The sequence below is a fragment of the Aythya fuligula genome, chromosome 2, assembly GCF_009819795.1.
Source record: "Aythya fuligula isolate bAytFul2 chromosome 2, bAytFul2.pri, whole genome shotgun sequence".
Classification (NCBI taxonomy): Eukaryota; Metazoa; Chordata; class Aves; order Anseriformes; family Anatidae; genus Aythya; species Aythya fuligula.
The window spans coordinates 22,659,199-23,176,633 of NC_045560.1; the positions used below are offsets into that span (position 1 = coordinate 22,659,199).

Consider the following 517,435-nt stretch of genomic DNA (forward strand, 5'->3'; position numbering starts at 1 on the left):
TGAAGTGGTTGAGTTCAAAATTTACGGTGACAGAAGGAAAAGTGCCACCAAAACCTCATCCCTAGATATGCGGAAAGCGGACTTCAGGCTGCTCAGGGAACTAGTCAGCAAGGTCCCCTGGGAAACTGCTCTTGAAGGCCTCGATGTCCACCAGTGCTGGTCATTCTTTAAGCGATGCCTCCTAGAAGCACAAGATCAGGCAATTCCTAAATATCGCAAGTCAGGCAGGCGGGGCAGGAAGCCGGCGTGGCTGACCAGGAACATTCTAATGGAGATTAGGCGGAAACAGAGAGTGTTTCGCTACTGGAAGGAGGGCCAGGTGTCATGGAAAGAATACAGGGATGCTGTTTGTGTTTGTAGGGAGAAAGTTCGTGTGGCCAAAGCACACCTAGAGTTGAAGCTGGCTGTGTCTGTGAGAGAAAATAAAAAGTTTTTTTTTAGATATGTGAACGGAAAAAGGAGAACTAAAGAATACATAGGGCCGCTCCTTGATAGGGAAGGTCTCCTCACAGACAATGACATAGGCAAAGCAGAGACACTTAACGCCTTCTTTGCCTCTGTCTTCAGTGCCAATGATGGGCTTCGGGACCCAGGGTGCCCTGAGCTGGAGGACCAGGATGGTGGGGATGACAAACTTCCAACCGACCCTGAACGTGTGCGGGATTTGCTACTCCACCTGGATCCCTACAAGTCCATGGGTCTGGATGGGATTCATCCCCGGTGCTGAAAGAGCTGGCAGACGTCATCGCGGAACCTCTCTCAATTATTTTTCCACGATCCTGGGAATTTGGAGAGGTCCCAGTAGACTGGAAGCTGGCAAATGTTGTGCCGATTTTCAAGAAGGGTCAGAAAGAAGACCCTAGCAATTACAGGCCTGTCAGTCTCACGTCAGTGCCTGGTAAAATCATGGAGAAGATGGTTCTTGAACTTATTGAGGTGCACCTGGGGGACAAAGCAGTCATTGGTCCCAGCCAGCATGGGTTTGTGAAGGGTAGGTCCTGCCTAACTAACCTGATTTCCTTTTATGATAAGATCACCCGTATGGTGGACCAAGGGAAACCAGCTGATGTGACTTTTTTGGACTTCAGCAAGGCTTTTGACACAGTTTCCCATAGGATTCTACTGGACAAAATGTCCACCATACAGCTAAATAAAAACATCATACGATGGGTGAGCAATTGGCTAACGGGCAGGGCCCAAAGGGTTATGGTAAATGGCGCTGCGTCAGGCTGGCGGGCGGTCACCAGTGGGGTCCCTCAAGGCTCCATTTTAGGGCTGGTACTTTTCAATATTTTTATAAATGATCTGGATGTAGGAATAGAAGGTATTTTGAGCAAGTTTGCTGATGACACCAAACTTGGAGGAGTTGTGGACTTGAATGAGGGTGGAAAGGCCTTGCAGAGGGATCTGGATAGGTTGGAGAGCTGGGCGATCACCAACCGCATGAAGTTCAATAAGAGCAAGTGCAGGGTCCTGCACCTGGGACGGGGAGACCCTGGCTGCACGTACAGACTGGGCGACGAGACGCTGAAGAGCAGCCTAGAAGAGAGGGATCTGGGGGTCGTGGTAGACAGCAAGTTGAATATGAGCCAGCAGTGTGCCCTGGCAGCCAGGAGGGCCAACTGTGTCCTGGGGTGCATCAAGCACGGCATCGCTAGTAGGTCAAGGGAGGTGATTGTCCCGCTCTACTCTGCGCTGGTGCGGCCTCACCTCGAGTACTGTGTGCAGTTCTGGGCACCACAGTATAAAAAGGACATGAAACTGTTGGAGAGTGTCCAGAGGAGGGCTACGAAGATGGTGAAAGGCCTGGAGGGGAAGACGTACGAAGAACGGCTGAGGTCACTGGGCCTGTTCAGCCTGGAGAAGAGGAGGCTGAGGGGAGACCTCATCACAGTCTACAACTTCCTCGTAAGGGGGTGTCGAGAGGCAGGAGACCTTTTCTCCATTAACACCAGTGACAGGACCCGCAGGGACGGGGTTAAGCTGAGGCTGGACGTCAGGAGGGGGTTCTTCACAGAGAGGGTGGTTGCACACTGGAACAGGCTCCCCAGGGAAGTGGTCACTGCACCGAGCCTGTCTGAATTTAAGAAGAGATTGGACTGTGCACTTAGTCACATGGTCTGAACTTTTGGGTAGACCTGTGCGGTGTCAAGAGTTGGACTTGATGATCCTTAAGGGTCCCTTCCAACTCAGGATATTCTATGATTCTATGATTCGATGAAAATATCACTCCATCCTGCCTGCGTAGCTTCTTCTTTCTTAACTATGTTTTCCTAGAGGTACCACCAGTGTGGCTGAGGGACTCAGCTGTGTCCTTCATGGGGCAGCCCTGGCCTCTTCTCACAGAGGCTACCTCCACTATGAGAACCTTGCCTTGCAAACCCAATACATGGTGGCTACCCATTACTGTAGCTGTTAATTACCTTGTATTGCTTTTATTTCTGTTGTGGGGCAGGGTTAACATCCACAGTATTACTGTCTATGCAGGTATTGCCAATGGGGTGTACCCCATTACATTCAGGGGAAGGAAATGGTCCCATAGCTATGTGTGATCCCTAGTGCAGAAGCCCAGTGTTTGTATGGCATGTTGTAAATGTGCATCGCATAGCCTGAGGCACTTGTACTGCTTGAGGGCTGGGTGGGTGAGTTCATGAAACTGCTACAAAAAAGATTGCTCTTACAGCTCACACTCAGCCTGGTGATGCCCATCACCTCTCCACAACGCTGAGCCCAATGCTGTAATTCTACCAGAAGCATCGTGTGCTCTCTGACACATGCTGTACAGCTGTGTGGAGACACACCTCAGCAGCTTGCTTACCTGGGTTGAAATGACGTGCATGTGGGGATTGCCAAGGCAGCTGTGGAGGTAGCAGCTGAAAGGAACATCTATCTCTTCATGTGCTGTTGCAGCTGAAAGGAACATCTATCTCTTCATGTGCTGTTGCAGGTACCTTCTGCAATATCTGGGGGCAAGACTCTGGAGCAGTTTTGGAAGGCTTGTGCTTCTTTCTAGGTTCTCCAAGGCAGGACCCAATGATAAGAAACCTGCTGGGGAAATGGTGCAGTACTTCACAAAAAGGTCATTGAAGTCTTTGTAGTAGCATACAGCTGCTGCCTCTCCCTCCAAGTGCCATTGCTATCCCTGGTCTCCAAGGACACCCTCCTCAGTTTCTTAATTTTTTTCATGACATTGCTCATTAGTGATCTGATAGAAGCAGCATGTGTGCAACGTCAAGATGCAGACAGTGATTTATCCATCCGCTTGAGAAACTCATGGTCCTTTCATGGTGCCAATTCACTAGGAATATGATTTCCAAATGGTTCTGGGCTGCTTCTCTCTAAACTTCTAGAGAAATGGAAGGGGAACTGTCAACATGGTGGAAGTAGGGACATGAAGCAGAAAAAAATTGGAAAAAGCCCATCAAATAATAAATAAATAATAATAATAATAAGCAGCCAATGGGTGGAGAAAAGGCAACACAAGATGGGCAGCTAAATAAATAGAAGAAAACCTCTCCGTTCCTGTAATACTCAGAAATATTTTTAATATATGGGAAGACTTTTTTGTAACCTTCTTCCTTATTTTAGCATATTTTATAACAAATGAGATTGAATTAGAAAGAATTAAATGAAAGGTCTTCACCTCTAATAGTAGTTCAGATAGATAAACATTATCTACCATCGATTATCTTCAGTAGGACTGCATACGAGTTAAATGTCTACTGCCTTAGTTTAACACTGCCCTAGGTCTTAAGAACACTGACCTTAGTAGATGTGATAGTAATGATGTTAGGACTATAAATTGATACTATTCCTTTGGGCAGAATAGAGAGCGGGAATTCTAGACAATAAGCAAAAGCTCATAAAAATATTGTTCTTTGGGTTCAATACTAATGGTATTTAGTTGAACAAAACATTTATGAAGAAGAAAAGAAAAAGACAATCTAAGAGAAAATGCAATTTAGCTTAGCTATTGTCTGAGCAAATGAGGCCATCATGTGGCAAATTAAAGATATGGCTACAGAGAGAAAAATTGATTAATAGTTTTGGTAATAATCAATAAAATTTACACCTTGCATTATGAACTCAAAGGAAGCTGGTGTGAAAGTTCAAACACAGAAAGTCCTCCTATCTTTCCTTTTTCTCATGAGGAATTCGATCTTCTAGAAATTCTTTATAAATTAAAGATTCTTAGATAGAAAGCACAGGCATTTTTTCTAACAACTTAAATCTCATAGATAAGAATGGAAGAATGAGAGTTAGAATATATAATCATACCTTCAAGGGAAAAAATTAAAATGTTTTCAAATCACAACCAAGTGAGCAACTAAGTTCCTAATGATTTATCAAGATCATGAGGAAACTGCAGAAAATGAAATTATAAACATCTGCAAAACTAGATTATTGTATGCTTTATTGAATCTACCTTTAACAAGATAAACCTTGAAATATTAGCATCCTGAACTACCAGATCAAATATACATGAAGAGTTGTTTCTGATGTGGCAGTTATGTTAGTAACTTTCATCTGTAATTATTCTTCTATTACATTGAAGAATAGACACACACATAGAGATAAATTATCTGTGGAGCTACCCAACAGAAATTCCGAGTTTAGTTTGTGGTTGGAGAAACATGCTGTAGTTTCATAATGCATTCTTTTATCAGGCCCTTTGTAAGTGTGCATAAATTTTGTTTGTTTGTTTGTTTTTTTTTTTTGGACAACAGGAAAATGATGTATTATTACATGTTGTGCATCACTATGAAGTACAGTATGTCAAGGAATGATGTAAAAATTTGTACAAGAAGCACATTGGTTAATCCAAAACAAAAGCTTTAAAAGATGTGATATATGTACAAGAAAAGGTCAGAAAAAAAATCATATTGGAGAAAGGCAAGAGTGCCTAGAAAGAAAAAAGCACAATATTGCTGTTGACCGAACTAGCCTCTCAGAGTCCTAGCAGAAAATAGACAGTAGGTAAAACTGACCACTTAATTAATAACACCTATCCTTAGCTTAATCCTTTCTCAGTTCTGCCTTGATATTATATATGTATGTATATATATTGCTATAAACCAAGCTGACCTTATTAAGGACATCTGAAGAGTAGGAGGGACCTAGGATTAGACAGATCTAATGTCAGACAGATCTCCATTCTCTTTCCGTCAACATTGCTTTATTTTAACATTTTATATATTCTGAATTTATTTTTTTTTCTTAGATTACACATTAATCTTGTTATTCTCTTACCCTGTTTTCACAAGTGATTTATTTAAGAACCAAATCAGAGTCACATGGAAGGAAAACTTTCCTCTTGAATGATGCAAGAATGATATTAGAACAAATGTTTGATGTATTAAAAACATATTTAACATATTTTTCTCCTTTACTAACCAAATGAATGATGATATAATTTCTACCCATAAACATTTAAAGTAAATCTATGAAAATGCAGATTGTAAGCACATTATATATGGTCTTTAATTTTAAGTTACCAAAAAACATCAATGACTTCAAAAACTTGGGGATTTTAAAAGAGCCCCATTCAATTTCTAGTATTTCTGTAAAAAAAATGACTGTCTTTGGGGAATACAAAGATGGAGTCAGGGTTTACAGATCTACTTTTATGAAGCATAATGTACTGCAGAATCTAAGAAGCCTATTTTAATACAGCAGTCATTCAAGATGTGACTCATTTTCTCTAAACTATGGCAGTGTAATTATGATAATGTCCTTTTATGTGAAGAGAAGTGGATTTGTTGATCTGGCCTGCTAGTGATAGCAGCCCTAGAATGGGATGAACTGTGCCCTGGGCTACATTGACCAGACCTTTGTTAAACATGCAGAAAGGTGGCTTGCTTAGAGAAATTAGCTTAGGCATGAATGTTCACTTTTAGTTGGATGCAGTTCCGTCTTACTCCTCTACAGCAAAAGTATTACAGTACTGACCTCCTTAGTGAATGGAGTACAGCTAACAACTAGAATGAAACATACATCAGAATAAGCATACAAGATAAAAGGAAATGTACTCACTTTATGACAGCAGAGATTTCTAAAGATAGTTGTCCTTGTCTGTTCTGCTCTTTTCCTTCCTGTTCTCTACTTTTGATATCTACAGGAATCAATATCTACATGGAATTCACAGCAAATTGCTTGAAGTGATTGCTTGTCCTGATTCTCACTTTCTGCTTTCAGTTTGCTATATTAGAATAAGTAGAATAAAAGATACCATCCTGTCTTAGAAATACAGAATGAATGCATGACTAAACTGAATAGTTCTGGACCCTTTATCTGGAAGAAAGACTGGGTACTTGCCAATAGCAGTTATTTAGACTGTCTATAGGTACATTTCTAATGTGGGTTTTTCTGCCCAAGAGTTGCTAGTCAGAGCATTTTTACCTTCCCCTCCTGAAAGTAGTTCTCTTCTTTCCTTTCAGTGATGAAGTCTGTGAAGTAGGTTGGATTTTGAGGGAAGGGAATCAGAGGATGAGTTATAAATATACATATAGACAATACATCTTGAGGAACAGATTAGCTGTATGTCTATTTGTAATGAGTGATTACAAGGAAAACTCACTAAAAATATTTCAAGATCTTTGGTGTTTTGCAGATATAAATGCTATCAGAAAGCTTGTTCTCATAGACAAGTATAGCAGCAAAAAATAGACAACCACGCTCAAGGAATTTGCTCATAACAACGGAGAATTTTTTCCATTAAAGCCAGATTGCCTGGGAGTCAGCATCAGGATGGAACATTATTGAACATCCCATTGATGTGGAATAGTTAGGGAAGAACTCTGAGGAAATGTCTGTGGTGGTTATTCCCTGTTACGCAGCTGAACTCCACCACAACCATGCTCTCACTCTTCCTCCTCAAAAGGAAAATATGATGGAAAAGGCTCAAAGGTTGAGATAAGGACAGGGAGATCACTCAACAATTATAAGCATAGGCAAAACAAACCTGGCATAAGGAGATTAATGTAATGTACTGCCTATTGCTAACAGACTAGAGCAGTTAGAACTAAAGACAAACTAAAAACACCTTCTTTCCCCTCCCTCCTCACCCCGAGCAGCGTAAGGGGAATGGTGCAGTCAGTCCCTGATGCTTTGTCTCCACCGCTCCTTCATGGTCACTCTCTGCCCCTGCTGCACGTGGGGTCCCTCCCATGGATGCTGTCCTTCCTGAACTGATTTTGCAGGGGCTGCCCACAGGCAGCAGCTCTTCAAGAACTGCTCCCACATGGCTCCGTACCACAGGGTCCATCCCCCAGGAGCAAACTGCTCCAGCACGGGTCCCCCATGGGTGGCAGCTCCCCCCCATACCTCCGGCTCCTGTGTAGGCTGCTCTCCATGGGCTGCAACTCCTGCCCGGGGCCTGCTCCTGCGGGGGCTCTCCATGGGCCGCAGCCTCCTCCAGGCCACATCCACCTGCTCCACCACTGGGGGACTGCAGCATGGAGATCTGCTCCATGTGGGACCCATGGGCTGCAGGGGGACAGCCTGCTCCACCAGGGGCCTCTCCACAGGCCTCAGAGGAACTTGTACTGCATGCCTGGAGCACCTCCTGTCCTCCTTCTGCACTGGCCTTGGTGTCCTCAGGGCTGTTTCTCATTCCTTGGTGTCCCAGCTGCTGTTGCACAGCATTTATTTTATTTTATTTTATTTTATTTTATTTTATTTTATTTTATTTTATTTTATTTTATTTTATTTTATTTTATTTTATTTTATTTTATTTTATTTTATTTTATTTTATTTTATTTTATTTTATGTTATTTTATTTTTTCCCCTTTCTTAAATCTACTCTCACAGAGGTATAACCAGCATCACTCACCGGCTCAACTCTGGTGAGTGCCAGGTCCCTTTTGGAGCTGGCTGAAACTGGCATGGGGCAGCTTCTGGATTCTTCTCACAGAAGCCACCCCTCCAACCCCCTTGCTACCCAAACCTGAATATGTAATCACAATACCAATGTCTGATGATGAGCCCTGTGGAGATCCAGAACTGCGTTACCATCTTTGTTGGAAGCCAAGATGGAACATGGTCTATGGCATTGGTGAGCATACTCCTTCAGAATTTTACAAGGTGAGGAAGAACCTTGGAGCACATTTATGCTCTTTCTCTATATCAGAAATGATAGAAGGGTTTAGTAGCAAGGTATTTATTGCATGAAGTACAGCCAATTGCCCTTGTAGGGGTTAAGTGTGTTCATGAATGTTGCACAATATGGTACTAGTACTCAACACACAGAATGCAGTAGGAAAAGCCACCTAGACCTAAAACAGTTTATTTTGGGAGCACTCTTTTGAATACCAGCAGGAGGCCTGTCAGACTGTTGAACTTACTTGCTTCATTTTTCCAACAATCAGTGGCACGTGCTTGAAAAGTTATTAGGATTGCAGAGGAGGTGTCAATGTTGATAATTCTCTGAAGTTTTGCTCCAAAGCTAACAAGGTAAGAGGCAGAAAGATGATGCAAGGAATGCATGAAAAAAGACTTCCACATTATGTTCTTCCAGAAAAGTAACTAGTGTAGGTGTTTGCAACTGTTGCAAACACTCAACAGAACCTAGACAGGTGAAGAAAGGCGTATTACTTCAGAATAATGATATATATATATGAGGGTGTCAAGAGACTCTTAGATCACTCCAGGGGGTATCCTATCAACATGTACAAATACCTGAAGGGAGAAGCGAAAAAGACAGTCAGGTTCTTTTCAGTGGTTGCTGGTGCCAGGAGAGGAGTCAATGGACACAAACTGAAATACAGGAGGTTCTCTCTCAACATCAGGAAACACTTTACTGTGCATGTGACTGAGCACTGGCACAGGTTGCCCAGAGAGATTTCCAGAAGATGCCCTGGGCAACCCGCTCTGGGTGACCCTGCATGAGCAGGGGTTGTACTAAATAATGTCTAGAGGTTTCTTCCAACCTTAACTGTTCTGTGATTCCTAATCCAAATATGCAAAATCTTATCATCAAAAAATCAAAACCCACAAATAACTAGTTTTTGTTTGTTTGTTTGTTTTAAATAAGTATTTAATCCAATTATATTTTTGCTCGAATCCTCAAATTATAATGCTAAGGATTATCAATTCCCTTCTTGCAACTGCAAGTGTAACTTACTACTGTTGTAGTACAGACCAAGAGTCTCATGGTTCTCTCATCCATGGTTCCCACTCATGGATGAGAACCTTATTGTTTCAGGTAATAGGAAACAAAATTGTTCATCAAATTGGAGTTCATTCATACAGGCACACAAGAAAACAGGTAAGTGATTCAAGATTAATACAATGAAACTGCATTAATCAGCATTCTGGAGAGTGTTATTAGTACATTGATCAGCTTAATTGTATCAGCAGTTTGTGTGCATAAGTATCTACGTGTAGATAGACAAATCATACTTAAAAATCTCAGGGAATCAGAAATTGCTGTGACGGAAGCATGAAAGACTGATTAATCAGGCCAGTTTTAAACTTTAAAACAAAACTTTACTGCAGTTATTCATTAACAATACACATTGCTAATGGTTAGTTCTTAATAATTATTAATTGCTGTTACTACATATTAAAAACAGTTAGACCTTAATAGTCATATCCTAAATTAGCAATTAATATACAATGTCACAGAGCTGATGCTGTGTAATTATAATTTCTTATCTTCTGCTTTTTTTCTGTATTATATTTAAAGCAGTCCTTTCCCAGCTCTTAAAGTCATAATTCTTCAATGACTAGTAACTGACCATCAGTGAGGTACTTATAGTTCTGGGACCTTTGTTTTCAACCTGTGCTCATATTTTCAAGACTTTTGCAGTCATCCATCCCAGACTACAGCTCCACATCATAACAAGAAACATCTGGCATCAAGCTTCAGCTGACCTTCAAGATCTCATAAATTGATAATGAGCCTAATAGGACAGAACTGGAGTCCTACACAGTCAGCATAAGGCACAGTGAGGATAAGGCTGAAGGCTTGTTCCTAGCAGTAGCAATATGGTTTCTAATGAGTACAAACATGATTACATACTGTATACCAGACCTGCCTGAATACCTAGATTAGCTAGAGTTCAAAGCAAGCTAATAATTAAATTTGGCTCAGCATGCTTCTACTTTTATAGGTGTAATAGGTCTCTGCTTTGGCCAGGTAGTAAAGCAGTTTGCATAATGAAAGCTGGTAAGGAGAAACTAGTACAAATTCACTTATTATTTGTTGTTTTCATAGGATTTATAAAAGGTGCTTTGTTTTGGAGGAAGAAGTATCAAGACTGGCTAGTAATACTAATGTAGTGTTGAAATAATTACAGTGACACTTCAGAGATAAGCACTGCCTTTAATTTACATGTTGCACGACCCACTTTGAACATTGACCAGAGAATAGTAGATGCCTTTTTCAGCCAGGAGCTGCTGATGAGTCCCTTGCTCTACGACCTTGCCGTTCTGGATCACGGCAATCTTGTCAGCATTCTGGATGGTGGACAGGCGGTGAGCTATCACGATGCAGGTGCGACCTTCCCTGGCTTTATCCAGCGCTTCCTGGACAATCTGCACAATGAACAAACCAAAAGGTTAATTACTCAAGCAGTTGTAGTACTTAAACTGCTGTACTGAGAGAAAGGGGGTATCTGTGGGTTTAGCTTCTTGTTTTAGATTCAGTCTGTATTGGCAAGTAGTCAAAACTGTTATAACAAATGATATCGTGATAGCTAAGACAACAACGTGCCACCAAGCACGTTATTGATATGCATGGTGGGAGAAGAAGAGAAAACAGTCATAGATTGTTCAGGGAGGTTCTGACTGGATATAAGAAAACATTTACTGCAAGGATGGTTATGTATTGTAATAGGGACCCAAGAGAGCATGTTGAATCTCTTTGGAGGTTTTCAAGGACCTTCTTGGACACAGCAATAAGCCACCTGTTTTGAATTCAGTATAGACCCTTGTGTGAAGAGGAGGTTTGACCTCCAGAGATCCCTTCCATGACTGATTAATTATATACGGGAATTAAGTCAGCAATTGGTTTCTGGCAGTATCCTCAAACTCTTCAGTTTCTGAAATTTGTTTCTCCTGGTTCAATTTTGACTACCATTTCCAATTGAAGCCTAAAGAATTACAGGCAGAGAAATGTTTTCTTCACTGCTACTTCAATCTGCTTACTGCCATAAAGTTATGAAGAGAATGGTATTTTGTGAGGAGTAGGACCTTTATATTGTTTATCAGTAGTATACATATGTGATTTACATAAAATAACATATTTCCAGCTTTGGGCTTTGATCTGTGGGAATGAAAACAATAATCACAATACAAATGTGTTTAGATTCCATTCCCACCCCACAACCAAGTTACCTTTTCACTTTCTGTGTCCAAGGCAGATGTAGCTTCATCCAGTAGCAGAATTTGGGGCTTACGCACAAGAGCTCGGGCAATAGCGATGCGTTGTTTCTGACCACCAGAAAGCTGAGTTCCCTTGTCTCCTACACGGGTATTGTATTTCTAGAAACAATACATAAAGTTCAGTATATGAATGCAAATCAATCTCAAATTTATTCAAGCATATTGACCCTGCCAACAGCCATCTATAAACTGTGTACTCCCTGACAACATCTCTCTGAAACAAGATGACCAAAACAGCTATCCACCACATATCTACAGATTGTTCGCTAGGAGACTTCTTAAAGCAATGACACCTGCAATGTTGGAGAGCAACACTATTCTCAGTCAGGAGATAGGACACCAGAAAGTCTATGACTGGGGATAAAACCTGACCTTAAACACTCCTAACCAGTTATTCTAAACCATACTTATTCATCCTGAAAAAATAATAATGTATAAGATGTATCAGTTAAAGGGCAAATTATGTGCTTTATATAGACATAGATATTTATACACTATAACTATATATGTGTACTATGGCTTTGGACAGTTATATTTTTAATTTAGATATCTCAGGGTGGATTGGTCAAGCCTCTGGACAAACTCATGTAGGTCATAGTCTGTGGTATTTTACATATTTTGTTGTAGAAAGCACCAAAATTTTATGAGACAGCATTATATATCACAAAATTTCTTTACACAGTTTTGGAAACAGCAGATCTGATAAGAGTCATTAGAAACTAAAAACGATCGGCAAAAAAAAGAAAAGAGTTTTCACTGCTGTATTTTTTTTTCAAGCAAAGCAAAAAGCACCTTGGTGACTTGAAGTTAAGCTGCACATATATTACTTTATACAGCTTGCAATTAAGCTGGCAAACTCCTTGCTTTGGGAAGTTTTGGAAACTACAACTTGACATACATTAAAAAATGATTTGTCAGACTTATAGAAGAAAAATCAGTTGAAAACCATTAAATAATAAAACATCTTCTGTCGTAGGAAGTTCCCAAGTCATGGTTTAGGTAAAGTTAGATAAAAATTCAGGGTAAATGTCATTAAATGTTTAGCCTTTTGTATACTTATTTGTAGATATATCTTGACGGTAACTGTCTGGGACTAAAGTCTGTGCACAAGAGACATTTGAAACAGAATATTCATTCTTACATGTGTTGGTAAGATGTATATGAAATACCTTCTTAGTCATTTTTGAATTGTAAGAATATTAGAAATGTAAATTCTGACTATGTATAACTGTAAGAAACACATATGATTAATCTGATTTGCATAAGAATCTTTGTCAGTCTAGCTGCATCTTCTGCATATACTTAAGATAAAAAGGAGCTTAAAAAGAAATTATTGACTTAAAAAAAGCAAGAAAATAAACAACAGACTTCCAGCTCTCGATTAGCTATAATTAAGCTGTTTGGTTGTTTTTCTGATATCTTAAAAGTTCAGCTCTCCACCTGACAATGGAGTCTCCCAGAAAAAAAAGAAAAAAAAAAAAAAAAAGAAAAAAGTATGGTAAATATGATTAAAAAAGATAAGATCAGGGAATCTCAGAGAATTATTGCATCTCAGGAAATCACAAATGGATGCAATTTTTCTTCACCACAGGTCCTCTCCAGTTCTGAGTAGGAGAAAAAAAGTATAACTTACATCTGGCAGAGAGTCAATGAAAGAATGAATATTGGCTTCTTTTGCTGCGCTAACAATTTCCTCACGTGGTACTTCCCGACTGTTATCTCCATATGCGATGTTTTCAGCAATAGTGCAGTCAAACAGGATTGGCTCTTGGGAGACGATACCAATGTGAGATCTAAGCCACTGGATATTTACTGTCTTTGCATTTTTGTCATCAAACACCTGAGAAATCAAACATTTTAAATTTCAATCACATGGACATATGCGTATTTGAGACTGCACATTCACACACACACAAATTGTGCAATTGCAGCTCTTTCCTTATAGATACCAGATTGAGAGCCCACATAATTCCTTCCCCTCCTTCTCCTCAAGGAGATCCTCAATTTTTCTAATGACTGTTATATACAGGAGATTATAGTCCCTTCTGCTTTCTCAGTTCTTTTCTTTGCTTCAAGATTTCATCAGGATTTTGAAGACAGCAAAAGATAGAATATGCTGGGGCTGCTTCAAAGAACTTTGAATAAAGTTCTTTCATTTCTTCCTTCCATGGAAAAAAACTTTCTTTTATTTTGCATATATGTTCCCAATAAAGGAACAGATGGGCAGTAGTATTCCATTTAAAAAAAAAAAAAAAAAAAAAAAAAGGACTTGGATTCATTCATTCGTACATTTCTAAACTGAGTATGCATACAATCCTAAATTTAACGGTGATGTGATGCCTGACAGTGGAGTAATTTACTGCTGGAGATGTCCTGAAGATGTCGTTTGCTGCCTTTTTTTTTTTCTTGACAACTCTGCAGCCCTTCTGCTAAATTTTGCTACTCAGTTATCATTGTCTGTTAGATAAACACCAACACACACACACACACACACATATATATATATATTTTTTTTTTAACTGAGTAGATCAGTTTCGTAAATATACCATTCTTATCAATCTGACCACAAATGTACCAGGAGACCCAGTATCTCTGAGCACATTAACATCAAAGAGAAGCTGGCAATAAGTGATAGTGTAAAATGGAAAAGTAATTGCAAAGTTGCCATATGAGTAGTGCAGGAAACTAGACAAATTTCAAATCAAAACTATTAAAAACATTTATGAACATCTAGCACTTGGTAAGTGGTTATACTCTGAAAGATACTTCTGACAAGTAAAAATGATGGTAAAAGTGATTTTCATCAATGTTCACTGTTTTAGGAAAGAACACAGATGGAAAATTCTATTACTATATTATACAGTAGTAGTTATACATATTTAATAACCTTTAAAGTGTTTTAACATAGTGCTTTAAAACCTTAGGTAATTCATTCTGAATTCAAAGCATTATTTCCACTGCCATTATTAGGCTGTGGATTGGGCATATTTTTACCACAGAGATTTTATTTCATTAATTCAATATAAAGTGGGTAATTGGGACTTTTTTCATTATATCACATCATCACATTTATACAAAAGAACCCAAACAATGTCTTTAGCATTAAAAATATTTTTAGAAGGACTCAAAGTATCTGTTATACTTTATCACATCACATAAAATAAACATACCTTCACTTAACATATTGACATATTTTCACAAAAATACTTACAATTTCTCCACTGAGTGGATCATAAAATCTCTCAAGCAGCTGAACAACAGTGCTCTTTCCACATCCACTGCTACCAACAAGAGCAAGTGTTTGTCCTTTTTCTACTTTTAGATTCAAACCTTGGAGGATTCTGACCTCTGGTCTGTTTGGGTAGTTAAATTTCACATCTTTGATCGTTGTGTTTCCCCCAAATGTTTCCTATAATTGAAACAGTATCACTGTTAGATCTTTAAGAAAATTTTACAGATGGCAAATAATTCAAATAGAATTGTAGAAGTCATCTTTTTTTTTTTTTTTTTTCTTCCCACTGAAATCTGTAGGGTTTTGCATTTGCTGCAATGCTGACTATAGCTCTGTGGTCTGAATCTTTATGAAAATATAAAATCAAAGTATAGCACTGAATTATTTTTGAAAATGCTTGTAATTCTGCTGGTTGAATTCCAGATGAGTTGTAACTTAAGACCAGATTTTCAAAACAAGTAACCTTTAAGACAGTGTGGGGTAATAACTGGTCTCACAATAGAGAACTGGGCCCATGTTGTGTTTGGGTAAAGTGTCAAGAACACACTGAGATAAGGAGGCAGTCAGAAGGAGAAGGAAAATAAGTTTAAAGAAGAGTCCATAGTGTCAATAAATAATATTGTCCATTACACATTGCTTACTTACAGGCTTTTCTCCTTCCTCACTGTAACTGTCTATTAAGGGTACTCTTTCAAATAGCACAAACAAGTGGGCTGCTGATATCTTGGCTTTGGCATAGTCTGGCGCAAAAGAGCTGCTTTGTCCGAGTGCCATTGCACCAAATACAACAGCTGAAAACACTCTGTAAAAGAAATAAGAAACAAAGCTTAATAGACAATGGAGAAAGAAACAATGGAAATGGGACTGCAGTCAACTTTTTCTTTTACTGGAGAAAAAGGAGGTTAAATTTAAAAAGAATAAAGTAGTAACCACCTATTATAACTTTAATTACTCATTTAGTTCTAGAAGTTTGTTTTTACCCTCTTTTAATGAAGCGAGATAAGCAAGCTTCCATTCAAAATTCAGTGTTTTCTTTACTTATTAACACTAATTTATTTAATTATTAATACTAGTTAACTATTGAATCTCAACTGGGACAAGGAGGAAAGTGGTCAATGAACAGCAACATTGGTATAATTCTACTATTGCTGTGGTTTCCCTCTACAGTTCAATGACCCTTGGGAGACAGTGATTCGTTTTTAAAGTATCAAGTGACAATGTGCTTTGTAATACACTGTCACTGCATTTAAGTAAAGAAGAAGAAAAATCTGCCTATTTTCTCATAGCATAGGTTCTTGAGATCTTTATGTAGCAAACAAAAATCTTTGAACTGACAGAAAAAATATTGCAAAAGAGATACTTACAAAAATACACTATTAGGTTTCATGTGTCCATTTACCACTAGATAGGCACCAAACCGGAAACAGCCAGCATAGGTAAAAAACATCATTGCTTGGGAAAGGGCAAAACAAAATCCAAATATATGTGCCTTCTTCACAGAATTTCTGTAAGAAAGAATGCATATTTTCATAAAAATGTGCAATTGTACTAAAGTCTTAGTATGCAAAAAAAACAGTGAATTGACTTCAGATGGTGCTGCCTTGAACGAAACTGCACTCTTGCTTAAATAGTGTAATCTCCTATTAGACTGCGTCCAAGTTAGTTTTGTTTCCAGAATTTTATTTACTTCCAAGAACAGTTGGGAATATTGGTGTAAAAAAAGGTGACACCTTAGCTGCTATGACTATTACCTTACCATCTCATAGTTTGAGTGTTAAAACACTTTACAGTTCAGACCATTACTACTGCATTACATAAAAAAAAAAAAAAAAAAAAAAAGTAAAGATCAGAATTGTTAGCTCACCTTCATCTAAAGCCAAATTTTTGTGATGTTTTTTCTTTACTTGCAATTTTAGGTTAACTATGTAACAAAGGTGTTGAACCTTTTGCAATATTATATACTTGCAAATCTGTTTCTTTTCAATTTAAGCAGTTAAAATTCCTCTCTCAGGTAAGATTAAGCCTGCATGTATGATGCAGAAATGAGATTTTGGATGATAAAACTATGCCTTTATCTAAAATAAGGCAGAGAGAAAATTTTTGATTAATATAAATTTTTACCAGTTAAAAGAAATAAAAGATTTTAATTATATTGATACCATTCCTAGGTCTCAACTGTATGTTTCCTTCTGGAGAAGAAAATAAATAAATAGATAAATAAATAAAAATTAAAAAAAATAAAAAAGCAAAACAAAAAAACAGGAGCCAGATTCACAGGTATGCTTTTTTGATAGAGAGGCTGTTGTGACTTCTCCTTTATATAGCTTATTTGTGCATTCATCTGAGATAACAGAAGACCTAAGCTCAGTTTTTATAAAATACAAATGCTTTCACCAATCAGTGGTTAAACATGCACTGAAACTTTAACTGAAAAACATGTCCTGTTTCCTGAAGAAAAAGTTGACGATACTTAGTACAACAACATTAAGATGAATGTCTTGGAGAAATCCCATAAATGTAAATCCTGAGAATGGTTAGGTACTGTCCTGCAATTTGTTGGATATAGGTTGAATATCTTCTTTCACAGGTTGTTAGATAAACCTCAATTATTATGGCAGGTGTATTAGAAACATCCCTTCTTGTTTGTCTCCTATCACATATGCTGTCACTTCCTTCACTTTTCTCATGGCTATGTGAGAATTAAACATTTTAACATTTCATCATAGAACAAATAAAAGTTTAGTTGACGATATCTTTTTTTTGTTTGTTTGTTTCATTTTAAGACTTTTTAATTTTATCTTAGTTCAAGGAGTTTTTGGTTTTTTTTTAGTCACAAACCAGTAAGTAATTATTTAAATGTTTTCAATCCTATTCAAGCTTTCAGAAGTGGCATAATGAAATACTCAATTTGCATAGAAAGATTTTAATTAAATACCTGAAACTTCTTAGGTTGGAGGTTGGATTAGATGACTTCCAAAGTTTACTTAAAACTAATTTTTTTTTTCAAACCAAGTGATATTTCTGTAGAAGATACCAATATTACCACAGAAAATTAATTAATCAAAGTACACAAACTACTATGTTTTCTAGTGACAGCCTTTGTTAATAAAAAATCAAAATCTTGTCAGTAACTTTAAGGTGAGAATACCCTAAATAAATAACTCTAACAAAAATTGCTAGTACAAGTAAATATTTGTAATTTATTCTATAATTAAAATATAGTTAGCATTCTTTACTTTACTTCTTTCTTTTTATACCTGTAAGGTACATGCAAATGTTCTCCATACATATATTCAAATTTTCTTTCTCTGGTCAAACTAACAACAGTTCGAATATTTTCTATGGCTTCTGTGGCAATCTGCAATAGAAACACAAATGTTTTAACTGGAAGTTAAGATCATGTTGTGGTTCCTTATTGTAATTTAATAGAAGTCTACTAGAGTATAGTTTGATAATTTTTATAATTGTTATTAAAATCATTGACCTTTCATATCAAAAGTAATTTTTTACTTTTTTATTTTTATGTTGGCGAGATTTTCAGATGATACTCAGGATTTTCTGATAAGATTACTCTAGTGTTCTCCAAACAGGTGGTGAAACCTGCTGGACACCAGTGACAATTATGGATATTAGATGAGAAAAATGGCAGTTTAACATTCAACTTTGAGTCCACTAAATGTGGACTGTATTATATGAATGTCTGGGTTATTTATATGTCAAGGGCTTAACTTAGATCTCAGCAGTAAATATTTGATCTCATCAATAACATCTTCTTTAAACTTTCAGATTCTTCAGACTTGAGTCATTTGCACACACAAAGGTATCTAGAAACTTTTCAAGGCAATGGACACCTAGATGGGAGCAATTGAATTAAGGCCTTTATGTAATCTCTTGCGTCTATGTAGGTGCCCATAAAGTCTTCTTCAATGGCCACACAGTGAGGCTAGAAAGCTGTATGGTCAATTCAGTCCAAATGCATGTAGTAGAAGACAATTCTTAGAAACGGACAGTAGGAAACATCTGGAATAAACACATCTTAGACACCAGAGCTAGTGCTCTATTTACCTCTGCTTGAAACAATGGGCTTGAGTCCATGACCCACATACTGCCTCCAGTGCAATGGTGTGTTGGGCATTCCAGGCAGCCTCAACTGCTATTGCTGAGAGGGCAAGGATTCTCACACATACTGTATTATATCTGACAATCCTATATGGATAGAAGTCTTCAGTACCCTAACCTAATGCATCTCAAATGGTGTTAAACACCTAGGTTCTATTCAGTTGCCCAGCAGCCTCATTTCTAAGGATGGATAGGATGGTCTGATAGGTAGCAGATCTCTCTCATTTGTGTAAATATTATACAAATTCACAGCAAGTGATTTTCAGCACTGAATTTCTATTTATGCTTGGGGTTTCCCCACTGGCGTAGTGAGGCCCCTGATTCTTTGCAACTCAATATCTGAGACCATGGGATTTTTTTTTATTTTTTTATTTTTTTCCCTAACAGACTGATAATATTTTTAACATCTTAAAACTTCAAGCTCAATAGTAACATTATTTTATATTGAATTTTAGAAAGCATAGATATGCATTTATTCTGTATGTTACTGTTACTACATTTGCTGCATTATATGGCTTACATTTTTCATAAAGCTCTTTGAGAACCAGTACTTTGAAACACTGTGTTTCTCTGGAGCTAGTTCCCTGAACCCCGTCCATTTCCAGGTTGTGCCTGCAATGTTCTTGTTCTGTGCAAAGATTTCTAAACAGAGGACTCATGCCAAAAGCAGGATGGAAGCTTCAGGGTGAAGCATAAGCACTTCTAAAAAGTTATTGTATTGTAACAGAATGAAATTTTGTTCTGAAAAGTGATTCTGTATATTATGCCTCATAGGACACTGGATTTATCTTATGTCACCATACAGTTCAGATGCCTGCAGTTTAAAGCAGGAGAGCAAATAACCTCAGTACCCCACTACTTATATCTAATATAAATCAAAATACAGACCTGGAAGCATTTTTTTTTCCCCATGAACTATTACCACAGACTTTAAAACTGCAGTACTATTATCTTTGTCCTAAAATATAAGGATATAATTGTCTGATAGCCTCAGGATACTACATGTATAACTTGTGTTTGACAATTTGCTATAAAAAATTTATTGATTTGAATGTAATACACAATGCTAATGATAACAAAGAAATGAAATAGATTTTATTCTTCTTAGTTATATTGTCTCATCAAGATTCAAAGGAGTAGTCATGTAGTATTCTTAGTAACACAAGTTTAGCAAGATTTTTCAGAAAGCAAATTGTCCAGGTAAAACCCTGTTTTCACTGAAGAAAACTGATTTTATATATTCTTGTAATTGAACAAAATGCCTGTGGTCTAGTGCTTGCTTGCCCTGAGAGGGAAAACTCATACACTGCTAAGAAAACTAAGTATTTTCTCAAGCACTGACAAAAATCATTAGTTTTTGTACCACCTGTGCTAATGTTTTCACAGTCTGGTAAATGAGGAAATTCTCCAGGACTGATTTCAAGAATTATCAATCTTTTTCCTGTCATATCTTAAAACAAACAAATAAATAAATAAATAAATGCACAACAATTAGAAAGAAGAAGCAGAAGAAAAAGGAAAGGAAATGCATTCTTTGGCTTATACTTAAAAGCCCATGTCCATCATTACACAGAATTTCCTGTTGATTTGGAGGGCCAAAGACGTTTCTGAACAACTTAACTGACAGACATGATGGAGGGAAATAAAATAAATTCAGTAAATAGGAGTTACTAGGGGGATTCAGATCCAGGTTAAGACACCTGTCTTTAAGTGTCTAAGCCACCAATTCACATAGCCTCTTTCTCCAGGATCATTAATTGAAGTGGGTAGGAGCAAAATTCAGTCGCCCACATGTAGGTGTATTTTGCCATCAAAGATGCTCTAGGATACCCAGAACATTTGGGAAAGCTGTAGCAGACATGACACAGAACACAGAGTAGACCCATATGCTTCTGAAATGGCAGCTGGAGGTCTCTGATACCCTGGCATCTCCAATAACTGTGGGAACATTATACTGCTAGCATGTCTGCAGACACATACATTTAATCTGAAGATTAATACCATATGCCTGTCCTTAGATAAATGACTCTTCTCAACAACTTTTGAAAACAGTAAGACATACAAAGGAAGATTACAAAAGTTTTACCTTGAAGAAAGTAAATACCAGGGAAGCGATGAAATAGTTGTTCTGTCCCAAAAGGATTTTTGGAATGAAGTGACATTAAACGCCTTCCTCTAATTTCTTAAACAAAAGCCTAGCTTTCTTGTTTTTCAACTTTCATCTTCCTCTTCCATTCAAGAAACAAATGTATAGCAGACAGATTCAGAAACCAGTGGATATACACATATTATCCCTGCAAGCATTAGTAAGAGGAAAGAAAACAAAGAAAATAAAAAGAGCAGTATAATATAGATAAGACAGATGACATGCTGAAAACAGGAGGCAAGAAAATGAAAAGAAAAAAAGAATGTCAAAATGAAGAGTGCTGCAAAATAAGGAAAACAGGAGACGATCACGACAGGAAAAAGAATGTTCCTGAGCAGTGCTTAGCATATTCTGGGGTTTATCAATTACAAAAATAACTATCAGTTAATTATATAAGCCTTCACTTATTATTGAAGAGCTGTTATGTTCTGTTGGCCTACTAGTGTAACTATAGAATCTGGCCATCTCTGGAAGTTACATATTATGATATCTTTTGTATTTGGAAGCAATATATCCATTATCAGTGGCTTGGTAAACATGACTGATATTACACAAAAATAGATAAAATTCACTAGACCCACCTTTCCTGCAGCTTCCAGCTCTACTTTATCTTTTTTAGCATGCCCAGCCAACATCTTCATTTCGATCATTCCTGCCACTGCGATGATTGGCACCACCGCTAAAAGTAACAGGGTCAGTTGCCAGCCATAAACTAATGATATAATAATTCCAGTTCCCAGGTTAGCTATGTTTTGGGCAATTAATGCTAATCGGACACCAGTTGCCTAGGGAAAGAAAAAAAGACATTTTTTTTGCTAAAATATCAACATCTCAGATCATGAAAACATTTACATCCATATCATTTCTGATTTTCTAAAAAATATTTAGAAATTCTTAATGCAGTTTTGCATTTTTTTTGAGATGGGATTTTCTTAAATTATTTTGTAAAATATTATCTGGTTCACAATTACTTTTTCCTCTCCCCATATTCTGATTACTTAAATTTTCACTGCAATTTCTAAAGTCAGTTTATAAAGTTAAATAGACTTTAAGCATGTCAGATGTTTATATTTACAGCTAAACATTAAAATGTGTCACATTTCACAGATCATGAAGACAGCTTATATATCATAACACAGAGACCAATGAAGAAGAAAATTAAATGTTTAATTGATATTGTGCAAATAATATCAGAGATAGAACACTTCAGAAAAAAAAGCAATTAACTTCATCTAGACAAAAAGGAAAAAAAAAATACAGTCTTGTAATTTAAGCATGTATGCACAGTTCATTCAGTGCTCTTTAGCATTGTATTATACAATGATTTCTGAAAGTCCACAAATTAATTCTAAAGAATCTCCAAGTTTATTGCTATTATGTCTATTATTTTTATATATATATAAGGAATCTGTACAATTAAAAAAAATTAGAGGTCTGATATAAACAGAGCAACAAACTTATATGAATATTTTGGGTAAAGTAATTCCTGGTGAATTTGTTTAATAATGAACATCACAATACAGCACAGTATTCCCGAAAGAAGTTTTGCTCAGATATTGTTTTGTAACCATATATTACTTACACTGTTGTAAGTAATCACCCATCAATGCATTCCATACCAGCTATCATATAATCACTAATAGCAGATTTTTTTTGTTGTCAAAGTCAAGACTGTGAACCAACCAGTCAAATCCCTGCTCCAACCTTACTACGTACTAAATCAAATATTAAATTTCAAACCAAAATTTTACTTACACCTTTCACTTGTGAGGCATCATTGGCAAGTCTTGTAGTTAATGCTCCAGTGCTGTTTTTAGAATCATCAAACCAGGCCATGTCCTACAATAAGAAGCATTTTTCTTAGGACCAGATTTTATGTATTTAATGTAAACCTGAAAGTAAAACTGAGACCTAGCTAATTCAGTGCCAGAAGACCATGTATGTCTGCCTGGTGCATCACTTCTGTATACCTGGTGCATCATTTCTGCATATTTAAGTCTAAATCCTTCATTGTATAATTAATATGCTAGGAAGAAGTGTATATTTTTGGATGATCTGATGAATAAAGGATGAATGATTCTGCCATTGCTGAGAAGGAAGGAGCGCCACCTGTGAAATTCCCCAAACCAAAATAGACCTTCCTGGACAGCTATTGAAACTGCACCTTCCAGGGGGAGATGACTCTTAAATCACATTCCTTCACAACTGCGAAGCTCTTTGGAGATGGATTAAATGGAAAGTATTTTAAAGGTAAAAACTCCTGATTCATTGTCTTGTTTCTCCCATACTGAAACTCTATCTGATCTAAGCCATTTGATTGGGCATTAGTTACACAGCTAATAACATATTCACGAGACCAAACATTTGATTTATACTGTAATCATAGAATGACTGGAGAGAAAAGGCACCAAGAAAGGAGAGCAAGCATCTGAACACATGGAATTTGGCTGGTGTTAATGTTAAGCCATAACGACTTGGCTGTGAGGCTGAGGCTTTGCAAGGAGAACATAAAAAGACTCTTAAATCAATATAAGAACTTTCTTTACAGATACTTTACTGAACCCCATGTGACTAACAATATTGATTTCAAAACTAGAAAAAAAATCTTCTTTGTAGACAAGTCATAACATGGTAGAATAGAATAGAATACAGATATTCTAGAGATGTACAACTAACTATTATTAAAATACTGCAAATTAAAATATTTGTCTTTACCTGTCTAAGCATTGCTTTAAATGCAATGAATCGAAGTCTCATTGTAAGAATTTCTCCAGCTTTGCCAAATGTGAAACCCTGTTTGAGAAGAATTATAGTGCTTAGCATACAATTAGATTGTTTGTATTTATTCAATATTTTAGATACATTGTCTCTACAATATCAAAATACAAATTATTGCAGTTATGATCACACAAAACATAAAATTAGGTTTAACATTCATAAAATCCAATTGGTTCACAGTACAGATGTTCAATTATTATATTTCTCAATGAAATAAGGCAGCCTAGCAATATTTCTCAGCATGCTTGAAGAAAAAGATCACTAATGAACCTTTTGACTACATTTTTATCACAGTTGACCTAAGTGAGATTTAAACAGGTGGCTTTCAGGTTAAAGACTTTATAGGGAAATCTGGGTTCACTGAGGTCAATGGCAGATTTCCCATTGACTCCAATGGAATTACGGTTTCTTTCCTGGGATCCTAATACAACCTGACATAACTATTGGTAGTAACACATAACAAATGCTTTATAATGAATTGAACATATGTTTAACTATTAACATCAAACAATTTAACAAGATAAACAAAGAAATATGCTGCTTACAGTTTTGGAAGATACATGAGTGGCTGGGAGCAGCTCAGCAGAAAGGGACCTGGGGGTGCCGGTGGCAGCAGGCACAGTGAGAGCCAGCAGCATGCCCTGGCAGCCAGGAGGGCAAACCCCATTTTTGGGGTGCCCTTAGCACAGCACAGCCAGCCGGCCAGAAGAGGTGATCCTCCCTCCCGCTGCATTTGAGTGCTGGTGCTGCCCCACCTCGACTGCTGTGTGCGGGTCTGGGCTCCACCACAGAAAAGGATGTTCAGGGACCTGACAGCACCCAGAGTGGGGTACTGAGGCTGTACAAGGGCTGGAAGGCCTGTGAACAGGAGAGGCTGGGGACACCTGGGCTGTCTGGTGTGACGAGGAGGCCGAGAAGCTGCCTGCCAAGGAGGGGAGGCACAAAGAGAGGTGCCAGCCCCTGCTCCTTGGTTGTGATGGACATGCACCATCAGAAGTTCAGACTAGATATACATTTATGCTACTCTTACAAGTAAACTTTATCATCTCACTGTGCAGAATAATTTATAAATTATACAAAATTAAACATATCCAGAAATTATAGTGCAACATATAATAAAGCTAAAAATATAATAATATAAATTTATGTGATAAATATAACAAATCTAGAACAATTATAATAAAGCTAAAATAAAATATAAGTACATACCTGAAAAAAGAAAGTAAAAAAGGAAATGATCCCAAGTGCTAAAAACAGCAGTGAATATAAGTTGCTCTTTTCTCTCAAATACGTCTTATCAGTTTGTGAAAAAATCTATAAAATAATATTTGAAATATCATTTTTAAACAACTAATAATCTAAAATATTCCCATACTTCTCATAACTATTTTTGATATTTATTTATATACATTGAAAAATTGAGTATATGTTGCAAATTATTGGAGGTATCAGAAGAAAAAATCAGTTTGTAACAAGATTTTTAGGATTTTGTAAACATATAGTTCTTAAGATTTTTTGTAACAGTGCTTCATCCACTCCTCAGTTTCATAATTCAGTGGTTGTTTAAGACCTAGGTTTATTAGAAACAAGTTTTATGTGCCATGTTTTATAAGTTTTATATTTTATAAGTTTTATATACTTTATTTGAACTTACCCCTATAATTTCTGAAAATATGACTGAAAATGCGGGTTGTAAAGCTCCATTGATAATTGCACAGATAGTTCCAGCTACAAAGTATGGCCACTCAGTTTTGTTCAAACTCATAATTTTCAAAAATGAAGCTGGACGTAGTTCTTCATCCTAAAGAATGGTTAGGAAATATATATGTATGTGTTTGGAGAAATATGGCAAAAAGAACTATTAATATTTGATTTCCTACTCCCAGGATACATTCAGGAAAAACTAAAATATATACTTTTTAATAACAAATAATTAACTCATTAAACATTTATTTTTATAATCTTTATATTACAAACAAAGAGCTGTTAAAACATATCTGTGATTCTTGTCATAACATTTTAGCTTAATTATGTAATTTTTATTGATCAGTACTCTTGGTAATGTTTAGTTGTGACTGAACATATTCATAGCATATTCCTGTGTGTAATTCATAACTAGTCTAATTCCAGTAATTGTCCATTGAGCAATTTATAACTGATGGCAAAGTATTTGCTGCAGGTATGAACAAAATCCTCTGATATTCCAGATCTGTTGCAAGAGTTGTATGATAGTGCAAATGTTTTGTTTCTAATCTAAAAATGAATGTTTAACCCATATATACTATGTCTGTATGCTGTACAGATATATATATTTTTGATTTATAGCAAAGTGATTTTCAAGAATAAATGTATCCTAGCTATAGATTTTAAAAGTCCCATTTTATTTGTACATGGGTACATTTGTACATATTGTTCATGGTGAGATAACAAAAGTTAGAAAGTTAGGAATACTACCGGTCAAAAGCTATTTAAAATTAGAAAAAATCTAATTTGTTTCACTAGAAGCTAGAAAATGCTTCTTTCTTCTTGTACCTTTCTAGAGCAGCATCATGAATATTCTTTAATAGGAAGAAACTAAAGTTCACTAACAGCTCTGCAAAGATACTTACAGGTGAATTATTTTTCATATCAGCATCATCATTCTTTTCTCCTGTTTTTTTCATGCTTCCGCGAGTTGATCGTCTTCTCAGACCTTTCATTAAGGATTCTTCCTGTTCCAGTTCAGACTCACTTTTTTTGACACTGACTGCATTCTCACCTTTTTCCAATGATGTATCTTCAGCTTCTATTGTCTGAAACAGGGAAAAACATAACACTGAGATTAATTGTGGATATAGTACTTTGAACTTTCAAAATTATGAGGAAATCAAAGTAAAGGTAACCAAAATCACAATTCACTGGAAAGAGATAGGGGCAGAACAATGCATAATGCTATGAGCAAATATGAAAAATTGTATTTTATTAAGTAGATATCAATCTTCAGAGCTGGATTCATATATGGGTATCAAACCTGTCAAGGAAATATTTACACTAGGTGGAGGGCAGAGAAGTAGAAGTATGAATTAATTCCTAACAGGGTTTTAAATTGTGTGAACCATTTACACCCATCTCAGTATCTTTTTGAGAATTCTCAGGGGAGAATTCTCACTGTTTATCCATGAAGTGAGAAAAAGTGATTCCTCTCCAGTGCAGAACACTGCAAACAATTCTTGACTTTAAATGTAATAGTTCACAATGGTACAAGTTGAAAAGAGATTTTGACTGAAAAATTTGAACATCTAGAAAAAAGCTTTACTTTTGGTGGTAGTTTTGCCAGTGTCTTTGGCAAAATGAACAAATATCTACCAACTACTGAGGGTAATAATGGCAATTAGATTAAAATTTGCCTTCAGCTTGTATTACTTTCTTTTTCCTATTTTCCTTATTGTTTTTCATGGTAATAATAAAAAATACTTTTTTGTTGTTTTTCTTTTCCTCTCCATTCTCTTCTCTGATTCCTTAATTATTGTGTTGTGTTGGGTTTTATTGTGAAAGTTATAGAAATTGCTTTTTTTTTTTTTTTTTTTATTTTACATTTTCTGATTTTTCCCTTTATCACAGTTACCTGAATACAAAATTACTTTAAATCTAAGGTGACCAAGTGCATTCTCATTTTATGAAGAAGTGTTTTAATTGGCCTAGTTCACCCTTTTCAGGGTGATACTCAGGTATCACTTAGATACCTCTTTCAGTTTCCTTAATGGATGTGATGGTTATACAATAAAACACCATTGGCACAGAAGGCTATGGCAAAGCTCAGGTATAACCTAATTATCACAGCTGATATTGGGATGTACAAAAAGTACTTTTTATTCGCTTATTAACCAATACATTTCTGATATTTATGTTTGATTTTTAATTTCTAATAGTTTGTTTCTGACTACCTAACTATAAGTGTATATATTTTTCATTCGTCATAACCTGGATTGCTTTTCTTCTATTCCTATTCCTAAATTTTTTGTTTCTTTGTTTGTTGTTTGTTTATTATTTTTTTAAAGAACCTCATTGTGAAGAATTATAATCAAACACCTTAAATATGCATGCTGTATTTCTCTGGTAATCAACTACTGTGCTCTACCTTGTATAATAAATCAGTGATGTTAGCTGCCTAATAGGAGAATATAGAAAAATATTTTAAGTTCAAATCACTAAAGGATTAAAAACTTACTATCCTGGGTTGAAATATGTCTGCTATCAAATCTTGTGGTTTTCTCTGTCAAATATTTACTTGCACCTAACAAAATAGGCTGCAGAATTCCCAGTATTTCTGAGAGCATACAATGGAACACACACACACACACACATAAAAAATGAAGGCAAAAGCAAGTGGGAAAGAAAGTACCTGCATGTTAACAAGTTTATAGTAGATTCCTTTTCTTTCAATTAGTTTAAAATGATTCCCTTCTTCTGTGATAACTCCACTTTCAAACACAGCTATAAGATCTGCATTTCGGACTGTTGACAAGCGATGAGCTACTACAATCGTGGTACGTCCTTCCCTTGCCTAGAAATAACATTTTTCATGAATATTTTTAAGTATATTCAAACATTGTTCATCTTCATGTTAGGGTCCCAAAAATTCTCAATCCAGAAAATATTTGCCAAAATCAAGTTTACCTATGGACAGGGAAGTGGTAGAGTCACCATCCCTGGAAGTCTTTAAAAGTTTAGATGTAGAGCTTAGGGATATGGTTTAGTGGGTACTGTTAGTGTTAGGTCAGAGGTTGGGCTCGATGATCGTGAGGTCTCTTCCAACCTAGAAATTCTGTGATTCTGTGATTCTATTGTGCTATAAGGGTCTCTATTTCTTGAAGTTCTTTCAATAAATATCACATTTGGCTCCTCCTCACTTTATTTCATAGCAATACCGGCCACTTCCCAGTCTTTGAATGAGCATAAATTATTTGCAAATTCAGGCAATTACCTTACACTTTTTAGAAGTCATTTCTTCATATTTCTTGCAGCTCTTTAAACAAACGAGCAGTACTGACCTTGTCAAGTGCTGCCTGCACAACTGATTCACTCTCAGTATCCAAAGCTGACGTTGCCTCATCAAGCAGAAGAATTTTAGGATTGCGAACCAGAGCTCGGGCAATTGCTATTCTTTGCTTCTGGCCTCCGCTCAGCTGTGCCCCTCTTTCTCCAACCATGGTTTCAAACTTCTACAAGACAACCACACACGGTTGAACAACAGTCAGTGGCACGGTCCTTTCACCACAGAAAGGCAACGTAAAGAAAGGGCACATCTCCCTTAGTAACCCCTGTATGTCAAAACTAACATTCTTCTCAAAAGTTATGAGGAAGCTCTGCATAGCTCTGCATATTCACAGCTCTGGGAACAGCTTCCTCAGCTAAGGAGAATCCCTCCTAAGGAACTCTTTGGTGTGAGTAGGTTGAAGGGAAATTATTTCAGCAGGACAGCAGCTTGCTTACCTTGGGTAGCTTCATGATGAAATCATAAGCGTTAGCTTCCTTGGTAGCTTTCTCAATTTCTTCCATGGTGACATCCTCTCGGCCATAGCGAATATTTTCTGCAATGGTAGTAGCAAAGAGCACGGGCTCCTGATTCACCACACCAATAATCTCCCGCAGATATCTTACATTCAAGGTCTTAATATCCTGCCCATCAATGGTAATCTAAAGGAAGGAAGCAGACATGACCCATTTACTAAGTGTTCTGGTTAAGGACTCTCTCTCCCCAGGCTGGCACATGGCTTTTGATGGGAGACTTGACCATGTCATTTGATCAAGGGCAACGAGACCGGAAGCTGACTTTGAAGAACTGTGACACACAGAGCAGTCATCTGGCTTGAGGTGTCTTACCGTGCCTTCTTTGGGATCATAAAATCTCTGGATGAGCTGAACAGTTGTACTTTTCCCACAGCCACTGCCACCAACCAGGGCTACTGTCTGGCCACAGTTGACCTTGAGATTCAAGCCTTTCAGAATCTGTATGTATAAGAATAAGAATGGTTGCCAAAAGTTTATATATATGTATATATATATATATTAGGTTATATACACATAAGATTATATATAAATATATATATTTGTACTAGTCACCATAAAATATATTATTTCACAGCCATGGAAGATACATTTTGCTTTTCTTGGGACTTGTAGAAAGGATATACATAACTCTTTGGTGGAATTGCTATTTAATATTATTTTTAAGAACATAACCTGTATTGGACTGTGTAGTGGGACTGGAGAACAGATACACATCATCCATGTGAAATGTTTACTTATTTTTACCCATGTTTCTGCTTAACCTGTTCACCTGAGTAGTGTGAGTATACAATAATGGGAGAAAAAAAGGAATAAAGTATAAATAAAAACATTTTGTATAGACAACATGTAAAGGAGTCTTTCACTACTTTATACAACTTATTTGGCTGGAATCAATTATTGAAAAGGAGAAAAGTGTATTTATGCTAATTAGTGTTCTAGAAGGACTAAGCTACAATGAATTATGCAAACATGAATGACAGCATCCACATCTGGGCTAAATTTATTTCTCCATTCTGAATGTACAACCATGCGTTGATGCATTCAAATAGTGCCTCAAATGTACTTCCCAATGCATTGCAGCCCTGTGTCGTCATCAGCATCTCTTTCTTCATAGATTCCTACTCTCAGCACTACCACTGCCTCTTCACCCTTAGTACCAATCTGTGTGCTTCACAAGTGAAATATATCTCACTCTTTGGGGACAAGAGACACATGCAAATAACTTTTATTATGTCTTTGCTATAGTATTTCTAGATGAAAACAAAAAGTCTTGCATAATTATTAATAGTTTAAAAAGTATGAAACTTACTCAATCTTCTGGTCATAATGCTATGAAGCATTTAGTCTATAGACCTTGCATGGAACTCAAGCAAACCTAATGTAAGTAGCAACAGAAGTTGTTCTAAAATGTGTGGGTTACTACCAATTTCAATGTACACTGATTTCTGTGATCAGAACTTTTTTCCTATACCAAAATAATATCCACAATTGAATCCTTTTAGACTATTTCTATCAACTTAAAGCAAACAAAGAAGAGAGAGTAAGGACAGCAAATAAACCTGTCCAATGAGATAGGAAGTAACTTGCAGTCTTCATGCCTGTCAGTTATTTTGCTGTACTTAATCTTGTTGCAAAGAAGAGTTAACTTTAACATCAGGTAGGTAAAATTTAGGCAGAAATGAACTCCTCTGAGTTATTTGACCTCCTAATTTTCCTTTTCTTTACTATAATTTATGCAATACTTTCTAATTGGTATAGCTTTAGCTTCATATAATTATAATGTCTGAAATGAGAGGGGAGAAATGTCTTTGTTCATATCATACCTGTATAAACTTAGAAAATAACCTACTGAGATCAAGTAGTTTGATCTCTACTGAGATCAAGTTTCTTCATACTTTTATATGAAGAAAAATCAACTACTTCATTAACTTTTCTGATAGAAGGAAAAGCCGAAGTCTTTTTCAAACATTTATGAGTAAAATGGCTTATAAAGAAAACTATGTCTTTCCTTTTGGCCTATCAAAACTAAGATCCCTTTAGTTAGTCAGTGATTTTCCTTCAAGGTGGGGAAATAAATAATTATATAGTGCAAAGGCACTCTTTATTAAAGTATTTTCAGAAATCGTTCAAATCTCTTCGACCTTCGCTGCATTAAGACTCTGGTTTTATGACAACACTTTAAAAAAGCAAACTTTTTTTTTTTTTAATTATTATTTTTTTCTGTCTAGACAGAGAAATGCAAATTCTGATCTCCAGATCACATATAACAAGTCCTTCCGGGATCTGCTTGTCCTTTGTCATTACTTTTATGCATAAACATATTATTATGCATAAACACTTGGATTAGATGTATAAAGTATGACTATTATAGCAATAAATTTTGAAGGTTTATCACATAGTCACACTGACTATAGCTTTATTCAGAAAAGTACATTTAGCTAAGGTACAAATAATTCCAAGTTAAACAGTTGTGATGACAAAGCAGTTATACATGATTTAGAGAGTCAACCTGGTGTTGTTACATTTGCAAGAAAATGTTATTTATATGATTTCCCCCCTCCCACCCCCCCCATGTGATATGTAATAAATATCAAGTTTCATGTACAATACCTGAACATCTGGTCTGGATGGGTAACTGAAGTGAACATTTTGGAACTCCAAGTTCCCTTTAATGTGGTCTGGTTTGTAGCCAGTCTCTGAATAACTATCAATTTGAGGTTCCTGTGTGAAATAAAACATGCAGAGAAAAAAAAAAATTAAAAATTACTTCCTAATAACTTTTTTGTTTCATAAAGAAGTCTTAGAGTGCACCATTATTCTGTAGAGATATAATATAAATATAATAAATATAGATCGAATTTTAAATTTATTTAGAGAGCAAGGCTTCTGAAACATGTAAGTTGCATGGTTTGCTGCCTCATTACTATATTTCTGGTATGTTAATGCAAAATACTTTTATAATTTCTCCTTTTAACACTTTGTGTGAATTTAATATATTGTCTTTAAAAACGTACACACAACTAGCTGTAATCTGAGATGCATTCCACTGCCTGATTAACCTGAACAGATCACTTCCAATGAGCTGTTCAGACTCTGTTCATTTGGAGCTTTGCCTTTCTGCTCTAAACATTTTGTGAGAAAGAACTGATTCACTGACCGTTAAGTAAAAATCATTAAGCAGAAACAGAGTGCTTAATTACTTCTGTTTGCATTATCATCAAGGGTAGGTCTAGAATTTGAAGTATGTACAAATAATACAAAACATGTAATTCCATTTTATACAATTTCATTAGCTCGTAAAATAACAGCATCCCTGATTTCAGACTCTCCTGTCAATTAAAGTAGGTTACCAGGTTACCTGCTAGTGTTTTATAAATTTGCTGACATTCATGCTGCTGGTGGTGCCTTTGACCCTATGCCCTGCATCAACTGTAATCACATCTCTATATGTCACCATAGATGTGACCTTCATGATAAAAACATTACAGGGTACTTCCAACACTAAGAGATCCAGTGATCCAATACTATTATCTCTGAAGCAAGAAACAATGACTAAAAGACAAAGAGGGACTGACTAATAACTATACATTCTGTCTGCTTTTATGCATATATTTATGCTTCTGAGAAAATAAATGAACTTTTTAGCATTGCCAAAATTGGATAAAATTAGAAGTTAACTATTGCAGTAAATTACTAATTATGCAGCAGCAGTAAAATTAGACTTTTTATTTATTGACAATTGAACAAATATATTCTCAATGATTTAGATATGGGAAAGTTCCATTTTCCACCTTTGTTACACAGAATCTAATTAAAAAATATGTTGATTTTCCTTCCAGTCTTAAATAGGCCTCCAATATATATATCAGGTTAAAATTTGATGCTGTGATCAATTCTATGTTATTTTATCCACATTGATATTGAAATATGTTTTCAAAACATCAGATAGATATTTGAATTAGATCTTATTTTACTCAATCTTATTTACTTTTACTAATTTCATATCCATAAACATTACCTGCACTTTAAAAAGAATGGTCTCTGAGCAAGGCCAAAGATACTTACATTGTCTATGATATTAAATACTGCATAGGCTGCTCCTCTTGCACTAGCAAATGCCTCTATGCTTGGAGCAGTCTGTCCAATACTGAAAGCTCCAATCAATACAGAGAAAAAGACCTGAAAGAAATGTTTATGGTGACATATATCAAGTCCTATTTAAGCAGAGAATTATGTTTATTTATTTATGGTAGGTAACTTTGGGTCAGAGGTTCCATGCCTGTTATGGAAGTTTAAGTAGTCTAGAATTAAAGGAAAAATGAAAGGTTCTTTCTTAAACAGAGAATAAGATTAAGAAAAGGACTTCTTAAGAGCCAGCTGTATTCCTGCATGATGTGAATGCTGCAAACAACCTCATAAGGACAGAAAAGATGACTGAGAATGAAACCTGCAAATTCTATGCAAAAAAAAAAAAAAAAGACACAATGTCTCAGGATTTATTGTACTAATACATTCTTTGACAAAAGATATTCCAAAGATAATTAATTTTTAATTGATCACATGAATTAAAAAAAAAAAAAGAAAGAAAAAAAAAAAAAAAGAAAAAAAAAAGCATCCACCTATTAACTGAAGCATTTACTTAGGACATGTTAAATTTCCTATATCTTGACAAAATTATAGATTCAGAAACCTTTTCAAAATTATTTTAAGATCTGAGGAAGGGTTCCCTCAAACATTGAAATATTTCCATGGACATTTTGATGTGTGTTTTCGGATCAAGTTTTCACATTTGCTCAAGAAGATTTCTCTAATAGTTGTGTGAAATTAGCTACAAGTCCTTCTAATATGCATACTTTTTACAAAACTGCTTTCTTCTTTATCAGATCTGTGTCAGTAATACATCACAAAAATACTAATTCCAGTTTTAATCCCAGCTTTTACTGCATTTGTTTATATTTAACATTAGGATGATCTGCTATACTTTTTTGCTGAACAAATGTATGGTAAAAGTGCAGCCTGTAGGTTCTGCTGTTTTTAACTATAGCATTTTTTATTCATATTACTTACGAGATTGCAGCGCTATTTTCCAAGAGTCATAACCTCTTATACCCTTGGATGCCCTCATGATACAGTGCAAGACTTGCAACATACACGCTCTAATTCATGTTTTATAAACTCCAGTTTGATGAATTGCAAAATAGACAACATATAATTGCAAAGACTTTGAACGGAAAACAGCTACACACAAGAGCATGAGTAATTGTCTGAACCTGACTAAGGTGTTCTGTATGCCTGCCTGCCCTTTAAAAAACAGGCCTCATACTGCAAAAGTTCAAAAGAGACAGAATCACACATCAGAGACAATTTTTGCAAATTTGAGTGATTCATAAATAAAGAAAAATCAGGTAGCTTTAATGGGATGTAAAAATACACATATTCTGACTGGTTTCATCATGGTTAAAAAATACATTTTTTACCACATTTCTTTGATATCTCATATGAAAGTAGAATGGTTGTCACATATAGAGAAGAATTTAAGTTATGATATATGAGTTACACTTTTCTTCCTCTGGTTAGGTAGTGACATATTTTCTAGTCACAAATATATTTTCCTTCCCCTTGCTTTTTAAAAATATTGAAAAGAGATTCCTGGGTTGTATGGAGCAAAATATATTAAAAAAATGGATTAATAAATGGATCTATTTAGAACACATAATATTTTTTTTTAAGTTTATGTCATTTTGCATCCTGAAAACATATTCAGTCCTTCAAATCTGAAAATAAATATCAACTAGGAAGGGTACTGTACTTCAAGTTGTGACTGAACTGCTTCTATATCAGTATGAACTTATGGAAGTCAGAAAGATGTAGAAACAGACGAAAATAATCTTTATTTTATTTGGCTTGATGTAGATTTTGAAAATCTATAGCAAAAAAAGTGTGTAGACATTTTTGGTTATAAACTTTTTTGTTAAAAAGAAAAGAAGGTACTTTGCCAATTTGGCAAACCATCCTGAATGACCCTAATTAAGTTCTGAAAATGCACTTCAGAGTATTATTTTTCAATATGATTGGGAAGTTACTGATAAATACTTACAGTGAGAACCTTGCCTATAGTGTAATCATCATTTAAGATCAAGGTAGTTCCATACCAGAAGGCCAGTGCATATGATGCATATATCAGTAAGAAAGCAACACCCATAGAAATATTGGCTGTAATAGCCTTTTTTATTCCAATGCGTTTAGCATCTTCTAAATTTTTATGATACCTGAAGAAAGGCAAAAGTTAAAGATACACTTAGACTTGTACCATGGCACACAGCACCAAAAACTATGGATGAATTAGTCAAAGAACATTACTTAAGTACTACAAGATAATACGATATATAAACCTAAGAACGTACAAAGGTAAACCTGATAAGGTATAAGGCAGTAAGGCATAGGGATAACTTAAGGTAATTTCCAAAAATGTGAACATCAGTTGAGCTGGCAGACAGAAAGCAAAACAAAAAAACAAACAAACAAACAAAAAAAAACCAACAGTGTATTGTAATTCAGGAAAGGGCATATGAGTTCCTTGAAATAACCTGAGGTTGAGTGAACTTTGACTGTGAACCATCCGTGACAAGTTTTGAGATTATCTTTTTTAGCTTAAGATAAAAGACTAAGATATAGCACAATAATTATGTTTTATAGTATAGCAAAAATAAAAATATTGTTTAGCAGAACCCTCACAACTACTGAGTAATCAGATAACCAAAGATATCATCATCTCTTCTCACGGCACAGCCTTTTCTGTCTAAAACTGCCACTTACTATTTGAAGTGGCAGTTTATGCACTTTCCAGAGTAGAGATATCAACCTGATTTGTCAATTTCTTAAAAAAAAACAAAACACCTTAATTGCTATTCAACACATCTTGTTGAAACAACAAGATATCTTGATCTTGTAAAAACTAGTAACAGACAATTTCCAGCCCCATTACCTAGCAAGCACAATGTATACCTCTTTGGGCACACTTTCAGCAGTGAAGATGCAAGAAAATTTGAAACCATCTGAAGTGAGTCCTTTAGAATCAGCTGATGAAAGCAAGAGTTGCTCTTACCTTTTAATTTCTTTTTCTTGTCCTCCAAAAGCTATTACAGTACGGATTGCACCCAGAACTTCCTCTGCCACAGCTCCTGCTTTTGCATATGCAGCTTGCTCTTTGTCAGTGAATGCAGAAAGAACCTAATGCAGGATCAAATATTTGGACTTGAGAAAAACAGAATGAATTCAAGCACTTTATGATAAAAGCCATTGTTACATTCTTACAACATGAAGACTTTTGGTTGTATTATGTATAAGTGCAGGAGTGTTTGATATTAAAATTTTTAATTATACAAAGTATTCAATCAAATAATTTAGCACTACCCATTCTCAACATCTACAGGCTGGATTTTGCACTCTGCTTTCACCCAAGAGCAGGAGATCAGACGAACACTTACACTGAGCTGGTGGGCTCACCTACTCATCTCTGGCTGCCTTAACCAGAAGGCTCAAGACTTACATTAATTGACCACAGTCTGTGAACACTCTCAGCTAGTACGTGGCACATGCCCTTCTGCTCCTGCCTCTTCCCTAACACACTCACCCAAGACAGAAAAAGCTTATATAATCTTTGAAATGTAGGGGAAGTGAAATACTAGAAAAACTGAAGGCTTTCAAACTGCAAATGTAAGACACTCCAATCCCACTGTACTTCTCTCATGCAAGTCTGCCTAAAATTTCTTAACAAAGCTGCCAATTACTCTGAAAAGAAACTGTGTCTGAAACCAAAGCTTGGTCTAACTTCTTTGATTATTTTTCAGGAGGTGTAATTATTTCTTTCATCGGAATTGAATGTGAATGAAGTTTTAAATAGTTACAGATAAGCGTTCTGCTGGTATATGTTGTTTCCTTTTCCACATAAAATATGCTATATTGACCTAAACAGCTTCATATTAAAGTAAGTCTGCCCAATTCACTGGAATTATAAAATTGAAACTACTTGAGGGCATTTATATACAGTGCACCTCACAGCTTATGTACATTGATGTTCTCTAAAGCCATCATAATTTCCTAAGCAATACATTCCAACTGTAAGAATTGCAGGTTTCTAGATTCATTTCATTATTTTTCATTTATATAAAACCTGACATTGAATGCATAGCAGCCTACCTTTGCCCAGAGGGCTGCTGAAAGTCCTAGGACAGGACTGACTGCAAGTATTACAAGGGTTAATTTCCATCCTCTTATGAGGCCAACAATAAATCCTGTCACAAATGTTGTTACTGATTGGACAAGCAATCCAATTTTATCACCTATTCCTTCGTTAATCTTGGAGACATCACTGAAAAACAAATTACATCCAGACAGGAAGGTAAATGTAGGAAGCACAGAAAGCTTTTCAGTTTTGTTACATGGGCATCTGTGTAGATAGTCTTTATTAGTCTGTAATACTCTGTGTAGATAGTCTTTACTTCCAATAGTTTCTCTAAAGATAGAGCAGTATATAATATGGTCACAGAAAAATTCATATTTCTTGTGAAAATGTAACGCTATATATCTGTTGGCTTCTGAAAATTTTGAAATTCTTTGCACTGCAAAGGTTCTCTTACTTTATCACAATTCCAAATTTTCGATATTTGGGAGGAACAAATATTTGGCAGGAACAGCTAAATCTTTTCATGTAAACAAGGAGAAAGAAATAGCTTGTCAAGCAGTTCAAGATGTTGAATGACCACTGCTGCAGTCAGTCATCACTGTGCTCAGCTCCCAGTATGCACAGAACTGAACCATGTCTTCTTTTCATCAGGTTAATCTCATACTGTTAGGCTTTAGTCATCCTCAGAGTTCACAAGGGAACTTATCTCAATGCTTCTCTGATAACCTTATGGCAGTGCAGCATCAGAATTATCATAAATTCAGTCTCTTTCCATGAGATAACTTGCATGAGATTCACAATGAAGTAAATGAAATTTAAAAATAAAAAGTATTGCAATCTGTATGTATTTAATGAGATAAAATAACATTGCAGAAGGTATAGTGCACTTACTCAATGAGACGAGTGTTCAGTTCTCCCACATCATTTACATCAAACCATCCAATTTCCTGTCTCATAATTGCATGAAAAAATTTTTCTCTAATTTTTTTTATTTGTCGGCCTGCTGCTAGGGTCCAAAATGAAGTTTGGATATAAGCAGCAACAAGAACACCAGCTGCTATAGCAGAATAGTAATATGCATATCTGCAAGAAAAAAAATAAAAATAAAAACTACCTTGCTAGTCTGTATTTAACTGTATGCCCGCTTCTCTTTCAGATTTGAGTTAGAGTTTATATGTTTCTATTGTAGTTTTCACTTCATTGTAAAACTTCCCAAGTTTTTTTCTGAGTACTATTTAATATATTATTATATTAATAATATATTATTATTACTTTAATATATAATATAATATTATGGTAATATATTATTATTATTTAATATGTTATTATAACTTTACAGCAACATAATAAACTAAATGATGCTCTTGTTAGACAGAAATTACTTTTTCTTCTTGTCAGTGTATCTGTTTTCTTAGAAGTTTATTTTAGAACCGTATTTGAGATACAATATCCTTTTTGCTTAAACAAGTCATGTAATTTCCAAAAATATCACAGCATTTGTGTTTTAACACATGGAGGCATAATCATATATATCTGTATGTCATATTCACAGACACATATAATACAACATGCTTGTCTACATAAATATACATATATGCATGCATGTTATAAATACTTCCCAGTTGGGGAATACAATGTGACTATTTATACATCTATTTCAATTAAATGCCACTAGATCAAAAATTATTTTGCTCCCTATTATTCTCATAACTGATATTTTATTTCTAATTAAATTCATCTCTGTGTCATAAGCAGGGTGTCATGTGAAAATCAAGAAGTGTATGAACCACTGTATTTCTCAAGCTGAAACTGATTTTAAGCCACAGTTTTAAACTGTTCAAACAGAATCAAATCAGATTTGATTTCAGTCAGAACTGGTATCAGAACCAGTTAATGGTGAAATTAAACCCGAATGAAAACAGGATAACAATAAAAATAATAATAATAATTATTTAAAAAAAAAAAAAAAAAAAAGCTTTAAGACCCTTAGGAGCTTCACTCACAAGAAGTAAGTTAAGTCATACCAATTCTTTAGAAGCATGAAATTTGGCAGGAGTAAGCTACAGAAATCTGTGATCTAAGCTGCAGAATTCTGCTCAAGAAAGGAGAAAAGGGTTTTATAGATGAAACTTTTCATATTTTAATCCAACATTTTCAGTGACTGATATATTGTACAGTTTAGTCATGGACTTTGGAACTGTGATCATTATGAAATGAACTGTATCTAAACTGATTAATAAAATCAGTTAATGTCTAACTGAAGATTGGTTAGTTGAATATCGACCTTGATTATATTCAGATCCATTTAAAACCTACACAGAAACTACCAAACTAAAAACAAGGACACTGCTTCAAAACCCTGTAGTAAGTACTTTAGACAATTACTTTATGGTGTTATGTCACTTCAAAAAATGGTTTTATGTGTGGACTTTGTTTCATGACAAATTGTAAGAGAGGGGACTGGTATCTTTACAACATTCCATGCTAGTGAAATACATTCTGTAACTTCACTGCTGAAACTTAACAGAGAATAAATGCTCACTGCATTGTAAATTAACTGTTCTTTTTCTTTTGAGAAGTGGATTCTAGCAAACTCTTATCTGAGTAACAAACATAACCAAGACTACACATAGTTGAATACAACTGAGTAAGATCTTTGTACGAACAGTTTTTATTATTACTTTACCCACTGGCAGGCATTCTCAGAGAAACAGGGAGTGGGCACGAACAGCTTCTTCAAACTGGGAACACACTAAATTAAGGCTCTATCCAGAAAGTTTAGAAACTTGATAAAAGAAAACCTATTCCTGTACTGTTAGTACATCCCTTATTCTACAATTCACTTCCGAAGAGAAGTTCAGGCTGCTCTGTAAACACTCTACATCTTGCTCTCAGACTTAATGTCTATAAGACAAGGTGACATGCAGGATGCTAAGAACAGATCTCCCTCACATCTGTTAGGGCCATGAGAACAGGCAGTTTTCAACATTTAGATAATATTCACAATTACACTTTCTTTTGGTTAGCTTTTCTGTTTTGCTGTACTTTTTGTTCCTTTGTTCTGTTGTGAGTCCTAGACAACAGCATGCTGAGGATGATAGGAGGGTTTCTGTTCTTTTTGATATGACATGACTTGAGGTCAGAGATTAAGTTTTTTTCATTACTATTGCCTTGAAGACCATATTGGTATTCCTGTGATCTCAGGTGTTTTTCAATACCTAATGAGGAACAAACTTCAATCTGAAGAAAAAGTTGAAGTGGTACAAGAAAATGCACATAAACTTTAGACAACCTGCATAAACCTAGTCCATGAATAGCAGCCAGTGAAGCCCCCTAACAAAACACATCTATTGGTAGATGATGTTCCTTTTTGTCTATGCATCTGCAATATTACTCTCTTATGTAACAGAATCACTACTGACAGCTCTCAAATTCTAGATTTAAAATTGCATTTAATCTAACTGTATTTTTGTGTAGGCCAGGTATTTAAACTGAACTTGATGCTTTGGCAGGAAACTAATAACTATCTGACAATTTTAATTCTGCTTTTTATCAGTGAATGAACATAGCTCAACAAATTGATGGATGATAATCAATATAATTTTTCTGCGTAACATGTACTGCTTATAAATTCAGAGGAAGGAAAAGAGGAAGGAAGAAAATATTGATGGCACTGAGACACAGAACACCCCTGTAAAGGGGGTGAAATGGATGAGAGTAAAAGATTACAGGGAAGTTGTTGGGAATGACTGGGAATGTTCAAGAATCTTCCCAGTGAATTCAATAATCTCAAATACAAATCTTTATTTACATACATTATTCAAGTAACCATTGTTTTTATGTTGTTTAAAGTATGCAAAATATCTATGGGAGAAGAATGGCTCGACAGCAAATTTGTGCCTACACTTAAAGCAACAACAAAAAAACAAATATCAATTTCTAATTACCTTGTCATATTTTCTTCCAGCTTGCCAAAAATTTCTGGAGGGGGAGTCACTCCAGTAAGGTCTCCTTAAAAAAAGTAAATACTTTTAATAGAGCAAGTTTTAACAAATTTATTTTCCTGCATGCTGTTCACCAAATTTTGAGTTGGTATGTCTCCTTTTGATTCTAGTAGATTTGAATGAGAGGAGGTGTGCAATTAGTTCAGGCTTCTACGTATTCAAAAACAATGATTATACTAATAGAAGGTTAGTCCTGACTCCGTTGCCTACAAGACTGCATCAGTATAACTTGAGCTTAAAAGATCTTCTTGAACATTCATTACATGCTTGGTTTGTGTTTGTTTTTTCTTTCTTTCTGAAAACAGAGTGCATTTCTATAATACCAAAAACAATTAAAAATGCAAGTCTAAATATTCACCTCACACTGGTAATTGTGGGTAGCTTAATTCTTTATGAAAACATTGTCTATAAAGTAGGTGCTGGCACTAAAATTTTTCTCCCCCACACCAGAAGTTAATGACAAATGTTTTGAGACTATAGCTGCAGCATTTTGCAATTGCAAAAATCTGATCAATTTATTGTACTTGGAAAGCAGTAGATCACAAATTACTTGTACTGATAAGGACAGTATGTCCATGTCTCTGTCTTGCAGAATAATAAGAGTAAAAATGGATGCAGTACAGAAGATAGTCACATGCATTACTTTTCTGTATCACCATGGACATTTATTTAAATGGTTGATAACTTTTTACATAATATTCCAGGCAACGAGTCTGTTCACAAGTTTAACATCTAATGTTTGGTTTCAAAGGACAACCTAATCTGGTGTAAGTGTCAATTCTCCCTCTTATATCTTCAGTGTTTGCCTGCCAGTCTGTGTTTGATTTTTTACTTCTAATTTAGCAAATGAGGGGATTCAACCAATTGAGCCATGAGAAAATTAGTACTTTTATTTTTAGTAGCAAGTTTTCTGGTGGGTCTACTTACTGATCCGATTCACCTTGTGAGCTATAATTGACCTTAATCCCATTGTGAGCAAGGGAAGCAACAGGAGCTCATACTGAGAGGAGCAGAAACTGAAAGCCAGCTTCTTTCTCTTTATCATAGCCACAGTTAAACATGATTTGTTAAATGTATATTTTAATAGATTATTTGAAAAAATAATCTACTAAGGGAGAAACTAAGAACAAGGAGAAAAAAATCAGAATATATCTCTATTACAGTATAAACAACAGTTACTAATTTACACCACAGTATGTTAGCAAGTTGGGTTTGATGACACCAATGTCTCAAGTCAAGATGCTCAAATCTCTCTGGCTGTCTTCTAAATATAAAACATCGCTCTCTCCATATTCTTACCTGTGTTTCCAGCAGTAACAAAGCTATCAGTCATATCACCAAAAATTATCATTGCAATAGGAAGACTGGTTCCATGGGCTATTGCCATTAGAGTGCCAAATATCATTAGTGATTTGTCTGTGCAACTGGAGTATCGAAACTGTGAATGAGAAGAGAAATTCAAGTTCATTGTGGTACTAGAATGTTATGTTTACAAAGCCAAGAAAAAGCTATCAATTTTATACCTGGTTGTTATAAATCTATAACTTTGTCTAATTTGCAATTAGATTTATTAAACGACTTAAATGTAGAGAAATACATTATTCTAATATAAACACTTTTATACTATAAACTCTCCAAACTAGAGAACAGTAGCATTTAAATTTATCAGTATCTGCATATGGGTAAGAAAGGTCATATGAAAACAAGACAATTTGCCTTCTCAAATTTTGCACTTTAAAGTTCAAATTATATGAAATTTTAATACCATTGTGATAATTAAGGCAATAATTAATTTTACTGCAAATTCATTATTATACAGTTAGAAGAATTATTCCTAATGTACTTCAGATGTTATCAAAACTTACTGAAATCCTAAATAACTCTTGCCATTTAACTCAATAAAGTTTATGCTCTTCTCTTAGAAAGCCATTGGATAGATTCTGCGCTGTAAATACAAGTTTTACTGTTGTAAATTACAGTGTTTTTGCAATGCAATTGTACAAGTACAAGCTAGTATAGCAAAACAGAAGAATCAGGTCATTGGCCACCACCTTGCACTGTAGTTTTATTACTATTAATTCCCATATCATTGCTGTGCATTATGCACACTAAACCTACAAAACATACAATATTTCAGATTTACTAAAGAAAATCTAGGATTTACTTTGATTAAATATTAACAGATTACCTTATTTTAAAATGTACAGAAAATTAAAAAAATCTGTAATTTAAAGTGCTTTTTAGTTTTTAATTCCATGGTATTACCCTTTACTGCTGACACAGGTGACTGAAAAATGAGTAATGGACTGATAAGTGTGATTAGAACCTGACTCAGGTAATTTAGAGGATAGGATGACACTAGTAATCTCAGGTATAATTATGCCCTTTTCATTGCGTTGAAAAAAGCAACTAAGCACATAGAAATCCTGATTTATCACAAAAATTAATCTAACATAGGTGTACTTAGCATGATAACTTACTAAGAGAAGGCTTCTAAAAATCCATATCAATAATAAAACTGTTTCTTAAAAAAAAAAAAATACATTCACAAAAAAATCTGCTAGGTTGCCAAAACATATCCAATATTCTGTACTATCCATGTATTTGGAAGAGATCAGAAAATATATGCAGTTCTCTATCATTATTTTAAGCATTTAAAATGTGACACTTTGAAATGTGACACTTTTTTGCATGCACGTAACTATATGTACACATATAGATAGCTTGAATCTTACCAGTGTAAATGGGCTGACCATTTTAGGCTTTTCCTCTTTCTTCTTCTTTCCCTTCCTTAAGGGATATGATAGTTTTAGTACATTTAGAAATTGACAATATTTCAAAAAATAAGAGTGCATTATGTTAATGAAGTTAAGTTAAAAAAAATATATGAAATTAATTTATGGGAAAGAATTGTGTGTAAAATTAATATGATTTATTAGGCATTATTGGGATTTTTGTATTTAAACCTCTAAATAGCACCTGATAAATAGCATCAGCTCCCAACTGCTATAAATTTAAATCAAGCTCTTCACAGGTCTCTTATGTCAAGGGTACAACAACCCCATCAGGGACCAGTGATTCCACTATCTCAAGTTGTGAATTAAAGCACTACATAGCTTTCAAAACAAAAAAGAGGAAGATAGCTTATAGAATCAGATTTTCTCACATGGGAATGGAAAATTAATAAAATATTCAAGGTACTTAAAATATTGATTCCCTGCCATACAAATAATTTTACTATAATTTTTAGCTGATGACCTCATTGTATCCATGTCTATTCTGATATAATTTATACCATATTCTGAATTTCCTTTTCAATAAAATGTAGTAAATCCTGTGGACACTTAATCTTTAATAGAAAAAGAACTTTCTCCATCCTTCTGTACAAAATGAATGTGCCAATGAATCATAAGCTGATAAAAAGCTTTCTTTTACTAGGCTTTCCCACTAAAATAAAGTAAATTAAAATATGAAATTCAATAAAATACAAAATAAGATAATGTAATCTTATATGCTTCAATAAAGAACAAATTTACAATGTCTAAGAATATTTACTGTTTGCCTTCTTGTTCTTGACCCTGGCTGGATGTAGTGTTCTCATGACTATTTCCATCTTCAGTACTCTTCTGCTTCCTTTCATCTTCAGAATGCATTTTAAATTTATTTAGGGTAGTTCTCTGTAAAATAATACTTGACTGAGAAATATACAACTATTATGTCAAGGACGGTAATCTCAATGACCGCTTGTTTGACAGAAAAAATATACATATTAAAAACAATAAAGTTATTAACGTCACTCTTTGTAAGTGAATCATAGCAAAAGGCAAGTATAAAGTTGTTGAAACAAACCCAAATATTTTGTGTTTGCTTACAAATGTCTACATTTTGTGTTTCTACCTGTTTGATAGCCACAGGCCTTCTTATTTAGAATTTTCCAATTTTAGTTATTTGTGAATTTTATAAAATACCTCTGATTTAAAAATAAAAGCATTGACTTACCGTGCAGGTTGTTCTCAGTTTGCTTCTAGTTCTCTGAAAGATTATTCAGAAATCAGCTGTATTAATATGGTTAGGACATGCAACATGATTGGACTTTGCTCTTCTTATGTAAAACAGGGATGATGAACAACTTTCTCTCTCTCTCTCTCTCTTTTTTTTTTTTTTTTTCTGACTCTCATTGCCTCACCTACTCTGGGGTGTAAAGTGTACGCACTTTGGACTCTGCTTCCCTTCCCTATAGGGAATATTTAACAAATAAAAGGTTTAAATAAATGGTTGTTTCCTTTTCATCTGTGAAAATAGATCTGAATAGTAATTTTTATCCACCAGGAAAAGTTATTTGCCTAATTATGCCCCTTTAAGCCTCCCTGGAATCCCTCCTTACCTTTTCAGAGACAGTGTGGAATGCTCCAGGTAACAGTAACGCTTAAGGACAAATCCATTCTCGAGCACCTACTGAGAATGAAAGTATGAGAGTATTACAAAATACTCTTTTGTTTCTTTCCACTTCTTCTAATTCTAATCCAGAAAATAACAACCCATTTATCCTGCAATAAAAACAGGAGTTTACCATAGTCACAGAATCCCAGTGTTTGAGGTGGGAAGGGACCTCCTGAGGCCATCTGGTCCAACCCACTGCTCAAGCAGGGACACCTGGAACAGGCTGTCCAGGACCATGTCCAGGTGGCTGTGGAGATCTCTGGAGACAGAGACCCCTGGACAACCTGTGGCTCAATCACCTGCACAGTAAAGTACTTCGTGGTGTCGAGAGAGAACTTTCTGTGCTTCAGTTTGTGTCCATTGACTCCTGTCCTGGCACTGGGCATCCCTGAAAAGAGCCAGTCTCTTTCTTTTTTTGCATTCTCTCCCTTCAGGTATGTCGACAAGTCGGTAGGATACACCCTGAAGTGACTCTTGACATGTCTTGTTATCTCATTATATGTCTTGTTAGCGACTTAGGATAGTGTGCATCCTTTCTTGTTTAATTGCAGAACAACAAGAGACTTGTTAGACAAGACTCAGTTTAAAAGTTGCTTTGAAATAACTATGGTCAGCAGAAGTTTGCTTACATGTAGGTAATATCCTTCTGATTTTTAATGCATGTCCATGAAATGGACCATTTATAGTACCAGGAAATGTTTATCAGTGAGGTGTTTACTGGTGTCTGCAGGCACTACTTCACTGAAAATGATAACAAACATTTAAAAGAAATTTAAATCTTTTAAAATATATTAATTGTACTACTATTAAAATCTTTTAATATTTTAATATTTTTATATTAATATTTTTTAATATTTAAAAATTTTTTTTTACTATTTAAGTCTTTTAAAATATATTAATTGCACTACTATTGTTTTGATGTTTATAGCAAAATAGACATGTTCAATACATGTTCATGTATGTGTGAAAATTATGAAAAGTCAAATTAAATCCCTGTCCTAGAAAACAGGTAAATTTATAAGAATTTCTCTGTAGATTTTGTATCACTCTGCTTGAACAAAACTTACTTAATCTGCTAACATAATTTTTGTTCCTTTTAGTCATTTATAACTGTAACCTCAAAATTTTGAATAAACTGGGTACTTTTATAATGTTTTGGAATACAAAGAATCTTATCAGAGTGAGGATTACTTCAGAAAAAAATATAAAAAACATCCATATATCAATAAAAATATACATATATAATAAAAATATATATATATATCAATAAAAACATATATTGAAAAGGTTTACTCAATCCTCTCTTTATTAAGGCAGTAACCAATTTCCATTTACCTGACATAGTTTTACAACTCCCTGATTATTTTCACTAATCTTTCTTTAGAAATTTGAGCATAAGAACTTCGGGGTTTTTTGAAAGATGACCATCAGGTCCATTGAAATATTCTGGGGAGGCCATAACACAGAAGCCTGAGGCATAATTAATTCCCTCCTCCTTCTTGATAAAAATGTGGGGTTTGAATCATCTCTCCTCGTCACACCACTGCAATGACAGATCGTACTGTAACAATAAACTATAATAAGCCTTAAATCTTTCTCTAAGTCATTGTTTTCCCAGGCCATTCACAAGTCTTGAAAGTAGGGCCCCTGTTCTTCACAAAAGTATTTAAGTTGTATTTCACATGATTATAACAATTTTTGGACCACAGTTGGTTGGGGAACACAGATCATTCTGTATTGTAATTCACTATTAGTTATTCCAGATTATTTCCATGAATATAGTTACCTAAATTTACTTATCTAAGCCCATTCTGTATATTAAAATGTCTAATATTTTATGAATAAAATGATCATCAATATTCTTCTGGAACAGCAAAAAATATATATTTGAAAATAAGGGGTGTCTTGTTCTTTGCTGAAGTTTCAACTACTCATGCTTCCAGAAAATAACTTGTTTTGAGAGAATCTCATCTCACAGATCATACCATGCTTTTTGTTGTTGTCTGTTTTTGTTTTTATCTGATGATGGCCAGCAAATGGAATGACCAATTAACATATGATATTGGAGTAAATGACACAGAAACGTTAATCTGAATTTGACATGTGAGTTTTGACTCACATGTCACATTGTGACATGATGACACCTTCAAAGACTTTTTAACAATATCAATAAAAACTAAATTTTTTAATGGTTTTCAATAAAAATAGTAAACAAGAAAATAATCTGAAACAAGTAATTCAAAGTATTTATGCATTATAATCAGAGAAAGGACACGCATTACTTTTTCTTTTATTTCCCTTAAAAATGAAGAGTTCGATTTTCTATTAAGCTCCAGGTAGGTGAAATGCTGGAGAGGGCCCCAGGAATTCTGTAATGATTCTAGGATATTCAACCCTGGAATAAGTTAGAAAAACTGTGAACAAGCTCTGATTTATTGTACTCAGGAAATTCGTGTTCCATTTTAGCAGCCTTTCTCCTGTTAATCAGTGCTGGAGAAGACTACTACTTCGTACAGGAACTGTAGAGGAATTTTGCCAACTTGGCCCCTGTTCTATCAACCAGCTTTGTTCTGTATGAAGACAATTATCACACAGTCGGGAAATTACAATTTTGTGCTCCCTGAACTGTTTCACATACGCAACCACAAGACACTTCCTATAGCAATAGCTTGGCATCTTATTTGTCCTGGACTAACCACGAGGCCACATTAAATTACTGTAAGAATTAATCTTCTATTTCTGTTGTTGTTGTTGTTGTTTTTTAAATGCTCTGAAAAGTATGTTTTAATGTTATTACAAAGCTCCCCTTTTATTGTCTGGTTTATCTAGTAAGAGGAGCTGCCATGAACTAAAGTAATGTCATGAACTTCCTATTAGCAATGTGCCAGTTTTCCGCTTTACAAACTCAGTCTGGCTTCTGAAAACTTCAATCATATTTGGCTTCAAATACTATTTGAATTCTATTTGGCTTCAAATCAACAACAGAAAACTTACATAAGGCTGCAACTTCCTTTGAGAGAGATTTCCTACATACAGAAAACAACTTTCTTGGTGCTTATTTCTCACTGAAGTTATTAAATATGACTTGATGATACATTAGTGTGTTAGGAGATAATATTTTTCATAATAATTGTTTGCAGTATAGTCTCATTTAAAATAGGAGTCTTCCTACTTTTGTAACATGAGAAAAGTATATTTAATTGAAGTTATATTTATATTAGTCTAAGTTTCAGTAAGATTTCATAGAGTATTTAAAACAGGATTAAAAAGCTACATCTTCATAGAACACGAGAAGAGATATTTTTTCACCCTCAGCACATCTGGAAGAACAAGCGACTTTTGAATCTGGAAAAATGAGATGTGTAAGTCAAAGAAATGACAACTAGTACAGAACGTTAATGTAGGCATTCAAGAGTGTTTAGGACTTTGCTTCAGCAGTTACCGTTTTTAATATGCTATATGAAAAATGATGGAAAAACAATAATAAAAGGGACTTTTTGTGCAGGTGGAAAACATTTTCCCTGTTGAAGTTGAATTAAATAGATACACCGGTAACATTCTAACAGTACTATCAATCAAGGACTTTAACTGAACTTTTATCTCTCCCTCACTGAACCACTTTGATTGGATGTCTTCTCCAATGCACAAAGGGCTGAATACACACAATGTAAAAGTGTATAGCAGTTATTGATTTGTTACTACATACAAAAGACAACTCAAATTAATGAACTACTAAACCAAGTGTTAATATTATCAATGCCCTGAATAAGAAACAGAAAAAGTCTTTGCTGGCCAAGAAGTGCTTGGTGAAATGGGGTAATTTCACTGCCCCAGAAAAGATCCTGAAGCTTTTTGCTTCAGATTTTATTCCTTTTTGTGATGATGTTTTCCCTCTTGAATCCTTGAATTACTGCCTATCTCCATCTCAAAAATCTTACCTTTATGATTTTGTCTTTCTTATCTTGATTTTGTCTTTCTTATCTTGAAGAATTCCACCCTGTTATCTTTTTTTGCAGCTCTATCTGCAGTTTCCTCAGACGTCTAAGAGATGGTTATGCAGCTGTGCTTTGGATCACAGGTAGCTGAACACCTGTGGAAGAGAAATAGGAGGTTACAAAATCAAGTCATTACATATAAAATATATAATAGTACTAATATTATGTCCTATACAGAACCCAAAGCTATTCATATTGACTTACTCCCTTCTACAATACTACCTAAAACTGCATTTAATAAATATTGCATTCTATTCCATACAATTTGTGAAATGTTTGGATTTGCACAGGAAATTATGACAATAACATAGCAGCTAACCCTGTTGTTCAGTTTCTCTCTGTGAGCACAGAATTCCAAAGTTTTATTTACTCATCTGTTCTATAATTACAGTTCATCATGCACCTTATAAATCACAAAAATGAGGAGCAAAAGAGACCTCAGAATGGCATCCTTTCCATTCTCCTTCCTCCAGATCAGATCAACTATTCCAACTGTCATTCTTGACAGACACTTCAATTCTGTCACTCTATTGGTAGTTTCTAAAAACAAGCATGGAGACTTTTCAAAAACATCCAACATCTGAAGAGTTAGAAAATTTTTGTGATGTTTAACCTAAATTTCTATTGATATATGTTAGACTTGTCACCCTTTTCCTAACCACAGCAAATATGAAGAATAATTTAGTTCATTCTGCTGCATAGTACCTTTAGAATTTTAATACTGCTTTCATAAGTGTTGTCTGTCCACTCTAGACAACAAACAAAAAAAATCCATTTCCTATAACTCTTCCTGTATCTCTTGATATATCCTCTCCCTATATTTCTTGATAGTTTGTTTTATTGTTTTTGACATTGCTGTCCTCTGGACTCAAACTCTTTTTTTTTTTGAAGAAAGGATTGGGAGACTTCCCTATTTCTTGCAAGTTTTCATTAAACACCTATCAAAATTATGAGGAGGCTTTCTTTGCATTAGGAGCAATGGCTCAGGCTTGTATTCACACCAAAAAGGTGTGTTTTTGTTGTTGTTCTTGCTGTTTTTCATGGGTATTCCTACAAACTTTCATCACAGTTTCTTTCTTCATTTCTCCAGGAATAAAAGTTGTAAACAGAAAAATCTTTATTTCAAACATAGGGAAATATTTTTAATTTCTACAACTAATTTGACTTTGTGCTACAAAGTAGTTACTTATTTTATTTAACCTTGCACTTTGAATTTTGTTACTGTAGTGAAATGATGAAAAATAATTGCTTCTTTCAGTTAGTCTTGTGAGGGATGAATTAAGGCACTATGACAGTGAAGCAAATGAACTTATACTGTAAGAAAAATGTGGTCCTATAGGCAATTGCATTCAGTTATACCATATACACACTGGTTCACAATCTCCAAATCTTTTAAAAAGTTGTACCCACAGACAGTAGGGTTAATGCTTCCTGTTACCAACTACTACTGCTTCCAGAGTCATACTGCCACAGTTCTTTACCCTTTGCATGCCGTGACTGTCACACAACTCTGACAATGATTTGGGTAGATTCTTCAGGAAGATGCCAATTATGATATCAAGATGTGCCTGCATGTGATCACTTTGCAGTAAATAGTGCTAAATTATTAACCATAATGGTGCTAAATTATTAACACTGAGGAATTAACTCATCAGGTCTTCATCATATTTAAGTATATGATATTTCTGTATATAAGAATAATATAATATAAGAATATAATTTATTTTTGTATAGAATATATAAGAATATAATGTGTTTCTTATATAATATGAGATTTCTGTATATTGTGACCAGATACATTTGGGCTACAATTACTGAGGAGGCAATTATCCATAGTCATTCTATTGACCCAAACTAGATGCTTCACTGTCCAGTTAATTTATCTGCATCTTATCTCAGCTTCCCATTTTCCTCATTCCATGAGGGTTCATTAATCTTAATTGCCATGAATTTATTTCCTAAAGTCCTATCAGATGGCTAATTGGAACTCCTTATCTTTCCTCCTCTCAGGCATAAGCTCCTGGTTTGCTTGCAGCTTTAAGCCGTCTTTAGTCCAGGATCTGTCAACAGCTGATACTGGTGGCAGATAGAATGGAAAAAGGGGGTCAGGAAGAAGCAAGCACATTGACATTGATCCTAAAGAAGATACATTTATCTGATTTTACTCACTACAACTGCTAGACTCCCTGCAGACTGGTTGTTTTCCAGGTATCTTTTTCATTTTCTGCTTCTATTTCCTATACAATATTATATAAGAGATAGTATTTCTTATGCATAAAGAAATACATGTTATGGAGTGTGGCTCATCTTTGATACTGAAAAATGTTTTCTTCACAGAGACACAAAAATGCCCAAGACTCATAACTTACTCTGGTTTCTACTCTGCTTGAATTATGATAAATCTATTCCCATACTACAGACAGATCATCTCTTTTGTAGGCCATAGTTCTTCAAGTCATTTGTGAGCACTATTCAGGTTTCCTCATTAGAGGGCAGCTGCATAGCATCTAGATGTCAGTTTGTGATAGCTGATCTGGTTTATCCTATATGTTTCATATGTTTTAGATGACAGAGAAGTTGTCTCCCTAAGACAGTAAATATTAATTCACACCTCTCTTAGTTAAAAAATAAAATGAAAGGCAGTCCTAGAAAAACTCCTAAAAATCATTTATTTACTGTCTTGTCTTCACAGCAACCACCTCAGGTGTTTAATAAGCAACTATCTTAGGGTACTACATATAGAGGTTAATGTAATTTCATTAATACCTATACAATATTAATATTATTATTTTATTTAAACATTTCCTAAACTATTTTCTTACCTATTAAAAATACCATTTTCATGGTTTTGATTTTTTTGTTTGTTTGTTTGGTTGGTTGGTTTGGTTTGTGTTTTTATTTTATTTTATTTTATTTTATTTTATTTTATTTTATTTTATTTTATTTTATTTTATTTTATTTTTTTCCAGTTGAATTTCACTCCAGTTCTGACAAGATGGCACATCGCAAATTCAGTCTGTACAAGGCATTCTGATTCCAACATGGTTTATTGCTCTACTCCTAAATATTATCCATATCAAAAGCCACCCATTTCCCATGCATTTCTCACTGATACTTTATTAAACTTCTGCCCTACAAATCATTACTTTTTTTTTCTTAATCATTTATTACTTATCTCAAAGTAATGAAATAAGTAATAATTTTTTATATTTTGTATAAAAGCAACATATCATATTAAACCACAACATGTTCAGTAAAATTAACAGAAGTGATAAGTATGGCCAAACTCACAGAGAAATAGTGGCAAGATGCCCAGTAAACAGCATAAAGAAACGATTCAAAGTAAAGAACAGATATGAAGTATTTAACTAATCAGTAAGTCTTGGGGGTCTTCCCCAGGGCTTTATCCCCTTCCCTGTGAGAACTGTGAAATCATAAGATGATTTCTGGTCTACTTCCTAGACAGAACAGGAGATGGAGACCCCAGGGCAGAGCCAGAAGGACTGGGGGGATGGCTCCACAAACAGTTGGTGTTCACAGAAGCCTCGAGGCTTAGGATGGTGTTTCAGCACCATCAGAAGCACTTGAAGGAATGTAGCCATCCCTGCTCGTGTCCCATTACCTCACCCTTTGCTCTGTACACTTCCTGCTCTCTGACTCAACCCTGACTCACCCACTCTCTGCCTAGTTTATATTCTACTTGCACACGGTGACATGACACTGGGTGAAGGTCATGACATTAGAAGTAATTCCTTGATTTCCTTTTATAGCCAGACACAAATAATGAATGATTAACAGCTCTTCCTGACTAAAAAAAGATGTTCAGAGCAGCCCTGTTTTCTATTACCACCATTCATGGAAAGCAAGTGATTTGTTCAGTACCCAGCAATGCTTCGGGCAGCAACTCTTAGCTCATTTGAGGACCTTTGCCAAACTGAGATATCAGCTATGGTAAGAGGAGGCCTCTATTCCTCGCCTTCAGTCTGTCTGTGCCTGGCACACTAGGAATGTTGTTCCAGTAGAAATCAGACATCCTAAGGCCCATGATCCTCAGGATTCATGGGCTCCACCTGTGGCAAGCTATTAGTGAATGCTGTACAGATTCCTCAGAGGGAGAAACCTCTAAGGGACCTTGTATAGTCAATACTACGAAACAGAACTGCATTAACCTTAAAGAATTCAGAAAGTGAATGTTTTAAACTACTTTACATTTAGTAAGTATCTTGGCATTCAGTAGCATGCAAACAAAGCCTTTTGTCTAACCACTAGAGAAAATAATCTCATAGTGATTCCATGTTACATGGCATTTGCAGTAGATATTACAGCATTCTGCATGGTGCCCAGGAATAGTTTTATTGCTAGGTTATTCCAGCCCAAGGAGATGATAGATGATTTCTGCAGGCATCACTCACAGCTGGTGAGCAGTTCATGAAGAAGTCCAATGTGCTGGCAGATAAAAGCAGGTGTGTCTAGAACAGGGCCTGGTCCTATAGCCACCACTGATTCCACGGTGCTGTGTGCACAGTGGAAGAGAACACATCTGCCTGGGTCATTTGTGAAACATCTTGCCAACATGTTGGCAAATCTGCCTACTATTGTGTGTGACAGGACCGGGGAGAATTTCTGACACACCAACTTAATTGTCCAAATCTAACATGTGTGTGAAACCATATGTTTACAAGTAAAAAAATATATATATTTCGAAATGGTTACTGTGGTACTTCATCTTGGTGCAAATACATGTGTGACTAACTCTTCCTGAACACTGTTATGGTGGGTCACTTCACAGGACAGAATTACCACCTATTTTCACGTTTCAGGTAGAGTGAACTGTTTAAGGTCTCTCAGAGAAAGTACGCGTACAAGCTTCTATAAGGCCTAAATATGAAAATAAGCCTATAGCATCATGACTGCCTGAATGGTCTTTTCATGCACTGGGGGTTAGACTAGGCAAGGACACTTAATGTGTTACAGAGTTCATCTTGTTTCACTGACCTCTGGTACACACTCAGTCAATTTCCTCTGGTTCACAGGAGCTTTAAGATAGGAAAGCAGAATGATGACTATTCCAAGTTTTCATAGTAAAATGTTCCCCATAAACATTTTAACCCTGGGAATGGGTCAAAGCTATCCCATCTTCTTTAACGGGCCACAACTATGGCAGTGATCAAAACATGTTTGTTCAAGCATGATACTAACAGCAGTGTTTCATCCTGCCAATGGTAAATTAAGTAAGGTGATCTCCTCCCAGTGGATCACATGGATAGAGATAAGGGACTTGATTGTCATGCCATAAAATATGAGTCACAGAAGTGTTAAACAATGATAAGAGATAAAAGAAAGCAACAATGACACTCTTCACTGAGGAAAATTGTCTTTCTTCTTAATATATATTTATATGAATGCATGTATTTTATAATTTATGAATATATATATCTAAAAAGTGGTGAACAATAGAAAAAATAAATGTGTATATATATCTTCAGTGCCAACAAAATATGAGTAGAAATAACAAGTAACGTTATAAAAACCCTCTCTTGTGAATCAACTTTGATTTGGATGATGATAAAGGTAGTCAGACTTTTGTCTCTCTTTAGATCTGGGTATATAATACTAGCCTAATGACTTTTAAGAGTAGGTCCTCGCAGTTCTTGATATCTAGGTTTGCCTTACAGTTCTGCAGTGAGCCCTTTATTAAGTTGAAGACAGGTCCAGAAAGGTATTCTGTACAGATGGATTTCTGCACACACTGAGAGTCCTTTTACTCAGTCAGCCAGGACACAGCTGTCCATTATTCAGAGCAATATACATAATGAATGTGCTAACATTTCTCTATCCAGCATTAATAACAATAATATATTGAAAACTCAGTCCCCAACTTTTCTCCTGAAAATTCATGTTACTATGAAAGCAAAATAGGCTTCTGTGAACCAGTTGCAGAATTGGAACAAAACCAGTAGTAAAAACAGACTCCCACACTGTCTAATCCTGCTTGGTTGTGTTGCTCCTAAAACTTGGGATAAGATAACAATAACAATTTACCTGACTGCAGCACAAACAAGAGTAATTGTTTAAACCCTGAGGGAACTAAATTCAGAAACTTGCATAATGTGGCTTGTGGAACTTGAGAATTAGCCGGTCTTAACTAGTAAACACTGCACACCCCTAAAAAGTGCTGCATCAGAGTGGAATGTGATCATCTGCTACATGGCAGGAAGAACCTCCTGCAAGAAATGTAGTAGGTGAATGTCTCAGAATAGACATTCTGAGTATCTGAGCACTGAAAGGAGGTTTGGCTAGTATATTATTCCACCTTGAATGACACTATAACATTGTAAAGTCCTATGCATTCTGGAAAAAATATTAGAATTGGTATATGGACATCTACCTTGGACTGTATCCTTGGAGATAACAGAATCACAGTACCTTTAAAGAAGCAGTCGTACAAAGGTTAAGCCAGCAAGAATAATGCTGGGACGTGTGAATTAGTTTTTTTTTTTGTACTTAGGAACATGGTTTATTGGGTAATAATGGTGATAGGGGGATGATTGGACGAGATGATCTTGGAAGTCTTTCCCAACCTTAATGATTCTATCAGTCTATAATGGAAGGAGCTGCAAATTTGGCAATGGGCAAATGGGCAAGGTGATGGAGAGAAGGAATGCAAGGAAAGCTCAGTTCTGTGGACCTGAAGCAGGTTTGTACATACTGTAATTTTCAGAAATATGGTACTTTGGAAACAGAGCCTCCATTTAAAAGTAAAGTTCAAATGAAACAGAAAAGCAAAACCAGATGCCATTATGGAATTAGCTCTCTTTGTACAAAAAAAGATGCATAAGAGCAACTGCAAAACAGAACAAAATAAAAACTTCCTTTACGGAGCACCAGTGGGACTGCAGGAGAGCAACAAGGTGAAACTGGAGAAAAAGAGGCAAAGATACAAGACAACAGGATAGAATCCATAAATTCTTTGATGGTTTGCTTTGCCAAACTAAAGAAGAAAGATGAGGAGGAAGAACAAAACTACAGAACATGATGAATGTTTCTCACTGCATCTTCTCCCCCTTTCAGCAACAAAGACTAGGGACAGTCTGCTGTCTACCCATGCCCTGCAGATATTGCAATATTGCCAATGGGAATGGCCAATTACTACATTAGTGCTGGATGGTCATGGAAAGAACCCTAACTACCACTATAGTAGTGATGTTCATTGATACCATAGTAAGAAACACTTTTGTAATAAAATTAGTTTCAACTTCAACTCAGAGAAGGGGGAAAATGATAAATGTTGTTTCATATGCATGAAAGGATGTTCAAGCACCTGTAATTGAGATTTCTGCCTGCAGTGAAATAGCTGCCAAGTTCAGGAGTACAAGAGTTCTTTCTGAGGATAGGAATGGGAGTATCCCTCTTGTAAGCAGCAGGGAATTATTGGCAGTGCCTCGCTGAAACAAAATGCGTTAGCTACAGATTTTGCTACGGATGTTTCTAGAATTGGTACTGACCAGTGGGAGGTAAGGGTGGAGTGATTCCTGCAAGTCACTGATGCTTTGTTATTAAGAATCCGGAGGAAGTAAAAACAGTAGATATTTGGGTAACAGAATTTCCTCAAGTTTTGTATGTCTGTAAATTAAAATGTGGAAAAATAGAAGTTGTGTATTAACTGAAGGTCCAGATCCTTCTTCACAATGAAAAAAATATCAACACCCACAAGGAACAGAGGAAGGGCTCCAGCCCACCATCTACAGCTTACTGGAAACTAAGGTGCTAATGCAAAGACCTAAATTTTTAACTCTGCATTTAGCCCAGTGTCAAAAGCAGAGGAAAAAAAAAAAAAAAAAAAAAAAAAAAAAAAAAAAAAAAAAAAAAAAAAAAGCCTAACAGTGGATTTTAAATACTTAAATAAAGCACTAAGAAGAATATCTCAGTGACATTTCATTACTGACTTGGCCAATGTTTTCTTTGCAATTCCACTAGCTGATCAAAGCTGGTAAAAATAAGCATGTACCTGGAAAGAAAAGCAACATTGTTTTATTCAAGTACTGCAAGACTTTCAGATCAATATATTGAATGTGGATGAAATTATCGTTAAAATGTGTTACACCGTATCATAGATGGATATGTTGGTACATGGAAAAAACTGAAGTGAAAGTAGAGGAAACTACATAAGAGGCAGGCAGCATTATTCAAAACCCAGGCTGTAAAGTTAATCATCAAAAACTCACAAAACTCAGTTGGTACAATCTGAGGTGAAATATTCAAGAATAGTATTAGATCAGGAAAGGAGGACAACAGTGGGATTATTAAAGGGTAGAACTCCTCGTGAGAGTCCCCACCCCCACAGGAATTAGTGTAGTAGACTGAGTTTCAGAATTGGTTAAGTTCTCATGAGAACATCTTTACATTTGCAGAAATCAGTAAGCCACTAATCAAACTAGTGAAGAAATATCACAAACGAGAACAGAAGGAAGAACAGCAGAGCAAAACCACACCAGTTCAGAGCCTGGCTGTGGGCTACATGCATTACTGTAAGCTGTTTCATATTCAGCTAACCGCTACTGATCTAGATCTCAGGACCCCACTATTTCAAGAACACAAAGCAATAAGAAGAAAGATACAGCCTTTGTTTTGTAAGTCTTAAGATCAGTGGGAAATAAATTTACTCTATATGAAAAGACAAGTTTAGCACTGACATAGGCACATGAGCTTACGGAATATATCTCTAGGTGCTGTTTTGCAGTAGTACCTATCATAGCTGCCCTGCTAACGTACATAATCACTGGAAAAGTACAAACCGGACATGTATCAAACCTGAGGTTAGCTAGATAGACACTGGCTTTCATAAACTAAGAACTTTCTGTAGAAGACAACAAGGTTTTAGCACCAACTCTATATGGTCTGTTAACCAGTGGGAGAGTGTAAAGTGCCGTTTACTCCTTATGTGTTGCTTACCTGTCAAGTGCTTTCAGATAAAAGCTCTGTTGCTGACTTTGTGCCACAGAATATTCAGCATGGTTCATGGATGGGTCCGGTTTTTATTGGAAACTTGGAAAATCCTTTATAAGATATGCAGCAACTCATAAAATACAGTGGCTTCCTTCTGCAGAGTAGCTCTGCAGAAGCAGCGGAGCTAATGAGCTATGTTAACAATGTTAAAAGAGAAATCTAAAGGAAATGACCTAGCTTTGTACGTAGTTTCAGACTGGGTATATCCAGCTTTAACTATTTGGCTACCAATTTAGAACAAAAATTACCTACAAACACAGGATTTTAATCTGGGAGTCTACCAGATTAAATCACAGCCTGACCACAGTTCCAAAACAAAAACAAACCAACCAAACAAACAAACAAAAAAGAAAGAAAAAATAAAAGGAGAGGAAGAAAAATGTGGAGCTCACATAAAAGCATACCAAAAGGAAAAATATAGACGTAGAGAAGTTGGTGTATGTAGTAAAGCAGATGCCCTTCCTAAGGTTGTGGTCATCCCAATAGGTATAAACTTTGAAGAAACAGCAATTTTGAAAACAAAACAAATAAAATAGTAAGAAGTAAGTTATCAAAGATGTAGCCACTTTAAAAGATGCAGATGAGGGAATTGAGGGGCGATCACCCCTAGAAGCTAGGAGATGGGTGAAGCACAGAGGGGGGCCATACCTTCTAAAAACGACCAGTGTGGTATGGGCAGATAACAAACACTTGCAGATGGAGAACATTATATACACTTCAGGCGGATTTATTTCAATAAGGGCATGAACAAAATCATCTAGGGGCAGCTCAGATGCAAAAGAGGGTGGTAGAAGATGGCTGGCTGGCCTAACATTAAAACAGATGAGCACACAATTGCTTAACTTTTGCAATGGTGAATCCTCCACTTTTCCTCCACTTGGAGGAAAAAGAAAAATACCACTAAAATATTTGAGAATTCAAGAACCACATGCTAAGATACAAATTGAGTACAGTAGACCACAGCTCAATCAAAGCTTAAGTCTCAGCTTAATCCCACCTACTATGCAAAATGGTATTAAATACTGTTTGCTAGTACTAGATCCACTGACAAAATGGACTTGAGACAGCACCAGTACAGAAAACTATTGCAAAGCCTACCACAGTGCAGGTATCTAATATTTTCCAGATGGGATTTAAACCAATAAATTGCTTTGGAGCAAGGAATGTATTTCCCAGGGAAAAATTCCTGAAGGAATTACGTGGAGGCTTAGGAATAAAACAAAGGTTCCAGATTTGCTGAGAACTCCTTATTCAAGGTGAGCTGAATGAACCAATGGAACTATAAAAATAGTATTAAGCCAAATGGAGAAAAGTTACAGAAAAGTTTGGGATACTGCATCACCTTGGCATTTTAATGGCCTGTGAGCCATAACAACTTCTCACAAGTTCACGTGATTTAGAAGTATGCCTGGGAGGAAAAAAAAAATGAATTGAATGGCAGCCTAATGTTTTAAGTGAGGAACGGATACAGACCCTAAGCAAACATTGGAAAGAGGTTAATGTTGTTATAGCAACTCAACTGGGAAGAAACACTCAACGCATGGATAAACAAACAGGGACAAACCACTACTCTGCAGAATGGCAAGTAGGATGGAAAATAACGTTCCATATTTATGGAACATTATATTATACAATGTAAACAGTAAATGGGATAGACCAGCTCCAATTATAAATAAAGCAGGACCTTAAGCATATGACATAAAACTCCAGAACAGAAAAATACCTATATAGTTCCAGGTTTAATGTTATTATGGAGAGGTGAATGAGTTAATGAAAAGGAATGATGTTATATTATAAATGCTGCTATTAAAATTTAACAGTAAGGTGTATGTGACGTCTCACCAAAGTCATTATCAGTGGAAAGTCTATTAAAAGAAGCATAAATTAATTGCTAGTCTATGTCTCAGTGTGGTTTATGTTTTTGATTTTATTATTTATTTTATTAGATTAAAAAATGTGAATATTTATGTTACATGGGAACAGTAGGAACACTGCTTTTTATTGATAGCAGACCATAACTCTAGTGACAATGGAAATGTTTCTTTTTTCCTTTTTCTTTTTTGTTTTTTTTTTTTTGCTTTTTCTCCCCCTCCCCTCTTTTCCCCCTTTTCTCTCTCTCTTTTTTTTTTTTTTTTCCCCCTTTTCCTTTTTTTCTTTTTTCTTCTTTTAATCAGAGACCATAAGACCTTTGGACACACATCTCCACTACTTTAAAATTATGGGAGGTAAGTGTGAAACTAGTCACAGAATCTAATTCATATGAATTCAGATTGTGAATTCACTAATTCACAGAATCTATGCTCTGTGAAGTCAAGAATAATCTTATGAGGTTAACAGATGTCTCTGATTTTAAGAGATCATATTATGGGTGGATGAAGCAAGATACAAATTTAACTTGGAAATTTTATTTCAACTTACTTGGCTGGAAATCAAAATAACCTGCAGTAATTGTGTTGGAACCTGAACAACCACACCAAATGAAATATGAGTGAAAAACACCAGAGATGGTTAAACCAACTACGAAAGTCAAAGCAGAAACTGGAACAAAGAAACAAACAAACAAACAAAAGTCAGAAGTGTCAGTCATAGACTTTTGTTACTCATGTTGCTTTAATTTTTAAACCAAAGATTCTACTCCATTTATTAAAGGGACATTTGTAGCACTGACCCAGAAACAGATCCCATATACTTGAGTGCAACATTCCAAGAGGGATGACAGATACCATTTAGGAGAGAGTAGAAGCTGAGACTCAAATTTTAGACTCCTTTAATGTAGAAACTGTCGTGGTTTAACCTAGCCGGCAGCTAAACACCACGCAGCCGTTCGCTCACCCTCCCCCTCCCTCTCTGGGACGGGGGAGAGAAATGGAAAGTGAAGCCCGTAAGTTGAGATAAAGACAGTTTAATAAGACAGGAAAATAATAATAACAACAATAATAATAACAATAATAATAATACAATGGTGATAATAGGAAAGTAATAATAATATGTACAAACAAGTGATGCACAATGCAATTGCTCACCACCCGCTGACCGATGCCCAGCCTAACCCTGAGCAGTCCGGCCCCCTCCCCTGGCTAGTCACCCCTATATATTGTTTAGCATGACGTCAGATGGTATGGAATACCCCTTTGGCTAGTTTGGGTCACCTGTCCTGGGTCTGTCCCCTCCCAGCTCTTACTGCACCCCCAGCCTGCCTGTTGGCAGGACAGAGCAAGAAGCTGAGATGTCCTTGGCTTGGTATAAGCACTGCTCTGTAACAATTAAAACATCGGGGTGTTATCAGCACTCTTCTCATCCCAAGCCAAAACACAGCATTCCACCAGCTACTAGGAAGAAAATTTTGTTCTAACTGAAACCAGGACAAAACTTTGCCTAGTAAGTTATCAAACATGGGGCATATTATATGCAATATTCAAAAAACATGAAGTCATATAATCTTGACAGTTATTTACCTGAGTTACTAGTGTCATATGGGAATCTAAATGTGGATAGCATTAGCAAAAATATTAGCGTTATAGAAGAAAAAGTACTGGAATTGGAAAGTGAAAGTGGTATTAACATTGTTTTCAGCTTATACTTGGACTCAACCATCAGTTACAGAAACTACTAATAGCACAGTAGATTCTGGGAGCAGTAATCACCAACACACAAGTTATGGGAAAACCAGCGCATGGGGTGGCCTAAGTTTTAACCACTGAAATGCGATTGAACTGTAATTTTAGGAGAAGTGAAGATACTATACAGGAGACAGAGATGGTTACAAGGCAGAATAGCTATTGTCTGAAGTGATACTTCATTCAGTTCATTAGAAGCTAAGTATCATTAGTGACAGCATAGTAATAAATTTGGAAAGGTACTGTAAGAAATGGGGTTGTAGACATTAAGGCTTATCCTACTGGAATGTGGTCTGATGGTATCCCAACTCCCCTCAAATAAAAACAGAATATTACTCCTGCAATAGCAATCACTACTTGTATGTGGAGCCAATTAGCAACAATTCTAGGGTCTATGATAACAGATATATATGGATACCTGCTGTTTTTGTTTGTTTGTTTGTTTTTCTGCATTTTAATAGAAATAGCCAGAAAACAGAGCTCCATGTAGAAAAATAAGTGTGCAACATTTCTCATCTATCCAATCTAAGCATTTGCAATGCTTACCCATATCACACACCAACCAGGGTTCAGCCAGAATTGTAACACTCAGAACGCTACCAACTTGGGATTAACTTGAAAACATTATAACAAAAACATCAGAGAATCACAGCAAATAGTGCAGGAAGCTTAAAAAAAATCACAATAATGAATAGGCACCAGGCAGGAAAAGGTCATGTTATTTTAGAGAATCAACAGCCACCAAGATCAGGAAAGGACACAGAAACCCTGACCATGCCATGACATTTTTAGAAGATAGTCAAGTAGAGGTACAAGAATCAGGTGTTATTTTAAGTGTTAATCATTATCTTCTTTAACTGATTTTCTTTTTGTTACAGGCATTGAGTTTCTATCCCATCATTGACAGGAACATTAACTAAAAGGATAGAGACTTGTGATACAGCTTCACAAGGGAGATACAGAAAAACATTTGTAAGTCATTAAATCAGGAAAATAAGACAGCAAAAGTTCTAATTCTAAAAATAACTTAACCTATAGTGGTAGTAGATGAGATCCTCTGCTTGTTTGGAGGAGCAAAAGAGTAAGGAATATAAAGATATCAGAGATCAGCAAGGAAGAAAAGGGAGAAAAGAGTCATCCACTTCACTTCTGTCCTTACTGAAAAGCTCTCAGGTCTGCTCACTTCAACATCAGTGATTCAGGCCTTCAAGAAGCACAGCATTCAATACAGCATACACACATTCAGTTGCAACAAGGTGTATAATGTTCCTGGATGTACAGGGAGAATATCAAGATTTGAACTGCACACCTGTGAGAAAAAAAAAAAAAAAAAAAAAAAAAAAAAAAAAAAAAAAAGATCTTAAGTTTAATTTGTATTGTTTATTGCCTTATCAAATAAGGCCACCAAGTGGCAATGTAAATATTTAAGACACAAAAGGAAAAGTGCAATACCTTATAATAACTTTAGAATGTGCATGAAGAATAATCACAACAAGTGAACACTGATTAAACTTTATTTTATGTGCCCTGACATAAAGTAGTGATCACATTTACAATCTGTAAGTGTAGCTTTCAAAAGCTGTCTTTCAGTGTTTAAGCCATGATGCCTTCAAATACCACATTCCTATTCATTTCAGGCAAGCAACCTAAAACTAAATTGCAGCAAGTTTTAGAACTCATAGGTTTAAATTTACATCCCCCCCATCCTGAGTCAGAAACACACTTCATACTTCAGTGGCTGAAGTGATTGTTTTTTCTTGGCCAATTCTACTCTGATTGTGTTGTTTAGTAGAATTCAGGTCTTGTTTTTATTCTCCTTCTGTTCATGACTGTCACCCAAGTATGCTCTACAGAGACATACGGTATTCCAGTTTCCTCAGCTCCTTCTACCCATTCCACAGAAATCAGTATCAGTAGGATGCCAGAAAAAGAAGGCAAGTGGAAGTCCATCTTCTAAAACACCTTCAAGCCTATCTTTTAAGGGATCTTGTACAAACTTCTTGCATGACTTAAGAATAAGCAATAATGATGAAGAATAAGATCCATCTACAAATAATCTGACAAATTTACTGATTCTGAGAATTCACATAGGAAATAGTGAGCTGCAAAAGCATGACTAGAATTACAAATGGTACCTAGCAGGTTTCAGTACAATAATAAAATATATATGGCATTACAAGCAATTTGTTTTCCTTCTTTTAGCTGAAGAAATCTGATTTGATATCTTGCTATCAAGTCCATTTTCTCCTACTGCAAATAACAGTACCGACAACTTGTGGATTAACCCCAGTAGGCAGCTAAGTCCTGCTTCTGCACTACCCTTTGCAGTGGCATGGGGAAAGAGAATTGAACAGGCAAAAAAAATAAAAATAAAAATAAAATAGTTGTGGCAAAGACCATTTAATAAGTGAAGCAAAGCAGTGCATGCAAGCAAAACAAAATAAAGCATTTATTCACCACTTCCCATCGGCAGGCAGACTCTCAGCCATTTCCAGGAAAGTCAGGCTTCATCACCTAACGGCTACTTGGAAGACAGGCTCCATAACCACAAATGTCTCCCCTGCTTCAACCTCGCCCTGAGATTTTATTGCTGAGCATAACGTCACGTAGAGTGCTACATCCCTTTGGTCAAATCGGGTCAGCTGTGGAGCTGTGTCCCCTCCCACCTCCTTGCCCACCCACAGCCTACTTGCTGGGGGCAGCGTGAGAAACCGGTGAAGGCCTTGATGCTCTGTAAACACAGTCAGCAATAGCTAAAACACTGATATGTTACCGACACTGTTTTGGTCACAAATCCAAAACACAGCCTACAGGCTGCTATGAAGAAAATTAACTCTGTCCCAGCCAGGCCCAGTAAACAGCTCTATAGCATGTTTGTTAGAGCAGAACTGAACTTTGTAAATATTTAAGTTGTCCAGAACTGAAGTTCTAAACTTGCAAAGCATGCTGAAGACACAACCTCGCTGAGAATGAAATAAAGTCTGACTTATCTTTCAGTGTGTTTATGCCATCAGAAAATAATTCCAGTGAATTAATTTTGTCAAGTTTGAGTGGAGAACACATCAGCACCTTTTTGATGGTAAATATCCTTAATAGAACTTTTGCCATTTCAGTTACACAAACAATCTACTCATAAGGCATCTTTGTATTGTCTGAAACCCAGTAAATCTGGAGAAACACTTTTGAACCTTTTAAAGATGTAATAAAGACATTGCTGTCCATAAATCTAAATGGATGTTAACTATTTTATGTGCCTCACTGCTGCTATATCAGAGCTGCTGTACTGATATAACAACACTTCAGTAATACAGTTTGTGAATGATTAGTAACAATAAGTAATGCAGTCCAACGTCACATGGTTAAAATGAAAAAAGTGTTAGTTCCCAATGTTTTTGTCTTGTTGCTAATATACTTTTCAGAATAACTCTTTACTCATGCCCATGCTTTATGGAAACTGACTTCTAGGAGAAGTCACATATGCTGGGCTCACACATGACTGTTACGTTACTAATGTTTTAAGGCTAATAACAGCATTAGAGGCAACCACTTGAATTCTGTACGTCACCTCACACAGATGTAGTGTTGTCATTCATATGGTGCATTCATGGTATGCATTTTATATTCAGAAAATTTAGAGCTGGAAGTACTCTTTATTAAAAAAAAATATAGGAATAGTTCTATGACAATTATCAGATATGAAACAAAATGGTTTCAGCTAGAAGTGACTGATGGAGATAATTTTTTCCTGCTCAGAGCAGCGTGAACTTTGAAATTAGACAGGGGCATTCAAATTCATCATCTGGATAAGTTTTGAGTATCTTCAGGCCAAAATTCTACCACCTCTTTGATCAATCTGTTCCAATGTTTGAATGTCTTAGCTGTCAATATTTTTTCCTAGGATGGAAAATAATATAAGCAGCTTCCTTGTTGCAGCTTACAACAATTGCCCTTTGACCATTTGTTATGCACATCTCAGAAGCCCCTAACTGTTTCCTCTATCCTCCTGTTCTCCAATTAAGTAGCTGAAGACAGTAAGGTTTTCCCTTAGCCCATTTTCTTAAGCAAAAAAAAAAAAAAAAAAAAAAAAAAAGCTCTCACACACTCTTCATATCTCTTCATACAGCATGTGCTTTAGCACCTTAATCATCTTGGTGGCCTCCACTATATCAGCGTCTTCCCTACACAGAGGAACCCAACTAGACACTATTTTGGAGGCAGTCCACTATGTACCTCCCCTATGTACCCCTGGGTAACCCACTCTAGGTGTTCTGCTTGGGCAGGAGGCTTGGACCAAACCTCCACAGGTCCTTTCCAACCTTATCCCTTCTGTGACAGGGAACAGAGGGGACTAATTGCTATACATCCATTACTACCAGCCCACTATGTTTAACCTTCATCACCAAAGACACTCTTGCTGACTTACATTCAGCTTGCTCACTAGGGTCCCGGGGTTCTTTCCTGCAGAGCTGCAGCACAGCTCCGAGCCAGCACCCAACCAGTAACCACGCACTGTGATATTTCACCCCAGACTAAAAACCACAGCCTGTAATTATGAGGTTTAACTTAATTTGCCTCAATCTGGCAGTTTGCAGCAGACACCCACCTTCACATCACCTTTGTTGGTATCTCCTCTGACGTTTACTCATAAACTGTCAACCAACTTTTCCCCCTTTTCACCAAAGCTAAGCCAATGAGCAATGCTGGTTGCTCCTCAGTGTTAACGTATTTAAGGATTTTCTATAAAAAGCATGGAGCAGCTGTGAGGGGAGTGAGAAAAAAAAATAATGGTAAAACAGTTCTGCAGACACCAAGGTCCATGAAGGAGAGGGAAGAAGTTCTCCTGCAGCTCATGGAGAAGACCATGGTAAAGCAGTGATTCCCTGCAGCCCATGATGAACCATATTGGAGCAGATATCCACACCACAACCTGTGGAAGACCCAGTGGTAGAACAGGTAGGCATGGCCTGAAGGAAGCTGCAAGCTAACAGAGAGCCCAGGCTCCTAGCAGGAACTGTAGCCTATGGAGAGGAGCTCTTGGTAGATCAGTTCCTGAGGAATTGCAGCCTGTGGGAAGGACCCATGTTGGTTGTTTGTAAAGGACTGTATCTCATGGGAGGGACCCCATGCTGGAGCAGAGGAAGAACATGAGGAGGAGAAAGCAGCAGAGAGAACACATTCTGGACTAACTGAAATGCCCATTCCCCAGCGCTGCTTCGTAGGAGGAGGTAGAAGAATTGTGAATGAAGTTGAGCCTGGAAAGAAGGGGGATGGAGGAAGGTGTTTTTAGTTCTCACTATCCTATTTTTATTAATTGGCAACAAATTAATCTTTGCAAAGCCAAGGCTGTTTTCCTATGATAGTAATCAGTGAGCTATCTCCCTGTCCTTATATCAATCCACTTTTCTTGCGAACGTTTATTTACTTGAGCTTATTTACTTCACATTATTGAAATCTAAATCTTGGTCCAACAGATAGACATGATTTCATCTGATCTCTCTTTCGAGTTAAAATAAAAAGTTGCAGTTTATGGAAAGAAGGAAGAATGGAGAAGATACTGTTGCTTTTGATGTAATGGAGAAGATACTGTTGCTTTTGATGTATGTAGAGAAACTCTTTTGTTCCTTTTTTGTAAACTACTTGTAAATATCCAGTATGTTTATCATAAGGCCAAGAATAACTAGCCTTGCAGCTGAAGTCCCTCATCTGCAGTGACGAAATCTTCAGTTTTAGCCTCAGCATGAACTTAATCAAAAGATTGCTCAAGCTGAGTGAATCTTTTAATAGAAGCTACAAAGGCAATGGGTCTCAAAGACAGAGAAGCAGAAAGAAACCTGAAGGCAGGCGCTTCATTTCTGAGAGCCAACAAGTAATGCATTCATCATTTTCCTTTGATTGTCTGAAAGGGAACGAGTAAAGAACAATAATTTGTTTCAGTCTTGTTCTAGTAGACCCATTTCACCCAAAATATTTGCTACTCTTGCTCTCAGAGTAGCCAAGTGTATTCTCCTTCAGGTTACCCTGTGACCCCACTTCTTTTATGCTGTTTCTGCAGATGGGAGGAAGAGAGGCATAAAGCACAATTACGAAAAACCTCATAGTGTGTTTTAATTATAATATTTGTGACAAGAACAATCTACACAAAGAAGCTGCTTTACCTTGGAGAAAGCAGAACAATTTACCTTTTTAATAAAGTTGAATGAAAATAAAGATTAGTTCAAACTAATTTAGCATATCAAGTAACCCACGATGATCGTTTGTTGATTCAACTGGAAATCTTGATAAAAGATAACAACTTGTTTCTGAAGATCTGATGGAAAAGAAAAAAATGTTTTTGTATTACTAGACATAACATGGTCATCTACATAGAAAAAGAAAAAAAAAAAAAAACCTTCTTAAAGTTCTTACCTCAATTCTTCTTTGAGTAACTTAATCAGCAGCCAATAACAGAACGGTTTTAACGGTTTTATTTGATGACATCGCTAAGAAATAGCTTTATATCTACAAGTGATGTTCTCTGAAGAAACCAGTGTCCAGCATGGACTAACATCACAGTAAGTAGATTATATTATTTATATATATATATATATTATATATATATAATGAATAGGAATGGATAGCTTAGACCTGAACAGACACATTTAGGAGTGTGGTGTGCATAACTGAGTAGAATAAGAAGTGCTGCAACTTATATTACCATTCAACTTTATTGTGCATAAAGATTTTTTATTTTTTTTTTCCTGAATCGAAAGGCTGCTTTCCCCCAGGAAGGAAAGACAACATTACCATAGACAATCTGCCATTTCCTTAACTAACCATCCAGACACGTCCCCTCCTCCACACCCCACAAAGCACCATTCTCGCTGATAGCTTTCCCTTCAGAGGGGCTGTGCTGTCCGGCTCACTGACCCAAGCCCCATTTCGCTCTCCCTCCCTCACGCAGCCCAACACAAAGCCGCAGCCCTATGCCCAGAGCCCTCCCAAGGCCGGCCAGGACCAACACCTTTGCTTCGGGCAGAGACAAGCACCCACACTTTGCTTGCGGAGCACATCCCCGCCTCACTCCCTGTGCCCTTTAACAACCAGCCATGCCACAGAGCGCTACCTGACAGCCCGGAGCCCACCCCACCCCACACAGCGCCTCGCTGGGAAGAGCCAAGAAGCGAGGGAACCCCCAAAAACCAGCCCTGAGCCTCAGCCAGGTGCCGTGCGGGCTGACACAAAGGCTCAGGGCCGCGGCGGAGCAGCAGCTCCCCTCAGGGGAGAGGAGGAGACGGGGAGCGGGCGGCCCCGCCTCGCCCTCAGGCGCGGAGCCCCGGCCCGGCGGCCCCGCCATTGGCTGGCGGCGGCGGCGCTCTGCGGCTGCTGCGCCTCCCGCCCGCCGTGGCTGCCCGGCTGCCGGCCGCGGGGGGGGCCGAGCCGACCCCGGCCCCGACCCCAGCCCCAGCCCCGACCCCAACCCCGCTGCGGGGACCCCGCCGCCGCCTCCTCCTCCTCGCCGCCCGGCCCGCCGCCTGCCTCGGGGCGCTGCTGCGGCGCGGAGACGGCGGCGCGGGGGTCTCCTCCTCCACCATCACCACCACCACCTCCTCCTCCTCCTCCTCCTCCACCTCCGGCGGTGGCGGCGGTGCCGGCATCCCCCGTGCCGCCAGGCCGGGAACAAAGGCTCGGCGGCGGCCGCCCGAAATGGCGTCCCTCGGCTTAGGGGGGCTGAGCGCCGCCGCCCGCAGGAAGAGCGTCCCGTCCCGCAACGCCGCGGTGGAGCGGCGGAACTTGATCACGGTCTGCAGGTGAGAGACCCCGGCCGAGACCCCGGCCCCTGCCCCTGCCTCCAGCACCACGCAGGTGCCTGGCGAGCTCCGGCCGAGCGGGGCGGCCCCGCAGCCTCCGCCCTGACTCAGCGCCTCGGCGAGGAGGGGCTGGGTTGGGTTCCAGCCGCCGGGCCTCTTTTTTTTAATTTTTTTATTTTTATTTTTTTATTATTATTATTATTTAAAAATAAAAGGGTTTGGAGCCGCGCTGAGGGCGTGCGGGGCTGGAGGGGGAGCCCTGGGATGCTCGGGGGAGCGGCCAGGTGTGCGCCCCCACCGCCGGAGGAGGAGGAGGCGGCGCCCGGGGGCTGTTTGCAGCCCCCAAATCCGGAGCAGGGGATCCGCAGTACGGAGCCAGACCGGCTCCGTTAACAAATAATCGCTTAGCCTCTCGGTGCTGGGGTTGCACAAGCTCAGGGATGCTTCCCGAGGTTTCCCGTGTAAGGGTTTTCCGTGCTCTCCGTGCTGGGTTGCAGGCGGCGTTTGCAAGCCGGCCGCTGGCATCGCTGCAAACTTTTAGACTCACGGGTGTGCTGGTGGCATCGGTGCGTTTCTTTCAGCTGCTGCATTCTCCAGGTGTCAAAAAGTCCGAGTATTTCCCGGAGAAGGTCTTCAATAGTCTTATGGGAGATACGATGTAATTTTAATTCTTGCGAATTTTAAGTGCATCACAAAATCTAGGACATAATGTTGTGTCCTCACCGCTTAATGCTGCAGCAATACTTTTAAAAAAGGCTTGGGACACCCTCTCTCCTTTTTTTTTTTTTTTTTTTTTCTTTTATTGTACACCATTTAATGGATTTTATGAAGCATACCTGTCATCCATCTACCCAAAGGAATCTGTCCAGTGTTCCTCCAAATCCTAGTATCTGACTTTCAGAGTAGCATCTGTAATATATATATATATATACACACATATTTATATTCAAACTTGTTGAAGCAGATTAAACAGAAGAAATAAAAGTTTTCACTTTTCTCAGCAGTAGCTCTGCTGTTGCTGCAGATATTGCCAGTCCCCGGGCTTGGGAAAAGAGCAGTTTTATCAAGAAATAACACAATTCTGCAGCATGTAATCAATTCTTTTTAAAAGAGCATCTTGTGTTCTGCAGAGCTTGCTGCTTTATTCTGCCACATCAATTGAGAAAAATTCTTCTGTGTTCTGTGCTGTTACATTTTTTGAGCTTATTTCATGTAGGTGTTGTGGTGTTGTAACATAGTTTCTGAGAGTCTTGGAAATCTGAGGGCTTTCACTCAAATACATATGAAACAATGAATTGCAGCAGAAAGCACTCAAAATTGGCATATTGAATTATTTTCTGTAAAACAATCTAACATTGCTATATCTTCACAAAACCTAAGACTCCTAGCTTGTCAAGGCAACTTAAATTTCGAAAGAGTGATGAGAAAAAAAAAGTTGTTTTTTTTTTTTTTTTTTTTTATGGATTGCATACATTTTTACATTTTTATTCTTCTGCCAGTTTGGGTGAAAGTGTTTCTAATATTTCTTGCCTTGTTGCCATTATGGAAAAATATTATTTGTTAGGAGTAGCCAAAGTAGTAGCAAACCTGCAAAAATAATTGTCACAAGTTTTTGACCAGAAAGGACTATGAGAAATTCCTGGTAAAAATAGCTCCAATTAATTGATTCAAATTTGGATGATACTGCTTGCTACCCTGTGAAAGTGATTACAAGGAAGATATTCTTCCGAAGTACCATCAGCTAATAGTCTCTAATAATTTAATGAACTATTTTGTCAAAGCTTCGGTTTAGCAGGTTTTTGTTTGATAGACCAGGCTTTAGGTTTTTAGTACTTTCTTACAGTGATGATATCTAACTCTTCATGCAGATGTAGGTAGGTTCTGAAACTTACAATTTTGGAAGGAAGAGATGGTTTCTACTAAGATGTTGGGTGCCAGTGTAGCCACAGGAAGCAATGATAGCTTCCCTAAACTAATTGTATGAGAAAATAGGTGGTGGTGGTTGTGTAACTGAACAGTGGTGATTTAAATCGCAATAATTTTAGTGTTCGTTGTTGTTGTTGTATGTTTGTTTGTTTAAATAAGCATTATGTTTTCTAAACTGTTCCTGCCTTTCTTCTCCAAACTTTGATGCCTTCCATTTCCCATTAATCTGGGGAACTTCCCAATAAGCAGGGATTTTGAGGTTGATCTTTTGTTTTAATCTATTCCTCTCAAAGGTTCATAGGTCAAAGGTACACATGAATACAGAACCACCAAAAAAAGCAGAGAGAGGCCTTGGAAGTGAGGGTCCTAGCTTGAATGCAGAATGCTGAGACAGAATGGAACAACTAGCAGGAAACATTATTTTAAAATAGTGATTGCAGTGATATGCATCGAAGCTGTTGCATCTCAGTGACGCTGAACTGAAGTGTCTGGTTTCACATACAAGCCGTGTTGCATGGGGTGTTCATTTATCATCCTGGGGATTAATCTACTTTAATAGTTTGTTCTTTACAGTGACATGTTTTACATTGATTCCCAAATTACAAACTAAATACATTTGAAAAGATCTCTTTTTCAAATCTAGATCTAATTCACCTGAAAACTGAGAGGATCAGAATCTGACAGTGACAAGTGACAAATTCAGATAGCAGGCAAATTTTCCGCCTACATCCTTTTCTGATTAGAAATTTGTTGCTGCTTTGTAAGTCTTCAAAAGTGTAGTACAAGTTTGGAAAAAACACCTCTGACCTGGGATATATCCAGAAAAAGTTTGGCTTTGATTTGGAGTTATCCAAGGGATTTCGGAGACCTTCTGGTGCATCTTGAAAAACGGCGGAGGAACCTACCCAGAAAGGATTTATAGAAATCTTTCTTACTCAAGGATGTTTCTCTCCCACCTAAGAGATCAGGAGCTCTTGTTAAGGTTGGAGAACACTGTTGTTTCTGCATCTGTGGTTCGGCTCAAGCAGGACTGTATTTATGACAGAGACAAATATCTAAGGAACGGAAAACATCGGGGATCACACGTTGTCTAGGAACACTGGTATTGGAGTCCCTCCAATGGCAATTACTGTGTGTGGGATGAATAAAGCACAGCTAAACAAAAACAAAAAGCCCAGACCCTGTTGTTGCAGTGGAGCAATGGGTTTGGGGAATAAATCACTCCTCTGATACCACAATCCACCAACAAGTTCTTCTTAGGGCATTGCAAATTTGTTCTCATGCCACTATATTTTTTTCATGTTGTTCTGGTGCAATTTCTCTGTTAGTCTCTGTGATGTACATTGCCTGTTGCTGCAGAATATGAGGTCGGGATCCACAAAGGGAAGCAAGAAAGCTTCTTGCCATGAGCCTCTGACTCTGTGCCTGCTCAGACACGGTTTCCTAATAGCTGATGTGTTTCCAGTGTTGAACACTGGAAATAACGAGGCATCTTTCATGAGTGAGTAAATTGCTTACTCCAAAGACATTTCCAGTCAACCAGATCTTGGGTGGTAGCACTGTTACTTTCCTGCTCTGTGGAAATTGGGCGTCCGCACTCGGGCTCCCTGTCAGTTCTCCGAGTAGCCAACTTCAGCCCAACTCGCCGTAGCTATACAGGGCTGTTGAAATTGGTGGTGAAAGCGTAGAGCAGAGAGATGGAAAATAATACTCCTACGGAGGGCATGGTGGTGGTAATAGGAGCACTTGAAAAGATGGCCATTAATGCTGATGAGCTGTTAGACTCTCTTTTCTAATCAGACCCTAGCTGTGGAGCAGCTTGGAGGAAGCAGTCATTACTGCCATTAGAGTAATCAATAGCAGTAGTATTGACTAGATATAAACTTACTGGTGGGCACGCTTGTCTCTCACTTACTTAAAATTGGTTGAAAACGTGGAGGAGTTCAAAAGTGAGTCAAAACTCGGCACTGCAAAAGCAGCTTCCTCCCACAGCTTCCCCCTCCTAACCCTGCCTGGCCCAAGGCACTGAAACCACAGGAGAAACCTGCGGGAAGGGTCGTGTGGGGAGTCTTTACTCAGAAGTTTACTTAGGGATAACATTGGATTGAAACTCCTGAGGTATATATGTCAATTCAGTTTGAGTGTAATCGAGGATGGTTTCATTTAGTAAAGAAGCGTCAGGAGGCCGCGCTGGCTCCACCAGGGATGCTTTGACAGCAGAGAGAGTTTGGAAACCGTACGGCTGGCTGAGGAAGGCTCTCTCCTGGCCTGCACAGGATGCTGCTTCTGCAGCTGTGCCGTGGTTGGTGGTGAGATGCTGTGAGCTGTGTTGTTTTTTTTTTTTTCTGGATGTGGCTGTATTTAAGAGGCACTCTGCTCCCAGGTACGAAGAACTGGGATCAGCTGGCGGTGGGGAAGTGGCACAGCTGGGAGCTGTGTGCTCAGCACAGGGCACAGGGTGAGAGCTTCCTGAGGTGCCTCTGTCTAAGTTCAGGTGTGCTGAAACCACGGCCTCAGGCTCTAGCAGGGATCCATTCATCCAGATACAGCTTGCTGCAAGAAAAAACAACACATGATAAATACCTCCACAAAGCATTACTTTTGGAGTTGAGGACATACCAAACTTGCCTGAAAGCTGAAGAACAAAGGAGCAGAAAGTAAAACCTGATTATGATAAAATGTGGAAGACTAGAGAAATGCACATTGTTGCTGTGTTTCTTGGGGTTTAAATTATCCTCTTCCGAATAACAATAAAGATGTGTACGTGCAGGTGCAACTAAACACACAAACCACAGACTAAATGACTGGTTATGTCTTGTCTGCTTTTGAGAGTGGCTTGATAGAGCCTTTCCAAATTCAAGTATTGGATCATTTAAATTGATAGCTTTGCTGGCTTAACAAAGTAATGTGATGCTGAATAGGGATTACTCCATTCTCAGGGAAATCAGCCTGTCCAAGCTAATGCGCAGAGATAACAGTGCATGAAAATTCATTGTTTTATAATATGTTTGGATTATTCTTGCATTAGGGTAAAATTACAGTGCTCTCAGAACAGCGCTTATACTTCTGATTCTTGGGCATGGATTTTAGGAATGAAAGGAGTACTGAGGGAAACGTCAAGCAAAAATCATGATGTTTAGCATTACCAAGAAATTGATGTTGGAAGCCTGTGAGTGCTTCTTTTTCTCCAGCTTTATTCAAGTATTTTAGAGGAGAGGAAAATAATTAGAAAATACAATTAGCTCACTTTTACCTAGAAAATATGGTGTGTTTTTCTTTCTGTTTTTAATGCTTTATGCTGAAAACCAGTGGTGGTAATTGTATTTCCAGGCAATTTCTTGGCTTGGTTGTGTCTGCATTGCTCTGACTGAACTGGCAATCAAAGGGGGGGGGTTTCTGGTTCTTTGTTCATTTGTTTTATACAAACTACTGTCCCAGTATGGAGGACCAATATCTGTCTATATAATTTCTGATTGTCCTTTGCTTTTACTGTAGGTTTTCAGTCAAGACTCTGATTGACCGCTCCTGCTTTGAGACTATAGATGACACTTCCCCTGAATTTAATAATTTTGCAGCCATTCTGGAACAGATTCTAAGTCATCGACTGAAAGGTATGTTAATAAACTTTGTTACTGGTGATGCTTTTTCTGTGAGAGTTTGTGTATGTGAAACTAGTTCATAGAAACTCCTTGATGCTGAATGAAAGCGTTGGCTTTCTTTTGTGTCTGCCCCTTTGCTGTTGCCTTCCTGATGGTGTACATTACTGTGGAAAAGTCAAGGAAGCAGTTTTTGTCAGGCGTGTTTGTGATGTTCATGTTGGAAGCCTTCTCGGCTGGTAATTAAGCAAGTGGATGTTGCCATGGTGCTGAGCTGTCTGCTTTTGTGCTTTATGATAAGTCAGTGTTCTGGGACTGAAAGACGACTGTGGCATTTTTTGCTTTAACTGAAGGTATAGAGGCCCTCTCTGTGGTGCTGCTCCCTTGTCTTTCTCCCTTCCTTGCTTTTGTTGCTTGCTTTTCCAGGTACTGTGTTTAGGTCATTTCATTTCACCTTCCCCCTACAGTGAAGCTGGCTTTTTTTTTTTTTGCTACTGGAATGTAATGGATCTGGATTAAATTGCTTTTGAGAAAGGTCAGTTGTTGATTCTCCTCTTGTGTCAGAGTCAGATGGTCTACTTCAAGAAAACGTCTGTTTGCATTTTCTGATTGTTCTAGAGGAAGCTGCTTTGCTGAAAGGACAGAGTGTGCCTTAGCAGTAACAGTCACTAGAAAAAGACTTTGGAAGCTTCTCCTCATTTCTCAGTTCTGTGTACGGTTTCTGAAATTACTTGAGGATTATAAAGGACATCATCTAAATATAGCTGTGTAATATGACAATCCACTACTTTTCATACTTTTGCTTTTTAATATTCAAAACTAAGTTTTGTGAACAATATTGTGTGTAGGCTGACATTTGAGTAGCACAATTACTACCTGCTGTTGTTCTGTCAGAGGAGGGGAAAAAAATCACGAAGTGGGGTAGGAACACAGTGTTTGTCACATGGTGACAAAGATTATTGGAGCGATTATGGGTATTTAGCAACCTGACACTGCAGAAAGATTAGACTGTTCTCCCCCCCTCCACTGTGATGTTTGAGTAAAAATCATTACGAATTTTAATTTTGTTTTTATTTATTTTTTTTTTTCCCAGTGTTCTTTTGCTTCACAACTTATTATTTGGGATGGGTGGAACAGAGAAACTGTGATGAGTTGGTAAATCAGTTACAGCAAACTGAATTTGCAAGAAAAAAAAAATCAAATAACAAATTGAGAAAATCAAAAAAGCTAAAGTTCTCCCCTTGTAATTACCAAGGAACTTTACAGAGTTAAACAAAAATATGGAAAAAGGCAGCAACTTGTGTGTCATGCTGCAAATGGGGAATATAATAAGCTATATCACTGCGAGTAATTATTTTATTCTTTTAAAACTTGAAAGGGAAATTGAGATAATGTACTGTGACATTTCAGAATTTAAGAGTATTTAATATTATGCAACACAGGGCTTGAAAGAAATTGTATTTTATTGATGGAAGTGACTAACATGTTTTGAATGCATACTTAGTGTCAGTGGGAGCGTGCTAAAAGCAGACTGGTGATTGCAGCGGGTTGTGTAAAATGTTGTAAGGCAGGCTGAACATAGGTGGTAAGTTTGTGGTACCATAAGTGGCTCCATCGTATCACAGGATCATCTCATGGCAGTACTGTTAAACAGATGGGCTAGATTTGAGAGTTTGAGTGTATAGAGATTACCTTTCGTAAAGCCACGGCAAATAACAATTCTTAATCTTTGATTTCTGTCAGCAATATGAACACCATTTTCAAATTGAGTTTTTGTAGGTAACTGTGCTGCTGTTGCCAGCTCAGAATAGCAAAAGGTTCAGGAAACAACATTCCTGGGAGTTTTGGTTTTTCTTTTCTTCTCCCGTGTTCAGTTTATTACACAATGTTTATTTTCTCTAGAAAAGTGACCCCATGTGAACCTAAATGAGGTTCAACAAGTCTTAAGGGCAAGGTGCTGCACCTCGGCTGGGGCAATCCCAGACACAGATTGGGAGAAGAGCTCATTGAGAGCAGCCCTGCAGAGGAGTTGGAGGCTCTGGTGAATGAAAAGCTCGACATGAGCCAGCGGTGTGTACTTGCAGCCCAGAAGGCCAACTGTGTCCTGGGCTTCATCAAAAGAGTGGCCAGCAGGGGAGGGAGGTGATTGTACCCCTCGGCCTTTCTGAGGCCCCACTTGGAGTGCTTGGTCCAGGTCTGGGGCCCCCAGCACAAGAAAGATGTGGAGCTGTTAGAACGGCTTCAGGGGAGGGCCATGAAGTTTACCAGAGGGCTGGAGCACGTCTCCTATGAGGAGAGGTATGAAGACAGGCTGAGAGAGCTGGGGATGTTCAGCCTGGAGAAGGGAAGGCTCCAGGGAGACCTCATTGTGGCCTTTCAGTACTTGAAGGGGACTTATAAAAAAGATGGAGAGTGACTCTTTGCTCGATCAGATAATGATAGGACAAGGGGGAATGGGTTTAAACTAAAAGAGGGTAGATTTAGATTAGATATGAGGAAGGAATTGTTCACTCAGAGGGCGGTGAGGCCCTGGCACAGGCTGCCCAGAGAAGCTGTGGATGCCCCATCCCTGGAGGTGTTCAAGGCCAGGCTAGATGGGGCTTTGGGCAACCTGATCTGGTGGGAGGTGTCCCTGCCCATGGCAGGGGGTTGGGGCTGGGTGATCTTTAACATCCCTTCCAACCCAAACCATTCTGTGATTCTGTTATTTCACTGTCAATTTGTGCTTAACTAAATGTTTATATTTCTGTTAAGCTAATCTTAGTGTTACCTGCCACTGTAAAAAATCTTGTTGACCTCTTTCCCCCTGACTTCATGCCCCCACCCTTTCCCTGGTATTTGCTTTTGTCCCAACCAAACAGGCAGAAAAACAGTGACTTTCCCCATGAGCACGCTGTAACCGAAGTGCTCTTTTTCTTAAAAGTGGCTTAGATGTGGGCGTTTGCTTAGTAATAAAATGAGGTTAGCATAACTCTATCAGCTCACACAATGGAGATGGGTGACTGCTGCTTGAATGCAGCTATCTGTTCATGTGCCACAGCAGACCTGGTGCATGTGACACCGAAACAGTACCATAAAAGATAACACAGCATGCTGTGGTTGAAACATTGGCCACCTCTGTACACCAGTGGTGAAAGAAGCAGTCAGAAATAGACCACTTGTTAGAAAAGCAGTCTGGCTCACAGCCTGTTTTCGAGTTACCCCAAGGAAGATCGTGTGGGTTAACAAGCGTTAATTGTCTTTGCAGGGATTGGAAGCCATTGGCTGCCCTCTGCTCCAGAAAGTGGAAAGAGAATTATCCCTGTACTGCGTGATGCTGGGTGTGCGGTACTTTCCCCCTAGGAGTGCTGGATTTATTGTGAATGCAGAGTAGGTCCAATATCATAATGAGAAGGATATAAGGTGTGTGTCCTTCAAGCCTGCTGGCAAGATATGATACTACTGCAGAGAACAATTGAAAATCTTGAAAAGGTAGAGAGGAGGAGTGACAGGCAGAAGACGAGACTCTCAGGTTCCTTGTCTGGAATAAGAATGTGCGTGGTTTCATAATGCAGCAGACTAGAGGTTTTCTGGGTGGATACACAAGATTTTAAGGTGTCTAAACCAAGTAAGAGCTATAGTTCTGAATGGGGATTTTAGAAATTTGTGTACAAACTTATGTGTATTTAATAATCTTTACTGCAAGGTGCCATAATTTCAGGAGCCTTTTTTTTTTTTTTTTTTTTTTTTTCCCCAGATAGTTTGGAATTTTTTCTTTCTTATTTTTTCAGTACAGTGGAAATGTAGCCGTATCTTTTATTTGTCTTACTGGCTTTCTGTATTCACTGCTGGCCACGGATTTGCCAAGTATCTTTCTGTAAGTGTCCTTTTTATCAAGTCAGCTGAGTGAATATAATTAGTGCAGATACGATAGGGGCATAGGAAATCGTTCAGCAACAGTACTTGGGATTTGATCACAGATATATCCTAGCTAATTTAAAACTCGAGGCCAATTCAAAGTGGTGTATGTCATCTTTACTGTATTACAATATTGTATGCTTTTCTGCCTTTTTCTATCATTTTAAATTAGTTTTAACTGAGGTGGCAAGGAGGAACTACAAAAACTATTGTAGATTTTTTTGGTCATCATCTCTAACATATTTCTGAAAACTTTCCTATGTATGTATTTGTTGACTTACTGCGTTTTCATTTTAATATCCTTTACAACAAATGTGTTTATATCCAAACTGCTAGCCAGTATGCATGGCTAGAAATAGTTTTAATATAAACTAGGTCCTGGCACTGACAGCATACATAGTACTTCTTGCTTGTGACTCCTGTGAGCATCCTTGTCATCTGTACGCTTATTTTGCACTTACCACCATAATGACACAAAAATGTGCTGTACTTTGCTATTTTGATGCTTTCATAGCTTCACGTGCCTTTTATCCTGTATGTGCGTGTAAAAGGTATTATAAAAATGTCAAAAAGTTTCTGCTAGAGTTGTCCACAGAAGCTGCTTATCTCTGTCTTTGATCTACGTTATCCGTAATTTGTAGTGACTGGAGTTTGTTTTCTTTTCTTTTCTTTTGGAAAACTTATTATGAGTAGTAAGCCCCTAAGGTGGTCAGTGCTGCTTGAGTGGAAAGATAAATGTAATAGTTATCTTCCCTTCCCCATTATACAAAATGTTTGAGAAAATGCATTATCAGTAGTCTGGTAACAGTGATGGTAAATGGCCATATAGGAGTGATGGTGCTGGTAAATAAAATGTTATCCAGTTTTAATGCTATCTTCTTCATAGTAAGCTGAACTATTACATAATTTATTTCTAAAGCAGTAACAGACTTTTCTGTCACTTCTTATCCCTTCCGATATGGTTTTTATTTTACTTATTTTTTAGTTTCAGAAAAAAAAATCACTCGTTGCTAACTGCTATTTAATAGAGCCTCATTTTCTTTAAGCAGTGAGTATTAATGTAATTTGTACTGATCAGAATTCCCCGAATTCTAGTAAAGGTTTAAAAGCATAAGCAGGGGTTACAGAGGGATAGAGCATGAATTATGTCTGCAGAAGAGAGCTTGGGCTTGCAGGCCGAGGTGATGTAGTGGAGGTGAAAATGATACATTATAGAGGTACCGAAGGCCCTACTGTTGTGAAATAGATGAAATCTAAGCATATGGCTGCGATGGCCCTTTATTTGGTGTGATAACATTATGTTAATGCGTTCTAAGCAGAATAGCTTTTGTTACTAGATTTAATATTTATGCACACGTAGTGACCCTATTACTATTTTTGGCTAGAAAAAAATAGCAGGGCTCTTGTGCACTCTGTGGTTTAGCTCGTTCTTTCTCCTGTGTGGAGAACATAATCTTAAATGAATTGTAATTGTCTTGGAGAGCTGTTTTATAAACTACTGTAAATTTTCAGTGATTCATTCTGGAGGCCCAAAATAAAGCGTATGTACAGTGGAAATTCCTCAGAGGAATAGCATGCCACTTTGTTACTAATAAGTTGTGTCAAAACTTACCATTTGCAGAACAGATACATCTTCTGCAAACTACATAATGGTGTGGGGAAGTTAGGAGAGAGCCTACCTGTACCTTAGGACATCCTGATTGTTACTGCTTTGCAACGGGGGAACTTTTTCTAAATCTGAAGTTGGACCCTGAATGAGTAGGAATCAAACTGCATTAATGGCTTATTTATTTGAGAAGAATTTATTGGGAGTGAGAAAAGATCTGCACCAGCTAGTGTTTGTTGTGGATATTTGTATTCAGTTTCCAGACTGGAGCAAGAAATGGGTTGGTATGAATAGGTGTGCAAGAGTATTTAAAAACGATGTGAAACAAAAAAATAATCATTTTTTCAAAATTTCACAATTTTCAAAATTGTGTTTCTGTTTGCTTTGTATTTGTATAATATATAATTTCTACAACCTAGAATCAAATTAATTAGAACAATGTTTGATGTTGAATATACAGCTTCCATGCTGACCTAACAGTTTTGTCTGGCTGACAACACCAGTGCTGCCTTTCCTGTTGGAAGAGCTGTGAGCCTCTGAATCTTTTGATGATCTGTAAACTTCATGGTGAAGGCCGCATACTCTTTGTACTCTGGCCCCCCAGGAAACTTCTTCCTTGAGAAGAACTTGGGCAGAATATGTGTTATATGCTGAAACCAGCTTTCAATTTTTTTAGGACCCTTTAAAACCTAGATCTGGTTTTAGCATTTTCATTTCTCATTCTTGAGAGTTCTCACGGCTGTGTACATTAAGTTCATGAATTAAAGATTAAATAGAATCTCATCCTCTGAAAGTGTTTGAAATTGTAGGAAATATACAGATTATTATCTTGTTTAGCAGTTCTTAAAATATATGCTCGCTATTCTCTGACAGTCTTTTCCACAACGTTTTTTTGGTGTATGGAATGGTTAAGGATGGTTTGCTCAAGACAGTGTTAATTACCAGAGTGTGGGCAACACCGCACTTACAGGGAGAAAATGGTGAAATACACAAGTCCTTGGTTCAGAAAAGGCCTAAGAACAGTTCCTGCTGAAGTCTGGAACCCATCAGCTTGTGCAGAGCTGGCTGTGAGATTGTAGCCCGCTGTTATGCCAGAATGTAGCATAATTATGCCCAGCTTGCTTTGTCGATCAGTGTAAGCCAAGTAAGTGCTGTGTGCTGGTACGTATCTCTATTAAAAAGGTATTTTGGGGTTTGACTTCAGAAAACTGTGGAGGAAAATTGTCTGTTTTTCGCAGAATATACTCTGTCTGTGAAAAAGCATTGTATGATATGCTGCCTTTAGTAGCTGGGACTGGAATTAGTGATGTGAAGTCATCTTCACGCCTCAGTTGCATTTAATTTTGCAGTATAAGCCCCAGGGCAGAAATGTTTCTGGTATGATAAATAATATTAAAAATACCAGTAGCTTTTGTTGTTAAAACACTGTTGAATTGTTGCTGTCCACTACACTTGACATTTCAAAAAGAGGAAGTTCATAAGATCAGTTACCTTACAGGAATGCTTTTGTTTTAATCCTCAGAGCTAAGATCTGAAGCTACTGCAGCTACAGCACGTTGAGATTTCGTTTTTTCCTTCTGGCATGTTGAGTTTCTATATATTAATTTCATCTTCTCTCTCTTTTTTTTTTTTTTTTTTTTTTTTTTTAACGTTCTTTATCAAGCTTTGTATTTATCAAATAAATCCATGTGGCAAAGTAAGCAGATGGGCCACACAGTCAAGTTGCCTGCACCCTCGGGGGGGAAGCAAAAGCAAAACACTTGAATTTCTTAAGATCACAGGGGGCAGATATTTGACACTACTCCATCTATACTTGAAGCAAAGACAAGTCACATTAGATGGAGATATCCTCAGCATCTCTTTTGGCATTTTATTTTCAGCATGTAAGATTTGCAGTATTGGTCTAATGTATTCTGTCTTGAAATCTGAGCTTTCTAACAAGCAAAAGAACTACCAGTCTTTCTGATAAACTAGTAAAGCTTCAGAAGTACAACTCAGGACGTGAAATAAAATTAGCTTTAAAAATAAGATTTTATTTTATACAAAGAAAAGGTTTTGTATGTATGCAATAATGGCAGTCACCAGAGGGTATTCATCTTTTTTTTTTTTTTTTTTTTAACATATTTCTTTGTAACTGTGTGCTATTAAATTTGGAAAATGAGGTTTCTCTGTTGCCTCTGCAATGAAATTTATTTTGTGTGCGGTAGTTTTCTAATGGTAAAACATCCCAAGCTGAAAAAATATAATAATAAATGGTTTTAATTAAAGATCTGGAAGAGATGTTGATTTGCTGAATTCATTTTGTTTAACTTCCCAAGGAGTATTCTGTGTGTAATCTAAAAGTAAATTGTGAATGCAAAACTTTTTTGGTCATTCATCTATTTCTCCTTCACTGAAAGCACATTATGAAAAATTCCAACTTTGCTCCTAAAATAAAGGTAACACCACAACAGCAAAGACTGGTCATTTTGTGTGCATGTATGTATGTATATAAAGAACAAAATGCTGTTTACTTCTTGCAAAGAAGTACAGAGTATGATTCACAAATCATATTTTTGAGTTACGACTGTGTGCTCTGTTGTGACTAAAGAGTCCCAAGTAGTACTCTTGAGTGTTACTATAGCATACTAACAAGAAAAAAACAAACAAACAACAAAATACAGGCAGGTACACAAAAGTCCCAAACTTCTCTTTGACATCGTTTTCAAATTAGGGTAAGCTGCATAATGCAAGTTGCTTTTTTCACCTGTGCAGACGGTTTTCAGGAATTTGTAAACTTGCTGGTATAAAATACAGTCATTGCAGGCATTGTGTAGGAAACACAGGGAGGTATTTTATTTATATTCATCTCCAATAACCAGGGAGGGAGGTTCATAAATGTTTACCTATCTTGTATTTTGGTTTAAGGTCAAATCACCTGGTTCGGCTATGAAAGTCCTCGTAGTTTTTGGGACTACATTCGAGTAGCTTGCCGAAAAGTCTCTCACAATTGCATCTGCAGTATTGAGAACATGGAAAATGTCGGTTCTTCTAGAGCTAAGGTAGGGGAGAAAAAAGCCAAATTGACTTACTTCTATGACTTCTATTGACTCTTTCTTCTATGTAAAGGTAGCTGACGCTTCTGTACCCAGGAAAAAGAACACACATGACTAGAATTGACCCATTGCATTTTTCATTGTTTGAAATAATTGTTTTTGATATCTACCTAGTAAATATTTATTTAAAAGAAAGAAAAAAATCTTTGAATATGTTTCCTTTTAAATTTGTGTTATTCAGTAGAATAAATCTCAAATTCTCAATTCATTAAGTATGTTGTATCATAAAATGATTGCCTTCATATATTTTAGCATATGCCATTTTTTGGAAAATGCATTATGTTGCGAGAAATTAAGTTCACATGGGCATACCTGCAAAGTATAGTTTAACATTGTATAGATGATTTTTTTGTTTTTCTAACCTAGATATCATTAATTTGTATGCACTTTATGCACTAATAGAAAAGGTGGGATCAGCTCTGGAGGTTTTTTCGTCTGACTGTGTAGGAAGCCTTAAATGGGTTCGAATTTATTTGGTAATAAAGATCCATTGTTTTAAAGGCTCTGTATATAAATGACATCACAATTTCTGATTGTAGGTACCATAAAATTGTTAAAGAATTAATATGTTCATATGTTCATTAATATGTAATATGTTCATATGCATGTGAACCAAATGTCCTCTCAGTAAATTTTAGTAGCTGAGATAGCATAGACCAACATCTTGAATAAATGTTGTTTGATGTTGGACAGAGATGACGAGTATTTTTTAGTAGATTGAAATGCTTTTCAGTAGCTTGCATTTCTGTCTTTACCAAACAAGGCCGAAGTACAAATAGTATAAAAAGGATGTACAAGTTAATGTGTTGTTTTTTTTTTTTTTTTTTCCTAACTTTACTGGAAGTAGTTGTTTTAACATGTATCCAAACTGTGTTTCATGGCTGTTTTAAAAATATTTTAGTTCCAGATTTTGATTGTACTCTAGATTGTTCACAAAAACTTTGTGGTGTATATATATTTTTTTTTCAGGTGTGTGATTGTGGTTAACACAGTTCAAGTTATAGTTAGTAACAGAACCACAACTTCCATCAATGAAAGATGATGATGCTTATATCAAACAGCCCCATGAATCTAGTACATCTTCAGCTACTCTGATGATCCATACTATCATGGAACAGCTTATTTGCTATGTCTGTTGCTACTCTCTTCTTTTGTATAGACTCAGTTTTAAATTTTATACATTAAAATAATATCTATGTATTTATATCGGCAATTTGTCTGAAGAATTTTTGAAATGCTAGAGCCTCTAAGACCAAAAGCTATTGACTGGCTTTCCTACCTTGAATATTATGTCCTATTCCTAGCACTCAGTTCACTGGAGTTGATTAAATTGATTAAATCAGGCAGTTTATGTTGAGATCCAGAAAATCAGCTAATTTGGAAAACTTATCTCCAGACATTTTCTGCAGTGACTCACATCCTACAATCATAGCCTATATTTGAGATTCATTTTAAAAGTTTTTCTGAATTCCAAAATTTAATCCCATAAATAGGGATATTTAAATTCAGTAGATAATAAGATGCAAGGCTGCTTTCTGAAATATTCTTATACATAAATTAAACTTTTCTTTTACTCTGTGGAAAACTCCATGCCAAATAATAAACAACAAAAAAGCTAATTTATGCAACGAGTGTGGAGAGCAGCGTTAAATTTTTTAAAGGTGTGCGTGGGAAGAATTTTGGATGTCCGTATCTGAAAAGGCTGAAGGCATGTTGACACAGGTACTGGTGGCATGCATCGTTTTTACCTGTCCAGAGGTGTTTCTGCTTCAGTCTGGAAGCTGTTAGTGTTTGCTCATGCCAGCTAGTGCTGCTTTCACTGCAGCTGTGTAGGTTAGTGGTTGGCTAAGCAGCATCCTCAGGGCTCGGCTGTGTGTGTTCTAAATAGCTGCAACATAAAGGCAGCTATCCAGGGAAACATCCTTTTAATTTTAGTGTAATTGACTAAAGCTTTTGCTGCGTTGCTGGTATTTATAAAGTACTATATATTTGCTATTTAGCGTCTGCCTATCTCATTAGAAATTTAATTTGATCTACGTCTATATAAACTGCAAGTAGGATTATAATCTAATATGGGTAGTTTTGGTGGAATGCTTATAGTGATATTCAGCTAGATGTCAATAAGCACCAAATGTATTAAATGGAAAGGTTACTTTAGCTATTTGTAGTTTTATAGGGGCTACAGGAAGCATTCCTGGTGTTCGCAAATTAACAAACAGGACTGAGGCAGACATTAGAAATGCATTGTAAACTGTAAGCCTGTCCACTAGACCTGCTAGGTATAAACATAGTGCAGCATTCAAATTTATTTTTATAGCTACTGTTCCTTGAATTGAAACTTAACTGAATTAAGTTTTGCTTTTGGATTACAAGTTTTTTAGGCCTCTTGGGTTTGTTTAGTCCATTCTTTTATATTATGTGCACATTCTATAATGATATCTATATTGGGAAAAATATAATTTATGCAAATTAGATTACATAAAAATATGTCACTGAGTTATGAAGTCTCACTTTTTTAATTGATCCCACAAATATTTGAATGAATGCAGTGAATTAGTTCTTAGTTAAATCACCTTTAGTTGGGTTACTGCTGCTTTACAGTGGAACTGATAGGATGCTTCTAATACCATGGTCTTCAAAACAAAAAGCTTTCTGCCCTGGTGGTCTGATACCACCTATGCACTTAAAATTTTGAAAAAAAAAAAAATAAATAAATAAAATAAATTGAACATTTGAAAAGTATGTAATTTAAGCAAAATCGTTTTTTTCCCTCCAAATTTTGGTGAACGTTATTTCACAATGTTTGTTTGTAAGAATGCTTTTTTGTTTGTTTGTTTATTTTCATTATTATTCTAATGAAGAACAACAATTTCTGTTTAGTGGTAATTTTGAAAATCACAATAATGTCATCCAAGTAAATCAATTTCATTCATTTTCAGATGCAAAATTAACTATTTCATTTTATAATAACTAAATGTTTGATACCTGTTTTGTTTTTTTTTTCTTGTAGGGTCGAGCCTGGATCAGAGTAGCACTTATGGAAAAACATTTGTCTGAATATATATCCACAGCTCTGAGAGACTTCAAAACAACCAGGTCTCTAAGACTAATTTTGCAGTATTTTAGCAGTTGTTGCTGAAGTGAGGGACTTGGGTTTGGAAGTGAATTACTCTACTTGATTTGTGTAGGAAAGGATGTAACTAGCTGAATAGATTTAACTAGTAAAAGATATCTGGACTTAGCATCGATTGATAAGATTTTAGCATGGGTAAAACTGCAAAAATTGCAAATTCCTTTGTGATTTAAAAAATGTGGAAATTTGTCTGGAATTCTTCAAAGGTCAAAAGAGAAGAGATCTTCTCTAAAGAAGAAACTAATTCTGAAACTGTTGTTCAATAGGGATTGAATCATAAAACTGTAGAATAGTTTGTGTTGTAAGGGACCTTAAAGGTCATCCAATTCCAACCCCCCATGCCATGGGCAGGGACCCCTCCCATTAAATCAGTCTGCCTAAAGCCCAATCCAACCTGGCCTTGAATATTTCCAGGGTTGGGGCAACCAGAACTGCTTCCCTCCCTGCACAGCCTGCTCCAACCCTCTCAGTGAAGAAATTTTTCCTAACATCCAACCTAAACCTCTCCTGGCACAACTTAGGGCCAAGTCTTACCACTTGGTGCCTGGGAGAAGAGGCAAATCCCCACCTTGTTATAGCCTCCCTTGAGGTAATTGTAGAGCATGATAAGGTCTCCCCTGAGCCTCCTTTTTTTCCAGGCTAAATAACCCTGGCACCCTCAGCTGTTCCTTATAAGACTTGTTCTCTAGACTCTTCACCAGCTTCGTTGCCCTTCTCTGGACACACCCGAGCACCTCAGTGTCCCTCTTGTAGTGAGAGGCCCAAACCTGAACATGGTATTCAAGGTGTGGCCTCACCAGAGCCGAGCACAGAGGGACAATTTTGTTCCTTTCAAAATTAAATAATGTTGACAGAAAGCTGTAGAGACAGAGTAAAAATATTTGTTAGACTCAGAAGAACTTCGCTTGGAGAAGAAGGGAGAATTCCAGGAAACTTTTGAAAAATCCAGAACAGAACTAGAGATCAGGCTTAGGTTGGATTCTTGATGTAAAATGAAAAATATATAGCAAATTTTTTCTGTACTATTTGACGGTAGAAGCTGTTATGGACAAGAATATGTTTTGCAATTGAAAATGTTCTCACAGGTTTGGACTGGTACTAGAGAGTGTATTGATTTATTATATGATGCTTTATTCTGTAATAAGGGTGTCTAATAGATTTGTGATGAAGTCATCTAAATATGAGTAACTCTTGCCTGTGTTGTAGTACCTTATGTTGAACTCAGTTTTAGACGAACTGAAAGGATTACTTAATAAGATTTTTTTTTTCTGTAAGGACTTCTGTTCACTTAGAATGTTATTTCTGTTTATAGTACTATTTTCCCACAGATCTCAATATGTTTTGCCAATATTAAGATGACTTTGAAACACAGCTAGGTAAACATCCCATTTTATGAAAGTTTCCAGTCCTGTCATCTTTATTTTATCCAGATTTGCTTGCATTTGCAGTAGACAAGAAGCTGATAACGCAAAGATTTCTGGTAAAGAAAGTTACTCGTGTGGCCTCAAACTGAAGAGTCACTTGGGTTTTTGAGGGGGAGATGAGGAGGAAGAGGAGGGTCACAAACTATATAGTTAAGTAGTACATTCTTTGTGCCTGTTTGCTAGTGCAGTTTGTTTGCTAGTGGATAAGAGTGATCTTATTTTATTAGGGGTTTCAAATTAATTTATATAAACATATTGATATTGCATATACTTGAATGTTTTTTCAATGGTATAGATTTAGGAAACAATCTTTCTTGCAATCCAAATGTAATAAGTGCAGATTTTGTTTTGAAGTATTATTGAAAATATGTCTAATAGAATTAGTAATTACACTTCCAGGTCTTGGAGGTATGAATTTCAGATCCACTAGCAATAATGGACACACTCACGTTCCCATGTGTCATTTCAGATACCTAATAAGTGGCCTGATTTTTCTGGTGATGCTTTGCACAATTTATTTAGCATTTTAAGTTATTTATTGTGCTGTGTGTATATTTAATAACTATATATATATATTATACATATTTTGTGTATGTAGAATAAGGTGAATCTATCACCCTGCTAGCTCTATTTGAATCCTGCTGTTTTGTTTGGCTGTGTGATTTTAGGCCTAGTCCTTTAATGAAGCAGCTCATTATTAATGTAGGATCTTCATTTTACACTTGGTACGGGGTTGGACTAAGCATGGATATTATTTTTCAATTATTTTTCTAACTAATTGGTCAACAGAAAGTGTTACGTTAAAGCAGACAGTTTTCTGTTGTGAGATGCCAACTATAGCAGTGAGCAAAGATCTGTGAGTTTTCTAAGGGGGCTTTAAGTTTTGGCTGGATTACTGTTGCTGATTTAAGAAACTGTAAAGCTAACATCTGCATTTTGTTCTTTTAAGTATGCCTTGTATTTTTTTTTTGTTTGTTTGACTGCTTCCCAGGCACCATTTCACAAGATACAGTGAGGACAGTACAGAGTAGTACCTGGCAGTGATTTTATAAGTGGCAGTGAAAAGGTTTGTAGTTGCTTGTCCTGGGAGCATTGTTTCTAACTCGTGAATTAAGAGATGGCTTGTGAAGTCCATCTAGCACAGTATTCTGTCACAACTAGTTGCCAGTTTAGCCTCTTGTTACGTTTCCTGAAGTCAAGGGTTAGGGAACTGAGTCTGTACGTCATACAGATGACAGTCCTGAAACTGGTTTTATCTTCTCAGAGGAAGTCTCTCAGATTTCTTGCTTCCACTGTAAACATCCGTGTTCTTGGACATCTTGTTTCCGTGCTGCAAATGGATGCCTGTTATGAAACCACAAAAAAGGGAATTCTGGTTGTATGCATTTATAATGAAGTCCCAACATTTTGGAGCTATGCCCCCAAATGTCTTTTCTGGATGTTTGCCATATGACCAACTTAAGCTATTACTGAGCCATTTGGTTGCTTTCATGCGGTTTTTAAGCAGATGGAGCTTTTGGTGGGGCAGTGTTGCTGCCATTATTTGTCAGAAAGATAGGTTGTCATCAATAACCTGGCACCTGTTTGCAATCATGGATTGCCAGAATGTATAGGTGGACAGTGCATCTCAGTTTCAGGTAAGTGACCTCTCATCCTTGCATTTAGCGCTGAACAACATGCAGTTCCCCTCTTTTCAGGTGTAACGTACAGATATTTGCTGACCTTTCTTCCTCTGCTGCTACCAAGAATTTTTAAAAAGGAAGTCAAATTTGTGTGTTACTTTGCTAAATGGATCAAATGCCTTTTTTACCCATTTACAGGTTGTTATCACAAAGACATGTGTGGCAATAGTGGGTCCTATTTACATGGAACATTTATGTCTGAAGTAGCTTCTTTGGTAGCTGCGAGGAGAAAATTGAAATAATTAGAACTTTTTATTGTTGTTCTTACCATGAAATACTTTCTTTGAATGTACACAGTGCAACTTCTTTCAGCAATAAAGATTGTCTTCATTTGCTTTGCCTTTTGTCCATCTACTATTTCTTAGGCCTAATATTACGAATTCTTTTTTCTTCCGTCTGTATTGTTAGGTACTCTAAGATTACGGTGTTCTATGTTATGCAGTCTATTTGTTTGCTTTGTTTGAAATGAAATATGAGTGCCCCTAGGGTTCACATGGGTTGTTTTTATTTAAACTGGATTTCTCAGCTTTCTGTTAACTATGAAAGCCATCATTATTTGAGACAAAGTGGTGTTAATAGAAGTAATTTCTTTTTTCTTGAAGGAGATTTTATGAGGATGGAGCAATTGTTCTTGGTGAGGAAGCAAATATGCTTGCTGGCATGTTGTTGGGACTCAATGCAATTGATTTCAGGTATTGTATTCATGTGCTTTGTGATATCGCGCTCATGGAAAGTACTTATAAATCAATGCATTATAGAAAACATTGTTAGATTCCCTTGATAGTTTGAGAGACCAAACTGAGGAGGAGGGAGAGAGAGAGATCATGAAAGGCTCTTCTGGTTAAGAACTAAATTGTGACATAGCTTATATAGTTGAATGATTACATGGTCTTTCTTTCAGTTATCAAAATCCTGAAAGCAATCAGAAGTGTAATTACAGAAGATAGATCAAATCTACTAAGTGAAGCTTACAGACAACTGAATCTTTTATTTTTAAGATGTACTTAATCTCACCGTTTTCCTTACATGATTGTGCACTGGTATTGATAGCATTGTAATTGCATGTAGAAAGGGTGTAGCATATTTTAAAAGCTTAACTTGCAAACCCCTGTTTAATTTGTATTGTAATTAACTGCAGTCAAACTACAAATGTCATCATATTACCTGATTTACCTTTGCAATCTAGCTAGATTTTTGTGTGCTTTGTTATGCAATTAACTCTTTTTTTTTTTTTTTTTTTTTTTTTTTTTTTGTGGCGGGGGGGGGAAGGGGAGGAAGGTGAAAGCACACACTAGATGATATTGATTAAAAAGAAAAAAAAAGGGAAGGGAAGAAAAAAATCATAATAATAATATGAGCCTGAAATGTAAGGTATGAAGACTAGAGTGCCTATGAGAAGTTCTAACCTGACTGGTGTAAAGGCTTTTTAATATGTGTGGTTGGGTCCACACAGACACAACAAAAGCCACTAGGAGAAGGTTTCATAATATAGCATAGGGGAAAGGATAGTTTTAGTTACTTGTCAGTACGATGTTTTTACCCTGCAGCAGCACTGATCCTTGTCACAAATCACTTTAAGAGATAAACTATCAGAAAGTAATGTATAGTGTCACTGGGTGCACTGAGAGATTGACTCTGCAGCTGAAGGGCCTGTAGAGATGTATTCCTGCCTGTGTATCCTTATACCAGTATGGGGGTTTGTTGGACCCCTCTGTGAACCAGCTTAAATTGGTACAGAGTACAAACATACCCAGTCAGACAGGATAGCTTTTTGTTGTTAGCTGGTTTGCTTCACAATGCATCCTTTTAGTGGCAGAGATGATGGGACCGTAAAGCATGAAGTAGAGAAGTAAAAAAGGGATTGAGAAATGTCTTTTCTTTCTGGTGGCAGTGAGGCTTTAGTTCAGCTGTAGTTCAGCTGTCTATGAAACTGAAAGTGGATGCTAAATTGGAAAAACAATTAAAAAAAAAAAAAAAAAAAATCAGGCCTTGCTGGCTGAACTACCTCATCACAGAACCAGATAAGTGCCAATACCGTGGTAAGGAGAAGGGGATGTCTGGTTGGGGTTTAAAAGGTCAAAAATAACCACAACAACACAAAGCCAAAACAGGGTGTGTGTATGTGAAAAAAACAGGATAGTTTCTCTTGCCAGCATTTAGTCGTTAGATTGGATTAACTGCATCATCAGACATATGTTGTGGGGGAACAGAAGTGTGCTGCAGAATGATAAGAGAGCTGGCCTTGCGTACAGCAAAATCAAAACTTAGCAGATTTCATTAGTTTAAGTTTACAATATGTAAAATTAAAATGTTTTTATGTTAGCATTATACTTGGAAGGAGTATAGCTATACGTGAATAAGAAGTGTAGCAAGACTAGATCTGCAGTATGTAAAGCCTGCCATAAATAATAATGAATCGACGATGCTTGTCTCCCTTGAGCCTCAGCAGTACAGCATATTTGTATGAAAGCCTGGTTGTGTGAGTGTGCTCATCCTTCTTTTATCCTCTGATATCTTGTGCGAGCACATTTAGTAGGTATCTGTTAATAGCATTCAGAGTAATGACTGGTTCTCACTGGAGACATATTTGTCAGTGCAGATTGTAGGAGCCAACAAATATTCCGGGGAAAAATTAGGAACCTAGACCTACAGGAGCACATTTATAGTGCCATGTGTAATTCATAATATTGTGGTTTAAATGGCTGAGAAGCTATAGCCATTCTTTGCATATTGCAAAGGGTTTGTTTTTTTTTTTTGTATTTTTTTTTTTTTCAGTTCAGAAAGTCTTATAAATATTGGCTGCCTTATCTATGTGGAACTGGGCTGTGAGGCAGTGGCACAGGCTGCCCAGAGAAGCTGTGGATGCCCCATCCCTGGAGGTGTTCAAGGCCAGGCTGGATGGGGCTTTGGGCAACCTGGTCTGGTGGGAGGGGATTGGAATTGGGTGACCTTTAAGGTCTCTTCCAGCCCAAACCATTCTATGATTCTATGTAGCGTGGAAAACACTTTAGGAATGGAGATGGGGAAAACACATGTGAGGACAGAGTCTATTCTTTTTTCTCTTTTCTTTTATCGGAAAATAAAAACCTTTCAGATATTATTCCCAGATACCACGTGAGTGACCGCATTATCCAAAATGGCACTTTTCAATTAAGCTAGCAAAAGCTGTCTTACTAGAATGTATTTTTTGATGACAAAGAAAGGAGGAGGGTGTAATATGGGCTTTGTGGAAGCATAATTAATTTTCTCACTTCTTTGATAATTAAATATGATTCAAATACAATCTTTTAGTTTTGGTACAAAAAGAATACAGTGCAGATGAGAGCTTTACAGAGCTACAGTAATATAAGAACATTTTGTGAATGTTAATTTCATTAATGTTCATCATCGTACAGCAACCCGACACCAGAAGGTAACTGAAAAGAGGAAGTCTGAACTATTTTTGAGAACTGATTTTTTTGACTTAAAATTAGAAGAGTGGTTACGTAAGCATTCTGCTAGCATTTTAAGTGAGCTTTAATACAGATAACTCCAAACTCATATGTAGCCCTTCTGTTTCTCTTGTTTCAGGTAAATTTCCTTTTTGTCTTTTTCCCTCACAGTCCATCTGTATATTCAGAATAACAGCAAATATTTTAAAACTGGGGTCTATGCCACTTACCCTGATCTATTCCCTGATTCTGTGGGATTTCTTTTTATTGGGTTTTTCGTTATCCTATGATACTGAACAGCCTAGCTCAGTTGAGCAGGATTTCACTGTTAAATCCTTAGGCCTTTCATATTACGAAAAAGTGAATAAAAAAATCAAGTTTCTTGTTGGTAAGATGGAACTTTCATTGTCATTTAATTTTCTTGATAATAATCTTACCATTGTTTCTCTGTTTTATTAGTTTTTGTCTGAAGGGGGAGGGATTGGATGGCAACTTTCCAGCTGTCATAGATTACACACCCTATCTAAAGTTCACCCAAAGGTACTTTTTATCTTTAATCTGCCTTCTTTTTTTAATATCAGTGTCAAAATTTTACATTGTACTGGGCTTCTTAATTCTCATTTCACATTCAAAATAATATCCTTATATAAATATAAACCTGTGATTAAAGTATTAATGACAAATTGTATGGTTCAGTTAAAGCGGAATTGCATCACATCAGGAATTCTTTATGTCATGTCAGTAATGGAATTTGCAGAAGAAGGAAGTAGAGCCCAAATTACAATGAAAGTTTCTCTTCGTTGCATGGAAGTATAGAGCAAAAGCTTCGATGGACCATGATCTGAGCCAGAAAAGAGCAGGGTCAGTGGCTTGTCCTTAATTGGATTGCTTAGGCTTAAATTGTTGAGCTCTCTGCTTGACCTTGTAAATGAAGTCTAATGTGTAGATTCACATGTGCATCATGCATGGTAAAAACAAATCTTCAAAATGCACATCTAAAGCGAATAACTTCTTCTGTTACTCTTTAGAATAAATAATTTGATAAAATATTAACATCCTATTATAACTTTTAAGCAATTCATAGAGTAGCAGAAATCTGACTACTGGAAAAGATCAAGTAGTAAATGTTGTTGATGTAGTGGAAAGCATAGTTATAAAGGAAGATTTTAGATAGGTATTGGGATAAATTAAAATGCTCATCTTTGAGGCAGATGTCTGAGTATTCTGGCATATGTTGATTCTGGATGGAGATATTTTAACGCTGAATCTGCATACTGTCTAGGGACATACTTATGTTCTGTGAAATAACTGGCACGTGGTCTTCACTATAATCACAACTCTCATTTAAATTTATCATTATTTAATATAATGACAACCATTTTTTTATTCTGCATTTTAGAAACAAATACAACTTATGTTCAGATGCTACTGTTTGCCCTAAAATTGTGAAGAAAAGATTAAGTCACCACTTACTTAGGTAGCTTATGGTAGTGCATTGACCTTTTATATTCCAGGAAAGTATCCTACATACAATTGTTTGACTTGGCTAAGACAACAGGATGAGACTTGAAAAAGATCACAAGTATGTTTTTTAGGTGACTTTATAAATCAGAGCTTGAAGCATAAGTTGTATTTGGTGGTTTAGCCTTTACCAACATTACCATTGTTACTGGTTTACAAAGCTTCAAATATCTTTAGGAGCTATGGTGCTTTAATTTCAAGTTGTATTTGCATCTTAACAAATACAGGTTTTCACTTGGCTAATAAATATGATCCTCCAGTTCTGACAGCATCAGCAGTGATGAAGAAGAGCTAAGAACACTGGGCAGTAGTGGCAGTGAAGGCAGTACTCCAGAGAACATTGGTCCTCCTTTCCTCACGGATGAAAACAGTTGGTACAACAAATGCAAAAGGGTAGAACAGAAGTATCGGCTTGCATTGGAACAGAAGGTAAAAGATGAGTTTTGTGTTGGGATGGTAGAGCCAAAGATGGTCACCAACCAACTGGCAAAATACCATTTAAGTAAAGGCAGACAAAATAAATTAAATATTATTTAGCTTCATGTAAATTGCCTCCAATATTATGATTCTCAGAATATCTGAAGTAATAATTGCACTAAGTGTCTTTGCTCCCCGATTAGAAGGAAGAGAAATTGGGGAAGGGGGGAACAGAAAAATAATAAATAATTCAGAGGTCAGATCACAGAGTATGATGTAGAAGCTTTATCTCCTTTTTCCAATCTCAGAGTTACAGACAGTGTATCTCTGAAGCTGTTAGGTTGCAAACTTGAAGTGAACATAACTGTCCACATTGTTTATTGCTGTACAAAGACTCCCAATGGAAGGCTTTTATGATGGTAATAACATTAAACTTCAACGTTTAGCCTAACAGTAAACAAAGTAATCTATCTAGGAATGAAAAGCAAAGCTATCTTCTCAGTAATACTGAGATAGGTTTTGAAAACATCAGTATAAGTCTTAAACATATAGTTTAAGACTTGCTTCAAGCTGGAATGGGAAAGGAAAGAAAGAAAGTTTGGTTTTGATTGGAATAGTTTATGTGATATATCGAATGTCATCATAGAAAGCAAAGGTAGGCTCTCCCTCTACCCTTCAAAAGACTCTAAGTTGAAGGGAAATTGTAATGTATGTCCAAACTTTTTATTATTTCAGTATAAAGTAAAATGCTTGTCAGTATATTGCAATAGCATATTAAAACTACAGAGATCTGTATTAGCTAATGGCAGGGGCAGACTTCATAGACACTGAAAAATAGTGCACAGACAAAGAAAAGAGGGGAAAAGTAAAATAGAAATGGAAGAGAAGAGAAATGGTAGACAAATAGTGCTTTAAAATAACTTTATTAATATTTTTAGTATTTTTTTCCTAGTATCAGAATTTGACTTCCATGAAACTCCCAACACAATAAAACCGTATGACAGGCTGAAGCTGCATAAGGATGCTTAGAGGTGTAATTATTTCCCTCAGTTTAGGAAATTAGAATCAGAAGATTATCTCTCTGCCTTTCTAGTTTCTACTGTATGGGGCGGTGGGGGGGGGGGGGGAACGGGGGACACAGATGGCATCTAGAATGGATCTTATAGCAATTGTGACTCAGTGCATTAACTGTGGTAAACACTGATCAAAGTCAGAAACTATTCATGGTTATTGTGCTATCGCCACCCCAACAGTCCATGCAGCTCAGGAGCATAACCAAGACAGCATTTCATCCATGCTTCCAGACAAAAACATAGGATCAGTTCGAACACATGTACACACAAACACACGAAGACTGTAAAATATTTTGTTTTAACGAGTGTCATTAGCTTTGGGGAAGCATTTAAGGGAACAAAATAGTTGGATTTTTTTTGATGGGGGTGGGGGAGGAAGGGTACATCCAGCTTGTTCAAAGAATGAAGGATATCCTATCAAAATTGTGACAAACATCTCCAGAAATGGCAGCGAAGCATGGTGTCCAAACCCACTAGCCAGCATCACAAAGTAGCTTTCCTTCTTACAAAAAGCACAAATATCTTCTGTGGCTATAGTAGCAAATGGAGGTTTTGGGTTTTGGTTTTCAAGTCTAAGATCCAGAAGCATTTCTATTCTGTGGAAAGTTGTTCTTATGTGCTGATCTAATACTGTGTATTTCAAATTTTTGAGCCATTATTGCTATGTTATTCTTCACAGCATTCCCTTAATGAACTACCAGCTAATATAGTCAACTAATGTGGTGGTGAATTCAAGTCATCTTTGTTACAGCTATGAAAACTTTGGAGCAAGCAATGCAGTTTTCAAAACAATAGCTACGCTGACAGCTGTTGGCACTTTCTTAATGGTTGTAATTGTTAAGGGTGCCTACAGGAGATCTGTAACAAGAAAAGAAATGTTAACTGAATAGACAGAAAATTTTTCCATTACCTAATCTTCATTTGGGATCTGCCTGCCAAATTTTTCTTCACTTCAACTATATTACCTCTGTTCTATGGTAACATCCCCTTCTGGTGGCAGTAAGTTGCTCACAATGCAGTGAGTACCAATAATTACTGCCAACTAATCAAAGGCAGAGTTTTCTTTTAAACAAGAGGGCCTTTCTCACATCTGTGTTAGAAAATTCAGTGTTTATGACAAGAAGACCAAGTTGAGAATAATGTATTTTTAGTGACTGGTGTAGTGAATCTGATACATCCTTCTTTCCTCATCCTTCACACAATCATAAATTTCATTTTGGAGTCTGAAGTGTATGTACTACAGTTGTTAATACCACAGTTGAATCACTTTTATTAGGGCCACAATATGATAAGTGATTGGATAAAGGTACCTGTATCCTCTGAATTGTATGAATTGTAGGATAGGGTCAGATATTGTTTTAGGAAGGTAAATCCTAACATTGCTTTATTGGATCAACAGTGCTGTGCTGGTTTGGACCAAGGATCCGTCTGTCCTACTATCCTATTTTGGGTACTTGCCCAAAGTAGATGTGGAGGGAAGAATAAAAGCAAAGCAAACATATCTATATATTTTTTTTCCTCCAGTACTCTCTTGGCTAACCTGTATCAGCTCAAGAACTTCTTGAAGCTGATATTATATGTCTGTTGAATAACCTATGAGGAGTCCCTGTTCCAAATATTTGTCAAATATCCCCTTGACCTCTTGCAGGTTTTTAGCATCCAAAAATTTTTTTATTTTTTTTTTTTGGCAAAGTGCTATGCATATCCACCATCTGTTGTGTGAAAAGCCACCTCCTTTTCTGTCTTTTGAATTTGGTCCCTGGTACCTTCATTTCATGGTGCCTAGCTCTTGTATTTTAAAAAATTACCAACAGTCAGTTCCTTCTTGCCCTCTCAATGCCACCCTAGAGATTGTCTTTTCCAAGTTGTCTTTTGTCCAGATTAATGAGTCATTGTTTACACATTTGTTAATTATCTGCAAGTTATCTTTTGCCTATTTTGGCATTGTATAAGCTGCTCCTTTTTGTGTCGTAAACTCAGAAATTCTTTGTGTACTGTTTATACTGGAATTTTGTATACTTTGGTGGGATGATGCATCTTCATGTCATTATAGATAACAGGTATTTACTGTTCATAGTATTTTGTTACGGATACTGATGTTTCTCATGTAAAATCTCTTTCTTAAACATTTGATGTTTCTGGGAGGCAGAAAATTTGCTTATGTCCTAACGTATCATTAAGTACTTTCAAAGCACTACTTAGAGCTCTGGGGAGTAGCTAAAAAGTCACAATAACAGTAATGCTTGATGGGACAGAATTAGGCACTCTAAGACGCTCTCAAGATTCCTTGGAACTTGCAGTGAAACCAAAATAACTTCCTATCCCATGCAGTTCTATCCACTCTATATTCATACGTAATGTAAGAATCACAGAGTAGTTGGATGCTGTGGTCAGAAGGCACCTCAGGAGATTGCCTAGTCCAGCCCCACTGCTCTAAGAAAAGTAAATGAGCAGATTGCTTGGGGTCTTGTTCAGTCAGGCTGTGAAGTAGTCTGAGTCTCAGTGACAAAAAGTCCCAAGCCTGGTTAGACAACATATTTCAGTGTTCATTTAAACTTTTTTTTTTTTTTCCTGTTTAAATGAAGTTTCACATTTTTCAGTTTGTCTTCTCTTCATCAGATAGTGCTGAGAAGTCTGATGTTGCCCTCTTTACACCCTCCCATTAAATATTGATACACAGTGGTGGGATTGCCTCCCTGAGCAGTCTTGGCTCTTTCTGCCTCCTCTCATACAAGAGGTGCTCCAACACCTTTATCCTCTTCATGGTGATAATTACTATCTTACTAGTGCTTTCCTGGCCAGCAAACATGATACCTGTGTACTTAATATAACAGGACACCTGTTCCAAGTCCTTTTGAAAACTACTTTGTTTCTTCATATTCACACCTGTGAAAGCATATGTTTTCCTGCAAGCTTCAAGGAATGTGCAAAATGTTATGGACTATAGACTAATTGTATCCAGCTGTGGCTAGGAAGGGCCAGTAAGAAGTTACTTGTATCTGAAGTTCTCAGACTGTGATTGTAAAGAAAATGAAATACCTTCGTAGTATTGTAAGCAGGTAAGTTACACTCTTAGTGACAATCCTGCTATCACAGCTGCTGTTAAATACTTGCATTGTGGATTTTTGTAAATGATGAATTAGTTGGAGTATGATTAGTACTGCCTCGTATCTTTTATAGTATCAGCTGGGAAACTGATATAATGCACGTGCATGTTCCAGCTATATGCGTCCAATGTTTCTAGAGGTGGTCTTTATCAGTTTTCCTACCTTATAGTTTCCTGTAGACAAATCTTCACATCAATAACTTTCTTCTCTGTCATTTTAATATGTAATGTCATACTGCACCTTCCTGTTCTAAGAAAGAGGTTTTCACGTAAACTGTTTTTTTCTGATAATAATACTGGATCCTTTTCATTAACTATATGGATACATATAGCTACATTCTTCTCTCGTCTTTCTTGCACAATATCTATCATCTTGCATCTGTTAAGTCGTTGAGTCCTGATCTTTTTCTTGTGCTAGTGATTGCTTTATGTTTCTGGAAAATGAACTAATGTTTCATACGAGTGGCATTCCTCTATTGTAGTTTCATCCGTTTTTCTATTCCAAGTGTGGAATATAGGTAAATACAGGATTTTCTCAGTACCTATTAGGAAACATCTTACTAATCATAAGCCATTTTACTAGTCAGTTTAAAAAAGAATAAATAAAATAGAATTGTATACTTTTTAAACCAGAAAACGTGAACATACTTAAAGAAAACTTTGCTGGTTGTTAAGTCTTTCTAATACTTTTATTTCCAGGGTTACCTTGAAGAACTGGTACGGCTCAGAGAAAACCAGCTATCCGAATCTGTCTCACAAAATAAACTGCTGTTACAAAGAATTGAAGATATGGATCTAGCCCATAAAATGGAGAAGGAACAGCTGGAATATATCATTGTGGAACTGCAAGACCAGTTGTAAGTTAGTATGACAGAGAAACATTGTTAAAGCAGTATTACTTTATTTAATTTATTTAAATATACAATATGAAGAACTTCTGGTCCTGCGGAAATGAGTCAAACTCCTTATAGAAATCGGTTTGTTGTAGCTTTTGTGTTCCTGACAAATCTTTTATTCAGAAATCCTTCCCCTGAAAATAATGCAGCAGTGTAAGACAGAGTAATTCTAAGCTTTTTTCTGCAAATCTGAAGTTGTTTAGAGTAAGCTTCCTTAAATTTTTGACATTTTTCTCTAAAATCTTCTTCATATTTTATTACTTTCAGATTTAATATTACTCTTTTAAAAAAAAAAAACTTTTTTAAAATGTAGGGAAGCAAGAGAGGACAAAACTATTTATTTTCTTTCTTTGTACAGGTTCTATTTTATCTGTGTGTGTCTTAGACACAGTAGGAGTTCATCCTATAACCCTAAAAATATTCAATTTGATGAAAGTTTTCTACTTACCTTAATCTTTAAAGCAACGTGAAAGACTAAAACAACAGGAAAAGGCTTAAATCTTTTAATATCATAATTGACTTTTAATACGGTAAATATTTGAGTGTCTTATGTCCTTAGGTAATTTATCCTCATAGCTCTGTCTGTTGTGTAAGACGGTACCATCGTTTTTCAGAGGCACTCTGGCATTGTTTAAAGATCCACTTAGATGGACAACTCACTGTGAGGTGATAAATTGCCACAACAGTATACAACTGCAGTAACTATATTCTGTTCTGTTCATGACAAACACAAGCTAAATAAGTTTATCTTAGATTTGGGGCAATTTTTATGTCCGAGCCCTGAAGTAAAATGGAAGTGAGATGTGCCCTTTGACATAATGCAGAATGAGGAGAATATAAAGACGCTTTAGGATATGCAGGTTCCCTCTCCCTAGGGTCTCACAGAAGGGTCTGTTCTGTGCAGCAAAACATGCTTCTGGCTTGTAAACAAAGTTCCCCCTGACTCCATATTGTGGGAAGTCATTTTTTGCCAGTGCTTGAAATGGTTCTGTGAAAATCCCCAGGAATACAGCATTTGCATTATATTTATGCCACAATTCCAAAAACAAAGGGGAAAAATAATAATAATAAAAAAAAATCCCCTGAGTAGTACTTTGTTCTTCCTGATTGTATGTTCACTTTTGAGAGATACTTGTTCCAGAGTTCTTTAATGAACTTACTGATATAGCTAATGACTCTTTATATACTTTTTGGCCTGCCTTAGTATTTTGGGGTAAGGGTGAAGTAGGGAAAATGTTAGTGGGAGTGGAAAGTGAGTTCCTGATATTTGGAAACTTGGAGCATTCAGACCTGCTGTCCATTGAGCTGTATGAAATTTGACTGTTGCAAAGATCTCTAATCTTTGGGGTTTAATTTTATTTGTTGGCTTTCTTAATGTAAAGGCTTAAATTGTGGAAAAGTTCTGTTGTATCTTGACAGTGTGTTCTTGTATAGCTGTTTGTGAGACCCTGCAGTCAGGATCCTGGACTATGCTAGATAACTGGAGAGAGAGGTATGAGCAGGGACTGCCTGTCACATAAACTCTTCTTGAAGTGTGTTAGGAGCCCATAATTCCTAATGTGGGATAGGGAAGGGAAGGAATACTTCTAACAGCTTTTTAATGGTGAACACCAGACGTAATTAGCATCTTTTAATTGTTCTTTTTTACTTGTGGGTGTTTTTTTTTGTTTGTTTGTTTTCCCTGACCAAGGATGAAGTGCTGACCTGGCAACTGAATGTTCTATCACTAATGTGTCTGTAATGAGGCATGAGTATTGGCCAATTGCTTTTTATGGTCCAGCTGTTTTAGAACAGTGTTCACGGAATTCCATACCGACTGTTTTGCTCTCGTGCCATTTTTAGCATTTTGCATTTGTGAATGTATTCTATAATCTTTCTGGATTTTTTTTTTTTTTTTACCGGCAGCTAAGAGAAAGTTTGGGATTGTAATTCTGTCTGAGGCATATCACATTAATGTTTGTACAAATACTTTGAGATCCGATTTAGGATCGTTTTCTGTGTAATGGAAACTATTATAAAATAAACATTCTATATTTTGTTTTTAATGTTGCTGTTCTCTTCCACTGGCTGTTGTTGCTAAGGTAAAAGGTTCTACTGCTTCAAATTTTGTTTGTTTGTTGATGTTTCCAAAATTGTATTTCAAAGGCATGCAAGTCAAAATATTTTACCTATTTTCTCAATGAATTAATGGATTTGGGCAGAATCTGAGTCTGTTTAGGTCTGCTTCCAAAAATAAAAGTAGAGGGGAATGGAGGTTTGACTTTCTTGGCAGTACAGATTGTTATTGTTGCTGACTTGGAAATGAGATAACACTAGTGGTCAACAAGACCTTAGGTTATAAACTAGATTACCCACATAGAACCTTTTCCATATTCATATTTAATAACGCAATTTGATATAAAGCACAGAATGTATACAGAAATGGGAACAACTCATTATTTTTGTCTTAGAGCTGCTATGAAAAACTTAATGATCTACAGTTTCAGTATTCTTAACTTTGGCTCTCAAGCTTGAGTATCCAAACTACAATAAACAGTTTTTAATCTAGTTAAAAGCTATTTCATGAATCTCACAAATACCTTTTTTTTTTTTTTTTTTTTTTTTTTAAATAGTGAGGCTGAAAATTTGTCAAATTAGTTATTCACAGGAGAGAAAAATAATAATGTATCTCAACTTAATTGGATTTCTTAATAATATGCCCAGCCATCTGAGGGTTGGATGTCTCTCTTCGGCAAACTGATGGCAAACCGGGTTAGACCATGAAACTGCAATAGACCACCTGATTATCAGTCAGGCATATTTAAACAAATGCACAGCTGATCAAGAAGAACAGTTCTTGCTCTTTTACCATGCTCAGTATCCGCAAATGAAATGATTGCCTGGTGATTGTCAGTTGTAGTAAGGGCAATGGAGGCATATTCTGGCTTTAATCTGCTTCCTTGAGAAATGTTTGCTGTCACTGTTGCAGTGAGGGCATTAATTTTATGGTTCTGTTACTTCTAAAGGTTTCCAAAGCAAAGGAAAGATGTGGTTTTGAAGATACTTGCAGTCATGTATAAATAGTAATTGGACCATTTGGTTTGGGATTCGGTAGAGCTTACAGAAGCTGTACTTGTGACCCAACTTGCATCTTAGTGCCCAAGCTGTTGGGCACTATCATATATATAACTACTAATCTATACTGCTACATCCTACTGTTGGGTCTGGTCCTCTCGCTGTTCATTTTACGGCCCAGTAAACAGTGCACTCTATGTATGTGGTGGCTGGTTACACCAATTTGAAACAACCCAAGTCTGGCTGCACCTGGGGCTCAGTGTCAGAGACCAGTGCTTTTGGCTCTACTAGTCTACAAAAACAGTATTCCTTACAGGGGGGGTGGAGAAGTTATTAAAGGAATTGCTTAAAATTAACTGCTCCCAGGAGGACAGCCAAGAGAAGCCCATGATCCTTGGAGTTTTTAACTGAAGAAAATAGTTTGGTTTTCACAGCAGTCAAAACACAATGGGAAAGAGAAATCAAATCATCAAGGAACTGGATCCTGGGGTATTCAAAATGACAAGGGCAGCCATTTCTCCTTCTAAGATCCTGCAGAGAAGCGTTGGATGCATCTTGGAGGAGTAGTCTCCAAACTTTTTTTGATCATCTGTCCCATCAGTCAGAGGAGTGACTGGGGAAAATATGAAATGGCCCATAACAGTCTTGCATTATAACTCTTCATCTCAGCTTACCAGGCTTTTTCTTTCTCCCCTTGAGTGATTCTTGGTCTTTCTTTTAGCTTACACACTTAGCTGTACCTAAGTCAAAATTTCTCTGCTGATCTTTTGCAAATTTAAGGTTTTAAGTTGAGATTCTGTATCTGAAATTGATATTTATATGTTAAATATTGATACATGATTACAAGAGGGATTCCATCAATTTCCTGAATAGTGACTCATCTCCTGGATAGTGACTCACTGATGTTATGAAAGCTAATCACTTTACCAGAAAAAAAAAATAATTTAAATGCTAAGGAAAAAGGAAAGCATTGTAAACAAAGGTAAAACTCAACATTAAATGCTTCAAAACATATATCTTTTTCTGCTGTGATTTTGTTGTAATAATGAGAGTAATTTGTGTAATTTTTACTAATACTGATTTTCTTCTAATGTATTTTTCGGGTTTTTAGGCCAGTATGCCTGGTGTAAGATGGTATGACGTCTTTCTCCCCATGGGTGCAAAATACGTACATACATAAATGAAAAAAAAAAAAAATATATATATATATATATATCATTTATCCCATATATTGAGAATATATTTCTTAGCTTTGTCAGTTGCTTTATTGTTTTATAGCTCTCTGTTTATCTCCTCCTGCTGTTTCTCCCCACATCACTGTTTTGTTCTGGTGCTTTGTGGAGGAGTACATGCAGGGAAGGAAACTCAAGGAAACTCCTCTGTGATTGGAGTTCTGTCTTTGGTTATGGCACAAATAAGACTCAAATTAAATTGTAGTGATGCTCATGTATCACATTGTATTAAGCATGTCTGTATAATTAAGAACTTCTTATATGATTTAGCAGATCTTGAAGTTAGATTTATTTAATTTGTCTGGCTGTTACTTTGGAAATAGTCAGTTTTTTTTCAAGGCCCAAATAATGCTTGTACTGCGTTCTTAAGATTTTAATCTACCTGTCTGATAGACTCAGCGATGCAGTTCCTATCTGGATAATATCAATGTCTTTGTAGAGGCTGTAAATGGCAGTTTAGTTGCAACCCTGAGAGACTGTTTGCAACATTGACACTGAAATTAGAGCAAATGGTCTGTGCATGTTTCCACTTCTGAGCGGTGCACAGCCTGCTGCTTACGCTTCGCTGTCTTCCAGGTATTGACTGCTGGAGTACACTGTGTTCACATATATTTTTCAGCACTGCATCGAGCTCAGGCTAAGATATCCTCCCAGCCTTTCAGAAAAATACATTAGCTCATTCTCAGCAGCACCTGAGCACAGTCATAATTGTTCTGAGAGCAGCATGCCAGAGTAAATTCATGCCTGCTGAAGTAAATTCATGACTGGCAAAATGAGCTTCTCTTTGTTTGAAATGCACTGTGTCCTAACAGATCTATTTTGGAGTTAGATTAACTGCAGATTAGAGGAAGATGTATTCTTTGCAGCAGCAATGATTCACTTCCAAAGACAGTTCATGCCCTAGTTAGAAACTCGCTTATGACAGTAGTATTGGTGCTTTTTGTCCATTTGTAAGGTTTGGTTTGGAGCTACTTGAGTGCCTTCAGAGTGCTGCCACAAATACTTGGCCCAGGAGCAGGCAGGGGAAGGGCACACCTTGGGGGGGGCACAAGGTTGTAGAGGTTGTAGGCTATAACCTTTCTGTCAAGGACAAAGCAGAGAGAAGCTCATCCAAGGAGGTAGAAACAGAAGAGTCTGAGCAAAAGGTTTGAAATCCTAACCTGCAGTTTGTGTTCCCTCATGAGTAAAACTATAAATGTGGGTTGCCTGCTTTTGTAATCTTCCCTCAAAAGCTACATCATCTAGAGAAACAGGAAAATTGGGGCATTTCTTTAGCTATCTAACCTTTGTTTTCAGATAGTCCTCTTGTAAAGCTTTTTTTTTTAAAAAAAATATATATATAAAATATTGGCTCAACTTCATAAGTATAGTAAATCCAGTTTGTTAGAACTAGAATATTAAAATTTATTGTTTGATCTATTTGGTGAATTTCTTTACTAGAACATCAAAACATCAAAATTGAGTGTTAATTCATCTTTCCTTTTAAAGCCTTCATGGATCCTCACTGTCAAACCAGAGTTCACGTTAGGCACACAGTTATTTATCATGCTGTCCTGTCTCCCGTAGGTTTGCAGCATCAGTTTTAAAACTTCATTATCGCAGTCTGGTCTGTTCTCAGCTCCTTGTTTTCTCAATCAGTACTTTTTTTTTTTTTTTTTTTTTTTAACTTGTGAAACATATCTTAGAAAAATATTGCATATTCTGACAGATGGCGTAACTGTTTAGTGTACGCAGTGGTTTTGATTTTGTTTCTGAGGAATTCTTTCCTTTGAAGTTTGCTGCATTATTGTATAAATGCCTTCTGTGTTTCACAAAGGCGTGGATAGGCAGCAAGAGAAGTCCTGTTTCCAGTGAGGCAGATCTGCCAAGACATGGGAGTGTTCTTTTTGCTTGAAAGTGTAACGAGGAAAAGGTCTACAGCTGGGTGCAGTATGTAGATTTCCTGCAATACAGAGCAACGGAGTAAAGAAACACGCAGAATTAAACAAAATTGCAGCCAAGACTTGGACCTGAGGGAAGACACAGTATTCTTACAACCCGGAGGGCCTGGGGGGGTTTGTTATGCTGCAGGAAACCCAAACTTTCTGGATTGATAGCAGCCTGAAGAAGAGGACTTAGTACGCAAGATGCAGTTGAGAGATTTCTTTTTAAATTCTCATATTTTAAGTCTGATTCTGAACTTTTAAGTAGTGGCTTGAAAAGGTTTATTTTAAAATATATATAAAAGCCTTTTATAAAAGGCTTTTATGTTACTGGTGTCATCAGGGACAAGCAGTGGTCATGTATCTGCAGCAAAATGCTGGCTGATTCTAAGGTGGAAAATACTGTGTTTCTAGGAGTCTTTTCTCTCTTCTCTCTATTTTTTTTCCTTATTTTTCTTAGTAGATTTGAGAATCTTTCATTTGAGGACTTTCATTGGACAATTTTGCATACTTATTTCCATTCTAATGGCTTTTTAATAATAATTAAAAAAAAAAGCCATTCTATATTTTTAATAATAAAAAAAACACCTTTGTTGTATTGCTAATATGGAATATTAAAATCTATCTTTATAGTGGCATCCTTTCTCTTTTCTTCCATAGCTATGCTTCCACGGATAAAGGCATAGTAACTAAAGTGGCACAGCAAGAAAGCTTTAAGTTAGCAGGACATTAGTACTGTATGCTTTCCAAATTCCAGAATGTTTATCCAATGGAGAATTTAAAGTAAGGCCTTTCCAATTAGGAATGAAAAATATTGGCCCTTTGAGGACTTCAAGGCTAATGATCCATATTCCCAGTAGGGAAGCATATTGTATGGATTATGGATTTCCATCCTCAGTTAATGTTACCTGAAATGTGGCAGAAAAAGAATATTTTCTTTGGCATTGCAATGCTAAAAAACCTGTACAAGAAGTATAAATTTATTCATTTCAATTCCATTCCAAATTTAACTCCAGAATTGTCTCATGTCTAGAATAGGTGAACCTGAGACTTGGATTTCATAAAAGGATTTTTGAAATTTGATGTTTGCACTGTGAACAGAGTGGATAGATATCAACTAAAAATAGGGTAAGCCAGTTGTAATATGTAATCAGCAACTCGTTGAATGCAAAAATGGAGACTGAATTTGATCTTCATCTGCTCTACCCATTTAGATAAATAGACTTGAATTGCTATTTGCTTCTGAGATTCCGAATTTTTCTTGCTTCATTTCTTTGCTCTTGTATTCATTTACTAGAGGTTTGCTCCTTGATACTTATAGGAAAAAATAGTAAACAAGAAGAGTTGAACATTTTTTTTCATATATATTCTTCTAATGTATAAAACACAAACCACATGAAGTTTAACACCCAATTAAGACAGACTTTAAATGTCGAATAGTAAAAATAGACACGTTTTTTGTGCACGTAGAATAGTGCTAGGTTAGTATGGTAAGTATTCTATTTTCAGAGATGAAAGATGTGAGATATCAGTGATACTTTGTCATTGATATATAGTGTCAATCTATTTTAATATTGCTTAGACAGATTAAAATATTTAAATTACCTTAGATTAGAATTTATTTTGGCTATTTTTTATCTGATTAAATCAATATAAATTATGTTTATTCCAGTAAAAAGGAATAGGAAAATACATTGTATAATTTCAGAACAAGATTTAAAGTTTTTATAAAATGAAAATAGTTTGAGTAGATGAAAACAGACTTAACCAGTGTGCATACACATGCAGTCACAGAAATGTATTTTTTCTTTTAAAGGATGATAATTAAAAAAAAAAAACTTAGAAAGCAATATATTTTTCATTCTTTGATATTTAGTTATAAGGCTTTGTGTCAGGATTTTTTTAGTGTTTTGTTAAACTAAAACATGAGAAGTGATTTCTTGAAAGGCTTAAAATAAATTAAAAAAAAAATGCTTGAAGTCATAATCAAGTAAGTATGTATTTTGTTAACTGATTTGTTGACCAAGAGGCTTTTACTAGCTGCCTTTCTTTTTGGGTGGCAAGTGGCTGAGATTTAGTTTGGCCTTTATTATGTTTGTCCTTAAGGTTTACTTATGCAGCCACTTAACATAATTTTTTCCTTATTTTGATACCCAAATTATGAACCAGATAACGCCTGGAAAATATTTTTATTTGCTTCCTTTTTCTTTCCTTCCCATTTCTTTGTTTTAAATGTCCTGTGTTCAGAGCTTTTACATTTTGTTTTGCTTTGCTTCCCATTCTCCTTGGGAATGCAAGATTTTTATCTTGCATTCTTCTCATTCTGTAATTGCCTTAGACTCTGAAGCTACATTGTTTTTTCCTTTTCTTTTTTTTCCAAACCAACATGGTTTTCTGTCCTTCACATTAAAAGAAGAGTCATTAAGAGTCAATATCCATACTCACTTTTTTTTTTTTTTTTTTAAAGTTAGACCCATGACATTCTAATGGAGTTTATATGCTAGTTTTGCCAAGTAGTTTTCTATAGAGATCTATCTTATGTTGGATGTAACTGTTTTACAGTTGATTTTCTGCTTCTACTGAATGCAAAGGAAACATGTTAAAATAGCAACAGATTATTGACAAGACTACTGTTCTGGTGCAGTTTTCCAGATCTGTTCTGATTTTAGTTTTGGTTGGTTTTGGTTTGTTTGTTTGTTTTTTCCCCCTGCCTGCTACTCCTTTAGAAGTGTCCTTTTAGAAGAGATTCAGCTATGGACAGATAGTTTGTCTTTATGTAGCTGCTGTGGAAAAATCCTTACTATCCATTGAATAACAAACTCCATTTGAGGGATTATTTACTAAAGGCAAATTTGATAATCTGTCTAAAACAAAACAACCCCCCCCCTGTTTTTTCTAGGAGTTCTTTCAGTTCATCTGCCGGAAAAAAAGTTGAAGAACAGAATTAAAAGCTCTCTCTCTTTTTTTTTTTTTTTTGTTTTGTTTTGTTTTGTTTTTTAAATGATTTGGTTGCTAGTCAGGTTCATTTGTTTTATTTTCTGTATTTTTTTTTTGCCTTCAGTCAGGACTTGATATCCAGGAAAGTTGGTTGGAATTTGCCCGTTATCCTCCTCCAGAGGAATTGGGCTTGGTTATTTGTCCAAGAAGAGGAGATGTCCATACTGCACTCCTGTAGTATGTTAATGAGCACATGCAAATTGAACTGTAGTGTGTTTGTATCCATTCTGGATGATGTCTGTATTCTGAAATAAAATCTCCATTGTAATTAGATTAGAAATCAAGAGTCAAGCTGCAGCTGTAAAGCTCAAGGAGATGAAAAGATGCATAAAATTGATGATGGTAATTTTGTTGCTGGAGGATATGTTTCAAGACCTCTAGGGGATATGAAAGGAGGACTAAAAAGGTTGCTGAAGAAGCATCAAGGGAATCTCTTCTGTGGCACACCTCAGTACCATTGCTGTTAACACGAAGATCTGTTGGCCAGTCAGAAACAGTAAGAAAACTGGTGTGGTAGGACATGCCTGCTTTTTTTTCACTGCAGCGGCTGCCATTAGAAAGTCTGCTGGGAGCTCTGGCATCAAATTTGGGGAATACTGTGCCTGTGCACAGGGCACACACCTGAGAGAGGTGATATGTTACAGCATCAAAATCCACTGGTAAGTAACTCATTTTCATACCTGCTGATCTAATTTCTCAAAGTCCAATGATATACCAGTCCAGACACCTCACTGTCTTGCTAAACTACTGACAGTTTGAGAGTTCCCTTTTGTTTTAGAGTTGCTCTTGCAGATTTCAGTTATATCCATGTATGCTATCAATTTGAGTTTGCATTCCATATTTCCTGTCCTAAATAATGGTTTTAAAGCTTGTTCTTTCTTATTCAAATGTTTTTATTTTTATTTTTAAGCTTTTATTTTCACTTTTACTTTTCACTACTCAGGTAGTTCTTGAACTGGAGCATTCATCTGATATAATTCCCTTTCTTAGGGAATTAGTCTGTTTGGTTTATTTCCTGTCTCCATCTGCTGGTAGGAGGGCAAATTGCCAACTGGACTGGCATTTTCTGGATTTGGAGAAATTAAACTTGCAGGTAAGAAATTACTGGTTTTTCGTAGGTATAACTGGAAATTGAACTACCTTTTTTATTAAACAACAAAATCTATGTAAATGGGTCTTCCAGAGACAATGTCTTCCAATGACATAAACCCAGGGCTAATTAGAAACAGTATTTAGCTGAAGTGAGACCAGAGAAATGGTTGTCAAGATGAGGCTTTTCTATATTAGCTTTATTTGCACTTGAAATTATTATTTTTTTAATCTATTTTTAAATTCCCAGAGATAAATATCATTACAGGATAGTAAGTAAGTAAAGATAATCACGTTTTTATATCATTTGCGTTTTGTACACAGGAACCCTGTGTGCAGACTGTATCCTGTTCCCGTCTCTCCCCTATAAATGAACAAAATGAATCAGGTCACATTTTAAGTTACAGAAGTTTTAGACGTGTTAATTCAGAGGAACAATTTCGTATCTTTCTGAGAAGGAGCTGAGCTGCCAAAAGCAATGCTAGTGCAAGTAGAACTATGGAATTAGCTCATTAATTAAATTTTAAAGGTTACTTTAAAAGAAAAACAAAAACAAAAAAAAACAATTGTTTTTGTGATCCTTTTTTGGAATAGCTCCTGAACGATTGTACCAGAACAACTGAAAGGGCAACAGACTGTAGATCAGTAATTTGTTTATTGCATTTTGTTATTGTGCATGTACTGTACGTAATGGTATTCTGCTTGTCCTTAATAAATCATCTCAAAAATGTAAGTCATGAAATAACCATCCTTCTCCACTAGTATTCACTTGTTCTGTCTTTGTAAGGTACTCTCCAGAATACTTGCTTGCTGATTTCTTCTACTTTGATTATCTTGAGGTCTGTAATAAGATTTCACTGCTCTCACTTTTCCTTACTCCTTAAATGCACAATTTAAGCACTGCAAGTCAAAAGCATGTGGAGATGGTTCTATGAGCATCTGCACAAACCTGATGTTAATATTCTGGCTGTTCCTGTTACTCACTGGATGAAAGCAAGTTTATTGGATGAAGGACTAGGTTTTTTACTTACCATCTTTCAGTACAAAAATAGCAGTTCAGTAATCACTTCCAAAAAATTAGAAATGTCTTCTCTCTGCCTGCCATTTTTTTAAATGTTTTTCAGAACTTTAAACACAATATGAAGGTATTTCATAAAAATATTTGTTGTGATAAAAACTGCTTAGGGCAAAAACGTTGAGAGCAGGAGAAAAATAATTATTTTGTATCTTTAGGTCCCAAAAGACAGCTTCTGCTACTTCTTTGACAACATGATTGTAAAGGGATGGAAATGATTGCAGGTAGATATCACACTGAATGTGGGAAATAAGTTCAGAAGCATTCAGCCAAGATTTTTTTTTTTCATTTCTAGTTTAGATGATGTATCATAAATAAGTTTAAGCCCTCTCCTTTGTTTTGAGTCCATTTTTACACATTCTCTCTACTCTGCATAAAACTTTCTGCACTCTACAGTCTCACCAGGATGCCCTGCCCTGTTAAACCATATCTCACACGCTGCCTTTCTTCCATTCAAACGGAGTCATGCTGCTTTTACCCCTGTGTTAAATGGCTTAGTTTATCTTATCCAGGCCTTATATGGCATCATCCTGAAATCATCACAGCTATAAAACCACTATGAATAGAATGATATTTTATCAAATTATATATAAAATTAAAGCTGTATAGTTTGATCTTTAATATTATTCTTTGGTTTGGATGGTTTAGGGATTTTGTTCCATTTAAGTGATGCTTTTTATGACAAGTCTGTGCTTGGAGTCTTGCTTGCTTGGTCTACAGCTGCTTTTCAGCGGGTACTTCTTGCCAGTGTTTCATTCTTCAGAGCTGAGGTGGTAGAATAAAATCTGTTCGTACATAGGCCTTTCCAGTTTAGTATGTTTTACTGCAGACCTGCTTTCATCATTTTATGCAGAAGATTGCATGTATCACTTTGCCACAGATTTGAGATATTTTCCAATCGAGACCCAGAGATTTCCTGTGTGTGTGTGTAAATTAAAAAAAATGCTAAATTTGCATTTTATTCTTGAATGTTTTGTGAAATTTAGAAATGTCACCAATATCCCTGTTTGCCTTTTGTACCTGTCCACCAATTCTTTGTTTCTTATTTTTGTTTTGAGTCTTTATTCTATTTTTTTTTTTCTCAGAAACTTTTTATATAGATAACTTATTTTGCTATACTGGCAGATATATAAGTTTCAATAGTAATATTCTTCTTTTGGTTATACAGTCTGACATTATGCATGTGGAGAAATGCTCTAATCTTCATTGCACTCATTATGATTATTAAGAAAAGTCCTACTTGAGCTGTTAAAGTATTGCAACCTAGAGCTGATCAGCACTAGTTACAATGCTGGCATTCTGGCGAATAGAGTTCTACTGTAGAAATTAATTCTGCCTTGGATAAAATAAATCATTGCCTTTTGAGGCTTCTTCCAGAATGCCTCTTTGGACCAATCATTAGAGTAGGGGAGCACTCAATAGTATAGAGGATCATTTTTCACATTGAGTGTTTGGAAATTCACATGCTTATTTTCACTAAAATGTGATCATATTTGCTTCCTTTTTAGCTTGTGTGGTAAACCTTTTGTCTCCATTTCTTCCCCTTTTTGAAAGTTTGTGGCAGTATCACTACTGATTTATGATGACTGGGAGTTTGAGAATGATGTAAACTGTGCAATTTCATACTTTGACTCTGAAAATAAGTCTGGTTATTGTATGTGAATTGATAGTGCCTTTGTTTATCATGAAAGAATAGCTGTTTGCGAACTGTGCCATTCACAAATGCTTGCTGCAGTTAAATCTTGTGATGTTTTAAGAATGACTGCAAGAGGACAAACAGCTAAATAATTTGCAAAGCTGAAAGAATAGGTAGGAACTCCTAGCACCTGCTATGAGCATTTTCTCAAATTTCCTATTATCTTTATTGCTATTTCATAAAAGCTGAATACTGTGTTTGGACTGATTTTATATATTCAAAGATATTTTTATATAAAAAATAATATGAGAAGAGTTACTTCTGTATCCTATGTAGTGCCTGTTTTCCTTGCTTAGCGTGGTGGAGAACTTTAAGTTGTGAACTCCCAGTACTGTCTTCAAATGTTATTGCTCTAAAATCCTCGGAAGAGTTTAGTTAGGCATTTATTCAGAACTTTTTTCCATGCAGCAAGGATGAAATTTCAGGTTACAGTAGCATGAGGATTTGTGGAGCAAGCCTTGATATAGAAACTCATGTAAAATACCGAAATTCTACTGTTAGCAACTTGTCTGCAGATGTGTAGTTTTTTATCCTCCTCACTCACTGTATTTATTTCTTAGTAACCTAGCATAGCTGCTGAGTTGTGTGGTGATAATGTACAGGAGTTGCCCAGATGGGAATTTACATATACTTGTATGAGTTTGCATTTAGTTACTGTGTGCATTGTTGCTAATATACACTGGGTGTCCTGTTAGGAAACCTCACTGAAAGCATGCAAGCCCTCCTGGGTCAGGAGGTCGTGCAGCCCAGGTATCTAACCTCATAGTGACTTGCCAGGTCAGTGATTCAGCTTCCTCAGGCCAGCAAGCCTTTTAACAGACCTGTTTAATGTTCAAGGTACCCCCGGGGATTAGGGAAACACCACAGGGAAGTAACACAAAAGATATTTGAAATTATGGAGAGCTTCAAGCTATGAAAGTGTTTGCTTCATACACACCTCAGAGAGCAGAAACTTGAGGGAGATCCCAGGGTAGAATAGCTGATGTACAAAAATCTTGCACAAAAGCTGGGGGAATTCACAGAACCATAGAATGGCTCGGGTTGGAAGGGACCTTAAAGATCATCCAGTTTCAAACCCCTGCCATAGGCAGGGATGCTGCCCACTCGATCAGGTTGCCCAGGGCCTTGTCCAACCTGGTCTTGAACACCTCCAGGAATGGATGAGGCATCCACAATTTCATTTTGAGATGGAATTCTTCTTGAGAAAAGTTTCCTGAAAATAGTTTTGTTCACTCTGGTGCTTCAATGCTTTCTCTTGCAACACTGCCATGTAACTGTCTCCTCTCTCAAACTCAGCTACTAGAAATTGCTTACTGAACTCATTACTGTCTTACCTTGCTTTGTGGGGAATTTTGTCTTTTGGGTGGGATTATGTGTCCTTGTTGAGGTTCCTGTCTAAACAGTTCAGGTATCATGAGAATTAAAAACTGCATTGTAAAAATAGACCTGCTGAAAATAATACTTGTTAATTCATATGGACATGTGTCTGCCATCAATAGTTCTTCAATTCACTGTGCAGTTTGGTGTTTCAGATAACAGCACGGCATTTGGCTTTGAACTCCAGAGTACATTCAGTATGGAGATACTGCAACATTAGCTATTTGCTTCAGGCCACAGGTTTTAAAACTAGCAAAGCAGCATGTACTGTTGCCTAGTTTTCATAGATTTTAGAATTTATGTGTAAATTAGAAATAAAAATAATATTGCTTAAATTAAACAACAGCACAAGAGTAGGCTGGAGGTTGCCTTTTACTACTGGAAAAAGGCTAATGTCGTCTTGGAACCTGAATAACCATTATACTCTCCTAGTTTCTATATTGTTTTTGGTAGATGATTTCTGATGTTAGCATATTAGCTTCCTTGTTTCTAGAACTTTAGAAAACTGATCTGCTTCATAAGGCTAAGAAGCAAAACTGATTTGAATTGTAAGGTACCTCCACTAACGTGTTTTCAGTAATGGAGAAATACACTTTACTAAAAACTGTAAGGTGATAAAACGCAGAATAACTTCGTGTCTTGTTTTGCCTGGAAGCATGTAATGGAATTAACACATCTGGGTTTTAGTTCATTCCCCCAAAACACTTATTTCAGGGTGAGGAGGAGGCAGGTTGCACTTCAAAGCCCACAGAATTGGGAGGAAAAAGGGAATTATGTTCCAGTAGTTGGTCTGTTAATTACCATTATGCAGACAGAAAGCATCTTTAAAATGATGCTGTTTTTTTAATGCTTTTGCAGGAAGAATGTTATTTTACCTTTTCCTGTTCTTAAGTTGCTTCCCCAGGAAAAGTGAACCCGCTTATGATGGTTTATGAAAATTGCAGTCTGTCAGTCACTTGAAGTAGAGTATTGACTTGGATGGGACTACTTGTTTTGTTTTTCTTTTTGTACCTTAAAGAATTGTTTTTAATAGACTCAAATTTACTGTTTTTTATATTCACAGGACTGTACTAAAGAATAATGACTTGAGATCAAGACAAGAATTAACTACTCACCTCACCAATCAGTGGCCTTCCCCAGGAGCTCTGGATGTCAATGCTGTTGCCTTGGACACTCTACTCTATAGAAAGCACAATCAACAATGGGATGAGTAAGTTGAATATTTAGATTCACCTTTAAAGGAACAGAAAAACTCAAAATTATGTATTTCCCATAGCATACTCTTAAATGTATTCTATTTGAAATATCTGTTAGAAAAATTCTGTGTTTCTCACTTAACATGAAAATTTCCTTCCTTTGGATTAGGGGAAAAAAAAAAAAAGTTTTCACACAAAAAAATAAATAAATAAAAAATAAACAACAATCTTTTGGGAAACAAAAAACAGAGACTGATTAAGTGAAGAAAGATTAATATTTTTTTTATTAGTTATTTCTCTAAAAAAAATCGTTTCGTGGAAAATATTTCTAGTGGGATCTTTAAATGTGTTATTATTTAAACTTATTACTTGTTTTACAGAAAAAGTTTTCAAAGTCTGGACCAACTTTCAGCAGATGTTAGTCTTTCTCAAACCTCTCTGGATCCAGGCCACTCACAGGATGGAAAGCAGGATGGAATAAACTTGTTAAATGAAGGTACAGAGCTATGCCAGTGGGTTCATTTTCTTTTATTCTTCGTGGTTCTGATCTTCAGACCCCATGAGGTGAATTTTCAGTCTGGGAAAGAGATTGAAGTGCATCTTTTCTCTGGTGTTACGCTTTTTTTTTTTTCTGTTTCTCTAAGTACTATATTTCAATTAATTCATTTCTTCAAGATTCCCTCTCATTCCCAAACAGGACTTTGCGGTGCGTTCAAGGCTAGGCTAAGCCTGTCTTCCTTATGTGATAGATACATCACATAACCTGAGAAAGGCATCTTCATGCTATAACTAAATCAAACCTTAATCCCACTCCTGTTTTTTAAAAGAAAATTTAAAGGCACTAGATTTGCAAGTACCACTGTCATTCTTACATCTTGCTTTCAACATTAATTTGTGGTAATCTGTGGAGATGCAGCCTGATAATGCGTATGGTTTTGAAAACAAAACCAAAAAACATGATATGGGCTGTGCTAGAACATAAATGTAATATGCCGCCCCCTTCAAAATCTGTATGCTTATCAAAGTTTAACTGCTCCATCTTGTGGACAACTGTGAAGAGCAGAAAAATTTGGGAAGACTTCTGAAATAGTAGTATTTTGAGTACAGAACAGAAAATAGCATAAGCATTTTTCTTTATCTTATCAAATAGTTACCTTTTTAAGCTGCTTGCTTTTAAACTCAAGTTTAAGATGATTTATTTTATTCTGCAGATGAGACAGGAAGGTGAAATAGGGAGATATTGATAATCAATTTATTTATTTTGTGCCAGCTCAGCTAATAAATTACAACTTAAATGGCTATTCTGAGAAGGAAGGAATTGTCTGGTACACACATACCTTTTAAGCATGTTTCTTGTTAACTGTCAAGTGTGTTTGGATGACAGGGTAGATGCTTGCACTGCCACTCTTACACTGCAGGGCTTTTTCCAGTGTCAGGAGTGTAATTCACATCAAATTACGAAGAACAAAAACATTTTGTTTTGTGAAAAAACTACATTCTGATTCCAGATAATTCTGCGCTTTTCCAGGGATTCAAAATAAGATCTCTAGTACTGATACTGTATTAGTAATATCATTTCCATTTATAATGTACTCAATTAAAGCCAATTCTTGAATTAGTAATTTCTATTCACTATGTAGACTGACCAGCCCAGCCTGTAATGCAAATCTCTGTTCTGCATGGATAGGGAAGGTATAAATAACATCTCTTCCTTAACCGCATTTCTGATGAATGCATGTGCTGAAGCAGGAACTTGTAACAGTTTAGATGAAAGTATTTTATTTTTTTTTCCTATTCCCTTTTTGTTTGTGGTCAGATCATCTTGTGCTGTAATGATTAGATTAATCTGTGTTTTCCTTAACAGGGAAGGAGGACACTCCATCGTTGCTTGGCCTTTGTGGCTCTCTTACTTCAGTAGCAAGCTACAAATCTCTAACAAGTCTGAAATCAAGTGAATATCTTGCGAGTCCCACAACAGAGATGACGAGTCCAGGTTTAACACCATCTTGAGATGCACACGAACAGGAAGAGCTTTGTGTTATATGCATTTGGTTTATGTTCTATAATACGACTTGCAGTGAGACTGCTAGTTCTAAGTTAAAAATAAGCTGCTTTATTTATTTTTTTTTCACAGTTACCAATTTAATTCACAAATTCTCTTTTCATTCAAGTTTTTTTTTTTTTTTTTTCCTGCCAGAGGACTTTTTCAGATTTTCTGCTTTAGTCTTGAATTATTTAAAACTCTCAGTCAGGTACAGGGCATATAATCTGACACTTTTGGCTGATTTTTAAAATGAAGCAGTTGGAAATCAGTCCCCTACTTAACTGCCATGACCTTTGTTTCTCCTTGCAGTGGTTAACAGCCTGGCCCTACTATAGCCATAGTGCTTCTCTGCAGTGCTTTAAATATTAACTCTTGCAGAAAACACAGGGAATCCTTAATGCCAGTCTTTGTAGGCAAATATTTTACTTAAAAATTCATCTTTTCATCTGTGTATGTTGCATAGGACCTCAAATAGCGTATTTAACCTGCCAAGAGCTCTTCTCAAGTTGATTCAATGTTAGATTTTGCATTCTTATTAGCATCATGGCACTTACAAGATGTCTGAATCGCACTGAAGAATCACACTGAAACACTCTTAGTAATTCTTAAAGTTGCATGAGAATAACAAATACAAGTTGATCATCTAAATCAATCATACTTAGTAATTTGTAAATATTGAGGAAACTTGCTAAATTTCAAGCTTTTGAGTGACCTGGCTTACAAATAATACTCTATGAGGAATTTTTTGGCTTACTGGCCTTGCTAGAAAGAGAGGGACTAAGGATGGTGGGGTTAGCACCTTGGGAAATTTGGATCATACATTTATCGGCAAGATCCCAAGGAGACTGAAAAAGGGGAAACAAAGACAATGTAATGGTATTCTCATGTTAAAGGTTTTTCTCATTCCTGTAGTAGTGCAATAGGTATTTTCCTTGATTAGGTAATACAGCAAATCTTATTTAAGTCCGTTTTCTCAAATGATTTGCCATTTATTTAAATTACAGATACAAAAAGCCTGCAACATTTTTTAAGTGAAAGTAACTTTCCAGATTACCCGACGGTTTTGAAGTTTGCAAATTAATTTTTGAATTGCAAACTATATTCTTAATTCTTTGTAAGATACAATGGATCCTTTATCTAAGAATTTTGCTAATCAAGGTAATGCTTCTCAATATGATTAGTAACTTTTTAAAAGAAACTTAAGCGCATGTAAGTATGTTGTATTTATAAGTGCTAGGGAAAATGCTTTTTTTGTGCCAAAGAAGTTTCATAAATTGTTTACATGAGTAGCTGCAATACAAGACAGATTTTTAATTGCTTACTCTCGGATGTTTACAGTATGTCACTACATTCTGTATGGTTTTAGTTGATTTGCCTCTTGTAATGGTACCTTGGCACTACTACAACAGTCTGGTCTTCTTAGAATGGGCTTGAAAGAGAGAATTCATTCTTACTGTTACCAAAACTGCAGGAAACATACAGCCTCTGTAAGTGTGGGGCTTCATTTCTCTGGAACTCAAGGCACTGTTGGATTTAACTGCATGAGGTTCAAGATGCTTTGTCTCAACTGTAGTTCTACAGTGCTGGAGGTTACTGCATCCATGATGGGTAAGCGAATGCAGAGGCCATTTTAATGGAAAAGTTTAAAGCAGCTTAGAAAATTCCACAGGCCTTGTCTTTCAAGCCCTTGTGAACCCACTCAGTTAATTTCTCTGTAATAAACTTTATTAAGTCCTTTCATACACTGTCAGAATGTACATTACTTCATGTAACTGTTCTTTGGTTATTGCATTAAGTACATGTTCTCTCATGGCAGTTGAGTAACATTATTAAATACTAATTTGTAAGTTAGAGTTGCATTTTTTACTACAAGTACAATGAGGGAATGTGGATTCCAGAAGTTAACATACTACATCAAGGTGTAGTGATTTAATCAGTCTTGTTTGCTGTTAAACACTTCTCCCACTTCATCAGTATTTTGGAGGGGGCTATTATCATGATCTTTAGTCATGTTAGCTGATGGCTCTTTTCTTGGAGCTACTGGTGTGAAATTCATGTGTCATTTAACTGAAGTCTTTTATGTAGTCTGACACCACTGTGAGTTTCTGGGTGTCGCTTTGTGCATGGGAAATCAGTTGTGTGTGTCTTTCTCAGTTCTAAACATGAATCATTTTTCAGAAAAAAAAGAAGAAAAAAAAAAAGAAAAAATGCCAAAACCGTATGTTTTGTTGCCTTGATGTTCCATAAATGTTGCATGTAAATTAAACATTTTGTATCATCGCTAATTACTAGTTTTTGTCTCTGTTTTAATCAAACAAAATAAGACCATTGGCAAACTACAGTACTAGTGGGCTTGCAGCAAATTCTCTTTCTGGAAAACAGGGAGACTTTGTTGCTGTGTGGTCCAAAATCTGCTGTTACTGCTTTCTTTCTCTTCTACTAGAAACTCAAAATAAGGCCTAAAAGTACTTTGGAAATCACAATAGCGTAACAGTGTCAAACTCTCCTAGGGCAGTACCTCTTGTCTGCATCATATGCTGTAAACTTTGTACCTAATATCTTTACTACTAAAGTGTTTTTCAGCGTGTGCTGAATTTTCATGAAGGCCAAACACCCACTGGGATACTTTATTCATAACTGAGTAAGACTGACACCTATTTATTCAGTAAAGCACATAGAAATATGCAAAAAGTAAATAAAATAAATATCAAGCACTTATACTGAAAGTGCATTGAAGAAAGGAGGGGGGCATTGAGGAGGCAAGAAGTTCTGATTCCATAAGTGCCTACTCACAAGGGAGAGGCTGCAACAGTTCATGTGCTGTGTGTGCTATGCACCCTAGCCAGAGCTGGGAAACTGCCTTCAGGTGGATGTACACTTGAATGAAACAGGTGTTGAACCACATGTGTTTTTACCAGCAAACTTGGTCTTCAAAACCAGGTGAGCCCAGGCAAATGGCATATTGGGGAACGGAGCCTGCCTCTGTCTTAAATCTTTGTGAAATGTGCAAGCTATCACAGGTCACAAATGCGAGGGAGTATTCCTCCCCAACACCTGTACAGGCAGCTGGCTTCAGTGCCTGCATGTGCTTCAATTTCCTAGGTTGTGCACACACTACAAATATCATCTTAAACTAAAAGGTCAATGCAGCACCTGTCAGCATATTCACCATGCTCTCTGGGTTTCTAATAGGCACTGTGTATTTTTTTCCAATTTGACCTAAAGCATTTTCTGTTTTAAATGAATCTGAGAAGACTGCAAAGTATGCATTTACACAAAATACAGAGCTTCAAATAAACATACACAAAATTAAACACGTATTAACCAAGAATAAGTGAGCATTTATTGAATTCATTCTGTATCGACCTTCTTACAGCAGGATAACCAATTCATACAATGGAAGCCTAAATATTTTATAAACGCTGTTTTAAGTATCCAGCAAAATATTTAATCAGATTGAAAATTAACAGTGGCAGTTGTTAATCCTGTCCACAATGATGAAGAGTGTTTTTTCCCCTTTTAACTATCAATGAGGAACTGTCACAACACCTCTTTTTTCTTTGCTCTAGTGCAAAAGAAGTCACAGCATCTTCAATGACAGTTTCCAGATCATGTATTTTTCTTAGTCTTAAGGGGAGGGGGGGGCGGGGGGAAGTGAACAAAGTTGCATTTAGGTACTAAATGTAGTGGCAGAAAGATGCCTTGACCGATTCAGATTTGGCACAAGTTTCACCATATGTTTTTACTTCTCACAGTTGGATGAAGGAGAATGAGAATTAAGGATGTTGGTTTGATTTTTCATTTAAATGACTAAAGAAAGACTTCCCGTATTCATATGTGCTGATCATTATGGCACAGGCAGGAGCAACTTTAAACAGCCGTGGACCAACACCTGCCCAGAAAAGAAAGTATTCATTCTCATTTGTTTTCAGTCGATCACTAGTACGATTTAGGGGTCATAATGTATTGATTCCAGAGTATAGCACTGTAGAACTGGGATTCTGCGTGTCTGCATTCTTCAACATACCAACATTACTGACAGAGGCATTACCACTGTCAGAATACTCCGACCTCACCTCTGCCATCCTGTGTGGCCTGCCTGACGCAGGTGCATCATTTCTCTGCCCTTTCTGTCTCCCCACAGAGGTGGAGCAGCCTGACCTGAGGGCTGCTTTGCTCTTGTGCAGATGAGGTGGCCCCAGGGGCAGACTCTGTGCCCTCCCACAAGCAGCAGTGCAAACCTGCTGCTTGTGTGGGGCAGGCAGAGGCTACTGACCTATCAGGTAGGACAAAAAAAGGTTCAAGAAGCCCTGCATCCTGAAATGGGGGAAGACAGGCACAAAATTCTCTGTGGGTATGCATGTGTTGCTTTATATACACTATCTATTTCATAACTGACAGTGTTCAAAGAGAAGGAAACATATTTTGTGCATGTTAACATCTAACAATGATGTGTTAATTAAAATGCTATCTCGTCTGTTTTTTTTTTTGTTGTTGTTGTTGTTGTTTGTTTGTTTTGTTTTTTAGAAAGATGTCAAAAGTTTTTACCAGCAAATAATCCAGCAATCCCATTTTTAGCGACAATTTTCCTCATAACTGCCCAGGTTGATGCACTCTGTGGAACTCAACATAGTACAACAAAACAATGAATTAAATAACACATAGAATCAAACAGAAAAATATTTTTAAAAATCGGAGACAGTCAATTCAGTATGTAGTATTATCAGAGACAGTATTCAGTATGTAGTGATTAGGTTTAGTTTATCTTATGTTAATTTTATCCATACTATTTATACAGGATCTTAAATTCATACAGTATAATTATTCCTATAATATTCAAATCAAAATAGCATGACATCAAAAAAAATGTACTAATGCCTAGGGTAAAATACACAAACAGAGACAATATCCCTTTCTAGAGTAACTGACAGTGCTAAGAAAAGTTACCTTGGTTTCACATGAGTCAGTCCCTCTCTATGTCCCTTTATACATGCAGCTAGAAGAGCATTGTCATCCAGATTTTTAAATATGGTTTTTAAACAGTTTACATTTTACGGTAAACTGAATCTAAAGATAAGTTTTGAGAATTAACATAATAAGAATATATCATAAGAATGAGTATAATAATTAAGCCTAGGACACTACATTTTACATCTAAGTTTACAAAAATAAAATCCCTAAAAAATGTTGAGTTTAAGAAAGTATAAGTCTATAAGAGGTGGATTGCAGTCCCTTGTAGAGCTAATTTAGATACCATAAGCTACATAACTGCAGCAATACCACTGCATTGTAGACGTATGCAACTGTTTTAAACGGATTATTATATTTTTTTTTTTGCTATTTCACTCTGCACATGCTTTTTTCATTGATCTGTAATATAAAAGTAGCAAAGGTTCTTTTTTGTTGTTGTTGTTTTGTTGTTGTTTTTTCCCTGGCTGAAAGTTAAAATGATTTCATAGAATGCTGCAAAATGTTTTTGCAGCCATAAAGAAACAATATGTAGATGCATAGTCAGCATCCAACTCTAACAACTGGACTTGGAAAGAACTTAACCAGTACAAATCATAGCTAACCACACTGTGATTTAAAACGTATATCTGGTTAATATCAGCCTAATAAATATTTGACAGCTTCCTGTGATTCAAAGTGATATTACCAATGAATTCTTATGTTCATCAGCACAAGGGAAAAACTGAAACCCAGTAACAATTTATTTATTTTTTATTGGTCTTTGATAATTCTGCAAAAGAAACGTCTTTCAAGAAGTACACCAGAAACAAATAATTTACCCAAGAGAATGAAACCTTATGTTAAAATGTGAACAGTAAGTTTTCATGACATCTTTCTGAACCAGGGCCTTTAAATTAGTTTCTAAGCAGAAACTAATGTTTGGTTACTCAGTCTTTTTAAAGTTATTTAATCTTAAAGCCACGATCTAATGCATTTTCACATTATTGGAAGGTCCTCTGTTTCAGGTCCCAAATAATGGAAAAAAAAAAAGTTTTTAGATACAACTTGCTTGAATTGCTAGAAAATGTAGTGATGCTCTACTAAACACATTAAAAAAATTCTTTAGAGCTGCTGGAGTAGTCACTAAAACGCTCTCAAAATTAATTTATTTGAAATCACACAAAAAGAAGGTAAAAAATACAGAACCTGAGCAGAGAACTTTCTCTCTGTAGTTTAATTAAAGAATATTGTTCTGAAATAAACTGCTCATAAGAGTTCCAGTACTATTTTTATTTTCTATTACTGACTGATAGCGAATCTGAAAATATTTTTTCAATTATTTTAATCTACTCAAAACACTTTTTCAATAGAGCACTGATGATATGATTTTTTTTTTTTAAATGAAGATTTTCCCTATTTATAAATAACTTGCTTAAATGTATACAAATTTGCAGTTGGTCTGACTAACTATGATAGTTCTAGATTTTTGTGTGTGTATTTTATACCATCATATACATATACATTATATATACATGGTACTCTATTTGCACCTTCTTCCTACTCTCTGTCATTGATAAGATACTGTATTTATCCTAGGAGATAAAAATTATCCTATAAGGTGTAAAAATTTGGAAAAGAAAAAAGGCCTAGTAACAGAATTTTTAAATAAACATTAGAAGAGAAATACTTAAAATTCCTACCAAAAATCCATATACCTAAATATTATGTTTTATTTTTTAATTCTTTACCATTGCTAAGAGAACCAGCTTCATTGAATGTATCGAACACAAGTATTATTATTAAACAGTTCTACAGAAATTGCTGAGCAATTTGAACTAAAGAGAATTATGGGTGTTCAACAACAAACATGGCTGAAGACAGTCTGAGAAAGCTGTGTAACAACGTAATTAACAGCACCTTACTTTTTAAGGTCTCACTCTCCCAAAGTTCAGTCTGCCTATGTGTTTTCACTACATCAAATGGCAGAGTTATGACAGCTGCAATCTATTAAGAAAAAATATATAGTTTTTAACATTATATCACCAGCAATTGAAATTTAATTAAAATTACATTAAACCATACACATGTTAAAACTAGATTTATTATTCCTAGCACTTGATATTATTGAAGTCTTGTATCTCAGAACATTATAAATTATTCAGATATACCTAATCAACTTGAATGCCAGGCCATGTGTGTTTAAACACCAAAACAAACGTAGTTTCTGAGAGAACCATGCAAAACCATACCAACTATAAATAGCTTATCAGCAACAATAATAAGAGTAGAACTAGAAACAAAAAGACATACTTACAGAGCCAGATGCTGCCCCAGAAGTAAAAGCAATAAAAAATGTTGGTTCGTGTGCACCAAGATTCTTGCACATCATCTTCTTGAAGCGTTCGTAATTATACCAGTACATTGCTATGGTTATAAAACAAATGAACAAACAAACAAACAAACCTTGCATTACAGCACATTGGTATCTCAAACACAGAAATTCAGTACAATTCTTTTACTGACTGAAGATGCAAGAATTCTACTGTGACAACAGGAACAAAGAGAAACAAAAGCTGAAAACAAACTAAAAGTGTTCTCTGTTACAATCCATTGATAGCTCCCCCAGCTCCCATTATGGGATTCCCTTTGGAATATACACATATTCCAAATTTCTTCATATAATTCAAATTACCCTGATCATTTTGTCATTCCCATAAAGTAACTCCTACCTTAATACAATCTAACACGAGCACTGCAAAACTCATATAACATTTTTTTTGTAAATGTGATTTAGTATGAATCAACAAGTAAGTTTTTGATTATTTCCTATGTATTCAGGGATATTTTACACATTTCATAGATCTCTCTAATTCTACAAAAACGTGTTTCATACAAGATGAAAGGTTCCTCAGGGCTGTCTCATACTCTTGAGACACAGAGTATAGCATTTCATTTGGCACAAGCAGGAAATAAGTTTTTGCTCTCTGGAATCACTAAGGGGAGGCTTGCCTTTGAAAGTCCTCACAGAGGCATTCTGAGGCGCAACTTCTAGGAAGAACATCTGTTTCTGTTCTGATGAAATAAACTACACTCTTTCTACTTTGAGTTTCAGTTAGAATGCAGATGCTACTGAGCTGATTCCTGGTTGCAGTTGGTTAAATAAATGCTACAAATGACAGTTGCAGTTGAAAGGTGGCTGTGCCTCGTTCAGCACTGAGTTCTGTAGGTGGTGGCAGCAGAGATATATCAAAGTGTTTCCTTGCTGTGGAAACCACAAGCCTCCAAAGTTTTGCAAAAGCAAACATAAGTGGTATCTCAGAAGGGTTTGAGGAAAACCTGCTAGTGAAATGTATGTAACCCTAATTTAGTATAAATTGTCAAAATCCAAGCCTTTGAGCACTTGCAAGATTCCCTTCCCTGCATACCTTTCACATTTATGTTCTCTGCAACATTGCTTGATGAATGACTAAACTATTATCATTAACCCAATTCTTGTGCTTATGGACATCCACAGCTTAAGTCTTATTTAGTCAGCTAGCTGTCCAGGGAACCTTCTTGAAACATATCATTCACACTCGGGCTAGAACACAGTGGGGTTCTAATCATGCTGTGCTGTTGGTATGGTCATTCTGTGCTACCTGAGTGTTCTCAAAGAGCAGCTTCTTTCTTAATACAAATTGTTACACTGGCTTGAATTCCTCTAGAAAAAGCTAACTTGAGCAAACTGCAGCAAAGGCACAGACTGTGCTGTAAAAACACCAGGAGCCTGCTGTTGGTATATCACTCAAAGAAAAGTGCTATGACTGAAGGTAGTGGGGGAGCACACCTTGACTGCATAGAGAGTACTTATAAGGAAAAAAAATGATTAGAAAATAGGTTTTGAAATGGCATTAATCAAGATTAAACACCCATAGTTTTATGTCATCAGAGTTTTGTGGCATTTAATGTTGGCATTAAAACAAAATCCATTTTCCTTCACTCATGCACCAAATTGCCTGCTCATTCCTGGCTCTTTAATGACAATCCTTAACTTAAAAGGCAGTAGCTGCATGCTAACATATGCCTCTGCCTCTCCAGCATCCCACTAGGGCCTATGTAGGATTGGGCACAGACAAGTGCCTGCTGGCTTTAAGTGAATGCCAGAGCAGCATGGAGATTGACTTAAAATCAGTGGAGAGGTTTTGGAGTGCTGGAAGGACAGCAGGCATGGATGTAAGAATCTGTAAAGAACACACACACATCACTGTAGTGCTCTTTCCATTCTGTTAAAAGTAATAAAGGCTGACTGGCTCCTGCCATGTTGATACAGACAAAAATCAGTAAGAGAACAAGAGTGTCTACCTGAATTCAGACAACAGGAATCAGATGAAAATTTTTAGAGCTGCCTTCTGAAGCTTAGCAGAAGAGCCTAAAGGAATGATGCACTTGGCAGACAGGGAAAACAAGTAAATTACAAATAAATATTGAACAGGAAGCCCCTTAAGCAAAAGCTTCAGATGCATTCTGAATTCTGTTATCTAAGCGTTAGAGAAAGCATGTTGCCACAGGTTCAGAAGCCTCCCCTATGACAAAAGGCTAAATTAAGTCCCATTGAGGACCACCATCCTTAAGCAGGAAATACAGTCTAAGCTCATTTTTCAAACTCCTACAGATCACAAAGCAAAAGAAAACAGGGTATTATTCATTCTGAAAACAAAACAGCTGAAATAACAGTTAAATGAGTTAACAGAACTAAGTTAAGTGTCCTTTTTAATTAAGTAATCATCCCCACTCATCATGCAGTTGCTTTGTTCACAGCCAATTTAAAATTTTCTCAAGGTCTGCATCTAAATGTACTCTAATCCCGTAGGAGTTCAAACCAATGAGTGCTCCACCAGACTGTTTAGAAGCACCAATTAAATTAGACTTTGGATTATTTTATGAATGAGATAAGAGAACAAAGAAGAACAAAGATACCAGGACAAATCCTTCAAGGGTTTTCTGCCTCCAAAAATGGGTTTGAAGCATTTTTTGGGGGGCCAACACAAAGTGTTCAAAGTTGTTATTCCTGATACTTCCCGAGGAACAGAAAACAACTGATGCTTGATGATCCACAAGTGTTCTGACAGGGAAGGGTTCTCACCGCTGACATTAACAGCTGGGAACACTGTCCTTAAGCAGTCTTGTCCAGTTACCTCTGTAGGTCCAGAGACAGCAGAGCTTTAACAATATGGGAGAAACTACCATTTCCCCCGTTACAGTTATCTTAAAGAATAGAATAAGACTAGCTATGCTCTGGATCAGACTTTTTCTTTTAGGCTTTCAGCTTTGAAGCTTCACTAACAAGTTGTGCTCTAGCTTCATCTTCTTTTGGAGCAGTTACACGAACTATTTCATCTTGGTAACAAAAATGTCTGAGGACACTAGTGTGTCACCCTGTATTTGTACATGTTTTCAGGATCAAGGATCAGAACACATAGATGCAGCATGTCCCTCTATAAGGAAATAGCTACTATACCTACAATAGAAAAAAAACCCTACTGAAAGTCTTCAAAAGTGTTCATTACATAAGCTAAAGATGAGAAAAAAGAGTCTGAATATGGATAAAAAGCAAGTAACAAAGAACCCTATCTGGCATTCACAAACACACACACACACACAAAAAAAAAAAAAAAAAAAAGAAAAAGCACTCAAATGATAACAAGTAAATCTCAGTCCTTCTTAAAGATAACCATTAAAATTACATAAAAAATAGAAAGAGTCTTAAAGTAATCATGAATAGATATGTCTTACACAACACAATATTGCACCTGAAATAAACCCCACCTGAGAAAGGCACGTCTCTCAGAACAGTAGAACTCCAGCCTCTCCACAGGGAAAGCCACCCATCTCTCGCCACTTTACTACTGATGCACATGTGCAGTTGCTTGTAAGACAACTTCCGATACTGCATTCTAGTTCTGATCAGCTCCAGGGGGCTCACTACAGTAACTGAACCGACTGAAAATGAGAGAAATGTGAGCTGTTTAAAAACTGAGATTTACTATTAATATTCCATGAACATTAAAAAGTCAAGTTTCACATTGCTTTAAATATTCGATTCATAGAATCATAGAATTATTTGGATTGTAAGGGACCTTAAAGATCACCCAGTTCCAGCCCCCTGCCATGCGCAGGGACACCTCCCAGCAGACCAGGTTGCCCAAAGCCCCATCCAGCCTGGCCTTCAACACCTCCAGGGATGGGGCATCCACAGCTTCTCTTGGCAGCCTGTGCCAGGGTCTCACCACCCTCCGAGTGAAGAATTTCTTCTTTATATCTAATCTAAGCCTATCTTCTTTTAGTTCAAAGCCATTACGCCTTGTCCTGTCACTCCATTCCCTGACGAAGAAATCCTCCCCATCTTTCCTGTAGGCCCCCTTTAGGTACTGGCAGGCCATTGTAAGGTCTCCCTGGAGCTTTCTCTTCTCATGTTGAGCTTCTCAGCCACCAACACCCCCAGGTCCTTCTCTTCAGGGCAGCTCTCAATCCATTCTCCACCCAGCCTGTATTTGTGCTTGGGATTGCCCTGGCCCAGGTGCAGAACCTTGCACTTGGCCTTGTTGAACCTCATGAGGTTCGCACAGGCCCAAGCCTGCAAAGGTCCCCAGCATAACAGTTGTTATTCTACCATTCGCTCTCACAGCTGTCACAAGTAGAATATGGAACTACACCTTCAGAGGTTTCTAAGAAAGCTCCAAAAGACCCAAGCTACTTTTACAATAGATGGGGAAAAGGATAAACAAAAGTAAGAAAATATAAAAGCAAATACAGTAAAAATAAAACCAGTACAAGCCCAATTGTCATTTTGGGCTGTTAAAAAGAAACAGAAAAATAAAAGAGCGTACAGATATTTTATTTCATTTTTTTGCTTTAAACAGATGGGTACTTACATCTGCTTAAGGAACCTGCAACTATTGGAATGTGGTCATTATCCTTTCCTAGTCTAGACTTCAGAGCTTCACTCAGTTGGTCATAGCAGGTGAAATAGATCACTGTGGTAGGAAGTGCCATTATTCTAAAATAAAAGAGAAGGAATTTAAATTAATACAAAGAAAGCAGGAGCTTAAAGTCAGCCATCTTGTGTGGATATTTTGCTGAAAAAAAGAAATCAAATTTTTAGCTGTGAGCTGTTATGTATAAAGAAAAAGCATTAATTACATAGCTTTGATTCACTGCCTCTAGTTCACAGTTTCAAAATCACAAATTTCCTAGTTTTCCTAGTTTTCTAGTTTTTCACATTATTAGGAAAAAAATAAATAAAATGATGGTGGATTATCTGCCAAAATGTATTTCATGTCAGCTTCAGAACTGTTTCAATAAAGGAATGGAATTGAAAGATCTGAATAAGAAGCAAACAAACCTTATGGACCTCACTAATCTTACATTTTTATTCATTTAACAAGTGGAAGACTGTTTTCTCTATCTTAATCAACAATTATGATTTAATAAGAAGTGTGCCAGTGTGTTCCACTAGGTTCTGTGACTAGGAATGGGATGACTCTTAAGTAACATTCAGTGTTTTACAAGATGCAATTTTAATACACGTTACATTTGACCACTTTCTTGGATCACTCATGGAGGAAGACGTAATTATAGAGGTCTTAGTTACTATCTGTACCAGGTTAATATAATAATAAAAGACAAATCAGATTGAGGCTGTTTGTCCTAAAAAGAAGGTCATGTGGAGACTTGATAATATTTAAATACGTAAATTGCTCTTGTAGAGAGAAAAGTACTTTACATGGCAAAGTTGGACAGAAAACAAACAAACGAACAAGAAACCAATATCGTTATTTGCAAGAAGATTCAAGGTAGATGTTTTAAAAAAATGTAAATATGGGTAATGAGGTACAAGACTGGAGTGTCTGTGGAAACAGCTGTGTTGCTTATTGCAGGTCATCAGTAACAATCTAGGACAGCAAATATCTGTCAAAGTCTAACATTCTCTGATGATCATGTTTGATCCTGTGATTTGCTAATGCTGTCAAGGGGATAGTTACAGTAAGGTTACCACTTCTAAAAGGCAGAATGAAAAGACTGATGTCCCTGTTTAAGTACTGGGAATACATCAAAGAGGTTTCCAGGAGAAATTTCAAGAACTGGCAGAAATTATACTGTCTCCAGATGTTTACCAAAGTTTTAAAATCACTTATTTTTCTAAAAATGAAGTAAACTTTGACAGCACAATCCATAAATTTTTATCAATAATAAAAATAAAATTCGACTTACAGTGTTGGTGGAAGTCCACTCCACAGTGATTTAATTCCTTCTATTTTAATAATTTTTACAAATGCATCCTAAAAAATATAACCAGGCAAAGAATAATAATTAGCTGCAAAGCTTTTATTAAAAATATGTTTCTAAAATTGCTTATCATTCTAGGATCAAAATTTTGTAATTTCTTGTGCTAGCTATCAAATTTAATTATACAAATGGTACCACTGAAGTGAACAGAAATATTTGTGCTTGAAATTATGAACTTCCTTCAAATTTTACTGGGCCAAAGCAGAAAGTTTTTGTCTGTTACTGACAGCCCTGTGAATAAGCTGTTTTCAGAACAAATACAGCACAGCAACAATATATGGAAACTCCCCCAAACCAGTCAACTAAAATATTTTTTCAGTAAATAACAAAATTTCTAGGTATGAAATAGAAATTCACTTTTCCTGATTCTTCAACACTTGCTTTCTCTGACAAGGCGACAAAATATTTTCAAAATATACATGCTATACAATACACCTGGAAGCTTACAACTATTATCACAGCTGTCCCATGCATTTCCCAATCCACTGACAGCAGAGAATCACTGGACTTTGAAGGACATTCAAATAAAATCATCTTCAAAAGACAAACTTCCAAATATTAGGATAACTAATATTCTTAAACTTTTTTTGGGGAAGAAACTGAGATTTGATGGAGTTATGCCCTTATTACAAGGCCTCAGAAGATACAGAGCTGACAGGCCACAAAACAACTTTGAATTGGACTCAAAGGAAGAAAAAGGCAAAGAGCTTTAGAGGACACAGCTTTGATGGACAGGTCAGCTGAGCATGGTGAAAACAGAGACAATTTATCAAGCCTGACTTGAAAAAATGGAGCTTTGAGATACCCCAAATGTCTTAACACAATTTGACAAAAAAAGACATTTTAGAGAAAGAAAAATTCAGAAAAAGGTATACTAGGATCTTGTTTTCTCTCTGTTTATTCTGTATCTGTTAGTATCAAACATATGCTAAATATTAACATATGTATAAATAATTATTATAAATATATAAAATGTATATATACACAAATATAAGTAAATCATAAATAAAATATAAATAAAATATAAATAAATATAATTATAAATGGAGAATCAACAAATAGACAATCCAGAAAGTTACAAATAGAAGATTGGAGAAAAAATGCAACTAAATCCAGTGCCTGTGCACCCTATTTATATACCTTAATACTTGTATGGGCAAATACAGCAGAACATTTTTATAGTTCTAGCGTTGGCAAATGACAATGTCCACAACATTTTTTTTTTACTGCATAATTGGTCAGGTCTTGTTATTTACTTTTCTTGTTGTTGTTGTTGCTGTTATTTACTTTTTTTTTTTTTTTTTTTTTTTTTTAATGAAAGGAAGTCCAGTGATATGACAGTCATTCTTCATGAATTACCTTTTCATAACAAAACTGGGCATATAATAATGTCAGTGAGAAAACTAAGCGGTTTTCTAAAAATTATACAGTAAAGTTAATTGAAAGCTTCAGGCAAGTTATTAATTAAAAAAAAAATAACACCGTAAAACCATTCAAGTAGACATTTCACGAACATTTCATTCTTCTCAAATATTTAATTCTGAAAAATCCTTGATCCCTAATTTAATTGCATAGTCAAACAAAATGTTGATTAATGAGGCAGCATCGACATCACTGACATCAGTTCTGTTTCAGGTGTCTGGGTAAGTCCTAGTCTTACAAGTTACATTGGGTCCAGAACCTAACACATGAACTTAACTTTAAAAAACTATCTGCATCATTCATTCATTTCAAGAGCATACTGGGAAGTCTACAGACAGAAGAGACATAAACAGGTAGAGACAATCAGTACCTGCAATCAACAACTATCAGCAATATAGTTCAAATGGGGAAAATAAAACTTTAGAGACAGTACTGGGTGAGGAATGCTGTGCAGCTGCTCTCTTTTTTGTCTTATGAAAGGAATTTGTATTTTCATGAAGGTATCATTAATCGCTATCTAAACTACGCAGTGTAACTGCATGAATACCCTCTCAAATGATAAAAGGTTCTACTAGAACTTAAAATAAATAAATAAATTTACAGTATGCCATTTAGAAAATGTTTACAATGTGCAATTTAATATAAAAATGAATTGTTCTTACCAATGTCCCTTTGAAATGCCCATTTTTCTTATACCAGCCTTTGCTGTCCCCACTCTCACAAACACATATATGATCCATAAGGCCACTGGAGTATACAAAACACTTTCCTAATGAAATGGTGTATAAGAATATAGTTAATAATTGTAAGATTGTTCTCACTTAGCAGCAGTTCCAAACTGGATACAGTAGCAAGATAGATTTATTTCTGGTTAGACAAACAGGAACAAAATAACTTTGGAAAGGCAATGTCAATGACCTAGGTAAAGGAAAGGAGAAAACAAATGTACTTCTCAGAGTGCCAGACTAAATGGAACTGCTCGCACTTGCAGAAGGAGACAAGTTTATGTTACACTACCATCTGCTGAAGTGCAGCAACAGTGACATCCAAATATTCAGTGCAAATATTCATCTCAACATACAACATGGAACTTCCACAGAAGTCATCTCCTTTCCTTTTTAATGTCATTTATTAATTACAATTAAATAGTAGGAATCATTGGCATATCCTTGATTACACAATGTATTAATCTATCAAGAACCTAGGCGACAAGTGACTGTGGTAAGACTCACTACTCTTTTTCAAATCTCTTTGGATTCTGGAGGAGAGGAACTTTGATATAGCATCATGATCATATAAGCCTTCTGATGAAATATGACTTATTTAGTAATAGATTTTTTTTTTCCTCAATTGAGTAATAATCGTACATTTCTTCCACAATGAGAATATTGAGGAAGAGAGAAAATATAGCCTATTTTAAATGATATATATTTATGAGATTTTTTCCACTATCACTGTTTTGCCACTTTCAGTGACACATATTTTCTTTAACAAGTTTAGTATTTATTTATTATTTTTTTTCCTCCACTGACTCTGAAGAAACAAATGCAACTACTGGAAACAAATAAAGCCATTCTGCTGCTTAGCATTTTTATAATTATCAGGTAAGTGTAACAGCAAAGATTGAAGAGTGTCCTCAATTACAGCACGTTTTAATTTACCTTTGGGGAATGGATTGCTTTGGGCTTGCAGTCGAGTTTTGACAACATCAAGAGGAGTTACTAAAATGAAACAAAGGAGCCATTTAGAAACCTTGTATACTCTGAAAAGAAGCTATAGAGGCCTCATCATGAACTTCTACAAAAACAAAACAAAACAAACAAACAAACAAAAAAAAAACTGTTTTACAAGGAAATAAGCCAGAAACAAACAAACAAACAAACAAAATCTACGTATATATCCTGTGTTTGCAAGTGACTAAATAAATCTTTTCTAGTTTGCTAACAGTTGCACTGACAACAAATTTTAGAGATACAAAAAGCTCTTCGAAAAGCCATTGTGTCATCTTGTATGAAAGTGTTAAAAGTTGTGCTATTACGCTCTACCGGTAATGATTTGTAAATGGTATACCACAAGGCATGTAAGATAAGGTTTTGGCCTCAAGCATATTATTCTGTCATTATACCATAAGTCATATGCCAGTTATACCATAAGATGGTAGGAAAAAATATTACAACATTTTATTTATTTTTATTTATTTTTTTACAGTAAAATATTTCAGCACTTTTCATATGTTTATTCTTTTCTGTTAAACTGATTTTAATAGCAATGTTCAAAGGAAAAACGTTAAATTTGTGATTCTCTTTCCTCTGTCTAGAGGAGATCCAAAACTTTAGAGCTATTGAAAAGTAAATGAAGCTTTAGTGAACATTTTATCGATTTCCCTCCAGAACTTGATCTTTTTACAGGCAGAGATATTGAACACTGTGGTGTCAGCTGGACCACTCTTCAGCCTCTCCTGATTACATTGACTCACGGCTACCTATGTACAAGCAGCTAGTGCCACCTGAGTCTGTAAGGTATCCAAAATATCAATAGCATTGACATATATAACACAGGATCTACAACTTTATTAAGCAGCCGCTGGAGGCTAGGTCAAATACTCTAGCATCTGTTTTATTTGCCTAGAATCACTGGACACGTGGTATAATGACAGAATAAAAAGAGTATGAATTTGACAAGGTCCTAGGTAAAATACTATTTCATAAAAATTTGGAAGATTTGGGGTGGGGGTATCCAGATTATCCAGAATTTTGAAATACTATCAAAAAGCTATCTTTAAAACTGCTTAGGGAAAGCAAACAATAAAATACTTTAACAGTATAGGACACCACAGCAAATAAATTGATCTTACTACTGAAGTGGTAACATGAAGAGGACCTTTCACAGTGGCATGTCTTGCAGGATTCATTTTGTACTGTAAACCTTCATTTAAAATCTATTTTTAAACAGCAGAAAGTACGGAAAACTTTCAGAAGGCAGGCAATAAATTACCACACCAAAAGACATAGAATTAAAGAGTTAAAATTGCTGTTATTTTCAGTAGTGGTTAACAATTACCAAGGACAGGAAAGATTTCAGTTAACCACCATGTTTTTTAAAATACAAAAGAATTATGAGAAAACTATCTAAAACCACCCTTATTAAACATGTTAGCAGAAGTTTATAAACCACATATATGCAGACATCTTGCTGAATTGAACTGAAGAGTGATCACTTTGCAAAGATTCTCTCTGTGGCAAGCTTAATAAGCCTTACCAAATAATGATGTAATTATAGCTCCACAACAAGAAGCTATTGCTTGCTGAATACTGGTTGTTTTACTGAAGTTACTATTACTCATTTCAGACATGGCTTTATCCTTGGAGAAGAAAAACCTGTCAAGGAACAGAAAAATATGTTGCAAGACTTTGTTCAAAACTTGCAGAAGAATCAAGGGAAAAAATATTTTTAATTTCCATTAATATATTGCACATAAGCAGTAATAACCTAAATATTAGTTTTCTACCTGTACACAAGGATCTCCAAGAGTACTTGCATGATGCTTTTCATACAATCCAAGTTTTCTAAATTACAGTAAATCTTCCCAAACCTTTTTACATGAAATGCGATGTTTAGACTGTTTGTAAACTACATTAAATAGTTAGTACGTATTACCTCTTGCTGCAACAAAGGAGTTAGGATCTTGCAAATTATCTGCAAAGAGACAAATGCCCAGCCTGTGGCCCACAAACTGTAGCACAGCAGAATAATTCATCTAGCCCTCCTCTTGCTTCTGTCGTTCCTGTCAGAAAATCCAGAGAGGTCTCCTGGTGATCCAAGCTGCAGCCCGCTGCTGGTGACTTCCTGGCAAACTGCTCACACAATAAACAGGGACTAACTAGCGTTAATGAGCATTAATGGTGTCTTTGAACAGTAATTCCTTGGACAAATCCTGCCGTATAGCTGCATAGTCAAGGTACGGCTGCACACCTTTGAAATGTACACATGGGATCTAAAAATATGCTTATATATATCATACATAAATATATGTGTGTATATATATATATATATAAAATATATATTTTTAGAATCTGTAACTAGCCAGGACAGGAAAATAAAATCATAAAAATAATAAAAACAACCCCCAAAACCACACAATAAACCAATTTTCTGGACAAAAAAAAAAAATAAAAAAAAAATCAGAAATAGAGGAATATCTTTAAAAATGCACACATACTAAGCGCAGTTGTGACTTTGTTAGTATGCACTGATCTATCTTTTTATTTGCTCCATGGGAACGTAATGTTTAGTTGCTTTTGCTAAGTTTAAGAGGGAAGGTGGGAAGATTAAGCTGCACGTAACGACTCGTCTCCCTGGTGAACTAACGCGCTACTTTGCGGACGGTTGCCTTTTCCAACGTGCTTTTCGCTTTATTTTAAGACCACTTTGAAGACGAGCGAGTGGGGCTGGGACCTCTGAGGGAAGCAAAGCTGCCAGTCACCAACACCCTGAGCCCCTCAGATCCCCCCATACCCGGGCCGCCATTTTCCACCCTCCTCCCACCCCCCCAGCGCCCCGCCCTCCCCTCACCCTGGGCCCCGCCCCCGCTCCCTTCCCGCTCTCCCCTCACCTCGCGTCACGCGGGGCGACCGTTGGCGGCGCGCGGCCGGCAGCGGGGCCGTGAGGGGACGGGGCCGGACCCCAACGGCTGCCGAGGGGCCCCGGGGCTGGGGCCGGGGCCGGGGCCGGGGCCGGGGCCGGGGCCGGGGCCGGGGCCGGGGCCGGGGCCATACCGGCGGCGCTGCCCCCGCGGTCTCCTCACGGGGCGGCGGAGGAGGATGTGACCCCGCCGCACGATGAAGCCCGGCACCGCCAGAGCAGCGCGGGCCCGTAAGTGGCCGGGGGGGGGGCGGCTGGGGAGGGCCGGGGGCGCTCGGCGGGCACCTGAGGCCCGGCCGGGGGAGCCGGTGCTGGGCCGGGACCTCTCGGCCCTGTGAGGCTGGCGGTGAGTGAGCCTCTGGTGGCCTTGGGTGGCCGTGGCCAGCTGGAGGGACGCTCCCGGAATGCATCGCTTTAGCACGCTCGCGCTCACACGCTTAAGTTTTTTTTTCTTTGTTTGTTTGTTCTTTTTCTTTTTTTTTTTTTTTTTTTGCATAATGTTGGGAATTAAGCGCAAAAACAGCCTAGCTGGGGAGGTGAAGGCGCTAGCAGAAGCTAGGCCGCCGCCCTGAAACCAGCTCCACCCGGGCACAGCCTTGCTGGTATCAGGGCCGTGCACGAGAGGGGCCTCGGGCACCTCAGGGCCACAGAGTTAAGATGCAGGCACTTTGCGAGGGAAATTATTAAAACGTCAGTCTTAATTAAAATTGCTAACTAACTCCACGTTTTTGCTTATCCCTAGTAATTTTAATACAAGTTTTCCAATAAAAATTACAATATTCAGTGCGTTAAGTTTTCAGCTCTGCTCTGGGTGTTGCTCGCGTGTGCAGGGTAGAACACCACATCTGATCCCTATGGAATTTCGCTTGCGCTCAGCTCATCTCTGACCCAACATTTCAGCCGTCTTTTTTGTTTAGCTTCTAAATCAGTTGCACTGTCTGGAGTCTCCATGCTTCCTGTTTCTCTTGGTCTCCTGGATTTGCTTTTGGTCTCCCAGATTTTACTAAACTGACTGTTATTACTGCTTCATTTCTGCATGTTCGTAACCATTACTTAGAGAACATAGCAGCACCAGTTGTTGTTCTGCTCCCTCTCTCTGCTGGAGACACTTTCAGGGAGGGAGAGAATGAGTAGCAGAGGGGCTGTTCTCCCTGTGGGCTTTTTGCCTCCAGAAGATGTCTCATCACTTCCTGCAGCAACCCTCTGTCCATTTTGAACTTCTCCAAAGGAGAAGTAATGAGTAGGGCGTTGGGCAGTGAGGAAGAAACCATCATGTAAAACCAGTGATAAGCCAGTCTTGGATGATCGCCTCTCCATCACAGGTTGTAAATCGGTTCATATAATGGATGTGTGTAGGACCAGAGAGTGCAATCACTTTCCCCTAATAATATTATTTTAGTTTCCAGCTGTGTTTAGTTGCAGGAATTTCATGAATTACAGTTCACTTTTATGTATTTAGGATCCCTCAGAAAGTATTCCTCTTCTATCTATTTGTGCAGCCTTCCTTCAGAATCACATCTTGGTACTGACAGTGTCCTTTGGCAGCAGGCTGTGCAGGCTTGCCCCGTTGCATAGACTGTCAATTCCTCTTTTCCGTTTTGTATCTGACTACTAGTTTTGTTTTGTGCCCCATAGCTCTTGTACTGGAATAAGCTATTTAACCATTATTTCTATGCTCTTTCTGATTTTGTATATCTGTGCTATATTTCCCCCAATTCACTCTTCTTCAGACTGACAAAGTCTTAATGTACAGTCTTTCCTCATACTTATGCTTTTTCTCCCTAACTTGGTGTTACAATGACCCCCCTTTTTTACCTCTTAGAACTGCATGTGGTATTTAAGTTGTGGGTGATTCATCAGTTAAAACTGGCATAATAAAATTGTCCATTTTATTTTGTTTCTTATCGAGGCTTGGGTGGAAGGCTCTGTGTTGAGCTTCAGGAAAGATCATCAGCACAGTTTAATAGCTGTATGTGGTCTCTTAGTTTTAAAATAAAATTTGCTAAGGCAGAAAGTCAAAGCTAAAATGATTCTGAACTTTAAGCATAGTCTGCCTGCATCTCAGTTGGGTGCTCAAAAATTAGATAAATAGTAGGATCTAGCTCTTGTACTTCTGATGTTTCCGTGACTTTTGACCTAGTCTTGTTCTAATGCATCTATATGAATCTTTTTTCTTTTTTTTTCTCCAGATGAGATAGTGGGAGAGGCCTGTTCTTTTCCTCTAAAATGATGTTCTTGTGATCATCAGTACAAGTAGTATATATACTGTGGTACAGAGATAGAAAATGCTTGCCAAACTGGATGAGAAAATTGGTGGCACTGTATACCAACTGAAATAAAAAAGTCCTTTTTAAGATGTGATTTTAGGGAAAAACTTATAAGGGCTATACGTGTGTCAAAACAATGTAAATAATAACACGTTTAACATTTAGTTTTTTTTTTTTTTTTTAAAGTGTCCTGTATTGCGTGGATACTTGCCTTGTCCATTTCTGTAATTTAGGAATTTTTCTTTTTAAAAAGAAATACAATTCTATTTAAATTCCCTTTTCTTTTGGCAGCAGATGGAATGCAAGCAAAAACAGAAAAGACAAAATCTGCTTTGAAGAATGCGAAAAAAGATGTAGGAAAACCAGAGAAACTGAAATATAAACCACTCACCGGGAAGGTGTTTTACCTCGATATTCCATCAAATGTGATCTCTGAAAAAATAGGGAAGGACCTCAAAGAACTAGGAGGGGTAAGTTCATGTGCAGACCTTTTATGAAGCAAAAAGCATCCTGGATGACTTTTCTTTATTATTGAATTTTAATGTTACATTTAATGTGACAGGATTTTATTTTTTTTAGCGCTTTCCTTAATGTTGAAATGTTTAATATGGACAGCTTATCAACAAGTTGGGCTTTTTGTTGCTAGAAGCTGTTCTGCTAGCTTTAGCAAAAGTTTATTATACAGGTTTGATTTCAGTTGATGATTCATTTGTTTAGAAGTTTATTAAATAAATGTACTTAAAGTTTACTAAAAGTCTAAAGTTTCATTGTCTGAGGTGAAATGTTTCTTTAACTTCTGACTTTTGGCACATGTTTACACGTTATAAATCAAGCTTTTCAGCTGAACCTAAATAGAATAGAGGAAGTGTTTTGCATACGTTTTAAAGAAGTCTTAACATAGTTTTCTTGATGGTCCTGGTGTTCTTTTAGCTTGGTACAAGTTATTTGTTAGGTTTGTCTCTTTAGTTGGATTCCTTGATGGAACTTTGTAAGCATTTGATCAATTTATACGTAAGACAGCATTTTCCAAAGTTTCTAATACATTTTATATTTAGAGGCTACTTAGCCAAAAATGGAGTGGTGAGGTTGGTTTTGCTTATTTTCAAGTAAGTACAAGCAGAGCTTTATAAAAGCTGGGCTGAAATAGCTGTCACCTAAGAGAGAGGAGATATCTACCCTTCTTGGCATTCAGAGCAGGCTGTGGAAAAAGAACTGAAGAAAGCTTTTGTGTGGTTGCTGGGCCCAAAAGCATTTAGAGGGAAACATTGGGATTTGGGAGATTGGCTGGTGGCAGGAACATCAGCTCCCGAGTATCAAGGTTGCAATGTGAGCTGAAAACAAGAGCAGAGTGAGAGGATATTCTAAGGACAGGACCAAAATTGTGTGCGATGAGGTAAGAAGTAGGTGGTGCTTGTGTGTTCTTTTTGTTTTATTTTTTTGTTAAAGGCATTTATTTGCATTCAGATAACAAGGAGTATGTCAAGGACAGCCTGGGACTTTTGTAACAAAAAGATTTGTATAGATAACTGCACTTACATTCTGGGATTTAACCCTAGTGTTTTTGGGTACCCATCCTTCTGCTGTGAGCACAGAGCTGTGAAAGCCACAGCTTTAGGAACAAAACTTTTTTCAGCTCATTCTGGTGACATTCTTACAAGAGTGGCAAGGAGCAAAAGGGGGAAATTTAAACGCTCTGTAATGTCAACTAGCAGTCACTTGCTGAGTTGATCAGCTCTGATGCTGGCATGTTTCACAGCAGAGCCATGGATCGCGGTGTACGGGTGAATTTCCTGAACTGGGGAAACCCTAGGGTAGCAGAGAGACCTGCCACGAGCCCCCAGCTCTGGTGAGAGCAGCTGACCAGGCTTGGCATGCACAGGAACAACTCCCACGCCTAGAAAAAACAACCCTTAAGGAGTGCTAGAGACCAGGAGTGCTGTGAAGAGGACATAGCACATCAGCCAGGGCATGGCAAGGCAGGTTGTGCAGCAGGTTGTGCAGGAGGGTGCCTTTGGAAAGCAGGCTGTTCTCTTCTGGGAACCAAAAGGAGGCACCATTTTACTGAAACAAAATGGTGTCCATCTGTTGCAACTGCTAGGCTGAAGGTAAAAACCAGATGGAAGGACTACAATCTCCCTTTGGGGACACCAATGCACAGACAGAACTGCCCTGAGCCTGAGCTGCATGGAGCCTCCAGCATCTGAAAGTTCCCCTAGGGTGGGAAGTCAGCAGTGGGTGCAAGTGTGCCCATCTGGATGAATTCTTTGAGCAAGTAGCTGTGTTAGAAGAGGAGCTTAACAGGCAGCGCAGCATCCGGGCACTGACGTGAGAGATGGATGTGTGGCATCGTGTGCTGTCACAGGCTGAGCGACAGCCGTGCCCTTCGTCTGTGCAAGGGGGAGGTAAGCTTGCTGCTAACCCTGAGCTGATGGACTCACTGCCAAAGGAAACTGGACCCTTGCCTCCCCTCACAGGAGGCAGAGGAATCTTCCTCTTGCCTCTACGTAACAGATACAGTGCTCTGGGGCTGGAGAATGAAGAGTGTGAGTAACGGGCAACACCCAGGAAAGGCCAGCTGTGCAAAGAACCAGAGCCACCAGAAAAGCAAGTAAGGTGTTAGTAATTGGAGGTTCCTTGCTGAGAGGAACCAAAGAACCTGTTTGGTGTTCAGTCTCTCTAGGGAAGTTTGCTGCTCACTAAGAGCTCAAATTTGTGATACCACAGAGGGGCTGCCAAGATGATCGTTAAAAGGTCTCTTACAACCCAAACCATTCTGATTCCATGATTCTAATTTGTGTTGTGTTAAAATGGCAGTAGTAATGAGTTTAAATGGTAGCAACCTGGTGTTTAGCTGCTGTAACCCCTGCCCTGGCAGTGGTTCATCTGTGGGCTAGTAAGTTTCCACATGACAGAATTTGAGAGGCAACTGGTATTTTACTTTCCCTTGAAAGATGTGAGTTTTTATTCCCTTTTTTTCTTTGTATACAGTTTAGCTTTTTTTTTTTCCTCTTATTCTATAAGCTACAACTTATCTGTGCCTCATCATACCTATGCCAAAGCAGATGAAAATGCTTCTGGGATGGGAACTTGTGGCAATTAGTCATGGAATACTTTCATAGTTGGGTTTTTGCGTCTTTAGTGTTTGATCTAAATAGGCTTTTCGGTAAATACTTTCCTTACAGAGCTTGTTAATGAACGCTTTTAAATACTCATATTCAAATCACAAATTCTGTAAGCATCTTGTTAAGCATCGTTTTACCTAATTCTCTCTTTTGTATGGAAAACATGCTTTGATTTAAACAAGTACAGGATGTCATAGTAACACACAAGCAATGCAATCACTTAGCCCGCTGTAAAGTTGGATATTCTGAATTAGTTTAAGAGAGTCACGGCAATAAAAGTATTAAAATGTCCTTTAACCACGATAGAAAAAGGACTTGCTTAAATTGTTAGCTCTTCTGAGTGTTGTTTTGCTAATACTTTTTTGAACCTAAAGGAGTGCTGAGCAGTTGTATGAAATTAACAGTTGTAAATCAGCGTGCTGTCTGAAAGCACAGGCAAAAAATTGCAATAATATGATTTCTAGTTACATGCATATCTTTACATTTAGCATTAAACCAGAGCACATTATCTTTTTTGTATTTAGAACAGAATTATAAGAATTCATATGTAAACAAGGTTACAGGTCAGAGGTTGAAAATAAAGTTTTTTTTATTATTATTATTATTATTATTATTCGGAGGAATATATGCCTACATTTTCAGATTTAGGCCCAGTGCTCTCAAGATCAACAACCTGATTCTTTGTAGTTTGTGTGGGGTGCACTGAAAAGTCTCCCTGTATATCTCCCTCTCAGTATGTCCCATTTCTGTAAACAGTATGTAGAGCAGAATTAGAAGGCAGAGGCTTGCTGTGTCTGCAATTTGTGCTTCCCACACTGATTATTAGTAGAGAAGATAAAAAGATTTTAAGCTACATAAACTGTCAAGAAATAATTAGCCAAATAAAATTGTTAATTGCACAGTGATAGATAATGAAAGATAGAGCAAAACAGGAGAGAATAAGCATGGAAAAAATACACGTCTTGCTGAGAATGAAAATACTATGAAGCTACTCAAGACTTCTACGTTTCTGAGGAGGGTTATGAATACTGTAGGTGTGCAACATGGTAATTTATCCTGAAATTATCATTCTGTAGGTCCTAAAAGTCATTGAATTATATCTCTTTGCAAACTGTCAATTACATTTGCATATTCATGTCTTTGAATGTAGTTGAACACTCTGCAATTTCTGTTAAATAAAATTATGTAAAATGTTCTTTTCCTTGAATTATTCTGTAATTTCTCAGTACAGTGTTTGAATTCTTCATTTGGGAAGTATTACAGCTAGATAGTTCAAGGATAGGTAATAATTGAAACAAAGCATTTTTTTTTATTGAGATTACAAAATCAGAAAATTTAAATTGGAATTTGTGACTTGTAAGGTGCTACTGCAGCTCAATTGTAGTTGTATAAATCTTTAGAAAATATCTTCCTGTTAATTTAGTGGGTTTTTAGCTTACTATTAGCTTTATTTTCTAATTTATTAGATTTATCTGGAAACTTTGTCATTTTTTAATGTATGCAAAGCAAGGAGTTACTGATTTATTATCCTGAAATAATGGCTTGTTTTATTTCTTTATATTTAGAGAGTGGAGAGTTTTCTCAGCAAAGATATCAGCTATCTGGTATCTAATAAAAAGGAGGCAAAATTTGCACCAACTCTCGGTCAGATTTCTCCAGTTCCTACCCCAGAATCTGCATGCAATGGAGGAAATAGTTCACCTCATCCTAGCAACCGAAAAGATCGACGTGATGGAAGTTCATTTAAGACAATAGATACAGTAAGTTTCTTAGTAATAATGCTACAAATCAAGAACAATTCATGAGATACACTTAGATTTTTTTCCCATTTTGTTTCCGGAAGATTGTTACAGTTCCTTGGATGGATACCTTTTTGGCTTTTGCTTTTAAGCAGTTCAAACATAATTTTAAACCACTTGAGGCAATCTTGTTAAGCTTTAAACTAAACTCAAGCTAATTAAGCAAATTTTCAGAGATTGAAATTGAAAACAGTTGTCTTTTCTGCAAACAACACTAAAATCTGTTCAAATATATTATGACTGAATTATAATTAAACATTGCCATCGTTATGTTTAACAACTGAATCAGTATGTCCAGGCTTGTGATGATATCTAATTTTTCTTTTTTTTTTTTTTTTTTTTTAGCAATGTAGCCTATTAATGTTTGCTGAGATATTGCTGTTTCAAATATCTGCAGAAGTAGTCTTTGATAGAGTTCAAGGATATAATTAAAATTGAACATTGTGAATTGTCAGGGTTTTTTGAGTTATTTCTTAGAGAATCGTGTTAATTGCAACAGTATCTGACTTTCTGCTGCTTTACATGAAGCTTGTTATGCAGGCAAGTCTCGCATCCTTTCGAAGTACTGTACTGTATCCATAGTCTTGTTTAGAAAAATGACTGGGGGGCAATCTATGGGCTGGTCTTCGCTGCACTAGGTGGATGTAGTCACCTCATCTTCCTAACACAGTATGTAGTACATCTTCTTTTGTACTGGTGGTAAAAGAGATAGGGAGAAGACTGAGGCTATGATTACATTCATGGCTTTAGCTAAATTTGGCACAACTCCAGCTGATGATACCTCATTTTCTGTCCTTCCCCCACCACACACCTGCTTGTATCAACCCCAACCTTGTAAGAAAAATGCAAATTCATGAAAAATAGCTGTACAGTAAACAAGAGAAGATTACTATAGTTACATTTTTGTTAAGGAATATGTATTTTAACTTGCCTTACCTTTTTGATTTTTGAAATGAATTCTAACTTGCTACAAATGTATTTCTGTTGTAATATAGGTACGTATGAGCAGAGGAAAATCCTTAGTTGAAAAAGCAATTAGAGAGCAGGTAAGTGGAGTAATTCTCAAGTCTGTATTCAATAAATGTTGGTCTTGCTGTTCTGGAAAACAAGCACTAGTAAGAGTGATAGTCCTGTAAGACAGAGATCTCTCATGGAATGTTCAAGCAGAAGTCAAGGGTCAAGGCATTGTTCTCAGCAAAATAGTCAAGTTGTGTTTTCTGGATGCTTCCTGAAGAATTTAAAGCCTACAGAATCTTATGACTAGTATAAGTTACCAAGATAGCTAACATAGCTCGCATTTTTTAAGGAGTGCTAGTGAAATTGAAGTAAATATACAATTTCATGTTCAAATCCTAGCTATTTAAAAATATGACGGTAGAGAACGCTCTTGGCTTTGTGAAAGGTTAAGTATAATCCTTTAATGGTGAAGTGCAGTGATGTGGAGATGGAAAAGTCAGTTTAGGAAAGTGCTCTTTTCGCAAGAAGCAAATAAAGTGTCTAAAATTTGATCTCAGCTTTATTATGACAGTTCATATTACAAGTTGTATATTTATTACAGTTATTGTATATATTCTACTGTGTATAGCTTAAAATTATTAATGTTTTTTGTCTGTAGGAATTAATTCCCTCTGGTAGTATATTGTCCAATGCTTTGAGTTGGGGAGTGAAGATCCTTCATATTGATGGTAAATATTTTTGTTTGATAAAACTTGAACTTACAACATTGACTTGGCTAATCCTTTTGTTGAATTCAAAATATTACAAATGACAAATAACTTAAAATATACAAAAACAAACTCAGCTAAATATTCTCCCTCTTTTTGCCAGATGTTAAGCATTACATTGAACAAAAGAAGAAAGAGCTCTACCTAATTAAAAGCACAGGCAGTTCTTTGAAAGATGTGGTAAGTGAGTTTTTGCTATTTGTGAAAGTTTATTCGATTAAATGAAAAAACACAAGCATATTAAAATCTGTAAGCATCGCGGTATGTAGTATTTATTTTAACGAAGTCTTGCTCATGCTGTACATTTCAGCATTCAAAAATAAATTCCATAATAGCATTACATAGTGTGTAGATGTTTGTTCTTGAGATAGTTATCTAACAAACAAAAATACTGAAAAACTTGAGATTTCTCTTCTCCCCGCTTTAGAAATAGTAAAAAAAAAATGAACCTTGGTTTTATTCTAACATAGGTTGTGGTTACATTGCCTTGTATAATTTTCACTGTGAAACAGTGATTAGAACTTCACTTTTGATTTTGATTTTTTTTCCCTTTCCTTTGGATTGATTTGTTTTGAAAAATCACAGTTGTGTTTTCCTGAAGGAGCTGTCTCTAGGCAATCTGTCAGTTGCTCAACTGCTGTTTTTCCTTCCTAGTCTTTTGAAGAACTAGTATAAACCATCTTCAAGCTATTCTGCCAATATTCTGCCATTGGCATGTGAAAATCCTGATTTCTCCAACCTGTAGCGTATAATATGCTTAGACATTGAAACTGTTTTAGCTGTTTGCAATCCATCTGCAGTTGCTTTGTAATTTAAATTACGCATGTGAAGTTGTACAATTATCTGTTCCAGGCAGGGGTCTGTAATAAAAAAAAATGGAAATGTGCTACGTGCATTCCAAAACAACATAACACATATTAGCTAATTATTGAGGCCACGTGAAATCCTCTACTAAATCATTTGTCTTGGTTTTCATAGATAGTGCAGTGATATTTGTATGTTTTTGCAAGTAGTACAAAATAAATTGTGTACCTTTGCCAGAATCAATTATGGTTAGAAGCTGATGCTTGAATTTAGACATCAATCTTTTCTGAAAGCAAAATACTCTAATTTTAGTCTTCATTGCTAATAAAATTATCTGTTTTTAATCCATTTAAATAAGGATTATTTTGTTTGGAGAATGTTACTATCTACAGCTTTGGTAACTTTTTACAGATTGTAGTTAATTAGCATTTGTAAACTATGGAAAAACCTTATCCACATTTAAGAATTTGTTTTCAATTATGGTAAGTATTTTGGGGGAGGAAAGAGTAAATTTCCCTGAGTGGGGTCTTTTTTGTGCCTTTTACTTTGTTTTAGAAAAATGTTCTCTGAATGAGAACATTCATTTTTGCAGTGTAGAGTTAAATATTTCTTTAGGAAATACGACTATTTCCAAAGTCCTAATCAGACTGATCTCTGCAGAATTTATCACCCATGTGTATCACAGGTCATGATTAACATAGGAAGACCCTCATAAGTTAACAATAAACTACAGCTAGATTTTGAGATAAGATACAAAATAAGTTTCACAGGAATTTTATACTTCCTTTCTCCTTTTTTTTTTTTTTCCAATAGGCAAAACAAGTTACTACCCAAAAGTCAAGAAGTAAGTATTTTGGTATATGTAGAGGTTTTCATGGAACTGCTGAATGCTTAAAAATGTAGTAGTTATTATCAGATAAGTGTAAAGTTGTTTTCTAACTTGTAGCTCTAAAAAAAGCTTGCAGAAAAACTTCTTAAAATTCAGGAGTTTGTCAAAATATGTACATAATAAGTTCTAAAATAAATAATGCCTTCTTATCAGTTCAGGTAATATTCTGAGTAATATTCTGAATGAAGAAAACTATTTATCTTCATTTCCTTCCCCCTCCTCCCTGAGCAGGTAGACTGAAAAATCCATTTGTGAAGGTGGAGGATAGGAGTTGGTAAGTCTTCTGTGTTCTTTCAATAACACGATTCTCAAACTGAGTAATTCAGAAACCCTTAGGAAGTATGTCTTAAGGAAGCGGCCTTCAGATTTCAGCATTCTTGGACTTGCTGACTTTAAATGCCAGACATAATGTCTTACAATAAGACAAACTTTTCATCTCTGCATGCTCTGTGAATCTGTGTTTAGCCACTGAATGAGATAAGAGATAGTAGGGAATGTTTGCAATAGGTAATGGCTGTGGAAAGTTAATGTGTAGCTTCAGCTTGTAGATCACGAGAGTGGGTTCTTCTGGTTTATTTTCTGCCAAGGGTCAGATGAACGAAAAGGAAGGAGCCTGGAAACTTCGACCCTCAACATTTTATCTTACTTTTTTTAGATCCAAATTATGTAGCCTAAAAGGCTAATAAAACTTTCAATATTAAATTCCAATCCTGCAATCTCAACTCCATAAAATTCATCTTGAGAGACTGTAAAGAAAGTTGTTATACGTAAAACCATTCCTTGAAATTAGGCTGAATTTCCTGTTCAATGATTTATTTAAAAAACAAACAAACCCCAGTTAATCTAATTTCAATATCTGTAGTGGCATGAGGTCTTGTACTTTCAGACTTTTAAATTTTCATGTCTTTCTGGTCCTGTAATTGATCAGACCTGGTGGTTTAACTTCTCAGTAAGGAAAGAGGTTGTCAGAAGTTGAGAGAAGAATGAAATATAACAAAGTGCAGTTCTGCAAAGTATGTTTTGTATCTTTGCATTCTTAACTGACTTCTGCTTTATGTTTACAAGCTCTGGATTTTTTGACACTTTCCTGAATTGGGGGTGGGGATATGGGGTGTGGATTCTAAGCCTAGTCTTAAATTATAATCTGTTAAGAGGTTAAGAATAGGTACGAGAGAAATGAGGATAGTTTGGGAGAGTTGGACAAAACACAAAACACATTTTCAAGTACAGAGAAATTTATATAAAAATGTGTGAGTTTCAATTCCATTATGAACCCTCTAACTTGTAGTAAAACCTCAAACACTTCTAAATGTTTATGCAACATAATGTTATTAAATGTTTGTGCTTTTTAGATGGTTATGCAACATAAATAATAGTTCAGAAGTTGAAGATACTGAGCTGTCTTTATTTCATTTTCTGGATTAGCTGAGTTTCCTTCTGCTTGGGTAGTTTATGGAAGTAACATGGGGGGAAGGGGGGAATTACACCTAACTTGAATGTCAGCACTGCAGCTAAATAATTCGGTTTGTTTAAATGTTTTTATTCTACTCAGAGTGCTAGTGTATACTTACTAGTTCTGGTATGTTCCTAAGTGTGATTCTATTCAAATTCTGCTGTGCAAATCTCCACAGTCCATAGACATAACAGCCATACTGGTGGAATGGGCAAGACAGTTACAGAAACTTGACTGTTTTGAAAAAGTATCAGGATTGGAAGGAATTACTTACTCTAGGGTATTCACCTGATGTACGTTTTGCATACATCATATTTGAAAGAGAAACGCTTTTTCAAAGATGTTTAATCTTTCTGTAGTTTGTAATATAAACTGTTGTTTTTTGATGGTTCTAACGCATCTGTTTTGTCTCAATACAGCCTCTACCGCCCATTTTATCTGCAGTTACCTACTTTTCCAGTTCTGAACTACTGTGTTCCAAAACCTTATAGTCCATTTGAGGTGGATAAGAAGCTGCCTTCTGGTCAAAAACAAACTCAATCTAAACAAAGGTTTGTTAAGAATTCATTATTGATAGAGAGGGAGATTGTTTTAAAATAATTTTTTTCTAAAATAATTCTTCTGCTTCTTACTTTTGTGATATTTAATACTAATATCCACATCTTGACTGTTGTATTTGCTGCACTGTAACTTTTGCTGTCTGTCTGTCTTTCTGTACCCTCTTTATCCTGTCTTTAGTCCTTTTTTTGGACATACAGATGCATACGTCCAAAAATGCAGCGTTCTCCTATCATTGTGGGTCAGCATAAGATAATTTTTTCCTTTCTGCCACTGGTTTCTTCTTTGTCCTCATCTTGGATGCCATCCAGTAAGTATTTTCCAGGAAGTGAATTTCTTAGGACTTCCTTTGATATCTGTCAGTAACAAGCTAAAAAGTAGGCACTCAATTTTTAAAAAAAAATGTGATATTCAGTTATAGTACAGAATTGTTGCTAAAGAGTGCACCTGCTTTATTCTTCTCTTTTCTGTTTTTCTGAAGCATTTGCTAACGTGATGTAAATAGTTTGAAGGGAAATAAAGTTTTTTTGTTTTTTTTTTTTTTAAATTAGGTGAATGAGAATGAACATTAGTTTAAGAGAAAAGTATAGAATTCAGCTCGTATTTGAGACTCATTAATATATCTTTTCTGTTAACAGAAACAAAATAAATAGTGACAAGGACTGTGGAACTCCTGTTCAGCTCCCTCAGAAGGACAAAAAAAGGAAAGGATATTGTGAATGTTGCGGAAAGAAGTATGAAGATCTGCAAACTGTATGTGAAACAAGTATACGCTTTCAAACATTCTTAAAACAAATGTTTGATAGTTCCCACTTGCTAGTTTAATGTATGTTTTTATCTTAAAAGATGTGTTCAGTACATCTTCTAAAAAGCAGCAAGTAGTTTTTTTTCTTCTTTGCAAGTTTCAGTTCTTCATTACTGCCTCTAGGTAGCTGAAGGCTCTAATTGTTCCTGTCTGAGACATGCTGGCAATAAGAGCACCCACTTAATGGATGAAGGGAGTGTGGTGGATGCTGTTTTTCTGGATTTTAGGAAGGCTTTTGATGTTGTTCCTCAAAATATCCTTGGGGATCCTATGGAGCCCCTCCTATATGGGAGACTGCATCTGCCTGGCAGCTGGCTGCTGGTTGTCAGCAAGAGCCAACAGTGTGCCCTGGCAGCCCAGAGGGTGTTACTGTAGCCTGGGTGCTCTAAACACAACATAGCCAGCCACTTAAAAGAGGTGAAGATCCCACTGTATTTAGTGTTGGCATAGAATATTGTTGACAATTCTGGGCTCCACAATTTAAGAGGGATATTAAAATACATGAAAGCATCTAGAGAAGGGCAAGACAGCTGGTAAAAGGAAGGCATGCCCTGTCGCTGGGGACACTGGGTTCCTCAAGCTTGGAGAAAAGGAGGTTTAGGGGTAACCTCACTGCTCTCTACAGCTTCCTGAGGAGGGGAAGCAGAGAGGGAGGTGCCAGTCTCTTTTCCCTGGCATCTAGTGACAAAATGGGTGGGAATGGCTCAAAGCTGCATCAGGGGAGGTTCAAACTAGACATTAGGAAAAACTTCTTTACTGAAAGAGTAATTAGACAATGGAACAGACTTCCCAGAAAGGTGGTTGATGCCTCATGGCTGTCCGTGTTGAAGAGATATTTGGATAATGCTCTTAATGATATAACGTTGGGTTAGCCCCAAAGTAGTCTGATGGTTGGACTCAATGATCTTTATAGTATAGGTCCCTTCAAAATGGAACTACTCTGTTCTAGTGATAATCAATCATCAATATTTATTTATTTCTCCTTATCATAGTGTTGCTTTGTATGTGCATATCATTAGTATATTTGTTTCATGATTTTTCCTTAATTCCAGCATCTTGAAAGTGAACAGCACCGCAATTTTGCACTAAGCACACAGTACCAAGTTGTTGATGATATAATCTCCAAGTTTGTTTATGAGTTTGTTGAATACAAAGATGACACAAAGAAAGTTAAAAGGTAAGCTGTATGTCTTAAATTTTAAATTAAGAAATTGAACATAAAGGTACTTTATAAAATTAGTATAAAAAAAATGGTATAAAATTCTGAATCTAGTATGGAAAAAAACATGTTTCAGTCTGATACACATCACTTACATTTGCAATGCAGTAGGTACCTGGCAAATCAGTTCTTTAAAGCAGAAATTAGAGGGGGAAAAAAATTAAAGTACAAATGGTATCACGGGAATATGAGGTTAGAATGACATGCTGAAAGTTGTCCCATCTATCCTTAACCTTCAAAAAAGCAAGATATCAAGTATTCTAAAAATACACCTGACAGGACAGCAATGTCTGGACATCTTGCTCTAAAAACTTTCTGATGCTCTTAGTAACCCGAAGATCAGCAAATTATAACCTCCTCAGTCAGGCTGTTCTCCTTACCAGTGGAAGGATTTTTTGTAGTCTAGTCAAGATGTTCCTATCTATAATCTAAGGCTCTTAGCTTCTGTTGTGCTGGACAACAGAAAGTGGATTTTCCTCTCGTCACTGTAACTGTTATTACATATATTAATGCTTGAAAATGAACCATCTTTGTACTTCCTTTGCTCTATATAAAAGTGACCTTTATTTCTATAGAAATTAGAACGTATTAGACCATATGTTCTGTAACTCATTAAATGTTTTTATTAGTTGTATTTATTTACCATGTAGCTAAAAATGTAAAACTTAATAAGATCATCTACATATTGGTATTTAAAAAACAAAAAAGGCAACTAGAAGCAGGTGTGCATGCCTGCCCACCCACACCTACACCCTCAAATTTTTTCCTCAAATGTTTAAGTGGGAGAGAAAGTATGGACTGTAAACAGCAGTATCCTTGTTACTTGAAGCAGTGACTCAAATCAAGATTTGTTTTGTAAATGAGTCAGAGATAAGGAAATAACTTTCTTATTACTTCAAAAAGAATTGAAGAAATAAAGTGAAATCAAAAGAAATGTACATAGTCAAACTCATAGCCTAATGAAAGCAAGCCCTTTTTCCTTTTGTGATTTGAAAACATTCAGGGTGTTTAGGTTTGAATTATTAGGGAAAAGCATAAGTAATTATACTAAGCTTGTGTGTATCTATCACAGAATACTTACAAATATGTATAGTCGTTATGTTATGTTAATCAACTTTTGGTCTTAGTAGCATCACAACTAATATTTACTGAAATACTAGACCACTTTGTAATTTTAAAATGATTTCGTAAGATGTAGAAATCAATAGGAAAATGTCAAATTCAAATACAAAGCACTTTGGTCCTGTAGAAATAGTGTTGCTACCATAACTTGCTTTTAGATTAAACAAAAATTATGTAAGTTTGGTTCCTTGTCTTGAGCTGTTTACGTATTGAATTATGTTTCTCACATTTCTGTCAATGATTTGATTGTTAATCATTGTAAACAATTTATTTGTAGGACAAAATGTAGTACAGGATATTTTTCTCCTATTGTTGGAAAGATAACCAGACCAGATGAGCTGAAAGAACGACTAAAAAAGCAACGCATTTCATTGAAAAGTTACTCATGGAAAGATACTACAATACGGGCACTCAAACTGGATTGCCAACCTACAGAAATACAACCAAATTCTGTGCCAATGCCTACCCCAGTTGCTGGATCTCTTTGTTCAATTCTTTATTGTCATCTGTCACAACCTTCAGAAGTAAAAAGTAGATTCAGAAATAACAATGAAAATATTAAAACTGATTGCTCCTGTGTCACAAACTTAAGAGACACTGTTACATCATCAAATTTCATACAGCTACTTCCTCAGAAAGGTGACAAATCCTACATGGAGAACTTGTCTCAAACTTTTGAGCCATTTAGTAAAGAAATGTTTGAGCCAGAAGTAAATAAAAGGAATTTACAGTGTTTTCAGGAAGACGTGTGTACTGTGTGTTCTCATACTCAAGTTACAGATTTTGGTGAAAAAGACAGAAACTTTCCACAGACAAAACGAAAATTGAATAATATGGTAGTCCTACCAGCAAAGTGTTTGAAAAAAACAGATGCCAATCCTGCATTTGTCAAGAAACATCGTGATTTATGTGATAATCATCAACAGATGCAGCACAACGTCGTTCTGGAGGCTGAGGTATCTGAGACTGCGATAGACAAAGAACTTAATGAATTGGCTGCCAGCGCTGCAGACAGTTCACCATCTGGAAAGCTGCACAGAAAAGTAAAGCTTTACTTAGGAAGAAATAAAAGAGAAAACCGGAAACAGAATATGGAGTTATGTGTAAAGTACACAGATGGATTGTGTGTTCCTGAAGAGAAGAAGAGCGCTTGTAGCTCACCAGTGCAAGCCCTACTGGAACTATTTCAGACAAGTGAAATAAACTCTGAATTTGGAGGTTTTTCAGTTTACACTGACAACAGGGATTCAACTGGCATAAAAGATATATGGGAAGGGCAGAACACAAACGTTGTTTGTTCATTATTCTCCTCTTCGTCCTCATCCCCATTTGTTGGATTTTAATGCTGCTTTATTTAATACAATGATTTTCAAATAAATTGCAAATTTAAGATTTTATCCATAGGAAATTTGTTGTGCTATATATTATGTACAGATGTTTTCATTTTTTTTAATGCAAAAACTTCTGTATGTGTAAATATGAATAAAACTAAAGAAAGGTCTTTTCTTAAAAGGTACTTGCTGCTTTATTACTACAGCTAGTAAAGGGTTCTGAGCACTGAATTTATGATTAAATTAATTGCTATGCAAAACCAATAAGTATGTTAGCTTTTTGGATAGTGGAATTTTCTAAAGTCATTGAATAAGCACACTTACATGATACATTCTAAATATTCACATTACTTACAGTAGAACATCCATATATAAGTAAGGTCTATCATTTATGGACCACGATGATCTGTGGAGATTTGGTTGCTTGCCCTCCTGTTCTTTCTGCTGTTACTTTACTGGAGAAAGCCAGGAAAAAAAAAGTCACCTGCTTTCCTAATAGTTCTGCTGAAGTTGTCTTAAGGAGTCTATGTAATTGCAAAGAAATAGGATTAGGAAAGCATGTATTGTATTCTTTAGCTACTCTGCCATCATTTATTTTTAAACTAAAACTACACATATTGTATATTTCAGGCCGTGGAAAGCAGTAGACGTGTGGCTTAATTTTTCTTTTTTAAAAACAACAGAAGCATCAAAAAGCAGCAGTAAAAACATCCAATAGCTTTCTGATTGTTTCTGATTGTTTTGGGCCCTTGGTTTGACTTTTCTTTCAGAATAGCCAGCCTGTCTGACTAGCCTACTAGAAAGCAGAGGGAAAGACATAAGTGAAAACTGGGGAAACTTTTTTAATACTTTGAATCTTTACCAGAGCTGATCTCTCAGGATTTCCAGATCAGTGCAAGGCATGAATATTGAATTACAGTGGGGGTGATCATGAAGCTTTACAAATGTGAACCTTTGAAGCCTCAAGGTTAGTATGGTCTAAGATATAAACCAGCAGAAATTACTCTCATTAATTTTTGCATAAAAGCTCAAAAACAGGTAATTTACCCATTTAATATTCTCAAACTTACTCTCTGTGTTCTTATGGTTAGTGTGTTCAGCAGTTGCTTACAGTTGCTTGCCCCCTGGTACATGACATTTGTGATGAGAAGTCTGTAAAGCTTTGCAGTGTGCAGAGAGGGCTGAGGAAAATAATGTAAAAATACTTTCCTTTTAAAAAGCATCTAAATCTAAGGCTTTATGTTTAAAGTAGCTGTTTAGGGCAGTCCTTATTTGACTGTTCATACAACTGCCTGTACAGTTGGGTGAGAACTGCTTCTGGTCTCACAAGCTTACTGGTCAGTTCTGGCTTGATTCATTGTTTCTTCTCATCTAGATTCACAAAAGATTCAAGCACATCAAAGAGATTCAGCATGTTGTGTCTGATTTTCATGTGTTCATCTTTTAAGTATTTTTTCCCCTTAAATTTAAGAAGAATTATATTACAATTTGAAAAAATAATGAAATACTGAAAGCTAGTTACTGGAATGTTTGTCTCAGACTTCCAAGTCTGAAGAGAAATGTATATTTTTCAAAATGTGTGGCAGGGCTTCTGAGAAATGTCAAAACACTACAGGTACACTTAAGTCACTAGAATAAAGGTTCAACGTTGGAAGTATGTTTTATCTGTAAGTACATCTTTGTAATTATTATGCACATAATTACAGTTTGGGTTCTTTCTTAATAGCTATACCAATTTCTAATGTCACTTCATTTTTGGATAGTCTGTCTTGCTATCTGTGAATGTGAGAAGCTGAGGTAGGTAATTTTTCTATTCTATTCAAAAACAACTGTTAATATTCTAAATGAGTGTCAAGTTGGCGACTTTAATGTGTCCTTTTCATAGGTGTGGCAAGCACATTTCTGGGGAAGATTTTAGCATAATCTTTGAAACGTTAAAACAATGTATGCATGTGCACAGGGTTACTAAAAGCTTGCACGAACAATACGCTGGTTTGATACATCAGTGTAAGGATGAGTGGTGACTGATCTGTTGTCTGGTACCTACTTTTTGTTTCATTACTGAGAGAGAAATCTTTTCCATTAAAAACTTAAAATGGAAACTGTAGCTACACAATGTAAAATTGGGATGATAAGACCAAATGATATGTAGATGCTGAAAGCTGCTTTTATAAATCATTAGAAGGAAAGTGCTGTTTTACTTTCCTTACACCTGATTTGGTATCTTTGCAGTGGATGTCCAACTACTGCCTATGACCACTCCACGGTATGTGGTCATTAGCAACAAAAATATTTATTTTCAGGTAAAAAAAAGTGATTGAGAGGACAGAGTTCCCAAGGATCCGGGCTACGTGTGTTTGTCTGTGTGCATATGAATGCACATAGAGTTGATCACAGGACTATGGGGTGAAAATAGGGGTTGATGACTGCAAAACCACACACCTATGTGGTGTTCTGCAATAACTTCTGAGTTGTATGCATTCAGGTAAGCCCCTAGAGGGCTGTGTTCTTAAATGGAGCTCAGTAATGTGCTACAAGGATTCAGGTTCTGTTGGTTTCCATTTTTTATTCTTTCTTTTCAAAATAACTTTTTTTTTTTTTTTTTTCTTCAGTACTGTTCTAACATCTTCCACCAGGAGTGGGGTTCCTGGCTCCCATGACTGTTGGCAAAGCATCTTACTGCTCTTGACCATGACTGGGGAGCAGAACTTGAGCAAGTTGAAGGCCATCTGTCCTAAGCTTAGACAAAAGTAACTGATTTTCAAGAGCAGCTTGCCAAAACATGTCTATGCTGGCTGGAACAAAGTGGTCAGGAGGATGCTATGTGTGGTTCACACCCAGCACCAGGCTTTTTCAGGTAACTAGAGATTACAAAGTCAGGACTGACAGGCTGTCCTTTTCTAAGTTTGAGGCCACCGTCCAGCATGGTAGAGACGTCTCCCCCATCTTCCTTGTGCCATTCTAAGGCCATGCCGATGAAACCGTTGGCTACAGACCTTGGGAAGGAAGGCCATCCTGTAAAAGGGGAGCCACTGTCAACATCCCCTCTTGTTACTGTGTTTCCAAAGGTGGTAGCAGGATCTTCCAGCAGCAGATCTATGCTCAACACCAAACCGCAGAGGGCTTGAAACAAAGTGGCAGCTGGGTGTCTGGAAAGCCAGCCTTCTGCTCCTGAGTGGGGTTGAAGTTAGTATACATTTAATTAATTGTTGCACAGCACCAGGTTGCTTTCCCTACACCACCTGTATGTCATTTCTTTGTGTTCCTGTCCATCGCCATCCTGAGCAACCTTTCTGGTGTCCCTGGCTTTCTCTGAACCTTGCACCGTCCTTCCCGGGGAATGGCTGGTTGGGTGCTCCAGATGAGGCTGTGCCATCAGTTAAACTTCAAAAGGGATTCTGTGTGATTTGCTCTATATTTAGCTTACAATGGCATATGCTTCCTGCTTTGAAGTAATGTCCACGCCCTGAACTAAATAACCACTAGAGCCAAATGGTCTAACGTGCGTTAGTCCAAAACACCCCTGCTGCAAATGCACGATCGTGCACAGTCCCAGTGCACAGATGGGTGTAATTGGACACGTGGCTGCTACACGGCAGCACTGAGAGGTTCAATACCATGTATTCTGAATGCAAGTGAGCTACTCACGTGGAAGCATTTAGGGCAGCGTGCTTATGGTAACAGCTAGCCAGATGCATGGGGACGATCACAAAGTATTCAAAGAATTGTGTTGTATTAGGAAAAAAAGCCTTAGGTGTTTGTTTTTGTATATATGTATAAACTTAATCACAATTGAATATTGACTGCTGAGAACATGTTCCTTAAAATGTGCCCTAGATTTCAGTTACAATCTGAGTGCATCTCATTTGTTGTGGAAAGGAGAGAAGTAACACTTAGATGTTAAATTCAATTGTTAAATTATGACACACAATTAATTATGGCTCAAAAATAGTCTTTAGAATATGTACAGTAAATCAAAAGCTGAACATTTACCTATAATTCACTTTTATTTTAAACACTTTTTCTGCTTTCTCCCTGTCCTTTGAAACATTGCTGTGTTTTTCAAGCCTCATTCTTCTGCAGTTGTGCTATAGACAGCCAGATAGAACATGCACGTTGGGTCTGGCAAGTGGTGAAGACACATCTTAATGTAGGGTAGAGCTGTTATTGCTCTTTTAAAAAAGAGTTGGCATGAATTTCTAGTGTAATAAAATTCCATAGAATGTTAACTGGTAAGACGGTGAAAACTGGAAAATGGCTTTCATTTGTGAATAACCATTCCTGTGCTGGAAGAAGAAAAGTGTCTGCACCCCACTCAAAGAGCTGGTAGCTGAGAGGTGGACTGCCTGCCACAGTCCTGGGCAACCTCAAGGAGCTTCCAGCGAGGTAGGAAGAAGTGCAGAGTAATGTTCTCTGCCTGGAAGCCAGTGAAAAAAAAATAAATCAATAAATGAAAATATTATTTCTCATAAGGGTTAGGTATATTAAACCATCAATTTCTAATCACCCATTTCTAATCAGCTGTGTACAAAAAGAGGGGGGGACATCTGCCATGCAGATGAGGATTTCCTTCAATACAATTTAGATCTTTCAATGTAATATGGGAAATCTCCACTAGCCGTTTATTTGAGCCTTCTCTTTTGAGTTAATCTTTGGTATTTATCCTGGGAGTGTTTTCTTGGCCAAAATGGTACAGAGATGTAAACAACAGAGGTTTGCAGGGAGAGGGCCGTAAATTTTTTCAGATCTGCTTTGGTTAATCATATACGCTTCTAGCATCCATACTTTTAAAATGCATTTACCCTTATATTGGTTGCATTTCCAAAACAATTCTAAAATTTGTTCTTAAAATTAATGAAAGGTTAGACTGAGATAGGGTTGTCATTACTAAAAAAAGAGCTTTATTTGTGAAGCTGCTTCCCATCCCCTTAACCTACAGACCAGAAAAAAAACCCGCAGTCACTACCTTGAAGCAACCGTGCCTGGGCTGGTGTTGCCCTGGTAAACTTTCCCTGTGTGCCATCTAGGGATTTACAACTTTATATATATATATATATATATATATATATATATATTTTATATATATATATATATATTATAATGTATGTATGTATTATTGTAACATCATATTATAGTAGCAAAATTCCTCCCTCTAAAGAACAAGTTTTCATTTTCTTTACCCACCCCACCCTCGGTCCTTTTGATACCCTGCAGCAGAGTTTCGTAAGCTAATTGTGTGCTGTTTGAACAAGTATGTGAGGACTTAATGGATACTTTGAGGTAATATTTTGTTTTTCCTCGACTCTATGACTACAGTGTAAGCACGTCAGCACAAAACTTTATGGCTGGTGGCTGCTCAAAGCTGCTACGTCTTTCCAGACGCAGTGTTGTGCCCTGTTGTATCTCTCTTACAGGCAGGAGGTGACCTCTACAAGCTAGAGGTGTTTTTCTATTGGGGAAACAAGTTGTGAGGCAGTGACTTTACTTCTTCTCAGTAAATGCTTCCTTGAATGAGACAGCCTGTGGCAGGAGGATGGGACCTCCAGCCAAACCAGGCAGGGAGCACTGACCCTCTCCAAGGGAACACTCCTGGGAGTGAGACCAGAGGTATCAAAGCCTGACCTAGTGCTGCTGTGCAAAACGGATTGAGTATGAGGAAAAGGAACTTATTTTTTATCGCCTCCCAGAGCATAGTGAGCAGTAGCTTTCGCAGCACCAGTTGCTGTGGTTCCAGCTCCATGACAACCCTACAGCTCCCACACAGCCATGCCTTGGGCACCGTGGCCCCGTGCTCTCTGCTGGCCAGCCCTGTGCTGTGCCCACTGCCCTATTTCTGTGCCATTTTGATTGTCAGGCATTGCCAGCCTTTTTCCACTCAGAAAACGGTGCAAGGAGGGCTACCCTAAGGCAATTCCTACTCAGTTAGCTAGGTTAAGGGTAGGGGAGGTGTGTGGTGGTGCCCAGCGGTCTGGTTTCTTCCCAGTAGGTGGGAGCATAGAATTGGGGTGCAGATGGAGTGAGGAGACCCCTTGGGTGTGGGGGAGCTGTCACTGAGGGGGCTCTGTGAGGCTTTGGGCTCTTGAGAGCAGGCTGCAGCCTGAAGGAGATCCCCGCGTTGGGGTCCCTCCGACCTCTGTCAGCGTTAGCCTGGCGGGGTGGGCAGAAGGGAAAATTAAGGAGGAAAAATGGAAAATTAAGGAGGAAAAATGGAAATTTAAGGAGGAAAAATAGGTCGTAGGGAAGGAAAGGGAGGTTTACGCCGGGAAGGTGTGCTCGAGTGAGGAGGTGAGAAAGGGGCGGGGGGCACCGGCAGCTCCGCGGGGCCTCCCCGGGGCCGGGGGCTGCCGGCGTGGATCCCCCCTCCCCTATCGCTCCCCTCCGCAGCGCCTCCATTTCCCAGCGCTTCCCTCAGCGGAGCGGGCTGCGGGGAGCAGCCTCGCCGCCTTCCCTTCTCTTCCTTTCCCTTCCCTTCCCTCCGCCGGGGGCTCGGCGGGGCGGAGCTCGGCAGCCCCGGTTCCCCCCCCTCCACCCTCCGCGGTCCCCTCCCGGCCCGGTGCAGGCGCGGCAGCCGGCGACACCCGGCGGCGAGGAGCGGCGCCATGCGGGCCGCCGCCTGCCTGCTCTCCCTGGCGCTCTGCGCCCTGCCCGCCGCCCCAGGTGAGCAGGGGGGACCCCGGGGGCGGGCGGGCGGGCAGGAGGGGGGGGTGCCGAGCCCGTAACCCTGACCACTGCTGCCTCTCCCTGCTCAGCAGGCTCCGGGCCGGCGGCTGCGGGGCGGCGGCGGGGCGAGAACCGCTTCGCCGAGCGCCAGAGCATCAGGCCCCTGCGGCTGCTCGCCGGAGAGGGCGGCGGCGGGGCGCGGAGGCCGGCGCTGAGTACGCGGGTGCGGAGCGGCGCGGTGCGGAGCCAGGTAGGAGCCAGCCGCCGGGATGCTGATCCCAGAGCCCGGAGGGATGAGCGGTCCCCGGGTGTTGTTTTAAGCCGTCCCCTTCCCCTCGGGCCGGAGGAAAGTTGCGGCCCCTTTGCGGCAGCGGAGCGGGGATGCTGCGGGCGGGCAGCGGGCGGGCGGCGAGCAGCAGCCACCTGGGTGCGGGTTGGGGATGGGAAGGGGAGCCCCCGAAACGCCGGAGGTGAACTCAGTGCAGGGATCTGCCTCGCGTGTTGCCACCCAAACGGGGAACGATTTGAGATTTCAGCCTCACACAGGCCAGCCGCTGCGGGTTTTATTGCATTAAATGCGGCGGTTTTAGTCCCGGTCGCCGAGCATCGTGTTTGAGGTGCTCCGTGAACGCTGAGTCTACAGGGAAAAACGTTGAGCGCGTTCTGTTATGGATGAAGCCCAGAAAAACCCTGTGCGTTTGAGGTAACTGCTGATATGCAGGATGAGTAGCAGGCCTCTGTTCCCTCCCTGGCTCCTGTCAATTTTAGAAACAAAAATAGCTGAAAAAATGCTCTCAGATGTATTTATTTATTTAATTAATTATCCTTAAAGCATAAGCACAGACAGCTTTTAATTTTTGTGTAGTTAAATAACAAAGTCTCATCCTAGCCTATTTATTTGCCTCCCGATGTTACTGCCTGTGTGTAGAGATTTTGCAGACACGATGGCCATATTTGCAGCACAGTAAGGTAGGATTCTCAAAGTTCCAAAATGTCTGCTTTATTTCAAAAGGGAAAATTATCCTCTCAGCGTTTTGGGATGCCTTGAAGACCCTTGGACGTTCACAAATTCAAATGCAGTGTGGCATGTCTGCTAGAGGGGCTACGGTTGGATCAAGTAGCAGGAGCCACGTACTGGTCCCACAGACCAAACTGTTAATTTATGGGTGTCATTTGCTTGGATGTCTCAAACTTTATTCACCAAGCCTTAGGCTCATAAATTTTTTTTCAAGTCATCCATGTTTCATTAAGTCATTAGCCAGCAGTAGCATTACTCCCACCAGAAAACAACTAAATTTAGTGGGCTAAAAATGGTTAAATGCATCGGTTTCACAACAGTCTCCAGGCTAAATTGAAGTTAAACATGTGAAGCTCAGTGTCCAGCTACAACTTTTCCTCCGGATCAAGAAGTTTCCCTCTGCTACTTAAAACACTCTTGGCCTCTCCCATGGTGTCTAATGTCTGTGACCCCACTGAAGGATGCAGTAGCTGGCAGGGATGTGAAGGAAGAAAATTATGAAGCGGAAGCTGGCCAGAACAAGTGGAGCAGCACCGGTTTGCTGTGCTTCTCGCACAGGGCACGGTTACATCTTAATTGCAGGATGCTGCATCCCTCGCCCGGAGATCTGAGTCAGCTTGGCAGCAATGGACAGCAGTATGGCTGCACGAGCTTCAACGGAGCTCTTGTAGAAGGTGTTTTTGCAGTAGTGCTGTTAGCTGTTGCAGTTGAGTAATTTAATATCCTGGCTCTTAAAATCTAGCATCCCATAAGGGTGTTTATACCCTTACCTCTGCCAGAATGCGTATCAAAGCTGCAGACTAACTGAGCTAACGCTTGCTTTTGGGTGGCTGGTACAAGTCACACAAAGCAAAAAGATAAAGAGTGCTGGATTTTACTTGCAGGTGAAAAAACACCCTTGCCTGCACAGTGGTGTTAGCAGGCTAAGGTCAGTGACACGGTGAGGGACTCTCAGCCAGTACATTTTCCATGTGCATTAGTTTGTTTTGTGTTTAATTAAGCTTTGACTGCCTCCAGACCCCATTCTATCCATTGCTAGTAGTCTTTGGACAGATGCATATCAAAGTTAGACAAACTGGTCTCAAACCAAGAGTTAAAGCAGAAGCAGATGACCTTGTGGCTTAGTTTAAGAAGGATGCATCTTGGAGGAGGTTAAAACATTTGGGCAGGACCTGGGATGGCTGAAGGACAAGCAGCTGTGTCTAGAAAAGCAGATACCTGATGGGATGGTGCAGTCAGAGGACCAGACAGAAACTAGCTGTTGAATTAATGTAAAACAATGTAATTGTGTTATGAATTGGATAAAGATAAAAGGAGAGAGAGATTAGTTAAGCTGGAGAGAGGGAAGTTGCATTAAATCGGATTGGATCCCTTTAATTCTTGGATGAAAGCTTTAGCTTCAGAAAGGGCAGAAGTTGTACAAGAGGGATGCGAGCCTGGGTCTGGGATTGAACAAAGGGAAATTAGGATGGTGGCTCAGGGGAAGGCAGAAGCAAGGGGATGAAAGAAGAGAACCAAGCCGATACTTTATGGATATTTCCAGAGTTTCTGTTTATGGAGAGAGAGATTTGGTAAGTCCCAGTTTTACTGTCTTGGTGTTACTGCAGCATGCCCCCCCTTCACTAGCTGAATTAACCAGTCACTTATGAAGAGAGAAATCAGCAAACACGAACCAGTGACACTGCATATTCACCACCTTCTTTGGAGTGGGAGGGAAGGGAACACCACAGCCTGCCTGGAGCTGGGGGAAGGGATAGGAGCAGGCAGGAGGGTTTCCACTTGGCAGGGAATCTGAGGGTACCTCCTGTAGCCACTTGACGTTCAAGAGGCAGTGGGAAAGCAGGAGGGGAATACAAGGTTTGTGCAAACTTCTCCCCAGCTTTCTGAACCAGAGGGCAGAAGCAGCAGCAGGTTCCTTGCCCGTGGACAAGCTTTGCTTGATGGGCTTTGGAAGATTTTTCCCTTCCCTTGGCATTTTTTGCAGGTTTGTCTGTGCAGCTAGTTAGAATTACTCCTTTTGTAAGCTAACGTCATGCAGATGGCTGTTTCTGGCACATTGTTTAGCAGGACCCTACGCTCTGCTTTACACCTATACTGCATCAGACTGTGATCTGCCTTGCTCCTGAGAGCTAAGCGGGGCAGGGAATGGACCCCACTTATACTGAGGCAGTCTGGAAAATGGTTTGGTAGGTGAACACAGGATCCCCTGCTCTGCCTAAGCCCCCATCAGGAAGGGCTGTGCTGCAGAGTGGCAAAGCTTGCTTTGAGTTATGCAGTGTTTTTGCCAGGACTGATCCTTAGTTCTTTGGTCCTTCATTTGTGCTTGGTCTTTCATAGATCACTGTCTTCTTGTTGGATTCAGGCTGCCTTTCTTGAGGGCCTTTTCTGGTCTTAAAGCGTTCTTTTTTTTTTTTTTTTTTTTTTTTTCTAAATGGAGGTGGTAACATTTCCCTGAGGAGCTGGTAACATTCCCCAATGAAACTGGTCTCCATATGCCTGTCTGAAGCTGCATACTCTGTTCTTGGTGGAGTAGCTACACACCAGAGGCCTGTGTGGTCCTTCAGAGGGACCTGGATAGGTTGGAGAGTTGGGTGGAGAGGAGCCTCATGAGGTTCAACAAGGGCAAGTGCAAGGTCCTGCACCTGGGGAGGAACAACCCCAGGCATGTGTACAGGTTGGGGGCTGACCTGCTGGAGAGCAGCTCTGCAGAGAGAGACCTGGAGGTCCTGGTGTACAATAAGTTAACCATGAGCCAGCAAGTAGGGAAGGGAAGTAATGTTGGAAGGGAAGTAATGCTTGGCAGATTTCTAAAAATCTGTTTTTTTTTTTGTTTTTTTTTTTTTTTTTTTTCCCCAACATTTGTTGAGGTATTTCTCTAGTGACCTTTTTTGTTTTGTTTGTTTGTTTTGGGTTTTCTGGTCCATTGCCATCACTGTATCTATTGAGTGACTTCTCAACATGCATGCTTTTTTATTCAAGAAAACGGTTTATGTAGTCAACCTAGAAACCCAGAATACAATTGTTTAAGAAACAAAATCAGCATGCTTACAGTCATAGTTGTCCAAGATTGCCAGACCTCAGAGCACAATGCAAGGGAAATGTTGTAGGCTATTATATATTCCTGTCATTGACATTTGAACACATGCTGTATAGTGAGCATTGGAGTATCCACCAGACTTTGGGATCTTGCTTTTAATTCTACCATGGAATAGTGTCACTACAATACATTCCTGTATTTCAATTCCTCTCTTCCCCAAAGGGGGCCTATTAGCAGCTGCACAGCACTTAATCTAAAGAGTAATCAAGGTAAAATATATCTGAGAATGTGGGAATATTGATGTTATCATTAAAGCACTCCAGGATCATAGCAATGAACATGTACTTTTCTGTTGGATAAATAAGCCTATTAGAAAATAAATGTCCTGTATAGCATGGGCATTCAGTGAAGGCTAAGCCTAGATTCTTGTCTTTAAGACAAGGAAAGTTCATATAATAGAAAATATGAGGAACCCTTTAATTGTGTGGCTTGACCAATATTTTGGTAGTGTTAAGAAGCACAGTTTCTTAATTCTTTCTTTTAGCTGGCAGTGTGTAGGCATGTTCTTCATTGAATTGTGGGTGTAAGTAAGCATTCCTCCCCATTGCTTGCATTTGTTCTTCTACCTGTAAGGGAGAGCAAAACAAAACACCAGGTCTGCTGTTACAAACGTGAGTTTGCCCTCTACATCAGCACTCTCTTTAGAGGGCCATTTTCTGCGGATCAAATGTTCCGGTTGTGAAGATGCAATTCATTTTCCAGCTGGAGATTAGAGTGCCAGACAGCTACACTGCCTTCAGCCAACAGACGCCTTCTCTCAACCCTAAGGCTGACTTAATAGTCAGCCTTATGGCTCCTGGCTGGAGACTGCAGCCTCCCTGTGACCATGCCACAACGTTGGCTCTGGGAAGGTCTCTGCATGTGCCTTGCAATCGATAGTACACCAGTAAGCTCCTCCTGCACTTAACTGGGTAACTGGTTTTGTCTGATCCTTGTCTCTTGTGGTGCTCCCTACCTGGTGTTTCCATCACGCATGGGATGTGGTACTGGCCCTTGGGCTGAGGAGAAGGTTACTTCCAGTGTTTGGAGCAGAGTTTGGGATCAGCCAAGTGGAGAAGATGGCCACTCACTGCCAGCAGAGAAGGTCCCAGTCCTCCTCGCAGCCAGCACTTTGTGGCCGCAATAACGGGTCTGCATGCACAGACTGAGGGACAGCTTTGTTCATCTTGGGGCTTGCACGGAACTCACCTCTTTCTGATATATCTAGGTGTTGATAGGGAAATTTGGAAGATTTTCTATTATTTTCAGTGGGAACAAGGCCCTGACTCAGTGACCTGCTATGGGTATAGATTAACTCACCTTTGTTGGCTATGCAAAACATTCATAGTAGGGCAACTTCTGTTTCTCAGCCTGTTTTTTGCTTGCTTGTTGCCAGTTGTCATGAAGGTACACTGAAATCCTTCGGAGTGAGTAAAAGGCCTGACTTGCAGCCTGGCACGAAGAAGCCACAGGACTGGATTGTGCCTTGGGACAGAGCTGAGCATGGTTTGTGGTCCAGAGTGAGTCAGTAGTTTGCAGCAAGGTATTTATTTGTCTTCCGCTGTCTGCATTTCTGGATTGTTTGAGACCAAATTACACAATTCCATAAATTGATTGGGAAGCATGGCTTACAAATTTCTTAAATAACTTCTTACCACTAATAATCAATTGCAGAGAAGCTCTGCTCTGTCATGCTGAGCTCAGGTGGCTCTGCTTACCCTTTGAATTAAAATCTTTCATCGTTTTTTTAGGTGTTGCCCAGTCTTTGCTACTGGCTTCTCTGACTTGTTGGCCTTTCACTTTACTCTTGGAACATGATATTCCTATTCTTTGCAGGTGCTCCTGAAACTGCTAACTTTATTTGAAACATTCTTGCTTTCTGTTCCAGTGCTGTCAACTTCTGTTGATATTACAATTTCCTGTGTTTGGTAGCTCAAACAATTAGTAATCTGTGGTTAAAAATGAGTTCTGACTGCTGAGGGGTTTCTAAAACAACTCTGGATTTTAGGACTGATGGATGATGACTGTTGGAAAGAGAACTGTCATGAGAAATTGCCCAATTTTAAAAATTATTTTCTGCTCACTTAATCAAATGACTGCTGTCTCTTGAAGAAACTTAGGCACAATTTTCAATCAACCTACCACAAAACCAAAGGGAGAGGAGGATAAACTGGGACAGAGGCTGTAGTGAGCAAAAAGAACATACATTTGGTTTGCTGCCAGATCTGGTTTTCTTCATGCCTCTGCTTCTTCTCCCACTTCCCTTAAGGTTTATAAGGCATTTGGCAAAATGTGTGTAATAAATACTTCATTGTGTCTTCAAAATGTGCAGTTCTGCAATATTTGTGTAAGAATAAGATACTTCACCAACCTAGCAATAATCTGTTTTCATGAATATGTGAATAACAGTTAAAGTACCAATACTCTTAATGCAGGTCCTGCTTTCATGAAGAGGAAAAAAACTGCTGAAAGGCAATTTTTGATATAGATTGTCGCATGCTGCAAGGGCATTGAAAGTGCCCTTTGATTTCTGTTGTAAGAGGGACTTTTAGTTTGACTTTTTGATAAAATGTACATATTTATAGCAGGTGTTTTGGCATTTTATAAGCAAAGAATATTTCACATTTCTAAATCATTCCTCTTTGCAAGCTCATTTCAGTAAAGTCCATACTTGATAATGAGATTTCTTATGACAATGAATGAATATGCCCAAAATGCATTCAGCAAAAAACCTTCTGTTAGCTGCTGTTTCAGTGTTTGTGTTGCAGAAACACTATATCAGGACTCAGATTTTGAGGGGTGATTAAAAAACATAAGTATCTTCGAACAGCCTAATGTGGGGAAAAGGGCAGCAGGGGAAATATTTGTTTTGTGGCATTGCCTCTTGTTTGTACAATAGCAGAGCTGAGAAGAGAGATTCCAAAAGCTTAATCTCATAAAACAGGCTTATATACAGTCACGAAGGATCTTAAAGGCTCAGAAGTAACAATCCTTATAGAAAGTATTTTTCCCCAAATTTGCTTGTTGCCATGATCAACGTAATAGCTACATGCTTAAGATCAGAGTATGACAGAACAATCCTTTCCAGCTCAGGTGATCAATATCTGTATTTACCCCTGATCTATGTCAGTGCACCTGAGTGCAGGGTCAGGCTGAATATTCTTTCTCCCACTGTTTCACTGAGGGCACCTGTTCTGGGACCCTTGCAATTAATGATCTCCTATAACGTATTCACGATGCAGAAGAGTGTTGCATCCAAACAGCATCAGGATGAATATTGCTGAGGAGGAACTACATAGGAAGTTAACATTCACTCTAAACTGTTAGGCACAAGAGCATTATGGATATATATATGTGTATATATATATATATGTGTATAACACTGTCATGGCAGGTGTCATTTTATATTTTGCTACTTCAGGTCTCCTTTGAAGTCTTCTCAGCAACTATCCAGGCCTTTAAGGGACTCAAGACTAATGACATTTCTTGGGCCTGTTAAAACACTGTTTCAATTACCCTGTCAAACACTGCTTAAAGTTCAATTGAACTCTATAAAACCTTCACGAGTTTCTAAAGTTCAGCTTTCTAAAGTGTGGGCTCCTTTGGCTAGTGCTGTCTCAGTGCTGGACCCCCTCTGATCAGCCCCACTGAGGTGTGTGATCCTTCCGCTTTCTGCAGCCACCACCTGCCAGGTTTCTCTCTCTGGACGATAGGGATCTTTGGCTCCCATGGATCCAAGCTGCTGCTTCTCTTTGGTAGATTGCCCTCCTCCTTCAGGGGAGGGAGCTCACAGAGTTGTGATCGGATGCTCTGGTGGCCAGCCCATGCCCACGTCTGTTCACTGGGCCTGGATAATGATGGATGTGGAGGCTGAAGGCCAGTGCCAGAAGAGGGCCGAGCCCACCCGTCTTTGACACAAGACTATGGGATCTTCCTGCTCCACTTGTCCCTCTTATTTTTCTACTGGTATGTTTTAGGTTTTTGTTCCTTAGACATCCTCTTCAAGTATTGTATTTTCTAGTAACAGTACAGTTATTTGTGTTTGTATTAACCAAAACAGTTGTCTTTTGCATCTCCAGAAATAACTATGACCCCCCATCCCGGCTCTCTTCTCTACTCCTTTAAATTCTTTTAAACTGCTTTAAGTTTGTGATGATTGTCTGTGGAAAACTTAAAGACAAGGAAGCCTTCTGAGCTTTTTTTTTCTCCCACAAATTTTATTGAGTGAATGTTGAGCAGCAAAGGTTGCTGAAGAGCTACATGTGAGTGTTGAGCATATGGACAACCTGTGGGGTGCAATTCCATGAGTGGGGTTGGCTGGTTGGCTAAGTTCAAGTGGAAAGTTAATGTCACCTGAGACTAAAGACTTGACAAAGGTTATGTAGAAAACAAACAAAGTGACAAATGATGTAAAGACATTTAACCATTGAGTCAGTAAGAGTTCAACTTCAAACCTGGATTCAGTTAAAGAAAGGTTAAGAGCACAGCTTTGCTGCTGGGCATTTGCCATTTGACAGTGAAATTTGGTGATTCCTCTGGTAATCTGACCTGCTCTCATTTGTCTGCCGACACATGTGGATGAGACTCGCTGTAAGGGAGACAATAAGGATACACTGATAAAGATAGCTCATTAGTTGGTGTTGTCTTTTCAAATCTTGTACAAAAAATTCCCCTCCCCCCCCTTTTTTTTTTTTTGGTAATTGAAATAAATGTGCCCAGACCAGAAAACTGTAGCAAGTGACCATGCTTTAGAAAAAGCTTATTTTCAGAGTGTAATATTAAAATAAGGTTTAGAAAAAAGAAAAAAAAAAAAAAAAGTGTGGGTAAATGCTTTTTAATGGTACCTTGATAATAAAAGTTGGATGTATGTGGGTGTGTAGGTTATAGCCCTGAATTACAGCTCAAAAGTTGCCCAGAAGAACAGCAGTATATAAGAACACGTTCTGTTCCAGAAATGTCTCTCTCCTTAGGGTATTTCAGCCCCTCAAATTCTATGAGAATGAAAAAAATCCATCAGCTATTTCAGAAAATGTATACAGTGAAAATGTTGATTCATTGTGATCTCGTAGGCTGTATCAAGAGGAAAATGAGTTTGAATTGTGCTTTTCTGGCATTTTTCAACTTTAAACAGGACTTTGATACTTGAATGTAGAGGGTGAGTCATATTTAAAAATTATTATCCATGGAGTTGAGCAATATATTGGTATGCCTAGAGTCTGCAAGTTTAATCAAGCTCTTCTTAGCTTACTGTGCTGACAAAATGTTGGTAAACTTTCTGCTGTTGCCAGAGAACTGTTTATGTGAGAAGTTTTTTGGCCATGTTCGTAGGCACAAGGTGTCGAAGAGTGCTTGTTACTCACAGTGGGAAGACCTAATCTATTGGTAATCTTGCTTCTGTTTACAAACTAAATGTAAGACCAATTGAAAATGTTTGGAATATGTGACTGTGTTGCTGAATAATATTTCGGTGTACAAAGAAGCAAAGTTATCTTGCGTTATTTTCATTACTTTTGAGTGCTATATGTGTAATGCAAAGGCAGCATTAATGGAGTGTTTCTGCAACTTTGTCTTTCATCTGGTAATGAAACTCTGTTCCTTCATTTCTGAAGTCTACAAGAGTCGCTAAAAAGGGTGTCTTCTTCTCAACATTTTTGATTCCTTCTAGAACTTGGAAAACTAGAAATTACCTCAAAGCACCATCTGCTTCAGTGAACGAAAAGTCCAAATGCCTTCACTCCTTCAGCCAGTTAGATTCATTGAACTTTCCTTCTTGCCTAAATGGTGTCCTTGAGACAATGCAGCCCTTTCTACAGCTGAATGACAGCTGAATGACACAGTGATTCAGATGGGTTCATCCTCAAGTGTTCCCTTTGGCGCATGCGTTGCATCCCTTGTTTTGTATTCTCTCCCTCTGCAGATTCATTGTGCTTAATTTGTTTACCTCTCAGGCTGCAGCTGTGCATGAGTAGCTGCTCATTTGAGGTCTGTCCACTTGAAACTGCCAGATGTCCATAGGAGAGGGTCTTGTAGGGAAATTTCATGTAAGAAAGATTTTCCTTGTCTGAGTCCTTTCCCTCTGACCTCATACTTCTTCATGTGGAAATAGGTTCACCATCTAGATACACGATCTAGATACACAATGCCTGTAGCATCTCTTTGTTTTGCTTTTCATTTTACCTATGAGTCTCCAAAATCTACAATTGCTGTGGAGAGCAATGAAGACTGCAGAGTCCTCATGTTGCAGGATGAGTCTCTATTTGCTCTCTGTCCGTCTTGGTGTAGAATTGTGATCTTCCATGGTCATCAAAGTTTTGTATGAATTATGGCAGGAAAACATTTTGAACTTTGAGTTTTTGTTCACAACTTTCATTTGTTTCCTTCTTGCAATCCAGTACTTTATTAATCATCCTCATAATAACCTATTTTATCATGCTTTTCCTAGCCACTAATCTTTGATGAAGAACCTTAAACACATGAGGTTAATAGTCACTGATTTTCCACTTTTGCCCCAACTTATTTAAGACCTCTGGCACATTAATTAAATGTGACTTTATACAAGAATTTTTGTTGCTTCCCTTTAAGAAAAATAAAACTAAAAGAGTATGCCTTCCCAAATGTTCTTGCAGTTCTTCCTTTCACTGAGATATGAAGGCTTTCACAACAACAGAAGTTATATTAATTAGTCTCATAGGAAATCAAAGGTTATAAGTAAAATTATCTTAAAGTCAAATTAATGTAATCATAAAACATAGTGGATATAAGATCCATCTCCATGTTGTTTTCTGGGGCCTGAAAATAGTGTTAGATTGCCTTTTGGGAAGCAGAATCTTGCTCATTCACTTACTTAAATTTGTCCTTTTAGATCTGTAAGATCAAATGGTACATTGTGCTAGATTTGCTAGCAGTGACAACCCAGTAGTTTTCTTGTCTTCATTGCCTGATTATTCAACCTTGGGTGAGCAAGGAAGAGAAGTTTTCAGGAGAAAAACATTTATTTATTTATTTATTTATTTATTTATTTATTTTATCGTGTTGTAAGTCAGTTTGTTGTAACTGTTCAAAGATGCCTATGTTTCTGGAATGCCAGGTGACTGTATAGGATGAGATGCATGAGCAGGTATAGCTGAGTGAGTCCAGCAGAGCTCAGCGTTGCGTATCTGCAGGACTTCTAAAGGATGCCTTCAGCTGCCCAGGTGTTGGATTTGCAGGAATGGTATCTGCCTGATAAATTGCACAGGCTTGTGTTAAGGACTGCTTCTTTTTGGTGCTGCTCCCCTCATCCATCTCACTAGGGATTTTACTGTAGTATGTGCAGACAGCCTCTGACTGCAAAACTGCAAATAAATAATAAAAGAAATTTATTTTTCTTTTTTACTACTGAGAAGAATAATTACTGGCATTTTAGAAATACAAGTAGTCCTTGCTTCTGACTCTGATCTCATTGAGCTGGGGATGTTCAGCCTGAAAAAGAGAAGGCTCCGGGGTGACCTTGTTCTAGACTGTCAATACTTAAAGAGGGGTTATAAAAGAGATGAAGAGCAACATTTTCTTTGGTCAGATAATGGTAGCACAAGGAGAAGTGGTTTTAAACTAAAATAGGGAAGATTTAGATTAGAGGTTACGAGGAAATTCTCAACAATGAGCATAGTGAGGCAGTGGCACAGGCTGCCCAGAGAAGCTGTGGATGCCCCATCCCTGGAGGTGTTCAAGGCCAGGCTGGATGGGGCTTTGGGCAACCTGGTCTGGTGGGAGGTGTCCCTGCCCATGGCAGGGGGTTGGAACTGGGTGATCTTTAAGGTCCCTGCCAACCCAAACCATTCTATAATATGATATGTTGTTTATGTGGAGAAAAGCTATTTTAGGTCATGTATACATCTTTGCTGGGATCTTCCTCTGGTGAGAGCTGGCAAAACGCCACTGACACGAACTGGAGGATGGCACTGTGCTCTGGCAGTGGGGTTTAACTCTCCCTCTGCCTCTCCCTCATTTGGCACAGATGGGATCCAGGGTTCAGAAATGAACATGGACCTCCACAAAGCTTTTTATTTTTTATGTTTTATTTCTAGCTTTTCCTCAGAATAAATTACTTATTTATTAATTGTACCCCAAAGAGGCAGCTGTAAAAGGCTTTTCATCAAACCATGATGCTGTTCTGATGCTGTTCTGCAGTTTCTTCATGAAATAACTTCAAAAACTTCAGTCATTTATTTGTTTAGTTTTTATTAAAGAAAACCACATAAATATTTAGATTTATACCATGGATAAAAAGAGTGAGCATACATAAAGAATGACAAATAATGGTGATTAATATAGTAAATGATTGCCTATAAATATTTTGAGAAAGCTGAGGAAAGTAAACCAGAAATGTTGCAGTTCTTTAATATGCTGTGATATGTGAATCCAGTTCAGTGACCCTTTCAATTAAAATTACATATTCACAAATGGTAGCAGAGAGGGTCTAAGATTTATTTTTATTTTTTTTTGTCCAATGTATTTTTAAAAAGTGATTCTTTGGATCTGAAACATTTATTTTTTACTTGACCTAGGCTTATTTTTGATTTTTCCCTGAGTAATTTTTTCCTTCCTCCTGGTGCAAGTAGAAAATTAAGTTTTTGAACAAACTTATTATTTTCTGTGCACCAACAATATACTGTGTAACTCTGGATTTTTTACAACACAACTGAGGCTGAAAAATATTCATTTATACATGTACATGTGTTAATTAGCCCTATATAGCATACATGTAGTTGTAATAACTGTTTTCAAAGCCAATTATCACTTTTTAGGTAAATCTATGTTAAAAGATCACTATATTTTTCACTTAATTTCAATCATATATTTCTTTTGATTTCCCATGGACCTACTCGTGTCCTTACTTGAATTTAAGAAACAGACATTTCACACACACTTAAAGGATTGTTAACAAGCTGAGATTTTTCTTCTCCTATTAGATGGAGGAAGGCAAATTAAATTAACATCTAAGGGAGCTATTATTTTGCAAATACTGTCTGCTATAAAACCTCATTGTTCTTACAAGCTCTGGATTACAGGTTTTAGCTTTTGCCTTGCTATAGCATTCTGTATTACTTTCTCTTGATTCTCTTGATGCTTTTCTTTTGAGTGTACAAATTTGATCAGAATCTTTTAATTACTAACTGCAGTGCTATAGATAGTAGTAAATACAAAATTCCTTACATCAAAGGACAAGCATATAAATTGTTTATCCTCTCTTTCAAATAAAAAGAACACTCTTCTCTTTTGGTGGAAATTATTGTTATCTCTTCCAGCAAAACTTAAAAAAAAAAAATCTGTGCTTTATGCAGGATACTTCAGAAATAAGAAGGATATAATATCAGGAATTGCACATTTTATCACAATATATTTTTAATTCTTTTTCCTCCTTTTAATGGAGAAAAACATTAGTCATTATGTTACCATGCCAGTTTCAACATCCAAGTAATTATAATGAATGTGAGAACATTTCTAAAATATTTCCTTTCAAAATTCCTGTTAATTTGATTGTTCAAAAAGTGCGTAGCTTGTAAACACTTCACTGATGATTAAAATATTTGCTGTATTTGAAATAAAAGTCTTCCAAACATTTTAGTTTGATAGTTACCTATGGAGCTCTACTGCAGTGAGGATCACCACTGACCCTCAATGAGGTAGAATCACAGAATAATCGAAGTTGGAAAAGACCTCCAAGATCATCTGGTCCAACCATCACCCTACTACCAACGTCACCCACTAAACCATGTCCCTAAGCACCACGTCCAACCTTTCCTTGAACACCCCCAGGGATGGTGACTCCACCACCTCCCTGGGCATCCCATCCCAATGCCTGTCTGCTCTATCTGAGCAGAAATGTCTCCTCATTTCCAACCTAAATCTTCCCTGGCACAACTTGAGCCATTCCCCCTAGTCCTATCATTAGTTACCTGTGAGAAGAGGCCTACCCCCAGCTCCCCAAAGCTTCCTTTCAGGTAGTTGTAGAGAGCAATAAGGTCTCCCCTGAGCCTCCTCTTCTCCAGACTAAACAACCCCAGTTCCCTCAGCTGCTCCTCACAAGACTTGTGCTCCAGGCCCTTCACCAGCTTTGTAGCCCTTCTCTGGACACACTCCAGGGCCTTTTTGTAGTGAGGGGCCCAAAACTGAGCAAAGTGCTCCAGGTGAAACTTTGCTTACTTTAGTTGCAGTTTGTGTATGTACGTTTCCTCTGGAGATGCTCATTCTTCAGGGCCAGTTTCTGCAGAAAGCTGATAAACAACAAGGTTACTGGAGGGACTATGTTAGAAATTGTCATTATTTTGTTGTGTTGCTTTGGAGCAATAAACATTCCTACATGGGACTGATTGCCCATCTCTTCTACTACTACAGTGATCCCTAAAGCACAGAGTATGTGATTTAAAATAATTGGAATCACATCCCTCTTGGTTTGGCAGTAAGGCTTACGTGCCACTTTTATTTTTTTAGTGTTCAAGCTTTTAATATTTGTTGGAGATAATGTATCTTTGTGCTTAGTTATTTGAAATAATCGTTTCCACTCCATTTACTTTTGATTTCTTTTGGACTTTTATGGAAATTCTTAAGCTTTGCGATCTTTGACAGAGCTAGCTCTCACATAGTTGAATTAGATGCATACATGTAAGATGCTTCATGTTTTCTGTAGGGGACCTTGTGGGGTGTTACACTTTATGTACAACTCAAAATTGCATCTGAAAATACTGCAACTATTTTGAGAGTAGTTATTGATATTTTCCTTCTTCAGTTGCATGACATTAACACTTTAGGACTTTTTGATTGTTTTGGGTGCACAGACACTGCACTTTTCCATTTTATTGTTGGATTCTTCTTTCCTGGCTCTTGTTCATATTCTGCATTTAGTGCATCTCTCCAAGTCTCCAAGAACTCCCCTTAAATGACTAGGTTGTCAGATGCTGATGTGTCACATCCATGGATGTTGAAAAGCCTTGAATTTTCTGAGGAAGTTCCGTGGTTTGAAAACTGAATGAAATAATTGTCTTGCTTCAGTGGTTTAGAGAAGCCTTTAAAGGTATCTTTCTCATTATTCTGCTCAAATGAGGTGACAGAGACAGCATAAATGTACCCTAATATTCTTTCTTTGGGTTCTTTTATTCACATATTTGTGAACCAAAGATTCCATTCCCGCTGGCCATTTAACCTATTCACTGAGCAGGTGTATAGATGTACTTAAAAATATTGTAGCATCATGATGTTTTAAAGTCCATTTATATATTTTGTACCTCTTAACCAGATATTCAGAAGAACTGTTATCCCAGAAAATGTACTGGCTATTACTCGTAAGGTGCAGTTTTTTGTTATGCTGAATGCAGTCTGTTAGCTGTCATTGAATGAGGGAAATCCATCTTCCTCTTCATTTGCTGGCTGCATGTCCCCTCCAGCTTCTTTCCATCATGTCTAGGCACGATATGACTTTATATTTTATTTGGATCAGCTTATTTGTCCCGCAGAAAACTGATCCCCTCCAAGTAACGATTAATTTTTTGACACTGATCGGACTTTCTGGGCAATCACAAGCCAAAAAGGGGGAGCGGAGGGGATCAGGATTTCAGTTGTAGCCCGAAGCATGCAGGATTGGAGCCAGGTTTGAAGGGTTCTTTGAATCTGTAGACTGCAGTTTCTGGAAAGGGCTGAATTTGTTTCGGTATCCAAAATGTGCATCTTTGCATCTCAGTAGGTTTGAGATACACTTGAGTTGTGCTTGATTGCATGTGATTGTAAACTTCATGGTGAGTTTCTTGGGTTTGCACCACTTGTTTTGGGGGTAGCTACATCTGTGTAATGTTTTTCAGCCTAATTTATTAATACACATTTTATCCCATAAATCCACATTAACGGCTTCTGTCAGGGAATAGCTGTGGTCCAGGGTCACCCCAGAAATACATTAGCCTTGTAATTATTTGTCTTAGAGACATGTTCAGAGGAGGAAACTTCCCAGAACAAATCAATACGATGCAGTATACCTAGCAGTGTAAAAACAAACAAACAAATAGAAAAGCCATCAACCATCAAAAATCCCTATGCTCTTACAGCTATATTCTTATTACTGTGAAATTAGTGTATGCAGATACACTTTTTATGACAAAGGCTACACTTACTATACGTAGATTTAGAAATATTAGTTATGCTTTTTCTATTCTCTCCTGTTTTGGTACAAGCATATGGTCATATAGGAGATTTGGTTATACTGCATACGTATATCTAATGATGGCACATGTAGCTATGATGTTAGCAAACAGAAATAATAAAGTTCTGTGGAATGTTCTTTGCATTTAATAAGGTAACGATGAAAAGCGAGCAGCTGTGCTGGCATTATTCCTTTGACCAGAAGGTGGTTGTTGCTGTGCAGATAGGTAAATGAAGGTTACCTAAGGTTGGCAAGCATGCTGCAGTGGAACATGTGAATAACTAAACTGGTATTGGCCCCTGCTGTGTTATACAGTCCTTGGCCTGTCATATCCTGTTTATGAGCAGCAGCCTAAAAATTCAAATCTAGCAAGAGAAGGAGGAATTTGAAAACCATATTCAAAGCAAATTCTGCTGCCTGAGAGTTGGAAGAGAAATGCCAATGCTAACGTGACAGTCTGTTGACAGTTCTTTTTGCTGTGTTTGTGGTTAAGCCAGCTGTGGCAGGCCAGGGGCAACAAAGTGATGGTCCTAATGGGGAGCCTGTATGTGCTGAGGGTGTCTACCACAGCCCCATAGCTGCCTCATGGGTCATTTGGGACTAGCTTGAATCCCTTACTTCTAATTAAGAGATTGAAAAACCAGTGATGTGAAGAAATTACTCCCCCTCCCCCTCCCCCTTCCTTCTTTTTTTTTTTTTCTTTTTTTTTTTTCTTTTTTTTTTTTCTTTTTTTTTTCTTTTTTTTTCCTTTTTTTTTCTTTTTTTCTTTCTTTTTTTTTTTTTTTTTTTACCCAATAGAAATTAAACTTAATATTGATTGTAATTCATCGCTGAAATTAGCTACTTGGATAAGGTAAGCTATGTGTTACTATATTCGGTTACTTGGTCAAAGATTGCACATTTGTTCAAAAGAGATGCTCTTAAATCACCCAGGAATTACAAAACTGCTTAGTGAAGTACTGTGTCCTGTGTTACAAAGCAGGTTAGATCAAATAGGGATAGCTGAAATTATATCCGACTGAATTTTATCTACTAAGAGTTCTTCTAAGAACCTTTAAAGTTAATACTGCATCCTTCCAACTCATTATTTAAATACTGTGAGTTTTCATGATATAATTTTTTATGCACATTCAGTGCAGTGGCACAGCCACTTTGATGTTTTTATAGATGGCATGCAACCTAAGCATCCTCTAATAAGAAAAGCCTTCTTGACTTTTTTTCTTTTTAGGAATCAACTGTTTGTAAATACATATTCATGGTTGTTATCCTTTTTTCATTATTAGTGCTCATGTTTCTGTATGTAGCAATCATGAGAAAATTCAACTGCAGGGCAACTCAAATATATAATAATAAAAAAGTCATGATTCCCTCAACTTTCCATGCCTTTGTTGCTGTTCTTTTCAAGGGAAGCTGGTATTCTTAAGTCTTCTGGATTTAATGCCTATTGAAAGCCTGCCAGCAGTTTTAGAGAGAGTGAATTTGATGATTCACATTATCCCATCCTGTCCTGTGTTTCCCAGAGTTTTCAACAAATCATTTGTTACAGTTGTACTGTCCTCTGTTGTACTTATTTGGAGAAGTGTGGTAGGGAGTTGTAAGTGTTTTTTCAGTGTTTCTTTTAGATCCCTCTGTCTACATGCTTCAAATCTTAATGGGCAGGTTTCAATGGAAAGAAAATAAAAAACAAAGTTGAAACTGCTCCAAAATGCCTGAAAGTAGCTTTTCGTATTAATTAGTTAAATAACATCACTGGTCAGTTTCTTGGGAGTTTTCAGGTCTAGAAACAAATATTGCATTTGCATGGGATAGCTGAGTGTTTTCTTTCACAACTACTAGAATAAATATTCTCTTTCTGGACGATGGTGAGTTACAAAGTACTCTTAAGTTTGTTGGCTATAGAGTGAATGAAAGCAATTAATTCAGGGGAAATGTACGGCAAAGAGAAAGGAGTAAAGACAGAGATGTTTCTCTAGCACCCAGTTTTGTTTGGTTTTAATGATTGCTCATGAGGTTGGAATTTTGGCAACATTTTGGGGGAGATGGACTAAAGTTGAGTGAGCCAGAGCTCCATAGAAAACACACTTATCCAGAGTTTATCCCAATGCTATCACCTCTCTATATGGCTCCAGTAGGAGTCTCTCAGAAATATCAGCTTCTTTCAGATAATGTTGGTAAGGCTTGTGCATGCCCTGGCCTGACTGAACTGGTCACATTTCAGCTATCTCCACAGGTCTGTGCCCAGAGCCAGGCTGGTGAATGAGGAGTACCTTTGCCAGAGGCAGTTTGCCATTTGTGTTTGCTCAGGGTTTTGCCCAGGGTGGGAGTTCAAAGAAAAGAGACATTTCTTATGGTGTTGGTAGGGGCGTAATTAAGGCAGAGCCTCCTAGGTCACAGGTTGTGGTGTTGGGAATTCTTGAACGAGCCTCAAAGATTCAGCAAACAGATCTTTTATTCACTCTAATAGACTATGATGTCTATTTCAGTGTGGTTTCATTTGGTTAATGGCATGTTGTCGCTTAGTACATCCAAATAAAGTACTGTATGTATGTTTTGTTGTAGATGAATTCTAATTCCTGTCTTTTCCATTTTGCAGTCTACACACATTGCTCGAGCCAGCTTCCAGGTTGATGCTTTTGGGTCGTCTTTCATCCTGGATGTAACGCTAAACCAGTAAGTGATGACTCTGTCTTACTCTGTGGTTGTTCAAGACCGGTGCCAGTGAAATGTCACTTTTCTATGGAGGCTTTAGAGGCTGTATTATAGCACAGATGCTATATTTAGGTATTGAGTTCATTTGTAGTAGTGTATTTTAAGTTCTTTTATTGTTTTCTCAAGTTCCATTGTAGACTTTGATGTTCCCATTGTTACTAAGTACCAGCTATTTCAGTGTAGCTAACATTTGAGTTGTACAATTTCATCTGCAATCTTTCAATTTATCATAAAGGCAAATTACTGTACTCATGCAGAGCCTCGATGGATATTAAAACATAAAGTTGCTGAAAACTGGTAGCTGTTAGCATTTTAATAACCAAGTGTAAGGTAGTGGAAATAGAGCAATTGTGCTATAGCTAATCCTCAGAAAAGAGCAGGATGGATGGTGGAGAGTGAAGTTTCTCCAGATGCATTTACAGTCTTTTGGGAACAGAGAGTCATTATAAGGCAGTGGCACACTGTGAACTTCAGACTGCGAGGAAAGACTGAACAATAGTGAGCTTAAAATGAAATCTGGTATTTTGCTCTGGACAACGAGTTTTCAAACAGCTGTTTTAAAATAGGACTTGCTTGACTTTCCTTCTCCAAAGCAAAAAGAGAATAAGTAATATAGTAAGTGGAAATGCTTGGTTAAGTAATTTACCTCCTTATAATAGCATGTAATGTTGTGTGGTTCAGTGTAAGAGGCAAACTGCTTAATTGCTACAGGTTTCTCTGTTATAAAGATGAACTGTTCAGGCTGCAATAGAAGTCAATTTCATTTCCTTTTCTTTTCACTTGTAAACACATTTTAAACAGTGGCAACCTCTTTATATGCACTGACACAAGTTAAAATCCACATGTGAATTCCTGCTGGTTGCAGAAGGGAGAGGGAATCTATGCACTGTGAGAAGGGGAGGGAAACATGCTGATTTAGAAGTGTGGTTTTTACAACAAATTTTAAAAGGTTTCTACAAGAAGAATTTCCTGTTGAGAAGGACCAAGTCCACAACAGTGAAGTGTCTGTTGGAAATAGTAATTTTGTTATATGCGATGTATATTATATGAGAGCAGGTTGCATAATTTTTTATTTTTTTTTTTAGTGGCAGGTTAGTGGTGCATTCACAGTTAGTTTCTGAAAGGTCAGCATTTTCCTTTGGGCTGAATTTCAGGTCATCATAATAAAAGTAAATATATTTACTGGTGGTGCATGAAAAGACTAGTTTGGGATGTGATTTTCATGAACTACAACAGTTCCCTCTAGGTGGAGTTTTTGATTACAGACTTGTACATGTGTGCATGCATAAACGCACAAACATGTGTATTTAAAATTTGATTTTTGAGGGGATTCTATTTTTACGTCGTTCTTTTGTCTTCAATGACATTAGACCAGTATTTCTATCAGAGACTGTCAAAACCTGCCCTTAGTGTTCTTGAGTGCCAGAATCCAACTTAAATATGAACTTTCCCTTTGAAACAAGTCTTTTTATAATGTGAAAACAAAATCATTTTGCAAAATTCAAAATCATTTTGCAAAGTGCAAAATGAATACAAGAAGGCTGTAAGGCAATTAAGATGTTTGGCTTCTATCGTGATATTTAAATCATCATTTAGGCTACTTCTAAACTAGAAGATCATCTGCAGATCATCAAATAAAAGGAGAGCCAAGAATACCAGAGCAACATTTAAAATATATTCTTAATTATTATTCCTGTGAACAAATCTGCTTTGTTCTGAAGGCTGTATATATTTTTATTCTCTTGTAATTCTTACTTTCTATATTATATTCTGTATTTTCTAAGGGTTCTGAGAGGAAAACACTTTTTTTTTTTTTTTTTTTTTTTTGAGGAATGTTTTTCAAATTTGGCTCATGATAGCTTTATAATTGAAAAGTAGTTGAGTGCTTGAAAGGAGCTAAGTTCAAGATTTTAGTTTTTTCCTCTGGAAAAAATACTGGCTTAGTGTTTATAACAAAACATCTGCTAATATCAAAACCATGCTGAAGCTGTGATCTGTGGTAAAATTATCTCTTATGCTTAATATACACTTGAGGAAAGTTAAAGGAGATATGGGGGATGGAGAGGGGGAAAAAGTCTTTTAAAATGCTTGGGTTGTCAGAAAGGAAAGACTTCCCCTGCTTTTGTCAGTCTCCCTTCTTGTAGTTTGCCTGTTTGTCTTGGTGCATGTGGTGGCTCTATGTCTGAATTTGTTTGAGCATCATCTTTAGTTATGGTGTAAATTGTGGATAGTCACAATGAAGTGTTAATTCTTCCATATGGTTCCCTAGATGTTGGTAGGAAAAAAAATCAAAATTAAAATTACAGTAGTAAACAAAGACCTTTTTAATTAAAAAAAAAAAAAATCAGAAACTGAAGTATACCCCTGCTTCTTACTGCCTGTGTGCAAGTAGATTTTCTTAGTTTGGTGTTTTCTTTGTGTGTGTAATTTTCTCTCTTCTCTTCAATTCCATCATTTATATCTGACAATCAGTTTCTCTGTTTCCTCTGCTGTATTTGCCCATGCTTTGCTATACATCCTCCTGCTATGAATCCTTTGGTATTTCAGATTCTATGGTCTTTGTATATTTTCCATCTATTTTCTTACTCAATTCTCTAAAGATTCACACACTGCTTTCTATTCATTCCCCCCACCCTCAACAGTTGTCCCCTCTGCCATTGTCATAGATACCACAAAACTTCCTTGTTTTTCTAGCAGCCTTTTCCTTGGCAACTTTTTGTACATTGACAGTTGAGGCTGGCAGAGATTTTTGTGGTCTCCTACTTTTCTGTCTTCCCCTATTGCGTGATACCCTATGCTTTATCTCTTCACGGCACCAGAGGTAATGATAAAATAGAATTTGTGTGTTGGTTGAAGCAACTTTCCTTTCCTTGTCCCTTCCTCTCTCTGTTCTCATGACACTACTCTTTAACAAAAGGCTGATCTAAAGCTGCAGAGACACAGGAGGAGATCAAAAAGCATCACTTAATGTTGACATTTCAGCCAACAGGAAAACTGAGGCCCAGGATGGGAGTGTGCACCAGTCCTGGATGCAAGTAAGAGGAAGGAAAAACAGTTTTCCAAGTGGCATTACAGTGTGGTAGTCTAATTTAACTTAGACTTTAATTAATTTAACTAAAAAGAAATTTGTATGCTTTCTTCTTGGTCATTTTGGATCTCAACCAGTTTTAAATGTGTATTTGTTCACATGGAACTGAAATATTACCTTGAATAGTAATAAAAACTACTACTACTGCTAAAAATCTGATAATCACAGTGTATTTTCCATTTTTGCAGTGGTGGTATTCCACATATATCATTCTTCTTCCTCCCTCCCCCTGAGTTGTGGTAGTGTCTCTATAATAGGCTTTTTCAAGATAGTGTTTCTTTTTCAACTTCTTTTTTGCCTGTTCAGATGGCTGAAGTATTTACAAAGGAGCTTTCAGATCGAATCAGCTGTATATTTAAAAGGTTCAATCCCTTAGGCAAAGGTTAGGAAAGCCTTAGTTGCACCACATTTTTATGAATCCATTGCCTCAGTGTCCTTATGCATACAGAATTGTGTATAATGGAGCTGTTTTCTGGGGCCATCTTCGTTAATGCTTTCTTCAGCATTAGCGCATCTTGGAGCTGACCTCTGGCCTGTTCAGGCTGGTGCTGCTTGCAGGCTCCCCTCCTGAACACATCCAGATCTGGCCATCAACCCAGAGCTGTGCATGACCTTCATAGCAATGGAGTGTGCTTAGTTATTTATTTTTTAATTCCTTCCCATTGACGTTTTTAATGCCATGAATCATGTGTGGCTCAGCAAATGGCTATTCCCTTTTTCACACAGAATACTACTTCTTAAATGTAGCCACGTGACCATTTCACACCTTGGGTTGTAATTACGTGATCAAACAGCAGAGCTTGACAGAAAATGTAGCGTGTTTCTGAACACCTCAGTGAAACACTTCTAGTGCTGTGAAACACTTGTGTCTGTTGGAGGAGGCCTGGGCCAGGGCACATCCAGCTACTGATGGTGCAGCAGAGATCTGGTGGCAGAATAGCTCAAAGCAAGCTGTGATCATGGTGCTGGAGTGGAGTAGAGTACTCTACAAGTTTGTTAATCAGCAAAACTTCAGTATCTGTGTTTGGTGGACAGGCCCTGACACAGGGTGACCACACTGAGTTTGCTTTGTGGTAACCATTTCAGTCAAAACATTAGGTCCTGGTCCCTTACTGCTACAGCAGCATCCTTCATTTGAGGGCTCTTTTGTCACACAACTTTTTGAAAGAGTGAACCAGTCAAAAGTGTGAGGTTCTCGTGTTCATGGTGCTGGGAAAGTGCTCTGAAGGACTATGAGCTTGAATAAGGACTGCTCTGCCCTCCCTACTGACTGTAGTTTTGGTGGAGCACACTTACCACCTGCTTTCTCTTCTTGCAATGAGAATGTAATTCTTCTGATCCATGTGTTAGTGGAAAATAATCTCCAAAGAAATAGTTGACTGGACAAGATGAGTTTGGCACCACTACTCTCTGTAGGAAGTGTATGCACTTTTCTTCTCCCAGCATCCCGGTGGAACACCAACAGTCAAGAGTCATGACAATGACATCCAGAAATGACAGATCTCAAATTCAGGAAGTTTACCAAGGCCTGAAAATACTTCATTTTCCATGTGGAAAACAAATGCCTTTTTCTACTAGCTTATCAAAAGCTAGGCAAAACCAAAGAAGCTCATTCAGAAAATACTGGTAGGTATTTCATATATCCTGGTCCTCAGTTAAATTATTTCTGGTTAATGATACTAGAAGGTTCCTGGCACTTCAGGAATTAATTATTCTGCCTTGCCACTGAATGGTTTTTGCAGCTTCTGCTGAGAAGGATGCAGACTTTCCTCATTGCTTGTGTGGAATTTTTATTAGGAATGTCTCTTAACTGGGGTTTTGTAAACCTTAGAGAATCAGATCAGAAACTTCATAAAAAGATTCCCAAGACTGAAGCAAAATAAAAGGCAGCTTGACAGACAAGTGCCAGCTTTTTTCATGAGACAAACTGCTGAAACTTTCTTTGCCAGTAATTTCTCTTGGCAAATGGTCTCTAACACTAATATCAATGTGTCATGTAAGCTGTAAATGAAAAACATATTCCTAAATTTGCTCTAAATTGTAAACATTTGTATGTGTGGAATTCAAAAGGATTAGCTTCCTGACATGATTTTAAAAATTGCAATTAAACTGTTTCTGACTCTTACCATTTCTGGTAAGCCTTTCTCCCAGGTTCCCCCCATGGGTCTTACTCTCCTCTGATCATCTGGTGTTCTTGCAGCAAATGCAGGTGGCTGTTTGTGGTAAGTGATGGCTAGATCAAATGTGAGGAGGAGCAGATCTTCTTTTAAGCTGTTTTGGGTCTCCCTGAAGTCCAGCCCAACCTCTATTAGATATTTTAATGAATGCCTTTGCTGCGCATAGTCCCAACTCTTCTTACTGGCAGCTGGAATTTACTGGGATCTAGGGAATTTAAGCTATGCTCACTTCTCTTATTTGTGCCCTATGTGTGCCAGCTCAGGAGACTCACTTTGGTGTGATAACCTTTTGCTAATTGATTCTTACTTAAAATAATGCCTTTTTATTGCCATATGAAAGTGCCCTTACAGTGTAACTGTATTATTTAGTATCAATTTATAGGTAGCACAATGTAGACCAGGTTCAGGTCTTTTGAATGAGGTACTGATTGATGTTCTGAAGTATTCCGAAATTATTTGTTTGACGTGATTCAAGTGCACTGTGATCAGAAACCCAGCTACCAAGCAGGATTGTTCTTTCGCAATCCCATGTTGAAAAGTCATTTATCTTTCCCCCAACCTGTAGTGGAAAAATTAGTATGGTCACAATTGCAAACCCAATATAAGGAACGCTTTCTCCCTGATCTTGTTGCTTAATTTCAAAGGTTGATTTTGTTCCCTGTGAGACTGTTATTCTGCAACTCCATTTGCAATAGCATGTTTTGCTAATGCATACTCTGTATAAATTGGTTTTCAATGACTTATAATTTTCTTTTTCTTTTTTATCTTTAATGAGAAATGTCAGTTCTACAACAAACATTCTAATTTTGTTTGGGCTAAAAGACAAGGAAAGGTGAGAGAAAATTCAAAATGGTTTCTGAGGCTAGGGAGAGTGACTGGGATTATGCAGTTAGATCTGTGTAGCATCTTAATAAAGGATTGCCATCTTTTTGTTGTTGTTGTAGTTCCAGGCATATTTTGAAGAAGTATGGGAATGAATAGTTTGTCAAAATAGAAGTTGTCTTATGAGTATTAATGGTTGTTATTTATTACCCTCAGAGATAAAGGTTTCAATATCATTTTTAGACTGATAAAGCAGTGAGTTTTTCTCCCACCTTGGTATCTATAGCAAACCAGCCTTCTTTTTATTACAGTAAATAGATTGAGCTCCTAGATCTTTGAGAGAAAGTCATCTTTGAAGTCTGTTAATCATTTCCATACCTCTTCCCTGATCTCCAGTTTTTGCTGGGTTGCTGCTCATCTTTGCTGAGTTGTAGACTGCATTTTGTCAGTGTCACATGTAAAGGTAGCCCACGCTTCCCATTTCTATCTGATTTGTACCTCTTTATTTGTATAGCAAACACACAAATTGTTTTTACTTCTCTGCCAAAGTGGGAGGTCCCATTCAGTTGTTTATTTATGTAGTTGCCCAGATTTTCCAACTAGTTTTTTTCTTTCTTTCTTTCTTTTTTTTCCTCCTTTTTCTTTTATTATGATTATAAAAAACTTCATGCTTCCAAACATTGAACTTGTTATTTGGTAAATATGGACTATGTTCTTTGATCTTACTGCATCAATACCTTTACTGTTATTGAATTCGTAATCCCGTATAAGAAATTGCTTCTGATAACTCTTATTTTATTTTTCATATTATACATTCCTTTTAAATTATAATTTTTTTTTGTTTTGATTATTCCCGTCACTGTCAAAATATATGAATATATATACATACATACATATATATATATATATATATATGTATATATTTTTTTTCCCTCAGCCTCTACCCCTAGATGTTTGGAGATACATGTATGACATGTGAGCCCACTGCTAATTTGCTTTTTCAGATTACCACAGTAGAAACTGTGTTTAGAAATTGGCACAAAATGATTTTTCCTTGGGTGGATCCTGAATACTGGTTGCACAGGTGTATCAAGGACTTTGGCAATTACACAAGGTATAGCTGTGAAGAACTTGCAATTTTGTAGCTGTATGATTTTCTCTATTTGAGGAGCAATACAGCTGCTGTTTCCTTTTAGTTAGACTTCAAATGTTAGTTTCTTAGAAGCTAATGCAAAGCCACAGTGCAGCCCTCAGGGAAAGGGAGGAAGAGAGAGAACAGCGTGTGCACATGTAACAACGTGCATATATATAGTGCCTGTGTGTGTATGTTGTGCTGAATGAGATGGATGTCCTCTAGTTCACTGATTTAAATTTATCCTGTCATCATGGTGTTATTTGCCAATAATACTCTGAGATCTCTCTCTGAAATAAATACGGATGTTTCCATTGGCCTCGAGGATGTGTAGATGTCCCCATTTTTTTGTTTTGTTTTTGTAACAAGTGAATATTAGTCTTGAAAACCTAGCTTTGCTACAGAGAAGAAATTTTTGGTAATGATTTTAGTGGAACAGGGATTCCACTGTCAATGTGATGCACCCATCTTTTAGAACAATTCTCTCTTTATTGGTAAATGCTACTGAAATCAACACAAGTTTGCTACTGCTTTCAGTTTCTTTGAGACTTGGAAAGTTAATGTGATGTCTGTGAAATGCTTGCAAGTGCTTATTTGGCATTCTGGTTAATATGAAAACATAAAAATATAAATTGTTTCATTTATCTGTTGCTTCCAAGTGTGTCACTGTAAGGTAGTCTGAAGCACCTGCAAGAGAATTCCCCTGATGTCTCTGAAATACCAGCTCAATGGCTTGTGACTTCTAAGAAAAATAGTGTTTAAAAACATTTCTACATGTACACAAGATCTGTGCATCCCCTCATATGTACTTTCTTAATTCATTATAAAACACTTCTGAAGAGGTCAGCCTTTTTTTTTTTTTTTTTTTTTCCTCTCAATAGATTTGATAAAGAGTATTTTACCGCATTATTGTAATTGAATATATTAGAAACAATATTTATTGGTTTATATTAGTCTTTAAAACATATGGGATTATCAGCACTGAGTACATTGTCTTTCCATGGTGTGATTTTATTATTATTTTGTCACAGAAATAATTATATAAAATATTAGCATATATTTATGTATTACTGTGCATTTGCAAGTGTGTATGTGTGTAGAAAGAAACTGATTGATTATTCTGGAGAGAGGTTATCATTTTATTGTTATAACATTTTTCTTTCTTGATACTTCTTAGATTACTAGATAATTTAGGAGCTACATATTTTATACACACATACACAGATCTCTCGTATGTACAGATTAATTGTGCTGTATTTAGCATCTTTAAAGTAAAAAGGCTTAAGCTGGGGAACGAATCAAATTGCATGTTTCAGTGTCTATGAATTTATCTTCTAAGTGTTAAGTATCTCCAAGGGGCAGTAACTTTATCAGTCAAACAACCTCTTGCCATTATGAAATCCTGTAAAAGAAAAATTAATTGTATTTTGTATTTAGCTTTTACGAAGCGACTCAGATCGTCTATGTATTTCTGGATTTACTGCTGAAATATGATCATATCGTCATATGTTAATATTAGTTTGAGCACCAGAGTTTTTGCTTGATTTTTTTTTTTTTTCTTATGGTTTAACAGCTAGTATAAGATTTGTGTGTACGAATGCAAGTCTTCTATTTTCACAGCCACATGAGTTGGTCTCATAAATGCTGTTATCTTTCATGTACTATGTCACTTCAATTCTCAGACCATTGTGGCTATAAAGCTGCTACTGTCCTATGTATTGTTATTTATAAATATTGATCAGAGTAAGACATATGAAGACAATAGTAAATATGAAAATGCATGAATTGCAATGTGAATAGCAAGTATTTTCTGTGCTGTCATTTAGAGCATCTCCTTCATGAGTCAGCAGCCTTTCCTGCTGATACGGTTCCCTTCACATGCCTTGCCTTGTGTTGTCCAGTGCTCTGTCCTGCTTTTTCCTTTCTTCTTGAGAACTGCTTTGGCATCGTGACCTTTTGTGTGTGTGCATTAAAAATAGAAACTAATTCAGTAATAGAAACAGTGAAAGCGCTGTGGACCTTTTAGCTTGGGGCTCAAATAATAGCCTCAACTAAGCAGTGAAATGCATTGAAATCCCCGTTTCTAGACAAGGAATTGAGTGATACACAGAGCCAGGAATAAAGATACGGATAATGAAAATTAGAAATTCTTAGGTTTAGGTGGAGTTGAAGGACCTGAATGATACTGTCAGTGTTGCAAAAGCACAACATTTAATTCTGGGATATTTTTACACAAGGAATAAGAAAATCAGCCCTTTTCTACTCAGGACAGTGGTTCTGCTTATGAAATGTGTTTTTAGTTTAAAGACTGAATCAACTGGCAGTATTAAAATGCTATTTTATTAACATGTGGTGCATCTTACCAGGCAAATAACAACGCTGGATTTGTGAACGCAAGCTCTACTGGCTTATCAGAGCAATGGATTCTGGTGCTTTCTGTGTGGTGCCTGTTGCAGAGATAAAATGCTACCTATGACGTCTATGGCCATTTGTTTCTGTGTTTCTGTGGAATTTATATCACTTTTTTTTTTTTTTTTAATCATGTTCTGCTAGCAAGATTCAAACCCAGTGTGCTTACATGGGCTCACACAGTGGCTGGAAACAGGCTCCTTTTGGCAGACTTTCTGTGTGGTGTTTTGTCTTTAATGTAATTGTTTCATTTGGTTGGGACCTGCCTGGGAGTAAAACCTCATTTACAGAGGAGTGTGCCATCTCATTTAACATGGGAAGTTTGTTTCCTTGAAGAAAACAACAAACTAAACAAATTCTGCACCTTCATGGGCACTGCTCTGGTCCTGGGTGCGTTAGCGTGAGCAACATGCCCAGCACAACCACCCCTCCCTCAGGGACACTTCCCTCCTCCTTCAAAACATGCACAAAAGGCAGGTTTTGAATCCTGAAGAACCGATTAGCAAGTGCACACCTGGTAGGGAACTGGTGATGTTGCCTGTGGTGCTCTGTAGGTCAGGTTTGGCTTGGCTATGGCCTGACTTTCCCTCAGCTCAAACGCTTGCACTCTTCTGATACTTTCCGGGCCTTCAGACTGTGCAGTCTGGGATTCTGTGTCACTGCCATGCTTCTGTGATGCCTCCCTTTTATTTTTCAGTTATATGATGATCAACTTTTCCTTTTAAATAACCTGATTTGAACAGAACTCGCTATGTCTCTAAAATTCTTCAGACACGTTCTTGCTTCCTATTCAGTTTTACTTCATTGTCCAAGTTCCATTATGAAATAGTTACAGATGAATCCAGCAATGAAAGATACCTTATTTATATTGCTCATCAAATAGGGCAATAAAATTTAGGTTTTACAGAAATAGAGAGCAATTTGCATTGCACAAATATATTAAGAAGCATTTTAATGAAATGAACCATCAGACAATCCTGATAGAAACACTGAGCCATTTGGCTGTTTTATGGTCCACTATTGAGAAATTATTTTAAAATTCCTTTTCGGTTTCAAGTGTTTTGACCAATGAGTGTGGAATCTGGTTGTATTACCATAAAATACAAATAAATTAATGTGCACCAGCAAATAACTCTTTATCAATTGACTGAAGGACTGGATGCATGGTAATAGTTCTCTTTCTTAAAAAAAAATAATGTTAGAAAGTATTTATCATGTGTCCTCATTCTGTTCCATTTACTTTATTTCTTCCATCCCAAAGGAAATAAAATGCTGTCATTTGGTGTGATAAACAGCTAGATGAAGGAAGAGAATCAGTTTGTACTTTTATTAAAGATGACCTACAAAATGATATTTCTTCTAAATTGGGCTTTTGCCCTTTTTTGAGACGTAAAAGGTGAATTGAAAGATTTTTTTTTTCTTCTTTCCATTCTTTGAAGAAATAAAAGTACTTAAAATTCAGATTTTTAATAGCCAAATTTATTTTTATTCAGCGTTGCCAACCTCATGTCAAATATCCTTGTTCTTGCTGGAGGCTATTGGGAGGGGTATAAATATACAGGAACAGTTTGGTATAAGTGGAAAACCTGGAGGTGGGTGTCTCAGGGGCTCTCCTTGGGTTCTTGAGTCAGTTCAGAATTGTGTTGCTTTGCCCTGAATTGCCAGCTTCAGTAGAAGCTGCTTTGGAGAAAGAATATATTATGCTCCACAAGAAACATTTTGTAGGTCTGGGATCTGGCTCACATACACATACATCCATCTGTATGGTACAAGGCAATGGTCATTCTCAGCAGAAGCTAATGTTCTCAGCCACATTGGAAATGTGTATGTTTATATAGTTAGGTTTCTTTTGGCAGGAAATTTTTTTTTTTTTTAATTCAAAAAAAAAAAAAAAAGATTTGCACAATCTATAGCAAAGAGCTCATTGTACCTGTTTCACCTCTTAGTATAACTTCATGTGCTTATGTGAAACTTCTTTTTAATAGCACCCTTATCCTTCCTAGATCATTTTTATAATTCATCCCCTAAAGTAAAAGCCCTTCTGAGGACATACTAAAGACTGGCCTAAATACCAAAAATGTGAGATTTGTTACAGAAGAACAAAACGAAAGTATTCATATCCAAAGGGCATGACAGAGATTAAGCCCCTGGTTGCATGTTATCACATAAACTGTAGTGACAGTTCTGAGACTCCAAACCATTGTAAAGATTACTTAATACATCATTTAAAAATCCTCCTGGTCTTTTTGAAGGCTGTGTATTTTTGGTATCCATTATTCTGCCTAAGCCAGCCAGCCAAAAAAGCACATCTTAAAGTTTGACCCTCTACACAGCAGCTCAGTTACAGCAAAGCTGTGCCTTTTCTCATTGTAAATGTGGCACTCATTGTGGCACCCATTCAGCCTCCCTTTCACAGAGACAGCCTTGGCGGCGGCACTAAAATTATAATTGTCTCTCTGCTTATTATTGCTTCTGTAATGAATCACACTTCCCATTTGGTCTGTCAAATTCAGATAGTCAATGAGGTTATGTTGAGAGAAAAGGGGGAAAAAAAAGGTGGAGTTACTCATGTTTTCAGAGCAAGGAGTAAGGAAATACAGATAAATCCTCACTGCCTAAAGAGATTGATATTTCTAAATATCACTGAGGGAACAAAAAGTTTTTTGATATGTTGCCTCAGGTTTTAGCATCACCTCTGTTTCTTACTTAATTATAAGAAACAAATTTCTCCCACTGACTTTGGAGAGAGGAATCCAGCTGAAGACATCAGATTTTCAGTGTGTTTCTGCCTATGCAAAGTAGCCACACAGATCACAGGGGAAACTTCCTAGAAATGAGCCAAGGAATACATTTGGTTTATTGTACTTCACTCCGGTAGGTTGCACATCAGTAACTAGAAATTGTGAAACATGAAGCTGAAGAGAAACTGCAAAAATCAAGCTGAATATGGTGTTGGAAAGAAGCTGCTAAATCTAGCTAGAGAGATTAATAGTAATAGATTTCCAGTGTTAATGAAAAACGGTGGCTGGAGTTTTTAATTTATATTTTCACAGCCTTCGCTTTGGTACAAAGTGAGAGGGTTTCTTTTGTCTTTCTCATTTTGTAAGAATTGTTAAATCTTATATTACAATGTATTTGCTGGGTGAGCTTGCTGATCTTTAGCCTGTACTAATCCATAATCATTCCTTGATCTTAATTTCTTTTGGTATAAGAGGATGTATTTATTTTTGGTACTTTGCCATAAAATCCCTGCTAATGGATTTCTGGTGTGCTAGAAATTTTGCAATAGGAACAGATACAATGGTGTTCTGATGGCCTGCAAATATACGATGTGCTGCCACTTAAATTAGGCAGCTACGCTGTACTCATGCTTGGCTCTTCCCTTTGTCTGTCTCCGTAGATAGACTGTGGAAACATAAAGGATGCAGTTCATCACTTCTTACTGAATATGTTTATTTTCAGTGTTTGGCAGCATGACCAAGGTAATTTTGCAGCTGAGAATCACACCATACTGGGAGCTGAACTAATGAATTTCTGCTGTTCTCTTGATGACCAGGTTCTTGCATGTGTTTTTGTGAGTTTTGAGCTGTGAAAATCATTTTAGTTCACTTCAGTCCTGCTCCATCTGAACAGCAGAAATGAAGCACTTTAGGCCCAAACATACAGGTTTGCTGGCTGATGCTATTTTTGCACTTACCATTAAATTTTGGTTTAAATTAGCCAGCTAAGATCTTAACCACATTTGAATGTAGATCTACAGACACCGCATGCTGGATTTCATGTAGTAAGTTGGAGCTTTTCAGTAATAATTCTTTCATTTATCCCACACGTTCACAGTTGGTTGTTTCACAAGTACAAAAGCTTGAACATGACTTGTGGGTTTATTTGAAGGACAAAAGATGAGCCTTTCTTTATGATTAAGTTTCTCATAAATGATGGGACATTTCAGGTTGAGACTGTGTGTGGTTTATCCCCAAAAGACTGTCAGATAAAGCTATTGGTACCGGCTTTCAAGGACAGACTGCAGAAGAGGGTCTGTGGTAGATGCCTGAAAATAAGCAGTTGATGCTGAGGCAGGGAGAGATGATATCACTTTAATCTTTTCCACTATTGATGCCAACAAAAATATTGTAAGATAAACTTCTGCTGCTAATCATATATCTTTTGGGTTTGGTGCTGTATTATCTCAGTGATCGGGCACTTAATATGGTCTTTCAACTGGTCTCATCCTCCTGAGGGTCTGAAGGGTCTTTCTGAACACAGTACAAAATAGTGCTGGGACATCATTGTCTTCTGCCCTACGTGTGGAGTATTGCACCACCTCAAGCAATTTTTTCTCCTGCCTAGTGATTGGCAAATTGCTTTGGGTTGTTGTTGGGATGAGAAAAGAACATTTGTGCTTGTAAGGAAGGAAAGGATAGCATGGCTCATATCCGTGCCTTCCTCCTGGAGAAACCAAGCCACTAAACAGGTAGGATCATAGAATCACAGAATATCCTGAGGTGGAAGGGACCTACAAGGATCATTGAGTCCAACTCTTGCACAAAGTTGGTCCTAATGCACAAGACCACCCCAAAATAAATCTGAGAGCATTGTCCAAATACTTCTTGAACTCTGGCAGGTCTGGGGCTGTGACCACTGCCCTGGGGAGCCTCTTCCATTGCTCCCTTCTGTCCCACCCCTTGTCCCTGCAGAAGCATAGTTGGGCCAGAATGGGCTGGATAAGACCTCAGAGAATTGTAAAGTGCACAGCACTAAACTAGTGTCCTGTAGACCTCTGTTTTACTTACAGCTAGTGACTTTGGTATTGTGTACATTGAGAATTTGGATATTGCATGTAACAGTGGTGCGGAAGAAAGCAGGGAAGAAAGCTTACGTTCTATAGCTTTATTTAGTCATTTGAATTGCTGAATCTTTCTGGGATTTACACTTTAAAATGTAATTTCACTTTAAAATGTAATTTGCATTTTTAGAATGTGTTTCAAAAAATCCTCATTCTCTTGTGTACATATAGTAGCATATAGCACAAAAGAGTCTTATCTTAATAATAAAATTGCCAGTAAGCCAGTGCATAAATATCCCAATACCTGTGCAGGGCTAAATGGTGTGTAATAGCTCAAAGGCTTCAGAAAGAGATTTCACTGAGGCTCCCTTGCTAGATGATCTGTTAACTTTGTAAACGTAACTTTTATTTCTTTGTAAACTTACTCAGTCTCTTATCCTGGATTAAAATGTAGTACCAAGAGTTTGTCATTAACTTCCTGAAAAGATTTATCTCATCTTCCTTTTTCCTTAAAATCTCATGTAACCATTCACTGAAATGAAATCTTAATAGAAAGGATGGACAAGGTAGAAAACTTCACTGCATGTCTTCTTAAGCTGTAATGCAAACTAATTTTGAAGAATACCTATATTGACTTTTTGGACTTTGAACAGAAAACGATCTTCAATCAAAGGAAAAAAAATAGAGCAAACTTTAGGTAGTCTATTGGCATATGTTTATCTCTGAATCATTGTGATATTCTTCTTGTTGGTCCATTCTGTAAAGCTGATGGATTAGACCAATATGGTTTGACTACTAGCTATTTGTATAATTCAGCCGGAAATAGGTAGAGACTGTCAGAGAATCCAAACAAACATGTTGTCTGAAAGCTCTTCACAAGTAGCACAACGAATTGTATTAGTAACTTCAGTAACTTCTTTATGCTTTTTTAAAATAAATAAGTGTGTACACAAACACACATGCACACTTACCTATATGCATATATACAGGTCTATTTGTGCTCTCCCTCTCTCCTTATAGATCTATCTGCATTTAAGACTTTGAGTAATTCTTGCATGGTTACTGCTTCTAGCAGCAGTGTGCAAAGGCTGTTTACAATGGAATCGTCTAAACATTGTCTGAGCGTACAGACATTAGTATGATATAGGTAATGCATATTTTGGACTTGGCTTCTTATATGGGAGATATACTTGACTATCTACATCCTAGAAGATTTTTTTTTTTCAAAGTTTTGCTTACTTTTTCTGTCTCATTCCTCCCCAGACAAGCAGACTGTGCAAGAGAGGCATTTTGCTGGCACTTGAAGCGATTGAGATCTTAACTACTTTTATTTTATTTCTCTTGCAGATAAATTCTAAAGGGTGGCTTTTTTTTTTTTTTTTTTTTTTTTTTTTTTTTTTTTTTTTAAGCAAATACTCTGCTTTTATTTTGGTTTCAGTTCTTGCACCTTGATAATCATGCAGATAATTCCCAAGGGCAACTCACATTTCTCACGAAAACAAACATGAGAAAAACAAGGCAATTACTGCTTGGTCCTTGCCAAGCCTGTCATAAGAAAAGATTTGGCTTTAACTAATTTGGTTTAAGACAATATGGCTGAGATTGTTTAAAAATAATAATAATAAAAAATCTCTCTGCACCTCTTTCTGTCATGGACAAATTAATTTAAAGCAACAACATACAGAGAACATAACAACACTTTACAGCACCAGCAGTATATAAAAGTATTTAAGCTGACCATCAAAGAGGAAGAAATGTGAACAGAGCAAAGGAAGTCCACCATGGTGCTACTGAATTGACAGCACGGGACACGTGGGTGGCTGGGAATGAGTGAGTAATGAGTATTCTCCATCCTGTTGGCCCACTTGTCCTTCAATATCTCTGCACACAAGTCTCCTTGTGAATTCAGACAGCTAACAGATGTATTAATACTCTAGTGTTGTGTCAGCTGTGTCACTCCAGCAGAAAAAGGAGAAGATGCTAATGGAATTGCACATGGGCTGTAGCAAACTAAATTATGCTCCCACAGTTGGACAACTGCTGCCTTTCAGTTCTGCTTTATCCAAACCTAATAACTGGTTTTCATTTATGCATTTCATATTTTCCATGTTTAGACTTGTGTATAGCATAAAATAAATGTTATATGTCAAATTTTGCCCTTGGATGAGCATTGGTAGTTCTGGTTGACTTCAGCAGGAGCTGCAGGCAAACATCCTAAAAAAAGAATTTGGCCTCCGATCTAAAATCCATTTTTTGCTGCATCCTGTATTCCAGGAATGTGTATCTCCCTTCTTTTCCAAGTGCAGCAGTTACCAGCATTGTTAACCGGTCTCTTTCAGTTGTCCTTGGAAAGCCAAACAGAAGGAGCTAAATATTTCACAGGGCTAAGAGGCCAATGTTTGAGCACCACTGAGACCTCAGCCCCTGCTTTCTCAGCCACCACCTAACTAAAGCATTTATGATTTTGTAAGTGTGCATGGAAAATTAACACCCCCACCATCCATAGAGTGATCTGTTCACTCTATCCATCTGTAGAAACTGTTATATCTGTGCTTACTGGGATAGTGTTAATAGTGTGACAGTGTAAGTGTTTTCTGTAATTTTTAAGCAGCATTTTTATGCATTGTTAATGTATTGGAATTATGTAGCCACATTTTCCATGGGGTTTGTGCATGTCGCTAACAACCTCAGCTGTGGATTACTGTTATTACTTAAGGAAGAGGCAGAATACCAAGATGGGGGAGGCAGCTCTCTGTAACAGAGCAGGCAGAGGAGTGTATCAGAAATGAAGAATCCTTTCCCCTCCTTAGCCCATATGGCCAACAAAATTTTCCAACTCACTGCAAAGAAGCCATGAGACAAAGGAATTTAAATTAGCTAGGCAAAGAGTAGTGCAGAGGCGGGGAATAATCAATATACAGAGAACACCTGGAGAAGCTAAAAGCTGCATTAGGTATTTTCCCAACAGATTTCGATAATAATTTCATGCTGTTGTAAAGCAGGATTGCTGGCTTGCTGGTAAACTGGGTACCCTGCTGTCAGTAAACTGAAACTTGTGAAAGCACAGAAACATTTCTTTCTCAAGTCACATTTCCCCATTTAGCAGGAGAATTCCCAGTACCTAACACAGGACTTTGCCACCCCAGCTGGGTTCTCTCAGCAGTTGGCTGCAGAATTTGCTTTTCAGGCATGATGGTTGTTTAGTATGTACAGCAAAATCAAAAACTTTCCAAAAACCCAGTGTTTGGAGCATTGTCCTGGGATGTGAAACACTGATTTGAGTATTTTTTTCTGCAAATCAGCCTAAACAGGGATGTTTAAAACAGGTCTACTACCTGCCTTGTTTCCTTAGGTGTTCATTAGTGCTTTTAGCTTGTGCTGTGAGTTGATGCTGAGTAGATGCTAAAATGAAGTAGAGAAATGCCTCAGTAATCTGTGGCAGCTCTTCAGGGATGAGGCTGGTGTCAATGTCAGTCTGAAGAACAAGGAGGATTCACTAGTATAGTAACAAAGAAAAATTGTATTAAATTGGAGAGTGAGTAGATAGACTTCTATTTATGAATTGCAGTGTTTTTTCTTTCTTTGTTCTTCCTTACAGATACCTCAGATAGGCATTGAAATAATTGCCATTTATTCAGTCTCTAACCTTTTTTTAGTAATTTACAAATAGGTGGCCACATTCCCAATTTCTATAATCATTGGATAATAATGTGAATTATTTTAATATAATACCGGGTTTTGTTTTAATGGTATTTGTGAATGTCACGGTTTGTACTTTCCTTGACCCTCGGTATAATCATCAATGAGATATTAATTTGTCTCATGAAAATTTATCTGAAATTTTTCTATGTTAAGAAATGTTTTAAAACAGAAGATTCTTTTTTTTTTTTTTTTTTTTTTTTTTTTTGTGAGGATCCACTGGAGATGTGTCTCTTTAATGCAAGATTGAATAACCTGTTCAATCACCTTTGTATAAAGGTACTTTTCTCCCTTAATACTGATTTAATATCTTTAAGGTTATCATTTCTGTAAACACATAATATTTTGGTATTTAAAAAAAAAGTTCTTGAAGTTTTATAAAAAATTTAAAAGTTTATTTTTTTTTATGCAAAAAACACATGGAATTTAAATATGAAAAAACAGCATTAAAATAATGGCTAACACTTATTTGCCTTGTTGTCTTAGTGTGTTTTGTGGGAATGCACTGTTTCTATCTTCTCTACACAAGAATGTTTTCTCAAGTCTCAGAGCAAAGCAACATTTAATGCTCCTTTTTAGTGTCTCCACTGCAGAGATCATTATCAACACTACCTTATTCTTCAACTTCAGCAACCCCAAAATCAATTTGCAGGTACCGTGTGGTATCTGCTGCACTAAAGGGTTATAGCACTCTGTAGAGATATTACTTCTGTACCACTCTGCTAAAATGCTGCAGATCATATTTCTGTATTTGAAAAGTGGAGATTTCAAGGTGACCTTCTAGGTATATTTATACACAAATATATATATATTTTTTCTGCTCTCTTGTGTACTTGGACACTGTTAAATTTAGAAGCTCCACTGCTTTTTCACTGCGTACTCTTGCACTAGTTTTGCTGCCTCCCACAACTTGGGGACTGCTTCTATATAAAAGGGGATGACTCTATAACAAGTAGATGATTTATCTAACAAATCACCCATCACTTCAGGGTGATAGTCGCCATGCTTGAAAGCTGGTGTTAGGACTCTCTAGGACTCTCCTCAGAACATAAATGTCAAGTCATTATCTTAGCAGCACCCTCAGCAGTATAATTCTAATCACCCTCTCAAATTGTAATTTGACAGTTATTTGTCATATTTATTTGGTTTTGCTGGTATTTCAGGGTTATCCAGCAGGATGCAAATGAGTCCATATTTTGGGATCCCTAGTGTAAAAGCTGCCCTTTCCTCTTCCATGGTGTTTGCCAACCTTTTCATCCTCCTCCTTCAACTCTTTCTCTCTCGTGTGTTAGAAGCTACTTCTGCCAAAATAAGCATACCAGGTCCTACCCCAAAATGGGCTGCTCTGGGAGTTGGGAGGGAAGGAAGGCAGAGAGTAGAGCCCTCCACCAACCCAGGTCCTGGCATATGAACTTGCTGGCTTATAAAGCACTCTTTTATTCTGGATTTCAGCTCTGTGCATGTGTTTTGCATCAGGCATGGACATCATTGTTTTTTGCTGGGTGCTCACTTTATCCTGCTTAATGAGACTGAGTGGGTAGCCTTGTACTCAACATATTTTACTTGCGGAAGGGAATTTGCAATCAGATTTTTTTTTCTTGGTTGACACTCAGAGCTACAGTGCTTGTTCACTCAGTCACTCTGTGATTTTTCGGCTCAGAAGGTCTTTCGGCTTAACATGAGTGATGCTTCTGCTACTGGCAGTGGGAACCAAAGCTATAACACCCATGCTTGTTTCTCAGGTTTTCTGTCCCTACCTGTGAGTCTTACGTAACAGAAACAGATGAAAGCACCACAGTAATATGTTTACATAAAATCAATAATATCTGACCCATCTGAATGGTGTGGCCACCCTCTCTCTCCCCATTTAAGTTGTGTCCTGGAAATCCATTTTAACTTCACAAGAGAACCAGGGTTGAACTCATTATGTTCTTCGGTGGTGCTGTGGATAACAGGGTGTAGAGACAGGAGACAAGTTTGGGAATATTTTATGTAACCATACCTTTGAAACCCCTGGCTACATCCTGTAGAGACTGGTCTGAATTCAGGGGAAATTAATCTGCTCAAGCACACACATCCTCTTTGCCTTTCTGCTTCAGGCCAGCAAAGCTGCTGGCACAAAATTATGCAATACCCAGCTTGCTTGTCCCAGCCTGATATTTTGATGTCACATCTCCACTACCATCAGTTTAAACTTTCAGAAATACATTCCAGACTTGGGCTTCGGTATGTGGTAGGTCTTTGCTGTGGCAATGAACCATGGCTGCTTTTACATGAGTTACAGAAACTAATGTAGAGCTAAGCATTTATTAAGAGCCTTAACAGTCAAATTATCTTTTAGCAGTTCGTTTTAAATAATAGTGCAGCTAAAATGGATGCACTGAAATGGTGCCACATCTACGTGTTTCTGAGTTATGTTCACCCATCTGTGGTCACCATGTGTCCTCACTCCATGTCCTGAGGTCCTTGTCAGGCGGTGGACGTTAATGGTCGTGATTTCTTTCTCAGCAGTCTTGGGTCCATGTAGTGTTATTGTTATCTGCCACCTAATCACTGGACAGCTGGCTGTTAGAGCTAAAAACAAGTTAAAATGAGCTCGAGGCCAGCCGCAGCCTGCCATGTGGGGAGGCCTTGCAGGCTGCTTGGTTGTACAGGGCCTGAGGCCTCGTGCTAGCAATGGTCATGCGCTGCCTACATTGCCCATCAGGTACCAGGTGTTGCTGTATACCTGGCAGAAGGACTACCTATGTCATATTGAATTTTGAGACAGGTAGACAACTTGCCCTATTTTTTACTGGGTAAACTCCCTCTTCCTTTTTTATTTTTTATTTTTCCCTCCTTTCTTCCGTGGGAGCAAACATTCACAGCCATCACGTAATACAGTGTCTAAATGCAGTACCTAGCTAAACTTATGGAAAAATGCTTAGGACTGAAATCAACATATGTATGCTACAGCTAGTTTCTCTTGCAGTGTGAAAAACTCTTCTGGTTCTGATGTATACACTGTCATTACATGAGGATTGCTTTTTCCTTGTGTCGAAGCTCAGCGGCATCCCTTTCATAAACAAGAGGTTGTTAAGTGCTTCCAGGCCTGTGCTCGCCTGGACTTCAGTTTACACATGAAACGAGTCAGGATCATTGCTGATTTTATATTGGTCTTGGATACTTCTAATTCCTTCCTGATGTTATGGGCAGAAGAGTGTAAGGTGTGCACTTAATAGGTGAAAGCAGATCATGGGGGTTGACCACAGAATCTCCAAACCCCAAAGCTGTAGCTATTTATGTCCCAGGACCTACAGTGGTAGTAATTTGCTGTGTGAGCAGTGCATGCAGACTTGCAATATGCACCCTCAGGAATGAGATACATTCAGATACTTTGATGGTGAAAATGGGTGGGCATATGTCAAAGACAGCTACTAAATTGAAATGAAAACGGGAGAAGTCTGTGATGTCTTGCATGCTGAAACAATCTGTAAGGGAAGTGCTGTGGCTTTCAGCTCAGTGCTTTTCCCATTTTCCCTTGGTGGGTTAGAGCTATTTTTAAACCCAGTATCTTTTAAATAATGCATAAGTTAACAATAGAGACTTATAGTACTGGAAAAAAACACGAATGAGCTTAAAACAACCCAGAAAATCCTAACCAGACTGCTTCCAGGAGGGTCTCTGAGAGGAACAGAGCACATTTGTCTGTTCAGTTTCCAGACATCTTTTGTAAAATTCCATTTTTAGAGCGAATCTCCTGTCTTTGAACTGAGATCTTTCATTTACAAAGCACCTTCCCAATCAAAACAACTGAATAAATACTATGATGAAAGAAGTACCTCACTTTGTGGGTTGGGTGTTTTCACACAGCGCAGCCCAATGTAGCTGTGCAAGTACCTTATATCTGTGGATGTCAGGAGACGGAGGATCAGGAAAACCCTTCTCCTCTGGGAATGGTATGCATGAATGATTCGGTGGAGCTGTGTGAGTGCAACTTGTCCTGCTCTTCCAAGCAGCACCAGATACACATGTGCTCAATCACTATCCTGTGAATGGGGAGCTGAGCAGCCACAGCTCTTGTAGGCATGTGAAAACATAAGACCTGAAGCACTAAATGGCTACCCCAGGAAAGATGGTGCCCGGGGTAGTTAAGTCCAAGGAGCTTGTGCAGAGGGTTTGCAGTGGCCGTGCTGTGTCTGTGGGGCTGGCACACATCCATGGAGAAAGATGAAGGGAAAGTAGTGGCTGGGAATGTCGTCACCGCCAGACCAATTTATCTGGCCCCAGTTGCTTTGAGAAAAAATGTTTCAGGGACTGAGCTGCTGGCAGATTAATTGTCCTGGCAGCTCACAGATTTGTAACCTCTGTGGTCATGAGGCCAGTGTAAGCAACAGAAGCCTCTGCTTGTGTGTGAACTGTGCCAGGAGGCAGGAACTGCAGAACTGATTTCAGTTCTTCTTAAGTGTTAACCTCAAAGTATTTCTGAGCCTGAGCTGGAGGGCTGCAGCCCAGTCTGCCCAGCAGTGACACAAGCAGGGAGTTTAGAGATGGGGCAAGACACTGAAATTAAGAATGTACCAGGGGCTTCTGGTCTGCAGCATTCTTCATGTCATCTAGATCTACTTTTGCTAATGAGATCTCTAACAGGGAGAACGTCTGTTTTCAGTGATCTTTTTGCCTCTGTTTCCTAAAAGGTGTACTGTAATGATCTTATGGGGAAAGGAGAAAGGAGCAGAGTATTTATGGATCTAGCATCAATCTTGTAATTTTATTCCCTTTCACTCATGTCAAATGCCTTTATAGCATCATGTAGACAGTAATAAATATTCAAGTCAGTGAAAAGATATAACACATTTTTTTTCAAGTACATTTGGAAATAATTTGCACTTTAGTTGTCTGAAAAATTGCAGTTCTGTGCTGGTTTTCAGACACATTAATACTTTCAGAGATATTTTGGATGAAATGGTTAGCTAATTGGACCTGTTTCATGGTAAGAATTCTCTTTTTGTCTCTCTTTAAATTTCAAGAATCTGTAATATAAAACATATTTACTGTTGGTTGTCCTTGGAAAAGAAAAGTAATTAACAAACGTCTGTCATTGAGTCATGATGACTTACAGGGTTTAGAGAAATTAAAGGTCTACCAGTATGTTAGTTGTAGTTCAGTAATTGATAGAAGTGAGAAAAATAATCACCAACCTGAAATCAACACAGAGAATGCTTTTAAGAATAATATTTGTAACACCTTCTTGTGTCAACATATTTTTTAAAATGGATTTTTGGGCTGATGATTGACAGCAGTGATTATTTTTGATACGTGGTTAATCTGAAAAATGAAACATAAAGTGAAGTGTGTAGCGCATGCATTTTTACAGGATTATTGCTCATGGTTTGCTGTCAAGGGGATAAAGTTTTAGAAAGAATCTGGGGAGAGAGATTGCAGAACATGGTGTTTGGTTTGCATATTAATGATGGTGAATAAGGGCTGGAGTTAAATATCCATGACTCCAGTACAGTGCACCTTGTAGATGTTGTGAAGATTCCATGTGGAGAAGGGATTGATTTGACTTCATCCTGCAAAATATATAGTACTTTGTTGTTGTAGGATTCCACGTATGCATCTTCTTCAAGTATTTGTCCACATATGCTACTGCATGTGCATGTGCACTTCAAAAAGTCAGTGTAGATGGGTTGTGCCTTTTAAAATCCCACAGGGTGCACATGTGTCTTGTCTTTCCTTATGTTGCAAGCCTAAGGACATAAAAGATGGTGCATGCTTCCCCCTGTGCCTCTCATTCAGTTTTGGCGGATGACCATGTTTCTGGATGCCCATATGGTCTGCAGCTGTTCCAGAGCCTCTTCTTTCCTTCCTGTTTCCCTGCCCCTTTTCTCCTCGCATTGGAGTCTTTCACAGAGTTGCACCATCCTTTTCTCCATCTTCAAGCTTGTCGCTGCTGATGAAGTGGCACTTGGTGGTCTTCTGAACTCCATCCTATGGCCTGGATACAGAAGGGATGCTCCATGTTGGCTTTCCCAGGTTGCCTGGCTTCAAGTGGCATTAACAGTTGTTTAGATGAACTGTATCTCTGGGTCATGGATTGTTTGTAAGATTTTATTCATTTTCTAACCCAGAAATATGCTTTAGACCAAACACCAAGTTAACCCTGAGGACAAATCCTTCCCCTCAGTCTCTAGTCTGAGTGCAGGACTGTGCACTAAAGCTATAATGGAGTGCATCCCTTCATTCTCAGAGAGGTCTTTGTCTGGTGGGCTTTTTTCCCAAGAAAGAAAACCATCCCCAGGATTGCCAGGAAGTCTTCCCTCACTCTCTTTTTGCTTCCCAATCCTTGCGATGTTGCAAGCTCATGGCAGCAGTGTCCATTTTCAGGAAGCTCCCTTCTCAGGACACGGTCTGAAGTTGATATGGATGAAAACTACGTATTTAAGCAGAGAACACTGAGGATGATTTTACGCCCTGCTTAAGCCTGTGTTCCATCCCTAACTAATCTGCTAGGATAAGTTTCGTGTGGCATCTTGCACTTACAGTTCTGGCTTCTTCAGTGGTGCTGTTTGGTTATGATTAGTGAGCTGGGGGGATTTCTTTCATATGTTCTTTCTGTATATGCATAAACATGGTTTAAAAAGTTTTTTTTTTTTTTTTTTTTTTTTTTTTTTTGACTGTAGGTTAAAATATAGCCTGCTATTGGTATATTTATTTATTTTTTTTAAATGGAAAGCTTTCTAGTCTGTGAAGATCTCAGAGGCTCAAATCTACCTCAGAGTCCTAGCCTAGACCTCTGGTCAGGTCATGGCAGAAATCTTCTGTCTGCAGGACAAATGTTTAAAAGTCTCAGTCGTTTCCGCTGAATTTCTGTCTCATTGGTTCTGGAGTTTTGTGAACCGTGCTGTGAACTTCTAAAGTAGGCTTGCCAGTGATAACCTGTGTTCTCATCAAAACTAGAATAAATAATTATGTAAAGATATGATGGTTTTCTACTGGAAAAATAATGTGTATGTTTGCCAAAATCTTATCTAACTTATCAGCTTTTCTGGGGAAAAAATAAAAAAGTGTTTGGGATTTCTTTGGCCATAGTTTCTTTTTTCCTTGCTGGATGAAAAACAGTAACGGAAAGGAAAACAAAAACATGTTTTAAAATACTGAAAAAGCTTTTGAAGTCTTGCCTCAAAAATACCAAACCATAATTTAGAACATTTTAAACAATTTCTCAGATTTTAATTCAGCAACCTAGTATATCTGTGTGCTCACTATTCTTCGGTTGTATTCTTTTTTTGCAAGCTTTCCTTTTCCTTCCTGAAAAACATATTGCATTCTGTGTTTCATTCGTTATCTGGCATGTTGTTACTACTCAGTCACTGACTTTCCTTCAGTCATAGTGTAGGGTTCTTTGATGCACAGCTCTGAAAAACTAGAATTTGAGACAAGAGTGTTATTGTTCTTTTGGAAGTGATATTTTGCAAGTCTGGGATAGTAACTCACGATTTTTTTCCGTGTCCTTTTATAAACCCATATCAATAGTACTGCTAAAATACGCATTTGTATCCTGAGTAAATCGCTGGGGCTCAACTGGCCAAGTAGCAAAGAATAATTGCTTATTTTGACTTGTTTTCCGATGCTTTACAACAAGTTGCTCATTCAGGCAAGATGAATAAGATTCTATTTTAATGTGTTTCTCTTATTTAAGTATCTTTGAAGATTAAAAAAGGGATTGCTTGGGGAAGAAAACCCATTCGGAAAAAAATGTTAATATGTTTTCTCATTTGACTAAGGGGTCTGGTATTTGTGTGTTGTATTACTACTAGTGAACTGAACTTGTAGTGGTAAAAGTGTAAAGCATGTGTGCTATTTATGGTCCATGTACAGCACCACAAAGGCGGTGACAAAGGTGGTAGCAAAGCAGAACTTTCTGTGCTTTTGTTGGAAGGTACTTTTTGTGTTTTAAAATACACAGAGAGAAGAAATGAAAAGGACTGGAAAAGACAAAATTATGATATTTAGAAATGCAGTCTGAACAGAATTACAGCAACATACATTGGGCAAAAGTCTTTAAATACTTAGACTGTGTTAAGATCAGGAAGAGGCAGAGCAGAGACCAGGTAGCCTAGGAAGCTTCCTTTGGCTTCAGGGCATATGTGGTTCAGGGGGGTGGTGGAAGAGGAGGAGAGAGTGTGGTGTCTGTCCCCTGGGACACCTACCATGTTTGCCTAGTGCTCACATCCTTTGAAATTTTAGTCTGTCTATACCTCTCGTCACCTTCTAGAGGTGACAGAGTGATCTCTCTACTTTTTTTTTGGAATAAATGTCACCTTCCATTTCATTTTCTGTGAATGGAGGATAAAACACATACATGAATTCAGGCACGCACACCTGTCTATTTCTATAGACGCGTTCTTGTAATGTGAAATTAAGCTGGCATGCATGGTGTCTCATTTCAGGGGGCTTACTTCTTTTGGGGTCTGAGTGCCCTCGACTCCCACTCACTGAAATGGGAATTAGGCACCTTCACTTTGTGCAAATTCAAATTGTGAGGACTGATGTGTGAACTTTATGTCTGAACAATACCATAATACCAAGTGTAAGAAAACTTTCTCTAGCAGATTACAGTATCTGGAATATCAGTTCCTGCTTTTCAGTTACCTCATTCTAAGTTGAAAACGTTTCCTCTGTTCACCTTGTCCTTAATGTGTGCTTCCTGCTGTTATATATTAATTCTGCAAATGCATTATTTAACTAACGAGCATTTTAGGCTGTGAGCTGTTAAAAAGTGAAATAGTTTATCAACGGATGCTTGAGCTAAGGAGAACACGCTTAATCTTATTTTTAGTTTAAGTAAGTGTTAATTTTCTACTATCTGGAGATATGGATTAAGACAATGTAGAGAACGTATCATGGCATTTCAGGAGTTTGCTAGTGCTTCCGATGCTAAATGGAGTTCTGTTTAATGTGATTTAAAACCAAGCATTTCAATACAAAATACAAAGCCATACATATGTGGGTAGTTTCTATGTTACTCTTCCTGGCTTCCTCAATGAAAAGCTGCAGGGTGTGTTGTACCAAGATGAAACAAGCTTTGCAAATGCTGGAACTTGCCATGAGAAATTTGTCTGTAGGCCAGAGACTGTGTATCTCCATGAGGAGAAAGTCAGTTGTGTTTAGAAAAGGGCTATGCTCTGTTATTCTTTGCTCTGTTAAACTTTGCTTCCCTTTAAAATATTTCATATGAAAACGTAAGATAGGTCAGTAGATTTTAATGACAGCAGGCACTTCTTGTAAGGCAGAAATGGTCTTTGCTCTGCTATTATAACCCAAAATACTCAGCTGTTGTGCAAAGCCCAAACTTCTCTTGCAATGATGACACAGATGTTGGAAGAGCTAGTTTCCATCTGTTCTGCAGTGTCACCCACCTGCCATTTGGGTTAAACCATTGATTCCCACAAAGTAAGTTTCTATGAAACTCAGGTATCTCTCTGGGGTTCCCATCCACGTATTTGTTCTCCTGTTTTGAATGTTTTAATGCTTACATATCTTTCTCCTCAAATTTCCAAATGAGATAAAAACAAACAAACAAACAAACAAACAAAAAACACAAATATCTCCAAAAAACCCAATATCTCCATATTGTGTTGTTTAACAGAAATGGATTGATTTTTAAAAGTTTTATGTATTAATACCCTCTGCTTTACTAACAAATACAATAAATACTCAGCAGCTCAAAATATGTTGTGTATAGGTTCTGGAGAGAAAATGGCAATTTGGGAACAAAGTGGAAAGATAATTTACAGCAGGTTCTTTGCTTTAAAACAAAGCCTGTTACATCAAAGCTATACAAACATTTTCTGGCTAGTTTCTTCTTTGCTTTCTTTGCTCCAATGAATCCATTACACAGCAGAATGGAAATGATGAAGTTGTTGATGCCAACCCCAGAGTCTGAAGGGCAGTGACGAGTGTACACTTAGTACAGAAACAAGCAAATCAGGGCTGTGAATCTGAGTGTACAGGGCTGTGCAGGTCTTTCACAATAAGTGTTTTAAAAAGAAAAATCGTGTAATCTGTTACATTTCTGATTAAAGCTTCAGTTTGGAAAAGTTATATATATACAAATATATATATATACATGAATATATATATGTATTTTGGTAAAAAGACATTTGTTGAAAAACCAGCACTAAGAGAGAACATGTTTGCAGGGTGTCAGAGGTGTCTCAGACATCTTCTATCTGTTGTTATGCTCTCGTTCTCTGGTTGCTGTGGAGCAAAGTTGCGTGCATCTCCACACAACACTGGTCTGTAAGCAAAACAAATGTAAATGGACAAACACATTTATTCCCATTAAGGCTTTCCTTAAATTTAGGGACTTTACTTTTGAATTACCTTTTCTATAAGGCTATAAATGTTTCTAATTTTGCCAGCCAATGTTTGAGGTTGCATCACCTCCCCCCAAACACTGTTAGCTATGTGCACAACCAATTAGCTTGTAAGGAAATCAACACTGCACATGTCTTTATGATTTAAGAAACAGCTGCATATATTTTTCTAACTTTCCTTTTAATACTCATCTCCTAATATTAAGGTACAATGCTGCAGAATTCAGTCATATCAGCAGTCTTAAGCAGAAGTACTGAAACTATTCCTGTGGGGAAAAAAGAAAAATAAATAAATAAACAACAAAAAACAACACACATTGCAGGATTGATTAATTACTATTAATTAATTACTAGTATTAATTACTAGTATGTTTGTAAATATGTCTGTCTGGTTTTGTGAGGGAAAAATAGTCTGTATTAGATATCTATGCATGTAACTCTTGTAACGTAAAAACAACCTCCTTGGAGGTTGTTTTGCTTTACATTTAGCTCAGAATTACATGCTACGAGATTGTGTGGAGCTTTTGGATGCGTTCTCCTGTTCTGCAAGCCACATTAGCCTCCCTGATGCTCGCATGTCAAAAGCATTGCACTGCAGAACCTGAGTCTTGAATTCAGATTTTACTGTAAGTAATTCATGTCGTGTTAGAAGGATTATTTTTGGAAACATAAATAATTTAAAGAACTGAGCAAGACTCTAGAAATACGTTGTAAGGAGGATAATAATGGTATCCTTATACATTTCCATGCTAAAGAGGAAAATACAATCTTGAACGTGTGCTCATTAGTGTGAGACACAGGCACAAACAGTGGTGCCATTATCTAAATTAGTGTTTGCAAAACTAAACATGATGTTGCTTAAAAACTGATGAGCGCTGCTGTGAATGAGAGGCTCTTGAACTCTCAGCTGAGGCCCTGGTGTGTCCTCCCGGGGATGTTCCACCACCTGATTTTAGGATGGTGAACACATGTCACAGAGGGGGATCCCATAGGGACCAGCCTCCCAGCTCCCCATGGCTCAGCAGCATGGAGCAGGGAGGGAGATGATGCAGTGGATTTCCTTGTTTCTTTAAAATGTCCATTTATACCTTTGCTCAGCTGTCGAGGTTCCTCAGGGACACCAGGTTAACTCAGGATGAGGCCAAGTGAGGAGGTGGGGTGCCTCCCTGTTTAAAACAGTGTCAGCAAATTACTGAGACGCCAAGCAAAGATGACAGGAGATTTGAAAGTAGTTTTTCTTGTAGAAATGCTTGGTCAAATTCAAACTCATCATTCACTGAAGCAGAACTTTAATTATAAGCAGCTCCATGCTCAGATGCGGATCACAGCTAGAGCCACCTGCATGTGACTGCAGCCCTGGCTGGTTGAATGCCTTTACAGACGCTGGGCTTGCTCTCAGCCACAGACCCCATTAATCAGCCTGCTGTGCTTTGCATCTCATTTCTGGATGCACAACCGGACCCTTGCGTGGGCAGCCTGTGCCACGTTTGGGCAGAAGGACAGGAGTGCAAGGGAGGTGGTGGCACACAGGAGTGATGCTGAGCTCTCTGTTCCCTGTCCCTTTGCCCAACATCAGTGGGCTTTCTGCAGTCAGAGGCCTTGTGAAGAAGTGCTGTGTAGACAGAGCCATTCAGGGTATTTGTGTCAAAGATTGAGGGAATATGTTGTATTGTGTGCTCTTTAGGGTGGGATTTCTGCCCTTTCAAGGCTTCTTACTGTACTGCTATGTAGCACTTAAAAGTGTCTGCAGCTGCTCTGCACTTTTGGACATTCACATTTTATGAACAAGGATCTGGCTATACAGTCACTTGGTGAAAATTAACTCTAAACAGACTTACCTTTTCATCCTAGTTACATTCAGCTGTTCAGAGTGACATGGACATAGAGCTCTTAGAGGAAAACAAGGCATGTGGCAGAACAGCCAAATATGTCCCTGCTCACTTGTGCACCTGGTAGAGCTGCTTTCATGGTTGTACCTTGTAACTCTTCCTGTAAGATGTGCTTTGCAATGCTGCTGTAGTGCTTTGCTGCACCACATTCAAAACATAACTGCTTGGTGCCAGATAGTTGACAAATTGCAGGAAATACCATTTGTTGAGTCTACCAGAGCTGAGATGGCAGGTGCTCAGCCTGACCTACAGAAAACACGACAATCCTGGAAAAAAGTCCTAGAAAGGGTAAGTAAATTCTGGATGGGGAAAAGATGGAGGTTGTTAGTCCTTTGAAAAGTGACAACTAGAGTTGGCAGGCTCGTGTATGAAGAAACCTTTTTGTCCAGAAGAGGACACTTGTCTCTACCTCATAAAGCTGTTCTGATTTTATTAATGGATATGTAAGGCATGTCCATCTGCAACTCTGAGAGGCCACAGGAAGAGACAAAACATTCATAAGGATTTGCATCATAACAAAAGGAAGACTTTGAGTCTTTGACACCATTAACCCCCTTCAGGGAAGTCAGTGGCAAGTGTTCTGGAGGTGTAAGGGCAATGGTTCAAATTTAAGACTGCTTGGGAAGAATGCTGCTTGGGCCAAAGACCAATCTGCGCTGACCCTGCCAGTTTTTCGATCCTAGGATACATCACTTCTGCTGCTCAGGTGGCAGAGAGAGAAGTTGCAGGTGGTTTATTTTTGAGCACGGCTGAATAAAATATGTCAAATTCAGAAAATGTCTGTTAACACGTTAGCCACATCAGTGAGCATGAAGGAGAAAGCAATTTGGTTTGTGATCTGAGTCAAGAGAGCTAGCATGTAGTCTGCTATTTTCTAATTGTATGAATTTAAAACTAGATTTCTCTAAACAGAATTCTGCAGACAAAGCAATGGATTGCTTCTGATTTAGGACAGGATAGAAATGGAAGATGAGAATAAAGGGGTAGGAAAAGGAATGATTGAAATAAGGGATGGAAAAAGATGGAGGAGCAAGAGAAGACAAATAAGTAAATTGGATTTATAATGCATAGTGAATTGCTGACAGATGCCTCCCAGGCATGTAGAATATATAAGCTGCATAAATGTATATGCCTATGTAGTTTATACAGGATCTCAGATATGCATATGTATATAAGAAATGGATGGCAGCAGCAGAGCATCAGTCAAATAATTTCTACCAACCTTATAGGAATGAACCAGCTATAAATCTTAATATTTTTTGTTTATAACTTTTTTTTTTTTTTTTTTAACTGATCCTTGCACCTTTTTAGGTGGATGTATGCAAGCTGTTAATGATGCTGGTGATTTCATACTGTGGTGTTTGTTTTTTTTTTTACTACTTACAAACCAGCCATGGTTATGGCACATACCAGTGTCACCAGCCTTAATTTAGGATTTGTTTGTCTTTGAGAAAGAGTATGAAGGTGGAGAATTTGGTAAATAGAGGAGTGAAACTGGTGCTGGGGTAGAAGGGATGTGATATGTATCATTAAAAAAGTGTATAATATGTGAACCCTGCAGGTGTTTTGGTGTAGGATTGTCAGTATGAGTTGAGCTGTAGTCTAATCAATGCACCAGTAGGTGAAAAACAGTCAGTGCTGCATTTTCAGAAACAGATCTTCCTGGTGTGTGCACGTGGGGCTGTGGACCAGTCTCTGCAGTGGAGGCAGCTGGCAGAGTGCTGCTGACTGCTGTTGCTCCATGCAGCTGTTGTAGGGTACGCAATGTGATTAGGAACCAGGTATTTAAAAGCAAGCTTGTGCTGATATGTGGAAAACAGCTTGCATCAAATAAGCACTTTTTTTTTTTTTTTTTTTTTTTTTTTGTCTGAGTTTCATTAAATGTCTTTGGATAGAAATGTAATTTTAAAATATCATATTACTGAATTCATTTTATCCTAAAGGATCAGTGACAGCGATTAAGCATGAAAGAAATGAAACTGCGTCATGCCATGCCCATCTGTCCTGGTATTGGCGATGGGGATGCTGTGAAAGAAAGAGCACATGGGCTTGTCCACTTTCTGGGTCCTTTCCACCACCCCCTCCCAATATTGGTGGCTGTTTGATGAATTATGCCAGGAGGAGAGTCCTGCATATGCCTTTTAGTATCTGTTTCTGAAACTGTTGTCTGTGACTTTCTCTAACTCCTTTTGGGGATAACTTTGGATGCCATCTGCCAGTGCAACCTCCTGTGGAAGCATGATCACAACCTGTTGTGTGATATAGCACCATCAATGATCTGTTTTAAATTGGTCTACTAATTTCTTCAAGTGTTTCCTTATTCTAGTGATGTGAATTAGGTGACTGACATCTTTGAGTTAATTTTCTCTATGGCTCATATAATATTGTCAACCTTTATCTTATTGCCATCACCCTCAGCTCTCTTCTCCAAATTGAAGTGCCTTTTGAGTTTAGAGAGGATGATTTACTTGTAGGTAACAAACAGGGAGGCAAAGTATCCTGCTGGGTCATCAGCAATGCCAGAGTTGTCTGGCAAGCCAGACAAATCCTACTTGGAGCAGCATTAGGAAATGGATTTTTTCTCTCTCTCTAAAGCTAGCTGTCCTCCTGCATTGTACATGCTAAATGAAGATTGATGACTGTAAGCATGGGGAGCTGTGATAATTCCTTGGATGGTGGTTAAGTGATTGGTGTTGTCTCAGGATCTGGCTCCTGAGGGCTCAATAATTAAGGGACTCCTGTTCCTCCATTCTTCATTCATTTTTAAGATGAGTGATGAATTTTATTCTACAAAGTTTTGTGCCATTTGTCATGTGTGGATGTTCTGGGAGATTTTCCTGTTAATGCAGACTGCTTCTCCAAGAGACTGCTTTTGTTGTCTCTCCTCCTATGCATTTAGATTTGTTTTGCATGGTTTCAGACTGAAATTCCACCTCACCCACAAATGCAGTATGAGACCTTTGACTTCTGATCCAGATAATGTTCTGTGCTGTTAAAATGCACCTTCTTTATCAAAAGAGAGAGATTACAGTGCTAGAGCAGGTTCCTATAATTTTAGTTTCTTGCTCTTTAATTTGCCTACCATTGTAGATATTTTTTGTAGATATTTTTCACATCAAGAATATTTTTTCCTTAGCCCCTCTACCAGTAACAGGCTTTTTTTCAATGTCTTTTTAGTTTCAAGCCCATTTCCATCTTCTTGAAGTTCTAGCAGGTTATCCCCATCAGAATAAATTTTAGAAACTAGTTTCCAAATTGAAGGTTTTCCATCTTTTCAATTAAAGCTATTTTCAGGGAAGCCCTCTTCTGAGGGTCATTCAGGTTTGTTTTGTTAACAAAAGAAAAAGTAGGGGTAACCATTTTTTTTTCTAATCTCCTTTCTGAAGCATCTCAGGTACTTGCACAGTTGATGCATTTATTAGGTTAACAATAAAAACAAACATCTCCATATTTTTTCAATTCAAATATGTGTGCTAATACTTTCTAATTATATGAAAAGACAAACTGCTCAGTGGATATTCTTCTTGGTGATTACTACATAAACATTTATTGGGGCATGAGTGACATTTCAAATTTTAGGATAAAATGCAAATTCTAATAGCAAGTAACCACAAACTTAATAGGTGATTGTCCTAAGCACGTCTGGAAAAAATGGCAGCACAGCAGGGGAATGTTTTGCTGTCATGAAGGATGCACATTTTTGGATGGATGTGTTTTGTGTTATTGCCAAACTATAAATGCAGCCCTGAGAGATACTGACTCCTTTGCAGGTCTTCCTTGGCATCATGCAGAAGTGGGAAGCAGCAGCAACGCTTGTGCAAAGGTGCAAAGGGTGATGGGCTGGGGAACAGTGGAGGAGCAGGGGCATAGAGAGAGGACCTACATCCTAGAATCCTAGAATCATTGAGGTTGGAAAAGACCTCCAAGATCATCTGGTCCAACCATCCACCTACTACCAACGTCACCCACTAAACCACGTCCCCAAGCACCACGTCCAACCTTTCCTTGAACACCCTCAGGGACGGCGACTCCACCATCTCCTTGGGCAACCCATCCCAATGCCTGACTGCTCTATCTGAGAAGAAATGTCTCCTCATATCCAACCTCAACCTCCCTGGCCCAACTTGAGGCCATTCCCTCTAGTCCTGAGATAGGTACGGTGATGAGAAGTTTGGAAGGAGATGACAGGATGGGCAGGAACTTGAGCAGAGCATAGCTTGTCCCCTTTGTAATCCTATTTTATGGAGCTGAATTGTTTTCTTTTTTTTTTTCTCTCTCTCTGTTTTTTTTTTTTTTTTTTTTTTTTTTTTTTTTTTTTTTTTTCTGTAATCAGTTGCTATCTGTCTGTTGCCAAAATAAAATAGTCTGTGAATGAAGTAGGGCAACGTGGCACTTTGCTGGAGAGTCCCAGTTTGTCCATCACTAGGTTGGGAAAAGCAGGTGGTGGTGCCTGGGCCCTTTGGCAGGGATTTCCTGCATGGCCCTGGAGAAGTGTCTTCCAAAGTGGTGCCAGCACCTCCCGGTCTACGGACTGTCTGTCGTTCTTCAGGTGCCACTTGAGCAGGACACCTGGGATCAGCTCCAAAGAACACCAAGAGCAGCTGGGTTGTCCAAAATCCAGTGAGTGTCGGGCAGGACATGTTTGAAATGTGTTATGAAGAAAAAAATACTGTATTTCTACAATAAAAGATTCTGCGATGTTTCAAAGTGGGCACCTAAAGCAAACAGATGCTTTGCAACTTTTTAGTGTAGAGGAAAATGCTAGCACCTGATCTCCCCAGGGCAGTATTTAGAGATTTCAGTATTTGTGTTCTGTAAAGACTTTAAGAGAACGTTATAGAAATGCCCATGAGTACAGGAATAATTCAGGTTTTTGCTCCAAGGCAAAATGACATATACAATAACTAAAATTTGAGGGCAAATCTTGAAGAAAGCAACAAATATTTAGTGACTGCCATTAACTAAATGATGCAGGTGTTCTATGCAAAATGTATGTGCTTGTGTTTCACAGCACAGAGTCATGTTGGGGCTACACTGAGGTGGCTGATATGTTTTATAACAGCTGAGCATTTAGTTTTGCAGATCTTCTCCTTTAATATAGTGTTTATGTACAGTACACAAATATGAATGAAGACTTGGGTTGAAATGTGCTTGAAATCACAACAGAAATTACCTGGGAAGTGTAATTTTCCATAGAGTATAAACAAAGAGGCATATTAAACATGAGGCATATTAAACATTAAACTTCCCTGGTAGATTTGTGTAAAAATGTGTGAAAATGTGTAGCCTGTGCCTCTTGTGTGCTTGCCTCTTCCCTTTATTATGAATTTACAATCTTCTCAAATACTAAAATTAACTATGATTTTCCTGCCTTTAAAGAAATAAGCATATGAGCAGAATGGCATTGAGGAAACTGTCTTTCCTTTGTAGTAGTGGTATGAACACAGTCTAAAAATATCTACTCGTTTTAGTAGGACTCCTGAAATTTCTGTTGGAAAAGAAAAAAATGCAATTGCCTGAAGATATACTGGTGTAAATTATTCATCAGCAAAAGCAGAGTGAGGGCTTATTGACACTTGCATTGCCATCACGACCGTAAGGAAAACTAGGTAAAGAGCAGAGCAAGTGAACCTTAACCTCAACTCTGGTTGTAAAAAGAGAATCTTAAAGCTAGAAAAATCCTATTTTGTCTTTCTGCCTGACAAGTTTATTGCAAGCAGCTGTCATCTACTCTTTATTCTTGTTTAAGTTTCTAGTCTATCATTATGGGATCTTGAGTAGCAGTGTCTCCCCTGGGAGATATGGAGGGGTGCAGCTTCCTTGCTGGGGCAGTGGGTGAAGTCTCCCTGTGCCCTGAAAGAGAAGACTATAATCACCTTTCCTTCATTACCAGCAGGCTGAATTAACTGCTGTATTGAATTTGTGTCCCTTGCAGTGCTTGTGCCACAAAATATGTTCAAATACTTTATTTAGTTAAAAATAACTTCATAACATATTTTAGCAATTAAAATAACTTATTTTATCAATTTCAATCATATGTGTCAATAAGTACTAATACTGATGCAAGAAATAGTAACATTAATAATTTCATTGCATTTAAAATCCAATTAAAAATGGAATCTGAAATTAATAGTGAATTCAGAGCTGCTCTTAGTGTGTGTTATTATTCTTACTTTGTTGGGGTATGGACCTATATTCAGTTTTCATTAAAAAATAGTGAAAAGAAATGTAGTGAAATATGATGAGTCAGTAAATGATTAATTTGTCAGTAAATTGATTAATTAATAAGTATGTCTCTTCCTAGCTGTAGAACTTAAAGTATAAACTCTTATACTTTTTCCTGGAAAATATAAGCAGTAGCTGTTCATCATTATGTGCCACATCTTACAGTAAGAAATTTCTCATAAGATTGCCCATTCAATCATTTAGGAGATCAGACTTTGAATTGCACAGGCTGAAAAGGATGGGTCAAAAAGTCCATGGCATAGTAACTGCAGATGGACACCACAAAATACATTCTGGCAGTGAGAGCTGGATGCAACAACAGTTCATGTTGATAAGGCTTGTCCAGGATATGTCCGTGCCAGCCTGAGCCTTAGAGCCACCACCGTGGCTTTATGAGTTTTCCTCAGTTTTTGTTGGGTCCCTCTCTCCAGCAATAGGAACCATGTGTGTAATAGAAATTGAGTGAAACTCACCAAGAGTGTCTTCAATCTGCTTAAATCTTTTCCCAGTGAGAAACGAAGCCAACCCAGTAAAACAAACCCACGCAGTTCATGAGCCAGGTACTGGGGCTGTAAAGCTTCCTGTCTGATGCTGGGGGTGGAGGCCCTGTGCGGGGCTGCAGCCTTGCTCTGCACTTTGGTGTCTCCAGGAGGATGCCGGGCAGTTAATGTAGTGTCCTGCAGGCAAATTGGCTGTTAATGGATAAAGGGATTAAGTGCATTTTTAAGTCAAATGGAATTAGAGGTCTTAGAGAGAAGTCCCATAAAGGAAGAATTTGAGCAAATGTTATTATTTGGAAAAAACTTCATCAGAGATTCATGCTTTGCATCATTGTTATTGAAATGTGAAATTAAGCTCCAGGAAAGGATTGAGATTGGTACAACTCAGCATTTGTGTATAATCCCTTGAGGACATTTATAAGTTTGCAATTTCTTTTTAGAGAAAGTCTTTAGTAGTCAGTAAAAGTAGAAATGTTACAAAATTACTTCTTTCTCCCTTACTTGTTAGCAGCAAGAACAGAAAAGCACAGTGAGAATATATACATATATGTATTTTTTAAGAGAAGCTTCAGTTTGTGCAGGCATGAACCGGCACTGCTTTTCTCAATTGTTTTTTTTTTTTTTTTTTTTCTTTCTTTTTTTTTTTTTTTCCAGTCATCACATAGGCAAAGTGAAATCTAAGAGAAGCTAACTAATGTTGGTGCACATTTGGCAAATTTAACAGCTACAATGATTACATTAACTACCCACATGAACAGAAATTCAGGAATTCTTTTGAGGGGAAGTTTTTCCCTGTATGAAAGTGTTAGAGCCGTGGCTACTGAAGCAGATACATTTGTGCGGTATGGACACAGCTAATGCCCCCTGAAGTGCAGGGGAAGATCATGAATGAGCAGAGAGAAGGTGTTTGGGTCGTCCTGAGGATAAAGGAGAATTAACATGCACTAGCTAGTCAGATACAGAAATCTGCCAGCCAACTGGTTTTCTTGAGTTTATCATGCTGTTTTTTTTTTGGCTCTCTCTTTTGTTGTTGTTGTTGTTGTTGTTGTTGTCTCATTGCTGATAGTGAAATTGTATTAGGACCATAGTGTAATGCCAGGTAATGCACCTAGTCCCTCTTACTCTTACTGACTGGCAGGCAGAAACATCCCTTCTGTTCCCTCTCATCTGCTTTTCCACTTTCTTAGTCCTTGTTTCATAATAATAATCAACCTGCCTTCTAAACAATCAACCTGCTCTTCTAAAAAATTACCTTCCATAGTCATTCCTTACATATCTATGAGTCTTGCTAATAAAAGGAGTTTTTCAGCACTTTTCTGCAAGCAACATACTGGGTAGTTTCCCATCTTTTACAACAATATTTTATATAAGTGCTAAACTTCCCCTTAGACAACTGAGTTATAATTTAGACCTTTCTAATTTGCTTGGTAAAGGATGTACACAACTCAGGGAAAATATTTCGTTTGAGTGCTCGTTGCTTTTACTGCAGCCCTCTTGAGTAGGAGGCTCCCTTCTGACAGCTTGTCCTGCAACACGGGTTATCACTAATTGTGCAGTTGATATGGTATCTTTCTCTTATCAATGTCTCCATCATTTCCCTGAACCCATTATTTTCTCCTGAATGTCTCCATTTGTCTGTTTACACTTTCCTACCAGAGTTCGACCCATCTAGACCTTTCTGCTGATTTCAGCTAAAACTCTATCTTACTTTTCAGTAATGCATCTCAGCTCTGATCTCTCATTTGATGTCCTTTTCTGACACCATATGTAATCTGAAATTTCAGGTGTACATAACCGAGAGTTGCGGAGATAGAAATCAGAGTGAACAGACAGAAAAAATGATAAAGAATTCCCCAGATGTCTCATAAGACACAGCAGCAGTATCAGATATCACGAAGGCAGTCAATCCTCTCAATTATAACACTGATGTGCCAACAAAGTTGTATTTTAGTACTGTGATTTTTAACTCTCTTTATTTCTACCTTTCTTAAGTTTGTAATTCTTCCTGTGGTCTCTAAAGAGCTCCCCATCATTTCTGCTCTGCCCTTCCTCCCCCATAAATTTTAGGCACTCCATCTTCATAGTCTCTTAAATATGGAGAGTTAATTTTTGTTCAGAAGCTGGCAATTGCCTTTTTCATCCATTCTGTATTCAAATACAAACCTGTTGCCTTTTCCAAAGTCTTTTATGGCCTCTTTCTTCTTCTTTCAAGTTGAAAGAAGATTCAAGTTCTCAATTGTTTTTTTTATTTCTTTAAATACTGCTTTTTCTATTTCTTTAAATACTCACTTTTTCTGTCCTCTATTCTCTTGCCACCACATTTTTTTTTCCCTCTTTTTTCGTCTGCCTGGAACAGCCTCTTTCTGCTGGCCAACTTCTATATTTCCAAAGTTCATCTGTTTTTCTGGAATTTTGGTCCTGGCTTTGGCTTCGTAAGCCTTGTATCCAAATGTCATAGTTAATTCAAGTTAATTCAAAGTAGAATTTAAGCACGTGTATATGTGTGGTCATGGATAAGGATACTTTCCTTAATTGGGGCCATTCTCTTTAAGAACATCCCCCAGGCTGCCTCCTCTTGTGTACTGTTATTGTGACAATTTTAGAGAGTTGGAAGAGAATGGAGGAGCTTGCTCTTTTTTTTGTTGTTGTTGTTGTTCTGGCCCTCATGCTGTTGGGTCTGTGTGATTGATGTGGTTGTGACTTAGGATGATGCTCCAAAAATGCTGTTGCTGTAAACAAAACTAGTTACACTGCTTGTGTACATTTTTAAAATATCAGAATTCTAAAAGCAGAATTGCTATTATTCTATTATTAGCATAACTGTTTTTTTTTTTCCTTGTAAAAGGCACGGATCACATGTGCTTCTTTCCTGTGAAATGTTTTATTTTTAGATCTTAACATATGCAGGTTTTGCCTTTCCTTTTCAAAGAATTTGTCTCAATGCTTCAGTATATGCATCTGAAAATCTCATTCTGTAGTATTTGTAGTATTTTCTTTTGTAGTGTAGATGTTTTTTTCACAATATTCTATGTCCCTAGTATTTCTAAGATTATTATTATTATTTTTTAACATTCTCACATGCAGATTTTCTTTACAATTGATGCAAAAACTAATACCTAAACTGACAGAGATGGCTTTTAGGATAGATTGGCAGGCAAGTTAACCTATTCTGATTTCATCTCTACCATAGGAAAGCGTTGCATGATTCTCTGTTGAAATGCACATTATTTTATTGCTGAATGCTCATTGTCTTATGTTGCTTAAACAATATTCATTGTATTTTAGTCAAGTGTTTACCTATAGCATTTTTGTTTGTTTTGAGGTAGTGGCTTTCACCGAAATTATACAGTTACACACTTCACTGTTACTGGAGACAAAACATTACCACATATGAGGTGATTTCATGAGAGAAGCATATCTTTTGGCATAAATTTCTAAGATTGTGTATAATTATTAGATTGTGTCTTAGTTTGCAATAGCACAGATTGCACTGTTGGATCTGAGAGTGTTGTGTTTTTTTCATGATACTTTCCATGTAGTGAGTCATAATAACAATAAAATAGCATAGCATGGCATAATTTGTGGCTTTTCCTACTAGTAACATATTCCTGCATGTATCCTGTCTGCCATGTTTTTTAGGGTATGTTTTAAAAATATCTTAAAATTCAGACCTGACATCTGTCTGTAAGCTCTGGGCTTTATTCCCCGGATCTGTGCTGATCGGTGACCTGATGGTATTTCCCCTCCAGCCTGGCTCATTTTGGGAACCAAGGCACTCGTGATGAACCTTGAGAAGAGGGAGGCTGCCAGTGGGTCCCCTGCCAGCCTTTTGTCCCTCCTTTTACTTCTGCCCCAAAGTAGGCTGTGCATGAGGATGAAATGGACCTCTTTAGGTATCAAGGTCTTGGCCTACTTTGAAACTAAAGACTGCTTGAATGGCCTGTGTATGTCCATCCAAGGCATGGTGGCTGGGACATGAGCTTTGACTGCTGGTGACCCTGGAGCTGGACACTGGGGGACCCTACACAGACCTGAGGAGAAATGGGACCCTGCTGGGACACAGGCAGAGCAGCCCAGGCCAGAGGGGCCAGCTGTCCTGGCACAGTAGCCTAAGTCAAATGTTGAGGCAGAAGCTTCTCCAGAGCACTTTTCCAGGACTCAAAGACTCTCCAAGTCAGACACAACTTTTGTGTTTAGCTGCCCTCAGTTGCTTCCATTGACTTGTCCATTTCGACCTTGAACCAGTACAGACTTCATGGCTTCCTGTGGCAAGAGGCTCCACTTTGTAACTAGGGACTGTACTTAAAAAAGGTCTCCTTTCACTAGGTTTGAACTTGCTGACCTCTTCTGTTGCCTCCTCATTCTTGCATTGCACAAGGCAGAGAACAATCACTGTTTGTTTTTTCATGCTGAACATGATTTCCAGATCTTCAAGAACATAACACATGATCCTCAAGAACATAAAAACATTGATAGCAATATCTTTAAAAATATATATATATTTAACATTCACTTCTGAGAGTGAATGTAATCCAAACGATTGTAATCAGTAACTCAAGCAACAGCATCTCTATGTTCCTCAATAATGGGTCACTCACCAGCAGCTCTTTAGTTTCAATAGAGGTGTATGGGCCTGGCCAGAATTAAGGGGGTCTTGGAGGGCAAATCTGGGGGCAGCCGTCTGTGCCAGTACTGCAGTAGCTAAAGGAGTCACTCACCCTTTCTTCCTCCCCTATTTACAGCTGCTCAGATGCTTTCCCTCCCCTGCATAAGCTCTGGAGCTCATCATACTTCTTCACAAGGGACACGAATTACCTAGCGCAGCAAAAACATGGGGTTGTTGAATCCTCCCAAGTGCTCTTTGATGAATGCCAGTACTGACACCAAGAGTATTTTGATGAGTGTTAGTTCTGACACCAAGCACTTTGATGAGTGCTTGTGCTGACACAAGGTGGGTTCAAGGCTTGCTGATGAGGGGGCCTGGGGACTTCCTACTCTCAAGCAGCAGCCAGCTGTGAACTCACCCAACTGTGACTGATGGACCCCACCTCCATGGACAGTTATCCCATGGATGCTCCCATTCAGAACTTTATTAGCATCCCTCTTTTTGTTGCCTCTGTTGCTTGCACTTGGATATGAAGCCTTTATTTTAACAGCCACTCTCCATTTACTCATTGATATTCTAAGTCCATTTAAGTTTGTGCCAGCCTTTTCTAGAGCTTAATTAGCTACCTTTACACATCAGTTTATAAATCCTGGAGCATTTGGATCCCCTCACAATCCAAGTTTTTGGTAGACTTCAGCAGCTTTCCATTCCCCAGTTACCCCAGGAGCCTCTATTTGCTTCCAGGTAACTGAGCTTTCTGAACAAAGTTGTCCAGGACCTGCCCACAGTATTTGGAAGAATCAGTAATATTAATCTTACCTCGCTTTGACTGGAAATACGTCTTCTTTCATGTATTCTGGGATGACAGTTGTGTTTTTCAGGAAGACATCCTATTGATCTGGCAAATCATTTTGCCAGAGACAAGTGCGGTCACGTCTCTCTTCCTTTATAAACCAGGCCCTCCAAAACAACGTAATATAAATTCCCTCTAGCCCTTAAGTGCATAAATTTGCTGTTTGTTCAATTGAATTTGATCCTACCTCTAATATCCAGTCCCAAACACCATCCAACTCTTTCCTGTGGGAGTTTTTTTCAGTCATGTTCTTCTTTCCAACTTGGCGTTATCAGCATGTTTCATTAGAGCTCTCCTGATTTTTGTGCCCAGGTTATTATTGTTCTTTTCCCTCCCTCAGCAGATTGGTTCACCCCAGGTGTATTTTTTGTTTGAAAGAGCAACATGCAAATTTGCCTCTTTTGTAGAGAAAGTTTGTGCTCATAGCCTCATGTTCCACAGGGATGTGTCCCTATGGGACTATGGGACTTCCCCTCCCCCTACCCCCTGGTGTCATCCTTTCTTTACCACTTTCTATTTTCCAGTTCAGTCACCTCTTATGTGGGAGAATATCAGGTCATTATGTAAACTTCATCTAGGTAAAATCGTGAATATTCTGAAAGTTTTCAGTGGAATTCTGATGTAGAAGATTTGTTTGCCTAGAAAATAATTTATGAGGGAGAGGATCTGACTGGTGTAGCATGAAGCGTCTTGGTAAATACCATGTGCATTTTGCTTATATACATTTGCCTCAGGTCTAATTATTTTTTTCACTTTATTACTCCAAAGCCTTGTGTACTTTTGTTGCTGGGTTTGTTGTTTCCCAGCTAATTTTCTTCTGGTGTCATGAAAGCCGCAGGGCTCCCTGAGAGAACGGGCCCAAAGGAGCGGGTGCCGTGCAGGACAGCCTGGCACCAGCCGCCCACCTTAGCACTTACCGCTGAGCTCAGCTGGCTGTGAGCCTGTGCTGCTGTGCATCTGTGGCTGGTGGCTTCATCTACCCATTTTGTGTGATCCTGCCTACACTTTTAGGAGGCTTTTTGGTCATTTTATTGTTGGGCTGTTGTGTCCTTGGGAGTCTGCTGGAGGCAGCTGCCATTTTTCCTCAGATGCAGCCTGCTGTAATAGTGACTGCAAATGGTTTCTCATCCTTCTCTGTTTTTTTTCTTTTTCCCTCCCCCATTTAATTTCCTTACTATTCTCTTTAAGCAGCAAGTAGAAAAGTCTCTTGAATTAAAACCATTGTCAGGTGCTGGTTTTGAACATTCCATAAAGGAAAATACCCTCAATTTCCTCTTCCTGCCTACTGCTATTAAAAATCAATGTATACCATGCACTGTGTTACTCCATTGGAGGTGGTTGTTTCCGTGATTTTTAAGAACATTTTAGGAGGAGTATCCTGCAGTTTTTGCCCTTTTCAAATGTAAATGTTTAATCAGTGCTTGCTGAGAGACTGTGCAAGAACACATTCATGAGGTTTATGGTTCTTTTTTCTTATTCTTGCAGTGATCTGCTGTCTTCTGAATATCTTGAGAGGCATATCGAGCAAGGTGGAAAGGCAGTGGAAGTTAAAGTAAGAATTTCCTTTTAATGCGTTGCCTTTTTTATTTGCTTTGCCCTTGATGTTAATGTAAACTCACTTATTTTCTTAGGAGAGAAAACTGTTTTTTTTTTTTTCAGGCATTTTGTTTGCCTCTTCTGAGGCAAGCACATTTCACGTCTTCTAAGTTCTCAGCTTTTTAAAATAAGCAAAAATTAGTACATTAATGTTTATATCAAAATGTTATCCATGAAAAATGAATACGTGGTAGTTCTTTTTGCTAGTAAATATACTTTACTTCTGATACCTCTTGAAGAAAATTCCTCTATTTTGTTAACTAACATTTTCTCACTGTACTAATGAAAAACCTGGGTTTGTTGTTTGTAATGAGTTTCTTCATAATTTTGGGACTAGCAAGATTTATTGTGTAGAATTTTCTAATGGCTGCTCACTGTCTGAAATTGTGGGTTTCTTTCTCTGGACATTTGTGGATGATGGCTATAAAGTCCTGTTGCTTGCAGTTGTCTTCTACATGCTGTCCCACTGCCTTTGCAAGAATGCTTTTGTTATCTGAATACAACATGGGAGAATTTCCCCAAGGATCTTCTAATTGTTATGACAGCACTATGTAGAAGCAAGATATAAAATTGCTTTAGATTACATAAAATGCATATGAAAGTAATACATACTGAGCATAATTAAAGCTCTTTGAATTTGCCTATCAAGCCAATTTAATTTGAAGTTTACATTTTATTTAGAAAACTTTTTTTTTTTTTTTTTTTCACTGACTCTAAGATCAGGTAAGTACCCTGAAACAAATTAGCTAACCTTTATAATGAGAAAGCAGAAGTGAAATCAGACAAAATGTCTAAATCCTTTAGACACTGAATATCTGAATATATATTTCCTTTGGTTTGTCCCTTGCTAATGTTTGTAAGCCTGTAATCTGCTTACTTTTTGTCTCTGATAATAGCCTGAATACATTTTCAGACTGAGGCACACACATACATGTTCCATTAATTTACAAAGAATCATTTTTCAGAAAGTTGTGCTCAGCAATCAAGAAGTCTTGACTCACATTCAGAATATGAGTCAAAGCAGAAATAAAGGTAATAGCTGGTATTTATACGAACAGAACAATCCATTTGTCTGCACTAAAGTATATGTGAAAGTTAGCAAAGTTAAACTTTCCAAGTGCCATCACTGAATTAGGACAAATCTGCTTCTGAGGATTCAAGCAAGGCAATATTTGAAATCAGTGGCTCCTCTCATTGAAGTACCATTTAGTTGCATGGGGAAGGGACGCAGGGTCAAGCCTTTCAGGGAAAGGTCATAAAAGTTTTCTGGGCAAAGCACCTCCCAGTCTCCGGGGTCCCAGAGATTGTCTCCCCTTCAATTAGCCACTTGGCAGGGTCACCACCTAACTTCAGCTTTTAACCACCTCCCTTAGTGCTACTAAACCTTATTTTAATACATTTAATTAAATGGGGGGTCGGTTTAATTAAAGGGGATCGTTTCCAATTGGTGTCACATTTCCTCCTACCTGTGCTCTGCCTGTGCCTTCTGCGCTGTGGGCAGGGACATGCAACGGGGCTTTGCTGTTCCCTCACCCATTGCACCACGAGTTCTTCAGACAGTAGTCCAAGAAGGAGGGCATCATTTTTTAAATGTATATATTTTTAATTTTATTTATTTTTTCTCATTTTGCAACAATTGAACATCCTGGATCAGCGGAGAGAAAAGCAGCTGCTGTGTATCAAAATGTCCAGAAGAACCTGCTGGCCATAATCAGTGCCAAATATTCAGAAAAGTGCAGGTATCAGAAGATTTTCACAAGAGTGCAGGCTGCTAAGTACATTTTGATGTCAGACACCAAGTGAGACTAAGCTCAGTACCCAATTGCTGTTAAAAAATGAATCTGTCTGCCTCTGACTAGCCGGTACTTTTTAGAGCACCTGTAAGTGCTCTGTTGGTCCTTTGAACAAAGTCAAAAGTCCCAGCAGTTTCTCTTTGGCATTTGAGAAACTGAGCTCTGGTTTTAGATCAAATGTTTTGAAAATCCTCCTGCAAATACAAGGATTTTTCGTGCTCATGATTTAGCACCCTCAATTTCTCTGGCAACTGTTTACAGTAACCAGTAAAACAAACTTTAAATTGGTGCTTATAATACACACCAGGCAAAACATAAGTAATTATTATGCTAAATCTTAGGGATGGTGCAGATTGCTTAGATACTTACTTAAAAATAGCCAGTGAAAGAGTGAAACATAATTAAGGCACAGAAAGAAAAGGCAGTGTGTTTTTCAGCCTATTCTTTAGCAGGAGAAGAGGTATTTCGGAAGGGAGGCAGGTTTCTATCATTGCTTCAAGGGGCTGCTCTTCAGTCTGGGAAATATGGGAAAAGCCAGGAGCTTTGGATGGCCGGGGGAAAGCAGCCGTACGTACACGCAGCACTTTGGGAATGCTATAAGCATGGAGGTGTCCAGGAAGCAGATGCCTGCATTGTCTCATACGAGATGTAGCATTGACAACTACTTTTACCACTCCTCCCCCTCTCCAACCCTCCAGTAAAAGTTCCTGTGTGGCAGAATGTGTACAGATCTGCCTTTACTTAGGGTGCTTCAGAGGGAAGAGGAGAGCAGAGAAGGAAAGAAACATTCATAAAATTTAAAATGCCGCTTTGAATGAGCAAAGGGATTTTTATAAGGAGGAGAGTTCTCAGTTTAAGGCACCTTTTTATTTACAAGAGAAAGTTGAATTACATTTGATTGCAGCATAACTCGCTAATAAATTGGGTCACTGTGAGGGTGGAACATGTACATGTTTTTGCAGGGTGCCAGTATTTATCAGCTGCAGAAGAGAGGCTTCTCTGAAAGATGTCCTTGTTGATTTGGCACAGTTTGGCAGCACCTGAGACATTCTTATTAAACCAGTAACAAGATGCAATGCTTAAGAAAAACAAAAGGAGATAGATCTTTGAATTATTTCAGTGTTTCCCCCCTTTTTACTTTAGATCATTTCTCTAGCTTCTTAGGAAAGCAGCAGTATTGTCCTAAATTCCTTTTCGTAGCAAAGAGAATAATCAATTAATAAGAAAGAGAAAAACCCTTCATGCATTGCCTTATTCCTTTTTGTGTCAGTCCAGATCATCCTATGCTCACAGCACATAAATACTCGGCTTGTGTATGCTTTATGTTGCTGCAGTATATCTCTGTGTCCTTTTATCTCTCTCTGTTTTCGGGTTATCATTCTGTCGCTGATGCTGTCAGTGAGATGAAAGGCAAAAACCGGCTATAGTGCTGAGTAACTCACAGTGCTGGATGGTTCCCCCTGAGAAGGAACAACTAGTATCTCTTCTTCAGTGACATTTTCTAAATAAAAAATGTTTCAATTTTCTTCTTTGGAGATTATAACATATGACAATTCTATAAAAATTCTTGGAAAATTGCTTCCTGAAACAATTAAGCAATGAAAATAATTCAGATCCCAGTAAGAGCACTTGCATGGGTAGAGTTGTAATAGATAAACACCATGTATTTTTGATGACGTTTCAATACAACCACAAGGAACTGTATGTCATAGGTAATCCTAAAATTCATAAATGTGGTGGTATAAACACAGGCTGTGTGTCCCAGGCACAAAATTATAGCAGGTATGCTCAAAGCATGAAGCAACATTGCCTTTTGCTTCTCCTTCACAGCATGTTCATAATCATGATAGTGTCAAACAACTTAAGTGGAGTGATAGTGACAGGTACTATTTTTCTCTGTGGTAGTCTTGACAGAGAGGCTTTGGACAAACTTGCCTTGTGACTTAGGATTTCAGCATCCTGTTTGGTTGTGCCCATGGTGCTGGGCACTGCCCAATGTTTGGTTCCTGGCACACAGAAGATTCCTGTTCCTGTAGCTATTTTAATGCCTATGAACAAGAGGGGAAAATTATTGCTCTTGGCTGACTTACTGTGATTAAAGTCTCAGCTTCAGTGTGCCATGATATATATTCGGAAGGCTATTTAAATGCAATTTTAAGGAAAAAGATCCAGAAGGGAGCAAAATATTAAAATCTGGAAAGGCCAGAGAAGGCTGGGGACCATTGACTTTTTATTTTAAAATTCAAAACTCTTTCCTTCAAACCTGCTCTGATAGAGGTGTTGAGGTGCAGTCCATTGGCCAAGGGCAACATCTGTGCTGTCACATCTCAACACATGTGTTTTGGGAGACCTTATCCTAAATACCGTTCAGACATTTCACTGTATCACTACAGGCACTGCCTGACCATAAGGTCACAATAACAAATTATTGCAAACAGTGCAGCCAGAATATACAACTAGTCTGTGAGCAGGTAAGTTTTATTATTAACTAGTTTGTTTCCAACTTGATAGTAAAGCTCTTCCACCAGCAGTTTCCAGATTTAGTGGCATCCACTGTCTGAGCTCTGCAGAGGAATCTGGTGATTTTTGCATATGTATAGTGATAACTTTCCATTTCCTAGCCAGAGAGGAAGGAGTTTCAACTCGACAGAAAAGCCTGTATGCTAAACAGGCTTTCCTGGCAGAGATTCCGTAATGTTCCTGAAAACCTGAGTGCCAACCCAGCTGATGTGAGAGGAGGGAATATGGTGAGGCTCTGCCCCAGGAGCCTGCAGCCCGGGGCTAGCGGGGAGCTGTGTGCACACCCCGCACTTGCACAACCTGGTGATGCAGCCCTGGGGGAGAAAAGAATCTAAAAAGGAACAAATTGTAAATAATGCAGGAATTATATATGCCTATTTCTGGCAGGGCTTTTTTGGCTGTGTCCAGAGACCAAGGAAGCTGTTAGTAACAGAAAAGTCACTTGATAGAAGATTTTGAATAAAGGTGCCCACAGCATCATCAGAGCTCCTGTCTCCCTCATTCCCTCTACAGAGCTCTGCTTGCCTCATGGCTAATTATTAATAAATCTAGGCCATAATCTACTTTTTAGTGATAGCAATAAACAAGCCAAAGAGGAGCTGACAGGGAGTCTAGGAGTCTGACACAGTTTAGTAGGGGGTTCCTGCAAGGTCAATCTCTGTACTGCACTCATTGAAAATTTTCATTAATGATCTAGGTAAAAAAGGTGTGGGCATGTTAATGAAAATTGCTAGCAGTACAATATTGGGAAGCAATACAATGCACAGAAGGATCAGATGGAGAACTTGGCTGTCTTTGACCAAAGGAGTAAGTAAAAATGGGATGAAATTTGATAGAACAAATGGCAACTTCTTTCACTTAGGGACTAATCATAGGATTTTTTTTGCTTAAGATGGTAGACTGTAAATAGCAGAGCACAGAATGACTACATAGTTTACAACTTAAAGGATGCTGCCATGGCAAAGTGAACTGTGATCCCAGAAAGTATTACTTTCCTATTACAGAGTCAAATTATTTCCAGTAGATTTTGGATAGAATTAATGCTATCACGTGTGCCATGATGAAGTGCTGACAAACTTTTAAAATGCCTGTGCATTTTCAGTTGCTCTGGACATACTTTTTTCCAGCAGTATCATGCTGCCATAGTGAATCAAGAGGCATTGAGGAGTATCTTACTTTCCTGTTTTAGCATTATTTGAATTATGGAGACAATTCCTCTGGGTTTCAGTAAAATACAGTATCCCCTGTGGGATACCAGGGCAAGATAATCAGTCATCTCATATAATGCATTTGCCTGACCTAATGGTCCTGCAGGCTGGTGCTTTTAATGTACATTGGCATTAACATTTGTCTTATATCTATACATTTATCTCCTTGCTATTACTAGCTCACTTTTTGCTCGTAATACATCCTGCTACTGTGAAGGAGGAAATTAAAAGTAACAGCTTTCAGTATTAGGAGCCTTTCTCAGGCCATGTTTTTAAATATACTACACTGGAATGAATCTCAGATCATGACTCATGTACAATCTTACAGGTTTAATTATATTGTCTTCCTTCCTTTTATGACATAAAAAAATAAATCCAGTGTTTTAAGCTAGTTCTGAAGGGGAAAAAATGTCAGAATGTCAAAGCCTTCAAGAGCTTAAAATGCACATCCTATTGTAGATGCAGACCCCAGTGATGAGTCCTGGTTCTGCTGAAGTGAAAACTGGGGGGACTTAGTGACCACAACGAAGCACCTCTTGCGTGCCCAGAAAGCCAACAGTATCCTGGGCTGCATCAAAAGCAGCGTTGCCAGCAGGTTGAAGGAGGAGATTCTCCCCCTCTGCTCTGCTCTCATGAGACCCCACCTGGAGTGCTGCGTTCATCTCTGGAGCCCCCAGCACAAGGACATCGATGTAATAAAATGAGTCCAGAGGAGGGCTACAAAGATGATCAAGGGGCTGGAGCAGCTCTCCTGTGAAGACAGGCTGAGGGAGCTGGGGTTGTTCAGCCTGGAGAAGAGAAGGCTCTGGGGAGACCTTACAGTGGCCTGCCAGTACCTAAAGGGGGCCTACAAGGAAAGCTGGGGAGGGACTCTTTGTCAGGGAGTGTAGGGATAAGACAAGGGATAATGACTTTAAAATAAAAAGGGCAGGTTTAGATTAGATATTAAGAAGAAATTCTTCACTCAGAGGGTGGTGAGGCCCTGGCACAGGCTGCCCAGAGAAGCTGTGGATGCTGCATCCCTGGAGGTGTTGAAGGCCAGGCTGGATGGGGCTTTGGGCAACCTGGTCTGGTGGGAGGTGTCCCTGCCCATGGCAGGGGGTTGGAACTGGATGATCTTTAACATCCCTTCCAACCGAAGCCATTCCGTGATTCTGTGAGTGTTCTCCACTGCGGTTTTCACACACCTTAGAGGGAAGGGAGCAATCCAGTGCTTGAAATCACAGAAAAGTCCTGCCAGACTTTTTGTACCTCAAGATTTATATTTTTTCTAGTTACATCGTATAGCATACATGGGCAGAGTGGCATGAACCAAGTGTTCTGTAAACTCAATCCATGCAAAGACTGAATTTAGCTAATGGAAATTAACTACTGCAATAGCATTAAATAACATTAAATCCTTTTGTAGATGCTCTTCTGAAAAACAACAACAACAACAACAACAACAACAAAAAAACAACAAACATTTCCTTTTTGGGTTTAACTTAATCCCCTTGAGGGAAAATTAAACGGAGCAAACTGAAGCTGCTGTACTTCTGAAAGAGCACTTCCACGCAATACTTCAGTGTGCTTTAGCTTGATGTTTTTACTTACTTGATGTTGACTTCTGCATATAGTCCTATTTAGACACATCTGTTTTTCCCTATAGATACTGAACTGGCACTGTATTATATACTCAAGATTAATGGTTCTAGGCAGTCTCAAGCTCTGTGAATTCTCACTTAAAGATAAGTTTCTGTCGTTCAGGAATAATGAAGGGCCAGTAAGGAAATCTGATTAATATTTTTCTCCATTTTACTCAGTACTTTACCATGTTCTGACTGGTAGGTATCCATGTAGGTGCATACCAGCATCTCATCTTTTCACCTGCTTTGTTGTGTTTATAGTAACCTTGCACATCACATGCATATAATTTGGCTTCAGACGCAGCATTGGCTATTAGACTATTGTGAAAGATTAGTATTGGTGGATTATAAAGATTTTTTGTATAGTCCCTTTGAGCATTTGTTCCCTTTTCCCCATGTATAAGAACACATAAATGGGGTAAAGTGGCTGTCATTAAAAGGATTTACATGCTCAGAGGAACTGGGCACTGCTACAAGAACTGACTTAAAGATAACAGAGTAGGGAGGAAGAGGTAACCAACTCTGTTCTCCTTTAGCTCATCTGCATGCAGCAGGTGTTAATTAAAAGCATTTTTTCTTACACTGAGACAAGGCAAGTCAAGAGGCTGTTTCGCAAGCAGATGCCAAGGCAGCTCCCTGACCAGATGGCGTTGTGCTGACATGAGCTCTCCATCCACACCCTGCAGCTACATTCGTGGAGCATCTTCTCGCATAGCAACTGGGCAGTAAACATGAGCCTCATTTGGCCTCAGAGCTGGGATGTTGGGCTTATAGCGTGTGCCATCTGCTGAGGGCGCCCACCGTGAATCACCAACAGCAGCTGGAGTGAGCTGCCTGCATGTGGTACCCCATTATGTACACGTGTGCGTATGTTCAAGAGTGCTGCCAGCAGTCTTTAGGCATAGGCATTTTGTGGAGAAGCCTTGGAAGCGGTGATGCTTTATCTCTAATTTCAGAATTCAGATTTCTGATTTTCAAAACCAGAAATAGAGTTATAAGCTGATGTCACTGCTACCTTTTGCTTCTGTGTTGTGTGGATACACCTGGTATCTGTTTTCCTACAAAAGGCGGACACCGCTTACATTTTCAGAGCAGTTGGCTTTCCAGAGTCTACAGTGCACTTAGCTGAATCCAGAGACCTACTCTGAGGAAGAACATGCTGCACAACAACACGGCCATGCCAGCAGGCCCAATCCTTTGCTGCAAAACATGACAATTAAAAGAGATTTTTCTCTCCATGCAGTTACACTGCCCATTGGAACAACACAAGCCAATGGACCATGTTGTCTTTCCTTCGTACAGACAGAAACCTACCCATAATGAGTCATTTTTGGTCATAGAGGTCAGTTATAAAGGTGTGCAATTTCTTCTCCTGTTGATGTTTTCCATGCACTTAGTTATTACCGGGTTAAAACTTGTACAAGCATCAATAATTCGTAAATAGATCTAAGTGATGACTAAGGAAGCAGTTTTAAAACTTGTACCCCACAACGGGTAGCTCTTTAAAAAGCTAATCGTTATCTGGCACTTCAGAGAAGAGCACCAGAGTCGTTAGCTGGCCTTTTGGGAGCTTTCTGCTGCAAAGGCAGAGGGAGCTGTGTTAGTAGGATCTGATCTAGACCAGCAGTCTCCTTTCCTTTGGATTAATGGGTATTAAAATAGGAAAATGCTGGAAGGAGGAAGTTATTAATTTTAGGGTCAGTGTCTGAGTGTAGCATGAGTTTTAATGGCAAGCAACTCTCCTAATTGCAGAAAAAAAATGCATACTTTGAAGATCTGATGTCAGGTGTTATTTGAAAGCAGATGAATGAGCATCCTTAATTTTCCTCCCCCCGGGGAAGGTCACAGTGTCTCTGCAGTGAATAACAAGTGCTGTCAGTGTATGGTCAGCAAGTACTTTCTTCACTGAAACTGCAGACAAGAGTGAACCTCTGCCATCACTGACTGCAGTGGCGGTTCTTCACTTATTTTCATTTTTTTTGTGAATATGTGTTAATGCTTTTTTCAGTCTCTTTGGTGTTTACTCAACAGCTGGTGCCTCTTTTGGAAGGGACAATCTATCTTAAAGGATAAAAACGGGGGCAGACTTTACTTGCATCGTTAACATCTCTGCCTTTCCATGCTTTCAGTATCTTTGCCACTCTAACTCCTCAAACAGACTGCAGGGAAACTCAGACTGACATGGACATAAAGGCTGCAAGCTGGTTGGCAGTGAGCTGTAGCAGTTCACAAGACAATATAACTCTAATTCAGGATTTTCCTGTAATTATCCAATTTAAGCATGAAGATCAAGATTAAGTCATAAACTGACCACTGTCATAATGATTCATTTGTTTTAATTGATCCTGCTATGGGGTCATTCAATTTATTTATTTATTTATTTATTTATTTATTTATTTAGTAGAATTCTATTCCATTTTTAGCTTCCCAAACTGATGCAGTTCTTATTAAATATCTGTATTTTCCATATTGCTCTTGCAAATCACCAATGGACGACCAAGTCCCAAGGGCACTGGCAGAGAATTTGTTTTGCCTCGTGCTAACCACAGCATAGAATCATAGAATCATAGAATATCCTGAGTTGGAAGGGACCCTTAAGGATCATCAAGTCCAACTCTTGACACCGCACAGGTCTACCCAAAAGTTCAGACCATGTGCCTAAGTTCACAGTCCAATCTCTTCTTAAATTCAGACAGGCTCGGTGCAGTGACCACTTCCCTGGGGAGCCTGTTCCAGTGTGCAACCACCCTCTCTGTGAAGAACCCCCTCCTGACGTCCAGCCTAAATTTCCCCTGCCTCAGCTTAACCCCGTTCCCGCGAGTCCTGTCACTAGTGTTAATGGAGAAAAGGTCTCCTGCCTCCTGACAACCCCTTACGAGGAAGTTGTAGACTGTGATGAGGTCTCCCCTCAGCCTCCTCTTCTCCAGGCTGAACAGGCCCAGTGACCTCAGCCGTTCCTCGTACGTCTTCCCCTCAAGGCCTTTCACCATCTTCGTAGCCCTCCTCTGGACACTTTCCAACAGTTTCATGTCCTTTTTATACTGTGGTACCCAGAACTGCACACAGTACTCGAGGTGAGGCCGCACCAGCGCAGAGTAGAGTGGGACAATCACCTCCCTTGACCTACTAGCGATGCCGTGCTTGATGCACCCCAGGACACGATTGGCCCTCCTGGCTGCCAGGGCACATTGCTGGCTCATATTCAACTTGCTGTCTACCACGACCCCCAGATCCCTCTCTTCCAGGCTGCTCTCCAGTGTCTCATCGCCCAGTCTGTACATGCAGCCAGGGTTTCCCCGTCCCAGGTGCAGGACCCGGCACTTGCTCTTATTGAACTTCATGCGGTTGGTGATTGCCCAGCTCTCCAACCTGTCCAGATCCCTCTGTAAGGCCTTTACGCCCTCATTTGAGTCCACAACTCCTCCAAGTTTGGTGTCATCAGCAAACTTGCTCAAAATACCCTCTATAGCATGTAGAATGGCTGCGTGTCCTGTGGAAGCAAAGCACTTGAACTTCTCTCTGCAGTAACGTAAGATGGCTGTTGGGTACCATGTGAGTGTCCAAGTGTGTAGCTAGAGGAGTGTCACTGGGATGGCATTGTCTCATGGTTAGAAGATACTTAGCCGAATTTTCTCCCAGACCCTATCTGGCCAGTTTCAATTTTAGAGCAGAAAGGGATCTCTGCATCTCTGGCTGACGTATGTCGGAAGAACGGCATTATTTCCTCTTCATCTGAATGCCGAGCCATTTCCTGGTAGCTGACAAAGGCCGGCATGGAGGTCTGATTTGCTGAGATGGGCAATTATTATCTGCTTTTCAGAGAGCAGAAAAGGGCTGTAATAGCAAGAGGAAGCCAATAGCTCTTTCTTCACAAAAAGGCCTCAGTGCCGTTGACTGAGATTTCTTGGTAATGCTGCTAATTTCAGCTATTGGGAGAAGTCTTAATATTCTGGCACCAGAATATTTTTGGGAAAAAATGAAATTGCTAGACTTTTTACAACTCCTATCACACAGCTACAGACATCAATAGGGAAAAGAAACAACCCTGGTCCTTCAGTGCATGTTTCCAAGGTCAGAGCAAAACTGGATATATGTGATGATTTTGTTTAGTTCGTGGTTTTACATCTTATTGCAATTCTTCCTGTACCACAGCATACTTTTTTTTTTATTTTTATTTTTTTTACAACATCTGCTGTAAAGGAGCTTTAGTACATGTCAAAAAACAAGAAGATATCAACCTCAGTACTACAGGGAGGCAAAGACAGGAAACTTCCTGTCTGAAATTACATATTCTCCAAAGAAAATATTACCTATAGATTAACAATCTGCAGTTGTTCCAGTTGTCCTGACTCTCACTGCAGAACCAATCCCAAACGCGTCATTGCTGTAAGTGCTTTTCTCTTCACATTTTGTGAACTGTTGAAATGGAATCTCCCCAGACCACAATATACATTTTGCACCCACCCCATCAAATGCCACGTTATCGGTATGTTTTATCCTCTTGAGATGCTGTTAGCAGTGCTAAACAATCACTTTTCCCAGAGCCACCCAGTGTTAGTGCTACCTGCTTTCACAGTATCACCTCTTACTTCTTTGCTGAGATTATGATAATTAGGTGATGTTCTTACACAACCTTAAAATTTCATTTAAAGTATCCTGATAGCAGGCTTTCTTATAGTGAATATATATATATATTAATTTAAAAAATCATTAAATATTTGAAACTAGCTATTTTGTTTTAAGACCCCTTAAATTTTAATAATCAGTTTGAGGTGACTTATCTTAATAGGAACACGTAAGTTATGTGTAAAAATATCCCCCAGATATTAGTGTATAGAAGTAAATGTTTTGCAGTGGTAAGAATGGGCCCTTGAGACTGAGAAGATTGGTTATATTTCTGTCTCTACCACAATTAGCATGCACTTCAATAGATCAGTGAATCGAACTGATTTGATTAAGTAGAATAGAATTTGAGTTGCATTTTTCCTAGGTAAGTATTTAAAGCTGTTTTCCTTATATTTTTCTTTTCAGGATTTGTAAGCATAAAATTTTGTTGATTGATTTATTACGGAATAAGCTAATTTGGAGGTACTACCATGGAGCATTTACTTGATTCTCAATAAGAATATCAAAACACACTTTTCAGCCACAGACTTGGATTCTTAGTACTAAAAAATGTTCCTCCTGGTTACAAACACATGGGTTTGCAAACTAATGGAGCCCGAGATTCTACTTCTGATACATATTAAATACATTTTCTGAGAAGAAACCAATTTGTCTAATTACTTCAAATTCCTTTCACAGTTATAACTCTGGACAACTCCCTAGTTTTACTCAACATTGTTCCCATATTCATGTGCTTATATGAGTTATATCTTTTACAGGAATGTTACTGCAAAAGTTATTTTTAGAGAGCATTTTATTACTCATAAAGCTTCAGCTCATCCATATGGTTTGATTGTTAATTTTGTTACTAACCTGCTGGAATGTCTCTTTTTGTAGTTTTAATTCATGAGTTCTGGAAAGCCCTAAGCAATACTGTGGCCCTGTAGTGGTGGACATCTTATAGACTGAAAAAAAATGAGAGGTCATACGAGGAGAGCTTTAAATAACTAAGATATAGGAAGTAAGTAGGTGTATCAAAGGAGAATGAAATAGGAGAATAAGCCAAAATAAGACAGTCTGTCTGAATCACATGTAACAGGATGTAGGTGGCTCCTTACACAGTGAAGTAACAGGCCTGCCAAATAGTGTCAGACCCTTCATTTGATCAGGTGGTGCACGTAGTTAGGCACTGGGACAGGTTGCCCAGGGAGGTGGCGGAGTCACTGTCCCTGGGGGTGTTCAAGGAAGGGTTGGACATGGTGCTTAGGGACATGGTTTAGTGGGTGACATCGGTGGTAGGGGAATGGTTGGACCAGATGATCCTGAAGGTATTTTCCAACCTTAATGATTCAAGGGTTCAGTGATTCCCTGTTATGCTGCTGGTGCTGCTCACTGCAGCCATGAGCCTCCGAGGTGTGCTGTGCTGCCTGCCTTGGCATCCAACAGCAGCCCAGCACTCCATATCACCCAAGAACAAATGCTCCAGAGAAGATTTTGAGACGGGATGAATGATTTCCAGTGACCCGCTTGGGAGCAGATCTCCTTCCCTGCTGGTGGCCATGCTCTGAGGAACAGGCTCCTGCATGTGCTCAGGCAGGACCTCAAAACAGAGGCACCTGTGCTTAGTAATTGCTTTCAGAAATAGTTTGCATGCCTCATAGAAATTAGAATGGCATTTCTTGATCAAAAACCAAAACTACCCATATATTCTACGTGATTTATTTTTTTTTGTTGCCTTTTGCCTGATCCTGATTAATTCTTTTCCATAACTAAAAAATAAAATGCAATAGCATTTAACATCAGAGGTCTAAAATGATTATGCTATACATTGTTCAGTCATGCAAGTGACTGCCAGCTTCTGCAAAAGCGGGAATTGTAATGCTTTTCCTTCCCTGCAGTAAATAGATATAAATGTTCACATGGCTGGGCACATTACGTAGGTAGATTATTCATACCTGTGGGATAGCATTTGCTGGTAGGAAATTGAAAGAGTAAAATGTTATTACGAAAGAAGGAAGGAAGGAAGGAAGGAAGGAAGGAAGGAAGGAAGGAAGGAAGGAAGGAAGGAAGGAAGGAAGGAAGGAAGGAAGGAAGGAAGGAAGGAAGGAAGGAAGGATCAAACAAACAAACAACATTGCATTGAAAGTCTTTACCTTCTAATTAGTTCTCTACTCAACAGAAGTGCAATAACATGACATAACTAATAGTGAAATTTACTTCTGCAAGGTAAAGTGGCAGTGAGAACTGGAGGGAATTTTTATTTGGCATTCAAATATTGACACTGTGCTATACTGAATGCATTGGGTACACAGACAGTAGAACTTACTTCACTATCAGTGTGACTTATGTGAAAATGGGGATATGTTGAGTCAAGTCTCCTGGATTTGACTCAGAAAGTGTACGTTATCTCTGGAAGAGAAGAGGCAAATATAAACTGAAATTTCCATTAGCTTTGGAGCACTGGGGAACGCTTTTGATTTGTTCACTTCTTAATCAAATATTATTATTTGACGAGCATACCTTTCTCCTTAGAAATAGGAAATTGCCAGACCCTCAGGGCAGAGCTCATCTTATCCAACACAGCCATGTGCAGAACAGGTGTCAAGTCTAAGCCCCTTGTTTCCAGATCCCAGTGAAGAAAGAGGGGCGCTTCTGAAATTATTTGCTTCTGAAATCTGCCTCAAGATACCAGGGATTTTGCACTGAATATATCCACCTCCATTCAGTGGAGAGAGAGTCCAAATGATGATGTTTGACTAGGTACCAAACTCACAGATGGCTGAAAAGAGATGGGATGAACCCCCTTTGAATGGCACTCAATTCTTGGTACTATGTCATGGGGTTGGCCATGCAATTACTGAAAAACAGTGTCGGACAGGACAGAGTGTGATACTGTGGGATTTCCTGTGGATTTACAGTCTCAATTTATGATTTCAGGGAGGAGAACATTGTTATTATCAGGGAAAAATTCGAGGAAATCCAGTATCATTTGTTGCCTTGTCAACATGCCATGGACTACAGTAAGTCTGCTGTTTTGTTTTTACTGAGCTTTACTTAGTCTGTTAAGCAAAATAAATGTTTATAGAAAAATAAGTGCTATTTATTTATTAACTGGTTTGCAACAACCATTATGAAGGTTAACAACCTTTAGAAAAAAAGTTTTAACTTGAACTTTGTAAAAGCCTTGTTTGTTTTCAGAACTCACTGCCAAAGTGCACAAGTTTCTCTTCTCATTTTTTTTTTTTTTTTTAACTAAGAACATGTTATAGTGACTTTGATCAGATATTGCTTTAAAATAATTTACTATAGGGATGCAAGAGTAAAAGTAGTTGAAAATACCCCAATTTATATGAATAAAAAGCACTACCAATATTGATATGAACCATCTGAAATTTGTCCATGTTGTTTCCTTGTTAGAATGACATATTTTATTTTTCTTTCCCACTCTCTTTACAAAGGAAAATAACAGTGTAGAGTTTCTCTAGTCCCATCCATTTCCTTCACAGCTTGGGTAATACCTTTGTTAAAGTCAAATCTCTGAAAATCTGAAATAAAGGATGAATTGTGCAAATTTGTCTTAAAATACATAATTTTAGTGATAATGTAGTTAAAGCAACTGTCATCTGAAGGTTACTTGGAGCTGTGTGTTGATTGTACACCTTTTGAACCTGTCTACTTTTGGCACTATTGAAAGAAGCTAGTGAGGTTTTCAGAGCAGCCAAGTAACTTCAGTGTGTATTTGCTCGTGGAATTACAGGTCCTCAGCACTTTTAATACTAATATTAGCTTGAAAGGTCATGGGAGCAAGAGAGCCTGAGTTTTGCTTTTTTCCAAGGATGTAGGATTTAGCTGATCAAAATCTTCTTCAGCTTATTTTCCGTCTCCAGCTATTCTGTAGTTTTAGTATCAGACACATATGTATTGTGTTTGACTGGTTTCCTTCTTTTCTTTTTATATATTTTATATATTTAAATTTTATACTTTGTCATTCTTGCACTCATTGTCTGACTTAGAGATGTGTTTCTCTCTTTTACAGTCAAGGTTGAACAGCTCAATAAACCTGACCTCAGGTTTGGTAGTGTCAGTGAGCCTAAAAATAGTAGCATCCTAATGCATCCTGAGGGGGGTTAGCTTCGTGGCTTCCATTAGCAGTGATCCATTAGGTCTTGGTCCCTGCCAACTCCTAGGAGAAAATGCAGTAAAGTAAGGAGAGGATGTGCACGTCCTTTCCTGGCCTCCTTTGGCTGGTTGGTTTTTATGACTGACCCTCCTGCTTCTTGGTATTCTTAAATTGAATAATATTCAAATCAAGCTCTTCTAACATAGTAATATGATGAAACATATTTTTTTCCTGTATAATTCTGCTCTCCCTTGTGAAGTATCTTTTTTTTTTTTTCTTAAAGTGCAATGAAGTTATGAAGTTTCAGAAGCTTACTATATATCAGGCTGGTAACTCCAGCATCTGCTATGAGAAAGTATTGTTTTCCTGAGCTGTATTAAGCTCACATTCAGTGACACTGCATCTCCACCTTTACAGCTAGCTCCTCCACAGTCGATTTCAAATGCTAAGTAAGTACTGCAACCTCACACTGGCAATCAGAACTGCAACACAGTTTGGAGTTCTCAGTGGTATAATGGAAGCCAGGGAGAGCTGTCTTTTAAAAAGGTCTGCAGGGCAGAAACTCTGCTTTCCCAAATGTTAGGGAGTGCATAATAAAGAACAGATTCCTTTAATAGAATAACAAGCTTCATATTCACATATTCAAAAGATTCGTGCTAAGTATGAGATCATGCTAAGTATGAGTAAGATGTAGTAGTACCCCTAGATCTTGGCCAGTAATCTTGGCCATGTCTTTTTTTTTCAGACATCTCTGTAGAGATAATGTTGTATTTGTTCAACTAATCATGAATTGTGAGTTCTTCTCTTGGTAATGTCTATGTTGTGGTCTTCCTTTTATTAGTTAAATTAATAGAGCTACTGACTGATGGAGTGCTTAAAATTATGAATTTCTTCTCAATTACTTTGCTAATGAAAAACATCTCTCTACAACCTTAACTCCAAGCTAGCTGGTATATTTCTTTTTCCTGTGGGATAAGCAGTAACCACAGCTTCCTATGAGTTAACACTAAAAACTTTGAATACAAAACACATTGGTTGCTGGGATATAAATAAGCTATAGTCAGGCACAACGCACAGTTCTGCTTCAAGACCAGGCGCAGAAATACCAGGTTGTTCTTTGATTTTGCTGCCCACTGGTGGTAAATGCCTAAACTGCTGTTGTAACTGCAAGTTAGATTTAGGACTACAAATTTGCTTGTCTGAAGACTTTACGTAATCTAAATTTGGGTTTTTGAAGTGTCCCGTGTTTTGCTACTGCTTTCTCTCTAGCACACCAGTGAATGTCTGATACCTTCAAAGAGCATGGGACTCTTGAAGTCACTTGGAAAAGAGCCGTGAATGCTCTGAGCAGGCAAGTCAGATCTGTAGGTCAGACGTAACTATTATTGTTATTGAGTGACTTGATCTGAGGTCAGTGCTGCACATGAAATCATTTACTGATAGCACTTAGTCTTGCAGACTGTGCTTAAGTAAAATTGCAATGAGAAGAAAGGAATTTTGCCTGATTAGCAGCTGAAAGATGTTCCCAAATCTCATATTTTTCCCAGGAAGAAAACTTCAGCAGGTGCTGGAGTATTAATTTTAAAGAAGTGAAGACAGCATTTGTTTCTGGACACTAAGCACAGACAGTTTGAAAGGGGAAACAGCTTTGAATTGTACATGGACTCCTGACCACTTCTGATGTATTCCATAGACTCAGCAACCCAGGCTACATCTGTGAATGTTAAATGGTTAACCCTCTGAATGATGCTAAGACAGACATACTCATCAATGGATGCAATAGTTTACAAGTGTAATATGCTTGTATTTCTTATCATGAGTATCACATAATATCCATATCGATGTAGTACTGTATATAGCCATTAACTTTTTCTAGAAATATGAACCTAAAGTGACACAATTTAAGATGAGAAAGACCATCTGTCGTAACTGTTATTACTGGAATGCCCTAAACAGCCCTTTATGCCCTTTGTTCTTGGTACTATGCATGATTTTTTTTTTTTTAATATATTTTTATTTGTGGGAAAGCTGTGGGCATTTTCCAAAACCTCTGTATGCATATTTCTGAAGACAGATCCTTTATTGCAGGTAGATCAGTCTTGTTTGGGAATGGCTCTGAACTGGATTTTCAACTGTCTACATTAGCCAAACTTCTGCGGTATTTTTGTGTGTTGTAGGGGAGACTTCTAAAAAAAGTAAAGTCTGTTTCACTATGGGAGAGAATATCTTTCTTTTTGAAGCAAAGAAACCAAAAAATGACTCAGAATAATGTTCAGTTCCTGAAACCTTTTTTAACTGCTTCAGAAAAACATGTTTTTTAAATATGTGAAGTTCTTAAACTTCAATGTTATACTAATATTTGTTTATTAAATCAGTTTACATTTCCTGCTCTTGACAGTGGGATGTTCTATGATGGAAATCATACATACCTTATTGAGCCAGATGAAAACTACTCTTCGGATGTAAGTAGAACAAGTAGAACTTGTAGTAGTCCTAATGTGTTGTTTGTGGAATACAGATGAGGTTGCAGGGCAGGCTCTGTGGCCAAAGGACGATCCCCTCATTCCCAACTTATTAACCTGGTGTCTGAGCCCTCATCGTCACAGACAGAGGTAGTCCTCCAAAAATTCGGTAGTGGTATATGTATGCTTATGTGTGTTTATGTCTATGGTCCATAACACTTGGAAGTAGAGCACCAGAGGATGAAGGTCCCATGGAGTCAGCAGGAGTGTCCTGTGTCCTGTGAGTGTCCTGTCCTCTTCTCTGGCACTTCCCACTCTGGGTTCAATACATCACTCTCCTCCTGATTTGACCTTGAATCCAGTTCAGCAGCTCTGGGCAGTACAGTGTAGAGAAATGATGCCTTGCAGCTTGCACTTTTCCTCATGTAGGTGTGTTGGATAGCAAGGACCCTTTTAGAACTGTCTTTTTAAGGCTCATGAGGTGGATTAATTATTGAATTTTAATACATGCAATTGTTTACAATTTCAGGATGACTTCCATTTACACTCTGTTTACAAATCCAAGTTGTTTGAGTTTCCTTTGGATGACCTGCCATCTGGTATGATTTTATTTTATTTTTTAATATTTATGGCTGTTCATGTGTTTTAGTCTAAGGCCAGATTTGTTAATCGTATTTGATATCTTCTTGTATTTGGTATCTTCTGACAGTGCATTGCTTATTTGCATATCTCTTCTTTTTCCCTATTAAATGAAAAAAAAAAAAAAAAAAAAAGAAATCTGAAACACTGAAAGCACTGGAAAAGGACCTAAAGTGCTAAACAAAAATGAATCCAATGAACCAAACCTCTCCTCGACCTTCACATTATGATGTGTGTTTCTCATCAAAAGTCATAAAAAGTCTGTGGACCACATTATCTGCTAGGAGTGTAGAGAAGAAATGACTGAGGTAGCCTAAAGATGATGAAAATATACCCCACATTGCCAATGGTTGATAACTTTTCATGGCTTTTTCCTATTTTAAGATGCAGGGTGAATACCAGTAGTGAGCATAAGTTTGAGGGACAGGAACTTGCTAAATAATGTTGCTGTTCTGTGATCCTCTTGTCTGCAGTCTATTCAACATCTTTCACAACGTTGGCTGTGGTGCAGGTCATGCATTTAGGTACAAATGACTTAGAAGGCAGAAGTGGTTTCATGTGCTTGTAGTGATGAATCCCCACAAATGTGTGGAGGGAGAAGAGATTTTTAAAAAATGAGTTTTCACCAGAGAAGCTGGCTTGTTATTTGAAGCTAAAGTTGTAGTATATGTGGCATACCCCCATTCTATCAAGGACCTGCTAGTTTTACAGATGCATTTTCCAGCTCTACAAAGTATCTCCTAGACAAGTGAAACTGTCTTTCATAGACACTCATTTTCGTAGAAATGACTTCTGGACTACTTTGTTCTTAGAGGGAAGTTACAGATGTCCAGTTGTCTTGCTACAAAACATAGGACATATTTGCATTGGACGTATTTCCATGATAACAGCTGAATCTGGGATCCTACCATGCTAGGCATTGTGCATAGATAGGTCCTGCCCTGGAGCATGGTGTGTGCAGCTTTGTTAGTTGTTAAACAAAGCAGAATGATTTGGAAGTAGGAGACTGCTAGGGCCAGGCACTTAGTAGATATCTGTCAGCAGTCATGTAAGATTTCCTAATAGTTAAGATTTAGGTTTTCAAGATTGTGGAGTAAACAATTATTTTCTGTTTTAACCATTTTGAAAAGGAATTAATTGCAAGCAGAATCCACTTGTTTCACCTCCACCAAAGTGTCCTGATTTTCAAAAAAACCTGTCAATATAAGGCTTCAGACTTTTTCATAAAATCCAGATATGCTTGTGCAGTTTTGATTTTACTGTAGATACCAAGTAAATAATTACTGGCTTTGCTGTAAAAAGTCCAGCATGTGGTACAATGTAAGATGTTTCTATTAGATTGAATTAAAATCATAAGATTGCAGAATTAATTAGGTTGAAAAGGTTGAAAAGATTTAACTGTGGAAAGCTAGTAGTATTAATTACACAAATATCTATAATGTGAAGAGGTACAAGTTGCTGATCTGCTATCTCTTTATTCCATACATAGAGAAATAAAATTTAACTTACAGTTTGCTCTTCCACATCCCCATACTTGTTTTTGTAAGACTGTTTGGAGGACAGTTTCTGAGGTCTGTTTTGAACATTTGAGTAGATGTAATAGATGATATCCTCTCTAGGAATCCCAACGCTTTCATTTGTCTTTGGTTGCTCAGCTTAAGACTGTCTTTAAGTCACCCACTGTGCATAGCCACAGCTCCAGAGGATGGGAGCTGTTCCCATCACCTGCTTCTTCACTCCTTTCCCCCATGCCCACATGAGCACCAGAGTTTGTCCCCATACCTGCAGCACACCCTGCCAGATCTTCTTCACTCCTAGCATGTGCTGCCCCACCAGGACCACTGTTTGGCACCACCATGTCTGGAGAGTGAGGACTATTATCTTAACTTGTGTTTTATTGTTGTTTTCTATAAAAATATCTGCTATTAATTGCTAATGGTATAGTTGCATTTGATATTTTTTAAGTACTACAGCAGAACCATTATTGTTAGTAGTAAGCACTGTGCTAGGCTATGTCATCAGTATTTCTCATGTTCCTTAATACTCTCCTAATTTATCAATTTGCTCAGCCTAAGCAGCCATTCCTTGATGTCAGGAGTTTCTTCTTATCTTCAAAACAGTCTGTGAATAAGCTAAGATTTCTACTCAGCACTGCATTAAGAATGGATTGGATGTATCGTGAGCTTCAATATTGATGTTAGAAAGGAAAAATCAAGTAATAGGGATTACTCAATATCAGTAATAGTGAAAGCACAAACTGTTATACCACAGTTTGATAGAAATGTGCTTTTTACATTCTTATGCTCCTTGGGAATTAAAAAAAAAAAAAAAAAAAAAAAAAAAAAGGGAAGAAGAAAAGAGGTATTGCAGAAAAGAATAGATTGTACTGTACTTTGCTGTAGCATGTAAAGGTAATGAGGACTTTAAATAAGGAAAGATCATCTGACAACTTTGCATGCTTAGAGCCTTTGAATTCATAATTTAGTAGACTGTAATTTTTCTCCCAATCTGTGTTGAGATATTTAGTGCCCTGGCATTATCTTAGGCAATGCTCTGTTATTGAAGGTGTTGTTTTTCAAATACTGTTGAACGGATGTCCTTTTCTTCTGGGATTACTTGAATTCTACTTATGTTTTTCTTCAAGGTAATATGTCAAAATTTCTGCTAGGCTTTCTCAGCTATCTGCATTTGCTGTGTGATTTTGCTGGTCATGTTCTTTTGCCTGAGGGTCTTTGGCTGGAAATGTACTCTGCATGAATTCATCCAGCTTCTGAATTATAGCATAGTGTTAATGGGTGTTAATGTGTTAACGTTAATGGCTGCATCTTTCCTCTCAAGAGACGGGTGACTTCCGATGGTAGGGAAAATGATCACATCTGCTGGTTGAGTTGTCTGAGATCCCATACACATATTGTAAATTACTATTGTATTGGTTAAGAAGTTGTATTTTTACCAGTTTCATTAATGATGATATAAAATTGAAAACAAAAGGTTGAGAGTCAGTTGTGTAGCACTAGAACACAGACAGAATTAATCAATATATCTAAAGCACAATTGAATCAGAATTTGTTGAAAAAAAATAGTTTTGTTTTTTCATCATTCTGAGCTCAAGAGACTCCAGGTATATAAGCAATAAACCCTTGGATATCATTTAATTTATTTTAGGTCTTTTTTGTAAAGAAAGTCTTCAAGTGCACCAGTGTAACCATGAAAACATCATTAAGCAAAGGGCCTATGATTGTCCAGGCCTCTTCATAGAAGGGTATCTGCAGACTTCAAACACCAAAAGAAGACTTTGCCAAGACTATAACAGTCAAGCTTTGCTATCATGATTTTTATTATAAGTAAACAGCCACTCCAGGTTAAGATTAGTACATATCCCTGGTATAGTTTTGTCAGATGAGCAATTCAAGTTCACATTTTAAGCCTTTGCTGACAGGGTAGCCCTATGAAGTCCCAATCATTATTGTGTTGAATCCTATTATTTGGACCTCCAATAGAAATTGCAGTTAATTTGCTCTAGGATGAGAGGTGGAGCTGTAAGAAACCTCCTGTACTCACTAATGGAACTGAATTATTTAGGATTTTATAACACAATTAAAAGTTGTGTACAAAGGTATGTGAACTGGAAGTCCCTTGTTTTACACAACTCCTATAGTACTGTCTACTTCTCTGCAGGACTGGGAAGTTACCAGGGAATATTGCAGTTTTCAACCCCAACTAGGCTAAAAGAATGTCCAGTGTTAGATAAAATACAAAGGAGGGAAACTAGGCAAAGGAAGAAGTCAGATTACAAAATAAGCAACTGAAAACACTTAATTTCTGTCTCAGATCTTTGAGAGAGTATGTGAATAGTAAACATATTTATACAAGATAAGGATTTATGTGAGATAAGGATTGCTGTTGTACAGGGAAAAGTGAAGGAGAGACTATCAATCTAAAAGCAAAGATGGAAAAATACTTCTTGGACATTTAAAAGGGTGAGATCAAGTGTCATCTTCCTTCTAGCTTATAATGTGTCCCTTGCCATAAGTGGCTAGTAATGGATTTGGCAAAAGGGATTTGCCAAAAGAATAATCTACTTGGTGCTTATGATTAGAGGTTTAACAAATTAAAGACACAGTGGGATTAAAAGGGAAGAACATTGTATTGACAAGGAGCATAGCCAAAATCCTGTAACATTTCTCCCAACTTTAACATGTTTTACTTTGTGAATATAATCTTCTTATAGCATTAATTCTGCCTTCCATGCTCTTCTTATTAATTTAGGTAGCTGTTGTGAGAGCTCTGAATGCCTGCTGAATTCCCCAAAATGTGATTCACTCCATGGAAGGGCTGTGCTAATAATATTACAGCCCCAGTATTGGTGAAATACTGGCACAGAACAGCTGCTGTGCTTTCTGAAGCGCAATACCTCCAGATCATCTGTTTCAGCAGACCCAGATTATCACTAGGAGGGTTTTTAAATAAGAACCCTGTTACTGGGAAGCAGTTGTACCATTGCCTCCTTTCTAGCTGGAACCTTGGAAAAAGGAGTTATCGCATCTGATGTGTGGAGGAATGCCATACTACTGTCATGATGCATCAGGGTCACTAACTGTGGGGATGTATTTCTGTAAACATTCAGTGTATTTGCCTGTGTTTTCTGCTTAGAGTTCTGGCAAATGAATGCTACATCGCAGAAGTTTGTTGTAAAGCCAAGACACAAAAGAAGTAGAAGGCAGGTATGTGCCAATATGCTCATTTATAAGTAATATACCATCGAGTTTGTTTGTGTCTACTGGATTAATTCATCCAGATGGAGTTCTGCTGCTGCTTCTGGACTGGTGTGAGGTCTCTATATCCTGATCCAGATGTAAGAAAAGAGGTATCTAATGTTGACAAGGCATTGCTGGTTTCTCTTCGACATTGCCTACCTGAAGAGTTGAGCACTTCTGCTGTCACCTTTGATGAGGTGCCACCAAAGTGTCAGTTTCAAGAGATTAACTGGGTAGCTTGCTGCATGCATGTGTGGCCAAGCACAGCACCCCCATCCCATTATATTTATAAACCCACAAGGCAGTTCCTCCTCTAGGCTTCATTTAATCTACCGCTGAATCTCAAAAATAGCATTTCTGTCAATGTTATGAAATTGTTAAACACTGATAAATTGCAAATGAAAAAAATAATATCTAAAATATTTTCTCCCAATTTGGACACAGAAACTCCAAATTTATGAAACATTTACAAATTGTTTTTATGTTGCAGTGATGACAAGTAGCTACTTTATGTCACTTTGATTTAAAATAAATATTCTGAACTAAGATTTCAATCCCCATTTGTCAAAGGGGAGGAGACGTTAACTTTGTACCTGTGCTCTGCAAAGACAGCAGCAGTTCCTTGTTTTAGGAATAGAGTTGAAATGATGGGACAGGTCAAAATAGGGCTGGGTCAGGGTTCTGAACAGTGAAGGAAAAGATGAAATACTGACAGAAGTGGGAGGAGAAGGTAACTTTAACATTTCTGACTAACGTAAGCATCTCAGAGGCAGAGAAGTGAAAAAGACATTGGAGAAATTCCAGAAATCGTTCCTGTGAGTCTTAGTTTACATCAGGTGGTTTACTGCCTTTCTATAAACTAGCCATTACTTGGCATTTTCAACTTATAATGATGTAATAACTCTCCTGGAAAAAAAAAATCAGAAAACAAGGACACCATGGAGAAGCACTGCAATAAATGTTTCTAAATGAGAAGTAAGTGTGTAAGACAGAGGTGGGTACTGCATTCACTGTGTGAATCAAGCAGTGTGCGAATAAATAATACACAGATTTTTTTTCATAAGAACCTCAGGAGGGATTCCTTTCTTAGTTAAAAAAAAATTTATAGATCATACAAACCATTTTTAGAGATGTGGGCCCCACTGGGGTTTGTCTTAAAAAAGACAAAACTTGGAGTTGGTTGGGTTATAAGACTTAATTTCATTGTTTAAAGTTATATAAATGTTCTGGAGGAGGTGCAATATGGGGACTATATATTTGAAAAAAATAATGCAGTCCATTCCTTTTCACCCTCCACAAAATATCCCAATCAGTTGTACAGTAAATATCTTCACTCATTTTTACTACCTGTTAAACCAGGTAATTGACCAAACATGTACACATACAATTGATTATATAATACATAGGGTACATTTAAGAATTTTTTAACATGATGTAACCAGGCACCAGAAGTATCATCAGTATCTGAGAACAGAATTAAGACAATGAAAAAATTATGCATGAGAAGTTTTCTGAAGCTGTTTCTAGTTATCAGTTATGCTTTCTGTGTCATAGACTCTCTTATGGTTATACTCTCTCTGTAGGTCCGTCAGATTCCACGTAAAGTTGATGAAGAAACAAAATACATTGAGTTAATGATTGTAAATGATCATCTAATGGTAAGACTGGCATACCCCAATATCTTACATTTATCGGTAACATAAAATTGTCTTAATTGTCCTATAAAGAATAAGCAATAAAAAACAACATATAGCCAGAAGAAATTCACTATATCCTTAAGCAAAGAGCTTATGGTCTTGTTAGCCATTGGTGAAAATGTGTCTGAATTTTAGCAAGGTAATTTCACCAAGAATTCAGGCAAACCAGGCTTAAGTATCAGAGAAAGCATCATAAATTAAAGCTTTGTGTCAAGAAGGTGACTAATGACAGTGGGATTTAAGCTGATGGCTTTCTTTTGGGCTTTCTTGAGCACATGTCTTAGTTACAGCAGCTCAGTAACCAATAATGTAATTACTGCAGTTGTGCAGCTGCTGTTGGCAGTGGGGAGGTTAATAGTGACTAGATTTTTTGATAAATAAATCAATAAAATATTGTAAATTAAGAAATGATAAGAAGTGATATTGTAAATTAAGAAATGCAGGAGGCTGTCTAAGAGAGGGAGCTGGAAAAAAAAAAAGAAATCTGATAAATTAGAATACAGTTACATGCATTGTTATGGTAACACCTGTAAACAAAACTCATCTATTTAAGTTGTGTTGTTAATTTCTATTTTGGCATTTGGAAATTGCCTTTAAAATTGCAAATAATGAAGCTAATGAAGAGAGTAACAATCGGTTCCTGTTCCTACAGCTTTTTTTTTTTTTTCAGTAAAAATCTAATAGTGCTTCCAAACAGGAATTTATAGATCATCATGACAGTTGTCATGAGGCATATCAGTAATGTGCATTTCTGAGAAATTTTCTACGATCACATACTAGCATTACATTCAGCACAGGGGACCAAAACATGCATGGAGGTTCTGCTGTCAGTATGGTTACTTTTTTATATATATGTATATTATTCTTCCAGAAATGGAGCATGTTTTTCTAGATCTGTACTTATAACTTATCTGTGTTTGTTTTGCAGTGTAAAAAGCACCGCTTATCAGTTGGCCATACAAACAGCTATGCTAAGTCAGTTGTGAACATGGCAGATTTAGTAAGTATCACTTGACTGAATCTTTTACGCATGAGATGAATCATACGATTCTCCTGCCAATAAATGCAGCAGTTGTCATTTCATGGTATACTTAATAACAACATATGCAACGTTAACAAATTTTCATCTAGAAACACTCAGCCACTTATCAAGACTTTGTCTAGCATAAAGCATTAGAGATATTTTCTGTGGCTGCAAACATTTAAGTATCCTTTAATCAGATTGAAAACCTTGAGTTTGAATTCTAAGAGAACCTTAGATGGGATGATCTTTTACACTGGCTCATTTGTTGACTACCTAAAACCTAAAAAAAATCATCTGAAATTTGGATGCCCTAAAATTTCTCAAAAACAAACAAACAAAAAACAACAAAGAAGCAGCATTTGAGTAAATGAGTTAGAATAGGGACATACAAATGGATTATGTGGATTGTATTTGTGATGCTCAATAGAATGAGCTGCTGGCTTTTACATTTCACTATGGAGAAGCAATACTAGAAAGAGAAAAATTTAGTTCCTGCTCTGGAAAGCATTTGGTGTGGATTGATAACTCCCAGCATTAAACAGCTGCTAGCAAGGGGTTAAATACTCCTGTAGAGGTGTATAATAGTGAAAATAGGGGTTTGTAGATCACTGTTTGTTATAAAAGATACTCTTGTGTCACTGGGGTGAGCTGAGCACTGTGAAAGACCCTTTCGTGCCGAGTCTTTGACCTATTTGAAATGTTTCTGTAGCAATTTGTCAAAATCCCACGGGAGCAGGACCTGTAAGGGATCTGTGTGTGGGCTAGGAGGGCTGATTAAAGAAGTAGGCTTAAAACCTACATATTGCTTTGTTTTCGTGTTCCTTTGCTGCTTTTAATGGAGACAAAACCACCTGGGAGAACCTAACCTATGTTAGAACAAGCTGAATATTTAATTATATAAAAATGCAACCTGGTACAACAGAAGGGGTAACCCTCACCTTTACTGTATTTGACATAATATCTTTGTTCTGTTACTGTACTAGATTTATAAAGAACAACTTAACACCAGGATAGTGTTGGTTGCCATGGAAACCTGGGCTACTGATAACAAGTTCACCATATCTGAAAACCCCTTGGTGACCCTACGTGAGTTTATGAAATATAGGAGGGATTTTATCAGAGAGAAAAGTGACGCAGTTCACCTTTTTTCGTACGTAACCTTCTGTGATGTTTTCTTACTTATTTTTATTTTTCTTTCCTTTTTTGGGAGCTGCTTATCCTGAGTGGCTGATGCATCTCCTTTGTGCTGTGTGTGCAATCCGCCATAATTCAGAGAATGACGTTTCTGATGGGGAGGTGGGAAGAAGTTTAAATAATGCACAACCTGCCTGCCAGTGCAGCTAGAGGTTTTGCTCTCCTTTTAGTTTTAATGTACGAAGCTCTAACTGCATGTGTTGTACTTAATTCTGGGTTGCTCTGTGCAATCACCTACTCTGCAAACACGGCTGCCCAGAAGGTGATGCATGGTTCCACCTCGTAGGTTTGCTTCTTCAGCAGTAGAGCACAGACAGCCCTGTTGGACTATTCAAAAGCAGAACATTGGCTTTGAAACCCATGAGGTTTCCTGCTTAAAAAGCACTATGGCCTGCTTTTTTTTTTTTTTTTTTTTTTTTTTTCCATTGAATGACCTGCATGCTGCAGGATTACTGAAGTGAGTGTTTCAGATCCTCAAAACAGTTTGTCTTCCAGAGAGACAAGTATTACAAGAACTGGGAGGATTTTTATTTTCTCTAAATTTCTAAATTGTTTTGGTAGTAAGATCAATATAGCAAAATACATCCACACAAATAATGGAGAGGTTCATGATATTTTGATCTGCAGGAGACAGGCCAGGTGAATTGCTCTGCTGAGTTCTCATCCCTCTCTGTGGACTGGTTTAGGAGCCTCTATGAATAATTTTAGCCTAAACTCCTCACTTTCACATGACTTCAGTAGGGTGCCAGGATATCCAGCCCCAGTATCCAGCCACTCAGGCTTTTTTACACATGCTTAATTGCTGCTGTCATTGCCTTCCTACGTGAAAAGAACTAGTAAGATCTGCAAGTGCTGCTTGCAGATTTTGGTTTCTGTGTGTCTCAGTTCTGTATCTGTAAAATGGGATTATTATTTTTTTTTTTTTCTAATCTTTCATGTATCTTTTCTGGTGATCTTGTAAGGTCTTTGAGGGGAGTGTTCTCATGAATGTTAGTTGATTAGCTAGAACAAAGAGGGCCCTATCTCTCCCTGTGATTGGACTCTGAATTGCAATGCAATACTAATTCCAGAGTTGTTCATAACGCTATCTCCACTGGTGTTTGAGGTATTGCATTCACAGGCTGCTTTGAAATATCCAATTCTAAAGTTGTGTTCCTGAGTAAGACATGGTTGAGTTGGGAGTAGAAGTCTGACAGCACACTGGTAACAAATGAACGTTCCTGTTTAGCACAATGAGCCCATTGCATTCTGTTTCTTGGTGTTTTTCTGTTTTCCTCTGAGAAAACTGATTTGCATCAGCTTGGCTGGATCACTATGCTGAACTGGTATAGAGGATATTTTGTCTCTGGTAACATTTGTCTCTGGCAATCATTCTTGCTGATGTGGTCAGTATCAAAGGCATCATTAAATTTAGGCTCACAGTGCAGTTGTCCCCTGGATGAGGTCGGCTGCAGTTCTGGGGAGTTTCTACCTAGCTCTGCATCAGGGGGCCACTGACACATCTACCTTTCAGTTTTGCCACATCTGCATTGCCCAACTAGACACATGTCTTTTTTACCAGGCCTCCGTGCATTGTGGCATGGTGGCATGTCTTGTGCTCTGCCTGTAGCATGTGCCAGGGCAGGTTTCAGAAGTCACTTGCTGAAGAAATATGTCAATGAACAAAAGGGTGGTGAGATAGAAAGTAGTCCCCTACCTGCCTTATTTTCTCTTATGTTAGGTAATATGAGAAGGAGGAGGAAAGAAACAGAGAAGACAGTAGAACTTTTCAGGGGTTGATCTGTCATGTGAGGTTTGTGAGTGGTTATCTGTTCTTCCCATTTTGATTTTGGATAGTTAGCAGCATAGTGGTGGCATCTGGCATTTGCAAATGTTGGTTTCTCATTTGGAAATTAGAAAGGTAAATACTGGGATGGGTAGATGCAAAACTCACGGTCTGAGTGGGGTAAACTTCCTTTTCTTTTCTTTTTGTCAAAGGGGAAGTCGATTCCAGAGCAGTCGGAGCGGTGTAGCCCACACTGGTGGAATCTGCTCCTTGCTTAAAGGCGGAGGTGTGAATGAGGTAGGTGTGGGTATTGGTATGAGGAAAAAGTGGTGGAAAATTATCTGCACAGAATTTATCAGTGCAGTTCCTTGAAATATCTTACTGCTGCTTTGCTGCTGTGGAGTTTTAGTACAGCTCTATAAAAGGAATATCTAAATGAAGAATGATATTTGAGTAAAGTTGGATATGGGTTCAAGTACACTTCTCAGCAGATTCTGCAATATTCTGTCATTGACACTGTAATATTCTTGCCATTCACACAATGGCAAGAAACAAGCAGACTTTCTCTTATTTAACTTGTTCATAAGCCAGTGTTTGGTGTTCCTCACTTGTCCATATTCTAGCTGATCTGAAGTAAGAACTACACCATTGTGCATCTTGTTTCACCTTTCATTGCCTTTACATGAGCAAAGCTTCACCTGTGTCTGAGATACTTGTACCTGTCTGATTACTCTTCCTACCTTGCTAATTTCTTTCAGTTTGGAAAGACAGACTTAATGGCAGTTACCCTGGCACAAACCTTGGCCCAAAATATTGGCATTTTCTCAGACAGAAGAAAACTAATAAGTGGTAAGTTGGTTTGCTTTTTCACCCCGTCTTAAGAGAAAATCTTGGAGAATCTTAACAGTGTTCTTTTATATGTTAAAAATGTTTCTCACACTGCCCAGAGAAGCTGTGGATGACCCATCCTTGGGGGTGTTCAAGAACAGATTAAATGAGGCCCTGAGCAACCTGATCTAGTGGGTAGCAACCCTGCCCATGGCAGGGAGTTGGAACTGGATAGTCTTTAAGGTCCCTTCCAACCCAAACCATTCTATGAATAGAATATGAATATACTATTCAGTATTGGAATACTGTTATTTTTCACATAATAACATGAGGAGACACTGACATACCATTGTTTTTTCCTCATGCTGTGATTTCCTCCTGCCCGTAATTGCTGGTAGCACTGGTATCTTCATTTCATTAAAAATAAATCCTGAAGGATGTCTGTCAACATTCATGTCATGGAGATTGATGTCACATTCCCAAACTGAATGTTTGCCATCCTACAATGCAAAGGTAGAGAGACAGACATTTTTAAACCTATGGATTATGATAAGCCACCTCAATCCTGTTATGCAGGTTGTATTTGACAACATCAACAAAGCTTTTTTCACTATTTGCCTTGAATGAAATCCTCTTCTATATGACCCAAATCTCCTGTATTTACCACTCTTCTGCTACCATTTGTCTACTGTAACCTTAGAATTCAACTTCTTAGCTACCCCTGTTTGACTGCATGGCCTTAATTCAGATCTTCCCCCTCCCTTCAAGCACCTCACATGCTCTGCTTCACGTGATACAAAGACCCGGTACATGGCCAGCAATGGAAGATTAGAATGATAACACAGTTTTGAAACTATTTCAATGATGAATTGGAATGCTTAGTTATTGGATCATATGTACTTATGTAAAGACAGTACATAATGCAGAGGTGCATCTGCACGCAAATATTTTTGCAGTTTGCATATTTTTATTTTCACAGAATCACAGAATCACAGAATTTCTAGGTTGGAAGAGACCTCAAGATCATTGAGTCCAACCTCTGACCTAACGCTAACAGTCCCCACTAAACCATATCCCTAAGCTCTCTCTACATCTAAACGTCTTTTAAAGACTTCCAGGGATGGTGACTCCACCACTTCCCTGGGCAGCCTGTTCCAATGTCTAACAACCCTTTTGGTAAAGAAGTTCTTCCTAACATCCAATCTAAAACTCCCCTGGCGCAACTTAAGCCCATAAAGATACTTGGAAATATCGGACAGATGCTCTGTGCTACCTACATCTTCAGTACTCATCTTCTAGCTGCATATAATTAACCTGATATTGGGACAGGGGGAAAGTGAAAATAATAGTGGAGGTGGCTCCCCTTTTTTATGGTTGACCACAGGAGAAGGCCAAGCTTTTGGGTAGGGAAGGAGGAGACACAATTGTTGGGCAGAGCCTCATTTCCTTTCTAATTGTACTATTAAAATGGGAGCAGCAAACAGTTGTTCATGTGTTACAGTAGTGCAAATTGCAGGAACAGAAGGATAAAAAAACATATGTGCAGAGCATATACGTAGAAGCAGGCACAAAGGATAGTTTTGAAAGCAGAGGAGAGGGCTGCACTCTGCATGCCTGGGAGCATGTAGGGAAGGAAGGGAAAAAAGCTGCTGGATCCATCTGTACTGTGTCATATTTACAGTCTGTGTTATCCATTTTTGTGTGCATTATTGTTTGTTTTTTTTTTTCAAGCTAAAATTTCCTCATTCACATTAGCATAGGTGTAGAAGAGAACTAAAAACTTAGAAGATAGATTAAACTGATTTTTTTTTTTTTTTTTTTTTTTTTTACTCTGAACATTTGGGGATCTAATATCATGGCATGGGAGAAGGCAGGAGAGCTGACTCATGATTTGCAAGGGCCAGAAGCTGACATTGCAATTTAGTCTGACTTCATTTAAGGGAAGGAAAGAAAAACAGAACCTAGTTTCAAAGCTTAGGAATGCACAGAATCATGTATTGTTTTTGAAAGAAGGCTTGTCATTGTGCATTGATATACTTAAGTTAAGGCGTGCATAAAGGAGCAATTGATTCTTTTCAATTTAATTGTATTTAAATCTGCAAGTGAGTTGATTACAGTGTGATTTTTGTGATAAGAAACATATTTTGTACTCACAAGACTTAAGATGTAAATTTTACCTTTTTGTTGTCAGGTGAGTGTAAGTGTGAGGACACGTGGTCAGGATGCATAATGGGAGACACCGGGTAAGGCATTCATTAGAGGAAAGTCAAGTCTTACATACAATGACATAAAGCATGAAAATGTTTGCCTTTTGTCTTTCAGTGGACTAGTTTGTGTGGATTAATGTTGCAGGAAGTAAAGTATTACCTGTAAAACATACTTATAATAGACACTTTCAAAGAAATGCATGAATGAGTTAATGAGAGGATATGAGGATCATTAGTTTGTATTGATCACTGGTTTAACTCACTGAATACAGAAGCTCAACAACCAACTCAGATTATTGCAAAGAAGCAGAACCATGTTTCACTTCTTTTCTTCTGTGAATTTGCTGCTGAGTTGTGGAAACAAACAATGACGCATCCGAATCTGTAAAATACCGGGATCAAATTTTTTAATATGTCTCACTTTTAGTGGTTCGGTTGCAGTCTTTCATCTACAGGTTTCACTTTTTATCCTCTAGTTTGTGTAATAACACTAAAAAAGCTTTTGCCATTGGAGGTTTGGTATGCTTATACCCACACATAATATCACTGGGGAGATTTTGATGATGCTTTCCAGTGTGTGTGTGTGTGTGTGTGTGTGTGTGTGTGTGTGTGTGTGTTCAGACCTTAATTCTTCATATTACAGACCTGTCTTCATGCATATGAATTAAAGTATAGTCTACTTTTAGATCCAAACAGTACTCCAATTTTTAAAAAAAATTTCAATCTGACTTGCAAATTTTCACAATAGCTTTTTGGACAGAACAATTTTAAACAACAAAAACAAACAAACAAAAAAACTCATTTAATTGAAAACTCTTTGGAAGAATCTGTTGTGCCTTTTTTTTACCTTGTTTAACTAAAAACAAGGTAGGTAGGATTGTTCTGATTTTTAGTATATTAAAAAGTCAATGTGGTAGTCATTCTTCGGTCTTGTAAAAAGTGATTCCTCATCTAACATTCTTTACATTCTTTATCTGAAGTCCAAACCTTTAAAATAATTAGGCACTTGAAAAAACTACGTATTTATATATAGATTATTATTAAAGGAAGTTAAATTCCACATTCTCTTCAGTATTTAGACCTAAGTCCTAAACACTAGAGATTATGTTTTGCAAGCCATCATTCCTGGTAATGTAGGATTATTTTATGTAGTATTTCTGCTAACATTACTTTTTTTTTTATCCAGTGATGAGCTGATACAGGAAAGCCCTTGAGACTCCAAAATCTGTTTGAAGCATAAGTCATGACTAAGGGCTAAATACAAAGATCACTTAAGTTACTTTGGAAAGAGCTCTTTCCCTGTGGAAAAGATCCATGCAAAAAGATTCTTTGCATCTGTTAAGGCTCATATTGCTTTGAAGTGCACCTCAGATTGGCAATCTGTGCTCAAATGAATTTCATTCAGTGGGGCACAAGAGAGGGAAGCTGAAATGTTAGCTGATGTTCATTAGAAACACGTCTTAAAATGGTATAACTCTATTATAAAAAAAATCTGTGGTCCAAGAGAGCAATTTCATCTAAGAGAGAAATGAACCATAAGCAATCTTTAAAAGGACGCTGTGTGGGTAAGGCAGTTGTAGTCTCTTGTGGTAAGTACAGGAAGAAATAAATGTCTTTCTGAGATCAGGCCCTTTAGTGGAACTGTCCATGTCTGTGAGAACTACACCTTGAGTAATAGGATTTGTGATGTTTGGCATAAAACTTGGGGAAATCTTTTATACTTCTCACTTTTCATGAGCTCTGTGTTGTTGTTAAAAGATGTTTGCCATTTATGAAAATGATTTAAGATTTTAAACTAATTTCAAGCAAATATCTTCACTCTGATGCTGAACAGTGTATTTTTAGCACCTTTTCTAATGTATAACATTATATTTCTTTACAACTACTTTGAAGAAAGAAAATATACTATAAAAAGCACTATAGAAGATAATGCTGCTACCTTATTTCTTTTCAGGTATTATCTTCCAAGAAAGTTCTCCAAGTGTGATATTGAAGAGTATCATGAATTTTTAAATAATGGAGGTGGATCCTGCCTTTTCAATAAACCAACCAAGGTATTAAATGAAACCAAGAAAAATTAAAGTGATAATATTGGGGAAACAAACAAACAAACAAACACGTTAATTTTGAGGTTTTGTTTTGTCTTTACTTTCCAAACTTCCTGGTAACATCTGAGTGAAATTAGCTGATTTTAGTCTGTACTATTTAGGAAATTATATTTAAATCTGTTTTTAATAAGTAGTTTCATATCCAAGAGAGTTCTCACAGGCTCTGATCCCTCATGCAATTTTGTTCTGGATACGGCAAACACAGCATACTGCTGAATTTATTAGCTGAGACTTCAAGTGCCTTGGTAAATTTTTGCACATCTTTAATTTTAATTAACTTTGGACTGTATGTCATTGGCTGTGAATCTCTGGAAGTTGAAGTAAGATTGGTTTTATTTCACATTTGTCTCAAGATGAAGACACTGCAGCAGGGTGTGCACAGCTGTGCATCCAAGTGGCTTTACAGCTGCCATTGTTTACAAATGGTTCTAGTCATCTCCTTCTTGAAGAAGGCAAAGTTTTTACAGTGGCTTTCAGAAGAGATTTTGAGAACTTGGCCTAATGTTTCTGATGCTGGAAGGGGCAGAGCAGGAGAGAAGCAGGGGACAGATGCAATGAAGCTGCTGGGAGGAAGAAAGAGCTACAAAAGCATCAGGACCTGCTGAATGACTGACATGTCCCCTCCAAATTTGTCTTAAAGGATGAAATCAGAGTTCTTTCTGCATGAGTCTTGGAAATTAAGAGAAGTGGGGAAAATCTCTTGAAAGTATTCTCCTTTTCTTTGCTTCTCATGTCTGAACTTTGTCCAGCTAAAGAGCTATATTCATATGAAATGATAAGCTGAGATATATCAGAGAAATAAATACAAAGCAGGGCTAAAGAAACTCCAGCCAAGATGTAAGCACTTACTACAATGGAGTATTTGCAGCAGGGTTTCAGAATATTCCTGCTCCATTTACTGAAGCATATGTTAAAACATACAGTAATCAGGATGATGATCTTGAGTCTTTTCTACATAAACATCATAAAACATCCTCTGTTTAATGGCTGTCTTTCAAAAAACAAAGGAAAGAGGCTAAGGCAAACAGTCCAATGTGGGAAAATGAGTTGGTAGCCAAGATGGTCACAATATAAAAAAGAAAGTCAGTTCTGGTGTGAGCATGTTCCTCCTGGTGTGGCTGAGGAAAAGCATATCTTCTGCCAGCCACAGATTTTCAATAAATTTTAAGGAGAGGAAGAAAATTCATGACATCTGGATAAGCTGTGTTTGCTTATTTCTCAAAGTTTTGCCTCCTTTTCATTGAAGAACATATTAAAAGTGGAGAGAAAGCACTGTGATACATTAATAAGATGTAAGGTTTTCTCACTCTTTAAAATGTTCCTTCATTTTAGAAGTTTGGTTTTTCTCATTTCATTACAGACAGAGAGAGGGATGTTGATGGTTTTATTTCTTTGCTGAGTGGATATTTTCCATAGTGTAATGCTGTTTTACTAGGGCTTGCTTTTGAGATTATGTTCATTTACACATCTGTCACTCTGAAAAATACAATTATTCTGATCTCAATTTAGATTAGTGGCATTTGAATTTTTTTCTAATGACATAGAAAAATGTGAAAGTCAGATGTGGAAGCCAGGGTGATTTAGACTCTTCTATGTACTGTTGTTTGGTTTGTGTTGAATTTATTAACAAAGGATGTCTGTCTAATTCACAAGGCTGTCAAATATAGTTGTTTTCTAGCAAGGGTGGTGAAACACCAATTTATTTCTGCTTTTCAAGAATTACGAGATAAAACTGATGTGTCAAGGTGCGGTGTTTGACAGTGCTCCACTGTAACATCAGCTGTAACCCCAAAATTACATTAATGACTCCTAAAGCAGATTGAGCATAAGGTTTTTTCAAATGAATAGATGAATTATATAATAACTTTTGGGGTTAAGCTATGTATTTTTTTTTCTTTCATTTCATATTTAGTTGCACCTGCATACTGCAACAAATTGGCCCTATGTTTTAAGTCAGAACCCTCTGTTATGGTCATCTACTTGTCTGCATTGTGCAGCACACCTAGAGATACTGAAGAAGTTAAGCTTTCTGGAAAAATATTTAGGAAACAAGCAGTTTTAGCAACTCCTTAATAACTCTGACAGATAATTGCTTGCTTATATTTAATGTAACATTCTACACATGCTTTGCATGCTGCAGTTGAATTTCCATTTCAGCTGGGGGATCCAATAATACCTTTCAGTCAGTGCCACAAACTGGTTTGTGGCAGAGTATGTGGAGTGATGCTCCATCCTGTGGGCTACTGGTAGAAAGGCAGCAGCCAGAGAGAGCCACTCTACACCATGACTGAACTACTTGTGCAGATGGCTTGTAAGCAGAGAGGTTTGTAGAATGATCCTAGTTTAATTTGGAGAACTGTGATTTCAGGCTGTCTTCATGATGCACTTCTTTACCTTCCCATTTATGCAATAAAAGTTACTATTATGTTTTCTTATGCCCAAAGGAAAAAATATATTTTCTTTTCAAAGAATTACCTTTAGAAATCTTAGGAAAAGGGAAATGAAACTGGAAAGAACAGAATATAAGTGTCCATTAAAAGAGCATAGCATGGGTGCTGTGTAAAGTACAGTGAATGAATCTAGCCTCTGGGAAAAGAAAGTACTACTACAAGTATACAAATTGGACAGACAGTGTTCTCAGACACATGATCTGATCTACTTTTTTTTGGGTCGTCCTTTGGGGACCCAGGAATTGGACTTGATGATCCTCTTGGGTCCCTTCCAACTCAGATATTCTATGATTCCATGAATTAGACATTTTAAGGTACAGTTTAGTGGGGAGACAGAAGGGAAAGAGAATAAGGGAAGAAGACTCACCAGCTACACTTTCTTATCTGCCAGAGACACAAGGTTGTGGGAAACTGCTGCAAGTTCCTGACTGTGGTAAAGGAAAAAGAGAAGGAAATAGCATCTGACTGTAGCAAGAACTGACAAAAAATCCCAGCCTCTTCACTCTTCCTGCATTTCTGAGCCATGTGGTGTGGTCCCAAATGACATTCTTTATGATTATTCTTTCTGAAGGCATAGTGCAGGATTCAAACTGACACAGCCCTCGTCACTTGAATTCCAGAATGACTACAACTTCTGTGACAATAATGAAAATGTGATGTTGTTTTACTGTCACACATTTTCTTTCTGACTGTGGCTTCTGCCTGAACTGAATCTGCTGTGAAAATGTCACTCCATTGCAGAATACTCCATGTAACTGCACAACTGCTGAGTTAGGTGTTGTTTGGTCTGCACATTTCATCTGTTTTGTTTATAATCTGCTTCTCCCTGGGTTTGGTACTGTGTTTCAATCAAGCCATTTGTAGTTCTAGCCATATAAAACATGTTGTATGGAAAAAGTGTGACACTGATTTCCTTAGGAGAGACAAGCCCTTTGATTTCTGATTTTGTCCTGCAGCTTCTGGATCCTCCAGAATGTGGCAATGGCTTTGTGGAAGATGGAGAAGAGTGTGACTGTGGGTCGATATCGGTAAGTGCATTGTGCTTAAAATTAGCTACAAGATTCTCCAGGAGATACCCGTGACTGCTCTTAATGTTAAGTGGAGGAAGACAGGCAATGCTAAGGTTCTGGAGCAAAGGATTCATAATTTCTCACCTTTTCCAACATGATTAGCACTTTTATATTTTATCACCACATCAATTTTAAAGAATAATAGAAATAGCTACCTATGCAAAATCAGGCCTTAAAAATTATAAAGTGTATTACTTGATGGAAACATGTCTCTGGTCAGTGTTCAAATGTCAGTATTTAATGACTGATGTTGTGAAATTAGGAAAATGATTTATTGTATTGCACAGCAAACAGCTGTGCAGCATCTTCATGCCCCACAGTACATGCTTTCCTCTGCCTCCAGGTGCCCAGAAGCCTGGTTAAAAATCTGTTTGGGTAGCACACTAAGATAAGATGGAATACGAGAGGTGTGGGGCTTATCTGCTTTTCTCGTGTATTCTGCTACAAGTGTCTGTGTTCCTCAGGAGTGTGCCAGTGAAGGAGGAGAGTGCTGCAACACGTGCACCCTGACGGCAGGCTCCCAGTGCAGCAATGGGCTTTGCTGTCGGAAGTGTCGGGTAAGAGCAGCCTCCAGGCAGCAGCACAGCCAGCTGACTGCAGGCATCACAGCATGTGTGGTTTTTATCTCAGACGCTGTATTTCCTTTTCTGAAAGCTTGCCTTTTAAAACTGTCTGAAAACTGTTTTGTTCTGGGGCAGTTCTCTGCCTTTTAGATTTGGCTTTTTGCAGTAGGGACTCTGGTCAAACAGAGGAGAATCTAAACCTTCCAGTTTCAGATCTGAGGAAGTCCTGTGACATTTCATTAGACATCTTTGTTCAAACATGTTTTGTCTTTATGTCACTCCCATAATGCATGATGCATTGCTCTGGATTTGTCCCTGTGAGGCTGAATGGGAAAATCATACCACAAAGAGCCTGAGAAAAGGATGTGGTTAAAAAAAAAAAAAAAAAGAAAGAAGGAAAGAAATAAAAAAAGATAATCTACCAGAAGCATTCAGAAATATTCATCTAAAAGACACCTGACTTCAATTTCAGTTAGGTCTGCCTGCGTCTCCTTATGTTTGCACTGACTGAAATCCCACCAGATAAAGGGAATCAAGCCCTGTGTAAACCATAGGATATTCTTCCTGATACATCAATAAACAGTAAAACAGATTTAGCCAGATCTTAGCTGTGAGGGAGCACAGCTTAATATGGCTTCAAATAATTGTTGATGCTCATTTAATAATAATGTTAATTATTATTAATGGTGTTAGCATGGTGATGGTGTACTATGTGTGATATTTTTATCTCATCATTTGAGGGTTTCATTTCCTTGGGAGGAACATTAATAATAACTGCAGGCCACATTCTTGACTGTGCTCATCTGAATGTTAAAAAAAGAAAAAGCACAGATAATGCTGGAACCGATCACAGTTGCCTAAGCGCATTCCTTTTTTTAATGTAACAAAAAAAAAATAGCAGATTGCCAGTGTGGGTGAATTTTGTTCAAGTATTTGTCACATGGGCATCATACTAAAGACTCTTGGAAAAAAAAAATATATTTTTTTCCTTTGCAAATGAGACAAGGGCTTGTCTATGTACAGAATGGTGAAGGTGAGCAAATGAGGAGAAGGGCAGATTTTTGTAAAACACATGTCCCTAGGAGATATTAAGCAGGACAGCTCAAAAGCCCTTATACTAGCAGTTCCCATACTCGACATTATCTTCTCCCTGCTGTACCCTGCCTGAAAACAAGAGTGAAAAGGGCTTGCATGCAAACCTTGGTGAGTCCACATCCCAGCATCTTGTAGCATCTCTGACATTATTGCCTGCATTTTTCCAGACAGGTAGGGAGAAGATAAGCTGAAGGTTGAGAAAGTACCAGGGTCTTGCTCTTCCACTGACATGTACTTGCTCACACCAGCTGCAGAGATAGCACTTGTCCCAAACAACGCCCCAGTGCATGCAGATGCAGCAAAAAGTTGCACAACTGCAGAATGATCTGGGTAGCACAGGCTTAAGAAACCTTCCAGGGAAAGTAAGGGCTCTGTAGTATGCCCATGACCATAGCAGCTGCCCTTAGTGGGATGTCTTCCTGCTTTTATAGGTCTTGAGGCTTTACAGTGGCAGTCTTTAACCAGATTGTGAACACATACATGCTCATTGGTACATTTTTCATTGTTAAATATCTGGTGACTTAGAAGCTGGTGTCAAGTCACATGGAATTCAATGGAACGAATAGTTTGTCCTATAACAGGAATGGGGCTTTGTAATAATCACAAGGATTATACGAATAGCTTTATAGTGTTCTTGATCCCTAGATCTTAAGTGAATTCATAAAGAAGGTCAAGATAACTCTGTTTAACAAGTGAAAGAATCACAAAAAGGTGGAATGGCCCGGTCAGAATAATGCCGAAAGCCACTGCAGTGTCAGTGTGATATGTCCCAGGGTCATGGGCCCCAGGACAACACTCATCCTGCTTGTCCCTGAGCTTGATGCACCAGCAAACAGCCTATGGCCTGAGTGGTGCAACATCCCAAATGAGGAAAGGAAAATCTTCCCAATTCAGTCAGCACCTGAAAATTTCCTATTTTTTATTTTAGTTAAGTCACAAAGAAAGTATTGCATTTAAGGCAATGGAGAAACCAAGACAATGACTTTCTGTCCTTTTTTTCCAGTTTGAACCTAAAGGAGTTTTGTGCCGAGAAGCAGTGAATGACTGTGATATTGCAGAGAACTGCACAGGAAACTCCAGTCAGGTGATTTTTATATCTTATATCATAGAGATGAAAAAAAAACACACAAACCAAACCTAATCAACCAACCAACTACACAAACAAAAACAACCTGGTAGTCTTTCAGTCACTATGAATGTTACTGTTTTGTATAGTAAGGTATATAAAAAATGTATTAAATCTGGTGTAAGCCCAGAAGAAAACATGAAAATGAAATAATTTTCCATATGCCATTTGTTGTACACTTCATTTCCAAGCTTGTCTGAATGATCTATTAGTTATTTTCTCTTTCAATAGTGTTCTCCCAATATTCATAAAATGGATGGATATTCATGTGATAACAAGCAGGTAAATACAATTTCAATTTCTTTTACATTCTTACTGCTTTTATGGATTACTTTTTATAGAATATGGCTTGAGATCTTTGTAAGTCACTTGAGACAGTGCTATCAATTTTCCTGAACTTGAGGTGCTGGTCAAATTTTGGAGCTAAGCATTTAAATGAATAGAAAGTAGAGTCATGCATTAGCTGCCTCACTAGAAAAGGTGGCAAGTTAAACATCCTTTTTTGAAAAGCAGCTTATTTGAAGTTTATTCTGTATCTTTTCTTTCTTTTTAGGGCATTTGTTTTGGGGGAAGATGTAAAACCAGAGACCGTCAGTGTAAATATATCTGGGGTGAAAGTGAGTAAATATTAATATTTCTAAGTTGGTTGTTCATACTGCTTGAAAAATTATCTTAAATAAGAAAAATTATGGGAAGAGGCCTATTCAGAATTATTAAAACCATCCAGGACTGTATGTTATGAAAAATATTGGCTGTGAACCAGAATTATGCTCTATTTTGAATTTTGTCCTTGAGGATTTTTTTTGTTTGTTTGTTTTGTTTTGTTTTGTTTTGAGTAATCATTTGTTTGTTTCTTGCATGACTGATTGTAGGTGTTTTAGTACTGAGTACATCACCTAGTTCACTAGATAGCAAGTCCATTGCTACTTTTTTTTTGACATAAGCTATTCATTAGCCAGACCTGCAGCCTATTTTGGAATGTAAGGAAGATCAAAGAAATTGTACTGGATGCTCAATAAAGATAGGTCTCAGTCCAGCACATAGGCTGCATATCCCTGTTCAAAGACAAGGCTTTCTGGAATGATGCTTGTTGGGTGCTGAAAATATTTTTATGGGGCACAATATGTACTTTGCCATCATTCAGCAAAAACTGGAATTTCAAAAGAACTTGCATATGTATGAGAACCATGCTCACCAGTAGGTAAAAGTGAGTGATTCTTTTGGTCTGGATGATAAATTAAATCATCTTATCAAGCACATGATATCTGTAGTTATTTTTCTAGTCTGCAGTTACTTTCTACTGCTTTATGTTTGACTGGCAATGTTCTAGCTATAGGAGAGCTTGAATCATTTTCCAAGACTGGAAAATATGAATTAAGTTGCATTGCAGTACAAAAAGATGTCATTTATGTCTTTAGCTGTGTTGAAAGTGTGCAGGAATTTCTGTATGGTCCTATGAAATACCACTATTGGATACCAGATGTGTTACACAGTTATATAAATAGTGTGCAGACTACAACAGTTTTGGTGACATGTTTACACAGGACCTTTGGTAGATGAAAAGCATGTTGAATGAATTCTTTATGTTGGGAAATCATAGGAATGCAGCCAACACTTAAGATAAGTTCCTCATGCAAGTCACAGAAAGATGGGAGTTCAAATTTAGTTTGGAGTCTGACTCAAACAGATCATTGCCTTTTGAAAGCTTATCCAGATCAGCAGGATTACTTGAATGGTAACACCTGGAGGTCTCGTGTGAGCAATTCACCTGGCACCTCCTGTAAGGATATGAGGTTATGTGGGCTTCACGGTTAATGGGATGCTTCCAGAGCATGCTTTGATGCTGATTAGCTTTGATTAAAAGAGAAACATAACTCCCTCTATGCCCCTGTCCTCTGTCTTTTTCTTCTCTTTTCCAGCTCTCTCTAGTGTTGATTAACTTACTGGTATTATTCTGAAGTAGTATGCTTAACTCCTCATTAACAACCACCTAGGAAGCCTATACTCATATTTATTGATTTATTTCAGCAGCTTTGGGGCATTTTGGACCAATGAACCTGATCAATATGAACAAAATCTTAAAACAATCCTGTGTGCCAGCATAAAACTTTTCATTGATATTACTGTGCAGAGTTTCACTGCCCACCTGCAGACCATGATACTGCAGCTGACAGATTGGGAAGTTTTCCCCCTTTTTTGTGCATCCCCATTTCCCAGGACTTCACTTTTCAAAGTCTTCACCATCTTAGAAGAGATTTGTTTCTATTTTTAGAAGTGACAGCTGCTGACAGGTACTGCTACGAGAAGCTGAATATTGAAGGGACTGAGAAAGGAAACTGTGGGAGAGACAAGGACTCTTGGATACAGTGCAATAAACAGTAAGTTGATCCATTTAGGAAACAGCTGGTGGGGGATTTTTATCCCTGCTACAGTTCTTTAGATGTCACGAAGAGGTTCAAAAAGCCTCTGTACTGAACAGACTTTTCCTGACCTGAGGTCATCTTCTGCAAACCATAGTGCAGGAAAGTCTTGAGGGAGTGGAATGCCAAAATGAGTTGATATCAAGCAAGAGAGCACCATCTGAGCTTTGGGAACACTTGGACCAAAAGTGGTCCTTGTACTCTTGGTGGTTCTAGCATGGCAAAAGGGAGCAGAGAGATTATTCAGTGTGCCTTAGAGGTAGCCTGTTGTTTCACATCCCAGAACATTGTGTGCTTTTTCTGCTGTGCCTTTGCATAGCTGAATTTTGTTCAGTTTTCATTGTATTGTAGCCCTCCACATCTTTTCTTTCAAGTTGCTGCCTAAGCTGGTATTTCACATTCTGTATTTATGCAGCTGATTATTTCTGCCCACTTTAAACTTTTCTCCAGGCCTCACCAAACTGCATCCTGTTTTTTTCAGTAGTTTATTTTGTCAATGCTGTATAAATTCTAATCCTGCCTACATGTGAACTAATGGCCTTTTCCAGCTCTCTGTACAGATTTGAGAACCTTAATTTTGTTCCATTACAACTCATTGACTAAAACACATCGTAACATGGGAAAGACCTGAGCCTTCTATTTTGACAACGCACCAGGCTCTGCACACAAGTTGTGAAGTCCCTTCAGCGTCTGTCTCTAGTTCCCTTACATATGTCATATGTTTGTCTAAAAACAGCAGGTACCACTTCTCTGTGGGGCAGTTACTGTATCTTTATAGGATATTAAATCAGTTTGACGTGATTTGTTCTTGACAGTTCCCCATTTGCAGAGCGTTTTTGATAATGCATCGTAAAAAGCCTCCTCCCCCAGTATAAGCGCTGAGGAGAATAATTTTTGTGGGAAACAGAACATTATTTATGGGAGTTACTGTCAGTGAGAGAAAAGCAAGAAATAGCAAACATGTTACAAAGCAAGTGAACAAAAGCACATTTTTTGATCATGCATTTTAATTTAATTTTTTTTTGGTGAGCGTCTGTTTATTCTCTCAATACAGGGATGTGCTTTGTGGATACCTTCTGTGCTCAAATATATCTAGCGTGCCCAGGCTTGGAGAACTTGATGGTGAAATCACATCGTCTGTCTTGCAGTTTGGAAAAGTCTACAATTGCAGGTAATTGGAAATCCTGAAAATAGAACAATTAATATCCATCTTGCATGGAAAAGCAACTTTCTCATTCCTAAGTAGAGAACAAATGTTTTGATTAAAAAAAAAAAAAAAAAAAAAGTCCCATTAATCATTATTCCAGCTCAAGCTTTGGTAAACTTCAGGAACTTGACTGTGTGTGGGGAGCTCAGCTGTTTTGCAGACCCCTCTGTATGGTAGTCAGTTTTGCCTGTAGAGACATAATTCTCTTCTCTGGCCTCTTCATACTACGTTCTTTAATGTTTGTAGGGTACTAAATGTACTGAAAACACTTAGACATGTGCTGCATTACCAAAACTAACTGGCAGCTTAATACGTTGCCATATGTTAACTGAATCCCAATTATAGACCTGGTGTGTTCTCATAGCTTCTCACAGCTGTAAGATGAAGCAAAGTCCTACACATATAAAATCAATGTTTTATACAACACAAACTCTTATACAAGAAAAATGGTCTTTGTGTTCACCATTATATTTGTTTGATGTAGATATACTCCATTGTAGTTTGTTTTACGTTAAGGCTGGTGAGATGAATAAGCCAGTGCTTACTCTTCCCTGGTCCTGGGCATTATATAAAGGAGACAGAAATGAAGGTAGCAGCCCAGAGCCCAGTTTCTCAAGCAGTCCTGTCTGGTAACAGCACAAGTCTCTGGGGTGTTCTTCTTGTCTTGAAGTGGTGGCCATGTGAAGCTTGATGAGGAGACGGACCTGGGCTACGTGGAGAACGGGACACCGTGCGGGCCGAACATGGTGTGCCTCGAGCATCGCTGCCTCCCCACTGAGTCCTTCAACTTCAGCACCTGCCCAGGCACCACAGACAACCAAATTTGCTCAGGACATGGTGTATGTTCTCATACCCTTTATTCCTTCTATCCATTCTTGAGGAGTACCCAATGCTGTGTAGTAGACTAGCTAGGCCTCGTGGGAAGCCAGCAGCATGACTCTACTAGTCTTAATACTGAAGAAACTTTTGAAAAGGCAAGGGGGAGGAGGCATAGAAGTAAACTCAATGTCTTGCAGTCCAGGCATCCTAAACAATGAGTCACATGCATTAATTTTATAAAAATCTTACCAACCATTGCTTTTGCCATTGCTTTAGCTAACTTAATAATATTTCCTTGTGCAACATTCTGGAGCATATAAAGATTTTATTGCCCATTTCTGAGGAACCTGGGGCTTTGTTCTTAAAAATCCTGTTTTAAATTCCCTTCTTGAATTAAATTCCCTGGAGAAAAGGAGGCTCAGGGGCGACCTTATTGCTCTCTACAGATACCTTAAAGGAGGCTGTAGTGAGGTGGGGGTTGGCCTGTTCTCCCACGTGCCTGGTGACAGGACGAGGAGGAATGGGCTAAAGTTGCGCCAGGGGAGTTTTAGGTTAGATGTTAGGAAGAACTTCTTTACCAAAAGGGTTGTTGGACACTGGAACAGGCTGCCCAGGGAAGTGGTGGAGTCACCATCCCTGGAAGTCTTTAAAAGATGTTTAGATGTAGAGCTTAGGGATATGGTTTAGTGGGGATTGTTAGTGTTAGGTAGAGGTTGTACTCGATGATCTTGAGGTCTCTTCCAACCTAGAAATTCTGTGATTCTGTGATTCTTATTGTGTCAACAGCCAGGAAAGTTCACAAAGTCATTGGATTTTGTTGTCTGAGGGTTACTTCCCTTCAGAGAAGAAAACAGCGAGCTGGCACCTTGCTAGCAGGGCAGCTCTTCTGCTCAGTGCAGAACCTACGGCTTTATTGTGGCCCTGGCAAGTCCCTTTGTGTCTCACATAGTTTGAAACAGTGTCCAGGTCCCCATAGCTGAGCTGAGGTCAAAGGAGTCCTTCTCTCATAACATCTTTTGTCTTCTGCGCTGCATGAAAACTCCCTTTATTATCTGAAATTAACCACTTCATCATATTAAAAAAAAAAAAAAAGTTGATGATCAGTCTCCCAAAGGAATTATAAATGGCTCTACTAATTCTATATTACGTTAAGCAACATATTAATGTACTTAATGTATTCCATCATGTGATACACTTCATAATAGGTTACAATATATTACATATATTTATATATAACATATAATGATACATTTAATATATTTATATCTAATATGTAATTTAAAAATTGCTATATATTAAAAATATTTTGCAGAAATTTGCAGGTAGTTAAAGTCAGTGCTGTTTCACTGTACATATACTGTAGTTTAATTATGGGAATAGGTGAATTTTATTATTTTATTCTGAGCTACACTTTTGGCTACAGGTTTGTAGCAATGAAATAAAATGTGTTTGTGACCGATTCTGGGGAGGAGATGACTGCAGTTCTCGCATCAAGGATGATATGTTTTTTGATAAAGATGCCATCAACAAAGGTATGAAGTTAAATTTTTACCAATAATTGGAAAAGCTTGAATTTGAGGAAGGTTCATTAAGCAAAAACTAAATCTTCCACTCTTTCAGCTAGCATGCAACATGATGCACTGTTAGAAGCCTTATTCCCTTCCTTCCTGGCTCAGCAGATGCACTCTGTGTCTGTGAATGAGGTCTCAGGCATGTGAGCAGTGCCACTGATGAGCACTTGGTACATACAGCTCTCAGGACTGGCACCAGTGCATCTCGTTGTACCTTGCTTGCATTTGAGTGGCCTTATTAAGTGTTATTGATAAACTAGGATAAGTAAGAATTTACTAGTTCTCGTATCTAGGTGAAGTTACTAACATGTTTAATTTTTATTTGTGGAGTCATTTTTTATTGCATAGATACTATATAGAATGTTAACATACAAAATTTAGTCTTTTTAGTCTTTAGTCTCTACTTTAGTCTTTTACATTTTCTTGAGTGAAAGTTTTTGTTCCTCTCCAGGCTTGCATACAAGAGGAAGATGTATTGCGAAAAAAAGAAGGTGTAAATTTTTTCTATAGTCATTATAAATCCCTTTTTGGGGCAGTTTTACCATCTTCCAGAATATCAGTTTTGGTCTTTTTTTAGGTTATTCAGCCATAGAAAATTTTTAAATAAAAACAGAAAGTCCTTTTTATTCCAATATAAGCATGCATTTACCAGAGAGGTTATATGGTTGTAAGCTACAGCAGTTTTATATTGATAACTTTATATTGGTATACATGGCACAACTTTCCCAAGTAACACGTGTTCTGTTATGGGAAACAGACACAGAGGTCAAAACTGGGTATGTCAAAACTGGATATACAGATGATCTTTTTATGTCCATTCTATACTTCACAAGTGTATCACTGTTTACAATTAGCCTTCACAATCAGGCAGGCTTACAATCAGCCTGCCTTGGACAAGTTGTCCAAGCAGGTTTTTTGAAAGACAGAACATTTACTGTTTTTTGTATATATTTCTTCTAAAACCCTATATATTTTTCCCCTTTCTTGTGTTTCCAGGTGTTGTTAGCACAAATATAATAATTGGGGCTATTGCTGGTACCATTTTAGTGTTGGCTCTCGTTTTAGGAATAACTGCTTGGGGTTACAAGTAAGTAATTTTTTTTTAATGCAGTTAAAATATGTTTATTTCATCTGATAGCTGGTTACTTTATGAAAGCAACAATTGAAACATATCCTAAAAAATCAAAATGTGATTTTATTTGTACAGTGACCCTTTTATAATATTCAAAAGTGTTGCAAAGGCTAATTTCTCAAATATTTCTTACATGTATATGTGGATTTGCTTTTGGAGGGCTTGATCCAGGTTTGAAATATATTTAGCTATTTCTTTTATTTCTTTTTGTAGGTGTTTAGATTATGATTTTATTGTATCTGACAAAGGAAATGCAAGAGTACAGTCTGATTCAATCACAAATCTTTTGTACTGACAATGTAAATTTAGAAATATTAGCCTTCAATCAGTAAAATATTTAACCATAGGTTTCCTTAAGCAGATATTTGTATTTAGTCAGCTTAATCCTAAATTAATTCAAGCATGTTTTTTGGTGAAAGAGAGAGACCTGTAATTTGAAAAAAAGGTTTAAGTTCTTGCCTGGCACAGAGCTGTAAGTGTTCTGCTCACTGAAGGTCAAAATGGATTATTTTAATCCGATTGCTCTTTTCCAGTTTTTCTCATTTTGTGAATTTCATCTAAACCCAGAAGGTTTTAATTTTTTTGCATATATTTAAAAAAAAAGATTTTAGGTACTTTGTTACCTGTGTAGGGTGAGCATGGCTGTCAAAATCATTCAGTCGGTTTCTTGGGGCATGCTCAGCTGTGGGCAGTGCTCTAGCCAGTACATAGTCCCCAGGGTTTGGCATTGCTCAACTTCTGGCAGTATCCGAAAATCTGGGCTTATATTTTGAGTACAGCTCTGGAAGTTAAGGGCTAGTTTGGGAATCAAATCTAGCCAGAGGGATTAGTTTTTGGAGGTAGAGGGCAAAAGTGAACTTTTCGTTAGCAACATCACAATAAATAGACTTAAACTCATCATGAACTGCACCTCCAACTGAGCACTGATTTCAGCCATCAACGTAAATGTGTTTTCCTCATTTATTCTGCTTTAGTGCTTTATGAATGTTTATTTCAAAACGGTTTTTGTAGAAAAAAATATTGAGAAAAAAAAAGTTAATAAAAAAAGTTAATACACGTAGGTATATATATATACATGTATATATTTTCCTTTTATTTATTTATTTATTTTTTTTGGTCTTAACCATGTATACCTGCATACTGATAATTTAATTGTATTTCTTTCTCTTCTCTTTTTATGGAAAGAAACTACAGAAGGCAGAGGTATGTGATAAAAGTAACAGAATGTATCTCTGGAAAACTGAAAATAGCCTTTCTTCTCTCTTGCTCATTTACATGTTATAAAGAAAATATAGTGGTGAAGAATTATCATATTTTAAAGAATACCTGCTTGAATATAAACAAATATATTTATTCTATACACATTGCTTGAAATCCTATTGTCATTGGACTCATTAGAAAAAATAATAATTACTTCCTAGATAGGATGTTTTATTTAGGAAAACAGGAGAATATTTCCAGGAAGAGGCTGAAAATTGGCTATTAGAGATGAAAATATCTTTGGGAGGCTGAGAATTGAATAATTAATATTCACATGATGTTCAGGAGCCTTCTGAGAAAAATTCATTTCTGAAGCTTCTTTGCAGTTAAAAATACAAAGCAATTAAATTGGTGTGTCAATAGAAAGCCCATTCCTCCCAGATGCCCTGCTGGGAGCATTTGTAGCCAAATTATGGTACCATCTTCAGCAGAAGCCTGAGCTTTCACACTTTTGAGCTGGTGGCCAAAACCCAAACAGTTCTTAGTGATTTGGGTTCAGTTCCTGCAAGACCGCCATCATCTACCTGGCAGACTGATGGGAAGGAGGTGTCTCCTTCTTCTCCCAGCCTCTTGCAGATAAGACAACTTCTCAAATTCTCCTGTTTTCTGCCTGCAGCCTCAATCCAAGCTGCCGCTTTGTGTGTTGCTGTTACCTGTGGCGCTTGTTCTCCATTTCCTCTGCCCATGTCGTGCTTTCTCTGCCAGGCTCAAAATACTCATGAAAAGCAGAAAAGCTCTGCCAAGTGCTGGTTAATTTGTCAATGTTGTGCACAGCAAGGTCAGATAGGTGACAAGAACAGTAGCTGGAAGAAGACAAAGCTCTTGAAGTTGAGCATTATGGAGAGTTTGGTGGGTAGGAAATTTCACCTGGCACAGGGAAGGCAGAATTTGGGGTATAGGTGGTGCTCAATGGTGGATGTTGGCTCTACAAAATCAGGCTAACATGTCCATTGAGTCAGTATACTGGGTTCCTCAGTGCTGGCAGAAGACAGAGTAGCCAGAACCTCAAAATACAAAGAGAGACCACCCCATACACAATAGTGTTGGAGTATGAGAGAATCTAATGTTTTTCAAATTCCCTCATCTCCATAAATTAATATATGTGAGGATGTAGTCAGTCTGCAGCTGCATCAATGAGTATGGACAGAGCAGAAACCAGCATCAACTGAGACATTTGAAGATGATGGAGGGCTGGAGATCTTTAGTAACTAAGTCTCCCTCATGCAGAAGATGAAATTCTATAGGCTGACTTCTAAATAGAATAATGTTGGATATATACAAGCAGTACTTCGTAAGCAGAAAAACCAAACATCCACCACAGTGTCCCCTCCACCCCCCCACCCCCCCCCCCCCCCGCTTTTTTTTAAAATTGCTTGTGATTAGTCCTTAAATAAAGATGGAAATAAGCCATGGAGATATTTTTAAACATTACATAAGGAATGACATTTGGTACTACCAACTGACTGAAACATGTAAACTGAAAATCATAAAAAGAGTAAATGAGCAAGGATTCTGTCAACTGGTATAATGTGGCTTAGAAGGCATGACTGTGTGGGAGAAGTAATTTCTAACTGAGCAGCAAGAGTCCAGTTTGCTAGAGAAGCCCTGAGGAGCAGAGTTGCACGAATTGAGTTGATTCTGAAAATACCGATGTAGTGGCTGATGAACGGGGACTGAGACTTGAGAACTGAGGAAATAGTGTGGTGGTACTGTGCTACACTGATTTGTGTGTCATGTAATTATACATTTAAAATACTTCAGGAGCATTAGAAATTCAAATACGGAATGGAGACAGCCCAGTCCTGCTCTGCAGTTGGGCATAATCTGAATGTGAATCAATCTTCTGATAAATATGCATGTTAATAGGGGAAAACTGAAGCCAAAAGGCCTTGGACAGTGCAGGGCTGAATGGATAATTAAACAGCTAGCATTATGGTATAGCCAACTTTCAAATGAGCTATTTGTATTAGGGAGAGTTTTTGGCTTGGGGGAACTGTAACTGGGATATTTGTGCTGGAGATTTTCTGCTGGCGATGAATTTACCACATGAACAAAAATGGTATAACTTAATTAGGACTTCCTAGCTTTATGCACCAAAACCATGTTTCTAGTACTAGAAAAGGATGAACTATTCTCAGATATGTGTGGCATTATTTTTATGTGTCTTGGCAGACAGAGTCTAGTGTGGTGACAAGGATTAACAGCTGAGAAGCTCTGACACTGGCACTGGTACTAGTTCCCTTCACAAGAGAACAGTTAATAAATAAACTGGAGGTTTTTCTCCTCCAGAAGTTTAAACAACTCAACAGGTTGTTCTATGTGAATTCAGTAACAATCACGAAAATTGAACAGAAGGCACAGAAGCATTAATCATCCAGAGGAAAAAAGCATTCACTTTTCCTCAACTCCTTTTTGATGCAGGCATGCACTCAGCACAGACTGCAGTGCTCATACTGCACCAAGCAATGCTTTCACAACCTGCATAGTAAGCCACTTGAAAGGGCTGAACTTAGTTATCAAGAACCACCAATTATTCACTTTAAAAACAGTGATCAGAATTTATCAGTGAAATAATCCTTGTTTTCCCCATCAAACCCACATAACCCTCTTTCCTGAGCTAAGAGGGGAGTTTTCTCTTGGGTGGTTGAATTACTTACTAATAGGTTTTTTGTGTGCTCAACAGGTTTCCTCAAGGATCATCATCCTTGCCTCTTTCTTTAAGACTAAAATTTGTTCATGTTTGTGTGCATGCTCCTGCCTGTCATGTTTTCTGACTCTACGCTGTTTGTTATACTTCAGACAAATACCCCAGGGAGATTATGTAAAAAAGCCTGGAGAGGCCGACTCTTTTTATAGCGACATGCCTCCTGGAGTCAGCACAAACTCTGCATCTAGTTCTAAGAAGAGGTCTGCTTTTCTGTCGCATTTTCAGATTTCTACCTGTTCCATCACCCATTATTCCATTAGTCAGAACATTTCATTGTTTTGCAGCAGGTTTGATCCTTTCTTCTTTCTTTGTGGAATGTTACAATTAGCATCCTTTGTTCTTTGATTACTGATTTTTCTCATATGCCCCAAGCTAGTAATTTATACAACCAGGCCACAATAAATATGTTTTCCATTGTAAGCCAAATTTGGTGTAATCCAGTTTTCATCATTTTCCTGCTTGAGAATTGCTTTCAAGTAGTTTGTATGATAACTGCTTGCTCAAAAAAAAACAAAAAACAAACAAACAAAAAAATAAAAACAAAAACAAAAACAAAAAAACAAAAACAAAAACTATCATAGTCATGTAATCAAAGACAAGGAACACAATCTTGCTTCAATAATAATTATAAATATAAACTGTTTAATATAAATATTTTTATATCTTTGTCAGTGTCATTAATTCAGTGAGTTGACCTAGAGTTCTGGATAATATTCTTTCTGCCTCACAGTAAAGATGATGGTGCTTGCATTTGATTCCACTTTTTCTTATAAGACTAGTGTCCTAAATGTCACCGAGACATTTATATCTTAGAAAATAATTCTGCAAAGACTTTCTGTAATTTTGTGCTTGCTATCATGAGTAGCCAAGGAAGGCATTAGATTTTGCCCTTGTTCAGAATTCACTTATTCTGCTGTTGCTCCAGTTACTTAAAAAAAAAAAAAAAATCAACGTTTTAAAATGGAAAAATAATTTAAAAGCACTGAAAGGAGTTTGCAATTGCTGAGGTCTTTAGGTCATGATGATCAAAGTCCTGCTGCAATCAGAGATCCTTTAATTACAAAAATCTTCAGCTACCACTTCAAAACAATTTACAAGAAGCTGTAAGTGTTCAGTGGGGGGGGGGGGATAAACGCTCCTGAACTGTTTGATTACAAAGCTGCAATTCTCAGTTTTTGTCTCATGGAGCAGTCTATAGCTGTGCAGTTGACAAAACCATTCTCTTTATAGTTGTGATTTTGAAGAAAGTAAAGAGAAATATATCGAAGGGATACATTTGTAGTGCCATTGGGTATACCAGCTTCATCTCATATGCAACTTCATCAAATCTGGTCTAATAAAAAAGCTATTAATAAAAACTGTAGTACTATATAATTAATGATCAACGTCCACATTTTAAATTCAGCTTTTTAGATTTGTGGGTGGATAAGTTATTTGTTTTGGGGAGGAAATATTAATCTTAAATAACACAGTGTTTGTGTTGGAGAATCTTTTCTCATTTGGATAAGATTTTGAAAAAAGTCTTCGGAAAGCAAGTTTTCAATAAGTTGGTGTGAGGGGGTTCATATTCCAGTTAAGAAAAAATGTTTGTTTTTAAATGAATGTCATTTAATGTGTTTCTTATTTTGTTCTGTACCTGTGTTTCTTTCCACACTTCATTTCTTTCATGTGTCTCTGTTTATTGCCTGTTCCAAAAAGCAAATGATTTCTAAGGTCTGTCTGTACTAGAGAGTTTTGTTGTTGCCCACCACCAGCTCAGCTATGTTGTGCCACTGTCAAGTCTGGACAAGTAAGTCTGACAAATGCTTCATTAACATTGTGGTGGAACTGTCATAGTCCTCCCATTTGATGCCCAGGGCACTATTTGCAACCTCTCTAGCTGGTTTTGATTTGATCTTGGTGCAGATATCAATGGCAGCTCTTGGCAGACATTGAAGTGACAGGGTGATTAGCCACCCAGGCTTCTCCTTGCTGGAAAATGCTATGAAGTGTTAATATTCACAGAGGGTATTCCAGGGTGTTCTGAGATTAAAACATAACATCATGATAATTTTTGTTATTGTGAAATTGCAAACACCAAAGACAGCATATAGCAAGACACTCGTGAACATAAAAATAGGCTGTAGCAAGGAGAAAATGATTACAAAATCTGTCAATCTGTCAGTTCTCAGACCTTTCATACCTCAAAAAACTTTAAATAAAATTCTGGGCTTACTTCAGTGTGGCTGTGATTAACCAGGTCTTCTGGAAACTGGAGAGCATCTGACAGATGCCTGCCCTGCAAGCAGAGCAGAGTTTGAAAACTGCAGGAGTATTCAGATTGTTACAAAATACAGAAACACATCCTTTAAGCAAAACCTCTTTCTAATAAATAAACTGTCTATTCTGACCAGTTTTCAACTTCCTCTTGTTTTGGAAATAATTGTGGATTTCATGGCAAATGGCTGAGCAGCAGCTACAGTCCAACAGGAGGGAGTCTGCTGCAGAATCCCACTCTCTCCTCTTCCCGTTGGACATTGCCACACACATCTCTGGCTGTTAGAGGGAATACAAGAGGAAGAAAAAACCTTAGTTTGCACCAAGCACCTAGATATAAAGGCATTAAAAGTATAAGCTGCAATGACTAACTGACAGAATACAAAAAAAAAAAAAAAAAAAGAAATTAGCAAAAATGAGACAGTTACCCCTCTGCTGGAGCTCCCATCTGTGTCTGAGAGGCTGCTCATCACAGAATCCTGGGACTGGTGGCAGTGGGGAGAGGGAAGCAATCCTGGCTTTCCTGCAGCAGCATGAGGATGGGGTGGGCAGCCTGCAGGCAGGATGCAGTAAAAAATCATAAGCACAGCTAGAGGAGCGTCGTCCAACTAAGAACCGGGGCAGGGCTGGAAATACCTACAGAAATCTGGTATGTGCTCATGTTTGTGCTTTCAGCATCATGAGAAAGTGATGCTGAAGCCTGTCTCTTGAACGTGGACACACCAAACTGCTGCAGGGACAGCTGGCAGAGCATAATTCACCAAAAAAAAAGTGGATGCTTTGCTAGTGCAGACAGACCTTAGGCTGTGTCATGGCACTGACTTGGGGAATGTGACTGTCTCTGAACAGCTGAGCTAGCATTTTTGTTAGACAATAGCCATAACAATAACCGCATCTGAGCCCTCCTGTTCCAGGTCAAATGGATTATCTCATTCCTGGAGTGAAAGGATCCCAGACACAAAACATATTTCAGACATTTGTGAAAATGGGAGGCCTAGGAGTAATTCATGGCAAGGTAAGTGCGAACTTTTGTGCTGGTCACAGTGGAAACCAACATCTTTGTCACTGGGCTCTCTGAAATTTAGGTGATCTTAGGAGAGCATCATGAGTCCTTGCCATTGTGCCTGTTGTTAACCCGGAGCTAGGATTTAGCATTGTCCTACACAAGAACCTTTTTTTCACAATGCTTTACATGTAGAAATTAGATCTAATTTCTCCTATTCCTCCAGTGTGAGCCAACATGAAAAAGAGGAAGTCCATTCACTCTTGCCAACTTTTGTGATTTTACCGTGCAGTATTTAGTGTTTTTCTTGAAGCAGTGATTTTCTCAAGTGAATGCTGAAACTAAATAGTTTTTTGCTCTGCACAGTTGCTGCAAAAGGTAGTGAAAGATCACCTAAGTGTCAAGTTTACCTGGTCTGAGGTAAATCAAAAGGGACTGACCTATGGCTTTTAAGTGGTCATAGCCAGTGGCTTTTGCTGGGGATGCAAGGAGAATGTACAGTTTGGAGTGGAACGCTTGTGTGTTTCACGATGTTTTACCGTCTGTCTTTATCCTGTGATTTCTTTCAGGTAATATAGGAGGAAACAGAAAGAAAGTCAGAGGCAAAAGATTTAGGCCACGGTCTAATTCAACTGAGTAAGTCTGAATTTACAACAGCAGAGCCAAAAAGTAGAGTTTTCATACTTGTATTTTGTAGATTGAGATTAAGAATACTGAAAAGTAGACAGTTGCATTTTTTTTTTTTGCCCTGTGGCACATTCTGATTGCTGACTGATAATCTGGTAATGGTTTGGCTAATGTATTTCAACCTCTTTTTATGTATTCTTAAAAAAAAATTAACTATCGATTTTCTTTTTTATGTAGGCTTCCTCAGTCGTTCCCATAGCAATTCCCAATGATGGTGGCAGCCTGCACCATCACTACAGGCTTTTGTCTACAGTAAACTGCCATTGCTGAGTGTATCCTGGTTCAATATTGAGTTTCTGATAACCTGTTTCCTCCCCTTGCCTTCACCTTGGGTTGGGTCATTGCAGAGTTAGCACTGTGTATCTCTGTGTGCCTGCCTGCAGGCTTTAGAAGAGGTATCTGTCTGCTCTCAGAGTACCCTGAAGCTTATAGTTGTAAGCCAGCAAATCCTGAAACAGCCAGTCTTGAGTAAGCCCTGAAATAAACGGCTAATGGCAGTCCTTACCAAGTGATGGATCCCCAGACCTCTACAGCATGGCCTAGAGTTGCTGTCTAGGTGGTTACAGTCACTGAAGAGACCATGTGTGCAGTGCTCCCCATTGGGAAAGAACCTTTCCTATGTGCTTAATCCTGCTGGTTCAGGCTCCTTTCATGAATGAATAGGGAATGGCTGGAAACAAAATCTCTGGGCTTGTCAAATGCTGGCTTGCTCTTACAGCACTTATGCCACATAGGAATGACCCCTTCTTGACCGTGATGGCAATGACAATGCCCTTTCCCTATACCAGTAGTACTAACTTTGCACCTATATGGGCAAGTGGGCTTGATACCAACCCTGCTGGAAACTAATCATTCTAACTCCTCTCTGGACCCTGCTTTCTCCAATTTGGGGATTTAAGTTTGTTCTGAAACTTTTCTTTCACCTGCAGTGAACTGTTTTGAGGCAAGTAGGCTTAGAAAGATACATAGAGAAGACCATCTCCTTCCAGTTACATAAATAATAGTTTGATCTACATAGTAATTAAAACATTATGTGGCCAAAATGCTAATATGGAACCAGAAATATCATTCCTAGATCCCTTGGGGGAGTTTATCTGTCAAGTGCCCCAGTGCTCTTGGTCTTAGTGCTGATAAACTCTTAATGGAACATTATTTATTTGATGGTTTTCTTTCCTCCTTGCATGTGACAGTTTGATAAAAGCAAAAGTAATCTGGCCAAACCATTAAGAGTACAAAAGAGACTGGAAGTTCTTTAGAAACTCGTCCTGTGCTTTTCTTCATTTCCAATTGCATTTCTCAAATAAGATTTATAAAAACAATATAGTTAAATTAATTTTATTGTTATTCTATCCTTCAGCACAGGCACAAATTGGGGCTGGATTTAGTCTGTAAAAAATGAAAACAGATCAGCTTTTTTTTTTTTTTTTTTTTTTTTTTAATCTCAGAGTGAACATAATTGTTGGGAAGATTATCATTTTCAATAAAAGAAAAAAAAGGCAAAAAAACACCCCACCAACTCTAATGGACATATTTCTTTTATTCGTGCTGCGTGCTGCTTAGCTTTAGCTGTAATACATTTACTACAGGATATTTAGAGTAATAAATCAGTGAGTAAACAGGGAGCGTGAGAGTTAGAATTTTTTTTTCCCTGTAAAATTTTTCTCTTTCAAAGGTACCCCAGCATTTCTACCAAATTCTCTGCTTTCCTCCCTGATACTTATTATGGTCTCTCACCCCAGCAGCAGCCCTGGTGCTGGATGTAGAAGGCTGTGGCTACCCGAGGGCAGTGCAGCAGTGTGTGCTTTCCTGGCAGATACATGCTGGCTGGAAAATTCCCTTCTCCTGATGGGGGAATATCTTGGGTTGCATGGGACTGCATGGCTTGTCTGAGTCTCCTTGGCAAGCCGGTTACCCTGTGGAGAGAGAGCTCTCACTGCATGAACCACATGTGGTGAGATTCAGTGGGGAATGGAGAGAATGGCCCAGGGCACACAGTGGATCTGCTCAGAGAGATAACATGCTCTGGGAGAAGAAAAAAAGGACAGAGAATGGTTTAACCATGCCCAATGATTTCTAGCAAAACAAAATGCAATGCCAGCTACTTTGAGGATACATTAGAATAAATGGAGGCTTTTCCCAGACAAATTTACTTTCTTAATTTCTCTGGAGAACACAGAATAACCTTAAAATCTGTTCTGAAATGGAGAGCCAACCAACCTATGTGACCCTTGTAAGTCCAATGAAGAATATTTGTTGAGACAGAAAAAGAGGGTAGCACTGTTGGTTTCTTGTGGATAACAGAGACAGAAAGATTACCTGCTGAAAGGCGGTGTTCAGTTTTGCCATACCTTGTGCAGAATTTTTTAAATTTTTTAAATTTTTTTAATTTTTTTTACCACGAGTTCCAGAAGTTGCACAGTAATACACTTGCCTATAAAAGAATCTGGTGTATTCATTGGTCTGCAGTAATTGCACATTATGCACAAGTATTTTTTTTTGTGTACAGGCAAGCATCAGATGGAAAATCTTGCCATTAATCATTTAAATGAAATTTCTTAAGCACTGCACAAGTTTTAAGCTGTGCAGCCCTCATGAACAGCACTGACAGGAGGGTTGCATTGGGCAGTTCCTGGAAAATGTACTGGAAAAATGTCCTGGAAACGTACGTGGTTGCACATACCTCTCTGCAACTCCTTGTATTTAACAGATTCATGATATGAGGTGTCTGCTGAGAGTATCACTCTGCAGAGACTGCTAAAGCTCTTTTGGGATATTTTAAATTGTTTCTAGATGTTTCAAAACAAAATTCTTCTTTATTAAAGGCAGATGGTTTGGTTCACACAGAAGGAATGCGAACAGGCCCAGTGTTTCTGCAGCTTTTTCACAAGCAGGGTTTATGCAATGCCCTGATAAAACAAGTTTTCTGTTAAAATCAATTAGAGTTATCCAGGAAAGATAATGAGGGTTTTCTGAATAAGCTGAAGTTTAATTGGGAACTTGTGTTAAAACAGGTCCCAGGGAACATGTGTTTTGCCAAATAGCAGTTCTGATCGTTGTTAATTTGCACTGCTTTTCCTATAAGCATTTATCTTCCTCGTTGTTGTAACTGATACGAACATCGTTGGCTTAGACTTTCTATTATATATTGTGTTTTTGCAGCAGGGTAACCCATGCATCTGAGCCTGGGCTTTCTCTCGGCCACCAAACCCCGGCCCAAGGCATAAGCCCAGAGGGCTCTGACCCCCCCCAAACAGGGAGCCAGGATCACAGGTCAGTCTCACCTGCCCCTGCATTCTGGGCTGCCGTTTGATCCCGTGACGAGCCCCTTTCCCTCAGTATCCCATAGTTTTCACTGTGGCGAAACACCGTGACTGCTTGGAGGCACTCCTGCTGACGCAGCGCTAGCTAGCCTTCCTCCTCACCAGCCTGAGGAGGACCAGGACCCTTGAGCCCAGGTCTTTCGCACGGTTGCATGTCGCGCTGCAAGCCAAATCAAGCCGTCGGTTGAGCTGGAGGCTTTTGTGTAGGGACACCTTTGTTGTAAAGGGGAATTTCTCACCCAAAGAAAATGCAGATTCTGGCTGTCGTTAACGAATATGTATGTGGCCATGGAGATCAACATGAGAGCTTTCTGATGGTATCACTTATGGTCTGCAGTGACCCGAGTTCGGCCTTGCTGTACCAGAGGGCCCGGGGCAGTGAGCGGTGCTCTGTAGTGCAGCCAGACCCAGGAAGGCTGGCCACACGGCTGTGCCACAGCTGCATGCTCAGATACCTCCTGACACGTTGTTTTCTCATACAGGAAGCCAGGCCGGGAGTGTTTCATGGTTACCAAAACACCCTTCTAAGTGAAAAAAAAAAAAAGCAAGTCAAAAGTACTGCAGCAATGTCCGAAAACATGTAGTTGCACCTACAATTAACGCTAAAACCTAAAGTTAATTAGTTCCTGGCGATGCTGCCATCAGCCCATGGCTTCACTTGCAGCTCTTCCGTTGCTGCGCTACCACTTTTGGCGTTTTCTTTCTCTAAGTACCTGAGCTGGAAAGCATAAAGCACTCCTGATCCCTGATAAGTAAGCGAGCTGAGGAAGCTACTGAGAAGCGAGCACTTGTGGCTGAGGGCGAGTACTTTCCCAAAGCTGTGGCTGCGCTTGCGCGGGGCGGGGAGAAGTTCCAGAACAAAAAAGGAGGCCTAAGCCGTTAAAAAAGTGCTGCTGCTTTTGTCTTCGACATGGTCTGAAAGATGAGCAGGGTTAACTGACGTGGACCGGCCCCACTTTACTCACCTGAGCAGTCCCTTGCCAGGCCTGTTCCCCAGTGCCAGGTCACTGGAGTCCCCTTCATAAATGAGGGTGGTAAGAACTGGTCCAGAAATACTGAAAATATATTGAAAAAGGAATGTTATTTCCATTTTCCCTTGGTTACAAGCTATTTCCTATTTCAACATGTGTTAGTCTCTGTTATATGAAGGTGGTGACTACAAATAATTGTTAAACTTGCAATTCTTATACTACAAAACCAGATTTGAGTTGGACCAGACAGGTTGCTGCTTCTATGTTGCCCTTTTTTAATTCACATGATGGAGGGGGAGGAATTACCTAGCCTTGGTACTGGGGGCTAAGAGATACCAGTTAGCAAAACATTTTCTCCTCTGGTAACATTACTGTCAACTAATTAAACACCATTTTTATTTCCCAGTTTTCATGTAACTAATATGAGTGTGTAGCACAGACTCCCCCCCCCCCCCCCCCCCCCCCTCGAAAAGTGTGGTTTTGGTATCAAGATTGCTTCTGTAAATTGTGAGATAACCCCACAACCCACCTCTCCTTGAAAGCTTCTTGTGATCCTGCCCTACGAAACAATCATTATAAATTTAGGGGTTTATTTGCACATGAGTGTTAAAATTGCCACTGCAGTGGCAAAAAATTCAAGACTTTTAACACACTGAGGCCTAAATTCATTCCTGTAGAAGGGGCCCAGCCCAGGTTTCTGTGCTCACTTAGCAATTGTCTTGCGATTTACTCTCAATTGGTACAAACCTGTCTCTGCAACAAGCAAACTGTAGGATGGAGCCAAAAAGTTTCCCCTTCAACATTATTTTGAGATCATGAGAGGAGTTCAAACCATGAGCTTAATGCTGGCCCTCTGCATAGGAGTGAATTTTACCTTTCAGGTATTAAATGAATGATATGTCCCAAACATCTTCCATATAAACCAAACATGCGAGTCTTGTTGTAGTTCAGATTTTCTCATGCAGTTGTACACGTTGCCTAGTCCTCACCCAACATCCATACTGATTTATTTGCCATATTCACTTGCATTTTGGGGATGAAGACATCCTTGCTAAGCTTGTGCTGTGTGTTCTCAGATTTTCTATTCTTGTTCTTCTGCTTTCTCTGTTCCTTCCATTGCTTTCCGCAGGTATTTAAACCCATGGTTCAAAAGAGAATATAATGTAGCTAAGTGGGTAGAAGATGTGAATAAAAACACTGAAGGACCATACTTTAGGTATTTTGTAAATTAATTCTATATCTTTTTTAAAAGCTGTTCCAGCATATACAAATATGTTGGGACTCCTACCTTGTATAAATCAATACAAGTTACTGTAGGTGCAAAGGGCCCCTCTTCTTTTGCTGCATTTTGATGTCTGTTTTTGGCTTCATGTGCAATTTACAATTTTTTTACTGAATGTTTTAATGAAGCCATTGAAAAGGGTGTGTGTAGTGCATGCGTTCCCACCATCATCTATAGCTTGTAGTAGCTTTCTCATCATTTTATGCCAAGTAGTGTTTATGGGCATGAGAAATATTTATCACTAATAACGTAGTATTAACTTAAACAAAATGTAATTTACTGAAGCAAGTGGTTTCATAACACATTTACTCTACACACTGTCTTATATAGTGCATACTAAAATTTAAACAAAAAAATAAAAAAAAAAGTAGTGGTATTTTATCCTAAGCATACAATTAAATGATTAACATATTGTAATTTAATTTAACATATCATAATTGGATAATTAAAAGTATGAGAATATACTCCGTGCTGTATTTATCAAACCACTAATGAGTCTGTTACAAGTGAGTGTAGGGTTCTACCAAAAAAATCCCTTGTTTTTGAAAGGGAAAAGTGTACATTTGTTACATTCCAGGTTAAAGAGAAGCATGCATGAGGCTGGCCTCCCTGTTGCACATAATTAAGAGTCTGAGAACATTTTAGTCGATTCCCAATAGACACAATCTTGTTGCTGAGAGAGAAGTTTATATCAGCTCAAACAAACAAATACCTAGCATAAGGGAGAATGGGAGACAATTTGTGACAAATAACATAAAACAAAATAAACCAATAAAGCTGTAAATTGACGTATTAAATAGGAAGCTGAAAAAAGATTATAGATACACAAACAAAAAGAATGCAATTTTGAATCTGTAGCCAAAACAGTGAAGGCTGGTAAGAATGAATACATAGAGATTTAACAATAATTTTGACACCTTAGTAGACCTAATAATAGTGCAAAAGGGCAGAAATGTTCACTAAGTATGTCCAGTGTGTATTTGGGGGAAAAAATATGATGGAGTTACATCACAAGATGCTAATGAAACACTTATTCTGATAGTAACACTGGAAGATATTGAATAACAACTTGGGAGTTTAGTCATTTTTAGAACTAAAAACCTGCAGAAGTCTTGTAAGGGCTTAAAATAGGTACCTTTTTTAAAAATATCATTTATGTTTGCTTTCAAGAATTCTTTAATTGCAGAGAAAGTTACAGAGAATCATTCCGAAGAGATAACAGGTCACAAGAGGTAAATTTAAGCCTGCCAGTCCTGAGCAAGTAGGAATAATCCCTGACACAGGAATCCCAGGTTTAAGGGAGGATTTTGTGATTGTGCCCATCAGAATCCATCGGGTGTTGGTAGGGGGTTGTAGTTTAACCACTGGTGTTAGGGCAAGAACCAGGGAGGTTTAAGTACATAGCCCAGAGAAACCTTAGAAAAGCCTTCAGGACCTCAAGCTATTCAGAAGTTTAATGGAGAAGTTAAGTGCTTACCTGATCATAAAACCTATGTATCCGCACATGGAGCAAAAGCTTTAAGGGCAGACCAAGACTGAGAGCAACCAAAATTAACTGGAAGGCGAAATTCAGCAAACTCACACTAGGAATGAGGTGTGTTTTATTAGCAAGGGAAACTGAACCTTTTCCTAAAAATGCCCTCTGGACCTCTGTTGTTCAGGCAAGGCAGTCCGTCTCCATGACCTAACCTCACATCTGGCTCTCAGGGTGTTCGAAGCCCTCTGGCTGCAATAAACAAAGGTGTTGATGAGCTATGAAGATAACACTGTTTTAAAACATGTTACTTTAATTGGTTTAGTTAAACAGGTTCAGATTCCTCAATGCATACACTTAATGTGGTTTTCATCTTTTAGCATCAGTATATCTTGATTTAGTGACTGGATTAAGTTGATGGGAGCACACCCCGCTCCTGAGGGTTTTCACTGTTGCGGTGAATGAGTCACATTTCTAATTACATTTGAGATAAACCAAACATTTTTTTGTATGCAGATGAGGATTAAGCTGACCCTTGTGAGTTTTTCGGCTTGGTATCAGCAGAGATGAAACCTAAATTAACATTTTTACTCTACAGAAGATTACTAATGACTGCCCGCAGCGGTAGCTTTAGAAACAGGAGAGAAATCAGGATAAATTTAGAAACCTGTGTGTCCTAATTAACTGAGGTAACCTCAGGGAACTATTCTGCAGGCATATTATGGAAGGCAAAGGATCAAATCTTCTCCTGGGATGAGTAGCCGTGGGCTTATGAGAGGTTACACTGCATGTTTTTCCCCAGAAATCAGGCACAATTTTGGTTAATCTGTCAGTGGAGGAAAAATAGTGTTCCCAAAAGCTGTGTGTCTGTACATCACATGGCTGGGTTTTGAGCTTTGGAGCAATTCACAGAGAAAACCAAATAAATCTTGTTTAATAAGCCAGAAAGTCAGTTCAGAAATAAGTTCAGAAAGTCAGGCTGAAGTCAGACGGTCCAGCTGATACTTCATTTTAGGAATCACAGCCCAAGGCATTAACACCAGCTAAGTAGCTGAGTAGGTTTTTTTTTTTTCTTTGCATTTTTTTTTTTTCCTTTAAAGATGAATGAAAGTAATATTGCTGTTTTGTTTGTTTCCCTATAATTTTAGGAATCATGTCTTAATGACTGATGCTGTTGCAGGTAGAGTTGAAGTAGAGTCAGGAAAAAAATAAAAGGTCTTCCTGCAATTCCTGGGAAAGTTGCAGATTTTCAGAAAGTAGAGATATTAGGTATCACAAAGGCTTACTCCATGAGCTTTAAAAAAATGTCTAAATTTGCCACCTTGACACCTGGTGTCCTAGTTATTAAATTTAAATAGTTTATAATTTTTTTTTTCAGGTCTAGTGGGAATCTCCATATAATTACTTTTTATTAATAATAGTAGTAGTAGCTCTGGCACCAGAAAGCTCCCAGCTGTGAGATTCCTTTCTATAGGAAAAGTGTAAAGAAAAAAACTGTAAAGAAAAATCTCGTTTTCCTGCCGCCCAAAGGCTACACTAGATTTTAATTTTACATGCTAGGTCATAGCTGCATAACCCCAGCAGTGAACCCAGGTGGGAAATTTCAGCATTGCAGCAAGGGGTAAGTGCTCTATTAGCATCACCTTCATGCCCTGAGAGCAGTGAGGGCTGTTTGCACAAACAGCAAAGACATATTTTGCCTCCATTTACTTTGCAAAGATTAAATAGCTTTGCCCTAAATGTACATTTCTTGTGGAGGTTCAGGGAGAGAGGGGTACGTTGCTGAGACCCATCAGCTATTGCTCAGGTAAATTCACTGTTTTAGTGTTGCGATACTACTGTATATTTTTGTTATTGTCAATTACAGTGGTTACCGCACAGCTTGACATTAGGAAATACAGTAAAGGATTCCTAGAAATTCTCTCTGAATCTTAAAGGACTGAGGAACCATGCTAGCATCAGAAAATAAACAATCAGAAACCCCAAATGCAGCCATTCCTATAAATAACTATAACTTTATATATGTCTATATAACTACAGACAAAAGAGACTGGAAGGTGCCCTCTGAAGCACTGAGCTTCTTACATTTGAATTCATGCCAGTATTTATGGTAACTTAAAATCTTTGGGAGTGTTTAAAATAAATTTACGAAGAAAACATTAATTTAGATGGAGACCCAGGATGAATCCCCAGAGGGAAAATGGCCATCCCAAATCAGAAAGGGATGGGCAAGGGGCATGGAGGGCAGGAAACAACAGGCATTTCCCCCATATTTTTTTCCTGTGCTTTGGCATTCTTGTTTTCTTCTTCCTCATGTTTGTCTCCACTCCTCCTCAGCTGATGTTCAGGCCTGGGCTGACTCTGCTGCTCTGCCATGTCCATTGCCTTCTGCTGTGAGCATGCAGCAGAGGCCAGAGCCAGGACTGACCATCTCCCAGCTCTTTCTGAGGGAGATTTAGGCTGTGTTTAAATGAAAATCAAACAAACAAAACAAATCCCTTTCTGTTTCTCTGTTCCTTTCTCTCGACAATATTTTTAACTTGTTAAATTGGCCTCCGTTGATCTTCCAGTCGCTGCAGTGAGCTGCAGTTACTGGAAAGCTCTGTCAGTGTGAAGCCCTCAGCAGTGATGGCAGCAGGCAGTTCAGAGTCATTGTGGCCTTGGGGCATCCCAGCTCCTTGGTGAGGATGACTTTGTCCCCCTGCAGGATGTGTGGCCGGAGCAGAACCTCCCTGCTCTGCCATCAGGAAGAGACCCTTCCTCTTATGAAGCTCTGCCCCTCCAGGATGGAGTTTTCCTGATTACCACCAAAGCAAAATATTGGCCTTGTTGGCAGCCACTGAAAAAAAAAAAAAAACACATGACATCAATAGGGTCAGGATTTAACTTCAAGAATTAAGCAAAATAGTTCGTTAAAGTGTGTGAATGCTCACTTCTGGAGCATTCATTACTGGGCAGTGCTTGGAGTGAGGGGCTCCAGCCCCAGCCTTTGCCTCTTCTGCAGCTCCCCCAGAGCCAAACCTCCCCTTCCTCCGCTTCTCCTCCTGAGGAAACCTGTGCATGTGGCTGTTTCCCAGAAGGAACTGCCTTAAAAAGCTAAAATCCTGAGCCACATCAGTGTTTTTAGAAGACTGAAGCTTCCTAACAGAGGCTGATTTATGCTGATAACATCCTTCGCAGAGATGAACCATGTAAGCAGATGTCAGGTCAGGCTGACATAGCCACATTTGAAGTGCTTTCACTGAGTTGACTTTTAAGTGAATTTCAGTAAGTTATTTCAGTCCACAAAACAGAGGGAAACAAAGTTCTTGAAAAGTGCAGATCTGTCACGGCCACCTTCTATGAGTTTGGCTAAAGTGACACTTGAAGAGGTCACAAGACATCTAGTTGTATGACCAGGGAACACATTTTGCAATGCCTTGTGTGGGCCAGGATTCTCCCTGTTTAGGAGAAGACAGGACAGAGCAGGCAGATGTCTGTATGCAGGTATTCTCCAGCTGCCTTAGCATCTTCTTCTGGATCCCAGCACGATCTCCCCACACAATTAGTTTCAGCTGCTAGAACAGAAAGAGACACAAAGCAGCCACTACATCTTGCTTCCTGGTCAGAAATGAAAGTCCTTTTGATGTGTTGAGGTGCATGGCTTCATTTTGGGTTGGTGGTAAAATCTCTAAAACTCTGCTGCAGATCAGACTGCTTTCCCAATATCTTGTATAGGTTCACCTGGAAGCAACATTAGGCATGAAAGCTAATGGATGTGGTAGCAGGAGAACTAAAACACCAGTGAAAGCTAAATGGATCCCACCCTTGCCCCAAACTGCAAAGTTTTACCTACCTGTAACCCTGGCGTTACCTGCAAGTGTCCCTGAATGCTGTTTCTTCCATCCTGTAAATGAGAAAGGACATTTTGTCTCTTTCTCATTTAAAGTACATGTAAATCTGGGATACACAGCACATACACAATTGCAGGGCAGAACCTGGAAAGTGACCAAAAAACCCAAACAACTATGCTTACCACACAAGATGCACCATCAGCTCTGTGAGCATCCACTTGAGCAGTGATATGTTTTCCCAGTCTCAGTAGATGGGACTAAAGACAATAAAAAACAGCACCTGCCTGTGTTGCAGAAATAAGAGGCGAGAGCCTGTGAGGGGAGGGCAAGGTCATTTCTTTAAGTGTGCAACTGCATTCTCAATGTGTTTGAACTGAAAAGTACCTGAGGAGGATGCACGTGCTGCTCCCAAAGCTGCTGTGGCCTTGCACATGCAGGCGAGCAGTGACGTGCACATCAGTTATGTGTGCAAAACACAGGTGAGCCGGCAACACGTGTGGAGGGGAGAAGTAGGAAATGTAGACAGCTGTGCTGAAGGTCTGGGCTTCAACATCTTTCAAAAAGGCAGTGTTTTGTCTGCATAGGATTTGAATTAATTTTTTAAAAAGCACTTCTATTAGGAACATTTTTTTTCTCTTTCCTCCAAATCTAAAAAATAAAAAATAAATACTTCCCTACAGTATAAGATAAAATTCCACTACCACATCAAGAAGGAGGATCTTCTCTCCCTCCACCAGTATACTGGTCTAAAAGTTGCAAGTTTAAGTTTGTCACCGAGGAGGCCTCTGCTGACTGCAAAGGAAAGCTTTAGGTACCACATAGGTGAATCCAACAGTATGAATTCAACCGGCCAGCCCTGCTCTCTGCTGGTGCTCACTTGTAGACTCTTCTTCCAGTTGCTCTGTGCAGCTCATCTTCAGTGAGCAGCAGCTATTTAACATCTCTGGTTAGTCATAAGTCTATTTCAAGCAATATGTCTGCCCCCAGGCTTCTTCTGTGCAACCTCTTTTTAAGAGACTTCCTTCAAACTCTGAGTGTCGTTCTAATTTCCAACTCTTATCTGAAAAATGGAGGCCAGAAGTTGCTGCTTAGCTTTGGGTTACAGTGCAGATGTACCTGGCTGCTAGGGGTCTTCTGTCTCAGAGGACCTGCTGAACAGGGAAAGTGTTCAGGATGCTCCATTCTTGGGAGGATATTGCTCCTTCCAGCATCACCTGCTAAGGTTGATGGCCAGGTAGATTGGCCATGGCTTTCCCTCTCACCACAGCCTTCTCTTGCAGTGCCAAAAATAACCTGTGGGAAGAGCCAGTGGTGTGCAGGAGGCAACCATGGTACCTGCATAAATAAACAGCTTTCTCATAGGGATTACCAAGCCAGATCTAACACCCTTGGTTCTTTGCTTCTAATTGTTATAAATTTACCCTTCAAGATTTTAAATTCTACTGCAGCTGTTGGGCAAAGTTCATGAATAATCAGATTACTAATAATCTGTAAAATCTACTATCCTTGTCTTTCCCCCTTCCTCCTCTCCTTATTATTATTATTATTATTATTATTGATTCTATATCCATTAATATTTGTTTAGCGATCCTTATCTGTCCAAATTTGGGCCCAGATGAGAGGACTCGTAGGGGAAGTGAAGAGCAGAGCACTGAGCAGGGCACTGCTGAGAACCTTTCTCTGCTTTTCTTTTAAAAAGTAATTTTTTTTTTTCTTTTTTTGCTTGTGCATTTTGGTGCCCAAATCTGTGATGCTGGACATACGAATGCCTTGTTTTACACTGCAGTACCTGTTTAAAATTTTCTTCCTGAAAATGTTCACGTATGTCCAGTTCATCTTAATAGGTAATCAAAGTGCACGTGCTGAAGATGTACTTTTCAATGTTTGGATAACTCACTGACCCCAATTTTTTAAGTGCTGTTGAACTTAGAGGCTACAGCATGAGGAACTAGAGCATCATAAGCCAGGTTGGAGAGCTGTCACCATGTGATTTCCATTGACACCGTGTTGCTCGTGGCTACCATCAGTCATTGTTTGTATGGGAGACATGAGTGTGCTGTTGTGGGGAGCTGCAGACACAAGAAAATGAAGCACTAGTCCAAAGTAAAAGAATAATTATTTAAAAGTAAATGATTTTCACTCAAATAATAGATACACAAAACATTTCCAGACACTAAAGAATCCCTGACCTGTTAGTAATCTTCTCTAGACAGAAGGAGCTGATCCTGCAAATCCCTGAGTGAGAGGTGTGAGGCTGGCTGTCAGGCCTGGGCCCTGTGGCTCGTTGGTATCCATGGTGTTGCTAATGGTGCTCGTCACCAGGCCTACAGCTGCTCAACACACAAGCCCTTGCTGTTTGAAGGGGCTGGAGGACCTGTGTAGAGTCTGAGGCACAACTTCCATCTTCAGGGACACATTAAGCTCAGAAAATAGGTTACAGTGCTCAGGGAAGCTCTGGGTGATGTGCCTGCACCAGAGGGAGGCCTCCTTAGGAGAATGCCCTCAGTCTGCAATGGAGAACAAAAAGACAAAAAGGCCAGGGTACACTTTCTACTTTTTTCCCCCCTTTTATTCTGCCCAGAACTAGAGCCTGATAGGAACCTCTCAAGTGGGAAAAGTGCAGAATCTCAAAACAGAAGCATACAAGAGTTTTTCTTGGGTATAAAATTTCAGTCAATAATGTGCTGGTGCCTTATTGACTTGAAAAGAACGCCTTTCATGTGATTCAAACATTTACTTGCTCCTGCTTACTCTACTCACCTTGTACAGAAATGCTGATTGCCATTGACTAATCAGTCCATTTTTGTATATTCTCATCAGACTCTTTCTTTGGCTGGAACAATATGCACTGTATGATGCTTGCATGTCGAATAATTTGTTATTAGCACTTTGTATATGCCTTTGTTCCTTCACAACTAACAGTTTGGCCTCCGAGTGCATGCATATGTGTAAATTAATGTGTCGTTATAAGATAATAAATTTATTTGCTATGTTTTTATCAACATAGGAGATATGTAAGATATATATATATAATAAAGACACTGATAATTGCCATTTTTCCATCCACTGGCAGAAGACACTGTTCAGCTTGTTTTTATACTATTACTGTTTCTATTTAGGCTTGATAATGCCATGTCTATCTCTTAGTCCTGTATTTACTCAATTAAAGATTTGTTTTGTTAATTTAAAAAATGTTAATTACAATACCATATAAATCAGTATAAGAAATCATTTTTATAAAAGAATACAATTCTAATAAGTAGGAAATTTTATTTTTTTCCTCCAGTGTTCCTGAAAGCTATAAATACCTTTATTTATAGTCATGAAATTATTAGACTACTGACCAAACAACTTTATCCCCCCAATATTGAGCTAATAATACTTGGTTCTGAACCACGCTTCAGAGTAATGGCAGTTGCTGTTGCAGTGCTGGGACCCGAAGACATGACATTTATTTTGTGTGTTTCAACACCTCAGGACACTGTCTCCTGCAAAGTCTCCATCTTCATCCACTGGGTCTATTGCTTCCAGCAGAAAATACCCTTACCCAATGCCACCACTTCCCGATGAGGAGAAAAAAGCCAACAGGCAAAGTGCCAGGGTATGTGTCCCTATTATTCTCTGTGCATGTTTGTCGGTGATGTTATTTACTGGTAGTTTTGCAAATGGGAAGTGTAGCAGACTTTTGAGTAACATTAACTTCGTATCCATAGCTCTGGAAGCTACTACAGGCTGAGCCTCTGGCACAGGTCAGAGCAGCCTCAGTGGCTGTGTTTGAAGATTTGGGTTACTCTCCCATCTGAAGCCCAGATCTCACTACTTTTTCAAACTGGAAGCATGCCTGGGCAGCCTTTGGGCTGTGGAGGAGGACGGGCAGCCTCAGAGAAGCCTGGCTCTCCTCTCTTACCCCTTCCAGGGATCTAAAGCATTCAGAGGTGCGCATCTGGGCTGGGGGAAAGCTGCTTACCAGCATTATAGAAAGGTGAATGATCTGCAGTTTAGGAGGATATGAAGGGCTTGCATCAAGCCCTGGGGTTCCCCAGGGTGGGGATAAACCTCTGGAATGAGATTTTCAGCCACTGCTAGAAGGTGATGCTATTCATTGCTTCCTTTGTGTCAACTCAGGCACAGCAGGCATTTGAACAAGCAACCTGCTTTCCCCCTAAAATTTACTTTAGGTGTTATACTTGTGATAGCTTTAGTTCATGTTGCTGAAGTAGGTGCGATTCCCAGCACTGTTTTCCACCCTTTTGTGCAAGAATAAAGAAGCGGAGCACTGCTGAAACCCACAGCAGAGATCAAAGATGTCCTGTGCAGGTTTAGGCAGAAGACAGTGGGAAATAATCTCTACACTAATATTAATTACTGTAACTGAGGTAAAAGCTTGCTAGTAGAAATCTGATGTAACACCGATATATTTCCTTCAAACTGTCTGCTCCTGTGGAGCATTACTCTGCTGACTGCAAGCTGTGCTAAAATGGCCAGGGCTGCCTGCTTGTGGCCTGAACAGTGCACCAGAGGTAGGAGAGACCAACAAGCACAGCCTTGGTGACCCAGGCAATGGAGATGTAGTTCCCCAAACAAATTTGCACTTTTTGGGCAGCAGTCTGCTTTATCTCAGTGTCTAACATGTGTTTGTGTTCCCTTTTCCCCTCTCCAGCTATGGGAGACTTCCATTTAGCTGCACCGTTTTCCTGGGGTGACGTCAAGAACTGTTTACTTCAGATTTTATAGAAACTCAGCATCGCTGAGTCCTTGCACATTCATCTGCTCTTCAGACAAGGGGAAAGATCAACACAGATGCCCGTGATCACAATGGGAACCTTCTCTCATTTGGAAGGGAAAAAGTGGTCTTTTTTTTTTTTCTTTTTTTTTTTTTTTTTTTTTTTGGTCAACCAGAATTTTATGGATTTGATGTAGAGAACAACCAAAATTATAACAATTAACAGGGGAGTATTAGACTGGACATATCAAGGCTGTTCCGCATGATGAGAGAAACACTTACCTAGCATCCCAGCTGCAGTCAGGTTGCAAGTCCCACCCAAGAGAGGTTTTTCTCGGGTTTAATGCAGTTCCGAGTCAGACCAGACCAGGCTTGGGAACGCGTGTTCAGGAGAACCCGACCAATGTAAACTTGTACGCTGTGTGCATGAACCTTGTGTTCTTTACTTTCCACATGTAAGGGATAAACAACATACCGTAGTAGCAATTAGCATGCAGGAGTAAGAAATATAGGATTTTTTTTTTTTTGTGACAGGATTTCAAGCTTTGAAAGGCAACTCTTTGAACCTAAACATCAAACAAACAAACAAGGATTATATCTTTTTTTTTTTTTTTTTTTTTTTTTTTTACCTTATGTGTTTATAATCTCAGTATACAGATTGTATATATGTAAACATTTGATAATGTCAAAAATAGCTGTTATACATAAGTGTATTTTGCCAAATGCCTAAAGAAACAGTCATGACTAACATCATCACACTTCAATTTTTCTAATATTATGAGCAGACAACTGTGGAAATACAGAAAGTACAGTACTGTAAAACCATGTCTCTCAGAAACTGGTGTTTGACCAAAATCTATACTATCTTCTAAGTAACCGACAATCTCAATTACATGGTGGAACACAGAAATCAGTACTGTGGCACTTTGTCTTAAGTCATCGTAAGGGGAACCAGCCAACATATGCTGTCCAGTGAGATGACCAGAGTATTCTCACACCGGTGCAATCAAGAATGATCTTCTAGACAACAGAGTCTTAAACTAATGTGCAGTACAAACCTCCTGAAAATTTGGGAACACTTCGACGTAGTCAATTCAGGATGTGGTGATGTGGAGTCCTTACGGTGAGACTTGCTGCGTATTTCTGACAGAGCATTTCAGATGCTGTTGTGGATGGCAAAGTGTATCTTATGAGAAGCCTAACAATTTCACTGCACTAGATAATAACAATGCTGGGCAAGTGGCCAGTTTCATTGCTGTCTTTTTATTTGTTTCTGGAATCTCCTTTACCATGTGCTAGGATGCTCTGCTTGCTGCCCCTGAAGTCCCCTTTACAAATTTTTGGGGCCATGAACTGAGTACAAGTGAGTTTAGCCTATAAAACAAACAAACAAACAAACAAACCAACAAAAAAAATAACACCTTTACCATGGAGATATTGGTCTCCTGAATAAATGGATGGTGAGATTTCCAGTACCTGAGACTTTTAAAGGGTGTTGTAGAAGGAAATGTGGTCCTCTGACTGGAAATTTTCATTCAATAAGAAAACTGGACCATATCAATTCAATTTATAATTCTCCAGCTCTCCAAAAATGACAAATTCTTAGCTTCAGGTAGTACCATTACAGAATAACACACATGATTCTGTGTGGTGCAGTTGAATACCTAGCCCAATGACTGAATGATCAATTAGATATCATTGTGATGGGAACATCTGCGGTGTTTCTGAATCTTCTACCTCTTTCATGTATTTCCTTTAAAAAGTGAACCCAACACTTTCAGCCTTTTAATATATTTTTTTAACTTTTAAGTAAGTCAATAAAGTCACGTATATGTAAGATTAAATTAAGAAATGTCAGCAGCTATAAAGTATGTAAGATTTTTAGAAACACTATATTTTATGATTAGGCTGTGTGTTGGATTATAACAAAATATTGACCTTGGAGTTCAAATGATTTCCTTCACAGTAGACAGGTTCTGGTAAGTATTTTGGAGAAAGTCAAATAAGAGTGAGTACAAGTACAATACAGAACAGCTGGAAGGAGCCAGTCACTTGTAATTGCTTTAGGAAATGATTCTGCACTTTTGTGAAGAGTAAATAGTTGGCAGCACAGAAGAATATTTTTTGCAAAGATTTACTTTGAGTGTAGGTAACTGGATTAAAGGTAGTTGGTAGTGTATAGCTCATGAAATTAGGGCCTGAGCCATAATCCCTTGAAATCAATAGAAGTCTTTTATTGATTTTGCTGGACTTTGAGTGGGACCCTCAAGTTCACCCTAATTAAGAAATTATGCTAGCCTCACAGCTCTTGTGTTACTCTCTTACCTGGAAGCTGTTTTCCCCTTCCACGTTAGAATCTTGTCTCTAGTATCTGGACTCTTCGTCATGTGCCTTTTATGATATTTTGTTCGGTTACAAACTAGCATGTAATTTTGAATAATCCTGTTAGATTTCTGTGCGTATTTCATGTTTACCACCCTTTACTCTTCCCTTTCCATTTTGCCTTATCAAGAAGCAGCAAGATTTGGCAAACAGAACTGGATGTACCACATTGGCTGTTTGTGTAATGTTCATAGCTTATTGTTTGGAAAACAAATGGCTCTCCTGACTGTATTTTCAACGTACTATGTACTTACAGCTTCTCACATTTTGGTATAACTCATTCATAGCATATGATGATACAGTTGTGTCTGTAGCGTAACTTTAACAGTCACCTTCACATTTGGGGCTATGTCGTGACTGGAAGTCTAGTTATGAGCTCTAAGTTTAAGTTAAATAAACATTGACTTTCTCTTTGATGGTCTACAGTGAGAACATCGCAAACCTTTCATTTTTGCAAAATTCTTCAGCAGAGAATTTTGCATCAAGTTTGTAGCTTGGAGATCTTGTCATGGCACAAAACCTGAACTGTTTTCAGGTTCAGCTCAGGAAACTGGGCTGTGAGAGCCTCTAAAGCCAACGGAGGTCAAAGAAGAAGTTGCTTGCTTGCATTTCTGTGGTTTAAAATGCAGTGTGTTGAAAGCTGCCAGATTTGTAACCTTGAAGACTGTGTATATTTTTATCCATAGTAGTTGGTTACACTGGCAATAGCAATATAAATTGCCGCATAATACCTCATCCAGTCTACAATAGAGCACTCGTATTGTCAATAAGATAACTCAGTCATTTTGACTCATTCAGACAAACTTTTATTTTTCTTTTAGTTAAATTAACTAGTTTTTTGCCAGCTATGCTGTAGAAACCTGTTGAAGTGGGTGGTGGTGGTGTGTAATGTCTAATACATTACAAGTATTTGTCCATAAGAACATACAACCAGCAGGATGAGCTATACTTAGCGTTACATATTTTAACATGTGGGAGAAGATCTTTGTATAATTTAAAACAAAATATCACTAACTGATGGAGACTGAAAGTTATAGACCGTGTCCAAATAATAAGGCTACACAGTGATGCTGCAATTTAATAACTAAAAAGCTAGTTATGGATTTGTTAAGAATTTGATTAATCCATGCTATTGCCTTTTGATGAATATACTCAGGCAGTATACCCGAAATAGTTAGGACTGATAATTTACATATAATTTTGTGTGACATGTATCTTTGAAGACAGCCACTTCCAAATGGTTTATGAGTTTTGTTCTTGATTTATGATGTTGACCCTGCTAAGCTGATGTACTCACTAGATAATTTTGATTATGCTAATGAACAACTGGACCTTTGGGCTATAACCTGAAGTAAAAAGAGAAAGAAATTATGTCAGTAGCTAGTGTGCTTAAGTCCTCTTACCTGAATCACTGTTGCTGGTTTTAAATGAATTGAGGGGTCAACATCAATGTGACAACTGTTTTCAAAACCAGGGCTATGAGTAGGTACATAGACAGGCATGCACGTACTACAAATTCAGACCAAATTTATATTTGTTTCATTAGTATCATGGACACTCGCAACATGATAAAGACTCTTGGCATGTGAGAAGAGAATACATCAGGACACAACGTGACACAGTGATGAGAGTCCCTAATTCTGTGGGATAATAGGTTAGCTCTTAGCACTTGCTCTGTCATCAGATCCCATGCAGAACTGTTGTAGCCAAACTTACCAAATTCCAGTGTAAAACTGAGCAAGCTGCTGTCCCCTTCTTTTCCATCCCCTTTTTTCTCCTACTGAAAAGCAAGCCCATGAATGATAATTACACCCCCTAGCAGCCTCATGTTGATTGACTAAGATCAAAAAGATCAAAAAGATCAAAAAGTTGCCACGTGAGTTGCCTTTCCACACAAGATAAGGTCTTTCCAGTGCTATTATATCTTTTGCTCTTGCTACAGTATAGGTGAAAGATCCTCATGCCTCATTTGCAATTTGCACTGGTAAAACCATTTGGTGGCTGTCATCTGGTGTCTTTCTCATCCTCTAGCATTTTGGAAGTATAAATCTATTCTATCACTGTGAACCTAAAATTCATGCTACATGCTAATTTTCTTCCTCCAACTCTCAAAAGTATCCACTTCTTCCTCTAAGTCATCTGAACATCCATATCATTAGTAGACTGTGTAACTTTATCAACCACAATGTAAAGTTGATTTACCTCATTTTTAAGAGCTTGAGCATTCTGTTCTCTGATGCCAGTCTGACCCCACTATTTGCCTGGCTTCCAAACCATACAGCATTAAACAGCAATATGGGATTTGATTTCAATCAAATTTCCCGAAGACAAATATAAATAAATGGCACGTTTGTACAGCTTGTCATCCCGTGACTGCATGGTGGGGTGAAGTTCCTATATGTAAATAGCTATCATGGAGCTATAATAGAGCAAGAAAAAGAGGAAGACAGTGAAGCTGATTGTGTAGATACAGTTGCAGTATAGATAGGACTTCTAAGTGTGACTTCACCTGAAAAAGGAAATGAAGTGTCTACCATTGACACTAAAAACTCCTTCGACCCAAATATTTTCCAAGTTGGCTTATGAAAAATATTTCGGTACCTCAGGTATGGATGCTGATGTAAAAGCTTTGGAAACAGTAGCTCCTACAGCCAGCAGGTGGTGTGTTGTCATTCCAGAGCAGTTTCCTGCAACCGATTAGGAATGCACTACAATAATCAACACAAATATGTTATCTCAGACAAGTAACCAAAACGAGCAGTGAAAGTAACTTCAGAACACAGAAACGTGTTCAGTTGCTCACACTTAAGAAACTCTGTCCCTCACTTTCAAATTGACTCACCTGGCTGGGGCTGGCATTTTTAGTTCTCTAAAATCCAGCCTATAACCATTTAAAAATACTTTAGCTAAGCCAGCTCTAAATTGTTTGAAAACTTTGGTTACATAGATGGGCCATAACTGCAATATAACTCAGCATGAGATGAGGAAGATTGGTGAAAAGAAGTGTAGAGCAATTAAAAAGAAACTTTCTCTAAAGGGAGAAGCAGAGGCGTCACACTATTTTTAATTACAGGAGCATACAGTGTCCAAGCAACAAGTTTTTTTTTTTTTTTTTTCTTTTTTTTATGTTTACATATCCTCAAAAAAAAAAAAAAGTTTTGGTTAAAAAAAAATCTTAACTTGAGGCCTTAAGACCTTATATATTCTAACTTTAGCATGGAGAGTCTATTTTTACAACCAAATTAGGAATTCTGTATATAGGCCTGACTGACCATGTAAGTATAGTGGTGCTAGCAGCTAATCATGCAATATTGTAAGGCTCTGTATAACAGTAAATGCTGATTTATTTTGAATATTGGTACAAGGACTCCTGCTCACTGCCTGTGTAGAGAATCTAAATATTTTATGCTTGGAAATACAGTCCAGAACATATTCAAACTGTGAATATATAACCTGATTTTTCTTTTCTTAAGAGTAAAGATGTATTACAATAGGTAGTGTTTTATATAGAATACAGTACTTATTTTTATTGTTGCATAAAAGCAAATTATTTTTTTCAGAATAGCAAAGCATTACAGAATTTTTAATCTGCTGGAGAAAACACTATTTACAGTATGATGTTCTTTCAGCAAAGCTTTGGGGGTGGTATATACGGATTGGCTCTGCCAGCTTCATTTTGTGCTAATGTTTCTCTTGGGCATTGCTGTAAGAAAAAGCTATTTTTTCACTCACACTAGCCCTTACTGGTAAAACATTCAGAGGCAAGGAGAATTGTGTTTCACCACTGGGGCTGGGCTAATGTTTGCAAAACCAACCAATCTACGTCATATTGTAGTCTTCGCTAATTAAAATCCTTAAAAAATTGTACATGATGTAATAGAAACATGATTTTGACAAACACCAAAATGAAGCGTTGCAATTTACAGCTTTTGAGCTTTGAGTGTGATATTTTTGTCATCAACATTACAGGCATTGGGCTGTTGAAGTGAATGAATCTGGCTTTCATGTAGCTAAAAAAAATGTTGCTTTTTATAAAATAAGATCATTGTAATTTGGTTCCAAATTCCTGCTCACTTTTAATAACAGCATCACAGTATCCACTTCTCTGAGAGTATTTAATACAAATGCCTGTGGTTTTCAATGTTACTAACATATTGTAACATCAGTAAAGTCTTGACTTTCAATGAAAAGGACTGTGGTGTTTCTTCTTCTTCTTATACTTAAGTTCTTACATTTAGCACATCTATACCCTGTGTTAAAGTTCTCTCCAAGTAAAAAAAAACAAAACAAAACAAAACAAAAACTGAATGTGTGAGGAAAAAAAGGCTATTGGCTAATAATAAAATGGAGATGCTGTTTTTCAAACTACAGTTTTGATACTGATCCTGTGAGCCTCCTGATCTTTGCCTTAATGTCCCACTGTTCTCAACACAAATCTAAGATTACTATTCCTTAGGTATGCATGTGTGAAAGCAACCTAGAAAAAACTATTTACATTTTAAATCATTCCCAATTGCTTGCATTAGGATCAATAACAGTCACCCCATTTAGTATCATAAAAGTATCCTTCCCACGATGCCATCTGGGAAAGAGAAGAACCTTAATTCTGAGTTATAGATGTGTCTCTCTAAAGCAGGTAACTTAAATCTTCAGACTGCTTACTGAAACTACATTAATGGGAAAGTAACTTTCACATAGTTGCTTTTTTTTTTTTAGTTAGATGACAGCAAATACTGAGGTCACTTCTTAGTAGCCTTATTGATTATTTTAGTCTGAATCTAAAAGTGAAAGATCTTATTCCGTCAGTCTGTGTGGGCACACTGGGTTTTTGAAATGCTCATGAGGAATAAAGGCAATGTTTTCCTTGGTTAACTGGAATTTCTTCCCAGTTCTGGAGCTCTTCATTTTACAGGTTTCTCTGTTTTGTGTTTATATCATGATCCATGAAGATGACCCTGTTTGTTCACATTGTTCTTGCACCATTTTGCAGTCCAGTAGCCTATGAACTATCAGTTCAACCTGGGAATAAATAAAGTGAGGAAGAATACTTGGAGTCTTGTTACTGGTCCTCTTCCCTCATTGCTCTAGAGAAGTGTCGTATTAGCACCACCACCCTCCATCAAAACCACACAAAAAATACCACCCTCCCCTTCCCTGAAAAACAACAAATAAAACCACAAAACCACATCTCCACTTGGTACTTTTCAAAAGCAAATAACCCGTCTGTTTACGCAATAACTGTTTTAACAAACCGCACCATTTTTGTATGGTGCGGTTCAGCTAAATGCATTTTTCAAGCCAAGCTTTTATGTGTAGGTGCATTTTGATCCCACATATTATTTAATCATTCATTCTCATATTTTATGGCATAACTTCATACGTATAGTGAATTTTCTGGGTATCCCAGACTAATTAATAAATAACATTTATCTACAAGAAATATGTTGTATTCGTTATTGGCTGTTTTCTTTCATGAGTAGTTTCAGGCCTGTGGTAGGGGTGACCCCAGCCAGCAGCTAAGCATGTGCCAGCTTCTAGCTCACTGCCTGCCTGCCCCAGCCCCAACAGAATGGGGGAGAGAATTGTAAAAGGAAAAACAAATCCTTGCAGGTCAGTTTAATAAATGAAAGGGAAAAAAGGAGGGAGCAGTCACTCACCAATTCACCAGTTCCCTCCATCAGATCAAGACCCAGCAACTCTCCAAGCAACAAGTACTTCAGAGAGACTTACCATAGTTTATTGCCAAAGATGATGTTACATGGCATGGAATATCCCTCATGTCAGTCTGGGGCAGCGCTCCTGGTTGTCTGGTTGTGCCCCTTCCCAGCCTTTTGCTAACCCCCAGCCTACTGACTGGGGTCATGGAGTGAGAAAGAGAAGAGCCTGAAGATGTGCAACTGCTAAACCACTGGTGTGCTGTCACCATTGTTCAGTCACAAATCTAGAACCTGTCACCCTGTGGGCTGTTATAAGGAAAGCAAACTCCATCATAGGCAGGTGGGAAGGGTTTTGACCCTTGTACATTAGTTGGCATATAAAGGCAGGAAGGGTAGGTGTTAGGGTTTAATGAGGAGATAAAAAACATTAACTGATGTCACTGAAGTCTGATAGCTTAAAGTTTAAAGGGCAGTTAATGTATAAACTGACACAGTACAGTTCTTATATGTTTAAAAACATTGTATATAGGGACATAAACAGACCAAGAAGTTACTAGAACAAAAGCTCCATATATAAGAGCACAATGCTGAAAGAGTTCTCTGGTATGTTTTATCTCATCCCTGCCTATAAGACATTTTAACAGGCAGTCATACGCTCAATGTGTGGTGTCACAGACTTCATCTTGAAAATACCTAGCTGTCAAAACAAGCAACTTCAATTTTACTGACATTCTTACAGAGAAGAGCAAAATTCCAAATGCTAATGCTTTCAGTTTGTACATCTGTCCTACACTACCAAAGACAAAAGAATGTGTCTTATCTTCTGCCATCTGCATGGTATTAAGACAAAAAAATTGTAAGTTTCACTCCAGGAACTTTTTTTTTTATTGAATTATAGGGAAGAAGTAAACACATTACAGCAAAACTTAGTATTTCTGTAATTGTGGTTATTATACATAGTGACTTACAACTTTAAGAAAAAAATCTTTAATAATTACAGGGTGAAAGTTAAAGACGACAGTACATGATTACTTGATATTCATTATCAAAACTAAAAAAGTGTGTAAAGCAATATATTCATAAAATATTAAAATTTCCAATATTGAGATACACAATCATGGGAACGTTTGGCAAAGCAAAACATGAACTGGAATGGTAATTGTGATCATCCACAACTTCCTTTTTGATTTAGATGCTCATAACACACTGTATGAACTGAAAAGAAGAATAAACATTTATTAGAAATAGAATACAAGTTTTTTCTTTTTTCTCCTGCTTTTTTTCTGTCAACAAATTCAGTCCTTGACCAACAAAGCTTTGAAATAACTATTTGCTAGTTTTCATATGTAAATTAAACCAAAAAAAATCTCCTGAACAACAACAGCACAGGACTACTTCAATCTACTGTTCGTCTTGCATAGATACAGTCAGGAAGGCAAGACCCACAAGCCTGAGTATGATTTCTGTGTCCATTCCACCACTCTCCCCAACCTTTCCTGGGAAAAATGCCTACCAAACCTTAAAACAAAAAGTCAAAGGAAGCGACGTTAGCAAATGACAGACTCTTAGGTCTTCTTGAACCATACTAGTAAGGAATCTGCATTAAATGCATAATGAAGTTGTAGGAATCTACACAAACATGTACCAACTCAGTGACAGAATACTCAATTCCAACTCTTTTACCTAGCTGAACTCCGAAAGAAGAACTGAATAAAACAACCCCCCCAAACCATTGCAGTCTCTTTCCATTAAATAGGCCAGTCAGGCACAAACTGAAATTATTGCTGCTCATCTTCAGTTTTAAGTTTTTGCTTAGTTTTACCCCGTAAGTTTAACTGATTCATTGAAGTTCACTTACATCATCATACTGAAAATTCACAAAACCCTGCTGAGACACATCCCTTCTTCTAAAACATTCTGAAAAAAATATTAAAAAGACAAATCAAGAAACTGTCTATTTTTAAAAATGCATTCTACTTGGATTTCATTTTGGTCAAATGCCTAATTGAAAATGCTTGTTTGTAATAACAGAAGACTAGCCCATAGCTTATACTACTCCTCATATTACAACCAACAATTTTATTTCTGTAAATTTCTCACCTTCCTGAATTTTATTCTAAAGCAAAACACAAGGTTCAAGGTTCCAAGATGGAACAAACTGGGAAATGACAGCGGAGCAAAACAAAGGCAAGTAAAAATATAAAAATCCCCAGGCCACATAAATGAGAACTCACAAAAGAACACAACAACTCATTCTAAGACTTAACTGATCTTCATATTTACCATATACAATGCTTTGCATTCCACTATTAAATGCAGTTTCCCAATTTTGATAACATAACTTTCCTAATCTCTGGAATAAAGCTTATACTAGTCCATTTTTCAATGCGGATCGAAATAATCAATTTATAATTGTTACAGTTCTGCCTGTAAATTCCATTAAAAGAAACCTATTTTGCATTACATAAAAGTTAAAGTTGAACTTGAGATACCTGAGTAATCAGATTTTATAAAATAAAAGACATATTTCAGAGATGAAAGTAACAAGGCTATAATCCAACACACCAGTAAGAACTCTGAGCTTCACACAGCAGGCAATGTAATCGTCAAATGTAATCTTTCCACGAGTGCTGTATCGCTTTGTGATTGCGGTCACTGCCTGAGGGCTCAATCTAAATCCTATTTGAAAACAGAAAGACTGTATTGAAGACAGGTAGGTTAACACAATCCAACATTTTTATTGGAAATACCATGTGTCAGTTATTACAGGATAATTGGTACCGGGAATGTTGGAAAATCAGCATCAGATGCAAGGAAGTTTCACGACTTACCCATATTTGTCAAAGCTTTCTCCAGTTCTTCACGATCCACTGTACCACTTCTATCGCTGTCAAAACTCATGAAGTGTTGCTTCCAGCCATTGACCACAGCCCACAGTTCTTTAAACTCATTAAATCCCAGTGTGCCAGACAAATCCCTCTGATTCCAAAGCTAAGAAAAAATTTCCTTGACTTCCAAAATTAAAAAAGTCCTCTGTTAAATGGAAATTGGTATTTTTATCATCTGTAGTTAAAAGCTCTTTCTTTGACAGTTAATATTAACAGTATTTTGACTCCTTCTGACAGCAAACTAGAGCATCTCACAGCACTGACAGAGTAATACCACTGACCAAAACCAAATGTCATCCATCCACACTTCTCATTGAAGCCTGATAAAACTATTTGCTCTTTCTGAATGTAACTGAATTAACAAATTCCCCTTTTATCTGCTGCAGTCCAACTGTTAATGATAAAATACATATCTGAAATAAAATTAGATGCCAAATAAAAAATAGTAAGTTAGAGTAATATCAGATCTCTGGTATCTATAGCAGTTTGTTCCAGGTGACCTATCAGTCCTTCCAGTTTAATTTCAGCTTTTTTTTTTTTCTTTTTAAACAGCAAAAAACACTTGAACATGAGAGCCTAACTTTTAAACTCCAAAGATTCCATCCATCCTTGCACAGTGTACCTACGTTTTCCACAGGTTGTATGGCTGAATGCCATTAGATACTTGAATTTGATAATTGAAGGAACAGGATTTAGGGGGCCTTAGAATACATTTAGGCTGCGTAGTACAGATGCCTAATTCATTAGGACATCTATGATGCTGTCTAATTTCAAAAGCACAATGAGCTATTTGAACAAACCTCCATTCTGGGCTGTCAGATCCGACTTTTCATACATGCAGTGGGGAAATAGTCCCCTAGACTTAGAGACCCCCCCCTTGTTATAAATAGACCAGTCACTGACAGACAGATTTGTTACAATTATTTCATCTTGTAAAATGAATAAGAACAGAATTTTGTTGTCCCCGATCATAATATATATTGGGTACAGGCTGGAGGGAAAATACAAAGCACTTTCACCCTCTTATCTTTGCTTACATAATGCAAAAATGTTTATATTTCATAATAAAGGATACATCCAGCATTGAGATCATGAGCCTGCAAGTCTCAACGTTGAAAGCTGTTTAAATTAGAAAAATGAAAATGTTATATTACAAGAATGGTTTTCAGTTTTGTTCATCTAAATGCAACATTTTCAGTTGCTTATTTTTATATATGTCTAAAATATTATGATTTCTTCCACTGTACACAGCCATGCTATGTTTTGATCCAAGCAAGAACTTTTAATCACTACTTGTTAGAAACACTGACAGCAGACAATGTGGAGACGCTTCAAATTCTATATAAAATTAATTTGCTCTTATATCAATCCATAAAGGTTTTGGGTTTCAATCAAAGTGGTCATTTATATTTTAGCACAGAAACCACTTTAGCAAGGTACTTTGCTCAGCTTTATGAACCAAGCACTATGCACCCTGGCAGAGGTGTTCTGCCACAGAATGTTTTAGTCGATATCCAAGTTCACCTTCCAAACCAAACACCTTTTAAGAATTGTCTTTCCATTACAAAACAACACTTCTGCAACTCCCAGCTCAGGGGCAGGAACAAAGGCAGTTGAGAAGGGAAACCCTATCCACAAAGAAATACAGAGAATTTACATTTCAAAGTAGTCTGTATGGAAAGAAAACCATGCAAACAGAAGAAACTGCAGAAAGCACAACTAAAAGCATTTTCTAGTAGATGGAATAAGAATTAGTGCACTCAAGCGCTTTTGTTTGTTTGTTCAAATTGTTAACTTACGTTTATACGCTCCTGCAATCCCTGACTGGGTGAGACATCTCTGTAGCTCATCAGCATCTATTTGTCCATCCTTTCGATAACAGAAGATGTATCAGCTATTGCTTTCATTCCCTCTCCCAGTTTAGTTTCTCCCAGTACCTGCTCCCTTTTCAGTAGCATTAATTTACCCTTTCAAGAAACAACTGATTACCCCCCTCTTTATACTATATGACAAACTGCCTTTGATAACTTCTATCTCTAATGAGGTTTCTTTAGTTGATATTTTTGCAACACACACTAGCATTCAAATCTGGTGATCTCAAAAAATGAACAGGATCAGCAGATTTCCTCTAAAATTAATGGGTAAATCTTTCAGTTTAAATTAGAGATTTATTATGATCTCATGGTTACATAGGAAACCTAGAACCCATTACAAATCTTTAAAGAAAAAAATTGCTTGGTAATAATAAGCAAAACAAACAAAAGAAGAAAGCAAAGGATTTGGAAAGAAAAAAAGACACCGAAAAGATACCTATCTGTGCAATCTAAAAAGAGACTCCCTTCCAAAGCATCCTTCTCAAGCCAAATAAAACAGCAACTAAGTCATGGAAAGCAATGAGCTGTCCAAAGTGGAAGTGCAACACCAGGCCACATTCCTCACACACCCAGCATGAAGATTTGTTGACAGAGAGTTTAGAGTATAATGTGATCTCATTTAAGGATGCCATACTACACCTGCAGACAGCAAAAACAACACGACTTTAGTGTAAAGCATTAAAATGGGGAATAAAGAGTTGCTTTGCATGCAAAGCAAGTTTATTTGCCTCAGCATTTTCCTAAGATTTTTAAAGCCACTGCACAGAGATATGCTACTAATCAGCCTGGTTAAAATGACACGGGCAGCTAACTTTCAGAAATGAAGTAACATTTATAGTATATTAACCACTACTTTCTCCTAAGTGACATTTTACAAGGTCTGGAAAAAGAGCAACAACATTTTGATTCTAACATCAATAGGAGTGAAAAAACAGAATTGCTTCTGATCTACTCCATCATCAACCACACAGGTATAATAAAAAATTACACTAACAAGAAAATTAATATAAATTCAATTAGGCATGCATTGTAAGAAACAAGCATCTTTAAAGACCTTGTGGATTTGGTATCAAAAGGCAGGATCTGTATAACTTCATAACAGAAAGCAGGACAGAAAAGCATGACTTTTTTTATCACAATTAACAGTACTGTGAAGGTCCTTGGCCTTCTATTTATTTTTCTCAGGTAGAACTTAAGGAAACTATAAAAGGCACAGAGGCTTTGCAAACAGATTAAAAAGAAAATTATTAGTTCCTACAAAGATAGAGTCAATTCATTTAATAAATATCTGATTTTTTTCAATAAACAAAGGCAATTAATTCCTCAAACAAAATTTCTGTTGTAAACTATTTCAAAGGAAGCTCAGAGATATTATATATTATTTAGACATAAAAACTGCACAGCAGCGAACCAAGATGAAAAACTTTACTAATTCTAAAGTAAGTTCTTACAGAAAACTGTGAGATGTGGCTTTTTGCAGACTTGCATGGCTATAAAAACAACTGATAAGTCATCTGTTTGATTTCACTGTCTCCTTGCAGGATTTTTTTTACCAGACAACCACTGGTCCCTGAAATAGACTCTGCTGATATCAAGGCTAACATTTCAAAAGCTGCCCTGTTTACTCAAATAAGGAACAACTCTGACATATAAAAGGTATTTAGAGTACTAACTTAAATACTTTAAGTACTAACTTGATCACACCCATTAGCTCACTGGGTCACCAGCTTTTGGTGACCATGCTGCACATGAGTAGTCTGGCAGTGGTCTGTGCTTTGCTGAGGTCCAGCTCTCGTCACCTATTCTCCACAGCACTGCATCCTGTTTGCTGTTATCACCCTTTTTCTTTTTAAAACAGGAGCTTACTCATTTTTCCAGCACCAGTTACAGGCTCTACCTAGCACATTATCTGGTGGCACCGGATACAGAAGCATCTGAGCTGGCAGCAAACTGTAAGCACACATTCAGCAGGATTTAGATTGGGCTACGCCTTACTGGACAGGCCCATCACATTACACACCATTTATTCCAGCATTCACCTTTATTACAAAAACATGCAGTTTATGTATGCATGAGCAATGTTACAGAAGTAACACGCAGACTGTAAGATGCATTATTAATTCAAATGAGTAACAGAGAACAAAAAGCAGTAAGCCAAATTACAGTCTTAACCTGGGAATTTAAACATCCACTAGTCTGCTGGATTTAAACTTCCAGGTTGTGGTTACGTGCACCTGTGGATATCAGATCCAGGAGCAGAGTTTCAGATTTCCACACACCCTATGTTCACAATAAATAGCTTTGTTATTTGTACTGCCAAAGACAGAACTTCTAGCTCAATAAGTTTAACTCACTTGCTCCTAACCTTTGCAACCTATTTCAGGAATTACGTATTTCTAGTAACATCCACAATTACACCAAAATAAGTTATGCCATGAAATTTAAAAAAATAAAAAAAATTGCAGTGCAGACTGACAAGGGAAAAAAAAAAGAGGCCTAAAATAAAAGTTGTGAATGCCTTTTCCTCTTAAAGAGTCATCACTCTATCTTATGAACAAACCCTGATATTGGCACAGATAAAGACTGCTATTCCATTTATGAATCCATTAAGCCACTTTATCATGCATCTTCTTGTTAGCATTTCCCACTCTTATTACAAAGATCTCCACAGCTGATGTTCCCCATCACTCCTGGCCTCCTTCTCCAGAAACAGCATTTCCCAACCAATGGCTAAACCACAATTCAGTTCCAACATTTCCTGTAATATACAATTACTGAATAGGCTTATACAGGAACTATAGTCTGTACGTGCGTGCAGCCATACAGTACATACTATAGTTGTATATAGCTAGGCAATAACTATACAGTTTGAATAATATTAACTAGCTCTTCAACCGTGCTGACACATTCTAGCAGCCAGGTAAGTGAGACCAATCAGCTTTTTCTTTTGAAAACCTGAAACTACAGAGCTCTCCCTACTGCTAATGTCATGTAGAAGTTAGAGAAGTATTCTCTCTCTATAGAAAAGTATTTCCAACAAATGAATAACATTTAGGCTTACCTGCCCTGCTACGGCAGCAAAATAACCATACAAAGGATCCTGGGCTTGTCCAGGGAACGCTGGTCCTCCTGGGGCTCCACCATACTTTACAAATCAAGAAGAAAAATTATTACTTTTAAATTAATGCTTCAGTGTAAGAAATTGTACTGCCTATACTTAAGGCTCAACATGTGTTTTTATATACATAGCACGTTAAAAAGTCTAGACAATGAAAAAAACGCAGTTCCTTTAGAAAAGGGAGCACACAATCTGGGGATTGGTAAACTCATGTAGTACAATTTAAGCACGTCAGGGTTAAACCTTGCACAGGGACAAGCCGCTCATCTGGAGGCAGTATCACATATCCCATCAAGCTTAAATTTTAAAGCCTAATACTAGTAAAAACGCAATCCTGAAGATTAAGACTAGCAATGCACCTCTGACTTTTATTTCCTGCTTCAAAAAAAAAAAGTTGCGCAAGACAGACCTCAGGGGAAAGCACTGGGGAGAAAACACGCATTAACATTCAGCTTGGAGACTGTTCTTTAACATAAGTGATTCTTAACCGAAACGCCGTGAGGTGACTTCATTTTGTTGGCGGTCCCAGCCCCCCGCCCCCTGCCCCGCTCACCCCGCCGTGGTAGAAGCCGCCGCCGGGTGCCGGCTGCCCGGGGTACGCCATCTTCTGCTCGCCCCTGCCCCGCCCAGCCTGGCCGCGCCCCACAGCAACCACAGGGCCGGCCCGGGGGGAGGAAGGAAACCACGTAGGGCCGCGGGCTCCGGGAAGAGCCGCCTACAGGAGGCTCGAAGCTCTGCCAGTCCTGCGAGGCAGCCGCCTGCCTCCTGGCAGCGGGGCAGCGCAAGGGGGTGCTGTTGGGAGCTGAGGGAGACCCCCAACACGCCCCTCCGTTCCCGGTGGTACATCCGCAGTCGGGTGGGCGGGCATGGCACTGCCTCAGGGCTTCCCTTTCCCTCCCCTCCACCTGGTGGGCACCCCGGTGGGTGACTCATTTGGTTCAGGGCGAAAATAGTCATCCCTATGGTGCCGTTATCTGCAAAGTCATTTGGAGAGCACTGGAGGAGTTCACCAGAGAATCACCCATGCTGATGGCAGGTTGCTTTTAAGTCACCTGTCTGTGATTTTTGACATGGCCGTAAAGGCCATAAGCTCCATGGTTTTTATCTTTTGTGCATATACATCATGCATGTCACAGAACGCATCGTTATCATAGTTATGTCAAACGCTTCTTTTTGATGATGCTGTAGATTTCTCTTCAAAGTCAACATATAAACCTGGTCCCAAATAAAAGAATCATGGAATGATCTAGGTTGGAAGAGACCTCCAAGATCACCTAGTCCAACCTCTGACTTAACACTAACAAGTCCTCCACTAAACCATATCGCTGAGCTCTACATCTAAACAGCTTTTAAAGACATCCAGGGATGGTGACTCCACCACTTCCAGCCTATTCCAATGCCTAACATTCCTTCCAGTAAAAAAGTTCTTCCTAATATCTGACCTAAACTGCCCCGGCACAACTTTAGCCCATTCCCCCTTGTCCTGTCGCCAGGCACATGGGAGAACAGACCAACCCCCACCTCGCTACAGCCTCCTTTAAGGTACCTGTAGAGAGCGATAAGGTCACCCCTGAGCCTCCTCTTCTCCAGGCTGAACAAGCCCAGCTCCCTCAGCTGCTCCTCGTAGGACTTGTTCTCCAGGCCCCTCACCAGCTTTGTCGCCCTTCTCTGGACTCGCTCTAGCACCTCGATGTCCTTCTTGTAGCCAGGGGCCCAAAACTGAACACAGTACTTGAGGTGCGGCCTCACCAGAGCCGAGTACGTGGGGACAATCACCTCCCTAGCCCTGCTGGTCACACTGTTTCTGATACAAGCCAGGATGCTGTTGGCCTTCTTGGCCACCTGAGCACACTGCTGGCTCATATTCAGCCAACTATCAACCAATACTCCCAGGTCCTTCTCTGCCTGGCAGCTTTCCAACCATTCCCCTCCCAGTCTTTAGCTCTGCTTGGGGTTATTGCGCCCCAGGTGCAGGACCCAGCACTTGGCCTTGTTGAACTTCATGCAGTTGACCTCAGCCCATCGGTGCAGCCTATCCAGATCCTCCTGCAGAGCTTTCCTACCCTCAAGCAGATCGACACACACACCTAACTTGGTGTCCTCTGCAAACTTACTGAGGGTGCACTCAATGCCCTCGTCCAGATCATCGATGAAGATATTAAAGAGGACCGGCCTCAGCACCGAGCCCTGGGGAACGCCACTAGTGACCGGCCTCCAACTGGACTTGGCTCCATTTACCATGACTCTTTGGGCCTGGCTATCCAGCCAGTTTCTAACCCAACGAAGCGTGCGCCAGTCCAAGCCAAGAGCAGCCAGTTTCTTGAGGAGAATGCTGTGGGAGATGGTGTCAAAAGCCTTGCTGAAGTCAAGGTAGACCACATCCACAGCCTTTCCCTCATCCACCTTTCATAAACCCATGCTGACTGGGCCTGATCACCTGCTTGCCCTGCAAGTGCCACGTGATGACTCTCAAGACAATCTGCTCCATGAGCTTCCCTGGCACTGAGGTCAAACTGACAGGCCTATAGTTCCCCATGTCTGCCCTCCGGCCCTTCTTGTAGATGGGCGTCACGTTTACTAGCCGCCAGTCAACTGGGACCTCCCCCGATAGCCAGGACTGCTGATAAATGATGGAAAGCGGCTTGGCCAGCTCCTCTGCCAGTTCTCTCAGTACCCTTGGGTGGATCCCATCCGGCCCCATCGACTTGTGCACATCCAAGTGCCGTAGCAGGTCACCAACCAGTTCTTCGTGGATAGTGAGGGCCACATCCTGCTCCCCATTCCCTTCCGCCAGCTCAGGGTACTGAGTATCCAGAGAACAACCGGTATTGCCGCTAAAGACTGAGGCAAAGAAGGCATTGAGCACCTCTGCCTTTTCCTCATCTTTTGTAACAAGGTTTCCCCCCGCATCCAGTAAAGGATGGAGATTCTCCTTAGTCCTCCGTTTTGCAATGAATTATTTGTAAAAATATTTTTTGTTGTCTTTAACAGCAGTAGCCAGATTGAGCTCCAGATGAGCTTTGGCCTTCCTAATTTTGTCCCTGCACAGCCTCGCTACATCCTTATAGTCCTCCCTAGTGGCCTGCCCACTTTTCCAAAGATTATAAACCCTCTTTTTTCTCCTAAGCTCAAGCCACAATTCTCTGTCGAGCCAGGCTGATCTTCTTCCCCGCCAGCTCGTCTTTGGGCACGTGGGGACAGACCGTTCCTGCGCCATTAAGATTTCCCTCTTGAAGAGCGCCCAGCCTTCCTGGACCCCTCTGCCCTTCAGAACCGCCTCCCAAGGGACTCTACCAACCAGTGTCCTGAGCAGCTCAAAGTCAGCCCTCCGGAAGTCCAATAAAGAAGTTTTACTGGTCCCCTTCCTGGCCTCACCAAGAATAGTGAACTCCACCATTGCGTGGTCACTCTGCCCGAGACAGCTTCCGACCACCACATCTCCCACCAGTCCTTCTCTGTTTGTGAAGAGAAGTTCTAGTGGGGCACCTCCCCTGGTAGGCTCACTAACCAGCTGCGTCAGGAAGCTATCTTCCACGCTCTCCAGAAACCTCCTAGACTGCTTTCTCAGGGCTGTGTTGTGCTCCCAGGATATGTCAGGGAAGTTGAAGTCCCCCATGAGAACAAGCGCCGACGATTTCGCAACTTCTGTCAGCTGCCTGTAGACCTCCTCATCCATCTCCTCATCCTGGTTTGACGGTCTATAACAGACCCCGACCAGGAAGGCATTGTTGGCCTTCCTGACGATCCTAACCCAAAGGGACTCAACCTTGTCATTCCCAGCCTCGAGTTCCACAACATTGAAAGATTCTTTAATATAGAGAGCCACACCACTACCCCTTCTGTGCTGCCTGTCCCTTCTGAACAGCTTATAGCCAGTCATTACAGCACTACAGTCATGAGAGTGGTCCTGCCACGTCTCTGTGATGGCAACCAAGTTGTAGCCTACCTGCTGCACGATGGCTTCCAGCTCCTTCTGTTTGTTACCCATGCTGCGTGCATTGGTGTAGATGCACTTCATCTGGGCCACTGCCTTATCCCCTGGCCTTGCCATTGTTCCCTCTGGCACAGCTCCAACAAGCCCTGAGCAAATGAACAGCGCCGCCATTCTGCGCCGCCATTCCGCACCTCCCGTCTTTGTTGCGCAGAAAGTCACTTACCTCTGATTGCTCAGACTCTGTTTCAGAGCGTGGCAGGAAGATCCATTCTCTTCCAGTTGCTGGACCTCTTCAGGAAGCTGTCCCCAGATGAGACCCAGGCCTGAAGGGAAGATGACGGACTTTCTTCATACTGCTTTTGACCTGCATATTGTGAAAACAGTATTTGTTTTATGAACAACAGCACATTCTCACGATTTCCACTTAGTCAAAGTAGCAATCTTTCCACCAGTATCCATCCCAACCTGATTCTACTTACCACAAGGCAAAATCTGCATTCACATTAAGGCACCTTTTTCACACAGCCCGTTTTTCAATCTTCCAAATACTTAAGAACCTTCTTCAACGTCAGGCTGACCTGTGTGCACTTGGGCTTCTGAGGCCTTTTTTTTTCCTCCAGTGCTTGGAAGGGAGCTTAGAATCCACCTAAGTAATGTCACAGAAAACAGACAAGGTGAAGGAAGTACTCAAACTCCTCAACAGTAACAACCACAGAGCCCAGGAACACTTACCTTCTGTCTTCTGAACTCAAGTCACTTCCAAAGTGCTTCGCAGTGAAATAGCGCCACCAGGGTTTTTCTGAAGAGGGCACCACCAATGTAAGTAGCTCATAGAGTCTCTAAAACTATTTCACAGAGAGGGCAGAAAACATGAAGGAAAAGCAGCCTAGTAGGGAACACTGAGCCCGATTCACCACGAGAGAAAAACACCCTAGGCTACCCAAGCCTCAGTCTCACCTGGGGAGGCAATTCCCCCACAGGTCCTCAGGCTTCCTATATAGCAAAGGTCAAATGACCGACACGTGGCAGGTTTCACTTAACAAGGGTGGAGCCAAGAGACCTTGTGGAATAAGCTCGTCTACCTGGTTTCAAAGTTTTAAGGTCTATTGCTCCTTATCACTAGTATTAATAACCTGACAAGGGGCTTAGTGGTTACAGTTGACCTAATGAATTAACTACAAAAGGTGCACAAGGGTCATATTTCTGTTAGTCATTCTGTGAGCAAAATTAGTACAGAGCCTGTTAAAAAATAAATACAAATAAATAAAAGAAATGAATAAAAAAGAAAATGACCTTAAAGGCAAACTTGCCATCATAGATTTTCATCTGTCTAGTCATGACAGATGGAGAATTTAGTAATCAGAATTCCTTTTCTTGATATTAATGTTATTTACATTTTCTTCTCTGAGATCCCTTCTTTATGCAGGGCTTGTCTAAATCTAGCCCCATGACCTCTGACTACACTATTTATAGAATCATAGAATATCCTGAGCTGGAAGGGACCCATAAGGATCATCAAGTCCAACTCCTGGCACCGCACAGGTCTACCCAAAAGTGTAGACCACGTGACTAAGTGCACAGTCCAATCGCTTCTTAAATTCAGACAGGCTTGGTGCAGTGACTAGTTCCCTGGGGAGCCTGTTCCAGTGTGCGACCACCCTCCTCTCGGTGAAGAACCTCTTGCTGACGTCCAGCCTAAACCTTCCCTGCCTCAGCTTAACACCGTTCCCGTGGGTCCTATCACTGGTGATTACGGAGAATAGGTCAGCACCTGCCTCTGCACTCCCCCACGCGAGGAAGTTGTACGCTGCAATGAGGTCCCCCCTCAGCCTCCCCTTCCCCAGGCTGAAGAGGCCCAGTGACCTCAGCCGCTCCTCATACGGCTTCCCTTCTAGGCCCTTCACCATCTTCGTCACCCTCCTCTCGACACTCTCCAGCAGTTTACTGTCCTTCTTGTACTGTGGTGCCCAGAACTGCATGCAGTACTCGAAGTGAGGCCGCACCAGAGCAGAGTAGAGCGGGACAATCACTTCCCTCGATTGACCAGGAATGCCGTGCTTGATGCACCCCAGGGTATGGTTAGCCCTCCTGGCTGCCAGGGCACACTGCTGGCTCATGTTCAGCTTGCTGACAACCACCGCCCCCGGATCCCTCTCTGCGGGGCTGCTCTCCAGCATCTCGTCACCCAGTCGGTAAGTATAGCCAGGGTTGCCCCGTCCCAGGTGCAGGACCCGGCACTTGCTCTTGTTAATCTTCATGCGGTTGGTGATCGCCTAGCTCTACAATCTGCCCACATCTGTCTACAAGGCCTTTCCACCCTCATCTGAGTCTACAACTCCTCCAAGTCTGGTGCCATCAGCAAATTTGCTCAAAACGCCTTCTAGTCCTACATCTAAATCGTTTATAAAAACATTGAAGAGGACTGGCCCTAAAATGGAGCCTTGAGGGACCTCACTAGTGACCATGCGCCAGCCTGATGTGGCCCCATTTACCACAAGCCCTTGAGCCCTGCCTGTCAGCCAATTGCTCACCCACCGTATGATGTGTTTGTTAAGTTGTATGCTGGACATTTTGTCCAGTAGGATCCCATGGGAAACCGTGTCAAAAGCTTTGCTCAAGTCCAAAAAGATCACGTCAGCTGGTTTCCCTTGATCAACTAGATGGTTGTTCTTATCATAAAAGGAATTCAGATTTGTTAGGCAGGACCTACCCCTCATGAACCCATGTTGGCTGGGACCAATGACTGCATTGTCCCCCAGGTGCGCTTCAAGAACTTCAAGGATTATCTTCTCCAGAATTTTACCAGGTGCTGATGTGAGACTGACAGGCCTGTAGTTGCCACGGTCTATTTTCTTGCCCTTCTTGAAAATTGGTACGACATTTGCCAGCTTCCAGTCCACTGGGACCTCTCCAGATTCACAAGATCATTGAAAAATAATTGAGAGAGGTCCCACGATGGCGTCAGCCAGCTCCTTAAGCACCCTGGGATGAATCCCACCCAGTCCCACGGACTTGTATAGATCCAGGTGGAGCAGCAAATCCCGCACACGTTTAGGGTCGGTTGGGAGTTGATCATTCCCACCATCGTGGTCCTCCAGCTCAGGGCATCCGGGGTGTATTTACTTCGGCTGCGTAGAAGCTATCATGCATAAATGCCAGGCTCCGGATCCTCACTCACTATTCAGGTCAAGGACTGGGCTGCAAGTTTTGGCTTTAATTTGGTTACGTGCGTACATTGCTGTTTCCAGGCAGGTCATGGGAAGAAGGTTGGCTGGCTTGCGGCAGCTTACGTGCACGTGGCTTTTAGGCTGCAGCCAAAGCGTTCCTCTAGATCTGGAAGTTTGAAGATGGTTGGAAAAGCCATCTGAGTGGTTAGAAAGCTGCCTGGCAGAGAAGGACCTGGGAGTACTGGTGGCTAGTCGACTGAATATGAGCCAGCAGTGTGCTCAGGCGGCCAAGAAGGCCAACAGCATCCTGGCTCGTACAAGAAACGGCGTGGCCAGCAGGACTAAGGAAGCCATTGTGCCCCTGTACTTGGCTCTGGTGAGGCCGCACCCAAGTACTATGTTCAGTTCTGGGCCCCTGGCTACAAGAAGGATATTGAGGGGCTCCAGTGAGTCCAGGGAAGGGCAACAAAGCTGGTGAGGGATCTAGAGAACAAGTCTTATGAGGAGCGGCTGAGGGAGCTGGGATTGTTCGGTCTGGAGAAGAGGAGGCTCAGGGGCGACCTTATCGCATTCTACAGATACCTTAAAGGAGGCTGTAGCGAGGTGGGGGTTGGTCTATTTTCCCACGTGTCTGGTGACAGGATGAGGGGGAATGGGCTAAAGTTGCACCAGGGGAGGTGTAGGCTGGATGTTAGGAAGAACTTCTTTACTGAAAGGGTCGTTAGGCATTGGAAGGGGCTGCCCAGGGGAGTGGTCGAGTCACCATCCCTGGGTGTCCTTAAAAGATATTTAGATGTAGAGCTCAGTGATACGGTTTAGCGGAGGACTGGTTAGTGTTAGGTCAGAGGTTGGACTCGGTGATCTTGGAGGTCTCTTCCAACCTCGGTAATTCTGTGTTTCTGTTGCAGTCTCCCAGCTCAGAGCCAACCACCTATTAGTCTGGTGCAACGGATTTGTGTTTTCCAATTGAACCTTAAACATTGAAACCTAGGCTGATGAGCCTATTCCACAAGGTCTCATGACTCCACACATGTGAAGTGAAATCTGCCAGGTGGGGATCATTTGACCTTTGCTATATAGGAAACATGAGGAGTTATGGGAAGAATTGCCACTCCAGGAGAATTTGAGGTTCAGGTTACTCAGGGTGCTTTTCTACTGTCCTGGTGAAATGGACTCCATGTTCCCAAGTAGGGTGCTTTTTCTTCATGTTATCTACCATATCTGTGAAATCGTTTTGGAGACTCTATGAGCTACTAACATCGGTGGTGACTACACAGAACAGGAAAACCCTGGTGGTGCTACTTCCCTGTGAAGTTGTTTGGTAGTGAGACAAATTCAGAAGCCGGCAGGTAAGTGTTCCTGGGTTAAAAAATTGATTCGGGTAGGGGAGATTGAGAATCTGGTCCCCGGTCCCCAGTCCCGGTCCGTTGTGGCATCCTAAGCAAGCTGCTCCAATTCCTTTCCAGAGACAGAGGTGAGACTTACCGACCTGTAGTTCCCAGATCCTTTTTCCTGCCCTTCTTGAAGATCCAAATAGCACTGGCTTTCCTCCTGTCTTCAGGCACTTCACCTGTTCTCCAGGACCTTTCCAAGATGATAGGGAAAGTTCAGCGATCACATCTGCCAGCTCCTTTAGCACACACGGATCTAGTAGATTTGTAGTAGACGCCTGCCACGGTGTCTCCCATACCAGCCCACCCCTTAATTCTTACTTGCAAGCTCTCCACCTGTCCATCACCCTCCCCCAGCTGGAGCTGGCTACACTCTAATTGCTCTCTCACATAAAGGGCAACCCCACCCCCCCCGCTTCCCCAGCCTGTCTCTCCTAAAGAGGACATAGCCCTCCATGACTGCGTTCCACTCCTGTGAGCTGTCCCACCACGTCTCAGTGATCACGACGAGATCGTGGCCCCATGACCAAACACAGATCTTGAGCTCATCCTGTTTATTTCCCGTGCTCCATGCACTGGTGTGCAGGCACTTTAGGGAAGCAGCAGGTACAGTTACCTAGGGGGATGCAAGAAGAAGGTACTGGACGGGGGATTGGGAACGCTGCCTTCTCTGAGGAGCCCTCAGACACGCTTATGGGAGAGCCCAGAAGTTTTTCCTTGTCTTCAACATTGGTGGTAGTGACAACTTTCTCTGTTACCTTTAGCTCCTCTCCCTTCCCCCATTAAACCTAGTTTAAAGCCCTGGTAATCAGCCCAGAGAGCTTGCTCCCCAACACGCTTGCGCCCTACTTGCTCAGTTGGTGTCTGTCTGTAGCCCACATACCTGGCCTCTCAAAGGACGACCGAAGATCAAAATACCCAAATCCCTGGTCCAGACACCACCCCCTCAGCCAGTCATTTACCTCTCCTGTTCTGTTCTTTCTATCTGTATCCCAGTCACCCAGCGGGAGGACAGAGGAGAACACTACTTGTACCCCTGATCCCTGCAACAACCTCCCCAGGGATGCAGAGTCCTTCTTATTATTCATTTTTCTAATAGCAGTTTCCTGGGATCCAACCTGAATGACTATGAAAGGATAGTAGTCCTCTGGTTTAATTAGTTGTGGCAGAGCCTTCCTAACATCTCTGACACGTGCCCCAGGAAGACAGCACACCTCTCTGGCTAGGTTATTTGGGCGGCAGATAGGAGCCTCAGTGCCCCTCAGCAAGGGGTCCCCAATCACCAGGACTCTCCGCTCTTTTTTTTTGTGGCACAGAGACCCCTCCTATCTGTCACCCTCAGAAAAGTCCCCATTCCCCCAACCATTTCTTTAGCTTTGAAGGTGCTGAAATGGTCCCTGGCTTAAAAAGAACTAGTTCCCTGCCTGTCACTAAGTATTGTTTCTTAGGGCTACAAGCTGAGTTTCTTTTCTGTTACGTGAACAGCTGGAGAGACTCAGCCTCCCTTCTCTGTTGAGTTTGGTGCTGCCTAGCCTTAACATTTTCAGTACTCAGTGGCGTCCACCAGGCTCTTGTATTTTGAGAGGGATTGCACTCCACTTTCACCATATGGGAATCCCAGTTTTCTGTCTCAAGGATGAATGGTGGAAGGCACTTCGAAATCATTGCAGGTTGTCCTTGTCAATTGCCATGTAAAGTAAGGCCATGCAAGTACCTTCTACTGTTTCCTCTTCCTTTTTATTTGTTGTCTGGTTGCTACCTAATATTATATATTTGGTGAAATGCCTTAAAACAACATTACTTTTTTAATTAACAACTTTTTTTTTCTTTTCTCTCTAGGTCTGCCAGTAGCTGACAAAATAGAAAGGTGTGCTTTTCTCTTTCGTTCTTGTATAGAGTTAGAGGCAATGCCAATCTAATCCATTAGTGAGGCTCTGCAATGGTGCAAGTCTATCCTACTACTTCAAATTCATGCAACCTGAGTTTATGCAATTAGCTTTCAGGGATTGAACCAATTTAAAGCTTCTGGACCATGACAATTCTTGGAGAACATTCCCACAGGTTTATTTTCTTCATTTACATTTGTTTGCTATCTCCGTCTCATTCAAAGCAGTCAGGACTGGTTTGCTTCTCTCTTCTCTGGAAAAGCTCTCTGCACTAGGAACCATTGTTAGAATCAGAATCCTGATGTAAGAGTATGACGAAAAGTGTTGCACTCTAAGTTGGAAACTGGAGAGGAAAATGTTCATGTATACGTAAGAGTTGTACGCAGACAGCTGATTACACCTCTTCTTACACCTTGACAGATGCTTACACCTTTTAAGGGAAAACTTCAAACCTGAGAAGCAACAGGAGGTTTTCTAGGTTTCTCTTTTGGATAGTGTACTCCTCTGTATTTTGTCTCTATACGAACTGTTCAAATGACTCACTTGAGCACCTCGGGATCCTTCTTGTTGTGAGGGGCCCAAAACAAGGAAATACATAGGCTGTACAACTTTCCCTTGGGCTAGTAGATCTAAATCCTTTTGGAGCAAGGGAGAGGGAGGAACTGCCCTGTTCTGCAGGACTTAGAAAGGGCTGCATCCCACCTGGTCTGCATCTGCTCAGGTTTTGGTGATCAGCTATGGGAGATTTGGCCAACATCAAGGAAAGCTTTGATGCAGCAGCCTCCTCCTGCCTGGAGGAACCCACTGCTACCACTTATGTCATATTTCTGCTGAACCCTTTTTGCTGCTGCAGCCCAGGCAGTGACACCTGAAGTGACCATGGCTTGGTCTGAGCTGGGGTGTTTGTTTCCAAAGTATTAGAATGTCCTCATATTGAGAGGTATTTAATTAAGATGAGAAGTTATTTGCTGGAGTCTGTATGACTGAAACAAATCTACTCATTAAGGCTTTGCAGGGTAAATGATTTACTGTCAGAAATCTAAAAGCACAGTGTTTTATTTTCTGTTAGTATAATTTAATTTTGGTTAAATTTGAGTAGGAACTTACTAATTTAATCCCTTTAAGTTATAGTAAACTTCTTATTAAGAGTCAATCACCCTTCTCAGCTTTCAGTAAACATGTCCTTCAGATGATATCTATATAGCATATTTTTTATTATTTCAGCACCAGTTACACTCCTACTGTTAAGAGATGCCACTAACATGAAACCAAGTGCTGGGGTGTTCTGTGAAATTCAGCATTCAATAGAGTTGCCATCTGAAAGAGGAAAATCATTATTTAATACCTTCATCACACAGGGTAGCATACATGTATATGAAGTCTACAGCTGAGAAGAAAAGCAGTTTATCTGCCTAGCTTTTCAGCTTAAGAAATACTTGTCCCACACAAGTATTTGTGAACGCATCTGTTGATATTAAACTGTGTAGCAGTCAGTTTTATTTACCAGAATTAAGTTTTGTGTGGTATAGGTTATGAGAGACACTGTGTTGAACTTTGTTATGGTATATATAGTAATATTTGGGTGAGAGGCCTTTGTAATTAAGATAGTGATTAAAAAAAATGAAAGTTTGGAAAGATTGAAAATAAGTGGTGAATAATATAAGTGATAAGATTTGAATAGGTATATACTGATAAGCAAAATGACAAATTATTTGTATGTGTGGCCAATAGATTAACGATAATAGGAAGGATTTTTACCTGCATTAGTGGAAAAAAAAAAACAAACAGATAAGATGCAGGCCTCTTGGTAGATGAAGGTGCTAAAACTGCAATAGCTGTATAGGTAAGTCTATTTCATAAGGGGTTTGTTTTGTGTATTCAGCATGACTATTTAGACATCTTCCATTTACAGTGCTTCTTCCAAGACTATTGGCAATGAGCACTGCTCTTTCTAGCTAATACTTGTGTGATTGTCTAAATTCAGCCACAACTAAGAAAAAGAGTTTGGAGACAGAATACACTGCTTTGTTCTAGCTATGTGGTTTGTTGGGTAGGTGTTTTGTTTGCACTGGTGCATTTACCTTTTATTCAGTTTTTATCAAGGCAAAAGGAAGGCAGGGTGAGGAAATTAACCAGTACATATCTGCCTGCTGAAGGGCTCCTGACCTGTGGTAGCTGTTTAAGTTACAAGGAATTAGATCTTTAGGAATACACCAGTAAGAAATTTGTTTATGACTACTGATTTTGCAGATCTCAGAGAATATGTAAGCTCTCTAGTGGGAATAGTGACAGGACGAGGGGGAATGGGCTAAAGTTGTGCCAGGGGAGTTTTAGGTTAGATGTTAGGAAGAACTTCTTTACTGAAAGGGTTGTTAGACACTGGAACAGGCTGCCCAGGGAAGTGGTGGAGTCACCATCCCTGGAAGTCTTTAAAAGACGTTTAGATGTAGAGCTTAGGGATATGGTTTAGTGGGGATTGTTAGCGTTAGGTAGAGATTGGACTCAATGATCTTGAGGTCTCTTCCGACCTAGAAATTCTGTGATTCTGTAATACTGAAGACAAGAAACACAGAATGCTAGTACTGTTGCCCTTCTGAAATAACTAATTATATTTTCCCAGAAAATGCCTAAGTAAAATAACTTTTCTAGAAAATGGAAACTTGGTGTATAACTTCAATTCCACAGCTTTTTCTGGATTCTTCGTGATGAGATTTTAAGGAGTCATTCAAAACTGAGCTACAGTAATAGTGTTAGTACCTTAAAACCTGACCGTTGTATTTACTATGCTTCCTCACAGGGAATGGAAGGCAAGCATAAATCTACCACTGGTCATGTACCTGCTCACCTGTCTTCCTTCCTGCTGCCCAACATTTGAGCTAAGTTTGTGCTCAAGTCTGATGTGATGTGGGAATTCAGCCACCCTGAACTGGAAGTCTTAAGCTTAAGCAAGGACAGTGTTGCAACTCTCCTTGCCATCTGGTCCAGTAGCTGTAAACTCAGGTGCGGTGTGCTAAGGCTTCAGGCTTTTCTGGCAAACCAGGTATGGAATTTGTCCTTTCCAGAACTGCAATAAAAGAAGCTATGGAGGAGAAAGGGTAAAGTTCAAATTTTCTGAAATGTTTACTTAGTGCTTCAGAAGCATTACAAACTTGAGAATAAGTTTATATTACTTAAGAAGGGACAACAAATATCCAATTACCCTTTTAATTGCCATAACATGATGAGAGGCATACATTCAGACAGTGGAAAGGTAAATATAGGACAAACCAGAGGCCTTAAGATAATGCCTTGTTCAGTGCCTCCAATGAATAGTGCTCCATTGTTTGTCTTTTTTTTTTCTGACACCAGCTTTTTTTTCCTGTTTACTGTACAGTATTTATACTCAGTTCTGCAGCTAGTTATTTTGTACAAGGAATTTCTGTTGCACTCACCAGTATGATAGCCAAGTATTATGCTGGTATCATCAAATAATGTACTGGCAAGGGTGGGGGTGGGGAAAGTATTTTAGAAGAGAGTTACGGAGATGAAAAGTTTCTATAAATGTTGATTGTCCATTTTAAGCTACTTAAATTCTCCAAGCTCATATGACCTCAAACCTTAGTTTTTCCTCCCAGCTCCATTCCCTTTGGCTCAGTGACAAACTTCCTTACTACCTACTCCTTCCCTTCTTTGGTTCCTCTGCATTCAGCATAGTGGGTCTTTTTCAACACTCACTGGGCATCAAGCAAGCGTATCACTGAAGGCCTACAGCAAGATAATCTTAATTGTGGATGGTGCAGTACAATAACAAACCTAGCACATTCATTTCTTTATAAATATGACAGTTTATGCATTCCCAAGGCAGGATATCTTTACTGAATTAAAGCTAAAATGTACTTTTGCAGTAGCAACATTATTTCTATTTTACATCTCGCAGTTGGATGATTCCCAAGATGGTCTTTAGCTAAAGTTGTAATTAAGGCATTAAGATATCTGAGAATAGCAGTGATACATGCCTGTGACTTGGAAAAGACATTTAAACTTCTGCTTTCTTTGCATATCACTTAGGAATAGAGCTGTGTATGAAGGATTGCAGCACAACAAAGGTCATAAATAAGACACTTGATTCACTCTTATACAACACTTGCTACAGTCATAAGTATCATCATAAGTTCTGATATATATCTGAATATATATTGGCATCATAAGATTGGCATCAGCTTGTGAAGCTCCTAGGTCCAGGTGGAAAGCAAGCCCTAAGAACCACTTTTCTTGTGAAGCAGTGTCACAGGTATCCAGCTACAAGAGGGATTTTCTGGTACCACTCCTTATTTTCTGAATGATTTCTTTAAACAAAAGACAACAAAATAAAACCCACTGTGGTTATCTGATGAAAAATGAACAAATAACCCAGGAGGCAAAGCCTGAAATGTATAATCTGTGGGCTAAGGAAAAGAGTCTCCCGTGTTTCTTCTCTTTGTTAAAGTTTCCATTCTGGTTGCACAGTGGCTTCATTTTAATACATGAGCTGAAGCACATTGTTTTGTGGAATTCCCTGTAGCTAGGAATTTAGAGCACAGGCTTGCTCTGAGGAAGCCTAAAACTAATTTCTGCCACTTTATGGGTATAAACCCTAAGCATTAGGGTTTAGCTATGCATTAGTTATGCAAATAATTGGTGCAGTGCTGTTCTCCCTGCCGTGTTTCGCACTGAGCTCAGTTCTGCTAAGTGTTCTCATCTGAGGCTTTAGCATTTACGCTCGAGTTCCCAAACGGTGTTAGGTGGGAAACAAACTCATATCGGTTAGTCAGCCATGGAGCAGTACTTCTGGACTCAAACCCAGCATGTAGAACATAGAAATGGAATTTCAGGTGTCTAAATGACATGGTTGTCACCTGTAAGGTCCCTGATGTCCACTTGGGCTCCCATTCTTACCTCTCAAGTTCCTTGGCAATCTGGGCAAATGTGTTTGTTCTCTCTGAACAGAGTTGACACCACTGCATTGTTACCAGAATTCACCTTCATTTGCTGATCTTTAATTTCCATAATTTGTGAGACTGGCTGAATTATTGGGGAAATGTCTTGGGCTGATTTGCTTCAGCACTAATGTGTCACTCACACAGTAAGAGTGGCATGCAAATAACAGACTTTGGGAAAGTAAAGATTATTATTTTAAATGAATTTATTTATTTAAGGTCAGGGCACCAATGCAGTGCCCCACTACCACAAGTGATGTGTCAGACTGGGGGAAATTACAATTTTCAGCATGACTGGAGTGAAAGAGCTGTGCCACACCCTGTGGAAAAAAGTCCCATTCCTGCTCATGAAGTCTCCTCTTGGTGCATGTGCTGGTGACTATTTCTTTTACTATGTGGGAGTTGTGTCGAAAATTCCTCAAATATTGCAATACACACCCCCATGGTGTATGTTGCAATACTTGATGGCCAGCATATGATGTATTTGCAGTTCCTGTCACAAAACTTTTATCATACTTTGAGTACACTTGTAAACCATAGATGTTCTTCCTCCTTCTGTGGCTTCTGTAAATATTTTTTCTCAAACATATAACTCCATATTTTCCTTGTTCCTCATATTAGCTTTTCTGTTCTCTCTTTTTCTTTTCTTTTTCTTTTTTTTTTTTTTTTTTTTAACAGCCCATTTAAAGAATTTGTTCATTTAAGGACTCAGCCTATTGCTGTCGCAGAGAGTGCCCACGAGGTGTCACACTGGTACTGCCAATATGGGCACATCAGCCCATGCTTTATGGCTTTTTAACCTAGACCGGTTTTTACCATGCACAAATACATATATATGATCAGCCAAAAGCAGGAACAGAACTCACCTTGACCGATCTCAGATACTTCTGCTTGGGTCTCAGTTCTGTCTGCTAAACAACCCCGAGCCACTCTTTGTGCCAAACTCCTTTTGTAAACAGTGGTTTAGGAGTTTATATGTAGGCATGTATACCAGGAAAACAAACAAACAAGAACCTTAGCATAGGTTCATTTGGACAGCTGATCTGAAGTTTTTGGCTAATATATAAACATTTGGGTATGATAGTTTTAGATAACTAGAATAGTTAATCCCTGTAATTTCTAAAATTAGCTGTAGTCTTTGAGATAACATTTTTCATAAAGACAAAATTTATGTTGTCCACAGAAGAGGGGAAAGTCTGGCACAAAGTATTTCATTTTGCCATGTTTTATATAAACTAGATTGCAGGCAACTTTTCCCTCCATTGGGAGTAAGAAAATGTGATTTGGGAAAATTCCTTCTATCCACCTACAGAGAGTGAATCCTATCTACAAAAGAGGTCAAGTTTAATCAAATAGTCAATAATCATTAGCCAGTTGTATATGCTATAACATGTATTATATCAAAGCATACTGGTATTTGAGTCATCAGGCCTGAGGGCATGGTATCATGGCTAAAAGGACAGCTGATAGCATACAGATTATTCTTATTCTGCATTTGTCACGTATCTTGCACACTTTTCTTTGTTGTCATATTGATAATTCTCTCTTGTCCATTTCTTCTGCAGCTGAACCCTTTTATACGTTGTTAATATGTATTTTATAGATTACTGTTTCTTTTCCTTTTATCTACTAGAAGCACATGAATAAAATGATTAGAATTTTCAGGGAAATAAAATCAGAGTCCTAGATCTTAATAAAAAAAATCCACATATGTTGTTTCAAGGTATGCATAGGACTTATGAGAAAGCAAAGGGGTAGAGAGACCAGCTGAGCTGTCAGTTGCTGTACTCTGTACTTCAGAAAATTGAGGCCCATTTAATTAAAGAAGCTGCAAGAGTTCTTTTTTTTTCCTGTTCTGAGAACTGCATATATTGCCATTAACAACAACGCATTTTTATATAATCTACCTGCTCCAGGAATCTTTACAGATGCTAATCACTTGATTTTTTGCATTTGTCTTGTGGATGCTTAATGTGTTACAGCCAGGAATGAAATGGCCTTGACCCATACAAGAGCACTCTTTTCCAAGCATGCGGCAAAGCTTTCTGATTTCCTTTGAAATTTCTTTTAAGTAAAAGATCAATCAGTTGGTGGCAGCAGACACATAAAAAAAAAAAAAAAAAAAAAAAAAAAAAAAAAAAAAAAAAAAAAAGAAAAAAGTGTCTTTGAAGTTTGGAGCTGCTCTCAGATGTAGGAAGCCAGGCTGGGCAATGTCCACAGATAGGCTCCCATAGCTGGCTAAAGCCCTGGTGAAGCCAGCAAAGCTGTGGATAATCACACTTGTCCCCAAACTCCTCTGAATTGGGGTATTTAACTAACTCTTTAAGGATGTTCCCCTCCCCTTCCCTTTCTGCTTTTGCCCACTGATTTTATTATTATTATTTTTTTTTTTAATCGCCTCAATTCAGCGTGTCTTTCTGAGGATTTAGCTTAAACTTAACACCTCTAAATTGCCTTGTCAGCCTTTCACATGAGTACTTGGCTCCATCAAAATGAGTGTTTTCATCATGATCTAGAGTGGAGGCTGATGGAACAATAAAAGAGTGAGTAAAAATCCATGATAAAATAAAAACACACAAATATTAAGGGCAGAGCTCATGGATTTAAGGGGTCCCAATTTCTTCCTGGCAGTGGGCACCATGAGTTACCTCAGATAGTCCTGTTTTGCATAGGAACTTGTGATGGTGCAAAGACTGAAGCAGTGACCAGTCTTTTGAAGCTCTCTGCTGAAAACCTGCTTGGGAGAGCGGGTGTAAGCTGTTTAACTTTAAACTTTAAAAATTGTCTTCGATGTAGAATCAAATAAAGTACGAGCACTTTGTACTGAAAGAGGGAGTTAATTTTCTCTTGATGCAGAAATGAGAGCTCAGGTTGTCAACAGTGGTTTGATGCCTCTGATTTTGTCTTGCTTTGAAAATTTCTTACCTCTTTAGGTCCTTGTAAACAGAGAGATCAAGATTCGCTACCCCGCCCCCCCCGGCTCTGTCTACTTATTTAATATGTCAAATCTTTGTGTAGAACTTGCATAGATCAACTAATTACAGCATGAATATTCAGCAGAAGTAATCTCATTTAAGCATTTATCACTTCCAGGTTTGGGATTTAAGGCACATTCACAGTGTATTAGCATGACACCCAGCTCTTGCACTGTGATCCTTTTAGCATACTTCTTCTGCCATAGGTCAGAGACTGAATTCAATTAGTTTATTTTCTCATGATGTATTTATTAGAAAATAAACTTCTCTACATCAGAAGCTGTTTTTACTATATGTTATACTGAATTTACTTTTACTGTTTTTCCTGGGTCATTTCTGACAGAAGCAGTGTTTGGACTGATCACTGAAACTTTTTTTTCCAAATAGCTAATGGGAAAATCCCTGACTCTATTTACACATACTCTGTACTTTTGCCAGAGTGACCTACTTAAGAGACTATTTTATTTATTTTAATTTTTATTTTTTATTTTATTTTATTTTTTCTTGCAACTGTGTGGGGAAAGAAGGAGATGAAGAAACAGCATGATCAGTTTTTCATTTATCAGTTTTCAGAACCCCTCAGAAGAATGAGCAAAAGATGTGCAAGTGGCAGTGCTTACATGCTCATTCTGACGTTGTAAAAAAGAAACAAGCATTAAGAGATGCAGTGTAACCTTTTGCATTGCACAGGCAATCACATTTTGTCTGATGCTGGTGCCCCTGTTCAAATCTCAGTGACTTGGGCTTGTCTAAAAGATCCACTTTTGTTCAAATGGTTGCAAGAGACAGTGAATCCACCCATGCTAAAGAATGAATACTCAACTGATAACATAAAGATAATTATCCTCACTATTTTTGTCTTCAAGGCACAACCAGGAGGTTTTTAATCTAAATTCATAGGGTCTTAACTCCAAGCATTTTTGTTGTATCTTTCTCACACTGGGATAATATTTGATACTGATGCTTTGTCTCTCTAATGGTCCTATTAGTTTTCCTAACCTGAGCGTTTAAAACTTATTAGTCTTCATGGTCCTTTGTTTGGAAAGTTGTAATGGAGCCATATATTTCCTTATGTGTGTTCATTGAAAATAAGTGCAACAGCATCAAATGTCAAACACCTACACCTGAGAGGAATTAAACAAGTTTCTTTACTCTCAGCCTCTGGGTAGAGTCCTTTAAATTGAGTTGCAGCTTTAAACAAAGTCAAAGCTGCCTAAGTATGCTTGTGGTTTTATCTGAAGCTTATGTGATGCTCCCTATATGCTTCTCTCACCCCTGCTGCTCTTTTAAACAATCCCAGAATTGCATATGTTTGCATAGATAGTAGTTTTTGTGGCAGTTTCGTAAGAGACAAGCTGTCTTTTCCCACTTCTCCAGATATTGGATTATGAAATTTCAGCATTACAATAATGACCTGGGTGTGACAGATTGCATTCACCCTTAACATTTTTTTTGGCTGAATGAATTCAATTCCTGTAGTCTGTATGTGTAAAGAATGTTTCCGCATTCTTACTCTTGTTTTGGTGTAATGGAGTCTTCTCCAGAGACCTCAGTGTCCTTTTCACGATGTGAAACAGTCCACAGCTGGTGCTATCCACAGGTAGTGAGTAACTTCCCTTCTCTGCACCTCTGAAAATCACAAGATCTTGTTAGATCTTAAACCTGTCCTCTTGTACTGCCAGTCCCCAGTGAACCATTTGAGCATGGTTCATAGCCCTTCCTAACAGCCCCTCTGGGAGCTGTTTTCACGCAGTGCTTTCCAGGATACATCTCCTGGTGTCTGAAGCACTGGTATGCCTTTGGTGTTCCTGTGCAATGACCCAGTAGGACTGGGTTCGATGGCACCAGGCCTAAAACGCATGGTTCATCAACTCTCTTCTGTGTGTATCCATCCTCATCGCTTATAAGGATTTCCTCAGCAATGGTTTTGTGTTTGATGTGGCTTGCTGTAAAAAAAAAAAAAAAAAAAAAAAACAGGTGGACCTGCAACTAATTCCTGAGAAGCTCCCTAGAAACCACCCTATCTGGAGTTCTCCATCTGCATTTACCAGCACAGGTGGCAAAAACTGCAGTCCTGCAGGTAATTTGCTAACTGTTTTCACGATGTTATCAATCATTTTTTATCACTTTTTGTGTGTTTGTGTGTGAAACTATGTTCAAGTTTAGAGTATCTGCATTGATTGTTAACAATTTTAGTTTTTTTTTTTTTTTTATACTCTTAACATTAAAAAATATTAGTAGGGAATACCTTGAAACTTTCATTGCTCTTATCAAGATACTTTAGTATGTGATTGTATTTCCATGTTTGCAGTAGGACCAGATATGATTTATATTTCTCCATAATTATATATAAAATCATACTTTTTCTTCTTACACCTGAGTTTCTTCTCAGGATTAAAAGATATGTTCTACTCATACACATAACCACTATCCCGGACACTTCAGATAAGGCATGAAAATCATAAATCATGATGCCTGAATTCTCCCACTAAAAACAAAACCAGTCTATGTCTGTAAACACATAATATATATTGGTATGAGGGTAAGCGGCTGTCAAAATTATTTGCCAAAAGTTGTGGTGAGTTTTTTGACGTTTAAATCAAGTTCAGCAGTTGCTCAGAATACCTTTAGTTCAGGAGTTTTCATCTGGTTTTAATGGATTACCTGCCAGCAATAACAAATGGAAACTAGGATAAAACTGCCTGTTGTCAGGAAGCTTAAATTTTACAGCAATCTGCTTTACTGTTGGAAAATTTGTAGGGGTCTGTGAACCGAAAAATATGAGTACTCCTGATAATACAGAGGAATTAATTCAGGTAGTGTTTATAGCCCATGTTCTGCAGGAAGAGAGAATAGCTGATCACGAGGTTGCCTTCTGGCTCTCTAATCTGCAAAGCTCCTCGTAATTAGAGAACTACCCTCTGCTTTAGGAAACCTGTGTCCAATTCCTCTCCTTGCCTCTGACTTCCCATGTGATTTTGTGTTTGTCACTGACACAGGGATCATTGAAGAAACTTGGGATACATCTGTGATGACAGTAGGGTGTGAATTTAACAATCTTCTACTTTGTGAAAGACAGGGAAGTCTTGAGTTTGCCAGGTAACATGGGTGTTACCTCTGGGTCTGGTTGTTTGAAGAAGACATGCTAGAAGGCATTCAGTGGGGTATTCAGTGATCCTTACGTGTTTGGTACTGTCCTAATAGTCAGGGTAGACCTGCATAAGTCCCTTGAATTCTCTCAGGTTTTTGTGGCTGGACAGAAGGTATTTGCCCTGGCATGATTGGGTACCTTCAATTATTGTATTTATTCATCTCAACAAAGCTAAGCAGGCTTGAGAGTAAAACAAGACTAAAGTTTCTGCAGTGGGACTTAAACGTTTGACCTTTAGACCAATCCAATTAAGGATGGGATTTGGTTTCCAGTCTCTGCTTATGGGATTGGAAAACAAAAGCTAGAGGCAAAACAAACAAACTGTAATCCTATATGCATTTAACATAATTCCCTCTAATTACCTCTGCACCCATCCTCTATGATTGCCTCAGACAGCTCTGAGGGATAAGGGTGCAGGGTCTGTCCTGTCCTGAGGCTCATGCAGCTCTGGTTCATTGCTAGCCAAGTGGGGAGGGGGACACTGCCTTGTCCTGTCCTCCCTTCCAGCATCTACCTCTCCAGCCACCTTCTCCCATTCTGCTCACCCTGGTCAGCTCTCACGTATCTTTATAGAGTAATGTCAGCCCTCCTTCAGTTCAAATTTTGATGCAGAGTTAATGGTTTGCTCTTTCTGCAGTGAGATCGTGCATTTGTTTGATTTTCCTTCAGTTTTTTAACTATAAGATGAAGTCAGTGACATCTCACATTGAAATAGAATAGTCCCTTAGGCAGTCTCTGTCCCATATCTGGCCAGTTGGACTTTGGCATCTGTCCTGGTGCTTTTGCCCTGGAGAAACAGTTTTTCCAACTTTATGCACTACTAAGCAAAGCAAATGCTGTGCCTGATGTGCAGGTGGGTTCGCTGCTGCTGCTCAGAGTGGTGAGGAGTGGCAACTACCTTGGGAAAGGTTGGTGGACAGGATGAGAGAATAGGCTGATTTGTACCACTTTGGACTGGGGAAAGAAGGCAATGGTGGGATCCCAAAACCACTGAAATAGTTGGTACCATGCAAGCAAAAAGTATGATATTTTTCTCCCTCCCTCTTCCATATTCTAATTGTTTATTTCTTTCCATATATATTTCTCCAGAATTATTCTTTGAAAATCCCTACCTTCCTCTATGGCCACACTCGGTCATAGATCATTTATCCCAAACATGCTTGTTCTGGGACGTTCTGTTTTGGTTTAACATTATTCAACCACTTGTGTTAAGTTTCTCTTAAAATTTTCTCAGATGAAATCTGAGCAAGCGTGAAGAGAAGCAAGAACAACGAAGGGGCTGTATTTGAATGAATCCCGAATTATGTGCCAATGTGGATATGGAAACCAAAACAGAGATAGGACTAGAGGATATATGTGAAGATATATGGACAAAAAATACCAATTCTGTTTTGCAATGTTTGGAGAAATTAGCTAAGTTTCATTCAACTCTCTGAACTCTGTGAAAGTTCTCTCAGGGCTCTGCAGTGCATGTTTTTCTAACACTGATGTTCCTTATAAGAAATCAATACATGTATGTCAAGGATCTGGTCGTGTCAGGGCTAATATTTATGTCAGTTCTGGATCCCCAGATTTAGGAACGTGAAATGAAGGCAATATGCAACAATACGAGATATGCTATTTTTTCTTATCACAATGCTATCTAAAAAATCTTGAGAAATGCCAGCTTTCTCCAGGGAGCCAAACATTCAGGTTAACATCAGGGAGATGCAGTTGGAGATTTGCAACAGAAGCCTGCATAATACAGAGGAAAGGAAGAGTCTCTATACAAAGGAAAGCTTCCTCTGTAGGAAAGAAAATCTTCCACAGTCTATGGAACAGATGCCATATTTAGGCTATTACTAAATAGAAAACACCAAAGATTTATTAAATATGTTAATCATAGTTCAGAAGAACAGCAAAGCGTAGGTTACATAGTTCCTGTTAGCATTCATACCATTCACCAGTATATTATTTGGAGTAGTGGATCAAAAAGGCTCACTGGTATTTGAGACATGCTTTTGAGACAAGCTCTTCTAAAATCTCCTGTCTGATAGCAGGTAACAAAAAGTCCCCCAAACCTGACATGCATGGAAAAAAAAGGGGCTTTCTAGACTGGATCACGAACAGTCAAATCTTGGAGTGAGAGTAACTTGGATAAGGCAGCAAAGGCTGACAGAAGGGTGCAGAGCAAATAAAAACTGCAGACCTCAGGTCTCATGGTGCAGTGTGGTGGAACTAAAGAGAATTGCTCGGGTCCTTGTGGTTCAAGATCCAGCAATATCAGTGGTGTCAGCTGCATCCCCTGGGGCCAGTGTGTGTCTGACATCCCATTACTGTCTTCAGACTTAAGTAAATCTAATTAATTAAAATACTTTATTTTCACTACTAAGTGCATTTTGGGGGTTGAAATGGATATTGAAGCAAAAAGTTGAAGTTACATTTGTGACATTATGCTGTATGTAGAAGTCTAAAAGTCACATTACACCTAAGCACTCTGCATCAAAACAAATTTTTCTTGCACAATGAAATCGAAGTTCAGATATCACAACCACATCCATGGGGCTATTTGTTTAAAAAGCTGCAGTTTATATTTTCTAAATGTTGACTCTCATTTAGAAGTAGAGTTGAGAGTCAATGGTTTATTCCTGCAGGAATTATTATGTCCATATGCACTTTAAGGCTCTTCTTTGCTTCTGGGAACCATACAGAAAACACCCTTTCCAAATTTTATTTCACAGCCTTCTGATGTCCTTTCTAACCAGGCTTTGTCAGTATGTAAAAACAAACAAATAAATAAAATATGGAGATCTCAGCCAAAAAAAAACGTATACAGGATGCTAACATTTTTCGTGCATTTGCTATTGTCTTCAAAATATTGTCATTGAATTATGTTAGTTTAACTATTATGTAAAAAGTGCTAAAGAGATGTTTCTCTCTGATGTTCAAGGAATAAGTATGTACATTTGTGAAATAAACATCCTCTAGATGCTCAAGAATAAGAGGACAAGAAATCCCTCACTTAGACTGGGAAAACATGTGCTGCTGGAGATCTGACCTATTATTATCTACTGAAGTCAACAAAAAGCCCACTGCTGCCTTCAAATGAGAGGGCTTTGGATCAGCTCCTGAGAGCTGCCTCATGCACCCAGGCAAACAAACAGCATTGTCTGCTAGGTTTGTACACAGCAGATATTGGCATTTTATTCTTGGAGTAAACAGCAGATTGCAAATTGTACCTCACGGCTTGGTGTTTCTGTAAACCTGGATCTATGTTTTAGCTTCCCAAATCAACCTGCTATCAGTCCTTGAAGAAGCCCTTTTGTCTTTCCTGCGTGAGCTGCAGCTCTGTGCCCACCTGAGACTGACTTAGCAGGGAGTGAACGTACGGGTGGTGTTCAGGCCAGCCATGGTTACCTTGCCCTGATTGTCAGTGAGGGTAAAGCAGACCTGACTTGGGCTCTCCTCTTAACACAGGACACTCAGAAATACAAAGGACCACGCTCTCTGATGGAAAAGGAGGCAAAGCCTTGGCAGCATTTGTATTTCATGAACCATGGCTTTCAAATGGGTGTTACTCACCATGGCTGTTGCAATTTAAACTCCAGCCCACAGGTTCAGCTGTGTGAGAGAGAAACGGGCATTTTTTAGGTCTGTATCTGCATAGGCAGAAACACTGATTGTAAATCCTCTAACAAGTAATCATAAAAGCAAACTGTGTGTCTTGGAGCTGTTACTGTTCTTCATAACACAAATCTGGAGTAATTTTGTAACAGAGAGCAGAATATGGCTCCATGATGGCAAGTCTACGTATTCATTCAGGCTACTACTTATTTTCTCTTCCTTCGACCCCTTCTCTTCTACCTACACACAAATACACTCTCTTTCTCTTTTTCTGTCTTTTAAAATTTTTCTCTCTCTGCTTCTGTCTCCTCATTTTCAGGGAGCTGTAAACAGGTGTTACAGGCATCTCAACAACCTCATCAGGCCCTTAGAAATCATACACGACCTCTTCTGCAGTAAGCAGTTCCCTAAGATTAACGTGGAAAATCTTTGAAGGGTGCTCAAAATGAAGTACTTCTCCATCATTTGACAGGTCTAGGAAAGCTTCTGTAATGATTCAGACATACATGAACATACATGTATCATCTTTTGTCATGCAGAGTATGAAGCATGCACAAGCGTTTCTTCATGAGATCACTTGGTGCCAGAATTATTTACCAGAAACCTGGCTCATCAGCTACTGATACAAGAGATTCCTTTACCATTGTTTCAGGGACTAAGGACATGTTCTTTCTGGGCCAGAGGATGAGCTGAATAAGGGTGTAGGTCCAGGATTAAGAAAGGTTTCATTGTTGAGAAATTGTTTGAGAAGTATCATTCATATATATATATATATATATTTTTTTTTTTTTTTCTCCTAATTTTCTTGATAGTGCTTGTTTGAAAGTATAGTTAGCTATACTGACATGCTAGCCAATATACCACTTAGCATGCTCATACCTTCATATTTGTGAGTATTTATCCTCTGAATGGATTGGGATGGGAAAAACAGAGAGAGAAAGGATAGTAAGCAATTCTTGCCCTATAGAAACAAGCTTTTCCTTACTCTCCAATGTGAAGAAGGCTGTCAGATTTTCTGTTTCCAATTTACCAATGAGGTCACCATCCTAGATGTATCCTGTTTTTCCACAATATCCTCAGTCCACTTTGATGCCTAAGCAAATATCTATTTATGTGAACATCCAAGGAGCAAGCAAAGATGGTGGAAGGTGAGCCCTGGCAGCTGTCTGAAATTTCCTGCCTTCCAACACCACTGTGCAAATATACATACCAGCAGCTGAACCATAGCAAAAGAGGTTCCAGAAATAAAAACAGAATACATAACTGTAAACAATTTCCTTTATTATGGTTAAAATGTAAGTATTTTTATCAAATATCTATAATATTGCATCCAGAATTTATTTTTAGAAAAATTGACAACCTTATCATCATGAGATATAATCATGACGTGTAATACAAAACCCCTGATAAAATATGATTTTGCTTCAGTTCCTTTCCTTATAACTCACTGCTTACACAAAAAATCACTGTACTTGCAGAGAGGCTTAGGCTTGTGAGCACATCTCACATCTTCCCGGCATTTTGGTCTCTCCTCCATCCCTTTCCCACCTGAGTCTCTGCAGTACAGCAACGATTCAGTAATCCTTGGCAGATACACTTTGAACACTAGAATTCCTGTACACAAACCAAGCAAATCTTACTCAACTATCTCTAAGGCATGAATATAGATCTCTTTCAGGTCAGACATAAAAGGAGGATAAACTAATGCTGGGAAGATGACAGCCCTTCCTCATCCAGCATCTGTCCTGTGTCTGTTCTACAGGCTGTTGGCTTCTGGAGGTGGAAACAGGGTGGGTGCTCATGTGCATAGGTGTGCGTGCCTGTGTCTGTGTAAGAGCATGGAGATGTTCTTCCCAGGGGCAGAACAGCAAAGAGGAGCAGACACCAGCTGACACAGGAGGTTGCTCTGGTTCTGGCCAGCCCCAGAGGAGATTTGGAGTGACAGAGGGACACTAAGCACCAGTTACTTCTCTCATACTCATTAAGAATGGAAGGTGAATAGGAAAAGGGGAATACACTGAGCAAAAGAAAGGGCCTATGCATGAAAGAATGCCTGGAGTGCAGGACCTCAATGACCTCTTGTTTGATTTGGATTTTAAGCTTGCCACTAGGATGAGTTTATTTTACTTAGGGCCTGCCTAAGCTTCCCACTTTTTCTCTCACTCTCCAGACAAAGGAGAATCAGAACTTCATTTTGATATGCCATCATAATCTTTTGTTTGTTTGTTTCTTCTTAACAATACAGCTTAGGCTAATTATACAGCAGACTTGTTGATAATGTAGTTTGACTGTTCTGAGTACTGGGGATTCCTCTCCCAGCCCTGCCGAATTTGTGTGAGTTGTCTGTCTAGACAGGGAAATATAAGCACAAATTTGAGAATGAGTACAATAAACGGAATGATGAGGGAGAGCATATAGGCGTTTGGAAGATACCATCTGTATGATGATGGACTCAGGAACCGGTTTCCACCATAAACCAGTGTGTGTGCAGTGCATAAAATCAATGTCAGATATCCCAGTTTGGACTAGGGAAGAACAAAGAAAAGAAAGAAGAAGAGGTTAAATTAGTAAATTAAACCAGAACAAATACAATTTACAGTACACAGCAAGCTACATGGAATACTCCAAGTTTAGTATTCACTGATGACTACTGATAGCTTTATCTATCATAAAAGCTCTTAATTATGTTTTAATAAAGAATCATTCAAATGGATCTTAGTGAAACATTCTTTTTTTCCCCATTAACAACCCTGATAATTTTTGCTAGTTCACACGCACTGCCTAGTGGTTGTCATATTTGTTAAAATGCAGAGAAAAGGCTGAAATTCAGTTGAGAGATCCAAGCCTTTTATATGCTCTAGTGCTAATCTACCCAGAACTATACTGTGCAAGTTTTTGGCCTGAATAAAACATTCACTGATTGTAATTTCCACTTTTCTACCTTCCCCTGCCAGACTGGCTCCTGCAGAGGCACTGCAGCCTGCACCAAGATTCCTCCTGATGAGGAGCCAAAATGGTGGTGTTACCAAGGGCAGCAAATTTTAGAACCTGCAGAAGCTGCAGATTTTCTTCAGATGTTTCCCATTGAGAGAGTCAGAGTGATAAAGTCATTGTCCAGATTCGTGTTGAGTTATCTTGTGAATTAACAAAATTAGACCAATAAATGGCTAAAATATTTTATGATTTGGTGTAATTTAGCAGTTGATAATTCCACAATGCCAGCTTTCCATTTGTCATTTAGGAGCTCAAGTCTTCCCGATTTTCTATTGTTAGTGTAATAATCCTGTCTGTTCCATAAGCAGCCCGAGAGAAGCTGTGTTTTCTTTCACAGGTGAGATGTATAGCAATGTAGATTTTTTTTATTTTTATTTTTATTTTTATTTTTTTTTTAATCATGCAGTGGTAAATAATACACACATCACATTTGGAGATACTAGTGGAGGAAAGCCCTAAGTCTATAGTAAACCTTTCTCTAGTCATAGTTTATATGGAAACAGGGAGTGTTCCATCTGAGAGAAAAGTAGTATTTTTAAGAAAAGTCTTGCTCTTACCTGGACAAATCGAAATTCTCGCCAGTTGACACTGTTGCTTACTGAAGGCAAGGAAGTTATTCCCAGAAGAACAAAAAAAAAGAATCCTAAAATCCCCAAAGCCAAATAAGAGTCACTAAGCCATCCATTAGTGTTGTTAAATGGATCTGTTTTATTGTTCAGTGCCTGAAAAAAGGAAGACCATATATACATTAGTGATACTGTTTTTAGGATCAATATGCAGAAAAAAAATATGTTTTAACTATGTGATAAATGTGATACATTAACTATCTGAAAATGATTGGAGATTTACTTTGAATGGCTACTCAAAAGGAAAAGAGGCATTATGACAGTTTTATCTCTGTAATTGTGGTACTTGTATTATCTGCTATAGATGTACTGTTGAGAACAAGTTTGTGAATATTTGTTGTTAAATAAGGTCAGAAAGTCAAAATATGTGCTATTCTTAAAGTTATACGGAGAAATATGGAAATATGTTTCTTTAAATTACTCTTAATTTAATTAATTAAATTACTCTTAATTAATTTACTCTTCATTTGTTCCTGATTATTTTACAAGTATTTAAACTACTTAGGCTAGACTGAGGCCAGAAATTCCCTCAACTCAATATAATATCAACAACCTTTGGATTTATCAGTGGTTAAAAGGAACACAGAAACTAGGAAAATAACCCCAATGTAAAGAATATTAGACTGTTCACATGTACTTGTGAAGCTCAACATGCTGGGTAGTACTTGTAAAAGAGCTGGAGGAAAAGACATAACAAGGAACAAAACTTACCTTGGAGATAATTCCATCCTCAGTTCTCCAACGTACATAGTAGCGAATTGGGATGATGAGAGTGTAAAAAACGTGCAGAAAAGCAAATGCCAAGGCTACTAGTCCAAGTTGTTTCCTACATAGCATCCATTTGTCCAGCCAGTCTGGGAAACGGCTGTATTTGGTACCTCTGTACAACTGAATGATTGCAGCAAGTACACCAGGAAGATAAACCAAGGCAAGAAGGATGAGTGCCACCACAGGGCAGATCCGATTTGGAATGGAAATTGCAATAAAAAATGAATAATCTTTGTTTTCATAAACATAGGAGTAAATTACATCACGAATCAAACAGTAGAAGAAGAAAAATGCAGTTAGGCCAAGGGACAAAAAGATGGGAAACTTCCACATTGGAAACAGCTGCAGAGGGTAATTTTCAATTTCCTGAGCAGCCAAGAGTGATCCCTGATCTAATGGTGTGAGACCCAGTGCACGAACAATATCCATCACCATTTGTTTGGCTTCCATGTCATCTCCACAGACAAACACCTGCAGCCAAAAACAAACAGAAGTTTTATTTTGCCAGAATTTTGTAACATTTTCTACTGCTGTCCTGATTGGATATGGATAGTGAGCATAAGCTTCCTAGGCTACTCACTGGCTTCAATGCTTGTCTTATTTTATATAAGTAAAAAATGTCCTATAGGTAATTTCTTGACCAAGAGGCCCAAGAACTAAGAGCAAGTATCTTTCCTTTGGGGAAGGACATCATTTCAAGAGGCAAAATTTTGTATGTGGAAAGAACAGAGTATCACACAGTACAAATCTTTGCCTAGAGCACTTGAATTTCACCACTCTTCTGAAGACATGCAGTTTGTAAGCACAAGATTTTGTAATAGTAAATAGGAGCAACACTGCCCCTACAATGGTCCATAAGGACTCCAGGGAACTGGGTACAGGGATCTTTCAAATATAGTTGCTCTGTCATGAAAGTAAATAATACTTCTTCTCATGTCTACTAAAAGAGGGAAGAAACTGTTCTATGAGTGTACAAAATAATACTCAGAATCATAGAATAACAGAATAATTTGGGTTGGAAGGGACCTTAATGATCACCCAGTTCCAACCCCTGTCATGGGCAGGGACACCTCTCACCAGACCAGGTTGCTCAAAGCCCCATCGAGACTGGCCTTGAACACCTCCAGGGATGGGGCATCCACAGCTTCTCTGGGCAGCCTGTGCCAGTGCCTCACCACCCCCTGAGTGAATAATTTCCTCCTATCTAATCTAAATTTACCTTTTTTTACTTTAAAGCCGTTACTCCTTGTCCTATCATTACACCCCTTGACAAACAGTCCCTCCCCAGCTTTCCTGAAGGCCTCCTTTAGGTACTGGAAGGCTGCTATAAGGTCTCCCTCGAGCCTTCTCTTCTCCAGGCCTCTAATCATCTTTGTGGCCCTCCTCTCGACTCGTTTTAAGAGGTCCTTGTCCTTCTTGTGCTGGGGACCCCAGAGCTGAATGCATTACTCTGGGTGGGGTCTCACAAGAAGACTTGTTTTGAAACTGAGAAAAAGGGGGTAATTTCTGCTCCCATTTTTCTTACTATGATGAAGGCTTTTACAGTTTAGATTTGGATGTCCTTAGTATTTAGTGTAGCCAAAACCATTTCTGTCAGCAAAAAAGAAAGCTAGCAATGGTTTGAGTAGTTGCATCATGCAAAGGTACTGTCCCTTGGAGTGGCAATGAACAAGGCAATAATAAATGATTTATTTATTTTTTTTCTGGAAGGTTGCTATGTTGCTTCCTATGATCAGATTGCCTGTAATTAAGGAAAGAGTTCACATGGTTTGTATGTGCTATTGTTGTGTGAGACTTCCGTGGTGATGGAGTCTGACTTAAAAAACTTTATTAATTTCTTCACCTTCCAGCTTATTTCTCCCATTGCTCATAATCATTCTATTGCCCCATCATACCCCTCACATCCCTTTTATTTTCTCCCTTAATTTTATTCTTGCATTAGTATGTTCCTCCAATCTCATTTCTGTTCAACTTCACATTCCAGGTAAACAACGATGCAGCCCTCATTTCCTTCTGATTTGCTGTCTCTCTGTCTTTATGGCTCAGCTTTCTTTCTTTCCTTGCTCCTGTAATGTCTCCTAACACCTTCCTGCTTTCTGAGGTGAGCTATCAATATTCCTTGTCATGTCATATTAGTGTCCCAAAGTAAATTTCAGCACACATTTAATTTGAGATGGGCAATTACAGTGAACATTCCATCCCAGCCTTGTCTGATTCACATGTCCCATGTGTGTGTTTTGTCTAACTGTTAAAAGCCTGTATGATATATCATAGCTCTATGAAATAGGAAGCTCCTGTGGTTCAGTCTTACCTGCCGGCTTGCATCCAGTGTGCCTGACTGCAAAGCCCAGGCAGACACAGTGTTAAAGGCTTTCACAACCTTAGCGCCAGGTACCAGCTGAGCGAGGTACTCTGCATTGGATTCAGGATACTGGTTTATTTTTAAGTTGTTGCTTACGTCCACCAGCACTTTCCCACGGAGTATTTCTGCTAATGGTGTAAGGAAGTCGTAGTGTTGCCTCTGGATCGCTATGATGATGATGGCAGCTTTCTGTGCTGCCTCGGTGTGGCTCAGCACCTCTGCTTCTTTGGGAATCAGGTTGGATGTCTGTGGGCTTCGGCTTCCAAACACAATGGGGTAGCCAGACTGAATCATTTTTTGCCCCAGAGCTCTTCCAAAATCTCCAGTTCCAAATATGCACACTGTCTCTCTTTTGTTGGATGTGTTAGGAGCCAAAGCCATTATGTTGGAAGAATTTTTATTCATCTATTAAAAAAAATTAAAAAAATAGGAACAAGCTAAGCAAAACATCAATCTCTTGAAAATGAAAGTTTAACATTTGTTCTGGTTGTACATAATAAATACCTGAGAGTTTCTTGTTTATTAATATGCTTACTGCACACTCATTTGGATGCACACACTTCTGTACAGTTTTTTAAAAACAAGTTCTGGATATTCAGCTCTCCATCTCTTACAGCACCCTCCTTTCCATCCATCTTACAGATTCTAACATTCCGATGAACCTTTGCAGCTTTCCTCTCTCAAAAGGAAAAGAGGAGGAAAGGGTATCAGAGCACTGCAAGCAAGAGTTGCACACATCTCAAGACCATTTCTGCTTACTTATGCTATAGAAAAACATTACAGAGAAGTGTGGTTCTAACCAGATTGGAACCTGGAAGGTCTTTTCGTAAAATACTTGAAGAAATGATCTACAAGCTATCTACAAAACCTATCTGTTGTCTGCAATATTTCCTTAATATGACTAGTCAGTGCCAGTTTGTTTTATTATTGTTCTTCAATTTCCTGAAGAATGTCCTGTGAAGCATTTGGACAGTGGAATTGGAGTATTTCATGTTGAACATTTATTTTTGATATTTATACAGTACTCATAATAAAATTCTCTTTGAGGTTTTTATCTACCCTCCTTTATCATAGTACCTGGAAGCTTCAAAGTCTTTAATGTATTATCCATGCCATAGCAGTATATACGCTCTGTACTTTACAGAGGGAGACCCATGATACAAATGCAGAATAAAAGGGGCTGATCCAAAGGTCTTGCAGTGGATCCATATGCTGTTGTCCTCGATTTTCAAAAGGTGACCCAAGGACAGAAAATCTGAAGCTCTAAGGAAGATCTCCAACAGGAAATCTTGAGAGATCCTGCTCTCCAAACAGCTGCTAATTCAGTCTTTACAGTAGCCATGTCATTTGCAGGAGCCCTGATTCAAGTCTTTCACAGCATCTCCGGTAAGTGTCTTAATTAAAGCTGTGGGAGTAATTTTCCAATTTGCAGAACGGAATTGCATGAAATGGTTAGTTTGACCCAAAATGATTACTTTACTACCACTGTTTATTAACCCTTTGCTCACATTCTGCTGTGAACAGCTGGTCAGAATGAAACTGCCATTTAAAAATATGGAGAAGATACACTTCGGTTTCTTATATGTATATATTTATATATATGTTTTCTAGCCAGAGAAGTTTTTGCTTTTCAAAAATATTGCATGAATTTAAACAGTTTCACCCCAAACTTGCACTTGCTGGGTGAAGAAAAAAACATAAACCACATGAACTTCCCCCTTCCCTGCTGTGACCTACAGCTGAGGGCTGTGGGTGGGAGAAGCACATGCCTTTTGGGCCTGCGCAGTGGGATATGTGCTCCAGTAGCAAGATAGAGAAAATCTGAGAACCATATCTGAAGACCTGGGCTTATATTAGCTTTCTAGCCCCCAGCTGGCATCCGTGCCTGCTCAGCACTGTTCTGGCACTAAGCTGCAGAAGCCCTGGGATTGAGAGAGCTGCACAGGGAGTTTTGCTCTGGTCAGTAGGGGCAGGCATCAGTTCAGGCAGGAGAATCTGCATGCTCGTTGCTTCTGAGGCTCCTGCAGGTCCTATGGGAGGTTTTCCAGTACAGCAAGGCGCTAGCTCCAACTCTCCTGGAGATACAAGTCCACCTACCTGGCTGCTCTCTGTATACTTCATCAAGCAACACACCCAGCATGAAAATAGGTCCTCAAAGGGACCCACATGAATGCACCTTGCACATGTGTATGCTCTGACTCATGCACACAAATGAAAAGTTCTTTGACACATTTAAAAATAGTCCTCTGAGGGCTTTATTACTGTCATGAGGCTCTAACAGGAGAAAAGCTGTACAATTGCTTTTTGTGGATAATCTGTATTTCAAAAAAGAAGAAAAAGAGTTGTATATGTAATATTAATAAATATTCCAGCCGAGGACCTAATGAGACTCAACTTTCCTATTTCAAAATTTCCTTTTAATAAAGTAGGCTCCTATCTAAAATGAAAAATAAAACTTTGTAAAACATGGTTGTCCAGCTGAAAGCTTCTTTGCTCTCAAGAAATCATTGTTATTGCTAAATGAACTATGCAGTCCATTTTCCTATCCAAAGACTGAAAAAATAAACAAAACTAAAATGGATATTTTGGGTAATATATTTTGAATAGTAATCAGCAGAAATAAATATATTTTTATACTAATAACTATATTGTTATAAGTGTTATAAATATATTGTTATAAGTGTTTCTGTTGTATAGTAATATGAACATCTCATTTGCTAGTGAGCACTGAACTCATCTTTCCAGGAAAAAGAAAGAGATTAAAAGAAAAATTAATATAAGGAACATTTTTTTTTTTCGTTTTCTCTTTTGAAATGCAGTTTCTTGGAGCACTATCTACAATATGAAGGGACTTGTACAAGGCAGTGAATATTAATCTATAAAAAGCTGAAGAGAGCTAAAGCTGCCTTTAATGCTGGTGGCCTAATTTGCTTAATACCATTTTTAACAAGAGAGACAGTTTGCTTGAATAAAGTAAGCAGAGTTTCCTTCTTTTCTTATTAAGAACTACTTATTATGGGGATGTCTATAGTTGTTATGATAGTACACATTATATACCAGAAATAAGTGGTCATGAATGATATGCTTAACAAATAAAGTATATTGTAAAGTAGATATTAATTAGTGCATCAGCTACATCTGAAAATGACATGTAAGACAAGGGAATACTGCTTTTAAATTGCAGGCTGTCTGGATTGTGCATTCTTTTAACAAATAAGGGAATTGAATCAATTTTCTCCATTATTATTATTATTATTTTTTAACCTTCTTGAACATGCGTTTGTGCCAGCTGGCTGCTGTTGAACTGAAAGGGCTATGGGCTTTGCAGTGGACTTCTGGAGGTTAATCTAGGCACTAGGTTACGAGTACATAGTACGCAGATAAATTTTGGTTTTGCTGTGTTTATTTGAACAAAATGCAGCCTCTGATGACAACTTGGTAGGTAAAGCTAAAGCAAGGAAAATGGCCTCACAGAGTCCATGACAGTGGTAGCTACAATGAAAGAAGATATTAATTTGCTATAGAAAAAGGTGTTTTATTGTCCTACATCAGTGTGAAAGATGTGTTGAAGAAGTACATTGTAAAGGACACAATGCTAGTCTGGTGTCTGAGAGCTCAGCCAGAAGGCTGATCCCGGGGTCTCATTAAGGAGCTGATGGCAGCAGGGTCTGCTCTGTGCCCATGTGCTGGGCACTCTCAAAGTGCCAGGGGAAAACAGAAATACAGGCAAAGAAACAAATAATAGTCATTCTCTGTTCTTTCATATATGTACCCATATATTACCTCAGAAAAAGCCACAGAGCTTTGTATCCATATATAATATTTTTGCTTTTGTACATCCTCATAACATTAGCCAGCTAATGATGCTTTTTGTTATTTCAAAGATAATCCAAGTAAGCTTCTTATTGATAACTGTGCCCTTGCTCTTCTCCATTGCTGTATTTCTATACAGGGAATTATCCTATTTTTAAGGAAAATGGTGGTGATATCTGAACTGATTGCCACTTGGTCAGTGATGACAGAAGGAGGCACTGAAAGAACAAAAGGGCTAACCATGCAATACTGTCATTAAATATCTGCTGCATAAACACTAGAGGAACTGAATGAAGGTATGATGTTTAGTTCGGCAATTATATGTGAATACTTCATTTATGTAGGAATTTGAATGGAGATAGGCATGTTGCTCTGTGAGTGAGAAAATAGACGGAATTCCTATCAGAAGCACTCATTAACACAGATGAAAAACAATGCCCAAAGTGGAAAAGCAGAGATGGGACTGAGGCAGACTGGGATGGAGAATGGAAAGATCAGACAGATGTAACATGAAATGGCAGACAGGAGATCAGTGGAATGATTCAAGAGGTAGAGAGACAAGATGAAAGAAGCAGGAAAGAGAAATTTTACTATTTACATTTAAAAAGAAGCAAAACAAATATTTCTGGGAGTGATTTCAAGAGATTATCTAGCCCATCTCCCTCCCTAAGACAGCATGAACTATGTTTAAACCAAGTCTGACAGACGCTTGTCTAACCTGTTTGTAAAATGTTCCCATGTGGCTCTGGCAGCTTTGTTGCTTTTTGCTGTCTCACTGGCCGTACTACTCAGCAGATTTTCTTGTGTGCAATCTATATTGCCTCCTCCACAGTCGACAGAGGTGTCAATTTATCCCTCTCCTCTTTGCAGCAGCCAATGTTGGACACAAAAGCTGTTACCATTTCCCCCCATTCTTCTCGAGATAAAACAACCCTAGATCCTTCCCTGTACTTCATGCTTCTGAGAGTGGTGATCTTTCTCCTGCCTTTCGTCTGATCTTCCTGGGCTAAACTGCTCCGACTGGTAATTAAAAGCATGGTGCTGAAACTGAATGCAGTACTCTTGCTGGGATCTCACCAGTTGGAAAGGATTGCTTTGCTTGCCTCACAGACAACACATTGTCCCACTGTCACATTTGTCTTATTCACAAGACGTAGCTGATTCACAGTCAACTGGCGATGGCTATGTGTGCTTCAGCGAGTAGTGTGTGGCAGCAGGAAGCGAGATATGAAACAGCTGGTGCTGAGCACCTGATGTTCGCTCTGTCCATGTGTCAGAAACTTCCATCTTGGACTAGCTTTGGTCCAGCACTGCAGCCTGAGTACCCATCAGCAGCTGCAGCACATTGGGGTGCACCTAAAGCATATCTTCTGGTTCAGTTTTTGTGGAGAGGAATCACATTTCCTACCCTCCAGGAACAATCTGTGGTGTAAAATAAAGCTTGATAATTAATGATTTGCTTCAACAGTGCACTTCTGATCAGACCTGAAATACTAATGTAACACATCCTGTATCATCCAACCCTTTAATGCAGGGCTGCTCCCAAGCCATTGCTCATCCTCAATTTGTATAGTGTTTTATTTTCTGACTCAGTGCTGTACTGTGCACTTGGCCCTGTTAGAGAGCACCATATTTTTTTTCAGACTGTAGCTTCAATTTGTCAGGATCATTTTGATTTCTAAGCCTATCATCTCATGTGCTTGCAGGCCTTTTCAGCTTTGTCAGATTGTCAGCTTTAATAAGCATACTGTCTATTCCAACATCTGTGCTATTTAATGAAATTCCAGAACAGGACATTATCCAGGAGAGACCCCCGGTATAACTGCAGCAAATGTAGCCTTCCATTTTGAAGATTATTAACTGAAAGACTGGAAATGCTGCTTTTGCTAGTTCTGCAGAACCTTACCTTATATTAGTTTATTCCATAATAAAAGCGTCAATCACATCAAACTGTATAGCCTTTGTGATTCACAAGACCTGTTATCCTGTTGTAAAAGGTGGGTTTCAAGTGATTTCTTCTCGATTAATCCATGTGCCTAAAACCCATTTCTTTCTTATCTTCTATTTGCTTTCTCTATTTGTTTGAGAATTGTACTTAAATGGATTGGGCCATAATTCTGTATCTCCTCTTTCTTCTTACTTCTCAGGATAGTTGTTATTCTTGCCTTTCCAGTCTTTCAAAACTTTACCTCTTCCATGCAGGTCTTAAGGATAGTTATTAATGGCTGTGGAAATGCTTCAGTTATTCCATGGACAATTTAAGGTGAATTCCATCAGCCTCACTGATTGCAAACCATTTACCTCACCTAAACCTGGTCTATTTTTTAAAAATTTTTTCTCCCCCCCACTTCATCTCTTGAATTCCCATCTCTTTACCGCTGGTGTAGAGCAAAAGAGGTCTTTGCAGAGTTGGCTTTCCTGGAGTCATTAGTTAATAGCTTGTTCTCAGCTGGATTAATCCTTTCCTTGATTTTCCTTTGACAGCTTATGTTTTTACAGTGTTCTAATACCTAGTACCTTTCTAATTACTTCTCATTTTGTGCTGTGGTTTTTCAAATCTTATCAGCATATCAGTACTGCTCTATGTTTGTACATAGATTTTGATTTCTGTATGCTTTTTTTTTTTTTTTTTTTGGTGTTTTAAGTTTCTGAAGAGCTCACAGCTTCAGCTATGCGGCTGTCTTCCTGTAATCCCTCTGCATTGCAAATATTTGTCTCAGCTTTTAATGCAGTATCTTTAGGCAGGTGTCAAGTGTTCAGACCTCATTTTCCCTCTCAGATTCTACTTCTCATGGAACATCACCTGCCCACCTTCTGAATTAGTATTATCTACTTATTATTCTGTTAGGTGAACAAGTCCGTTTTTGAGCAATTGATCTTGTCTAGTGGACCACTGTAGCTCTCAGCTGTGACAGAACCTCTTTATTTCCCCCTCTACAATTTTCCAAAATCTTTTACTAGGCCTATATTCTTTTATCTTTTGATTCAGGGCAAAAGTTTAGATAATCAAGTGGGATATAAAGACTATGAGGAGATTAATGACCAAAGTATTGCCGGGAGTTTGATCCTTAGCTGTACAAAAGAAAGGTTAATAAGTAGAGTAAGAAGAAAGTTAATGACCAGCACAGCTGTGATGGAGGAAGGTTATGGTGTTGTCCACCAGAGGATCTAATCTAATCTCAACATGTACAACACCGATCCTTTTTTTTTTTTTTTTATGCTTGCTTTTCTTTCTAAGCTCATTGTAAAAAACATAGCTCTGAAGGTGGTCATGAAGATTATATATGAAACAATTATTATGGGAGTGTAACTTTAAAAAGTGAAGAATCAAAGGTTTTCTTTCTATGTAAATTAAATATTTTGACTGCCATTTCCTTGTAAATAACAGCAGGGACTCTGTTACACTACACAAATAATTTACAGTAGCAGTCTTGAGAATGGCCTCTCTGGAGCAGCTTGCCTGTTGTTCTAGTACAAAATGTTGGAGGCAAATAGAGGTCTTGATGTAACACATCTATCTAATTATATAATATGCTGGGGGTAGATTCATCTCTAGTCTCTCCAGAAACAATATTTTTTTTTTTAATTTTTTTTTTTTTTTTTTTTTTTTTTTTTTTTCTTTCCTTCCTTCCTATAGCTATTGGGAAACACTTTGGAGTTTATTAGAAGCTTTCACAGCTTCTTTACAGAACAGCTGAACTCCAACAGTATTCTGCTGCAAAACCAAGTTAATTCTTCCCTTGGGTTTCCTAACCTTTGGTGTTTAACAGTTCTTATCCAGTGGTGAAACCAGGACATCTGGGATAAACAGCTTGGATTCACACATTGCCCCTCCTGTAGAACTTGTTTTAAGCTGCTGGCCTGACTTCTTATATCTTGTCTTGACTTCACTGTTCTTTTAACTGTGAGGATTTGTCTGTTTCTGTTTTTTTTTTTTTTTTTTTTTTTTTTTTTTTTTTTTTTCCCATATGTCTCATTTTATTAGCACAAAGATCAGTTGAATTTCTCACACAGCATCCATGTATTTAAGTCCTCAGGCCTTTGCTAAAGGTCTTTTTCAGCCAAATCTCTCTATTTCCCTGATCATGAGGAACTTGAAAACATTGAGTTCACTGCATGGTTTCAAGAACTTAGATATTTTGAACCACACAGGTGAGGCTGAGTGTGTTGAAACTCCCTTCACCAAGAGATTCAGAGATTGTCTTCCGTGAAACACTTTGAAACCAGGTTTGCATCAGCAGTATGGAGAGCACACCATCAGATTTGACGTGATTGCACATCTTAATCTTGATGTGCAACTGTGAGTTGATCTTGAGTTGGCTAATTGCATTTATGACAAAACCGGTTAAAATAAGCCCTTTGTAGTAGTCCTGTGCCCTGCAGACCTGCCCTGCGGACCTCCTTGAGCAGACTAAATAGGTTCAATTGGGTTTGCTTCCCTGATGCCTCCATGATCCTGATCCTTTCCTAGCACTGATAAACGTACATTCTTCTCAAACAATGGCAGGCTGCATTAGTGCTAACCATGGCACATTCACACCATGCTAAGCACGCATTCATGCTGGTGGTGATGAAGAAAAATGCCTACAACAAAGAGTATCAAACGTACTGGAACTGGCCATTTTTTGTATCAATTTTTTTTGCATTATTTCCTTCAAATTCTTGGGTACCTGTAGATGGGCGCAGTGAACTTCAACCAGATAAGTAAATGAGCACTTATTTCTCTTTGGAATTATGCTTTTTTGCTGGGTAGTTTTTAGGTCCTTTCTTTCCAATGCTGCCAAGTTCTCCACAGTTAAACAATTTCTCCCAGAAATGGAGTTAATTCTCATTATTGTCTTAGCTGTTTATTGCATGTACTAACAAGTAGGAGTAATTCCCATTTGTCTTTTTTTCTGGTAAATGAGAATCCTGCTTTGTCTTAAAAGCCTGATACCTGAGTCATCTATGATCAAAAGTGCCCTAATACACTAAAATTAAATAGATTGACCTATTAAATATGGCAGGGAAAAAAAAGAGAATGATTAATACTTCTTTCTTGCATAAGAAAGAAGTAGTATCACACCTTTGGATGTCTCTTTCTGTAGTATTTCACACATATATAATATTCAGTAATTCTGGTGTAACATGGAAAACAAATGAAATATGATTTAAAAACTCTCCTTGGAAAGACATGTACACTACTCTGAGGCAATTTCATTTACTTAAAATTTCATGTTACTACTCCCACAGAGACGGAATGCACTCTATAACAAATATTGCTTCTTATAAGCTGACAGTTGTAGAACCAAATCTGCCCTAAATTATAAACTGCATTTTCTGCTGTTTGATAACACCTGAAACTGAAAGACATGTGGCTAAAGTACTCTCTTGTGATTAATCCAGTACTTAAATACATAAAGAAAATAGCAGAATAGCTCCTAACAAACATATCACAGCAAATTATTCATTAATTTTCTTTCAAGCAAATGAATATCTGCTGTTCTTCGCAGCAGAAAGTCCTGAGATCCAAGTTTTGACAAAGCTGATAAAAAATAATTGTTTGAGACAATAAATCCTCCTACAGAGGACATTGCATTTCCCACATCTTCACTTTTTATCAGGAGAACACTAAAGCTGCCTGGAGGCTCTTCAACCAGATGAAGTATAGGCCTAAATAGATGTGCTTAATGTTGTCTAAATCATAGCAATGTACTGAGAGAGCTGGAAATTTCACCACCTCCAACTGCTCCCATAAACACATAAGACCCGGCTATAACCTTAGTAATTTCCTCAGCCTTTTTAGGGCCATTGTACTGTTTTGAGGGGTATAGGTATTAAGCTTTAATCCAACTGCAAAGAGAAAGAAAAGATTTCATAAAACACCAGAAGGTGAGAGAGGGCAAGGAGAGGCAAACCTGCCTGCAGTGCAGGGCAGGGGGACTGGATTTATCTCAGCTGTAATGCCCAGGAGATGTCCTGAGACCTCAAAAGACGTATTTTCAGACCCACCACACATGATAAGCACCTTCTGAATCCCTGCTGTGTCCTCGGAAGCTGTCTTCCCTCACAGTGAAGCTATTCTTCTGAGCATCTTTTGTCTGCTATTTAGAGACATTAACAAATAGCTCTGTCTCACAGAGAAGTAACACTAGAAATAATGAAGCCCGGCTTCCTAGGGATTTGTGTTTCTTGGCTGATTACAAGCACTGATTGAAGCTGTTTCCAATTGCAGGAGATCACTCCTGTAACATTTCTTCTCATGTGGATTTTCAGTCTTCCAGTGAATACAGTCAAAGCGTAGTCTTTCATTTTTCAGGACTCTTCTGTGGGGTCTTCCGCTGCCTTTTTCACAACTCATAAGGAAATCCTCTCTTCTCCTGGTATATTTGTTTGAAATCATCAGTGAAAAAGAATTTGAGGGACACATATAAACATACATACACTCATACCCCTCAGCATGATCAGAGAAATCAGAGAAATCTGACTTCCTACAGAAATCAGGCTAAAATAACAAACTTCCTAATAGACTCACACACTGCCTTTTCAGCTGTGATCCTATGTTACTGTGGTCTGTCAAAAGGCACAGAGGACTAAACAGGTGTAGGTTCTTTGGAAAGCTTTTACTAGCAGTCCATCAGCAGGATACATCAAGCAACTAACTACACTGAAAATGCAAGAGTTCAAACCGTACACTTGTGAGCTCTAGAAGTGCATGATAAACCCAAAAATCTTCCCAGTTACGCTAATGGAATTGTTGATTTTCATTTAACTTGCTTTTGGATTGGATTGGCATAACCAGGAAGAAAACAAAGCCCAATTGCAGTCCAATTGTTCCACAATACCTGTGATAAAATCAGGCAAGGTGGCTGCTGAAGCACAGAGGCCTCTGTGGTGATGGTCTTGGCTGTCTTAGAAGTTAGAAAATTAATTGCTGAGAATCCTAAACTTAAAAATATGCCTTGAAAATAAGTAAATAAAAGAAAACAACAGGAATGGTATTTGTCAAAAATTTGCACTGCCATTGATGGCAGTGTCCTCTACCGAGAAATGAAAAGATCTATTTTTTTTTTTCTTTTTTTCTTTTTTTCTTTTTTTTTTCTTTTTTTCTTTTTTAACAAAGTTCTGTTTGAGTTCATCTCAGGTTTTGCACATGGCTGAGCTGCTAATTCCCTGTCCTGGCAAGTGGGGAAGAATTTGCAAAGATGTGGGTCATTGCCTCTGCTCCTCACCCAGGCATTGAAACCTTTCTGCCAGAGTACTGCACGTCAGCTACTGATCTGGGAATGCAGCACTGCCACCTAATTGCTTGCAGTACAGCACGGGACAGAGTTATCCTGTGCCACGGTCTGCTGCACAGGGTCACAGCAAACCTTACCTGGGATCTCAGCCTGTTAAGCAGGCTTCTGTCTTCAGAAAGGTCACCTCGGTTTCTGTTATCTGTGTGATCCTGGGTCTCACTAGGAGTCTCTGAGTATCTCTTTTTCCTATCCCTATGAAATATGTGGGGTCAAGGCAGAAGTTATGCTTTTGGTTCTGTACACCAAGACCATGTAATGCGCAGTTCAGTAGCACCTGGCCCTATCTGTGCAATTGCAGTGAAGGCAAAGGTTGCTATTTGGGACACAATATGGAGCACAGGCAAATGAAAAGTTTATGCATTCTTATTAAACTTAGTTGAAGAGGAAAGAAGAGGTAACAACGAGGTCACTTAGATACCACAAAGTCCTTCACTTTGCAAACAGAAAATGAAGAAAAGCAAAGGCCAGGGCAGAGGAAATAACTTATTTTTAGGCTGATAGGGAATTTGGCTCAAAACCCTTCAATCTTAATTTTACAATGACTTATTAAAACAAGTAATTCCTTAAGTAAACACTTTTCCAACTGTGTATTAGAGTGAGAATATTACTACATAGCAACTGTTAAGAATTCATTTCTGTTAAAGAGCTTCTATGACTGGACTTGGTAGTGCTGCACGTTGGTGACCCAGAGCTTTGAATTCAATTTCCTGTACAGCTATCTATGAAAAAAAAATCTTCTAGATCTACATTGTGGAAGTATTGACCTTCTGCTCTCCTTGTACAGATCTTCCAAAAATTGTTGCATGTGAAAGAATTTAGATCCACTGGGTGTTATGATTTTTTTCCCTTAAATACATGTATGCAGTCACTTCTGAGATCAACAAAAATACACCGATCCTAACACTGCCAAAAGTCACTGAGCATAATTTGGGTTAAAAGTGAGCTGAATGTGTGCCAGGAGGTACAAAACAAAGTGTCACGCTGCTTTTGTAATTGCCTAATTGGACAAAATAATTCCCTCCCGCAGGGTGACCCTCTCTTGCAGCTCCTGCAAGGAATTGCAATACAAAATGAAGAACAGGGTTTTCTAAATTAACCCATTGTCGTTATTGTATTACCATTTTATGCTGTTACGGTTATTGCATAATTACCCACTTGTTGTGAGTACTCATGTCCTCTTTTACATATTTCTTGCTTTCACACCCGTTGTAGCATGGGACCACCCCAGAGACATCCTTCATCAAACACTCCTCGTGCTCTAATGATCCCAGAAAGTGTTTTGCTCTTTGGCAATCAACCTCTCAACTAAATTTCTTAGCACTTTAGGCTTGTTTATCTACAGGCCTACAGAAGCCTGCTCACATAGTTGGTATGGCTAATGGATTGGTGACAGGCAGCAGTGGAACACTTTGATCCCAGTCCTCAGGTGCTGTAGCTTGTCAGAGGTGGATGGCTGAGCCGTTTTCACCATTGATCAAGCAGTTTGTAGCAGATTATTATAATTAAGCACCTTTGAAGTGCCAAGTTATATGAAGCTCTGGCACAGTTCAGGTAGTAGAATTCAAATGAGATTTATTAGTATTAGATTTATTAATATTCTAATTTTTATAGGATATCATGTCACTTATGGAAATGGCTTCTCTCCACATTTAGATTTGTCCTAGTGAGGCTGTTCCACCTGGGGAAGACACATTGAGGTAAATCACCCAGACTTGAGAACAGTCCTCACTCCTGCTTTAATCTTAGTATCACCTATACGAATGCAAGTAATGGGCCCTGCATCTCCCGGAGGAGTTTTCTACCTTGCTGAGCCAGGAGGATCCCCGCCAGCAGTGCTGGGGCTGCCTCCAGCCCACCACCAGTGCTTTCCTCAGGGCCAGAAGAGCATCATATCAATGGTTTAGCCAAGTAAAAAGACAGCTTGATGACACCTTTGCAATTCTGTCTGCAGGGCTATGCCTAGTAGTCGCTGTGAGTTTAGGAGACAGCTTCATCAGCCCTGTAATTAACACGTCTGATGGCAGCTGTTCCCATTCCCACATTTCCCTGCAGCACCGATACAACCATCGCTCACCCCGGCTGCCGCCCACGGCCTGGCCGCAGCACAGTGCCCAGGCCACAACAGTTAGGAGAGCTGTAGTTGGCTGCCTGGAAAAATATCCCACAGGGAAATGAGCAAAAACAAAAATGAAAAGGAAGAAGAGGAAAACCGGAGACCTAAATGATGTTACATGAACCGATCTGCCAAGCTTGTTTCCAACCAGGCCAAGACCTGTTGCTGGAAGCTGACAGGCCTCAATGGGAAGAGTCCCAGAAAGGGAGAAGAGACAAAGTGCTGGGAATCTGAATTTGTGTATTCCTATTCTGAACCGTTTCTCACCACCCAGTGTACAACATCAAGTAAGTGAACTTACTGTTTTGTTGGCTGTGCTCTAACTAAGGAGAATACATGTTGGGGAAATTTTGAAAAACAAGAGAGTAGGTGGGTCTAAAAAGTGAACTAAAATGAGAAAAAACACCTCTTTTTTATTTTTGAGCATGCATGAACAAAAAAGTAAACATATGATCTGCAATAAGTATGTGTAAAGATGACATTCAAATATCTCTCCCCACCTTCCCCCCAAAACAGCTTTCAAAAACTAATAATATACATAAAAAAATAATATACATAAAAAGTTAATATAAAAGAGTTAATGTACATAAAAAAAAACAAATAGAAAAAGAATGTCAAAATGCCAACATCTATGAAGTATACTGCGGAACATACAAAATATAAAATGTTGCAAGCTTTCTCTGCTAGCCTTGTAAGTGAGAACAGAATGGGAGAAATTGGCTCAAAGCTTGAAGTTACCAAATAAACAGGTTTTAATAACAGCAGTCTGGGAAGTAGTGAGAGAGGCTTTAAAATATGCAGATTTGAATTACCCTTCCTGAAAGCCTCAGCTGCTATCTGCATTTTTGAGGCCCAAAAGGTATGGATTTGAGGCCCAACAGGCATGAATGAGCCCCTCATATCCATGCCAGGCATGTTGCCAATGTTTTCATTGAACTAGCTGTGGTGTGGCCCTGCGAGCTGAATTTCTTAGTGGAGAGATTATTTCACTTCACCCAAGAGCATCTGAGAGCATCCCCAGGCTGCCCCACAATGTAAAACAAGGTGTGGTATGGAGGGCAGGAGAGTCACTTCTGAAGTGAGGTCCTGCTCTGAAATAAAACACTAATGTAGGCAACACACTTTGTTAATAGTTTTGTAACACAAAATGGACTGCTTATCCAGTTATGCTTTCTGCCTTTAACTAAGGGAAATAATTTTAAAATGCCACCTGTCTAAAACTGTACAAACATGAAAAATTCTTAACGTGATTGTGTAAGCAAATTCCAATATGGATGAGTAAAGTACAGGGATGTTTGATTTTTCAATGACTGGAATATTTTGGTATTTAGTTACAGTACTACCTCTGCTGTTACAACCTCTTGCTAGTCAAAATCATTGCTATTAACAAATCTAGGAACTTCAGGAAGCCACATCTAAAAAATAATTTACATCTTCCACTAATTTCATTATTTTATAAAGTCTCCTTAACAATCTGAAAAAAAAAAATAAAAATTGGCCTATCCCATGAGTGACAGTTGATGCTTGCAGATTTAGAGGGGATATGAAATTTTCTTATATCAAAGCTGACTAACAGTTCTGACAGCTGCAAATGTTCTTTGAATTAATAACATGGTGCTGGCATAAGACAATGTTTAAGAAAAATCCATTTCTTTCTGCAACACTGAAGCCCTTTGCTTATAAAATATTAAACAGGATTAAAATTAGTATGCTGCTTGAGCAGGAAGAGAAAACATGAAATCCAGATGTGAATCCAGAAGTGAAAAGAACCCTTAGCTCCAACTGTTATTATGGGTATTTTATGATCTGGGGTAAATCAAATCTGCTTGGAGTACCTCCAGATGTTACTAAAATTCAAACCAGAATTTTAGCTCTTTAGGTTTAGGAAATAAAATCCTCTGTTCCGATTCGTCATTTAAAACCCACTGACCAAAGCTTATTTACAGAAGCTTTCTCTACTTCCTTAACTTTAGCAAACACCTGTGAAAGATTCAATAAACTTGTCAGATATGTAATCTCTCTGAATACCAATTGACTAATGCAAAATTCTGGTTGCCCTAACTTTACAGATACAAATGCTTCCATATGTCTCAGTGCTTCCTTACATCATCTCTTAGTAGAGTTGTGTAATGTCAACACAAAGCCCTGTTTTTTTTTTGTTTTTGTTTTTGTTTTTGTTTGTTTGTTTGTTTGTTTGTTTGTTTTTTTGTCTAGCAGGGAGATGTTGAGGTAAAATTTTATCAGTACACTGATAGTTGAGTTTAAGCCCGCCTAAACTTCTTAGTACCAGTCCAGACATCCTGCTTCCTGATCCCACCTGCAGAAGTGAGAGAAATTTGCAGACCATCTCTGTAAAACTCACCTGTGCACTCAACCTTCTCCTCTCCCCCCTAGGCAAACCAGTGCCTTCCAGCTGGTGAGATGCTGTTGGTGCTGGAGCAAGAGCTGGCCTGAGGAGCTGCAGAGAGGTCCTATTGCCCAGAGCAGAGTGCAGAAACCCTGACAGCCTCACTGGCATTTTATCTAGTGGAAGCCAGGGTGAGCATATGGGGGTGGGAGAGAGCAGGGGATGGATGTTGCAAGCCCTGTCTATGCGGCATGAAAGAACTTCCCGTCAAAGTCGCAGGGAAAGTCCCAGCCTGTGTATTTACAGCTGAGGTGAAGCCGTGGTTGCTTTTTTTTTTTTTTTTTTTTTTTTTCATGCAGGCACTGACTTGCCCCTTGGCTATCAGCCAGCGCAAAGGTTTGGCTGCGTTTCCCTGCTCTTGGAGGACTACCCTGAGAACTGCAGAAGGCAGGAATGCTGTAGAAGCACAACAACAATTATTTGCCTGGAAGGAGAGCTGCTGTTTTGCGTGAGAGCTCTCCTGGGCCATTACAGCTTAGGGTAGGGAGAGTAAGAATGTCACATAAGGATGAAAGGAATTTGGCATGAGGAAGGCTGAAAGTACCTGATCCCTGAGATTCTCTAGATATTTTTGACAGCTACAATGATCCCGTGGAGTCAGAGCCTGTGATGGACACCTACTGAGAAATGTGTCTTTAAGGCATAAGCCTCTGGTAGGATGCAAAGGTCTAGATGTCACATATCTGTTTGGAATGGGATGTGATTCTGTGATAATTCAAAACAGATGCCTTAAGCATCAAGAGATCATCAGGACAGGACCATAGTGCAAATAGTAGAAAGGGGCTCGGAGAATCACACTAGCACTGAAATTTCTTATATAAATGAGAAATTTGGAAAATGAATTGAAGGGAATTTAAATAACATTGCCTTCAACATCTGCAAGCAATGCTTGCCAGTAAAGAGAAAGAAAGTTAAAATAACTAAATAAATATTTCTTACAGCAGCTTGATTTTGGAAGACTTAACAGGAAACTAACTAGGAAAACATAAGAAGTCATAGAGAACATAAAACATAGAAGTAACCAAAAAGAAACAAGGACAAGAATAAGTTAAAATCAGAAGAATCCATGACTACACTAAAGATGTAGAAACTATATTTGAGAGTTTGATTTCTAGAGAAGAGAACAGATCATGTTTCAGCTCTTGTCATCAGGCAATCAGGTCATGTTTGAGAATTAGTTGTGCTATGTGAACAAGAGCACAAGTCCATGTGATGCCTAAACCACTGGAAAAGATTCAGGATCTGAAAAAGATATCACTTTGGAAGAGCTTGCAAGAGTCAGCAAGGTGTGCACAGCATGGGCAAAGTGGCTCAGAATTTCCTCTAGGAACAAAAGTCACTGAGATGGTATCAGGTTAATCAGAATAGTATTCATTTTCAGCACACGTCAACTAACATGTTGCCAAAAAAGTGCACTTTTTCTTTTAATGCACTTAAAAGAAATCTTAAGGGAACACAAAAGAAGACAGTTGACTCAGAGAACTTAAAATCACAAGGCCAACCCCTTGGAAGATATATATGAAATAAATATATAATAGATGGAAAAAGAGAAGAGACAGTCAAGGTGATCTAAGCTTTTAAAGTCTACTTAACAATATGAGTATAGAAAGCTGAGAAAGAATTTGAAGCCATTTCCTTATGGATCAAGATCTCATGAATATTAAATAATGTACGAAAGAGTTGAATTGTCCAACAGTTCTCACACCTGCACAAGTCCTTCACATTGTAAGACCAAGCTTAAAGAAGGAGCAGGATATGCTCATTGCTCTGGGATGGCTGGAGGAACTGTTAGAGTTGTTCTTGTAGTTATAGAAAAGACATATGAAACCTCTTGTTTGTCCATAGATAGACCTGAAAGAACAAAACAAGACTGTTACAGTGCCAAGCAGAGATATGGTCGGTGACAAATACCTTTCTGTCTTTAGTACATCACTGGGCTCCTGGCAGGTGTTCATATTTGGAAAAAGAAAAGAGCAGGTGTTTCTGAACTTCCATAAAACCTTTGTGAGCTGCACTGTTTTCTCAGATGTTTATTTAGGCTGCATTTAGCACCTGAGAAAAAAAAAAGTGATAAATTTTTCATGCCATTCAGGTTAGTGAGATTTATACAGATGACATTTAGATCTGATGAAAAACACTGGCTCAGAGCAGCCATGGAACAAAACTGTGCTTCTGGGCTGAAGCTGGACAAACAGGACTGTAAATGCCATGTAACACAAATAATAATATAAAAGAAGAAAAGTTAGAACAAAAAAAAAAAAAAATAAAACAAGTCAATCATCAGAAAATATGCAGCAATTTGTCTGCTCCAGAAATATTTGGATGCTGAATTTTGTAGATGAACACACACCTAATGCAGATTTTCTGACTGCCATCAGGCAAAGATTTCCAATTATATGGGATGGAATTACTGAAAAAAAAAAAAAAGGAGAGAGAAATAGAAGGAATTATTTAGACATTTCAGACTTTACAGGAAATAATCCATGGAGGATTTTGGGGCATATATTGATGTAGTCATTTAAACACCGTGAATAAAACAAATAGTCACAGTAGTTTATGAGTTAACAAAACTTAGGTATGAATACACTCAGGAAAAAGAAAAAGAAAAAAAAGATTATTTAATCTTAGGCATGGAAACAAACAAAATCATACATTTTAATTTGCTGAAGGCCAGTGATATTTAAAACTGATTATATATTATAAGCAATTACCAAATAGAGCCTGCCCAATGCTTGTTTTACTTCTTTTTTTTTTTTTCTTTTTTTTTCTTTTTTCAGATATGAAGTGTGACTCACAGGTTCAATATAACCTTGAAATTTCAAGCAGGGTTTCCAGAGCATTTGACAATGGAAATAAATCCAGAGAGAAATTTGTACATGCCACTCTTATTGTAACAATAGTTACTGGGGATAATATGCTTCATAAAATAATGTGTATCATTAATGCAAGATTAAATTTAGCCTGAAAGCATGAGGGAGGTGAACTTGAATGTACTACTGAGAAAGATCTTCCAGAGCATACATGTGGATAATTTCAGGATTCAAATGTATAAAGAAAAGGCCAGGGACATCATGTACATGGATCAAGTACATTGAGTTCAGCAATTGTGTTTAGAAATAGCATAAGGTGTATCTTATATAGTGTGGCTGTGATGAAGACCATATCTAGTGAAAGAGTTTACAGAAAACAGAAAAACAGCAAAATAACTGAATCCTGAGAGGATGTGTTTATTTGCACTTACTACTCGTTTGTATTCCAAACCATTATTCTCCTTTTCCTAGATAGCCTTACTATCTTTTACTATTTGTCTCTGACAAGCATACTACACAGAAACATAGTGTGTGTCAAATTTATTTTTGTTGACATAGCATACCTGACGATAAGCAAAAGTTCAGCAAACACAAGCTTAAGGGAATTATGCTTTTAGAGAGGTCTTGTTCAGTTCCTCAGTCCAATAAAGCAATGAAAAAAGGCATGAAAATACCAAGAAAATTTACTGCAGAGTCCAAGTCCACCTCAGAAGTGGATGCACCACGTCTCAGTGGCAGGAAGGCACTCAGTGGCAGGAAGGCACAGGCTGGGCTGGCACTTATTTTGCAGAGAACTGGAAACAAGGATTTGCATATTGAGATCAGCCTCAGGTGTGAAGACACAGAAATACAGAGACAAGCAAATTGCACCCATATAGACATCAGCGGGAGCCCTGGGAGCTGCTGGTGCTTCCTGGGCTGCGCAATGCTGAGGCAGGAGAAATGGCCTCAGATTGGAATGAGCCCCAGGCCAGGGTGTCAGAGCATTTATGGGGAGAGTCAGGGCTGCTCTGGCCTGTCCTTCAGGGAAGGGTGCTGCTAATCAACTTGTTAGTCCTGTCCCTGCTGAAGTTCTGCCTCAGCTCCCTGCCACCACCCTGGCTTGGCTCAGGAGGGGAGTGCTGGGCTGATTCTGTCTGGACTGCATGGGTTTCTGCTGGGGCCAGATCCTCCTGGACCTGGAGGAGGTACGGACAGGGCTTGGTCCAAACCTCTCTCCTCCAGGCCCTGCCAGGACCCTCCTCAGAGCAGGCAGTCTGGCATACAGAGTGCTGATGTGTGCTTTCCTCTGCCACTGCCAAGGGCTTTGCTATAATCGCAGCCCTATACCGTTCCCTACAGAAATCTACCTTCGGGAGGTTTGTCTGGGCTGAAGGTCTTCTGCCAGGACCTCCTCTGCATCTGAGAACTCTTGGGAATAACTAGAACCTCTGCCCCCACCTGGAGGTGGGACCTCCTTGCTACCCAACTTCTACCTCCATGTGCAGGTAGCAGGTCCCTCTCAGCACGAGTGACACCTGGTCTGCCTCCAAACCATGCTGTGCTCAGCATACCTGTGCTCCTCTTGGACTCTGTTTCCTTATTCTTGTGTCCTGCCTGGACACCAGCTGGTGGGACATCTTTGTCCTGTGAGGAAACCCACCTTGTCCCTGTGATGGAACAGAGGACAGGCACACGTCCATGTTGCAATTTGGGCTACTTTGTGGGTGGCCTGTGCGTGGCAAGCAGGAGACCTGGGTGCACAGGAGCATGAATGTGCCAGGATGCTTTCCCTTTCCTGGCTCTCCCATTGCCTTTCTGGCTCCACTTTTCCCTTCACCCCTTCATTTTTGCCTCTTTCACCCAAAGTCCCTGTAAATCACAGGACCTCCTTGCTGATGTGCTCCAGGCTGTGGCCACACTGTGCATCCATGCCACCAGCAAGAAGGAGCACAAGAGAAGGAAATCTGTGACTGTGGGGCTTGTCTTCACTCTTCTGTGGCCAAGCAGGGCACCCTACTTAGGACAACAGCCCCCAGCAGCCTGCTGGGAGTGGTGTGCTTTGCTCTGTGTCTCCTTCTGGGGTCCATGTAATGTATTTTTGAGTGCTCAACCCTCTCTTTTCTTCCATTCCTTTCTTTTCTCTCCCCTCTTTTATATATGTATTTGTTGTCTCCTATCATCAGTTGCCTGTGCTCCTTTTTCAAGGAAAAAAAAATTAAAAAGAGCAGTGGTGTTACAAAGCTGCATGTTTGTAGGTTGTTTCCCCAGGCTCAGAGACATTGTGGAAGAAATAACAACCTTCTAAAAAAAAATCCAAAATAAACCAAAAAAGCAGAAGGGAAAGAGAAGAAAAGAGGCACAGAGCCTGTTATTTTGTGCTGCAAACTCTCCATCAGACAGTAAACACACACTGAGTGGGGAGTCCCAGGACATATGACCCAGGAATGCTGCCCCTGGGACAACCAGTCCCAGTGTCCTAGGGGAGGCAGCGTGCCTGCAGGACACTCCAGGGCACCTCAAAGGCTGATGAAAATTTACTGATAAATGAGATCTCTAGGCTGGTGATAAATATTTGTAAGTCTCTGTTATATCACTGTTTGAAATATACTTTTTTTAACGTTTTCCTTGGCAGGGTAGGTATAGTCTTGGGATTGTGCCTTAAAGTTTTAGCATCTGAAACAAAAGTTCTGGCTATAGAATTGTAAAGCCTTTCTTTGTTATATGCAGCCTTCACAGATCGGAGGACATAATAAAACAGATCTGTTGCTAGGTGCTTATTCTGAGGTCCAAAATTGCAAAAGTATTCAGACATCTGCCTCCCCTGGAAGTCTATGTAACTTTCAGGATTTATATCTTAGAAATCACAAAACACCATCAAGCACAAGTTAGCCCAAATCTCAGTGATGCTGGAATAGGACGGATTTCTACCTGAAAATAAAGCATGCAATAGCATGATTTAAAAATGAACTTTGTCCTGTATTCTTTGCCCCATATAATGACATTTCTGCACATAGTTTCTCGGAAGTGTAAAATTGGGACAGTAGTGTTTAGGAGTAGCTGGTTTCAGAACAGCTTTCCCATAATCAGTAAAAATATGTTTCTTGTACCCTTCAAAAATCACAGATGCAGGTCTCACTGTTAAATTGGTGAGGTTTCCACCCAATGGCGTCATCAGTGTCTAGAAATAATTTGGAGCAACTTCATGCTCCTTTACCTCTAATCTGTTCTATGAAAATTGATTGGAAAAAATACATTTAGGAGTCAAATTAAATCATGTTTCCCTTTCAAAAAAGCCAACAAACTCTCTTTTACTTTGCTTAACACTCTTTACTGTGATGGTTAGTTTTCTTCACGTGCTTAGGCTGAAGCTGTCAACTGCAAATATTTGCTATCAATTTCTACAGAGCAGGAATATCCAGGGTGCTTCTAAACATAAGCTCTAGTACATTTGACAGCTCTAGTTTTCTTTCTTGCTGAGACATTAATCTGTAAGACTGTGAGAGAAGCACTGGGAATGCAAGCGGGTGAGCAGCACAGGTCTCTTGAAGTTGCAGACCAAGATTAACAGCATTTCATAAGCTGCTCAACAAGTGAAAACACAAGCTAAAATATACAAACAGAGAGATGAGCTGTGATGTAATCAGATGTTCAAAGCTAGGGAATAGGTGAGTTTTTGGAGAAGACAGCCATTTTGCATTTCCTTCCTTCCATAAAAATCACTAACATCATTCAGCCTGTCTACATAACCAACACATGCTTCATTTTGATCATCTTCTGGAGAAGGTGTTTTAGAAGTGAGGAGAATGAGAAGTGGAATCATTTTTCATGTTGTCAGAAGTGAGATTGACACATGGGAGGGCTGGAAGTTGGTAATGAGTGAAGCTTTTTCCATTTGCTGTTTCCTGCTTGGCCAAAGCTTTCTTGGATTCCTGCCTATAAAGTTAATATCTGCAAAAGAACTACATTCACATACATATGTGCGAGATGTCTCACGCATATTTATGCAATTTCCCAAGAGACATACAGCTAAAATATCATGTCTTTGTATTCTAAATAAAAGAAGTTTTGGTCAGGTGGTGTTTGTAATTTCACAGAGTGAATTCAATTTCTGAAATTATAATACCATTTGGTATCAGCCTTCCTTGCTGTTTCAGCAGATAAAGCTACCTTGTATCCAGAAATAGCTTTTGTGCATGCCTTTCTGAATGCTACTCTGGGTTCCCGTTGCCTTCAAGCTTGTTGCTTTGTTTCTAATTAGTCTTTCCCTAAATTACAACAAACACATGACACTATTGTTCACTTGATTTCTGGGAATACAGTCTGATGATGGCAGTGCCTACCAGGAGGCCAAAACATTCTCAGATGTCTTTGATATGGTAATTGTCTGATGTGGAACAATATGCAGGATTTTAACTTCCTAGCATTTCACAGATAAACTATACTGTGATTTTGTCTGGGATAGAAAGCAAAATACCTGCAATTGAATTATTCTGAGAATATCATTCAGGTATGGTCAAAGCAAGAGCATCTTGGAAAGAATATCGTAATGTTTCAGTCAGTGGTCCAACGCAAAGCTTAGAGCCCGAGAGTCTGACAATTTCTGGAGCTGTAAGGGTGTATTTTGAAATGGGTTGTGGGGAGGTATGAAAGTTGCACAAATATGATGGTGTCATATTGGAAATAATTCATTTATATAGAGTGTCCCCAAAAGCTAGAGACAACACACTTTGAACTTCACAGCAGTGGGTGCCATGTTTAGGGATTTGTATTCATGTTCAATAGAATTTCAAACTGGGACTAGAAAAAGAAAGACCAATATAAGAAAGATGTATCTGCAGACCATAATGCCTCTGAGTTGAAATCTGCTTAGGCTACTTTGAATAGATCCTCATGGTCTAAAAGCCATATGTGTCCCCTAAGTCATTCCATTGCATCTAGTGTTTCTCTTAAAAGTTTAGTATGAACATCCATGAGTCAGGGATGATGATTTATTTTTTAACTCCAGTTTCAAAAAAAAACACCAGCATTTTATCTCATTTCCCATATTTGGGATGAAACCATATTCTGAAATTTGAAATTGCTAGCAAGAGAGGAAACAAGGTTTTTAAAATCTGCCTGTAATCATGCCAGACTATTTTTTCTTATTTATTTAGTGTCTTTGCAGCTATAGTCTAGCTAATGAAAAAATGAGCTGCAAGGAAAATTAACCCTAATAATAGGAGAATAAAAAATGTAAAGAGATCAACCAGTCAATCTGCTGGGCTCAGAAAGAATTAAAAAGCCCCAAATGCATTTTGATCACCTCCCTCCAGCAGCTAGGTAATCACACCACTCGTATAGCCAGAGTTTTTGTAAAGTTCATTTGCTGACAAAATCACCCCCACTCCCCAAATACTCAAACATACAACAAGGTCACAGAAGCTGAACAAATTATCACATATCAGCTGAACTGTACTCTCTTTTCAGGTCCATGCTCCTTACTTATTCTGATGAATACTACCACATTAGTTTAAATCCTTTCCTATGAACTCTGCAGTACCTAAATTCCCCATCAAGCTTGCTCTGACTGCATATGACTGCACAGTATTTGTGCCCTGCTTTAATCCTTCCTGACAACTTGTAAAGATAGATTTTCCAGACATAAACCTAATACATATGTCTCAGTATCATCCAACACAAGAAGAGCTTGAAAAGCTCTCTTTTTTTTTTTTTTTTTTTTTTTTTTGTAGGCTAGTTAGACATACAGAATATATTTTTGTTTCCCTCCTTTTCTGTTTTCCTTTTGCAAACAGGAGCTTTATCATCATGTGAGGAATAACCAGCAGACACATGCAAAAATAAAAGTTAACATTTCACCTAGGAGGAATTCCTCTGATATATTTGAAGACATGCTAGCTTAAGAAGGGTAGAACTTCATGTCCAGTGATACATTTATGACATTACTATTAATCAGGCATAAAGGATTTGTACTGCATTGTGACAGAGAGCAATAACAAGTGGACATGAAGGTGAATTGGTTATTAAGCAAGTAAATGACTTCTGTTGCCAGCCTGGCACTGACTGACAGGACTTGAATGTCTGTAGTGTTGTCAGATTTCCCAGACTCCTCAGTAGTTTTATTCAAGGGATTTTTGTATCTGGCCATCATTGTTATGCTTGGCCACCAGGCAGAAGACAGAAGAATAAGTCAATTGAATGATGCAAGGCTCTAGTTTCACTGGGTAAGACCATTGTTTGGACAACTCATCTCATTTGGTGAGCAGGACCTGAGCAGTGTGGCTCAAGTTAAATGAAAGTAAGGTCATTAATCAGCTCTTTAAAGAAACCAGGTTGCACTTGCCAAGGTTATATGGTGAAGAAAGTTGTATACAGAGCAAATTTAGCCTGTGCTAATGGTGTCAGTTGGATAGTAGGTTCAAAGATGAGATTGATCCAAGGGTGAGTATCCCATCATCCCACCAACTCTTTCCTCTCTCATAGCCCAGAGTACCTTGGCTGCCTGCAATCTCAGCTGTCTTCATGTACATTGAGAACATGAAGAACATTTTTTTTTTTTTTTTTTGAGAGAGAATAATAACACTGGAAAGGATGAGTCTGAGCTCCTCAGAAATGACTGTGAGCTGTTTTTGTTATACCATACTTACAAAAGGTCTTGCTTTTCTTTGCAGAAGAACAAATATTCTGTCCTCACAGTCTTTTCCCTTAACACTTTCATTTTACTGACCTCACAGCTCTGACCGTGCTCTGCTCCTATTTCTTCTAGCTTCTTTTATTTGTCCTTTCAGCTTTTTAAAAGTACTCTTGCTACTAACTGTGGGCTTTTCTCTCTCAGATGGTATCCCAGACACATTAAGATTATTTTCCTGCAGGTAATGTTTACTGATAACCCAATGAAGGGGGAATTGAAGGTCTCCCAGAAAAAGTAAAGATGCAGACTTTTAGGTTTCACAAGTAGTATTTCACAGGCAGTTGTGCTCGGGAAATATGCTGACAGCAACCTTAAGAGAATGTGTAAGAGAAGGATACTTTTCTTCCCAGTTCTACTGAGCCTTCTGTCCTCCAGCCCCCCAGCCCACTTCTTCGATATTTAGAAAAATCAAAAGGTAAAAAGGTAGAAAGTTCAGGCAGAATGTGTGAGATGATAGTAATGGGATTGGATACACTGGCATGTATTATGGTACAGCTGTTGTCATCTTGACCATTCTCTCTCATCCTGTTATTTTTGTGAGAAGTTATTTAAATATGTGTGCATATACCCCAGAGGAGTACTCCGTGTTTTGCTTTCTATTTTTTAAGAATGTCAGGAAGTTACAATAAATATCTCCATGAAATTTGCTTAATAAGAATTTTCAGAAGCATTTGTCATATTTCTGCTAGCAAAGTCAACTGAAAGACTAATTTTAGCAATGTGAAAAGCTGCTTCTATTGTGACAAAAATTATGGCCTAAGGGACAGAGCCACCCCCTCTAGAAATTAATACTTACAAAACCACATTTCTGTCAACAGTCTGATGGTGATGCCATGAGAAGCTACTAATGGGAAAACAGAGCTGTCAGAATAAAAAGTGTTCATCTTCTCTAAACCAAGGAGCCTTTATTTATTTTTCCAAGCAATAGGCACAACTGAACTGTTTCTCTGAAATCTCTGTCTCCCGTAGATAATATGCTTGGTTTAGTACTAACTCATACTTCAACCTCTGTCTCATGTACTTGGTATTTTTTTTTTCATCATGCAGACCACATTCTCCTAGGAAAAACAACTTTCTTAATGGTTTTTTTTTTTTTTTTTGGTTTTGTTTTGTTTTGTTTTGTTTTGTTTTGTTGTTGTTGCATCCACAATTACAGCCAAGCTTCTTGATCAGGGTACCAAACAAAACACAACATGCAATTTACATGGGCTAAAAAAACACATATATATCAATCCAAAAAGTAATTAAAGCATTAGCAACCTAGTTAAAGTGTTATTATTTTTTTTGGGTTCCATTTTGATTAAATCAAAAATCAAAAGTCCCAATTATTATAGCTTACTCCCACCCATGATACCACTGAAAGTGGTACACACCATATTTCTCATCTCTACTACTTTCTCCAGTATTATGCTCACCCTTCTGTTGTTCTTCAAGAAGCAGGAGAAAGAGTTATGGTGAGTTGTTAGTGTACTGAGTCCTTCACTGGGAGAAGTATGATCTTTCTGAGGGTTTCTTCCTCCCTACTGCAGGATCTGCTTGGGGCTATTTTTATACATTTCCTAGCACGCTGCTCTTTTTTCATTGGTCCACAATTCCACTTTATATCTAAATATACTATATATAGTACATTTTGCACATTTGTTCTTTGTTCCCTTTATCTTCAAAGCCAGTTTTACTGGCCTCTCCGTAAAAGGCTTAATGACCAATAATTGATCATTACTGATTTGTTTATAGCCTATGAGCCTCTGTTTCCATTCTGTCTCCACACTTTCAAAACCTCTGCTATCATCCATTACTTGTACTATATTAGTTTTAGTCTAGGCTCATAGCTACCTCTACACAAAATAGCTACTACTCCTCTACTATTATGTACTGAAATCTCAACAGTACTGTAGCAGTAGGCATATTAATACACAACCCTACAAAGCTAAAAAAAAATAAAGGAATTAGGTAATATTCACCTGGCAGGTAAATAATTGCTGTTATAACTCATCTGGCTGAAACAAAGCTCCAGGCAGGCCAAGACAATCCAAACACAGCCAGCCTGACATGCCCTAGCTCTACGGCTTTGCAGACATAATGCAAAGGTTGTGACCTCTTACTAGCAAAGGTAATGCCACACTTACGGGGCTGTAGGGCTCTGCCCAGTGGAATTTCATGCCTCATCTACGACTTTGAGGCAGCAAAGAAGTCTTAGCCAAGGATTTCGTCAACCTTAGGAAAGACTCAAGGGGAGAAGAGGGGTTCCTGTGTTCTGGGTTGGCATGTACGGTCTGAAAACTTGTTCTTTCATTGTATGCTACATGCAGTTGACCAAGCCATGTTCTGACAAGAGGGCAAAGTAAAATCTCCTAGATAGAAAGTAAATGTTAAAAAGAACTTACAGGATTCTTCACTTTCCTACTGAGTCCTGTAGCTTATCTATTCAGAGGAACCTCACTGACGCATAAAAAGAATGAAAACAGATCTCATAATAATGAGGGCACATTTCGGTTTTCTAACAACCTGCTTTATGGGAAAGCATTCCTTCCAGACTTGAGCTTTGTGTTCCAGTTTGGCCTCCGGCTGGTCCAGGCCTGCCCTGCAAGGGAGAAGGTCAGGATTCAAATGGAGAAGAGGGAACATGCTGGGGTAGACCACAAACCATCCTCTTCCATCACCATTGACTTTTTATTTGCTCCTGTCTAGATGAGTTGTTTGAAACAACTGCAAAAGAAAGCAAGGATAAATTCAGTGCCATTTCCTTAAATCATTTCAAAAACTTAAAGCTCATTCCCAGGGTTTGTGTTCAGGAGGTGTCCCTCAGTCTTGTCTTAAATGCAACTACTTTTTCAGGTGTCTGCGGGAGAGAGGGAGTAGATGACAGAGGCCTGGACACAGGATATTTGTGCATACCCCATTTGTCTGAGGATATTCTAAGTTGGGGAGCAGGCTACCAAACTTTCCTAATGGCTATGAAACCCCCACTTTTTGGTACAGTGAAGTGAGAGCTAAGAGTATTGGCAGAGAATCCTCAGACAGATTTCTTCCCTCTGGTTGTATATCGTGGCCTTTTCTGCAGCACCCGTGTGCTCTGAATGGGTGACAACAGCACTACACAATAAAACTCTGGTGTAATAAATGACATGAACAATAAAACATCTGCCAGTAAGGAAAGTAACTGTCCCAGATAAATGTTGCAGGCATAGTGGAAACTCCTGCTGGTTTATTATAGCCAGTTTATAGGATTTATTTCTGTTTCCTCTGACACTAGGAAAAATGAAATTCTCAAAACATCTTTAAAACAGAAGAAAACCATTAAATATTAAATTACTTCTACAGTGATGGTTAATGTAAGCTTCTCACATCAAGAAGAGAAATTGGATTTAATCAGTTTCTTAAATTCCATTTCAAATCATTAGAGCTGCATATACTGAATATGCTTACTGAACTGAATATGATTTTTACTAAACAGAAGATATCCACTAAAGAAGACGTGTATTAAAAATGTAATTCCCATGTAGCTTTATATGAGAACCAGAATATAAAAACTTATATACATATATATATTATTTTGTTTATAGGATCTGGGATTATAAAATTATCAAGGAAAATGCACTGAAGTAATTAGGATGATACATAGGCTTCTTCAAAAAAGATGAAGGGCTTGGTACTCTCATCCTTTGCATGCCATGTAGTCACTTACCTATTATAACTTTCTGATAACCAAAAAAAAAAAAAAAAAAAAAAAAAAAAGTTACTGTTTTGGTCTTGTAGAATGTAATTTCTAACATTTATTGACAAATCTGTGTTTCTTTGAAATTAAATCCATATTGGTTGTTTGTAAAATCTGATTTGTTATTTCAGTTTAGCCATATACTCACACATACACTTAATTGATACCCAATTATCTCTTTTGATATAGAACTGTATTAAGCAGACTTGTTTCACAAATGCCATTAGGAAATAATGTTGATTTTTTTTTCCTAAAATAATATTTCCTACTTGTTTTAGCAATAATTGATAATATTAAGAGTAAAAAAGATAAATAACCTAAGCAGATTTTATATAGTTGCAGTAGCAAAAGTTCAAAAAAATGTTGGTTTTAGAACATGTAATATTCACAAAAGTTGTTAATATTTATTGTCACAAAATATATTAATTTGAAGTGTGCTCAGAAATAAGACAGAGAAGAAATGTAACTTTTGAGTAACACTGAGTGAATTGGAGATAAAAAAAGCATTGTATTCTATATCATTGACTATTGTATTCTATATTATTGACTAATTAATTTTGCAGTGATCAGCTATAATAAACTCATAGACATATATGTAAATAATTACAAGTGCATACACTATGTGATGAATGGTATGTTGGTCTATGTTGGTCATTTTATTGTAACTGTGGCACCTGAAGCCTATTTTATGATACATATTTAGACTGTTGTTACTAAAAAGAGGGGATACTAAAGTACCTTAAGTACTAAAACTGTGGGTGTGTGAGACAGCAGAGCCACTAAAGAAAAACAATAGTGTCTTCAAAGGAAAGAAAATGGCAAACATAAATGCAAATTTATACATAAAGGAGGCAATGTGGACAGTCATGGAACTGCTATGTGATCCTGCAAAAAATGTGCTATAAGCCGCATCTTGAGGTTTACGTAGGTGTAACCTTGTGTTAAATTTATTGTAGGAAAGACAAAACCTCTCAGATGAGACTTTTTTTTTTTTTTTTTTTTTTTTTTTTAAAATAGGAAGAATGCACCATAGTGGAATTTTCTTTCATAAAACAAAGGTTTTATGCTGCTAATATATCATTTCATGTTTTTGATAACTGCTATCAAACACTTCCTGGAAAACTCTTTGAAAGGGAATCCACAGTGCTGGATCACTTTGGAAAACAATAGAAAGCACTTTGGAAATCACGCAAACAAACTGAGAAAGCAGTTGAAAGATCACCTTGGTCTTAGCCTTTCACAGAAGAGCAATGTGAAAGCCTGCTGAGGTCTGAGGATGCAACACACTGTTGTAAGAGTATATTCTTTTCCTGGGAACTTCACAATGGCTGGGGAAGAGTTTTTGGAACTCAGTTCCTTTCTGAACTTGTTTAGAAACTTCAGAAAAATAAGTTAATTCCAAGGACAATTCAGAAACCCTTCTGAAACCATGGGAATCTTTACAGATCTCCCCTGCTGGATTTTTTTGCTGCTGACTGACCATATGGGCAGAAGAAAATCTCAAAAGTTGTTTTTGAAGTGATGTCAACCAAGATAGACTACCTCAGAGCAATAGGAATATGTAAAATACAACATCTACATTGTTTCTGAAGCCTTGTGCCAGTGTTTTCAAGATGTGACAAATACTTGACCAAACAGTTAAACCTGCTATCAATAAATATTTTCAATACCTGTTTTATAGTTGAAACAATGTGCTGATATGAGCCACATTTTCTTGGCATCATCATTGCAATTTCTTATAGGAAGTGTTTAAGCACTGGAATTTTGGCATGGCTTAGCAAAATGCTTTCAGTCTGGCCTTATGTTGCTCTGAGAGCCTAATGGTACTCACTAACATGGCAACTAGGAAGACTTCATTTCCTTCTTGGAAAGATGTCTTGTGAGAGGTTGGATACAGAATCAAACACAATATACATTTCAGGATAAAGCAAAGCTACAAATGATTAAAAAACAATAATGTATTTTTCATGCCAAATATAGAACTAAACTTTTTGGCTCCCAGTACACACTTCTCTGATGACTTAGTGGTGGTGTCATTAATATTTAAAAGCTTTGGTATAAGTTGGTATAGTTAAAATGACATGAATTAGTAACCTGTCAGTGCAAATTGCTTTTTCTGTTCATTTGTGCCTTGTAATATTCTAAAAATTACTGGGTAGGAATTGACTTTAATTTTAATTATATGGATATGAGATAATGTATTGGTGGAATACTTATCTTTTAATTTTGGCCAAGGATGCAGATTGCCTAGAGGCATCCATGAAAGTTCCCATTGGCTTCAGCCATTTAAATTTGGGAACACAAATATATGTATCCCCTCACCACACTGGTTGGAATTCTTTTCCTGTGAGTTACTCAATACTTCCTGAGATTTCTATGTGCTCATGATGTAAGCAGGGCTGCAAGATCTAGCCATAGGTAATTGCATTATTCGAGCTTTAAAATGGCAGGTTAATATTACTCAGGAGGCAGTTTCACACAAACAGATAAAATCCTACAGGATTTTGCTGGGTCTCTGTTAGCAATCCAAATAAGGATAAAGGATATTTTCTTAAGTCATACAGCTGTGTGAACAATTGAAATCGATTGGAGCTGTTGTTGAGCTCTCTTGGATCCCTAGTCACACAGATATTTTTGGAAACGATTACACAGCTAAAGTAGCAAAGAAAGTATTAAGAAGGATTATGCTGATATTCTAGTTTCACTGTCTAGGGGTGAAACCACATCTCTTATCTATTCAACAGCAATAAAAACTGTTTTTTTGGAAAAAAAAAAAAAAAAAAGAAGAAAGTGTGATCAATACAGAAAAGATTTCATTGTATAACACATGTAGGTGTAACCCAGAGATTTGGCATGAAAAAAACACAACACACCCTCAATAGGAAGGCTCATAACTAATTCATTAGAAAAAAAAAGAAAAAAAAAAAGACTATATTTCTTTTGGGAGGTTGGCCAATTTTGTTCACTCAGTTTTAAAATGTAGATTGTTTTCTATTTGTTCCTGCTATTTCTCCTCAGCTCCTTGCTTGAAGGCTGCTGCCTGTTCTCCTGTTGCCAACAGCCTGCTGCATTTTGTGCTGTGATGCAGTCTTCTGCTTACCCCTGGGTTTGGCAGCACTGCTTGTGTTGATAGTAACTAGGTTTGGCATTGCTTCTACAAGGAGTGCAAAGATTTGACAACACCCTATGTCGGAAGATAAAGTCCACATCAAATAAGACTAGGTCAACTTTCAGTAATCTGTTTAAAATGCCACTCTGGCAGCTTAAGAGACTCTTATTACTTACAGCTTAATTGAGCTAATATGAAAGTGTTTGACTTCTGTTTATGGCACCGTGATAACTGGGTATAACTCCAGCTGGCCATTCTGGTTATCATCACTGATGTCACTAATTAAGGCTGTTTGCAGAGAGCTCCCAGCTGCGCCAAAGAGCAGCCTGCAGCCACTGGGGCTGCCTGGGGAGCCCGGGGCCAGCAAGTCACCCCGCTGTCACCTTTGCTGGCACTGTGGCTGAGTGCGGGGACATGGGTTGGTGGCAGGGTGTGCACACAGGCACGGCAGCACGGAGGCTGCACCTGCCAGTGTGGGGTGCTGCTGGTTTCAACTAAGGTCTGCGTGTAGAGTTGCACGTCCACACCATCAGCCTTTCTCCACATGGGAGCACCAAGCAGGGGAGCCACAGCCTCGAGGACGAAGGTAGCACCACTGTGCTATTGCAACCTGGTTTAGCAATGTATAGTATAACTGTAACACTGAAGAAGGTCTTCTGTATGTGTCCTGCTGTATGCTATTGCAGTCGTCAGTGCCATACCAAATGCCTTTGTAAACTTTTCAGTCTTCATCTTTGCCTGGCTTTGGATTTCTGTCTGCTCTTCTCCATTTAGGAATTTTTTTTCATGACCTCATTGTCTCATGGTTTGGAAATTGTGCTCTACTTTTCTGGTCTAGAATACTAGATACAAATAGTTGTTAATATGTAAGATTTAAAACTAGCAGTTGCTGTATGTTAGAAGAAGCATCAAAAGAGAAGAGAATAATAAGGACCTGTGTGTACCTGTTTTCTTTTGAGAAGAATAATGCTGATACTTCTGCTGTGATTGATAGCAATACATAAAACATAAATATCTGTGGTTCCAAAAGCTGTTGCTAGCCATGACAACCTTGCCTGGACTGATGAATGTTCAATTTCTGTAGAGATAATATAATAACGTATTAGAAACATCCTTTAAAATAATAATGACTTACTCCATTTGAATGATCTGAAAGCCTTAAAGAGGGAACAAATGTGTACTGAAAACACTACAATGCTTCTGTGCTCAACAGTCATAAATATATTTTAAAAATCTCATCTAGGTGGTTGGCTGACAATTCAATTATTCAACTTGGTGCTGGAGAACATCATAACAAAATTTGTCTCTGTAGTGACACGATAGTAAATCTGAAGTAAAAGATGTCTTTGGAATGAACAAAGAATCTACTTGTTAATTTTATTTATGTGATATCAAATAATAAAAACACAGCCAATTCACCTACTCCTGTGATGCTTCTCATTCAGCAGTCTAGAGTGCAAAAAAGTAGGAATTTCATGTTCATTTTCCTGCCTCTTTTCAGAATGTGCCACAAGTCTTTGCAGAATATTTGTACTGGATAAATGGTGGGCAATCAGCCCTTAAAAAAACAGGAGCCCCCAGGAGGACATGCACAAAGACAGAGAGGTTTCTGTGGTATCACATGTTGCTGAGCTGATGTCTGCCAAGCCCAGGCCAGCCCAGGAGCTGCGTGGCTGTTGTGCTGTGGATGTGGTCAGTACAGTGTCTGTTCTGTCTGGGCAGCCCGCTATAGGTATCTGTATCTGACCCTGTGTTTATGGAGTCCTGTATATATATACACAGCCCCCAGGCTCTGTAAAGTCCACCCCTGCTACCCATTCACCCTCCACTAATTGTATAAGCACCAGAAACAACCCTGAGCCGTATACACTGAAAGTTCCTCTGGGTGGCTGAGACCCATTTCTGACAAGATAACATGCAGCCCTTCTATTCCACTTCCACTCTGCAATCTCTGGCAGTTTAAAATTGGGCATGGCTTTTTTAACTTGAAATAATGCAAGATCACCACGGATGGTCATCCCTTGTTCTAACTGTTGGTAGTCCACCTCTAGTCCTCCAGGTTCCTAGGGAGAAAGCAAGTGAATACATTCATTTTGAAATCCTTACACTCTTCTGCCATTGACTGTAAAGGTAGGAGGAACATATGTGCAGACCAGTGTGCAAAATCATAATTTAAGTATTTCAAATTCTTAAAAGATTCAAATTCTGCCCTTTGTTCTTTGTTCAACTTCTGCCAGAAGTTTACCTTTGCATTTCCATCTATGTGCAAAGAAAAAAAAAAAAAAAGGCTACTGTATAGACAAATGACAGTTAAAGGAAAAGCCCCAAAACAGTATGGAGAAAATAAAAACCTTAGATATTACTGAATTGTCGGAGATCAGAACAATGCTCAAAGACCAAAAGGAGGAGGACGAAGTCACACCAGTAGCTGAAATGAAAAGCCAGAAGAAAGCAAACAGGTAGGGTTATGTGGCTTGTTGCTGACTGTGAGAGACAGAGCAACCATCTGAAACTAGGTGTCCTTTGTCTTGCTGCCTCTGGAAGAGCTTGTTTTACAGGAGGCTGCACTCAGCACTTCCCAGGGGGGACAGCTATGGGCAGATTTGCAAGACAGAGTACACAACATGAAAGGGTTCTTTGAAAAATGTAACCAAATTTATAGATGAGGGTGATCTTTTTCCTGAAGTCTTTTGGCCTTATATAAAAGCACTCAGACCTCACATGGTGAACACATAGCACACAAAGTTGCTCTTTCTTTCTGAGACTTACTCATGCGTCAGGGTTGCAGAAAGTGATAGATCTTACACTTTAGAGGGGTCACAATTCATGAGCTTAGCAGCTACTAACATCAAAATATGGCAACATTTCTTGTGCTCCTGCATTATTTCACAGTCTTTTCTGGTATTATTCTTCTGTTGGTATCACTCTCTGCAAAGAGGTTTTGTTATTTTTCTGGATATAACTCTTATAAAAAGCATTGTGCTGTCAAAGATTAAAAGATTACCATGTAGATAAGACAGGAGAAAGGAGTAAAAATCGTGTTTGCAGAGAAATGCAATAGGTCAGCTGAGTGCAACGCGCTTTCAGGAGCCACTCTATTTGTACTGATAATTTTTGTTTCACTCATGCATAACAATGGATAACGCAAATGTAAGTTTAGCGTAGCACTCTCAATACACAAAAGTTGGACTTTAATATTCCACCATGTCAGCAGTAAACAGAGGAGCAGAAAACTGTTTGTATTGATTCCCTTCTGAGAACCTGTGAGCGCTCCCGGCAGCTCACTTCACACACGCTATCAGCCTTCCCTCGGCCAGCAGGGCTGGAGCAGGAGCTTGTGATAGCAGCTGGGTTGGAGGGTGGCGTGCAGAAAAGCAGGAATGAGTCAAGGAAAACACTTGCATGTCTTGATAGGTGACGTTTTGACAAGCACGTAGGTCTCGATTCACCTTTGTGAGTGCAGATGAACTTTGTGAACATGGTAAGCTGAGGTAAGGTGAAGTCAGCGGGAGGGGGCTGAGTGCCACTTGCTGCTGCTGCTGTGCTGCTTTTACTCTGGGGATGTTTGCAAGGCCAGCAGTGGTACCACGGGGGGTCTGGAGTCATGCTTAGAAGTGTTGATCCTGCTTGCAGGAAATAGCACTTAATTACCCTAACCCTTGAATTTGCCCTACATCATGGCTGCTGCTCAGGGTGTGACTGCAGCAACTCCAGAGGAGTGCCAGGGCTTGGGATGAGCTCTGGACCATGCACACCATCCCTTTACATGTGGCTTAGGAAAATAGATCTCAGCTATGAATGAGGCTCGTGGAAACCACCTCTGCTGGTCCACAGCAAAATAGCTGCTGACTTCAGTAAAGAGCCAAGTCCAGGCTCTTGGTCTTACAGTGGTTCACAATACAGATTCACTGTAGTCATTTCAGCAAAAGTGAGTGCATCCTGAGGGCCCTATTACTGCATTTTTAATTTATTTTATTTTTTCATTTTGAGAAGTAGAAGAACCTGCCTTTCATCAGTACTGTGCAACAGTGCCCTTCTGCACAGGACATCAGGTCAGGCCAGGACAAACAGCATGGAGTCAGGGGAATGGACATGGAAGTGTCTGGGCTGTGTTTCCATTGGACGTCCCCACTTCCAAGTCTATTTGAGTGATGGTTAATTTGAATGACATGCAGAGCAAGATGAATCATGAAGAATAAAAGATTAGCACATTAACTGGAAAGAGAGTTAGGTGGTACACATGAAAACATTCTGTGTTTCTCACTACCTTTCTTGCTTTATGAATACAAATTATTTTTTATAAATCTTTTGATGTGCCCTGGAAGGAATAATATAAATTATTATTATTTTTTTCCTCCTTCAACTGATTACTCATCATTATAGCACAAAAACATTGGACTGCTTAGAAGGAAATCCAGTCCTGTTAATTCTTTCCATGGTTGTATTAGTATAGTCTTTATTTATGCTTTTTCCAGAAACAGTTTTACTACCACACCCTCTCACTATTGTGAGTTTTCTTCTTTCCTTTTTTTTTTTTTTTTTTCTTGATCTCTATTACATTATCTTTGTTTTGATGATGGCTGTCATTATGTATCAATTCAAACAGGTCTTCAAGGAGTATTGTGCTCAGGTTGTTTTCTCTCATCACAGTGGGCAGCTGCTTTTCTTTTCTATTTTCTGTTAAGGTGCCATTTCTTTCAGTCACAAGGGTGTATTTTTGCTGGTGTAGATAATGAGTGCAAGATTAACTCACAAGGCAGGCACTTGCTGGGAAGCTTAACATTAGCTCATGAAATCGAAAGCCTCATACTGTAGCTGAATTTCCTGGAAAAAAATGAAATTAAATGAGCTTCTATTGTTACAAACCAAAAGGACCACAAACTGTCGAGAAATGCACGTTCACATTCTAATAGATATATTATTTATCTAATAAATATATCATGATTCATACTTACATGATATATTTATATAATCTCTCTCTAACATATATATATATACACACATACCAGAATAAATATATCAGAACTCTCTCAAATTTCACTGACAATTTTGAGGTGTCAGCACTTGTGACTTTTCAGCGTTCCTCAAAAGAAGCAGCTGATTTTTAGGAAAGAAAGCAAATTCAGCAGTCTTGTGCCTATTTTATTTTTGGAGACTTTCACCTCCGTATTGGTAACTGAGCATATGATAATCTTGAAAGGGAGTAAATTAAGAGTATTCAATCATTCTAAATAAATATATACAGATTAAAGCCTGAAATTTTCTTCTTAAAGCAGCTAGTTTCAACCCACAATACTTTACAGAAGATTCGCAAAGTTTTTAGAAAAAAATATGAATAAGAATAGTATCTTTAATTATATGAATAGAGATGAATTGATTATCGCTATTACTCCTCTAAAGCATCTGGTTCTGCACTTTTAAAAGGCTGTAAGCTTCAGGGTCTGGAAGGAGGTAGATCTGTTCTGGCATCAGATCTGGCACTGTTTTTATCTCATTACTTCCCTGAAGAGAAAGATGAAGGCAAAAGGAATTTTCAATTCTCCTAGCTAGAGGAAACTAACGGGGTGGTGACTCAGAGACACAAGTGCATGGACCCATAAAGGAAAACCAAAATGGGATATGGGTGCTAAGTCCAAATCCCTCTCACCTCCTGAGACTGTGGCAAACAAGAGGTGAGGAAGGGCAGTTGGGGTCACTCTGTAACACTCACAGATATGGGGATTGCTGATCTCCACAGTCCAGGTAAATGCAAACCAGAGTCCATCTACTCCTACAAAGCCAGGCTGCAAGCTATAATCCTTCAGTCATTGCTTCCCATTAACATAGTTGTCTGCAGGTGAGGGGACCAATATATCTCAAAGATGGTTAGTCACAGCTGCAGATAGTAGCTTCAGCAATACAGTTTTCAGCTGTTACAGCATGTCTTTCATGATGTCTACTGTGGCATAGGTACACCTGCCAGAGTTCAGAGAGCCTCCTTGGTGGGGTCTATGGAGGCTCCACAACAGCCCCAGCTACCACCATAACCAAGGTGAGTGTTTAGCACTAGCAAAATCAAATGCAAAACAAAGCACAGTAGAAATGACTGTTTTTGTTAAAGACTTGGCTGGCAACGGAGTATTTCTTGCTTTCAAATCAGATTATGAATTTTACATTGGAGGAATTGTTGGATGAAGTACACAGATGGCGTTGGGAGCTTGCTGAAAGCATCACTGTCCCATGCAACATTGTCCAAATGAAAGCAAACATAGTTAGCATGGTATTCTGAGTTTTGGTTGGCTCTTCTCATCTTGTGTATTTGTCAACTGAAGTCATGCTGACCTGTTTTCTTGGGGCTTAAATGCTTATATAAACCAGATGCCAAGACTGTAGTGTAATTAAAGTACTAATTACTACTTTTGACATATATTTCTAGTGATGAGGGTTGTTTCTAGAATGCCTTTGATGCTACTTTGCAAGGGTGCTGAGTTGTTTCTTTTCCATTATTTTTGAATGCTGACGTTTGCTTGTTCTGTACTTTTAAATGTAGGAATATAACAGTAGACAGTAAAGCAAATCAGACATTGGTTTTATATGTAATACGAGGCATAAAGTAAACCAAGCGATAGATTTTTTGCTATGGGGAAAATATATTTCTGTTTTTCTCAGTAGTTTTCAATGCAATACCCTTATTTAATTTACTGTTCTTGTATCCTTAAAAACAGGACAAGAATCACCTGAAGGTAAAAGAAGTTGAGAATCATAACTAAACATAATCATGACTCTCTTGCCAATTTCTAACAACAGCCTCCTTGTCTGTAGTCTTTTTCTTCCTCCTGCATTTTTGCTCCCAATATTAAGACAAGGACTGTTCACATGTGAGTGTGAAATTTATCTTCTGCTCTATAGTGAAAATGAAATCATGAAAAAATAAAAGGAAATCCTGTAGAAAACACTAAAAATTGTAACAAATTTTTCACAAATGCTGAGGTTTGGTAACGAGCTAAGGAAGTATTATGGGTAGGTGTGAAGAGCAAAACTACAGTAAGGGGTAGGGTAGGCATGTCATTTCAAAGGACGTAGCTATAAGAAGCTCACTTATAAAAGTTATATAGAGAGGTAGAAGCTATGGATCTTTGAAACAGGAAGGGATGTATGTATCCTAAAAATAGCAAGGAGGTGCAAAGACTTGCTCAGCATGAGCTTGCAGGGCTGCAGGCTACACCCAGACCACTGCCTGGGTGTAGCTCTGCAGCCAAGGCCCTGAGACAGCTCCCATCAGCCCTGGAAGGATCAGGGCCTGCTCCTGATGAACAACATCAGCAGAAGTAATCACCTCCTCTTTCCAGTGAGTATTAAACCACATCTGGATTACTGTGGCTGGCCTAGGCACCCCAACAGAAGAGAATCATAGAATCATAGAAAAACTAAGGTTAGAAACCTTAGTTACCTAAGGTTAGACCTTCAGGATCATCTGGTCCAACCATCACCCTACTATCAATGTCACCCACTAAACCATGTCCCTACACACCAGGTCCAACCTTTCCTTGAATGCCCCCAGGGATGGTGACTTGACCACTTCCCTGGGCAACCTGCTCCAATGCCTGACTGCTCTTTCTGAGAAGAAATGTCTTCTAATTGTTTTAATTGTTGAAGAGTAGTGCTCTTTGTTCAATTCTTTGTTGTAACTGTTGAAGAGTAGGGGCATGATATTTCCATTTTTCCACTCACCAGGGATATCGCCAGAATGCCAGGACTTCTCAGCTATGCTGGAGAGAGGCTTGGCAACTACATCATCCAGTTCCCTCAGGACCCTGGGATTCATGTCATCAGTTACCATAGCCTTGTACCTGTTCAGATTCATCAGGTTGTCTCAAACCTCTCTTCACTTACAGTGGTTGGGGCTTTGATCTCCCAGTCTCCATCTACGGGTTCAGGGAAATCAAAGACTTGGGGACCCTGTCTACCAGTGCAGACAGAGGCAAAGAATTTGCTGAGTACCTCAGCCTTCTCCATGTCAGTCATTACCAACTACTCAATTATAGAAACTCACTCCTAATATAAGAAATTAGCCACCCATAATCACTTACACACTACTATTTTCACCTCTCAGTTTATTTTCACAAATGTTAAAGACACTTGGTGGCCCCTGGAGACTCCTGTCACCCCAGTGCAGCAGCCAGAAGGAAGCTGGGTCCTCTCTTGAGCTCTTCCTTGAGGCTCTGTGCAGAAGGGATGCCACATTTCGCACAAGGGCTAGAGGATGGGAAAGAAGCACTCAATGCAACTCATGAGAATTGTCAACAAAGTTCTTTATTGCTGGGACATCTTGCAGGTGAGCCTGCAGGATGTCCATGGTGTTTGGTGGCTCCAAGCTAATGCTTGGGATGGAGCCTGAGCGATGAGTAGGGAGCTCACCAGGCACTGCTGTGATGCTGTTGGTGTGCTCTAATGACAGAGAGCAAAGGCATGCCGGGGTAGTTGTAGGTCTGATCTGGCCGAGGTGGATCCACTTCCATTGGTTCCTCCACCTCTTCTGGTGGATCTGGCTCCATGGGCTCCACGGTATTTGGCACTGAGCCTAGAAGCTCAGTGAATGGTGGGCCAGCTGCAGGAGTCCTGTTTTATAGGGTCTGGAGCAAAGGCGGGGTAGTGGTGGCCACTGTGACCTCAAGAAGCCTCTGTGATGGAGTGGTCCATGTGTGACCAAAGGTGGCTGTGTTGGGAGCGGCCTGGAAGATGCGTTCACGTGGAAGAAGGAGGAGGGTTGGGGGGACTGATACCCCCTTTTCTGGGGCTGACTCCCCTGGGCCATTTGGCTTGCCAGAGAGCAAGGCTGCCCCTTGGCCAGAAACATCAATAAACATCAAGAGAAAGAAGAAATAGAATCAATATAAATCAACAGAAAAGAAACATCAAGAAGTTCAGCAGAGGGCCTACAGGATGACTGAGGCTGGAGCACTTTTACCACGGGGAGAGACTGAGGGGCTGACACTTGTTCAGCCTGGAGATGAGATGATTTTGGGGGACTCCACCAGTGACAAGGAAGTAATCAAAAACACAGAGCCAGGCTGTTCACAGAGATGCATAGTGGGAGGGCAAGAAACAGAGAGGGTAAATTGAAAGAACTGACTGGATATAATGAGTAACTTGTTCCCCGTGAGAACAGTCAGGCTGTGGTGCAGTTTGACTGTAGAGGTTATCTGGTCTGTGTTCTTGCAGGTTTTCAAGACCTGACTAGATAACAGTCCCTGAGCAAGCTGGTCTGATGTCACCCTTGCCCATACTTGAGCAGGAGGTAAGACCAGAGACTTCCTAGGGCCTCTTCCAGCCTCAATTATCCTGTGGTTCTGTGATTCTGTGAGAAAAATTTGATTCCTGTTCAGGGACCTGTAACTTCAGGGAAGTAGGAAAAGTACTGGTGAATAAAAAGACCAAGGCAGATGGGGAACATGTGATGAACACAAGGTTGGCTGTTTCTTTCTTTCTTTCTTTTTTTTTTTTCCTTTTTGAAATGGACTTGAATCATCTTACAGCTTCAATCAGCATTAATCCCCAAAGTGTTTATTTTTCTGTAGGACTTCATAGGTAGGTGAATAAAGAATGCCAGATGCAGCACAGTTTCTATTGGAGCTGAATAGAAAAGCAACAGATTGACCAGGGCTTATTTTTCTTTTGTAAATAAGCAGTGGTTGTTGTAGTTGTTATTTATTTATTTTTTAAAGCCTAATTTGTTTCCTAATGAGGCTTACACAATAACATTTCCTGTTCTTTACTAATTGTGCCAGAACCCATGGCCTAACTGAAACCAAATCTGATAGAGTAGACTCAAATGTTGAGTTCCAATGTATTTAATGAAAGAAAGAATGTAGGTAATGGAGTAGGACTCTGTCAGTCTCTGCCATCAGCTTAGGCACTAGCTGAGATGAAGGTCTGTGCAGGGAACAGGAAAGGTAAGTACAGTGAGATATGAGCCTTGTGAGTGAGCACAGGCAGAGTATTATATGTATTTCTCAGTGCCAGACACAAAACTGTAGGAAATGGACCTGCAGTGCTTCTACAGCTGGTGAACTGTTCAGATGTAGAAGGTCCATATTCCATGCCCCCAATGAACAGCTCCTTGAAAACAAACAGCGTATTTCAAGTTGTTGTGCTGGGCTTTCCATTCCTTCTAACTCTTCTCTGTAATGGGGTCTGTAACTGGAGAGGTGTGAGATGGTTCACTGAAATTAGGGGTTTTCTCCATAATCGCAAGCATATTTGATACTCTTTTGTCATGTGTCTTGGCACTGAGGCTGCCAAAACAGACTTCCCTTTCCTCTCCTTAACTCTGTATCGGCCATATGCAAAGTACAGGGCTGTCTGCTGGGTGTCCCTCATTTCCAATCAGCTACATTTACAGTTCGGCAGCCTGATTTCTGATTATGGCCTCATTTGGGATATGAGGAGTGAGAAAGAAGTTGGTGTTATTTGCTCGGGGCCAGAAGTTATGCAGAACCAGAGCCCCAGAAGTCCATCTTCTAAAAGGCTTACTCTCCAGTGTTACCTTGATACAGGACCTGACTCACCAGACACACTCCCCATCACAGGACCCATGCCACATGCCATTATCTCCACCCTAATGAAAGTCTGTTCTGAAAGGCTTCCATCCCACTATACCTCTAACTATGGCCTTTTTATTTTTATTTTTTTTTCTGCCATGAAGATAAGTGTGTCTCAGTGATATCCCACCTCTAGATGGCATGATGATACTATAAAATGCTCAATTCATTTCACGTATTAAGCAATCATTAAACCATTGCCATGTTAAGAACATGCTCCAAAGACCCAGGATGCATATTGGATGGTCCTGATTCCCAGCATGCCTGGAGTCGTCCTAATGTTAATACTGGAATATGGATTTAAAAAGTCAAAAGAAAATTGCTGGACATGTAGAGTAGCCACATTTTCAAATACTAATATCTGAACCATTCATTTTGCAAATGCCAAAAGGGCTTAGCTCACAGCCTGTAAATGCATCAGTTCACAATTCTGTCTTTGTAACAGTCATGTTGGGGTTGCAAGAATGAAAAATTAGGCTGCCGTCAATGAACTTCTGTCACCATTTTAATTCTCCAAATCTACTTGCATTTGAAGGGATATAAATGTGATAATCACTGTACATGATGGTCATTAGATTCTATCATATCTGCAAATAAAACACTCAGAAGCTTAGAGAAAATCATTTACCCTTCACTAAGCATATGAAACTTAGCAGCTTCAATGGGAGTTGTGTACATAGGTTTGACTACATTCCTGAATTTTGCTTATGGGCATGGAAAAAGTCCAAATGATAATTTTCAAGGGAAAAAAAAATCCCTTGCTTTTTTTTTTTTTTTTTTTCTATTAATTCATTTTTCATTTGGTGTCTTCTCTGAGCTCTCCCATCCACAGATGTCAATGTCCCAAATGCCAAATTGTAAGTAGTCTTCACCTTTCACCCACCACTGAAATTAGTTCTATAATGAAATAAGAATTTATGCTAGCTCAGGAGAGATCCTCTGAGGTTCTTTTCTCTGAAAAACAACAAAAATGGGACCTAGATCAGTAGACATAGTATATTATTTGACAGATCAAACCATGTGCTGGTGAGAAATTGCTTATGAAAAGACTTGAAGAAAAGTACTTATTTGCTGCACAAGAAGTAGTAGTTCCAAAAATAGCTTTCTACTCTGTGGTCTCCTGTGACACTAGAGAGCCTCTTTGGGCCCTGACGTGCAATAGCCACTCTATGTCTGCTCCAGCATTTAGATCGACACTTCTTAAGCAAGACTTGCCAGGCTGAGGACGAGGTACCTGGCTTTGCAGAACACTTAATTCCTGTGTCTGAAAATGACCTTATAGCTTCACCTGGTTAAATGTACCAGGGTACTTAGGTAAGAGAGAGGTGATGAGATGATGCCAGCACCCTATGCACCACAGTTTGCATAATTCCTTTATTCCACTACATGGTAAGGAAATACTGAAATGCAAGTCAAACTTAAAAAAGTTGGGAAAAGCTAGATTGAAGGTTTTCTTTGCAAAATAAATTCAGCAGCTTTGGATTTATGCAGCATGTTACTGCCATGAACTATATGCTCCTTTCTCCCACAGGAGCCCTTCATCATTCCATGTACAGACAACTACCAAATATTTCTTTTCTGCTTTCTTTCCAATAGCAGTAGGTTTTTAATGCCTAACCAACTAAACTAACTAAAACAAACAAATAAAATAACCCAACCTGAAAACAGAAATTCAGTTGTACAAGACTATATGGGCTTATCCCCAAGGTCTGCCAATGCCTGCATCCTCATTTGTCCTCTAGCAGTTTTAAAATCCATTAATATTCAGTGTGCCTCAGTGATGGCAGCCCCTCACAAGGCAGAAGTGCATAACACAGCCCCAGTCACTTACTCAATTCATGACTATGTGACGGATTTCAAATGACTGGCCCTCAGGATAGGCCCATATGGCGCAGTACGACAGACTGTTTTTCCAGGCTGACTGGGAAAAACAGAGCAGAAGAGGAATGCAGAAATTCAGAACAACTGCCTCTGGTCCTGGCTTTCAGAGGAGCATCCTGTGTCCGTGTCCCCAGCCTTTCCTTGCTCCCTTCTCTTGCTGTGCTCTGCTCTGTTCCCATCTCCTATCACTCTGCAGGTTCCTGCCTGCAGCCCAGCCCCTGCCACACTGCTTATATATTTATATATATATATGTGCAGCTACTTTCCCAATTCACTATTCCCATAGGGATTTTTCTGTGTCCGTGGTGTTGGTTTACCCCCCTTCAAAGGGGAAAGCTGTTTGGTGATTGCAGGGAGCGGACTATAACTCAGCATCCTGAGCCCTTGCTGCTTTCTTCCCTGGACAGGATCCCCTCTGAGACTGTCTCCAGCTTTTACCCAGGGGCTCCTTAATTTTATGCCAAATAAGGTTTACTCTGAAGCCTTGTAGTTTTGGTTAAGCTTTGCATTCTAACAGGAACATTATCAATTCTAACACCTCAGCGACCCCCTTCACACTAATTTTCAAACATTTTATTCAGACTTAGGGGCATTAGCATGCCATAACAAAGCAGCTGAGAATAATTTATGGCCCAAGTATATTTTTTACTCACACTCACAGCACTGATGGAAATACTCTCATATTTGGGTCTGTGAAGCTGGAGGTTTTATTGCCTTTCGGTGTCTGTGTGAGCTTTCCCAGCAGTAGCTAACGGTGTGAGGGCTCTTTGGCTGTATCAGTGGTCACTGAGACCTGTTGGCATGGTGACTTTAGTGATGGTTTTACCCAGCTGGGCAGCTGAGCACCATCACAACCTCTCTCTCACTCCCCCTCCTCAAAGGGAAAGGGGTAGAAAATATGAAGAAAAGGGCTTAAGGGTTGAGATAAGGACAGGGAGATCACTTAATAATTGTCATGACGGGCAAAACAGACTCAGCATAGGGAGATTAGAGAAATTTATTACCTATTTGTTAGTAATTTGTTACCTATTACTAACAAGCTAGAGCAGTGAGAAACAAAACAAACTAAAAACACCTTCTCCCCATTCACCCTCTTCAACCTCCTGCCCCACACAGTGCAGGGGAACGGGGAATGGGGTCTGTGGTCAGTCCCTAACACTTCATCTCTGTCGCACCTTCATGGTCACCCTCTACCCCTGCTCCACTTGGGATCCCTCCCATGGATGCCGTCCTTCCTGAACTGAGCCTGCGGGGGCTGCCCACAGGCAGCAGCTCTTCAAGAACTGCTCCCACACGGCTCCGTACCACAGGGTCCATCCCCCAGGAGCAAACTGCTCCAGCACGGGTCCCCCATGGGCAGCAGCTCCCCCCACATCCCCTGCTCCTGCGTGGGCTCCTCTCCATGGGCTGCAGCTCTGGCCCGGGTCCTTCTCCTGCTGGGGCTCTCCATGGGCCACAGTCTCCTCCATGCCATGTCCACCTGCTCCAGCGGGGGCTCCTCCACGGGCTGCAGCATGGAGATCTGCTCCATGTGGGACCCATGGACTGCAGGGGGACAGCTTGCTCCAGCAGGGGCCTCTCCACAGGCCACAGGGGAACTGCTGCTCTGTGCCTGGAGCACCTGGAGCACCTGGAACACCTACACTCACCCTGGGGTCTGCAGGGCTGGTTCTCACTCCTCAATCTCCCAGCTGCTGCTATGCAGTATTTTTTTCCCTTTCTTAAATCTGCTTTCCCAGAGGCACAAACAGCATTACTTACTGTCTCGGCTCTGGCCAGCAGTAGGTCCCTTTGGAGCCTTCTGAAACTGGTCCTTATCTGACATGGGGTAGCTTCTGGAGTCTTCTCACAGGTCACCCTTGCAGCCGCCCACTACCAAAACCTTGCCACGTAAACCCAATATGACTTAAACCACCTGATGCCAATGGCACTCACCCCAGTGGCAATATGCTCATTCTGGAAACAGAGAGGAAAAAAATTGAGCTGAAAATACAACATGAGACAAGTATCTGGGAAGGAAAACCTCAAAACCATTGAACCAATTCAATGGTTAATTATAAGTATAAGCAAGTGAAGCCAATACCTAATAAAGGAAAGTGCCAGATAACCTTAGCTGCAGGTTTTGCTACCAGTTCAGCTTATAATATCTTTATATTTTGCATCCTTAAATCCCCCTGCAGATTCGCTGGATATATTCTTCTGTATTTGGTGCTCATAACTACTGTAGAGTGCTGTTGCAAGCTGTGAAAAGCTGTTTCACTGAGCTACAGCTACAGCAGCAGTAGAAGTTTCTATGGTGCTGTGTATGAAGATATGTATGGGTGCAAATAAAGAGTTTGTTGCAGTTTGAAAGCACTTTAGGTCCCTGAGCCAGGACAGAGCAAAAGCTATTATTGTAAGACATTACCAGAATCTGTTACATGTCTCTGTTGTATTATTATTTTTGTTGTTGTTGTTGTTGTTGTTTGTTTTTTTTTTTGTTTTTGTTTTTAATATACATATACAGCCATGTAAATTTTGAAAAATACTATTGCATTTCCTCAATTTTTATTACAAAAAAATATCTTTGAAGCTCTCTGAACATGAAGAATAAGAACAAAGCTCCTCAGTAAAAGCTCACAAAATTCAGGTTTTGTAATAACACCTAAGAAATGGTGAATCATTCATGCTGCCGAAGTAATGCATCCTGTTCTGCTTCTGCTGGGAATGGAAAAAATTACAAAAGCAGCCAAAGCAATAACAATACAGTGTTGCTCACTACGAATAACATGTAAATTGAAATAGTGATTTTTTTATTCAGGAAGTAAAATCTTAACATATTGTCAATAGCAATACTTCGGTCTGCATGGCAATCTGAGCAGATGCAGCACTAATATCAGAAGTGTATGGAGAAAGAATGCAACTCTATCTTTCCCTTCCTCCTCATTTATAAGGGCATGTAATAGGATTCCCCTTGCATACCTGAGTATGTGAATGTTTGTCTTTCTAGAATAAGTGCAAATCAATATCTGAACAGCACTGCTGTACATATTTTTTCCTGACTTATATGAAAAAATATTTTTTTCTGGAAGACTCAAATGTTTTGATGTCTTTCATACTTAAGTAAATAGTTTTGTCTAGGTTTGTAGGTTTTTGAAGGCACGATTTCATACACCTTCCAGTTGGAGAGCCTTCTTGCACCAGAATATAGAGCTGATGATGGCCAGCCAGCTGATGTCCAGATATCCAGGCCAGAAACTGAGAATTTATTTTCTTACAGACATTTCCTCATTATGCAGTCTCTCAAACAATTATAAGGTCGCTGTCTTGTGATATCTAATTCCACTAAACTACATTTTTTCAGGTATGAAGAAAAATTATAGGTTCCGGAATGGATTCTAACCCCCTTTCAGAATAATTATTTCAAATAAATTATTGGCTTCAACACAGATTTTCACCAGTGTAAATTAGCTATATTTCTGGCTATATTTCTTTTGAGCAGAGGTTGCTAGAGTCTGAAAATAATCTCTCTCTCTGCCAAGGCTGTATTTCTGTGATGATATCCCTGTAATTTTCTTCAGTTGAGGGGCATCAGTTATCTCCTGAGTGCGTTAGTGATTCTGGTAGCACTGTTTAAATCAAGGGGAGTTTGAGTGGAGAATGTTGCTTTGAGTGCATCCCCCAACTTCTTATTTCCTTAAAAACATCCTGTTTCTGTCATACAGCTGTACATATCATAATTTACTACTAAGGTCTTATGTGTCAAACATAAACCCCTCTCTCTATTTCTCTTTTTCTCTTCTTTTTTTTTTTTTTTTCTTCAGTGGTTCATCTCATATTATTTATTCTCATTAAAAAGCAAAAGCAAAGAAAAAGGGAATTTGATCTTTTTTTTTTTCACTGCTGTCCTTAGTAAGGAAACTGCTGTCCCTAAGGCAAGTGTGTCACCCCATTTGGACAGCAACACCCTGTCCTAATCTTTCAAACAAACCTACTCCAGAATAACAGTCTCAGTGCTGTCTTTTCCTCTTCTTCAACCAGAAATGGCTGAACAGACTGGGAGCTTGTCAATTTAGATAGGGATTTTATATTCCAGCTTAATTTTGCCCCAGTTTTAGGCATTAAATGGACATTCAACAATGTCATGCCATAAAATATAAGAAATTTTATTGCAGCTGGTGGGAGTCCTTAAGAGTGTTTGCATTTTTGTCTCTGCAGATTTCTCTTGTCCTCACAATCTTTTCAACAGATTGGATCCTGTCCTCAGAACAATCTGGTAGCATCACCCATGCCTGTGTTTTGCTACTTATTCCATGTGGGTCTTAGAACTTTTATTTAACCTGCCTGGGATCCAGAGTCCTCTGTGAACGTGTTACTCATGTGGATACCATGCTCACTCAGAAAAACACCACCCTCACTATTTATTATTCATGCTTAATTAAAATGATCTGATACACTCAGTAATAACTTGAAAGCTTTTTTTTTTTTTTTTTTTTTTTTTTTTTTTTCCCATGAATGATAAACAAATGTAGTAAAAACTGAAATTAAGAAAAAGTTGAAAAATGCACAGCTTCAGATCCAGCTTTTGATTTTATTTCTGTAGTAATAAAACTGCACTAGTTTTGCCCCTGTAGTGTTGATTGTTGTCTAGGACTTTAAATTTCTGTCATTAGGAAAATGCAGGAGGCAACATACTTGTGCATTTATGAGAAATATAAAAAGGAGGGATCCAACTGTGAGTGCATCTCCCACTGAGACAAAATTTACTGTGTTCTTCTTTCCTTTCAAATTGGTCTTTTTGCAACATAAAGGAAAAGTGGCAAAAGAAATGAAAGTAGCTATATTTAATACAATCTTCACTGAAATCCAAAGAACAAAACTTGTTCTTGCTTAAATTAATGCAGGACAGATAAATAATGCCAGCAGAGCAATTAACACAAACAAAACAGCTTGCAATTTAGCTCCTGTGTAGCTCCTTGGCGTCAGTGTTAATTAGTTGGGACAAAACTGTATCTGTGTCACAACTGCCACAGGACAGTAGACCTTAAAATTCTTGTATTTTTAAAGTTCTGTCCTTGCCTGTTAATTACTTGATTTTCTATATCAGCAAGTCCATGGATGGCAGGATAGCAACAGACATCACACAATGTACTGTTTGGAGAGCTGCAAAATATAGGATTTTACTTGGATAGAAAGCTAGTAAGAGCAAGTGCAAGTGCAAATTAACCTGTGACTCTCAAGAAGTTTGGAAAGGAGAAAAATATTAAGGAGGCATTTCTTAGTTTCATGCGAGGACATAGGACATTGCACAGGATCTAGCAGGATTTTTTTATTATTATTTTTTATTTTTTTCCCTCAGAGAAGCTGGAATTTTCTGCAGTGAATACATGCACACAGTGATGTCATTGGTTTTACATTTATCAAAAAGACTCATCAAGCTAAATTGACATATTTCACACTGTTTGCCAAGAAGTAAAAGATTAAAAGGTTCTTTCCTAAGAGAGATCTGTTCAGGGGACTAACATCATTTCAGAAGGCACGATTATTAAAAAATGTGGAGAGTAATCACAATGTGAGTTCTTTCTGCTTGATTAAAATGATTGAAGAAATTACTTGTGATTGAAATCCCTTAGAACTTTACGTAATACATTTCTGTAATGCTTCTTTTTCTCCTCTCTCCTTCCCTCCCTTCCTCCATTCTTGACACTACAAAGTTTTCCTTGTATTTAGGAAAAAAGGTCAGATATAAGATATGTGATGAGAGTGGGATGCAAAGGAACCTGAAACAGAGGGAGAAAAAATAGACTTTGCAATAGGTTCAACTGACTGTTACATTTTCAGTGAGTGCTTTGAGTAAGATAATTTAACTAAATATCTCACAACAATAAGTGCTGCTTATACTTAACTGGCCAAAAAATAAATAACCACACATTGAAGCAATCTGACAATAGCATACAGTTGCATAATGTTGTAAGCAATTAGATCATGTAAAACAATTAGAGATAAAAAGTTGCTTCAGGATAAAAAGAGTTTGTTGTCTGGTGGACAGTAAATGCAAGCAATGAACTCATCAGTTCACCTTAGCAAATATACTGATCTGCCTAGTCTTTTCTAAAATATGTCAGAGTTAAACCTTGTCTTTATGTGCAGCACTGGGATTAGCAAAGAAAAGGAGGAAGCTGCTGTGCCATTTTACAAGTTTCTGAAAATGTAACTTCAGATCTTGCTTAACACATTGAACATGTGCCCCAGTTTTGCAAAAGATTTACAGCACAGGCCTGCAACATCTGATGTAACATTTTATGCCTTGCAAAATGGAATCACAAGCTTGTGATAAATCCCAAAGTAACTAATTATTGTGTGTCACTTCACCATTGTAGATCACAGAAATAAAATGGTTTGGTTATATCTTGTACCTGTCACCTAGAAATATTGTACAGTCATCTTTGCTAGGATTATAGGATACATCAAGGTTGTGAAGTTGATCAGGTCACTGCAGATTCAGCCCTGTATTTTTTACAGGTCTTTCTCAAACCAACCTTGATTTCTCTAGCTGTGTCTGTTATTTCTAGCCATTTACTTACTATATAGATTCTGACAATTTTTGTGAACTGCTTGTTCTTGGCTATTTTCTTTTTGTTAACCATAAAATCAATATTCTCATCTAAGTCACATGTGAATATAGACCTGATTTTCTTTCTCCAATTAGACAGATTATTATAAAAAATGTGATATCCAGTGGATGAATAAGTATTGAATAACAGTCTTCAAATACAGTAAAATTTATGAAAATGTTATGATTTGCTTTGATCTAAAAACTTTAAACCCATAATGATACATTAGATACCTAATGGATTAAATTTTGAGCCTTATTTAAATAACTCTGCATATCTTTTCCTGTGCTAACTGGCTGAATGAAATGGTCCATCCAGAGCAATAGCAGCACCTTGAGTTCTACTTTTCCAACATCATTCACCGTTCAAAGTTAACTCCCTATTTTAAATCACTTTCAGATTTCCTCTTAACAGGCCTTGTTGACTTAGGACTGCCACATTATGCAAAGTTTTTTTGTTTGTTTGTTTGTTTTTTTTTCTACTTTTATGGCTTTGCTTTTTCAGGCCTTTTCTTTATATTTCATGTGTTTGACTTTATGATTGCATATATGCTCTTGTAAAATCAGTTGGTCACACTTTTATCATTTTTTCCCTGACAGGTGTGTGAAGCAACACTGCCTTTTCTGCAGCTGCGTGGCTTCTCTTTCTGTGCTTCCTTTTTCTTTAATTTTCTCTGCTACATTCATCCTTCCTTTCCTAATATCACCTTTTCTAAAGCTGGACATTCAAACATGTTACATTTTCAAAAACTGAAATCTATTGATAGGACCAAACTCATCACCCTAGGAAATCATATTTACTAAGATTATGCATTTGGGTTATAGAAGAGAGTAGGAACAGTGGCTGCCATAGGATGATGTTTTACACTACTCCAATCAGTTCATTCTTAGGATCTGCTCTATCTGCCAAGAAGTACCAAATGCCCAGTGTCCATCTATCCATCTACAAGAGGAAAACTCGGAATTTATTATTATAAGCACACAAACCTGAGGAAAAAATCCTGCCCAGCAGTACATGTATCTCTCTCTCTTTACTCATTTGGATTTTATTGAGGGATTCTTCACCTAAAGTGCAAGAACTGAACTTGCAAAGTTCTTCAAGCTGAACTTGCAAAAGCTGTTGGGAAGTTTACATAATCTTTGCTTTTACTATGCAGGTTAAATAATCCCTATTTTTCTAGTGATTTCATAAGCATCAGATTCACAGCTCATTCTACAGCACAATTTCCCGAGGGAGAGCAATTGCAATAATAAAATCAGTATTATAAGGATAACATGCTAATGCTACAAATTCATTGAATAATTAATTTGGAAGGGATCTCTGGAGACCATCCAGCCCAAGCTCCTGCTCAATGAAGGGCCACCTTCAAAGTTAGATCAGGCTGCTGATGGACCTATTCAACTGAGTTTTGAATGCCTCTAAGGATAAAGATTCATTACACTTCCATTAACAGGAGCGGAAAGAATATGTCTTTGTATTGGATGATGATGTGTCCCTTTTGTGCAAGCTTTTGCCCATATATTAACTAATAAATGTTAAGATGAGTATATTCTGATCCAAACTCCAGGTCCGAATAAATATAGGTGTGAAAAAAAGGAAGTTATTTACTATAGCTGGAACCTTATGGGTATTGAAAACTATTTTGCTATGTGTATGATAAAGGATCAAAATCTTAAAAAGATATAGGACAAGAAGGTAGTCTCAATTCAAAGTCTGAAACTACAAAAACTCAGCACATCTGTCAAAATACTCAGGCTAAGACAGTGACTGGTATTTGGAACAAATAAGCAAAAACTAAAATACATTAATTTCTTTGATAGGGTTTTCATGCACAGGCTGGTCAAAGAAGAGAGCAGTGACAATATTACCTCAGAAAATATAAGAATCGCTGTCAATATTGCAGCAAAAACTTAAAGAACTGCCAGCATGAAAGGAAATGGAACATTTGTTAATTTCAAGCTGGATGCAGATATAGAACCAGCAATAGAGATATTACTTCTGAAGGAAAATCCACGAACAGTAGAAGGTGAATAGGTAAAATTCATGTTTGCTGTGGTGACCTAACCCCCTTAAGGGAGGATATGAATTAAATTTACTGGTAAATAAGCTGGAACAGATGCAATTTTTAATACTACCAGAGAATAAAATGGCCATTATTGGTTTAAGAACACATAAAATCCTTGCTTTCATTTGAATGTGTGTTCACTGGAAAGGGAGCTAAGTAGGCGAGGAGAAAAGTTTTAAAACATCTTTCTTGAATACAAAAACTCTCAACTGAATATGGAAGAATACACAAGAAATGTGATACCCTTCTGATGTTTTTTGAAATTTCACCTTAGGGTTCAGGAAGAAAGAGCTTGGTAAGTTGCTTTCTCTGGAACTCAGAAGCAGAGATAAAAATTGGTACAGTGATACTTTCAGTGAACTCTATAGTAGAAAAAGTGGATCCCTTCACTTAAGAGTATACCTCAGTCTAAAAGAAGGACAATTAAAAATAAAATTCATCTAGATATGTTTAGAAATTTGTCAATAGAAGCCAGAAACGGACTTATTTATTTATTTATTTATTTATTTTGTGCACAGAGGTATTAGATGCCCTCTGACAGATTCTGTTAGGACTATGAATTATATGTTAATGTGCTGTCACGACTTGTTTGGGGGTAGATATTTTCTGCAGACACTGCTTTGTAGATATATGGATGGTAGATGAGGTGTCTCACAAGATGTCAGAATCACAAACAACAGACATTAAAAGTCTTCTCCAAAAGACATTGAATAGTTATATACAAAGTAGAGAAACTCCAACAGGAGTAATTAAAATGTTTCCTAAACATCAGGACGTACTTGCTGGAAACCTTACTTTACACTGAGATTTCTTGTAAGGTGTAGGAGGAAGGATTTGTATCTGGCACTCTTACATCAGTGGTGAACAGGACAGTAACCACAAGCTTGCCTGGTGTGCATGAGGGGGAAGCTGTCCCCTAGTAGTGCATGTGTATATGTATATATTTAATGGAGCTTGAGTTGGTCAGACTGAGATTCTGATGAGTTCATTTCCATGGGGCCAGCACCACAGGTGCTACCTGTGAACTCCCCAAGGCAGAGGGCAGACGTACAGATCCACTCTTAGGCATAGATAGATACCTGTTTGATGGCAGGTGTAGGGTACATGCGGGAAGCAGGCACGTGAGCATGTCACAACTACTCAGGTCAGGTGTTAGTAGAAGCATAGGTGACTTCATAATTAGCTGAGCTTTCAAGCTGGAGACAAAACTCTAGATGAACTACCTAAACATTTTTTTTTTTTTTTCTGGGTCTGAATCAAAGTGTCATAGAGTTTCCTCCAAATATAAAGATGTTAGATGGGAAGGGGGAGGTTAACTTGAGATAGGTTAGACAAGGAGGAAATGTGTGCACTTCCTATCAGTATTTTAGGCTCACAGGAGATTTTTCAAATTCGTTCATACGTAATTTAAGATCAGGATGAAAACTGCTACTTCGTATTTATAGAGCAGGCTTGTCAGTTTTGGGATTTGAGTGATTTGTAAATTCCTCTCAACCTACAAATTGTAGTCATGAACTGCATCCATAGTTGCTCACCATCTGGAGGAATTGAGAGGAGGTGAAGTTGAGAAGAACAGAGATGGTGAAGCCATGCAAAAGCACCTCTGCCTCATTCAATATAAACTACTCCTTTTGCCAGACCACTTGCTTTGTTTGGGCTGACAGTAAGTAAGAACAACTAGACTCACCTGTGATGAGGCTTATGTGTCTGAAACTCACTGCTCATATTGCAAAAAGTTGGATAGTAAGTCTGACAGGCTCTGAAGTGTTGGGTGTCCCACATGCTCACATGCTCCAGCAGGTCTGTGCAGCTGTGCCACATGTGCAGAGAAAACCAGAGAGCTTCCAGTTTGGTGGGACTCTTCTAGTGATGGCAAGTATAAACTGTGTAGAGCAAGAAATGAAATGACACATATGTAACTCTCATTAATCTGGGATGTTAATCTGGCTGTTAAGATCCCTGGCACTAGTCTTGTGAGAAAGGCACAGCATGAGATAGGGCTCATTTGTTGGGTGTCCTTGAGTTCCACAGAGCAAGGGGTGTAGAGCTGGTGCAGAAAGGTAGGATTAGGCACTGCCAGTTAAACACTTTTACATCTAAAATGTCCCTGTGTTTTCCTGTAGTGTCTGTGCTTACCTGCCGCAGTGATGCGTACCTCACTTCTTTTTCAAGGCTTACATGTATCTGAAGTGAGTTATAGTTTTAGGGGCTATGCAAGACAAAGCACTTGAGAGACATTAGATTGTGCGCTTCTTACACAGAAGGCTTGGAAAGCTGGTGTCAGGCTGGACAAAGGGTTGTTTTCCTTGTCACAGTGGTGATTTATCACCCTTCCTTGCTTCTTCTTTAACTGCATCCAGTTATGCACATTTAGTTTGGCCACTGTACAGAGTAGATTACAATTTCTGTGTAGTCAAAGGATCAGGCTTATGTTATGGATCATTTAAATATTTGCCATTATTTATATTATTTAGATGCATGTCGTATGGGTGGTTGACATCCAGTTTTGTGAACTTTTATTATTTCATCAAGAAAACTGCAGATCTGGAACTACCAATCAGAACTTTAAAGCAGAAAAGGTATTTACTTTTTACAGAACCTTAAAAGGGAGAAGCCTTTTACACATAATACAAGTTATTTCATTTGTCATGTTAACTTATCAGTAGTAAAATGTTTTTTGTAAATGTCTGGAACTTCAACCTGTCAATAAGTAAATAAAATCAAATAAAAATTCATCCTTAATGCTTTCAGTGACTCATAATGAAAAACTTATTAATTTAGAAGAAAGGAATGGTTGTGCTCAAGATTTCAGAAGCAGTAAAAAGTAAATATCTGGGGCTTTTGCGAGGCAAATGCTGAAGCTGGACATGCTTTATATTCAGTCAGCCTGGCATTAATCCACATATTGTCTGACAGTAATGGCTGAAGGTCCTCAATGTCTTCTATATTTCTGTTTGAATGATCTCATGATGATGTAGCTGCATATTTGGTGTGCATGAAACCTAGGGAGAGCTAGCAAAGGAAAGCAGGGTAGCACTGTTATTTTACCCTTTGATTCTTTTGCAATGTTAAATAAGTCCTTAAAAGCCCATCTTCCTGGAAAAGAAAGGGGAATTGCCTCATTCCTCGTCATCTAATGAAAGAGGCATTCTGTAAGAGAAGAGAATTGCTATGGGTCCCTGCATATAAAGTCAGTATATAGAAGAAGTAGAAATGACTCTCATTAACTCTTGCCTCTAGATTCATATTAATGTATTTTTAAAAGTAATTTTAAAACTGCAAAGAGTTCTCTTTCCGGTAGAAGGTTTGTGAGGGAATAGGTAAATCAGGTTTAAAATAAATTCTTGCTTTGAGCAAAGTAATCTGTGAGATTGTTGAATTGTTGATTTTTGATAGGATTTACAAAGAAATACAGTGAGACAAATAAAAACAGGACAAAAATAGACAAAAAATGCTGGTACCTCATTTGTCTATCTTGTTCGTGACTGCCGTAAGAGCTGGAATATACTTATGAAAAGGGTGAGTGGTCTGCAGTCAAGTACAGGTCCGTCTTTGTCACCAGTGGACGTCTATTACAATATTAACAAACAACAACCTCATTATTCCAACGCTGATCTGTTAGCTCAGTATTTTGCCTCCAGTAACAGGAGGTACCAGATGTTTTGCAGACATAGAAAGTTGGCAGTTATTTAATATTATGAATATACCAAAAGTTTCTTTTTATCTCTTTGAGAGAGAAGCCATTTTGTACCTTGAAGGAAGATTGAGGAGACACATTCCTGCCAAAGCTTTTGGCATTATAGTACCTCTGGGTATTTTCCTCATCAGTACAAATGCATAATCATTTGGGGGATCTAGGAAAGATGTTGACATAGCAGAATATTGAGAAAGAGGTTGGCCACAGGCTAGTCGTGCTTTGCTTGGAGAAAGCGTTCCTTGTCTGCCTTTCAGTATTAGGGAATGCTCGTTTCTCTTATATTAGAAAGAGGACAACAGAAACATGAGGAATCTTTTTAGATGTTGTACAGGAGAGGAACCCAAATGGTAATCAGTAGAAAACATCAGAATAGTTCATAATCAACACCGAAGTGCTGCCACTGCAAACCCCAGGCTGAAGCCTATGCTCATGTGGCTTTTCATGAAGCATTACGATATTCAAAAGGAAAACAAAGATGTTTTGTGAGTGGATGTGGAGAGCACAAGGGACAGCAGTGCCACTTGTGACAATACATAAACCATTTTGGGTGTGTGATTGCTATGCTGGGCCTAGTAGCATTCTGGCCTTTCTAATCTCCCCTCTTTTCTTTTACATAAATGATGAGTTTTACAGATTAATACTGAGAAAGACCAAGGACAGTACAAAACAGACAGCATGCAGCAAGCATGTCATCACTGAAACCCTGGAGGAGGAGTGTAATAATTTAGGCCAATGACTTTAGGGCTACACTAAGGCTTTTTATTTTTTTATTTTTATATATATATTTTTTCCCTTGGATCTGAATACCAATGTGCCTGATTTTTTTTTTTTAATTATTTTATTTATTTTTCCTCTGTTCTAATCACAATCAGTACTACAAAAAGGGCTTTAAGAAATGATTTCTGGACATTGTTCATATTCAGAACCTGGCTGTGAATTACAACCAGATGTGAGATGGGTGGCATAGTACAGTACATTCCATTATTCACGTGAGAAATGGGATTCGAATACCAATGAGAAGAAAATCAAAACATGGCCTGATTGCACCCGTCAGCTCGTATAGTCTCAGACATAATTACTATTCTCTGTAGTGCTGTTATGTGATAAATTATTTCTGATCCAGACATGTAGGACAGCAAGCACGATGGACACTATTTCTGCAATTACTTCCCGATATGTCTTTGGTAATGGGCAGATTGTCATTCCCAGGTCCTAGATGTCAGGAGCACAGTGATGTGGCACTCTTGAACTTCAGCTGTGCAGCTTTTGCAGCTTCGCAGGTCCCAGTGCTGACCTTCAAAACAGTTTGTATACACTGAGCAAATGACCCAACTTCTGGTGTTACCATGGGAAAGGGACACCAAAAAGATGTGTAGTGTGGAAACAAAAAAGGATGAGAAAGGATTCCTCTCATTGGAAATGGTTTCCAATACAGCAATAAGAGCCAGGGCAGCAATAATAGTTGCTGCTCAGTGCTGCTCCAAGGATACTTCCCTTAAGAAAGTAAGTATGAGCTGCTTGGATGCATGCAAAAAGCTGCTAAAAGCTTGTAGAGGCCCTGAACTTTTCAGTTTAGGGTAGGAGGGATTTGAAAACCACCAAACTAATTTCAGGTTTAATGGCTGTGGTACTCATTAGCTGAACACAGGAAAAAAAGACCTTGAACAAAACTATCTGATTCCAAAAGCATGTAAAGCACTTTAATTACAGGCGGGAAGAAAGGAGATAAAAAAAGCGATCAGCCAGAACTTAGGCAGTCACTAGCACCTGAAAGTGAGACTGGAACAGAAATGGTGCCAAACCTGTAAGGCAGAGCCTCAAAGCAAATATTTTCGTCTCAGATTGCATGTTGTCAGAATCCCAAAATTGCACATTATCTTCCCCCTCTCAATCTGCTGCTAGTCTGGCTGTGCTTGTACTGAACCCACTATCTACCTGTATCTCCAACAAGCTTTTCTGTGAGCTGTCTTGTGCAAGTGGTTTTCTTAAAGGGGCTGTGGGGAAGTAGGTAGCTTAGGTGGTATTTCAAGTGGGACTTTTCCAGAGCTTATTAGTACCTCTTGAGTGTGAGGTGGGGCTTAAAATATGTTGCCTCCAGGTCACCACGCTGCCCTGGAGAAGCAGTCTATGCAGCATTGCCTTCAGAGGAAGCCTTCTCTCAGAGAGACCCTGTAGGCATCATTAAGTCTGTAATCTTCAGTGTTCTATCAGAAATACATCCCACTCTTTGTATTGTGAAGAGGAGAAGGGAAAGCAATTGAAGAATGGCACTTCTTGCTAATGATATCTCATTGTTGTAAGTCCAGAAAGAGCAACATGTCAAAGGTAACCTGGTGGAAATTAGGGAGTTTTTGTGTGTATCCCTTGCTGCCTCAGTCAGGAAGAGCACCAGATGAATGTTGTGGGGAAGGAGCAAATATTTTCTCTTTCAGTGTTGCCATGATAGAGCAGTTCTCATCATCAACAGCAAACCTGGAGAGGTTTGTATGTGCATGTGGAGACACCAGGGCTGCAGAGGAAGCACTGTTGGAGGGATGCTGAGCCCAGGAGGCATCCAAACTCAGCACTACTCTGCAGGCTTCAGTGGACACCTGGCATAAACATAACAAATAAAAATGATCCTTACTCTCTGGCTAGTTGCGGTCAAACCTCACTAGCAGATCTCTCTCACACACACATGTGCACACACAAACACAAATGGATCTCTCCTGCGGTGGGTCCAGCCCCTTGGTGTCCTCTGGTGTCTGTTGCTTAGACCTCTTTTACTCACCAGGTACCCCATACTGGAGTTCTCTAGCATAGATTTGCACAAACTGGAAGCACTCTCAGTCTCACCCTTTCCCTTTCCCTTTCCCTTTCCCTTTCCCTTTCCCTTTCCCTTTCCCTTTCCCTTTCCCTTTCCCTTTCCCTTTCCCTTTCCCTTTCCCTTTCCCTTTCCCTTTCCCTTTCCCTTTCCCTTTCCACATCACATTGTAAGTTTAGCACATCTCTGCAATTTCCCTCAAATATCCCATAATTTTGCTCTTGTCCTTGAGACTCATTACAGTCTTATTTTTCTCTTCTTACTAGTTACAAAGTTCTGTTTGAAACTCTTCAAAGCTTTCAGTGTTTCCTGCAACATCCTATCAATCAGAAATGTGAGCACTCTGGTCTTTGGTATAGTCTTTGCTTTCTCTTGTTCCTTTGGGTTTCTGTTTCTGGGTTTTTAATTTGTTGTTTCTATTCCTGTCTCTTGTCCTAGTCTTCTATGCTGAAAAGCCCTTAATCCAATATTCTCACAGACCAAATAGCCTCTCAGTCCTCACAAGGGTACTTTGCAGTCTTCTCCAACAGATGTTCAGAGGATCTTGCTGGATCTGGGGCAGGACAGGAAATGGTTCTGTTTAATTTTACTCTTGTGTGAATTTTGGACTAAAAATATATGGTCTCTCTAGGACATCCCAGTGACTTTAAATATCAAGAAATCAAGTTAATGGAGGGAAAGAAAACTAAATATAAGCTTTATATTAAGGCTCATTAAATTGCAAATCATTGAATGACTTGAAATAAGATTTAAATGTGTGTTCTCTAGTCTATTTTTAAGCTGTTCTACTATTATGTTTTTTATTATATAAAAGTTAAGCTAGTCATTTATAAAATCATCTAAATGCACCTTTTTCACCTTCTGTTCTTAGATTTGGCAGTGAAAAATTGTTCTGATTGCGGTTTCTTGAAGTGTAATTACTTTGTCAAAGGAAAATATAATTAGAACTGATATTTAAAATGCACTATAATTGTATTTAAGCCATTTGATAATTTGGTCACGTACGGGATGTTTTGTTAATTTAGCAACAGCTAACAATACTGAAGTTGGAAAATTGTCTGACAGTTTCTTTTTCCTGTTTAAAAAAAAAAAAAACAACATGTAATATGCTCTAGTCTGCTTTCTGTTCACAGAAAGAAGCTGTGGACACCTCCTTTCTCTGAACAGCTTCATTGACTGCACAATGAATTGTCCACAGAGGTAATATTCCCGTTGATATGCTAACTGGATCAGGTTCTGTTTGAGCAATGACATGAACTTAATATTTGGCCGTCCTAAGATTTTCTGTCTTAACAGAGAAGCGTGATGTGAACAACCAGTCAAGGGCTAGGAGCTGCGTTTTAGTTGCGGCTTTGACACTCAGGAAAACTGATGCTTTTTAGCTTCCTGCAAGACAGTGTTGTTAGATGCTTACCAGCTTCTTGGGGACAAGAATTCAGAACACAGTAGCTTTGGAGCTGAAAATAGTAATTCATATATTAGTTATCGTCTCTATTTGAAATGGGCTCTTAATAATGCAAAATAAGGAATTCCCATGACTCATCCTTAAGATGTCAAAATACTCCAAGCAGCACTTGCCTCTCCTTGCTAATAATGGGCAACATGCATCATTCATCACAGGTTTCTGAGATACAGCAAATTCTCCTAGCGGTGTAAGCAGCCACCTTTTCACATGAAGTCTCCATTGCAATGACAGCAGCCCTCAGACAAGGAGGTGGAAGGCATGGCCCCACAATGGCAACCACAGCAGTGGGCGTACAGTATTTTTGGTCTGGGAAATGCACTGTGGGCCTGCACTGTGACAGAGACATGTCAGATGTGTCAGACACAATGAACAACTTGTTCCATCCATCCATCACACCAGATGGATCACACAAAGAGCTTGGTGATAGGGACTGTGCACAAGCAGCATGAGGTTGTTTGGCTGCTGCTACAATCAGTCTGCAAATAACTTAGTGCTGCCATAGACCATACAGAAGGGAGGTTGGGGTGGGGAGGGGAGAGGGGAGGACGCCAGATGTAGTACTCTTTCCTGAATTCAAATCCAACTCTTTTCAGAAGGAAAAACCTTGGGAAGTTGTAATCCACAGACAGCTGCTGCATTAGTTATCACATGCAGAAGTGGAACAGGCTTAGGGGTGGACCAGAGCAGCTCCTGAACCTGGAGCTCCTGAAGTGGTAGTGGCAGGTGGCAGAGGGCAAGGGGAGGAAGTTGTCATGGTTTTGGCTGGGATAGAGTTAAGTTTCTATGTAGAAGCTTGTATGGTGCTGTGTTTTGGATGTAGGGTAAGAGCAATGCTGGTAATACATGGATGTGTAGTTGTTGCTGATAGTGCTCACCCAGAGCCAAGGCCTCTCCTACTCCATGCGCTGCCCAACCAACGAGGGGCTGGGGGTGCACTGGGAGCTGGGAGAGGACACAGCCAGGACAGCTGGCCCAGGCTGCCCAAAGGGGTGTCCCACCCACCCCACGGGGCATCAGGCTCAGCAATAACAGCTGGGGAGAGGAGGAGGAAGGAGGGGACGTTTGGAGTGATGGCATTTGTCTTCCCAAGGAACTGTTGCATGTGACGGGCCCTGCTTTCCTGGGAGCGGCTGACACCTGCCTGCTGGTGGGAAGCAGAAATCAAATTCCTTGTTTTGCTTTGCCTGTACATGTGGCTTCTGCCTTACCTCATAAACTGTCAGTATCTCAGCTCGGGAGTTCTCAAACTTTTACCTTCCCCATTCTCTCCTCCATCCCACCTGAGGAGAGTGAGCAAGCGGCCGTGTGGTGCTGAGCTGCCTGCTGGGGTTAAATCATGACATACAGACACATTAGTTTCTGGTCTTTGGTGTAAGAGGGACTAGAGTGCAGTGCAAGGCAGAGATGCACACATTGCAGTGCTTTTTAAGGGTAGTATTTAGTGTAGAGTGGAGGAACACCCCTTGGATGTTGTTGTTGCTAAAAGAATTGAGAGAAGTGGTCCTCATGAGGGAGCTCACAGCAAAGAGGGACATTTGTGGGTGTGGGTGTGTCCCCAAGAGAAAGGGACTGGCAGACAGCAATGCCTCAAGCAGAGCTAGTATCAGTTAGTCTTCTTACCTGTAAGTGTTTTTGTTTTTGTTTTTGTTTTTGTTTTTTTTTTTTTTTTTAGAGAGAGAAAATACCTACTTACTCATCTTACTCATGAAGGACTAGAAGGACTAGAGCAAGACAATCTAAATGACAAAGTAGACAAACACCCGTCCCAGTTGGAGGGGGCGCCTAAGACAATGCGACCTACACGTCGCATTGCCACATCATCCTTCAAAAAAGAAAGAAGGGCTATTGTTATGGGGGGCTCCCTCCTGAAAGGGACAGAGGGACCGATATGCCGACCGGACCCAACCCGCAGAGAAGTCTGTTGCCTCCCTGGGGCTCGGGTGAGAGACTTTGCCAAGAAAGTCAAGCGCCTGGTACGGCCCACTGACTACTACCCGCTACTGGTCTTTCAGGCTGGTAGCGATGAAGTAGCAACGAGAAGTCCGAAGGCGATCAAAAGAGACTTTAGGGATTTGGGGCGACTACTTAGAGGATCAGGGGCGCAGGTGGTGTTTGCCTCTGTCCTTCCGATAGGGGGGATCGAAGCTGAAAGACGTACTGTTCGCATAAACTCGTGGCTTCGAGACTGGTGTGACCGGCAGAATTTCGGTTTCTTTGATCATGGGAAGGTCTATGCTACACCGGGCCTGATGGCACCGGATGGGATGCGCCTCTCTCGGAGAGGGGTAAGGATCTTAGGTCAGGAGTTGGCAGGGCTGATAGATAGGGCTTTAAACTAGAGTCGAAGGGGGAAGGGGCTAAAACCAGGCGAGCCGGTGAAGACCTAAGGGATGGTATGCTAGAATCAGAGGGGCTGTGTGCCAGTGGGGTCCTTTGGTCAGATCCACAAGGTGCTGAGTGTAAGGAGACGCACCTGAAGTGCTTTTACACAAATGCACGCAGTATGAGGAATAAAATAGATGAGCTAGAAGTCCTGGCCCAGTCCCGCAACTATGACATCATCGGCATAAGCGAAACCTGGTGGGATGAGTCCTGTGACTGGGGTGTTGCGATAGATGGTTACAGGCTCTTCAGGAGGGACAGGCAGGGTAGGCGAGGTGGTGGGGTGGCGATGTATGTGAAGCAGGGGCTGGACTGTGTGGAACTTCAGGTCGGCGATGGCAAAGTTGAGAGCCTCTGGGTAAGGATCAAGGGACGAACGAATAAAGGGGATGTCGTTGTGGGAGTCTATTACAGACCGCCTGGCCAGGACGATAGCGCCGATAAATTATTCTTTACAGAACTAAGAGAGGCCTCGAGATTAACTCCCCTTGTCCTTATGGGGGACTTCAACTTGCCGGACGTTAACTGGGAGTGCCACACGGCTGACACGAGCAAGTCCAGGAGGTTCATGAAGCACCTAGATGATAACTTCTTGGTACAGGTGCTAACGGAGCCAACTAGGAAAGGTGCCCTCCTAGACCTGTTGCTAGAAAACAGAGAGGGTCTGGTGGGAGATGTGGTGATTGGTGGCCGCCTCGGTCATAGCGACCATGAAGTGGTTGAGTTCAAAATTTATGGTGACAGAAGGAAAAGTGCCACCAAAACCTCATCCCTAGATATGGGGAAAGCGGACTTCAGGCTGCTCAGGGAACTAGTCAGTAAGGTCCCCTGGGAAACTGCTCTTGAAGGCCTCGATGTCCACCAGTGCTGGTCACTCTTTAAGCGATGCCTCCCAGAAGCACAAGATAAGGCAATTCCAAAATATCGCAAGTCAGGCAGGCGGGGCAGGAGGCCGGCGTGGCTGACCAGGAACATTCTAATGGAGATTAGGCGGAAACAGAGAGTGTTTCGCTACTGGAAGGAGGGCCAGGCGTCATGGAAAGAATACAGGGATGCTGTTCGTGTTTGTAGGGAGAAAGTTCGAGTGGCCAAAGCACAGCTAGAGTTGAAGCTGGCTGTGTCTGTGAGAGAAAATAAAAAGGGTTTTTTTAGATATGTAAATGGAAAAAGGAGAACTAAAGAAAACATAGGGCCGCTCCTTGATAGGGAAGGTCTCCTCACAGACGATGACGTAGGCAAAGCAGAGACGCTTAACGCCTTCTTTGCCTCTGTCTTCAATGCCGATGATGGGCGTCGGGACCCAGGGTGCCCTGAGCTGGAGGACCGGGACGGTGGGGATGACAAACTCCCAACTGACCCTGAACGTGTGCGGGATTTGCTACTCCACCTGGATCCCTACAAGTCCATGGGTCCGGATGGGATTCATCCCCGGGTGCTGAAAGAGCTGGCGGATGTCATTGCGGAACCTCTATCAATTATTTTTCAACGATCCTGGGAATTTGGAGAGGTCCCGGTAGACTGGAAGCTGGCAAATGTTGTGCCGATTTTCAAGAAGGGTCAGAAAGAAGACCCTAGCAATTACAGGCCTGTCAGTCTCACGTCAGTGCCTGGTAAAATCATGGAGAAGTTGGTTCTTGGACTCATTGAGGCGCACCTGGGGGACAAAGCAGTTATTGGTCCCAGCCAGCATGGGTTTGTGAAGGGTAGGTCCTGCCTAACTAACCTGATTTCCTTTTATGATAAGATCACCCGTATGGTGGACCAAGGGAAACCAGCTGATGTGATTTTTTTGGACTTCAGCAAGGCTTTTGACACGGTTTCCCATAGGATCCTACTGGACAAAATGTCCACCATAGAGCTAAATAAAAACATCATACGATGGGTGAGCAATTGGCTAACGGGCAGGGCCCAAAGGGTTATGGTAAATGGAGCTGCGTCAGGCTGGCGGGCGGTCACCAGTGGGGTCCCTCAAGGCTCCATTTTAGGGCCGGTACTTTTCAATATTTTTATAAATGATCTGGATGTAGGAATAGAGGGTATTTTGAGCAAGTTTGCTGATGACACCAAACTTGGAGGAGTTGTGGACTCAAGTGAGGGCGTAAAGGCCTTGCAGAGGGATCTGGACAGGTTGGAGAGCTGGGCGATCACCAACCGCATGAAGTTCAATAAGAGCAAGTGCCGGGTCCTGCACCTGGGACGGGGAAACCCTGGCTGCACGTACAGACTGGGCGATGAGACGCTGGAGAGCAGCCTAGAAGAGAGGGATCTGGGGGTCGTGATAGACAGCAAGTTGAATATGAGCCAGCAGTGTGCCCTGGCAGCCAGGAGGGCCAATCGTATCCTGGGGTGCATCAAGCACGGCATCGCTAGTAGGTCAAGGGAGGTGATTGTCCCGCTCTACTCTGCGCTGGTGCGGCCTCACCTCGAGTACTGTGTGCAGTTCTGGGCACCACAGTATAAAAAGGACATGAAACTGTTGGAAAGTGTCCAGAGGAGGGCTACGAAGATGGTGAAAGGCCTTGAGGGGAAGACGTACGAGGAACGGCTGAGGTCACTGGGCCTGTTCAGCCTGGAGAAGAGGAGGCTGAGGGGAGACCTCATCGCAGTCTACAACTTCCTCGTAAGGGGTTGTCAAGAGGCAGGAGACCTTTTCTCCATTAACACTAGTGACAGGACCCGCGGGAACGGGGTTAAGCTGAGGCAGGGGAAATTTAGGCTGGACGTCAGGAGGGGGTTCTTCACAGAGAGGGTGGTTGCACACTGGAACAGGCTCCCCAGGGAAGTGGTCACTGCACCGAGCCTGTCTGAATTTAAGAAGAGATTGGACTGTGAACTTAGGCACATGGTCTGAACTTTTGGGTAGACCTGTGCGGTGTCGAGAGTTGGACTTGATGATCCTTAAGGGTCCCTTCCAACTCAGGATATTCTATGATTCTATGATTCTATGATCTTTTCTAAAAGCTCTCTAATAACTCTTATGGATTGTATTTAATTCAGTGGCAGAAGCTGTCTGATGCGTGTCTCATTACCCAGAGATGCATCCTTTCTGGATTCATCCTTCCATTTGGGCTACAGGTAGGGAGCTCCCACAGCCATGTTCAAGAGGCAATGTTATAGGTTATAGAGTTTTCATTAGAGATCTCCCTGATGCTCTTTCAGTAGCTGATAGGACTTAGAAAAATATTGTAAGAACTGGCATAGACTGTGTATTGTTGTGAGCAGAGCTATTTATTTGTCTTCTATTTGTCTACTTGTTGTAGTCTACTTTGGCTTCTATTTGTCTACTTTTTGTAGTAGAAAATGCAAGTGTCGTTTTGCATTTTTTTTTTCGGGGGGGTGGGGGGAAAGAGGGTTGGGGGATGGAGTCAGGCTGTAACTCCCTCAGACTAGCCTTTTTGCCATTGTGTAGTATTTTGCTCTTGGAATTTTTTCAGAAGACATTTCATGGTCCCCATTACAGTCATCTTTGATTTGTCGGAGTCTCAGGGTATTTCAGTATGTTATCACTCAGTCTAGTTTTCATTTCAGGCAGACCAACAAAATTTAGTAACATTACAAATGTGTTTACTTTTTTTTTTTTTTTTTTTTTTTTTTTTCTTCCATTTTCTTTGCTGATTAAGAGCTTTGGTGACACAGTTTTTTTGCCTTTTTGCCTTGAACAATATTAAGTGTCAGTAGTGGAAGACCATTCACCTGAACACTACATCCAGGAAAAAGCATCTCCATCAGCAAAGGGAGAGATGTGGATTTGGCCTTAATGTGCTGAAGTATAGGGGCTAGCAAATTAATGATACTGATGTATCCATAGGCAAAACTGCCCCTCAGATGAGGACCATTCCTGTAAATGTCAGGGAGTGCTCTGCATCTTACTGTCAGCTCAAACTACCTGCTGATCCTTGGGGAAGTTTAAAAGAGGAAGTTTATCCTGCAGCCCAGGAAGTTTATGATGTCTCCCTACACAGATCAGGGTTGTGGTTATTTCATCCTTTCATCTGTCTTTTATTGCTTCCCCTGCCCTCTTTTTTTTTTTTTTTTTTTGTCTTATTCTTTCTTATTACTCACATCTAAATCCCTCCTTCCCATTTATGTGTCTCATTTCCATCTTTTCAGATCTGTTCCTGCTGCATGCTGAGCTTTTTTCTTTTAACCAGTGGTAGGTCCTTCAGCAAGACCTCCTGGGTTCTCAGAGCCCACTGGGATCAGACAGTTACCTCTGATCTCTGCTAAAATTTGTGACTCTCTTCTTACCAGACAAGAAGAAAGGAGGCAGAGAGGAGTCTCACAGGCTGATGGGCTGGTTTGTGCTTCTGCTCTGTCCAGCCACTTCTATTTGGAAAATAATGTTCCTCAAAATTAATGAAGACACCTTTCTTTTCCCATAGCTATTGCTTTAACTAGGATTGTTGTGCTTTTTTACCAAGCAGGAGACATGACAAGATTAGGTTCCAATAAGATTCCAGAAATGAGGTTTCAGTTAGAACAGAGAGACCTTATTAATAACTAGAGAAAAGTAAAAAGATAAAATCCATAACTTCAGTAGTTGCCTTGGCATTTTATAACACTCAGAGCATAGGGACAGAGGCACTGTGGACAGGTGTGAACAAAACCACAAGACCAGACATGTAGGCTGGCACCAGCACAGCATTGTGCATTAGTGTCATCAGCATCTCTTCATGGCCCAGTTTTTAAAAGAAGTTGTTAGTCATTAAAAAGTAATTAAATGTAGATATTTTAATTCTATTTCCCTCTCACAATGTAATGATACTTGATTTTGTCACTAAGATTTTTTTTTTTATTTTTTTTTTCCTCTTTGCCCAGTTGATAGCTATGCAGCTATAGGTGAACATAGTTTGTACAAAGCAGAATCGATTCCTGAGCAGTGCATCACATTGCTGCTTTTCACACCTGGGGAGTTTGTCTGCCATGCACAAGATAAGTATACTACAGAATATTGCATACAAATTTGTCAGTTTCTCATCTGGTACCTTGAATTTCCTGTGACCTTTTGAATAGCTCTCATCCATCTCTAAGTAACATTTTCTATGGACAGATTCAGGTTAGAATTATAGGCCTGTCAATGAAGAATTATGGTGTGTTTTTAGTATAAGATGTAACATTTGAATGGTATTATTTTGATTATAATAATAATGAGTTCTTGAATCATGCAGAAGAAACACTGCAGTCATAAGCTATTTTTCCTACATGATCTGAAAATTCCATCTTTTTTTTACTGGACTGAAAATTTGAACTGTTGAAATCCATATAATATTGTTTTATCTTATCACCTTTTAGTTAAAAAGACTATTTTGTGTTACTTTGTCTTTGGGTAATTTATAGTGTAGTAACGATCTCTTGTGGTTATAATGCACAATTTTAAAATTGCTACAGTATATGATGATCACAATGCAGAAAAATATAAGATAATCTCTCTCTCTCTCTCTTTTTTTTTTTTTTTAAGTGATGTTATAAATTCTCAATCCATTCTAACATTCTAAGGAAAGAAGAGAAGTGTGTGAATGTATCTTTTTTTTTTTTTTTTTTTTTTTTTTTTTTTTTTCTGTGATATTTAGAATGATTAAAAATATGGAAAAGCTCAGAGAATTCACATCAGATTTTCTGTGTTTCCAGACTGCATTATGGACTTTGGCAAACACTTTTTGCAGAATAAAGATGAGCCAAGTGCAGCCTTTCTACCAAGGGTGACTTTAGCCAAGTGAATTAATTTTATGCCCTCTGTTTTTCTATTTGTCCATCTTTCATTTTTCTTTCTTTATCTCCTGTATCTCTTTTCTGTCACACATTTCTTTTCTCATTTTTGAGAAATTTTTCCTTCAGCTTTTTTTTTTTTTTTTGTAATTTCATTCTGTTATCTAATTTCTTTTCAAGATTTGTTCTCTTCATTTTGTTTTTATTCTCTGTTTTGCTTTTTAGATAGTTATTTTAGCTCCATGAAGACAGAATTGAATATATATATATATATATATACACACACATATTTTACTATATATTTTCTGCCATGTTTCCAGTTTTACATCTGACTCAAAACACCAGGACAGGTGGCTGGCTCCTAATCCCCCAGTCCTGATGTTTACCTTTTTTTCTAGCCATGATGAATAGCTTCTCTGCTTATGCCTCCAAAATTGTATGACTAAATAGATAAACTTCTAGTTGAAACATCGCTGAATCACCCATCTATTCATATGCAGAGCATTCTGGCTGGGTAATACTGCCTCATGTTAGAGTTTGGTGTGATAAACACCAAAATCAATGCAGGCATAGTTAAGATCAGCTCTTTCCTTGTTATCCCAATCTCCCCCCAAATTGCACTTGTTAATTGTTTTAACATCCAATTCTAAAATGGGCACTTCCACCTTTAAATGAAATTTAGAAATTAAAGCTCTTAGGAATAATTTGAGATTATTTGATGAGGACAAATATGAATGATGAGTTAGAGCTAGCATAGCAAAGCAAGACAGAAGGTACCAAGTATTTCTGTAGAGGAAAGGAGTAGTGGAGTGACTGTCAGGAAGAAGTGATGAATCCTCCTGTGAGAGAGATTAAAACCTCCTCCAGTTTTGGACTTCAGCAGCTGTGGTTCTTTTTCTCAGTCATGGCAAAGTAAACAAGCAGCTTTTGTTAAGATATTGGCCCATGAACCTTGAAATCTGGTTTTTGTTTCTGGTTGTGCTGTAGAGTTTCACCCTGATCTTGGTTGGCATTTATCTAACTGTAGATTTCTTGTCTTTAAAGGGCAAAATAGCATTTTTTCTCCAGATTAATACAAATTCCTGGTGATTAGAAACAGGACTCCTGAGGAGTATTTGGAGACCTTGAAAAAATAAAGCTAAAAATCCTCTTTTTATCAGCACAGAGAAGAATACTGTAGTTTCTTAACGGTAACATTAGTGATATAACAGGAAATGTGGAGAAGAAACCAGACAGGTTATCTTATGGAACAATACCAGATAAGTACAATACTCAGTTTAATGTTAAAAAGACACATATTATATTTGTTTTAAAAGATGTTTTTCAAAAGGTTCATAAACAACAACAATGGAATATAATATATTATTATTGTTGTTGTTATTATAATTATTATTTATTCAGTTGAACAATATTATCTATGTGAGGATGGGTTGAAATGAGAAAATGAATCACAAAATCTTTCTAGAAGACTGGAAAAATGTAAGTCTGTTTTTGTTGAGAAAATAGCCAGAGAAAAGTCATTTCTGTTTGTTTCCAGATTTCAGTCTTGAACACAATGAATATATAAGATTTGACATAAAAGCTCCTTCTCTGTGAGTGTGTGTGGACATCAACTATAGGTAAGTCTCTATGGATGGAGAAATGGTTACCAGAAAAGAGTGGCCAATGAAAGGAAAATATGAGCAGAGAGGCAGTGAAATCCAGAGCTCGTACACCAGGACTCTCACAAGTTAGCCTATACCACATGAAGCCACAGCTCATCAACAATCAGGTGTTGGGCAACTCGGGCCATGTCTGAGAAGGTGTTGGCTGCAATCTGCTGACAGACTGCAGGGTTACACTCAACACTACCTGGAAGCCACAGTTGTGTACACTTCAGATTGAACATCTGGCATCGTCCTTCCAGCTATTCCTCCCACTGCATGGCTGTGAGTGAGCATCTGTGGGAACTGTGTGAGCAAACCAGTGACTTTACTGTCCAGATAGTTATTTCCATGAACAACAGTTTCAGTCTCTTCACAGCAATTTAACTAAGGAAAGGTGTTCTAAGAAATACTGGTTTTGATATGTTTCTTCCTCAGCTGATCAGGGAAAAGGGAGCTTACAACATATTCACTGTGAAACAGTAGAGTAAAACCACAAGATGATAGTGTCTCACATTTGAAATCTTATTGGATTCTTTTATCATTATAAAAATTATAGAGAGCTATTTCAGAAACAGTTCCTCCAATGGTTTATTGCTAACATGACAGAAACCCTAGAATGTGGTTACCTCAATAACAAGATGTTTAATAGAAATTAACAAGAGTTTTAACAAGGATTAAGAATAGTTTTACCTTTCAGATTTGTTCCATTTTTATTCAAGCTACAAAGATAACAAGATGATCAGCAAGAATGAAAGCTGACATGATTTATTGGTTTTCTATACTAAGTACATTAGCAGTGCGCTATGAACAGTTCTGTAGGGGGAAAGAAACAGTTGGTGTCAAGGACCTGACAGCTCTGGTATATGCATTTTGGGGGATTTACTTTGGACTAAGTCTCACCTGGTCCTGTGGACTGAATACCCATCAGCAGCTGAAACACATCAGGTACACTTGTGGAGTTCAGTTTCTCATGTAGGTTTATACCAAAGAAATGGAATTTGCATGCTTGTAGGTAACTCTGAGATGTGGTAGATGGGAATAGTCAGGAGATTTGATATAGAAATGCATTCCTGCTTTCAGACTGTCGCATTAATGTAGACACGCACAGTACTAATTAATAAGTAATGGATCAAATGAACTGAAGGGACAGAGAACATATCATCAGTGTAACAGTTTCTTATGTATAGTTTCAAGGTTTTTGTATTATTCTTTCCATATCAGTGTACAATACACAATTTCTAGTACAGTGTTAATTACATAAAACTGAATGCAACAGGAGAATGTCATCCACCTGTATTTTGTAAGCTTCTTTTGATTGTCAGGAGGTTTTATTTTACTTTCAAGAACAGGATCAGTACTTTTATAACCTCTGCTCAACATATCTTCCTTAGTTCTTAAAAGATCATAGCACTCACAAGCAAAAGTCCAGAAAATAAACTGAGTGGTCATAAATGTCTTATGATCACTCATCATATTAATTGAAGTGGATTAGACTGACTTCAAAATGAATTGGATGCTTTAATATTGTCATTTCTGTCATTCTTCTAGCCCCCCTAGACATTTCTTTCTCTTTTTTTTCTTTTCCCTACAGTTTGTTTGAGCTGCACAATTATTTGGACCTACTGGAAAATTCCCCATAGTCTGTATTCGTGTTCCAGAGGGAACATAATATACGGCTGTTACCAGATGAGTTGCATGTACTTTTATGTTTTTCCTTTTCAGAACTTTGAGGCTGTAGTTTTTGATGGTATTTTCTGTATTATCTTCACCATGCAGTTGACTGAGCCATACCAAGTACCAAAGGCACATTACCCTCTGTGGGAGATTTGGGACTGTACTTCTAAGCCGGGAGTATTCACTTGGGTAAATATCAATGTAACCACAGAAAAGCACAAACATGAAACTTCAGTTTGACTGGAATATGTTACTGCTTTCAAAGCTTTTAATTTTGTATCTGTGTAATGACTTTGAAAGTAGCAACATGTGTAAGGAATGTAATGAATTTAAGAGAAGCAAAGCGAGCTGTTAAATGCCAGGTGTGCATTTACCAGGAAGGCAGTAGCTTTTTATGGTTCTTCTTCCTCCCCTAACAAGGCTTAGATTGTGTACTAGTTCCTGGAGCTGTACCCTTGTGTCAACAGTAGTGGAGCAGCCCATTGAACTGCCTGCACTCAGGGCAGCAGCAGAGAAGACACAGTGCTGAGCAGCAGTCAGGGACTGTTTTTTGGTTGGGCCCTTTCAGTTTTCTTTCAATACGCCTAGAAAAAGGTTTTTAAATTCATCAAACACTGCTGAGCTGTAGAAAGTTGTGAGCATGGTAGGAGCCCTGTCAGACACATCCAAATGAACTCTAATTCTGTACAGTGTGCCACACTCTCTTAAATTTCTGCTCTTTCAATTAAAAAGAAAATAAAATCTGGTACTTTGATCTGGGTTCATGGTAATATAAGTAGGCTCACCTCTGTGCTCAACCACACAGACATGCAGCCTGTTACCAAACAACTACAAGGAAAGCCTGCAAATTAGATTCACTACCCTTTCTCCAGGGAAGACTACAATTGTCAGTTCTCTGTCAGCTAAATGAAAATAATGAAATGTAAGTTACTAACAGCAGCAAAATTGTGTGAGTCATTCTATTTATACGCGTAATTACATCTAAAGGTCCAAGTGTCTTAAAATTAAAAGAAGATTAGTTCTGTCAGGTGCTTAACAAGGTTTTCTTGGAAAGGGTCTTCCTAGAGAAAGCACAGTAGAAAGCATCTGTGTCAGCAAAGTGTAAACTGCTTGACACCGTATGCTGAAATTCAAGTGAGATAATGCTACATTGGACTTGCGCACGCTGCTTCAACAAGCAGAGCTGTATGACCAAGATGGAGAATGACTGCCTTATGACACTGTTCCCCTCCATTTCTGTTACTGTGCATTAACTCAAAGTTGACAAAAGAAGATGGAAAATGCTGAGAGCATGTGGGATCTCCTCATTCCTCCTTTCTCTGAATCTCTCAGAAGGCCTTGGGGCCCTGGAAGCTTGGAAGCAGGATGCATTATATATTAATAATACATAAAGCACAATTAGCACACATGGTGCTTTTCAGGCATGTAACTCATTCTAAGCTCCAAACTTCAGCACAGCACTAAACAAGGGATAGGGAAGAGCTACCCTGTAAATACAAAATAATGTATAGATGCATTATTGAACAATTTAGTTCAGCAAGTCTCCTCAGTACAGATTTGAAAACAAAAAAAATGTTCTGTGAATATTCATCAGATAAAGTAATTGAACTATGGGAATGGAAAAATAGCTGCCAAGGGCCTGGGTTTTGTTTTCATTGAGTGACTGTTTCAGGTTAAAGGTTATAGGAAAGAGATGGAGAAGCAAATCTGTCAAGACCAGTGCTAAAGCAGAGGTAAGACACTGACTGAGCTTTTGAAGAGACATCCAGGATCTCTGCCTTTAGTACATACAATATCCTTCCTTTTCTATTCTCTGGAGCATCTGAGAGTTTGCCACACAGAAGGCTGTTGCTTGTACATTTTGGAAATGGTGCAGTTTCTTTTGGAAAAACAAATGCAGTGAGACCAAAAGGAAAAAGTACAGGAGGAAAAGGAAAATACAAAGAAAGAGTGCCACGTTGTCTGTAACATCAAATATGAAAACAAAGCAAATTGACTCTTCCACATGAAAGAGTATAATATTGAATACCCCTTTTATGAGACTGGAACCCCTTGCCTCTGAGAAGTCCCAAGTTTTACAGATATGTTATAATAATGAACGTCAGTAGGCTGATGTATGACTTATTTTGGGTGTCCATTATAGTACAGTGATTTTACCAACATCCAAAGTGCTTTAAAGCTCTACTAGTTGGCACTATAATTCATGGTGCATTTTAAATATTCACTTATGAAGGCCTAGTATTGGATGTTCCTGTTCATATAACATGAATTTTTAATGCTTTTCAAATAGCTGAAAGTGAGCCCATGTGGTACTTTATTATGGCAGTTTATATAATAGATGTAATAGATATGTTGTGGAGCATGCTTTTAATGTCCATTAATGTACTTAGGAGTATATATGTTACATTACAGATGTAATTTGTCAGTTGTAGCACACTGTTGTTAGAAGAAGGTGCTGAAGGACTGTCAAGACCATGGGTACCAATTACACCTCTTATATTTTCTGTTGAACAGACAACTAAGCAAATTCATTAGTAAAAAGTAACACAGTGACAGGTTGACATTTGAATATTTGTAGTGTTCTGTTAACTAGATTTTATTTCTGCTAAGAAAGCATCTAGCTTCTTAAATGTCTGTTTGAAATGTGGATTGCTTCAGTGACAAAGAAATATGAAATATGTTTCTTTTCAGCCACAAGATATGGACTATCTGCCATTACTTTCACATGCTAGAAGGATATCCATGCAAGGCAATTTGTGTACTAGTCATTATGTTACCTACCAGAGATTTTCCAGCAAACTCTCAATTCCTTAGCTGGAGTAATCTGCCAAACCAACCCCAGATTTTTGTGACTTTGAATGTATGTATGTATGCATGTATTTATTTACTTGGATGATGAATAAACATTGTATTTGAAAGGTTGTAGTGCCTGCAATACTGATTGGAGTTCAGCAGGTCTTTTCACATGAACAAGTGCTGTGACCTCAGTAGGATGTAGGTGATCAGGTTCAGGAAGAGGGTTCCCAAATATATCTACAAATCCTGTCATGTGAAGAATTTTAAGAGTAACATATCAGTCAGAAATATGTGTTATTCAGAACACATTTCAGTTATTCACAACATTCAGAAATTTGTGTTATTTCTCTATGGGATCCCCCAACTTAAGCTTCAGTGAAAACAAGTATATTTCTTACTTGAACTGAATATGGCTGATCTACCTGTAAAAAAATATAACAAAGCATGTATTAATAACATAATAACAGCATGTATTTGCTATCTGTTGTAGTGAATGTGCTGTCAGATTTTTAGAATGCATCTTTCAGAGCCAAATTCTCACCATCTCAGTCAGCGGCTGCACTTTTGGGTTTGGGTACAATAAAAGCTGTAAGCACTTCAAACCTTGCATACGGAAGGAAGTTTATCCTTGGTGAGTCACAGTGGTTTTGATTGTGAAGTATTAAATTTGCCTCCTTTTGTAACTCACCTAAGTGATTTGGGTTGGTCCATGGAGAACACTATCTACATTTTGCCCAAATTGTTGGTGCCTTCTGATTTCTGAGCTGTTTTTTTTTTTTTTTTTTTTTTTTTTTTTCCCCAAGAGTATGAAATACCTTGTTTGCTAATCCATTGGGAGTCTCCATTACACACCAGGTGCATGTATTTTTATTCATTTTACTTTTGGCTTGCTGGGTTAATGCAAAATGTATATATAATTTTATATTAAAAGGTAAACATTGGGATAGAGAAAAATTGCTGTTGAAGAATTAGAAAATTTCCTGGCTGTTGTCAATATTTTGACAACAATAAACATTACATTAAGCAGGCGCTTGTGTAGATGTTTTTACTAAATATCCAGAAAAGGTTTATCTCCCTGTTTAGCAGCCTTCCCACTGTCTGACTACTCATTGTTCTGAAAAATCACACAAAAATGAATCAGTCAATGCTTATACTGGGGGACTGCAGCAGGAGGTTTACGTTAGAAACAATCTCAGGAATGACAGAAAGACACATCTGTCAAGCTCAAGCCACAAACAGTACCTAAAGGGATCTTAGCTTCTGAATTAATTCAGGACGTACCTTTAACATACTTTAAAGCTTACCATCAGACTGTATCAGGCAGGCTGAGTGGCAGCTCAGGGAGGATCAAGATCTTGAAAGTGTACTTCTTTTATTTCTGCCCCTTTACTTTTTAGGCAGGTAGAGATTTGCAGCACTTGGCAGCCCCAGCAAAGCCAAGTTGTTATAGGTTTGGACAGCAGCATTTCACCGTTACTGACGTTGAAAGCTTTCTGTCAAAGAAAAAATTGCTCCACATTTTTCTCTTCAATCAACAGCTACAGGAGCCCACTAATACTTTCCAGGATAAGTTTGGTGTTTAACGCAGACTGTCTGTAGGTGAAAGGTTTTTGCTTCAGCAACTCATCATACTTATACATATGTTACAGAATTTTCAATCATACTGGAATACTACAAACTCACAGAAACACAGAATGACAGTATGGTTGAGGGTCCTCTGAAGGTCAGCCTGTCCAACCCCTCTGCTCAAGCAGGGCCACCTAGACCTTGTTGCCCAGGACCATGTCCAAATGGTTTCTGAATATCTCCAAGGTAGAGAAGAAAACCAGAAAACCTTCAAGATTCAAATAATTTCTTCCAGTGCCCTTCTTTGTTGGGGAGGGAAGAAGCAGGGGGGAGCAGAAATGGTGGTGTCTGGCTAATGTTTACCACAGGAAGACATCACCTTCAAAACAATACCCTATGTTTCAAGATCCTAGACTGCTTTCACTGAGGAGAACTGGGATCTTGGACAAAAGCAGCAATCTGTGTTCATATTCTTCTTGGGCATCTATTCAAATTCAGATCATTTTGCCTATGGGATTTGATAGGTTTAGTATTTAGTTCTTAAAATCTTGCACTTAATCAAGACATCAAGTAGGCAGTAGGTAATTTTAAAGTAACTAGATTTAGCATAAATTGCTTTTTACTCTGCATTGAAGCATACCATCACATAGGGGTAGTGTTAAAGGTAGTTTCACACTTACTGGAAATCTAACATTTTCAGTGTTTGAACATGTATAAATAAGATGGTTAAAAGTATATATAAATAACTTTGCTCTGGTCATACAGGTCTAAGAGTGGAAGAAGTTGGCATATGAGTAACAAGTTTGTGCATTTATGTTGAAAATACGTAAGCTAAAAATGTTCAGACAGTATGAGTTGCCAGAATATAGACACATATAAGAAAAGTCATACAGATTTATTTCTGACAAAGCTTTATCTTATTGGCAACTGCATTCTTCTATTGCACATTCACACACAACATCAAGCAATGTATGAGCTTGTGGCAATTTATTTTTATACTCTTTCAACTTATGCCCATTTTCCATTTTTTAATGTATATACTTTGATCGTCACCTGGATAGCAAAATCATTGTTAGGTTACTATATAGTAAAGTCTCATATATTATTGTGTTGTCCAATTTCTAGTGAAGATATTAGTTGATTCCTTGATTAAAGTTGCCTTTTTAATAGTAAGTTCTATAAATACTTGCAGATTGCAATGTGTGATGGTAAGTAAAGGCTAGCTCAAAGTCTAACAAAAACAACATAAAATAGCAGAGAAGCAATAGTTAGCAACACAAAGATTGCCTTCAGAAGTGCTGTATTTTGTGTTGGTTGCATCTAATTGCATTGTATGCTGTTTTCTCACAATAGGTCAAGACAAATTAAGAATTATGTTCATTTCTGTGCATATAGACATTTTCCTTGCAGCTTCTCCATAAATCCTTTAAATACATTTCAGCAAGCAGCTTAGACCCTGTACACGAGAACTGCAGGTTGCCTGAGAGTCAAAATACTGTTAATACTGTTTCATGGATTTTGTCCTTTCCAAGGCATATGAAGAAAAGAGTTTTCAGATGTTTATCCCATCCGTTAGCAGAGCCCATGCTTTAGCTTAGCCCTATTTCAGTGTACTGCTAGCCTCACTGAAGGCAACTACAAATTTGCCATTGACTTCAAAGCAGACAGAATATTGCTCAGTGTTCCTCAAGAGGATGAATCTCCTAAAGTACAGAAATATCAGAGGTATCAGAATATAACACAAAAGGACTGAAGAAAAAAACTCTTTACTTCAGCCAGGCTGACAAGGCCTGTGCTGTGCTTTCTCAGCTGGTAGTTAATGGACGCATAGTTTTAGCATTTGATTCTGATTCTGAGAAACTTCTATCTCTAAGTTCTATACTAGAAAGATGTTAAAACTGTTAGCTTTTTTTTTTTTTTTTTTTTTTTTTTTTTTTTTCAGTTGCTGAATATTTGATTTCATATACATCTCATTTTTCTTTGTGTAGTTTTAATGTTTACAAAACAATGTGAAGGTATCTCTGTGTGATTTGCTGATTTGAAAGTCCTTATCAGCCCAAGGACTACTAGCAGCATTTGTGACAACCCTATTCACACACACTGCAAATACATACACATATCTCAGGTAAGAGGTAAACTTCAGCAGTTGATTTTACAGTTAACAGCTTTCTCTGTACTTCAAGCTCTGGTCTCCTGAGGCTGAGATGGTCCTCATGAAGTAATTGTCTTGTTTTGACAAATGCATTACATTCACCCACACCTCTTGGTACTGCTCTCTCTGAAGTTGTTGACAAATATACATCCCTTGAAGTGGACACTTGATAGGAACAAATTCTGATACAATGGTAAAAGGAAAACCTAGAAGAATTCTTCTAAAATTGGTTGTACCTTAACTGGTTTTCTTACTTTTTCTTATCTGTTAACTACATTTTATCCCTTGACTTTCATCCTTAAGAGCAGTTTAGTTATTTCTCTGCTCTGGAAATGTTCAATGTACAAATTTTCAAGGCTATCAGCTCTTTCAAATGACAAGTTGTGCAGGTTTTACCCTGCTGAGCAGCTGAGCTCCACAACAACTGCTCTCTCACTCCCCCTCCTCAAAGAAGAAGGGGGAGAAAATATAATGGGAAGGGCTCAAGGGTTGAGATAAGGACAGGGAGATCAACAATTATTGTCATGGGCAAAACAGACTCAGAATAGGGAGATTAATATAATTTATTGCCCATCACTAGCAGACTAAAACAGTGATAAAGCAAAAGCAAAATAAAATCACCTTCCCCCCTTACTCCCCAGTCTACCCTCTTTTACCTCCTCACCACAAACAGCACAGGGGAAGAGGGAATGTTAATGGCGTACACACAAAGACACACAGGCACAAAAACAACATGTGGATCCCACCAGTAGCTGGTTGTAGACACTTGACATGGACAGGCTGTGGCACCTTGGTCCCTTGGTCCCTCCTAGATACTGGCCTGAAGCCCCTCAGTCCCCAAGGTTTGTGGTCCCTCTCCACTTGCTGGCACTCAGACCTCTCATGCGATGTACCTGCTGTTCTGGCTTAAAACACACTTCTGCTCACACATGTGTGCATGAATAATATGGAGTGTGCCCAAACAGAGGATAGTGAGAAATTGGACTAAAAGAGAGAATAGGATAGATTGCCATGGTCAAGCACAGAGCTCAGTCAGATGACTGAATTGACCAATTGGCCTGTTTGCATGATAGACCCATTTAATGCTCTTTTCTCTCTTTCATACTGGTTCCTCCCTTATTCACCTGGATCCCTCCTTTTCCACACCTTCCATCCTTCTACTTAACATCTCACAGCAAGTCTTGCACATTTCCACAATTCCCTTAAAATGTACCATATATACCATATGTATGTACCAATATACCATAACACATTTTATATAATCCCCAAATTCTTGTTGCTCATACCTCTTGCTACAGCCCATAACCCTGTGGGCAACACCCTTCAGCTTGCATGGTGTGGCTGAGGAGAGATACTCTCCTCAAACCATCGCAGAATGATTCACCTCAGGGACAGTGTTCTGCTTGCCCTCCTTGGATAGTCTTTGTGTAGCTGGTTTGGAGTGCTCTGTTTTCACTAATTAGTCTACTGGAGTTTCTCCACTTACTCTTGTTCCTCTCATCCTTATTGGTCTTTCAGTTTATCTTGATTAGTTTATAGTCAGATCACCTAGCAAAATTCAACATGCATATATGTATGTATACGTAGCTGTGGGCAACCTGTCATTTATTAAGTACTAACCCATTACCTGAACTGTTCTATAATGATCAAAGGAGATTCACATTGCAACCTATGAGCTTCAGGTCAACAATTTTTAGAAATTTTTCTCAGAGTAAGAAAAGTGAACCAGCAGAATAACCTTTCCATGGACACCATGGTATCTTATTGGTAACCAGAAAAATATAGACCGTGGAATGGACTATAGGCATTGAAAACATACTTTAAAAACAAAGATATCTGCATCAGTTATTTTGGTCATAGCCAAGTGATCATTGTTATTCAGGACTTTAGTGCTTTTTATGTCTGTGATGTTCTGTTATCCAAAAAAAGTGTGACTACATTTCAAGGAATATAGTCATGCATTTGTTTAAATTATGTTACACTAAAAGTATTCATGGAACTCTCAGAAACTTTTAAATGATTACTAATTGCTTGGTTGGTTAGTTGGTTGGTTTGGCCTTTTTTAAAATGAAAAATTAACTATTAATGGATTATTGCAAATTTCAGGCTCTGTATATCAGAACTCCAGCCTGTCAGATAGCATAAAGCAATCCAGTATCACTTTTTTAAAGAAGATCAGGAGACTAAGAATCTGGAGGCCTGGAGGTGCCATTTAGAAACAAACAAAAATCCAAACTCTGCAGCTTTTTCAAAGCTAATCTGGCAAACTCAGCTAGAGTCTGACTTTAACAATTCCACTGAAATATTTAGGCTGGTGTTTCCATAGGAACCAAAGTTGAATTGGTTAAAACAAAATAACATACCTGAAAATCTTCTACACCTTACGTAGTTTATTTTGCTTTGATTCATATAAGTTTTCTCTATTGGGAAAAAATAGTAGATAGCAATGCTTAAGGAGCAATTAAAGCAATTAGTGATCTCACTTTACATTTATTTAAACATAAAAACTATAATCATACACAGCAGATAAAAACTGTTTCTACATTTGTAACACAGCTTAACTGGCTGGGAATCACAACTCACTGACTGAACTTGGTCTAACTGTGTGAACACATTTAAGCAAACAAAAAAGCTTTTTGGGCTTTTTTTTTTGCTTTTGTATATGATCCTACCAAGAAAATTAGAAAATATGATCCTCAATTGTACATCTGGACTTATGAGTGAGAAGTAAGGGCAAGAACAAAGTTTTGAATGAAATCAAGTTAAATAAAATATCAGAACATTCTCTCTTTCTAGGGTAATTTGGGGAGTTTGGTGTCAGCTGTTTGGGGCCCATGCCTGGCAGCAGTAAGCAGCCAGGGACCTGCCCAGTCCAGAAGGCAGGCAGGCTTTGAAGGAATTAAGCTGATAGGGAGCAGGCTTCTATAAGCACAAGTTTATTTGTGTTTCTATTTAACATCTTAGAGACTGTTGCTGACAAAGCAGTCACATTTCTTGTCTTCTCTGTATCTGCATTACCTCTGTGTTGTGCCAGTGAAATCAGTGAATTGAATTTAGCTCCAAATTCAGCTCACTGATCAGAATATGACTTGCAGTGTACGCAAGTATGCTGAAAAATTACACTGTCATATATTTCATTTTCTCAGCATTTGGGGATTCTTTCAGTAACCCTTTCATAAATGATACAATAGCCTTAGAAAAGCTTGTAGTAAATCAGTTCTGACATACTGAAAACTAGCTTAGGCTTAATAAAGACTTTATGGCTCCTTCTCTGTCAAATTGGGTGGCAGTTTAGGCTTTTTTGGAGCCATGAGCTGGCTAAACAGACAGCTTATGATAAACCAGGATGCAGAAGTACCTGTAAATAAAGTGAAATATCTTCTGCTGGACTGGCAGCAGATGAGGCCTTTTGAATGGGGATGGTCTTTCTCCTCCTCTCCCCAGAGAGAAAGCAGAGCCTTGGGGTGCAGCCCCCATCTCTTGATTCCTGGCTTTCCTGTGTGGTTTCTGATAGGCAGAGCACCTCTTATAGGGGATCGTAGGGTATTAAAAAATGTAAAGGAACTCAGATTTATAGCAGTCCATCATTTTTTAAGCATTTAAGGATACATTTTATTCTCTGTCTTTGACAAGAGAAAATGTATTATTACTGTTATTATTTACAGTGCGTATAATAACTTTAAATGGAACTGATGCATCCAGAGAAAGATTTCTCTAGGGGCAACTCAGCCTCTCCTGCAATCACCCCTGTTCCTTGTGGTCACGAGGCTGTTTGACACAATGAGATAGATTCCAGTAGACTTACACTGGTGCCATTTAATGTGCTGCCAGTGAAGAGCTCCCATGGTTTGAGCACCATTAAAAGTCCTTATGCCCAAAAGTTTTCAGAGCATAGTGCCAGTCCTCAATGTATGGATTGTAAATGCACCAACTGCACGGAGTCAAAGTAAAACAACTTTAAGTATCAAAATTACGCTGTGGGTGATCTTGCTTTTAGTCATGTAAAGTCTGGGAGAACAATTAGATTCTTTTCCTAACAAGCAAAAAGGTAAAAGAATTTAGAAAAGTTAAAGGATAAATGCCTAATTTGAGAGCTTAGAATATTACTGGGAATTCTTGTTAAGGATTCTGCAAGGTTGCGTAATAAAAAAAGCGAAGTGTTTCATAATTACCCTGAAAGTGTCATCATGTTCTTGGTTTTCTAGAGAGATGTGGAGGGAAAAAAAATCTTAAAACTTATTTCTGAATCATATAATAATTTGTCTTCTCCTTAGGTGAGGAAAGCATTACGTGTCTTAACAGAAGAAAGTTCTAACTGTGACTTCTGTTGAAATGATCACTTAGATAAAGGGGATGAAGAGGAAGAGAGAGCACTTGCCCATTTTATCAGTGCTCACAAGTGGTCTTGGTGGTCCTCTTTCATGCCTCTCTATGTAATACTGATGGAGACCTCACTAAACCTATCTAAAAGGTTACATGCTTATTCAGAAAGACCGTGAGCCAGCAGAAACCCTGAATGCATACTAGATGTACAACTGTGTACCATAATATGCATTCCTGCCTGCAACTCAACTATTTACATTAGACTACTTTCTGCAGCACATTCAGAGAGCTCTTTTGATGCAAAACAAGAAGAGCTGTATATAAAAGAGAGGGAAAAATAGTCCAAAGTATACAGACTTTACAGTTGTAAGTCATTCAGTTTTAAAGAAATAATGAAATAAACTTACAGCAATGATATTTGTTGTTTTCTGTGAGAGAAAAGGGACAGGGGGGTCAAAAGAGTGTTACAGTTGTCTGTTGTTAAGGCTAAATGTAGGACTCCCAGACAAAACCTGACATCTTCTTTGTGCTGCCCTGCTCTTATTCCTCCTATTTGCTGAGAAACCTAGAAATGCCTTCAGAAAGATGTCTCTGCTGCTACTGCTCCCACTGCAAAATTCCCTGACAGGTCAAGCTGTATTTTTCTAGTAGTAGTAAGGCCAAGGCCCTCAAGGCCAAGAGAAGGGTAAATGCATGTGTCCTGGCCAGTCCTCCCCAAGTGTTGCTATTCTTAGGATGCTGGTAGCCTGTATAAGAGAGGTGAACAGTATCTGGAAAATAAAATGTATAGCTTAGCTTTCATTGTGACATTTTCGAGGTTGTCAAATTCACAATAGCTCCTAAAAATTATTTAGTATTTTGATAATTTCATTTGTCTATAGTGGCCAGTTTTTCAGTCCCATTAACCTTGTCAGAAAATTGGCCTTTACTAGGATTTTCTCGATTCCAAGATGTTCTTGTTCAGCTCATTGTTTAAGATAGTGTTATCTCAGCCAGCACTTTAACAAGCTGACTGTTGCTTTAGTACAAGCTGCTTTAAACATCTGTTGCCTGAAATTTACTCTATGACCTCTTTGATAGTTATTATTTCATTCTGCTAATTGTTTAATACATGTACATGCACACTGCTGCAGATTAGGTTTTGAGATCTAACACAATATATGTAGTAATGACCTGAAAAATGACTCATTTTTCTGCTAGAACTTGAGATACTTTATTCCTTTTCTCTCAGTATAGGATCATGCTGATTTATCAAAAGATGTAACCTACAAGATGGGTGTAACCTTGTTATTCCCATCAGCTCACCTCTTATTCCTCTTTCCTATACTGCCATTCTCACTTCTTCTCTTTTACAGATGCAGTCTTTCATTCATACCTCTAACTCCTCTAATTTCTCCAGTGACCTATTCCTTTCCTTGTGTTTTGATTTTCTCTTTGAATTGTCTTTCTTTTGTGTCTTTTTACCCTTGCAACAGAGTCTCACATTCTAAAAAAGTTATAAACAAGAAAAAAGCAGGAGCTGAAGGCTTCTAATCCTGCCATCTTGTTATCCCAAATTTCATCGGTATGAAATAATTTCCTCATCTTTGAGATGAGCTCACTTTCTTTGCCTCTTGCTTGATCTGTCTCACCTGTTAATATTTTTCCACATACTCCTCTTTCTCTACTGAAACAAACACTCCTTTTTTTTTTTTTTTTTTTTTTTTTTTTTTTTTTTTCTTCCAAGAATTGATAGAAGACCTCGCTGCCTGACTCTTTAGATGTATGCTTTGTCCCATACTGACTCTCATGTTTTGGAAGAAGAATTCATTGCTCACAAATGCAAAGATATTTCTCTGATCTCTTTGATTTCTTACTGAAAATAATACATATTTTTTATTCCCCACACCTACAATCTGTTAATGAATGGGCTAGTCATCTGTTGATTCTTGCCGACATGCTGACCAGCACTGATTGCCTTGTCCTTTCTGATGTTACTCCATCAGATTTTGTTTCTTTCCCATCTGTGATCTTACGCTGATGATTTATCTGTATGGCATAAAGCAGCAGAAAGATATTAAAACAAGCTGCAAATGAGCTTCCTTGGGTACAAGAAGATGTAGAGTGCTTCTAGTGCAGTGATCTCCCTCACCTCATTTTCCCTCCTGTGAAGTTTATACGCCTGAAAAAGGTTATATCAGGTAGGGTAGTGCCCTTGGCACATGGAGCTAGGCCAGTGCTTGGGTTAACTAGCTTGGAGTGAGCTTGACTATAAGGGAAAGCATTATGCTGTGCTGTTTGTTACACCCTTAGGTCATGTGCTTCTGGGGCATCATGTTATAAGCTATTATCTACTCATCACAACACATACAACAAATTTGCAGGCATAAAGCAAACAATAATTGTATATGGCTCTGGGGAGGATAGAATGTTCTTATTTCTAATTTGGAGTTAAAGTGCTTTAATTGATGGCTTAATTATTTTAACTTTTCTCGGTATAATTTTTTCTGTCAAGGGCATTTTTTAGAAACAAATTGAGGGGTTTTGGAGACATCTTATTTGTCATAATTCATGATTATTTCTGGAGATTTAAATTGTGTTTTATATCTGGGGAGGGCAATCTCTGCACTTTTAACAGAAAATCAAGAATAAAATTTTCACTGGAATTATGTGCCCCAAATAGCTTATTATTGTTTTACACTAATTCTAGGGAACAACGGTCTGAAATTTCTCTTCCTTGAGAGGTCTTCTTTGATTAAAAAATAAGAAAAACCTCACTCTATTAGTGGCTGAGCTCACAAGCAAAGTGAAGTGGCTGTTTTATCTCTGTTACCATGGTATTTTTGCCTCAGACCTCTTCCAGTCCAGTGTAACTAATGTGGATACTGCTATTGTAATATATTTTGGTCTTACCTGAGTGAATATCAGCAATATAGTTGTTTCTGTATAACTCAGTGAGGTTTTGTTGTTCCTTTCTTGAAAAGATTTCAAACACTCATGACTGTGAAATAAAGAGAATTCACATACTTCCTTGAAAACTGAGCAGCACTGTGGATCTCAAGCACATAGTTACACTCAAAATAATTTTTAAACCTTTTTTTTTTTTTTTTTTTTAAAGTAGATCTTAATGTTAGATACATCCTTCCCTTGTGCTGGATGCAAACGAGGAAAAAAGCAAGAGCATTCCTTTCCTTCAGGTCTCATCATTCAATAGAATGGCTTGTAACTGACGAGCATTTCTTTTTTTTTTTTTTTTCAGTGCTGGTGATGCTGAAATATGCAAAAGGCTATACCAGGATAAGTACCCATGAGGTTGTATGTTGATCTGCTTTATTCTTACACATCATTTCCAGGATCATAATATTTTAAGAGACGAAAAACTAGAACATTGATTTAAACAATATCACCATGGTGTTTTTTTTTTTGTTTGCTTTTTTATTTATTTTTATTTTTTTTATTTTTTTTGGATAATGAAATAAATTTAGAAGAGGTGAGAAGAATAAATGACATCTTTTTTCTTCTCAATCTGAAAAACACTGCAGCCTTGAGGCAGACTACCCAAGAGTAACAACACCTTTGTGACCTCTTCATTTTTTTTTCCTAGGGTTCTTCATTGTTCTCTTATACTATCTCATGCAAACCATCTGTGAGACACATATGCAGTTCCATGTGATAGCTTCATTCCTCACTGACAACCTAATCAATCTTGTTGACATCTCAGAGTCACTTCTAGATCCTATAGCTTCGCTTAATCTGTGTGGTACTGAGATACCCAGGCTGGAGAATCACACCTTATCCACTTTGACATCTGATCCTGCCAAAGGACTTCCCATTCTCAGTCACAAAAATACATATCTAAAATGGAAAATCTGTATTCTAAAGAATATTCTTTCTTTTTCCTCTCCATTGCATGCTTCAGAGCTCTGTGCATCCACATGCACTTAGGTACCTACACATGTACCTCTGGATGTACATACCTCTGGAATAGGCGGGAACAGAGGCAGCATTATTCTGTTGCCCTGAGTTTGTTGCAGCTTTGGAAAAACAAAGCAGATTTAGGAGGGAGTTAGAAAGCAGGTACTTGTAGTGGACAAGTTTGTCAGCAAACCTCACTCTATGTATTGACAAGGGAGAGACAGAAGATCAACTTACATGTCTGCTTTGAAATTTCCTCTGGATTAAGCTGTCAGTACTTCTTGGATGGAGAAAAAGGACAGAAGAGAAATTAATCAGATTTACATTAAGACATAGAGGAGAAGAACACTCTTTTCTTAAGTGAACCATGCATTTTTCCTTGGGTGGACATTGCAACTATCCTCCAATATGTAACTCGGTTATTTGCTTAAATATATTATTTCAAATGGTTTTTATGAACAGCTTTGTTACATATGAACACCTTAAAAATAATTTATATGTATATATATTTGCATACATAAATCAAAATCAGTACCTTGAATCTCACTCTCCTGATTTTTTTCAATCTGTCCATCTGTTTATACAGAAAGAAAAATATCTTTACTGCATTTGGTGTAGCAATAGGCATAAAGCATGCTGCAAACTTTAAGAAACCAAGAGATGGAGGATTTGAAAAGGGAACAGTATATCCTCATCTTCTTTTCTAATACAGGTTTGCTAAGGCACAAACACAGAAGGTACTGGCTTCAACACACACATTCTTCAGTAAAAACAAATAAACAAACAAAAAAAACCAACAACACAAAACAATAAACAAACACACCACAAACAACACAAGCAACCTATCCAATCTTTTTTTTAACTGTTTATTATTTCCTTTTAACACTTTCTAGGCAAAGTGGCAAAATCAAGAAAAAATATTTTATTGGCTGAAATCAAAAGTGAATTCAAATATGTGAGAGCTAAAGTACCACTACACAATCCCCCTTTTCTCTAATTCTGTGATGACATTGCATTTTTAGATAATACTCTGGATAAGTTTGATGGATCCTTTTGAAAGTGCTGCTGCAGCTATCTCTTCACTTTCTGTATTTTTATGTTTTATAAAAATTAAAACAGCATTAAGATATTTTTTAGTGAAATGTTTTTGCTATTTCTAATCATCATATGTGTGCTGTGTGGAAGACTTCCACACACATGCAGCATGTGCTCCCATGGGCAGTGTTTGACAACATGGCCATGAGGCTCTTGTTGTCATCTTCCCTGATCCATATAAAGTCACTTCTCCATTTGCTCTAGACAGCATGAATACTTTTATCCTGAGTAGTTAATGGAAGAGCAATGAAAAGTACAACAGCTAACTATAGCAACTCTGATCTGTGTAGGTCTATAAATCCCCTTAAAATACATGGAAACAATATTTTTAATGTTGGATTCTGGATCATGATGATCTTGTATGAGCTCTAGTGTCCAGGACTGAAACAAAAGTCATGTAGAAGAACAAACAAAATGTATTTGTTCTCACATATAGAGGGCAGGGGTGTTGGGCTTGCTCCGTTACATGGAGAGACATCACATCATTTTTAGTTGGAGAATTTACCCCACCCTCTATGCTGCTCCATTCATGCTAGAAATATTGCACAAGCAACACAGGGACCTATATCCTGCAACACATTTATATAACACAAAATAACTGAAAAGGCCCTGATCCTCCAGACTAGCTGCCTCATCAGACCCTTATATATATGCAACATATATGTTATATATGCAACTTCAGCTAGACCTGTTTTTTAGCATCCTGCTTCTCTCTCAACTTTTCCCTTTCAGCTGAAAGCTTCTTCTTAACCAGCAGATTTACTTCTAGAAATGAGTTCTCTTTCTTCAAATTTTCCAATGCAATGCTGGGACTAAAAGATCTGATTTCCTCTTTAGGGCACCATGGCAACATCTTGAGAATGTTTCTCTGTTACACTTTGCTGTCAGTTCTATGAAGCTTTCTGTCCATAGAACTTAACTTATTATTATTGTTGTTATTGTTATTATTTTTAAGAAATACTAGTGTGATATCGGTGAAATGATCAGGAAAAAATAACACACAATTATTCTGGGGATTTCTTAGATGTATCCCATTAAGTTTGACATTTATTTGATATTTTCAGTGTATAGATAAAGAATCTATAGAGGAAAGGAATAACAAGGAAGAACATAAGTGAGAATAATCTTAAATGGACTTTGTGTCACTGGGAATGAAGGACTGTATTTGGAAGGAGTATGTGCTGTGACAGTTCTAATAAATAGGAAACATTCAAGGACTGCTATAACAGCTAACATGCAAACAACTGAAGGGAATATATGAATGTATATTACATGAAACAAGTGGGATTCTTTATAGTTTCTTAAACATTAGTATAATATATGAGATATTTATATACAATGAGTTGTTCTAATGCTAGACATTAGAGAAGTCTGGATTTGCTTTTAAAAATGATTGTTTCTTGGATGAACTGTAGGATGAATAGATTTAGGTGAAAATGAATGAGAAATATTCCAAAATGTAGATAACTGAGACACCACTAATTTTCTACTAATTGGGAAACTGTTAGCTATCTTTCAGCTTAATATTTATTACAACATAAGTTCTTCTTAGAAATGAACTGAAACATTTCATTGAAGTGCAGCTCCTACTAAGCACTGGTGTGCTTGTAGAAGAAGAATACTGTATGCAGTGGAAGAGATGCCTCTTTGGGTCATCTCAGTCCATCAGCCTGAATCATTGGTGGATGGATTTCATTATTCTTAAAATAGCCTCAAATATCATCAGCTGTAACCTCCCCTGGAAAGTTGTTCCATTATGTAACTGTTCCTCTAGTTACAATTTTTCCCTGCTACATTTTAGTTTGGTTATTAGTATTTCTTGATCAACCTCATTAACTAATGAGAATAATTGATCTTTCTTCTCTTCACAGTGCTCTGTGAAGTATATATGCATTCTTTGTCTCTTCAACTTACTTTTCCTTAGTTTTGCATACCCATTGCTTTTAATCTTTCTCGGATACATGATAATCCATCTTTTCTCATATACATTTGTACATATGTATGTAACATATAATAGATATTTTAGTCTAGATGTATGGTATACTTAATAAAAACAGCTCAATGAATAGGACTGGAGGGATTTCCAGGAGTCAGTTAACCAAAAATTCTGTCACCCTAATGTCATGTTGCCCTAATGTCCGATTCATAAATTAATCAAGAACTATCTTAAAACCACATATATGTTTCTTACACCTTTTACCCCTACTGAAAAGATGCTTCCTCTTTTCTAAAACAAAACTCTTAAAATTTCCATTCCTGGGCTGTTTATATACATTTATTCTCCTCCAAATATTACCCCTGATTTTAAACATTTTTTCTTTCCCTTGATGCTCTTTTCCTTCCACCATCCCTTCTAAAACCCTTCCTGCTTATCTTCCACAGATACATACAGCAAAAAAAGAATGTCCCAGTTTTAAACTTCACTTTGGAAAAGGTCTTTCAGCCTTGTAAGATGGTCTGCCCATGCATCTGGTCCTCCTTGCAGTCCTACTTTCTGTGTATTGCAACTGAATTTAATTTTCCTTAAGCAGAGGCAATGAGACTTTTGTTCCACATTCCTGATGAGACTGCACTGGGTCTTGTGCAGAGACAGTAATAAATCTCTGTTCCAGAAGAAAGACCTTGCTTAATGCTTCCTGGGATCACTGGTTTTATTTGATGTCTCTACTGTAGTGATGGCTCATCATGACCCTGGCTCTGCCTGCCACAGATCTTTCACCTTCTCCATTATTGCTGGAGGATGAGCTCCTTATTTCAGAAATTCTTGTTCTTACACCTTGGTTCATGATCTTGTGCTGCCTGCTGTTAAATTTCACATCATTCAGCACAATTCATTTCTTGAGGTCTCTTCATGTTTCAGACACAAGTTTGGGTATGATTTGGCTGGTGTCTGAAGCCTGGGATCTATCTGCTTGCAAAAGAATTCAGTTATTTTCAGTCCCCTCATCTTCCTGGGGGATGTCCTCTGCATGTAGGGAATCCTCCTATATCTGGCAGTCAGTCTGTTTGCAGCTTTAGGTGCAGGCCAACTGAGCAAACTGACCTAACAGCCTTTTTTCCTCCTCTGGTTTCCATGATTTGGGTACACACTGGTTTCAGCAATTTGCACAGTATGAGCTTAGTCCCAGTCTAATAAATACAAACCATAGCAGCTTTGCAGAGCAGCCTGAACACCCTCTGTTGTACTTGCTGGACTCTAAGAGTTTATTACAATCAGGCACAAATATCTTTCTAAGAGGAATCTGCTGTTCTGCACTGATTGTGGTTTATGCTGAGAGGCATGAAAATGTGAAAACTTGTAGCACCCACCACTTTCTGTAGCATAGAGATAGTGAGTACATGAGTGGTGAAAGATTGCTTCGGTTTTATTACATTTGTATTCCATCCAGAAGGGACAGTTGATGTAGATGTTTTCCCATGTCTTTGCTGAGATGTGGGGTGTCCCTTCCATGATGCTGGTTTCATTTTTGGTCCCAAAAGCAGGTGGTTGGGGCATACCTGGTGGTGTGTAGATGGGGTGACCTGAGGGAGGAGGTCTTGAACTGCCTCAGGCAGGTCACAGCTGCTTTCAGATTGCTTCAAAATTGTGGAAAAAACACTACCAACCAAACCTGGAACCAGACAGGGGAGCTGGTGGCAGCTCTGCATAGGCATGTTTAGGAAAGAAAGTCACTGGGGTGGGAGACACCAGAGACCTGTTATGAGGCACTAAAGAAGATGCCAAAGGACATACAGGAGGAGGAACAAGGAGACATGAGAGGAGACAGAAGGACACACAAAAAAGGGGTCACATGAGGAGAAGTGTGAGGAGACACGTTTGGAGAAATGATGTGGAGGAGATGTGGAAGGGGACTTTGTTGGGGATACAGCTGGAGATGCACTCATGGAAGATGGTGTCCCATGGTGGAGAAGATACGGCTTTTAGAGTACTGTGGCTGTGGCAATCCATGCTGGGATAGACACACCTCTGAATGATTACAATCCATGGATGACATATACCAGGGCTGAGAACAATAAGTGAGGAACAGATGATGAGAAGAACAAGGAACAGGGACTGGCATAAAAATAATACATACTGACACCAACATCCTGAACTGACCATCGCCTCAGCAAATGGATTGGGAAGGACGGAGTACAAAGTAGTGAAAATAAAGGTAATCAGAGACTAGGAATGGCAAGGAGGGGTGTTGGATTCAAGTTGAACATGCAGAAGGGGGAAGAAAGTTGATTACCATAAGTGTTTGTTTAATTGTCTATGTCTTCATTGTTTCTCAATACTTGAATCAGTAAGGAAAAATTTATTTTAGTTGGCAATAAATTAAATTAACTGAAAATCAAGACTAAATCAAGTCTTGACCAAGTCAAGACTATTTTGCCTACAAGAGCAGGTCACAGAATCAAGGGCTGGCAAAGAGTGTAACGTGCCTAAGGGACAACCCAGTTCTTTGGTATTCTCTCTTGGAGACCACCCCTGTGCAGTTTTTCTCCTTTCCAGTTCGTAACGAGGAGTAGCAGTAAGTAATGTAGGGGTTACTCGTTGCCTTGATTTGTTATTTAATCTTTCAATTTTCACTAATTGTGCTGTGCTTAGTCTAATTAAATGTTTCCTAGAAGGAGCTCATTGCTAAATGAGCCTATAGTTAAAAAAGGCCACATGTAGCATCTACCATGGCTACACATAGTCCTTCATTTTGTCACCAGAGAAAAGGAAGTCTTAGGGGCATCTCAGGAGCAGAAGAACTTTGAGATCCTCTACATGGGTGTGCACAGGGACAAGAGACTGCTGGAGCATCCACTGAGACAAAGTTTTTATGACACGTTACAAAAATAAAAGGATACCCTGAAGCAGTGTGCAGCTGCAGTAACGTCAACAGTGATGAGGTGAGTCCAAAACTGCTTTTGAACACAGAAACACAGGAAGGTGGATTCCTTCTGCTCATTCCCAGCCATACATTAACTCTTACTGAAGCAGCTGCTGACATCCCTGCATTGAGATGTAGGTAGCAATAATTTCTCTAAGTTTGCTTTTCATCTTAGAAAATCTAGCAGGCTTGATGTGACTTCGATCTCATTCATTTCCTAATTGTCAGGAAACTGTTTTGAATGATGAAAAGCTGTTTGAATCTCTGGAAGAAGGAGATATCTCCTCTGTATTTCAGAGTAAATCCTTCCCAAAGAACTCCTGAAATCATACTGCGGTGTTCAAAATACTTTTAGATTCTAGATTTTTATTTTTATTCTTCTTCTTATTTTTTTTTTTTTTTTTTTTTTTTTTTTCTAAAATACTTACATTAGCAGGTGAACTGCATAGGTTGTATTTGAAATTACTTGTTAACTTCCCCACAGTGGTTGTGAGTGCTAGCTATTGTGTCAGTGGATAAAACTCAGATCAAATGGCAAGACCTCTCTTTTCTTTCCTTTCAAAAGAGAATATCTCAGTGCTCATTCTTCTGTAAAGAAATAACCTTCTCCTGTGGCTGGGAGATGATGTAGTAGAGCACCACATTAGCAGAATTCATCCTGACCAGCTGTGCTGGGGCTTAACAAAAGGCAAGTCATTTACAGAATAGCTGGGTGACATTTTTGTACTCATCTCACAGTTTGGAAGGGCCTCTTTAAAATAATGTGCATGCTGGCTTTGGCCTCCTGCTTCATAAAGCTGTGAGCTTTATTTCTCTCCTGTTGTCAAGTACCCCTAGGGATCAAATGTCCTGCTCTCACTCCAGATGTATCTCTACAGCACTGAACAAATAAAAAAGTGGACAAGCTACTGAAAATGTCTAAGACTATTACCAAAAAAGGCTCACATAAAAACAGACAAATTACAAATATATGTATATATATATATATTAGAAATGTCTTTGTTAATCTACTACATCAAGAAAAACATTCTGAATGTCATATGTTATTGAGCTATCTAAATAAGTGGGAGAATCAGAAGAATCATGATTTACAGCCCATTTTTTGAGTTTAGCATCTTTTTTCTTTTTCTGTCTTTCCAAGTGGTGCAAGCTTATTCTGAAGACCTGGAGCCTCAAACACGTTGTGTAAGAGATCTTTCTAGGCCTCAGCCTCACTGCTGCACTCAGGCAGCAGCACTTGCCATGAAGTTCTCATGTAGGCAATGTACCCTAATTACTAACCAAGCAGTTGAGTTCATAAGAAGGTCACAATTTATGTATGCAGTGGGAAGGAGGATATTGATTGTTGGCTTATGTTAGTTATAAACAATTTCTGTGGTCTTGTAAATGAAATGTGTTTGAGAATCTGTTTTATTATTACTGAGAAAAAACCCTATCCTCATTATTAGCCTGCAAATCATTGTAGAAAAGTACCCTGGCAAAACTGGCTGAATGAACTTATCCAATTAACCCAAGAATATTTTATTCCTTCGTTGTACTCTGTTATTGCATTTGACAGTTTTGCTTCTCTTCTGATCTAATTAAGGAATTTTGGCAAGCATCACAGTGTTATAAATTCCAAAAATATGAACTAAACCTGTCTTATAGCACTTCAAATAAAGAGGAGAGATGAACTTTCATTTACTTCTTGAACTGACAGATGAGTTTTCATGAGAAATGTTGACTTCTGTTTTCGCTTGTATATAAATATATATTTATTTATGTATTTATACACACACATACATATATACACACTTGTTCATTATCATCTTCTAAATGTTTGTTTTCTCCTCACAGTTTATTTTTTATTTTCTGTTTATATTGATGGGGAAAATACTTTATGATGAAAATAAAACCAGCTGGCAGATCTGGTTTTCAAGTTCACATGTGTCAGGACAAGAGACTTCAGTCTTCCACTTGGCAAATTGGGTATTTATGATTGGGCAGTGTGAAGCTCACCAATTTTTCTGGGTCAGAGGATGGCAGGCATGAGATTTGTAAGTGCAGTGTTCATCCCTTCTCTGAGAAAATCAGAAAGAGATGAAAGTTTTAACCTGCTCTGGGGCTGACTTTCTATTCCCACCTTCTGTTTGAGTGTTCAGAGACATCATTGATCTAGAGGTTTTGCTATGATATGAGAACCCAATCCATGCTTTCTAGAAAGAAATCAGATCTGCAGGCTGTCAGATCCCCTAGCTGTTCCTCATGCAAGCCCATTGCTTCTTTGACTCCTACAGCTCATCCAGAAAATACTGGAAGAGAGCAAGAGCTTGCTTAAGACACCCCTCAAGGTGCAGTGGATTGCTGCTGAGCCCCAGCTGGAGCTTCACACCTCTGTTCAGGTCTGATCCAGTGCTGCAGGCACTGTGGGCATACCACCCCAAATCCTTATGGTCCCATGCAGCTCCTCCACCTGCTTAGACTGCAGTGATCTGGCTTCATACATCTCACAGCTCTATGGGAATTTTGAAGAGGTGAGACAAAAACATCCACACAGCTGGGATAGAGATATATAGCCAAGTCTTTTACATGTGTGCTGGCCCCAGCTGTGTTCTGACACAAGCTGGCATACAGCAGGTCTCTGATGTCTGGCTTTGGCAGAAAACCTTGCTCCTTATCTCCTGTTTATCCTGAAATCCATTTGAGACAGAAGCCATTATTGTATGTGGTATAGCACCAACACATTGTTAAGGTTGTAAGCACTACTTACATCAGAAATATTTATTTGTTACTGCCATCTAGAAGTATATTAATAAACTGCTGACTGAAGCTGTTAGTAACTGATATTGTAAAATACTGGCTATAAATATTTTTATACATGTATTTCCTCTCCACTTCTTTGATTTCAGTTAACATGCAGAAACTCGAGTTACTCCACTTCTTGTGTCTGGCTGGATAAATCAGACCCTAAAAAAGGAATGAACTAGAGATTACAGCTATGTGGAGAACACATCCCTTGTTGCTTTCCTGTGTTGCAGCCCCTAAAACACCACAAGGCAAGGCTGATCTGCCATGCTGCGTTTGGGGAAGCAGCTTGTATGTGAGCCATGCAGTTGGATAGACTGTAGTATTAGCACAGAGCCTCCTCTGGAAGTTTTACAGATATCTTTCACTAAGGGAAAGCCTATGATCTCTGTAGTGAGTATATCTAACAAGCTACCACTTCTCCATGGAAATGTTTCTGTTATTTTGACACAGAAAGGGACCTTCCCTCAGAGACTCAGTGTTTCGGTGCAGCTGATATGCAGCTTTTGTCAGTTCCTTTAAAACAATGAGGAAGCTGGTGAAAAGTCACATCTCCTGCCACAAGAGAAAAGTTATGAAGAAGAATACATACATTTTTTGCTACGTGCTGTCTAGTACTGATGGTGTTCATGAGAATGGACTGTGCTAATGTGCAATAATGAACAATATTTTTTATATTGTCTGCAGTGTAGAGGAAACATTCCTTGATTTTTCAGAGTGATGCCAGCTTCTAATTAGTAGTGACCTCAGAGAAAAGCTCCAGAAGTTTGCCACTAAAAAAGATAAACATTGTAAATTGACGTATTCTAAAGCATTTAGCATTGTTTTAGCACGGCTCTGTTACGAGGTTTATGGGGCTTTTACCAAAGATTTCAGTGGAAGAAGGTTAAGGTCGACAGCAAAGGTTAAAAGAATACAATTATAAGTAAGTTTTCAGAAAGACGTTCTTTGTTTCTAAGAAATGAGGATGACTTCAAGCACATCTGCACAAGCTGGCTTTTCTAATCAGTGCATTCTTTTAGAAGACTATTTCCTTTTTAAAAACAATCCACTCAATCATAAGGAGCCATTTACTTTTTAATACCTGTTTTTTTTATTTTATTTTATTTTATTTTATTTTGCTTCTAAAATATCTCCAATTATCTATATTCTGAGCAAGTAAAATAAATTGATTTTTAGGGCTGATATGTTTTCATTGTTGGTATAAAAATACACATCTCAGGTTCACTGCTTTTTGGAATACCCACATCTCTAATCAGTGCTTGAGATGTTTCATCCTAGTGCATTGGAAGCAACTTATTTTTATGTCTGAAAAGATAATCAGATATTTAATTTGAAGTGAAAAAGTAGAGAACAGAGACTAGGTTATGGCAACCTTTTCTCGTTATGCTTTCATCTGAAGTTTATTAGACCTACTAGTGAGCTTTCCTGCATTTTAAAAATAGTTTCTAACTTAAAATTACAGATTCTTTGCTATTACACCTTCAATTCTGGTTAGAAGTAAGAGTTACAATTTGTAGGCTAGGGGTAGATTAACAGAAATTGCTAGACTTTGCTGGTCTACCTGGAGCAAGACTGAGCTAGGGGACAAAAACACAAGTTTTAATAGCTACACACTTTGTTCTCATAGCTGCCAGTGTCAGACAGAAGAACTGTATGCTAGTGGAAAGCAAAGCACAGTATCAAGACAATGGTGAAAGCTTTTACACAAGACATGTCAGCCAGGCACTGGGCCCAAAAGTCTGGGGAGTGACAAGGGAAACTCTCAGTCATTGCTGCAAATAGTAATCATGCTGCATGTGTCTCAGCACTCAGAGCTGATTGGCTACATGAGATGTTTCAGAGCAGCTGTGTCCAGGCAAAACAGCAGATTGAACACGGTTTGAGATCCACACCCAAAACTAAGGGGGATAAGTTATAGTGAAGAGAGCAAGCTGCTTTGGAGAAGTAGCTTTTGACTGGGAGATTCAGGAGCACCTACCCATTGCTCCTGAAAACATGAAGTTTGGTTCTGCATCATATATAGGTAGGATTCATCTCTTCTAACTTTAATCACCTCTACTCTAAGTACCAACTTCAAGCCAAACACCAGGGCTTCTCCAGTAATCATCAGAAAGAGGCATGCTCCCACAGAAAGTCCTTCATCTGTCCCGGGAGAGTTGTTTGAGACAGGTGTGAGAGATGGCTTCCTGGAAATGCCTATCACATTAGATATTTAAGGCAAGTAAGCTAGATCATGCTCACAAAGGCCCCCACCAGCAATGGCTGTCCCTTACTCCTTAACTGGGCCAGTACAGCTGTTTTGGGAGACCTACATTGATTACTTTTGGTTCAGTACTGCTTACCATTTTAAGACACTTAAAGAACCTTTTCTAAATATGTCATTGTTTTTCTGGAAACTTTCTTTCCAAACAAAACTCGTGGTCATGGAGCAAAACATTTATAGATGGATAAATACACAAACTGTTCAATTTAAAGCTGTGTAAATCATCTTGGCTTCATTTAAGTTTATTCCATCTGCTTTTATCATCTGTTGTTGCAATAATTTATAATTCTCTCATAATATTAAAATGTCATTGAATCAAAAAAAAAAAAAAAAGCACATCTATCACATCTATGGACCTCTAGTAGCTAATGGCATTACATTCAGTAAGTGAAGCAAGTCATATAATTAATCATATTTCATCACCATAGATGCTTGTAATTGTGTAATTAATGTGTATTTGCATAATCACATAATGAGATCTGTATGATTCATGCTTTATGATAATCTGAATGCACAAATTTCCATCTCAGATTTGTAACCCCTTGCAAAGCTGTTATTGTTGTTGCTTTTTCCTCATTGAAGCAATATGAAGACCTGGTGAATAGACTAGTCTTGATATCTCAGGCTTCTTATTTGACTTATCCATAGAAATAGCTTTCTGTGCTTACTAGTTATTTACAAAGGAGTTTCTAATGATCAATAATTTATCAAGTATTTGAGTGGACAAACCTATTATTTATATTGGGAAAATATACAATGTAATTTCATAGAGTTTCCCGATTTTTTATTAACTGGCTTCTCTGTTTTAAATCTTTTTTAATAACCTTTTTTAATAATTGAAGAGAGGAACTGCTTTTTAGATCAAGTTTATGGAATAGGAATGCATTTACTTCGCGTCTACAGGTTTCTGTTCCACTTGGTAAAAATGATTTTTCATTAACGTACTAAGAGCTTTTTATTGAATTTAACATTCAATTCACAGTGTTTAATTACATTTAATTCCAGACAAGATGAGCCAATCTGGGTAGTATTTAGATAAATGTAACTACCTTAAAATATCTTTTTTTTTTTTTTTTCTTTTTTTTTTTTTTTTTTTTTTTCTCCAAGATGTCATTTGTCAGGATCCAACCTGGAAAATACATTTTGAAAGCAATATTTAGAAGCAAGAAAACATGATTGCTTTTAGAGACATTTTATATAGCTGAAAACATATGTGTTTATAAATAATCCAAGTTGATAACAATAATAATAATAATAATAATAATAATAATAATAATAAAGTGGTATAAATAAATATTATAGTCACTACTTTATTCCTCAACTATCTAGGCCAAGCAAAGGTCTATGGAGACAACATCTCTCTGCATTTTGCCAAGACTGAGAGCATGTAGCAATGACAGATCTCTTCTAAATTGCAAAGGGGAGTACACAAAGTCAGAGCTGGACTCAGGTGTTTACACTGGTTTCTCTGTGACCCCTCTGCAACTGGCTCCAAAGTTCATGAACTGCAGCAGGAGATTTATAATGGCAGCTGTGAAACACACAGGTTGGTCCTGTTACCTTATGGTTTTGAACATCAATTTACTCTTACTTACTCTGCTTTTAAAGGTCTTTTGAGTTTTGATTTACACAGTGCTCTGAATTTTTGGGTTCTTTGCATCCAGAGGCTTCATTTTCAATCTCATAGGTGATCCAGGCCACTGGTTTTTATACCCAGTCTTTGCTGAGTCCATGGTGCAAAAGCAAAAGACAGGAATTTTTGAGAGGGGGCTGCACACTGCCAGTGTGACAGCAATGGGCACAGTGCAACAGCCCTTTAGCTGTGCTTAACACCAGCAAGAGACAAAACCAAGGAGAAGCAAAACGTTGTAACAGTTATTTGAGAGATTCAGATTCAAGGTATTAAAACTCTTTGCTCATTCATGATGAATATTTTGCATCTCTTCACAGGGGCATTGTCCAAATAGAATTCATATTTTAAATACTGTTTTTAAATCTAGTGTAATGAATTATAATTAAAAGGACAGCAAAATCAGAACTTCCCCACTCTCCTATACACTACTCAATTATTACTCACATTTGATTTCAGCCCTGCTAGCGCTGCAGTCAGATTCACTTTTGTTTACTCTGTCACTCCATCCTGACTTCCTGACATTTGTGCAATATTTCAGAGGTAACTTCTAAAATTTATTTCTTCTCATCAAGTTCCTGAAAACACTACTCTTAAAGTCAGTGGAATGATACCACCTGACTTCAGGTGCAGCTGTTCCAGATCCTAACTTCAGTCAAACCAAACCTGAATTATGGAGTTAGGCAAAAATTCTAATTGTTGCATTTTGACCCACTTTTCATTTTTAATCCAATGTTATGTTACATAGCTAAAATATATTTTTTGGTAAAAGTTGTGAGACCTTTACTAAAAAAAAAAAAAGTAAAAAAAACCAACAAAACAAAACAAACAAACAAACAAAAAAAACAAAAAAAACAAAAAACAAGATGGCAAATCTTTGAGAAGGCAATGTTCAAAAGTATTTGGGAATAAAGTAGAGATAAATTTATGTGCATACATATATATATATATATTCTGAATCACAGATGTTCTGTTCCCCTCTTATTTTTTTTTTTTTCCTATGGATTTTCTCTCTCCAGGCAGAGGGTCACTTCCTAGCTAAATAAATAATAATAAAGAAACAGCAGACATCAAATCCCTCAAAAAAAAGTCAGATGACTGAACCACTGAAGATTCTGGGGACTTAATACACAAATCTGTCAAGACCTGTACTCATAGCCTAGCAAAGATTCATCTTTCTTTGGCACCTTTTTTGATAAGCTACCAGACCTACATTTATTTAACCCTGACACAGTCACAGTTGGAAGCCCATTTTACACACAGAGAAATTAGTCAAGCAATAACTCTGCTAAAACTCAAAAAGCCTCAGGCTCAGATGGGTATGACTCTGATTTTTGTATAGCATCCAGCCTTCCTCTCAAAATACCATTCAATACTCAAACTCCTATCCCTTCAGTTCCATCTCTCATAACATCTTTTATCTAAGGCAAAGCAAAACGTATTTTGTTACAAATAATAATACCTATCATTTCTCATCTGTAGATGTGAAAGCAATTTATAAAGCAGATAAGTATTGTCCTCTATTACTCCGTGATAAATCTGGGGGCAGCTGGCATCATGAGCTCTTAAAGAAATTAGACGCCTGTGGGAGAGAGATTATTATAGATTATTATAGATTAACAACAACTTAACAGGTAATAAACAAAGAGAATGAATAAATAGGTACGCTTTACATTGGAGGGAAGTCATAGATCACAGGGATCTTTGTTGGATATTTTATAGTGTATACAGAAATGAAAGTGTATAAAGAAATGAAAAGGGTTGGGGAATGACGAGACTAATGATGATGCCAAATAATTCAGGGTACTAGAAATGAATACTGATTTCAAAGAGCAGAGGAGAAATGTCATGGTATCAAGCAGACAAGAGAATGATATGAGAAATTCTATGTAATAAATGTGAAGTGATGCACAAGGGGAAAATACAATCCATGATAGTAGGTTCTAAAGTAACTATTTCCATTCAGGAGAAAGAACATTTGGTTACAATAACAGATATTTTCAAACATCAGGACAATTCTCAATAGTAGGCAAAAAAAAACAAAGCAAAACAAACAAACAAAAAACAAACAAACAAACAAAAAAAAACAACCCACAATGCATATCAGAGGAATTACTGAGAAAATGATTGAAAACAAAAAATAAAAATAAAAATTCTTGTGCCATAACTTATGGTAATGTTGCTATTACATTTTGAAATGTGTTGTATAACTGGTCCTGTTCATCTCAAGCAGCATACAGTAATACTAGGAAAAATTCAGAGAGGAGAAAGAAGGTCAAAGGTTTGAAACATTTCTTTATAAGCAATGAAGGGAGCTCTGACAGGAATCTACAAAATTACAGATGACATGGGTAAGTGGAGAAGGAGTGGTTGTTCATTGTTTCTTGTTATCTCAAACAAATGGCTGAATCAAATGAAGTTGAGAGATGATATGTTCAAAATAATCAACAGGAGGCTTTTTTTTTTTTTTTTTTTTAACACAGCTGCTCTTTAAACAGTGTAAGTCCTTGCTACAGGCTATGATAACACAGAGTGGACTTCATAAATTCATGGAAGGAAGGAAGGAAGGAAGGAAGGAAAAGGAGAAAAAGGAGAAAGAAAAAAAAATCAAACAAACAAACAAAAAAAAAAAAAGACAAAAGAAAAAGAAGAACAAAAAGAAAAATGAGGAAAAGAAAGAACAAATAAACCCTAAGCAGTTCTAGATTGTAGTTAAGGATGCATTTCTTCTTCACCCACTTTGGAGCACTGACAGAGAGTTTCAATGTGTTCTCTTCCCTCCTTCCCCCCCCCTCCCCAATATGGTGGTTGATCCTTCTCCTCAGCTTTTTAAGAGTAAAATTCCTCAAAATTCCTCAATACTAAGTTTCTCTGACTTTTATCATCCAACTTTTTTTTTTTTTTAACTGCTTTATTCACTAATATTTACCTTTGATAATGTTTTATTTTCTTACAACCCTTTATCACTTATGGCTAGAATACTGCACAAGTCCTTTCATTCTCTTGTTCTTTGAACTTGGATTTCTTTCTCCAGCCCTCTTTTATGTAAACAAAGCCTCTAACTGTCAGATTGTAGAAGTGATGATGTACAAATAAAGCATACAGGGTTGTTCAGCACAGAAACATGACTGTATCTTCAAAGATGTTGTAACAGAGTATATGATACATAATAAGAATTCACTAAAAGGACATCTTACTAAAACCACAGTTGATAGCTGTGTAATTAGTTTTTCACTAACTGAGAAAAAAATACGGAAGGAATTCTTGACTATGAGGGTGGTGAGGCCCTGGCACAGGCTGCCCAGAGAAGCTGTGGATGTCCCATCCCTGGAGGTGTTCAAGGCCAGGCTGGATGGGGCTTTGAGCAACCTGGTCTGGTGGGAGGTGTCCCTGCCCATCTCAGGGGGTTGGAACTTTAAGGTCCCTTCCAACCCAAACTGCTCTGTGGTTCTGTGATTCTAAGCATATATGAAATGATAATAATACAGTTGACAGGTCTCTGATAATACCCATTCTGTCTTGATATCTGCTTAATTTTAAGGACTTCAAGAACACCACTTAAAACAGCCATATGAAGACATAGCAGACAAAGTGATCTGGACTGACTGTGCCAGAGACATAAGATGTAATTCTCCTGTCTTCTGGTACTTTTCCAGTATGCCATTTCAGGTGAAGCTTAGGTTTTCTTCTCAATTTTAAAAGGCCTTATTTTCCATAAAAATAATAATAAAAAAGACCCATGCTGTATTTCCTTTTCTCTCTCTCTCTTTTTTTTTTTTTTTTTTTTTTTTTTTTTTTTACTCCTCTCTTTGATGGCACTTGCACAGTCAGCCTGTGTGTAACTTCAGCTGTTTTTGTCCATGAGAAATGTGCTGGTTATGGTAAAGTGCCTGATTTATGTCTGTATTCAAGCACTATTTTTACCAGATGATGTAAACTTCAAAATGATTACAGGGCAAAATGACCCCAGCAGTTAATAGTACCTAGATAGCACAATGAAGGAAGGCAGGGTTAAAATTTGGATGTGAAAACACATCTCATTCTACATTTTTGTTAAAGAAAAATTATTTTTCTTTTTAAATAATTTTAACCCTTCTATGTTATTCTAGGCACTTCTAACTTCACTGCAAACTAGTAACAACTTTTCCTAGCTGTTCCCCCATCCAAGCCCTCAAGATCAGGATCAAGATAAAGATCAAGATCTGTTCTTACATACTTGACATACTCCTTTGAGTATATTCAAGGCCCTCATGATCTCCACATCACTATTTTGTTAAGTCTATCTCTTCCAGAAATACCTTACTTTAATGAGGAGTTTAGTGTCTCATGCTACAAAAAATGCTATGTATAAAGGATTTTTTGGGATTAGCTTCTTCAACTGGAAAGTTCTTATCTATGGAATATGCCTAGCCTCTTTAGGAAGCAGCAATACATTTCTGATTCAGTCATTTTTAAAACCAAAAAGAGGAATTACAGCACAACTGTAAACATATGAAAATACTAGAATTTCCCCTACCACTGAAAATTATATATATACATATATATACATGTATTATATATATTTTTTTTTCCTATTGCTGTACTGCAAGGATACACATTCCTTTTGTTGAAAGAAAAAAGCCTTTCATATTTTCCCTGGGTATAATACAGACTACACATTGGGTGAGTAAGATAGGAAAGAATCATAAATTATTGCAAATAAAGAGATTTATGGAACAGGTTTTAATGAAGTGTCAGACTATTCCTAATTAAAAGCACAGATCTCCTAGGGACTGTCTGATGATGACACCCATCTTTACTAGTTGCAGCAACAACCCCCAAAATGTTTCAGAGGTAGTTTGTTGTACAATCACTTAATATACAAGGTAGTCATAGTCAGTAACAACTGCTTCATCTTCTCTTTAGTTACATTGCTGTTGTCTAGGCTTCAGCATTAATCCAATGGAGTTAAATGTGTCAGAGAAAGAGGGCAAAATAGGATTTGTTAAATTAGAGTTTGAATACAGTCACAACCAAACAGGAAGATTAAGGCAAAATTCAGACTGAACTTTCCAGCTGAAAGCAGGATTGGAGCCAAAGAACATTCTTTCAAGCAAACACAAACCACAGATTGTGAATCAAAGCTGCAAAGCTTTCTGAGGGCTGGACTCAGACTTGTGCTGAGGTCCGCCCACCTGAGGAACATAAAGGGGCCTTGAAGCAGCCCTTAATGTGCAGCAAAGGATTGCCCTAGAATGGACAAAAGGGAGAGCAGGCAGAATATATGGTACACTGCAGAGCCTTGCCAGCATAATGGGACTTTTGGATACCAGGCAGTAAAGAAGCACAGTCGGGTGTTATGATGGAAGTTCTCTCCTTCCCCATATTTCTTCCCTTTAAGGAATACCTCAGCTTCCAAAGTGGTCCCTGCCACTTGCTGGCAAGAACAGGTTTAAGGGTTTGCAGCAGGAGAAGGAGCAAGCTAGCACATCACTGGAAATCTCAAGGGTTAAATAGGAGAGGTTTATAGTTGTTAAAAACAACTTGTAACCTTGTGGAAATCTTTCACTATATAAAAGCCAGTCTCATTTTTGTTTCTGTTATGGCTGTAATCCAGCTGATTGTTTAGACAAATTAATGAGTCTGCGGCTAGCTAAAAGTGAGGTTCCCAGTGAAGTCAGTTTGGCTGCAGCTGGCCCGGCACTGGGGTCAGGCTGGGTTGGCCAATTTTGCTGTGTAGAGTCAATTGGGAGCTCATTCTTCATTCCCATGAGAGCACGTCGAGGTCAAATGGCAGCACAAAGGCCTTGGTTTATTAACACTGAGCTTATTTGCTTCCATGTCTCCTGGCAGGACAGACTGGATTCAGATCAAGTATGAGTCTCTGATTGTATTTCTGTCAAATTAACCATAACACATTACGGTGTTTATGTCAGCTGGTTGCATAAAGATGGATGATGCCTGATATGGCATGAAATTAGATATATTTGGATAAAAGATATTGGCCTACCATAAATCCCCAGGTTTCCAAGAATCTTTGAGCTCATTTAAAGGGGGAGAAATTTATTTCATCACCATGACTGAGGTGAATGTGTTCAGGCTGTGTGTGTAGGTACCCTCAAACTAGATATACCATTTCTAGGAACCATAGGATAGGTATAACTGGGGCTGACTGATGGCATATCAGATAAAAGGTCCCTTTCCACATAGACCAGTGTAGTGTAGTGGGTCACAAGGATCATACATGCATCTCAGTGTATATGACAGCATTAATCTTCCTTCAGCAGCAAAGCCAATTAAAATGCATCCTCCTTTTGATACCTGATTCCTGAACACTGCTCCTAAGCCACTCTACTCCCTCAATCCTGCTGGTGCCACCACATGAGTGCAGCACGGTATCTGGGATCACTTAAATGTCTGGGATGGAATAAAAGTCTATTTTGTCAGTGATGCAGCACAAATGCTGGCATTATCACCTAAAGGAGGCAGCCAAATCTGTAGTAGAATAAGAATGATTGGCCAGGCCAGGTGAGGGTGAAAATGCCTTAGACTAGTTTTGCCACAAAAGAAAACATTTTTGAACTGTTCCCTGAGGCAATCAAGTGCAGCCAAGCCTGCTTTGTCTCACTGCCCTTTAAAAATAGCGATGCTGTTTTCAAGATCTTGCAAAAAATTGGTAGGTGAGTAGCCAGAGTCACAGATTCTGATGGTATATTGTTTTAGTGTGCAGAGACATTGAGGTGCATGAAGGTAGTATACCTAGATGCTACTATTGAGGGCTTTTGGTTACACTGAGTAGGCAAAATAGGAAGATAAATAGATTCACAAGTCCATAAGCAAATGATGACCCTAGGATAAAGTTTGATTTGCTTGGTCTGAGACTTCTGTGTGCTTTTTGTTTGTTTGTTTGTTTCCATTCAAGGATCTAGCTCTATTTCTATGAGTAATTTAGAAGGAAGTCAGGGTAGAGTAAAACATTTTAGCAAAAATTGTTGTGATAAACCTTAGAAGGGGTCCACTACACCTGAAATTAACTGTATGGCATTACACCTTCAGAAGGAGCTAGTTTTCAAGACTCCGTCTTGACACAGCAGAGAGACAGTCACATCCAGTACATGTCACTGCATCCTTACACACTTCTGGGAGACGCAGGAAGAATCTCCCCTGGAGGTGCCTCCATCTCTTTGTTGACTGTAGATGAAGGTGAGATGAAGAGTTTAGACTAACTTATAAATGGCAAAAGTTAGGAAAGATAAATACTACCCTTCACTCTTCCCCTTTGTGTTCTTTTTATCAAACAAACAAACAAAAACAGTTTCATTGTGACCCTTTTAATTAAAATTCTTTAAATCTGAGCACTGAAATTTGTTAATGATAGATGCTGGTAACTACAGCTATGTCAGCACTCAGCATGCGGCCCTCATTAAATCCCCAGAGCCTTTTCCAGAGCTTTCTCCAGGAAGCCTTTTCCATGAGGAAAGTTCATCCAGCTCTGGAGGCCTGTTGTGAACGGGAAAGAGAACTTCAGGGAATAAACCACAGCAGCCATTTGCAATATGTATTTTAATTCAGGTGGTTTGCTGTTATGAGAAATGAAAGTTCTGAATGGTGCTACTGTCAGAGTTCAGAAGTTAAAACAAGCACTTAATGTGCAGGTTGTTACTGTAAATAACATCTCTCTGTGTTATGTAGAGCCACAGACCTGTAGCTCACTCAGTATGCTGCATTGCTGTTGAAATTCCATTTTCACTTAAAACACCTCTTTCAACAAGTTAATTTCTCATTAAAACCTGCCTTCTGATGGACATTTATTGTGGTGGTTCTCAATTCATTGCTTTGATTTTGAGAAGAAAATATTTTATTTTGTATTTAAAAGATTGTTACTTTTATTTGATATCTATTGCTTCTTGTACTTGTTTTCTTAACCAAAAATGTTTTTTGTAGACACAATATATTCTGAATTCAGAAAATGATTCCAAGAAGTGGAAACACTAATAATAATGATAATGATAATGATAATGATAATGATAATAATAATAATAATAATAATAAATCTCTCTTATTTATTTATTTATTTATTTATTATTTTTTATTTGGTGAATTTCTATGACAAATGGAGGAAAATTCATATTTAAGACAACTTTAAGGTCTACAATTAATAAAAAGAACAGAGAAATAGATTATGAAATATTTTCACAGTAAGAATACTGAAATGTCATAAAATCCCCTTCAATAAATTCTTTCCAGTTATATACAAAAAATTATAATTATTATGTTCATTATCACGTGAGATAATTTAAGCATTGACTACAGAAATGGTAAATATTCACATCCTTAGCTAAGGAAAATCATTCTGTTGCTGCCAAGCATGTACCTTCTAGATAATTGGAGCTCTGCTGCCCTTCTCAAAATAACAAGCATCAAATGAGAAAGGAAGTTCCATACATTAGAAAAAAAAAATAAAAAAAAAAACGAGGTATGGTATTTTCTTCAGAAATCTGAAGAAATAACCCTTTTGGAAAATGTGCATTAGTGCTCTCACCTTTACTGTAATATGTCACTACTTCTTTCAGAATAAGGTTATGATTTTCTTTGTTTCCTTCAGTGCTGTGACAATTTTTGTTCCCTCTTGATGCCAATCAACTGAAACACACTTCAGAATCCATTAGAAAATCAATACTGTTAGTGAATTGAGAGAAGTCAAAATTTCACTATTTTTCCTCTCCAGTGAATATATCAATGAAAAATTCTTTCTGTTCAGCACATGTGGGAGATAAAAATTAAAAAGTAGAACTACACACTGATACACAGGTAGACCGAACACATGTACAGAGCTTTTAGTTACTCTGCTGTCATCAGATTTCACCCAGCACAGATGAAGTGTAGGGATGTGCTCACAGCATCAAGAAAGTGCAGATGAGGAGTAACTCCAAATCTGTATTTTTCTATCACATTTATAGAATGTCCATCACTGCAGTAGTGAAGCACTCACTGCCAGCAGAATTTTAATGCATTTAATGAAACATGGAAATCGATATAAAGAACTTCTCTGAGAATATTTTTTCTGTCAATAGATTTCTTGAAGATTCCTGGGATGCATAATGTGTCTTGCACTTGTAATGGCTTATTTTGGAAAGTTAAGAGTTACTGAACACATTATGTTCCCGATCTTATCTGCACTGAAAGTATGTCATTGATTCTCATCTGTTATGCTTAATTGGAAGTTCTGAAGTAATTTTCTCCCTCTCTCCCCCAGTACATATTAAGAAAACACAGCTATTTGCATGATAAAGTACAATATGCAATTAAATTTGACTAGTTTAAAGAATTAGTGTAGTTTTAATGTAAATTCAAAGAGCTCTTGCTATGTTGCCTACCATTGCAGAAGTCCAGCAAATTTCTTTGTGCAGGCATTTGATTAATTCTCTTCCTAGAGGCTAATTCTGCTCTCAGCACTTTGTTACAATTGCCCATCTAGCAACATCTTTAGACAAAAGAAGAGACTTTCTAATTTGCACAAAGCTGATCCTTTCCAAGGTTGAAAATTGGTTCTGATTTCACAGCAACCCAAGGCAGCCCAGAGTACAAACTGCAGAGACTGTTACTTGCACAGGAGAATTTGAATCTGTTACAAGCTGCACTGGGCCAAGCGCCAGTCTAGTTAACACTTTAGAACAACGTCTGCTGACCAGGCTAAAGCTTCTGTATATGCCTAGAAAATTCTCATTTGTGGTTTAACCCCAAATTCACACTATCTATTCACACTAAGGCTTCCTATCCCCATGTAACATGTTATTCAACCTGCAGCCCCTGAAATCTCCCTCACTATTTACATTCTCTTCCTAGATTGCAGCATGAACCTGATCTAAAACCATTACAAAGATTTTGCTGCTGCTGTTCCCACCTGCATTGGCTTCCCCCTAATCTTTAACAAAGACTTCAGCCCCTTGTCCTTCAATCTGTGCACCCACCAACTGACTTCTTGACTCCAAACAAGCAAAATTTTCTTCTCTCATTATCCCCCTTCTCCATTACAGTCACAAGGAAAGTGAAAAAGCTGCGACTCCAAGTGCAGGGCAGAAGAGCTCAGCACCAGCAGAAAAAGAAAGGTGAAAAGCTTGGGCTATGCCAGGTAGTGAGAGAAGATCTTTTGCATGAAAAAATTCTGCCTGACTGTCCTTCACAGGAAGATGGGAAAGGCAACACAGGTTGGACCATCTTCATTGTGAAGAGACCTGAAAGCCTCCTGTCAAAGTGGGAGCCCAGCACTGCTGGTGGCCCTATACCCCCTACTGATCTCTCCGTAAAACAGTCATGTATCTGAGAAGTGAATTGACATTTCTTGGAAGACTTATGTATTTTAGGGCAGCATGTGCTTTATCTTAGCAATGGTGCACTGTAAAGGTGATACAAATCCAAATTCAAAATCCATATCCATAAAACACATGAAGGCAAAAGCTCCATTCCCACTAACAGCTAACAGGAGTTCTGAATGAGTAAAGCCATTATTACTTGGCTAATACAGACACTCATGCAGAGAAATATCAACCCTTCTACATTGTTCTTTTGTAGCACTAGGACTTATAAGACAAATAACATAGTTTTACTGGGAGAAACTGTTGATGTTCATTAATTTCTTACCTGTAAAATCCCATTTCTGTGGATTCCTATGTGTAAAGTCTGGTTACTTCTGCTTCTACTAGTATTATCCTGAGAAACTTTATTGCCTACAAGGAGGAAGGTATGAGATAATGCGATTACATATATAAGGATCGCTTAAAAATTTAGTGGCATTGCTAATTGATCTCATTATTCAATTAATGCTGGAAGGCTTTAGAAATCTAGTTTAATTTCTCTGTTCCCTGGAGTCAAATTGATAGGAATGGGATTTTATTGCCAAGAACCATCAATATTTACAGACTTGTATATTCACAAACACATCTGAAGGGCTTTAGTCTCAGTATCCTTCTGCTCTATTGTTTGCTCTTTCATCTCAGACATGGACAGAATGATTGATGTTTGGTCTGCAGATACTTAAAATAAAATACATATCACATTCAAGTCTCACTCTGGAAGTTAAATATCATTTTGACTGTTAGAGTGCCCTTCAACAAAACAATAAAATTCAGTTTCTATCCTTATGTGAAACCAAAAATTCCATCACAAATATGCATTAGCTTTGTTGTCTTTCCCCTATGTTCCAAGCTCTTTCTGTTTTAAGTAGTACCCATGTGCATACACACAGCAGTTTCAGTTGTTTCCTTTGTCTTGTCCTTGTAGTTTGTTCACAATATATATTTTAGACTTTTTGAGTGCTCAGCTGTTAAACATCAAAGCAGACTTGATGAGCAGATCATAAAATAATATCATCTGCACTAAAAGTCAGAATACATGAAGTGTGTTATAAGTAGGTTAGGATAATGAAGATAAATTACAGGAATACTTGTGTAAATTCTAGATGAGGGGAAAGTAGTTAAGGTGTGACATTGATTGTTGTTATATTATTTGCTTTCATACTTATTTGCAGCCAGGCAAAACTCCCAAAGACTGCTTGAACACAAGGAACTAATGTCTTAATATCCATTGTTCCACATGAGAAGAATCACTCCTATCAACAGGATGAGCAAAGTGGTACAGTTTAATAGTTTAATTGTTTTTCTATACACCTGTGATCTCACAGACTGACAATTACATTTATGATGATGTACCTGAGTGAAGGGACTTCAGATATAAGTGAAAGCTATGCTTTTTTTTTTTTTTTTTTTTTTTTTTAGTGAGAAGAGTTGAGGAATAATACTCCTACTTTCTAAATACAGTGGAAATAGTGGTTTCTGTGAGAATCCATTCCGTGAATGAGTCAATTAAAAGAAATTCATATACATGGAAAAATAAATTGCATTTATTTGAATACAGCACTACCTGAATCTAAGCTAGAGGAGTTAGGAAAATATTCTAAAAACTCTGTTTTACAGGTAAGTAGATAGGAGTACATGAGTCAGCTCCAATGACCTTGCAGTTACCCCAGGTAAGAATATGATTAATTACTATGAAGTAGCTAATGCAAAATTACTGACTAACAGAAATTTCTCAGTGCGCAGTAAATGTGAGGTAATTTGAAGAAGATCACATCAGACAGATGACCTTGCATATTGAAGTAGTAAATACATGAATGACTTTCTACCCCACCCCTTTGTCTCAAATGTTTGTAAGCTTATCCATAGTAAGAGCAGGAGAAGAATATATGTTTTATGAAAAGAATATATGCCCAAGCTTTATCAGCTTTTCCTGCTGATAAAGTCCCTGATGAGTCAGATGCAACAGAAAAAAATGGAAGAAACTTTGGTGATAAGAAGGGGATGGAATTCAGAGAAAGCTTGCCTCAACAAAGCTTGCTAGTGAGCAAAATAACTGATTAGACTGTGAATTCTTTACATCTGCACCTGGCTTACACGCATGTTGAAGATCATCCACAATGAACTTTCTCTTAGAGCTTCCTCTTGAAATTGGAAAGATCATGTTTTATACTGATGTAACATATCCAAGACCATTCAGCTTTCAGTATATGTATTTTATGCTTATTCATGTTAAATTTAGTCTCATATTATCTCAATTCTCTTTTCACAATTTTTAGACTATCTTTAAGTTCCTCACTGTCTTCCATTCTTTTGACCACCACAAACTATTTACTTAACTTTGCAAGTCACTTGGTCATATAAGCCTCATAATGACAAAGCTCCATGGCAAAACTATCTTGCACATTTGAGAAGGTGAGAATTTGGCAAGACCTTTTACTGTTTTAAAGAAAACATCTAATGATTTTATTGAGAAAGCCCATATTTAGACAAATAAACAACTATTTAATCACTGAGAAACTGTTTTAGTATGAGCAAAATCTTCACAATTAATCTTGTTTTGTTTTGTTTGGAGACACAGCAGAATTATCTTCAGTAATAAATTTCAGTGTACCTGTTGTGTTCCACTGTAACTGTTTCATTGTATCTCACCAACACTAACCAAGTACAAATTCTTGCTATATTTAAAACATTCTACACAACAGTATTTTCCAAACAAAAATTCTGTTTTCAAGATTAGTATATAACTTCACCAACCTTTTTGAATGAATGTGTTAAACTTCCATTGTCCTAGAACAGAGCAAATGTCACTGGAAGCATCAAAACTCCTCCCCAAAAAGCATAAAATGACAGGTTAGGAGGCACCTCTGGAGATAATCTATTCAAATCTCCTTGCTCAATGCAGGGTCACTAAGAGCAGGTTGCTCAGGGCTGTGTCCAGTTGGTTGTTGAATACTCTGGGAAAACTGTTCCAGCTCTCATTACTCTCATTAGGTACCTTTTTCTCCCCTGTCATAGCCGAGTAGAATTTCCCTTGCTGCAGCCTGTGGCCATTGCTTCTCATCCCATCCATTTGCTACTCTGAGAAATATATTATTGATATTAGCCTTCAGAGTTGTCTTTGAATAGTAGCCCTACTCTCTAGCATTTGAATATTACATCCAAGTATGTTAACATCCTTAAAGTTGTGGAGGGTGTGCTCCATCCCATTTTCCAGGCTGTTAATGGACACAACAATCAGTACTGACCCTGGTGTTGATCCCTGAGAGATGCCAATAGCCAGTAGCAGTCTGTCAGTTGGATTTTGTAGCATTGGTAAAAGCCCCATGAACCCAATGGTCCAGTCAATTTCCCACTCAAGTAATCATCCATTTATCTAGTCCATATCTCAGCAGTATGGCTATAGGGATGCTATGAGACATGCTACTGAATGGCCTTGCTAAAGTCTTGTTTCTTTTTCTCAGTCCATCTTCATGTACATCTTCACATGATTCTCAAGGGTAAATGACAGGACAGTGAGCTAGTTTTGAGATGGTTTGTTCATGAATTGATGATGGTACAGCAGGGTAGGAGGGGAGCTTAGGCAGACCATAAGATCCTAGGCGTGGTTTGCTTCTTGCTGTGGACTGCATGTTACCTGTCCTATTGTTTGCAGGTTAGTTTATATTTAATGACTGCAGAAGTTTTTTCAGGTCCCAATGTGAACACACTTTGTGCAGCTAACATCTCTGTCCTGTTAGTAGAAAATGACTGTATACATCCTTCCTTTCTATTTCTCCTCCACTGTATTTACAGGATTAGAAAACACAAGGGAACTCATCAGAATACAGGAAGGCAGTGTAGAAGTGGGAAAGTAGTGCTGTGCCCTGCTCCACTAGGAACTGAGCATCCTTAACTTCCATTGATGTGAAGCTGAAGCTCATCAAAAACTCAAAGCTGAAGCTTTATGCTTTCCTATATGCTTTTCCTGTCCCCTTTTATCATGTCACATATTTGGAGACAATGGATTTCCTAATTAATGTTGACAGCTAAATTTAGAATAGTTAATTAGCAGAGGCACCAGCCTCACAGCCTGGGCACTGGTTCAAGGTTTGGAGGACGCTGGCATAGTTTGATTACAATGTTCTCATCAGGCAATAATGCCTGCTGTTATGGGTAGAAATATGAGAGAGAGATTGATTGTGAGGTGGGTTGTGTACTCTGAGATGAAAGAGAAGGTGAATGTTGTCAATAAGGTCAATAACCTTCCCATAATGTAGCAATCAGGGAACTGACTCTTGGGCTGTGCAAAATTTCCTTGGTAGACAGTGCGACTTGGGGTATTAGGTGCTTCTGGAAATCAGATCATTTCAGTTATGTCTCTTGACAGAAAAATAAATAAATCCACTCAGACTGCTATATTATGCAATTGGGTGTATAATTTATCTGTATTACATATACAGCAATTTTTTTCTTCCTATTAATAAGCTCAACATTAAAGAAATGAATTCCCCAAGGATAATAAATTAAAACAAAAACATCTGGAAAAGACAAAACCCATAAAAAGCAGATGGTACCACATATAAAATGACATCAATTTTTATGCATCTATGTAAAAAGTCTGAGATAGTCCCAGCTTTGACATAAATTCTACCCATCAACCCCATCGGGATACCACAACTGTATTAATGACTGCAAAAAATTATTTTCTACTCACCAATCCAAAAGCATTGCACCCACTTCAGCAAAGAGGCTAGGAGAAACTGTACCTACTCATATATAACAGTAAGACTTCAGTAGATCTTGTCCCTCTTTGTATCAAATATAAACTTTTAAATTCCTGATTTTGCTCATGTTTTCTGCCTGTTACCCTAGAATTCTTTTCCATGTACCTGACTTATATTTGGGAACCAATGATTCAAGCAGGTTGAGAAAGAACAACACCAGCCAAAGAGGAAAAACCTCTAATGATTACCCCGAAGTGCAGTTTACCAGTGAACATGAATCTCTTGCCTTTCACCTTTCAGTTAGTCCTTTCAAAAGCCATCTGTCACAGTCTGAACCTTAACCTGGATTCCCTATTTCTCAGTTCAGCATTTAAACCACAGAAAAACGGAACCTTCTGGCCAGGGCAGAAGAATCTATTTTCACACTAAATATATGGACAAAACAATGTGCACATACCCCCAGACCATGTGCACATACCCCAGACTTAATCCCAGGTGCCCAAAACTGTTTTAGAACTGTTTCCATGTTCAAAATCATATTCCAGTACTTCAAAACCAGGTGCTCATATACCTTGTCAACTATCCAGGTCAAAATTTGCACTGTTAGGCTATATCATAGTGCTGCTTTAAAAGCATTTTTAACAGAAACCTCCAGTAAATACTCAAGAGAAAGATGCTCATGGGTTTGGAATTAACAGCTAAAGACTTGTTCCCAGAGGTAGTGCTTGTTAGAGAAAATGAACTACAGAATTTAAACATAAAATTAACAGTATGGAAAATAAAATAGGCACATAGGTCCTGCAAAAGCAGAGAGTTCCTTAAGTGTGAACACCAAAATCTTACTGAGAAAGATAATTTTCAAGTAACTGGACAGCATGGGGGGGTTACATTAACCCCTCTCAGTTGTAAATTGAGTCACTAATAGCTTTGTAACTGTTAGAAAGACAGTATGGCTCAGTTCATCTGGTGTGATTTGTGGACATCGTTAACTTAAAACCAATGAAAAGTAATTTTTTTAATTTTTTTTTCCATCTCCCTAGCTGCAGCACTTTGCATATAGTCAGCTTCAGTCATCTCCTCTAAAATAAGATATTTCTTTCATTACTGTGATTCGAAGTCCAGTGGTACAGCTAAATAACTATTTAAGAGTATGACCTAACACAACAGGAGCTGTAGACACATACAATACAGATAATACTTTTGATTTAGGCCTTTAGAGGAAATGGAAGGCCCTCCTACGTTACCAAACATTTTTTGTTGTTTCCTGTAGTGATGATGCCAGAAACTTAATTTATATTCTTATCAAGTTCTGCTGCACATGTTATACCAAATCTCTACACACTTCTTTCTTTATTTAAATACAATGAAAACTTGGATCATATTAAAAACTAGTAGGAGAATAATCAGTTATTCAACTATTTTTAATAGAAGGAGGAACTGAAAAGTACCTAAGTAGGAATGCTCCACAAAAAAAAAAAAAAAAAAAAAAAAAAAGGAAATATTTGAAATGAAAGTTGACCATAGATATTTAATATTACCATCCTTCCAAATGACTGCATTTTTTTGCAATCTATGTAGTGTTCTAAATCCTGGATTTTTATTTAATTTTGATTCAAGTGTACGCACTGAATTCAGGCAAAAAGCTGGTCATTTGCCCACAAAAGTTTCCCCCCATATCATATATTACATGTGAAAACAGGAGTACATTTTCACATGCCAAGTTGCACATCTGACCTTTTGAAAACTAGTCCTTAAACAATTTGCCCAAGGACACAAAATGAATCAGTCAATCATGTAAATTATAATTTACTGCCATTTTCATTTTGGTCATTTCAGCTTTTTTTGCATGCAATGCTCAAGTCATAGTACTATAACAGCAACCTAACATTATGTTAGATTAGCGTACACCCAATTTTATTTTATGTCATCTGTCATCCATCTGCGAGGCTTTAATGTCTTATTCTCATCACTTTTAAAACAGAAAACTTACATCTCTTTCTATAATGTAATTATAGCTCCCTTATCATTCCCTACAGTATAATGTCAAGGGGAATTTTCTTCTGCTTCATGTAAAATTTCATTTCCTTTTTGATTGGCATTGTGTAGTATTGTGTTTGTCATGAATCTCCATATTTACATTTTTATACCTACATGTATTTTCAAGAGGAAGAAAAATTAAAAATCAGCAAACTGATTAACGCAAATATTATTTGACTGGAAGATCTTTAGGTCTCTTGATTCTGTCTTTCTATGTGTGACTATTATATCTCTCTGACCTCAGAAAACAAACAAAAACCCCATGACCCCACTTGTCTCCTGGGCATGCATATGATGAATTAGATTTGTCTCACTTTCTTTTTTTTGCATTGGCTGAGTGAACCAGAATCCAGCACCACATCTCAGATAAGCTTTCTCAGATAGGCTTGATAAGTTGTCCTTATATTATGGTTTTGGCCTGAGTTAATCTATATACCGAAGGCAAAATTCAAAGCATAGAGAGCTAGGATTTGTTAAATTCAATAGTCTTTCACGTTCAACACAAAATGATGCATCTTGTATTGCTGCAAAACTGAAACAACATTGGGGAGATCAATCTTAGACACCATGTTTTTCCCCCAAAAAGCCATTTGATTGCCTTTGCCTGTAAATGGAAGCTTTGAAGAGTAAAAGATATTTCTTCCAAAGGGCATTAGGGATCATTTTCTTTCCAGCTCAGTTCTAGGGCTTCTTATGATTATATTTGTCATCATGATAAGGTGAAGCTTTATTTTATTAATTGTTATTAATAAAATAAAATATATTATTAATTGTTATCGGTGGAATATGACGTGTAATTTTTTCTACATATTTTTGTACTAAAATAAGTAAAAAAAAATATTTTGTAACATCTAAAACTGTTCTACTTACAAAGAGATAAAGATATGTTGTGGGAAAAATAAATGCTCTCATTGATCCATACAGCCATACCTAATGGCACAGAGGTAATCTGTGGATGAAGACCAGGTTAGGTATACAGTTTTAAAATGCTCCATCAAAATAGTAAGGATCAAATATTAAACCTACTGAAGGAGGTGAAAAAAAACAACTGCCCTTAAGTGACCTTTAAAGTATAATAGAACAGCTGAACTGTAATTACTAGTAGAGAATAACTGAATAGTATAGAATATCTACTAGACTATTAGAATAACTGAAAACTATATTTCACAGGGCTTTGTGGGTTTCTTTCTAACTTGGATGAGTAGTGGTATGCAGTGATCCCCAAAGGCCATTTCCATAAGTGTGTTGCGCTGTTGGTTGGGACAGCCCTTACCTTTCAGATGTACCTTTGCTTTCAGATTTACCATAGCTAAGATCTCACGTTCCTGATGTAGAACAAGCCAATGTCATATGCTGACATGCTTACAAAATTACATCATCATAAATTATTTCTAAGATAGAAAAAAACAGTGATGGGTTCCCAGGGGTGGCTTAAGTTCTGTGTCTTTCAAATGTTCAGTAGAGGCCTGGATCTCTTTTCTGGCTTTGTGGGCAGAAAAGTGATGGGAGGACGCGTGGTATCATCACAAAGTGTTTAAAGCCCAGTTCATGAATCATGAGTCTGATACCTCATTTCTTAATATTACTCTTTCAACTGAAGCGATTATGTCCCATGAGGATCATAGCTTGAGACAGTCAGAAAACTGTAGAGAAAACATAGAGAACATCCCAGAGTCAGGAGTGACAGGAATAGGAATCAGCAGAGTCAGTATTTTAAGAATATGCCTTTTGACTAAAGGAACATAATTTGACAGACAACAAAGTATTTGGCTGGAACATAGTCAAGAGTACTTCAGGGTAGAAAAAGACTCTCTTTCTGTGACACCCTTAAAGATATTATTTTTTATCATCATACGCTCTTTTAATATCCTATGGTTATTATTGTTATTTATGTTTTACTTCAGTAGTCTGGTCTCAGAGCAGGGATCTTCTGTGTGTCATTAAAAAAATGCAAGCATAGAAGAAAAGCATTAAAATGCTAAAGACAAGAACAGAAGAACCAACAAAAAGAACCAACAGACTCTCTATCTGAAGCAAGACCATTTTGCTTTTATGTCATTTCTTGATGATAAGTTAAATGCTAGTTTTTGAGTCAACAAAGAAATCTGAGATCTGTTTATAACCCTGAGAAAATGGAAGAAGAGAATAGTATCATTGCCTACAGCCCCATTAAAATTTGTTGTAATTAAGGTAAGTTCTGTTTCATTGACATACCTGCTGGGTTTTCCATTTTATGTTGTTTGATTGTTATAGGAGACACTAGATTTGAATAAAATACCTACAGCTGGTAAAGAAAAGAGAGAGAATTTATTTTTACTAGTAAAAGTGCAAATCATTGAACTAAATAATTAAGGCAGGGCAGAGTGATTTCTTAGTCCAGAACCTCACCTTTTGTATCCTGTGCAAAACTCAACACCCATCCAACTTTCATTTTGGAAATAAAAACATAAGTTAATTGCAGGTTGCAGATTTTATAAATGGATGAAATATTGGTATAGTCATATGGAAAAATATATATATTGATAACCTGTAATTAAAAATGTGATTTGTTTTCTACAACCTAAATAAAACTTATATACATAATGCAACAATTTAAGTTCCTGAGGTCAAATTTATAATGTGGTGGGTGTGTGCATTTGCATGCAACTATTAATTAAAAATTTGCCTTACTGAGGATAAAACGGTATAGATTATTTTTAAAATAAAAATCAATTAATACAAGGGAAAAAATAGAATAGATCTTATTTATTATTAAGGTTCTTTTATGGATGACATTAATAACAAGAAATTTTCTTTTAAAATGATGATGCTGGAAATAGTAATTTAAGAAAGAGCACATCATTTTCATGTACATTAAAATATAAAATTATTCAACAGCTCCTATTCAAACCTGTTAAAGGGGCAGTGTGGCAGCAGGGTAATCTGTGTTCCAAAAGCTGATTACATTTACCCTGGAATTTCCCCAAAGGCAGAGAACTTTTGTGTTACTTAATATTGCTGTTGTTACCCTTTACCACATCTACACACACATGGTTCCATGTGTGTTTTGGCTAGATAACAATGGGTTGTTGTATCAGTAAGCATTTATTTGTTGATCACTGTGTAAAGGCTCCTTGCAATGATGATCAGTTAGCATAGGCTTTTGGCTCTTCTTTATGAATGCAACTGAACCAAGCCTGCATGTCTCAGCGGTGAGAGCATGCACAGGCTACCCTGTATCTTATTCTTACTTTGTCTGATCTTGAGATCGGGACCAAAGAGTAAAAATGTCACTCATAACATGCAATGCAATAGCCCCACTGTTAGAAAGGTGAAGCTGACTAGAAACTTCTCACCCGGGGTTACCTGGTCACCACAGCTCTTCAAAGGATCAGGATTGAATTCTTTGCTCAATATATCCCTTGCAAATGCCAGAGACAGGACATTGGTAATTCCTAAGGTTGGTAGAGAAAAACACCCTGGAAAGTGATCTTTCTTTTGGCCTCACAACTCCATTATATAGCTGTGTGGGAGCTGTGCTGGTTTAATTAAACAAGCTGTGAGAACTGGGACATTATGCTATCACTGGGACATTAGCTAGTATTTTCTCCATAGAATCATAGAATCATTTAGGTTGGAAAAGATCTCCAAAATCATCAAGTCCAGCTGTTAAATTCTCACTGTCAAGTCTATCACAAAACCATGTCCCTAAGCACATTGACATGTCTTTTGAATACCTCCAGGGACGGTGACTCAAGTACTTCCCTGAACAGGCTGTTCCAATGATTCACAACCCTTTCAGTGAAGATTTTTTTCCTAATACCCAACCTAAACCTTTCCTGGTGTGACTTGAGGCCATTTCCTCTTCTATCACTTGTTGCTTAAGAGAATGTAGCATGGGCTATGTAGCAGAGCTTTCAGTTTCAGTGCTAGACAGGTTCTTCTTCTCCTTAAGATTCTTTTGCATTCCTTCTTTATGGCTTGCCACATTTAGCAAGGATACAGAAACCACACATAAGAGAGCCAGGTGAGGATACCTGAAAGTCCAGGTCTTGTGCTGAGATCTATAAATTTCTCTTCCTCTTTCCTCACTTTTTCTCAATGTTCTGCTTTCTTCAAACTGAAAAGTTCTTATTGCTGATTAAGTGGTTTTGGTTTAATGCAGAAAGCAGCTAAGCCACACACAGCCAGTTGCTCAATCCTCCCTCCCCCACCCCTAGTGGGATGGGGAAGAGAAAAAACAAAACAAAACAAAAAAAAGTAGAGCTTGTGGGTTGAGATAAAGACAGTTTAACAGGACTAAAAAGAAAGGGAAAATAATAATGAGCATTTAATAATAATGATAAATATATATATACAACACAAGTGGCGCACTATGCAATTGCTCACCACCCACTGACAAAAGACAAGCCTGTCTCTGAACAGTAGCCAGACTCCCCCTGGCCAGCTCCCACAGTTTTATCATTCATCATGGTGCTATGTGGTTTGGGACATCCTTTTGGCCAGTTTGGGTCAGCTGTCCTGGTTCTGTCCTCTCCCATCCCCTTGTGCACCCTCCACTTCCTTGCTGGGATGGTGGTATGAAAAGCTGAAAAGTCCTGGACTAAATGTAAACTCTGCTCTACAACAACTAAAACATCAGCATTATTAGCATTATCAGCATTATTTTTTTTCCTAAATCCTAAACTCAACACATACCAGCCCCTATGAAGAAAATTAACTCTATCTCAGCCAAAGCCAGGACAAGTAGGGCAAACACCTGTTGTTCTATGGCCCTTATTACTCTCTTCTTGGGACAGAGCTGCCTATAATCCAAGGCCAGGTCTGATTCAGCACACCTGCATAATCTTGGCTCATACTCCTAAGTAGACTGCTAGGTAAAGAGAGAGCTGAGAGAAAGCACGTAGGCTGGAGCCATGTAAGATAAGAAAGGTAAAACTGCAGATAGAAGTAAGATTGTTGAGATGATGGTAGGCAACAGTTCAAGGATTCAAAAGGAAAAAATGTTGACATGAAACTGTACAAAATTCTAACAGAGAAAGCCAGCTCAGCAACCACAAGGGTCAACCCACTCAAAGGAGCAGTGAAGACCAACCCGTCCTTGTCTGGCTGACAACTGCTTGTCCAGAAAAGACTCCTGGGGTGTGGTGAGCACATTAATGACTAATCTAGTAGTCCTCATCAGTGCTGGCTATTTATTTTGTATATTATAAAACAAATAACTGAGGATTCTCTTTACACATAGTAAGACTTGACTGATCAAACCTAAAAGGGCAAAGGAAGAGGTTTACCTCCAGCTTTATCTTCGTGTTTCTGGAGCTACTTATTTGTCAAAAGCCTGCTTTTCTTCTGCAACCATAGACTGTCCATTCAGGTCTGAGAAATAGGCTTTGACTCTTTGGTTGCCCTGAAAGAGAAATAAGGAAGATGGAATTATTTCCATCTATTTCCTAGCCCTTTGACCAGACTCTTCCCTTGTTTTTATGAACTTAAGGCATGATTATGGTTTAGGGACTGCTCTTTGATAACCAGGGTAATAGTACCAAAAAGATGGAATTATTTCCATTATTTCCTAGCCCTTTGACCAGACTCTTCCCTTGTTTTTATGAACTTAAGGCATGATTATGGTTTAGGGACTGCTCTTTGATAACCAGGGTAATAGTACCAAAACTGAGCAGAAAGAGATGAAATAATGTTTTCTGTTTTGAAAAGATTTCCTACCTACATTTTAAAATGACGTATTTACAGAGAAATTGTAAAATAGGATCAATCTATTCACTAAGTTTTCATGATGGAGGAAACGGAGCTGAGACACTCAACACTTTCTACTTTTTTTTTTTTTTTTTTTTTGACAACAAATTATCATTTTGTGAATTTAGCAGTGAATTTCATTCAAATTGTATTCCAGTGATGAAGAATGATCACAGATTGTTTTATGTTAAAATGTATTACATACATTTTAGGTGCCCAAAGAAATAGATTTTGTTGTTCTTGTTAATGTAATAATTCCACTAAATATTTATTGGTGTAGGATAAGGATGAATAAGGGAACTTGTCTGATGTCAGTCTTATCGCTTATCAATGACTAAAATAAGTACACACTTGTCACCTCACTTGCTGGGGAAGGGCATAATACTTGCTGGTTAGTGGATTAGTAAAGAGTGCCCCTTCTGCTTACAGCCTTTATGCCTCATTCATCTGTCAAAATAAGAATGCTAGGAGTAGATAGGAGAACAGCTTATGGAGATGCTCTCATCCATCTTATTATTTAATAAATGAACAACAAAATATACATACAAGATGTGTACTGTATTGTGTCCAAAATACTGTATCATTTACAAAAGTGCACCTGATAAGGCACAGAACATATTATAAATGACTTCAGAAGGCAATGAGAAACTGCTCTAGGCATGTGAATAGATAGGCCTGCAGGGATTTGTGATTGCTTTCCTATTCCACTTCTCTTTGTGAGAAGAAGTATATATAATCTGAATCTCTAAGAATACCTTCATTGCAGACCATTGTTAGCAGTCCTGAAGAATCTGTGTATTTGAAGAGTGACCTCGTAAGGTGCCTATGGAAGGCACACCATAAAAAGTATGTGTAAAAGACTGTTGATATGATATAAGATTCTCATCATTCAAATAAGAATTTCAGGCCTACAAGGCATTTCCTTATGTGGATATGGAACGAAGAATTTAAACGTTATTGTATACATTCAACTACAGGAAAGTTGCCAATACTACTTAAAGAAATATATGTAGGATAATTGCTTGGCACTATTTATTCTGAAGACTTCATTGTAGACTGGCAACTCTCATTCACATTTGTAAGAGAAGAATTTAAGTGTGGCTTAACTTCTTTCTCTCTTTTAGAGGTCATTAATTTTAAAAATTTATTCCCATTTAAGTACCAAAGAGAAGACTCTGTAAGTAAAGGAAGGGAATTTCTGTTGTAACAAATAGTCAGTCAAAAAGTTAGAAAGATTAATCTACGTTTTATGTCAGGTTTTCTTGGACATTGGTATCCTTTATAAAAATACAAACATGACCAAAAACACAAACACAAAAACAAGCAATAAAACCCTAAACTCACCACATGCATAGTGGGTTTTCTTATGAACTTGATCCAAAGCCCCCTCTGAAGACAACAAAGATGTCCTGATTCATTTTATTTCTATGTGATTTTTGCATTCTGAACTGCATCCTGAGCTCCTCTGCCAAAAACTTGTTTAGCTACTTTGGCTGTGCTGTGTTAGATCTAACAAACCTACTAGTGACCCATTGACCTGACTTCTGGAGTAGAGATGGTTTACACAAAATGACTCAGGAGAGTCAGTCTTGAAGTCATGGATATACAAAAGCACCTGTCCTAAATTTGAAATACTTGAAACTGGAATTTCTGTTATAAAATCACAGATGTAATCCTGCTCCTCCTATAAGCAGGGCAGCAGCCCATCTTTCTTGCAGAAGGTGATGGTTGTAAACTATACATAGGCCTTGAAGAGAGATCTTGACAAATTAGAGAAATGGGCAATCACTAACAATATGATGTTTAACAAGAGCAAGTACTGGATCCTGCGCCTGGGAACGGGCAACTGAGGCTGTACATACAGACTGGGGGATGAGAAGCTGGAGAGAGTCCTGTGGAAAGGGATCTGAGGGTTTTGGTTGACATTGAGTTGAACATGAGTCAATGCCCTGGCAACCAAAAGGGCCAGTTGTACCCTGTGGTACATCAAGCACAGTGTGACTAGTTGGTTGAGGGCAAGGATTGTCTCACTCTGCTCTGCACTGGTATGGCCTCACCTTGAGTGCAGTGTGCAGTTTTGTGTGCCACAGTATAAGGACATAAAACTATTAGAGAGTGTCCTTAGAAGGGCTACAAAGGTGGTGAAGGGCCTAGAGGGGAAGACATGAGGAGCAGCTGAGGTCCCTTGGTTTGTTCAGCCCAGAGCAGAGCAGGCTGAGGGGAGGCCTCATGGCGGCCTGCAGCTCCCTCATAAGGGGAGTGGAGGGGCAGGCGCTGAACTCTGCTCTCTGGGGACAGTGACAGGACCTGAGGGAATGGCATGGAGTTGGGACAGGGGAGGGTCAGGCAGGGTCTTAGGAAAAGGTTCTGCACCCAGAGGTGCTCAGGCACGGGAATGGGCTTCCCTTGGCATTGGCAATGACACTGAGCCTGCTGGAATTCAAGAAGTGTTGGACAACATTCTCAGGCATATGGGCTGATTTTTTAGTAGTCATGTGTGGAACCAGGAGTTGGAGTCTATGATCCTTGTGGAGTCCTTCCAACTCAGGGTACTCTATGATTCTATTACCTAAGAGAATTCAGGTGTTGGTAGTCTTCCCACAGATGCTGCTAGTAGTGTTTCCTTACCTTTGCACATCTTGATTCTTCTGTTCCATGATTAACTTTCAGTTTACTTTTTATTGTTTAAATGCTCAGATATATAAATGCTCAGATAGAAATACATGGCTGCGTTTCTACTTAGTATCTGAAGCAACAGATGCATAAAAATGCTGGCTAGGAAAACTTACACCTCCATGAACCTATACCTCCATGAACTAAATCTGGAAACCAGTTCTTGGGAGATTGCTGAGACAAACCCAATCAGAATAACACGAGAAGATGTGTTTGAAAATCGTCAGGCTACTGGAGAGGGGGAGGTATGCTTAGGTAGTAAAGTTGGGTAAGAAATAATCTCAGCTGTGCTAACTGAGAGAAGTAAAGATTTACTGGCACTACCCATTTCTACCCTGGGTATACTGTAAGCTCAGCACATGCTATGGAAAGTGATCAGTGTTTGCAATTTACTGTGATAATGTTATTCAAAATCTGTAGCTGCAGTGCAGGAAGCTATTCAGTAATACAGTTCTTCTAGTTTATGTCTTTTTATTTTTTTTTTCTCATGTTAGTTTTAAAAAGAGTTGGTCCTCACTGAGACTTGATAGCTTTAAAAGTGTGCTAATATTAGGTATGGTATGACTTACTACAAACATGGCTAACAGTGACATCCACTTTTCATTTGCTTAGGCATCTTTTTCCTTCACATCTAAATACATCTCTACCAATACAAACCTCCTTATACCAATTAAACTAACTGGTGTGAAGAAACAAGTTGTATTTCTATAACTGTACCAGAAGAGAGAAACTACTAAAAATTTGAGTGCCTTTAAATTATTATTTTTTTTTTTTCTCAAGCCATTAAAAAAAAAAAAAAATAAAAAAGTTGTCTAATATTTTTTACAAAGGAGGACAACAAGAAAGGTACTTGATGATTTGGATACCAAATTTTTGAGTGTGAATGCTTAAAGATGTTTTGGAGGAATTTTTTTCTTTGAAAGTTTCTCTAGCCTTTTTCTGGGGAAAGAAAAAGAGCTTCCCATGGGTATTTCACAGCATGTAGAAATGTCTAGGAAACTCCAATACAACTACATCAATCCATGTTGCTGAGACAAGAGCTTAGATATACTTACAGCTTTAAAGGAGACAAGGACCTCTGGGTCAAGCATGCTATGTTCATCTGCAGGAATTTATAGCTCTAATCTGAGTTGAAAAAAAAACTCTTGGCCACAGTCTAACAAGGGAATCTTTATTTAGATTTGGCATTGTGCTATTCATGGTGTTAAAAGAATAATTCAAATCAAGATTTTGATCAAGTCGGAGCATTCAGAAAGTCAACAGTAATTGTAGAACTCCATTGCTTCTAGTAAATCTTCAAAAATCACTGTGGTAATATCATATCTGGTGGTGATATAGACAGCTACTTAATTGCTATTTCTTGTTAAAGTTTGAGGTAACATATTAGTTTTTAGTAGGCAGATCCTTTCAATAGGTATATATGAAAACATGTTTTCTTTACTTTGTATAACATTTTTTAAATGTTAGGAGATAACTTTTTTTTTTCTTTTTTTAAGTAACACTGTCATCTGTCATTATCTTTAGCACAGTGAATGTCAGTGTTATGCTTTAAACAAACTTATTGTAAAACATTATCTGAAAGTTTTTAATCTTTAACCTGAACAGCCTGCTATAGTCAAATTTCCAGTGTGATTATCTTTTTTCAGACAACACATTGCAAACCTCCACAATCTTAGAACACCTTCCTTAGTGTTGAAAATGCAGAACAGAAATGTGAGCTATCTGAAAACAGACATCACAGACACAGGGAAGAGAAAAGACGATTACTGATAAATTCTGTGCATGCTGAACCTGAACAAGTCCAAGGCTTTGCACGAGCACTGCGGCTCTGGAGGGGCTTGTGATCATGGCAGCCGTAAAGTAGTCAGTTCTAGAGTTGGGGATTTTGCTAAACTGATAGTCTATGTGTAAAACTTAGTCTTAGTAACAAGAAGAATTGTCTAACAGCAAACTAGCAGGTGACAATGACTGACATAATGAAAAGCATAGGAGAAGGCTCTTATTGTGGTCATTACGTCCTTCCTCAAGTTATACTATTTGGCTTTCAGCTCTCCTGCAACAGAGGGTGCTGAAGACAATGCTGCAGTCTCTAAGGTATTTCTAGCCTGTGTCTGCATGCAGCTGTGACATACTGCCTCTCTGTCTCCTTTCTAGGCTACAATTCCTATATATCTTAATGACATAATCTATCTGGAACCAACTCCAAGCTATTAAATCTGGTCAGTCTAGGCAGGAGTGCTGCGTATGTGCTGCTGCTCTTGCTCCTTTGGAGATGTTACAACTCTCGGTGGAGGTTGAAGGTGATAGCTATGACTTGCTGTAGCTCAGCATTGTCTCCTTTCTCCAAGATTGCATGTCCAGAGGGCATGTCTTCAGATTTATAAATGTAGTCTCAACTCTAAATTACTAAGTTTCATCCTCACATTGGTTTGTGTCTTGGGAATTGTAAATGCAATCCCAATGCATAATCTGTCTCATTATTGTTATGTGTTTCAGTCCATAATTTTTCCTTGTACTTATGTTCTGTTACGTGCCTGCCATTCTTTCTTGCTTGACCAGTTTTGTGGCATTAAACTGGGAAACTTAGTAAGGCAAGTTTTTAACTTCCATTCTTTGAAATATTTTGTAAAGTGCTGTGTATCTTAAACCATATTTAGCATGGTCTTTTAAAAATTCGTACAGTCACTGTGAAAGCACAAGATGTACAAGGAGCTCAGCACTTTTGTAAATGTCTTGCTGGTGATGGTGTACATTGCCAGCTTTATAACATCACAAGGTCCCTATTTCAAAAAGGGTTAAATATTTTTTCCAACAGCATGTCAGCTCTGTTTAGCCTTAAGAGTTTCAATTTCTCTATCAATATATTATCTCCCTGTTTGTATATTATCACCTTATGAAGGGTCTCACTGTGATGCATTTAGCACTTCAAATGACTGTAGAGAATGGAAGCTGGTGACAAATGACATCTTTTAGGATCTATACCAGAGCAAAAGGAGTGAGAGAAGAATGACTTGAAACAGTTATTCGTGCGATGACACTACATGTACAAGGACACGTGTAGATACAGATTGACAGATGCACACATTATCTAAGTTTTAATATATTTACACTGTCATACAAGGAATCTTTGGTTAAATGTAGGTAGATCAATGTGTGTTAAGCACATAAAAAAGGCACAATTTCATGTTTTGGAACCAGCCATGCATGTACTTTGTGTTCTGTTCGACTCCAAGAATTTAGTATAATACTGAAGTCTGTGCTAATTTGAATGTTTGATGGGCTGATGATGTAGTATGAATTTAATCAAGCAATAGTACAAAGAGGGTTGGGTAACTTGGCTCCCAACTCATGTAGGCTGTCTGAATGGAGTTACTAATATCATTTTCTGATTCCTTTCCTCTCTTTGCCAATTTCACCAACAATTTGGCATGCATAGTAAGAAGTTATTATGGATTCTGCAGCAGCTTTCCTGTTGCATGGTGCAGATAACACAAATCTTGTTAACAGTCTGACAAAATATAAATGGTTTCATAATAAACTGCCACCCCTTTAATATCTCAACAACTTCAGAAATGTTATCTGGCAACTGCAGGGGGTTAAAGTTATGCATTCAGAAAGCTGAAATTTAGCACCATGCTTGCATATATTGCCCCTCACCACCACCCCAACCCTGCAAAAGAGGTTTTTTTTTTCATAGCACAAAGCAGTAATTAAACTTAATCTTCTGTATCGAACACAGGCATGTCCATCCATTTAATTATGGTTATGTGGGGAATGCGGTAAAGCATAGCTTTTAAAACTGATAATACTTTATAATTTTTAGGGGAATCAGCAAAAACAAAACTGCTACTAATTCTGTAGTACTAATCTCTGTACTTTATGGACTAACAGTGTTGAAATGATCTCACAATCTTATACACAACTTACCAGTGCATGTCCTGCTGTAAGGACAGATACGCCTCGGTCCCTTGGGCAGAAGTAGGCCATAGGAGAGCTGCAGGCTGGGGAGTGCAGGTGTTCTCAGGTGGGAGGAAGAGCAGGGAGCTCCTGGTGAAATGGTCCCACTATGTATTGAAACTTTTCCTTGGAAAGGAAAGAGAGGAAATATGTATGGGAAAGAAGACATAGCAGATGATTGCATAGTCACAATGCCTAAATGTGGGCTCCTTGTGTACTGTCACTCTCTGCACAGGTGGAGAGGACTGGAAGATGAGGCTGCAGGAAGAACTAAAGGCTGCTTCAGAAGGGGATAAGAAGTGAGAAAAGGGGTTTATAATCTGCTTCCCACATTCCAGGAAGAAATAAACAAACCAACAAATAAACAAAAACACAGAGAGATAACAACACTAAAAATCTGATTTGCTTCAAATCATTAGATGAAAAATATACCCTTAGTGCATACCTGACTTTTCCTTATTGGTATCTTTTTATATGAAAACTATTTTATCCCTAGGAAGAAGGACACCTAAGCTCTTACAGTGAGGATGTTGGCTGGGACATGAATACTGAAGTAAGAAAATGGATGTAGATGCTCTACTCCTTTTCAGCTTCAGGCCCTGGGTTTTTTTCACCATAAAAAGCGATTTAACAGGACATTATGTCTCAAATTTGTCATGTTCCTCACTTGCATTCTTTGTTTAATATTTTTAGTTTTAATCAAACTTTAAGTATGGCAGAAGGTGACATTGGTGCTTTAAGAATTCTTGTCCCTTGAGACAAAAAAAAAGGAATGATAACAGAGCATGTGATGTTATTTATGGCAGGTGAATGTTCTGTGAATGTGCAAATCTTTGCTGCTACATAGAGACTGGTTAAAAAATTAGATTGCCACTCTGCAAAGACAATGTCTTTATGTCTTTACTATAGGGTTTTAGTTTCTGCTTCTTTGCCTGTAGTCTACAAGTTTTTCTGCTTTGGGCTGGATACTGTGGCTTTAACTGAGGCAACAATAGTTTGTTTTCAGTTGTCCGACTAAGATCAAGAGAGTTGTTCAAGAGATGTAACTCACCTTAAACAGGAGTGCTGGAATCTACTGATACTTGTCTTGGCGTGTGACTCTCCATCTAATTTCTAGGCACTGTTTTGTGAAATGCATGATAGCAAGTTTAGAACATGAGTATAAGAATAAACAAATAGTAAGTAGCAGCAATTATTCATGTTTGAGTGACTACCCTTGTTTCCGTCTGAGTGCAGGTATTCATATGAAAAATAGCCCTTCAGCAAACATTTGTGTGAACAAAAGGCCTGTTTGTATGAATGCTCATAAATAAAAAATTGTAAGAGTTGTAAACATGGTCGATCTGAATAGTCACTTGGCATTCAAATGAGTGTTAGCAATCACTGAGCAAAGGGGAAGCTGCCCTTAGAGTTTTCTTGCTCGGGGAATTTCTCAGCAAGAGAAGATGACATTTTGGGTGGACTATGAGGATAGAGTATTCTGTCTTTGAGCAGTGTACAAAACATTGTAGGCTTCTGACATTGAATAATTTGAAGGCTCCTCCTGCTCCTTCTCAGAGACTCCTACTTGTTCTGGCACATACTGGTAGATAACTCACGGTCCCATCTGAAATTATCAATGGTGGCTAACCAGCTCCAGGAAACTGAACACTGGTCAAAGAATTCCAACGGTGCTAAATTTATGTTTTCTTTTAGCTTTTAGATAGCTGACTTGTCTCAGCTTCTGTGAAGCTGCACTACAACTTAAGAACAGGCACTGAGGAAATGAAATGATTGTGTAACTTGAGGAGACACCTTGATCAAAAGGTAACGTGTGTTCTGTTTCTCCTCTAAGAAAATAGCATCTCTGGTAATTGTATTGCCTTTAGATCAAAAGTAAGGTAGAATATCTCTGACTTTGTTTCCAAGGAGACAAAAATATTTCACATTAGGAGAATGACAAATACTATGCTGGAACTAAGTCATGATTTTGATTCTTAGAAAAGAAAAAAAAATAAAAATCATTTACTTAGCAATCCCTTCTAGATGTGAAAACTCATACGTTGAGAAGGTAACACAAGATTGCCAGACTTCTCAAAAGTCCTTTGGTTTCAACAAGCATTTGTTCTTCCCAGTTCTCCTGGTCTATATTGACAATGTGAGACCAGCAAACCAAATGACAAACTAGTGACACAATATCATACAAAATTCATTACTGGTGCATTCTCTACCACAGTACTAATCTAGACCAAAGAGCACTTGCCCATCCATTGAACTTTGAACCTTGTTTCAAGTGCATTGATACAGTCTGGGGAGAATTTCCAATAGGAAAATAAGGATAAATTAGACTTATGGAAGCATGTCAGCAAACTATCTCATGTAATTTATTCTCAAGGCCAGAGAATGGGCAGGTCGTAGCCTGATTTCTCTGTCAGTACCAGAATAGTCCCCAGACATCTCTTTCTCTATGACTTCAGCTTCCCATGAGTTCACACAACTTATCACAGAATCACAGAATCACAGAATTTCTAGGTTATATCTGGCCAAGAACTCTCATAGTAAGACTATAGATAACTTCAAGACAAGCATGAGGCAATAGCCTCTGTCCCCCAACAGTGTCCTCTGAGAGAACTTTCAGGTTATAACAATCTAGCTAACCACAGTGAAGAACATGTAGTTCTGTAGTTTCATTGTACACGTTCATTAAACAAAATTACTGTATTGAAATGATATCAGTTTAGAACAGAAATAAATTTGGGATTTTTAAGGAGTTGGATTGGGTTTGTTCATCTGCAGGATAACTGCTGTAGTCACAGAAGAGGGTTAAATTAGCAGCAGTGGTTGTATTATGAATTTGTACTAGGTGAACTTGCAGAAGTTTTATTGGCTGGAAAAAAATTACTCAATATGTCTGTCAATATTTTGCAAAAGAAAAAAACCCTCTTTTATTTTTCTTCATCTCTAAGCAGATGAACAATTAGTTTCAGTGACAAAGCCTTCCACTTCCAGCAAAAATCCCTGTGTATATGCAAAATAACTATATTGTGATGGTTTTGAACCATCAGAAAGAATATGCACCTCCTGCAAATACTGCAGAATGCTAGATTAAAATGTCAGTTGTGTTGTGAGTAAGCAAGTAATGATGCTACTTTGCTTATACCAATAAATTTAAACAGTCCTGGAGATTGACCTGTTTACTCAAGGTGTTAAGAGAAAATATTGCTCAAGAGTTTTCCACTATCTCTTCCAGCAATGGTTACATATTAACTACTCCTCAGTCAGCAATGAGAAATGAAAGAATGCTGCCTGCAAATTAATCTCTTCACGTGGCTTTTTACTGAGCTGGCTGATCCTGGGAGCAGTTAGAGGAGTCTCAGGAACAGCCTGTAAATGCAGCAGCTTTGGCAATACAGATGCATTTACATGCATAGGTAGGGGGTTTTGGTGCCTACCATGCATCTGGTAGGCACCAGAAAGGTGCCTGGGTGACCTTCTTTAACAGAAATGGTCCACGAGGGCAGATGAAGCTTATGGAGGTTCATGAGCAAACCTTTCAGCTCATTTTGTTGGGCAGGTGGTGTCCCTGGGAAAAGCTGCTTCATGGCTGGTACCACTGGCTTTTACTGATTGAACAAGAAGTCAGGAAATCTGGCCTCCCAGCCATATCTGCACCTCAGTATAAATGTAGTGACTGTATCCTCTTGGGTTCAACATTTGCTCCCCCTGCAACCTGGTAGCAGTGCATATATTTTCAAAAAAGGCCTTTGTATGACAGCAGAAGATGCTTGAAACAGAAATGACTCCGGCTTGTGCTTCACATACTTCAGAATATGAGCTTGTCTGTGGCCAAAATGAGATGCTTATGGACATACTTGCCCTGTTTAGGGAGGAAGAGCAGTGTCTGTAATATTATAGATGCTAATCAGAAAAGTGTATCATTCATTCATCAATAGAATAGGCATATTCTATTACAAAATTACCAATTACGTATACTGGTATTTTTGTAGACAGAGAGAGACTGAATTTTTAGGTAAATTGAAGTCATGACTAAATAATTCCAGTCCTGTCTATCTGCTTGTTAGTGAGATGACTCTGATCCACTGTTAACTCCCTGAAGTCTAGGTTCCCTGTAAAAATGCAAATGGAAGGAATCTCCTTCTGCTGGTACTTATCCCTCTACATTTTAAAAAGTCTGTGTGATTTAGTTTAGACAGCTAATGTACATAAGATGAATCTCATTCTGTCATATATTACTCCCTTAGAGTGGAAAGGTCCAGTCCAAGGAAGGTGTTTTTTCTAACTCTTGAGTAGCATTTTACCATAACATATTTTTTACAGATTAGTTTCTTACATAATTAACCTCCTGATCCAGAGGTTATCAAAAAAAAAAGTAGTTATGCATGCGCAAGATGTGATCCTTGAAAATAATTAAAACTAACCTAAAGTACTTGCTACAAGTTAATGCTACTGTTGAATGTACCCAGAAAATAAGAATATAACAACTGGAGAGTAATTGCATGATGCCTGTTGTGCCAAGTCACTTTTGCTATATAAGTACCTGCTAAAATTACAAGGGAAAGTAGGCCCTTGGAAAACAGCTTCTTCCAAAGTATTGTGTAGCATGTGGCTGACATCACTCTGAAGCCAAGAAGCTAGGATATGAGAGCTACCAAAAGAGGAAAACACCTTGCTTTCCTATAAAGATGTTTCTTGCTTTGCATTATGAGACCCTGGGAAAAACTGTGAAACCTTTGGTAATCTGCAGAGGTCAAACTTGCAAAGTTCTGATCTAACTTGCAAAGGCAACTAAAGTTGCATGGGCACTTTGTAATGTGCAAAGATATCTAGCTGAAAAACTATGCATTAGTTCACAGTATTTAATATTAAATAATTCCTAGATTCAAATTAGTGTAATCAGGCTTGCATTTAAAGTACCAGGAAGAAAACAACCCTGACATTATCTTTTGTCTATGTTATCTAGTCACAGTAATAAAAAAGAATCCTGCTTTCCTGACGTGAAATTATACTGCATCATGAATCATTCAGCATTAAAACAAATCAGGCATTGGATAAAAGTTAAGCTTCATGCTGGGCTCTAATGGAGGAGGAGTACTCAAAACCAATTCCCCTTAAATTGCCCTTCTGTTAGACACATTAAAGTAATTCCCACACTTGTGCAGACATGATAGATCATGTTGCCTGCAAATGTGTTTTTTTTTTTTTTTTTTCTTTTTTTAGTAGAAAGTCTGAAGTTTAAAGCTTTTCATCCTTGGCTCTCAATATGGTATAACCTTGTTTTATAAAGTTTTCTTTATTTCTTTCCTTGATTTAAAAAAAAAAAAAAAAAAAAAAAAACAACAACAACAACAAAAAAAACAACTAATTGATACAGAACTCTTTAGAAACCTGTCAGTCTTATTACAATAGGTTTACGGTTTTCAGCCTTCAAGCAACTGTAATTTAGGCAAATATCTTATTGTTAGTGATTTATTTTTGTTGTGATAATACATTCAGGAGGCCTTGCCTGAAGGCATTTCCTTAAGTCTCTGCCTCAGTGAGCTTGCAGTCTCTAAATGATACAGGAAAGGATGAATACCTAGTCAAGTTGAAGAAAAGTTGGAGCACATTAACTGTACCTATGGTAGGTAAACCTGTCAAAATACTGGTCTCAGTGGTCACAAGCTTATTCTGTAGTGGAAAACAAATAGGATTTTGTCAGGAAGAATATACTAGAAGAGCTGCTACTAAATTATTGAAAATCTGCAGGGGAAAAATAAAATCTGAGTCAGGATAATTTATTTTTAAGACACTTTTGGCTGCAGAGAAACAAAAGGCAAAGATTGCAACCATGAGAGTTGGCAAATTTCTTCCTGCTTCCATTGAATTTGGTAGCAAACTCCAGTGACCTAGTGGGAAAGCACTTCAGTCCCTGGGTACTGGTTCTTTGTGCCTGAATTTGGTTTGCTTCACAAAACACTGTTGGTGATCAGATAAGTACACAGGTTGTCAATTGATCTAAACCTAAGCTAATTGCTGGCAGTCATACTGACAACTTTATTTTCTTTAGCAGAGTTTAAGGACTAAGCCTTCTGATTGCACAATGTTCCTTTTTCTAGTGATTTAAGTGCAGATTGTAGCCAAGTGAGGTCTTTGTATGAAGTGATCGCCTGTGTGCCACACTTTGAGGGAATTGGCAGTGCCTGTTACTGCTGTATTGTGAGCTATATTGTTGGCACATTTGTCTGTGTAATAGTAGGAAAAAAAAAAAAAAAAAAAAAGCTTTATTAGCAAAATATAATTGCAGCTCACTGAATCTTAGACTCTGGCTCAGATTCTTGGCTATATCTCAAACATAGAGGAAGCCGAGGAAGAGGCTCTGGCCTGCTTTTATTTGTTTCTGTGCAGCCAAGTGCTATCCTTGCCCATTTTATCTGATCATGACAGTGTTCTTCCCATATGCATCTTCCTGGTTAAATTTCCTTCATGGATACAAGCATACAGAAGAACAAATTTGATTCTAGGCTTCTAAGTCTTACTTCTTTGTGGAAAAATGTGGAAAAATGTAACAAGAGAAAATATTCACCAGTATGTGCATGTGCAGAGCCATGGTAAAGAAGCAGTGCTCAAACCAAGCCTTGATATGTCAAAGGAATACGTGGAGAAGGTGGAGCTTCTCCTTTGGACTAGTGCTCATCAGCTGCCTGGAGGAATCAAGGTTTACAACCACTAATCTTGTGTGCAGTCATTCACTTGGCCTCCTGAAGAGCTAAGCTGGGATAAACCTGTTTCACCAGTCAGCAGAACTGCTGGGTGGGTGCTCCCTCTTCTTTGCTGCTCACTGTGTTGGTGCTCTGAGGCTTGCTGTTGTCTTGCTGTGTTGCAGACCTGATTTCTTCCTTCTGATGAATCTGCTTGGCATCATTCCCAACGCCATGGTACAGTCTAGGGTGAGCATTAGGAACCAGAAACAGTCACTTGCTGCTGGGTTCACCTGTAAAATGATGAGCATTGAAATCTCATTGGTGACTTCATACCTGAATGGAACACAGAAAAGTAAATTTTGCAAAAATTTAAAAGGATTACCCACCCAGTTAAAAAATAAATAAAAAAACGCTTCTCATGAACACAACACCAGAATCATTTAGCTTTTCACATGCCAGATAATTTCCCAAAACTCCAAGTGGGAATGTCAATCGTTCTGAGTGTAAAAGAGAAAAATACATACTTTTTTATATTAAGTCTCTTACATATGGATTATCGCACTAAAATGCTATCTTCCGAGTTAAACTTTATCAGTAAAATTCTTGTGTTTTGATAAATATTAACATTAACTCAAATGGGAAGTAGAAACTCTAAGAGGAGTGTTTTCAACAGATTTTTCATTTGCAGACATGACTCTACAAGAGACAGAAAGTCTTCTCAGAATGGGAAAGTGAGTGCTCATAGAGATGTGTCATTTTCTGCACTTATCTATTTTATTAGCATGGTTTGTATCATTAAAATTCTCACAGAGTCCCATAGCAAAGGAATTGAATAAATTCAGCTGTATTAACATGGTTGTATTAAAGTACAATCATTTCCCATTTTGCTTTTATTGAATATTTTATTAATTACAATGATATCATTAATTTTTTGTGTTGAGGCCAGTCTATACAGCATTCTTTTTGCCATCAAGCTGAACTTGGGAATGCTGCTTTATATTGTCTGACATGAGCAAAGCTGTAAAAGCATAAATATTTGATATAGCTCTGCTGGGAAATATATTTCTACTTAGCTGGTTTTTTTGTTTTGTTTTGTTTTGTTTTGTTTTGTTTTGTTTTGTTTTAAGTGGCAAACATAATCTTGCATTACCATTCCATTATAAACATGGTTAAAATGATTAGCCAAATTACTCTCTCTCTCTCTGTAATGCAGCCTAGTTTCTCCTGCTTAGACCTGGTTGGCAACATTTGTACTTCAGGTGTTTGCAGACAGAACACTTATTTGTCTACCTGCAGTCCTCATCTAAAAGTAGTGTGTGGGGTGAAATGTTCCTGCAAAATACTTTAGGGTAAGCAATGGAGAAGAAAGCTTTTCTCCAACCCTGCCCTGATATGAAAGGATTAGCAGAAATTTTTAAGTACTATTCTGCCTTTCTTTAGAAAACTCAAGAGAAAGGGATAAAATTAGCCTTCTTGCAAAATGTGTTTTTTGAGTCATTTCTGTTTGAAAAGATAGCTCCATTTTCATCAGCTGTGCTAGCTGTCTTTGCAGCTATAGGGTGCTTCCTCTTAGCCTTGCTGGCTTATGAAGCAACAGTTGAGTTTGTCACCATCAGGAATATTTCATGGTAAATCATGTCAGTTAGTGAATTTTGGAATAAAGGACTGCTAAGAAAAGGCAGGATCTTTTTCAGGAGTCAGACAATCAGCTAATTGGTCCACAGTAGCTAACTCTACCAGCCACAGGTGTACTCGATACTCTTTTTGTTAACGTTATGGATGGTGACCTGTAAAATCAGTCCCGGTTCTTCTACTGTTCTCTGTGTGCTGCTGAACACCACAAACCTCCTACACCAGCTCTTCTATACCAGGTTTTTATTCTTTTCTCTTATTAAGAGTTGAGATAATGTTTTGACAGACTATTGCTGTCACACAATCTTTCCAATGCAAAGCAAGAGGGGAGAAAATATTATCTAATATATAGATAGGGGTTCTGAGTCAGATAAGATTAGTATTTCCTTAGCATTCATGGTCAGATTTGCAATATTCTGTGCTAAATTACAACTACTGCAATAAGAAAATGAATATGTAGGTGTTGTTTATTTATTTGTTTGTTTATTTTTTGGGGCATGTGTGTGTGTGTACAATTTTCTCTTGATTTGCTCTGACACATAAAAAGAGAGTCATATTTGTAGACAACTTTTAAAAATTCTTCAGTATACTTGTGAATGGCGGTCTCTTAGAGCTGAGAGATGCGTGCAACATCAAATGAGAAATTTGGGAGTAGATTCTGCAGATCTACTTCAGGAGTGAGCAATCAAGAACTGAACAGAGTATTCTACTGCAGACTGCAGTCTCCACTTCCCAGGAATCGGTGGGCTAGGACTGCGTAATTGGCTCTGTGGTTAGCTGTATGAGGATGCCAGTTTTGGTTTTGTGTAAAAACAAATGCAAACAATTCTTCAGCCTTCTGCTGCTGATTGAAATGCTGCCCTTGACTAACTCAATGGGGCTCCTCCTGTACTGAATAGGAGCTGTAAATTGATTTAAGAGAAGATTTTATAACCACTGAATTGAAAGAATTCACTTTCAAGCTGTCTTAAACACTTACTTCATCATGTACACTGTTTTCCATACTGATTCTGCACCAGGTTGTGCTGCCTATGTTATTACCAACCCCAATGAAGTAACTGCTGCAGAGAGAATGCTGTAAGTGTGAGTAACAGTTTGAGTTGTCATTTAGATATTTGGGGGTTCTGTGGAATAGTAGGTGCATTATCATCATCATATGAGGCACCATTCCTCTTTATATATCAGTGGAAGAATAAGGAACAAGATTGGACTCTTCATGTTTTAAGTTAGATTTTGATTTTAATAAATTAGATGTCAAAATCATTATCTGCTTTTGCATTCCCCTGAGTTAAAGTATTGCACCCTGGCTTCTAAGTTGTTGCCTTATGGACTCCATTGATCCATTTTCTTTTGTAGCTCAAAAATAAATGCTCTTAAAATAAAAACAATAGCTTTTGTGTTAGCTGTTATATGATATTGAAAAGGAGAAATATTTGCCTACAGGAATGACAAAGACCTTAATAACTGGAGAGTGTTAAGGAATAATCAATATCCCATGGAAACTTTGTTGAATCCAGTGGCTGATACTGAAGAACTTTAATCAGTAGAGAGTGGGAGAACACTATTCACATATTTTGGTCTGTTTTGAACAGGCTATATGTTGCACTTAATCTCTCCAAGACGTAATATCTAAAGAACATAGTCTTGCAGATGGAAGTCATCAAAATCCAATTTGTTATCCCAGAGAAGGAGAAAAATCTCATGCTCCTGTAATTCTAAGAATCCCCAAGACTGTACTATTTCACCGTCAAAAGGAGAAAAGAGGAGGAGATAGGAAAGCTCACTTCTGTATACTAGTCCATCCTCATAAGACATAAGTGGCTCACCTCTTTTCCTTGGGCTGCCTGCACACTAATGAAAAGTCCAAGCCTATCCCCTGAGAATAGATCTTTTTGTTTTTACTTCAGTCTCTGGCGATAAAGGACAATCCTTTACCTTGTACCATGTCCTGATCTTTAGTTGCTATGATGTAAAACTTACTGAAAGTTCTCTGCATGGTGTTTTTGAATTGTATGTATTCCTGTGTGTGTGTATGTATGGTGGCTTATGTGTATGTATGTATGGTGGCTTAACACCACTAAGTAGCTCAGCTCCATCATGCTGTTCTCTCACTTTCCCTCTTCCCCTCCTCAACAGAATGGATGGTAGGATGGGGTGTGGTGGAATATAATGAAAAAAATCCCATGGGTTGAAAGATGGACAGGAAAATTTCTCACCAATTACCATCGTAGGCAAAACAGACTCAGGATGAAGGGAATTAATGTGATTTATTGCCTACTAATAACAGACTAGAACAGTGAGAACTATAAGTAAACTAAAAACATCTTCTGCCCATCCACTCTCTTCTTCACGTCCACCTCCCCCCCCTCTACCCGGCACAGTGTAGGGGAAAGTGGAATGGGGGCTGTGGTCAGTCCCCAACCCTTCATCTCCACCACTCCATGGTCACTCTGTGTCCCTGCTCCCTGTGGGGTCCCTTCCTGAACTGAGCCTGTGGGGGCTGCTCTTCAAGAACTGCTCCCACATGGCTCCGTACCATGGGCTCCATCCCCCAGGAGCTAACTGCTCCAGCACGGGTCCCCCACGGGTGGGCAGCAGCTCCCCTCAGGCCTCCTGCTCCTGCATGGGCTCCTCTCCACGGGCCGCAGCTCCGGCCCGGGGCCTGATCCTGCGGGGGCTTTCCATGGGCCGCAGCCTCCTCCAGGCCACATCCACCTGCTCCACCGGGGGCCCCTCCATGGGCTGCAGTGTGGAGATCTGCTCCATGTGGGATCCATGAGCTGCAGGGGGACAGCCTGCTCCACAGGTCACAGGGGATGGGCTGCTGCATGCCTGGAGCACCTGCTACACTGACCTTGGGGGCTGCAGGCCTGGTACTCCTGTCTTCCAGCTTCTGTTATGCAGCAGTTTTTTTCCCAATTCTTAAATCTGCTCTCCCAGAGGTCACACAAGCATTGCTCATTGTATTGGCTCTGGGCAGCAGCAGGTCCCTTTTGTGGCTGGCTGGAGCTGGCTCTGATCTGACATGGGGCAACTTCTGGGCTCTGCATGCAGAGGCTAGTCCTGCAGGCCCCTCACTGCCAAAACCTTGCTCTGTAAGTCCAATACAGCATATGCGTGTGTTTGCACAGTGTGGGGGTGAGAGGGGGTACAAAACAAGGCCAAGAAACAGGAAGGAAGTAGAAAAGAGTTTGTTATAGCCTCAGGTTTTGCTGTTTTGCCTGCATGTATCTTTTAAGTCAGGCAAGACTTGAAATGGGACTGGTTTCCTCCAAGCCCTCAAAAAGAGCAAGTGTATGATATAACATGCAACATGCTGTGCAAAGTGGAGAAGGCAATATGAAGAACCACTAGCACAGAAAGAGTCAAAACTGCTAAGTAAGTTGCTTTGTCCCTTTGCCATGGCTTTCTAGCCAGAACATTCTTTAGTGCAATATTATTATTATTATTATTTTCTAATGGAAAATGTGATTGAAACACATTTAAAATCTTCCTTAGGGAAAATGTTGACACTGGAATAGCCTTCCTATTTTTTAATGGAGAACATTGAAGTGAAACATTTGATTTGTGGTGGGCTAGGATCAAACTGGAATGCACTGATGAACTGGCCTGAGGTGTTAATTTAAATGTACTGCTCTTTGAAGGTGCATTACTTTATGAAAGCTGTATTGTACAACTCCATTTCCCCCTCATTGGCCAGGTTCCTCAGATGATTAAATTTCTCCAAAGCTCTGGAAGCTTCCCTTTGCTCAAGCTCCAGGATTGGCTATGGTGATGGTACCCAATCCAGAGAGCCTTGGGCTCCTGGCCACATAACAGTGCCATTTTGGAAGTGACTTGAAATGGAGCATTAAGCTGAGTTCAGAGCACTTGACTTCAAGAATGTCAAAGCAACTCATCTAGGCTTTCCAGAGCAAACCTCACCAATTTCATGAAGGGCTCCCAAAAATCCAGGCCCTCAACCCAACATGGGGTGACAGCAAAACTCCAAATGTGCCTGAGGTGATGTGAGCAGAGAAAGTTTTGAAGGTTTTGAGCAGGTGGCAGCACAGGCTGAATGTTTGTCATGGTAGGGAGGAAAACTAATTGATCTCACTGCCCTATAGAGAAGAGCATCAGAGGAAAACAAAATGCTCTCCTTCTGCGTGAGCAATTGGATAGGCAAGAGCCAGCAGCTTGTGTGACAGCTGGTGCTGCTAGTTGTCCTGGAGGGCTTTGCTGGTCTCCTCCTCTCCTTCCCCATGCTCTGGACTAAGCTCCAATTAACCAGGCAAAAAAGAGCTCTGAGCAACAATCTGGAAAACATCCCAAAGTCCAAATATTGAAGCAATTTTATTATAAGTGGTTAAATTAAAACTAAAGCAGAGAGACAATATTCATACAGTTTGGGATCTCTGATACCATGTGGTCTTTGCTAGAAGCAATGATGATGCGTTTTCTGTCAACAGTTAAAATGAGAAACCATAATGTTGCTCTCCTTGTAACTGTCCATGGTTAACTTACTTGTTTCCTTTCACTTTTTTTTCTACTAGTGTGTTCAGCTGGTCTTGGTATAAATTGGTTTTGTTAGTCACTCTAGCTGCCCATATAAAATAAAAACTGTGAGTGAAAACAAAAATATATAGATATATGTATATGCTGCAAAAATTGAAAAAAGTAAAAAACAAAAACAACAACAAAAAAAACCTTCCAGTAATGAATGTTTAATACTCTAATTTTTAACAGAATATGCTATTTTCAAATAAATAAATAAATAAATAAAAAGTCAAGCAAAATGAAAAGAAGAACTTCCTAGTTATAACCTTCACTTTGTTGCTCTAAGAGGTTCACCATATTCCTAAAAGTCATCTTTTCAAAATATAAAATGCCTGGTTTGAGGCTTATACTCCATATGATTGAATAAGTGTTCATAACACAAATATGGAACAAATGTGGGGTACAAAAACAGTAGATTGAATACATCTTCCTGAAAAAAAAACACTATTATGGATATTGTAAAAATATGAAAACAAAAATCTCTTTTACTGAGACATAGCAAAATAGAAATTGTTTGCTTTACAACTGGTTATATCTTCCCAAAGAGAAACATGGTACTGCAGATATTAAACCAAGTAAAAAGAGCACTCTTGAGGTTATTAAACTCAAGTTGGTTGAGTTTTCATCATTATGACTAAGTCTTCCCACGTACTCAAAGGGAAACAAAGCATCACATCTGTTGCTGAAACTGTTGGGACCCATAGTAAAAAGTTTTTTTTTGTGCTGGGTTTTAAAGTTAGGATTGGGGTTTACCCTAACCTCCACTACCTTCCTCTATAACAACCCTCCTCTCAAAAAAAAAAAAAAAAAAAAAGGCAGCCAACAAACCAAAACCAAAAAACAACACCAGAACCACCAAAATAAACTCCTTACTTCTTCACAGTGGAAATAAGCTGTTTTGCTGGGAGGACAGGAGGGCATACCTTAGAGACTTACTGAGTAAATTGTGAGGGCTGTTGAGAAAATCCTGCTGGCAGTCAGATGACTCTTCCTAAAAGTTGAGACCTTTCCAGAAAAAAAAAAAGAAATAAAAAAATGTGGGAGAGGAAATTTTGACTATATTGGCATTTGCTGTCTCCTTCTTCACTGTTCTACCTATCCCATTCAGCAGTGACCAAATTTTTCCTTGGTCTTCCTTTTGTTGATGTCAAAGGTATCAAAATCCTTCTTGCTGCCCTTCACATCCCTTGTGATTTTCAATTCCAACTGAGCTTTAACTCAATTTCTGTAAGCTGAGGCAATGTCACTACATTCATGTTGGGTACCTGTCCCTGCTTCTGCTTCTTCAGTCTACTTTTGTGTTTGAACTCAGTCAGGAGTTTACAGATAAGCCAAGCTGACCTTCTGCTGTCTTTGCCTGACTTCCTGCATATTGTGACGGGTTTCATGCTTTGAAGTGGCTGTCCTTCAATATCAACCTACTTGTCTACTTGTCAGAGACTTTTGGCATTTTGGGACTGCCACTGACAGGATATTGCTTACTTCTTCCCTGAATGAGCTAAGATCTTTTAGTCTGAACCCCAAGGTTTTTATTCTAATGTTTGTCTTTCTCACTACCCTCAGGATCCTCTAGCCAGGATTAACTGACCATTTCATGGGCAGTCATTGCCACCAACATTGCAATTAATTATCACAATTCTTTACCAGTTCTTTATTTTTGAGTAGCAGATAAAACATACTGCCTTCTCTTATTAGCCTGTTCTGCACCAACATTGAAAATATGTCCCTAGTGCACACTAGAAATATCCAGGTTTGCCTATATTGCCTGTATCCAACAAAAAATAAGTGTGGTTGGGTGTACTAAGGCTTACAATTGAATACTTTATTTTATTTGATTTGATTTTATTTGCCTTTTTTTTTTTTTTTTTTTTTTCCTTATTCAATGCCTGGAGCAGATGCTCATCAAGATGTTCTGTTTGTTGACCTCCTGGATCTTATAATCCTAACTCATGGACTACTGACAACTATGTCACCCATTCCACAGCACAGTTAAGCACCTGAGCCACTCTTTTGTGTAGAATATGCCTGCCCTACACATATTCCTTGACTGGCCTTCCTGAAGAGCCTCTATCCATCCTTTTTAGTGTTTTCCCCTAAAAAAACAAAGCTGTGGAAAATAGAACTGTCCAACAAAAGGTGGTGATTCAAGTTGCCTCCAGCAAGATTGATGGTTTCTAACATGGGAGTGCCCTAAGCACTTTTGGTGACAGGAGAGCCCTGAGCTGTTCCGTTTCCTCTGCCTGAGAGGATCCAACGTATCCCCTACTGTATTGTAGTTAAGTGCTTTAACCACTAGCCTGTAGTATCAGGTTGAATGAATCCTTAAATGTTTCTTAAGTGGCATGTAAATAATTGATTCTTGCTGACATACATGTATATCTTCAACATTGTGATGTAAACTGTTGCTCTTATTTATTTCCAATCTTCTTCATTTCAGGAATACTGGGATGTAAGAAAGATATCTACTTGTATTCATTTCATATATCGATGAATAATTACTTGTAAAAACAATGTGGCAAAATATTACATTTAAATAATAATTTATCTCCTCAAGGCTCCTAGCAGAACCTAGAAAGTTCATGAAAAGTTACATCTTTAGTCAGAGGAAAAAAGAAAAAATATATATATATATTTTTAAAGGAGCAGAGAGTAGATGGGCTTTTAAAACGGTATGTGTGAAAAAGAGTTAAAGATTATAAAAGAAACTCTGAACACATCTACATGCAAGACATGCAAGACAAATTTCTTTCACACAGGTATGTGAAACTCAGGTTTAAAGTTTGGCTCCAAGAGCTTTGCCACTGCTTGCTGTTGCTTACAGTGTGTTTACAAGAGTGAGTTTTATTCCTCATCAGAATAATGCCATAAATGCTTCTTAAAACAATGCAAAGACATAAAATCTCTATCAACTGGTAGTGTCGGATAATCATTCCTATTGTTAATTCCAAACTGATTGATCAGTTTGATTTTACTCTTAGAACTATTTCTCTAGCATTGAACACATGCCCCTGTGAGATTGTATGATACTTGGGTATATTTTTGGATTTGTTTTTGCAGTCTTTACTATCATTGGTAAAACACCAACAGTACACATCCAGAAATTCTATTACTTTTCTAAAGGAAACCATAGTGTCTAAGCCCTTTTGAAAATATATTGAAAGAAACTTTCACATATAAAAAAATATATTACTTGTATTATCTACTATAATTTATAATAAAGTCTCTGTAGTTCATGATGGGTTTTTCTGTCTTTAATACAGCACTAGGGTTTTTTTAAAGGGCTTTGCTAAGGAAGTAGGTTTTTGTGTGTTTCTTTCTTTTTTTTTTTTTTTTTCTTCTTTCTTCAAAAACACTCAGTGTAAAATTATATAAATACACAATGTTTTTGCTGTTCTGAATTAATTTATTTCATTCTGGCTCATAGCAATCAATCATTAATCTCTCCTGATCACAGAGTGGAACTGATGAACCTGTTGAGTGTCTAATTTCTTTGTGAAACTACATATATACCAAGCTTTTGAGAAGTTTAATTTATCTCTGGATTCAGATTTTAACATTATGATATCACATAATGGATTCTGTTGGAATGGACCTCCAGAGATTTTCTAGTCCACCCCCCCCTGCTCAAGCAGGGTCACCTAGAGCACGTTACTTCAGATCGCATCCAGGTGGATTTCGAATATCTCCAAAGAAGGAGACTCTGCAACCTCTCTGGGCAGCCTGCTCCAGTGCTCTGTCACCCGAACTGTAAAGAAGTTCTTCCTCACAAGGCAATGAAACCTCCCGTGGTTCAATTTATACTCATTACCCTTTGTCCTATCACTGGCCACCACTGAGGAAAGTTTGGCCCCATCCACTTTACATTGACCCCTCAAGTATTTGTAGATCCCAATACACACACAAGCCTGTATATTCTGAAGCCAATAGATCTATTAAAGTGGGAGTTCCTAGGTTCTCAAAGATGTTTTTAACCATCCCCCCCACCCCCCCATTTTGTCCCATTTTTCACCCTCAGAAAACATAAGAAATTTTGAAAGAGCTTCTATACTGTAATTACTTTTTGGAGAAAAAGTCCGGATTATTTTTTGGACTGAGCAAGTGAACAAGTCTCTCCCATTTCAAACTTTTAAGTTCTATCCATGTATAAGCATATATACATTTGTGCTTAAATATATATCCGTAGTACAAAAAATGCATAAAGTTAAGGTTTTGCACATTTAGAATAATCAGAATATTTTTATCACATTGTTTTCCTTTGAATACAATATAAAACACTATATTCACTTTTTATCATTTATGTGATCATTCATGTGATGGAAGTCTTCTCCAACCTTAATGATACAATGATCAGAAACAGTTATTCCCATCTTGATTAAAACACATATGTTAAATAAATACTTGTCTTTACAAAGATCTCATAATGGAAGTGAAAGTTTGTAACTTGTTATAGGTAATAAGCAATAAATAGCGCCTTACAATACAACATGACAGTATTGCTGATTTTTTTCCCCTTTGATCCCTATCAGAAATTAAATGTCGTTTTCATTCTTTCAACTGACTTTCCCCAAAGGGCTGACTGTGATCAAAGCATACATGCTTAGCACTAAAGTTTTTTTTTCTTTTTTTTTTTTCTCTTTTTTTTTTCTTTTTTTTTTTTCTTTTTTTTTTTTTTTTTTTTAACTTAAACTAACAAAATTTTCACTGGAACTTGGAGAAATTATATCTATTTTTATAGGCAAAACACATGAAAGATTAATTATTTAAACAGTCTACATGCTTAAAGGTTTTAACTGTAATATCTGCCTTCAGAAAGAAGAGTATTAAGTAGGTTTAATCTTAGACATGACAAAGAATAATCCCTCTGGTTGTTATTATCTTATGGTGTATTCAGCTGGCCAAGTTTGATTGCCATTAAAAGTCTTTGATTTCCATTCAAAGTCTTGCCCTGGCTACTACTATGGACAGGTGGCATATTTCCCATGTCATAATTCCAAGTTGTAAATTTATATATCTTCTGTGTATAAAAGAGAAAAATACCCATCTTCTAACTATGCTGCTAATTGAACGATTGTTCAACTGAAGTTTTGGTACTATGTTGACACCAATTGTTAATTGAAGTGTAGATATTACAAAGACATCACTTTAACAACTTTTTTTTCCTCATTTTTATATTAATCTTTCAGCATTGCATGACTCAGACCCTAGTCTATTACTGCAAAGGGCTCAGTCTCTAAAAAGAAACAAATTATGAGAAAAATGTGACAATATTAGACAATTTAATGAAGCATGTCATTGCTTACATGTGTATATTCAGATATTTATGTATCCCTCTCTTTTAAAATAAATAAATAAATAAATAAAATTCTTCCCAGATGTCTTTTTCTCCACCATATATATTTGAGAAAATAAGGGAAGCTTTTAAGCTTTTGATATATGGTCTCTGGTTTTTCACAGTCCTATTAAAGGACTAAAAGGCAAAGCAGCAAAGCAGGAGGGAACTGGAACCAATTAACAATGGTACCAGTGCATTTTAATTAAGAATATATATTGGGGTTTCTACAATTTGGGTAATTTCTTTTTGAAGCACTTATTTTACCAGAATTTGTCCAGCACATATAATGTTCTTTAAGCTTAATAATCCATTCTACTGTGTATGATAAATGGCTCATTTGATCACTCATGTTGTTTCTTACAGAAGAACAGAAGTAGGATGCTGCCCTAGGTTAATAGGCAACAACAAGTTCCATTGATTTAAACAGTGAGTGCTGGTTAACAAATGCTTTAGGCTTGTGGCATTAGCATGTGGCCTGAGTTTCTCTGTGTTCACATATGTAATTAAAATTCATAATACTAATGAGGAAAAGACTATGGATCTTAAAACCAGCACTGTAGAAATATGAATCCCTTGCAAATTTTGGACAAGTTTTGGAGTCAGAATCATTGTAAGTTTACAAAGCCACATTGTTTTCTTTGGTATGCTTAATAAACTGAAGTAAATTTCAGCTCTATTCCCTTGTTTTCACAATGGCACACATAATAGGTTAGACAAAACCTCTGTCAGGATACAGAAGTAAGAACAGATAAAAAGATCTCCCTTTTCCACAAATAACAGATTTTTGTCCCCTGGGCTCCTGCAGCTGTAGAGATAGCTTTGCTGCTGGCTAAGGTCCTATTTAGGTTGAGGTTTGGTTAGCAGCATTTGCACTTGGAAAGTGCAGCACTCTTCCAGAAATTCTTCACACAGCCACAGGCTCTGCAGGCACACAACAGTTTTCCAGCTCTTTATAGTAACACCTTGTAGGAGTTTACATTCTTTCACCATCAGAAGTGATGTAAACATCAGCAACAAGCTTCTTCACAGCACTTTTCACTTGTTTTTCCCCAAAAAACAATTAACTTCTGGATAAGATTGTGCAAAAATTTTGTAAGATGTTACAGGTTATGTTGGTCATTACTGAGCTGCTGTTGGAAAGACTTGCACAGATCCTTCCTTCTACTGCTGCCTTTGGAGAAGTAATCGTTTTATACCTCATTAAGAGGAACATTGTAATTAAAAGTATAAGTGTTGTACTTCAGCCTTTATTTTCCACTGGCAACAAGAGATAAGAGGATGGAGCAGAGCAATGAAGAAGGCTAGCATGGTTAATTTTATCTTCAATTTGAGGAATGTAATTATTTATGATGTAGTGGAACACAACTCATCTTGCTTTCACTACTTTTAAACACTATTTAGTAGCTCAGGGGAATTTTTCATTATTTTACTTTGGCAGCATATCATACTTTTACCTTCAATTTCTGTGTTAACCAGAGCACTTTTTTTTTCCTTAAATAGGTCCTTTTCTTTCACTTTTTTTCACCCTATACTGGGTCAGCACCCATATGGTGCTGAGTTTTGGATTTGTGACTAAAAGAAAATACTGATAACCTAGCAGTCTTTTGGTGAAGAAAGCTGGCACTGCATCAAGGCTCTCTTTTCCCCACTCTTTCCCCCCAGCAAGTAGGTTGAGCAAGAAGCTGGGATTGAACACAGCCAGAAGTTCTGACCCAAACTGACCAAAGGTACCTGAACTGACCATCCCATATACAATCATAGAATCATTTAGGCTGGAAAAGACGTCTAAGATCATCTGATCCAACCTTTAGTCTAGTACTCCCACATCCACCATTAAGCCATGTCACTGAGCTCTACTTCTACATATTTTTTGAAGACTTCCAGGTGTGGTGAATCAAATGCTTCCCTGGGCAGTCTGTTCCAATGCCTTGCAACTTTTTCAGTGAATAAATTTTTCCTAATATCCTATATAAACCTTCCCTGGCACAACTTAAGGCTATTTCCTCTTGTCCTTATCACTTGGTGCTTGGGAGAAGAGACAAATCCCCAACTCTCTATAGCCTCTTTTAAAGTAATTGTAGAGCATGATAAGGCTTCCCAAATATATCACATATGATATTGAGCTCAGCAACAAAAGCTCAAGGAATAGGGAGAAGGGGTGGGAGGGCATTTGTTGTTAGGCATTTTCTTTCCAAGTAGCCATTGCAAGTGCGGAGATCCCACTTTCCACAAAGTAGTTGGACATCTGCCTGCTGATGGGAAGTGATGAATAAAGTCCTCCTTTCTACTCTGTGTGCAAAAAGCTTTTGCTACACCTGTAAGCCATCTTTATCCATGCGCTGTCTTGCCTTTCTTCTGTTTTCAGCCTGTCCCACAGGAGGGTACAGTGAGTGAGCAGCTGGGTTAGTGTCTAGATGCTGGCCAACATCAACCAACCAGCATTCTGCCTTCAGCTATCCACAGCTCTCCAGACCCCTCTTTCTTTCTGTATATCAACCTCCCTGCTACCAGCACAATTCTGGTTTCCTTTTTCCGTCGCCACATGCAAATGTCAAGAAAGATCTTTGGTTAAAAGAAACAGATAATGACTGTTCAAGCTGTGAAAAAGCTGCTTCTAGATACTAGAAGGTTGAAGTTTGCTCTTCTTTAGTAGATTGTTATATCAAAGGGACTTGAACATGTGCTGAAGTGCTTTTCTGAGCCAAGACTTACAACCATAACTAAATATGTAGATGCTTATGGTGGCAAGTTGTTTTAGCTTGGAGATCACCTTGATACCTAAGCTCAAACCTAACCTTCACAAAAACAAAACAAAACATGTTTCATGTAATTAAGCTATCAGAGCCTTTATATTTATAACTAGACAAAAGACATTTTAAGTCACCTAATTACACTTCTGCATGAGCAGAATGGAGTTGCCTGCTGTAATGCATGCAGGTACATTGAATGATCCTAATGAAAACAATCGTTGAAAAGGGAGATTTCTTTTGAACTCTTAAGTATAATTTTATTGACTGTCTACAACAATTCAGCCGTTGTTTGATGGCACTTTTAATTTATGTTTAGAAACATGCATTTCACTGAATAAAACAACATGACCCAGTGGCTTTCAGAAGTCAGTGGGAATGTACGAAAAATCACCTCTTTCTCCAGGCCAGACAGCAACAGCTGCAGACAGCAGAGCCACTGTAGCTGGATCCCTCTAGATATTTTTTTTTAAAATGACTGGCAGGACACCCTCTGAGATGGCTTCAGACCTTGGAACAAGCTCTTCCACAGCTTGCTCCAAAGCACACTGAATTTGATGATCTTCTGGGCATGCTGCAAAGGTTATCCGTTTGACAGGGCTTTCAGAGTATGTTAAAGGTGAAGGAATTGGAAAGACTTTTCTGGATGCAGCTGGCTGGCTGGATTCCTGCTTGAATTGATCACTTAATTCTGCTGAGATTCAATTTCACACAGTTAATTGTGTTAGAGAACCTCAGATCCAATATAGACATACTTTCTTTTTATTTCTTTTCTTTCTTTCTCTCTCTCTCTCTCTTTCTCTCTTTCTTTTAATTCCTTTGTTCTTTCTTAAGTGAATGGGATTAGCTTGAGTGTTTTGCTGAATCTGAATGAAGATAAATACTGTGTCATCTCTAACTTTAATGTTGTTTTGGTCCAGAAACAGAAGAAATTAGAGAATTAATTCGGCTTCCTTTTTGACATGCCCCAGAAAACCTGGTTGTTTTGCAATCTTCGAACTTTGAACAAAGGAACAGAAAAAGAACTTTGTTGTTTACTAAACTGTTGAAGAAATAGGAAAACTTAAAATTCAAAGCTGAGACATTCAAGACATTATTTGCAATTCAGATGAAAGAAAACAATTGGTACACCATTAAAATGAGAAAAATTAAGAATGAGAAATCAATATTTTAGGCTTATTAAAAAGGCAGAAGAATTGTACCCCACATATACAGCTAATATCTATTAATATAAAAACACTTGGGTAATATATTTTCTGTTTTTAATTAATGTCCTGCAGTTTTTCATTGAATTGTATGTTCTCATAGGTTGTCCTTGGCTCAGAGCTTACATTGCTTTGTATTCATATAGAGCACTGAATATTGGTAGTCTAACAATGTTAATTACAAGTTTTATTTTAAAAAGTTTATTATGTTAACTTTCTGGAGTAAACCTGAAAACTCTGTAAACACTCTAAGATGCTGGTCACCCTCTAGGCAATATCTTGAGGGATATTTAGAGCAGCCACAAGTCAGACCTCTGCAGATGTGAGGATGAGCCCTGACCTGCATCCCGTCATATGCTGGAGTCTTCAGTGTTGGAATCTGCACTGACACCAACCTTGCAAATCCCAGTTTGTCATAACTTTACAAGATCATGACCCGACCAAGTACTCAGGGGAGAAGCAACTCCTTATTTGGTTGTTTTTTGCTCTTCATTTTTTAAAGTGTGTAGACAAGCCAACAGGGATGAAGAAACAGTACCATGAGACTGTGAAAACCTGGAAACTGTGATGTGCAGGGATACTGCTGCTGGCTTAAGAAATCCCTAAAAAAATGTGGGGCAGAAAGATTACTAGGGAAGTGTTGTATCCTTCCGTAGTTATATCCTTCTTCTCTTTTTATTTTCTGGTCACTCATTATCATTATCGGCCATTGTCAGAGATAGGATAAGGTGAGATGAACGTTTGATCTGACCAGGTATTGTCCTTTTTATTTAATTGCATTGTGCAAGCAAAAGCTGGGTATTGCCCTAATGCCAATGTACACAGACACAACAGAGTAGATTTTGGTTCAGTAACTTTGTTTTGTCATTCCTTATATTGTCATAGCTTTTATGTATTGCTTGAATGTGTAGTTGGGCTCACCATATCACTGGGTATATTTTTTCCTTTTCTTTATAAGGCTGTGACAATAGTATTTTTGGTCTGTGCTTTCTTTTAACCTGTATTGTAATGTACCAAGGTCATCTTTATTACAAACACTGCATAATGCTCCCAAAATAGTCTGTGTACATTTGTGCACTTTTTTTTTTTTTTTTAAGATTGCTTTATATAAGTCTGTAAAGCATCAGCAAGCAACAATCTTTTACTTGTGAAATTGCCTTTCCCTTTGCTAGTCATCCTTTTGACACATAAATGATCATTTTATATTTTTTAATAATTGTGCTGCACCATTTACTTCAGCCTGAACCATTTCACCAAATAATAGTCAAGTTTTAGCAGTCTTCAAAGAGGATTTATGAAATAATAGTTTGAATGTTCGTGGCATTTTACAATTTAACCATTAATTCAGAGTACTTTATTTTTATTCATTCATAGGATTTTTATTTTACTTAGTTTTAGTGCTTTAACCCATCCTTCTGCCCACTACACAACAGGCACTTGTTCATTGTCCAGGAAGTCACTACTAGTGAACTCCAGCTTTTCTAGATATACACCAGGCCTTAGAAGCATACCTGAGGACACCACTGGCTGCTGGGATCAAGTGCGTGGAAACACTGATTCAGCATCATGTTAGCACAACACGGAGGATCTTGTAATTTTCCAAGGGAATAATAAAAAAAAAGATATAAAATGAACTGACTCATACTTGGAAATATGTGAACCAAATTCTGCCTTCACACTGTCCTGAATTACACTATAAATTGAAACACCTTCCTTTTAGCTGCTGATGCGTTCAGTCTCAAACTTCCATGATGGAAAGTGAACACCATGGCTAAAGGCACAGCTCTGGTTCTTAATAAAATTGACACCTGTTTTTCCTAAAAGAACTAATATATATATATGTACATATATAAACAACTTCTTGTTTTAGAAAAATAACTGAAAATCAGCCGTTCACTGAAATCCTGAAAGTTCTCACTGATGAAAAGGCAATCCTCTGAACAACTCTGGTGCTACAATTTCTTTGCTTGGTCTTTTTGCTCGTACAGGTGCAACCTGCTTGGAGAAGGAAAGAGAGTATGTGACCAGAGCTTACAGCTTGCTTCACAGTATGCTGAGTCACAATGCTATCTTTTATAGCAGTGTTGCCTTGAGAGTTGCTTTTTTTTTTTTTTTTTTTTTTTTTTTTTTTTTCATCTGCAGCAGTTTTCATGAATAAATTACTTTAAAAAAAGAGTGAATTTGTAAAAAGGTCTTTTTGTGCCCTGTAATTATCTCATAGAATTTAATCTGGTAAGGTACTGAATAAAATGCTTAATGCAATGAAGTAGAAAATGTTTAACTTATGCTCATTTTTAAAACAATCTGTTTTCTGATACTTACAATAATGATGAGGTGAATTTTTAATATACCATGTATTGTGCATGCTTGAATATCCTTTCTCTGACAGGACCATTATTCTACCTAAAACCAGCAGAATGATTTTTTTTTTTCACTTGTAAAAAAAAAAAAGTAAATTGCTACTTTCTAGCTCCTATACCAAAGGAAAAAGCCCTAGAATTTATCATCCTTAAACAAGAGACCTCTGTCTGGATTGAAATTAAAAATAAACAAACCACCTGAGTGAATTTCTGTCATGTACATTTTAGTTCAGCATTTTAAAGGCTGGCTGTGTCATTTTTATACTATGAAAACTACCAACATAAAAGATATCTATTTGTATTACAATAAAATTACAATAAAGTGAAGGTTACACTAGCAGTTCTATTATAATAAGGTATTTTCAGAAAGCTGTAAATTAAGTTTTCTATATCTTTAAGTTTGTGTATGCATATAATTCTCAAATCCATGTAATGTAACATATATATATATTAATAGGAATAATTTCTGAAATCCTATTTAGATGCAGTTATGTTCTACCTTTTCAGACTGAATTTTACCATGTAACTCTGAAATGTGACATCATCCTTCAGCATTTTTGGAAGACAAATATTTCATTGGTTGTTGTAGTGATGGTTGACTGCTTTTTCCCTCCAGACGAAGATGATTACAACTACCTTCTATAAGCTCTTTCATTCCAGGAGGGCTTTTGAATTGAAGAAGAATCGAAACAAAACTGTAACTAAGTTATAGCTGCTGATCTTTCACATAATATTTAACTGGCAGTATCAGAAGGCAGCCTTTTAATAGAGCTGAGCTCACTTCGGGTTTAGTCCACCCAATTTACATTTTAACTTTAATTATGAAGACTGCAAGCTGAAGGCAGAATAAGGTGAATAGGGTCAGTTTTCCCGTTTATAAACGCTATTTTTGTGCCTTGAAGTGAGAATTCTTTGACATCACCAAACTTTTGTATTGTGGAGACGATTTCACTGTCTCATTACTGTATTTGATAGCTGATTTACTGACTACCTTGAAAGAAGCGGGCATTGGAAGTTAGCATCCAAAGACTGTTAAACAAGAAAGCTTTATGGGACTGGTAGTAGTCCATATTTTTAGCAACCCAGCTTTCGCTTACACATGTACAATTAAAGCACTACTGTGCAGTTGATATCACTAATTAGTGTTGTCAGTAAATATTAGCAAATATATTTGAACTTTAATGAAGCTACAACACAGTTGACAGAGTGGTTACATGTATTCTGCATTTTTTGGTAATTAAGTATGCAACGACTTAATATTATCTGTCAAACTCAGTATAGTTGCTTATTCCATTATTGCCTATTCCTAAACATGTCTGCATTACATGAAGTGATGTGCAAAAATAGAATAAATAAAACTCCCTGATGTGAAGGTCCATCTATCTCTGTACAACACAGCCACACAGAAGAAAGTGCAATGAAACAAGGAGATTATGCTGAATGGGCATGATTTTGGCATAACAGAAAACGAGTCTAAATGAATTATTTTCCTACACATTGTGGCCAGTTTTAGACAAAAGACAGATGTATTCAGTGGGGTAGTTCCCTGGACGTTTGTAGGGAACTGCTATGGTGGCATGAGTGGTAACACAAACACATAACAACTTTATTTTTATTTTTTTTAACATAAACAAGAATGTCTTTAAACAAGTCAACACACAGATTTTTTTTTTTTTTTTTTTTTTTTTTTTTTTTGGAATGCAAGGTTTATTGATTTAAGAAGATAAACACCAAATTTCGGTAGATATTATGGGTAAAGAGGAAAAAAAGAAAGAATAAAGAAATATTGAAAAGGTTCATTTGGACTTAGATTAGGAATTTGGTTAGATTTCAAAGTAGGTTTAAGAGTGAATCAGTGAATAACAGAAGTCTTAGCACCCAGTAATTCTAATACATACAACCTCTGTGCAGACCCAGTCTTTTCCCAATTCACCTGGTAGGTAAATACTTAAGGAGTTATTCCTCTTTATATTATTATTATTATTGTTATTATCAATGTTATTTCTCCTTTGTTTAAAACAGTATTTAACTCTTCCATCAGAATACATCTGAGGAATTGGAAGACCTCACATCTAGAATATCACATAAAGTAATGGGGAATGCTTGTTAGCATTGCAATATGGAAGGATGAAGTTGATTTTCTGTATGTGATGGATTCTTATATGCTGAAGATTCACAATTACTGAAGTGCAGAAACTGCTTCCACTGTAAACGCTGCTTAAATTGCCTTGTCAATTTAGCCTTTGCTTTATTAAAATGTCTACATGAGAGCATACTTTCTTCAATTCAAAATGATTATCTTCCACTTAAATGTATATATTTTTAAAAATGTTTTATGCCAACCCTAAAGTGAAACTAGCAGCCTTCTTTTTGTTTCCCTCACTGAACAAAACAACCAGCCTTCTTGGAAGTAAACCTCTGTATAAACATCTGTGTGATGTTTCTCGCAAATATGAGACATAAACAAGGTGGTGCTAATCTGGGAGGACATTTGAAAGGCAGATTTAATTTATGTCTGAGCATGGAGTGGAGCAGTGGAGGGAAACCAAGAGGTAAAGCTCAGCAAGGAAAATGGCCTTAGTACAAGTATCCTCAGCGGGCATGAGCAAGGCAAATGGAAAGCTAAAGGAAAGACTACTTCAGTATTGAGTAAGACGTGAGCTATGGATGAATAAGAAAGGTTAGGTTTAGTGATTATATGTGGATGGAGTGGTCCAAATTTAGCTTCAGTTAAGGTATAAGGACCATGTGAAAGCTTCAAGCTCCCCATTAGCCTTAGAAGGAGTTCTGCTTTCCCTTTTCTGTGTTCATAAACTGCCCTTGTGTGTGTTACTTAGTTTAGCTGTACAGAAAAATACCAATAAGTGGAGATTTAGAGAAGCTGTGTTGACAGTGTCTGGCTCTGGTTGTTCTTTTTTTCTGTGAGGTTGTGAGTGGCTTTGGTTAGAGGCATGAGAGATGCTTGAATTTTCAAAGCTCTGCAAAGTAAACATATATAGCTGGTAGCAGCATTTGTAAATTAAAGATTACTTTAATCTTCAGTGACAGATTCATGAAATATTTCTTTAAATTCTGCTTCATGCTGTAGAGTCAACTGAGTTTATTTTGGAGACAAAAGCAATTTAAGAGAACCCATAGATTGTTTTGGCCACTGAAGAATATAAATTATCGCTAACTAAATTTTGTCAATAGTGTATGTTGAGCTATTTAGATAAAACATACTTTTTGACATTTATCACAGAATGATCCCTTCCCATAGACTGCTAGTCACAAAAAGGGAGACATAGATGAGTCATTGAGGGGCTGGTAATGTTTTTGCTGACATAAATGATATTTGTTATGGATGAAGAAATTTGCTTTTTTTTTTTTTTCTTTCTCTAGTATGGTACAATAATATGCAATCAGACAGCAATGCATTCAAATTCCAATGGTAAAAATACCTTAAACATATAAAAATGTATCTGGATGTGGCAGATGCTGTTGCTAAATATATATTTACTAGGATGCAGAAAAAATCCTTCTGAGGTAGAAGCAAGAAATCTGTTGCCTAAGTTAAATGCTTAGCAATGAATCTTGCCCCAGATTGCTCACAAGTCAACAGTTTTTGAACCCACAGTCAGCAAAATGTTATTTCCAGTTCCAGCCTTATGTGGAGATCCATTTATTTTATTTTATTTTATTTTTTTTTTGGGGGGGGGGAGTAGAATTGCAATTTACACAATTAATTTTGCTTTCTCAAGCAGGTGCCCTTATTATCCCAGGTCTAACTGCATGAATTAATATGGGGGAGGAAATACTTTTCACTAGCTGAAATACAGCTGTGACAGATATCAGTAGTACATAGTGTTATGCATATGCCAAGAAATCAGTGAGTGAACCTGTCCTGGAGATGTGCACTATTTTCCCTACAAGCAGGAGTGAATGGGCTTCCACGAGCCCCCCACCTTCCTCATTCACACCCATGCTGCTGGGAGTGCCTGCCAGGCACATCCCCTCTGCCCTCACTGCAGGCAAGGAGCAGCTTGCAAATTCATCCTGCTCACCCCAGAGCATCTGGAACAACTTTCTGGAACAGGTGCATACCAGCAGCATCCTATAGAGCCCATCTGTATCTGTCTATATGTTTTGGCCAGAGACAACGGCTAACACAGATTTGCTGCTGTTTGGACTGGGGAAAGAAGCATAATGCAGTTAGCAAACGGTTAACAAGCTGTTAGAAAACTGTTCACTTTACTTTATTAAATGTAATTATGCACCATATCCCTTCTCCTGGACATCATCTTTTTAGGTTCCAAATGGAAAAAGAGAACAAACAAACAAACAAACAATCAACCAACCAACCAAACCAACCAAAACAAAACAAAAACAACCAACAAACTCCTTAGAAATTATAAATATGTATATTCCCTCAAGATCACACCAAATACATGTTTCAAGTTGCCAGACATGTCAGGAGAGAGTGCTGTCTCTGAGCCATACCCTATTTCTGTTTACATCTACACAGTATATGGAGAAATTTGGATCTTTGATATAATACTTTTACTCGATCACTGTTTGTTGTTGTTGTTCCATTTTGTTGTTTTAGTTCCTTTCCCTGCTTTGTCACTGAGCTACCTGCTCTCTGCCTGGAGCTAGAATAGCACACACGTAAGTAAGAGATGCACTGGAAAGTGCCTCTGTAGGGGGGCTCTGTCTCTTGTATGTGGCACGGCACAGTCAGGACCTAAGCATTACTAGATTTGTATGAGAAGCTGAATTATGAATCCAATATTATAACTGACTACATTTACTATAGAGCATCACATAGTAATCTTCATGTTGCTAACAAAAGGTGCTAACAATTACCTAACACAGAGCCTCAGGACAAGTCATTGGGGGGCTGTTCTGGTCACATCTAACACAGTTTTCACTAGAAAATTCAGTTCTCTTTCACTGTAGACTATTCCCTTGCTAAATTTATTACTTCCTTCTAGAGCTTCTCTCTTTAATGTCATTCTTTTTCTGTGCAGGAGGAATCACACATAATGCTTCTGCCCTTGATTTTCCAGTTTTGCATACTGCATACAAAAGCCACATTAATCCCATTAATATTCAGATTCATATTTTATACCTGGCAGAATTGAAGAAAGCAGGCTAAAGAGCTATTTGGTTAGCATTGAGATTTCTAATTCTTCAGTTTATAAAAATGTATCCTTTCCAGTTACTGGCTTAGTATGTGTAGAAATTCAAGTGATGTATGTATTGTGGAAAAAAAAATAAAAACATCCAAAATCCTACCACTATTACAGGATAAAAAAGCCCTCCTGTAGTACTACTAATCTTGCATTATTTCTTCATGCAAAAGGCTTCCAGAGGTTGTTTCCTAATTTAAAAAACAATGATATATCAGTGTTCAATAAGGCAGAAATATTTCTGCAACAGAACTGGTTCAATTTCTGAAAAACATAACAAATAAAAAACAAACACAAGTAAACAAACAGTTCTCATCTTTATTAGTACAATCTTTTAAGTCCTCAAAATACTCCTGCATACAGACACTTAATTTTAAAAACTCATTATAAAGTGCAAATAAATCCACTGCATGATGGTACTTTACAGAATCACAGAACTGTCTAGGTTGGAAGAGACCTCCAAGATCATCGAGTCCCACCTCTGACCTAACACTAACAAGTCCTCCACTAAACCATATCACTAAGTTCAACATCTAAACATCTTTTAAAGAACTCCAGGGATGGTGACTCCACCACTTCCCTGGGCAGCCCATTCCAATGCCTAATAACCCATTTGGTAAAGAAGTTCTTCCTAATATCCAACCTAAAACTACTACTAACAAGTAGTTTGACAAGGTCTTTGGTCATTGTTGTAGTAAAAGTAATAAAATTAAGCCTTAGCATATGTGCCAAAGCAAAGCTGTAGTAATGCACATTTTCTTTTGTGCTAAAATATTTATTTAACTAACGTTAAGATTATATAAGCTTTTAAAATAATCATGCCCTGTGTTCTTGGGATAGTATTTAACACATTTTTGTAAAAAGAGTTGCACAAACTCAAACCAAGTGAAGATTTGCAATACTCTGTCTTCAGAGAGTGTCTTGGGATTCTTCTAGTTGCAATAGAAGCCACAGAGGCCCTTGGCACTTTCCTTGGAGTGTGTGTGCAGTTATGCTGTCATCCACAAGTAATATTGTTGCATGGGCATGGAGCTGGGAGGTCTGCACGCTGCTCTTCTAGCTTCTACCAGCAGTACTGCTGTGGTCTTTAAAATGAGTTTAGCATTTTCTCTTTTTAATTTAGTGCTTTAGAGTCTCATCTTGCTATATGTTCTCCTTAATCAATAAATAATTTTAATATTAAAACATTCCAGTTTCAGACCCAGAATTTGAAGTTATGACCTTTCAAATAACTTACTGAATCAAAATCCTTTCTGAATTACCACACAAATTGATTTAACACTGATATTTTTATTTGTTTTGTAGAAATTAACACAAATTTCTGAAAAACTGGGCAAAATGCTAGCCTTATATGTTGACTTTGTTCCCATATTAATTTTAAGTGATATTTCTTCACTAGAACTGAATCAGAATTTAGCTCAAAGTATCAAGTATTTTCTATCCCACTTCAGTCAAAAGGAAGAGTGATGTCATATATGTTTAGTGGTGCACCAGAATAAGAGTATCTTAATCCCCTTCTTTCATAGCTGTAGCAAAGACTTCAAAACTATCTACAGATTAAGACATAAATCTCTTGACTTTTAAAAAAAGATGAAAATGACAGTGACATGACATTGTAAACTGTGTCTGAATTTAGTACAAATGCATGTCAATAATTAAAAAGAAATAAAAGAAATCTACAGGATCTATACTTCAGTTTTGGGTTACAGCTGGTGAAATAAATTGAGTGTCCAATAGGGCAAAGATTTTTGTTCTAAACATCACTAATACTTTTAACCTAAAAGGGGATATATGTTTTTTAAAAAGTTAAACTATTTCATTTTGACGATTTACAAACCAAATTTCACTTTGGGCAAAATTCAGTTAAAAATGATAATGTTCCCAGAGAAATTAACTGTTTTGTTCAGTTCACAATTAATGTTTAAGTATCATATCAAAAATCAATTTGTTGTGCTGTTGTTCTGATTTGCTACCTAGTATCACTTACTTTCCTGCAAGTGGATCAATATGGACTTCTTGTGCCTCACTCTTCCGCAAATCCTTATAAGGTGAAATTTGTGGGAACTTCTACTGAAAACCTCATAAAATGAGAAAGAGTATTAAAATTGAGCTCACTTCTTCAGTCATCAAAAGCATAATTATGTAACTTGTGGTGTTTGATGCTCATCCATAGTTGCCAGGAGCTGCAATTTACATTGATGTGGTTTTTTTTTTGGTGGCAAAAGGGAGGTTGGGTTGGTTCTTTTTTTCAGAGATGATCTACCTGTGTAACTCACTGTCATAAGAAACTGCTGATACAGAGAACTTAGCAAGTTTCAAGGAAGTGATTGCATATTTATGTGGAAGAGAACATTCACATTTGCATTAGGTAGGATATAAATATATTGGAAGAGCTTGTCTTCCCCTAATCATATAGCCTTCTAACTTTATCAGTAGAATTTAAACAAGACATTCTTAGTGTAAGAAATAGACAGTGTATATTTCATGGGAACAATCAAATCCATAGTGTTCTCCTCAACTATATACCTGTGCCCATGCACATAGTCATGTAATTTATCATTCTCTAGTGACTGTGCTTAACTGCTTAACAAAATGCTTGCCATCACTGTAACTGACCACATGTGTTGTTATGGACCACCCAATTGCAGAACATAAAATTATTACATTACTTCAGGCCATAACACTAACAGAGCCATAGTCACACAAAAGAGCCAGGTTTGCGTCCAAATCAGCTAGATCTTTTCAGGAAAACACATCTTTTTCAGGGAAACACATTGAAAAACTGAACCCATCACATGAACAACTTGTATCCTTGTCTTTGCCACGGGTTTCCTCTGACACAAAACACATCCCACTTCACTACTATAAATCCATTTCCTTTGCCATCAGTTTCAGATGAGGAACCATAAGAAGCATCTGCCAAAAATCAGTTTTATGTGTTTTTGTGTTTTCGTCTAAACAACATAAAAAGACGTTTGCCAATTACCTACTGAAAAACAAACAGCAACACTGAAAACATAGTTTGTAAAAAACAGCTATGCTGAAGAATGGTCTTTCTTAATTAGACAATTATATAACCTGTAATGTTAATTTATTTTTAAACATATTAACTTTTCTAATTATGGCTATTAATTTTAAAGAGAGATAACAAGCATTTTGATGTAAACTTTCCTGGTAAGATTTTAATTGGTTATACCTTAGAAACATTTTTAACATTTTTTAAATCAATAAATGCAGGTTCAGCCTTGTTGAGCTATTTTATGAATATCTGTAGATGTTCGACTTGTTTGACTAAATGTTTTAGAGATAAGTTGGAACACATTTTTATGTGAAATGTTTTGTTGTGGAAGCAATGAAGTTACAAAATTTAATTTAGAAACATTCAAAATGATCATTGCTGATTTTTTAACTTTTTTTTTTTTTTTTTTTTTTTTTTCCCTGGGGTTTTGTGGAATTAGGGAGGAGAAATTAAACCAAATTATTGATGGTATTTTGGTATGTCATTGATGGTATTTGGTATGACTGTTGCACAGCAACAGTCTGTCACTGAGAATACTAGGTGCATTATAACTGTATCTACTATATTTTTACTTTGTTCCCTAACCATGTGAGTTTTGTCTGCTGTGTATCTCTGGCAACTTACCTCATAGTTTTAAGAATTAACTGAAAATGAAAGAGAACAGGGAAAGTATAGCATCTCTGTAATTATATATCAAATCCATTATACATACTTATTTTCTAAAGACATTCAAGATTCACTATTTCTTCATATACAATGATAATTAATATATTCAAATTTAATTCATCCTCACTTATGTAGACATACAGTAATTGTTCTGCCTTTAGATACCATCTGCAACTGTTATACAACCCCTCCTCATACTCTTATTGTTCTTTTAGTTTTTCTTGCTATGAAAATACAACTTATTTTATATTATGGGAATATCTACATGTTTTCAGATCTTTAATTTTAATGTTTCAATTAATCCAACTAAAACCAAGTAAATCATGGTCAAGTGAACTGTGCAACTAGTAGATGATAGGTTATGGTTGCTCCTTTTAAGAGCAGAAATGGAATGATATGCAGGTGAAAGCAGTATTTGCACAGCTGCACCTAGAGAGTTTGTTTGCCTGTGACTTAAGGGCACATACAGAGAGATTCACTTCCCTGGATTGCCATACTTATTTACTGCAAACATAGCATCACTGAAAATCAACAGTCTCCCAGTGCTACAAAACTATAAAAATTTACGTAAGTCTTCATGGTGATTGCCTTTCTGATAATTTTCATTTCTGTGTTGCTGCTATGTAACATGGACCAACCAATTTCACTTACTCACCTTAAAACAGCATAATAACCAGTAGTAATGAAGATGTGAGGAGAAAAATGAATCAGTAGAGACAAATGTTTAATGTTTTCCCTTGGAAGTTTTAGAAGTTTAGATAAATGAAGAAAGTCTAGAGGAGGACCCTGTCTCTGTAGTCTGAGAAGAAAGAGCTTTTTGGGGGGAGTAGATGATCATCTCCATGATCTGCTGGGCTTGTGCATAAACCCTGAATAAGGGCTGTCCTATTTGTCTCTGCTCCAAAAACATTTACCACAAGCAATGGTACTATGTTATAATTGTGACTTAATAAGGAGTTTCTAAGTCTGGCAAACAGGCTTACACCAAACAGGCAAACACCATACTGGATCTTCTGATGGAGGTCAGAGAGAATGCCTGTGAGAACTGTCAGACCTACATTTTTTACAGACAGAAACATCCTTTACTGTCTCTTGGCACCAGGCTCCAGAAAGCTGAGTTTAGGAAAAGATCGACTGGATTCAGGATAATATATCCAAGAAAGTGGTATCCATCTGACTCTGGCAACCACCAATTTTGTGTGCTTTTTGATAGTTTTACATTATCAGCTATCTCCACCTCCAATAGTATCTGCATCATTCAGTAATTCAAATGCAAATTTGAAGCTGCTGCATTTTGAAATAATGCTGGCTCAGAGACAGTTTGCTATGTCATTATACAGTTTGCTTAAAATAAATTAATAAAATAATATGGTACAGTTGCATACAATTATTTTTGATTGCTTTCTTAAACATGTTCATAAAATTTTACTGTGCCCTTTGTACAACACCCACCATTTTCCTGTTCCCTTAATGAATGATTCTGAGTTACAGCACCTCCATCTTGTGGTAAACTTGAGAAATAAATCTTCTTTTATGCTATCTGCAGAAAAGTACCACTGAAAAAAATTATGATAATAAAGATCTGACCAGATTTGAACTTGGCTCCATGTCCTCCAGGGAGTTTGCATTAGTGTGATTTCTCTCTGCCTCCATTTAACAGTTGTCAGCTGGGACAGACCTCTTTGTCCATGCAGAAACCTCAGTGAATAGCAGTATTTAGACATAGAGAATTTTCAAGGTTTATAAATACCTGTCACAGCAGAAGCTCTCAATTATCATAATTCCATTGCAATTGTAAAGACTTTTTTTTCTTAAAGCTAAAACATCAAAGCAGAACTTTTCCATTGTCACTGTTGACTAGCAGCATGAATGCTCTGTGTTTGGGGTTTAATATATATATATATATTTAATTTGAGAAAAATTAATCTGAAAAGAGAAGCTTTTTTTCAAGACCAATAATAAATCTTTCCTGAATGATACTGTCAAAAATCTAGCTTCTGGCCAGTCCCTGTCTGCATTCTTGGTAGCTCAGACCCCGATGCTGAGCTGTCAGATGAAAATCCCGTCTCAAAGTGGGGCATGCATTACTTTTTCTTCTCTGTTGCCATCAGTCTTTCTGGTTTTGTATTGATGAGATGCTGTGTGCTGTGAATGCAGAAATTAAAGCGTTTAGCCAGCAAACCAGCAAGATGCTAAGTAAGAAGTTGCTCCCAATTTCTACTCTGACAGTGCAGCATTGTTCTGATTCACAGGACAGTTTAGACAACTAAAACCAACATAACCTGCTCTTTCAGCCTCTCCTTGTGACCAGTGTGGTACAGTCCCCTAAATGCTTTGTATTTATGCCAGTTTATCAAATTCTTGCTCATTCTGAGGTGCCCAAAACTGGGCATGCTACTCCAATATGGTTTTATGAGTGTAGAGAAGAAGGAATTAATCCCATCCGTTTGCTGTAATCTTGCTAAGAGAGAAGTATGCTGTTAGCTTTCATTGTCACGGGGAAACACTACTGATTCCGTTCAGCTTTCTCTGCTGGGATCTCCAGGTTGTCTTCTGGAGATTTCCATTTCAGCCTGTTGGTCTCTAACTCTGTTCTGCTGTATGGGGTTACATGTCCTTGCTGCAGTAGACTTTTTGTTTGTTTGTTTGTTTGTCACTGTTGAACTTCACAGAATTTTTGCCACCTCATTTATCCAGTCTTTCAAAGCCACTTTGAATGGCTGTTCTACCCAAGATTTAAATAAGAAGTAACACATCATCTGAACCAAAAATAATAACTGCACAGAATTTTAGAATGTAAAAACTTCCATGCCAAGATGTCCAATATCCTTTCTCTGACAATAATCAGTAGAGAAAATTATTATAAACCAAGCAAATTTCAATTTACCCTTGTTCTCTTATGAACTACTGATTCTAGCAAATCAGTTGTTTAAGAACTTCTTAACTTTGTGCGTGTTGACCTTTCTCTTCAATATTAAGTAGGAAAGGAATCTAGCCCATTTATTTTTCCCTGACAAACATCCTGTAGCTATGAATTCACACTCCAATGATGGATTATACAAAGGAATTGTTTGTTTGTTTTAAGCTTGCATCCTCATAATGTTTTTGTTGTACTTAAGGCATACTGAGAAACTGGAAAGAATAATTCCCTTCTCAGCTTGCACAGTATTCCTACTTCTATAGTCCCATTTTTTTCTTCACCTTTGATTTTAAAGCAGAGTTGTTGCAATGCTTTCTGGTTTGTTCTTCAGTGCTTTCCGAGTAGTTTCGAATGTTTGACAGGAATTTTTGACGGTTGCTGAACCATGAGCTGACATTTTTAGATAACTCTATCCAGGAACTTCACCATTTCTTCTGTGAATGGCAACGGGTAATTAACCATCATTGAGGATATGTAGTTTGAGTTATTTTTTCTCATATGTGCTATTTCGTGCTTATTGACATTAAGATTTATCTGCCATTTTACTGTCCCGTCACCTACAAGATCCTTCCACACCTCCGTGCAGTCAACCTAACTTCGGACTACTCTGAGCAATCTTATATGGGGAAGGGCGTGCCATAACAAAGCCTTTACTGACAGCAATTGATCTGGCTGAAATCTCTTCCTTCAAAATCTTGGGCTTGAAAGATGTTATCTTTAAAAGTAGCTTCTTACCTATAGCTGCATGCCGTGGTGCTCATTGATACAGTTCCTTTTTGACTCTAGGGGCCTGGGGATGGCAGAAAGCAAACCACAGCATTATAGTTGGTATGGACACTGTCTGTGTTTCTGAAAGCTGAAACCTTTCTGCTTACCTGTATTCAGCCTGGTTCCAGCTGCTGCTGCAGGCTTTGCGCTGCTCCCATATCATCAACACACACACCTGCTCTTTTAGTGTGGCAGCTACTTCCAAAGCTACTCTGAAGTTCATAGACTTGTGACTTATGTGGCGTACATCCACATATCCATGGTTGCTCTTGCAAATCGTGGGTAGTTGCTGCCCATATCTCTTTCATCTATTCTCCCTGTGCCACAGCACTTTCATGCTAAGTCCTGGTCAACTGAACTGACTTGAAAACCACTTTGTGCTTCTGGAATGGCCCCTAAATAACCACCAGAGTGTCTCAAGAAGAAAGCTGATAAAATTTACTAAGCATCTCACTGAGGTGATGTGAGAATCAGAAAAGAAGAATGTTCCACAAATAGTTTCAAGTTCCTAGCTAGACAGGGTGCAAGGATTTTCATGGATTAATAACAGAAGCTAATGATAGACTTGAAGTATCTCCAGAAGTCATTGGGTGTCTTGTCTTTGTCAGCCATGACAAGGCTTTGATACATCATTTTTAAATTCAGACTCTGGAGGAAATTCATTAAATATGATAGCTGGATCAGGATTTTCTGTCATTTGAAAACTGTGGCAAAATGAGGACCCTTTGGACAGGGACTCTGCACAAGCACTTACAGACACATGAAAAGCAGATAACAGGAGGACAAATTGGGTTTGTTTATTTTTGGAATTAATCGTTACAGATTTCAAAATGTATTGACTTTCAGAATACGTTTCTTTTTTATACTTTGTACTGAAAACAAAAGGGAATCATCATGTTAACCCAGTGGTTATTGTTGGGTTGCCTACCAACTGCAGAGCTATGTCCCTGCAGGAGCACCAGTTCTGTAAATTGCTATATACACACATCTATGTAAAACACTATATACATAAAATTTTGTAGGTACATGTGCATATGCGAACAATCAGGCTCAAGAAAAAAAAAAAGCACAGGTGAAAGCATATGTGTGTAGACTATGTAAACACTTATTTTAGCATAGCTTTTCCTTTCCTTTCATTGCAACAGGGCATGCAGAGCAACAGAAAGTATAAGTTATTGACCATAAAAGTCGATGGTGGTACTGTAATACATTGTGTGTTCTATAAGGAGACCTTTTGCATTTATTCAGATTAGCACTTAAAGGATGAAATGTAAATTGCTACTGTCTCTATCTGGTTTTATGACTGTATTACCTTTTGAAAATAACTCAATTAATGAAAATCATAATATAGAAAATTGCACACATTTGCCTGTAAACATTGAGTAGACACTAATGACTGGATTTCAATCTTTGTCCATCTGTTTTTGAATTTCTATGTCATTTCTACCCACTTTTTTAAAAGTCAATTTCCCTAAAATGTTTGTTATATACATGAATCCTTAGTGAATTTTGCATATTCTTCATTAAATGTTTGCAGAAAAATTATATGTCTCATTCATAAAAATAAGATAATTTAAAAATATATAGAGAGAGAGCCCATCTGCATAGATTTGACAATATATTTTACTCCCTTGCTTTTTCAACTCAGGTTCAACGCTTCTTGAGCATTTAATTAAAAAATAAATAAATACCAATATTACCATTTCAAATATCACTTAATCTAACACTCTGCATATAAAATATGTTTTCTCTTACAGAAGTTAGATTCTACCATGGGGCATTAAAACGTAGCACAGAGTTTCTTGTCTTGAATTAATTCATGCTTAAGCTTTGGGTTTGCATAAATTATATATAGAAACCATACACTACCGAATCTTGTGAGTGTTAAGTATCTGGAATTTATGTGGAGGTCAATTAATGTTCTAACATTTCTGTCTCCCTGAGAGAAGCATCAGGCGATCAGTCTGGAAAGCAGTTATCTGTTACTGTACTTTAAGTCATATTGCATATTTTAATTACAGATTTACATATGTATTTATATTATACTTTGCTCTCTAAATCAAAAAGTCTAAAGGGAGATGTATTGGTGAGGATCTCAGGAGGAAAAAGTAAAAATACTGATTGTTTGCTCTTATTTGCCTAAAAAGGCAATGCTTTAGACATTATTCAGCATTCTTTGGCTCACTTTCCCCTTATAATAGTATCTGTTTCTCATTTTAAAAGAATTCCTCATCCCAAGCTAGTCTATTATTTCTAGAATTTGTAGAAAGGTTAGTGAGTCTCTAGAGCTGTGATTACTTTTTCTAGCTGACATTTATTGATCTCATTACCTTCATGCTCATATTTCAAAAACTTTTTTTACATTTTGTTACCATTTCAAAGATGACAGAAATGCTGCAGTGCTCACTGTATTAGAACTGTATGTAATTAAAATTTGTACTCTGTGTTTCATCAGAACTTCACTGTCAAAACCTCAGCATGTGTTGTTTACAAATTAGATTGTTATAATTAGAGCACAAAATGACTGTAAAAATAGAGGCTAAATTTATATTTGAAACAAACATCTATTTTATTTTTGCACAGAAAATAGTGACTTTTTTGGCCATAAGCAAGTTACTACAATGACAATCTTCAGATGAAATCAGATGAAATCCACACCTGTGCAGATGCCAGCAAGTCCATGAACCACTTAAGCACATTCTAGGAGATACCATGGAGGGCATGAACTGTGCAGTCCTGTGCTAGCTTTTTATTTGAGAGTGAAATTCACCTTTTGATTTTATTGCACATTCCTTTTTCTATTGTCAGTCATCACTGATTAACATTACAACAGTGTTCTCATTTTTCCAAGGAATGGGGATATTTTGCAATTATTTGCCAACAGAAAAACATATTTTGTTTCATGCAACTTGAACGGAATCTATGAAATTCTTGAAATGTTTAAATAGAAAAAGAAGCAAAAATAGTCCATAATACACTCAAAAAAATTTTAGTATGCTTGTCTGTTTTACAGAAAATATGTTGGTGCCTGCCTTGAAAACAACTGTTGTTTCATAGACAACTAATAACGTGAAGGAGTCTGTGCTCAGTAAACAGCAGAATTCCAAAGGATGCCAACTGACAAATGCTGCTGTCAGTTTGCAATTTCTCCTGTGCCTTTCACATCTTTCTTTGCAAAGTTTTTTAAAGATTGTCTGCTGAAGTATTACTGCGGACAGACAATGAAATGTTGGCAACAGGATAACTACAGAGCTAACCAGGTGATCTTGTGGTGGTGCAAAATAAATACTTCCATGGGAACATGTAGATCTGAGAGAGCTTAGGCGGTACAGGGGTGTAACGGGTGTGAACATCTCAGACTTGAGTTCTGCACTGCTTTGCTGAACAACTCACTGTCATTGTTTCGTAACAAAAAATAAAAATTGTCACTTCACTGAAGTGGTAAAAAAGAGAAAAAGATGCACAGGAAATAAATCAGTATAAGTATTTACATTTAAGCATTGAAATATGTATTTCTAAATCATTCATAAATCTGCATTAACATATAGACACTGGATACACATTTATACATATATACAAATAGTATATATGTAATAAGTTTATGTGTGTGTTTGCATGTATTTATATAATATTATTCCTTGCACTTCAGCAGCTTTACAAACAATAATTTGTTTTTATGTTCATGTGAAAGAGTTGTTTTCTCCTTGTCATTTTTATATCTAGAGGGGCTTAGTGAACTGCCATACCAAGTAGCCCTTTTTTTCAGAAATTCTCTGTAGTTACTCACAGCTTCCTTCTTATGACCGGCACATATAGAGTTCTCAGCTCAGTGATCTTTATCCAATTTGTGTGACATCACAAGCATTCCTCCTCAGCCCTCTCTATTCCCAAACTGAGTTCTCATTCACTTTTTACTAAATAATGTGTTGTCTTCTATTACTAACTTGTCTTGAGAGACCTTATGACAATTAAGAGGCCACAAAAGGGAGGGGGAATAATAATAATAATAAATAAAAAAAAAATGTGCTGACAATCTATGAGTGTCTTATGGCAACGTTGGTGCAAGACAAGTGTGATATTGACTTGACAAGCCAATTCTGTCCATAGAATTCACTGTAGGTGTTTTGTGTATTAGCACACAATCAGTGCAAGCATGTGAGTATGTTCCTCAAGGCAAAGTAAGATAAATGACCCTTGCACATCACATCACACCAAGAGGGAGACAACTTACACTGCCAACAGGAAAATCTATATGATCAAAGTTATCTTTACCTATCCTTTACAAGGGATCCTCTCCTGTTGCTGGGCTGCTTCATTAGAGTTTGTGGTGTGCTCCTCAATGCAAATGAGTATTAATAGAAAAAGGATTCACGGCTGTGGATTTTTTGGTTATTGAAGTTAGTGTATCTGTGGCTGAAAGGCACCCTGACTGTGTCTCTGGTTTTCTGTAGATATCATGGCTATCTATGGAAGGTATAAACAATATTTGCCTTCTCTTTACATCCCTTTAAAGTAATATGAGAATAGCTGTTCTCTAGTTAATATTCAATTCTAGTTCCTAATAAAAAAATGCAATAACTTTATACATCTTTTGGATATTAAGGCCACAAGTACGTACAGTGCTAACCCCAGGAGATCAGCCTGATGACCATCAATGAGGAATGAATAATGTGAGTAACGTCTCTTGTGGATGTCCAGCAAGTAATTAAAGTTTTGGTGAGATTTAGAAGTAAGTAAATGTAATAAAATGACATGATTTGAAATGCAAACCATATTCTTCCTTTAGAACAAGATTGATGTATTAAATATTTATGCAAACATAATAAATTGGCAAGTGTATGAAAACACTGCTTCACCTTCATCTCTTTCACATGTCATCTTGAAAAAAGGATTTGCTACAAAAATAGAATGGGAGCTCTGCTATATAATTTTCATATCAGTGGCTACTTGACATTATCCTTTCTATGTCCATCCTAATAGGTAAAAAATACAGCTAAAAGTAAGAAGAAACCAATGAATGTTATCTCGGAAGAGAAAATGAAATATATCTTTGCATTATTGGTCATACTCTGGAAGTATTGAGCTCTGGTTAATAATACATTAAAGTCCTATTTGTATTACTGACCAATTAATTTAAGTGAATGGCATGTCCAGCAACCTTTTGAAAATAACAGATTTCTTGCATATTTTTAACTGATTATGAAATCATCAGTCTTCCTCAATATCACCTAGTAATACTTCTCCATTATGATGATGGTTACATTATTGAGTTATTCTCCCTATAAATCTAACTCTGAAGTAAACATTTTATTTATTTATTTATTTATTTATTTATTTATTTATTTTAGTGATAGAGAAAGTAATTCAGAGAGGTTGCTGAATGTCACATAAGAGATATATCAAAAAAAAGTTGGAGTAGAGATGAATTATTTGAATGAGATTCTTGTTCAACTATATGACTTTCTTAAAGTCAGTGGAGCGTGTGCCCATAAGAAAAGTAGGGCATGATTTACCACTCTTCACTGATGTATACACATGCACTTTGGTTTGCTCATCATGAGGACTGCTGTATTTGCTAGCTACTCAGTTAATAGCAAGGTGTAGCATATAAAGTGATTATTCAGCACTGAGACTTTCCAAAAAGCTCTATTCAGAATAAAATGATGCCATTGATTCTGCATGGGCTAGAGAGTAGAATAACTTATCCATCAGTGCTTCAAGTGTATAAACCTTGACAGACTCAAGTTTTGCGTAATAGAAAGCTGCTTACATAAGTGATTCACTCAAGGAATGCAACTACTATTTAGATAAAAAGAGGCAGCCTGGGATTAAAAATGTTTGGATAAGCAGTATTATGTTTACTTCAAATGGAATAAAGTAGGGAAAGACTAAAATAATCGAAATAAATTCAAGAAATAAAGACAGATATAATGAAGCTTTCTCTAATGCTTGCTTCAGGAAAAGTACAGCTGGTATCCTTAAAGATTCAGAGAAAAAAAAAAAAAAAAAAAGAAAAAAAAAAAGCAGAGATATGAAGTTGTCATTTGACTGAAAGCAAAACAAAGTAACATTACATGGACAGCTCACCTTATATGTTTATATTCACCAGGAACTCTAAGTAAGAATTAAAACTTACAAAGTGTTCTCCCAGGTATAACCTACAGAAGAACAAATCAAACATTCAGGATAAAATTTATAAAAACTCTAAATATTTCTAATATATAATCCTAATTTACTAAGAATTAGGACAGTAAGAATACTAGATAGTATCTTCAGGTAGAATAAGAAAACATTTAATGTAACACTTTATCCCGGGCTTTTGTAGGAGTTTGTTACCATATGTGGACATACCTAAGAAGTAAAAGTTTGTTTCTGTTGACCTCCAAAACTGTCATTGGTTTCAGCAAGGCAGGAGTTCACTTCTCATGTGAGCTTGGAGGAAGTGGATTTAGTTGTGGACCACTAAAAACGAGATAACTGAAGACTGGCAATTGTAGCTTTACCTATTTCGTGCATCGTTGTATACACATTGCAACATGGGTTAGGGGAACTGAAAATGGACAAACGTGATTGCAATCCAAAGATCTTCATATATTCTAAGGAGTTGATTTACAGCTTTAAAATCTCCATTCTGTCTGGAGATAACACATGTTGTAAAGCTACACTAAGCCACTGCTTGTCAAGATCTTCATTGTGTATTCTTATACCCAAATTGTCTTGCCAAGAAGTTATCTCACTCATTCGGTACTGCGAGGAAGACTGCTTGTAAAAATCACATCAGTATCAAGGGATGTTCTAACTACCGGGTTCATTTGGACTCTTCTGCGTTGGAAAACATCTCATGTTAAACTAACTCAAGTGAGAATAACCAGACTGTGAAACAGCAGTGAAGCTGTGTGTCTACACACTCTGTTCTTGTTTGATTGCTATAGTAAAATTTTGAAAGGTGTAGTGCCAAAAGATATTCTTTGTGCTCTTTGAATTTTCTCACATTTGGAGGC

At 38.3% G+C, this 517,435-nt stretch overlaps 7 protein-coding genes across 18 annotated transcripts; 3 read left to right on the forward strand and 4 right to left on the reverse strand.

Moving 5' to 3' along the window:
- Positions 1 to 9,091: 9,091 nt before the first annotated feature.
- Positions 9,092 to 65,026, reverse strand: ABCB1 (ATP binding cassette subfamily B member 1). 4 transcript variants are annotated; one of them, XM_032181527.1, is made up of 31 exons: positions 64,915 to 65,026; positions 63,617 to 63,766; positions 49,778 to 49,929; positions 45,784 to 45,854; positions 44,955 to 45,076; positions 44,135 to 44,189; positions 42,699 to 42,837; positions 41,343 to 41,406; positions 38,287 to 38,478; positions 37,410 to 37,581; positions 36,316 to 36,440; positions 35,308 to 35,479; positions 33,276 to 33,389; positions 31,821 to 31,931; positions 29,523 to 29,648; positions 29,133 to 29,336; positions 28,691 to 28,861; positions 28,042 to 28,203; positions 26,270 to 26,452; positions 25,315 to 25,461; positions 24,870 to 24,974; positions 23,598 to 23,675; positions 22,638 to 22,721; positions 21,464 to 21,667; positions 17,875 to 17,975; positions 15,982 to 16,122; positions 15,263 to 15,419; positions 14,597 to 14,794; positions 13,019 to 13,225; positions 11,338 to 11,484; positions 9,092 to 10,536 (listed from the first exon to the last, which is right to left on the reverse strand). In XM_032181527.1, the coding sequence occupies exons 5-31, from the start codon at positions 45,050 to 45,052 to the stop codon at positions 10,330 to 10,332; spliced, it is 3,864 nt and encodes a 1,287-aa protein (XP_032037418.1). In that variant the 5' UTR covers positions 45,053 to 45,076; positions 45,784 to 45,854; positions 49,778 to 49,929; positions 63,617 to 63,766; positions 64,915 to 65,026; the 3' UTR covers positions 9,092 to 10,329. The 4 variants fall into 4 exon arrangements, with proteins under 4 accessions (XP_032037418.1, XP_032037420.1, XP_032037419.1 ...); XM_032181529.1 differs by lacking the exons at positions 63,617 to 63,766; positions 64,915 to 65,026 and adding an exon at positions 63,490 to 63,509; XM_032181528.1 differs by lacking the exons at positions 63,617 to 63,766; positions 64,915 to 65,026 and adding an exon at positions 58,787 to 58,944.
- Positions 65,027 to 69,910: 4,884 nt separating this feature from the next.
- On the forward strand, positions 69,911 to 121,014 carry RUNDC3B (RUN domain containing 3B). The gene is made up of 11 exons (XM_032181617.1): positions 69,911 to 70,244; positions 75,666 to 75,781; positions 84,177 to 84,310; positions 87,375 to 87,460; positions 91,206 to 91,295; positions 94,494 to 94,574; positions 95,816 to 95,984; positions 100,851 to 101,008; positions 116,553 to 116,699; positions 117,066 to 117,181; positions 118,550 to 121,014. The coding sequence occupies exons 1-11, from the start codon at positions 70,141 to 70,143 to the stop codon at positions 118,693 to 118,695; spliced, it is 1,347 nt and encodes a 448-aa protein (XP_032037508.1). The 5' UTR covers positions 69,911 to 70,140; the 3' UTR covers positions 118,696 to 121,014.
- A 1,491-nt stretch (positions 121,015 to 122,505) lies between these two features.
- SLC25A40 (solute carrier family 25 member 40) lies at positions 122,506 to 136,778 on the reverse strand. Its single transcript, XM_032182510.1, has 10 exons — positions 136,685 to 136,778; positions 135,088 to 135,147; positions 134,089 to 134,195; positions 131,930 to 131,997; positions 130,591 to 130,715; positions 129,485 to 129,658; positions 125,994 to 126,103; positions 125,602 to 125,683; positions 123,278 to 123,352; positions 122,506 to 122,621 (listed from the first exon to the last, which is right to left on the reverse strand). Exons 1-10 carry the CDS (start codon positions 136,776 to 136,778, stop codon positions 122,506 to 122,508), a joined length of 1,011 nt encoding a protein of 336 aa, XP_032038401.1.
- A 1,425-nt stretch (positions 136,779 to 138,203) lies between these two features.
- On the forward strand, positions 138,204 to 155,268 carry DBF4 (DBF4 zinc finger). Of its 2 annotated transcripts, none has more exons than XM_032183186.1 (12): positions 138,204 to 138,298; positions 140,626 to 140,804; positions 145,022 to 145,216; positions 146,251 to 146,301; positions 146,871 to 146,940; positions 147,083 to 147,159; positions 148,597 to 148,627; positions 148,904 to 148,946; positions 150,545 to 150,676; positions 151,322 to 151,436; positions 152,541 to 152,665; positions 154,107 to 155,268. In XM_032183186.1, exons 1-12 carry the CDS (start codon positions 138,265 to 138,267, stop codon positions 155,170 to 155,172), a joined length of 2,118 nt encoding a protein of 705 aa, XP_032039077.1. In that variant the 5' UTR covers positions 138,204 to 138,264; the 3' UTR covers positions 155,173 to 155,268. The 2 variants fall into 2 exon arrangements, with proteins under 2 accessions (XP_032039077.1, XP_032039079.1); XM_032183188.1 differs by having other exon boundaries at positions 140,629 to 140,804.
- A 6,457-nt stretch (positions 155,269 to 161,725) lies between these two features.
- ADAM22 (ADAM metallopeptidase domain 22) lies at positions 161,726 to 296,590 on the forward strand. 8 transcript variants are annotated; one of them, XM_032181626.1, is made up of 33 exons: positions 161,726 to 161,817; positions 161,910 to 162,070; positions 180,677 to 180,753; positions 224,825 to 224,891; positions 239,624 to 239,706; positions 243,205 to 243,268; positions 243,798 to 243,867; positions 248,561 to 248,631; positions 250,248 to 250,322; positions 251,290 to 251,361; positions 252,369 to 252,535; positions 254,557 to 254,641; positions 255,103 to 255,193; positions 257,364 to 257,415; positions 259,334 to 259,433; positions 262,894 to 262,965; positions 263,472 to 263,564; positions 265,669 to 265,749; positions 266,023 to 266,073; positions 266,345 to 266,408; positions 268,064 to 268,169; positions 269,266 to 269,382; positions 270,089 to 270,257; positions 271,661 to 271,769; positions 272,805 to 272,895; positions 274,126 to 274,143; positions 277,000 to 277,194; positions 280,078 to 280,178; positions 280,736 to 280,802; positions 284,013 to 284,123; positions 286,274 to 286,360; positions 295,211 to 295,334; positions 296,394 to 296,590. In XM_032181626.1, the coding sequence occupies exons 1-33, from the start codon at positions 161,760 to 161,762 to the stop codon at positions 296,412 to 296,414; spliced, it is 2,970 nt and encodes a 989-aa protein (XP_032037517.1). In that variant the 5' UTR covers positions 161,726 to 161,759; the 3' UTR covers positions 296,415 to 296,590. The 8 variants fall into 8 exon arrangements, with proteins under 8 accessions (XP_032037517.1, XP_032037519.1, XP_032037521.1 ...); XM_032181628.1 differs by having other exon boundaries at positions 284,016 to 284,123; XM_032181630.1 differs by having other exon boundaries at positions 277,000 to 277,107.
- Positions 296,591 to 305,362: 8,772 nt separating this feature from the next.
- SRI (sorcin) lies at positions 305,363 to 313,011 on the reverse strand. Its single transcript, XM_032182950.1, has 8 exons — positions 312,929 to 313,011; positions 312,319 to 312,402; positions 309,183 to 309,252; positions 308,459 to 308,502; positions 307,327 to 307,474; positions 307,061 to 307,174; positions 306,354 to 306,412; positions 305,363 to 305,710 (listed from the first exon to the last, which is right to left on the reverse strand). Exons 1-8 carry the CDS (start codon positions 312,977 to 312,979, stop codon positions 305,684 to 305,686), a joined length of 597 nt encoding a protein of 198 aa, XP_032038841.1. The 5' UTR covers positions 312,980 to 313,011; the 3' UTR covers positions 305,363 to 305,683.
- Positions 313,012 to 339,692: 26,681 nt separating this feature from the next.
- On the reverse strand, positions 339,693 to 344,592 carry STEAP4 (STEAP4 metalloreductase). Its single transcript, XM_032182813.1, has 4 exons — positions 344,137 to 344,592; positions 341,769 to 342,296; positions 340,989 to 341,153; positions 339,693 to 339,962 (listed from the first exon to the last, which is right to left on the reverse strand). The coding sequence occupies exons 1-4, from the start codon at positions 344,590 to 344,592 to the stop codon at positions 339,693 to 339,695; spliced, it is 1,419 nt and encodes a 472-aa protein (XP_032038704.1).
- Positions 344,593 to 517,435: the final 172,843 nt, after the last annotated feature.

Coding starts and splice junctions, on each gene's coding strand:
- ABCB1 (XM_032181527.1), bottom strand. CDS start 45,052: ATGCATTCTGAAGATGAAAGGAAGCAGAAGAGTACTGAAGATGGAAAT. Junction 28,862..29,132: donor TCATCATGAAGCTACCCAAG/GTAAGCAAGCTG, acceptor GTTGTCTTGTAG/AAGTTTGAAACCATGGTTGG. Junction 25,462..26,269: donor ATATGAAAAATAATTCACCT/GTAAGTATCTTT, acceptor ACCATTCTTTAG/GATGAAGAACTACGTCCAGC.
- DBF4 (XM_032183186.1), top strand. CDS start 138,265: ATGAAGCCCGGCACCGCCAGAGCAGCGCGGGCCC. Junction 148,947..150,544: donor AAGGTGGAGGATAGGAGTTG/GTAAGTCTTCTG, acceptor GTCTCAATACAG/CCTCTACCGCCCATTTTATC. Junction 151,437..152,540: donor AGTATGAAGATCTGCAAACT/GTATGTGAAACA, acceptor CCTTAATTCCAG/CATCTTGAAAGTGAACAGCA.
- SLC25A40 (XM_032182510.1), bottom strand. CDS start 136,778: ATGTCTGAAATGAGTAATAGTAACTTCAGTAAAACAACCAGTATTCAG. Junction 126,104..129,484: donor GAGAGACGTGCCTTTCTCAG/GTGGGGTTTATT, acceptor TTATAACCATAG/CAATGTACTGGTATAATTAC. Junction 125,684..125,993: donor CTGGGGCAGCATCTGGCTCT/GTAAGTATGTCT, acceptor TTTTCTTAATAG/ATTGCAGCTGTCATAACTCT.
- RUNDC3B (XM_032181617.1), top strand. CDS start 70,141: ATGGCGTCCCTCGGCTTAGGGGGGCTGAGCGCCGCCGCCCGCAGGAAG. Junction 70,245..75,665: donor AACTTGATCACGGTCTGCAG/GTGAGAGACCCC, acceptor CTTTTACTGTAG/GTTTTCAGTCAAGACTCTGA. Junction 117,182..118,549: donor AATAAACTTGTTAAATGAAG/GTACAGAGCTAT, acceptor TTTCCTTAACAG/GGAAGGAGGACACTCCATCG.
- ADAM22 (XM_032181626.1), top strand. CDS start 161,760: ATGCGGGCCGCCGCCTGCCTGCTCTCCCTGGCGCTCTGCGCCCTGCCC. Junction 257,416..259,333: donor TGCATAATGGGAGACACCGG/GTAAGGCATTCA, acceptor ATTTCTTTTCAG/GTATTATCTTCCAAGAAAGT. Junction 259,434..262,893: donor TTTTCAATAAACCAACCAAG/GTATTAAATGAA, acceptor TTTGTCCTGCAG/CTTCTGGATCCTCCAGAATG.
- STEAP4 (XM_032182813.1), bottom strand. CDS start 344,592: ATGAATAAAAATTCTTCCAACATAATGGCTTTGGCTCCTAACACATCC. Junction 342,297..344,136: donor CACTGGATGCAAGCCGGCAG/GTAAGACTGAAC, acceptor TTTTGGCTGCAG/GTGTTTGTCTGTGGAGATGA. Junction 341,154..341,768: donor AGGATGGAATTATCTCCAAG/GTAAGTTTTGTT, acceptor TCCTTTTTTCAG/GCACTGAACAATAAAACAGA.
- SRI (XM_032182950.1), bottom strand. CDS start 312,979: ATGGCGTACCCCGGGCAGCCGGCACCCGGCGGCGGCTTCTACCACGGC. Junction 312,403..312,928: donor GCGGCTTCTACCACGGCGGG/GTGAGCGGGGCA, acceptor TGATTTGTAAAG/TATGGTGGAGCCCCAGGAGG. Junction 306,413..307,060: donor GAAGCTCAGAGTTCTTACTG/GTGTGTTGGATT, acceptor TATTTTTTTCAG/AATGTTTTAGAAGAAGGGAT.